This window comes from Scyliorhinus canicula, chromosome 8 (genome assembly GCF_902713615.1).
Source record: "Scyliorhinus canicula chromosome 8, sScyCan1.1, whole genome shotgun sequence".
NCBI classification, from domain to species: domain Eukaryota; kingdom Metazoa; phylum Chordata; class Chondrichthyes; order Carcharhiniformes; family Scyliorhinidae; genus Scyliorhinus; species Scyliorhinus canicula.
The window spans coordinates 161,028,544-161,523,614 of record NC_052153.1 but is presented as its reverse complement, the minus strand read 5'-3'; the positions used below and the strand labels follow the sequence as shown (position 1 = coordinate 161,523,614).

Here is a 495,071-nt window from a genome sequence, read left to right as displayed (position 1 = left end):
GGTGCAAAACTAGAACATGTACACATGGTTGGCCAGACTCCCTGAATAGCGCTTGCACTTATCTTCCACCCCTGCAAAGAAACTACTCATTCTGACTATAACGTACCTACCTCCCTGGCCCGTCATGACCCTGCCAGAAAAATGTTATTAATCTTCTCATAAAATACTGTTAGATGGGTCGGGACTGTCAACCAATTTTCCCCGGGAACCGGGCTAAAAGGACCAAAAAGCAAGGATCTGGAGTGAGCTACCTTATGTGCGACTTTCTCCTACATACTGCCACCGAAAGACATGAAAAGACCTATAATTTGAGGATCAGGAAATGGTTAAAGATTGGAAGAGATGTGTGCAAAGCAGCATTATGAGAGAAATAAAAGATATATAAGGTAGAATGCAGAGAAGAGTAGAATAGGAAGCATGTAAAACTGACAAAGTGAAGCAAACTCCAGCTTTGATGGAAGGCAAAAGTACGTGATAACTAAGGGCTGGATTTTCATCCTTTGTCCATCATAACATAGAGGCTGGGGCCAATTCTGGGATTTCTGCCCCGTTCCTGGTGTCTGGGATTTTTATGATCTCGATCTAAGGGTGCGGGCAGCGAACCAGTGAGCAGCGATCCCACCCTTGCCCACTCCATTGCGGGAGTGCACATTTTGGATCCCCTGCTATTTTCCAAGAGTTGAACCTGCTTTGTTAGGAGACGTGATCCGCTGCATCTTTAAAAGAGTTGTGGACATTGGAGCAAGCCTATTGTGGAGTTGGGAATCTTATGACAAGTAAGTTCAAACGGTCCGCCATAATTAAATGCCGTATGGTAATTTGTGTTATGAATGTGGTGATTAATCATAGGGCTCTGGCCTTAAAAGAAGTTGCCATTAAATTGACCAGCATTATGTAAATAACATTAATCTTCTTCTATCCCTTGTGGAACCCCTCACTTGCCCCTCAGAGCAAATTTCACCGTCTCCAAACAAGAAATCCATTAGGTCCCCCAGCCACACTTAGGCACAGGGTGAAGAAGCTGACTTCCACCCCAAGAGAACCCGCTTGAGCGATCAACGAGGCGAAGGCTAAAACATCTGCTCCCTTTCCTGTCTGCAACTCCGGCAAGCCCGACACCCTGAATATGGCTCCCATGGGACGAGGCTCTCAGTCCACATGCAAGATTACCAACGTGGTGCTGAAGAATGACCCCCAAAAGGTCTCCAACTTCAGGCAGGACCAGTATGTGATTGGCTGGGCCCCTCCCACACTGCTTAAAAATATCCTCTACCCCATCCAACAACAGGCTTAGCCTCTACTTTGTCAGGTGCGCTCTGTGTACTTCCTATAATAATCTTTATTATTGTCACAAGTAGGCTTACATTAACACTGCAATGAAGTACTGTGAAAAGCCCCTATACGCCACATTCCAGCGCCTGTTCGGGTACATAGCAGGAGAATATAGAATGTCCAAGTCACCTAACAACGTGTCTTTCGGGACTTGTGGGAGGAAACCGGAACACCCGGAGGAAACCCACGCAAACACGGAGAGAACGTGCAGATTCCGCACAGTGACCCAAGCGGGAATTGAACCTGGGAGCCTGTCGGTGTGAAGCAGCAATGCTAACCACTGGGCTACCGTGCTGCCCTTTAGCTGTATCAGTCCCAGCCTCGCACACAAGTTTGAGGCATTCACATGCCACAGCACCTTACACCACAATCCCTCCAGTGCCATCCCCAGCGCCTCTTCCCGTGTGGCTTTAACTTCATACAGAGACGCCCTATCCGCCTCCCAAAACCCTCCCCTCCAATCCCATCACCGACAACACCCTCTCCAGCAACGAAAAGGGTGGTGCCAGTGGAAAGGTCGGACAAACCTTTTTCATGAAATCGCGCACCTGCATGTGCCTGAAACTCTCCCTCTCGTGGCAACACAAACTTCGCCCCAACTCCTCCAGACTCGATAACCGTCCTTTTAAGAGAAGATCCTTTATTTCCACCACCCCTTGCTCCTCCCATCCCTGGAACCTCACATCCATCCTCTCAGACTCAAACCCACGGTTCCCTCGAATCGGCATCAACTTCGCCCCTGCCCCCAACTTAAAGTACTGCCAAAACTTTTTATTATTAACTGCCTCCATATTTTCAGCATGGCCACTACCATTGGATTCCCCGAATTCCTCCCCGGGTGAACGGAAGTGGCAGCGTTGCTAATGGCCATAACCCCGACCCCTTACAAAAAGCTGCTTCCATCTTCACCCACAAATACACCGACTCCCTACTCCAGCCCCTTACCGTCTCAGCGTTCGCCGTCCAGTAATAGTATAATAAGGTTGTTGGCTGACCCAAATTTTGGCACCTAAATGGGAAGGCCTCCTGACCGCAAATAACTCCACTCCACACGATCAAACGCCTTCTCTGCATCCACCGCCACCTCCAGCTCCTTCCCTTCTGCCGGAGAAAGCACCACCTTCGACAGACGCCGCACATTAGACCGACAACTGTCTGCCCTTCGACTTCCGGTGGCGGCAATGATCAGCTAAGCCGCATGTTCGGCGGCTCCCGCGGTGAACGGACTTTGGGGTTCTTTTCAAGGCCCCCAACGGAGCTGCAGCGGCGATTCCCAACGGGGGAAAAAGACAGGAGGCGACCCCAACGGTCCCATGGTCCGGACCAGGAGCGGGGCAGGAAAAAAACCAAGGAAAGTGCCTCTGAAAAAACGGGGGCAGGAAGAAAAAATGGCGGCTGGCGAAGGCCTCGAGGAGCTGAGGAAGTGGGTCCAGGAGCAGCAGACGATTCTGCTGAGCTGCTTCCAGGAGCTGAAGTTGGAGCTGCTGGAGTCCATCAAGGTAACCAACAGGGAACTGATGGAGACCCAGACAGCCCAGGGGGCTGCGATCCGGGAGCTGCAGCAGCAGGCTGCCGAAAGGGAGGACGAGGGGGCAGCACGGTAGCATGGTGGTTAGCATAAATGCTTCACAGCTCCAGGGTCCCAGGTTCGATCCCCGGCTGGGTCACTGTCTGTGCGGAGTCTGCACGTCCTCCCCGTGTGTGCGTGGGTTTCCTCCGGGTGCTCCGGTTTCCTCCCACAGTCCAAAGATGTGCGGGTTACGCGGATTGGCCATGCTAAATTGCCCGTAGTTTCCTAAAAAGTAAGGTTAAGAGGGGGGGTTGTTGGGCTACAGGTATAGGGTGGATACGTGGGTTTGAGTAGGGTGATCATTTGCTCGGCACAACATCGAGGGCCGAAGGGCCTGTTCTGTGCTGTACTGTTCTATGTTCTATGTGGCCGTGGCGGGGAAGGTGGAGATGCACGAGGCGCTCCATAAAAGATGGCAGGAGTGGTTCGAGGAGCTGGACAACCGGTCGAGGAGGAAGAATTTGCGGATCCTGGGCCTCATGGAGGGGTCGGACCTTGCGGCATACGTCGTGATCATGTTAAACTCGCTGATGGGGGCTGGGTCCTTCCAGGGGCCCCTGGAGTTAGAGGGGGCCCACAAAATTCTGGCTTGGAGGCCCAAGCCGAACGAGTCGCTGCGGGCGGTGCTGGTGAGGTTTCATCAGTTCGTGGATCGTGAGTGCGTGGTCCGGTGGGCCAAGAAGGAGCGGAGCAGCAAGTGGGAGAACACGGAGGTGCGGATCTTCCAGGACTGGAGTGCGGAGGTGGCGAGGCAGAGGGCCGGGTTTAACCGGACGACGGCGGTGCTCCACAGACGGAGTGTGAAGTTCGGCATGTTGCAGCCGGCGCGTCTGTGGGTCACCTATAAGGATCGGCACCACTATTTTGAGTCCCCGGAGGAGGCGTGGGCCTTTGTGCAAGCCGAGAAATTGGACTCAAACTGAGGGTCTAGGATGGGGGATGTTGTATAATACTGTATTTGCATTTGCTTGGTTTAGTGTAAGAATGTCGTACTGTTTTTTCTATAGGGGTTATTAAGCAGGGGCCGGGTGCACGGGTTTGGGCAGAGGGGTAAACGGGGAGTTCGGGGAGCTGGTGGGGGGGACTGACAATGGGAGTGGCCCTGGAGGAGGCGGGGTCCGGCAGGGCGAAAGTGCGGGCTTTCTGCGGGCTTCCCGTGCTGTGAGATGGTGGGGGCGGAGCCGGGGCTGAGAAGCGCGGGTCGTTGCTGGTTGTTTTCTTTTCCCGCGCAAGAGCGGGGGGAGGGTGGACCCGTTGACGGGCACAATGGAGGAGGGGCAGTCCCACGTTGGGAGGAGCCGAAGGTAGGGCGGGAGTCGCCGGGGTCAGCAGAAGTTAGCTGGCTCACGGGAGTGCTGTGGAGGGAGGGGCGCGGCTAGGAGGGGTCCTAGCCTGGGGGGGGGGGGGGGGGGGGGGGGGGGAAGAGAGGAGAGGGGAGGGGGGGGGGTTCCGGGTTGCTGCTGAAACAGTCAGGAAGGAGCTGGACGACGCAGGGGGTGCTGGAGGGGAGGAGTTGCCGCTGTGGGAAACTGGCAGAGCGGGGGACGCTGGCCGGGGGTGGGCAAGGGATGGGGTATGGCTAATCGGCAGGGGAGGGGGGCAGGGAGCCCTCGGATCTGGCTGATAACCTGGAATGTGAGGGTGCTGAATGGGCCGGTCAAACGGGCCCGGGTATTTGCGCACCTGAAGGGACTGAAGGTGGATGTGGCCATGCTCCAGGAGACACACTTGAGAGTGGTGGACCAGGTTCAACTGAGGAAGGGATGGGTGGGCCAAGTATTCCACTCGGCTGGGTGAGAAGAGTAAGCGGGTGGTGATCCTGGTGGGGAAGAAGGTGTCGTTTGAGGCGTTAAATGTGGTGGCTGACAGTGGCGGGAGATATGTGATGGTGAGTGGCAAGCTCCAGGGGGAGTGGGTGGTGTTGGTGAATGTTTATGCCCCAAATTGAGACGATGCGGGGTTTATGCGGCGTATGTTGGGCCGCATTCTGGACCTGTAGGTGGGGGGCCTGATCATGGGGGGGGGGGGGGGGACTTCGACACAGTACTGGATCCCCCATTGGATCGATCCAAGTCCCGGACGAGTAGGAGGCCGGCGGCGGCCAAGGTGCTGAGGGGATTTATGGACCAGATTTGGGGGGTGGGTGGGTGGGGGGGGGGGGGGGGGGGGGGGGGGGGGGGGTGGATCCCTGGAGGTTTGCGATGCCAAGGGCCAGGGAATACTCGTTTTTCTCCCACGTACATAAGGCCTACTCGAGGATCAATTTTGTTTGTCCTGAGCAGGGGGTTGGTTTCGAGGGTGGAGGGTGTGGAATACTCCGCCATTGCCATTTCGGATCATGCCCCGCACTGGGTGGACCTCGGGCTGGGGGAAGAGAGGGACCAACGTCCGCTCTGGCGCTTGGAGGTGGGGCTGTTGGCAGATGAGGAGGTGGCCGGGACAGTTCGGGTGTGTATCGAGAGGTACCTTGAGGCCAATGATAACGGGGAGGTTCGAGTGGGGACGGTCTGGGAGGCATTGAAGGCGGTGATGAGGGGGGAATTGATCTCCATCCGAACCCATAGGGAGAGGGGGGAGCAGAGGGAGAGGGAGAGACTGATAGGGGAAATGGTGCAGGTGGATAGGAGATATGCGGAGGCCCCAGAGGAGGGATTGCTGGGGGAGAGGCGTAGCCTTCAGGCCAGATTTGACCTATTGACGACCAGAAAGGCGGAAGCTCAGTGGAGGAAAGCACAGGGGGCGGTGTATGAATACGGGGAGAAGGCGAGCAGGATGTTGGCGCACCAGCTCCGGAAGCGAGATGCGGCCAGGGAGATTGGGGGAGTGATGGATGGAGCTGGGAAGGTGGTGCGGAGGGGGGTAGCTGTTAATGGGTTCTTCAGGGACTTCTATGGGGAACTGTACCGGTCTGAACCCCCGGTGGATGGGGGTGGAATGGGGCGCTTCTTGGACAAGCTGCGATTCCCAAGGGTGGAGGAGGAGCAGGTGGAGGGACTAGGGGCGCCGATCGAGCTGCAGGAGGTGGTCAAGGGGATAGGGAGCATGTAGTCAGGGAAGGCGCCGGGGCCGGACGGGTTTCCGGCGGAATTCTATAAAAGGTATGTGGATCTGTTGGGCCCCCTGTTGGTCTGGACCTTTAACGAGGCAAGGGAGGGGGGGGGGGCTTTGCCCCCAACTATGTCACGGGCGCTGATTTCCTTGATCCTGAAGCGGGACAAGGACCCTCTGCAGTGCGGATCATATAGGCCGATTTCGCTGCTGAACGCCGACGCTAAACTGCTGGCAAAGATCCTGGCCATTAGAATAGAGGACTGCGTGCCCGGGGTCATTCACGAGGACCAGACGGGGTTTGTGAAGGGAAGGCAGCTGAACACAAACGTACAAAGGCTCCTCAATGTTATTATGATGCCGGCTGTGGAAGGGGAGGCGGAGATAGTGGTGGCATTGGATGCGGAGAAGGCCTTCGATAGGGTTGAGTGGGAGTATTTGTGGGAGGTGTTGGAGAGGTTTGGGTTTGGGGAGGGGTTTATCCGGTGGGTGAGGCTGCTCTACGAGGCCCCGATGGCGAGTGTAGCCACAAATAGGAGGAAATCTGAGTACTTTTGGCTGTACCGGGGGACAAGACAGGGGTGCCCCCTGTCCCCCTTGCTCTTCGCGCTGGCAATTGAGCCCCTGGTCATGGCACTGAGGGAGTCAGGGAACTGGAGGGGCCTGGTGCGGGGTGGGGAGGAGCATCGAGTGTCGCTGTACGCGGACGTCCTGTTGCTGTATGTGGCGGACCCGGTGGGGGGGATGCCGGAGGTGATGAGGATTCTTAGTGAATTTGGGGGTTTCTTGGGGTACAAGTTGAACCTGGGCAAGAGTGAGTTGTTTGTGGTGCATCCGGGGGATCAAGAGGAGGGGATTGGTAGGCTCCCAGTGAAGCAGGCAGGGAAGAGCTTCAGTTACCTAGGGGTCCAGGTGGCAGGGAGTTGGGGGGCCCTGCACAAGCTCAACCTCACAAGGTTGGTGGAGCAGATGGAGGAGGTGTTTAAGAGGTGGGATATGTTACCGCTGTCACTGGCGGGGAGGGTGCAGTCCGTTAAGATGACGGTGCTCCCGAGGTTTTTGTTCCTGTTCCAGTGCCTTCCCATCCTTATCCTGAAGGCCTTTTTTAGGAGGGTCAACAGGAGTATTACGGGATTTGTGTGGGCGCATGGGACTCCGAGGGTTAGAAGAGTGTTCGTGGAATGAGGCAGGGATGGGGGGGGGCTGGCATTGCCCAACCTCTGTGGGTACTACTGGGCTGCCAACGCAGCGATGGTGCGTAAGTGGGTAATGGACGAGGAGGGGGCGGCATGGAAGAGGATGGAGGCGGCGTCTTGTGTGGGCACGAGCTTGGAGACGCTAGTGACGGCGCCTTTGCCGCTCCCTCCAACGAGGTATACCACGAGCCTGGTGGTGGCAGCTACCCTCAAAATTTGGGGGCAATGGAGACGGCACAGGGGAGAAATGGGGGGCTCGATGGAGGCCCCGATACGGGGGAACCATCGGTTTGTTCCAGGGAGCATTGATGGCGGATTTCTGGGCTGGCACAGGGCAGGGGTTAGGAGGTTGAGGGACCTGTTTGTGGAGGGGAGGTTCGCGAGCTTGGGGGAGTTAGAGGGGAAGTTTGGGCTCCCCCCGGGGAAAATGTTTCGGTACATGCAGGTTAGGGCGTTTGCCAGACGGCAGATGGAGGGGTTCCCCTTGTTGCCCCCACGTGGGGTTCGGGACAGGGTGCTCTCGGGGGTGTGGGTTGGAGGAGGGAAGATTTCGGACATATACCGGGTAATGCAGGAGGCAGACGAGGCCGCGGTGGAGGAATTGAAGGGTAAATGGGAAGAGGAGCTGGGTGAGAAGATTGAGGAGGGGACGTGGGCGGATGCCCTGGAGAGAGAGAATTCTCTCTGGAGCCGGGAGTGCAGGAGGCGATAGAGGCCGGAGTTCTGGCCTTTGCGTCCCTAGTAGCCCGGCGGAGGATCTTGCTCCAGTGGAAGGATGCGAGGCCCCCAAGCGTGGAGTCCTGGATCAATGATATGGCGGGTTCATTAAATTGGAGAGGGTGAAATTTTCCCTGAGGGGATCAGTACAAGGGTTTTTCAGGCGGTGGCAGCCTTTCCTGGACTTCCTGGTGGAACGGTAGGGAAATAGGCCGACAGCAGCAGCAACCCGGGGGTTGGGGGGGGGGGGTCTGGAATGGGAGGAGGAAGAACTGTGTACATGGGTCTTTGGGATGTGGCGGGTGCTATCTCTTTCCCTTTTGTTGTTTGGGTGCTTTTTTGTTTTTCTTTTCCTTTTTCCTTTTGTTTGAAGTTGCTCTAGAAGTTGGGGGGGGTATTGTTCTTGGGGTGTTACTGCGGTTGTGTATTAATAGAGTTAAGATGTTTATATTTTGTAAAAATTTCAATAAAAATTATTTTTAAAAAAAACTCTGCCCTTCATGAACCCCGTCTGCTCTTCTCCAATCACTTTGAGGAGGTACTCCTCCCATCTCAGCACCAAAACCTTTGCCAGAACTTGGCATGCACATTCAATCATGATATTGGCATGTACGACCCATACTCTATGGGTCCTTATCCTTTTTCAGCAGCAGAAAATTGGATGCCTGGTGTCTTACCCGTCTGCATCTTCCCTATCACTGCCCGCACTGCCTCCAACCCCACAGGCTCCTCCAACCCTGCCCTCTCCTCCTCTCCCACCTCAGGACACTCCAACCACCCCAGAAACTCCCTCATGCCTGACTCATCCTCCGGAGGCTCCTACTTGTATAGATTCTTATAACACCTTCAAACACCTTATTCACCTGCTCCGGTGTCACCACCAACTCCCCGTCCTCTCAGGATCAGAAGAATCTCTCTTGCAGCTGCCTGCCTGCGGAGCTGGCCCACCAACAAGTGGCTGGCCTTCTCCCCATACTCATATATAACCCCCTTCGCCCACCTTAATCGCCCTGTCCTGTGGAGAGAAGGTCAAATCTCGCCTGCAGCTCCTTCCTCGCCCGAAGATCGGATTCTCCGCATATCTTGCATCTACCTACTAAATGTCCTCTACCAACCGCTGCCACTCCTCTCTTGTCTTCCTGTCCGCCTGAGCCTTAAACGATAACCTCATCCCTCGCTACTGCTTTCAACGCTTACCACCCCACTGACAACGACACCACTCCATTCCTATTGAACCCTACATAGTGCTCAATCACCCTTCCCAATTAGGTGCAAAAATTTGGGTCCGCCAACAACCCCACGTGCAACTTCCAGGCAGGCTTCTATGCCGGCCCCTTCTCCAGGATCAAAACATGGTCTGAGATGACAATCGCAGAATATTCCGTCTTCCTCACCCCTGCCAAAAGCACCTTTCCCATAACAAGACAGTCTATACTCGAATACACACTGTATACTGGCGAAAAGAATGAATACTCCCTCTCCCACTGGTGCAGAAACCTCCACGGGTCCACCGCCCCTCTCCCTCCTAATGGCAGCCAACACCTTCATTACCCCTCGAGGGGGTCAGCGATTGTGGCATGGACTATCTACCTGTTGGACTGTGATTGAGGGATGGTGGAATAGTAGTGAGCACAGCTGCCTTCCAAGCAGTTGACTTCGGTTTGATTCCCGGCCATTGCAGTGACAGTTTATTCAGAGATTTTTGGGCAGCACAGTAGTTAGCACTGTTGCTTGACAGCGCCAGGGACCCGGTTTGATACCTGGCTTGGGTCACTGTCTGTATGAAGTTTGTACGCTCTCTCTCCGTGTCTGCGTGGGTTTCCTCCCACAGGTCCTGAAGGACGTGCTTGTTAGGCGGATTTGGATTGGATTTTATTTATTGTCATGTGTCAGGTGCAGTGAAAAGTGTTTTTCTGCGAGCAGCTCAAAAGATCATTAAGTACATGAAAAGATAAGGAAATAAAAGAAAATACATTTCATGGGAACTTCAATGCTGTGTTTTTAAAATAAATTTAGAGTACCCAATTATTTTTTCCAATTTAGTATAGCCAATCCATCTACCCTGCACATCTTTGGGCAGTGGGGGCAAAACCTACGCAGACACGGGGAGAATGTGCAAACTCCACACGGGCAGTGACCCAGAGCCGAGATCGAACCTGGGACCTCAGCGCTGTGAAGCATCACCCTGCTGCCCAAATTGCAATGTTACTGTAAATCTACTTGTGACATTAATAAAGATTATTATTACTGTATTTAAGCACCCCCCCCCCCCCCCAAGCCAACATCTTATAAATCCTACAACGATCCAATTTGGGACGTATATGCTAACCTGCACCACAAAGCTCCCCTCCAAAGCACCCATTACAATTATGTACCTACCCCCAGATCCGCCACTGCCTTCACCATCTGGAATCTCACTCTCTTACCCACCAGTATCGCAACCGCGGGCCCTGCTATCAAAGCCCCAGTGGAATACCTACCCCTTCTGCAGCCTCACCTGGTCCTTCACCTTCAGATGGGTCTCTTGCAACAGCAGCACGTTGACTTTCAAACTCTTCAAATATGAGAAAACTCTCGCTCGCATCACCGGTCCCCCCAACCCTTGCACGTTCCATGTCACCACCCGGATCGGGGGTCTCTCATCCCTCTCGCCCTTCGTATCAGTCGTGACCACTACTCCTGGCCCTGCCCAGCAAGGGGACCCAGCCCCTACCCGTAGTCACCGTCAACCACTTGCCCCCCCCCGTTCCCCGATACCTCCCAGCCACTTTCTCTCTCAACTACCTCACCCAGTACCATCTCCATACCCCACCATTCACACCTTCCAAGTGCATCGAGCCTGTCCATACAGGTTCCAATGCTGTGGCCCTTCCTCCAACCTTGCTCCCACTCACTAGCCAACTTGCACCCAAACCTTCCACATTCCAATCACAATTCCTCAAACCGAAAAGCAAAAGCAACAAATCCCAACCCATAAATCCCAAACCCTCCCTTCCCAAACACCACTTAACCAAAGCAAAAAAAACAAATAAATAAAAAACAGCGACAATGCAAAAAAACAAAAAGTAAAAGAAAGAAGCATAACGCCGTCAAAATCCAAACTCAATTCAGTCCCAGTCCTTCAACTTTCACCAATGCCGCCGCCTCCTCCACCGTCTCAACAATAACACATAACTGTAGACCTCCGGCCCTCCAGCCCCTGAAGCAATCCCACGAACCTTAGATTCTGCCTTTGTGACTTGTTCTCCAGCTCCTCCTCTCAGCTTGTTGTTACTTTTCACCACCCTCCACAGCTCCTCCCCCATCAAGGTGCACTGGTCGCTGTGCTGGAACAATGCCTCCTTCACCCCCTTCAACACCTCTTCTTGCTCCCACACCACGGTCAGCGTCTTTGCTGAAGTCTCTTTTGTCACCCATCCCACTGAGCAAGGTCATCCTCTCCATTCGAAGCTAACCAAAGTGTTTTGAAAACAGCCGCTCAAACTCCCCCGCCATCACTTTGGCCTGCTTATCCACCATATTGGGTGGGGTCCCACTCAGCGAGCTTGATCCCGCCATCCTTCCTTCCACTGAACTCCCCCCCCCCCCCCCCCCCCAAAATTTGTCGGCGGACTTTCATTTGCCCCCTTTTTTCTTGTATTTTTTTCTGGGATTTTGACATCCTTTAGGTGCCTTAAGCATTCCCACATGTGATCCAGCACGGTAGCACAGTGGTTAGCAAAGTTGGTTCACAACTCCAGGGTCCCAGGTTCGATTCCCGGCTTGGGTCACTGTGTGGAGTCTGCACATTCTCCCCGTGTCTGTGTGCATTTCCTCCAGGTGCTCCGGTTTCCTCCCACAGTCCAAAGATGTGCAAGTTAGGTGGATTGGCCATGATAAATTGTCCTTTGTGTCCAAACAAGGTTAGGTGGGGTTACTGGGATGGGATAGGCTTAAGTGGGGTGCTCTTTCCAAGGGCCAGTGTAGACTCGATGGGTCAAAGGGCCTCCTTCTGCACTGTAAATTTTATATGATTCTCGGAGCCACCAATCGTACGACCTACACCTGCACGTTGCCACCAGAAATCCAAGACTTGAAGACTTAACCAGTTTAATAGAATGGGCAAATAGTTCAAATGGACTGTTATCAGGGTACAATTTAAGGTAAGTAAATATGAGGTAATAGTTTGTCAGACAAAACAAGTAATGTGAGTATACATTCAATGGAAAGATAGTTAAGAATGTAGATGAACAGAGAATCTTGGGGATGAGTCACTGTTATAGAAAAGACATTAAAGTGGAAAGCATAGATCCACCCTAATGTTGTCAATGATGGGAAGTTACATTTCTTTTTTTTTTTTAAATTTAGATTAGCCAATTATTTTTTCCAATTAAGGGGCAATTTAGCGTGGCCAATCCACCTACTCTGCACATTTTTGGGTTGTGGGGGCGAAACCCACGCAGACACGGGGAGAATGTGCAAACTCCACACGGACAGTGACCCAGAGCCGGGATCGAACCTGGGACCTCAGCGCCGTGAGGTGGTTGTGCTAACCACTAGGCCACCGTGCTGCCCGGAAGTTACATTTCTGATGTGTGATTTTTTTTTTGTTCTTTAGAGGGATACGGACCACGGAAGTGTAGAAGATTTTAGTTTAGACGGGCAGCATGGTCGGCACAGGCTTGCAGGGCTGAAGGGCCTGTTCCTGTGCTGTACTTTTCTTTGTTCTTTGATTTGGAACTATTTCAACTGGAGCAAAGAAGGGTAAGAGATTTGATGGTGTCAATAGGGAAAGACCATTTCCACTGGTTGAGGAAGCAGTAATGATTATTAAGAGTCGAGGAGCAAAATAAAGTAACATTTCTTTATCCATGTTTTGAGCATGAAATATTCTGTCATGGGTAGTAGAGGTAGAATTACACATTTTATTGTTTAAAGGACATGGAGGTAAATATTTGAAATGGAAGAATATACACTGCTTTGGTGAGAAATTTGTGCAATGAGATTGGCTCTGGATTTCTCAACACTTAGCTATGGGAGCAACATATTAAGAAAGGAGCAGGCTGTAATGAGTGAAACCTGAGAATTTTCTTTGGGTGAATGGTGAAAGAGGATTTTCACTGATTGGCAAATAGGGTAGGCAAATAGGGTACAAGGAAACAGAGACCACAATTTCTCACTGGGAGAATCAAAGGTTTTGGACTGGGAATGTTAGCCCATAGGATTCTTCACCTCAATTGTTCATTGAGAATAATCTGGGTGAAGGGAAAGGAGATATTGGAAAAGTATCAGCTCCAAAAATGCTCTAATTTCCATTCTTCTTCATGTGCTATGCTCTGCAATGTGGCAATATGCTCTCTAACTTTCATGTCTTTTGATAACAGCCAACATTTTGGTGTTCTGAAATCTTGGGCTAGTTTTGCTTCTTAAGCAGTTGGTGTATTTATTTATTTGCCTCCCAAATGTTCTAGTTTCTCACTCCCATGTACTTCAAGAAATTGCAATTGTCTCTTGCTGATCATTTGTAGAAGTCTTTTTGTGCCTGCTTCGCTCAAAACTGCCTGAGGTATTATACGTCTGAGAGAGATTTCTGTTGCCTTTTATCTTCCATTGTCCTGTTTACATTCCAACTATCGCTCCCATTCGCTAACACTGACTAGACATTGCATTTTAGTTAAGGCAGGTGCTAGAGATCAGAAATAATTCACAGCTATGGTTTCATAAGACATAAGAGAAAAATTAGGCCACTCGGTCCATCGTGTCTGCTCCGCCATTCAATCATGGCTGATATTTTCTCATCCCCATTCTCCTGCCTTCTCCCCATTGTTGTGTTATGCTTCTTCATTAAGCATAAGCTGCTTCCTTGATGTCTACTCTGCCAAAGGAAGGTTCAGACTTGGAGATAGGTTTAACACATTTATTGAACACATTTATTGAACAGTTAACAATTCTCCTACTTGAATTTGACTCTCCTGCTAATCTTGCTATAGTAACTCAATCTAACTAACCGGTCTGCTCTAAGCCACGTGTGGGTGTGATGCTTCTGATCTGCTTGATGCTTTAAGTGGGCATGGTTCGAGGTCTCTGACATTATGACGCTTGTGACGTAGAGCGTAGGAATGGATTGCGCATGCGCAGATCACTTTTCCTTTACTTTGCGCAACTACGCATGTGCAGCTTCTCGCGCGTGCGCAAACGGACCTTCCTTTTCTGTGCGCACCTGTGCATGCGCGGCTTCTCTCGCATGCGCAAAACACTATTTTGCCGGTTCTCGTCTTCTGGAAGGTGGCTGCCAATCAAAACTGCCGTTTTCTGCATTTGCAGACCTACCTTTGCCTCGTGCTGAGTATTGGCACCTCTTTTACCATTCTCTCTTGCATGTTCCTCGCAGTATTCTTGAAACTTGTCCAGGACTGTCTGGAAGTCTCGTTTGTCATTCCTTTGTAGTACTTGAAGGTCTTGAAGATTTCTGGTGCACCCACCACACCATCTAGGTCGGATGCTACCAGGTAGATCTCAAATCTCTGCCTGAATGCATGCCAGTTTGCACTGAGATTGCCGTGGTACCTGAGCTGCTGTGGAACCAGAATCTCGAACATCTTGTCAGGGTGCTGTTGCTGGTAGTCACGGATTGGTTGAGTTGAACTATAGAGATTCAACAGGGTACTCCTGGAACCAGGTTGTGTTGTGCTTCTTCATGTAGCATAAAAGCTGCTTCCTTGATGTATACTCTGACAAAGGTTCAGACTTGGAGATAGGTTTAACACATTTATTGAACAGTTAACTATTCTCCTACTTGAGTTTGACTCTCCTGCTAATCTTGCTATAGTAACTTAATCTAACTAACCAGTCTGCTCTAAGCCACAGGGGCTTCTGATCTGCCCCTGTGTCGCCTGTGGAAAGAGAAAGAGCATGTGTACCCTGTCCTTTTATATGGGTTGCCCCCTTGTGGTAGTGTCACCTCTGGGTGTCTTGACTGCCCATTGGTTGTGTCATATCTTACTGACCTACTTGAATATCTGTGTGTCATGATGTCTCTGGTGCTCCCTCTAGTGTTTACTTAGTTGCAGTGTACCTACATTAACCCCTTGTGTATTTACAGTGATGCATATCAGCACACCCATAACCCCCTGATCCCCTTATTAATCAAGTCCAATATATTTCAGTCCAATATAACTTCTTCAGGACATCCACTGAGCATTTTCTTCATCTAATTGCTATTGTATGGAAGTCCCCCCCCCCCCCCCCCCCCTTGTGCGCAGTTTGGATGTCCGACCTCACAAGGCTGGCTGCACTGTGAAGGTATTTAATTAGCCTCAAAACGCTTTGGGCCGGTGAAAAAAAAAAGGCGCTGATATGATGATTTTTTTACAGGCCAAGGAGGGGACCCCAAACCTTTATGAGGTAAAAGGCCTACAGCATTTGCTGACGTCATGTGTTCAGACATCACTTGGTCCGGCAAGCACAGGTGGTGAAAGGCCAGTGTGGACAGCACCGTGACTGTCAGAGCTCGCCTCACTATGACCCCACCCCTTCTCCTGATTGGACTCTTCCCAGCCTCTTAGCTCCCCCACCCCCTCCCGGGAGGAAAGCACGGGCCGCCGACGAGGCGCGTGCGCTCTCTTGGTGACACGCGGAATTTTGACTCGGAAGTGCATGTTAATTAGCGTCGCCATGGGCAACTTATGGGGAAGTAAGATGGCGGCTAGCAGTCGAGTCGTGCAGGTAAGAGTTGACAGCGCGGTTTCTGCTGGGGGAATCGCGGTCGCTATTTTCCGCTTCGGTCGCGACTTGTTTTACAAGGAAAGTTGATCAGGTGCCAGCGGCTGTGAGGATCCCGTGTCCTCCCCAAGGGCAGCGTTTTTATTAAGGTCGTGTCCTTGTCAGTGAAGGGACACCCTCCTTGCCTGAGATCCCGCAGATCTTCCGGTGCGTCAGCTGGCAGGTCGTTTCCTTACAATTCACCTAACAGCACGTCTTTCGGGACTTGTGGGAGGAAACCAGCACAGGGAGGAAACCCAGGCAGACTCCGCGCACACAGCGACCCAAGCTGGGAGTCAAACCCAGGTCCCTGGTGCTGTGAAGCAACGGTGCTAACCTCTGTGCTACCAGCCCAGGATGGTGGGTGAGGAGGTTTTCACATCCCCGCTGGAGCTAGATCGTGCCCATCGTGCACTGTGGCCAAGACCACATGTTGGGGAACCCCCATGGGCGAACATCATAAGGTTCGAAAAACGAACATTCCCTTTGGTGGGCCAGGGAATACTGGGATGCAAAATGGGGAAGTAATTTGATCTGGCTGCCCCAAGACCTCTGTGCTGACCTGGCAAAAAAAGAGTGTGGTTTTCAACAGGTTGAATTTGGCTCTATTTAAGAAGGGTATTTGGTTCAGTTTATTATATCCAGCCCGCCTCTTGAGTTTCTGTCAGGGGGAAGAACCACTTCTTTGACTCCCCAGAAGATGCAAACATATTTTTTTGTTTTTATAAATTTAGAGTACCCAAATATTTTTCCCAATTAAGGGGCAGTTTAGCGTGGCCAATCCACCTAACTTGCACATCTTTGGCTTGTGGGGGTGAAACCCACGCAGACACGGGGAGAATGTGCAAACTGCACGCGGACAGTGACCCAGGGCTGGGATTTGAACCCAGGTCCTCAGCGTGGTAGGCACTGTGCTGCCCTAGAAGATGCAAACATGTTTGTTCGGGAGCTCTGCTTAAAGCTCTCTGTTTTATAAAGGTTGCTGTGTGTTTTAGAATAAAGTTATTTTTTCATGGTTATATACAAAAAAATATTTTTGGCTCTTCAAATGCTGGACATATTTTTCTTGTTGTACCATTGTTATCACTGTTGTTACATCTTGAATTTTTACACATGTTAATAGTTTTTCTTGTTTTTGAAAATAGGGTTGGTCAGGGAGCCTCCCAACTATATCTATAGTTGAGATTAGCGAAGGGCAGGTACGAAAGTGGGTATATTGCAACTCCTATTCGCAAACACCATGCGAGTGGGAACTTAGATTATAATTTTAATAAGTTTAGGTTCTGTACAGTTTTAATATTCTTGGTGGTTGGAGGGGTGTTGGGGAGGGTGTTGGTTGTTTGATGATGTCCAATTACGTTTGGCTGGTCTTTAGGCCTGGCCTGGCTGGTGTCCTGGTGGGATAAGACCATAAGACATGGGAGCAGAATTAGGCCACTCGGCCCATTGAGTGTGCTCTGTCATTCAGTCATAGCTGATATTTTTCTCATCCCCATTCTCCTGCCTTCTCCCATAACCCCAGATCCCCTTATTAATCAAGAACCTATCAATCTCTGTCTTAAAGACACTCAGTGAAAAGACACTCAGTGATTGCGGCAAAGAGTTCCAAAGATTCACCACCCTCTGGCAGAAGAAATTTTTCCTCATCTCTGTTTTAAAGTGTCGTCCCTTTAGTTTGAGATGGTGTCCTCTGGTTCAAGTTTTTCCTACAAGTGGAAACATCCTCTCCACGTCCACTCTATCCAGGCCTCGTAGTATCCTGTAAGTTTCAATAAGATCCCCCCCTCATCCTTCTAAACTCCAACAAGTACAAACCCAGAGTCCTCAATCGTTCCTCATACGACAAGCTACTGGACCCTTTCCAAGGCCAGCGCATCCTCCTTTACATACGGTGCACAAAACTGCTCACAATACTCCAAATGGGGTCTGACGAAAGCCTTATACGGCCTCAGAAGTACATCCCTGGTCTAGTATCTTGGCCCTCTTGGACATGAATGCTAACATTGCATTTGCCTCCTTAACTGCCGACTGAACCTGCACATTAATCTTAAGTGAATTGTGAACAAGGACTCCCAAGCCCATTTGTGCTTCTGATTTCCAAAACATTTCCCCATTTAGAAAATAGTCTGTCTAAATTCCTCCTTCCAAAGTGCATAACCTCACATTTTTCCACATTGTATTTCATTTGCCACTTCATTGCCCACTCTCCTAGCCTGTCCAAATCCTTCTGCAGCCCCCTTGCTTCCTCAATACTACCTGTCCCTCTACAGATCTTTGTATCATCTGCAAACTTAGCAACCGTGACTTCTGCAAACTTAGCAACAGTGTCTTTAGTTCCTTCTTCTAGATCATTAATGTGTATTGTGAAAAGTTGTGGTCCCAGCATAGACCCCTGAGGCACACCACTAGTCAGCAGCTGCCATCCTGAAAAACACCCCTTTATCCCCACTCTCTGCCTTCTGCCAGTCAGCAGTGATCTCTTCACCTTGGCTTAATAGGATTCCATGCTCGTTAATTCTAAGATGTAATGGCTGGCCCTGGTGTGAGAGCTGGTGTGGGGGATCTCCTTTCCACCTTCCAACTTGGAATATGAGGGGTTTAAATGGACCAGTGAAACGGGAAATGGTTTTTGCTCATCTGAAGGGCCTAAATTAGGGTGTTGTGTTCCTACAGGAAAATCATCTATGGGTAAAGGACCAGAGACAGCTTCACAAAAATTGGGTGGGACAAGTCTTTCACTCGGGCTTTAATGGTAGGGCAAGAGGCATGCAATACTAATCCTTAGAAAAATACAATTTACTCCCTCCCGGATTATGGATGACCCCAGTGATCATTATATTATTGTCTGTGGTTCACTGGAAAACACTCCGGTTATTTTAGTAAATATTTATGCTCCCAACTCCGATGACCCGAATTTTATAAACCTCCTGGTGACCCTCTTCCCTGATTTAGACTCATATCAGATGATCCTAGGAGGTGACCTTAACTGCGTCTTGGACTCTAAATTGGACCGTTCCATGCCAAAATCCCTGACTCAATTTGGATGTCCAAGGCATTGGCCTTTTCGTGGAACGGTCGGGGAGGGGCGTGGGTTAACCTGTGCCATTTTCTGCATCCAAACAGTAAATCATTTTCTATTTTTTTTATTTCACACATTCACAGTTCACTTGATTTTTTTTTAATCGTTAACAAATTCCTACCCCCATCCCACTTTCCGTGAGTGCAGCCAAATACTTGGCAACCGTCATCTCTGATCATGCCCCTCAAAGAACATTATAGCACATTTCGGTCCATCAAGCCGGCGCCAATCAAGATTCCTTATTTAGACCTACTCCCTATTTCCCAAGAGGCCTGTAACCCCCATTCCCTGCCCGTTCGTGTGTCTATCAAGATACATCTGCGGCTGGTTTAGCACAGGGCTAAAGAGCTGGCTTTTAAAGCAGACCAAGGCAGGCCAGCAGCATGGTTCAATTCCTGTACCACCTCCCCGAACAGGCGCCGGAATGTGGCGACTAGGGGCTTTTCACAGTAACTTCGTTTGAAGTCTACTTGTGACAATAAGCGATTTTCATTTAATCTTTCATTTCATTTCATCTTGGACGTTGCTACCCGTGCCTGCCTTCACCACCTCCACCTCCACTGGCAACGCATTCCAGGCACCAACTACCGTCTGTGTGAAAACGGACCCGCACATCTCCCCAAAACATTCCCCCTCTTACTTGAACCTGTGCCCCTTGTAATTGTGACTTCCATCCTGGGAAAAAGCTTCTGACTATTTACCCTGTCTATGCCTCTTGGAATTTGATAGACCTCAATCAGGCCTCCCCTCTGTCTTTCCAACAAAAACAATCCGAGTTTATTCATCCTTTCCTTGTAGCTAACACCCTTCAGATCAGGCAACATCCTGGTAAACCTTCTTTGCACTCTCTCCAAAGCATCCACATCCTTCCGGTAGTGTGGCAACCAGAACTGCACGCAATATTCCAAATGTGGCTTAACTAAAGACCTGCCAACTCTTGTACTCAATGCCTTGGCCGATGAAGACAAGCACGATAGCACAGTGGTTAGCACAGTTACTTCACAGCTCCAGGAACCCAGGTTCAATTCCTGGCTTGGGTCTCTGTGCAGAGTCTGCACATTCTCCCTGTGTCTGTTTGCGTTTCCTCTGGGTGCTCCGGTTTCCCCCCTCAGACCAAAGATCTGTGCAGGTTAGATGGATTGGCTATGATAAATTGCCCTTAGTGTCCACAAAACGTTGGGTGGGGTTACTGCATTACAGGGACAGTGTGGAGGCATGGGCTTGGGTAGGGTGCTCTTTCCCAAGGCCGATGAAGGCTTGATGGACCGAATGGCCTCCTGCACTATAGATTCTATCCTTCTGCACTGTAGATTCTATGATTCTATGCCGTATGACTTCTTGATCCCCTTATCGATCTGCATTTCCACTTTCATGGAACTATGGATCTGAATGCTCAGATCCCTCTGTATGTCAATGCTCCGAACAGTTCTGCCATTTACTGTATAATTTACACTTAAATTTGATCTTTCAAACTGCATCTCTTCGTATTTGTCCAGATTGAACTTCACCTGCCATTTCTCTGCCCAACTCTCCAATCTATCCATATTCAGCTGTATTCTCTTGACAGTCCCCTTCACTATCTGCAGCTTCACCTATCTGCGTGTCATCTGCAAATTTGCTAATCAGCCCATCTACATTTTCCTCAAGATTATTTATATATAATACAAATAATAGTGGTCCCAACTCTGACATCCTTCCCTAACCTCATCATTGTCATGTCACTCTCCTTTGTGCATACTGATGCAGAATACTCATTAAGGATCTCACCCACTTCCTCTGCCTCCACGCATATCTTCCCTCCTTTGTCCTTTCCCCAGCTACCCTCTTGGTCCTTGTATATGTATAAAAGGCCGTGGGACTTTCCATGACCCTGCTTGCCAATGACATTTCATTGCCTCTTTGACCCTCCTAACTCCCTGTTTATTTGTTCCTACTTTCCCTATATTCTTCAAAAGCTTTGTCTGTTTCTAGTTGCCTAGACCGTGCTTCCTTTTTCTTTTTGACTAGTCTCACAATTTCCCCTGTCATCCATGGTTCCCTAATTCTGCCATTTCTGTCCTTCATTTTCACAGGGCCATGCCTGTCCTGCACTCTAATCAACTGGTCTGTAAAAGACTCCCACATATCAAATGTGGATTTGCCCTCAAACATCACTCCTAATCCACATTCTCCAGCTCTTCCGAATCCTGTTGTAGTTAGCTTTCCCCCAATTTAGCTTCCTCACTCGAGGACCACTCTTGTCCTTTCTTATCCATGAGTATTTGAAAACCTACGGAATGATGATCACTTCCCAAAATGTTTCCCTACTGAAACATTGGTCACCTGGCCAGGCTCATTCTGCAATACTCGGTCCAGTAAGGCCTAGTCCGTGTTTGGACTTTCAACATACTGTTTCAAAAAACCCTCTGGGACGCACTAACAAATTGCGTTCCATCTGAACCTCTGGCACTAAGGGACTCCCAATCAATGTGGGGGAAATTAAAACCACAACAACCCTGCTATTTTCACATCTTTCCAGAATCTGACTACATATTTGTTCCTTTGTGGACAATCATAGAATCGTTATAAAATCCCTACAGTGCAGAAGGAGGCCATTCAGCCCATCGAGTCTGCACTGACCCTCTGAAAGAGCACCCTAACCTAGACCCAGTCCCCCTTCCCTATCCCCATAATCCCACCTAGGGGCGATTTAGCATATCCAATCCACTTAACCCAGGGGTGGGCAAACTTTTCCGTGCAAGGGCCACATTCAGAAATTCACAATTTTAAAGGGCCGCATAGTATATTAAGTAAAATAATTAATATTTAAAATAGCCAAAATAAAAGGTTTTTAAAGGAAAAAAAGCAATTAATTTTTATTAATATTTTAAAGTAGAAACTTCACATGAAACACATGTTGTGCTGAGCAATGATCACCCTACTCAAGTCAACGTATCCACCCTATACCAGTAACCCAACATTAACCTTAAAATTAAAAACAAATTTAAAAAAAAAAAATTTTTCATGACTTGATCTTGGTGGGCCGCATAAAGACCTTTGGCGGGCCGCAGTTTGCCCACCCCGACTTAACCTGTACATCTTTGGACTGTGGGAGAAAAGCGGAGCACCAGGCAGACACGGGAAGAAAGCGCAAACACAGACAAGTCGCCCGAGATCAGAATCAAACCAGGTTGGTATACTTTCATTTCGGCCCTCGAATGCCCACCCTGGAGACTAGACACCACTTCACTGTCTGATGGAAAAGTTGGTGAGTGTTTGTCTGCTGCAGACTTTATCAAGCTCAACAAAAGTCACTGTTTCCTACAACACTGGGAAATTCTAACGGCCATCATCAGGGAGAAGGTTATCTCATATAAAGCTCACATCATAAAAAAGGAGTGCAGAACCACAAAAGGCTAGTGGACTCCATCTTGGAGATTGACCGCCAATATTCATTCGCCCTGGCGCCAGGTCTACTGATACATTTTTAAAAATTGAAACCAATTCAAGTTGATTTCTACGAACAGTTACGACGTTTTAGGGTCACCTTTAAGAACATGGGAAAAAGGTAGGCCATCTTCTTGTGTATCAACCCAAGAAGCAGACTCCCTTCCGAGAAATTCCTCAGATTCGATATAAGGAATACAACTTGGTGTCAGCCCCACTCCAGGTTAATGCGGCTTTCAGTTCATTTTAGCATGATCTATCTGACTCGGAGCCTCCTCCAGACACCAAGGGCATGATGACACTTCTACGTTTCTACAGGTTTTTTCATCTCGACTATTGAGGAAGGCAAGAAGCGGGAACTAGAGTCCCCCTTAAGCCCAGAAAAATGTGGCATTGTATCGGTCAGCTTGCATCTGGCAAAGCCCCCGGTCCTGATGGCTTCCAAACGTAGTTGGTTCTCTGAGCTGCTAACGCCTTTATTATTGGACATGTTCAATGATTCACTGTCTCGGGGGTCACAACCCCAGGCCCAAGCCACAATCTCAGTGCTCCTCAAAGAGCGTAAGGGCCCAGTAGAGAGAAGGTCATACCGATCTATTTTACTCCTTAACAGATGTTAAACTACTGACTAAAGTCCTGGCATCCCGAATGGAGCCCTGTCTTCTGGTTATAATATCCGAAGATAAGACCGGCTTTATTAAAGGCAGACGATTATCAACCAATGTCTTTTTAAAAATAAATTTAGAGGACCCAATTATTTTTTTCCAATTAAGATGCAATTTAGCGTGGTCAATCCACCTACTCTGCACATTTTGGGTTGTGGGAATGAGACCCACGTAGACACGGGGAGAATGTGCAAAATCCACACAGACAGTGACCCGGGGCCGGGATCAAACCCGGGTCCTCAGTGCCATAGGCAGCAGTGCTAACCACTGTGCTGCCGTATTGGTCAATGTCTTGCGCCTCTTGAACATTGCCCTTTCATGCTCTGCTGCTCAGGAACCTGAAGTTATATTATCTTTGGATGCAGAAAAAACATTTGATATTGTGGAGTGGAACTACCTTTTTGAGATCTTGGGTACATTTGAATTTGATCCTAAATTCTCCTCCTGTGTTCGTCAGATGTACAGTGCCCGAAAGCCAACATCCATACAAATATGGCTTTCTCAGAATATTTTATCCATTGCTCTTTGCACTGGCCATTGAGCTTCTTTCAATAGTGCGGAGGTCATCGGATGGGAAGGAGTGGAGCACCATATCTCGCTCTATGCTGATGATCTACTGTTGTATATTACAGATCAGGCCTCCTCAGTAGGCAATATTGGAATTTATGTTAAATGTGGGTAAAAGTGAGTGTTTTCAAGTGAACCCGCTGGCCAGAGGGACGCGGCTTGTTTCACTGCCGTTTCGTCCCTCGTCCGCTAATTTCTGACACCTGGGCATCCAATTAGTCCATAACTGGACTTTACTCCACTATCTGAACTCCTCAAGCCTCATTGGTAAGTTTTAAATGGACTTGCATACAGAGATAGAATACTTTTCCTCTGACTCTTGCGGGCTGGCCAGAGGGACTCGGCTTGTTTCGCTGCCGTTTCGTCTCTTGTCCTCTAATTTCCGATACCTGGGCATCCAATTGGTCCACAACTGGACTTGACTCCACAAACTGAACTCCTCAAGCCTCATCGGTAAGTTTTAAATGGACTTGCATACAGAGATGGAATAGTTTTCCTCTGATTCTTGCGGGCAGGATCCAAACTGTCAAGATGAACGTGCTCCCAAGGTTTCTATTCTTATTTCAACGTATCCCCATTTTCTTACCCAAGACATTTTTTATTACAGTTAGCAAGTTAATATCAGCTTTTATCTGGGCAACTAAGAGTCACAGCGTCTGCAGAGCTCTGCTTCAGAAAGACAGAAGATCGGGAGGCTTAACCCTCCCGAATCTCCTGCTTTATTCCTGGGCTGCCAATGTACAGAAAATCCTGCAATGGCTGAGTAACCATGGGTCGAATTGGAGTAAAATGGAGACACTTCAACCTTCTCTCACCACTTGCCCTGATTTGCGACAACCATCCCTTCATGTCCTTGAGCTTGGACCCATTATTTTGGTCCTGGAGAATGGGAGGACTGGTGCACTTTGGAAACTTATTTCTAAATGGCGGCTTTGCCAGCCTTGGAAAAACCTGCTGACGGATACAGTCTGACTCGTTCCAACCTTTGTCTTTTCTTTCAAATTCAGGATTTCTCACCTAAGTTCTTCCTTCCCCAGGCCTCGCCTTCTTCCTGGCTGGAAGAGTTCTTGACCTTGGCACAACAGAAAAGAGGGTCTATCTGAAACTTGTACAAACGTATTCTATCTTTCGATCCTATCCCTTTGGATAGAATGTTTGAGAACTAGGTGGGGGAGCTAGGCTTTGTGCTTACTGAGGAGGCTTGGTGCGGAGGTCATCGGATGGGAAGGAGTGGAGCACCATATCTCGCTCTATGCTGATGATCTACTGTTGTATATTACAGGAGGCTTGGCGACAGCACGGTAGCATTGTGGATAGCACAATCGCTTCACAGCTCCAGGGTCCCAGGTTCGATTCCGGCTTGGGTCACTGTCTGTGCGGAGCCTGCACATCCTCCCCGTGTGTGCGTGGGTTTCCTCCGGGTGCTCCGGTTTCCTCCCACAGTCCAAAGATGTGCAAGTTAGGTGGATTGGACATGATAAATTGCCCTTAGTGTCCAAAATTGCCCTTAGTGTTGGGTGGGGTTACTGGGTTATGGGGATAGGGTAGACGTGTTAACCTTGGGTAGGGTGCTCTTTCCAAGAGCCGGTGCAGATTCGATGGGCCAAATGGCCTCCTTCTGCACTGTAAATTCTATGATCTATGATTAGGGGTTAGATTAGACTTCAGGGTTTCTTGATGCAATGTATTTGTTAATCACTTTTAAATTCTTGATTCAGGTTTTATGTAATATAAATTATGTGCATCTTGGAGAGAGGAACTGGCGAAAATCGACTGGGAGCAGACCCTAGTGGGGAAGACAGCAGAGCAAAAATGGCAGGAGTTTGTATGCATAATTGAGGACACTGTACAGAGGTTCATCCCCAAGAAAAGAAAGATTATCCGGGGAGGGATTAGACAGCCATGGCTGACAAAGGAGGTCAGGAAATGTATCAAAGAAAAAGAGAGATCCTATAAAGTGGCCAAAAGCACTGGGAAATCAGAAGATTGGGAAGGCTACAAAAACAAACAGAGGTTAACAAAGAGACAAATAAGGAAGGAGAGGATCAAATATGAAGGCAGGCTAGCCAGTAATATAAGAAATGATAGTAAAAGTTTATTTCAATACATAAGAAACAAACGACAGGCCAAAGTAGACATTGGGCCAATTCAAACTGATTCCGGAAGGCTAGTGATGGGAGACAAGGAAATGGCTGGAGAACTTAATAAGTACTTTGCGTCTGTCTTCACAGTGGAAGACATGAGTAATATCCCAAAAATTATAGAGGGTCAGGGGGCTGAGTTGAGTATGGTTGCCATTACAAAAGAGATGGTGCTAAAAAAGCTAAAAGGTCTTAAAATTGACAAATCTCCTGGCCCCGATGGGCTACACCCTAGAGTTCTGAGAGAGGTGGCTGAAGAAATAGCGGAAGCGTTGGTTGAGATCTTTCAAAAATCACTGGAGTCAGGGAAAGTCCCGGACGATTGGAAGATCGCTGTTGTAACCCCCTTGTTCAAGAAAGGATCAAGACAAAAGATGGAAAATTATAGGCCAATTAGCCTAACCTCGGTTGTTGGTAAAATTCTAGAATCGATCGTTAAGAATGAGATTTCTAAATTCTTGGAAGAGCAGGGTCGGATTAGAACAAGTCAACATGGATTTAGTAAGGGGAGGTCGTGCCTGACGAACCTGTTAGAATTCTTTGAGGAGGTGACAAGTAGGTTAGACCAGGGAAACCCAGTGGATGTGGTCTATCTGGATTTCCAAAAGGCCTTTGATAAGGTGCCACACAGGAGGCTGCTGAGTAAGGTGAGGGCCCATGGTGTTCGAGGTGAGCTACTGGCATGGGTTGAGGATTGGCTGTCTGACAGAAGGCAGAGAGTTGGGATAAAAGGTTCTTTTTCGGAATGGCAGCCAATGACCAGCGGTGTCCCACAGGGTTCAGTGTCGGGGCCACAGCTGTTCACCATATATATTAATGATCTGGATGAAGGGACTGGGGGCATTCTAGCGAAGTTTGCCGATGATACGAAGTTAGGTGGTCAGGCAGGTAGTGCTGAGGAAGTGGGGAGGCTGCAGAAGGATCTAGACAGTTTGGGAGAGTGGTGCAGGAAATGGCTGATGCAATTCAACGTGAGAGAATGTGAGGTCTTGCACTTTGGAAAAAAGAATCCAAGCATAGACTACTTTCTAAACGGTGAGAAAATTCATAATGCCAAAGTACAAAGGGATCTGGGAGTGCTAGTCGAGGATTCCCTAAAGGTAAACATGCAGGTTGAATCTGTGATTAAGAAAGCGAATGCAATGTTGTCATTTATCTCAAGAGGGTTGGAATTTCAAAGCAGCGATGTGCTACTGAGCCTTTATAAGGCTCTGGTTAGGCCCCATTTGGAGTACTGTGTCCAGTTTTGGGCCCCACATCTCAGGAAGGACATACTGGCACTGGAGCGTGTCCAGCGGAGATTCACACGGATGATCCCTGGAATGGCGGGTCTAACATATGATGAACGGCTGAGGATCCTGGGATTGTATTCATTGGAGTTTAGAAGGTTAAGGGGAGATCTAATAGAAACTTACAAGATAATACATGGCTTAGAAAGGGTGGACGCAAATAAACTTTCCGTTAGGCGAGGAGACGAGGACCCGTGGGCACAGCCTTAGAATTAGAGGGGGTAAATTCAGAACAGAAATGCGGAGACATTTCTTCAGCCCGAGAGTGGTGGGCCTGTGGAATTCATTGCCGCGGAGTGCAGTGGAGGCCGGGACGCTAAATGGCTTCAAGGCAGAGATAGATAAATTCTTGATGTCGCGAGGAATTAAGGGCTACGGGGAGAATGCTGGTAGGTGGATTTGAAATGCCCATCAGCCATGATTGAATGGCGGAGTGGACTCGATGGGCCGAATGGCCTTACTTCCACTCCTATGTCTTATGGTCTTATGTTACTGTTTATATTTGATTTAATAAAAATATTGTTTTTTTTTTAAAAAAGGTTCAAGACTGAGATACAGATTTTTAATAAGTAAGGGAATCAAAGGGTTACGGGATATGGCGGCAAAATAAGTAAGAGGATTATCATGTCAATCATGATCTCATTTAATGGCGGAGGTCCTGCCCTTATGTCTTGTGCTCTTATTGTCCATCATTGCACATTTCCAGTTCCACTGCCTGAACAGTATTACATAAGACATGGTGGGACCAATTATTTTGATGCAGCGTAAACCAATATGCAAACGTGTGTAGATTAGCAAACTCAGCAATTGATTTGTCAGTGAGATTTGGTGTTCTTATTAGGACGTGATGTAAAAACAGAAGGTTCTGGAAAATTCAGCAGGTCTGTCACCATCATCTTTGGAAGACGATTCATTTGAGAACTTTTACAGATGGTGCCATGTCTGAGATTTTCCAGCGCTTTGTTTTTTTATTTCAGATTTCCAGCACCTGCAGTGTTTTGTTTTAATTTTAATTAGAACTTGTCTGTCTCCTCTCAGCAATAGCTCTCCAGCCTCTGAGTCAGAAAGTCGTGAATTCAAACTCCGCTCCAGAACCTTGAGCACATAATTCAGACTGAGACTTCAATGCAGCGTTGGACTTGCTGTCTTTAAACTGGGCCCTGTCTTCCCCCTCACGCGGATACAATCAATCCCGTGGTGCAATTCAAAAAGGGCAGTCTTCTGGGTGTTTCCGCCAATATTTAGCCCGAAACCAGTGTCACTAAAACAAATTATTTGGCTACAATTTCTGCTGATTGTAAGAGCTTGCAGTATGTAAGTTGGCTACCGTATTATTTGCAGCATTAGAACAGTGACTGCTCTAAGTACTTAATTGTCTGTAAAATGCTGGGGGTCATGAAAGCCATTATATAAATGCAAGTTATTTCCTTCCATTCAGCTCCTTCTACTGAGCTCCACATAAATGGATTTCATGCTGGAAAACTGAAAGTTGTTGTGGTTTTCTGATTAGCTAAGTTGAAAACCATAGCATTAGTTTCTGTGTGTAGGGATCCCGATGTGCTATACATAACGACCTCAAGAGAAAAGTGGGCCATGTTCTGCTTTTATTATGCCACATTTATTCATGAAAATTAAACTAATAATCTTTATTATTGTCACAAGTAGGCTTACATTAACACTGCAGTGAAGTTGCTATGAAAATCCCCTAGTCTCCACACTCCGGCACCTATTCGGGTACACTGAGGGAGCATTCAGCACGTCCAATTCACCTAACAAGCATATCTTTCGGGACTTGTGGGAGGAAACCCACGCAGACATCGGGAGAAGGTGCAGACTCCGCACATTCAGTGACCCGAGCCGGCAATCAAATCCGAGACCCTGGCGCTGTGAAGCAACAGTGCTAACCACTGTGCTACCGTGCCGCCTCAGATAGCGAATTTTATTTATCCTCCTGTCAGTTTCATTCACTTCGTTGTTCATTCATACTTTTCATTTAGCGTAGAGCTGGTACCAGTCACAAATTTATTTCTCTAGGTCTTGGCTGCAGCTCAGTCAGAAACAGCCCCCCCCCCCCTCCCCCCTGCAGATTTGATGATCCTTCCAAATGCAAAATATTTTAAAAGGTACATGAGTGAAGAAAGATGATGCAAGTTCTTAATGTCTGTGGGGGCACTAATGAAGATTGAGTTACAAGATGGATCAAGTAAGATATTTTTTTTTCTCTCCTAATATTTTCTAGATTGTGAAACCACATCAACAATTAATTAAGTTCCCAGATAGAAACATTTCCCCTCTCCCTAATGGTAAGTGGATTTCAATTCTTTGTTTATTACTAATGGTTATAAAACCGTATTAACTGGTTTTACCCCAAGGAATACTGTTTGATGTTCTATGTATTTGCATAACAAAGGTGTCCCAAGGAATCTCATAGGCATGTAAGTGGATAAAATGTGACACTGGGCCAATCTGATTTTAAATTAAAGAGATTTTAAGCAGGGTCATAAAGGTGGAGAGGTTTAGGAAGGGGATTCCAGAGCTGAGACAGATTATGAGCAAGGCAAAGGAATTTTAAAAAAATTAATTCATGAGCTGGGCCAGCATTTCTTGCCCATCTCTAATTGCCCTTCAAGTGGGTGGCTCCCTAGGCCATTTCAGAGAGCAGCTAAGAGTCAACCACATTGATGTGGCTTTGGAGTCACACGTATGCCAGACATGATAAGGACAACAGCTTATCGTCCCTTAAGGACATTGGTGAACAGATGGGTTTTTAAGACGATCAACAATGAGTTAATGATCATCATTAGACCTTTAATTCCAGATTTCTTCTTTATTATCCCACCATTTGCCATGGTAGGATTTGAATACATGTCCTCGGAGGGTTACCCTGGGTCTCTGGATTACTAGTCCAGGGATGATGCCACTGCACCATTGCCTCCACCAAGGGAGGGATGCTTGAAAAGCCAAAGATTGGAAGAAGAGAGTTTTCAGATGCTTGCTAGGTTGGAGGAGGTTACAGAGATGAGAGGGGCTAGGTCATGGTCAAAGTTATTTGAGCATGAGGATGAGAACTCATTGGTGAAATTGGAGGCGAGGTATGTCACGAAGCATGAGTGATGGGTAAGCGAGATCATGTGGGTTAGAATGCGAAAATATGAGCTTTTGATGCAATCCAGTTTATGGAGGGTGTATGATGAAATGCTGGCCAGGAGAGCATAAGAATAGTTGGGTCTGGAGCTAAGAATAACATGGATGAGTAGTTCAGTAGTGGATAAGCTGCACGAAGGGTGGATGTATCAAAATGGCAGAGGTTGAAGTGGGTAATTTTTGTGTTGGAATTTTACATTAAATTGAACAGTACCATTTATTTATTATTACACTTGGTCATATTCCAAATTGTAATCGAACAACTACTGATGGGAACGGACCAGTCAACAAATGTAACTTCAGCAGAGTGCACTGTAGGAAGCGTTATTTGCTGTATTTTGTCATATTACTATTAATGGTTTTAAACAAAAATTATTCTCCTCCTTTTCCACATTTTGATCAAATACACAACAAACAAAAGGTAACCAACAATAACAATTATAATACCTATCCCCACAACCAGCATCCCCTTCAACATACAAACCCAAACATCACCCCTACATTCCAAATACAACAAAACAGAAAAGACCAAAAGAGAATCAACGGTCATCCCATACACAGTAAACCATATACAATATACCCACCCCGCCCATGTTCGATGACATCCAATCCTTGAAAGTACAAGATAAACAATGCCCATGAATTGTAGAACACTTCCATCCTCTCCCTCAGCTCAAACTTCACTTCTCGGGGCTGGCATGTGGCACAGTGGTTAGCACTGGGATTGCGGCACTGAGGACCTGGGTTCGAATGCCGCCCTGGGTCACTGTCCGTGTGGAGTTTGCACATTCTCCTCATGTCTGCGTGAGTTTCACCGCCACAACCCAAAAATGTGCAGGGCAGGTGGATTGGCCACGCTGCATTGCCCCTTAATTGGAAAGTAAAAATAATTGGGCACTCTAAATTTAAAAAAAAAACTTCACTTCATTGAGCGTCAAAAATTCGGCAGGTCTCCCCGTCAGGCCGAGACACAAGATGGAGAAGCTGACTTCCCCCAGCAGGACCCGCGTCCAGGCAATCAGTGTGGCGAAGGCCAAACCATCTGCCCCCGCACCCGCCTGCATCACGGGCTGGTCCAACACCCTGCAAATGGCTTCTAGGGGCCCTGGTTCGAAACTCACATGTACCACCCACGATAACCATAAAAATCTTGCTCCAATACCCCTCCAGCGTCAGGTAGGACCAAAACATGTGAACATGGTTTGCGAGCTCCTCCCTTAGCGTTCACATACATCCGCCACCCCCCTCAAAGAGTCGGCTAATCCTCGCCGTTGAGGCATGCCCTATCCACAACCTTCAACTGTATCAGCCCCAACCTCACGCACAAGGCTGAGGCGTTTATCCTCTGGAGCACCTCACACCACAGCCCGTCTTCCATAACCTACCCCAACTCTTTCTCCCACTTGGCTTTAATACCCTCTAAGGATACCTTGTCCTCCCCCAGAATCTTCTCATAAATCGCCGACACCACCCCTTTCTCCATTCCCCCTGTCGTCAATACCTCTTCCGACAATGTGGAGGCCGCCACTATCGGGAAGCTCGTTCTTGGCAAAATCCCGGAGCTGCTGATATCTAAATACCTCTCCCTGCCCCAGCCCATATTCTGCCCACCACCACTGGACTCCCAGACTATTTACCAGGGGCCATCAGGTGGTGCTGTAACCAACGGCCTCGGCTCAACGCCCTGCGCAGACTCTCCTCCATTCTGACCCACAGACTCTTCCTCCCCCCCCCCCAACAAACCCCCACACACACGCCTCGGACCCAACTCCTCACCTTCTCAGCATTCGCCGCCCAGTAATAATTACAACAAAATCGGTAGGCCAAACCCCCCCTGCTGTCCTCTCTGCAGAAGTACCTTCCTGATCCTAGCCACTCTCTCTCTCTCTCTCTCTCTCTCTCTCTCTCTCTCTCTGTCTCTCTGTCTCTCTGTCTCTCTGTCTCTCTCTCTCTGTCTCCTCTCTCCCCCCCCCCCCCCCCCACCCAAAATAAGTGAGATAATCAACTTCTCCACCTCCTTGAAAAACACCTTTGATAAAAAGATCAGCGGGCACTGAAATATAAATTAAAAACCGTGGAAACGCATTAATTTTAATCTCTTGCACCCAACCTGCCAGCGACAGAGGAAGTCCATCTCACCTTGCCAAGTCCATATTACTATTATTGGATGTTGAACAAAACTATACATAAATATATTTTGGTTTGTTATCTGTATTACGATTTGAAGCTACAAACTTATGCTTGGAAAATTGTTGAGTCCTAATCAAGGCTATTGGGATGTTCCATTATTGGGTTATTAGGTATGAACAAGTTACTCTCTCAAGCTACACTGAGGTTCTCGATTCAAAACATAAGCCAGAAAGAATGGGAAGTGGTATGATTTATATGATTATGAAATAAGCATCACTGGCTTATGAGGTGCTGTTGAAGAGGTTTGGTGAGTTGCTGAAGATTATAGGCGGCACGCTCTGACATCCTAGCCACCACCTTAAAACATAACTCCCTCTACCACTGCTGCACTTTGGATTTAAAAAAATTATTTTATGGGATGTTGGTGTCACTGACAAAGCCAGTTATCCACCCCTGATTGCCCTGGAGAAGGTGGAGCTGAGCTGCTTTCTTGAACTGTTGCAGTCTGTCTGTGGAAGTACAGTCACTGCTATTAGGAATGAAGTCCCATGTTGATCCAGAAATACTGAAGGAACAGCAATATACTTCCAAGTCAGGATGGTGTATGGCTTGGGGAGGAACCTTCCGATGATGCTGTTCCTATACTTTTGCTTCCCTTGTCCTTCTATATGGTAGAGGTCACAGGTTAGGACGTTGATGTCTAAGGAGACGTGGCAAGTTGCTATAGTGCATCTTTTATATGGTACACACTACTGCTACCCTTTTTCAGTGGTGGAGGGAGTAATTGTGTAAAGTGCTGAATGGGTATTGATCAAGTGAGCTGTTGTGAACTGGTTTATGCCAAGCTTCCTGAGTGGTGTGAAGCCATACTCATCCAGGCAAATTGAGTATTCCATCATACTCCTGACTTAAGCTTTGTAGGTGATAGACAAACTTTGGGGAGCCAGGACTTGGTTATTTGTGCACCTTTTCCAGTCTTTAGTCTGCTTTTACAGGCACCGTATTTATATGGCTGGACTAGTTCCTATGACGGTCAGCGGTAACCCCCAGGTGTTGATAATGTGGGAATCAGTGAATCAGTGGGAATCAGTGATGGTATCGCCATCAAATGTAATGGGAAGTTGGTTAGATTCTCTTGTTGGAGATGCCTGGCTCTTTTGCGGCATGAATGCTATTTACCATCAGCCCAAGACCAGATATTGTCCTGGTCTTACTGCAGAATCTGAGGAATGCGAATGGTGCTAAACAGTGTGCAATCATCAGCGAACATCCTTACTTCTGACCTTGTGATGAAAGGAAGGTTACTGATGAAGCAATCTAAGAAAGGATAATTTTTTTTAAATGTGTTTGGGCCTCGGAGACTACCTGGAGACTCTCCTGCAGCACTGTCCTGGACTGAGATGATTAGCTTCTAACAACCACAACCATCTTCATATGTGTAAGTCTGCCCTCAACCAGCGTAGACACTTCCTTCTGATTCCCTTTCACTCCAGTTTTGCTAGGGAGCCTTGATGACGCACATTGTCAAATGCTGCCTTGATGTCAAGGGCAGTCACTCTCACCATCCTTCTTCCCTTGCAGTTAAAACCGAGCGGATGCAAAAAGGAGCAGAGAGGCTGCCACATCATTCGAAAGCAGAGCGGGTACAAAACAGCACCGAGCAAGCCAGACAGTCAAGAGCAGAGAGGTTACAAATCAGCGCACGGCGAGCTAGACAATTGGGAGCGGAGGGGGTACAAAACCGCACAGAGCGAGGGAGACCACAATTGCGAGCAAAGCGGATACAAAGCAGCAGACCGAGAGAGAGACTTTCAGTGACAGCAAAGCGGATACAAAGAAGCATGGAGAGAGAGAATCTTCCAGTGACAGGAAAGCAGATACAAAGCAGCACAGAGAGAGGGAGTCTTCCTGTGACAGCAAAGCAGATACAAAGACGCATGGTGAAAGAGAGTCTTCCAGTGAGAGCAAAGCAGATACAAAACAGCACAGAGAGAGAAAGCCATCCAGTGAGAGCAAAGCAGATACAAAGCAGCACAGAGAGAGAGAGACGTCCAGTGAGAGCAAAGCAGATACAAAGCAGCACAGAGAGAGAGAGACGTCCAGTGAGAGGAAAGTGGATACAAAGCAGCACAGAGAGAGAGAGACGTCCAGTGAGAGGAAAGTGGATACAAAGCAGCACAGAGAGAGAGAGACGTCCAGTGAGAGGAAAGTGGATACAAAGCAGCATAGAGAGAGATAAACCTCCAGTGAGAGCAAAGCAGATACAAAGCAGCACACAGAGAGATAGACCTCCAGCGAGAGCAAAGTGGCTAGAAAGTGGCAGGAAGAGAGAGAGAATTCCAGAGAGAGTAAAGCACAAACGAAGCTCAGGGATAGAGACACTTTCAGTGGGATCAGTGCACATACAAAGCAGTGACAAGAGTGTGAGTCAAGCCAAACAAGATCCAAACAGACCAATAAGATCAAAGAGAGCAACACATCAACTAAGAGTAGAGAACATGGCACATCTACCAAGGGCAGACCGGAGAAAAGACAACAAGAGGGCAATGGAGCGAGCAGCAGAGTGGATACAAAATAACTAGTAAGTCAACAGTGTGTGGGTTCAGGGCTCCATTCAGAAAGAAAAATCGAGGTGTAATATCTTGGGGAAGTAGGTGGGTGATTGTCGGTGCATATTTCTTTCTTTATCTTATCTCAATGAGTGAATTTCAATCAGTAAATAGAAAACTGATAATTAATTGCAATAATAAGACTATAACCACAAGCAGGACTAGAGCCATTAATTGAAATTAACTTAAAACACAGTAAAGATAACTGGGCAGATGCTGTATTGTAGCTGCAGTTTGAGTGGACACCAGTGTGATCCACAACAACCACGTTTGCAGTAAGTGTCTGCAACTCAAGCAACTTTGGCTCCGAGTTGATGACCTGGGGTGGGGGGGGCTGTAAATATTCAAGATATGCGATATTTGGGAATGACTGGATGCTAGGAAAAGGTAATGAGGTAGCTCTGTTTATTAAAGATGATAGTGCAGTAGTGAAGGTTGACCTTAGAAGATCAAGGTGTAGAATCAGTTTGGGTAGCGATAAGAAACAGCAATGCAAGAAATCACTTGTGGAAGTAATTTATAGGCCCCCTAGCAGTAGCTACATTGTAGGGCAGTGTGGAGAGGTAGTAATGGGGGCTTGTAATAAAGCTCCTGCAGTTATCATGAGCGATTTTAATCTTTGTATAGATTGGACAAAGAGATTGACAAAAGTAACTAGAAGGTGGGTTCGGCCATACAGTCTAATGCCGACCAAGGAATAGGCCATTTTAGAACTGGCAATGTACAATGAAAACGGATTAGTTAATGCCGTCTAGATAATGATCATAACGTTGAATTTCCCTTTCATTTTGAGGATGGCTGAATCTTGTGTTGGTGCCATAAACTTAAAGGCAATATCAAGGGTATGAAGGCAGAGCTGGCTAAGTGAATTGGGAAACTAAGTTAAAGGGTAAGTCAATAGAGATGCAGTGGCAGACAACGCTAGCAAAGAAATATTCCATAGAATTCCTATAGTGCAAAAGGAGGCCATTTAGCTAATTGAGTGTGCACTGACCCTTTTGTATGAGAGGGATGCACCATCTGTGGCTAACTAAAGAAGTTAAGGGTAGTATTAAGTTGAAAGAAAAAGCGTACAATACTACAAAGGTAGGTCAGAAGATTGGTCAGGCTTTAGAAACCAGGAAAGAGTCACTTTAAAAAAAAAGGTTGAATTTGAAGAGAGAGCCACTGGGATAGGATCCAATCACCACCTGTTACCAGGCAGAGTACAACCCTTTAGGTCAATTCACTGACCACCAGCCAATCAATCAAACTGTGTCTCAAGCCCACCCATATGCTGACAAGTCTGTGGTCCCCTGTTGCAACCAACACAGACTAGCAGGGAGATCTCTCCTGTAACTTCTGAATCTTGCTGCTTGCCTTGAAGACACATGCCCATTAATCCTGCTTGACTTAAAGATAGATCGTTAATCGTCCATGGATCAAAATACGAATGGCAAAATAAAAGGGAAAATAAGGGAATAAACAGGAAGGAGCCTTGCACACCTCCCTTCCATGAAACATCAGGGCACTAGTCTTTTCACTGCATCCCTGTTGTGTAAATTCACTTCCCAGTCTTTACATTGATAACTAGTCAGCCTGTAATCCTGTGAATAAGCATCCACGATCACGTTATCCTTTCTGAGAATGTGTACAATTTTAACATTGAACTGTTGGAATAATCAACTCCAATAAGCAACCTTGCATTCCAGGTTTTAAATTATCTAAAAACGCAGGTGGATTATGGTCTGTGTAAACTAAAGTTTGTTTATTGTCATGGTTGGATATATACTTCAAAATTCTGAAGGGCTAGTAGCAAGGCTAAGGATTCCTTTTCAATGGTGGAATATTTTCTCTGGCACGGACTTAGTTTTTCCCCCAAAATACCCCACTGGCTCTCTATTCCTGCATCTTTGCCTTGTTGTACCACTGCTCCTACAGGTCACTGGCAGCTGTGATCATTTTAAATGGTTGGGAAAAGTCCAGGGCGGCCAGCACTGGTTCGTTTATTAAGATGGCCTTCAATTTCGCCGCTGCCGCTCCCTCCGACGAGGTATACCACGAGCCCAGTGGTGGCAGCTACCCTCAAGATTTGGGGGCAATGGAGGCGGCACAGGGGGAAGGTGGGGCCTCGATGGGGTCCCCGAAACGGGGGAACCACCGGTTTGTTCCGGGGAGAATTGATGGCGGGTTCCTGAGTTGGCACAGGGCAGGTGTCAGGAGGCTGGGGGACCTGTTCATAGACGGGAAGTTTGCGAGCCTGGGTGAGCTGGAAGGGAAGTTCAGGCTCACCCCGGGGAACACCTTTAGGTACATGCAAGTAAGGGCGTTTGTCAGGCGGCAGGTGGAGGGGTTCCCCCTGCTGCCGCCGCGTGGGGTCCAGGACAGGGTGCTCTCGGGGGTATGGGTTGGAGAGGGGAGGATCTCGGATGTGTACCAGGTGATGCAGGAGGTAGACGAGGCCTCGGTGGAGGAGCTGAAAGATAAATGGGAGGAGGAGCTGGGTGAGGAGATTGAGGAGGGGATGTGGGCGGATGCCCTAGAAAGGGTGAACTCCTCCTCTTCGTGTGCGAGGCTTAGCTTCAAGGGGCTGGTTTAGCTCACAGGGCTAATCGCTGGCTTTTAAAGCAGGCCAGCAGCACGGTTTGATTCCCGTACCAGCCTCCCCAGACAGGCGCCGGAATGTGGCGACTAGGGGCTTTTCACAGTAACTTCATTGAAGCCTACTCGTAACAATAAGCGATTTTCATTTCATTTTCATACATTTTAAGGTACTGCATAGGGCTCATATGACTGGGACAAGGATGAGCCGGTTTTTTGGTACCGAGGACAGGTGTATTAGGTGCTCTGGGGGCCCAGCAAACCATGTCCACATGTTCTGGGCATGCCCAGCGCTGGGGGAATTTTGGAAGGGTGTAGCAAGGACGGTATCGAGGGTGGTAGGATCCAGGGTCAATCCAGGCCGGAGACTTGCAATATTTGGGGTTGCAGTGGAGCCGGGAGTGCAGGAGGCAAAAGAGGCCGGTGTTCTGGCCTTTGCGTCCCTAGTAGCCCGGCGGAGGATTCTTCAGTGGAAGGATGCAAGGCCCCCAAGCGTGGAGGCCTGGGCCAACGATATGGCGGGGTTTATTAAATTGGAGAGGGTGAAATTTGCCCTAAGGGGGTCAGTGCAGGGGTTTTTCAGGAGATGGCAACCACTCCTAGATCTCTTGGCAAAACGGTAAAAACAAAAGGTCAGCAGCAGCAGCTGGGGGGGGGGGGGGGGGGGCGGGGGGTTGGTCTTTGTTTGTTTTGGGTTGAAATTGAATATCTGTTTTTTTTGCCAATGACGGGCGTTAATCTATTGTTTCTCTTTTGTATTTACGGCGGGGGGGGGTTCTGTTTTTTTTTTAGAATTTTCTGTTATTGTTTTCTTTTTTGTGAAAATTTGAATAAAAATTATTTAAAAGAAAAGATGGCCCTCAATTTCTCAAACGCTACTTGCCGTTCTGTGGACTGAGCGTTTCCGCTTGTTTCTGCAACATGTCCAAAATGCACTGTATTTCAGTCCCTAACGAGCCAGTCACCATGGTTTTCGTCAAGGTGGATGTGCCTTTTTGGTTCAGAGTTTTTTATGTCAACATCATGATTAGGTTAAAAGTGCTCCCTGGTGTTTCCCAACAACTCATTACACCTTCTCTCTTCTCTTCTGTTGATGGATTTGCATCTTTGCTTTTGGAATTCCCTCTGACATCTTCAAACAAGTGCCTTGTTTTCACTCTTGTCTGCAAAATCAAAGACCATGTACATTACTTTCAGGTTTCTGGCTGTCCAAATTAGAAAGGACCCCTGAATGAATCTCTTCTGCATGCTGCCAATCTTTCCTTTGTTTAAAAAATGTTTTTATTGGCGTTTTTCAATTTTACAGAATGCTTTTAACAAATGGTGTGCAGGTATTTTTTTTGTAAGAAATTTAGAGTACCCAATTCATTTTTTCCAAATTAGCGGCTATTTAATGTGGCCAATCCACCCACCCTGCACATTTTGTGTTGTAGGGGTGAAACCCGCGCAAACACAGGGGGAATGTGCAAATTCCACACGGGCAGTGATCCAGAGCCGTGATCGAACCTGGGCCCTCGGTGCCGCGAGGCAGCAATGCTAACCACTGCGCCACCGTGCTGCTTTGTACCTGGTATTTACATGTACAGTTTATTTACATCTTAAAATATATTCACCCCTGTCCCCTCATTGGTAGCCCCCTCTTGCGCCCTGGCACCCTACTGTTGAGCTCCGCTCCTCTTTTCTGCGACTTTTGTTGTTGATCTCATGGGTTCGGGAGGGGGGGGGGCTTTCTGACCCCCCTTCCCTCCCCCTTTTCCCCCATGTTTCTCTTGTGGCTCCCTTGGGTTTCCTCATCATCGCCCCCCCCCCCCTCCTTCCTTCTTCGTACCTCCTCGTTGTAGGTGTTCTTGTCTGCTCTCCTCTGTCTCTCCTTCTTTCCCTAGCGCTGTTGTCCTTGAACAGGTCTTTGAACAGGCCAATGAATGGCTCCACGTTTTGTGGAAGCCCTTGCCCGACCCTCGGATGGTGTACTTAATCTTCTCCAGGTGAAGAAATTCCGCCAGGTCTGCTAGCCAGTCTGCAGCAGTGGGTGATGTTGCTGATCGCAGGATTCTCTGGCGTGCGATTGAGGAAGTAAACATAAGGGCATTGGCCCTCTTCCCCAAATGTAGCTCTGGCTGTTCTGATACCTGAAGACTGGCATGACTCCATCCTCACCTCCACAACCTTGGACATCGTCTCGAAGGCTGTCCAGCACCCTACTAGTCTGGGGCAGGCCCAGAACATGGTGTGGTTGGCCGGGCCTCCTTGGCACCGTTCACATTTACCCTCAACCTCCGGAAATAATTATTCATTCGGTTCTGGTTAGGTGTGCTCTCTACACCACTAAACTGCATGAGGCTGAGCCTTGCACAGGAGGAGGTCAAGTTGGCCCTGCTCAGTGCTTCACTCCAGAGCCCCCATCCACTTCCGTCCGCAGTTCGTCCTCCTTTGCGGAGAAAGAGTTTGATTTGGAGGTGTTGGAGTTCCTGTCCTGTTGGTAGTTCCAGACCTTCCGTCAGTTTGCCCAAGGTCGCTGTCTGTCCCCCTGTCCTGTCTCCATCTTTTTAAAGGTGGTAGCGAGCATGGCTGGTGGGAATTTGTTTTTTCTGCAGATGGAGGACATCTCTGTGAGACCGAAATGCTGCCTCATCCGGATCCATGTCTTTAGTGTGGCTACCACCACTGTGCAGATGTGTATTTCATTGGCGGTGGCGAGTGCTGCCGTGGCAAGGGTTGTTCCCTTGCAGGAAGCTTCCTTCATCCTCCCCCATTCCATAAAGGGTTCATGTATCCATCCCCTGACCCTCTCTGCTGTAGCAGCCCAGTGGAGTATTGTAGATTCGGCAGGGCCAAACGGTCCATATTTTTCCTCCTTTGCAGTGTCGATTTAGGGATCCTTGGATTCTTACCCCACCCCACACATACAAACGTGGGGATCCTTGGATTCTTACCCCACCCCACACACACACAAATGGCATGATCATTTTGCCTATGTTCTGGAAGGAAGCCTTGGGGATAAAGATCTGTATAGATCTGAACAGGAAGAGGAATCTCGGCAATACGTTCATTTTGATCATCTGCACTCTCCGCCAGGGAGGGCGGGATTGCATCCCATCTCTGTAGGTCCTTTTTAACTTTTTCCGCCAGACTAGTCAGATTCCACTTGTGGATCCATGTCCAGTCATGGCTATCTGGATTTCCAGGTGGCAGAATTTGTTTTGGGCTAGTTGAACGGAAGTCCCTCCAGCACAGTCCCTTCCCCGTTCGGGTTCACCGGGAAAGCCTCGCTCCAGGAGCTGCATGATTCCTTTCAGGCCACTCTGTAGGTCCGAGACGTTAGAGAAGCAGGTCATCTGTACAGTGAAAATCTTGTGCTCTCTGCCTCCAACAGGCTAAATAGCTAGCTTTTTAAAGCAGGACAAGGCAAGGCTAGCAGCGCGGGTTCAATTCCTGTACCAGCCTACCCCGAACAGACACCAGAATGTGGCAACTAGGGGTTTTTCACCAGTACATTCATTTGAAGCCTACTTGTAATAAGAAGCGATTTTCATTTCATTTCCTCTTTGGATGCCCTTCCAGTTTTTCGTGACTCGCAGAACGATCACAGGGGTTCAATTGCTAGGCCGAACAGGAGCAGGGACAGTGGCCATCCCTGCCGTGTACCTCTGTGCAGCTGAAAGTATTTAGAGCTAGTGGTGTTAGTCTGAACGCTCACGTTGGGGGCGTTGTACACATGTTTCACTCGGGCGATGAACCCTGCTCCTAGCCCAAACCACTCCAGTACCTCAAAGAGGTACTTCCACTCGACTCTGTCAAAGGCCTTTTCTGCATCCAGGGAGATTATCATGTCTGGTGTTTCTCTCCCTGGGGTGGGAGTCATTATTACATTCAGCAGCCGCCTGATGTTTGCAGTTAGCTGACAAAGCCCATCTGGTCCTCTGCTACTATGTCTGGTTCTCCACTCCTCTTGCTTGGACTTTCATGAACGGCCAGTTAATCTCTTTTGGATCGGTTATCAGTCTGCCTCTGCTGTTCATTAACTGCACTGTCTCCCTCGTGGCTGCCTGTTTTTCTCAGCTGGTGAGCCAGTAGGCGGCAAGCCATTTCTCCATGCTCGTAGAAGGTCCCCTGTGGTCCGGCGGAGTTGATGCACATGCTTTCCTGGTGATAGCTGGGTAAAGTCCATTTGGAGCTTTTTTCCTCTTTTCCAGAAGCTTTATGGTCGGGGCATTTGAAGTAAATAGTTGGTGCTTGGCAACGAACAGGCCAGTGTCAGATATCTCGGTGGGAGAGCATTTCGGTGACCGTGACCACAACTCCTTGACATTTACCATAGTCATTGAGAAGGATAGAAACAGACAGTATGAGAAGGTATTTAATTGGGGAGGGGAAATTATACTGCTATTAGACAGGAGTTGAGAAGCATAAAGTGGGGACAGTTGTTCTTGGGGAAATGCACACAGTAATGTGGGGGTTGTTAAGAACACTTGCTGCAAGTGCTGGATAGTTTTGTCCCACTGAGACGAAGAAGGAATGTAAGGTGAAGGAGCCTTCAATGACGAGAGAAGTGGAGCTTCTAGTCAAGAGGAAAAAGGAAGCTTGTGTAAGGTTGAGGAAGCAAGAATCTAGCACGGCTCTAGAGGGTTACAAGGTAGCCAGGAAGGAACTGAAAAATGGACTGAGGAGAGCGCGAAGGGGGCATGAAAAGCCCTGGCGGGAAGGATTAGGGAACCAAGGCGTTCTACACTTATGTGAGAAATAAGAGGATGATCAGAGTGAGAGTAGGGACGATCAGGGATAGTGGAGGGAACTTGTGCCTAGAGACTGAGGGGATAGGGGAGGCCCTAAATGAATATTTTTCTTCAGTATTCACGAGAGAGAGGGAACTTGTTGCTCATGAGAACAACGTGAACCAGGTTAATAGACTCGAACAAGTTGATATAAGAAGGTGGAGGTGCTGGAAATTTTGAAAAGCATCAGGATAGACAAGTCCCTTGGGCCTGACGGGATGTACCCAAGGTTACTACAGGAAGCGAGGAGGAGATTGCTGCACACGTTGGCGATGATCTTTGCGTCCTCAATTCTCCACTGGAGTCGTACCGGATGATTGGAGGGAGGCTAATGTGTTCCCCTGTTCAAGAAAGAGAATAGGGAAATCCCTGCAAATTACAGCCATCAGTCGTGCGGCTGTGGTGAGAAAAATATTGGACAGGTTTCTGAGCAGTAGGATTTATGATTATTTTAGATGAAACATAGTTTGATTAAAGATAGTTCAGCATGGCTCATTTAAAAAAAAAAAAAAAATTTTATTGAAAAATTTTGAATTTACACAACAACATCAAACCATACTAAAAATAACAACGATAACAGTAATAACAACAATCATGAACCTTCGCCCCCTCTCAATGAACACCCAACATATTAACAACAACCTTAAGTTAATCCAGTGTTAGTTACATAACCGTTATCGAGGAAAAATATAGAAACTATAGTAGGAAACCCCCCCCCCCTCCCCGGGTGCTGCTGCTATTGACCAAGATACCTATCTTTGAGCCAGGAAGTCCAGAAAAGGCTGCCACCGTTATAGAACCCTTGTACTGATCCTCTCAGGGCAAATTTAACCCTTTCCAACTTTATAAATCCCGCCATGTCATTGACCCAGGTCTACACACTTGGGGGCCTCGCATCCCTTCCACTGTAGCAAGATCCTCCGCCGGGCTACTAGGGACGCAAAGGCCAGAACACCGGCCTCTTTCGCCTCCTGCACTCCCGGCTCCACCGCAACTCCAAAAATCGCGAGTCCCCCACCCTGGTTTGACCCTGGATCCAACCACCCTCGACACCGTCCCCGTCACCCCCTTCCAGAATTCTTCCAGTGCCGGACATGCCCAGAACATATGGGCATGGTTCGCTGGAACTCCCCGAACACCTGGTGCACCTGTCCTCACCCCCAAAGAACCTATCATCCTAGTCCGGACATGTGGGCCCGGTGCAGCACCTTAAATTGGATGAGGCTAAGCCTCGCACATGAAGAGGAACAGTTTGATTCTCTCCAAGGCATCCGCCCAAGTCCCGTCCTCTATCTGCTCCCCAAGTACCCCCTCCCATTTAGCCTTCAGCTCCTCCACTGACGACTCCTCCACCTCCTGCATTAACTTGTAGATGTCAGACACCTTCCCCTCTCCGACCCACACCCCCGAAAGCACTCTGTCCATCGTCCCCCGCGAGGGCAGCAGAGGGGAATCCCTCTACCTGTCGCCTTGCAAACGCCTTTACCTGCAAGTATCTGAACATGTTCCCCTGGGAAGCCCAAATTTATCTTACCAGTTTCCCCAGGCCTGCAAACTTTCCGCCAATAAAGACGGTCCCTCAATTTTACTGATGCCCCCCCCTTTGCCACCCACTAAATCCCCCGTCCTTGTTCCCCGGGATGAACCGATGATTGCCACCCAGCGGAGCCTCCATCGAGCCCCTGTTTTCCCCCCCCTATGCCGTCTCCACTGTCCTCAGATTTCTTAGGGTCGCACCACCACGGGTCGTGGTAAACCTCTTGGGGGAGAGCTGGCAACTGCGCCGTTACCATGGCACCCAGGCTCGTACCTCTACATGATGCCACCTCCATTCTTTTCCACACCGCCCCTCCCCCAATCAACCCATTTACTCACCATTGACACATTGGCCGCCCAATAGTACCCCAAAAGGTTGGGCAGCGCCAGCCCGCCTCTATCCCTCCCTCGCTCCAGGAAAAACGTCAGCATGGCTTCATGAGGGGCAGGTCAGCCTCACAAGCCTCATTGAATTTTTTTAGGATGTGACGAGACACATGGAATGAAGATCGGGCAGTGGAGTGGGGTATATGGATTTCAGTAAAGCATTTGATAAGGTTCCCAATGGTAGGCTTAGTCAGAAAGTTAGGGGCATGGGATTCGGGAAATTTGTCTGTCTGGATACAGAATGGCTGACTAAAAGAAGACAGCGAGTGGCAGTGGATGGAAAGTATTTCACCTGGAGGTCGGTGACCAGTGTTGTCCCGCGGGGATCTGTTCTGGGACTCTGCGCTTGTGGTTTTTATAATGACTTGGATGAGGAAGTGGATGGGTGGGTAGTAAGTTTGCTGATGACACGAAGGTTGGTGGAGTTGTAGATAGTGTCGATGGGCTGTTGCAGGTTACAACAGGACATGACAGGATGCAGAGCTGGGCTGAGAAGTGGCAGATGGAGTTCAACCTAGATAAATGTGAAGTGATTCCTGTTGGAAGGTCAAATTTGAATTGCTGCATACAGGTTTAAAGGCAGGCTTCTTGGAAGTGTGGAGGAACAGAGGGATCTTGGGGTCCACGTACATAGATCCCTCAAAGTTGCCACCCAGGTGATAGGGTTGTAAGAGGCGTATGGTGTGTTGGCTTTCATAACAGGGGGATTGCGTTTAAAAAGCACGAGGTTTTTCTGCCGCTTTATAAAACCCTGGTCGATCACACTTGGAATATATGTCCAGTTCTGGTGCCTCATTCTAGGAAGGATGTGGATGCTTTGGGTGAGGGTGCAGAGGAGATTTACCAGGATGCCTGCCTGGACTGAGGGGCATGTCTTATGAAGAAAGGTTGAGGAGCTAGGGCTTTTCTCACTGGAGCGAAGAAGGGAGTGAAGTGACTTGATAGAGGTTGTACAAGGTGATGAGAGACATGGATAGAGTGGATAGCCAGAGACTTTCCCCAGGGCGGAAATGGCTGTCACGAGGGGAATAGTTTTAAGGTGATTGGATGAAGGTATAGGAGGGGGATGTCAGAGGCAGGTTCTTTACACAACAAGTGGTGGGTGCTTGGAATGCACTGCCAGCAGAGGTGGTGGAGTCAGAGTCATCAGAGACATTGAAGCGACTCTTGAACAAGCACATGGACAGCAGTAAATTGAAGGGGTGTAGGTTAGGTTGATCATAGATTAGGATAGATGGCCGGCACAACATCGTGGGCCGTACTGTTCTATGTTTCTACTTTCTGTCAGCCCACCAGGATGGAGCCGATCAGGTGTTACCTGTTCACCCTCTTTTCCCTAGCTCCACGTGCCTTATAAGCTATAATATCTCCCCTTATCACACCCTTCAGTGTTTCCCATAACGTGGAGGTGAGACTTCCCGGTAATGGTTATTGGTAATTTACTCGTCTGTGGCTTGTGATGTTTTTTTGGCAGAAGGCCTTGTCGGCCAAGAGGTCTGTGTCCAGCCTCCATGTGGGGCAGTGGGCACAATCCGTCTCCAACATCACATCCGTGTAATGTGGAGCATGGTCGGAGGTGACTGTTGCTGAATATTCCGCCCTTGCTATTTCTGGAAGCACTAATTTCCCCACTGCAAAGAAGTCGATCCGGGCGTATACCTAGTGCACCAGCGAGAAGAACGAGATTCCCTCTTAGCAGGTTGCAGAAACCACCATGGGTCCGCTGCCCCATCTGCCTCCATGACTGTTCCCAGTTCCCTAGCCGTGCTGGTCTTTTTCTCCATTCTGGGTTTGATTGGTCCCAGAGGATCCAGTACGCAGTGAAGCTCCCCCTCCCCCTCCCTGCCCCCAATGATCAGTGGTGTGGTCATATGTGGCCATTTGAACCATGGGTCTATCTTTATAATGTCTGCGTCGTCCCAGTTGGACATGTACACATTTACCAGAACACCAGTGCCCCATTCCAGGACACTACTGACCACGTACCGTCTCCCTTGGTCCATAACCACCTTTGTCTCCGTGAACCTCGTCCTCTTCCTAATCAATATAGTATCCCCATAGCCCTCGTCCCGTAGCATGAATGGTATGTCTGTCCCACCCTACCATTTCTTACCCACAGTCGGTCCTTCTCCCTCAGGTGTGTCTCCTGCAGGAAATTGTCAGCTTTCAGACTCTTAAGTGACAGAAGACACTGGACCTTTTCACTGGGCCGTTGAGTCCCCTAACATTCCAGGTGATAATCCTCGTGGGGGGAATTTCTGTCTCTTCAAGCCCCTCCCCCACCCGTTCCTGTGGGATCAACGATATTTACCTGGTGCACACGGCCCAGCGCTCCGGAGTTTCCCTTTGTTAGGGGGCTGTCCAAAATGGACGCGGTTGCCGTTCTCACCAGGGGGCGAGGCCCTGCACTCCGGAGTTTCCCTTTGTTAGGGGGCTGTCCAAAATGGACGCGGTTGCCGTTCTCACCAGGAGGCGAGGCCCTGCACTCCGGCGTTTCCCTTTGTTAGGGGGCTGTCCCAAAATGGACGTGGTTGCCGTTCTCACCAGGAGGCGAGGCCCTGCCACTCCGGAGTTTCCCTTTGTTGGGGGGCTGTCCAAAATGGTCGCGGTTGCCGTTCTCACCAGGAGGCGAGGCCCTGCACTCCGGCGTTTCCCTTGTTAGGGGGCTGTCCAAAATGACGTGGTTGCCGTTCTCACCAGGAGGAGAGGCTCTGCACTCCGGAGTTTCCCTTTGTTAGGGGGCTGTCCAAAATGGACGCGGTTGCCGTTCTCACCAGGAGGCGACGCCCTGCACTCCGGCGTTTCCCTTTGTTAGGGGGCTGTCCTAAATGGACGTGGTTGCCGTTCTCACCAGGAGGCGAGGCTCTGCGCTCCGGAGTTTCCCTTTGTCCAGGGTGCATCTATCCTGGCCGGCAACTCTGTGTACGCCACGTGGGTTTGTTAACGTCTGGCTGCATTTGAACACTATTTTCCTTGAACACACTCTCTACAAAATTCTTTGAAGCCAATTTGAGAACCAACTTTTTTTTTTTGCCCCGTCCTGCTTCCTACGCATCCAATAAGAGCTGGCCACCCCCCACCCAGCCAGGCACCTTGTCGAGAGGCCCCCCTTACAGCCTGTCTTCCTGTGCTCGCTATCCCAGCTATTACAGTGGTCTAGCCCTTGCTTATGCCTGCTGACTGTCTTCTTTCTCTGTCTGTGCCCTCACCTGCATTTCCCTGTCCTCGCTCTCTCCTGTGACCTGGTGCATCTGTAAAATTGGAACGAGTCAATGTGGACATGCAGAATTCCCTTAGTATCCTGAGAAGGTATAAGCCCTGTTGTGTTTTCTTGGTCGTAGTGTCGACATGCGTGGACCAGGAGAGATTTGTTGGTGATGTGCACATCTTGGAATATGAAGCTGTCAACCATCTCCACCTCGGCGCCATTGAAGCAGACAGGGGTGTGTACGATACTTTGCTTCCTGAAGTCAATGACCAGCTCTTTAGTTTTGCTGACATTGAAGGAGAGATTGTTGTCGTTATACCACTCCACTGGGTTCTCTATCTTCCTCCTCTACTCTGATTCATTGTTACTTGAGATCTGACCCACCATGGTCGTGTCATCTGCAAACATGTAGAAAGACTCCCACTCTGAGGCGTCCTGTGTCTCCATCTCGGAGTTGGAGTCCACTGCCTCTGTCATCTCGGCGTTCCTATCTCCACGCGGTTCTGCAACGACCTGCACAGGCTTTGATGCGGCGCCAGAGGAAGATCATGAGGAATACTCTCCACTGTGCCTGGTCTCTGTGGCTGTAGACGTGAGCTCCAGGGGCAGGGGACCTTTGGAAGAAACAGTCTTCTGGACCGAACGCGGTCTACATGCTTGCGATGGAGTAGACCCTGGGCTTGCACCTGGTAAGAGATGGGGCCCGTTCAGCGAAAGATAACGGCAGGGACCCACTAGGCACCACCAGCAAAATTTTCGAACGAACACTGGGGTCACCGGGCGCAAACTGCTGATCAGCCAATGCCGAGAAATGCCATGTCCCTGCCGTTCTTGAATGCGGTGTACTTCTGTGCCAATGTCCGGGAAAACCAGACTAAGGCGGGTGCAAAGTCTCTGGCCCATTAGGGGTTCGGCGGGAGCTACCCCAGTCACCGCATGTGGAGTGGTCCTGCAGGAAAACAAAAAACTAGCCACTCTCGTGTGCATAGACCTGGAAGACTGCTTTTTTAGACCCCGTTTGAATGTCTACACTGTACGCTCTGCCAACCCATTGGAAGCCGGGTGGGTATGGAGCGGTGCGGATATGGCGTATGCCGTTCATCTTCATGAACCTCGCAAACTCCTCACTTGTGAACGGAGCTCTGTTGTCTGTGACCAGCACCTCGTGGAGGCTATGCGTGCTGAAAGACAAATGCATCTTCTCGATTGTTGCGCAGGATGTTGTGCCTACCATCTAGACTGGGCATCAATTAATAGAAGGAACATGGATCGGCAAAATCCGCATGCAAGCGCGCCCAAGGCCGCCCTGGCCATTCCCAGTGATGTAAGGGCATGGCCGGTGGAAGCTTCTGATGCTCCTGGCAAATGGAGCAGTTTTGGGCCATCTTCTCAATGCCAATGTCGAGGCGTGGCCACCAGACATAACTCCGGGCCAACATTTTCATTTTGGTCATACCCGGATGCCATTGTACAAGTCCTTTAGTATCAGCTCCTGTCCTTTTTCCGGGACAATTACACATCTTCCACGTTAAATTCTGACAACTTGGAGGAAAATGCCCGCAACTCGCCTGGGAGCTGTCTATGTTGCCCACCATACAGGACAGTGTGTCGAACCTTTGACAGGACTGGCTCCGTCTGGGTCCACTCACGGATCTGTGATGCCGTGACAGGCAGGGAGTCCATAAAATTTAGGGTTGCAACCACCTCACCGGTCATGGGGGTCGACCTGGGGCCTGTTGACAAAGGCAATCGGCTCAGTGCATCGGCATTCGCTATCTGGGTCCCTGGTTTATGCTCCAGAGAATACTTGTAGGCAGCGAGCAACAAAGCCCAGCGCTGGATCCGTGCGGAAGCAATGGGTGGTATTGGCTTATCCTCTCTGAAAAGTCCCAGCAGAGGCTTATCAGTCACGATAGTGAAGTGGCGGCCATACACATACTGGTGAAAGCATTTCACCGCAAAGACCACTGCCAGGCCCTCCTTCTCGATCTGCGTGTACTTCTTTTCCGCTGCAGTCAAAAGTGCAGGAGGCGAAAGCTATCGGCCGCTCGGCCCCGTTCTCCATCTTGTGGGACAGGATGACCCAATACCATACGGGGATGCATCACACATGATGAGCAAAGGCTTTCCAGGATCATAGTGGGTTAGTAACACAGATGACGACAATTGCTGTTTTACCCGCCGGAAAGCGGTTTCTTGCGGCTGACTCCAAACCCAGATGTGATTCTTGTTTTGCAGAAGGTGCAACGGGGCCAGTGTCGTTGCCAGATTGGGAAGAACTTCCCGTAATAGTTTACGAGGCCGAGAAAAGAACGAAGATGCGAAGTGTCAGTCGAGGCGTGGGCCTGTTGAATTCTGCACACCTTCTCTGCGACAGGGTGCAAACCTTCGCGGTCCACCCTATAACCCAGGTGGACTACTTTCTTCGCCTGAAAGGCGCACTTTGTGCGACGTAAACTGACTCCAGCTTCTGAAAAGCGTCTGAGGACAGCCTCCAAATGTTCCTGCTCTGACGCCCCTGTAATCAAAACGTCGTCTTAAGTAGAGAGCGACGCGCGGTCCATGACATGTTGAAAGATAGCGCAGGCAGAGGATACTCCAAAGGGCAACCGTGTATATTTATACAGGCCCCGGTGTGTATTAATAGTTACATATGGCCGAGAGGCAGGGTCCAGCTCCAACTGTAGGTAGGTGCAACTCCTATCTAATTTTGTGAACGAGAGTCCATCTGCAAGCTTCGCGTAGAGATCTTCTATGCGAGGCATTGGATATCGGTCGAGCCGGGAAGCCATATTCACTAAGTTTATATTTGTCGCACAAGCGAACTATGCCATCTTGGCTTCATTACAGGTACAATTGGTGCTACCCAGTCAGCAAAACGGACGGGCCTGATAATATCCAAACGAGTGAGCTCGCCTTCTACCTTCTCGAGCAAGGCTTAAGGCACTGGGCGCGCCCGGAAATAGCGGGGCGTGGCTCCTGGTTCGACTTGGATACGGGCTACGGCCCCTTTTATTTTCCCCAAACCGGGCTGGAATACATCTGGGTACCGTCCTAGTACCTCCGTCAACCCTCCAGAACCTGTTTGGAGGATGTGCTGCCACTGCAGCCGCAAATGGCGCAACCAGTCCCGACCTAACAGGCTGGGCCCACAGCCGCGCACCACGATAAGTGGGAAACTCTCCTCCTGGCATCCATAAACAACAGGGGTCATCGTAGTTCCTGCAATGTCCAATGGTTCCCCCGTGTAGGTGGCCAACCTGGCCTGTGTATCGGTTAATGTAAGGGTCTGTGTACCCTGCTTGATGTGGTCGAATGTCCTCTGGGTGATCACGGAAACTGCTGCGCCAGTGCCAACTCCATCTCATGCGGGTAACCATTGACCCATACTGTTATCTTAATGGGGGCAACACGGTGAGCAGCCACACAATGCAGCTGCAGGCAGCCGTCCTCCGTCTCCATGTCCTTGGGAGTAGTCGTCGCAGGTTCATCCAAATGGAAGGTACGGCCCCTGGGCTGGCCCCAGTTTCTGTCGGAACGATGGGCCTCTGGCGCCTCCAAGACCGGCGTCCGCGATGGGGTCGGCGCCCACAAGTCCGACACTAACATGGCTCCTCATCCATCAGTTCAGGAGCAGCCTCCCTTCAGGGAGGAATGTCCGGCGGCCACTGGCGTTGATCCGGACACCGCCTCGCCCAAGGTACCGCAGGGGCACGGGGAGACACTTTGGACGGACGGGATGCGCCCCAAGGCATGCACCTCCATTCCCTGTAGCTCCTGCACTCCCTGTTCTGCGCTCTCTCGGGACAATACTATTTGATTGGCCTGTTGAAAAGTCAATGATGGCTCGGCTAACAACTTTCTTTCGGTGGCCGCGTTGTTAATACCGCAAACCAAACGGTCGCGTATAACATTTCTGGCAAGGTCTCACCATAGTCACAGTACTCTGCAATTCTGCGTAGCCTGGATAGAAACTCTGCAAGGGATTCTCCTGGGGTCCTCTCAGCGATATTAAACCGGTAACGCTGGACTATTGTGGACGGGGTTGGGTTAAAATGTTATCCACTAAGGTCATGAGTTCATCAAACGTCTTGGTGCCCAGCGCAGCTGTGTGCGCAGGGCACCTCATCACCCCAAACGTATGCAGGCCGCAGGCAGTGAGCAAAATGACCACCTGGCGCTCATTTCAGTGACATTATTTTCCCGGAAATTGTAACGCATCTGTTGTACGTACTGGTTCCAACTTTCCAGCGCAGCATCCAAGCCATCCAAACGTCCATGAAGAGGCATGGAACAGAAAACAAACTTCCAACCTGTATCCAACAAAAATCCAGGGAGGTGGCTTCAGCAGCGTAGACAGTTATCCACTTTAACCCTCGTCACCAGTTTTGTGAGGAAGAATCCAGCACGAGTTTGTAGAACAGAAAGAAATACCATTTATTTACAATTTTAAATATATATTACATACGCGTGTAAGTGTGTACGCAAGTGCGTGTTGTGTGTACTCAAGTGCGTGTGTGTGTACGCAAGGTAGCGTGTGTGGGTGTGTACGCAAGTGCGTGTGTGTGTACGCAAGTGCGTGTGTGTGTGTACGCAAGTGCGTGTGTGTGTGTAACGCAAGTGCGTGTGTGTGTGTACGCCAAGTGCGTGTGGTGTGTGTACGCAAGTGCGTGTGTGTGTACGCAAGTGCGTGTGTGTGTACGCAAGTGCGTGTGTGTGTACGCAAGTGCGTGTGTGTGTGTACGCAAGTGCGTGTGTGTGTGTACGCAAGTGCGTGGGTGTGTGTACGCAAGTGCGTGTGTGTGTGTACGCAAGTGCGTGTGTGTGTGTACGCAAGTGCGTTGTGTGGTGTACGCAAGTGGCGTGTGTGTGTGTACGCAAGTGCGCGTGTGTGTACGCAAGTGCGTGTGTGTGGTGTACGCAAGTGGTGTGTGTGTGTACGCAAGTGCGTGTGTTGTGTGTACGCAAGTGCGTGTGTGTGTGTACGCAAGTGCGTGTGTGTGTGTACGCAAGTGCGTGTGTGTGTGTACGCAAGTGCGTGTGTGTGTGTACGCAAGTGCGTGTGTGTGTGTACGCAAGTGCGGTGTTGTGTGTACGCAAAGTGCGTGTGTGTGTGTACGCAAGTGCGTGTGTGTGTGTACGCAAGTGCGTGTGTGTGTGTACGCAAGTGCGTGTGTGTGTGTACGCAAGTGCGTGTGTGTGTGTACGCAAGTGCGTGTGCGTGTACGCAAGTGCGTGTGCGTGTACGCAAGTGCGTGTGCGTGTACGCAAGTGCGTGTGCGTGTACGCAAGTGCGTGTGCGTGTACGCAAGTGCGCGTGCGTGTACGCAAGTGCGCGTGCGTGTACGCAAGTGCGCGTGCGTGTACGCAAGTGCGTGTACGCAAGTGCGCGTGCGTGTACGCAAGTGCGCGTGCGTGTACGCAAGTGCGCGTGCGTGTACGCAAGTGCGCGTGCGTGTACACGTACCTAACTGTGTGTGTTTGTGTGTGTGTGTGTTCGTGTGCTCTTGCTGCTCACTCCTCTCCAGCTGGTTCCATACTGGTCAACTCTATTTACGCAGAGATTCTGCTAATGATTTCCCCGCGCCCCCTCATTGGGGAAGCTCATACTCGCTAAGGATTTAGTCCGCAGCAGGTACGTTATAACATATGGCTACCTGCCTTTCTGTCACTCTTCCACTTCCAATCATTTTCGAAATTACGGTGGTGTCGGAACAAAGGTTTAAATTCATGGATTTGCTCCAAATTGTCAACCATAATTGCTGCTTATCTAGCAGTTTTCACCCTCTGGTCTTCAACATGGGGTAGGGAATTCTTAAATTCCTCTAAGAGAATGACCTCTTCGGAGTCTCATAGGTAGTTGCAACTCCCAATGCTCGTACCCGTTTATCAAAATTGTTTGGCTTAACCTTCTTGAATTTGGCATATCGGTTCATCCCGGTGATCTCAAATTCCGAAACGTTTTTCTATATACTTGACAAACCATTTCATATGCACCCAGAATAGCCGCCTTTACCACATAATTCTAATCACCCGCTCTGACAGGAAAGCATAAATTTCCTGTGCTTTCCCCTTCAATTTATTCTACATGCGTATAATGCCCACTTTTCTCTTGGCCACTCCATTTGGCTTGCTTTTTTTTCAAACGCCCTTTTTAAAAATAAAAATGAAAAAATTCTACCACCTCCTCTACGAATTTTGGGAGGGCCTGAACAAATTTAAACAGGTCGCCACTTGGTTCCGTTCTAAGATTAAGCTCCCCTCTACTTTCTGACAGCTCCCCACAGATTTCTAGTTCCTTAATCCGGAACAATTCCCTTTTGCTTTTTCCCCACTTTTGCTCCTCATTTCCATTTCCATTTCTTTTTCTTTATGGCTCCTCTCCATTTCTCTTTGCTGCATGTCCATTTCTTTTTTTATTCTTTAATTCCCTTTCATGCTTAAATTGCAACTGGACTCTCTCTCCGGGTCAATTTCCCCACCAACAAATGTCGTTGGATGCTACACTATTTTGTGGGCTCTTTTTTAAAAAAAATTTAGAATACCCAATTATTTTTTTCCAATTATGGGGCAGTGTAACATGGCCTAACCTGCACATCTTTTGGTTGTGAAACCCATGCAGACAGGCGGAGAATATGCAAATTCCACACAGTCAGTGGCACAGGGTCGGGATCAGACCCAGGTCCTCAGTGCTATAGGCAGCAGTGCTAACCACTGCACCACCGTGCCGCCCTATATTTTGTGGGCTCTTGTGTGTTCCGCGCATCTTTTTTTTTCAGAAAATATATTATTGAAGCATTTGTAATTTTTTCCGAGCATCTTAAATGCTGAGCAATCGCATCAATTATATCCACCTTCCAAGCTCTAGCTGGTACCTCTATTTCAAACTCCCCAGCCAATTCGACTAATTTGTCTTTTCAAAGTTATATTAAATAAATGAGATATAAGTTGGCCACCTGAAGAAAACCATTGGCAGCTTCCAGAGCCACCCTGTTATATCACTACAAACCTGGTGTCTCTTTTCATTTAACTGTCTGCCGTTCCAAAGATCCCGGACCTAAGCCCCCAAATTATGTTATGACATCCTGAGCTAGTGTGTGGTCAATTCCAACCTCATGTGACTCGTGAGTGACCACACAAGTGAATTAAGCAATAATTCTTACAAACATAACGAAAATATTTTGCCCTTGGCTGCCCAGTAATTACAATCACAGGTTTGTAAATGTAAGCACAATTACTGTTTATTTACAATGCGAACTATAATGAATGTGCAGCAAATACAACTGGTTAACTATTACCTATGGTGGCACAAGGTTCGCACTGCTGCCTCATGGCGCCAGACACCCAGGTTCAATTCCGACCTCTGGTGACTATCTGTGTGGAGTTGCACGTTCTCCCCGTGTCTGCGTGGGTTTCCTCTGGGTGTTCCGGTTTCCCCTCTGTCCAAAGATGTGCAGGTTAGGTAGATTGGCCATGATAAATTTCCCCTTAGTGCCCAAGGATGTGCAGGTTGGGTGGGGTTGGGGAGTGGGCCTAGGTGGGGTGCTCTTTCACAGGGTCTGTGTGGATTCAATGGTTGAATAGTCTCCTGCACTGTAGGGATTCTAGGATTCTGTCCTAATTCCCCACTTTAACTTGTCCCACATAAGACATACGAGCAGAGAGGGGTGGAAAGGAGCAAAAATCATAAGTAAAAGGAAAATTAGTTTTTGTTTCATATGATGGTTTTCAACACACTTTCCTTCGCAGCAAGCTTGCAGGTTAAATTCTCTGTTTGCAGTTGTAATGGTCCTCTCTGTAGATTCATTCATTCAGGTTTTCTGCAGTTCAGAAATGCAGTACTCTCAGTTTTTCTGCAGAGAGATAGTAGGTTCTGGTCTTTGTTTGCACAGTCTGCAATGGTTTTCCTGTCAGTTCAGAAATACAACACTCCCAGCAGCCTTTCTCGAATGAGTTAGCAGGTTCTTGTCTCTTTGCCGACAGGATCAAAACTGAAACTCCTTGTGATTCTGAGAAGCATTCTACTGGGATAGGATAGAATCACCACCTGTTACCAGGCAGAGCACAACCTTTTGGGCCTAATCATTTGCCACCAGCCAAGTTTGAACCCTATCTCTCCTATGGTACCGACAAGTCTGTGGTCACCTGTTCAAACCAGCACAGACTAGCCGAGAGATCTTTCCTGAAACTTCTGAATTCTGCTGCTTGCCTTAAAGACACGTGTACATTAATCCTGCTTGCCTTAAAGATACATGCCCATTAACCATGCATGGATCAAAATAAACAATGCAAAGTAAAAGTAAGGGGGAATAAGGGAACAAACAGAAAGGACCAAATATGAAAATAGATGGTAAGAATTCCTGGAAGTATTTGAAAAGAAAAAGTGTAACTACAGTGAATGTTAAGACCATAAGACATAGGAGCAGAATTAGGTCGCTCGGCCCATCGAGTCTGCTCCGCCATTCAACCATGGCTGATATTTTTCTCATCCCCATTCTCCTACCTTTTCCTCATAACCCCTGATCCCCTTATTGTTTAAAAACCTATGTTTTAAAGATTTGTCTTTAAAGATCTCTGTCTTAAAGATTTGGCCTTCACAGCCTTCTGAGGCAAAGAGTTCCACAGATTCACCACCCATTGGCTGAAGAAATTCCTCCTCATCTCTGTTTTAAAGGATTGTCCCTTTAGTCTGAGATGGTGCCCTCTGCTTCTAGTTTTTCCTACAAGTGGAAACATCCTCTCCATGTCCACTCTATCCAGGCCTTCCAGTATCCTGTAAGTTTCAATAAGATCTCCCCTCATCTTTCTAAACTCCAATGAGTACAGACCCAGAATCCTCAACCGTTCCTCATGTTGGTCCCTTAAGAGGATGAGACTTAATTAATATTGGAGAAACAAGGAAATGGTGGAATTATTAAATAGGCATTTTGTGCCTGTCTTCACTGTTGCCTACACAAAAAAAATAAGCCCACGAATACTTGAAGAGGTAAAAGGGAGGGAAAAACTTAACACAGTCATGATCAGGGAATGGGGACTGGGAAACTATTAGAACGAAAAGCTGACATGTCCCCTGGACCTGATGGCCTGCATTCTAGGATTTGAAAAGAAGTGACAGCTGAGATAAGAAATTAATTAGTTGTGATCGTCCAAAAATTCTCTAGATTCAGGAAAGGTGCCAGTGGATTGAAAAATGGCAAATGTAGCACCACTTCAAGAAGTTGGGCAGCACGGTAGCACAGTGGCTAGCACAGTTGCTTCACCGCTCCAGGGTCCCATGTTTGATTCCCGGCTTGGATCACTGTCTGTGTGGAGTCTGCATGTTCTCCCCATGTCTGCGTGGGTTTCCTCCGGGTGCTCCGGTTTCCTCCCACAGTCCAAAGATGTGCAGATGAGGTGGATTGGCCATGATAAATTGCCCTTAGTGACCAAAAGGTTTAGGTGGGTTTACGAGGATAGGGTGGAGGTGTGGGCATGGGTAGGGTGTTCATTCCAAGGGCCAGTGCAGACTCGATGGGCCGAATGTCCTCCTCCTGCACTGTAAATTCTATGGATGGAGATCGACAGCAGGAAACAACAGATGTTGGGTTGACTGATGAGAATGAGGTCAATTGGGTTAATCTCTCTTGGTTCCCTCACCACCTACCATAGGCTCAGACTAGTAGATATGTCCTTTACACTGGGCAAACTCGGACAGTAGTGGTATTACTGCGCTACAGTTGATGCACATTGAGATCCCCACCCAGAGCACATTCTGTACCTTGCCACCCCCTGTGCTTCATCAGTGGTGTTCAGCCCTAATTCATCAGCTGAGCCAGGCTGGGAGGAGATGGATGATGGTGTAGGTGGTAATCGGCTGGAGGTTCGTTTGACCTTCAGAGTCAATGTTAAGGACTCCCAGAGAAACTCCCTCTCAACCATATACCACTGTGCCACCACTCTGGTGGGTCTGTCCTGCTGATGAAACGGGACATAACCAGTGACCGTGCAGGAGTTTTGAACGGGGGTGGGAACCAGAGCATTAGCTTAGAAGGTGTCATAACTGATGGGGAAATAGAGAACAAAAATGAGAGAACAACATCACCCTCAGGCAGACAAAAAAGGTGACAAATGTGAAGGGAATTCCTGTTTTTGTTTTCAACGCCTACCAATTTTCCTGCCAAAGAGAGATTGAAGGGATGATTACTTTGTTCATATGGGGAGAGAAGGTGGCCAGAATGTAAAAAGGTGCTACTACAGAGAGGAAGGCAGGCAGGGGGTTTGGTCTTCCGAACCTGATGTATTATGACTGGGCGGCGAATGTGGAAAAGGTACAGAGCTGGGTCAGAGGGAGTTGACTCCCAATGGGTCAGAATGGAGGAGAGTTTGGGTAGGGGTCGGGATTGAAGGCGCAAGCGACAGCTCTGTTCCCGATGGCCCCGGGGAGATACTCAGGGAGTCCGGTAGTAATAGCTTTGTTGAGAATTTGGTGGCAGTTTCGACAGCATTTTGGGTTGGGGGCAGGGTCAAGGGAAATGCCGATTCGGGGGGAACTATAGATTTGTGCCAGGGAAGTGGGATGGAAATTTTCGGAGTTGGGAGAAGAAAGGATTAGAACACCAAGAGATTTGTTTCTTGGGGGTCGTTTTGCGGGATTGAAGGATCAGGGAGCGAAATATGGGCTGGAGCAGGGGAAAATATTTAGATACATGCAGGTTCGAGACTTTGCCAGAAAGGAGATACAAAGCTTCCCAGTAGAGCCGGCTTCCACATTGCTGGAGGAGGTGCTGATGACAGGGGGCCTGGAGAAGGGGGTAGTATCAGCGGTGTACGGGGCTATTTTGGAGGAGGAGAAGGTGGCGCTAGAAGGGATCAAGGCAAAGTGGGAGGAAGAGGTGGGAGAGGGTATGGAGGGAGGGATTCTGGTGTGAGGTGCTCCGGAGGGGGAACGCCTCCACCTCGCGTGCGAGGTTGGGGCTGATACAGCTGAAGGTGGTGTATAGAGCGCACCTTACAAGGATGCGCTGCTCTTTGAGGGGGTAGAAGATGTATGTGATCATTGCGCGGGGGGGGGGGGGGGGGGGGCGCAAACCATGTTCATATATTTTGGTCCTGTCCAAAGCTGGAGGATTACTGGAAGGAGGTGTTTAGGGTAATCTCTAAAGTGGTGCACGTGAAACTGGACCCGGGCCCTCGGCAGGCCATGTTCGGGGTGTCAGATGAGCCGGTGTTGGAAACGGGCGCCGAGGCAGATGTAGCCTTCGCCTCGTTGATCACCCGAAGGCGGATCCTGTTAGGGTGGAGATCACCCTCTCCACCGTGTACCCTGGCACAGCGGGGAGACCTGCTGGAATTCTTGATGCTTGAAAAGGTCAAGTTTGAACTGAGGGGAAGGATGGAGGGATTTTGCAATTCATGGGCGTTATTCATTATCCACTTTCGAGAATTGGATCACATTGAACATTAGGGGGGTTGGGGATTGGGGGGAGGGGGGGGGACTGTATGTGTTAATGGTGACTATGGGTGATTCCTGATTCCTCTTTGTCATTTGTTTATGTTAACATGTGGGCTAATGTTTGGGGGTTTGACGGGAGGATGGGATCGTTGTTATTGATATGGGAATTGACCTTGCATTCGTTACTGATTATTGTTGGATGTATATTTGGGAGAAAATGTGAAAAAGGAGAATAAAAAATACTTTTTTTAAAAGTATAAGAAGGGAGGTGGTCAATGCAGGACTGAGGGTATTGTACCTTAATGTGCGCAGTATATGGAACAAGGTAAATGAGCTTGTTGCACATATTGAAATTGGCCGGTATAATGGTGTGGGCATCACAGAGACGTGACTGTAAGGGGATCAGGGCTGGGATCTAAATATACAAGGATATGTGTCCTATCGAAAGGACAGGCAGATGGACAAAGGGGGCGGGGTTGCATTGTTAGTAAGGAATTAAGTTAAATCGATAGCAAGGAACGATATAAGATCGGAAGGCATAGAATCTCTGTGGGTAGAGTTGAGGAATCGCAAAGGTAAAAAGACCCTGATTTGAGTTATGTACAGGCCCCCTAGCAGTAGTCAGGATGTGGGGCAGAAAATAAATTAGAAGATCGAGAAAGCATGTTTTAAAAAAAAAAAGGCAATATCACAATAATCATCAATATGCAGGTGGACTGGGAAAATCAGTTTGGTAGTGGATCTCAAGAAAAGGAATTTGTGGAATGTCTCAGAGATGTCTTTTAGGGGCAACTTGTGACAGAGTCTACTAGGAAACAGGCAATTCTGGATTTGGTGATTTGTAATGAGTCAGACTTGATTAGAGAGCTTGAGGTGAAGGAACCCTTGGGGAGCAGTGACCACAATATAATACAATTTACCCTGCAGTTTGAGAGGGAGAAGCTGGAATCAGATGTAATGGTATTACAATTAAATAAGGGTAATAAAGGAGCTGGTCAGAATTGATTGGAAAAGGAGCCTAGCAGGGAAGACAGTGGAACAGCAATGTGTTTTTGGGGGTTATTCAGGAGGCACAGCAGAAATGTATCCCAAGGCGGAGGAAACATGCTAAGGGGAGGTCAAGGCATCCATGGTTGACGAGGGATGTCAAGGACAGCGTAAAAGGAAAAGCATACAAAGTGGCGAGGATTAGTAGGAAGCCAGAGGATTGGGAGGCCTTTAAAAGTGAGCAGAGGTCAACTTGTTGGCACAAGTAGGCTTGCATGAACACTGCAATCAAGTTACTGTGAAAAGCCCCTAGTCGCCACAGAGGATAGAGGATTGACTGACTGGCAGAATGCAGAGAATGGGATAAAGGGGTCTTTTTCAGGATGGCAGATAACCACAACTTTTCACAATATACATTAATAATCTGGGAGGAGGAACTGAAGGCACTGTTGCTAAGTTTGTAGTTGATTCAAAGATCTGAGGAGGGACAGGTAGGATTGGGAAGCATGAGGGCTGCAGAAGGATTTGGACAGGCTAGGAGAGTGGGCAATGAAGTGGCAGATGAAATACAATATGGAAAAGTGTGAGGTTATGCACTTTGGAAGAAGGAATTTAGGCATAGACTATTTTCTAAATGGGGAAATGCTTAGGAAATGAGAAGCACAAAGGGGCTTGGGAGTCCTTGTTCACGATTCACTTGAGATTAACGTGCAGGTTCAGTTGGCAGTTAAGAAGGCAAATGCAATGTTAGCATTCATGTCAAGAGGGCTAGAATACAAGAGCAGGAATGTACTTCTGAGGCTGTATAAGGCTCTGGTCAGACCCCATTTGGAGTATTGTGAGCAGCTTTGGGTCCCATATCTAAGGAAAGATGTGCTGGCCATGGAAAGGATCCAGAGGAGGTTCACAAGAATGATCCCTGGAATTAACAGCTTGTCAAATGAGGAATGGTTAAGGACTCTGGGTCCATACTCGTTGGAGTTTAGAAGGATGAGGGGAGAGGGGGGGGGGGATCTTATATACCGCACAATTGGTTAATCCTGAAACGACTTTGTTAGTTAACCGTTGAAATGTTGCTGGGGCGTTTTTCATGTCAAATGGCATAATTTTGAATTGGTATATACCATCTGGAGTCACAAAAGCTGAAATCTCCTTCCCCTTTCGGATAAAGGTACCTGCCAGTAACCTTTAAGTAAATCCAGTTTGGAAATAAAAGCTGATTGTCCCACTTTCTCAGTGCAATCTTCCAAACGTGGGATAGGATAAGAGTCCATTCTTGTAATGCATTAACCTTTCTATAGTCCACACACAACCGTTGGGTACCACCTGGTTTAGGTACCATCACTATGGGTGAGCTCCATTGGCTGCAACCCACTTCAATTATGCCATTTTTAAGCATACACTCAATCTCTTTGTTAACCTGTGCCAATTTTAAATTCTGTATGGATGTTGTTTCATTGGAACAGCATTTTCCACATCTACATCATCTCTAGCCATTTTAGTACTTCGCAATTTATCTCTACAAACTTGCCCATGTGATATCAATACCTTTTTCAGATCAGTCCGTTTTTCCTCTGGAAGGTAACTCAAGAATTTATCCCAGGTTTTAAGAACATCCTCCTTTTCCAATTTAATTTGAGGTATATCAAATTCACAGTCATCTGGATTTGGTTTGTCATTTTGAGTTAGAATCATTAAAACCTCCTCCTTTTTCTCTCCTTCCCTTTCAAAGTACCTTTTAAGCATATTCACATGACACACTCGGTGAGTCTTCCTTCTATCTGGTGTTTTTACCACACGATTCACCTCACTTAATTTCCTTTCAATCTGATACGGTCCACAAAACCTAGCTTTTAAAGGCTCACCTACCACTGGCAACAACACTAAAACTCTAACTCCATTGGCAAAACTACGAACTTTGGATTTCTTGTCCGCTGCCCGTTTCATCACATTTTGTGCAATTTTTAAATGTTGTCTAGCCAATTCACCTGCTCTATTTAATCGTTCCCTAAAATTTGACACGTAATCCAATAATGTAAATTCTGATTTCTCACTCAGCAATTTTTCCTTAAATCAATTTAAATGATCCTCTTACCTCATGACCAAAAATTAGTTCAAAAGGACTGAATTTGGTTCACTCATTAGGTGCATCCCTAATTGCAAACCGTATGAATGGAATTCCTTTATCCCAATCCTCTGGATAATCGTGACAACAAGCCCTCAACATTGTCTTTCATGTCTGATGCCACCTTTCTAACGTTCCCTGCGATTCTGGATGGTACACAGTTGATTTTAAATTGTTTTATTCCTAAGCTATCCATAACTTCTTTGAATAGCCTTGCGGTCAAATTTGATCCTTGATCCAATTGTATTTCTATGGGTAGTCCATATCTAGTAAAGAATTTAAGTAACTCCTCCACCATTTTCTAACTGTAATATTGCCTCTGGAAACCTAGTAGACACATGCATTACAGTCAAAAGATATTGATTCCCACTTTCTGTTTTAGGAAGCGGTCCCACGCAATCAATTGAGACCCTTGTAAAAGGTTCCTCAAATGCTGGAATGGGTATTAAGGGTGCTGGTTTTATCACTGCTTGAGGTTTCCCTATCACTTGACATGTGTGACATGATCAACAAAATTTAACTACTTCTTTATGTAGTCCAGGCCAATAAAAATGTTTTTGTATTTTAGCTTGAGTTTTCCTTATTCCCAAACGACCTCCCACTGGTACCTCATATGCAACTCGCAACACCTCCTTTCTGTACCCTACCGACAATACTACTTGATGAACTTCGGCCCACTTTTCATCCGCCTGCATATGAAAAGGTCTCCATTTTCTCATCAAGACATCACTTTTACAATAATAACACTGTGGTATACACTCAGCTTCCTCTTCCGTATATGCTTTCTGATACATCCATTTTATTTCTATATCTTTTTGTTGTAACTCGGCCAATTTTCCTGAACTAAAAATATCCGCCTCATCCTCCACCTGTTCTTGTTCTTTTTCAACCATCTGATCAAAAATCATTTCTGATAATTGCACTTCAACTTCATCTTCACACTTTGATTTCTCCTCTTGTCTTAACCTGTGACTTTGACCTTGTTACTACACAATCTGGTAAAGTCCTAGGATATTCGTCCTTCAAAACTTCAGTTGTCTGATTTTCCACTGGCTTATCAACCACAGTAGGCATCACTCCCACCTGCGATCCAGCTATAGCATTACCCAAGATAAACTGTATTCCTGGACAAGATAGTTTCTCTATTACTCCTACTACCACTTCACCATTCTTAACTGGACTTTCCAACCTTGCCTTATATAATGGAACACTACTCCTCTCACCCTGAATTCCACATATTACCACTTTTTCTGGCAACAAGGGGGGGGGGGGTTGTTGGGTTACAGGTATAGGGTGGATACGTGGGTTTGAGTAGGGTGATCATGGCTCGGCACAACATTGAGGGCCGAAGGGCCTGTTCTGTGCTGTACTGTTCTATGTTCTATGTTCTATTCTTCCCAAACTGCATAACTCCTCATCTCTTAACATTAAAGATTGACTAGCCCCCGTATCTCTTAAAATTGTGACTTCTTTACCTGACCCATGAGTAAACTTTGCCCACACAAGTAAATTCTTTAAAGACATCTGGCACCTTCTTATCAATCATCTCTTGATCAGGCTGTACAATCTTTTGCACCTCCTTTGTTTCACTTCGGCTTTCCTTTACTACTTTAACAAACCCCACTGTCTTATCCTGTTTTATCACATCAGCCTTCCCAGTGTTTTTCGTCAACCACCAACACTGTGACTTTACTTGGCCTAGTTTATGACACTGAAAACATTTGAAAGTTTTCATGTCTCTTCCACCCTCCTGATTTTTTGTTAGTCTGAGGTACACTCCCCTTCTTGTATCCCATCAGATCACCTTTACCTTTGCCACTTGAGTATTTCTCATGTCCTCAGTTTCTATCCCTCACAGGCTGAAACTGATGTTGGAAACCAAGCTTTGATTTATGAACTAATTCATAATCATCTGCCATTTCTGCTGCTTACCTCGCAGTTTTAAGACTCTGCTCTTCCACATGAGTTCTCACTAAATCAGGAATTGAATTTTTAAACTCCTCCAAAAGTATAATTTCTCTGAGAGCTTCATACGTTTGGTCTATTTTCAAAGCCCTTATCCAACTATCAAAATTACTTTGTTTGAGCCTTTCAAACTCCATGTATGTTTGACCAAATTCTTTCCTTAAATTTCTAAACCTATGTCTGTAGGCTTCAGGCACTAGTTCATATGCACCTAAGATAGATTTTTTCTTCACCTCATACGTCCCGGATACCTCCTCCAGTAGTGATGCAAACACTTCACAAGAACATAGGAATTAGGACCAGGAGTAGGCCATCTGGCCCCTCGAGCCTGTTCGGCCATTGAATGAGATCATAGCTGATCTTTTGTGGACTCAGCTCCACTTTCCGGCCCGAACACCATAACCCTTAATCCCTTTATTCTTCACAAAACCTTCTATCTTTATCTTAAAAACATTCAATGAAGGCGCCTCAACTGCTTCACTGGGCAAGGAATTCCATAGATTCACAACCCTTTGGGTGAAGAAGTTCCTCCTAAACTCAGTCCTAAATCTACTTCCCCTTATTTTGAGGCGAGTTCTGCTTTCACCCGCCAGTGGAAACAACCTGCCGGCATCTATCCTATCTATTCCCTTCATAATTGTATATGTTTCTACAAGATCCCCCCTCATCCTTCTAAATTCCAAAGAGTACAGTCCCAGTCTACTCAACCTCTCCTCGTAATCCAACCCTTTCAGCTCTGGGATTGACCTAGTAAATCTCCTCGGCACACCCTCCAGCGCCAGTATGTCCTTTCTCAAGTAAGGAGACCAAAACTGAACACCATACTCCAGGTGTGGCCTCACAAACACCTTATACAATTGCAACATAACCGCCCTAGTCTTAAACTCCATCCCTCTAGCAATGAAGTACAAAATTCCATTTGCCGCCTTAATCACCTGTTGCACCTGTAAACCAACTTTTTGCGACTCATGCACTAGCACTCCCAGGTCTCTCTGCACAGCAGCATGTTTTAATATTTTGTCATTTAAATAATAATTCCTTTTGCTGTTATTCCTACCAAAATGGATAACCTCACATTTGTCAACATTGTATTCCATCTGCCAGACCCTAGGCCATTCACTTAACCTATCCAAATCTCTCTGCAGACTTCCAGTATCCTCTGCACTTTTCGCTTTACCACTCATCTTAGTGTCGTCTGCAAACGTAGACACATTGCCCTTGGTCCCCAACTCCAAATCATCTCTGTAAATTGTGAACAATTGTGGGCCCAACACTGATCCCTGAGGGACACCACTAGCTACTGATTGCCAACCAGAGAAACACCCATTAATCCCCACTCTTTGCTTTCTATTAATTAACCAATCCTCTATCCATGCTACTACTTTACCCTTAATGCCATGCATCTTTATCTCGTGCAGCAACCTTTTGTGTGGCACCTTGTCAAAGGCTTTTTGGAAATCCAGATATACCACATCCATTGGCTCCCCGTTATCTACCGCACTGGTAATGTCCTCAAAAATTCCACTAAATTAGTTAGGCACGATTTGCCCTTTATGAACCCATGCTGCGTCTGCCCAATGGGACAATTTCCATCCAGATGCCTTGCTATATCTTCCTTGATGATAGATTCCAGCATCTTCCCTACTACCGAAGTTAAGCTCACTGGCCTATAATTACCCACTTTCAGCCTACCTCCTTTTTTAAACAGTGGTGTCACGTTTGCTAATTTCCAATCCGCCGGGATCACCCCAGAGTCCAGTGAATTTTGGTAAATTATCACTAGTGCATTTTCAATTTCCCTAGCCACCTCTTTTAGCACTCTGGGATGCATTACATCAGGGCCAGGAGATTTGTCTACCTTTAGCCCCATTAGCTTGCCCATCACTATTTCCTTAGTGATAACAATCATCTCCAGGTCCTCGCCTGTCATAGCCTTGTTTCTATCAGTCACTGGTATGTTATTTGTGTCTTCCACTGTGAAGACCGACCCAAAAACCCTGTTCAGTTCCTCAGCCATTTCCTCCTCTCCCATTATTAAGTTTCCCTTCTCATTCTCTAAAGGACCAATATTTACCTTAGCCACTCTTTTTTGTTTTATATATTTGTAGAAACGTTTACTATCTGTTTTTATATTCTGAGCAAGTTTACTCTCATAATCTATCTTGCTCTTCTTTATAGCTTTTTTAGTAGCTTTCTGTTGCCCCCTAAATATTTCCCAGTCCTCTAGTCTCCCACCAATCTTTGCCACTTTGTATGCTTTTTCCTTCAATTGATACTCGCCCTTATTTCATTAGATATCCATGGTCGATTTTCCCTCTTTCCACCGTTCTTTTTGTTAGTATAAACTTTTGCTGAGGACTGTGAAAAATCGCTTGGAAGGTTCTCCACTGTTCCTCAACTGTTTCACCATAAAGTCTTTGATCCCAGTCTACCTTAGCTAGTTATCTCTCATCCCATTGTAATCTCCTTTGTTTAAACACAAAACACTAATATTTGATTGTACCTTCTCACCCTCCATCTGTATTTTAAATTCCACCATATTGTGATCGCTCCTTCCAAGTGGATCCCTAACTATGAGATTATTAATCAATCCTGTCTCATTACGCAGGACCAGATCTAGGACGCTTGTTCCCTCGTAGGTTCCATTACATACTGTTCTAGGAAACTATCGCGGATACATTCTATAAACTCCTCCTCAAGGCTGCCTTGACCGACCTAGTTAAACCAATCGACATGTAGGATAAAATCCCCCATGATAACTGCTGTACCATTTCTGCATGCATCAGTTATTTGTTTGTTTATTGCCTGCCCCACCATAATTTTACTATTTGGTGGCCTATAGACTACTCCTATAAGTGACTTTTTCGCCTTGCTATTCCTGATTTCCACCCAAATGGATTCAACCTTATCCTCCATAGCACCGATGTCATCCCTTACTATTGCCCAGATGTCATCCTTAAATAACAGAGCTACACCACCTCCCTTACCATCCACTCTGTCCTTCCGAATAGTTTGATACCCTCGGATATTTAACTTTTTAGTCGTGACCATCCTTTAACCATGTTTCAGTCATGGCCACTAAATCATAGTCATTTACGATGATTTGCATCATCAACTCATTTACCTTATTCCGAATACTACGAGCATTCAGGTGAAGTACACTTATGTTGGCTTTTATACCTCTGTTTTGAATCTTAACACCTCGATCAGTAGCCTTTCCTAAGTAATATTTCCTCTTAACATTTCTCCTAATTTTCCTTGTCGTGAACCCATATCTTCATGTAACAACCTGCCGCGTTGCTTACAATATATGTTTTTACTTCCCGTTTCATTCCTTTTAGTATTACTGGGCCTATTCACTGAGCTCCCCTCAGTCACTGTATCTTGTACTGTCGCCCTTTTTGATTTTTGACTATGTCTTCCCTGCCTTACACTTTTTCCCCCTTAGTGCCTTTTGTTTCTGTCCCTGTTTTACTACCTTCCGACTTGCTGCATTGGTTCCCATCCCCCTGCCACATTAGTTTAAACCCTCCCCAACAGCTCTAGCAAACCCCCCGCCTCCCCCCAGGACATCAGTTCCAGTCCTGCCCAGGTGTAGACCGTCCGGTTTGTACTGGTCCCACCTCTCCCAGAACCGGTTCCACCTCTCCCGGAACCGGTTCCAATGCCCCAGGAATTTGAATCCCTCCCTCTTGCACCATCTCTCGAGCCACGCATTCATCCTATCTATCCTGACATTCCTACTCTGACTAGCTGGTGGCACTGGTAGCAATCCTGAGATTACTACCTTTGAGGTCCTACTTTTTAGTTTAACTCCTAACTCCATGAATTCAGCTTGCAGGACCTCGTCCCGTTTTTTACCTATATCGCTGGTGCCTATGTGCACCACGACAACTGGCTGTCCCCCCCCCCCCCCCCCCCTCCGAATGTCCTGCAGCCGCTCCGAGACATCCTTGACCCTTGCACCAGGGAGGCAACATACCATCCTGGAGTCTCGATTGCATCCGCAGAACCACCTGTCTATTCCCCTTACGATCGAGTCCCCTATCACTATAGCCCTGCCATTCTTCTTCCTGCCCTGCTGCGCAGCAGAGCCAGCCACGGTGCCATGAACCCGGCTGCTGCTGCCTTCCCCTGATGAGCCATCTCCCTCAACAGTATCCAAAGCCGGATATCTGTTTTGTAGGGAGATGACCGCAGGGGACACCTGCACTGCCTTCCTACTCTTACTCTGTCTTTTGGTCACCCATTTTCTATCTACCTCAGTAACCTTCACCTGTGGTGTGACCAACTCGCTAAATGTGCTATCCACGACGTCCTCAGCATCGCGGATGCTCCAAAGTGAGTCCATCCGCAGCTCCAGAGCTGTCAAGCGGTCTAATGGGGGCTGCAACTGGACGTACTTCTTGCACGTGAAGGGGCCAGGGACAGTGGACATGTCCCTGAGCTCCCACATCGCACACTAGGAGCATGTCACGGATCTGGGATCTCCTGCCATGTCTTAAACCTTAGGTTAACTTACCACAATTCCAAAAAAAGAAAGTAAAAAATAAATAAATTAGACAATGAAAAGAAAAACTACTTACCAGTCACTTACGAGGGTTAAAAAGCACCTCCTCCCCTCCCAGCTCCGAATTCCCACCTGGCTTCAAATTCCCAAACTCACTCTTTTTGCTGCGTTTCACTCTGGCTGTGTCTTCTCTGGCTCACTGGGAGTGAGTTACAAGTTGCTCTTTTAAATTGGCCTGTGTTGACTCTTCTCCCCCCCCCCCCCCCCCCCCCCCCCCAACTTGCTTTTAGATCAAAGTAGATGAAGGTGACTGACACTTAACTGCCAACCAGTTATGTGAGTGGGTGGGGCACCCCTTGTTAACCTTCACTGCACAATTTTAGATTAACTTAAACTCTTGAAATTTAAATTCACTAGCCCTACCTACCAGCTTTGTTTAAATCAGTAATACCCGCATGTCCTGTGGCCATTTCATTTGTTTAGCCACCTTCTCGGATGAAATGAATAAGGCTTCTACCTCCTTCTCATCAAACCTTGGCAATGCTTGAACATATTTAAATAGATCCCCACCAAGCCTTCGACTATGACGCTCTTTCTCACTATCCTCATCACTATCATCCAACTGTACATTTCCCTTTATGTCTGCCAATTTTAACTGAATGTCATGCGGTTCTGAAGTTCAAACTGTCTCTCATCTTTTTCCCTGATCTGTATCTGCCTTTTTCTTTCTTTTTGTTTTGCTAGTGCTAATCTTTGTTTTCTCCTTCTCTCTCCATTTCTTTGTCCTCTCTATCTCTTTCTTTTTCCTCTCTATCTCTTTCTTATTCAAGCTGCTTTAATTCTTTCACATGTTCCATTTGTTTAATTTGTAACAGAATTTTTGCCATTTCCAGTGAATCAAACTGAATGTCAGGCAATTTTAAATGCTTAGCCACCTCCATAATTACATCTTTTCGCATTTTGACAGGTAATGTTAAGTGCAATGTTTTTGCCAAATCTAACAGTCTGCTTTTAGTTTCTGTCTGTAAGGTACTGCGTGTGACTGTCTCCACCCACAAAATTATCAGCGCCTCTGAAAGAGCCATTGTCCACAACACACTCCCCACTTAAAACTGGAATACCACACCCGAAAAGCAACCACAATGTGCTCACTGTCTTTACATTCACTAAGCCAATCCAGTAGACAGACTTTTATCCCCCTCGAGCCCCCAGTTTGTTATGGGCCAGTGTTTAGAGAACACCAAAGTGTCTCATGGAGTTCACCTGACCCACAACGTTTAATAGATTGTGGTATGGAGAGCACACGGCCCGCTCTACAGGTGTGGTACAGCAGAAATGGAAAAGTATTTTTTAAAGCAAAACGATGTTTATTCTATGAACTCAAGTTACCCTTTTTAAAACATACAGTGAACATCTTAGCAACCATTAATTCAAATACAACGCCCAAATAATACAATACTAAGTAATCCTTACTTTCCTTTTAACACCCATAAGACTTTTTAAAAACTTTTAACAGAAGCACATCAGGTTTAAATTCACTACTGAGAACAGTTATAATTCTGAATTCACCAAATGATCAAGAGATAGTCTTTATGTGGCAGAGAGAACAACATTACACATTCTGTGGCTGACTGCAGCTCCAACACTGAAACAAAACCAAAAAAAAGCCCAGCTCCACCCACACTCTGACATCACTGCAGTAATAAACACCCATTTCTTAAAGGTACACCCACTACAGTTATTCTGTAAAAAACACCCATTTTTTAAAGGTACTCACATGACAGGTTTAATTCATGTTGGCTTTTCTGTTGTGACTTGATACAACTGAGTGGTTTGCTGGACCGTTGCAGAGGGCAGTCAAGAGTCAACCACATTGGGGTAGGTCTGGAGCCATAGGTCAGATGATATAATTTTATTTATTGTCACATGTACCGAGGTACAGTGCGATGTATTTTTCTGCCAGCAGCTCAGCAGATCATTAAGTAGATGAAAATAAAAGAAAAAGAAAATATATAATAGTGCAACACAAGGTACACAATGTAACTACATAAACACTGGCATCGGGTGAAGCATACAGGGGTGCAGTGTTAATCAGGTCAGTCCATAAGAGGGTAATTTAGGAGTCTGGTAACAGCGGGCAAGAAGCTGTTTTTGAATCTCTTTGTGCGTGTTCTCAGACTTTTGTATCTCCTGACCGTTGGAAGAGTGAGTAAGCTGTGTGAGAGCGGTCTTTGATTATGCTGCCCGCTTTCTCCAGGCAGTGTGAGGTGTAGATGGAGTCAGTGGATGGGAGGCAGGTTCGTTTGATGGACTGGGCTTTGTTCATGACTCTCTGACGTTTCTTGCGGTCTCGGGCCGAGAAGTTGCCATACCAGGCTGTGGTGCAGCCAGATAGGATGCTTTCTATGGTGCATTTGTAGGTAAGAGTTAATGTGGATATGCTGAATTTCCTTAGTTTCCTGAGGAAGTATAGGCACTGTGTGCTTTCTGGATGGTAGCGTCAACGTGGGTGGACCAGGACAGATTTTTGTACCCCCAGGAATTTGAAGCTGCTAACCATCTCTACCTCGGCCCAGTTGATGCTGACAGGGGTGTGTATAGTACTTTGCTTCCTGAAGTCAATGACCAGATCTTTAGTTTTGCTGGCACTGAGGGATAGAGGGCAGCAATGCTAACCACTGTGCCACCATGCTGCCTTAAGGCGGCATGGAGGAGGTGTTGTCGCTGCACCACTCCACTAGGTTCTCTATCTCCCTCCTGTATTCTGACTCTGTGTTATTCACGATCTAGCCCATATGGTAGTATCATCAGCAAACGTGTAGATGTAGTTGGAACCAAATTTTGCCATGCAGTCGTGTATGTACATGGAGTATAGTAGGGGGCTAAGTATGCCGCCTTAGGGCACAATGGTTAGCATTGCTGCCTACGGCGCTGAGGACCCGGGTTTGAATCCCGGCCCTGGGTCACTGTCCGTGAGGAGTTTGCACGTTCTCCCCATGTCTGCGTGGGTTTCACCCCCACAACCCAAAGATGTGCAGGTTAAGTGGATTGGCCACGTTAAATTGCCCCTTAATTGGAAAAAATAATTGGGTACTCTAATTTTGTTTTATTTATTTTAATTTTTTTAATTTTTATAAATTTAGATTACCCAATTATTTTTTCCAATTAAGGGGCAATTTAGCATGGCCAATCCACCTACTCTGCGCATTTTTGGGTTGTGGGGGCGAAACCCACGCAGACACTGGGAGAATGTGCAAACTCCACACGGACAGTGACCCAGAGCCGGGATCGAAACTGGGACCTCAGTGCCGTGAGGCGGTTGTGCTAACCACTAGGCCACCGTGCTGCCCTCTAATTTTATTTTTTTTAAAGTACACAGCCTTGCGGGCCCCCAGTATTGAGGACTATCGTGGAGGAGGTGTTGTTGTTTATTCTTACTGATTGTGGTCTGTGGGTCAGAAAGTCAAGAATCCAATTGGAGTGAGGAGCCATGTCCCAGGTTTTGGAGCTTTGATATGAGCTTGGCTGGGAGTATGGTGTTGAAGGCGGAGCTGTAGTCAATAAATAGGAGTCTGATGTAGGAGTCCTTGTTGTTGAGATGCTCTAAGGATGAGAGTAGGGCCAGGGAGATGACATCTGCTGTGGACTGGTTGCGGCGGTATGCGAATTGCAGTGGATCAGGGCGTTCTGGGAGTATGGAGGTGATGCGCTTCATGACCAACCTCTCGAAGCATTTCATTATGATTGAAGTCCGGGCTACCGGACGGTATTCATTGAGGCACGTTGCCTGGTTCTTCTTTGGCACCGGTATGATGGTGGTCTTCTTGAAGCAGGTGGGGACCTCGGAGCAGAGTGGCGTCAGATTAAAGATGTCCGCGAACACATCTGCCAGCTGGTCCGCGCAGGATCTGTGATGGTGGGTATGGGTGTGTTATGGGCTGCTGGAGCACTCGACAGTGGATTATTGGTTTCCTGCTCGAACCGAGTTCATTGGGGAGGGGTGCGCTGCTGCTGGAGATGCTGCTCGGCTCCACTTTGTAGCCACTTTGTTTAGGCCTTGCCACAACCGCCGAGAGTTTGTAACTCTAGTCTGTGACTCTAGCTTGGTCTGATACTCTCTCTTGGCATCTCGGATGGTTTTGCAGAGGTCGTACCTGGATTTCTTGGATAGGTTGGGGTCGCCTGACCTGTCCTTCAGTAGAGAGTCAATCTCACGATTGAGCTATGGTTTCCGGTTGGGGAATGTATGTACTGCTGAGAGTTTGGCTCAAGTTATAATCAGAGCATGATGGGAAATGGAATGAGAGTTTGGTCAAGTTAAATCAGAGCTTGATGGGAAATGGAATGTCAAGTTTGTATACCAGCTTTGTGAAATGAATTGTTCCTGTGAGAAGGCGTTATCACGACCTTGACTATCTGTGAGAATCTGGTGGGAACGAAACACAGCCGGGGGAAGTCACTCCTCAGGACTTTTGATAAAGAATTACTATGCTTTGAAACTAACTGTATTACTAATGATGGGAAGAAAATAATTACATAAAGGAGGGGCGTAATGAGCTAATTGTATGACTAATGATTGAAGGCTTGATGGGTTTTGTAAGAATATATAATCAACTGTAACTAAGAGAAATTTGCTTTTTCACTTGCTGTAACTCAGTTACACTTGTGCTACAGCCCCGCAGTAAATAAACGGCTCTTTTAAGTTATCTGGTGTTCGACTGCTGATTACCTCTAGACTGCAACAATTTAGTATTATCACTGCTTTCTTTGGGCCTCTGGTTACTAATCCATGATATTATCATTACACCATCTTCTCAACCAAGTGGGCTGGAGAGCTTATTTGGAGTGTTGGAGTGGAAGTGGAGAGTGTTTCTTTAGAGTACCCAATTCTTTTTTTCCAATTAAGGGGCAATTTAGCATGGCCAATTCACAACCCCTGCACATCTTTGAATTGTGGAAGTGTGACCCACGCAGACGCTTGGAGAATGTGCAAATTCCACACGGACAGTGGGCCGGGATCGAACCCGAGTCCTCTGTGCTGTGAGGCAGCAGTGCTAACCACTGTGCCACCATGCCGCCCCTGAAGTGGAGAGTGTTCCATCACACTCCTGACCGGTGTCCCATGTGACCGGCATTGGCGATTAGATGAGATCAACTCATTACAAAATGGCCAGCCTCAAACTGACTCTTCTAGTCACTGTTTATATGGCTGGTCGAGTTCCATTTCCAATTATTGAGGAATTCAATAATTATAATCCTGTTCAGTATCAAAGGGAGATGATTAGACATTCTCTTCTTGGTGATAGCTGTTGCCTGGCACTTGTGTGGCATGGATATTACTTGACACCAGCCCATATCTGAATGTTGTCCAGGTCTTGCTATATGCAGACATGGGCTGCTTCATTATCTTGTAAGTTGTGATTGGCATACACATGCTATGCGGTGCGCATTTTTTCATTTATAATGTGGTTTCAGCAATTTTTTTTATTCTTGTATTCACTTCACAGTGCACAAAGCGCTCAAGTTGATTAATCACCCGATACTATCAAATTCAATCCAGGGTCAGCAATCAACAGCACCTAGCTCCGTCTCTGTTCCTATTAGCCAACTCTCTGGTCCACGTGACACTGTAGAAATAATAAGATCTCTACCGCAGAAATACAGAAGGCAACCAATACCACTAGACGAAATGGAATACATTCAGGTGAGTCTGCACCATTTCAATTAAATGTTTCTTTCCACCCTTGAGTATAAGCCTATAGCAAGTATGCTTATGGAAAATGTGAGCATGTTTGGAGGTTGGGGAAGCAGGCAAGGATTGTGGTGATAACAAAGGAAATGCTGATGCTGTGCTTTACCTGACCTTTAGTAAGCTGCAAAAATACCAGGTAACTCACTGAGAAGCTATCCAAGATCAGGCTTTTGCAGAAAGTGTATAACGCAAGTTTTTTTTTGTTTAAAAGTGCCCAACCTTTTTCCAATTAAGGGGCAATTTAGCATGGCCAATTCACCTACCCTGCACATTTTTGGGTTTTGGGGGTAAGGCCCACACAGACACGGGGAGACTGTGCAAACTTCACCGACAGTGACCCGGGCCCGGGATCAAACCCAGTCCTCTGCGCCTTGAGGCCGCAGTGCTAACCGCTGTGCCCCCTGGTGTAACCCAAATTAAAGTGAACAAGTGAACACTGGTTTAAGACTCCATATTAAAAGAAGTATATAATTGCTTTGGAGGCATAACAGTGAAAGTCACTCGGTTGGTCACTTGGCTCAGAAGGTTGTTTAACGATGAGAGGCTGATTAAATCAGGCCTATGTTCTCTCGTGTTTAGCAGAATTAAAGGTGATCTAAGTGAAACATACACGATTGTCAAGAAACTTGAGAGGTCAATCTTTATTGTCACAAGTAGAGCTACATTAATACTGCAGTGAAGTTACTGTGAAAAGCCCCTAGTCGCCACATTCCAGTGCCTGTTCAGGTACACGAGGGAGAATTCAGAATGTCCAAGTTACTAAACAGCGTGTCTTTCGGGACTTGTGGGCGGAAACAGGAGCACCCGGAGGAAACCCACGCAACACAGGGAGAACGTGCAGACTCTGCACAGACAGTGACCCAAGCCTGCAGACTCCGCACAGACAGTGACCCAAGCCAGGAATCGAACCTGGGACCCTCTCCACTGTGCCACTCCGCCCCACCCTGCCGCATCGTTATACAATGCATGTGCTACTTTATCTTTTATGATTTAATCACAAGTAGTGATGCCATGAGAATTCATGGGGTCCAGGCCCAATGTTGAGGACTCCCTGGGCAGCTCCCTTCCAATTATTTATCAGTGTGCTGCCGCCACTTTGCTGGGTCTGTCCTGCTGGTGGGACAGGACATACCAGGAATGAGGATGATGGTGGTGTTTGGGAGATTATCTGTAAGGGTATGATACCATCAAACTTGCTTCAGTCGTCTGTGGGACAGTTCTTCCAATTTTGGCAGAAGCCTCTAGATGTCAGTAAGAAGGACTTCTTACAACAGGGCGAGCTTGCTGTTGTCACCGGTACTATGTTGATGCCGTGTGGTCTGTCCTTTTTCATCCCTTTTATGTAGTCTACGTAGTGGTTGAATACAACTGAATGACTTGATGAGGCATTTAAGAGTCAACCATATTGCTGTAGGTCTGGAGTCACATGTAGGCCAGACCAGGTAAGGATGACAGGTTTTCTTCCCTGTGGCACATTAGTGAACCAGATACGTTTTTATGACGATCAACAATCGTTTCATGGTCATTCTTTTAATTCCAGATTTTTAAAATTGAATTCAAATTCTACCATCTGCCATGGTGTGATTTGAATGCAGGTTCCCAGAGCATTACTCTAAGTCTCTGGATTGCTAGACAAATGACAATACTCTTAAATTAACATCTTTAATTTTAATATTTCAATGTGAAGAGTACCCAATTCATTTTTTCATTTTTCATTTTCATTTTTAAGGGGGCAATTTAGCATGGCCAATTAACCTAGCCTGCACATCTTTGGGTTGTGGGGGCGAAACCCACGCAATCACTGGGAGAATGTGCAAACTCCACACGGACAGTGATCAGGGCTGAGATCGAACCTGTGATGTCGGCACTGAGACAGCAGTGCTAACCACTGCGCAACCATGCTGCCCTTCAAATTAACATCTTAAGCAATGCACCTTATTATTTATCCCTTGTTTTAATATTCTGTTGTCTTCCATGTTCTTGCTAACTTGTTTCTAAGTTACTGCAAAAACCTATATGACGTACTTTTTATTGTTGATGCAAATCCGCCTATTACCTTGCTGTTGTTGCATAGAACAAAATTCAATTCACACACAGATGGAAAGAAATTGGGAGTATTGGTCCCAGCACTGCTCTTGTGGAACATCACTTCCCACTTTCTGAAGAACTACCCTTTATTTCCAGTCCCTGCTTTGTCTTGAAGCCAGCTAACTAACCATTATCACTTGACCCCTGATTCCACCTTCTGACCGTTTCTCGTCAGTCTATTAAGGACCACCTTATCAAATACACCTCCACCTTCTGACTGTTTCTCGTCAATCTATTATAGGTCACCTTATCGAATACGCCTCAAATTCAGATAATTTGGATCCACTGTATTACAATTGTCTACGATTGGTGAAGCAAGATTTTCCTTTTGGAATTCTTGCTGTTTGTTATTATATTTATCTTTTCTAAATGTTCTTCTATTCTCTAGTAAGGATTCCATTAATCCCACCGAATCTGACTTGTCTATAATTCCTTGGACATGTTCTGTCGTCTTGAATTCGGAATTATATTAGCTATCCACCAGTACCACATCTTTTCCTAACAAATTATTAAACATGTGTTGCCTCGTCTCTACATTCTATTTGAATATGTGGATACAATCCATCCAGACCAGGGGAATTTTATTCTGTGTTCAGTTTATTCAATACATCCCCTTTTTATTTTAAATGCATTTATCTAATTGAATAATATTTCTGCCATCTCTATTATTGTAACCTGTGCCTTAATGGCCATACTTACATCAAAGAGTTTCTATATTGATAAGCATGTAAAATATTTTTATCTTTTGTTTAACGCACCTTGATAATTTATTTTCATAGTTCCATTTTGCTTTCCTAACTGATTTTTGACTTTTCTTCTAATCTTTCCATGTTCTCTCTCATCCTGCACCCTTGCTATCTCTTTCCCTAATCCTAAATTGCTCCCTTGTGTCTTTATTCATCCATGGTGTCTCCACCTGTGTTTAGTTTGATCTTTCCTTTTGGTGGAATATAATTTACCTACAGTCAGTGAATTTTATTGAAATAAATTAATTTTCATCTCAATGATACAGCCAAATGGTGGGCCATTTGGCCCACCATAACAGTTAATGGCCCTTTGTTTCATAATGGGTATCTTATCCTGCTTTAGTTGAATATATTGCTGGAGCTTTTTAACTTCACACATGTTACCAATTTTTGTTTTGCAGCGTGGAGGACCAGAGTAAAAGCAACTGCTTATTGCTGTCATCCATCACTGGCTGCTTCTACTGTCAAATTTCCAAGCTGTGGATATAATTACAAACCTTTGTACATTTTATATTGCTGTGCCGATTACATATCCTCTGGCTGAATGGATGTACATACCACAGTTTCAATAAACATTGAAAATTTGCCACCTTTCATAAAAGACTAAACATTTTGACATATTTCCCAAACTAATGTTCATTGGTTTTCATAGGAATAATATTGTGAAATTGAACAGTATTTTATATTTTATCTCCAGCTATTTGTTCCTGGATAAGTCAGTAATGATACAATATCTTGCCCAATTATACAGCAATTTCTTCCATAAAAATCTTCCAAATTATAACTTCAGTCTGTTGACTTCAACTGATATTTAATTACAATATGGAATATAAACCACACAAAAACATATGGTACTATTCTGATCTTACAACTTGTTAAAATGATTAGAAAATTCCAAATATAGTTCCATCATTTATGTAATTCTGTTTTCAAAAACATGCTATCAAGTCCACTAATTTTGAGAGCCTATGGAATGATTTAGTTCTGGCATATTGTCAATACTCCTTTTAAATGTAAAGTACATTTATAGGTGCATTTTTCTGCTTTTTTAAATTAAGATGCTATCCGCCTTCATTGCTAAAGATAAGGTTACGCTGATTGTTGAATTAAGCATTGTGAATTACAGTTTAACTGCAGAATTTAAAAACTGTTTTCAGTTGGGTGCTTTTGTATTTTTAAGTTGGCCGTACAGCACTACATTTACCACAAATATTTGTAGATCAGTGGTGTAGCAAATTATGTACATAAGATGCATCAATAAGTGGAATTGTTAAAACTTCCTATCAGCTGAGTGTAGGAATTTTAATGTGCAGGGGGGATCTACTATTGTACAGAATTACACGGACATAAACTGCATTTCCACTTACTGTCATATGCTTTTGTTGAAAATTATGAATAAACATTTAAATAAGGAAGTAAAGACTTGGAATTGCAATACTCTAGTAATTACATTTTTATTTTGCACCTTATTTCCATTGAATTTGGAGTTACTTCTTAACATCACTTTAGATGAATTTTAACCAAAATTTGGTTCCTTGAGTTAAGAACCGAAGAACTCCGAGAAGGCAGCCACTCGACCTGTCAAGCCAACTCCACCATTCAACATGGCTGATCTGATTCTGGCCTTAACTCCAGTTGCCTGCCTGCCACCAACACCAACCACCTTTTATGGATGTGAAACACTTGCTATTTCTACGTTAATAGCATTTCATCCTTCTGGGGAGTTGAAATAAGTTTTCTAGCACTGGATAAATAAAACTGGCCCCCATTGTATACAACAGCAGGTCCAGTATCACACTGAAGGAGATTCCAGGACAGGTTACCTCCCAGTCTATATGGATGCAGAGCGGTGGATAATGTCCCAGAGCAGAAAAGGATGCCAGACACTTGTAAAGGGTAAAGGTTATCAGTAAGTCTTTAACAGGAACCAAAGAGGTCTTGTAACTTGTGTTAAAGTATTGTTTATATTAAGTGATGTGGACACAAATTATATCATTTATCGAGTATGAACTCTAAATTTAATATTTGATTTTTTTTTAAATTTAGGTTATCCAATTATTTTTTCCAATTAAGGGGCAATTTAGTGTGGCCAATCCACCTACTCTGCACATTTTTGGGTTGTGGGGGTGAAACCCACGCAGAAACGGGGAGAATGTGCAAACTCCACACGGACAGTGACCCAGAGCCGGGATTGAACCTGGGACCTCAGCGCCGTGAGGCAGCTGTGCTAACCACTAGGCCACCGTGCTGCCCTAATATTTGATTTATGCAGCAGTCTTGTAGTAATGTGTGAGATTTTATTTATCTCACAATCCAAAATCTGAAAAAACTGACTAAATGTAGCTGACCTGCTTTTGTAGGCACAAATTATTTGGTTGGTCTGTTCAGTGGATGATGATGGTGAAGTATTCAGCGATGGTGATGCTGTTGAATGTCAGAGAGAGATGGTTAGATTTGTTTTTGTTGGAGATGTAGCTAGATTTGTTTTTGTTGGAGATGGCAATTGCCTGGAACTTGCATGCCATATACGTTACTAGAAACACATCCATGTTGTCCAGGTTTTGCTGCATGCAGGCGTAGACTCCTTCAGTATCTGAGAAGTCACAAATGTTATTGGGCACTGCTTGTCATGACACCAACCAATGGCGAGTTTTCCCGATTGCCATTGACTTTGAATTTTGTCAGGGCTTCTTCATACCGCACCTGATCAATTTTTTTTTAAATTCATGGAACGAGGGTGCCACTGGAAAGGCTAGCATTTGTTGCCCATCCCTAATTTCCCTTTAACTGTGTCGCTAGCTAGGTCATTTAAGGGGACAGTTACATATAGCTAGGCCAGATAAGGATGGTAGATTATCTTCCCTAAAGGACATTGGTGAACCAGATGGATTTTTACAACCATGATAGTTTCATGGTCATCTCTACTGAGACCAGCTTTATATTCCAAATTTTATAATTGAATTTAAATTTCACCAAAGCGTTAGCCTGGGTCTCTTGGTTACTAGTCCAGTGAAATTGCCATTGTGCTGCCTTGGTAACTACGAGCAGTTTCCTTTCTCACGATTTCCATTAAGGTTGATTTTCTTCGTTACCACATTCAGTCAAATGTTGGCTTATTATGGAGGGCACGTAGTCTTGCCTCTTTGATTCAACTCTCACAATCCTATCTAGATATAGGAAATACTAGAACAAAGGACTTGGTCAAAGAGATAGGTTTCAAGGGTAAGAGGTTAAGGGAGGCAGTTCCGCAATGAATGAAGCACCTGGTGTGATGAAGGAAAGCAGAGATACAGAATAGTTTATATTTGCTGTAAAACTCTTTGGGAAATCCTGAAGAAGGATGCTATATAAATACATATACTTTACTCCCCTACAAACCATTTTGAAGAACCCAATCTTTATAACCACAGTCCAATGTTTTCAGACTGGATTTTAAATCATAATTCTTCCGACCAAACCTAGGGGCTGGTTTAGCTCACCAGGCTAAATCGCTGGCTTTTAAAGCAGACCAAGCAGGCCAGCAGCATGGTTCGATTCCCATACCAGCCTCCCCGGACAGGCGCCGGAATGTGGCGACTAGGGGCTTTTCACAGTAACTTCATTGAAGCCTACTCGTGACAATAAGCGATTTTCATTTCATTTTCATTTTTTTCCATGAGTCTGGGTTTTCTGGGTTTTATGTTTTCTAAACATGACTGTGAAGGAGTCTTGTGGCACAATGGTGGTGTCCCTACCGCTGGGGCAGGAGATCCCAAGTTCAAACCCACTTTAGGATTCGATGGCCATGTAAAGTGTATTCATAACGTGGCCAAACAGGCTGACCACTAGGGGGAGTAGCTCTGGGAATGCTCAGGAGCTTCCACCCTTGGCTCCGCCCACGACTCCTCCCCCTTGTGCTGCTGTATAAATACCCTTGTCCAGAGTCAGCCTGCAGTTCACCGAGAGTTCATCGACGGGTAACAGGCTGGCTCTGAAGTAAGTTGATTAAAGCCTAGATTCATATTGGAAAACACGTGTCTGGTGAATTGATGGTTCCATCAATTTAATCAACTTAAGAACAGTCAAGATCGATCATGGAATCAGCCCTCAAGCCTGGACGCCTGGAACTCGACCCGCAGGATGCAGAGGCAAAAGAAATCTTCTCCCACTGGATGCGGTGCTTTAAGGCCTACCTGGCAGAAGTGAGCACAGCCGAAATGACAGAGGAACAGAAGCTAAGTCTACTGCACGCGAGGGTGAGCCACCGAATCTCTATGCAACTAAACTCGACCGATTCATATACTGCAGCGCTAGCAGTACTCGATAAGATATATGTAAGGCCTATTAACGAAGTTGACGCACGCCATGTGTTCACGTCTCGCCGCCAGCGGCCTACAGAATCACTCGCCAAATTTGTAAGGGAACTCAATAATTTGTCAAATGACTAATTATCAAGCGGTTACCGCGGCTGAACACCGAGAACTTGCTGTACGTGATGTTTTTGTAGCGGGCCTCAGGTCTAATTATGTGCGCCAACGGCTGCTGGAAAAGGGGCCCAAGACTTAGAAACAACTGTGGAAGCTGCGACCACGATGGAGGTCTCCTTCCGCAGCCTTAATTCGTTCCCTGTGACCCATTCATGGGCTCCCGACCAGCAACTCCCCCAGGCCTGTGCTACGCAGCCGCCCAGCCACCATGCTGCTCCAGCCAGCCATTATGCTGCTCCAGCCAGCCACTATGCTGCTCCAGCCTGCCTTTTCTGCGGCCAGAACCAGCACCCGCAGCAGCACTGCCCGGCCCGCAACGCGACCTGCAGCAGCTGCGGGCGGAAAGGCCACTACGCAAGAGTGTGCCTCGCTAAAAGGGCCCCAGCTTCCAACTCCCCAGCGGCACGAAGTAATCGCTCCGCGTGGCCCGAAACGCTGCGGCCTATGCCCCGACTCCGCCCCCTCCCGCCATGTGCGATCCATGGGGGCCGCCATCTTGGTAAACCTCCACCACGCGGCTGGCCACGTGAGACTCATGGGGGCCGCCATCTTGGACGCGATCTTCCTCGCCGCCCGCCACGTGCGATCCACGGGCCCGACCTGCATCTCCACGCTCGGACAACTCATCGGAAGGGTACGACTATGAACTCAGAGGGCAGTCATCACGGGGCCACTCCAGCACAGCTGATCGAGCCGCCGACTACCCGCAACTTGGTGCAGTCACTCTGGACCAATCACGCCCGAAGCATCTGCGAAATTCGATGGCAGAGGTCCAAATCAACGGGTACAAAACGCCATGCCTCTTCGACACCGGGAGCACTGAGAGCTTCATACATCCAGACCTGGTAAGACGCTGTTTGCTCCCCGTTTTCCCCACGCGGCAAACTATCTCGCTCGCTTCAGGCTCCCATTCGGTCCAGATCCAGGGACGCACCACCGCGACACTCACAATCCGAGGCACTAGCTACTCAAAATTCAAACTCTACGTTTTGCCCGAACTCTGCGCGCCACTCTTATTAGGCCTAGACTTTCAACGTAACCTTAAGAGCCTCACCCTCAGCTTCGGCGGGCCCCTGCCCCCACTCACTATCTGCAGCCTCGCTACGCTGCGAATCCCCCCCCCCCCCCCCCCCTCTTCGCCAATCTCACAAAGGACTGTAAACCCGTAGCCACTCGTAGCAGGCGGTACAGCCTGCAGGATAGGTTATTTATCAGAACAGAGGTCCGAAGGCTTCTCAGTGAGGGGATTATAGAGGCCAGCAATAGTCCCCGGAGAGCTCAGGTGGTGGTTGTTAAGACCGGGGAAAAATTCCGCATGGTTGTCGACTATAAATAGATTTACGCTGCTCGACGCGTATCCCCTTCCCAGGATTGCAGACATGGTAAACCAGATCGGCCAGTACCTGCTCTTTTCCACGGTGGATCTGAAGTCTGCATACCACCAGCTCCCAATCCGCCCGGAGGACCGCCACTACACGGCATTCGAGGCTGATGGCCGCCTCTTCCATTTCCTCCGGGTCCCTTTCGGCGTCACTAATGGGGTCTCTGTGTTCCAACGAGCAATGGACCGAATGGTGGACCAGTACGGGCTGCGGGCCACGTTTCCATACTTGGACAATGTCACCATCTGCGACTATGACCAGCAGGACCACGACGCCAACCTCAACCGTTTTCTCCCGACGGCACAGAAACTGAATCTCGCATATAACAAGGAGAAATGCGTTTTCCGCACAAACAGTCTCGACTATGTCGTGGAAAACGGAGTCCTGGGCCCAGACCCGGACCGTATTAGAACTCCCCCTCCCCAAGGCCCTCAAACGGTGCTTGGGCTTCTTCTCCTACTACGCCCAGTGGGTCCCTCAATATGGGGACAAAGCCCGCCCACTCTTTAGGGCCACACGATTTCCCCTGTCAGCCGAGGCACACCAGGCCTTCGACGGCATAAAGGAGGACATCGCCAAAGCGTCCATGCGGGCGGTGGATGAATCCACTCCATTCCAGGTTGAGAACGGCGCCTCAGAGGTAGCTCTAGCAGCCACATTAAATCAGGCAGGGAAACCAGTCGCATTTTTCTCCCGTACCCTCTCCGCTTCAGAACTCCGACACTCCTCAGTCGAGAAAGAAGCACAAGCCATTGTGGAGGCTATTCGTTACTGGAGGCACTACCTTGCAGGTAGGAGGTTCACCCTCATCACCGACCAAAGATCGGTTGCCTTCATGTTTGACAACTCGCAAAGGGGAAAAATTAAAAACGACAGAATTCTGAGGTGGAGGATCGAACTCTCCACCTACAATTACGATATTAAATATCGACCCGGGAAGCTCAACGAGCCTCTGGATGCCCTATCCCGCGGGACATGCGCCAGCGCGCAGATTGACCGATTGAAAGTCATCCACAATGACCTCTGCCACCCGGGGGTCACCCGGCTCGCCCACTATATCAGAGCCCGAAACCTGCCTTTCTCCAACGAGGAGGTAAAAGCAGTCACCAGGGACTGCCCGATCTGTGCGGAGTGCAAACTGCACTTCTATAGACCAGACAGGGCCCACCTGGTCAAGGCTTCTAGGCCCTTTGAACGCCTCGCGATTGATTTCAAAGGGCCACTCCCCTCAACTAACAAGAACGTTTACTTTCTAAACGTCGTAGATGAGTTCTCCCGTTTCCCATTTGCTATCCTGTGCCCCGACATGACCTCCCACACAGTCATTAGGACCCTGCATAGCATCTTCACCCTGTTTGGTTTCCCCAGGTACGTACACAGCGACCGGGGTTCGTCCTTCATGAGCGACGAGCTGCGTCAGTACCTGCTCGACAAGGGCATTGCCTCGAGCAGGACTACCAGCTACAACCCCAGGGGGAACGGGCAGGTGGAGATGGGGAACGCGACGGTCTGGAAGACCGTCCTCCTGACCCTCCGGTCTAGAAAGCTCCAAGTCTCCCAGTGGCAGGAAGTCCTCCCAGACGCGCTCCACGCTATTAGGTCCCTTTTGTGCACAGCGACCAATCAGACCCCTCACGAGAGGCTCTTCATTTTCTCCAGGGGCACTATCACGGGGGTCTCACTTCCAGCATGGCTGAGGACACTGGGCCCCGTACTTCTGAGGAAATACATCAGGAGACACAAAACCGACCCCCTTGTTGAGAAGGTGCGCCTCCTCCTCTCCAACCCCCAGTACGCCTTCGTCGAGTTCCCTGACGGCCGTCAGGACACTGTATCCCTCCGGGATCTGGCACCCGCCGAATCCAGCGCCCCCTCGACCCCCACAGAAGGACCCCTCACCCTACACCCCATGCTGCCGCTCCCGAGCCCACGAGCTCGCTCCACCAGTTCCGCGCACCCACGCCGGCCAGCCCCCAGCGCCCCCAGTCCCCGGTTGAACCAGGAGAGTATGAAGCTCGGATACAACCCTCCCTGGAGTCCGCCATCATACCCCAGCACACAATACCCATCCAGCCACCGCAGGAGGCTGCAACCCCGGTGCTCCGCAGATCACAGCGGACAGTTCGACCACCGGACAGACTGACTTTGTAAACCACCCCCCCCCCCCCCCCGCCGGACTTGCTTTTTTTTTTTTGCAGGGGGTGAATATAACATGGTCATTCACACTGTATATTTGTACGTGCAGTAGCGTTACCCGACCACTAGGGGGAGTGGATCTGGGAATGCTCAGGAGCTTGTACAGGGCTCCACCCTTGGCTCCGCCCACGACTCCTCCCCTTTGTGCTGCTGTATAAATACCCTTGTCCAGAGTCAGCTTGCAGTTCACCGAGAGTTCATCGACGGGTAACAGGCTGGCTCCGAGGTAAGTTGATTAAAGCCTAGAATCATATCGGAAAACACGTATCTGGTGAATTGATGATTCCATCAATGGCACTAAAGAGGGAGAAGAGAAGATTCCTGGTCAGCCATACTGCAGAAGTCAATGCCAACCCATGCAAAGTTTTGCTTAATAATACTCATGGATCAACCCAATAGAGCAGTCATGTTCAAACGATGTTCTGATTGCGGGACGAAGTTCACAACTGTGCGACCGGATTTTGAAAACACTGGTCCCAACTGGCTTTCAGCATACCGGTTGTTCTGCGCATGCGTGCCCCCTCAGCAGTACGCAGGCCTGGAGCCCGGCGGGGCAGAAGGACTCCTCTAGACGTCAGTGTGCTGACCCAGGAGCAGATTTTTTTTTAATTACTGGAGTCATCCTGCCTGGAGTGGTGGCAGGGAGCTGGTCACGTGGGCGCACGCTGACATCACGTGTTGTGGCTGTGCGAGAGAAAGGGTGGGGGTGTTGGGTTACAGGTATAGGGTGGATACATGGGTTTGAGTAGGGTGATCATTGCTCGGCACAACATCGAGGGCCGAAGGGCCTGTTCTGTGCTGTACTGTTCTAGGGACAACGCAGCATAAAGATGATTACTTGATCTATGGGTTATCAATTGTGCCACTGCAAATCCGTATTCAGAGTTCATGTGTGTTATCTGCAGGGCAGCATATTGAAATTGAAGCAACCTCTTTATATTTTTCAATGGATGCAGATCTTAAATCATTAGCTGAAGTCTCATCAGAAAACTTTGAGATCATGAGGCCTAAGCAAGCTCACCAGTGACATATAGGTAGGTGAAAATGGTGGGTGGAGAAGGTTGGTAAAAATGATCCCGGGATAAAAGTTTGAAAAATGTTGCAATAGAGGTCCATGGTCCCCCACAGCCTCTTTAAGGGCATGCTAACGAGAAGAGGAAGGGTGGGCCGTGCTGATGAGCAGTGGTGAGAAATGAGAGATTGTCTGAATCGTTTTGAGTGGTTGGGTTTGAGTTGAATGACTGGACCCAGGTTGCTAGGCAACTAGGCTGGCTTCCGGTAGCCAGACACCGGAGGTGACGCGCATGCCCGCGACGGAAGTCGTGCTGCCAAGTTTCTACCGTTTTCAGGAGTGATGGCGATGGATGTTCGTTCCAGGGCCAAGCGCTACGAGAAGCTCGACTTTCTGGGAGAGGGACAGGTGAGGCCTGCCCCGCACCTGTATATATTTAAGCAGTAGTGCCGCCGGGTGCGGTACAGGGCTCGGGCTGGCCGTTTTCTGCTTTTATATTAGCTGGAGAGTCTGTTTATTGTCCGTTACTGTATTCCCCATGGCTCAGAATGGCATTTTGTTTGAGTTAGTCCACCCCTCCAAATCCGAGCAGAAAACTGTTTCATTCGTCTCTGCTTCAATCATAGCCAGAGAACAATGCAGTCAGTGCCATGCAAGCTGAAAAGGGGCAAGCAATTATTTTTTTGGCGCCAGCTGGTAGCACCGTCGCCTCTAAATCGTACGATTTTTGGGTTCGAAGCCTGCTCGAGGGGGAGAAAAATGAAATCTCGATAGACAATCCAGTGGATTTCTTGGGGAGGGGTGTGGGGGGAGAGGGCCAACATTCTGCTTAGTTGGGTATAAACGATACCATGATGCTTTGAATCAGAGGAGTTATCCCCAGTGTCCTGGCCAACGTTTGTCCCGTAATCTATTATCAGAAAAGGGCTGATTACGTGCTAGCTGTCTCTTATTTGTTGGAGTTTTTCCGAGTGAAAATTAGCTGCCATGCTTCCAGCATTACAACATGGACTAAACTTCAAAAAGTACTTCATTTGCTCTGGACCACTCTCCGTGGACGAGACATTGTTCGTGAAAAGCACTGTATTCTTTCATTACTTTTCTGCAGCCAATTTTTAAATACATAGAATTAAGCAGTTGGAGGGATTTTAAACCACCTGATTTTAAAGCCTAGTCATTGGAGTTTGAATCATATGTCAACATTAATGTCAATGTTCATTTGGAACACTCCTGTCCGAATCAGTGGTGCTGAGGTTGAGATGATTGACAGCTTAAAATTCCGAGGTGTGCTGTCCTGGTTTAACCACATTGATGCTACGACCAAGAAAGCTTATACTTCCTCATGAAACTAAGGGAATTCAGCATGTCCACATTGACCCATGCCAATTTTTACAGATGCACCATAGAAAGCATCCTATCTGGCTGCATCACAGCCTGATCTGGCAACTGCTCGACCCAAGACAGTAAGAAACTACAGAGTCGTGAACATAGCCCAATCCATCACACGAACCTGCCTCCCATCCATTGACTGTCTGCAATTCCCGCTGCCTTGGGAAAGCAGGTAGCAGAATCAAAGATGCCTCCCACCCGAGTTATTCTCTTTTCCAACCTCTTCCATCGGACAGGAGATACAAAAGTCTGAGAACACGCACTAATAGATTCAAAAACCGCTTCCCTGCTGTTACCAGACTCCTGAATGACTCTCTTATGGACTGAATTGATCTTTCGACGCATCGTCTCTGCTGAGTAGTACTACACTCGATATGGTTCACCCGATGTCTGTGTTTATGTATTTACATTATGTATCTATCGAATGTCCTATGAGGTTTCAAGCATGGAACGATCTGTCTGGACTGTACGCAGAACAATACGTTTCACTGTACCCCAGAACACGTGACAAATCCAAATCTATAAATATTTGTCAACTCGGGGCAGCACGGTGGCGCAGTGGTTAGCATTGCTGCCTACGGCGCTGAGGACCCGGGTTCGAATCCCGGCCCTGGGTCACTGTCCGTGTGGAGTTTGCACATTTTCCCCGTGTCTGTGTGGGTTTCACCCCCACAACCCAAAGATGTAGATTGGTGTAAATAGGTAGATTGGCCACTCTAAATTGCCCCTTAATTGGAAAAAATAATTGGGTACTCTAAATTTATTATGGCCAAACCACATACTCTGCACATAGAATCATAGAATTTACAGTGCAGAAGGAGGCCATTCGGCTCATCGAGTGCACCACCCCTTGGAAAGAGCACCTACTTAAGCCCACACCTCCCATCCTATCCCCGTATGAACTTTTGTAATTACTACTGGACAGCAAATATAGCCATGATTAGGAAGTGGGTAGTGGGGGAGGGGTCGGTGTGGGAGCGAATGGAGGTGGCGTCATGTAAAGACACAAATTTGGGAGCACTGCTAACGGCACCTCTACCGTACCCCCACAGCGACCCGGATACATCCTGCTGGACAGACATCTACTATCTGACAAACTAGGGACGGTAGCTATGCCGACATATACAGACGACTGCTCGAGGAGATAAGGGCAGTGCTGTGCCTGCCATGGGGAAAGTGGGAGCAAGAGTTAAGTATGGTGTTTGGGGCGAGGACTGTGGATCAAAGCACCGCATAGGGTGAACTCCACCTCTTCAGGTGCAGGGCTGAGCCTAATGCAACTAAAGGTAGTGTACAAGGGGGCACGTGACAAAACACATATGAGCGGTTTCTTCCCGGAAGTGGAGCACAAATGTGAACGGAGGCCTGGCCAACCAGGTCCTGTAACCCTATACCCGTAACCAACCAGGTCTCAAATGTTCAGGTCCTGTCCCAGACTTTTTGGATACTGGACCGCCTTTTTCGAGGCTATGTCCAAAGTTGTGGGAGTAAGGATGCAGCCAAGCCCATTAGTGGCAGTCTTCGGGGTTTCGGAACAGCTATAGCTCTTTACAGAGAGGGGCAGACACACTAGTCTTTGCATCGCTGATCACCTGTCTGACACTCCTCCTCAGCTGGAGATCAGCAGCGCCACCCAAGTCTGCGGACTGGCTGTCCGACTTAGCGGAATTCCTCAATTTTGAAAAGATCAAATTCATCATCAGAGGAAGGCTTCTACAGTACATGGAAGCAATTTACCAATGAATCTGTTCTTGACCAGCAACCAGTAATGGGTCCGGGGGAAGTAGGGCACAGGAACCAAAGGGTACTGAAGGAAAGAGAGCCCTCGGTGGGACCACAACAACAGGGTATATCTTGGTGGCTGCAAACACACTCCTGGTATATTTTAATACCATGGGGCGGCATGTTAATAGTCAAACCAATTACTGAGAGCCCAATATTAAGGTGGCTTATAGCAGTATATATGTTTCCTATGTATTCTTTTAAAAAATAAATTTAGAGTACCAATTCATTTTATCCAATTAAGGGGCAATTTAGCGTGACCAATTCACCTACCCTGCACATCATTGGGTTGTGGGGGTGAAACCCAGGCAAACACGGGGAGAATGTGCAAACTCCACACAGACCGTGACCCAGAGCTAGGACCGAACCTGGGACCTCAGCGCCGTGAGGCAGCACAGTGGTTAGCACTGTTGATTCACAGTGCCAGGGACCTGAGTTTGACTCCCAGCTTGGGTCATTGTCTGTGTGGAGTTTGCATGTTCTGCCCGTGTCTGCATGGGTTCCTCTGGGCACTCCGGTTTCCTCCCACAGTCCATGTGTAGGTTAGGTGGATTGGCCATGCTTAATTGCCCTTAGTGGGGTTACGGGGATAGTACGTGGAACATAGAACAGTACAGCACAGAACAGGCCCTTCGGCCCTCAATGTTGTGCCGAGCCGCGATCACCCTACTCAAACCCACATATCCACCCTATACCCGTAACCAAACAACCACCCCCCCACCTACCTTACTTTTATTAGGACACTAAGGGCAATTTAGCATGGCCAATCCACCTAACCCGCACCTAACCGGTGGAACCTCACCAGCACCGCACGCGGGGGTTCATCTTCCTTGGGCCTCCTGGCAAGCACCCTGTGCGCTCCCTCCAGCTCCAAGGGCAGATGGAGAGACCCGGCCCCCACTAGCGAATTCAGCATTACAGCCACATAGGCTGTCAGGTCCGATCCCGCAAGGCCCAAGATCCGCAGGTTTTTCCGCCTCATGCGGTGATCCAGCTCCTTGAAGCGTTCCTGCCACTTCTTGTGGAGTGCCTCGTGCCCCTCCACTTTACTCACGAGGACCACGGCCTCCTCCTCTCGTTCAGTGGCCTGCGTCTGCAACTTCTTGATGGCAGCACCCTGGGTGGACTGAATCTCTGACAGCCTTCTGTTCGTTTCCTGCAGAGAGCTCAGTACTTCATCCTTGAATTCTTTAAAGCAGCGCAGGAGATCAGTTTGTTGCTCCTGGGCCCAGAGTCTCCATTCCTCTGGAGCTCTGTCGGCGGCCATCTTGGGTCCCTTCCCCCGTTTTTTTCTGAGGAGCTGCTGCTGTTTTTTCCCCCTTTCCACTCCGAGTTCGAGGCATGGACTGCAGGGAAAGTCGTTCAGCACACCTTCCCCCACTGGGAGACGTCGAAAAATTTCTGTTTTGGGCTCTCAATAGAGCCGAAAAGTCTCTTTAAAACGGGAGCTCCCAAATATGTGGCTTACTACTCCATCACAGCCACCGGAAGTCCTTTCTTGACTACCTTGTCCACTTGTGTTTCCACCTTCAAAGATCTGTGGACCTGCACGCCCAGATCTCTCTGACTTTCTTTATTCCTAAGAGTTTTACCATTTACGGTATATTTCCCCTTTATGTTAGACCAACCAAAATGCATAACCTCACATTTGTCTGGATTAAACTTCGTTTGCCATTTCACTGCCCAGGTCTCCAACCTATCTATGTACTGCTGTACCTTCTGACAATCCTCTGCCACTCCACCAACTTTGGTGTCATCCACGAACTTACTAATCAGACCGGCTACATTTTCCTCCAAATCGTTTCTGTACACCACAAACAATAGAGGCCCAAGCACAGATCCCTGTGGAACACCACTAGTCACAACCTTCCATTCAGAAAAACACCCTTCTACTGTTACCCTTTGCCGTTTGTGACCAAGCCAGTTCTGTATCCATCTTACCACCTCGCCTCTGATCCTGTGTGACTTCATCTTTTGTACCAGTCTGCCATGAGGTACCTTGTCAAAGGCTTTAGTGAAGTCCATGTAAACAACATCCATCGCCCCCCCTCATCAATCATCTTTGTTCCTCCTCAAAAAAACTCGATCAAGTTAGTGAGGCACGATCTCCCCTTCACAAAACCATGCTTTCTATGGCTTATGAGTCCATTTGTTTCCAAATGGGTATAAATCCCTTCCCTGAGAATTCTCTCCAATAATTTACCTACTACCGATGTGAGGCTCACCAGCCTATAATTTCCAGGATTATCCCTGCTACCTTTCTCAAACAGCAGTTCCACATTAGCTATTCTTCAGTTCTCTGGGATCTCACCTGTAGTCAATGAGGATACAAAGATGTCAGTCAAGGTCCCAGCAATGTTCTTTCTTGCTTCCCTCAGTATTCTGGGATAAATCCCATCTGGCCCAGGAAACGTATCTACATTAATATCTTTTAAAAGACCAATACCACCTCCTTTTCTATGTTAACATGACCAAGACTGTCCACACACCCGACCCAAGAATCATCTTCCATAAAGTCCCTTTCTTTAGTGAACACTGATCCAAAGTATTCATTTAGTGCCTCACCCATTTCCTCTGGCTACACATAGGTTCCCCCCACTGTCCTTAAGTGGTCCAATCCTTTCCCTTGCCACCCTCTTGCTTTTTATATATGAAAAAAAAGCTTTGGGAGTCACCTTAATCCTACTTGCCAAGAACTTTTCATGACTCCTCCAAATCGTTTATGTACACTGGTGGCGTTCATCCATACGCTCACCATGTTAGTGCTGAACAGAAATTTCACCCATGAGGTGAACCCTGGTTCAAACCCAAACCTCCATGAGGTACCCCCATTCTACTTGATCAAAGGCTTTCTCGGGGACCAGGGAAACGATCAATTTTGGTGTCCTCCACCAGATGGGTGGATTATCCATCTGGGTTATTATCACGTTCAGCAGGTGCCTGGTCGCCATTAGCTCTTAACAAACCCTGTCTGGTCTCCGACAATCACTTCTGGCAAGCAGCTCTCTGCCTCTGCAGAGCTTTCGCCAGATCTTTATCGTCCATGTTCAGGAGTGAAATGGATCTATGGTACCCGCACTCCATCGGATCTGTGTCTTTTTTGAGGATCAGTGAGATTGTGGTCTGTGCCAGAATGGGCGTCAGGGCCCTCCTCGCGTCGTTGAACATGTTCCGCAGATGCGGGGACAGTGTTGCCGCAAATGTATTCTCTAAATCCACTGGGAACCCATCCGATCCCGGTGCCTTTGCTGACTGCATGGAATTAGGGCAGCATGGTAACACAGTGGTTAGCACTGTTGCTTCACAGCACAAGGCTCCCAGGTTTGATTCCCGGCTTTGGTCACTGTCTATGCCAAGTCTGCACTTTCTTACTGTGTCTGTGTGGGTTTCCTCTGGGTGCTCCGGTTTCCTCCCACAGGAAAGGTGTATAGGTTAGGTGGATTGGCAATGATAAATTGCCCTTAGTGGGTTTGCTGGGTTACGGGTATAGGGTGGAGGTGTTGGCTTGTGTAGGGTGCTTTTTCCAAGAGCCGATGCCGACTCGATGGGCCAAGTGGCCTTCTGCACTGTAAATTCCATGATTCCATGATCTCTTCCAGCCCGGGCAGTGTTTCCAGTCCGCCTCATGGCCTCCTCCACAACTGGTATGTCCAGTTCCTCAAGGAACCGTGTAGTCATCGAATATCCCTCGGGGCTCGGTGTATGGTTCGTAGTCAAAGTTTGCAATGGCCCCATTAATTTCATTTCGGGCTGTGACCATCCTACTGTTCCTGTTCCTATGGGATACAATGTGGAAAAGTGTGAGGTTGTGCACTTTGGAAGGAGAAATGGAGGCATAAACTGTTTTCTAAATGGGGAAATGCTTCGGAAATCAGAAACACAAAGGGACTTGGGAGTCCTTGTTCACGATTCACTTAACGTTAACGTGCAGGTTCAGTTGGCAGTTCTGAAGGCAAATGCAATGTTAACATTCATGTTGAGAGGGCTAGAATACAAGTCCAGGGATGTACATCTGAGGCTGTATAAGGCTCTAGTCACACCCCATTTGGAGTATTGTGAGAGGTTTTGGGTCCCGTACCTAAGGAAGGATGTGCTGGCCTTGGAAAGGGTCCAGAGGAGGTTCACAAGAATGATCCCTGGAATGAAGAGCTTGTCGTATGAGGAATGGTTGAGGACTCTGGGTCTGTACAGGTTGGAGTTTAGAAGGTTGTGGGGGATCTTATTGTAACTTACAGGATACTGAGAGACCTGGATAGAGTGGACGTGGAGAGAATATTTCCACTTGTAGGGAAAACTAGAAGCAGAGGACACAATCTCAAAATAAAGGGACGATCCTTTAAAACAGAGATGAGGAATTTCTTCAGCCAGAGGGTGGTGAATCTGTGGAACTCTTTGCCGCAGAAGGCTGTGGAGGTCAAATCACTGAGTGTCTTTGAGACAGAGATAGATAGATTTTTGATCAATAAGGGGATCAGGTTATGGGAAGAAGGCAGGAGAATGAGGATGAGAAAAATATCAGCCATGACTGAATGACGGAGCAGACTTGATGGGCCGTGTGGCCTAATTCTGCTATTACGTCTTATGGCCCTTTACCTGTGCTATCTCTCTTGAGGCAGCCTGTTCCCTTAGCTGGTGTGCCAGCAGTTGGTACTGAGCCCCCCCCCCCGCCTGATCCCACCCGCCACAAGTCCACCCAATGCGGCGTGTGGTCCGAGACCACGATTGCCGAATATCCCGTGTCCACCATTTCCGCCAGTAGCAACTTACCCAGTCAATCCGCGAGTAGACCTTATGCACATGGGAGAAATATGAAATCTCCTTTGCCTTTGGAATCCCAAACCGCCACAAGTCCACTCCACCCATGTGCTCCACAAACCCTTTTCAGCTCCTTTGCCACTGCCGACACACTCCTGAACTCAAGCGGTCCACCCCCAGATCAGTGACCGTGTTAAAGACCCCTCCCCCATAATCAGCCGGTGCAAGTCCAGGTCCGCGATCTTCCCCAATATTCGCTTCATGAACTCCACATTTACCCAGTTTGGGGCATAAACACTTACCAGGACTATTGGCATTCCGTCCAATTCCCACTTGCCATCATAGACCTCTTTCCCCCACTCCACTCTGGTCTGCTGCAATTTCCACACCTCAAGTGCCACATGCTTATTGACCAGCACCGCCAATCCACACGTCTTCATATCTCACCCCAAATGGAAAACTTGCCCTACCTACCCTTAGCCTCGTCTGGTCCCAATCTTCAGATGTGTCCCTTGCAAAAAGGTTACATCTGCCTTTTTAAACTCCTCAGATGCGCGTAAACACCCGACCGTTTGACTGGCCCATTCAACCCCCTCATGTTCTGTATGACCAGCCTGATCGGAGGGCACCCCCCACCCGTCCGTCGATCAACCATACCCCTTCTTAGGTCAGCTCCCTGCCCTTACCACGCAATCCACCCGGCCCACCCAGATGTCCACTGCCACCACTCCCTCTCATATAACGCCACAGCAACCACACCGTTGTCAGCAGCCTTCCCCTTCCCCTAAACAAACCAGCCCTATCCGCCCTCTGCTACACAAACCACCTGATCACTCCCCACTGCGCTCCCGTTAACTAGCCGTCCCAGCTAACCTGGCAGCCCCTGCCCAAGGCGCCTCAGCCTCCTACCCCACACTGATCCATCCACGCCCCTCACCCCCCACTAACGTAACTGTCCTGGAAGAAGTCAAAATAGGGTTTCCATCTTTGGGCAAAACTTTCCGGGGGGAGATGGTATGGACGGTTGTGGTTGTTGGTTATTTATTTAGTTATGATGGAACCTCCTGTTCTCTTTTTGATCTTGGGTTTTTGTTGCACTTGATGTTTATTTATAAATGCCGTCATAAAAATATTTATTAAAAAATGTAACATGGAGTGTGGACCAAGATTACTACCTCTGGAAGCACCGGTTTTCCCAGAGTGAAGAAGGCTATACGTGTATAGGCTATACGTGAACTCCTCCCTTGGGTAGTTGAATCTCCATGGGTCTGTTTCTTCTCCCCCCAGTTAGCGATTCTGTAGTGTCATGGGGGTCTCTTTGTTCCGAGGTCGAGGTTTCCCTCTCCCTGCTCTTAACTGTCTTTGCGACCTGATTGCTGGCTCGTCGACATTCTGGTTGATACAGCAATAGATGGTGGGGTTACGTTGGAGAACCTTTTGGTGCCAGTTTGGCAGGGTTGAAACGTCTAATCCGAAGTTCACAAGCGACAGCCAACTTGCGTGTAACCGCTCAGCTCATGGCTGCCACCAAAAGACCCTCTCCTCCCCCCCCCCCCCCCCCCCCCCCTCATTCCCACCTTGTTTGTTGTTTTGTCGTCGTCGTCTCCCCCCCCCCCCCCCCCCCCCCCCCCCCCCCCTTCTGCCAGGCCCTTCCCGCCTTTTGGGAGCTGCACATACCATTTAAAGTCTTCCAGCAACACACACACCTGTCATTTGTGAGCTTGTTGACCCAGTGGAGGATTACCTCATTCAAATTTGGTGGTACCATAGAATCTCTACAGTGCAGAATGAGATGATTCTGCCCATCGAGTCTGTACCAACCCTCCCAGGCCCACTCTCCTACCCGCCCTTCCCTATCCCCGTAACCCCACCTAACCGTTGACTACTGAGGGGGCAATTTAGCATGGCCAATCCACCTAACCCACACATCTTTGGACTGTGTATATAATGTTCCGAAGAAGAGTTACATTGGCTCGAATTTTAAACATTCTTTCTCTCTCCACAGATGCTGCCCAACCTGCTAAGATTTTTCAGCACGTTCTGTTTTTATTTCAAAGATTGTGTACATCTTTTCTGTACCTGTTCACACTGCTTAAAGTTTTTGAAGATTAGGGGCTGGTTTAGCTCACTCGGCTAAATCGCTGGCTTTTAAAGCAGGCCAGCAGCACGGTTCGATTCCCGTACCAGCCTCCCCGGACAGGACAGGCGCCGGAATGTGGCGACTAGGGGCTTTTCACAGTAACTTCGTTTAAGCCTACTCGTGACAATAAGCGATTTTCATTCATTTTCATTCATTTCTCCCAAGTACACAAAGCCGTCATGAAAAATTGCAAAATCCAAAACAAATTTAACGAGATACATAAATACAAGGAAGAGATTATCAAATCCACAGTTTTCGGTTTGGATGCCTTAAACTATAGGCTATTTTTTGGCAGCAGTGCTTTATAGTTTGATATTTTTCCTCAAACTAAATGATGCAGTTAATATTTTACTGGTTTCAATTTTTAGTTTGCCACCGTCTATAAGGCAAAAGACAAGAACACAGACAACATTGTCGCAATAAAAAAGGTAAGCACAGCTTTCATCAGAATTTTTTTCTCACCTTAATCTCATGACTATTCTACATAACTATGTTGAATTCCATTTTCCACTCACTGTCCATTGTTTTCCCAGGCTCTTTTGGGATTTTCATATATTGGCTAGTATTATTAGTTACTGCATTCAGTTTGGTATTGTTTTTTGCCCCTGAAGCCATTTTATGAAATGACTAAGTAACAGCAGCCCAGTGCTGACTGCTTTGGCCTCTTGGCAACTGGTTTCCTGTCTGGAACCTCCTCATGCATGTCTCAGCCATTGCTTTCTACCTTAGATCATCGAACATACAGTGCAGAAGGAGGCCATTTGTCCCATCGGGTCTGCACCGACCCACTTAAGCCCTCATTTCCACCCTATCCCCGTAACCTAATAATCCCTCCTAACCTTTTTTGGTCACTAAGGGCAATTTATTATGGCCAATCCACCTAACCTGCATGTTTTTGGACTGTGGGAGGAAACCGGAGCACCCAGAGGAAACCCATGCAGACACGGTGAGATCGTGCAGACTCTACCCAGATAGTGACCCAGCGGGAAATCAAACCTGGGACCCTGGTGCTGTGAAGCCACAGTGCTATCCACTTGTGCTACCATGCTCCCCATTAGCAGTGTGACCTGATCTATTGGCCTCACTCACCAGATCTGCAGCCTCCTCTAAGTAAGCCAACATCAATGGGATGAGAATGGATCTGACCCAGATAAATTATGTCTTAAGTCCTGAAAAAAAAGATCATCAATGCTTTTGTGGTTTCAAGTAGTTCCGACGCATGATACTGCTTTTCAGCCTGCCATGGCAACTGCTCGGCCCAAGACCGCAAGAAACTTCAGAGAGTTGTCAACACAGCCCAGTCCATCACACGAACCTGCCTCGCATCTATTGACTCCATCTACACCTCCTGGTGCCTGGGAAAAGCGGGCAGCATAATCAGAAGAGCCCTCCCATCCGGCCTACTCACTCTTCCAACCTTTCCCGTCAGGCAGGAGATACAAAAGTCTGAGAACACGCATGAACAGACTTAAAAACAGCTTCTTCCCAATTGTTACCAGACTCCTAAACAACCCTCTTATGGACTGACCTGATTAATACTACACTCCTGTATGCTACACCCGATGCTGGTGTTATCTAGTTACATTGTGTACCTTGTGTTGCCCTATTATGTATTTTCTTTTACTTCCTTTTCTTTTCATGTACTTAATGATCTGTTGAGCTGCTCGCAGAAACATACTTTTCGCTGCACCTTGGTACACGTGACAATAAACAAATCCAATCCAATCCAGCCTGCCTTCCATTCAGAACATGTGTTCCTTATAGATTTTTTTTCCAGTGTTATCAGCTGCACATATGCCCATGAGGGATTTTAGTGTACTGTCCTCTTAAACATTGATTTATCTAGGAGCACCACCAAGAGCAGGGGTGGGACAACTATTCAACCTGAGGGCCACAGCTGCGGATTGTATGGAAGGCCATATACCTCCTAATATATTTTAAAAGAAATGTTACCACGTGTGCTTGTAATCTGTTCCATATCTGTTAGGGAACACATTCCTAATTTCTCAAAACACAAAATGCGATGCACTTTCTTTTACATTCAGCATTCTTCCTCTTAAAAATGTACATGTTTGCTGCACCTCTGACAGGAACAGAAGATGCACACAAACATCCGAATTAGGAGCGGGAGTAGGCCACTCGGCCCATCGACCCTGCTCTGCCACTTAAGAGTATGACTGATCTGACTGTAACCTCAATCCCACATTCCTGCCTACCCCTGATAGCCTTTCCCACCCCCCCCCCCCCCCCCACCTCTTGATAACCAAGAATCTGTCTTAAAAATTATTCAAGGACTCTGCTTCCACCACTGAGGAAGGGTTCCAAAGACTCCTGACCCTCGAAGGGAAATAAATTCTCCTCATCTCTGTCGCAAATCAGCAACTCCTTATTTTTATTTTTAAAGTGACTCCTAGTTCTAGATTCTCCTACACGAGGAAACATCCTCTCCACCTCCACCCTTTCAGGATCTTGAATGTTTCATAAGACATAGGAGCAGAATTAGGTCACTTGGCCCATCGTGTCTGCTCCACCATTTAATTATGGATGATATTCCCAATCATCTCCATTCTCCTGCCTTCTCCCATAACCCTTGATTCCTTTATTAATCAAGTACCTATCTATCTCTGTCTTAAAGACACTCAGTGATTTGGCCTCCACATCCTTCTGTGTTAAAGAGTTCCCTAGATTCACCACCCTCTGGCTGAAGGAATTCATCCTCATCTCTGTTTTAAAAGATCGTCCCTTTAGTCTGAGATTGTGCCCTCTGCTTCTAGTTTTTCCGACAAGTGGAAACATCACTCCACGTCCATTCAATCCGAGCCTCGCAGAGGTACAGGGTACCTTCTATTGTATGTGTCGGACCCGCTGGAGAGCATGGAGAGGGTCATGTGCCTTTTGGTGAAGTTTGGGGCGTTCTCAGGATATAAGTTGGGAAAAGTAGGAAAAAGCGAAGTGTTGGGTCTGCGAACCAATTTAGGTGGCATGCCATTTAAGGTGGCCAGAAACAGGTGTAGCTATCTGAGGATTCACGTGTGACAGGTCCTCCAGGTGGATCCTCACTTCTATGGCATGCACCGACCTCCGTATTGGTGACCTGTGCCTTGGTCACCCCGTCACCTCCTGGGCCCGTTCCTCAAAGGTGGTGAGGATTTGTATGTCTGGCACGCCTCTGCCAGTCTGGGCCCTCGCTTGGCGATTGTGGCAGAGCTTCTCCTGCGGAGACACAGCGAGGGCATCGTTAGCCGCAAGCGTGGTTCACAGTGGTGGAGGGGGATGTGGAGGAAGTGATGGGAAGGGGGAGTGAAGGTAGAGTTGGGGGCCGCATGGAGGGTTGCGGAGGTTGGAGGCTCATGGGTGGGGAGGGGAGGCACGGCCTTGGTGTCAACTCACCCGTGCTGCCTCGTGTGGATGGTTGACCTCGCAACACGGAGGCCAGTCCTCCTGGTAACAATCCCCAAGCTCAAGTCCGCCACCACTTCGTCCCAGGCAGCACTGGCTGCCCTGTGGCTCACCCTCCAGGACCCTCAGGGGAACAAAACATCCCTCCTGCCCTCCACCGCATCGAGGAGCCTCCCCAGGTCTGCATCCCCGAATCGTGGGGCCGATCGTCTCGGCACCATGGCAGTGAGCTGAGTGGGGCTGGCTGTGCAGATGTTTGCACCTGTAAACCAACCTTCTGTGACTCATGCATGAGCACACCCAAGTCTCTGCACAGCGGCATGCTTTAATATTTTATCATTTAAATAATAATCCCGTTTGCTGTTATTCCTACCAAAATGGATAACCTCACATTTGTCAACATTGTATTCCATATGCCAGACCCTAGCCCATTCACTTAACCTATCCAAATCCCACTGCAGACTTCCAGTATCCTCTGCACTTTTCGCTTTACCACTCATCTTAGTGTCATCTGCAAACTTGGACACATTGCCCTTGGTCCCCAACTCCAAATCATCTATGTAAATTGTGAACAATTGTGGGCCCAACACGGATCCCTGAGGGGCACCACTAGCTACTGATTGCCAACCAGAGAAGCACCCATTAATCCCCACTCTTTGCTTTCTATTAATTAACCAATCCTCTATCCATGCTACTACTTTACCCTTAATACCATGCATCTTTATCTTATGCAGCAACCTTTTGTGTGGCACCTTGTCAAAGGCTTTCTGGAAATCCAGATATACCACATCCATTGGCTCCCCGTTATCTACTGCACTGGTAATGTCCTCAAAAAATTCCACTAAATTAGTTAGGCATGACCTGTCCTTTATGAACCCATGCTGCGTCTGCCCAATGGGACAATTTCTATCCAGATGCCTCGCTATTTCTCCCTTGATGATAGATTCCAGCATCTTCCCTACTACCGAAGTTAAGCTCACTGGCCTATAATTTCCTGCTTTCTGCCTACCTCCTTTTTTAAACAGTGGTGTCATGTTTGCTAATTTCCAATCCACCGGGACCACCCCAGAGTCTAGTGAATTTCGGTAAATTATCACTAGTGCATCTACAATTTCCCTAGCCATCTCTTTTAGCACTCTGGGATACATTCCATCAGGGCCAGGAGACTTGTCTACCTTTAGCCCCATTAGCTTGCCCATCACTACCTCCTTAGTGATAACAATCCTCTCAAGGTCCTCACCTGTCATAGCCTCATTTCTATCAGTCGCTGGCATGTTATTTGTGTCTTCCACTGTGAAGACCGACCCAAAAAACTGTTCAGTTCCTCAGCCATTTCCTCATTTCCCATTATTAAAACTCCCTTCTCATCCTCTAAAGGACCAATATTTACCTTAGCCACTCTTTTATGTCTTATATATTTGTAAAAACTTTTACTATCTGTTTTTATATTCTGAGCAAGTTTACTCTCATACTCTATCTTACTCTTCTTTATAGCTTTTTTAGTAGCTTTCTGTTGCCCCCTAAAGATTTCCCAGTCCTCTAATCTCCCAGCAATCTTTGCCACTTTATATGCTTTTTCCTTCAATTTGATACTCTCCCTTATATCCTTAGATATCCACGGTTGATTTTCCCTCTTTCTACCGTCCTTCCTTTTTGTTGGTATAAACCTTTGCTGAGCACTGTGAAAAATCGCTTGGAAGGTTCTCCACTGTTCCTCAACTGTTCCACCATAAAGTCTTTGATCCCAGTCTACCTTAGCTAGTTCTTCTCTCATCCCCTTGTAATCTCCTTTGTTTAAACACAAAACACTAGTATTTGATTTTACTTTCTCACCCTCCATCTGTATTTTAAATTTCACCATATTGTGATCGCTCCTTCCGAGAGGATCCCTAACTATGAGATCATGAATCAATCCTGTATCATTACGCAGGACAAGATCTAGGACCGCTTGTTCCCTCGTAGGTTCCATTACATACTGTTCTAGGAAACTATCGCGGATACATTCTATAAACTCCTCCTCAAGGTTGCCTTGACTGACCTGGTTAAACCAATCGACATGTAGATTAAAATCCCCCATGATAACTGCTGTACCATTTCTACATGCATCAGTTATTTCTTTGTTTATTGCCTGCCCCACCATAACGTTACTATTTGGTGGCCGATAGACTACTCCTATCAGTGACTTTTTCGCCTTACTATTCCTGATTTCCACCCAAATGGATTCAACCTTGTCCTCCATAGCACCGATGTCATCCCTTACTATTGCCCGGATGTCATCCTTAAATAACAGAGCAACACCACCTCCCTTACCATCCACTCTGTCCTTCCGAATAGTGTAATGCTGCAGTATTTCTAATAGAGCTCCAAGAGAATCTGCAGAAACAAAAGCTGCTTTGCCTTTCCCATTGAAGCTGTAACCCAGAGTACATGATCACAGCAGCTTTGCTAATACAGGGCAGACCATAATTGGAAGCAGTGAGAAAACAAGAATTAGCCTCCTCCATCTCACTTTGGACCTTTGGTGGGTAGGCAGCACTGTTTCCTTTCCGCCGTCTTTGTGCACAGCGTGGATAATAATACGAATCTTTTATTGTCACAAGTATGAAGTTACTGTGAAAAGCCCCTAGTTGCCACATTCCAGCGCCTATTCGGGCATGCCGGTACGGGAATTGAACCCGCGCTGCGGGCCTTGTTCTGCATTACAAACCAGCTGCCTAGCCCACTGAGCTAAAACAGCCCATTGTAAGCTCGTATCTCCTTATCGTCAGAATGAACAAAGAAAAATACAGCACAGGAACAGGCCCTTTGGCCCGCCAAGCCTGTATCGACCATGCTGTCCGTCTAAACTAAAATCTTCTACACTTCCTGGGTCCGTATCCCTCTATTCCCATCCTATTCATGTGTTTGTCAAGATGCCCCTTAAATGTCACTATCGTCCCTGCTTCCACCACCACCTCCGGCAGCAAGTTCAAGGCACCCACTACCCTCTGTGTAAAAAAACTTACCTCCTACATCTCCTCTAAACCTTGCCCCTCGCACCTTAAACCTATGCCCCCTAGTAATTGACCCCTCTACCCTGGGAAAAAGCCTCTGACTATCCACTCTGTCTATGCCCCTCATAATTTTGTAGACCTCTATCAGGTCGCCCCACAACCTCACCATTCCAGTGAGAACAAACCGAGTTTATTCAACCGCTCCTCATAGCTAATGCCCGCCATACCAGGCAACATCCTGGCAAATCTCTTCTGCACCCTCTCTAAAGCCTCCACATCCTTCTGGTAGCGACTAGAATTGAACACTATACTCTCAAGTGTGGCCTAACTAAGGTTCTGTACAGCTGCAACATGATTTGCCAATTCTTATACTATTCAATGCCCTGGCCAATGAAGGCAAGCATGCCGTATGCCTTCTTGACTACCTTCTCCATCTGTGTTGCCCCTTTCAGTGACCTGTGGACCTGTACACCAAGATCTCTCTGACTGTCAATACTCTTGAAGGTTCTACTATTCACTGTATATTCCCTATCTGCATTAGACCTTCCAAAATGCATCACCTCACATTTGTCCGATTAAACTCCCATCTGCCATCTCGCCGCCCAAGTCTCCAAACGATCTAAATCCTAATGTATCCTCACCATTTTCTCTGAAAGTCCCTTCCCCAATTCACAGAACTTTTATCATCTCTTCCAACAACATTTGATTCCTGATTATGAGAATGTTGTCCTCTGAGGGACTCAGCATTCCAAATTTCTCAACAGCCATTCAATTGTTAATGGACAAAAAGTATCCTAAAATCAGTTTCCGAGAGGAACTGGAAAGCCTTTTCCTGAGTTTCAGAGCTGGAGGTAGAAAGATTGCACTTGCCAGAGAAGATCTCAATCTCTAAACTGTGAAGATTTACTGTGATTCTGAATGAAGACATAAGCCCAGTGGGTTGGGCTCTTATATTGCTGGAGAAACACCCAACTCTGGCCTCTGATCATTGGCTAAGTTGGCTGAAATTAATTCCTGTGCCTGTAGCTATTGGATCCCCGTGAAGTGGTCACAGGCCTCGGGCAGAATATAAAGTTGCCTTGAACCTGATGTAACCTGCAGGCTGGAGCTATCCCACACCTGATCTTGAGCCCATCTAACAACAGTTCACTGGGCTAAAATATATATATATATTTTAAAATATATTAGAGTACCCAATTTTTATTTTCAATTAAGAGGAAATTTAGCATGGCCAATCTACCTACCCTGCACATCTTTGGCTTGTGGGGATGAGACCCACGCAGACACAGGGAGAATGTGCAAACTCTACACGGACTGTGACCTAGGGCTGGGATCGAACATGGGTCCTCGGTACCGTGAGGCAGTAGTGCTAACCACTGCCCCACCGTTCCGCTCCTGGGCTAAAATATTTAGTCTGTTTAAGTTCTGTACTTGCTTTTTTTTGCAGATTAAGGTGGGTCACAGATCAGAAGCGAAAGATGGTAAGTAGTGGAGTATCTTAATTGATTAAGAATTCAAAGTCCTCTTAGAATGCGCAGTGACTTTATCCAAAAAGTTGCATATGATTTCAGATTTTTATTGAATTCAAATTTCACCATCTGCAATGGTGGGATTTGAACACGGGTCCCTAGATCTTTCCCTGGATTACTGGGCCAGTACGCCATGCCACAATGCCACTACGCCATGGCCTCCCAGCATAACAGCATAAATATGCTAGCATCATATCAAAGCTCCAAAACCCAGGACTTGGCTCCTCACTCTGCAACTGGATCCTCGACGTTCTGACCCACAGACCACAAGCAGTAAGAATAAACAACAACACCTCTTCCACAATAGTCCTCAATACCGGGGCCCCGCAAGACTGCGTACTTAGCCCCCTACTATACTCCCTGCGCGCACACAATAGCGTGACAAAATTTGGTTCCAACTCCATCGACACGTTTGACGATTCGACCATAGTGGATCGGATCTCGAATAACGATGAGTCGGAATACAGGAGGGAGATAGAGAACCTAGTGGAATGGTGCAGCGACAGCAATCTATCCCTCAATGACAAAACTAAAGAGCTGGTCATTGACTTCAGGAAACAAAGTACTGTACACATCCCTGTAAGCATCAGTGGGGCTGAGGTGGAGATGGCTAGCAGCTTCAAATTCCTAGGGGTTCCCACATCGATGCTACCGCCAAGAACTCACAACAGCACTTATTCTTTCTCAGGAAACTAAGGAAATTCGGCATATCCACATTAACTCTTACCAAATTTTACAGATGCACTATAGAAAGCATTCTATCTGGCTGCATCACAGCCTGGTATGGCACCTGCTCGGCCCAAGACCTCAAGAAACATCAGAGAGTCGTGAACACAGCCCATTCATCACACGAACCTGCCTCCCATCCATTGACTCCATCTACACCTCCCGCTGCCTGGGAAAGCAGGTAGCATAGTCAAAGACCCCTCCCACCCAGCTTACTCACTCTTCCAACTGCTTCAATCGGGCAGGAGATACAAAAGTCTGAGAACACGCACGAACAGACTCAAAAACAGTTTCTTCCCCGCTGTTACCAGACTCCTAAACAACCCTCTTATGGACTGACCTTATTAACACTACACCCTGTATGCTTCATCCGATGCCGGTGTTATGTAGTTACATTGTATACCTTGTGTTGCCCTGATATGTATTTTCTTTTCATGTACTTAATGATCTGTTGAGCTGCTCACAAAAAAATACTTTTCACTGTACCTCAGTACACGTGACAATAAACAAATCCAAATTAAAGCAAATTACTGTGGATGTTGGAATCTGAAATAAAAACATTTTCTGTTTTTGCAGCATAAAGCTGCTGCCAGACCTGAGTCTTCCAGCATTTTCTGTCTTATTAAAGTAAATTTGTTCCCATGTTTTGGGAAAACAATGATTGAAAACCACTAGGGATACTTTCTACTTCAGGTCACTGATTCAAAAGTCAATCTCACCTTCATTTTCAGTAGTATTGTAGTCTCCTAACCTCCGCCTTAAAGACAGAAAACTGCCATGGTTTACTAATTAGCCAGAAAAACAACTGTTAATGAATGTGGTTAATGATTGGATGGAATTTAAGTGAACTAACAAAATTTAGTATGTGACTGTGGTTATATCTTGGTGTATCACAATTCATTTTCTTAACCAGTAATGTTTTGTTGTTGCAGGCATTAATAGAACAGCTCTTCGAGAAATCAAGCTGCTACAGGAACTCAGCCACCCAAATATTATAGGAGTAAGCATGACAGAACAATTTCAACATTATTTTGTATAAATTTCAAAGTGATGGGTGATAAATTGATCTAAAATTGGATTGAACTATTAATGGTTAAAACGACAATCAGACAGTGAAAGATTTCAAATACATTATTGAGAATGGCGCAAAGTCAATACGTAGGCCTAAAGGCAATGGCTCCATTTGTGCAGTTAACCAACTGTGCTCAATAAATGAGGTAAAAAATACCATTAAGCTAAAAGAAAAGGTTCTCACAAATGCAAACGCCAGTGTAAATCCAAACAAACTGGAAGAAAAATAGAGCAACGTAAGGATATAAAGAAAGGAATTGAAAGGGAATTGAAACATTTCCAGAGAAATATTAAAGCTATAACAAAAATGAATACTATTTGTATTAAAGAGAAGGAACATGGTAAAGGGGAATTACACCAATTGTAGGAATCTATGACTAGGATTTTATGGCCCCTCCCACTTAGCGGGTTATTACGGTCCCACCAAAGTAAATGACAGTTTAAAAATTACCCACTGCATCCACTGTGTAGAGACGCACCATGGCGGTACCACACAATCGTGGCCTGTGTCTCTAAGAACTATTCTGCTTTTAAAAAAATTGGAAGGACATTGAATTATTTGGAAACTCTTGAGTATTTTTCGTAAATGTTACAAGTTTACTTTGATCTTTGAGCAAGCTGCTTTTTTTCAAGAAATCATATGACTTCAGCTAAATGACCAGCAAGGCACCTGGGGAGTTGATTTGTTTTGTTGGCGCGAGATAAAATACAAAAGCTAATGTTGTCAGGCTCTCTCGATTGCTTGCTCTCTCTCTCGCTCTATGTCTCTCTCTCTCTCTCTCACTGCTCCCACCCAACCCAGAGTGATGCTCACCTTCTGCCAGAAAATTCTCATTTCACTATAACCCATCTGTGGTTTGAAAACCTGCGAAGCTATGACAAGTGAGAGTTAACAAAGACCGTGTTTCACCAAAGATACATTAGAAAGGACTTCGAGACAATTACTGTGACGAGCAATTCATCTTTGCATGCAGGACACCAGATCATCGATGTCAAGACTTTTTCGATCTTCATTTTTCTTAAAGTGGTTCCCTTATTCCAACTTCTGCAGAGACCTTATTTGTCTTGTCCTTTATTGTGTATGTGTGCGTGCACGTATTTGTGTGGATTTTGAAAGGGATAACTTGTTATACTTCCAGTTTTTTCATTTGATTTTTTTTTTAAGTATTCAATTGAAAGAAGCCTGGTTAAAGTCTCTTTTATTCTAGGTCTAGCAGTAGCAACGGTAAACAATTGGCCATTTTGGTGAATGAATTTATCACTTACACTTATGGTGTGACCTGTGGAGCGGTCGAGAGAAATTGCGAAGTCCTCCCATCTCGTTCGTATCATCATAGATGGGGGGGCTCCTGTGGGATTTTGAAATGTGGACAATGGGTGATTGAACATGGATTAATACTAATTGGTAACAGATAAAGGGTCATATACCAGATTTCTTATACACTAATAAACCAAAATGGCTTTCGAAGTTGGTAAGACTTTTCTGGGAATAGAAGATGTAATAGTAGATGATGTGAAATCCTTGAATAAAGCTGAACAGAGAAAGTTGGCAGATAAAGTGAAGGTAGAAATAAAAGCTGGATTTATTAAAGATGATATGATTAAAGTATTTACCCAGTATTCAGAATTAAAAGAAGGGTCACCTGAAATCGATGTATTACAGTTAGAGATAGCTAGGATTGGGTTGCAAAGGAAGCAGTTTGAGACAGAAAGAGATCGAGAAAAGCAAAAGCTTGAATTTGAGAAAAGGAGCTGAATAAACTTGCATTTGAGGAAAAGAAAGAGAAATGGAAATGTGAAAATATGACCTCCAGAGAGAAGTTAGCAAGGGAGTAAAGGGAGAAGGATAGAGAAAGAAGAGAAGTGGAGGAGAAAGAATAAGAATGGCTTCTTAAAAGGCTGGAATTTAAAAAAGAAGTTTCAGATGCTGAGGTAATTTCTGATGACAAAAAAAGTTCATCCAACACAAAGCCCAGTAGGATGATGTTTATGTTTGTACAAGCCTTTCCAAAATTTGAGGAAAGAGATGTTGTTTAGGCATTCTTCATTTTGATTGAGAAAGTAGCTAGGCAGATGGAGTGGCCAAAAAGAAACTGGACATTGCTCCTATAAAGTAGGTTGGCTGGTAGAACACATGAGATTTATGTATAATTTTGCAATAGGTTCCTATGGATTATGATGCAGTAAAAAAAGGCCATTCTTAGTACTTGTGTGTTGGTCTCTGAAGTGTATAGGCAGAAGTTTCAAAACATAAAGAAACAGATTGGGCAGACCTATATTGATATTTGAGGGAGAAAAGCAAAGTAATTTTGATGGTTGGATATAAAGATGGATGCCATGCATGAAGCTCCAAGGGACATAATTCTCATAGAAGAATTCAAACATTCATTCTCAGCAGGTCGAACCCATGTCAAAGACCAGAGGGTTTCAACAACTAGACAGGAAATGGATTATGAGTTGGTCCATAAATCCAAACCCTTTTTCCAAGAAAAAGAAGGGACAGCTGGGAATGCCCCGGGATCTCCTCCTCAGACTGAAAAGGAGGTGCTAAGGGTGGAGGTGATATTCAAAGGCCTAAGAGTTTGCTTGTAACAAGGTAGGACACCTTTGTGCACTGCTGGACGCTGCACGTAAAATCCATGAGACTCACTGGGGTTCATAGGGTTATTCAGAAAAAAGAGCCCTGATTGAAAATGCAAGAGACCAAGTTATCACATGAACTATAGCTGTGAACCCGAGGGTGAACACTGCTGAAAATTTAGAGGAGGTGACTGGGGTACATGAGGGTTATAAAGATTTTTTGTTTGAGATTAAAAGTAACCCCTTATTCCTCAAATGAGACAGCTAAACGTATAATTATATTAAGAGATACAGGGAATGGAGCTGTTGGCAGGGGTTAGGAAGGCAGAATATTCTGCGATTGTCATCTCAGACCATGCTCCACATTGGTTGGATATGGTCACGGAGAAGGGGCCTGCACTGAGGCCTGCCTGGGTTGTTGGCGGACCCAAACCTTTGCACCAAAATGGAAAGGGTGATTGAGGACTCTGGTGGATTTAATAGGAATGGAGAGGTGTCGCAGTCAGTAGTGTGGGAAGCATTGAAAGCAGTAGTCAGGGGTAAGGTTATCTCATTTAAGGCTCAGATGGACAGGGAGGCAAGAGAGGAGCGGCAGCGGTTGGTAGAAAGTGACATGGTAGCACAGCGGTTAGCACTGTTGCTTCACAGCACCAGGAACCCGGATCTTTGGGTGAGGAGGAAGGAGCTGCAGGCGGGGTTTGACCTTCTGTCCACGGGAAAGGCGATTGGGCAATTAAGGTGGGCAAAGGGGGTTGTATATGAGTATGGGATAAGGCCAGCCGCTTGTTTGCTGGTCAACTGCGCCGGCAAGAGAGATTGTTCGGGTCCGCGGCAGGACAGGGGAGTTGGTGCTGGTGCCAGAGCAGGCGAATAAGATGTTTGAAGAGTTTTATAAGAATCTATATAAGTAGGAGCCTCCGGAGGATGAGTCGGACATGAGGGAGTTTCTAGGGCGGTTGGAGTGTCCGGAGGTGGGGAAGGACGAGAGAGCAGGGTTGGAGGAGCCTTTGGGGTTGGAGGAAGTGTGGGCGGCGATCGAGACAATGCAGACGGGTAAGGCATCAGGACTGAATTGCTTCTCGGTGAAGTTTTAGAAGAAGTTTCCGGATAATTTGGCGCCACTGCTGGTGGAGATGTTCGAGGATATGGTAGTGAAGGGGATACTGCCGGAGACAATGGGGCAGGCATCCATTTCTCTGGTGCTGAAAAAGGGTAAGGACCCAGTAGAGTGTTGGCTGGACAGGCCAACATCATGATTGAATGTGGATGCCAAGATTCTGACAACGGTGTTGGCTCTTAGGTTGGAGGGGTGCCTCCCAAAGGGGATTGGAAAAGAGCAGAAGGGGTTTGTAAAGGGCAGACAGTTGTTGTCTAATGTGCGGCGTCAGTTGAATGTGGTGCTTTCTCCGGCAGAAGGGAAAGCGGTGGCGCTGAATACAGAGAAGGCGTTTGATCGTGTGGAGTAATAATAATAATAGCCTATTGTCACAAGTAGGCTTCGATGAAGTTACTGTGGAAAAACCTCTAGTCGCCACATTCCGGCGTCTTTTCCGGGGAGTCCTGTACGGGAATTGAACCTGCGCTGCTGGTCTTGTTCTACGTTACAAGCCAGCTGTTTCGCCCACTGTGCTAAACAAGCACCTACTGGAGGTGTTTGCAGTGTTGGAAAGGTTTGGGATTAGCCTTAAGTTTGTGGCATGGGTCAAACTGTTGTATAAGGACCCAAATGGCAAGTGTGCGTACAAACAAGGTGAATTTGGGGTACTTTGCTTTGCATGGGAATGAGGCAGGGATGCCCTATGTCCCCCACTTCTGTTTGTGCCGCTGGCAAGAGAGCCCTTGACCATTGCGTTGAGGTGTAAGTGGAGGGGGATAGGGATAGTGATGGGGGGGGGGGGGGGGGGGGTGGAGAATAGGGTTTCCCTGTATGCTGATGATCTGCTGTTGTATATCTCCAATTTGGGCTTTCAGTGGGGGTATAATATGACAGCTTAGGAGACTTGGGGCATTTTCAGGCTACAAGTTAAATTTTTGGGGGAAAATTAGTGTTTTGTGGTATCTTCCCTGGGGGCGGGAGTTGTGGCTTGGGGGTGGTGGGCATTTCGGATGAAGGTTTGAGGAGTGTCTCCCGAAGGTGATGGGGTTGCCATTTTGAGTGGCAACAGCCCGCTTTAGGTATCTGGGAGTGCAGGTGGCTTGGGATTGGCCTTGGCTCCGTCAATTGATCTTCACAAGATGGTGGGCAAGGTTAAGGCGGATTTGCTGAGATGGGATAGCCTTTTGCCATGATTTTTATTCTTGTTTCACTGCCTGCCAGTCTTTTTTGCCAAAAACATTTTAATGGGGGTGGAGAGGCTGATTTTGCCCTTTGTGTGGGCAGGTAACTTAGCAAGGATTAGGAGGACTGTGCCTTCTCAAACTTGTTATTCTATTACTGGGCAGCGAACACTGAGAAGGTGTGGGACAGGAGGAGAGAGACCGAGGCTTTGTGGGTGAAGATGGAGGCAAGTTTTTGTAAGGGGTCAGGGTGTGGCTACCGTTTGCCCTGGGGAGTCTGGTGGTAGTGGCACGCTGAAAATATGGATGCAGTTTTGGCAGCACTTTAAGTTGGGGGCAGGGTCGAAGTTGATGCCGATTTGGCGGAACCACGGATTTGAGCGTGGGAGGATGGATGTGAGGTTTCTTGGGTAGAGGAGTGAGGGGTGATGGAAATAAAGGATCTGTTCCTAGAAGAATGGTTTACAAGTCTGGAGGAGTTGGGGGCAAAGTTTGGGGTGCCGCAAGGGGAGAGTTTCTGGTACATGCAGGTGTGCTATTTTGTGAAGATGGTCTTTCTGACCTATCCGGTAGCACTGCCCTCTTCGTTGCTGGAGGGGGTGTTGTCGGTGATGGGGTTGGAGGGGAGGGGGCCGGTGATTTATGGAAGGACTTTGGAGGAGAATAGGGCATCTCTGGATAAGGCCAAGTGGGAAGAGGAGATGGGGATGGCACTGGAGGAGGGACTGTGGTGTGAGGTAATCCAATAAAAGGGCAATTTAGTGTGGCCAATCCATCTACCTTGCACATCTTTTTGGATTGTGGGGTGAGACACACGCAGACACAGGGAGAATGTGAAAACTCCACACAGACAGCGACCCTGGTTCGAACCTGGTTCCTAGGCGCTGTAAGGCAGTGTGCCACTGTGCCACCTCCTGCTGATGCATTTTGAATAATGTAATTTTGTTAGAATTATCTTGAAATCAAGAAGATCAGAGAAAGGTTTTGTATAAGGAGTGAATAAGAGTGCACGTTTGAATTTTTAAATATGTTGTATATGTTTTTCCTGTACATTTTGTAATGGAGCACATTTGGAAATGATGTTTACCCTTAGGGGTGGAGGCATGTTAGGAATCCATGTCTCCAAGACTATATGCTTTTAAAAATTTTGAAGGAATTGAATCACTTGAACACTGCTGGGTTTTTAAAAAATGTTACAAGTTCACTTTGGTCTGTGAACAATTGTTCAAGATATCACATGACCTCAGCTAAATGGTCAGTAAAGACACCTGGGGAGATGCATGTTACTTTGTTACTTGAGTTAAACCTTTTAAAATTGTTACTGCAATACCCCTGCTGATTGATTGAAAAACATCTGGTGTGGGAGAAATTCTATCTGAGCATTTTTTTAAAACTGTGTCTTGGAGCAAACCGAAGGAAGATTCTCTCTCTCTCTCAAAATACAGACGTATTATACTGAGATGAGTATTCAAGACAACTACTGTGATCGGTGCTCCATTTTCACATGCAGGGCCCCAGATTGTCAGCGTCAAGCGATTTTCAAACTTTATCATCAAGTGTTTCCTTCCGCCAACTTCTGCAGAGACAGGGCAGCACGGTGGCGTAGTGGGTTAGCACTGTGGCCTCACGGTGCTGAGGTCCCAGGTTCGATCACGGCTCTGGTTCACTGCCCGTGTGGAGTTTGCACATTCTCCCCGTGTTTGCGTGGGTTTCGCCCCCACAACCCAAAAATGTGCCAGCTAGGTGGATTGGCCACACTAAATTGCCCCTTAATTGGAAAAAATGAATTGGGTATTCTAAATTTATTTTTTTTAAACTTCTGCAGAGACCTTATTTTCTTGTCCTTTGTTGTGTGTGTTAGGATTTTAAAAGGGGCAAATCATTATACTTCCAGATTACAGATTATTGTTAACCAGTTTTGCAACCTGTTTTTTAAAAAAAAGTTTTGAGTCATAAAAAAATAATTATTCTGACTATTGAAAAAAGTCATGTTAAAGTCTCTTTTATTCTGGACTTAGCAGTAGCGAAGATAAACAATTGGCCATTTTGCTGAGTGAATTAAACATTTACACTTATACTGTGATCTGTGGTGTAGTGGGTGAGAGAAACTATACACTCCTCCCAAACTGCTCGTATCACCAATGAAAGAAGGATAAAGGCAAGTATATGATGGATAATAAGGAAATGGCAGACTTGTCGAATTAGTTCCTTGTACCTCCTTTAAAGGTGGAAGATAAACACAAAATACCAGTGGTACAAGGGAGCCTTAAGATTAAGATTGACATGGGTTGATAATTGTTTGGGAAGTGAGTGGGGATAAAGACTCAATTCACTGATTGACAGGATGTGATGTTCCCCAAGAATCTCAGCTTTTCACGTGTGTGTGCTTGTATGTGTGAAGAAGGAATAGAGAGTTGTTTAGTCAACTTTGCAGATGGCACTAAGCTATAAGGTATAATGTGTAGACCGAGGAGAAATTTATAAAGAGGATCAGAGCAGATGAAGTTCAATGTAGAGAATTCTGAGGTCATCAACTTGAATCTGAGAAGGGCAAACTGGTACATAGGAAATTAGAGGTAATAATATGGCAGGTAAATTAAATTGGGATACAGAGGAACAGTGTTGAGTGGCAGTTCTGTGTTCTGCTCTAGATAGAGAAATTATTGAAGAATATAATAGACATGACAAGTAATTCCATAGCCGCAGCCTTTTCATATTAGAGAAATCTATAGGATACACACTGCCAGATGTTTCATTGTCTAGGGAGATTATTACATTTTAATACTGCCTGAAAATGGACTATGGGACCATTTGTAATAATATTGTGATCATCTGAGAAATTAGGGATAGGCAATAAATGCTGGCTTAGCATCAGAATACTACAATGCAGAAGAGGCCCTTTGGCCCATCGAGTCTGCACTGACACATGAAAGGCCCTACCTGCCCACCTTTTCCCACTTGCCAGCACTTGACCTGTAGCCTTGAATGTTATTGTATGCCAAGTACTCATCCAGGTACTTTTGAAAGGATATGAGGCATAAAGCCTCAACCACCCAGTGCATTCCGGACCGTCGCCACTCTCTGGGTAAAAACGTTTTTCCTTAAATCCCCCCTAAACTTCCCACCCCCTCACTTTGAACTTGTCTCTCCTCGTAACTGACCCTTCAACTAAGGGAACAGCTGCTCCCTGTCCACCTTGTCCATGCCCCTCATAATCTTGGACACCTCAATCAGGTCACTCCTCAGTCTTCTGTGCTCCAGAGAAAATAACCCAAGCCTATCCAGCCTCTCTTTATAACTTAAATGTTCAATTTCTGCACCCCCTCCAGTGCAATTACATTCTTCCTATAATGTGGCAACCAGAATTGCACACAGTACTCCAGCTGTGGCCTCACCAAAGTTCCATATAGCTCCACCATGACCTCCCTGCTTTTGTAATCAATGCCCCAATTGATAAAAGCAAGCGTCCCAGAAGCTATTTTCACCACCCTATTAATCTGCCCTTCTGCCTTCCGTGATCTATGGACAAGCATGCCACGGTCCCTTTGTTCTTCGAAACTTCCCAGTCTCAGACCTTTCATATACTTCCTTGTTAAATTACTCCTTCCAAAGTGCATCACCTCACACTTTTCAGGGTTAAATTCCATCTGCCACTTATCCGCCCATTTGACCATCCCATATATATATTCCTGTAACCCAAGACACTCAATCTCACTTACCCACCTGGCCAATCTTTGTTTCATCCGCAAACTTACAGATCCTACATAGTCATCTGTGTTATTTGAAGAAATGGCAAACAGTAGGGGGCCCAGCACGGATCCCTGTGACCACTGGCCACAGGCTTCCATACACTAAAGCAGCCATCTATGATCACTCCCACCACTAAGCCAACTATGAATCCATCTTATTAAATCACCCTGTATCCCACGTGCATTTGTCTTCTTAATAAGTCTCCCATGTTAGATCTTGTCAAAGTCTTTGCTGAAATCCATGTAAACTACATCAACTGCACTACCCTCATCTATACACTTGGTTACATGCTCAAAAATACAGTGAAGGTTGTTAGACATGATGTTCTTTGTCAAAGCCATGCTGACTATCCCTGATCAAACCTTGCCTCTCCAAGTGGAGATAGATTCTCCTTCAGAATCTTCTCCAGTGGTTTCCCCACCACTGACGTGAGACTCACTGGTGTGGAGTTCCCTGGCTTGTCTCTGCAACCTTTTTTAAATTTTAGAGTACCCAATTAATTTTTTTTCCAATTGTCTCATCAGTCACAGTAGATGCATAGCTGTAGAATTATTTTTTTAAATAAATTTACACTATCCAATTATGTTTTTTCCAATTAAGGGGCAATTTAACCTGACCAATCCACCTATCCTGCACATCTTTTTGAATAGTGGGGGTGAGACCCACGCAGGGAGAATGTGCAAACACCACACAGTGACCCAGGGCCGGGATCGAACCCGGGTCCTCAGCGCCATGAGGCAGTAGTGCTAACCAAAGCACCCCCATGCTGCCCTAGATGTAGAATTCTTAAGAAACTATTATTGAAACACAATCGCTTCACAGCTCCAGGGTCCCAGGTTCGATTCCGGCTTGGGTCACTGTGCGGAGTCTGCACATCCTCCCCGTGTGTGCGTGGGTTTCCTCCAGGTGCTCCGGTTTCCTCCCACAGTCCAAAGATGTGCAGGTTAGTTGGATTGGCCATGATAAAATTGCCCTTAGTGTCCAAAATTTGCCCTTAGTGTTGGGTGGGGTTATGGGGATAGGGTGGAGGTGTTAACCTTGGGTAGGGTGCTCTTTCCAGGAGCCAGTGCAGACTCGATGGGCCGAATGGCCTCCTTCAACACTGTAAATTCTATGTCTAAGTATTTATTCAAACAATTTATATTAATGAGGAATGCTGAATTTAGTAAATTCTGCAGCCATGTAGCTTTAATCTAACTATTCCATGCTAATAAGGATATTTTAATTTGCTTTTGAGAATTTAACATTCTAGATAAAAGCAAAGTGAAATGTTGACGTTTTGTATTTTTTTCCTCTTAGCTTCTTGATGCTTTTGGCTACAAGTCCAACATCAGTCTTGTGTTCGACTTTATGGAGACCGATTTAGAGGTAACATTTAGTATAAGTGTCACTTTCAGGATTACGTTCTGTAAATGTCACAGGTGACAGCAAATCAGGCACCAATAAAGTTTAGTTTTAACTGTTTTTTCACAAAATCCAGGTAATAATAAAAGATACCAGTCTTGTGCTGACTCCTGCCAACATAAAAGCATACACGTTAATGACACTCCAGGGTCTCGAATATCTTCATTTACACTGGATTCTACATAGGGTGAGTGTTTTACTTCTATATACATATTTTAGCTGTATGTCATGACAAAGAATGTGTTCTACACACATGCCTGTTAAATAGTATATCTCTTCTAAATTCATCATTTTTTAATTCATTTATGTATGTGGGCGTTGCTGGCTAGATCAAAAATCATTCACCAACACTAATTGTCCTTGAGACGGTGACGTTGAGCGGTCGTTTTGAACTGCTGCAGTCCATACGCTATTAGTTACACCCAAAGTGCAATTAGGAAGGCAGTTCCAGGATTTTGACCCAGTGATCGTGAGGAAACAGCAATAGTTCCAATTCAGCATGGTGTGAGGCTTAGGGGGAGAACTTCCAGCTGGTGGCGTTCCCGTGCATCTGCTGTCCTTGTTCTTTTAGTGGTAGAGCTTGTGGGGATGGAAAGTGCAATTGAAGGAGTCCTGGTGAGTTATTGCAGTGTATCTTGTAGATTGGACACACTGCTACTGTGCATTGACAGTGGAGAGAGTGAATGTTTACAGTAATCAACTAATAATCTTTATTATTGTCACAAGTAGGCTTACATTAACATGGCAATGAAGTTACTGTGGAATCCCCGAGTCGCCACACTCTGGCGCCTGTTCGGGTACACTGAGGGAGAATTCAGAGTGTCCAAATTACCTAACCTGCACATCTTTCAGAACTTGTGGGAGGAAACCGGAGTGCCTGGAGGAAACCCGCGCAGACATGGGGAGAACGTGCAGACTCCGCACAGACCGTGACCCAAGCCAGGAATCAAACCTGGGACCCTGATGCTGTGAAGCGCCAGTGCTAACCACTGTGCTACCGTGCTGCCCATATGGAGTGCCAATCAAGCAAACTGCTTCATTCTGGAATGAGTCAAGTTTCCTGAGTATTGTTGGACTTGCACTAATACAGGGAAATGGGGCATATTCCAATACTCTCCTGACCTGCCTTGTAGGTGGTGGATAGGCTCTGGGGGGTCGAGGTCACTCCTGACCTGCCTTGTAGGTGGTGGACAGGCTTTGGGGAGTTGAGGTGAGTTACTGGCCACAGAATTCCCCTCCTCTGACCTGCTCTTGTAACCACAGTATTTATAAGGTTGGTCCAGTTCAGGTTTTGGTCAAGGCAACACCCAGGATGTGATAGTGGAAGATTCAGCGATGGCAGTGCCAATGAATGTCAAAGGAAGATGATGAGATTCCGTCTTCTTGGAGATGGTCATTGCCTGGCACTTGTGGTATGAATGCGGTCAAATGCTGCCTTGCCATAAAGGGCAATCACTTTTACCTCACCTCTTGAGTTCTGTTTTTTTCTCCATGTTTGGATCAATGCTGTCTGCTCTTGGCAGAGCCAAACTGAACGTCAGAAAGCAGGTTATTGCTGAGTAAGTGTTTTGTTATGGGGCTTTGGAGATTGTCTCTTCTCCCAAAGTAAACAGATCAATTCTGTAGTTTCTGAAATCCATTACTCTTTTTTACAGCAGGTATTCATACATGTGGACTCTGCATTAGGTTGTTGGGGCTTTTTCCAGATCTCTCCTGCTACTTTGTCATGTGATCTGACTTACTATTATGTTCATATATGTTTCTGTATAGTGAGTGCCACTTGATAACCCAGTCAATGACCCCTTCCATCACTTTGCTGATAATTGAGAGTAGACTGATTGGGCAGTAAATGCCTGGGTTGGATTTGTCAAACTTTTTGCGGACAGGACAAAGCTGGGCAACTTCCATTGCTAAATTGATGCCAGTGTCGTAGCTGTGGTGGGGCTGCTTTTTTAATTCGTTCATGGATGTGGGCATCACTGGCATTTAAGAGTTATGGCTGTGGGTCTGGAGTCGCGTAGGTCAGACCAGGTAAGCGCCATAGATTTCCTTCCCTAACGGTCATTAGTGAACCAAATGTGTTTTTTCGACAATGGTTTCAGGGTCATTTTTTTTTTTGAGACTTTTATTTGCAGATTTTTATTGAATTCAAATTTCACCATTTGCCATGGCGGGATTCGAACCCAGATCCCCAGAGCATGACTCTAGGTCTCTGCATTACACGTCCAGCGATAGAGCCACTATGCCACTCCCTCCCCAGCTTGGCTATGGATGTGGCTAGTTCTGCGGCACAAGTCTCTACTGTTTCGAGAATGTTGTCGGGGCCGATAGCCTTTGCAGTATCTAATGCCTTCAGACATTTTTAATGCCCAATAATAGCTAACTCTATGAACTATGAGATTTAAGCTCTGCATTTAGTGTTTCCACCCACAGGTTATTTTCCAGGTTTGAGAAGACTTTTGTCAGTTCAGCGCAGCAGTTCTTCTTTGTTAGAGTTTTCAACTTGTTTTTGGGAGAAAAACAGCTGGGAGTGGCTATGATTGTAGCTGCTTCTCTCCTGCTGTACTCCCATATCCTCCTTTGGTTATACTGTCCTTTCCTTTTGATATGCTAACTTAATAGCATCTTGGACCAGACTTTTAGCATATAACTTAAATTATATTCTTCCCTCTCCACTTTGAACTCCCCTCTTCTATACTTCGAACACCTATTTCTATATACTATTGTTTTCCCCATGTCACTTGGGTAAATACTTGTTTTCCTTTGGCTACACTAATTCACATATTAAACACAGCACTTCAGACAGTTGCATTCATCAATTCCCCTTTTATAACAATTTCATTTTTAATCTTGATTTTACACAATTCTTCAATCTTCCTTTTATCTTAACACAATTACCACCCATCAGTCTGCTCTCCACCATCAGTAAATTGATAGAAGGGATCATTAGCAGCGCTATCAAGCAATATCCTGCTCACTGGGGCTCAGTTTTGGTTCAACCAGGGCTACTCAATTCCTGACTGCATTACAAGCTCAGTTCAAACATGGACAAAGGAGATGAACTCCAGAGGTGAAGAAAGAGTTTGATGGAGTGTGTCCTCAAAGAGTCAGTGGCAATTGGGAAAGAAACCTCTGCTGGTTGGAGTTGTGTCTGGAACAAAGGAAACTGGTTGTGGTTGTTGGAGGTCAATCATCTCAGTTCCAGTATATTACTACGGGGTACCTCAGGGTAGTGTCCTAGGTCCTTCAGCTGCTTCATCAATGACCTTCCTTTCATCATAAACTCAAAAGTGGGGATGTTCGTTGATGATTGCACAATGCTCATCATCGTTCGTAACTCTTCAGATACTGAAGCAGATAATAATAATTGCTTACTGTCATAAGTAGGCTTCAATGAAGTTACTGTGAAAAGCCCCTAGTCACCGCATTCACGCCTGTTCGGGGATTGAACCTGCGCTGCTGGCCTTGTTCTGCATTACAATCCAGCTGTTTAGCCCATTGTGCTAAACCGGCCCCAGATCATGAGCGAAGGCAGCAAGACCTGGACAACATCGAGGCTTGGGCTGACGAATAGCAAGTAACATTCACACCACACAAGTGGCAGGTAATGGTCTTCTCCAACAAGAAAGAATCTAACCGTCTTTCCTTGACATACAATGGCATTACCAGGGCTGAATCGCCCACTATCAGCATCCAAGAGGTTACCATTGACCAGAAGCTGAACTGGACTAGCCGTACAAATACAGTGGCTAAAAGAACAGGCCAGAGGCTTGGAATCCTGTGGTGAGGAACTCTCCTCCTGAATCCCCAAAGCCTGTCCACCATCTGCAAGGCACAAGTCAGGAGTGTGATGGAATATTCTTCCCTTGGCTAGATGAGTGCAGCTCTACAACACTAAAGAAGCTTGACACCATCCAGGACAAAGCAGCCTGCTTGATTGGCACCCATCACAGACATTCACTCACTCCACCACCGATGCACAGTAGCAGCAGTGTGTACCATCTACACGCACTGCAGGAACTCACCACGGCTCACAGACAGTGCTGCCAAACTCACGACCGCTACTATTTGGAAGGACAGCCTCCCAGATGGTCTTGCTTCATTGCAGTTCCCCTACCGTGGAAACCGATCCACAGCAGATGCCATCTCTCTGGCCCTACAATCAACTCTCGAACATCTCGATAACGGCACCTATGTCAGACTGCTGTCCATAGACTACAGCTCCGTCTTCAACACCATTATTCCAACAAGACTAAAAATCAAACTCTGCAAATTTGGACTTGACCCCTCCCTGGATCTTTGACTTCCTCATCAACAGATCGCAGTCTGTCAGGATAGGTAACAACACCTCCTCCACAATAGTCCTCAACACCGGGGCCCCGTACACACAGGACTGTGTGGCGAGATTCAACTCCAATTCGATCTAGAAGTTTGCAGATGATCTGACTGTGGCGGACCATATCTTAAACAACAATGAATCAGACTACAAAAGGGAGATAGATCACTTGGTTGCATGGTGTACCGAAAACAACCTCTCTCTAAATGCTGGAGAGACCAAGGAACTGATCATCGACTTCAGGAAGCGTAGCACGACACACACTCCCGTCTGCATCAATGGCTCCGAAGTGGAGATGGTCAATAGCTTTAAGTTTCTGGGGGTCACCATCACCAACAGTCTGTCCTGGTCCACTCACGTTGATGCAAAGGTCAAGAAAGCCCAACATCTCTACTTCCTACCGAAGCTAAAGAAATTCGGCATGTCAGCATCGACTCTCACAAACTTCTACAGATGTGCCATAGAGAGCATCCTATCCGGCTGCATCACAGCCTGGTATGGCAACTGCTCGGCCCAAGATCGCAAGAAACTGCAGATTGTGGTGAACTCAGCCCAACGCATCACACAAGCTTGCCTTCCTCACATTGATTCTGTATACACCTCCCGCTGCCTCAGAAAGAGAGACAGCATTGTCAGAGACCCCACACACCCAGGCTTTGCCCTCTTCCAGACCCTTCCATGAGGCAGAAGATACAGAAGTCTGAAGACCCGCACATCCAGACATAGGAACAGCTTCTTCCCCACAGCTACTAAACTCCTCAATGACTCTCCCTTGGACTGATCTGTTCCCTGTAAGAACACTATTCATGACTCCCAATGCTGCTCTTGTTTCACCTTGTTCCGCACTGTAACCAATCACTATTTGTTGATGCACCACTGTCAATGTATTCTGTCAATTATTCTTTTGTCTACTATGTGCGTACTGTTTACGTTCCCTTGGCCGTAGAAGAATACTTTTCACTGTACTTCGGTACATGTGGCAATACATTTTTCTTTCTTTTTACTGTTTTTATTTTTAAAATTTAGAATGCCCAATTCATTTTTTCTAATTAAGGATAATTTAGCATGGCCAATCCACCTACCCTGCACATCTTTGGTTGTGGGGGTGAAACCCACGCGAACACGGGGAGAATGTGCAAATTCCACACGGACAGTGACCCAGATCCGGGATCGAACCTGGGACCTCGGCGCCGTGAGACAGCAGTGTTAACCACTGCGCCTCCGTGCTGCCACGTGACCATAAATAAATATCAATCAATCAAAGCAGACACATGGGATCACTACTACCTGGAAGTTCTCCAACCCACTAACCATCCTGACTTGGAAATATATCGCTCTTACTTCATTGTCTCTGGGTCAAAATCCTGGAACTCTATCCCCAAAAACACTGAGTATACCTAAGTCTCGAGGGCTGCACCAATTCAGGAAGGCAGCTCACCACCGTCTTCCCGAGGGCAATTGGTGATGAGCAATAAATGTTTGCTGAGCCAGTGATGCCCATAATCGCATGAATTTTTTAAAAGCTGGTCTGGAGTCAGTGTTGAGAATTCCCAGGATAACTCCCTCACTACTGTATACTGCCGTGTACTGCCGTCTCTCATGGGTCTGTGGTGGATGAATGGTGCTGGCGGTGTCTGGACCATTGTCTAGAAGATACGATTCGATGAGAATGACTACAGAACAGTACAGCACAGAACAGGCCCTTCGGCCCTCGATGTTGTGCCGAGCAATGATCACCCTACTCAAACCCACGTATCCACCCTATACCCGTAACCCAACAAACCCCCCCCCCCCCCAACCTTACTTTTTAGGACACTACGGGCAATTTAGCATGGCCAATCCACCTAACCCGCACATCTTTGGACTGTGGGAGGAAACCGGAGCACCCGGAGGAAACCCACGCACACACGGGGAGGACGTGCAGACTCCGCACAGACAGTGACCCAGCCGGGAACCGAACCTGGGACCCTGGAGCTGTGAAGCATTTATGCTAACCACCATGCTACCGTGCTGCCCTATGTCAGGTTGTTGCTTCATGGGCTGAGCAGCTCTCCCAATATTGGCACATGGCCCCCATGTTAGTAAGGAGGATGTGGCAGAGTCGACAGGCCAGAGTCCTGGCGAATCGTATATCTAGGGCTGCGGATCGGGTTTTAAACTAAATAGTGGGGGTAGGGTTTTGTTGTATGGAGAATTAGAAAATCAAAGTTAAAGGAGAGGGTAGAAGTGCAGGTTAATGATGAGGACTTTAAACTAGTTAAAGGATCCGAGGACACAGGAGAGGTCAGTAAAGTTTCCAAGCCACATAATAGAACAGCGAGTATGGAAGGTGGCAGGAATCTAACATCAGGCAGACCTCCCGGCGCCGCGACACTGCTGACCTCCCGGTGCCGCGACACTGCCGGCCACACGCCACTGCTGACCTCCCGGCTGCACGCCACTGTTGACCTCCCGGCGCCACGCTGACCTCCCGGCGCCATGCCATGCTGACCTCCCGGTGCCGCGACACTGCTGACCTCCCGGCCATACGCCACGTTGACCTCCCGGCGCTGCGACACTGCTGACCTCCACGCCACTGCGGACCTCCCGGCGCCACGCCACGCTGACCTCCCGGTGCCGCGACACTGCTGACCTCCCGGCCATACGCCACTGTTGACCTCCCGGCGCCACGCCACGCTGACCTCCCCGGCCACACGCCACTGCTGACCTCACTGCCACACGCCACTGCTGACCTCCTGGCGCCACGCCACTGCTGACCTCCCCGCCACGCCACTGCTGATCTCCCGGCGCCACGCAACTGCGGACCTACCGGCCACACGCCACTGCTGACCTCACTGCCACACGCAACTGCGGACCTACCGGCGCCACGCCATTGCCTACCTCCCGACGCTATGCAACTGCCAACCTCACGCGCCATGCAATTGCCGACCACACGCGACATGCAATTGCCGGCCTCACGCGCCATGCAACTGCCGTACCCCAGCGCTGTGCCATTGCCGTACGTCCAGCACCATGCCACTGCCGGACTCCTGGCACCTTGCCACTGCCATACTCCCGGCGCCAGGCAACTGCCGACTTCACAGCGCCAGGCAACTGCCGACCTCCAGGCGCCCCGCCACTGCCGACCTCCTGGCGCTACGCCACTGCCGACCTCCCGGCGCTGCGCTACTGCTGACCTCCCGGCGCCACTCCCCAGCCGATCCCCCGGCGCCACTGCCGACCGTTGGGCGCCATACCACAGCCGACCACACGGCGCCATGCCACTGCCGACCTCCCGGTGCTACACCACTGCCGACCTCCCGGCGCCACTACATGGCCGACCTCCTGGAGCCACGTCACTGCCGACCTCCTGGAGCCACGTCACTGCCGACCTCCTGGCACCACGTCACTGCCGACCTCCCGGCGCCGCGCCACTGCCGGCCTCCCGACGCCACGCCACTGCCGACCTCCCAGCGCCACTACATGGCCGACCTCCTGGAGCCACGTCACTGCCGACCTCCTGGAGCCACGTCACTGCCGACCTCCCGGCACCACGTCACTGCCGACCTCCCGGCCCGCGCCACGGCCGACCTCCCGGCGCCGCTCCACGGCCGACCTCCCGGCGCTACCCCAAAGATGGATTTAACCATCACTGTATCGAGCGTCAGAAATTATTGCAGCAAAAACAATCTTGCATTTAAAGTATTGTTGCTCCAAGTCATCCACCCTTGATGACATCGTGATTTTTCTGCCCCTCCCAAAACCATCTCACTGTTGCACCAATTGAACCAGAGACAATTGCGTCTTTTAGAGCCGACCATCTTGAGGAACATATTTGCCCAATGGAACTTGCGAAAAAACTCTAGAAGGTTGAATTGGAGAAGGGCTTCAACATTTACCATGCAGTTAAGAACAGAGAATGGTCGTCAACCCAGAAATTCGGACTGGCGCCACTCCCACTAGTCCCCGGAGTATTGCTCGAGAATTGCGGGCATTGGGAATGTCGGGTGTCGGCTGTGGACTCCAGTCCGCGGCCGCCCTGGTAGGGGGCGGGGGGATTGTTCACGGGGGTGGGTGCGCCTCATGAACGGCCAGGGAAGCGATCAGGTGTCACGGACCCGTGTTCGGGTGCGTGATCTCTGAGGGGCCGATGTTTTTGGTGCCGCTCCACGGTCCGAGTCCGCCATGCCGCAAGGGGTGGCCGATGTGCGCATGTGTGGACTCCCGACCGGAAGTGCGGGGGCCTGTAGTATCAGCAGCCAGAGCTGTGAGAACCACTCCGGGGCCCTGCCAGCTCCCTGCAGATGGGAGAATCACTCTGGACTTGCTTAAGGAAAGTCCAGAGTGAAACGCCAGCATTCTTACTCTGGCGTGGGGACATAGCACCATTATTGGAGAATCCAGCCCCAGCTCTCTCCCTTGTAGTCACCTGCAGCAGGACAAGGTCACTCTCTGAAAATTTGAGAGTGACAATCTAAGAAGACTCCAGCCGGCAACCCTTCCAAATCTCCTGCCAGCAACCCTTCCAAATCTCCCGCCAAAGTCCAGATCCAACATGATTCCAGGAACGATGAAGACAAATTACTGTACGTTATAAAAATTTGTCTATGCTTTTTAGATAATTTGTAGATAATGAACTGTACTGTACAATACTATACAGCATATAGCTGTACATTTCTATGATTTTGTAATATAATTAAATGTTACTATTGATATATTACACATCTATAATTGATGGAATACAAAGTTCTTTTTTTTTTTAAAAAGTAGAGTATCGGGCCTTGGTTCAGGAGCCAGTCCCCAATTTATGACATTGTTTCTAAAGAGAAAATCGATTCCAACTTGTAATGTCTCAACTTAAGATGCATTTTTTAGGAACCAATAGTGTTTTAAATCAGAGGGCTGGCTATATGCAGAATTGTGAGATATTCTGAGAGAACAAGTAGGGAGGGGAGGTTTCCTTTGGCAAGGAGGTTGGTAACCACACAGGATTGATTTTGAATAATTGGCACCAATACGAGGGGCAGTGAGGAGAAACTATTTCACACGGAGGATTATTAGGATCTGGAACAAATGACCTGAAAAGGGTGGCTGAATCAGATTCCATAGGAATTTTCAAACGGTAATTGGATATGTATTTTAAGAGTTTAAGGAAACAAAGCTGGGGTTTGGGGCAAAATTGGACAACTCTTTTTCAAAGAGCTGCTACAAACACAACCAGGCCCCCTTCTGTTTTGTAAAATTCTAAGATTCCTTTATCGTTTGAACATTCTGTTGAATTTCAAATATACACATCTGTTTATACTCCTTCCTCTCCGTGTAAACAATTAATAAGCTTTATTGTAGTGTTCTTCAACAAAGAACAAAGAAAAGTACAGCACAGGAACAGGCCCTTCGGCCCTCCAAGCCTGCGCCGACCATGCTGCCCGATTAAACTAAAATCTTCTACACTTCCGGGGTCCGTATCCCTCTATTCCCATCCTATTCATGTATTTGTCAAGATGCCCCTTAAATGTCACTATCGTCCCTGCTTCCACCACCACCGAGTTCCAGGCACCCACGACCCTCGGTGTCAAAAAAAAACTTGCCTTGTAAATCTTCTCTAAACCTTGCCCCTCGCAATTTACCCCTCTACCCTGGGAAAAAGTCTCTGACTATCCACTCTGTCTCTGCCCCTTATAATTTTGTAGAACTTTTATCAGGTCGCCCCTCAATCTCCGTCGTTCCAGTGAGAACAAACCGAGTTTATTCAACCTCTCATCATAGCTAATGCCCTCCATACCAGGCAACATCCTGGTAAATCTCTTCTGCACCCTCTCTAAAGCCTCCACATCCTTCTGGTAGTGTGGCGGCCAGAATTGAACACACTATACTCCAAGTGTGGCCTAACTAAGGTTCTATACAGCTGCAACATGACTTGCCAATTTTTATACTCAATGCCCCGGCCAATGAAGGCAAGCGTGCGTATGCCTTCTTGACTACCTTCTCCACCTGTGTTGCCCCTTTCAGTGACCTTTGGACCTGTACACCAAGATCTCTCTGACTGTCAATACTCTTGAAGGTTCTACTATTCACTGTATATTCCCTACCTGTATTAGACTTTCCAAAATGCATCACCTCATATTTGTCCGAATTAAACTCCATCTACCATCTCGCTGCCCAAGTCTCCAAAAAATCTAAATCCTGCTGTATCCTCTGACAGTCCTCATCGCTATCCGCAATTCCACCAATCTTTGTGTCGTCCGCTTACTAATCAGACCAGTTGCATTTTCCTCCAAATCATTTATATATACTACAACCAGCAAAGGTCCCAGCACTGATCCCTGTGGAACACCACTAGACACAGCCCTCCAATCAGAAAAGCACCCTTCCATTGCTATCCTCTGCCTTCTATGACCTAGCCAGTTCTGTATCCATCTTGCCAGCTCACCCCTGATCCCGTGTGACTTCGACTTTTGTACCAATCTGCCATGAGGGACGTTGTCAAAAGCCTTACTGAAGTCCATATAGACAACATCCACTGCCCTACCTGTATCAATCATCTTTGTGGCCTCCTCGAAAAACTCTTATCAAGTTAGTGAGACAAGACCTCCCCTTCACAAAACCGTGCTGCCTCTCGCTAATACACCCGCTTGCTTCCAAATGGGAGTAGATCCTGTCTCAAAGAATTCTCTCCAGTAATTTCCCAACACTGATGTAAGGCTCACCGGGTTGTAGTTCCCTGGATTATCCTTGCTACCCTTCTTAAACAAAGGAACAACATTGGCTATTCTCCAGTCCTCCGGGACATCACCTGAAGACAAGTGAGGATCCAAAGATTTCTGTGAAGGCCTCAGCAATTTCCTCTCTTGCCTCCTGGGATAGATCCCATCAGGCCCTCGGGACTTATCCACCTTAATATTTTTCAAGGCACCCAACACCTCGTCTTTTTGGATCTCAATGTGACCAAGGATATTTGCACACCCTTCTCCAGACTCAGCATCCACCAATTCCTTCTCTTTGGTGAATACTGATGCAAAGTGTTCATTTAGTACCTCGCCAATTTCATCTGGCTCCACACATTTTCCATCCCCCTTGTCCTTCAGTGGGCCAACCCTTTCCCTGGCTACCCTCTTGCATTTCATGTACGTGTAAAAAGCCTTTGGATTTTCCTTAACCCTTTTGCCAATACCTTTTCGTGACCCCTTTTAGCCCTCCTGACTCCTTGCTTAAGTTCCTTCCTACTTTCCTTATATTCCACACAGGCTTTGTCTGTTCCCAGCCCTCTAGCCCTGACAAATGCCTCCTTTTTCTTTTTGCCGAGACCTACGATATCTCTTGTTATCCAAGGTTCCCGAAATTTGCCATATTTATCCTTGTTCCTCACAGGAACATGCCGGTCCTCAATTCCTTTCAACTGACATTTGAAAGCCTCCCATATGTCAGATGTTGATTTACCCTCAAACATCCAGCCTAGGTTCCTCAGTTCCCGCCTAATATTGTTATAATTAGCCTTCCCCCAATTTAGCACATTCTTCATTAGCAATATCTGTCCAGCTTTCAAATAAGTAGTTTTTTGTTCTATGCTGCTGACTTTTATAATTTGAATTCTTATGGATGGAATGATAATATATCTATTCTAATGCATTTTTCAGGATATGAAGCCCAACAATTTATTAGTGGATGAGAATGGAATCCTTAAACTTGCTGATTTTGGTTTGGCCAAGTCATTTGGAAGTCCCAATAGAGTTTACACACATCAGGTAGTAACAAGGTAATATATACACAGGAAATGTTTGTAAACCTCCTACTTGCGCTGAATAAAATGAAGTAGGTTGCATATTTTCTGAAGGTTGGACTGGCATTGAGTCCATTGATATTTTGTATCAATGTTTGCTGCAGCTTAGAAAATATGCAACAAGTCCTTTCCTCTGTTTAGTGAGGCAACACAACCAAGTTGAGAAAGAAATTGCCTTCTTTGCTTTACTCGGTGAAATTGGAAACAGTATTGTAATATTTGGAACAGTATCAAATTTAGAGTGTGTTTGAAATGGGAAATGGACATTGCTTTTGGTATTCAGTCTGTTCCAAAATAATGCTACAGCTTTATATCGTTCCGTTTTGGATAGTTATGTGGAGTTTAATGTCAACCAGGACCCTCGCTGCAGTCGATTGAAAGGCACAGCACCTTTAACTTTGAATCAAATTGTTTCTCTATTGAACACAATATAAAATTTCAATTTCAAAAAAATCACTTAAATGAGAGGTTCTGTCATACACAGTTTGAAAATCTTCCTTTACTACCACTATACGTTCACCAGCATAGGTTAAACTGTTAATGTGTGGGCACACGGGGCCTAGTGGTTAGCACAACACCCTCATCGGCGCTGAGGTCCCAGGTTCGATCCCGGCTCTGGGTCACTGTCTGTGTGGAGTTTGCACATTCTCCCCGTGTCTGCGTGGGTTTCGCCCCCACAACCCAAAAATGTGCAGAGTAGGTGGATTGGCCACTCTAAATTGCCCCTTAATAGAAAAAATTATTGGGTAATCTAAATTTTAAAAAAAAACTGTTAATGTGTATCTAACTTTTAGTAGTGGACTTGTGGAGGACACTAGACAGACAAAAGTGTGGATCAAACTGCTCCTTCAAGCTGGCGGCTTGAGGCTTCTTTCTTTTGCGCTATTGTTCTTCAAGGTTTCGCTGATGAAATCTTTGTCTCTCCTTTTTATACAGATCTCGCTGGCAATGATCTCATGCTTCCAGTCATGTGCATACAGTAATCAATCACTGTTCTTGAATCATGAATGTTCAAAGAGTCATGATTCACTCAGGGATCGTAAATTTCTCAGGAGCGCGACACGTGGTTAATTACTGTCTGTCCAACACATAGTAACAGCCATTGTCCAATCAGCTCCTGTGCTCACTCCTGGACTGCACATCCTGTTCTTCACTGCAGACCCCACATTCTTTATGCTGCTTGTGCTGATACAGAGTTAGCCTTGTGAACACAAGGCTTTACTGGTGTCTTCATTTTGCTGGTGTCTTTATGAATACCCAGGCTATAGTGTCTCTTTTACTTGGCCACATTTCCCAGTCGACTTAGGGCCAGGGCTACATTGATCAGTAAAGATCATTATGGAACTCATTTAATAATGCCATTTTTTTATCGTTTTGGAATTTGGATAAAATATTTCCCTAAATAGCAGCAGTAAAAGCATTAATCTCTGGTCTGCTTATTCGGAACAAATTTTTGAACTTTTAAATTTTGTATTCGCGTTTATGGTGAAAAGACAAATTAGCTGTGGCAAGTCTTGAATTTATTATGTCTGTTTCATAGTAAAAGCATTAATCTCTGGTCTGCTTTTTTGAGCTTTTACATTTTGTATTCTCAATTATGGTGAAAAAACAAACTAGCTGTGATAAATCTGGAGTATATTACGTCTATCTCTTAAGCTTTTAAAAGCATATTTAACTTTAAAGTTAACCTATGTTTGGGTGGGATAGAGAAAGAGTTCTAGATATGTATCTCTGTCCACTGTTATATTCTGCTCCCTGGTGATTGCATGTTGCAATTTCTGAAAGCACATTTTAATGAAATTTCAATGCTTTATTTCAGATGGTACAGGTCACCAGAGCTTTTATTTGGAGCCAGGATATATGGAGTTGGAGTAGACATGTGGGCAGTCGGTTGTATATTAGCTGAGCTACTACTTCGGGTAAGTGCACATGAATGAAATAAAAGAGGTAAATAAGTCTCTTTTAATATTTAAATTTTGAATATATTTTTTAATTTACCTAACCTGCACATCTTTGGGTTGTGGGGTGAAACCCACGCAGACAATGGGAGAATGTGCAAACTCCACACGGACAGTAACCCAGGGCCGGGATCGAACCCGGGTCCTCAACGCCATAGATAGCAGTGCTAACCACTGCCCCACTGTGCCGCCCTTTAAATTTAGAATAAAAGTTACTTTTCCCCGTTGCATGCTTTAAATAATGACTCTTAAATCTTTGTACTATCCTTTACTGACATGATGTATCCAGGAGTAAGAACATAAGAAACTGGAGCAGGAGTTGACCAAATGGCCCCTCGAGCCTGCTGTGCATTTAATAACATCATGGCCCATCTTCTACCTCAACTCCACTTTCCTGCCTGTTGCCTTGATTCCCTAAGAGATCAAAAATCTATCTCTCCCGCCCTTGCATATACTCAACGATGAGGCATCAACAACCCTATGAGATAGAGAATTCCAAAGACTCATAACCCTTTGAGGTTTTTAAAATTATTACTCTGAATGTGGGCGTCGCTATCTCGGTCCGCATTTTTATCATCCATAATTTCCCTTGAGAAGGTGGTGGTGACCTCTTGACCGCTGCAGTCCATCTGGTGTAGGTACACCTATCATGACCCTTGACAAGACCCCAACCTTTGCTAGATCTTGAAGATGGTGGAGAGGCTTTGGGTAGTCAGGAGGTGAGTTACTCTCACCAGATGTCCTAGTCTCTGAGATACAGAAATACAGCACAGAACAGGCCCTTCGGCCCACGATGTTGCGCCGAACTTTTGTCCTAGGTTAATCATAGAATTTTGGACAACTTTTCATGGTCAATCCACCCAACCTGCACATCTTTGGACTGTGGGAGGAAACCGGAGTACCCGGAGGAAACCCACGCAGTCACGGGGAGGATGTGCAGACTCCACACAGACAGCGACCCAAGTCGAAATCGAACTTGGGACCCTGGAGCTGTGAAGCAATTGTGCTATCCACAATGCTACCGTGCTGCCCTTAAGAAGTTAACCTACACTCCATTATTCTACCCTAATCCATGTACCTATCCAATAGCCGCTTGAAGGTCCCTAACTTTTCCGACTCAACTACTTCCACAGGCAGTGCATTCCATGCCCCCACTACTCTCTGGGTAAAGAACCTACCTCTGACATCCCCTCTATATCTTCCACCATTTATCTTACAATTTATGTCCCCTTGTAATGGTGTGTTCCACACGGGGAAAAAGTCTCTGACTGTCTACTCATCTATTTCCCTAATCATCTTATAAACCTCTATCACGTCGCCCCTAATCCTTCTCCGTTCAATGAGAAAAGGCCTAGCACCCTCAACCTTTCCTCGTATGACCTACTCTCCATTCCAGGCAACATCCTGGTAAATCTCCTTTGCACCTTTTCCAAAGCTTCCACATCTTTCCTTAAATGAGGTGACCAAACTGCACACAGTACTCCCAATGTGGCTCTGACCAAGGTTTTGTAAGCATGCACTGCATTATCACACTCACGGCTCTTAAATTCAATTCCTCTGCTATATGAATGCGAGCACACCATAGGCCTTCTTCACAGCTCTATCCCTTGAGTGGAACTTTCAAAGATCTATGAACATAGACCCCAAGATCTCTCTGCTCCTCCACATTGCCAAGAACCCTACCATTAACCCTGTATTCCGCATTCATATTTGTCCTTCCAAAATGGACAACCTCACACTTGTCAGGGTTAAACTCCATCTGCCACTTCTCAGCCCAGCTCTGCATTCTATCTATGTCTCTTTGAAGCCGACAACAGCCCTCCTCACTATCCACAACTCCACCAATCTTCGTATCATCTGCCAATTTACGGACCCACCCTTCAACTCCCTCATCCAAGTGGTTAATGAAAATCACAAACAGCAGAGGACCCAGAACTGATCCCTCATGCGGTACGCCCACTGATAACTGGGCTCCAGGCTGAATATTTGCCATCCACCACCACTCTCTGTCTTCTATCGGTTAGCCAGTTTGTTATCCAACTGGCCAAATTTCCCACTATCCCATGCCTCCTTACTTTCTGCATAAGGCTACCATGGGGAACCTTATCAAATGCCTTACTAAAATCCATGTACACTACATCCACTGCTTTACCTTCATCCACATGCTTGGTCACCTCCTCAAAGAAGTCAATAAGACTTGTAAGGCAAAGACCTACCACCTCACAAATCCGTGCTGACTATCCCTAATCAAGCAATGCCTTTCCAGTATGCTCAGGAAATCCGGTCCCTCAGTACCCTTTCCATTACTTTGCCTACCACCCGAAGTAAGACTACTGGCCTGTAATTCCCAGGGTTATCCCTATTCCTTTTTTGAACAGGGGCACGACATTCGCCACTCTCCAATCCTTTGGTACCACCCCTTGTTGACAGCGAGGACCGAAAAGATCATGTGCCAACGGCTCTGCAATTTCATTTCTTGCTTCCCATAGAATCCTTGGATATATCCCGTCAGGCCCGGGGGACTTGTCTATCCTCAAGTTTTTCAAACGCGCAACACATCTTCCTTCCTGACAAGTATCTCCTCAAGCTTATCAGTCGCTTCACCGCGTCCTCTCCAACAATATGGCCCCTCTCGTTTGTAAATACTGAAGAAAATACTGTTCAAGACCTCTCCTATCTCTTCAGACTCAATACACAATCTCCCGCTACTGTCCTTAAGCGGACCTACCCTCGCTCTAGTCATTCTCATATTTCTCACATATGTGTAAAAGGCCTTGGGGTTTTCCTTGATCCTACCCGCCAAAGATTTTTCATGCCCTCTCTTAGCTCTCCTAATCCCTTTCTTCAGTTCCCTCTTGGCTATCTTGTATCCCTCCAGCGCCCTGTCTGAACCTTGTTTCTTCAGCCTTTCATACGTCTCCTTCCTCTTAACAAGACATTCAACCTCTCTTGTCAACCATGGTTCCCTCACTCGACCATCTCTTCCCTGCCTGACAGGGACATACATATCAAAGACACGCAGTACCTGTTCCTTGAACAAGTTCCACATTTCACTTGTGTCCTTCCCTGACAGCCTATGTTCCCAACTTCTGCACTTCAATTCTTGTCTGACAGCATTGTATTTACCCTTCCCCAAATTATAAACCTTGCCCTGTTGCACGCACCTATCCCTCTCCATAACTAAAGTGAAAGTCACAGAATTGTGGTCACTACCTCCAAAATGCTCCCCCACTAACAAATCTATCACCTGCCTAAATCCAATATGGCCTCCCCTCTGGTCGGACAATCTACATACTGTGTTAGAAAAGCTTCCTGGACACACTGCACAAACACTACCCCATCCAAACTATTTGATCTAAAGAGTTTCCACTCAATGTTTGGGAAGTTGAAGTCACCCATGACTACAACCCTGTGACTTCTGCACCTTTCCAAAATCTGTTTCCCAATCTGTTCCTCCACATCTCTGCTGCTATTGGGGGGCCTATAGAAAACTCCCAACAAGGTGACTGCTCCTTTCCTATTTCTAACTTCAACCCTGACTTGCTCTTATAGCCACAGTATTTATATGGCTGGTCGTGTTCAGTTTCTGGTCAGTAGTAACCCCCAGGATAGTGGGCATTCAGTAATTGACATGCTGTGGAATGTCAAGGGGAGATGGTTGGATTCTCTCTTGTTGGAGATGGGCACTGCTTCAGTATCCTGAGGAGCTGTAAATGGTTCTGACAGTGTGCAATCATCAGCAAACATCCCCACTTCTGACCTTCTGCAGGAGGGAAGCTCATTTGATGAAGCAGTTAGCTTGAGACACTGCCCCGAAGTGAAGAAATTAGAAGTTTGTTTATGGAGGGTGGAAGAGGAGACTCTGACCGGGGGAGGGTTGGAATATTCAAGTCTTATAAAAGTGTGTCCATCTCTCCCCATTCCATTCCTCCCATATTTCCTAATGTCAGCGCTTTTTTGAGCTTTTCTGAATTAGTATAAATACTTCTGACCTTTTCCGCTGGGATATGAATTGAGGCTGACAATACTTTCTCAGCCTTGAGGAAATTTGACAAAAAATGTCACGATCTGGAAGATCTAGAAAATGCTTTCATGCTTGTGTTGGAAAATACTGTTCAAATACGTAAAACTTTGCTGCCCAGTTAACATTTTTAGATATAGCAACTTACGTATGGCTGCACTTGGGAATTGTAATAAATGTGAGTAGTTGGTAGATATTCTTTGCTTGTCAGTTTTCTAACTGAAACTGGGCAAATGACCTGGTGGAAATAGACTTCAGCTGGCCAATAAGAGGTGTCATAGACTTGTTTTTGGTAATATGCATTGTAACCTCATCTATAATGAGAAGTCTTACAACACCAGGTTAAAGTCCAACAGGTTTGTTTTGAATCACTAGCTTTCAGAGTGCAGCTCCTTCATCAGGTAAGTGAGGAGGTGGGTTCCACAAACTCGTATATAGACAAAGTCAATGATGCAAGATGATACTTTGAATGTGAGTCTTTGCAGGTAATTAAGTCTTTACAGGTCCAGATGGTGTGACTGGAGAGAGGCATAATCACAGGTTAAAGAGGTGTGAATTGTCTAAGCCAGTACAGTTGGTCGGATTTCGCAAGCCCAGGCCACATGCTGGGGGGTGAATGTAATCAGACATGAATCCAAGGTCTCGGTTGAGGCCGTACTCATGCGTGTGGAACTTGGCTATCAGTTTCTGCTCAGCAATTCTGCGGTGTTGCGCGTCCTGAAGGCAGCCTTGGAGAACGCTTACCTGAAGATCAGAGGCTGAATGCCCTTGACTGCTGAAGTGTTCCCCGACTGGAAGGGAACATTCCTGCCTGGTGATTGTTGCACACCTGACTCCAAACGAACCTGTTGGACTTTAACCTGGTGTTGTAAGACTTCTTACTGTGCCCATCACAGTCCAATGCCAGCATCTCTACATCATCTCACCTACAATGAATTAGTTTGGAAAGCAGGATATGTTTGGTGTAATGAAGTGTTTATTTTACTGAATTACTTAACTTGCTGGATGCAGTTGCAATGCTCTGGCAATCACTTATTACTATTTTGCATATCTATGTAATAGATAGAAAATTGTACACTGGTAAGCAGAGAAACTGAAAATACCAACCTTTTATTCTCTACCAGGAATTTACCAAATAACAACGGTAGAAATTTCATAACAACTCACGTGAAGCAACTGATTGTCATCTAGACTTAGAACATTTGTGGCCAGAATAATATTCAACAAACGGCTACCATAGTACGAAATTAGTTGAAAGCATATTGGGCCCTAACTTCCGAGCTTCCTTGTGTCTGATTGGGGGTACATCAAAGATGCGTTGAGGAATCCCTCTCAGAACTCCACGGATAAGCATTTGTGTGGCAATTTCCTAGAAGTGCAAAGCTCCATGGGCAATTGCCCAGCGCTGTGAACCATCGGAAAATACGATTTAAATCATAAACTTCAGATGGTGCTGACCGGGTTTACACCAATAGTTACCAGAAAAAGCTAGAAGAATTAAAACCTCTTTTAACCTCTGGATAACTATTGTAAAGATTCAAACTGACCCCTTCCACACTACTCCCTCCACATCCCTGACCCCTCAGGGGTCTATCCCCCACCCCCCCCCCCCCCCCCCCCCCCCCCCCCCGCTGATGTCCAACCACCACCCAACCTCCAATATTTCCAGGCCCATTCCATCCTCCCAAATCCTATCCACTTGCGTTCTCCCCGGCCTGTCAATTTCAGTCGGACCTTTAAACTTATTTAACAGGGTGCTTACTGCATTTCAATTTCATTCCTGTATGCTTCATAAATTAGTGATTTGAAAAGACAAACATCTTTTGTTGACTTAATGGCTTGTTATTTTCTGTTGATACAGACACCATTTTTACCTGGCGATTCAGATCTAGATCAGCTGACAAAAATATTTGAAGCTTTGGGTACTCCAACAGAAGAACAGTGGCCTGTGAGTTACTTTGAATTAGAAAATGGGCATTTAATTGTGACTGAAAACTCATTGTATAAAATGGGAGCATAGGTAGGAGGTCAGTATTGAGATGCAGAGTACTGATTTAATAGTTGCCTCCTGCCCCGATACCATCAGATACCATTCATTTGTTTCAATTTGGATTGGCCCTGTGATGCACCATCAATTGGACACGAGGCGAAGGTGTGATCCAAACAAAAGGCTTTAATACACAAGATGTGTGCCCGGCAGCAGACGTACAGAAGAATGGGCGACTGCCGGGGAACACGGGTTCTTATATCCCGCCCTGTAGGCGGAGCTACCTACCTCTCAGCCAATCGGCTGAGAGGCACATGTCTTACCCGGGCCAATGGCCAGCGAGTCCTCTGCACCAATGGCAGCTCACCTCTGAAGGTACCGTAATACCCCTAGTCATACCACCACACCCTGCTTTAAGCATTGTTGTACCTTTAAAACCTCTGATACGTTCGACCAGTTTACTTACTCAAAGTTTTACCCAGGTGTCTTTATTTACGAGATGAACAAAGGACAAAACAGGTTCACAGTTTAATACAATTTTATTTACAATTCTATTACTCAAGAAACTATGACTCAGACTCACAGCTGAGCTTTGGGTTTTACCCACACTTCGTAAAGGAGGCTGGCAGGCTACTATTACTCGATGTTGATGTCTTCTTCTGTCTTCTTGCGATGGTTGTGGCTGGGGAACTCCCAGCTTCTCTCTCCCAAGATCTGTTCGATGCTGCTTTCTTATACTCATAAGTTTGTATTGAGTCATATGTATACGCCCACCGCTGGCCATTGTCCTAGTCAGACCCCACTGGTTAATGGGAAATATAGGATACTCCTGTTTACCGATGCTGGTTCAATCACGACCCATTGTCCTCTGAAACTTCCTTTGTCTGACCAGCGTCCAGCTGCAAAGTTGCTCACCTGGGTCTGGAAGTTTGTTACATATTCATAGAGTTGGAGTGGGTAATCAAAGTTCATATCGCAATAACAGGTTTATGCTTTGAGCGCTTTTGCAGCCAGTATAGATTCCAGCCAGGGTTTCATGAGGCAGCCTCTGTTCCTGGTCCATGTGCATCCTCTCAGCCTGCCTTCAGTACCACAGCATATTTCCTAATGTTGGAACTGTTTTACTTTGATGGGTAGAAGATCTTATTATAAAATAATGTAGTCTTCTGTTATGATTTTCTCATGCACAGTGGGTGACTACTGCCTGTTCTTACAATTAAATCCTGAAAAGGAAGATTTACCCTGAAGATTTGCCAAGTATACAATGTGTTTGAGGAACAAATTAAACTTTTCTGGGCCTTTGTGCACAATAAAAAACATCATTAGTCAAATAAACCTAGTAGTTATATTGATTTAGTTACTGTGCTTCGTTTGGCTGTAAGAAGCTCTTGTTTGCTACTATCCCCAATTATGTTGAAAAAGTTCTGGTTATTTTATTGTAATTTTGTGTTATTGGGCAATTATGACCAGATGTGAATGGATAATTTGCATTATTTTCACACCCACCTCCAAACAGATGCTTTAGATTTTGCATGAATATTTTGTAATTGCAGGGAATGACCAGTCTTCCAGACTATATATCATTTAAAAGTTTCCCAGGAACTCCACTTGAGCATATATTCAGTGCTGCTGGGGATGACCTACTGGAATTACTGCAAGACCTGTTTACATTTAATCCCTGTGCAAGAGTAACAGCTACCCAGGTAAATGGATCCTTATTCATTTTTCTGATTTACATAAAAGACAGTGATTCAGTCAACTAGGTTGGCATTTCAGCAGGGGTAAGTGTATAAAGAATGGGACTGGACAGTTGAATAATTTTTACTTCGTAAAAGTGTGTTCTTCTCCCTCTTCCCAGCATTTCCCCGTACTCCACTCGCCAACAAGTTTATCCAGTACAGAGATGAGTCAGAGAGTTCAGGCCAGCCACAGACTCAGCCTCTGGCCTGTGCTGAATTTGTTGGTCTCTACTGATTATTGTCTTGCAATTGACCTCAACGTCCCTGGGCTAGGAGGGGATTCCTTGCCATTGTTACTGACCTAAATGCTAACCCATGAGCCCTGCTGGAGGTGAATGCATTGATGTCGGATGAGGACAGGATTAGATGAGATGCAGAAGGGTAACCAAAACTCGTAGAATGTACTCTAGCAAGGAAACATTGCATTCAAGAGAGATGTGGAAATAAAATAGGCGCACAAACTGTCAATAAAAAAAAAAGACAATAATAGAAGCTGTGGTTTCATTTTTGTATTCATGGAGATGTGATGCTGCAAAAACATTTAAACCATGTTGGAAGGGAATCGATTAGCTGTTTCTTCCAAACCTAAAATTGGAATTAACTGGTGCTCTTTGACTATGTTGCAAAATTATGTTCTCTCAAGGCACTGAAAAAGAGGTATTTTAGCAACCGCCCTGGACCAACAGCAGGGCCTCAACTGCCCCGACCCAACTGCGCAACTGAAGTCTTAAAAGAGCAAGAGGCTAAGACAGGTTTCAAGCGTAAACGAAATGAAAACACGGAGCAAGGTAATGGGTAGTCTTTTCTCTCGTTGGATTTTTTTTTACTTTTCTTTTTCCCAAATTGTTTTCTAAGGTGCATACCCTACACCATTAACTCAATGTGTGTGGTTTATCACAAACAGCATGTTTTCTGTCAGTGGTCTGTTGGCAATTAACAAAGGGCGCTAAAGTGCATCCCCTCTATGATTTACCTTCTATTAACATAATTCAGTTCTGTAGAAGCCTGATGGTTTGCCTTTAGCTAGCCACTTCTTTGACTGGAACATAAATTATTGGGATCTTGTCTTGTGCTGTCACAGACTACAAGATCCAATACTCTTCAATCAACTGGGCACCCTATGCTTGCACTACAGTATTTCTAACCAACTTGTTTAGAAATGGAGGGAGACAGGGGATCTTGCATAGATTCACTAAGATGTTACCAGGGATTAAAGGCTTTAGTTGGGAGGGTGGATTTTGTTACGGCAGAGAAGATTAAAATAGGATATATAAACCGAGACTAAGTACACTGATCGGTGATCTGATAATTAGAGGGTCAAAATGAACATTGTCACCAAAATTGAAAGAAGAGATTAGGGAGGATATTTTCAGGGTTGTTGTAAGGCTATGTAATGTCCTACAGCAACAGCTTGTATTTATATTGTACCTTTAATATAAAACACCCAAGGCATTTCAGAGGAATATTATAAACAACATTTGGGGCAGAACCATATAAGGAGCTCTCGAAAAGGTAGATTTTAAGCAGCGTCTTTAAAAGAAAAAATGGAGTATGGAGAAGGTAGGGTTTAGGGAGGAATTCCAGAACTTTGGCAGCTGAAGATAAAGCCATCAAAGGTAGAGCAATTATAATTGGGGATATCAAAGAGCCAAATATCACAGAAAGTTGTGGAGCTAGAGGCAATTCCAGAAATAGGGAGGAGTGAAGCCAACTAGAGCAACAGTGATGGAAATAGAATCCATAAACAATTACCTAAAAGAAAAATTACAATTGTTACATTTGAGGTGGAGACTGATAAATTTTAAAGAGAAATTAAAACTTTCAGTTATTAGCTGACAGAAGAATTCGCAAGATTCCATGTTTTAAAAGAACTTTTACTGTATTGGTGACTAAAGACAAAACACTTTTAGCTGAACACTGTTTTCTCTTATAGGCAACTTGTACTTTAACCACTGAACAGAGTTCTATTTTTAATGACAACCGAAAACGCAATTTTGTTACATGACTCTGTGTCTTATGTGAGCATCCAGTGTCCTGGAACTAGTGAAAAGTGTTTGGCTGCTCCTGAGAGTTTCCTTCTGTTCTTTCACTCTCCCAATAATATCTTGATGATTCTTCCTTTAACTCCAGCCCTGTTTTAATTCCTCACGAGCTTTGGTCTTCAAATTGAATGCGAGCTTCCACTTGTATTCTGTGTGGTGATAAGCTGATCTCAATATGGTAGAACGGTAGCACTATTGCTTCACAGCGCCCGGGTTTGAATTCCCGGCTTGTGTCACTGTCTCTGCGGAGTCTGCAAGTTCTCCCCGTGTCTACGTGTGCAGGTTAGGTGGATTGGCCATTCTAAATTGTCTACGATTCCCTCCCACAAGCCCCGAATTGCTAGGTGAGTTGGACATTCTGAATTCTCCCTCTGTGTAACCAAACAGGCGCCGGAATGTGGCGACTAGGGGATTTTCACAGTAACTTCAGTGCAGTTTTGTTTTTAAATTTAGAGTACCCAATTCATTTTTTTCAATTAAAGGGCAATTTAACGTGGCGAATCCACCGAGTTTGCACATTTTTGGGTTGTGGGGGCGAAACCCACGCAGCCACGGGGAGAATGTGCAAACTCCACACAGACAGTGACCTAGAGCCGGGATTGAACCTGGGACCCCGGCGCCGTGAGGCCGCAGTGCTAACACACTGCGCCACCGTGCTGCCCTTCTTCATTGCAGTTTTAATGTAAGCCTACTTGTGACAATAATAAAGATACAGAATGACAATAAATTCTTCCAGCATCCTTTTTCATGACAATGGCAAACACATTAGTTTTGTATTGAAATAGAAATGTTAATTAGCTATTTCTGATCACCACAGCTTTCGTCTTAGAAACAAAGAGACAGGTCCCAACACAAGTGTTTACAACCTGATAATAGCACCTTTCTGGACCTTAGGAGACTTGGGATCTTCTCATTGCGGGCTGCCATTGTCTCTCCAGGAGTAATTATCCAGCTCCTCCACCTCAGTAAAACAATTAACTTTCTTGTGATCTTCAGCAATTAACCCACCCAAGTTTATTGTCAGATGCCAGCATAGGTCTCATGATCCCTTTCATTTAATCTACATTCAAAGATACAGTTCCAAATTATGACAATTTTATAAACAATGGAATGGAACCTGCAAACATAATTGTATAAACACACAAGTGTTACACAATGGGCATAAGGATAAGCCACGGTAGTACAGTGGTTAGCACTGTTGCTTCACAACGGCAGGCTCCCGGGTTCGATTCCCGGCTTGGGTCACTGTCTGTGCGGAGTCTGCACATTCTCCCCGTGTGTGCGTGAGTTTCCTCTGGATGCTCCGGTTTCCTCCCACAAGTCCTGAAAGACATGCTGTGAGGTAATTTGGACATTCTGAATTCGCCCTCTGTGTACCTGAACAGGCGCTGGAATGTGACGACTAGGGGCTTTTCACAGTAACTTCATTGCAGTGTTAATGTAAGCCTACTTGTGACAATGTAGATTATTATTATTAAATATATAGCTCTTTAAGAAAACTGGTATAGGTGCAGGCTAAATTAAACAGCCACATATTTTTCTGTAAAATTCTTAGATCTTTGTGTCTTAGTTTTCTTTTAATTTTGCAGCATGTTCATTTTACTGGGCTTCTTCCTATTTAAAATAACTGGGTATACCTCGATAGGGTCTGAGACCTAACAAAAGTCTCAAAAGTTTTCATAGGCACCTCCAGAAGCAGCCATGCTTCAATGACAAAATGAGATAGAATGTGGGGATATGGGGAACAGGCAGGGAGGTGGATTTAAGACCAGGAAGAGATCAGCCATGATCTGAGTGAAATGGAGGAGCAGGCTCAATGGGCTGAATTGATTGCTTCTCCTAATTCCTATGTCCCTATAGAAGGCATGATTTCTGTCAGGTGATAGCTTGAATCATAGAATTTACAGTGCAGAAGGAGTCCATTCAGCCCATCGAGTCTGCACCGGCCCTTGGAAAGAGCACCCTATTTAAGCCCCACGCCTCCACCCTATCCCCCTTTGTCCCAGTAACCCCACCTAACCTTTTTGGACACTTAAGGACAATTTAGAATGGCCACTCCACCTAACCTGCACATCTTTGGACTGTGGGAGGAAACCGGAGCACCCAGAGGAAACCCACGCAGACACGGGGAGAACGTGCAGACTCCGCATAGACAGTGACCCAAGCCGGGAATCGAACCTCGGACCCTGGAGCTGTGAAGCAATTGTGCTAACCGCTATGCTACCATGCTGCCCTTGAGTGTTCCTCCTTTTCGAGCAGACTAATAAAATGGTCCAGAGGAAAGAGGAATGAATGAGTTAAGTACATTTCAGTTTGGAGTGGGGTGAATGTTATGTTCAATTTCCCTTCAAGAAATTTTCCTTTCTTTAGAACATGGGGCGGCACAGTGATTAGCACTGCTGCCTTACAGCACCAGGGACCCGGGTTCAATTCCGGCCTTGGGTCACTGTGTGGAGGTTTTTTTCTAAAACATTTTATTAAGGCATTTTATTTAAGAACAACAAATACAAATGTAAACATAACTCAGTAAATAACCCCCCCCCCAAACCAACAACCATACCCAGCCAACATGGATTATGTACACAATTCCCCAGTCTCTCCTGCTCCTCTCGCTGATCGTTGTGTGGAGTTTGTACGTTCGCCATTTGTCTGCATGGGTTTCCTCCAGGTGCTCCAATTTCCTCCCACAGTCCAAAGATGTACAAGTGAGGTGAATTGGCCACCTTTGAACCCTAACCTTTGGGCGGTATAACTCAAGTATGCCATTGTGACATTTCTACCCCCCAAGCTATTTATCCTTGAATCCTTGTTGACAGAAATGATCAATTCATTCCAAATTGGGATCCCTTTATGCACTCTTCGTATGTAATTGAGACAATTCAATGACTTTCACTTAGCTCCTTTTCATAGGGGAAAGGAGAGACATTGACCTCACTTGTCTGAACTGAAATTAAGCCCTGATTCTTAGTTAAGGGAAATGAATCTGAAATTCCCCTGTACATCATCTACTCCCTACAACTAATTTTGAAACAGAATTTGCCAAGTTTAGAAATTTAGACTTGTGTGACAATTCTTGGGTGATTTATTAAAGTTTTCGGGGGTTTGAGTGCAGAATGGTATGTAACCAGCTCCTTGCCCTGAATAATTAATTAAACTGAAAATGCTGAAAATATTCTGCAGATTTGGCAGCAACTTGAAGAGAACAAACAAATTAACATTTTGTCGGCACTGGAATTGTTAGAGGTGAACAGCATTTTAAAAGAAATAGGAATAAGGGAACATGGAGGGGAAGAAAGATATACAGGAAAATTAAATAGAATGACTTGTACATATTGTGTGGAAAAGAGATGATTACTATCCGAAACAGTATAAATATGAGATATGAGGACGGTAGCATTGTGGAAACACAATTGCTTCACAGCTCCAGGGTCCAGGTTCGAAGTTTCCGGCTTGGGTCACTGTCTGTGCGGAGTCTGCACATCCTCCCCGTGTGTGCGTGGGTTTCCTCCGGTGCTCCGGTTTCCTCTCATAGTCCAAATATGTGCAGGTTAGATGGATTGGCCATGATAAATTGCCCTTAGTGTCCAAAATTGCCCTTAGTGTTGGGTGGGTTACTGGGTTATGGGGATAGGGTGAGGTGTTTGACCTTGGGTAGGGTGCTCTTTCCAAGAGCCGGTGCAGACTCGATGGGCCGAATGGCCTTCTTCTGCACTGTAAATTCTATGATCTATGATGTTTGGGAAAAATTAATGAAACAAAAGACCTGTAATGACAGAAAGATGAGTGTGTGTGAATAATTCAGAAGGTGAAGGAAAGATAGGTTAAAAAATGACATACTGGAACAAATTCCAATGGCCACAAATGCAGACCACCCCAACAACAGTGTTCCAACATGTGTTCTTGCCCCAATCATTAACGAGCTTCCTTCCCACTATCCCCAGAAATTATTGGCAAAGACTTCCACATGGCAGTACCTCCTGCTAAAGTGAAACTGGCAGCTCTTGCTCAAGCCTAAAGTCATGGAAAGGGAAAATTAAGACCAGAGGGCTGCAAATTGCCTGGTAGAAAGATACAGTGCCTGTTCCTTGAGATTGCATTGAGTTTCATTGCAGAATGCCACAGGCCAACAGGGACAGAGAATTGCATTGAAGCAGGTCTTTCCACCTGGTTATGTTTGTGGTACGAATGAAGTTGCTTCACAAAGGGTTGCCTGATCTATAGAAAGTTCCCCTGATGTGTCCACGAGCCTCAAATGCAGTTTATTGGCTTGAGGAAGAACACATGACTTGTTGTCACCTAAAAGGAAAACTGGGCACTGGACAGTGGCCTGGCAGGAGGTGCTGCATCTCCTATTCTTTTTCATGGAATGTGTCACGGGAAAAGAGCAGGGATGATAGTAGCGCACAAGATGTCATGGAGGAGAACGATCCCTTGAGAAAGTGGAGGAGGAAGCGGAGGGAAAGATGGGCGGATGTTGTTGGAAACGGTGGAAAATGATCTGGCAAATGAGGAGGGTTCTGGGCAGCACGGTGGCGCAGTGGTAGCAGTGCAGCCCTCACGGCGCTGAGGTCCCAGGTTCGATCCCGGCTCTGGGCACTGTCCATGTGGAGTTTGCACATTCTCCCAGTGTTTGCATGGGTTTCCGCCCCACAACCCAAAATGTGCAAGGTAGGTGAATTGAACATGTTAAATTGGCCCCTTAATTGGAAAATGAATTTGGGTACTCTAAATTTATAAAAATAAATAAATAAATAAAATATAAAAATAAAATAAAAAATGAGGAGGGTTCTGTGGTGGAAGGACCCCATATCACGGTTCATTTGGGCAGGTGGTTAGACATGGCTGAAAACATGGAATTCAGATTGTCTACTGCAGTAAAAGACAGTTCTCAGCTGGGAAAAGGGGAAGATATTTAGGAAACTGGTGTAGAATGGAATGCAGCATCAGATTCAACTGTGAACTGGGAGAAGGAAATTAAGGCCTTGTTCCGCTCTCGCTCAAGCGAAGCGAGGCTTGTGAATAGCGGAAGAGGCAGAATTTTTTTTTAAATTCTTATTTTATAAGTAGGCTTACATTAACACTGCAATGAAGTTACTGTGAAAAGCCCCTAGTTGCCACATTCCGGTGCCTATTCGGGTACACAGAGTGTGAATTCAGAATATCTAATTCACCAGACAGGACTATTTCGGGGACTTGTGGGAGGAAACCGGAACACCCGGAGGAAACCCACGCAGACACAGGGAAAATGTGCAGACTCCACACAGACAGTGGACCCAAGCCAGGAATCTAACCTGGGACCCTGAAGCTGTGAGGCAAGAATGCCACCCACACTGTGCTAACCGTGCTGCCTGCGCCAGGCGCCAAACAGTTTGTGATGCAACCGGCCCACGTCCTTAGGCGAAATCGGGATCTCGCTATAGCACATGAACACTTAAGCCCTATTTCCCTACATTAAACGAGAGCCACCCCCATATCCAACGGCCTTCCCAGAAAGTTGCCACGCTGGTGCCAATTAGTACTCCTTTTGAAAAATGTGAACCTGGCGGAAGGGCTTTTGTAGGGAACCGAGGAGGTGAGTACCATCTTTGCTCGCAGGCAAAGAGCCCGGTGGCGCTGGACTTGCCACCGCCAGTGCTTGGTGGGGGACCCTCGGTTGGGGGTGAGGAGCCCTCCGCAGGGGAGGGGAGGGGGTGTAGGTGCGAAGGGGGGGGTGCGGCAACCAAAGGGCAACCACGCACGGCACCACCATTACAACCCCTGGATCATGCGTACCCGTTTCTGGAGCAACCCTTGTCCCTGCCTGTATGCCCCACCGACCACCCATAACCTCCACAGACTGCCGAGGCCCCTGGCCGTGCGGCTGAAGGCTATTGCTTGTAGGGAATTGGCAATTATGGTTAAGTGAACACTTCACAGGCAGCATGGTGGCGCAGTGGATTAGCCCTGCAGCCTCACGGCACCAAGGTCCCAGGTTCGATCCCAACTCTGGTCATTGTCCGTGTGGAGTTTGCACATTCTCCCCGTGTTTGCGTGGGTTTCGCCCCACAACCCAAAGATGTGCTGGTTAGGTGGATTGGCCACACTAAATTGCCCCTTAATTGGAAAAAGTGAATTGGGTACTCTAGAATTTATAAAACAAAAGTGAGCACTTCACACATCCCAAGTGGATCCCCATGGGTGGGCAGGTCATGTAATAATAATAATCTTTATTGTCACAAGTAAGCTTACATTAACACTGCACTGAATTTACTGTAAAAAGCCCCTAGTCACCACATTCCGGCGCCTGTTTGGGTACACACAGGGAAAATTCAGAATTCTCTCAGCCAGTACGGGAATTGAACCCGTGCTGCTGGCCTTGTTCTGCATTATACAAGCCAGCTGTATAGTAGCATGTGTGGCTCATTGCCTAGCATCCCAATCACAACTTGATGCATAGACACTTTGCTTGAACACTGGGGGATGCAACACCACACACGCAGCAGCCAACATCTGAATGCGCAGGGGGATGGGGGCACAGCTCCGGGACATGTCCATGACCAGTGGGAGTGCAATGGGGAGGGGGAGATGCCGGGAGAGATGGGCCAATGGGCTCAGAGGTCAGCCCGCATTACAGAAGAAAGTGACAGAGGCATCATACTAGTTGTGCCCGAGGTATTTATTGTGTTTTACAATTCCCTGCCTCCCAGATTGTGCTGTCCCCTCCCCCCAGCTCCTTCACTCCCTACCTACCCCCCCACCCACTTTCTCCCTGTGCCCTCAGTGATCTGTGTTATTCTTGGCCCCTCCCAGCTCCACCACTACGTCTAGATGTGTCCCCAGGGCGCATCTTTGGTGGAGGCAGCCAGCTGCTTACCATGTCCCATGGCCTTCGATGCCCCTAGCAGGTGTCCTCTGGGAGCTCTGAGGCTGGAGGGCCCAGTCTCACTTGTTGCACATGCACCGCTATGCCTCCCTGTCCTGTATGCTGGCTGTGAGACACGGCCTTATCAAAGGGGTGGAACTCAGGGGAGCTGCCGGCCACCGGCACACCCTCCACCTGCTCAGGACCCTGGGGTTCACCTTGGAACGGAGGGGCAGCTGGTTCGAGCCACCGCTGCCCCTGCATCATCTGGCTCTGCCAGCCCTGGCAATTCCCCATGGTCCGCACCAGTTCTCCATGTCAACGCCCTCGGCGAAGTTCCATGGTGATCGAGCCATGCTCTGCAGCACCTCGGCATGAGAACGGGACATGTCTCGCAGAACCTCATCAAAGTCAGCCTGGTATTGGGTGACATCCCCCTGCGAGCTGGACATTCTGCTGAGACCCTCAGCTGTGGACGTCACCGACTGCTCAGTGCCTTGGACACTTTCACTCACGGTGCCGATGACGTACACCAGGCTCTCTACCGCGGTCGCCACCTTAGCAGTGTTGGCCTCCGTGCCACGCATTGCCGGTGAAATCTCCTGCGCACGTAGCCAATGGGACTCCTACAAGCGGCTATGGATCTGCTGGAGTGATGCTGACATCTCCCTCTGAATGTCCTGGCCGCACCTTACCATCTCCATCGGCATCAGGCTGCGACCCAGCTGGGTCCTGGGATCCAGCAGACTGTTGTCTCGCCTGGGGTTCCTTCCTCCATTGATGTGCATCAGCAGCAGTGTGGTGCTCACCAGATTATGCCCCAGAAGCCTGACCACTAACATTTCCCACCGAGGTGTGTGTGTCTGTGCTGCTGGAGGGTGAGGATGACCGCTGTGACACAGCTAGTACGGTGGCATCCTCGGAGCTCTTCGAGGTGGTGTCATGGGAGACTGGAGAGGGTGCCACCCGGGATGGGCTGGCACCAACTGGAGGACCTGCGGGAGAGTGGACATGTGGTCAGTGGGAGGGATGGGTCAGTCAGTAAGGCAATAACAACTGACTTTGACAGGTCTTCCAGGTGGGGCCTGGTGGTTCCTCACCTCTGCGGCGTCCGCCAGCCTCCCCGTTGGTGACCGCCCTGTCCTCGGCCACACCAGTCAGCTCCAGGGAATGCTCCTCGAAGATGGTGAGGATCCTGATGTCTGGCACACCACCTCCAGTCTGCGCCCTCCTGACGATTATGGGAGAGCTTTTCCTGAGGAGACACAGAGGGGGCAGCGTTAGCCACAAGCGTGGTTCACAGTAGTGGGAGGGGATGTGAAGCAGGGGTGGGGGGGTTTGAAGGCGGAGGGGGTTGGACCCTCCCGTGGGGGCGGATAGGCCCCCCTCGCTACAACACTTCAAAATCTTTTTGGAGAATCGCACCCTAAGTCTTCACAAGAAGCAGACTGTGACTAATGTTAGCACTTATGCGAGTCTGTGGAATTATGATAAATGTTGATGGAGATTCCAACGCCAGGGGTAAAGAGAAGTCCAGAAGAGAAGCAAAGAGTCAGAATTGGTGATACAAAGGTAAAAAGAAATGGAAATTTGAAGCAAAATTAATTAACTTTTCTAATTCACAGTAGGAACACAAACACCAATATAATGGGAAAAGATGGCAGGTCAGAATAGGACTGGAACAAAGAAATGTTAAACATACCTTCAAAATTCAGGATACATTATCTGAGGGATGAATGTGGAGCTGGAATCAGATGTAAAGGTATTACAGTTGAATAAAGGTAACTACAAAGACATGAGGGAGGAGCTGGCCAGAGTTGATTGGAAGGGGAGCCTAACAGGGAAGACAGCGGAACAGCAATGGCAAGAGGTTTTGGGGTTTTTCAGGAGGCACAACAGAAATTCATCCCAAGGAGCAGGAAACATGCTAAGGGGAGGACAAGGCATCCATGGCTGACGAGGGAAGTCATCAACAGCATAAAAATAAAAGAAAGCATTCAATGTGGCAATGATGATTGGGAAGCCTTGGCTAATGTAACACTCCTGTATAAGAAGGGACGGAGGTAGAAGACGGGAAATCATAGGCCGGTTTTGCCATTGGTAAGATTTTAGAGTGCAATATTAAGGATAACATTGTGAAGTACTTGAAGTGCAAGGTAATATAGGAATGAGTCAGCACAGCTTTGTCAAGGGGAGGTCATGCCTAACAAATCTGTTGGAATTATTTGAGGCGGTAATAAGTAAGTTAGACAAAGGAGATTGGACGTGATGTATTTGGATTTCCAGAAGACCTTTGACAAGGTGCTGTACAGGCGACTACTAATAAGATAAAAGCCCATGGTTTAGGGCAAAGATACTGGCATGGATATGTGGGTTAACTGACTGGCAGCCAGGCTGTGGAGGCCAAGTCACTGAGTAGGTTCTTGATTAAGAAGGGGATCAGGGACTATGGGAAGAAGGCAGAGAATGGGGATGAAAAACATATCAGCCATGATCGAATGGTGGAGCAGACTCGATGGGTCGAATGGCCTATTCTGCTCCTATATCTTATGGTCTTTAAGGAAAATTAGAAACAATTGCAGTCTGGCGGGCTAGGAGGATGGTAGTGGATAGTGGTTCGGCTGTGGTTCGAGGACAAGGAAGTGGCCCTGGAGCGGGATTGAGGCTCGAGGGGCCCTGTATATCTGTAGTGAAAAGGAGATGGTTGGGCTAGAAAACTGGAATTTAACAAAGTGATAGAGAGTAGATTGTTGTAGAGATAGTGGGTAGAGAATGGATTACAGGGGAAAAGTTTTTAATAAATTAATCTTTTTATTCACAAATGGACCATGTCCATTGTAAAACATGGTGGTTTAAATTTATTCCTCTCTAGAAACCTTCCAGAGCCCTGACCCTTCTCTGAGCTGTGCCTCTCCTTTGTGTTGTGAGTATTCAAGTAATAAGATGGGAGGAAAAACTAAAGTGGATGTTCTCCAGATGAAACCTATTTGCCTTTTCCAAAGACCCAGAAGTAAAAACAGGTGGTGCCATGTGAATGTCTAATTTAGTGTCTTCATTAATTAACAAAGTTTTTTTCAGATGATCATTTTATAATGTGGCCTGAAAGCATGGATTTTTTTGTTAAAAGCTTCACTGTGTGATTTATCTCTCTAGACAGTTTTTGAATAAAACAGGATGGTCAGTTTGTCAATCAAACGGCAATCACAACATACTTCGATAAAGGACATGCATGTTAATAAAAGGGTACAAATGCCCCAGTGTAGCATCTAATGATTTAGAATTGGGATAACCCCTTTCATCCATCTCAAATGTTTACATTTCAGCCTTATTTAGACCTCTTTCAAATTTCTTATCCTGCCTAAATGCATATATATATATATATATATATCAATATTTTAAATACTTTGATTTTAAATTAAGGCACTTGTTGGGAGATCCTAACAGTTACGCAGCTTATTATTCTTCATATTGAAATAAGTAACTGTGAATTGATTTGACATCTCATCTTTCTCATCTCACTTCTTAAGACAGTGAAACAGTTTTCCCTGAATTATTTCATCTTCACTGTGAACATCCAAGGAAAAATAATGAAACTAGCAAGGGAATAATTTTTGGCACTGAATATTCTTCTATTTACTCCAGCTTTCTAGTTGAAATCATTAATTTATGATAAATATTATATTAAGAATACCATGTCTCGGGGCAACACAGTGGAGCAGTGGTTAGCATTGCTGTCACACGGCGCCGAGGTCCTAGGTTCGATCCCGGCTCTGGGTCACTGTCCGTGTGGAGTTTGCACATTCTCCTCGTGTTTGCGTGGGTTTGGCCCCCACAACCTAAAGATGTCCAGGGTAGGTGGATTGGCCACACTAAATTGCCCCTTAATTGGAAAAAAAAACGAATTGTATACTCTAAATTAAAAAAAAAGAATACCAAGTCTCCATATACAGGGATGTGTTCTGCTCTGTGAAACGGACTTCTCTTCCCCTGAATTGCCCCTATTCTAATACCTACTTGATCCAAAGTATACAGCAAACCTTTTTATAAGCGTGAGTAACATGTGAAGATATACACCAAAATCCACAATGAGAAAAGGCCATCAAGCCCTATCCCTGATTATTTTCATGGATTTCCTGAATGTCCATTGTATAAATTAAGATTAAATGTATACCGGTGGAAGGGAGGGGGGCACTCATTGGATAATTACATGTGTACATGTAAAAGAGACCCTTTTTAACATTGTTTGTGGGTTGTAGAGTTAGGAATGGGTAGCATTGTGGATAGCACAATCGCTTCACAGCTCCAGGGTCCCAGGTTCGATTCCAGCTTGGGTCACTGTCTGTGCGGAGTCTGCACATCCTCCCCGTGTGTGCGTGGGTTTCCTCCGGGTCCTCCGGTTTCCTCCCACAGTCCAAAGGTGCGCGGCTTAGGTGGTTTGGCCATGATAAATTGCCCTTGGTGTCCAAAATTGCCCTTAGTGTTAGGTGGGGTTACTGAGTTATGGGGATAAGGTGGAAGTGTTGACCTTGGGTAGGGTGTTCTTTCCAAGAGCCAGTGCAGACTCGATGGGCCAAATGGCCTCCTTCTGCACTGTAAAATTCTATGAATGATAGGTTTGTAGTATCCCTCTTCATGAATAAATCTAAACCTGAGTAAAAATCGACTGCTGGCGTTCCCCCTTCACCAACTGGCTGTCAAATGTTTAACACCTAGTAATCCCTGGGTCACTGTCCGTGTGGAGTTTGCACATTCTCCCCGTGTCTATGTGGGTCTCACCCCCACAATCCAAAGATGTGCAGGGTAAGTGAATTGGCCACGCTAAATTGCCCCTTAATTGGAAAAAAAATAATTGGGTACTCTAAATTTATTTTTTAAAAACACCTAATACTCGAGGAACACTTGAGTTCTCTCCCCTCCCTACCCAGGGGCTGATAGTAGACTGAATATAAACATTGTTCATATTACCTCTAAAACCTTCAAACTTCTCTTTTTTTAAACAAATTTAGAGTACCCAATTCATTTTATTTCCAATTAAGGGGCAATTTAGCATGCCCAATCCACCTACCCTGCACATCTTTTGGGTTGTGAGGGTGAGACTCACGCAGACGCGGGGAGAATGTGCAAACTGCACACAGACAGTGACCCGGGGCCAGGATCGAACCTGCATCCTTGACACCGTGTCAATCCTCTCAATACATCGATCAAGATCCCTTTAAAGTTGTAGATCGGTTCTGGATCAACTATTTTTCCCTGTATCTGTTCCATGTAACATGTGGGAACAAGGTTTGTCTGCTATTGAGCATGACTTGAGACTTGTGTCCTCCAGTTCTAATATCACTGTCCATGCTCAATCCATCTTCTTCAACTTAATCTCAATATTCCAGGCTCTGAATGTTCCTGCTCCAGTCTTTAATTATCAATTTTGTGAACGTCTCAGTTTCATGTGGCAGCTGTAAACATTTGTCTTGTGCTACTAGTGGTATGTACGATCTGTTGTATTCACTTTTCATTTCCGCTTGAAATTTCTTAAGCGTCTCCTCAGTTTTCAACGCAAGCTTTTTATAACTGATTCTGTGGTGTATCTATGGATCCTCGGTTCCATCTTTATTTCCCTCTGTGTTTAAAGAAAACTTTAGTTGTTTCCTTTTCTATAGCTGTCCCTGTGTTTTTTTCTCTCTTCATCCTCTCTCCAACTCAGCTGTTGTTCCCTTATACTTTGCCTTGGCTCATTTTGACTCAGTTTCATTCTGTTATGTCCTGGCAGCTGCTCACCACTTTCATTCTCATAGTGATACTTCTGGATTTAAATTGTGACTGTCTTTGCGACTGCCTGCTTCTGTCCCATCATGCAAATGGTGCTTCTTGATTGTAAAAGTTGCTAGTGCCCGCCACCCTGACCCCTTAAAAGAACCCGCCTTCAGCTGCAGCCAGAAAGCCTCTGTCACCCTACTCCAGCCCCGCATCTTCTCCACATTTGTTGCCCAGTAATAATGTAACAAGTTCGGAAGGGCCAAGCCCCCCGTCTGCCACCCCCTTTGGAGCACCGCCTTCCTTAGCCTCCGTCCCTTCTTAAACAGGGGTGTCACATTAGTATTTTTCTCTGATCAGAATATAGAAGGAAACATTAAATCTGAGTGGAAATTAAATGGGAATTTGATTCTCCCCACTCCAGACACAATATTATTTATCTTTCTACTGTAGGACAAGTATACTGTGCCACTGTACAACTGAAAATAAGAAAGATGGAATGGTTCATAACATTTAAAGCTCTTTAGTTGTAGTAGATGGTGTACACATTGATGACGTATTCCCTCATTTAAAAAATTGAAGCGTTGTGAGGTAAATTTCAGGCGTGGTCACGCACAAAAATGGCCTGTGACTCTATCTGCTGATCTTTTATCTGCGTTCTATCTGTTAGGAGGTACAGAACTCCAAATAGACCTTAGCCAAATTCTTAGCCAACTCTCCTTTGAGGTGGCATGGGTCCGCTTCATTTGAAAACCTACACGGTACTTGTGATAAACAGTGAAACTCGATTTAATTTGCAGCATTGATGGTTGTAATGAAGTTGTAGATGATCCATTTGATTCATGCAGTCTCTGTCCTCCTGGATTTATTATTGACTATACATTTATTTTCATTAATAGCCAGACATAAATGTTGTTGCACTTGTTTTTAGGTGGCCTGGCTAAGAGATTAATTTTCTGACCCTTGTCGACTGCTGCTGATACTGGACAAAAATGGAACCAACATATGTGATAAAAGTTAACGTTGATAATCCAGTTACTTATTGTAACACAAAGACTTAGCTGCTGTGTATAAAGTAGAGTTACATTCAAAAGAGTCCTGATTGTGTACCTAAATGATGACGTCTCAGTAATTTTTCAATAAACATATAAAAAAAGAACATTTGCTCATCCTGTTGCATATGTTGCAATCAAATACCTTTTTATACAGGTTTTGAATAGAGAACTCTCTCTCCTTAAATGGCACTTGACTGATATGAATCATGGCTACTGTGGTAATATACTGCAGGATCTGGGGCCTGTAAAACCATTTCTCACCTTCAAGAGAGAATTAAAAAACCTAAACAGGAAATACCACCAGAGGCACATGGTGTTTTTGGTGTTTAACTTTACCTTAGAAAGATTAAGATATAAGATCCATGGTACATGTGTAGCTTGTAATATTTTCCGGTTTAGATTTCATTCAAGTGCAAATCAATCATTAATTGAGTGACAGTTTCCTAATTTGTCTAATTTTTCCAACTCTCATCTTCCTGGTGCTTTTCATTCCAACTTAACTTTGACTCCCTTTCAGAATTCTTAATAATCTACTTCCCTCTTTCATTATTCCATGATGTGGAGATGCTGGCGTTGGACTGGGGTGAGCACAGTAAGAAATCTTACACCAGGTTCAAGTCCAACATGTTTGTTTCAAACACTAACTTTCGGAGCACTGCTCCTTTACCTGGTGTTGTAAGACTTCTTACTGTGCTTATTATTCCATCACACCTTTTATTTTCTCATCCAGCTGTTTCTTGTCTGTTCTCGTCATTCCATGGCTCATTACTGGCACTCGCCTGTGAGAAAGTGGTGAGTTAAGTCCCACTTGAGAACAGCATCTAGGCTGGTACTTCAGTGCAATAATGAAGGAATTCGCACTGGTGAAAGTACTATGTTTTAAATGAGGCATCAGCCCGCTCAGGTGGAGGTAAAGCTCCAATGACGCTATTTGAAGAAAAGAAGATGAAGTCATCTGGTTTCCTGGGGAACATTTATCGCTCAGCCTTTGCTTAAGTACCTCATTGCTTTTTGTGAGACTTTGCTACCTGGAAATTGGCATATAACAGTGACTACAGTTCACAAGTATTTCAGTGGTGATGAAGTGCCTTAGGATGTCTTGAGGACTTGAAAAGTGCAATATTAATGGAGGTTTGTTCTTTATTATTAATCATTCTTTGGCATGTGGCTATCGCTAGCAAAGCCAATATTTAATGCCCATTTCTAAATATCAGTCAGAAAGTTGGCTGCATCCTTGAACTGCAGTCCCTGCGACAAAGGTGCTCCCATTAGGATGTTAGGGACTTGGTTGGAGGATTTTTACTGAGTGACAAAAATATGTCCCAATAAGAATCCATGTGACTTGAGGGGACCTTGGATGCGATGATATTCACATGCATCTGCTGCCCTTCACCTAGTTGGTGGAAATCAGATTTGGAAAGTGCTGTCGGAGTAGCTTTGGTGACTTGCTACAGTGCAGCCTGTGTGTAGATCGTACATGCTGCAGCCATGATGTGCTGATAGTGGTAGAGTGAATGTTGAACCCTTTTTTCCCCTTGCTAGTGTCAAACTTTGTGCCTGATGCAAGAGCTGTTCCTATTCAGACAAGTGTAGAATATTATTGACCTGAACTTTGTAGATGGTGCGACAGTGGGACAGGACGTACTTGTGAATGGCGATGGGGGAGTCGGGGATGTGGGCTGATTTAGCATGGTTTTGCAAGTTTGTCACTTTCTTGTCTTTAGCTTGTCCAGTCTGTGCGACAGCTGTCCCAATTTTGGCACAAGTCTCAGCAATGAGCAGGGCTTTGCAGGATCGACTGAGCTGATTCAATGCCAAGATTGAGTGATTCTTGTTTACCTCTCTATCTGTTTGATCTTGCTAAGCCACCAGAGGGCAGTTAGGGGTCAAACACTTCTGTGTGGGATTGAAATGCTATGTAAGCCAGATGGTTTCCTTCACTGATGCACATCAGTGAACCAGTTGTTTTATCGACAGCCCAACAATTTGATCATTAGATTTACTGATCCCAGCATTTTATTTCCAGATTTTTAAAACTGAATTCAAATTCTCAAATTGCCACAATCGTATTTGCACAATCACTTCCTGGATTATTAGTTGGCCTCTTTCTTTTTTCCTAGCTGTCTATTATGATACTATCTGTGTATTTTAAATTCTCTTTACTTGCAGCTGTCTGTGCCTTTGTCAGAAAACCTTTACTTTTGATCTTTCAACAGTTGGTTACCTCTCATCTATTTCCTTCTCTCCTTATCCTCTCTGTAGCTGACAAATGGAAACAGCTCTGATTCTGAGTACAGGATTTGTCGACCATTGCACCTGACCTCAGGCCACTATTAAACTGCATCTCGGTCTCTCTCCATTATATCAAATTTCAAACAAGCAGTACAAGTGTTTAAAAAATATTGTTTTACAGAAAAAGAACACAACCCGCTAACTAAGGAATTGTGCAACTCTGGGCCAAACTACAGATATAGGGCAATGTGACCTGATGGTTCACTGCAATTTTGCTGACTATTCAAAAGCTGTGTCAATACAGAAACATTTAATCTTAAATGCTGTATGAAATTCTGCTCTTATTTCTGATGGCTCTTAAAATGTTATTTTGTGTTTTCATTTTTGTTGGATTCTTCCAATGTTTTACTTTGTTTCTGTGTTATTTTGTGCTGGGAAATAGTCCTAGCCTTGAAGAGCACAGCAGCATCTCTAAATCTGGATAACTTATCATGTTACACTCCGTCCAGCTATAGTACACGGCACTTGGAATTGTAGAGGGTTCAAAGATGTGCTGAAACCCCTCCGGACTGAGAAACATTCTTGCCACTGCAGCAGATGGATTTTTGTGACAAAGTTCAAATGTCCAGAACCAATAATTCAAGGAAATGACAAAAAAATGAGGATTTTCTTTTAGGGAAAAGCCACAAAAGATTGGCATTGGAAAAATGCAAAAAAAAATCATTCAACTCTAACGTTATATTGATTACAACTGTATTTCTACCTCATGAATAATGCTGTACAAATATTCATAATTTCATGTGGTGCAGTGTTTTAATTGAATAAAAGTTATATTGCAATCTTGCCTCTTCATTAAAAACTCGATGAAAATCTCTTATGAGTAAACCCCATTGGTTTCTATGGGCACAAAAAGATGGGGGGGGGGGGGGAATGGAGGTTGGTGGGAGTTTACTTGTGACTTCTGATGCACCACCATGAACCAGTTTTTTTTTCTTTACTCTTTCAGTGGGATGTTGGTGTTGCTGGCATGGCCAGTATTTGTAGCCTGTCCCTAATTACCCTTGAACTGAATGGCTTTTTAGGCCTTTTCAGAGAGCTGGTAAAAGCCAGCCACTGTGTTGTGGATCTGGAGTCACATGTAGGCCAGACCAGCAGATGACAGATTTCCTTCCCGAAAGGGAATTGATGAACCAGATGGGTTTTTACATGCAATGGTCACCATTACACAAGCCGGCTTTATGCTCCAAATTTTCTTACGAACATACAAATTGGTTGCAATGCAACCTGCCCACTCCCATAGGCGAAACCAGGATCTCACTGTAGCATGGCAAGAAACCAATTATCACCACTTAAGCCCCATTTCCATACAATTAACGAGAGCAACCCCATAAGGCAGCACGGTAGCATAGTGGTTAGCACAGTTGCTTCACAGCTCCAGGGTCCCAGGTGCGATTCCCAGTTTGGGTCACTGTGCGGAATCTATACGTTCTTCCCGTGTCTGCATGGGTTTCCTCTGGGTGCTTTGATTTCCTCCCACAGTCCAAAGATGTGCAGGTTAGGAGGATTGGCCATGCTAAATTGCTCTTGGAGTCCAAAAAGGTTAGTTGGGGTTACTGGGTTAGAAGTGTGGGCTTAAATGGGGTGCTCTTTCTAAGAACCGGTGTAGACTCGATGGGCTGAATGGCCTTCTGCACTGTAAATTCAATGATCCAACAGCCTCCTGTCATTCAGCGGCCTTCCCAGCAAGTGCTCATACTGGCACTGATTAGTACTCCTTTTGAAAAATGTGATCCTAGCAGAAGGGCTTCTGTGGGAAGCTGAGGAGATGAGTAGCCACCTTTGCTCACAGGCAAAGGGGCGATGGGTTTGCCACCCCAGTGCTCGGCAGGGAGTTGGGGGACCATTGGTTGGGGTTGGTGACCCTCACCAGGGGTGGACGGGTGTGCTGTTTTCCACATCTGCAATATTTTGCTTTTATTACAAAATTGGAATAGTTGAGCCGGGAGTCAATCGAGGTATGGATAATAATCTTTATTAGTGTCACAAGTACGCTTAACATTGCACTGGAGTTACTGTGAAAAGCCCTAGTTGCCACACTCCGGCGCATGTTTGGGTACACAAGGAGAATTCAGAATGTCCAGTTCACCTAACAAGTACGTCTTGCGGGAGGAAACCGGAGCAGCCGGAGGAAACCCATGCAGACACTGGGGGAACGTGCAGGCTCCGGACACAGGCAGTGACCCGAGCCGGGAATCAAATCTGGGACCCTGGCGCTATGAAGCAACAGGGCTAAGCACTGCTACAGAGTGATGGCTTAGATGGGGACATGGGTGGTGTTTATGATGGAATGATTATTGGGTTGGATCAAATAAGATACTGAGTTTGTGCACGGGTCTCATTCAATCTGAAACCATGTCTGCCGAAAGATGCAAGGATAGATCTTTTATAGACCCCAAAGGTAATTGCATGCACAGGAAGATAAGCCATTGTTGGTAAGACACAGAACCACCCCCCTCCATACATGGCAACCCGGGGAGGTGAATTATTCTAACCTCCCCTGAGAACACAATAGGGGAACAGGAGGTCCCCCCCCCCCCTCATCAGATTGAGTGCACATATAAAGAAAGTCAAGAGTTATGACATGGACTGTAAATATGAATGTAAACAGAATGTGAGCACAGTAACTTTAGTCACAGGCAAAATGACAACCGTTTGTACAGATGTATATGCATCTATTGTTGCCTAGTTTTTTCGTTTATGTATTTGCCAATCATAGAATTTACAGTCTGCACTGGCCTTGGAAAGAGCACCCTACCTAAGCCCACACCTCCACCCTATCCCAGTAGCCCCACCTAACCTTTTTGGACATTAAGGGCAATTTAGCATGGCCAATCCACCTAACCAGCACCTCTTTGGACTGTGGGAGGAAACCGGAGCACCCGGAGGAAATCCACGCACACACGGGGAGAACGTGCAGATTCTGCACAGACAGTGACCCAAGCCGGGAATCGAACCTGGGACCCTGGAGGAGCTGTGAAGCAGCTGTGCTAACCACTGTGCTACCATGCTGCCCTTGCCACTTTTGTTATAAGTAAATCTTTTCACTAAATGTTAAAACGGCAATAAAAATATTTTTTTTTAAAAGAAAGGCATGAGGTTTTACAGGAAGCTTTTAGAGGCCTAAGAAATAAATTAATAAGCAGGAGATCAAAGATAGTAATCTCTGGTCTCCAAAATGATAATAGCTGAATTGCTTTTGCAGAGAACTGGCCTGAGCTCAACAGGCCAAATGTCCTTTTTCTGTGCAGTAACCTTCCTATGATTATGTAAGACAAGCAATACAACCATCCTCTTCATGCAGCTAATGGAAATGGGCCTGTGGTTTAAAAGAAAGGTATTAGGGGTAGGCCAGGAAAAGTACCCTCGCCACACTGTAGCCTGCCTCAGCTTCTTGGAGGAACTTATCTTTAGACTTTTTAAATTAATTTACAGGAGGTGGATGTTGCTGGCTAGGTCAGCATTTATACCCAGTTGCCCCTGAGAAGATGGTGGTGAGTTGTCTTCTTGAACTGCTGCAATCCCGGAGATGTAGGTATACCCACTGTGCTGTTAGGGAGAGAATTCTAGGATTTTGACCCAGTGTCAGTGAAGAAACGGCGATATATTTCCAAGTGAGGATGCTGAGTGACTTGGAGAGGAACCTCCAGGTGGTGGAGTTCCCAGGTACCTGCTGCTCTTGTCCTTCTAGATGGTTGTGGGTGTGGAAGGTGCTGCCTAAGGAGCCTTGCTGAGTTCCTGCAGTGCATCTCGTAGATGGTTCATACAGCTGCCACTGTTCGTCGGTGGTGGAGGGATTGAATGTTTGTGGAAGGGGTGCCAATCTAGTGGGCTGCTTTGTCTTGGATGGTGTTGAGCTTTTTGATTGTTGTTGGAGCTACACTTGGACTAGGAAGTGAAGATTATTCATCACGCTTCTGACTTATGGACAAGCTTTTGGGAGTCAGGAGGTGAGTTACTCGCCGCAGGTTTCCTAGCTTTTGACCTGCTCTGGTAGCTAGAGTGGGCGGAATTCTCCCAAGAAAATTCTAAGCGTTGACCTCAGCGGGAAAGCATTGATCCCAGCGGGAAAACCGATGAGATTCCCACTGGGGGGTTTGGGGCAAATCAGCTCGCGATTCAACCAGACTGAGAAACGTTTTTGGAGCATGGGGAGATCTCACAGATTTCACCCACACTTGGAATTTTCTTTGGAGTGGGGGCCTAACCTCGATGGCAAGACTGGCTTCTCAAGTTAAATTGAAGTTTCCCCCCCCCCCCCCCCCCCCCCCCCCCAACTATAAACTTGGCAACTCCTCAGATACATGGGCAATGCTTCCAACCCTTTACCCTGGAGGGGCAACCTGTCCCCATCACTAAATGTCTGGGTCACCCCTCCTACAGCACACTGGCATGAGGGTGACCCAGACATTTATCCTTGTTGGCAGTGGGCTTTCACCCCCATCCCCCCCCCCAAACAGTTAGCGAAACCCTGCTAGAGGTTGCCTAATGCCTTACGCCCTTCAGGGACCCTCTTCAGGCCCTGCCCCTTGTCAGTGACACCTTGGCTGTGCCAACCTGACATTAGACCATAAGACATAGGAGCAAAATTAGGCCACTCGGCCCATCAAGTCTGCTCCGCCATTCAATCATGGTTGATATTTTTCTCATCCCCATTCACCTGCCTTCTTCCCATAACCCCTGATCCCCTTATAATAATAATCGCTTATTGTCGCAAGTAGGCTTCAATGAAGTTACTGTGAAAAGCCCCTAGTCGCCACATTCCTGTTCGGGAAGGCCGGTATGGGAATTGAACCCAAGCTGCTGGCCTTGTTCTGCATTACAAGCTGCCCAGGATGGGCCGGTGCCATCGACTGGAGGACCTGCAGGAGAATGGACATGTGCTCAGCGGGAGGGATGGGTCAGTCAGTAAGGCAATAAAAACTCCTGCTTAATTTGATTTATTGTCACATGGACCGAAGTACAACAAAAAGTATTTTTTAGCGGCCGAGGGAACGTACACTGTATGTGCATAGTAGTCAATAAAAAAGAATAATCACAGAGTTCATTGACAAATTATGCATTGACAAACAGTGATTGGTTACAGTGTGTAACAAGGGGCCAAACAAAGCAAATACATGAGCAAGGGCAGCATCGGGCGTCGTGAATAATGTTCTTACAGGGAGTAGATCAGTCTGAGGGAGAGTCGTTGAGGAGTCAGATGTGGGGAATAAGCTGTTCCTATGTCTGGATGTGCAGGTCTTCAGACTTCTGTACATTCTGGAGACAGCCAGCTACTTACCTCGTCCCTTGATGCCCCTGGTGGGAATCCTCTGAGGTTCACATGTCGGCGACACATGCACAGCTGTGCCGCCCTCCTGTGTGCAGCCTGCGAGATGCGGCCTCGTCAGAGAGGTGGAATTCGGAGGAGCTAGTGCCATGGGATCGGTCCAGCCTGGCACCCAGCGCCCCATCCTCCTGATCGGTGCCCATAGGGCCCTGGGGTTCACCCGGGGTGATGGAGAGTGTCAGTCCAGCAGATCCATAGCCAATTGGAGCAGTCCCAGAGGCTACCGGCTCAGGAGATGTCGCCGACAATACGTGGCACCGAGGGCAACATGCTAGGGTGGCGACCGTAGTGGAGAGCCTAGTGCACGACGTCAACACCATGAGTGAAGGTGTCCAAGGAGTTGCTCAGGCAGTGATGGTCATGGCTGAGGGTCTCGGTAGAATGACTGCCTCTCTGGAGGATGTCACCCAGTACCAGGTTAACCTTGATGAGTTTCAGGGCAGCACGGTGGCGCAGTTGGTTAGCCCTGCTGCCTCACGGCGCCGAGGTCCCAGGTTCGATCCTGGCTCTGGGTCACTGTCCGTGTGGAGTTTGCACATTCTCCCCATGTTTGCGTGGGTTTCACCCTCACAACCCAAAGATGTGCAGGATAGGTGGATTGGCCACGCTAAATTGCCCCTTAATTGAAAAAAAATGAATTGGGTATTCTAAATTTATTTTTTAAAACCCTGATGAGGTTCTGCGGGACATGTCCCACTCTCAGATGGGATTGCCGAGGCACTGTAGAGCTTATCCCAGTCACTGAGGAGCATCACCGAGGGCATCGACATGATTGTGCGGACCATGGGAAACCGCCATTGCTGGTAGAGCCAGACGATGCTGGGGCTGCTGCGTGTGTGCTGTTGACACCATGGAGCTTGAGTCTGATGTTGACACAGATTTCCCGTCACAGCTGTCTCCAACACCCTCCACCATCCCAGAGACACTCAGCTCATAGAACATAGAACAGTACAGCACAGAACAGGCCCTTCGGCCCTCGATGTTGTGCCGAGCAATGATCACCCTACTCAAACCCACGTATCCACCCTATACCCGTAACCCAACAACCCCCCCCCCCCCCCCCCCCCCCCCCCCCCCCCACCCCCCCCCCTTAACCTTAACCTTACTTTTTAGGACACAATGGGCAATTTAGCATGGCCAATCCACCTGACCCGCACATCTTTGGACTGCGGGAGGAAACCGGAGCACCCAGAGGAGGATGTGCAGACTCCACACAGACAGTGACCCAGCTGGGAATCGAACCTGGGACCCTGGAGCTGTGAAGCATTTATGCTAACCACCATGCTACCGTGCTGCCCAAGTTGGGCACTCAGTTGGGCACTTTAGTGAAGAGGCTTCTGGGACATTCTCTGGTGCGCACCACACAACCAGTCCGGTACAGCAGGTAGAGATAGGAACTCCCGAGGGGGCAGACGGTCAAAGGGCGGGCCAACCACAGGGACTAGCTGCCGTCCAGATGGGTTTTGGGCTTCTTTGTTTGGGTGGGCGAGGGTGAGGTCAGCAGGGAGCCTTCTTCACAGAACAGAGAGGTGAGGCAGCAGTGCTAACCAGAGAACATTGAACATAGAACAGTACAGCACAGAACAGGTCCTTCAGCCCTCGATGTTGTGCCGAGCAATGATCACCCTACTCAAACCCACGTATCCACCCTATACCCGTAACCCAACAACTCCCCCCCTTAACCTTACTATTAGGACACTACGGGCAATTTAGCATGGCCAATCCACCTAACCCGCACATCTTTGGACTGTGGGAGGAAACCGGAGCACCCGGAGGAAACCCACGCAGTCACGGGGAGGATGTGCAGACTCCACACAGACAATGACCCAGCTGGGAATCGAACCTGGGACCCTGGAGCTGTGAAGCATTTATGCTAACCACCATGCTACCGTGCTGCCCCTAGCAGAGCTAGGGTGGAAGCTGAGAGCCAGGACAAACCATGTTGTCATCTCTGGTTTGTTGCCGGTGCCACGTGCTAGCGAGTTGAGGAACAGGGAGAGAGTGCAGATAAACACGTGGCTGCAGGGATGGTGTAGGAGGGAGGGTTTCAGTTACGTGGATAATTGGATCACATTCTGGGGAAGGTGGGACCTGTACAGACAGGACGGTTTGCACCTGAACCAGAGGGACACTAATATCCCGGGAGGTAAAATTTGCTACGGCTCTTCGGGGGGGGGGGGGGGGGGGGTATACTAATTTGTCAGGGGGCTTGGAAAACGAGCTGTAGTCCAGAAGCCAGTGTTGAGAGTAGTGAGGTACCCAATGCATCCCAGAGTGCTAAAAGAGATGGCTAGGGAAATTGCAAATGCACTAGTGATAATTTACCAAAATTCACTAGACTCTGGGGTGGTCCCGGTGGATTCGAAATTAGCAAATGTGACACTGTTTAAAAAAGGAGGTAGGCAGAGAGCAGGAAATTATAGGCCAGTGAGCTTAACTTCAGTAGTAGGGAAGATGCTGGAATCTATCATCAAGGAAAAAATAGCGAGACATCTGGATAGAAATTGTCCCATTGGGCAGACGCAGCATGGGTTTATAAAGGGCAGGTCATGCCTAACTAATTTAGTGGAATTTTTTGAGGACATTACCAGTGCAGTAGATAACGGGGAGCCAATGGATGTGGTATATCTGAATTTCCAGAAAGCCTTTGACAAGGTGCAACACAAAAGGTTGCTGCATAAGATAAAGATGCATGGCATTAAGGGTAAAGTAGTAGCATGGATAGAGGATTGGTTAATTAATGGAAAGCAAAGAGTGGGGATTAATGGGTGTTTCTCTGGTTGGCAATCAGTAGCTAGTGGTGTCCCTCAGGGATCCGTGTTGGGCCCACAATTGTTCATAATTTACATAGATGATTTGGAATTGGGGACAAACGGCAATGTGTCCAAGTTTGCAGATGACACTAAGATGAGTGGTAAAGCGAAAAGTGCAGAGGATACTGGAAGTCTGCAGAGGGATTTGGATAGGTTAAGTGAATGGGCTAGGGTCTGGCAGATGAAATACAATGTTGACAAATGTGAGGTTATACATTTTGGTAGGAATAACAACAAACAGGATTATTATTTAAATGATAAAATATTAAAGCATGCTGCTGTGCAGAGAGACCTGGGTGTGCTAGTGCATGAGTCGCAAAAAGTTGGTTTACAGGTGCAACAGGTGATTAAGAAGGCGAATGGAATTTTGTCCTTTATTGCTAGAGGGATGGAGATTAAGACTAGGGAGGTTATGCTGCAATTGTATAAGGTGTTGATGTCGCATACATGGATTTTAGAAAGCAAGGTTCAGTTGGGTCGCTTGAGGGTTGCAAGGTGGCAAGGAATGAGCTAAAAAAAAGGGCTTAGGATAGCTAGGAGGGGGATGAGAAGTCCTTGGTGGGTCGGATCAAGGAAAACCCCAAGACTTTTTACTCTTATGTGAGAAATAAAAGAATGACCAGGGTGAGGTTAGGGCCGGTCAAGGACAGAAGTGGGAACTTGTGCATGGAGTCAGAAGAGATAGGAGAGGCGTTGAATTAATACTTTTCTTCAGTGTTCACCAAGGAGAGGGGCCATGTTTTTGAGGATGAGAGTGTGATACAGGCGGGTAGGCTGAAGGAGGTAGATGTTCTGAGGAAGGATGTATTAGCAATTTTGAAAAACCTTAGGGTCTGCAAGTCCCCTGGGCCGGATGGGATATATCCTAAGATTCTTTGGGAGGCAAGGGATGTGATTGCAGAGCCTTTGGCTTTGATCTTTGGGTCCTCACTGTCCACAGGGATAGTGCCAGAGGACTGAAGAGTGGTGAATGTTGTTCCTCTGTTCAAGAAAGGGAATAGGAATGACCCTGGTAATTATAGGCCGGTTAGTCTTACTTTGGTGGTCGGTACGTTAATGGAAAAGGTCCTGAAGGATAGGATTTATGACCATTTGGAAAGATACAGCTTAATCCGGGATAGTCAACACGGATTTGTGAAGGGTAAATCTTGCCTCACAAATTTAATTGAATTCTTTGAGGAGGTAACTAAGTGTGTAGATGAAGGTAGAGCAGTTGATGTCGCATACATGGATTTTAGTAAGGCGTTTGATACGGTTCCCCATGGTCAGCTGATGAAGAAAGTAAGGAGGTGTGGTATAGAGGGAAATTTGGCCAATTGGATAAGTAACTGGCTATCACATAGAAGACAGAGGGTGATGGTGGATGGAAAATTTTCAGACTGGAGACCAGTTACCAGCGGTGTACCACAGGGGTCAGTGCTGGGTCCTCTGCTATTTGTGATTTTTATCAATGACTTGGAGGAGGGGGCTGAAGGGTGGGTCAGTAAATTTGCTGATGACACCAAGATTGGTGGAGTAGTGGATGAGGTGTTGTAGGCTGCAAAGAGACATTGATAGGATGCAGAGCCGAAAAATGGCAGATGGAGTTTAACCCTGATAAGTCCGAGGTTATTCATTTTTGTAGGACAAATTTGAATGCGGATTACAGGGTCAATGGCAGGGTTCTGAGGAATGTGGAGGAACAGAGAGATCTTGGGGTTCATGTCCACAGATCTCTGAAGGTTGCCACCCAAGTGGATAGAGCCGTGAAGAAGGCCTATAGTGTGTTAGCGTTTAAGAGCTGTGGGGTTACGCTGCAACTGTACATGACCCTGGTTAGACCACACTTGGAATATTGTGTGCAGTTCTGGTCACCTCACTATAGGAAGGATGTGGAATCATTGGAAAGGGTGCAAAGGAGATTTACCAGGATGCTGCCTGGTTCGGAGGGTAGGTCTTCTGAGGAAAGATTGAGGGAGCGAGGGCTTTTCTCTTTGGAGCGGAGGAGGATGAGAGGCGACTTAATAGAGGTTCATAAAATGATGAGGGGGATAGATAGAGTGGACGTTCAGAGACTATTTCCTCGGGGGATGTAGCTGTTACAAGGAGGCATGACTATAAGGTTCAGGATGGGAGATATAGGAGGGATGTCCGAGGTAGGTTCTTTACTCAGAGTGGTGAGGGTGTGGAAAGGACTGCGTGCTGTGATTGTGGAGTCGGACACTTTAGGAACTTTCAAGCGGTTATTGGATAGGCACATGAAGCACACCACAATGACACGGAGTGGGATAGCTTGATCTTGGTTTCGGACAAAGCTCGGCACAACATCGAGGGCCGAAGGGCCTGTTCTGTGCTGTACTGTTCTATGTTCTATGTAACCACTGCGCCTCAGTGCTGCCCAGTGGAGCTGGGTGGGTTTATGGAAAGACGGGTATGGTGGACCCATGGCGCTTCAAGAACCCAGGGGAAAGGGAGTATTCCTATTTTTTAAATGTGTATAGGGTATATTCCAAATTGACCTTTTTATGGTGAGCCGGGAGATTTTGGTCGAGGTGGAGGAGGCAGAGTGCGCGGGGATAGTAATCTTGGACTGTGGGCCTCATTGGCTAGAGATTCGGCTTAGATCGGGGTGGAAGCAGAGGCCAGGGTGGAGGCTCGATTCGGGGTTGTTGACAGACAGAGGGTTTTGTGATAAAGTGCGGGCTGTGATTAAAGATTATTTAGAATTAAATCAAAATGGGGAGGTCTCGGCGGCCACTTTTTGGGAAGCGCTAAAGGCGGTGGTCTGAGGGGAGATTATCTCGTTCAAGGCTCATGGATAGGGAAAGGAGGGAGGAATATGAACGGTTAATGAATGAGATAGTGGAGTACATGAGGGTGCCCACCACAGAGGAATTAGCGAGGAAGAAAAAATTACAGGGGCAATTCGATAGGCTGACAACGGGGACGGGGAGGGCGGTAGGACAGCTGCGTAGGGCAAAAGGGGTGCAGTATGACTACGGGGAGAAGGCGAGTCGAATGTTAGTGCACCAGCTGCGGAAGCAGACCGTGTCCAGGGAAATATTGAAGATACGGATTGAGGCAACGGATATGATGTCGGAGCTGGGGAAATGAGACGTTTAGGGATTATTATAAGGAGCTGTACATGATGAACGGGGGATGAAGAGGGGAACATCGGATGGTTCTTAGATGAACTGAAGTTTCCACAGCTGGAGGAAGAGAAGAGGCAGGCACTAGAGGAGCCCCTAGGGTGAGGGAGATATTAGACAGTATAAGGAGTATGAAGTCGGGGAAGACTCCGGAGCCTGATGGCTACCCGGCGTAATTTTTAAAGGTGTTTGCGACAGACCTGGCACCACATCTCTTGGGGGCGTTTAATGAGGTGTTGGTGAAGGGGAAGCTGCCGGAGACAATGACACAGGCAACGATCTTGTTAGTACCAAAAAAGGCAAAGTTTGTGGTATGGTTGCGCCTGTTATATGTGGCACCAAGGCCAAGTGTGAAGACGAATGACATGGGTTCATGGAACTTTGAACTACACAGGGAATAAGGCAGAGGTGCCCACTGTCGCCGCTGCTGTTTGCGCTGGCTAGAGAGCCTCTGGGAATAGCTCTTAGGGGGGTCGGCAGAGGGCAAGGGACTAGGAGGGGATGAAGGGAGCATTGGGTGTCCCTCTATGCCGACGATCTACTATTGTATGTTCTATAACTGCTGGAGGGCATGGAGAGGATCATTGACCTGTTGGGGAAGTTTGGGGCGTTCTCCGGATATAAGTTAAATGTAGGGGAAAGCGATGTGTTCCCGATGAATGAGTTGGGTCAGCGAGCCAATTTGGGGGGGTGCCATTTAAAGTGGTTAGAGACAGGTTTAAATACCTGGGGATTCAGATAGCGAAGGAATGGGCGATGCTTCACAATTGGAATTTAACAAAACTGGTGGAGGAGGCTAGGGAGGATCTCAAGAGGTAGGACACGCTGCACTTGATTTTGGCAGGGAGAGTCAAGTGGTGAAGATGAACATCCTGCCAAGGTTCTTGTTCAAAATCCAGACATTCCCGATCATTATACCGAAGGCCTTCTTTTGGAAAGTGGTCATAATTTCCATGGATTAAGAGGATCCTGTTTCAGAGGCGGCGGAGGCAAGGAGGGTTGGCGTTGTTGAACCTGCTTCATTTCTATTGGGCGGAGAAGGTGAGGCGATGGTGGGAAGGAGAGGGGGTAGAATGGGTTAGGATGGAGGAGGAATCCTGTAATCCTGACAGTGTTACCAGTGGCGCCGAGCAAATACTCAGGGAGCCCAGTGGTGCAGTCCACAGTGAAGATCTGGAACCAGCTGAGGAGGCACATTAGGATTATGGGGATGTTGGTATTAACGTGTAGCCATCTGGGATGGCCACTTTCGGTATACAAAATGGACGCTCACGGAGACTCAAGGGAAATGTGGACAATACTAAACAACAAGCAGACACAGAGCCTGAATGTATATTTGTGAAGCAGTTACCAGACGGAATCGAAACTCTGGGTCGATTTACATATTGATGACCCATCTCCGGGAAACAAAGGACGAGTACTCAGGTAGCCGATATCATCGCAGGCATCCCGGCGTCAGTACCCCAACTGAAAGACACAAACAAAGCAAGGCCAACGGCCACCTAGGACACGCCCAGCCATCAGGGCACCCGCCCCTTTATTGGTTTAGATCGATGACAATGAACAAGAAGCTGCCCAATTAATTGGGACCAAGTTTAAGGCCTGCCTAAAAGCGCGCCAAGTATAAGAAGGAACGCCCGACAAAGATTCAGCCTCTTGGATTCAGCTCTCAAGCGGAGAGACCCATCCACCAGCATCACCAGAAGCAAGTAAGTTCAAGGTCAACGCTCGCTACCAGACGGACGACCTTAGCTGTTCTCCTGTTACCTCTTTGAACCCAACAACCTCAGATCCGAACAACGGCCATTGTTCTTCTGACTAAATGGGCACCCAAAGTTAAGTATAGGCCTTAACGTTAGAGATAGTTTAGTTTGTAGTATTATTGTGCATGAGTAGATCTTACTGTGTCTGTAAATAAATAGTATTTACTTTGAACTAACTAACTGGTGTATTGGCTCCTTGATCGATGTTCGGGTTGAACCTTGTGGTGGTATCGAGAGATACCTGGTGACTCTGAAAGTATACACATAATTAGGATTAAGAAAGGCGACCATATTGACTGCTATATTTATAGCAAGTAAACAGAGCAACAAACGGCACTGTGTGAAAACCACGGTTTTGAGCTGGGGGGGATTGACAGCACATATAAGAAGTGGAGAGAAGGTGAGGGATTTGTACTTGGAGGAAGGGTTTGCTAGTATATTTGAATTGAAGGAGAGGGTAGAGCTCGCGAGAGAAAGCGAGTTTAGGTACCTGCAGGTAAGGGACTTTGCATGGAAAGTTTGGAAAGAGTTCCCCAGGTTGCCGAGATACACCTTGCTGATGTAGGGGAGGAAGGCCGATGTTGTGGCCTTCCCCTCTCTGACTACCCAGCACTGAATTTTATTGGAATGACAGTCAGCATCACCACTGGGTAGCGGCCTGGCTGGGTGACTTATATGGCTTTCTTTGGCTGGAAAAGATCAAATATGAGTTAAGGTGTTCAGCGGAGGGTTTCGAGGCGAGGTGGGGATGTTTGGTGGGGGAATTGTTCAACACGGGGGGGGGGGGGGAGTGAGGGGGGAAAAGGTGAAAAAGGAGGAAAATTTGTACAATCTATATAGCCGTGTGTTGGGAAGTTTGTTTCCCGAATTGTTTATGTGGTGTAACTTTTCATATACATTTGGAATAAAATACATTAAAAGAAAGAAAAGTGGTTGACACGGTGCGGCACAGTATCACAGTGGTTAGCACAGTTGCTTCACAGCTCCAGGGTCCCAGGTTCGATTCTTGGCTGGGTCACTGTCTGTGCGGAGTCTGCACGTTCTCCCTGTGTCTGCATGGGTTTCCTCCGGGTGCTCCGGTTTCCTCCCACAGTCCAAAGATTAGGTGGATTGGCCATGATAAATTGCCCTTAGGTTAGGTAGGGTTGCTGGGGGCAGCACGGTGGCACAGTGGTTAGCATTGCTGCCTACGGCGCTGAGGACCCGGGTTCAAATCCCGGCCCTGGGTCACTGTCCGTGTGGAGTTTGCACATTCGCCCCGTGTCTGCGTGGGTTTCGCCCCCACAACCCAAAGATGTGCAGGTTAGGTGAATTGGCCATGCTAAATTGCCCCTTAATTGGAAAAAATAATTGGGTACTCTAAATTTATTTTTTAAAAAGGTAGGGTTGCTGGGTTACGGGGAAAGGGTGGAAGTGTGGGCTTAAGTCGGGTGCTCTTTCCAAGAGCCGGTGCAGACCCGATGGGCCAAATGGCCTCTTTCTACACTGTAAATTCTATGAATTAACTGCGCTCTGAAATGGCCAAGGAAGCTATCAGTTCAGGGGCAATTAGGGATGGGCAGCAAATGCTTGCTGGGCCAGTGATGCCCACAACCCCTGAAAGATTAAGAAAAGGATTGCAGAGTCATGGGTTGGGCTTTTGAGGAGAGAGGTGAGGCAGGCAAATTTAAAGGAGAGAGGGACAACACTTGAATTTTATTTTTTTTGCTTTTTTTGTTATAAATTTAGTGTACCCAATCATTTTTCCAATTAAGGGGCAATTTAGTGTGGCCAATCCACCTAGCTTGCACGTTTTTGGGTTGTGGGGGCGAAACCCACGCAGACACAGGGAGAACGTGCAAACTCCACACGGACAGTGACCCAGAGCCGGGATCGAACCTGGGACCTCAGCGCCGTGAGGCGGTTGTGCTAACCACTTGGCCACCGTGCTGCCCTGGACAACACTTGAATTATGAAAACCCTAAACAATATCGGCTAATATGGGACCCAGGAGAAGACATTGGGTAGTAAGCAGTTTAGTGGGAATAGGTTCAAGGGAGCAGGATGTGTGTTTCATGGATGAAATGAGCTTAAAGAGTGGAGAGAGCAGAGAAACCGGAGAGAGATGTGAATTCAGGACTAAGTCAGGGAAGGGCATCAGTGTTTGACTAGATTGACTAGGAAAAGGAGGCGGTCATGTTAGAGGTAGCTAGGGCAGCATGGTTGCACAGTGGTTAGCATTGCTGCCTACGGCGCTGAGGACCCGGGTTCAAATCCTGACCCTGGATCACTGTCCGTGTGGAGTTTGCACATTCTCCCCGTGTCTGCGTGGGTTTCACCCCCACAACCCAAAGATGTGCAGGGTAGGTGGATTGGCTACGCTAAATTGCCCCTTAATTGGAAAAAAATAATTGGATACTCTAAATTTATTTTTAAAAATAAAAAAATGTTAGAGGTAGCTGATTGGATTGTCGGGATCTTAGTGACAATAAAGGTCCATCAGCTCCTCGCACTTATGGTTGGAGGTGAGATACAGGGCAGGATTCTCCATCCCGTCGCACCCAAGTTCTGATGTCCCCCCTCCCCCCGCCGGCAGCGAGATACTCCGTCCCGACAGCCGGCCAATGGGGTTTCCCATTGTGGGCACCCGCACACTGTCGGGAAATCTGCGGACGTGGAGAATCCAGCCTTCGGTATCTGACTGAAAAAAACAATGAAGGCACTGGGAATTAAATGTCAAATGATGCTGGCTGGCCTCAGTCAAACTAATTTAGAAAAATGAAGAATCAGTACTGTCACCGGGACAAAGATGGGGACAAATATCTTTTATTGTTAATCAACGGCACGTTTTGTGATTTGTGCTATATAGCACTGTTGATTCATTTTATCTTGGCAGATCCCTGAAAGTTGTGTTCTCCTGCATTAGTTGCATTAGACTACAGGTGGACTGCTGTTCTCAGGAGATGGTGCCCTGAATTGCCAATCAGCAATCAGTCCAAGACCACTTGCAATCTCCCAGTGCACCATTGGGCTAATTTTCCCCTCCTATCAAAATTGGGATTTGTGGGTGAGAGCTCTCTGAGTTACCCTTTGAATCCACTTTGGAATAATAGCCTGTCATTTCCAGTGGAGTGACAATTGAGTGATATTGTCACTCCGCTCGAGTTACTCATCTTCAATCCAGCTGCTGACATATCTGAACTCCCCGGCTCAGGCCAGGGGAGGTCTGGATAGTGCCTCCTGGGGCCTGCAGTCGAGGGCATCTGAGTCACGGGTAAGTTAGTCATGCCCCTTTTTTACAGCACCAGCTGCCAGAAACCAGGTAAATTTAAATGTCAGCCAAATTTAAAGGACTTTGAGAAACCAGGAGAAAGGAAGTGTGGAGGTAAGTGGGCAGGATTTGAGGGGGGTGTGGTTAGGTCCAACCTGGTTTGGGGGGGGGGGGGGGGGGGGGGGGGGGGGTCAGGCCTGTCCGGAGTTGGGTTGGCAGAGAGGAGGAAGGGAGTTGGATATTTTTTTTCTATTCATTCATAGGATGTGGGCATCGCTGGCTGGGCCAGCATTTATTGCCCATCCATAATTGCCCGGGGTCTGAGTGGTTTGCTAGGCCATTTCACAGGGCAGTTAAGAGTCAACCACATTGCTGTGGGTCTGGAGTCACATGTAGGCCAGACCAGGTAAGGATGGCAGATTTCCTTCCCTAAAGGATATTAGTGAACCACATGGGTCTTTACAACAATTGACAATGGTTTAATAGTCAGCATTAGACTTTTAAATTCCAGATTTCTACTGAATTCACATTTCACCATCTGCCATGGTGGGATTCGAACCCAGGTCCCCAGAGCATTACCCTGGGTCTCTGGATTACAAAACCACCGTGTAACTGCCCTGTGACAGGAGGGAGGGGGTGAGTTGGATCGGAAGGGGTGGAAGAGGAGTATAGCTGAGAGATAATGGAGAGGTGGGGATTTCTGTGTGAGGCTGGGGTGATAGGGCGGCATGGTGGTCAGTGGTTCTATCCCAATCCCGGGTCACTGTCCGTGTGGAGTTTGCACATTCTCCCTGTGTCTGTGTGGGTTTCACCCCCACAACCCAAAGATGTGCAGGTTACGTGGATTGGCCACGCTAAATTGCCCCTTATTTGGAAAAAAATAATTGGGTGCTCTAAAATTTTTTTTTAAAGCATTACTGCCTCACAGCACCAGGTTTAAATCCGGCCTCAGGTGACTGTTTGCACTTTCTCCCCGTGTCTGCGAGGGTTTCCTCCAGGTGCTCCGGTTTCCTCCTGCAGTCCAAAGATGCTCAGGTTAGGTGGATTGGCCATGATAAATTGCCCCTGAGTGTCCAAAGGTTGAGTGGGATTACTGGGTTCCAGGGATAGGGAGGAGTGCTCTTTCAAGGGCAGGGCAAATGGCCTCCTTTTCTATGATGATCTATGATAGTGAGGGGTTGTGGGGAGTTCCTTGGGAGGGGAGGGGTTAGTTAGAGGGGGTAATTGGGGAGCAGGACCTCCTGTGCTGGGTTGGGAGGCTGGGGAGAATTCAGTATATGGGGGGTAAGTAGGGCAGGTAATGGTTGGCTGGGGAGCAGGGCCGCCTCAAGGCACCGGCAACTCGGGCAGTCGCCAGAGACTCGGGTCCCGCGCATGCGCAGTTGGGCCGGTGCCAACCAGCGCATGCGCGGTGGCCGCCCTCCCCCTCGGTCCGCCCCCCCCCGCTCGGTCCGCTCCCCCCGCCCACCCCCCTCGGGTCCGCCCCCCCCGCGGGTCCGCCCCCCGGCCCCGCCCTCCCCCTCGGTCCGCCCCCCCCCCGCTCGGTCCGCTCCCCCCGCCCACCCCCCTCGGGTCCGCCCCCCCCCCCCCCCCGCGGGTCCGCCCCCCGGCCCCGCCCCCCCCCCCCCCCCAAGGGCGCCGAAGTTCAGCTTGCCTGGGGCGCCAGCAACCCTAGGGCCGGTGCTGCTGGGGAGGGGTGGGGGGTAGAGGGGGAGTTCCATGGGGGTTTGGGGTGAGTCAGTGCTATTGTTATCCAGAAGCTACAAGTGGATTTCATTGTTCTAACTGTTTCTGGGTGATTATCCCTGTAAGAAAGGCAGAGTTATCCGACTTTGCGATTTCAATCACATTTTAGATGGTTCCCAGTGAAGAGCAATTGTCCACCGGAAGTTTGAATTTCCTGGATAATTGCCGTGCAATACTTTTTTAAAAATAAATTTAGAGTACCCAATTAATTTTTTCCAATTAAGGGGCAGTTTAGCGTGGCTAATTCACCTACCTTGCACATCTTTGGGGTGGGGACGAGACCCACGCAAACACAGGGAGAATGTGCGAACTCCACACGGACAGTGACCCAGAGCCGGGATAGAACCTGGGACCTCAGCGCCGCGAGACTGCAGGGCTAACCCTCTGTGCCACCATGCTGCCTTCATTGCCATGCAATCCTTATCTGGGAACCTCTGAGTGGGGATCCCCAGCAGTACTTTGGGGTAACCCCTCAGATACATTGCTCTGGAGCTCAGAGGTTAAGGCTTATGGAATTGTGGGGGGGGGGGGGGGGGGGGTGAGACCTACTGGAGGGAGACCCAGTGTTGGTGGGGGGGGTGGGGGGGGGTGGGGGGGGGGGGAGGCAGAAGAGAGGGGACAGTCGAACTGAGAGAGAGGTTGGGGGGCGGGGTCAGACCAGGAGACAGGGTGGGAGTTCCATGGCGGGGGGAGTTCAGACAGGGAAGGGGGGATGGGGTCAGGTTTCAGATTGGCCGAGAGTTTGGGGGAGGTCAGGAGAGGGTGTCAGGGGTCGGATTGGGTGAGAGTTTGGAGGTTTGGGGGGCTTGAGCCAGACGAGAAGGTTGGACCAGCTTCTCGCACATCGGGATTTGGGGGTTGGGGATTGGACTGGCTGAGACTTGGGAGTTGAGTTGAATTGGGGGAAGGAGTTGTCTGTTGTCAGGTCAGGCTGATGTTTGTGCTTGGTTGGGATGATGTGGGGTTCCCTGGGGTGGGGGTGGGGGGGGGGGGGGGGGGGGGGGGGGGGGGGTGGGGGGTCCCTTGCGTGGCCTTTCAGAGTAACTATGAGGGTAAAACTGGCAGAATCATCTGAAGTTAACAATGTAAATCTCATCATCGGGTACTTTCCAGCCCAGTGCAATTGTCCAGGGGAAGTTAGCCCTTCTGGACAATTGCTGGGTAAACCTTTATGTGGGAACTTCCGAGAGGGATTCCCCAGCGCATCATTGGAGTACACCAAATCCGATGCTGCAGAACCAGGAAATTAGATATGATCCTTAACCATCTGTTGGGTAAACAGATTCTTCTTCATGTTGCCTCTGGATTTTTCCCTTAAATCTGTATTTTCTCGTTACTGACTCTTCACTCATTGCAGACCAGTTTCCTTTTACTCCATCTACACCCTTCATGATTTTAAATGTCATTTATTTCACTTCCCTATTGAAAGACCTCGGTACGGCTGTCAAATGGTTTTGACACTATTTTCTGCCTCTTTGAAGACTGCAGAATAAAAATCTTCCTGTCGTCTGGTCACCACATGGATACATTTCTTTTCACTTAAAGCAGCAACTCTTGATCCTCGTGTATCGAGTATTCAGCTCCCTGCAGGCGAGTGGTCTGAATGCTGACTGCTGAATGCTGACTCCGGTGAATAATCTGAGTTGTGTGGCCTCCTGTATGTGGTGATATAACCACTGTAGTTGTGTGTACTTGCAGTAGGGGGATGTATGCCTGTACCTGTAATACAGGTTCCTCCGGTAAGACCCTGCCGGCTAGCTCCGCCCACAGGGAGCTTGTGTATAAATATGCGTGTGAGTCACTCAGACCTTAGTCTACAGTTGCAGATGGAGGAATAGCATCGCACAGCAATAAAGCCTCTATTGTACTAATCTCTCGTCTTTGAGTATAATTGTTAGTGCTACAATTTATTGCTGTGTGATTTTCCGTACACCATGGACATCAGAATCAAGCCTGACCGTCTGCAGCTGTATCCGCAGTCGCCTCACGCCAGAAAAGACTTTGTTCACTGGCTTGCAGTCTTTGAGGCCTACATCTCTTCAGCGGACCCTCCCCCGACGGAGGCTCAGAAAACAACTCCTGTACTCCAGACTTAGCTCCAGTGTCTTTCCGCTAATTTGAGATGTGACTAACTACACCAGAGCTACGGAACTGCTCAAGGAGAACTATGCACAGTCGGCGAACACCCTGTTTGCGAGGCATCAACTCTCTACTCGCGTCCAGCAGCCGGGTGAGTCGATTGAGGACTTCTGGAGCGCCCTTATACCTCTGGTACGAGACTGCGACTGCCGGGTCCTCACAGCCACGGAATACTCTGACGTACTCATGCGCGACGCCTTTGTTACAGGCATTGCATCGGACCTTATCCGGCAATGACAGCTGGAAGGGGCCGCCCCCACCCTCACGGGAGCAAAGGCTCTGGCGTTTTCCATGACGTCCACCTCCCGTAGTGCGCGATCTTACTCCACTAGCCGCTCGGCCCACCCGTCCTACGCCTACGTGGAGTTCCCCGACGGCCGACAGGACACAGTCTCGCTCCGGACCTGGATCCCTCAGGTGCCGATCAAATGCCCACGCCCCTTTTTCCCCCCGCGCAAATCTCCTTTTCCCCGGCGCCCCCCTATTCGTCCCTACCAGGTCCATCCCTCGTCCCCCTGCCCACACTGGAGGACACGGAAGATTTTGGCTCGCTCTCGGAGTCATCCCGCCAGCAGCCAGCACCAACACCGGCGACACCTGCACCATCGTTGTCACCACCGCCTGTGCCGACGTCGCCACCACAGCTACGCCAATCACAGTGGAACGTTCGACTGCCGATTCGGATCAACCTGTAACCTGCTAACCGAATGGACTCTTGGTTTTCTTTGTTTGGACCCTCTTGTAAATAGCTCATCCCTTGTATTATAGTTACACGTCACCCCCGCCGGACTCATTTTTAACAGGGGGTGAATGTGGTGCTATAACCACTGTAGTTATGTGTACTTGCAGTAGGGGGATGTATGCCTGTACCTGTAATACAGATTCCTCCGGTAAGCCCCTGCCGGCTAGCTCCGCCCACAGGGAGCTTGTGTATAAATATGCGTGTGAGTCACTCAGACCTTAGTCTACAGTTGCAGATGGAGGAATAGCATCGCACAACAATAAAGCCTCTATTGTACTAATCTCTCGTCTTTGAGTATAATTGTTAGCGCTACAATCTAACAGCACAATTTGGAGGATTGTCCCTTGCATTGCCTTTCACAATTTGCCAATTCTGCCAAAATGACAGCTTGAGGCAGAATTAAACCGGGGAAACTACAACTACCCTGCAATCTTCAAGAGTACGAATTGATGACGATAAATCATAAGGATAATTTTGGGTGGATACTGCTTAAGAAAGTGTCAGATTGTGTTCACAAGCGTGCAGCTTTCGAATGATGATTCACTGAGACTAGGGGATTCAATAGACTGAGGTTAAAATCCGCTGAATGGTGCGATTAGCAGGAGTTTCTTGGCAGCTGCAGAGCCGAGAAACATCCCAGGAACCTTGTTCGGCTTCGAGGAGTTTCCCCCTGCCGTGGCCCCACTTAGAGGGATTTCCTGCTGGCAAATTTCACTTCATCTCCATTTTAAATGGGTGACACCCCCTTTCTTTTCAACAGTGGGCGCGATTCTCCGCAAATGCGGAGAGTCGTAAAGGCTGCTGTGAAACTGGCCGTGTTTCACGGCAGCCTCCGCTCCCACTCCCGGGACCCGATTCTCCCCCCCGGGCAGGGCTAGCAGCGGGGCCCCGTGAAGAACAGCATCGCGGGCTTAGCGACCGTCGCTAAGCCCGCGCGCCAAGCGTCACGGCGGCTGACGTGCACGATGACGTCAGCGCGCATGCGCGGCGACATCATCACGCATATGCGTCAAACCCGCGCATGCGCGGGCCGTCATGCCCCTCAGCCGCCCCGCAGACTGATCCTGCGGGGCGGCGGAGGAACAAAGAGTGCGCGGGTATCGGATCCGCTGCCCGCGATCGGTGGGCATCGATCGCGGGCCCATGCCAACCTTGGCACACCCATGGTGCGGCCATGCCAATCGGTGCCATGGTTGTCCGGGACGGCACTTTGCGGCCGTTTTCACGAACGGTGAGAGCAGGTGTGTTTGCATTCATGAAAACGGCCGTAAAGGCCTGGGAACTCGGCCCATCGGCCTGGGGAGAATCGCTGTTTGCCGTAAAAAACGGCGGGCAGCGATTCGTGTCGTGGGGTGGCCGTGGGGGGGTGGAGAATAGCGGGAGGTCGGGAAAAATGTCGGAAAGGCCCTCCCGCTATTCTCCGACCCGTCGTGGGCAGCGGAGAATCGCGCCCAGTGACTCCTGGGGCGGGATTCTCCAATAATGGGGCCCACTCTAGTGTCAAAACACGGCCGTTTCACTCTGGACTTTCCTGAAGAAAGTCCAGACTGAAATCTCCAATTTGCAGGGGGCTAGCAGGGCCCCACAGTGCTGCTCCCAGCTCTGGCTGCCGATACGGGGCCCTGCACGCCTGGTCAGGGGTCCACGGGGACATGGTGGACTCGCACCGCGAAGCGGCCCCAAAAATATAGGCCCCCCCCGAGATCGCGCGCGCCCGCGGATCACTAGCCTGGCCGCCACTGGCAGTTCCCAACAAAACATGGTTAGAACCGCGCCGTTGGGAACTCGGCCAGTTTTCATCGGAGAATCGCGGGGGAGGCCCCCTATCCGCGATTCCGGGGACCGGAGAATCACGGGCGAGGCATCGTGCGGGATTTCGGTGTCAAGGCCCATTCTAGGAGAATCCCGCCCCTTGTTCTGGACTCTCCCACGAAAGGAAACATCCTCTCCACATCCATCCTGTCAAGATCCCTTTTGCAGGGCGACCTGGACGGGCTTGTGCTGTAATTTTGTTGATTGTCCCGCATTGTTTCTCCTGGGGATGGCATGTGACATGTATTTCTAAGGTAATGGGGCAGGATTCCCCGGTCTGCCAGCCGCCTCTTCCAGCATGCTGCCCACCGGCAGCGTGATTCACTGTCCCCACAGCCGGCCAATGGGGCTCCCCATTCTGGCCACCCCACGCCGTTGGGAAGCCCGCGGGCATGGGTGCGCTGCCAGTGGACTGCATGATCCCATCGACAGAGAATTCCACTGATCATTGGTCAGGGCTCTGGGAGTCTTCCTGCCTCTTTGTTATTGGTGCCTTTGGCCACAAGGTGGCAGTGGAGCCCCTGGAGAAGCAGCTGAACCTGAAGATTGCAGGTTTCTTGTTAACCAATGTCTGAGCCCCTCAGCCTCCCCACTCTCACATTCACCAACACCTCCGAGTCTCCATCCTCGCCAACCCCCACCACTCTCACAGCTAATACCGACTGTATCCCCGTGTGCCCCCGTCCACACTACATATCAGGTGGCTCTCCTCCATAATACAATAAAGAAAGGAAGAGAAAGGATGCAGAATGCCAGCGAATGGGCGCTCAAGAGGTTGCAGAGAAGGTAGAAGCGGGAGAAAAGAGCAGGAAGAGCGAGTGATTCAGCAGACCCACAAGGTGAGGAGTCTCTGGCCACCTCCGAGAGAGGGAGACTGATGGACTCGAACAACACGAACAGCTATTGATTGGGCATAGGGAAGGGGTAAGATCAGCCCCAGAAGGGGGGGCCACCACATTAGTGGGGAAGCTAGCGTGAGGAAGCATGAAAGCAAGGAGGGGTGGGATGCTACAGCGCACCTCTCAGCGGGGAGGGAGAGTCTGGCGGGGGGGGGGGGGGGGGGGGGACCACAGGGGCAGGGATGGGAAATGTAAGGGGGGAAATTGGGAGGTGGGGACACGGGGGCGTAGAAAGGTGAACAGAGCGGGGAAGGGGGAACACAATGGGAAGGGAGGGGTACTAGATTGGCTTCAGCAGGTAAGGTTTGGGTTGAAGGAATAACATGGCGCCACAAGCAGTCACATTCGAGGGTCCCTAAACAAAGGGAAACTCTGGAGGGCAGGGGCCCAGCCTCCTGGTGAGATCGGCGACCGCGGCCATTTTGGACAGCCCCCTAACAAAGGGAAACCCCAGAGTTCAGGGGCGCGTACACTAGGGATAAAAATCCCCCCACTGGGATTATCACCTGGAATGTTAGAGGATTTAACGGCCCAGTGATAAGATCCAAAAGTAGGAAAGCCGACATAGTCTTCCTCCAAGAGACCCACCTGAGGGACTAGGACCGATTGCGGATATGGGTGGGACAGATCTGCCATTCCATGACAAGGTTTAGGGGAGTAGCTATTCGATAAGCAAGAGGACAGTGTTTACGGCGACAAAGACAGTTACGTAAGGACCAGGGGGGACGGTACGTCCTGGACGGGGCATTGCTAGTCCGGGTGAACATGTATGTACCCAACTGGGATGACACGGATTTCATAAAGAGGACCATGCTGGAAATCCCCAACATCGACACACACCACCTGATCGGTGCTGGGACCCCAGCTATTCACAATATATATTAATAATTTGAATGAGGGAACAAAATGTAACATCTCAAAGTTTGCAGATGATACCAAATTAGGTGGGAGGGTGAATTGTGACGAGGATCCAGGGATCCTACAGCAAGATCTGGACACGTTGGGTGAGTGGGCAAATCAATGGCAATTGCAGTATAATTGGGATAAGTGTGAGGTTATTCATTTTGGAAGCAAAAACAGGAAGGCAGATTACTACCTGAATGGTTGTAAATTGGGAGAGGGGAGTGTGCAGCGGGATCTGGGTGTCCTTGTGCACCAGTCGCTGAAGGTAAGCATGCAGGTGCAGCTGGCGGTAAAGAAGGCTAATGGTATGTTGGCCTTCATTGCGCAAGGTTCCGAATATAGAAGCAGGGATGTGTTGCAGGGCCTTGGTGAGGCCACATCTGGAGCATTGTATGCAGTTTTGGTCTCCTTCTCTGAGGAAGGATGTTCTTGCTCTCGAGGGAGTGCAGCGAAGGTTTAGCAGACTGATTCCAGGGATGGCGGGACTGTCATATGAGGAGAGATTGACTAGGTTGGGATTGTTCTCGCTGGAGTTCAGAAGAATGGGGGGGGGGGGGGGGGGGGGGGATCTCACAGACACTTAGAAAATTCTAACAGGACGAGATGCAGGGAAGATGTTACCAATGATGGGTGTGTCCAGAACCAGGGGTCACAGTCTGAGGATTCAGGGTAAACCATTTCGGACAGAGATAAGGAGACATTTCTTCACACAAAGAGTGGTGAGCCTGTGGAATTCATTACCACAGGAAGTAGTTGATGCTAAAACTTTGAATATATTCAAGAGGCGGCTGGATATAGCACTTGGGGAGAATGGCATCAAAGGCTATGGGGAGAAAGCAGGATTAGGCTATTGAGTTGGATGAACAGCCATGATCGTGATGAATGGCGGAGCGGGCTCGAAGGGCTAAAAGGCTTCCTCCTGCTCCTATCTTCTGTGTATGTGTCTATGATCATGTGGGGGAAACCTTAACTGTATACAGGACCCATTGATGGATTGATCCAACCCCAGAACGGGGAAAAAGACAGGCATGGCTAGGAAATTGGGAAAGTTTATGGTGCAGATGGGGGCAGTGGACCCATGGCAGTTTCTACACCCCGGTGAGAAGGAATTCACATTCTTCTCACCGGTACACAAGGTATACACCATATCAATTTCTTTGCAGTGGGAAAATCGGTGCTTCCAGAAATAATCAGAGCGGAATACTCCGCGATAGTCATTTCCGACCACGCTCCACATTATATGGACGTGAGGTTGGAGACAGGCCGGGCCCAGCGTCCCACATGGAGCTTAGACCTGACCCTCTTGGCCAACAAGATCTTTTGCCAGAAAACACCACAGGCCATGGGCGAGTACATTACTAATAACCGGAATGGGGAGGTCTCACCCTCCACGTTCTGATAGATGCTGAAGGCGGTGATTAGGGGAGAAATTATAGCCTACAAGGCTCGTAGAGACAGGGAAGAGAGGGAAGCTAGGCAGCAACTGATCAACTGCATTCTGGAGATCGACAGAAGATACTCCGAGGGCCCGACCAGAGGGCTGTTGGCGGAGAGGAAAAAGCTACAAATGGACTTTAACCTGCTATCCACCAGGAACGCAGTGTACCAGCTCCACCAGACACGGGGGACCGTTTATAAACACGGAGACAAAGCTAGCCATCCGCTGGCACACCAGCTGAGAAAGCAGGCAGCCATGAGGGAGATCGCGCAGGTGAAGGGTAGCAGCGGCAGACTGGTAGCCGAACCAAAAAAGGTCAACCAAGCACTTGAGGCATTCTACCAGGGACTATACACCTCTGAGCCCCTGATGGAGACTCAGAGATTAAATGGTCCCTCGATGGACTGGATATGCCAGTCGTGGAGGATGATAGACGGAGGGCGCTGGAAGCACCAATAGAAGTCACGGAGAGTATCAACTCCATGCAGACAGGGAAGGCACCGGGACCCGACAGGTTCCCAGCGGACATTAACAGATAATTCGCACCCACTCTAGCCCCGCACCTACAGGAGATGTTCACAGGCCCGTTAGTGAGGGACACTCTGCCTCGTATGCTAACACGGACCACAATATCACTTATACCCAAACACGACAAAGACCTGATGGAATGCGGATCATACTGCCCCATTTCGCTGTTTAACATAGATACGGAAGTACCCATGAAAGTCCTGGCCAAAAGGCTGGACAACTGCACACCAGAGGTGGTCGCAGAGGACCAGATGGGCTTTGTCAACAGTAGATGGCTAACTGCGAATATCAGACGGCTGTAGAATGTGAAACTGACCCCATCCGGGGAGAGAACACCAAAGGTGATCGTCTCGCTGGATGCAGAAAAGGCCTTGGATAGAGTCGAATGGAAATACCTCATTGAGGTACTGGAGTGGTTTGGGCTAGGGACGGGGTTCACCTCATGGGTGAAATTCTTGTACAACGCCCCCAAGGCGAGCATTCGGACCAACACCACCAACTCTGAATACTTGAACAGAGGCACCAGGCATGGATGGCTGCTGTCCCAGCTCCTGTTCCACCTGGCAACTGAACCCTTGGCGATCGCCCTGCGAGATGCAACAGGCCAGAAGGCTTTCTGAAGAGGAGGCAGAGAGCACAGAGTCTCATTCTATGCGGAATTCATAATTCTATGAAAAATTATTTCAGCTCTCTGCTGTCCGCCCATTCTTGGCACCACTCCCCCTCCCCACGGCATCAGCTCCCAGCTTCCAGGGGCCATGTTTTCCGGTGCTGCAGTTGACCAGTTTTTTCTACCTTGGAAGAGCAGCAAGTTGCAGCGCTTGTTTAACGCCTGCAAGTCATGGACAAAAATGTAATAATGCCCAGAATCTGAAAGTGGTTAATAGAAACATAGCATCCCTACAGTTTAGAAGGAGGCCATTTGGCCCATCGGGTCTGCACCGACCCTGAAAGAACACCCTACCTAGGCCCAATATATTATCCCTGTAACCCCACCTAACCTGCGCATCTTTAGACACGAAGTGGCAATTTTATCATGGCCAATCCACCAAACCTATGAGGGTTTCGGGAAACGCTCATATCCCACCCATTTCGTGCACAAATCAGAAAACCTGCCTCTTAGATGACCAAATGGTCATTCATGCGCAGAGCTCAACTGTTCCATTAAAGGGAATTACAATTCTCCTGTGGACGGTGGAGATGTGAGATTGCTGCAACCTCCAAAGGGGCATCTGAAATTTCGTATGACCTTTACTGCAGCTAACTTTCACTTCTGGATGATGATGGATGAATGCAAACTTTGCAACCAGGGTATATTAACAGGCGGCCTAATGTACAAATTTATTCACAGGGGCCACCATTGCAGGTTGTAAAACTTGTAGAGTGACCATTCTGAAACAGCCTGGGCTGGATTCTCATAAAATGGGACTATGTCCCCACGCAGGTGTAAAAACGGTGGAGGTTTACTCCAGAAAGTCCGAGAAACAAGTTGAGCTAATTCAATGCCCTGCAGGGGGCTAGCAGGGACCTGGAGTAAATCTCGCAGCTTTATCTGCGGATACGGGGCCCCACACTTCCCTTTTGGAGTCTGCGCTTGCGCACTTTGTCTTCATGGCCTCCAGCGGCCGCGCCAAGCTCCATTCCATGGCGGAGTCAGACCGCGGAGCCACACACCGAAAGGAGACCCCCCCTCCCCCGATCGGCCGCGTGCCCGAGCATCAAACCGAGCGGATCTAACCCCTGGCCCCAAGGTGTGTGATCCTCCGCCCCCGACCAGGGTGGCCGCGGACTGAGTCCGCAGACGCTATGCCAGCATCCCGACTGGCAATAGGTGGTTAGTTCCACGCCGTCGGGAACTCAGCTGGTCGGGGGCACAGCTGAGCGGGCCTTTGGCAATGGGTCCCCTGCTGTGCGGCGTACTCCGCGGTCACGCGATTTTCGGATTCAGGAGAATCGCCAAACCGGCACCGGGCTTGATTACGGCGTGAAACTGGATTCTCCGCCCCGGCCGCGATTTCGGCACAGGGCTGCAGAGGATCCAGCCCCCCCTATGCAATGTTCCCATGCATTAATTTAATCCTGGGCCTCAAACCCAGGATACGCAATCACTCTTAGGCAAAGGTGTTTCTATGGATTGGCTTTTTCCCACTCAGTTTGGATCGACAATTCATTCCACCAATAGGACTGAAATAAATCAACACGCCTTCTTCATCATTTAGGGTCTTAGGGCACTCCAAAACATTTTACAGGCAGTGAGGTAGAATGAAGAAACAATGTCTAAGATTGGTTTAGGGTTAGAGTGCACAAATCTTGGGGATAATCTTCACAAAGCGTGGCTGGGGGGAAGCTGACAGGATCAGATCAGTCACCTGCTGGGTTTTAATGTCCTTAAGCCTCTGTGTGGCAAGGGTGTTTTAGCAATGATGTTAGATAGTGATTGCCACAATACCCCATTGGTGGAGGTGGAGCATCCTAAATATAGTGCATAAACTAATGTAGTGCATAAACTAATATAGTGCATAAACTAATATAGTGCATATACTAATATAGTGCATATACTAATATAGTGCATAAACTAATATAGTGCATATACTGATATAGTGCATAAACTAATATAGTGCATATACTAATATAGTGCATAAACTAATATAGTGCATATACTAATATAGTGCATAAACTAATATAGTGCATAAACTAATATTGTGCATATACTAATATAGTGCATATACTAATATAGTGCATAAACTCATTTAGTGCACATACTAATATAGTGCATATACTAATATAGTGTATATACTAATATAGTGCATAAACAAATATAGTGCATATACTAATATAGTGCATAAACTAATATAGTGCATATACTGATATAGTGCATAAACTAATATAGTGCATATACTAATATAGTGCATAAACTAATATAGTGCATATACTAATATAGTGCATATACTGATATAGTGCATATACTAATATAGTGCATAAACTAATATAGTGCATAAACTAATATTGTGCATATACTAATATAGTGCATATACTAATATAGTGCATAAACTCATTTAGTGCACATACTAATATAGTGCATATACTAATATAGTGTATATACTAATATAGTGCATAAACAAATATAGTGCATATACTAATATAGTGCATAAACTCATTTAGTGCATATACTAATATAGTGCATATACTAATATAGTGTATATACTAGTATAGTGCATAAACAAATATAGTGCATATACTAATATAGTGAATATACTAAATATAGTGCATAAACGAATATAGTGCATGTACTAAATATAGTTCATATACTAAATATAGTGCATAAACTAATATAGAGAATATGGAGAAATACAGCACAGAACAGGCCCTTCGGCCCACGATGTTGTGCCGAACTTTAGTCCTAGGTTAATCATAGAATTTTGGACACAAAGGGCAATTTATCATGGCCAATCCACCCAACCTGCACATCTTTGGACTGTGGGAGGAAACCGGAGTACCCGGAGGAAACCCACTCACACACGGGGAGGATGTGCAGACTCCACACAGACAGTGACCCAAGCCGGAATCGAACTTGGGACCCTGGAGCTGTGAAGCAATTGTGCTATCCACAATGCTACCGTGCTGCCCTTAAGAAGCAATTAATCTACACTCCATTATTCTACCCTAATCCATGTACCTATCCAATAGCCGCTTGAAGGTCCCTAGCGTTTCCGACTCAACTACTTCCACAGGCAGTGCATTCCATGCCCCCACTACTCTCTGGGGAAAGAACCTACCTCTGACATCCCCCCTATATCTTCCACCATTTACCTTAAATTTATGTCCCCTTGTAATGGTTTGTTCCACCCGGGGAAAAAGTCTCTGACTGTCTATCTATTCCCCTGATCATCTTATAAACCTCTATCAAGTCGCCCCTCATCCTTCTCCGTTCTAATGAGAAAAGGCCTAGCACCCTCAACCTTTCCTCGTAAGACCTACTCTCCATTCCAGGCAACATCCTGGTAAATCTCCTTTGCACCTTTTCCAAAGCTTCCACATCCTTCCTAAAATGAGGTGACCAGAACTGTACACAGTACTCCAAATGTGGCCTGACCAAGGTTTTGTACAGCTGCATCATCACCTCACGGCTCTTAAATTCAATCCCTCTGCTAATGAACGCTAGCACACCATAGGCCACACCATATACTAATATAGCGCATAAACTAATTTAGTGCATATACTAATGTAGCGCATATACTAATATAGTGCATAAACTAATATAGTGCATATACTAATATAGTGCATATACTAAATATAGTGCATGTACTAAATATAGTGCATATACTAAATATAGTGCATATACTAAATATAGTGCATAAACTAATATAGCGCATATACTAAATATAGTGCCTATACGAATCAGGCAAACTGCTAGGCCCAGCACGTCATTGAGCTTTGTGTGTGTTATTAAGACAGACCCATCCAATCGATCGAATCTGCTTTTGCCACCCTTTCAGCCGTATGTTCCAGAATCTAATCACCCTCTGAGTGAAAAAAAAATCCTCACATTATTTTTACTTCTTTTCCAATTATTTTGAACCTGTGCCCGCTAGCGCTTGATGCTCTTTTGAGTGGGAACAGTTTCTCTTAATTTACGCTGTACATTCCCCTCAGGATCTTATATACCCCTCTAAAGTTTCCTCTCAGCCTTCTTTTCCCCAAGGAAAACAGTCCCAACCACTCCAATGTATCAACATAGCTACAGTTCGGACAGCATGGTGGCGCAGTGGTTAGCACTGCTGCCTCATGGCGCTGAGGACCCGGCTTTGATCCCGGCCCCGGGTCACTGTCTGTATGGAGTTTACACTTCTCCCTGTGTCTGCGTGGGTTTCACCCCCACAACCCAAAAAGATGAAAAATGAAAAAAAATGAAAATCGCTTATTGTCACGAGTAGGCTTCAATGAAGTTACTGTGAAAAGCCCCTAGTCACCACATTCCGGCGCCTGTCCGGGGAGGCTGGTACAGGAATCGAACCGTGCTGCTGGCCTGCTTGGTCTGCTTTAAAAGCCAGCGATTTAGCCTGGTGAGCTAAACCAGCCCCTGTGCAGGATAGGTGGATTGGCCACGCTAAATTGCCCCTTAATTGGAAAAAAAATATTGGATATTCTAAATTTAAAGAAAAACATAGCAATAGTTCTTTATCCCTGGAATCATTGTAGTGAATCTCCTCTGCATTCTCTCCAATGCCTTCACGTCCTTCCTCAAGTATGGCGCCCAGAACAAGACCTACTTACCCTTTTACCGAATTACTCTATTAATAAATACGAATAAGACCATAAGACATAGGAGCAGAATTAGGCCATTCGACCCGTAGAATCTGCTCCGCCATTCAATCACAGCTGATATGCTTCTCATCCTATTCTCCTGTCTTCTCCATAACCATAACCCCTGATCCCCTTATTAATCAGGAATCTATCTATCTATCTATCTGTCTATCTCTGTCTTAAAGACACTTAGTGATTTGGCATCCACAGCCATCTGCGACAAACAGTTCTACAGATTCACCAGCCTCTGTCTGCAGAAATTCCTCCTTGTCTCAGTTTTAAAGGATTGTCCCTTCAGTGTGAGGCTGTGGTTTGGGTTCTAGTTTCTCTTACTAGTGGAATTCCATGTTCACTTTAAGCTTTATTAACCGTTCTCTCAACATACTCTCCCATCGTCGATGACTTATGTACATATCATAGAATCCCGACAATGTAGAAGGAGGCCTTTCAGCCCATCAAGTCTGCACTGACCCTCTGAAAAAACACATTACTAAGGCCCATTCCCGCCCTATCCACTTAACCCCACCTAATCTACACATCTTTGAACACAAAGTGCCCTCAGACTTCATCCCTTTTTGTAACTGTGTTATTGGTCCCAATGTGGACCACAACTTCTGGCTGTTCACCTTCCCCAAAACAATGTCCTGCAGCCGCTCTGTGACATCCTCTGTCATGGGTTTCCCGGAAGTGAGGGGTGCGTTCAGTGGGAAACCCCATTTGCACTGACGGGTCCAGAAGAATCCTGCCGGCGGCCAATGGCAAACGCGTTGGGTTGCACGGTAAATCACGCCCTATGTTTTTTTACAATATCAGTAATTTAAGTCTCTTTTTTAAAATAAATTTAGAGTGCCCAATTAATTTTTTCCAATAAAGGGGCAATTTAGCGTGGCCAATTCACCTAACCTGCACATCTTTTGGGTTGTGGGGCAAAACCCACACAAATACAGGGAGAATGGGCAAACTCCACATGGACAGTGACCCAGAGTTGGGATCGAACCTGGGACCTCAGCGACGTGAGGCAGCAGACTACTGCTTTAAGTCTCTTGAATGTTTCAAGATAGGTAATCAGAGGATGTTTACATTTTTTATGTTATACTCAATTTCAGCACTTTACTCCTGGTCCCCAATTGTGATAACTCACCAACCAATAAATTTGCAGCTTTCCTGTCACAAAAAACTAAAAAGATTCTTTCGTTTTTTTTCTCCTCACACCTGGTGTTCTACAGCTGAAGCAGCGGCAGTGACTCTGCCTTTCTCTCAGGTGAAATGTAGGTCCTGAGCCCCACACTCCCACAGTGAGTTCTCCAACCAGGCCTCTCTGCCTCTCTCCCAGGTAAACCTGCATAGTACCCAGCCTCTCCCCTTATTTTGTAAACCATGTCTTGACCCTGGCAACCTCAATGACGGCTGGTGCTTATGTTAGCTACCACTTTTTGGCCCATCTCTGGATGTTATCCAAGGTCTGTTATCTGCTGGCATTAGCTTCTTCATTATGACGGTTACTGATGAAGATGGTTAGGCCAATGACACCTCTTTGGTAAACTCTGGCAGTCGTGTCCTGAGGGTTCCTGACCAACCTAACTGTTCTTATCATAGAATTATCATAGAATTTACAGTACAACAGGAGGCAATTCGGCCCATCAATCTGCACCGGTCCTTGGAAAGAGCACCTTACTGAAGCCCCCACCTTCACCCTATCCCCATAACCCAGGTACCCCACCTAACCTTTTTTGGACACCCAAGGGCAATTTAGTAAGGCCAATCCACCTAACCTGCACATCTTTGGACTGTGGGAGGAAACCGGAGCACCCGGAGGAAACTCATGCAGATATGGGGAGAAAGTGCAAACTTCACACAGTCACCCAAGGCAGGAATTGAACCCGGACCCTGGAGCTGTGATGGAGCAGTGCTAACCACTGGGCCACCATGCCGCCCCAATTTAAATTAACAATCTCGTACTTCTTGCACAAGCATTTTTTCCATATGGTACGTTGAAAGCACCCTGCTTGCTGTCCTGTTCATACTGAAAAGCCTTTGTTTCAACATACAAGAAAGTTGGATTATTAAACCCTTATTCCCCAGGATGTTTATCTGCAAATCAGTTATTGCTTGGCACTCAACCTCATTCCAATACCTCCATAACACAAACTATCCATCACAAATCACCTCCCTGTAATCACTTTACAAAAAATAAATTTAGAGTACCCAATTCTTTTTTTCCCAAATAAGGGGCAATTTAGCGTGGCCAATTCACCTACCCTACACATCTTTGGGTTGTGGGGATGAGACCCACGCAGCCACGGGGAGAATGTGCAAATGCCAGATGGACAGTGACCCAGAGCCAGGATCGAACGCGGGTCCTCGGCAGCGTGAGGTAGCAGTGCTAACCACTGTGCCACCATGCCGCCCTGCCTTACTGCAATCACCTGGCTGATTTTCTATATCTTCTTATGGAAGGTTAATGAGGTGATGTCTCCACTGGCCCAAGGCCTGGAAGTAGCTGCAGGATAAATATTGCTACGTGTATTTTTTAACATGTATTAAATAAATATATATATATATTTAACCGAGTTTGCCAATATTACACACTTCCAACTACATTCTGCGGATTTTTTTCCCATTAATTTAAATGGAACTAAAATTGAGCAGCCTGTGTTCATCATGAACCTCGCCATCCAGTTTTCCTCTCAGCTCTGCACGAGTGTGTGTCCTGTTGATGTAAACCGATCAAATCCTGTTCCATAAGTCCTGAATCGAGTGACCTCGGGCATTTTAGCTCAGACCTTCGGCATCAAGAGCTACAATTATTTTTACTTTCAGTAACGCTCCCTGGAGCACTAACACCACTTGTATTGTGCAGCAGTGCTTGGAAAATTATGAAATTTAGTTGGCTGCCCGACCATCAACTACATATCTTATTTTAGATCAGGAAAAATATACATTTGTATGTTTAACAAACAGTAATAACATACACGTGTCCACAGTGTACATTAGAGAATTCATTAAAAATAAAGACACTGAATGCTGAACACGAGCTGGCTTCCACAGGTTCTTCCTGTCGACACGTTTCAATGCAAATGATACAGAATTTGGAAATGTAGTAAACTGTGCGGGGGTAGGAACAGACTTCAGTAGAATAAAAACAGACTGGTAGAGTGGGCAAACACATGCCAAGTGAAATTTGATCAGAGGTGTGAAGTTACGCATTTTGGTCGGAAGAATGAAGAAAGGCGATGTGAACCGAATGGTGCAATTGAAGGGGGGCGCAGAAACAGAGACCTAGCCTTTGTACACACCTGAATTATCAACAGTGCTATCAAGCGGTACTTACTCAGCAATAACCTGCTCACGGATGCTCAGGTTGGATTCCGCCAGGGTCACTCAGCTCCTGACCGCGTTATAGCCTTGGTCAATCAAGGACAAAAGAGCTGAATGCCAGAGGGGTGGTGAGAGTTACGGTCCTTGACATCAGGGCAGCATTTGACTGAGTATGGCATCAAGGAGCCCCAGCTAAACTGGAGTCGATGGGAATTGGGGGAAAATTCTCCATTGGTTGGAGTCATACCTGGCACAAAGGAAGATGGTTGTGGTGGTTGGAGGTCAATCATCTCAACTCCAGGACATCACTGGAGGAGTTCCTCAGAGTATCCTAGGTTCAACCATCTTCAGCTGCTTCATCAATGGCTTCCCTTCCATCATAAGGTCAGAAGTGGATATGTTTGTGGATAACCGCACAATGTTCAACACCATTCAAGACTCCTCAGATACGGAAGCAATCCATGTCCAAATGCAGCAAGACCTGGACAATATCCAGGCCTGGGCTGACAAGTGGCAAGTTACATTTGTACCACACAAGTGCCAGGCAATGACCATCTCCTACAAGAGAGATTCTAACCATCGCCCCTTGACATCCAATCCTCACAATCAACATTCTGGGAGTTACCATTTATCAGAAACTGAATGTGACTAGCCATATAAATACTGTGGCTACCAGGGCAGGTCAAAGGCTAGGAATCCTACGGTGAGTAACTCACCTCCTGACCCTCCAAAGCCTGTCCACCATCTACAAGGCACAGGTCAGGAGTGTAATGGAATACTCTCCACTTGCCTGGATGAGTGCGGCTCCAACAACACTCAAGAAGCTCAACACCACCCAGGACATAGCAGCCTGCTTGATTGCTCCCCCTTCCACAAACATTCAAACCGTCCACCACCAACGAACAGTGGCAGGCGTGTGTATCATCTACAAGATGCACTGCAGTAACTCACCAAGGTTCTTTAGATAGCACCTTCCAAACCCAAGGACACTAACAACTAGAAGGACAAGACCAGCAGATACCTGGGAACTCCACCACCTGGAGGTTTCCTTCCAAGTCACTCACCACCCTGACTCGGAAATATGTTCCCGTTCCTTCACTGTCGCTGGGTCCACTTCCTGGAACTCCCTCCCTAACAGCACAGTGGGTGTACCTACACAGCAGGAACTGCAGCGGTTCAAGAAGGCAACTCACCACCACCTTCTAAAGGGCAACTAGGGATGGGCAATAAATGCCGACATCCTGTAAATGAATTTTAAAAATTGTTGAAGGTAGCGGGACAAGTTGAAAATATTTTATAAAGTAAAAGGAATGCTTGGTTTTATAGTGGAATCATGTTTTGTTGAACCGTTATAAAAATTTCAATGTGTCCCAGCTGCCAAATTGTGATTCACCGGGTCCGTGATTAAGAGGACAAGCTGCAGTTCCAGAAACACACTTCACGCCAGGGACTGTTTAGCACAGGGCTAAATTGCTGGCTTTTAAAGCAGACCAAGGCAGGCCAGCAGCATGGTTCAATTCCCGTATCAGCCTCCCCGAACAGGCGCCGGAATGTGGCAACTAGGGGCTTTTCACAGTAACTTCATTTGAAGCCTACTTGTGACAATAAGCGATTTTCATTCATTTTCATTCCCCACACACACGCAATCCAGCCAACAAGATGCCACTGGTTGTGCTGGAGCGCACCCATCCCGCTGATGGGTCGGCTGGGACCAGAGGACAGGAATCACCCACAGTCACCATCAACACACACCGCCCCCTACCCTCCAACCCTCCCACCCACCCCCCCAACTAATGTTTCGATGCTATCCAGTTCTTGAAAGTACATAATGCATAATACCCATGAATTGTAGAACCCCTCCATCCTTCCCCCCAGTTCAAACTTAACCTTCTCAAGAGTCAAGAATTCCAACAAGTCCCCCCGCCACGCCAGGGCACAGGGTGGAGAGGCCGCTCTCCATCCCAGCAGGATCCGCCTTCGGGCGATCAACGAGGCGAAGGCTACAACATCTGCCTCCGCACCTGTTTCCAACCCTGGCTGGTCCAACACCCCGAATATGGCCTCCCGAGGGCCTGGGTCCAGTTTCACGTGCACCACTTTAGAAATTACCCTAAAAACCTCCTTCCAGTAATCCTCCAGCTTTGGACAGCACCAAAAGATATGGAAGTGCTCTGGAGTGCTCTGTATACCACCTTCAGCTGTATCAGCCCCAACCTCGCACACGAGGTGGAGGCATTCACTCTCCGGAGCACCTCACACCAGAACCCCTCCTCCATATCCTCTCCCAACTCTTCCTCCCACTTTGCTTTGATCCCTTCCAGTAGTGCCTTCTCTTCCAAAATAGCTCCGTAAACCGTGGACACTACCCCTTTCTCCAGTCCCCCTGTCGTCAGCACCTCCTCCAGCAATGTGGAGGCCAGCTCCTCCGGGAAGCTCTGTATCTCCTTTCTGGCAAAATCGCGAACCTGCATGTATGTAAACATTTCCCCTGCTCCAGCTCATACTTCTCTTCCAGCTCCTTCAGCCCTGCAAACCGACCCCTAAGAAACAAATCTTTTAGTGTCTTAATCCCCTTCTCCTTCCATTTTCGAAAATTTCCATCCCACCTCCCTGGCTCAAATCTGTGGTTCCCCTGAATCGGCATTTCCCTTGACCCTGCCCCCAACCGGAATTGTTGGCGAAACTGCCTCCAAATTCTCAATGAGGTCATTATTACCGGACTCCCTGAGTATTTCCCCGGGGCTATCGGGAGAGATGATGTTGCTAGTGCTTTCAATCCCGACCCCCTGCACAAACTCTCCTCCATTCTGACCCACTGGGAATCAACCCCTCTGACCCAGCTCCGCACCGTCTCCACATTCGCCGCCCAGTAGTGGTACATCAGGTTTGGAAGACCCAAACCCCCTGCCTGCCTTCTCCTCTGTAGCAGCACCTTTCTAACTCTGGCCACCTTCCCTCCCCATATGAAAGAAGTAATCCTTCCCTCAATCTCCCTGAAAAAAGCCTTTAGCAGGAAAATCGAATTGGGTCCAATTCTTAATGGTGAGGTGTGGAGTGAGGCCCTTCACGGGGTCAACTCCACGTCTTCATGTGCTCGGGTGAGTCTGATTCAATTCAAGGTTTTTGCATAGGACACACTTGACCAGGGCTAAGATGAGCATTTGTTTCCCCTGGGGTTGAGGATAAGTGTGAGCGCAGCTCTTGTGGACTGACTAACCAGACACATATGTCCTGGTCCTGTCCCAGGTTGATAGACTTCTGGGCCTCTTTCTTTAACACCTTGTCGAAGACAGTCTGTGTTGATCTGGACCCATGACCGCAGTGGCCATATTTGGCGTGTCAGATTCGCCGATTCAGTCTGGGGTGAAGGTGGATTTCCTCGCCTATGCCTTGTTGATAGCCCAGAGGAAAATTGTTCTTGGGTGGAGGTCACCCATCCGCCCAGGGCCTCTGCTTGGCTGGGCGATCTCATGTCATTTCTGCAATTGGAGAAGGTCAAGTTCACCATTGGTGGTCAGGGTTCTACCTAAGATGGCAGCCATCCATTTCTGTTTTTAAGAAGTTTGTCACCGTCAGCTGTTAGGGGGGTTTAGGTTACTTTTTGTGTTGAAGTTAATTAGGTGTGTATGTTTTTGCTTTGATGTTTTTCTTTTCTATTGTGTATATCTGTTTGATTGTTTTGGCTTGTTTGATTAATATGAAAAATTTTCAATAAAAATATAAAAATATCAGTTACAATCACCAGGGAAAGGGTGCTGAGAAATTTATTAGAATTAAAACTTTAAGTTCCCAGGACTTCATCCGTGAGTCTTAAAATAAGTGGTTGCTGAGATAGTAGATGTATTTGTTTTAATTTTCTAAAATTGCCTAGATTCTGGAAATGTTCCATCTGATTGGAAAACAGTGAATGTGACTCCTCTGTTCAAGAAAGGAGGGAGACAGAAATAAGGAATCTTCAGGCCAGTTCACTTAACATCCAGCAAGGTGAAAGTGCTGGTGTCTATTATTAAGGAAGTTAAAGTGAGCACTTAGAAAATCTCAATGCAATCAGGCAGAATCAACATGGTTTCGTGAAAGGGAAATCATGGGCGGGATTCTCCGACCCCACGCAGGGTCGGAGAATTGGCGGGAAGCGGCGTGATTTCCGCTCCCGCAGGTCTCCTAATTCTCCCGCCGGTAAAAAAACCGGCGTTGTGCAAATCCCGCCGGCAGCCTGTGAAAACAGCTGGCGCCGGCGGGATTTCATTTTTTAAAAACTCACCTTTAAATCTCCGGCCCGGATGGGCCGAAGTCCTGCCGCTGGGAGGCCTTCTCCCGCCGCCGAGGTGTACACCACCTCAGAAACGGCGGACTCAGCGGCGCGAGCGGGCCCCCGGGGTCCTGGGGGGGGCGGGGGGCGATCGGACCCGGGGGGGTGCCCCCACGGAAGCCTGGCCCGCGATCGGGGCCCCCCGCTCACTCCGCGGGGCAGTGCCGTGGGGGCACTCTTTCTCCTTCCGCGCCGCCACGGCCTCCGCCATGGCGGACGCGGAGGAGAACCCCGCATCGCGCATGCGCCGGCAGTGAGGTCAGCGGCCAGCTGCCGCTGACGTCACTGCCGGCGCATGCGCCGACCGCCGAAAGCCTTTTGGCCAGCCCCGCTACCGACTGCGCCGGGTGTTTGCGCCAGTCTACCGGTGCAAACTGCTCCGGCGCGGGGCTGGCCCCCAAAGGTGGGGAGAATTCCCCACCTTTGGAGGAGGCGCGACCCCTGAGTGGTTGGCGCCACTCCCCTACGCCGGCACCCTCCGTCACGCCGGGTAGGGGAGAATCCCGCCCCATGTTTGACTAATTCATTGAAATTCTTTGAGGGAGCAATGTAGATAATGGGGAAGCTGTGGATGTGCTGTACTTGGATTTCCAGAAGACATTTGACATGGTGTCACATCAAAAGTCACTACACAAAATAAGAGCTCATGGTGTTGGGGATAAGGTATTAATGTAGATAAAGGATTGGTTACCTAACAGGAAACAACAAGTCGGCATAAATGGGCCATTTTTAGGTTGGCAAGATGTGATGAGTGGAGCATCACTGGAATCAGTGATGAGGCCTCAACTATTTATGATTTATCTCAATGACTTGGGTGAAGGGGCCGAATGTACGGTTGCTAAATTTGTTGATGACACAAAAATAGGTAGGAAAGTAAACTGTAGAGAGACCATAAGGAGTCTCCAAAGGAAAATATAGGTTACGTTTGTGGGAAATTTGTGGCAATAAGTGTGGGCAGATGGAGTATTATGTGGGAAGGGCAGAGGTAGATCGATCCTTGACTAACTAGGGAGTCACAGATTCTCGGGGGTAGGTGGAATGTGGAGCCCAGGTCACAATCAGATCAGCCGTGATCTTATTGAACAGCAGAGCAGGCTCCAGGGGTCGAATGGCATACTCCTGCTCCTAATTAGTATGGTTGTATGTATGTTGATCACTGGTGATCACTGCTGTCTTTAGTTCAAGCCTCTATACAGGCCACAAGAATGTCATAACTTTTATTCTCATAACTGACTATATATCACACTCTCACCATGTTTGTTTCCTATCTGTATTTCCCAAGGTTTTCTTTGGTATGCAGGCAAACTCAAGTCCACCCCTCCAGTATTTCATCATCCCTAAGATATTGTATCATTTGTGAATGGTACATTCATATAAGTATCAAAATTATATGAAACAAAATCATGTTGTAATCCGATCCATTCTATTATTCACTCAAGATATAGGTTACTTCATGATGAACCATAGACTTCTTCATATTCCAGCTTCAATATCCTCCCTTTTTTGTTCTAATGTTATCTGTTCCAGATGGTTACAGTTCCTTGTCTCAAGGTCTCTCTCCAGTCTGTTTTCTCACAGAATTCATTGATATACTTTCAAGCTAAGGAAAACTTCAGCAAAGAGGGGTTGTCAATTCAGAAAAAGAGTTTGGCATTGACTCAAAGGTAAATCTGAAATTAAAACAGGATTTGGCAATGAAAATAGAGTCATGGTATGCAGCCAAACCAGATGATCATGTGCTTAAACATTTAAAGACTTCAACATATAAATTGTAAAAGGGCGGTCAAGGAAAGGATGGGGTTGATTATGTACGAAAAAGATCTTCTTGTGAAGGTAGTTGGCATGCCTGAGGTACTAAATGAAAACTTTTCACCTATATTCACTGAAGAAAATACAGCCAATGTCATTGTAAAGGAGGGGATAGCAGAGGAATTGGATAGTGTCATAAGAGAGAAAGGGGAGATACTTAAAAGTTTGGCAACACTGGAACTAGGAAAATCAGCCTCTCTGCATGGGATGCATCCTGTGTTGCTGAGGGAGTAAGGCTGCAGATATCAGAGATTCTGGCCACAATCCTCCATAGATATGGGAGTGGGGCCAGAACACTGAAGAATCTCAAACTTCTGTTCAACAAAGAGAAAGGCATAAACTCAGTAACTTTGAGGCCAGTCTGACTCTAAGAAAACCTTCTTGAGACAATTGCCCCACTTGGAAAGTATGGATTAATAAATGATAGCCAGCATAATTTGGCAAAGGCAAATGATATTCAAAGAACAAAGAAAAGTACAGCACAGGAACAGGCCCTTCGGCCCTCCAAGCCTGCGCCGACCATGCTGCCCGTCTAAACTAAAATCTTCTACACTTCCTGGGTCCGTATCCCTCTATTCCCATCCTATTCGTGTATTTTTCAAGATGCTCCTTAAATGTCACTATCGTCCCGGCTTCCACCACCTCCTCCGGCAGCGAGTTCCAGGCACCTACTACACTCTGTGTAAAAAACATGCCCCGTACATCTCCTCTAAACCTTGCCCCTCGCACCTTAAACCTATGCCCCCTAGTAATTGACCCCTCCACCCTGGGAAAAAGTCTCTGACTATCCTCTCTGTCTATGCCTCTCATAATTTTGTCGACCTTTATCAGGTCGCCCCTCAACCTTCTTCGTTCCAGTGAGAACAAACCAAGTGTATTCAACCTCTCCTTATAGCTAATGCCCTCCATACCAGGCAACATCCTGGTAAATCTCTTCTGCACCCTCTCTAAAGCCTCCACATCCTTCTGGTAGTGTGGCGACTAGAATTGAACATGACACTCCAAGTGTGGCCTAACTAAGGTTCTATACAGCTGCAACATGACATGCCAATTTTTATACTCAGTGCCCCGGCCAATGAAGGGAAGCATGCCGTATGCCTTCTTGACTACCTTCTCCACCTGTGTTGCCCCTTTCAGTGACCTGTGGACTTGTACACCAAGATCTCTCTGACTGTCATTACTCTTGAGGGTTCTACCATTCACTGTATATTCCCTACCTGTATTAGACCTTCCAAAATGCATCACCTCACATTTGTCCAGATTAAACACCACCTGCCATCTCTCCGCCCAAGTCTCCAAATTATCTAAATCCTGCTGTATTCTCTGACAGTCCTCATCACTATCCACAATTCCACTAACTTTTGTGTCGTCCGCAAACTTACTAATCAGACCAGTTACATTTTCCTCCAAATCATTTATATATACTACGAACAGTAAAGGTCCCAGCACTGATCCCTGCGGAACACCACTAGCCACAGCCGTCCAATCAGAAAAGCACCCTTCCATTGCTACCCTCTGCCTCCTATGACCTAGCCAGTTCTGTATCCATCTTGCCAGCTCACCTCTGATCCCGTGTGACTTCACCTTTTGTACCAGTCTGCCATGAGGGACCTTGTCAAAGGCCTTACTGAAGTCCATATTGATAATATCCACTGCCCTACCTGCATCAATCATCTTTGTGACCTCCTCTTAAAACTCTATCAAGTTAGTGAGGCATGATATCCCCTTCACAAAACCGTGCTGCCTCTCGCTAATACGACCCCTTGCTTCCAAATGGGAGTAGATCCTGTCTCGAAGAATTCTCTCCAGTAATTTACCTACCACTGACGTAAGGCTCACCGGCCCGTAGTTCCCTGGATTATCCTTGCTACCCTTCTTAAACAAAGGAACAACATTGACTATTCTCCAGTCCTGAAGACAGTGAGGATCCAAAGATTTCTGTCAAGGCCTCAGCAATTTCCTTTCTTGCCTCCTTCAGTATTCTGGGGTAGATCCCATCAGGCACTGGGGACTTAAAAGGACTTAATATTTTTCAAGATGCCCAACACCTCGTCTTTTTGGATCTCAATGCGACCCAGGCTATCTACATACCCTTCGCCAGACTCAACATCCACCAATTCCTTCTCTTTGGTGAATACTGATGCAAAGTATTCATTTAGTACCTTGCCCATTTCCTCTGGCTCCACACATAGATTCCCTCCCCTTTCCTTCAGTGGGCCAACCCTTTCCCTGGATACCCTCTTGCTTTTTATGTACGTGCAAAAAGCCTTGGGATTTTCCTTAATCCTATTTGCCAGTGACTCTTTGTGACCCCTTTTAACACTCCTGACTTCTTGCTTAAGTTCCTTCCTACTTTCCTTATATTCCACACAGGCTTCGTCTGTTCCCAGCCTTCTAGCCCTGACAAATGCCTCCTTTTTCTTTTTGACGAGGCCTACAATATCCCTCGTTATCCAAGGATCGCAAAATTTGCCATATTTATCCTTCTTCCTCACAGGAACATGCCGGTCCTGAATTCCTTTCAACTAATATTTGAAAGCCTCCCACATGTCAGATGTTGATTTACCCTCAAACATCCACCCCCAATCTATGTTTTTCAGTTCCCACCTGATATTGTTATAATTAGCCTTCCCCCAATTCAGCACATTCACCCGAGGACCACTCTTATCCTTGTCCACCAGCACTGTAAAACTTACTGAATTGTGGTCACTGTTCCCGAAATGCTCCCCTACTGAAACTTCTACCACCTGGCCGGGCTCATTCCGCAATACCAGGTCCAGTACAGCCCCTTCCCTAGTTGGACTATCTACATATTGTTTTTAAGAAGCCCTCCTGGATGCTCCTTACAATCTCTGCCCCGTCCAAGCCCCTAGCACTAAGTGAGTCCCAGTCAACATTGGTGAAGTTAATGTCTTCCATCACAACAACCCTGTTGCTTTTACTCCTTTCCAAAACCCGTCTACCTATCTGCTCCTCTATCTCCCATTGGCTGTTGGGTGGCCTGTAGTAAACCCCCAACATTGTGACTACACCCTTCTTATTCCTGATCTCTACCCATATAGCCTCACTGCCCTCTGAGGTGTCCTCCCGCAGTACAGCTGTGATATTCTCCCTAACCAGTAGCACAACTCCTCCGCCCCTTTTACCTCCCCCTCATTCCCGCCTGAAACATCTAAATCCTGGAATGTTTAGCTGCCAATCCTGTCCTTCCCTTGACCAGGACTAATCCAAGCTCTAGGTTAATCTGCCTTACCGGTTATACTTCTTGCATTAAAACATATGCACTTCAGGCCACCAGTCCCGCTGTTTTGAGCCTCCCTGTCTACTCTTCCTCAGAGCCATAGTGGCCCTATTTCCTTGTTCTCCCTCAATTTTTTCATCTTCTGACTTATTGCTCCAGTGCCCACCCCCCTGCCATACTAGTTTAAACCCTCCCGTGTGACACTAGCAAACCTTGCGGCTAGGATATTTATGCCTGTCCAGTTTAGATGCAACCCGTATTTCTTATACAGGTCACACCTGCCCCGGAAGAGCTCCCAGTGGTCCAGATAACTGAAACCAACCCTCCTACAACAGCTGTTTAGCCACGTGTTTAGCTGCTCTATCTTCCTATTTATTGCCTCACTGACACGAGGCACAGGGAGTAATCCCAAGATTACAACCCTTGAGGTCCTGTCTTTTAACTTTCTGCCTAGCTCCCTGAACTTCTGCTGCAGGACCTCATCCCCCTTCCTGCCTATGTCATTAGTACCAATATGTACCACAACCTCTGCCTGTTTGCCCTCCCCTTTCAGGATGCCCGCTACCCTTTCTGAGACATCCTGGACCCTGGCACCAGGGAGGCAACATACCATCCTGGAGTCTCTTTCACATCCACAGAAGCGCCTATCTGTGCCCCTGACTATAGAGTCCCCTATGACTATTGCTCCTCTGCGCTTTGACCCTCCCTGCTGAACATCAGAGCCAGCCCTGGTGCCACTGCTCTGGCTGCTGCTGTTTTCCACTGATCAGCTATTCCCCCCCCCCCCCCCCCCCCCCCCCCCCCCCGACAGTATCCAAAGGGGTATACCTGTTCTTTATTGAGTAACTTTATTGAGTTCTTAGATGATGAATGGGTAGACTGGTGGCAGATGAAGATCAATGTGGAGAAATGTGAAGTGATTCATTTTGGTATGAAGAACATGGAGAGACAATATAAAATAAAGTGGATAACTCTAAAGCGGGTGCAGGAGCAGAGGGGCCTGGGTGTATATGCATGTAAGTCTTTTAAGGTGGCAGGACAGGTTGAGAGAGCAATTAATAATGCAGAGTAGTGCAGACTTTATTAATAGAGCATAAAGCACGAGGTTATGTTAATCTTGTATTGAACACAGCCTTAGCTGAAATATTGTATCCAGTTCTAGGTGCCAGACCTTAGGAAGGATCTGAAATTGGTGAGATCACATCTTTAATACCATGTGCTGTTTTGGTCTTAGTTAAGGATGGTTGTAAATGCAATTGAGGCAGTTCAGAGGTTTACTAGATTGATACCTGGAATGAATAGATTGTCTTTTGAGGTAATGCTGGACTGACTGGGCTTGCTTGCACTGGGGTTTAAAAGAGTGAGAGGTGACTTGAGTAACGTATATAAATCTTAAACATTAGGGCAGCACGGTGATGCAGTGGATAGCACTGCTGCCTCAAGGAGCCGGGGACCAAGGTTCGATCCCGACTCTGGGTCACCGTCCGCGTGGAGTTTGCCCATTCTCCCCGTGTTTGCGTGGGTTTTGCCCCCACAACCTAAAGATGTGCAGGGTAGGTGGGTTGGCCAAGCTAAATTGCCCCTTAATTGGAAAAAATTAACTGGACACTCTAAATGTAAAAATAAATAAATAAATCTTGAACGTTCTTGACAAGGTGGATGTGGAAAGAATGGGTGGGATTCTCTCTGCCCGGGGCCGGGCCGGAGAATCCCCACGGCCGGCGCAAATTGCGCCACACCACCCCGACGCCGGGACGCGATTCTCTGCAGAGCGGATTCCCGCTGGCGCCGTTCTAACCTGCTCTCAGCAGGCGGGACCTCGGCGTGGCAGCCTGTGGGGGGTGGGGTTAATGACCCCTGGGGGGGCCTCTGTTGTGGCCTGGCCTGCAATCGGGGCCCACCGATCAGCGGGCCGGCCTCTCGGGCCTCCTTTCTTCCACGCCGGCCCCTTTAGCCCTGCACCATGTTGAGTCGGGGCCGGAATGTAGAAGGGAGCCACTGCGCATGCGCACGTTGGCGCCGGTGCCACTGCGCATGCACGGACCCTGGGGCGCCCTGTTGATGCCAGGATCAGTAGCTTGAATGGGGTGGGTCGCTCCGGTGCCGTGCTGGCCCCCTGTAGGGCCCAGAATTGCTGATCCTGAGGCCATGTTGATGCAGTCGAGAAACGCAACGGCGTTTACAATGGCGTCAACACTTAGCCTCAGGATCAGAGAATCCCGCCCAATGTTTCCTCGTGTGGGTGAGTACAGAACTAGGGAACACTGTTTTGAAATGAGGGGACCCTTGTATGATTCAGATGAGGAAAAATATTTTTGAGAGTTTTCCGACTTTGGAATTCTCTGTATCAGAAGACGGTGGAGGCGAGGTCATTGAATATAATAATCTTTATTAATAATGGTAATAATTGTCACAAGTGGGCTTACATTAACACTGCAATGAAGTTACTGTGAAAAGCCCATAGTCACCACACTCTGGCACCTGTTCGGATACACAGTGGGAGAATTCAGAATGTCCAATTCACTTAACAAGCACGTCTTTCATAACTTGCAGGAGGAAACCGGAGCACCCAGAGGAAACCCACGCAGACACAGGGACAACGTGCAGACTCCGCACAGACAATGACCCAAGCGGGAATCGAACCTGGGACCCTGCCGCTGTGAAGCTGTGAAACCACTGTCCCACAACCCAAAGATGTGCAGGGTAGATGGATTGGACACGCTAAAATTGCCCTTTAATTGGAAAACAACTAATTGGGTACTCTAAATTTTGAAACAGAAATGGGGCGGGATTCTGCAGGAATCGGCGGGGTGGGCAACTCCAGAGGGAAGGAGTGGCATGAACCACTCCGGCGTCGGGCCACCCCAAAGGTGCAGAATCCTCCGCACCTTCAGGGGCTAGGCCGGCGGCGGAGTGGTTTGCGCCGGCCGGCGGGGAAGGGGCTTGGCGCCACACCAACCGGCACCGAAGGGCCTCCGCCGGCTGGCGCGAGTTGTGCATGCGCGGGAGCGCCAGCGTCTGCTGGCATCATCCCAGCACATGCGCGGGGGGGTTCATCTCCGAGTCGGCCATGGCAGAGGACCACAGCAGACGACGCGGAGGAACAGAGTGCCCCCACGGCACAGGCCCGCCCGCGGATCGGTGGGCCCCGATTGTGGGGGCCAGGCTACTGTGGGGGCACCTTCCGGGGCCAGGTCACCCCCCCCCCCTCAATGAAGGGAGGTAGACAGGGGGCCCGAGGGTGGGGGCCGGGGGCCCGGGGGGGGGGGTCCGGGGGCCCGAGGGGGGGGGTCCGGGGGCCCGAGGGGGGGGCCGAGCCTGGGGGGGAGGGGCGGGCCCGAGGCGCAGGGGCGGGCCCGAGGCGCAGGGGCGGGCCCGAGGCACGGGGGCGGGCCCGAGGGCGGACGGGGGGGGGGGGGGGGGGCGGACGGAGGGGGGGGGCCCTGGGGGAGGGAGGCCACCGCGCATGCACTGGTTGGCACCGGCCCAACTGCGCATGCGCGGGACCCGAGTCTCTGGCGCCCCCTAGCACATGGTGCCCCGGGCGACTGCACGAGTTGCCGGTGCCTTGGGCCGGCCCTGATAACTGGCTCGATGCAATCGTCAGGCACAGCTAGATGCTTCGACAAGCCCCACCAGAGACCATGGGAGAAAATGGAGGAAGCCATAGAAACATGGTAAAATGGTGCACACTCCCACAACCCGTCTACTCACAATTACCACAAGAGTTCAGATTTACTGAGTGTGGTGAATGTGATTCATACCGGATTATAATCTGTATATACATGTGTCTATATTGTAAGTGCAGTTGCACTACCTGACCACCAGGGGGAGTAGCTCTGGGAGTACTCGAGAGTTTGTACTGGGCTCCCCCCTTGGCTCCGCCCAGAACTCCTCCCCCTGGAGCTGCTGTATAAAGATCAGTGCCACATGGTCAGCCGGCCAGTTCACCGAAAGTTCAATGACTAACAGGCTGGCTCTGTTGTGAGTATATTAAAACCGCTATTCTTTTTTTTCTCTTTTATTTTTTTTTTAAATTTTAGATTAGCCAATTATTTTTTCCAATTAAGGGGCAATTTAGCGTGGCCAATCCACCTACTCCGCACATTTTTGGGTTGTGGGGGCGAAACCCACGCAGACACGGGGAGAATGTGCAAACTCCACACGGACAGTGACCCAGAGCCAGGATCGAACCTGGGACCTCAGCGCCGTGAGGCGGTTGTGCTAACCACTAGGCCACCGTGCTGCCCTAAAATCGCTATTCTAATCTTACAAGCACGTGTCCGTAGAATTGTTGGTTCCAACACTGAGCCATCGTGCACCAATATATATCTCCCTCAACTCTAGCAGTACCAAAGGCACAAATGACACATCACAACTCCCTCTCCTGCCCTCTAAAAAATAGATCCACAGGAAAAACTCCAGCCTTAAGGAAGAGTCAGAAAGACCCCAGTCCTCCCCAGGTTACATAATCTGCCCTGGCCATCGAAGGAGAAAGATACAGATTCTTAAATTTAAAATAACAAGAAACCTAAATAAAAATCTGATACGGTTTGCTCCAACTGGGGGTGCTGTCCTCAATCTCAGTGAGGCCTTAACTAAACCTATCATCAAACACCACTCCCACCATAAACCCAACACCCCATCCTGGCTCTACTCATCTTCAATATAAACGAGATAAGGGTGTCAAAAAGGCACTCCCCTCCCATAACCAGAAATCACATAAGTCACATAATGTCAAAAAGGAGTAAAACTGTGCACAGACCACTTTTCACATAATCGATTCAATATGATTTTTGCTAAAACAGGATATTTGGCGACTCTCGCCCTCGTGCTCACACTCGCCGCCCTTAGAAGAAAAAACAACAATAAATAATCAACATCATAATCATAAGGGAGTAATGTCCAGGATTATGGAAGAATTGCAGGATAATAAGACCATTCATGTTGCTCGAGAAGGTTGACGCCAAGACAGGATCAATGAACACTCCTCGGGGTCTCTCAAGGATTGCAGAGAACGAAGCACCTTCACTTCCTCCGTGCTGCCGCTCCAGTGCCCAAGCCACCCACGACCTAGTCCCCAGCTAGGGGGATGACTCGACCTTCTTGGCCACCTCCAACCCTTGGTCACAAGCACCAAGGATAGGATAATAAAGGGCCAGTGGATCTATCCCTTCTACTGACCACATGTTCATTCTCCCACAGGATCTCAATCCGATTGTACCCGCCCATTCGGGGTTGTCCTTCCCCCTCCTATGCCTCCCAAGAGAACACCTCAGTGGGGACTTCCGAGGAAACCACCGTATTCGCGGCACAGCTGTCATCCCCTCCCTCCAGCAACGCAGAGATACACACCTCGAGCAATGGCAGTGGTCATGCTTCTAGCGCACATTCTGGTGAGCAACACACAGTTGCTGATGCACATCAGGTGGAGGCAGGAACCCCCCCAGGTGAGACAGCATTCGGAGGTCTGCTGGATCCAGGACCCAGCTGGGTCCCAGTCAGATGCTGAGCCTCTGGACCAAGTTTACCCGGAGCTGATGGAGTCGTTAGGGCGCGGGCTTGAGATTCAGAGGGGGATGTCAATGACACACCAGCAGGTCCATAGCTGATTGGAGGAGTCCCAGAGGCTACAGGCGCAGGAAATAGCACTGACAATGCGTGGCACCGAGGCCAACACTGCTAGGGTAGCGACTGCAGTGTCACGCCATCAGCAGCATGAGTGAAGGTGTCCAAGACGTGGCTCAGTCAGTGACAACGCAGAGGTAGGGCGGATGGGGGTGGGATGCAGGGGTGCAAGCGTGGGCAGAACTGCTGGACATGGCTGGACCAGGGCACAGTGTGGTGCTGGACGGGGTGGTGCCAGGCATATGGCCGTGGGTGGGGCACGCGGGGGGTGGAGGGGCAGGCAGGGCCATTGCCAGGGGGCCAGTGCCAACCCACCATTGCAGCTTGATGGAGGTCGTAGATCTTCTTACAGCACTGGGTGTTGGTCCTCCTCATGACACTCTCCAAGTTGACAGCCGCTGTCACCTCCTCCCAGGTGACACTGGCTGCCCTCTGGCTGACACTCTGAGTTCTTCGGGGGAACAGGACATCCCATCTGCACTTGACCGCGTTCAACAATTTGGCCAGGTCGGCATCCCCGATTTGTGGGCTGGTCTCCTCGGTGGCATTGCTGCGAGTTGTGTGGGGTCTGCTCTGTGGGGTCGGTTTAAGTGCTGCTTCCCCTTGTTGGTGGAGAGTTGGCAAACGTGGTTCCAATGAATCAGCCAGCGGGACCATCATTTGCGACATGAAGCCCGTGGGGCCTCATTAAATGGACCAATTAACGTTTGATGTTGGTGACGGCCTCGTCAAGTCGAGATCAGGGAGCTGGCGTCAGTTCTCATTCATTACCACACTTCAGTATTTATTTGGAATATGATGTCCAATTCTGGTCACCGCACTACCAGAAGAACGTGGAGGCTTTGGAGAGGGTACAGAAAAGGTTTACCAGCATGTTGCCTGGTATGGAGGGTATTAGCTATGAAGAGAGATTGAATAAACTGGGATTATTGTCCCTAGAGAGACGGAGGCTGAGGGGCGACCTGATAGAAGTTTATAAAATTATTAGGGGTATAGATAGGGTGAAAAGTTGGAGGCTTTTTCCCAGGGCGGAAATGACAATTTCAAGGGGGCACAGGTTCAAGATGAGAGGGAAAAGGTTCAGTGGAGAAGTACGGGGGAAGTTTTTTTTTTACACAGAGGGTGGTAGTGGCGTTGGAATGCACAGCCAAGTGACGTGGTTGAGGCAGATACATTAGTGACCTTTAAGAATTATCTGGATAGGGGCAGCACGGTGGCCTAGTGGTTAGCACAGCTGCCTCACGGCGCTGAGGTCCCAGGTTCGATCCCGGCTCTGGGTCACTGCCCATGTGGCGTTTGCACATTCTCCCCGTGTCTGCGTGGGTTTCGCCCCCGCAACCCAAAAATGTGCAGAGTAGGTGGATTGGCCACGCTAAATTGCCCCTTAATTGGAAAAAATAATTGGGTAATCTAAATTTATTAAAAAAAGAAAAAAAAAGAATGATCTGGACAGGCACATAAACAGTAGGGGTGTAGAAGGATACAGGTGGATTGGTACAGGCTTGAGGGGCCGAAGGGCCTGTTTCTGTGCTATGTTGTTCTTTGTAAACATTTCCATTAAATCACACCCTTAGAATTACTTTCATTGCTGGCGGGCTGAGTTTGTTGGCCAGATCGGCTCCTCCACGATCGGGCCACTATTTTGAAAGGGTGGCCGGAACTCTAAGTGAGTGTGAGGACCCCCCACACTCCTGACCCACAGGCAATTTCACCCTCCACACACATGGGCATTATCCCTCTGCCCCCCACGTAAGGATACTCCACTATGGGGTTGCAGAAGACCTCCCTTTTCAGGCATTTCCACGCCCCTTTCGGGCTCTTCACCCGTTCAGGACTTCTACCTTTCACCCCCCCCCCCCCCCCCCCCCCAACCTTCTGGAAGCCACTTCATACCCGCCCTTCACCCCGCCTTCATGGGCATGGGCCCCCTCAAGCCCCGGTCCTGGGCAATGTCACCCTGACACCTGGCACATTGGCACTGCCACAATGGCAGTGCCCCTGTCAACCTTTCAGTGCACCCTGGGCACCTTGGGCAGTGCCAGGGTAGCTGTGCCAAGCCAGCCTCGCAGTGACAATGTGCCTGGGTGCCAGAGGGAGAGCCAGGGTGCTATTGTGCCCTGTCCTTGACCACCCAGATGTCTCCAATGGTCTGGGAGACCCCCCAGGTGCCATGATGCCTGGTTCACAATTGTGAGGACCAGTACAAATCGGTGCCCATGTGACCTCTCAAGGAGGAGCCGGTTAGGTCACGGGAGGCCGTTAGATGGGACTTTCATCTCACAGATGAGATGGAGATTGCCCTTAATTGGCCTCAATTGGCCAATGGGAGCGGGCCGGATCTTAAACCAATCGTCGCCCAGCGTGGTTCCTGATTTGGGCCTCTCCTGCAATCTAACCACCCGCACGGATTCTCGCCAGGCGCAATGTGACCATTAAATCACACCCATTATTAAAGGAGGTGAAGGAGCTGAAAGATGTACACAAATCCTTAAAGGTGACAGGTCAAGTTGAAAAGACTTTTTAAAAAAAGGATCCTTGGCTTTATCGACACAGATATAGGAGTGAATTTTCCAGCCGTTGGAATTATCCTTTCCCACTAGCAGCGTGCACCTGCCCACGGGTTTCCCGACAGAGTGGGGAGGCTTCAATGGGAAATCCCATTGACAAGCGGTGGGAAGTGAGAATCCCACCAGTAGCGAACAGCGCGCCGCTCAGAAACACACGATTGGAGGACAGGAAAATTCCGCCCATGGGGGACAAATTATGTTAAACCTTAATAAAACTACTTACGTGCTAGCTGGAGTATTACGTTCATGTTTGGACATCACGCTTTAGGATAGATGTCGGGGCCTTAGTGAGGATATGGGGAGATTTACTGGAAAGGTACCAGGGATGTGACACTTCAGTTACATGGAGAGACTAGCAAAGCTGGAGTTGTTCTTCTTTGAGCAGGGAAGGTAAAAGGGAGATTTAGTACAGCTGTTCACATTCATGAAGGGTTATGATAGATTAAATAAGAAGTAATGATTTCCAATAGGTTGGTATTATAGAACATAGAACATAGAACAGTACAGCACAGAACAGGCCCTTCGGCCCTCGATGTTGTGCCGAGCAATGATCACCCTACTCAAACCCACATATCTACCCTATACCCGTAACCCAACAACCCCCCCCAACCTTACTTTTTAGGACACTACGGGCAATTTAGCATGGCCAATCCACCTAACCCGCACATCTTTGGACTGTGGGAGGAAACCGGAGCACCCGGAGGAAACCCACGCACACACGGGGAGGACGTGCAGACTCCGCACAGACAGTGACCCAGCCGGGAACCGAACCTGGGACCCTGGAGCTGTGAAGCATTTATGCTAACCACCATGCTACTGTGCTGCCGTGCTACGGTATTGGAGGACACAGACTTATTGACAGAAGACCCAAAGGCATGATGAGAATTGTTTTTATGAAATGAGTTATGAACTGGAATGCACTGCTTCAAAGAGTGATGGAATCAGATTCTATAATAACTTTCCAAAGGGAATTGGATAATACTATAAGAGGAAACATTTCAAGAGTGATGGGGAAAGGTCAGAGAAATGGTATTAATTGGATAGACCATGGGACGTAGGAGCAGAAGTAGCCATTCAGGCCATCGAGTCTGCTCCGCCATTCAAAGAGACCATGGCTGATCTGATAATCCTCAACTCCACTTTCCTGCCTTATCCCCATAACCCTTGATTCTCTTACTGATTAAAAATCTGTCTATCTCAGCCATGAACATACTTAACGATCCAGCCTTGACAGCTCTCTGCGGTAAAGAATTCCACAGATTCGCCACCCTCTGAGAGAAGAAATTCCTCCTCCTCTCTGCTTTAAATGGACCACCCCTTAGTCTGAGATTAGGCCCCCTGGTTCTAAGCCACCCACAAGAGGTAACATCCTCTCGCATCTACCCTGTCAAGCCCCCTGAGAATCGTATATGCCTCAAGAAGGTCACTTCTTCTAAACTGCAATGAGTACAGACCTAACCTACCCAACCTCTCCTCATTAAAAAATCCTTCCATACCTGGGATCAACCTAGTGAAATTTCTCTGGACTCCCTCCAATGCCGGTATATCTTTCCTTGGATAAAAGGACCAAAACTGTTCACAGTATTCCAGGTGTGGTCTAACTAGTACCGTATCTAGTTTTAGCAAGACTTCCCTATTTTTGTATTCCATTCTCTTTGAAATAAAGGGCAACATTCCATTTGCCTTCCCAATTACCTACTGAACTTGCATCCTAGCTTTTTCTGATTTATGCACGAAGACCCCCAAATCCTGCATGTCGTAGCTTCCTGCAACCTTTTGCCATTTAAATAATATTCAGCTCCTTTATTCTTCCTACCAAAGTGCATAAATTCACATTTTCCTACAGTATATTCCATCTGCCAAGCTATTGCCCACTCCCCTGACCTGTCTATATCCCTCTGTTGACTCTTTGCGACATCCTCACCACTTGCCTTCCCACCTATTTTTGTGTCATTCATAAACCTGACAATAGTGCATTCCCTTGAAATGAAAATCGCTTATTGTCACGAGTAAGCTTCAATGAAGTTACTGTGAAAAGCCCCTAGTCGCCACATTCCGGCGCCTGTTCGGGGAGGCTGTTACGAGGCCTTCCCTCAATAATTAATCCAAGTCATTAATATATACTGTGAATAATTTTGACGCCAGCACGGATCGCTGCGGCTCTCCGCTAGTTACAGTTTGCCATCCTGAAATAGCCCCTTTTTCAAAGAGCCAGGGCAGGCACGAGGGATTCCCTTTCATGTTGTAGCATTCTATGATCCTGTGAAAGATTCTGAGGTTGGAATTGTAATGGACTTTGGGGGGGGGGGGGGGGGGGGGGGGGAAGAGTATCAAAGATAGAAGCAAGGGAACTAAGTAACAAGAGTGACAACGTAGCACGTGGAGAGCTAGAGAAATGGATAAACATACAATGATATAGATCATGCTGTCTCTGTAGAATGTCCCAAAACTGTTTACAATCAATTCGTTATTTATGAAATGTAGTCACTCCTCAGTAGGAAACATACCAGCAAAGTTTGTATGCAATACCTCAGGAGCAGTGTATGAGTTGAATGATCTTACTATTTGTTCTTCATTGAGGAAAGCCTGTTGGCCAAGAAGTAACTAGTATAACTTCACGGAGTGTTCTACATCCCATCGGTATAGTTGGATTTATATTCTGTTCTGAGAAGTTAAAGGATAATAGTTAAACTGCTGCATTATCCAATTCCCAGGGCCGAGGTGTCTTAGAGAGGGATAATGTAGTGTCAACCAGTAAGTTTCTTCACTGTAGGACCTTAATGATATCATTAATGAAGTGAAACAGATAATGATGTGGTTTTTATTTGTATCTTGTGCATATCGGTTTGAGTGGACCGTGTGTACAGCATAGAATGGTTTCAGCCATACGGCCTGTCATATCTTTGCCAGCACTCTCCATGAACAATTCACCTTGTGTCATTCACTCTCCATTTCCCGATAGCTCCACAAATCTTTCCTTCTCAAGTAATTGTCCAATTCTATTTTGAAAGCCAGAAAGCTGCCTCCACCACTGCCAGGCAGTGCATTCCAGATCTGAAATGATATTTGTGGAAACTTCTATAGGATTTACTTACAGTGATTTTATTTTGTCCAGGTGACATTGGGTGAGCTCAGTATTTTTTTTATTAATTCAAGGGACTTAGATCATAGAATTTACAATGCAGAAGGAGACCATTCGGCCCATCGAGTCTGCACCGGCTCTTGGAAAGAGCACCCTACTCAAGGTCAACACCTCCACCCTATCCCCATAACCCAGTAACCCCACCCAACACTAAGGGCAATTTTGGACACTAAGGGCAATCTATCATGGCCAATCCATCTAACCTGCACATCTTTGGACTGTGGGAGGAAACCGGAGCACCCGGAGGAAACCCACGCACACACGGGGAGGATGTGCAGACTCCGCACAGACAGTGACCCAAGCCGGAATCGAACCTGGGACCCTGGAGCTGTGAAGCAATTGTGCTATCCACAATGCTACCGTGCTGCCCTTATCACTCAACTGATCCATTCAACAGTCCACAGGATGGTTTAACTTATTTCACGTGCAGTGCTTAATTAATCCAGTACTACAGGGGAGAACTGGCAAAATCCATCTTTGAACATAAGAACATAAGAACGAGGAGGAGGAGTAGGCCATCTGGCCCCTCGAGTCTGCTCCGCCATTCAATGAAATCATGGCTGATCTTTTGTGGACTCGGAACCACTTTCCGTCCTGAACACCATAAGCCTTTATTCCTTTATTTTCCAAACAACTATCTATCTTTATTTTGAAAACATTTAATGAAAGAGCCTCAACTGCTTTATTGGGCAGGGAATTCCATAGATTCACAACCCTTTGCGTGAAGAAGTTCCTCCTAAACTCAGTCCTAAATCTACTTCCCCTTATTTTGAGGCTATGCCCCCTAGTTCTGCTTTCACCCTCCAGTGGAAACAACCTGCCCGCATCTATCCTATCTATTCCCTTCCTAATTTTATATGTTTCTATAAGATTCCCCCCCCCGCATCCTTCTAAATTCCAACGAGTACACACTCAGTCTACTCAACCTCTCCTCGTAATCCAACCCCTTCAGCTCTGGGATTAACCTAGTGAATCTCCTCTGCACACCCTCCAGCGCCAGTATGTCCTTTCTCAGGTAAGGAGACCAAAACTGAACACAATACTCCAGGTGTGGCCTCACTAACACCTCATACAATTGCAGCATAACCTCCCTAGTCTTAAACTCTAGCAATGAAGGATAAAATTCCATTCACCTTCTGAATCACCTATTGCACCTGTAAACCAACTTTTTGCGACTCATCCACTAGGTCACCCAGGTCCCTCTGCGCAGCAGCATGTTTTAATAATTTATCATTTAGATAATAATCCCTGTTGTTGTTATTCCTACCAAAATGGATAACCTCACATTTGTCAACATTGTATTCCATCTGCCAAACCCTAGCCCATTCACTTAACCTATCCAAATCCCTCTGCAGACTTCCAGTATCCTCTACATTTTTTGCTTTAACACTCATCTTAGTGTCATCTGCAAACTTGGACACATTGCCCTTGGTCCCCAACTCCAAATCATCTATATAAATTGTGAACAATTGTGGGCCCAACACAGATCCCTGAGGGACACCACTAGCTACTGATTGCCAACTAGAGAAACACCCATTAATCCCCACTCTTTGCTTTCTATTAATTAACCAACCCTTTACCCATGCTAATACTTTACTCTTAACGCCCTGCATCTTTATCTTATGTAGCAACCACTTGTGTGGCATCTTGTCAAAAGCTTTCTGGAAATCCAGATATACCACATCCATTGGGGTAAAATGGACGAGGGAGGTCATTGAAACATGCCAGCTCCACACAGAGGCAGCTGTTCTACTGCGTCATAGTCCTTCAAGAGGTGGTTCCCTGAAAGGGTCATGTGACCTTCTGGTCTAATGGGCAGGCCAGTTGGAGACTCACTCAGACTTGCCCCAGCAGTCAAGAGTTTGGGGCCTCTGGAGTATGACCTTTTTTTCTTGCTCTGTGATGTGCATAGTTGTTCTGCTAATAAACCTTTGGTATTTCATTAACCTGAGTTCGAACCTTACCTTGCTATACTATATGGTGATGAGGATAAATTGGAAGACCTTCATGGCCAGCTTCCATTCAAACCAGACTTCTACCGGACCTTGGCGGCAACAGCAAAATGTGAGTTAAGCAGGTCTTTGATTGGGAAACTCGAATCTCCTGGTCCCAATGTGGAGCAGTGAGGTCCATACATCGAGCGCTTTAAATTATTCTTTCGAGCCAACGAAATAGAGGGGAAGAGAAATAATGAATTGTCCTGTTGTCAGTATGCGGAGCCTGAACATACAAGGCACGGTAGCACAGTGGTTACTACTGTTGCTTCACAGCGCCAGGGTCCCAGGTTCGATTCCTGGCTTGGGTCACTGTCTGTGTGGAGTCTGCACGTTCTCCCTGTGTTTGTGTGGGTTTCCTCCGAGTGCTCACGATTCCTCCCACAAGTCCCGAAAGACATGCTGTTGGGTGAATTGGACATTCTGAATTCTCCCTCAGTGTAGCCGAACCAGGTGCCGGAATGTGGCGACTAGGGGCTTTTCACAGTAACGTCATTGCAGTGTTAATGTAAGCTGGAAGCCTACTTGCGACAATAAAAATAATTAAAAAAAATACTTGTTCCAGAAATCAACTTCTCTGAAGGCCACGATACTAAACCTAATGAGCAGCTGGTGGCATCAGTAAAGGAGCATCTTCATCCAAAACCGTCTGTAATCATGCTAGGATATAAATTTAACTCAACTAACAGGAACCCGGGATAGTCTACTGTAGAGTTTACTGTGGCCAGATTGAGACAGCTGGCTTGACCACACTCCAAGATATGCTCAGAGACAGACTAGTCTGTGGGGTGAACAACGGGACCATTCAGAAAAAGCTGCTGGATGAAACTAATGTGACATTGGTCAAAGCCGTGGCGATTGCACAGGAAATGGAGACTGCTGAGAAGAGTGCTGTGGAACTACAGAGTATGCAGCGTTGTCAGGTGAATAGGCTTGGTGAAGGAACCCCGAGTGATTTTGGCTCCAAAGACAAGGGCGCAGAGGACCGTAAACAAAAACGGGGACGAAGGGACAGAAGATGGGGTCAGTCGACCCGGAGAGAGGAAGAGTGTTACCCTGTGTGGGAGAGACAGCACCATTAAGAAGTATGTAGATTTAAGAGTGTAGTGTGTTTCGAATGCACCCGGAAAAAGGAAGAACCGACTGGGGGTGAATAGACTCAAATATGTAAAGAGTGACATGCAGAGCTACTCTGAAGACAGACTCGTGCTGTTACTGTTAAAGAATATATGTGTGTTTGTGTAAATCAGCCCCCATGGTAATTGAGTTGTTGGTCAATGGCCTTCAAATCTGTATGGAAGTAGACACTACAGCTTCTGTCACTGTGATGGGATAACATATGTATAAATATTTGAATGATGGTACCCAAGAAATGAAGTTGAAAGACACTTCCGTGAGGTTAGCTACATATATGGGAGAATCTTTTAAAATATTTGGGTCAACATCCGTGCCTGTGATGTAGTGGCATCAATTGACTGAAATACCTATCATCATTGTGAAGGGCCAAGGGACAACCCTATTGGGATGAGATTGGTTGAGCCAGATAAAATTAAATTGGCCGGAGATCTTCAGCATAACTGACTATAGTGTCCAAGAAGTTTTAAGGAAATACCAAGAGATCTTTTGTATCGAACCGGGGAAAATACGATGTGTCAAAGCCAAGATTTATGTTAATTCAGACTTCACGCCTAAATGTTTTAGAGCTTGGGCAGAGCCCTACACTTTGCATGAATGAGTCAGATGGAGCTGAAGCGGTTGGAAGAGTTGGGTATAAAGCCAGTATGATTCTCAGAATGGGCGGCCCCTATTGTTCCCGTGGTGAAGCCAGACATCTGCAGAGACTACAAATTAACTGCAAAACAAGTGGCCAAGTTGGATGGTTGTCCAATTCCAAAGATTGAAGACCTATCTGCAAGGTTAGCAGGAGAACAAAGATTTACCAAACTCAACATGAACCACACGTACCAGCAGTTGGAGCTAAAGGGTGTATGTGGAGGGATTTCCGGTTGTGGCCATGGACTGAATGGTCACATACAGGGCTGCTCCTGTTTAAAGTCACAGAAAAGAGCTCTTTTTACACAGAACTGGGTGGAATTTTGATGAAAAGGCGTAGGTGAATGTTAGAGGAATAGTTTACCCCTGGAATGGTATGTCTTCTGATCACCAGACCCGGCAGAAAACAGTGAGAGATTTGGGTGGAAAGTTGAAACAGTCTTGTGCTTCACAGACAGTCTCTTCCAGCATGCAGGCGGAGGAGGGGCAATCTGGAAAGCCCCAGATGACTTTTATCAAAGAGGAATTCCATAAACAGAGGAAAGAAATGCATGAGGATCAAGCAAAGGCCATTGCAGAAGCTGTGGCACCCCTGAAGCATACTCTGGAGCGCATGGAGAGGTGTTTGGAGGTGCAGGGGTCACAGATTCAGGAGATTGAAGGAGTGATCTCGGACCACAGCGATCGTGTGGTGGCTCTGGAGGTGGAGGTGGGGCTCCTAGGAGACCTTTGTAAAACGTTGAGGGCAAAGGTTGAGGAGTTGGAAAATACCTCAAGAAAACAGAACCTGTGAATAGTGGGCCTGCCTGAAAGAGTGGAAGGTGTGAGTGCCACGAGGTACGTCTCGAGGATGCTGGCAGTGCTGGTGACAGGTGATGTGCTGCATAGGTCTCTGAGGCAGAAGCCTAGAGCTGGGGAGCCGCCGCGGGCGGTGATCGTGAGGCGCCACAAATTTGTAGAGAAAGAGAAAATTCTAAGGTGGGCCAGGGAGAAGCGTAGCTGCGACTGGGAGGGAAATAACGTCCGGATTTATCAGGACATAGGAGCCGAGTTGGCAAAACGGCGGGTAGGTTTCAACAAGGCCAAGGCGGTGCTGTACCAGCGGCAGATCAGGTTTGGGGTGCTCTACCCGGCGAAATTATGGGTGACGTTCGAAAGCCGGGAATATTATTTCGAGACCCCAGAAGCGGCCGAAGACTTCATTGAGGAGCGTGAACTGGGGGAGTGGACAATGCTTGGGACAGGGGTGCTGGCACTATGTAATGATCAGGAGCATGTTTGAAGTGGGTGTCGGGATTGGGGGATTTTCACCTTTTTTGTGGGGGGTAGTTTCTGTTCAATGTTGAGATTGTAAGGAGTTGTAGGGGTGAAATGTTTATTTGGGGATGGATGTTCCCATCCCCCCTCCTGTTTTATGGGATTGTTTCTGTTCAACATCTGTTTGTTTGCTTTTGTAGAAGGCTGTCTGGAGTTCAGGAGAAGTCCTTGTTTGGGTGGGGGAGGGTAAGGCCAGCAGGATTTTACTTCCTTGAGTTGAGGAGTGGGGTGGGGTGGGGGGGGGGAGGTCATTAGGAGGTGCTTTTGGGCAGGGGCAGCAAAGCTAGCAGGTTATACTGGTGAACGGAAATGAGATGGTGGGGGAGGAGGCTAAGAGGGGTGGCCGGGGGGAAGGGGAAAAGGGGAAGTGGGGAAAGAGAGGGGGGGGAGAGGTTTCTGCGACGTGGCAGGGGATGAGTGATGACATGGTCAAGGGCGGAGAAAGGGGCCATCTGGGATGGGCTAGGTACAGAGTGGAATTAAAGGGGCAGGAGTTAAGTGGGGAAGATGATGGACGGTAGAGGGGTCCGGTAAGGTTGGTAACGTGGAACGTCCGGGGACTGAATGGGCCGTTTAAAAGGTCGCGGCTGTTCGGCCACCTCAGGAGCTTGAAAGCGGGGGTTGTCTTTCTGCAGGAGACGCACCTCCGTGTGAAGGACTAGGTTAGGTTAAGGAAGGGGTGGGTCGAGCACGTTTTTCACTCGGAGTTTGATTTAAAATCGATGGGAGTGGTGATTTTAATGAGCAGAAAAATGGGATTCGTGAGTGCGAAGGAGGTGAGGGATCCGGGTGGGAGATATGTGATTGTGAGTGGGGTATTGAAAGGGGCACCGGTAGTGTTGGTAAATGTGTATGCCCCAAATTGGGATGATGTGGGTTTTATGAGGGGGTTGCTGGCAGCAATCCCGGATTTGGCCACGTACCAGTATGGGAGGAGATTTTAACTGTGTCCTGGAGCCGAGGGTGGATAGATCAAGCCCCAGGTCGACGGGTAGGGTACGAATGGCAAGGGAGCTGGAGGAGTTTATGGAGAGGATGGGTATGGTAGATCCATGGTGTTTTTAGAACCCAGGGGGAAGCGAATATTCCTTCATTTCACACGTCTATAAGGTGTGTTCGAGGATTGATTACTTTGTAGTCAGCCGGGACATTTTGGTTGGGGTGGAGGGGGCAGAGTATGCGAGGATAGTTATCTTGGACCATGCACCCCACTGGTTGGAGATTCAGTTTAGATTGGGACGAGAGCAGAGGCCGGCGTGGAGGTTTGACTCGGGGTTGTTGGCAGATGGAGGTTTTTGTGATAAGGTGCGGTTGGCGATTAGGGATTATGGGGAGTTTAATCAGAATGGGGAGGTGTCGGCAGGCATTGTTTGGGAAGCACTGAAGGCAGTGGTCCGGGGAGAAATTATTTTCTTTACGGTTCGTGCGAATAAGGAAACGAGGGCGGAACATGACCGTCTAGTGAGTGAGATAGTGGAGGTGGACAGGGAATATTCAAGGGTGCCCACCGTGGAGGGATTGGCGAGGAGGAAAAAGTTGCAGGGGCAATTTGACAGGCTGATAATGAGCAGGGCAGTAGGGCAACTGCGTAGGGCAAGAGGGGTGCAATCCGAGTATGGGGAGAAGGTGAGCTGCATGCTGGCACACCAGCTGCAGAGGCAGGCTGTGTCCAGGGAAATATTGAAGATTCGGACTGGGGCTGGGGATGTGGGGCGGGATTCTCCGATCCCTCGCCGGGTCGGAGAATTGCTGGGGGACGCCGTGAATCCCACCCCGCCGCTCTGACGCCAGCTGCCGAATTCTCCGGCGCCGGCTTTTTGACGGGGGCGTGGATCATGTCGCGTCAGTCGGGGGCCGTTGTCAGCAGCCACCCTGGCAATTCTCCGGGCCCCGACGGGCTGAGCGTCCGCCCATTTTCTGCCAGTCCCACTGCCGTGGATTAGACATGGTCCATCCCGGCGGGACCTGGCTTTGAGGGCGGCTTGCGGAGTCTCGGGGTGTGTGGGGGGGGGGGGGGGGGGGGGGGCACGGTGGCCTGGCCTGCGATCGGGGCCCACCGCTCCACGGGCGGGCCTGTGCCGTGGGGGCACTCTTTCCCTCCGTGCTGGCCTCTGTAAAGCTCCGCGATGGCCGGCGTGGGGAAGAAACCCCCTGTGCATGCGCAGGGATCACGCCAGCGGTTCTGTACATGCCCCAAACATGCTGCCGCTCCTGCGCCAACTCGCGCCAGCCATCGGCGCCGGTTGGCACGGCGCCAACCACTCCAGCGCCGGCCTAGCCTCCGGAAGTGCGGAGGATTCCGTACCTTCCGGGCGGCCCGACGCCGGAGTGGTTCACGCCACTCTTTGGCGGTACGGCCCGCCCGCCGGTTGCGGGAGAATCCCGGCCATGGTGTCAGAGCCAGGGAAGATAAATGAGGCATTTAGGGAGTACTACCAGGGACTTTATGAGATGGACCTGGGAGGCGAGGAGGGGGGCATGGGATGGTTTCTGGACAAGCTGGAATTTCCCCAGGTGGAGGAAGCACAGAGGCAGGCATTGGAGGAGCCCCTGGGGCTGAGGGAGGTGCTGGATAGTATCAGGGGTATGAAGTCAGGGAAGGCCCCTGGGCCGGATGGGTACCTGGCGGAATTCTACAAGGAATTTGCAGAAGACCTGGCACCACAGCTGTTGGGGGCATTTAATGAAGCGCTGGAGAAGAGGGAGTTGCCGGAGACGCTGAAGCAGGCAGTAATCACACTAATCCCCAAAAAAAGGGAAGGATCTGGTGGAACGTGGGTCGTATAGGCCCATATCACTATTGAACACGGTTATTAAAGTATTGGCTAAGTTGTTGGAGGGGAGGATGGAGGATTGTGTCCCGGGGGTGGTTGCAGAAAACCAAACAGGCTTCGTGAAGGGCAGGCAGCTCGCGAGTAATATAAGACGGTTGTTGTTATGAATCTGTCGAGGGCTCTGGTACCGGAGGTGGTGGTGTCCATGGACAGGGAGAAGGCATTTGATCGAGTGGAGTGGTGGTACTTGTTCGAAGTTTTGGGAAGGTTTGTGTTTGGGCCTAGATTTGTGGCATGGGTGCGGTTGCTGTATGTGGCACCAAGGACAAGGGTGAGAACAAATGATATGAGCTCACAAAGCTTTGACTTACACAGGGTACGAGGCAGGGGTGCCCGCTGTCACTGCTGCTCTTTGCACTGGCCATAGAACCATTGGCGATGGCTCTCAGGGGGTCGGCAGGGTGGCAGGGGATAATGAGGGACAGGGGGAGCATCGGGTGTCGCTCTATGCCGATGACCTCTTGCTGTATCTTTCAGATCCGTTGGAGAGTATGGGAAGGATTATGGGCCTGTTGGGGAGGTTTGGAGGGTTCTCGGGGTACAAGCTGAATGTAGGGAAAAGCGAGGTATTCCTGATGAATGAGCTGGCACAGCGGGCTAATTTAGGGGGGGATGCCATTTACGGTAGCGAGGGATAGGTTTAGGTACTTGGGAATTCAGGTAGCGAGGGAATGGAGGGGGCTCCATAAGTGGAACTTATCGAAGCTGGTGGAGGAGGCCAGGAAGGATCTTAAGAGGTGGGATACACTGCACTTAACGCTGGCGGGAGGGTACAAGTGGTGAAAATGAATATTCTGTCGAGGTTCTTGTTTATCTTTCAGGCTCTCCCGATCTTTATACCAAAGGCCTTTTTTTGGAAAGTGGACACAATCATCTCTGACATTGTATGGGAGGGGAAGGTGCCGAGGGTGGGGAGGACCCTGCTACAGAGGCAGAGGCAACAGGGGGGGGTTGGCGTTGCCGAACTTGCTTAATTATTATTGGGCGGCGAATGTGGACAAGGTGCGGCGGTGGTGGGAAGGAGAAGAGGTAGAGTGGGTTAGGATGGAGGAGGAATCTTGTAAGGGGTCTAGTTTGAGGGCTATGGTGACGGCAGCATTGCCAATGGCTCCGAGTAGGTATTCAGGGAGCCCAGTGGTGCAGTCCACAGTGAAGATATGGAATCAGCTGAGGAGGCATTTTAGGGTGGAAGGGATGTCAGTGCAAACGCCGCTGTGCGAGAATCATGGGTTTGAGCTGGGGGGGGGGGGGGGGGGGGGGGCTGGATAGTGTATACAGGAGGTGGAGGGAAGTGGGGCTGGCCAAGGTGAGGGATTTGTATTTGGAGGAGGGGTTCGCCAGTCTGGAGGAACTCAGGGAGAGGGTAGAGCTGCCGAGGGGTAGTGAGTTCAGGTATCTACAGGTTAGGGACTTTGCACGAAAGGTCTGGAAGGGGTTTCCTAGAGTGCTGGGATACACCCTGTTGGAGTGATTGCTGCTTCCAGATGTGGAAGGGGAGGGAAGAATTGGGGTTATATATGAATGGCTGGGGGAGCAGGGAGGCGAGCGGGTGGTGAAGATCAAGGAGAAATGGGAAGCAGAGTTGGGAATGGAGATCAATTGGAGAGTATGGAGTGAGGAACTGCGAAGGGTAAACGGGACCTCCTCTTGTGCAAGGATGAGCCTGATACAGTTTAAGGTGGTGCACAGGGTGCATATGACTCTGGAGAGAATGAGTGGGTTTTTTCAGGGGGTAGCAGATGAGTGTGAGAAGTGTTGCCGGGGGCCAGCGAATCACACGCACATGTTTTGGAGTTGTGAAAAACTGGGAAGATTCTGGGCGGGAGTGTTTACGGTCTTAGGCAGGATAGTGGAGGAGGGAGTGGACCCGGACCCTTTGGTGGCGATATTTGGGGTTTCAGAGAAGCCGGAGCTCATGCAGAGGAGGAAGGCCGATGTCAACTGGATCCTTGACTTTCTGACCAACAGACCACAGTCAGTAAGAATGAACACCAACACCTCCTCCACAATAGTCCTCAATACCGGTGCCCCACAAGGCTGTGTACTTAGCCCCCTACTCTACTCCCTGTACACACATGGCTGCATGGCAAAACTGGGTTCCAACTCCATCTACAAGTTTGCTGACGATACGACCATAGTGGGCCGGATCTCGAATAACGACGAGTCCGAATACAGGAGGGAGATAGAGAACCTAGTGGAGTGGTGCAGCGACAGCAATCTCTCCCTTAATGCCAGCAAAACTAAAGAGCTGGTCATCGACTTCAGGAAACAAAGTACTGTGCACACCCCTGTTAGAATCAACGGAGCCGAGGTAGAGATGGTGAGCAGTTTCAAATTCCTAGGGGTGCACATCACCAAAAATCTATCCTGGTCCACTCATGTCGACGCTATCACCAAGAAAGCACAACAGCGCCTATACTTCCTCAGGAAACTAAGGAAATTCGGCATGTCCACATTAACCCTTACCAACTTTTACAGATGCACTATAGAGAGCATCCTATCGGGCTGCATCACAGCCTGGTATGGCAACTGCTCGGCCCAGGACCGCAAGGAACTTCAGAGAGTCGTGAACACCGCCCAGTCCATCACACGAACCTGCCTCCCATCCATTGATTCCATCTACACCTCCCGCTGCCGGGGGAAAGCAGGCAGCATAATCAAGGATCCCTCCCACCCGGCTTACTCACTTTTCCAACGGGCAGGAGATTTAGAAGTCTGAGAACACGGACGAACAGACTCAAAAACAGCTTCTTCCCCACTGTCACCAGACTCCTAAATGACCCTCTTATGGACTGACCTCATTAACACTACACCCGTGTCTGCTTCATCCGATGCCAATGCTTATGTAGTACATTGTATATATTGTGTTGCCCTATTATGTATTCTCATGTATTTTCTTGAATTCTGTTTAATTCCCTTTTCTTCCCATGTACTGAATGATCTGTTGAGCTGCTTGCAGAAAAATACTTTTCACTGTACCTCGGTACACGTGACAATAAACAAACAAACAAACAAACAAATCATGGCCTTCGCCTCTCTGATTGCACGGCGGCAAATTTTGCTGGAGTGGTGGTCTGCATCACCACCGGGGGTAACAGCTTGGTTGGGTGACCTGTGCGACTTCCTGCGGTTAGAGAAGATAAAGTATGAGTTAAGGGGCTCAGCAGGGGAGTTTGAGAAAAGGTGGGGGGTGTTTGTGACCGTGTTTGAGGAGCTGTTCTTCGTAGGGGGGTGGGGGGGGGGGGGGGGGTGGTTGATGATGGGGAGGGGTTGAAAAAGCAGAAAAATCTGTACAAACTGTATAGCTGATTGTTGGGAAGTATGTTTCCTGGGGTGTTTATTTGCTGTAACCCACTTTGATACAAGTTTGTAATGAAATGCATTTAAAAGAAAAAGGGTGTATGTGATGATAAATATTCAGAAGGGTCTGTACCAGTACCATAAGACCATAAGACATAGGAGTGGAAGTAAGGCCATTCGGCCCATCGAGTCCACTCCGCCATTCAATCATGGCTGATGGGCATTTCAACTCCACCTACCAGAATTCTCCCCGTAGTCCTTAATTCCTCGCGACATCAAGAATTTATCTATTTCTGCCTTGAAGCCATTTAGCGTCCCGGCCTCCACTGCACTCCGCGGCAATGAATTCCACAGGCCCACCACTCTCTGGCTGAAGAAATGTCTCCGCATTTCTGTTCTGAATTTACCCCCTCTAATTCTAAGGCTGTGCCCACGGGTCCTCGTCTCCTCGCCTAACGGAAACAGTTTCTTTGCGTCCACCCTTTCTAAGCCATGTATTATCTTGTAAGTTTCTATTAGATCTCCCCTTAACCTTCTAAACTCCAATGAATACAATCCCAGGATCCTCAGCCGTTCATCATATGTTAGACCCGCCATTCCAGGGATCATCCGTGTGAATCTCCGCTGGACACGCTCCAGTGCCAGTATGTCCTTCCTGAGATGTGGGGCCCAAAACTGGACACAGTACTCCAAATGGGGCCTAACCAGAGCCTTATAAAGGCTCAGTAGCACATCGCTGCTTTTATATTCCAACCCTCTTGAGATAAATGACAACATTGCATTCGCTTTCTTAATCACAGATTCAACCTGCATGTTTACCTTTAGGGAATCCTCGACTAGCACTCCCAGATCCCTTTGTACTTTGGCTTTATGAATTTTCTCACCGTTTAGAAAGTAGTCTATGCTTGGATTCTTTTTTCCAAAGTGCAAGACCTCACATTTTCTCACGTTGAATTGCATCAGCCATTTCCTGCACCACTCTCCCAAAATGTCTAGATCCTTCTGCAGCCTCCCCACTTCCTCAGCACTACCTGCCTGACCACCTAACTTCGTATCATCGGCAAACTTCGCTAGAATGCCCCCAGTCCCTTCATCCAGATCATTAATATATATGGTGAACAGCTGCGGCCCCAACACTGAACCCTGTGGAACACCGCTGGTCACCGGCTGCCATTCCGAAAAAGAACCTTTTATCCCAACTCTCTGCCTTCTGTCAGACAGCCAATCCTCAACCCATGCCAGTAGCTCACCTCGAACACCATGGGCCCTCACCTTACTCAGCAGCCTCCTGTGTGGCACCTTATCAAAGGCCTTTTGGAAATCCAGATAGACCACATCCACTGGGTTTCCCTGGTCTAACCTACTTGTCACCTCCTCAAAGAATTCTAACAGGTTCGTCAGGCACGACCTCCCCTTACTAAATCCATGTTGACTTGTTCTAATCCGACCCTGCTCTTCCAAGAATTTAGAAATCTCATCCTTAACGATCGATTCTAGAATTTTACCAACAACCGAGGTTAGGCTAATTGGCCTATAATTTTCCATTTTTTGTCTTGATCCTTTCTTGAACAAGGGGGTTACAACAGCGATCTTCCAATCATCCGGGACTTTCCCTGACTCCAGTGATTTTTGAAAGATCTCAACCAACGCTTCCGCTATTTCTTCAGCCACCTCCCTCAGAACTCTAGGGTGTAGCCCATCGGGGCCAGGAGATTTGTCAATTTTAAGACCTTTTAGCTTTTTTAGCATGTGCAAGTACTTTTTTAGTACACCTGGTTACCTTTTGGATTTTCATCAGCCTGGGCCATTTTCCAAAGAACCATGGAGAGTTTGCTGCAGGGTATACCTAAGATTTTGATGTATCTGGACAATGTGTTGGTCACAGGGGTGTTCCCTGAGGAACATAGAGCAAACCACAAGGAGGTACTGAACAGATTTCAGAATGCAGGAATAAGGTTCAAATGAGAGAAGTGTGACTTTCAGGCCTCCGAGGTCACGTACCTGGGTTTCAAAGTCGATGCTCAAGGATTATGCCCGTTAACGGAGAAGGTCATGATTATCAAAGAGGCATCAGCATCTCACAACGTGTCTGAGCTGAAGTCTTTCTTGGAAATGGTAAATTATTATAGGAATTCTATACTCAACCTGTCAACACTATTAGCACCTCCACATCAGCTGCTGAAAAAATGTCAACAAGAAAGCCCAGAGAGAGGCCTTCGAAAGAGTCTTGCAATCTTCAGACTTGTTGGTGCACTTCGACACAAAAAAAAGAGATTGGGGTAACGTGTGACGCGTCACCATATGGCATGGAGCAATGCTATCACACAAGGTGGGAAATGGAACTGAGCGGCCCATGGCCTTTGGCTCTAGGACCTGGGCAGATGCAAAGAGAGGCTACTCCCAGATTGAAAAGGAAGGGTTGGTGTACAGTGTGAAATAATTTCATCAATATGTATATGGGCAGCACTTCACGATAGATATGGATCACAAGCTGTTGTTGTGCTTCTTCAAGGAGGATAAAGCCATTCCTCCCATTGCCTCAGCCAGAGTCCATCATTGGGCGTTGCTATCAGCAGCATATGGCAACTCATTCCAACACAGATCGGGTACTCACATTGCAAACGCAGACGCCTTAAGCTGCCTACCCTTGCCACAGGATGATTCATCACCGGAAGTGCCGCAAGAGATCGTACACACCCTTAACTTTTTTGATCCCCTACCAATTTCCGCCCAGCAAATCCGATGTGGATTCAGAGTGACTCAGTACTGCAGAAGGTAAAAGGAATGGCCCTTTGCAGTTGGAGTAATGATAAATCTAAACAACATTGGTCCAATCAAAGCCAAAAAGAGTTGAGTGCAGAGGTGTTGCTACAGGAGTTACACACAGCCCACCCTGGCGTGACCAAGATGAGGATGCTAGCATGCAGTGATTTCTGGTGGCCAGGTCTGGACTAGGACATCAAGAGTGTGGTCAAGCAATGTGACCTATGCCTGCATTAATAGCAGCTATCCCCGTCAGCCCAGTTACACCCTTAGGAGTGGCCTGGTCCGCCATGGACATGGATTATATTGATTTTGCGGTACCCTTTCTAGGTACCATGTTCCTTATTATTGTCAACGCCCATTCAAAATGGATGAATATGATGAGTTCCACAGCCATCCAGCATCCAATGGTTTGACAGAGAAAGCGGTCCAGATCTTTAAGGCAAACTAAATTTTTGAGGTTCCTGATGGCTTACAGGATGGCCTCCAGCGGAGGACCCCTTACGCCACCACGTGGGTATCCTCCGCTGAATTGTTAATGGGTAGGCACCTTCGATCACCCCTGAACCCCATATTTCCAAACTTGGCGGGGAGAATAAAGATAAAGGAGGGCACCCAGAAGGTGTGTCACAATTCAAGCAAAGCAAAGTGACCTTTCAGGGTGGGCAACCTCATTTTCTCAAGAAATTTTGGGAGAGGCCCAGTGTGGATCCCAGGGGAAGTCAAGGAAAAGATTGGGTCGGTGTCAACTGTCATTGACATTCAAGAAATAGAATGGAGAAATATGCAGATCATGTGGGCAGCATTGTAGCACAGTGGTTAGCACTGCTGCCTCACAGTACCAAGGACCTGAGTTTGATTCTGGCCTTGGGGGACTGTGTGTGGATTTTATACATTCTCCCTGTGTCTGTGGAGTTTCCTCCCACAGTGCAAAGATGTGCAGGTTAGGCGGATTGGCCATGATCAATATACGGGGTTATGAGGATAGGGCGGGGTTATAGGTCTAGGTAGAGTGCTTGTTCCGAGGGTCGGTATAGACTCGATTGACTGAATGACCTTCTCTGCGCTCTAGGGATTCTATGGATTCCATGTAAGGTGGAGACAACCGAGCATTGCAACGGAGGGTCAAATGGGGTGCTGCTGGTACCGCTGGAGTCATTCGAGGCAAGTGGGGGTGAAGTGTGTCCCCCAGCATGAGAAACTCCCTTGATAGCATCAGCAAGTGAAGAGGACGTTGCCCAAGCAGTTAGTCACTGATGGGAAGTCCACCCAGTGGGGAGCGGGAGGACATTGCTCCAGCTAGAGAGGGGCCTGACCAGGAGCTTCGCCGCTCCCAGTGAGTTTGGAAATCACCAGACAGACTGGATTTGTAATGGACTGTATTTGTTGCCCTACCTCCTTTCGGTTATTTTTCGAAATAGTTACTTACCTGTTGTTGTGTTCATAGTTCAACTTTAAAAGGGGAGAGGGATGCGATGTTGTAGCCCTTTAAGGGATGTTTCCCTGAAAAGGTCATGTAACCTGCTGGCCCAATGGAGAACGAAGTTGAAGACTCACTCAGACTTGCCCTAGCAGGCAGAGTTTGGTTCTGTCTTCTGTGTTCAATTCTGGTCGCCACACTACCAAAAAGATGTGGAGGCTTTAGAGAGGGTGCAGAAGAGATTTACCAGCACGTTGCCTGGTATGGAGGGCATTAGCTATGAGGAGAGGTTGAATAAACTCAGTTTGTTCTCACTGGAATGAAGAAGGTTGAGGGGCGACCTGATTGAGGTCTACAAAATTATGAGGGGCATAGACAGAGTGGATGGTCAGAGACTTTTTCCCAGGGTGGAGGGGTCAATTACTAGGGGGCATAGGTTTAAGGTGCAAGGGGCAAGGTTTAGAGGAGATGTACGAGGTAAGTTTTTTACACAGAGGGTAGTGGGTGTCTGGAACTCGATGCTGGAGGAGGTGGTGGAAGCAGGACCTTTAAGGGGAATCTTACATGAATAGGATGGGAATAGAGGGATATGGACCCCGGAAGTGTAGAAGTTTTTAGTTTAGGCGGGCAGCATGGTCGGCGCAGGCTTGGAGGGCAGAAGGGCCTATTCCTGTGCTGTACTTTTCTTTGTTCTTTGTTCTGTGTAGTATGACCTTTTGTCTTTGATCTGTAATGTGAATAGTTGTTCTGCGAACAAACTTTGTCACTTCATTGACCGGAGTCCAATCCTTACCTGGCTGTACTACATACCGCAAGCCAGGTACAGAGCAATGAACAGACTCTGCCCACACCTGGGAGAAAATCTTTCTCTTTTAGTGGATATATCCATCATTCTGAATAAATCAAATTGCATTCCCTCAATTTACCCCTAGGGGTATTACGTCTGCTTTAAGATTGTGCATTTCTGAACGTCGACTGCCCGAAAGTGCTTCACAGGTGCATTTCCTCATTTTACTTTGTATTATGTGAGCAATGTACTTGTGTCATTGTTAACGTGGAATGCGGGGGAGTTATTCCTTGCGACAGGGAGCGAAATCCTTCGTAAAATACAAATTTAGTAGGGGAGGGGGAAGATGTGCGGTCAATTCGAAAGCCACTTTAAAAGGGAAAAACCTTGAAGCAAATCAAATATTGAGGCAGAATCAGAGAAATGCAAAAAAAAACATACATAACAGGGAGGAGGGGTTTTCCCCGAACAGCGACTGAAACTGCACAACAGAAACTGGCGTCTCCGGAAGGGAATTGTTATTGAGGACAGAGTGGGAGTGATCACAATTCACACACAGGGAGAGGGAGTGATCTGAGCCCGGCTCCGCCTGTGTGTGTGTGGGGACGGGCAGCTCGGCGCTGCTTTGTCTTATTCTGCTGGGCCGGCCTCTCTGCACATTCCTCCCCACTGAAAGCCACCCCCTTGATCCCCTATTTAACCTCCTCTCTCCCCTCCCAGGCCATGATCGCCAGGGGGCAATCGGACGTGTAGACCATCCAGCCCGCCTGTCTCTGAGATTCCCCTCGAGTGAAGCTTTCGCCTCCTCCTTACCGAGATGTCTCTGCCCTGCTGTGTATCGCAGGTAAGGTCCTGGCTGCTGTTTTACCGTGTCTCCCGGGCGGAACCACCCTGACACTTCACACACACACACCCTGGGGGGGGGGGGGGGGGGGCTCTGGAAACGTTTACTCTGTTTCTCTCTCTCCACAGATACTGCCAGACCTGCTGAGTTCAGCTGGCATTTTCTGTTTTGATCACATTAAAAACACGGGCTTTCCACCCAGCCTGTGGTTGTGGTTGGGGGGGGGGGGGGGGGGGGGATCTGGTTTATTGTACAAATGTTTCTGGGTTTCTGCCGCACGCAGGCTGTTGGAGCCCAGCACATATCAGCGATTGCTAGCCCTGTACACACTGTCCGCTCCGTGTTTCTATGGAACTGTATTTTGCAACATTGTGGACGTTGTGTATTGGTATATTCACTTGGATGGGGGATGATTTGGGGGGGGGGGGGGAGAGAGAGAGAGTACAAGACGCACCCTCAGCAGTTAGTACAGGCCTGAACTTGTTCAAAGTTGTTCTTCCATTACTGGCAAGGTAATCCCGCCCCAGGATAACTCCTGGAGGCAGTTAGGATTCACCTGTCGTACACTAAACAGGAACGTAGAGCTGTGGCTGAAGGTTTAGTTGCGGCTGTACTGGTTTTTTTTTTAAAGGAATATTTCAGTTTTGTAAATGCTACAATACTAATCTGCAACTGGAAAATATTCCAAACCTACTTGTCTGACACCTTTAAAACCTGTGTGAGAAAGGGTGGTCTCAGTGTGCTCTCCATATCCAGTTACTGGAATAGCCAGTGACCTTGGCACGCATTTCCCCAGCCTGATTGAGATTTTTGTTTTATTCATTCATGAAATGTGGGTGTCACTGGCTAGGCCAACAAAGGCCCTAATTGCCTTTGAGAGAGTTGGCAGGGATTGCTGTACTCTATGTGGTGCAGGTAACCACACCTACTGATTGGCAGGGAGCTGCCGATTTTTTGATTCAGCAACAGTGAAGGGATATTGATGTGGTTCTGAGTCAGCATGTTGGAGGGGTATTTGCAGCTGGTGGTCTTCCCATCCACCTGTTGTTCTTGTCCTTCTCAACATTAGCGGTCACAAGAACTATTGGGCCCTGGGCGTTCCAATCTTTCATGGTCCCCAGTGAAGAAATTAGTACATTGCATTATACTAAAGTCAACCATATCACTGTGTGTACTTTGCTTAATAAAACATTTGTGCAGCTCTCCGAGTTACTTGCCCACAGTGTTAATCTGCCTCTGGTTAGATTGATGCTGGAAAAGTGAATAAATATTTGGAGGCGAGGAAGATAATGACAATGAGGAGAGTTTGAGAGTGGAACTAGTTTTTATTTTTTCTTACACAGGATTTGGGCATTGTTTGCTAGGCCAATATTTATTGCCCATCCATAATTACCTTTGAGAAGATGGCGATGAGATGCCTTCTTCAACTCTGCTGTCTATTTTGTGTAGGTACACCCATAGTGATGTTAGGGAAGGAGTTCTAGGATTTTGACCCAGTGGCAGTGAAGGAACAGTGATGTATTTCCAAGTCTGGGTGGTGAATGACTTGAAGGAGAACTTCCAGGTGGCGGTGTTCCAATGTTTCTGTTGCCCTTGTCCTTCAAGGTTGAAGAGGTCGATGGTTTGCAGGGTACTGTCGAAGGAGGCTTGGTGAGTTGCCGCAGTGCATCTTGTAGATGATACACACTGCTGCCACTGTGCACCAGTGGTGGAGGAAGTGAATGTTGAAGTTGGTGGTTGGCATATAGATCAAGCAGGCTGCTTTGTTCTGGATGGTGTCAGGTTTCCCGAGTGCTGTTGGAGCTACACTCATCCAGGCAAATGGGGAGTATTCTATCACACTCCTGACTTGTACCCTGTAGATTATGGACAGGCTTTTGGGAGTTTGGAGGTGAGTTACTCGCTGCTGGATTCCCAGTCTCTGACCTGCTCTTGTAACCACAGTATTTACCTGGCTAGTTCAGTTTATGGTTCATGGTAAACCCCCCCCCCCCCCCCCCCCCCCCCCCCCCCCCCCCCCCCAAGGATGTTGATAATGAAAATCGCTTATTGTCACAAGTAGGCTTCAAATGAAGTTACTGTGACAAGCCCCTAGTCGCCCACATTTCAGTTTCAGGAATGTTGCCATCAAACAATCATCAATGATCATAATTGCTTCATTAATGTCATTTTACAGAAGTGAATCTGCTGTCCTTACTTGATCTGGCTTACATGCGACTCTACATCCATAGTAACATGATTGATTCTCTGAAAGGCCTAGAAAATCACTCAGTTCTGGGTGCCAGCGACACCCCGTCCCATGAATGGATATATTTTTTAAAAAATCATCTCTGGAGTTCATCCCTTCTTCCCGTTTTTGGACCAAGGCTGTAATGAGTTCAGGTACCTGGCTTAATAATAATAATCTTTTATTGTCACAAGTGTGAAGTTACTGTGAAAAGGTTATTATTGAATGAGTGTCACTTGATGACGCTGACGATGACCCCTTCCATCACTTTGCTGATGATCGACTGATGGCGCAGTAATAAGCTAGGTTGGAAATGCCCTGCTTTTTGTGGACAGGACATACCTGTGCTATTTTCCGGGTATGGCTGGATAGATGCCAGTAGCTGTACAGGAACAGCTTGGCTAGGGGTGGGGCTAGTTCTGGAGCACAAGTCTTCTAGGGGCTGATTTAGCTCACTGGGCTAAATCGCTGGCTTTTAAAGCAGACCAAGCAGGCCAGCAGCACGGTTCGATTCCCGTATCAGCCTCCCCGGACAGGTGCCGGAATATGGCGACTAGGGGCTTTTCACAGTAACTTCATTGAAGCCTACTCGTGACAATAAGCGATTTTCATTTTCATTTCATTTTTTCAGCACTATTGCTGGACTATTGTCAGGGCCCATAGCCTTTGCACTATCCTGTGCCTTCAGCCATTTCATGATTTTGCATGGAATGAATTGATCAAATTGGCAGAAGACTTGACATCTGTAATGATGGGGACCTCTGCAGGAGGCTGAGACAGATCACCTACACTTCCGGCTGAAAATCCTTTGCAAATCCTTCAGCCTTGTCTTTTGCACTGATGTGTTGGAATCCCTCATTTTTGATGATGGGGATATTTGTGGAGCCTCCTTCTCCAGTGAGTTGTTTAATTATCTACCACCGTTCACGGCTGGATGTGGCAGAGCTTAGATCTGGTTCATTGGTTGTGGAATTGCTTAACTCTGTCTATTGCATGCTACTTCCATTATTTGTCCCATAAGTAGTCGTAGTTTCACCAGGTTGTCACCTAATGTTTGGCATGCCTGTGTTGCTGCTGAATGTCCTCCTGCATTATTCGCTGAACGAAGGTTAATGTCCTGGAGAGTGGGGGATATACTGGGCTTTGAGGTTACAGATTGTGGCTGAGTACAATTCTGCTGCTGCTGATGACCCACAGCCTCATGGATGCCCAGCCTTAAGAGTTGCTGGATCTGTTTGAAGTCTATCCTATTTTATGCGGTTGTAGTGGCACACATCAGGGTGGAGCACATCCTCAGCGTGAAAGTGGGTCAAGGACTGTATGGTGGTCACTCCTACCGGTACTGTCATGTACAGATGCACTATGACAGAGATTGGTGAGGATGAGTTCAACTCGTTTTTCCCCTCTTGTTGGTTCCCTCACGTTTGTTTTCATTTGTTCATGGGATGTGGGCGCCGCTGGCTAGGGCAACATTTATTGCCCATCCCTGAGGGCATTAAAGAGTCAACCACATTGCTGTGGATCTGGAGTCACATATAGGCTAGACAAGGAAAGGACAACAGATTTCCTTCCCTAAAGGACATTAGAACTCGTCTAGCAGCTATGTCCTTTCGGACTCGGACAGCTCAGTCTGTGGCAAAAGTACTGAGCCACTCTTGATGGATATTGAAGACCCCGCCCAGAGTACATTCTGTGCCCTTGACACCCTTGGTGCTTCTTCCAATTGGTGCTCAACATGGAGGAGTACTGATTCATCAGCTGAGGAGGGACGGGCGGTAGCTGGTAATCAGGAGAAGGTGTTCTTGTCCATGTTTGACCTTGAGACTTTATGGGATCTGGAGTTGATGAGCATTCCCAGGGGAATTTCCATTTGACTGTATACCACTGTGCTGCCACCCCTGGTGGGCCTGTCCTGTCAGTGGTACGGGACATGCCCAGTGATGGTGGTGTCTGGGTAACTGTCTGTGAGGAATGATTCCCTGAGTATGACTACGTCAGGCTGTTGATAGACTAGCCTGTGAGACAGCTCTCCCAATTTTGGCACAAGCTCCCAGGGGTTGGGAAGGAGGACTTTGCAGAGGGGCTTGGTTTGCCGTTGTAATTTCCGGTGCTTAGGTTGATGCCGGGTGCTCCATCCAGTTTTATTCCTCACCAACTTTCACCGACTTTGGATTGTGGTGGCGAAGTGCTCAGCCAAGGTGAGTTCAATTTTCTCCTTTAGTGCAGTCAACCTCTGCAGTTCATTTGGAACTCGTCAGAATTATTGAAACACTCCTGACTCGAGGAGGTTGGCGGCATTCAGTGCCACAGCCATATATCGGGCAGCTGGCTGGCTCTGCTGAAGTTGTCACAGTGAGGATGTTGGGAGGAAAAGCACTCCTATCCTTGTCTCTCGCCTGTCAGCTATTTTTGTAATTCCCAAGGAGGGGAAGATGAATGAAGATTTCATTATCGAATTATGATGCACCATGTCTGTGGTTTTTAGATGGCTGCGTGGGGAATTATGTTCATTCTTCGCTGACCCCTGGGAATTGGTTACAAATGCTGAGGACTCCCTCCTCATTTCCAAAAGACAATGTTAGCTACCCAAAGGAAAACAGTAAAACATTTTCTACAATTGTCGTATATAAATGCAAATAATGTGTCACTAAGTTAATAGATAAATAAGCTCATTGACTGAAGGACAAATACTTGTAGATAAGATATAGATGAACCATGACCTAATTGAATGATGAAATAAGCTGAAGGGGCTGAATTACATTCTCTTGTTTCTAAGTTACTAATGCCCCTCACTTGAAATTCTGTGGTCAGTGTTTTCTAAATTTGAGAACACCTTGTTTGAGGTGACCAAGTATGTGATAGCCACCCAATCAATTCCTCCCGTTCATTCAGTTTTCCTTCTTTCATCTCTTTTGAAACTGTGAACTCATTTTGGGCTTCAGTTTCTTGAGGGTCTTGCTCCCGCAATGAATGATTCCTATACTAGAGTGAGAAGTTGAAAGTTGGCCATTTGGACATTTTGTTGTAATTTTTTCCTTCAGACCAGCCTCTCTACAATTCCCTGGGACCATGTAGGCAATTAGTAAATGGTCGAAGACCTTTGGCCTGCCAGGTACTTGCGGTTTTTAAAAAATGTTAGAGTACCCAATTGTTATTTTTTTTTCCAATTAAGGGGCAGTTTAGCATGGCCAATCCACCTACACTGCACATCTTTGGATTGTGGGGGTGAAACCCAGGCAGACACGGGGAGAATGTGCAAACTCCACACAGACAGTGATCCAGGGCCGGGATTCGAACCCGGGTCCTCAGCGCCGTAGTCCTAGTGCTAACCACTGTGCCATGTGCCACCCTCCTTGCTGGTTCTAATGAATAACGCATCCACATTGGAGACCAGTTTGCTTGTGGCCTGGCCATTCACCCACTCACGTCAGTCCCTCAGCTGGAGTAATCAGGAGTCAAAAATCAGAAAGGGCGACAGTACAAGGTACAGTGACTGAGGGGAGCTCAGTGAATAGGCCCAGTAATACTAAAAGGAGTAAAACTGGAGATGTTAAGATTCAAAACAGAGGTAAAAAAACCAACATAAGTGTACTTTACCTGAATGCTCGTAGTATTCGGAATAAAGTAAATGAGTTGATGGCGCAAATCATCGTGAATGACTATGATTTAGTGGCCATTACCGAAACATGGTTAAAGGATGGTCACGACTGGGAGTTAAATATCCGAGGGTATCAAACTATTCGGAAGGACAGAGTGGATGGTAAGGGAGGTGGTGCTGCTCTGTTATTTAAGGATGACATCCGGGCAATAGTTAGAGATGACATCGGTGCTATGGAGGATAAGGTTGAATCCATTTGGGTGGAAATCAGGAATAGTAAGGCGGAAAAGTCACTGATAGGAGTAGTCTATCGGCCACCAAATAGTAACGTTATGGTGGGTCAGTCAATAAACAAAGAGATAACTGATGCATGTAGAAATGGTACAGCAGTTATCATGGGGGATTTTAATCTACATGTCGATTGGTTTAACCAGGTCGGTCAAGGCAACCTTGAGGAGGGGTTTATAGAATGTATCCACGATAGTTTCCTAGAACAGTATGTAATGGAACCTACGAGGGAACAAGCGGTCCTAGATCTTGTCCTGTGTAATGAAACAGGATTAATTCATGATCTCATAGTTAGGGATCCTCTCGGAAGGAGCGATCACAATATGGTGGAATTTAAAATAGAGATGGAGGGTGAGAAAGTAAAATCAAATACTAGTGTTTTGTGTTTAAACAAAGGAGATTACAAGGGGATGAGAGAAGAACTAGCTAAGGTAGACTGGGAGCAAAGACTTTATGGTGGAACAGTTGAGGAACAGTAGAGAACCTTCCAAGCGATTTTTCACAGTGCTAGCAAAGGTTTATACCCACAAAAAGGAAGGACGGTAGAAAGAGGGAAAATCGACCGTGGGTATCTAAAGGAAATAAGGGAGAGTATCAAATTGAAGGAAAGAGCATACAAAGTGGCAAAGATTGGTGGGAGACTAGAGGACTGGGAAATATTTAAGGGGCAACAGAAAGCTACTAAAAAAACTCTAAAGAAGAGTAAGATAGAGTATGAGAGTAAACTTGCTCAGAATATAAAAACAGACAGCAAATGTTTTTACAAATATATAAAGCAAAAAAGAGTGGCTAAGGTAAATATTGGTCCTTTAGAGGATGAGAAGGGAGTTTTAATAATGGGAGATGAGGAAATGGCTGAGGAACTGAACAGGTTTTTTGGGTCGGTCTTCACAGTGGAAGACACAAATAACATGCCAGTGACTGATAGAAATGAGGTTATGACAGGTGATGACCTTGAGAGGATTGTTATCACTAAGGAGGTAGTGATGGGCAAGCTAATGGGGCTAAAGGTAGACAAGTCTCCTGGCCCTGATGGAATGCATCCCAGAGTGCTATAAGAGATGACTAGGGAAATTGCAGATGCACTAGTGATAATTTACCAAAATTCACTAGACTCTGGGGTGGTCCCGGTGGATTGTAAATTAGCAAATGTGACACCACTGTTTAAAAAAGGAGGTAGGCAGAGAGCAGGAAATTATAGGCCAGTGAGCTTAACGTCGGTAGTAGGGAAGATGCTGGAATCTATCATCAAGGAAGAAATAGCGAGGCATCTGGATAGAAATTGTCCCATTGGGCAGACGCAGCATGGGTTCATAAAGGGCAGGTCGTGCCTAACTAGTTTAGTGGAATTCTTTGAGGACATTACCAGTGCAGTAGATAACGGGGAGCCAATGGATGTGGTATATCTGGATTTCCAGAAAGCTTTTGACAAGGTGCCACACAAAAGGCTGCTGTATAAGATAAAGATGCATGGCATTAAGGGTAAAGTAGTAGCATGGATAGAGGATTGGTTAATTAATAGAAAGCAAAGAGTGGGGATTAATGGGTGCTTCTCTGGTTGGCGATCAGTAGCTAGTGGTGTCCCTCAGGGATCTGTGTTGGGCCCACAATTGTTCACAATCTACATAGATGATTTAGAGTTGGGGACCAAGGGCAATGTGTCCAAGTTTGCAGATGACACTAAGATGAGTGGTAAAGCGAAAAGTGCAGACGATACTGGAAGTCTGCAGAGGGATTTGGATAGGTTAAGTGAATGGGCTAGGGTCTGGCAAATGGAATACAATGTTGACAAATGTGAGGTTATCCATTTTGGTAGGAATAACAGCAAACGGGATTATTATTTAAACAATCAAATATTAAAGCATGCTGCTGTGCAGAGAGACCTGGGTGTGCTCGTGCATGAGTCACAGAAAGTTGGTTAACAGGTGATTAAGAAGGCAAATGGAATGTTGTCCTTCATTGCTAGAGGGATGGAGTTTAAGACTAGGGAGGTTATGCTGCAATTGTATAAGGTGTTAGTGAGGCCAACCTGGAGTATTGTGTTCAGTTTTGGTCCCCTTACTTGAGAAAGGACGTACTGGCACTGGAGGGTGTGCAGAGGAGATTCACGAGGTTAATCCCAGAGCTGAAGGGGTTGGATTACGAGGAGAGGTTGAGTAGACTGGGACTGTACTCGTTGGAATTTAGAAGAATAAGGGGGGATCTTATAGAAACATTTAAAATTATGAAGGGAATAGATAGGATAGATGCGGGCAGGTTGTTTCCACTGGCGGGTGAAAGCAGAACTCGCCTCAAAATAAGGGGAAGTAGATTTAGGACTGAGTTTAGGAGGAACTTCTTCACCCAAAGGGTTGTGAATCTATGGAATTCCTTCCCCAGTGAAGCAGTTGAGGCTCCTTCATTACATGTTTTTAAGGTAAAGATAGATAGTTTTTTGAAGAAAAAAGAGATTAAGGGTTATGGTGTTCGGGCCGGAAAGTGGAACTGAGTCCACAAAAGATCAGCCATGATCTCATTGAATGGCGGAGCAGGCTCGAGGGGCCAGATGGCCTACTCCTGCTCCTAATTCTTATGTTCTTATAATAACAGGGATAAGAAAGGGCAGCACGGTGGGCCCAGTAGTTAGCACTGGGACTACGGCGCTGAGGACCCGGGTTCGAATCCCGGCCCTGGGTCACTGTCCGTGTGGAGTTTGCACATTCTTCATGTGGAGAATCTTTCTTTGCTTAATTGAATTGTTATCATCTGGAATGCTCTGCCTGAAGGAACGGGGAATGCAGGATTGGCAAAGTAACATTCCAAAGTGTGTGTATATGTGCTTGAAAAGGAAAGATTTGCAGAGCTATGGGGAACTAATTGGATAGCACTTCCAAAATTTGCGCAGAGGCAGGATGGACCTCTTTTGACCTCGACGATTTGAACGCTAATAGTTACTCAGAAAAAGGTTAGAAGAAATAAAACCTCTTCTAACTTCTGCGTAACTATTTTAAATTCGCAGATCAATGCCCGCATGGGACTCCCTCAGCACTTTGACTAATTAACTAAATAATTTCTAACCCCTCCCTCCCCACGACCGGCCCAAGGGCCTGACCCCCAACCTAGCTGGACCTCTCCCACCTGACCCATAAGACCATAAAACATAGGAGCAGAAGTAGGCCATTCAGCCCATTGAGTCTGCCCCGCCATTCAATGAGATCATGACTGATCAGAAGTAATAATCCTCAACTCCTTGGATACTTGCCTTCTCCCGGATCTGTCAATCACTGAGCCCTTTAAACCTACTTCCAGCTGGTGCAGGCCCCAAGCAGCTCTGGCCAATGGAAATTTCAGTGCAGTTTTCAAGAGCAGATAAGCGTGCTTTAAAATTTTGTAATTCCAGCGGGCCATTGCTTTCTGATGCTGGTTGGAAGTTATGGCCCAATGAGTCAGAAAGTTGGATAATCTAAAGAACCGATGATGTACTTTCTGTTTTCACACTGAGGTAAATAGAAAAAAATTGGCAACAGTCATTTTTCAGAGGAGACAGGGAAGTGTGTTTAAAAGTGAGACAACACATCTGTTATCATCTGTGATGTCATGTTGTCTCAAAGCAATGGAGCGGCACAACGTGGCTTTCATTTATATTTAAACAGTATAAATTGGTGATTGCAGCCAAAACAAAAATGACACAAGGAAAAACAGAGGAGCCATAAGCAGCACAACCATTGTTCCAACAAGTGAATTCTCTTGGGGTTTAAAGCTGCTAAAAGTTAAGAGAAACGACTGAAGTTGTGACAAATTCATTTTTGGTAGTCCTGTTCTGTTTCCACCTTTCACCAACGTATGCCGCTGATTAAAACCAAGCGCTACTCCTGAATGTGGAAGGAAACAGTGGGGGTAGGTAGGTGATCAAAGCACAACATCCTATGCCAAATCTGTGATTTTTTTTCACCCTCAGACATAACTTGCTCTCTCAATTCCTGTACGTGGTGTGTTTTGAAGTACAGTATTTTTTTCTTGGCTCACTCAGGAGTGAAGGAGGTTTCCTGGCGATTACTGTAGCAGCAGCTTTTACAGTCAACATGCACATTACTCTGCTTCCTGCAGCTTGAAACTCTAATTTTGAACCATGCTGATGCACTTTATTCCCCATGGCTTGTACGAAGGAAAGTGGGCAGGGCTACCTTTTGCAGAAAAGAAAATGCTATTTTTAGTTTGTGGTGAGTTCATCCGCTGCCTGGCGCACTCAATTGATTGCGCAAAGTAGTTGCATTTGGTGCAAAAACTGTTTAGTGTCTGTGGGTGGATTTAATTCTGCCTCGTTTAACTGGTCAAATTTCACGGCGCTTAGAAATCATATTTAAGAACCAACAGTGAAAACCCATTGGGTTATGTCAAGGACTAAAGAGTGGATTATATGGTGTCATCTTCCATGATGACTGCATTATCCTGAATATACAGGGAATTGAATGTTCATTTATTATTAAATACCTGTTCAGTGAAAAATAGGATGGAGGACCAGCAATGAGTGAAAAGACGATAATTAAATCCAATATCAGAGGCTTTGTCTTTCTTTTGTCTCAATTTCTTGAATCTTAATGCTTATTAGCGGAACCACAAGATGAGAATCATAAACTTATTAGTAGTTTATCTTTCAGCTTTCTAAGGAAAAATGTAACTTATTTTTAATTACTTGATTTAATTTTTAAAATAAATTTAGAGTGCCCAATTAAGAGGTAATTTAGCGTGGCCAATCCACCTAGCCTGCACATCTTTGGCATTGTGGGGGCGAAACCCAAGCAAACACGGGGAGAATGTGCAAACTCCACAGGGACAGTGACCCAGAGCCGGGATCGAACCTGGGACCTCGGCGCCGTGAGGCTGCAGGGCTAACCCACTGCGCCACTGTGCTGCCCCTTTAGTTGATTTAATTAATTCATCTTGCACAGAGCTCAACTTTGTGCCCGCTTCAGCCTGTCCCCTGCTGAAACCTTCCCCTGTGCATTTGTCATCGCTGCACCTGACTATTCCAGTGCAGTCCAGACTGACCTCCCCACAGTCTAACCTCCTCAAACTTCACATTGTCCAAAACGCCATTGCCCATGTCCGGCCTTGTGCCAAGTTCTGTTCAACTGTCGCCTCTGTGCTTGCTGACCTACTTTAACTCCTGGTGAAACAACGCTCTGACTTCAAAATTCTCATCCCTGTTTTAATTTACCTCCATGGAAGGGCAGCACGGTTGCACAGTGGTTAGCATTGCTGCCTCACGGCGTTGAGATCCCAGGTTCGATCCCAGGTTCAATCCCAGCTCTGGATCACTGTCCGTGTAGAGTTTGCACATTCACCCCGTGTTTGCGTGGGTTTTGCCCCCACAACCCAAAGATGTGCAGGGTAGGTGGATTGGCCACACTAAATTGCCCCTTAATTGGAAACCTGAATTGGGTACTCTAAATTTGTGTTTAAAAAAATGACCTCCATGGCCCTGCCCTTCTCTCTTTTTTTTTTTGCAATATCTTCCAGCCCCAGAACTTCCTGAGATATCTACATTACTCTAATTCTGGCTTCTTAAGCACCCCTCGATTTTATCGTTCTGCTGTGGTGGCTGCTGTGCCCTCAGCTGCCAAGGCCCTTAACTCTGGAACTTCCTCTGTGCCTGTCTACCTCCTTTAAGATGCTCCTTAAGATCTACTACCTCTGATAAAGCTTTTTGGTCGTCGACTCTAATAGCTCCTTGTGTGACTTGGCGTTATATTTTAAGTAAGAACACAGGAATTAGGAGCAGAAGTAGACAATTCAGCTCTTCGAGCCTGCTCGACCATTCAATCGGATCTCTTCCTGGTCTCCAATCCACTTTCCTATGTGTTCCCCATATCCATTTGACCCATCTTTAAATCAGAAGTATATCTACTTCTTGAAACCATTTAATGACTCCTATTCTATCCACAAGGTAGATACGGCACAAGGAAGTGCTGAGGGTTTTGGCGAAGGTTGGAATCATGACCGGTACAGGCTTGGAGGGCCGAAGGGCCTGTTCCTGTGCTGTATTATTCTTTGTTCACTATGGGGCAGCGAGTTCCACATATTCACCACCCTCTGCGAGAAGTAGTCATCTCAATTCTAAATCTACCACCTCTTGACCTATATCTGTGACTTCTCGTTCTAGACTGCTCTACAAGTGGAACATTTGGTCTAGTTTCTTGTATACCTTGATCTCATCCTTCTGAACTCCAGCAACTATAAACCCAAGCGGTTTAATCTCTCCTCATGCGTCAACCCTTTCATCCCCGGAATCAATCTGGTGAATCTCCTCTGAAGTACTTTCAATGCCACCACATCCTTCCTCAAATGAGACCAAAAACTGGACACATTTCTCCAGATGTAGTCTCACCAACACCCTATACAATTGCGACAACACTTCTCTACTTTTATACTCCAGTCCTTTTGCAATAAACACTAACATTCCATTTGCCTTTTTAATTATATACTGCATCCGCATACCGACTTTGCTTTAATTTTGTTGTTATGTTAAAGGGAGATGAGGATGTGTACTTTAAAAGTGAAGCAACATGTAGTCTTATCATCCACAATGTGATGTTGTGGATGATATCTTAAAGCAATGGAGAGGGAGGGGCAGCAGTGGAGAGGGAGGGGCAGCAGTGGAGAGGGAGGGGCAGCAGTGGAGAGGGAGGGGCAGCAGTGGAGAGGGAGGGGCAGCAGTGGAGAGGGAGGGGCAGCAGTGGAGAGGGAGGGGCAGCAGTGGAGAGGGAGGGGCAGCAGTGGAGAGGGAGGGGCAGCAGTGGAGAGGGAGGGGCAGCAGTGGAGAGGGAGGGGCAGCAGTGGAGAGGGGAGGGACAGCAGTGGAGAGGGGAGGGACAGCAGTGGAGAGGGAGGGACAATGTGGTTTTCATTTATGTTCAGAGATACAAGACGTTAAGTGCAATGGCCACTGATGAGCAACATGTTGATGTGATGCTGTACATTGAAGTAATCAAGTTCAGACCTAACAAAGGTATGGATGAGATTTTCAATAGCAGGCAGGCTGAAGCAGGTCCTCGGCAATGTTATGGTTGGGGAAGTCGAGTGATGTGCTGGTGAGGACGTGAGGTTGGGAAATCGATTGAAGTCCTTAAGCCCCAGGAATTTCAATTAGCTGAGGCATGCGCGGACTCCCGACCGGAAGTACAGAGCCCCGTATCCGCAGCCAGAGCTGCAAGAAGCACTCCGGGCCTTGCCAGCCCCCTGCAGGTAGGAGAATCGTTTGACACTGGAGTGGGGACATAATAATAATAATCGCTATTACAAGTAGGCTTCAATGAAGTTACTGTGCAAAGCCTCCAGTCGCCACATTCCGGCGCCTGTTCGGGGAGGCCGGTACAGTAATTGAACCCGCGCTGCTGGCAGTGTTCTGCATTACAAGTCAGCTGTTTAGCCCGCTGTGCTAAACCAGCCCCTGGCCCATTTTGGAGAATCCAGCCCCTGGTTCTCCCCCACCCATCTGTCAAAGATGCATTCTTTCATGGGGTGTGAGTGTTGCTGGCAGCACCAGCATTTGTTGCCCATCTCCAATTGTCCTTGTGAAGGTGATGGTGAGTCAGCTTCTTGAACCGCTGCAGTACCTTGAGGTATAAGTGCACCCACAGTGCGGTGAGGGAGGGAGTTCCAGGGTTTTGACCCAAGGAAGGAATGGTGATATAATTCCAAGTCAGGATGGTGTGTGGCTTGGATGGGAACTTGCAAGTCGTGGTGTTCCCCTGTATCCGCTGCCCAAATCCTAGGTAGTAGACATGGGAAAGTGATTTGGAAGGTGCTGATGAAAGTGGCTTGATGAGTTGTTGCTGTGCAGCTTGTAGATGATACATACTACTGCCACTGTGATGCTGCCAGTGGTGGAGGGAGTGAATATTTAAGCTGGGGGTTGGGGCGTGGATCAAGCGGGCTGCTTTGTCCTGGATGGCGTCGAGCTTCTTGAGTGTTGTTGGAACTGCACTGATCTAGGCAAGTGGAGAGTAATCCATTACTCTCGGGCCCTCGGACATCCCTGAGGAATGCCTGCAGCGGTGTGCTGGAGCTTAAGTGATAGGCTTCCAACAACTACAACCATCTTCCTCTGTGCTAGTTTTTCTCCTCATTTGGGTTGACTTTGAATTCTGCCCAGTTCCTTTGATGCCACTAAAATAAAACTAAAACAATTGGCTGGCTTGGATGTATTCTGGTTTTTGTGGACAGGACACATCCAGGCAATTTTCCACATTTTTGGATAGATGCCGATGTTAAAGCTACAATGAAATTGGTTGGCTAAGGGCATGGCCTGCTCTAGAGTGCAATCCTTCAGCCTTTACACATGAAGGGTGGGTGGGGAGGGGACCCTGCGTCCCCTTCATTTCTTGCCCTCCAATCACCCCCCCATGACATCACGGCCCACACCACGCAAAGTCACAAGCCTCAAAAAAAACATGAATTGGTCACTGCTTTAGTGCTTTTTAACTTGTAAAAACACTCCTGTATGAATAATTGCTGAACTGAGGTCCAAACCTATCTCTTGTTAGAATGACCGTAAAGATAGTCAATATTGCAATGTGTGTTTTGAGACAAGCAAACACACAACTTTCTGATGAACAACAAGATGGAAAAATTAGCCAATGAAATCAATGCAGCACAGGCCAGTGCAGGTCAGAATGACCAGGTCCAGTACAGGAGCAAATACTCCAATCAACAAGACGAGTACGCTGCCATTCAGTATATTTTAAAGTCTCATTTAGTTTCAAAAATTACTTCCTCTCTCAAAATTAAAGAAGTAATTGCCATAAATTCACGTGAGTGGAGCGTCCAGTGAGTCCAAGTCCCATGTTAATGGCTCTGTCTACAGGATTACGTTCTTTGTCTTCGAAGAGACTGTCTTCAGACCGGTCTGGAGAACAATGGTGGTTGGAACGACCTGCCATTAGATCAGAAAAATAGAATTTAAATGCGCGAATATGGAAGCTGGACAGATTTTTTTGCTTCCTCCCCTTATTGGCATGTCTACTCAACAGACAAATCAGCAATGCCTTGTAGTACCAGAGTCCACTTCCCGTTCAACGTTTTCAGGCGATGTGGTATCGGCAGAAATCGGGAAGTCTCAGTCATCAAATAATTTGCCGAAACTGATGGTGGATGAGGATAAATGTGCAGTTTGTGCACTGTTCAGTACTTCAAACTTCTAAAAGTAAAATGACGTCCTCCTGCTTCGCCCTTCAATTTTCTGCATTTTTGACAGCCAGGTTGATGGTGTTGCTTCATGTTGCTAAAGAAACTGGTCTTGAGTAGGCTTTTGCACAGTCAATCTCATGTTAATTCAAGCTCTGCAAAAATTGGATTAACCTTTTAACTATGAAGCTGTGACTCTGGATTTCAAACAACACTCTACTATTCTGCCCATTTCCCCCCTCACAACCCCTTCCTCCCTCCGAAATGCAAGCTGGCCCTCTCACACTCTCCCTCCCTGCCACCCTGACTAACCCCTCCCCTCATACACACTCCTCCCCTGGTTCCCCTCACACTCTTCCCTCTTCCTTCTCACCCCCCCCCCAGTCCCTCACAGTCTCCCATTCTCACAGTCTCATTAACTTTGCTTGCCTGGCGTCTTCAAGGCAGTCTCCTGCCTCACTCGTCATCTCCCTGTGGTGCGAAGGCTTGATTTGGTGCCTCATGCCTCACTGCTGTTGGCTGCCCTGCCTGCCTCAGTCCTGGTCAAGTCGCCCCTCACCTGCTCCCCTCATTGCTTGAAGACTGCTGACTGGCTGGCTCACCTTGGCTCATGTCATTCACCCGGCACCTCGCCTTGCTATTGCTGGCAAGCCTGCCTTCAATCTTGGGGGTCAAGTCGCCCCTCGTCTGCTCGATTGCTGCTGACCGGCTGGCTTACCTTGGCTCGTGACTTTCGCCTGGCGCCTCACTGTTGTGTTGCTGGCCCATTCTGTGCCTGGGGTCAAGATACCTGCAGACTGCTACTTTTTTCATAAAAGTAAAACACAGCACCTACTGCCTCTCTCTCCTCCTAGTCGTCTCTCATTCCTTGCATGCGCACCTCAACATTTCCGGCTCTAAGAGGATTCGACCAACCAGAATTGTCTGCATTTACATGCTGACATGCAATTATCAGGCTCTGGTGCCTACAGACACTGGCCGACATGGGGCCCTCTCATTGGTCAGGGCCCTATGCCTAGGCAGGGTGTGTTTGATTATAAATCTGCCTCTGGATCCAGGCCTACCTGGGGTCCTGGAAACTGCACTGATTCTATGTTTGATTGGCTTCTATTGGAACATGTCTGTTCCCTGGTAATGAATGTATTTCTTTTTAATTTAGTCAATGCCTAGGCTTGCAAGCAAATAAAGTATGAGTGCGAAGACAATGCTGGAAGGGTGGTGAGCATCTGTGCAGCACCAGGAATCGACATCTTCATGGGAAAGGGGAGAAAGATAAATTAACAGAAACCTTCCACATTGATTTTTGGAAGCTAAGTTAGAAGCTGTGTATGACAAGCTAATCGCTTCCTTACAAAGATGAGTTTAACTGTTAAATGGCCTTCCTTATTCATGCTGCCTCTGTGATCGTTGCAGTTATAAAATGCTGTGCTATGTTGGCTATAAAACATGTCATAAAACCTGTTTAGTAACCACCTGACAAAGAAACATTAAGCTCAATCGTCATGTATTATGACTCAAACATATTAAAATTACGCCTTCAAAATCTGAGGAATGTTTCTGTAAAGATAAACGGTTGACTCTCAATCCAGTGTCCCTTAATTCAAGTGATCTGATGCTCAAATAAATCCAACGCTAATGACTCGAATAGGGAATTTAATAGAAATCCCTCTCCTCTGAGAAGTACGGCAGGGGTTGGGAGGAGACGTGTATGGAACACTAACACTGGCTTAGACCAACTGGGCTGAACGTCTGATTCTGTGCTGTCTATGCAATTAGAAAATTGAAACAGACAGTGTGGAAGGTTTAGTGTGCTTTGTTTAGGTTTTTGTGAGATTAGTTGAAACATGCAGCAGGGTAGCATGGTGGTTAGCATAAATGCTTCACAGCTCCAGGGTCCCAGGTTCGATTCCCGGCTGGGTCACTGTCTGTGTGGAGTCTGCACGTCCTCCCCCTGTGTGCGTGGGTTTCCTCCGGGTGCTCCGGTTTCCTCCCACAGTCCAAAGATGTGCGGGTTAGGTGGATTGGCCATGCTAAATTGCCCGTAGTGTCCTAATAAAAGTAAGGTTAAGGGGGGGTTGTTGGGTTACGGGTATAGGGTGGATACGTGGGTTTGAGTAGGGTGATCATGGCTCAGCACAACATTGAGGGCCGAAGGGCCTGTTCTGTGCTGTACTGTTCTATGTTCTATTCTATGAATTGTGTCTCATCGAACTACATTTACTGTTGCCTATTGTGATCCTTCTTTCTGCCAGTTGGGTGATCGGATGATGTTTTCATTGTCAGCATTACTCCATGATCATATTTTTCCAGGGCTGCAGTGGTTATCCCAGTTTACCCTTTCTCCTTCCCCATCACTGTCTTCCTGTCTCACACCCCTGACTGAAAACAAACAAACTTTACCTCATTCAGTTAACTCTTAGGTTGCTTACGTCTGCAGTGACCTGTAAAAGTGCTTCATGAGTCAATTTGCTGTGCACAAATTATGATTGTATTAAAGATGCCCAGTTTTGTGCCATGCCAAGTATTTCATTGTGAGGCTTTTTTTAAAGGTACTTATTTCTGACACTTTTGGCTGCTTTAAATTGAACTTGCTCAATGCTTCTGAATATCCTTTTTCACAAAATAATTGGTAAAATTGGGTGCTGGTGTCTTGGCAGATTGAGGTATGAAAAGTGACATGTTTTAGATAAACATTGCACAGAGTTTACTGCAACTGGCAATTGAAACAGTACCTGCTATTTTTTAAGACTAGGTCACCTGTTTCATTACTTCGAGATTTTGTTTTGCACTGAAATTTCTGTACGTTAGGCATCCAAAAAGTGCAGTGCTCTCTACAATAATATAATAAACTTTATTGTCACAAGTAAGCTTACAGTAACACTGCAATGAGGTTACTGTGAGAAGCCCCTAGTCGCCACATTCCGGCACCTGGTCAAGTACACAGACAATTCAGAATGTGCAAATGACCTAACAGCACGCCTTTCAGGACTTGTGGGAGGAAACCGGAGCACCCGGAGGAAACCCACGCAGACACTGGGAGAACGTGCAGACTCCGCACAGACAGTGACCCAAGCCGGGAATCGAACCTGGGACAGTGATCATTGTATCGCAAAGTTTAGGTTGGCTATGGAAAAGGACAAGGAACAATCCAGAATGAGAATAATTAGTTGGGGGGGGGGGGGAAAGCAAATTCAATCAATGGCGTAAGAATAGACCTGGCCCAGATAAATTGGAATCAAAGTTGGTAGGTAAAACTGTAACAACAGTGGGCTGACTGCCTTTAAAGAGAGAGAATTTGAGTACAGTCAAAGTAAATTCCCACGAAGGGGAAAGTAATAGCAAATAAATCCAGAGCTCCCTGAATGATGAAGAGCTTACAGATTAAGATGAAACAGAAAAAGTGTGCCAATGACAGATGTCAGGTGGATAATACAATGGATAACAAAGTTGTCCATCGTAGAGAGGTATTAAATTAATGCTTTCCATCAGTTTTTACCAAGAAGGTTGTGGTGATATGATTTGCATACCTGTCTGCCGTTGGGGCAGAACACCGGCTTACCATTGGCCCTTGTCGGTCATGTGCCTCTCGACCGAGAGGCTGAGTTAACCACGCCTCCATTAACGAGGTATAAATGGACAAACGCCCGGCGATCGTCCATTCCATTGTAGACAATCGCAGAGCTATGTTCTAGTCTATTAAAGCCTGACTTTTGTAAAGCACTCGTCTCTCGTACAATTGATGGCACATCAAAGGTGTTGCAGGTCATTGTGAAAGAGGAGGTCGTCCAGATACTTTGAAGGGGTTAAAATTGAGGAGGAGATTTGATAGAGATATTGAAAATCACGAGGGGTCTGGACAGAGTAGATGGGGTGAAACGATTCCCATTGGTGGAAGGATCAAGAACCAGATTTATGTTAATTGGCAGAAGAAGCAATGACGACATGAGGAAAATCTTTTTCACACAGCAAGGGGTCAGAATCTGGAATGCACTGCCAGAGAGTGTGGTAGAGGCCGGGTCCCTTGAGGTTTTGGAAAGGGAATTGAATAACTATCTGAAAAGGAAAGATCTGCGGGACCGCAGCAAAATGGCTTGGGATTGGCACTAAGTGAATTGCTTCTTCAGAGAACCGGCACAGAAAAAGTGGGATGCCTGCCCTCCTTCAGTGCTGTAACCATTCTGTGATTGCGAGAGAAAGAGAAGCCAGTGCCAGCCTGTTTTACAGTTTCTCCAAACCACATGTATACAGGGAGAGGAAATTGAAAGTGCATGAGGCAGTTGAACCAAAATTGTATTTTTGTTACTTTCGTCTGGTTGCTGTGCCCATGTTTCCATGAGCCCACAGGTAAACAAGGAAAAAGAATTTATAAAAATGTACCAAACCTTGCCCACAGGAATGTGCCATTCTCTCTCAGAAAATTTTGCCATCCACCAAACGGGATATACTGAATAATTAAAATGACTGCTAGCTAGTTGCCCTTAAAAATGGAAGTATGCCCTTAAAAAAGATTGTGTTTTAAATTAATGGTTTACCAGTGACCGTGTATTTGAGACAACACTGTCTCCTGCCACTAACCTGCTTTAACTCTCTTTAATATGCTCAGTATCAGAGTGATATGCTCAGTATCAAGTAGGATGCAGTAGCAAAAAATACTAACGTGGAACATTAGGGAAAATTGTTTGTTCAATAAGAGAGCATTCCCTCTGGGCAGGATGACTTCATTGTGGTTCCCTTCTGCTCTATGGATCTTCTGTAAAACTTTCCAGCAGTTTGACTCATAAACAAAACTGTATTTTTTCTTATTTTGAAGCCAAATTCTGTGGAAAGTTTAACTGTACATCTGCAAGAGCACAAGGCACTTACTGTGGCACCGCCCTTAAGTAGAAAAGAATGAATGTTACACAACTTTGGGTAGAAAAACACAAATAGGCTTTTTCTGGCATTGAGTGTTGTCCTTGCAGAAATGGGAAATAAAATCCTTTTTTTTTTTAAACAAAAAAAATTGAGTACTGGCATTAATATCCATGCAGAGACCAAAGATGTTTAAGTTGGGACTGTGTGTCATGTCAAACTTAAAACTGCAACCAAGTTAACCAGAGTAATTTGTTGTGATGGTTCGAAAATGACAATTAATGTGGAGCCCTTGTCCTGGAATGGATTTGCAAATAATGGGAAAACATGTCAAAGCATCGCTGTCCCTTCCCACAGAAAGTTGCTTAATCTTATTGCCTTCACAGTAGTAAGTGGAAGGAGCACTATCATATTTTTTTTAATAAATATTTTTTATTGGATTTTTGAACAAAATATATTTACGAGGCCTCACGGTAGCATGGTGGTTAGCATCAATGCTTCACAGCTCCAGGGTCCCAGGTTCGATTCCCGGCTGGGTCACTGTCTGTGTGGAGTCTGCACGTCCTCCCCGTGTGTGCGTGGGTTTCTTCCGGGTGCTCCGGTTTCCTCCCACAGTCCAAAGATGTGCGGGTTAGGTGGATTGGCCATGCTAAATTGCCCGTAGTGTAAGGTTAATTGTTGGGTTATGGGTATACGGGTTACGTGGGTTTAAGTAGGGTGATCATTGTTCGGCACAACATCGAGGGCCGAAGGGCCTGTTCTGTGCTGTACTGTTCTATGTTCTATGTTCTAGTTATGTACACAGAATAAAATATATATACATAGAAGAGAAGAAAGCTAAAGAAAAAAAACGAGTAGGATATTGTGCACTGTTGCACGTTTTACTTGAGTGTAATTCGCGTTTATTGGAGTGTATTAACACGCCTCCGTTTAAAGGCCATGTGCTTAACACTGCTAGGCTCTATGTATGTATTTTCAGCTCGGGAGTCGCCAGTTGCCGTATCTAGACAACTCACTAATATTCCAAGGTCAGGTTCAAAGTAATAAAACGATACACCGATTAGTAAGTTCCAAACGATCAATATTTATTATACAAATATAATAAATACGCATGCACACGCTAAGGGACTAAGCTATAACTAAACTAAGTGATCAGAATACTTAACTAAACAGGAACAGGCAAGGTCAGGGAGCGAGGCCTTCGTTCCGGTCTTGGTCTGCAACCTTCAGAGAGTGTGCTGGTCGCTGGGGGTCTAGTGGGCCTGGTTCGCGTAGCGAGCGTTGTATTGGCACTTACGGTTCGGCGGCTGGTGCTCAACGGCTGGAGTCAGGATACAGGTTGAAGTTCTTGGTCAAAGCCGGAGCACGAAAACAACAGACAGGACCATGTGTGGGGTCTATCTTTTATAGGACCCCAATGTCCGTGCCTTTTTTGGGGCGGGCTTTACCTTCAGGTATCGATTGGACCGAATTCTAATCGATATCTTTTGAATTTCCCCCAATGTGAGGGTCTCTTCTTGATGGAGGGGGCAGTTTCTATAGTGGATACTTCTGGTGCCGCTCTGTCTGGACATCCACTTAAAGTATCTATTCAAACCTGAATGTTGCCATTGTGTGTGCCCAGATCTGGATTGCCTCATTAATATGCAAAGCGTTTTGCCATTAACACCTTTGGTTTGAGATCTTCCACCTGGCCAGAAACTAGTTTTGCTGCTTGCAAAATGCTAATCAGTCTTTGCAGACTGCTGTCTTGGCTAAACTGCTTTTCCCTGCAGTCTTAGCAATTCTCCATCTTGTCAGTCCAGTGTCCATTTTAGGTGGCTACAGTGGCTACATTCCCTCCTTGTGATCCTCACAATCAAAATATTGTGAAGGATCACCTATGCACGTTGCTTCGAGTGCTTCTGGGGTGCCTTCTTTGTGTTCCCTGACCTCGGCAAGCTCCTGAGCGTCTACTCTGTCCTTGACTATGGGAAGAAAATTTTTTACCTGACATCTCTACTTGGCGCTATGTCAAAGGGGACATGCATTACCAAAAAAACCGGGAACCTCTACCTATCACAACTATACTTATCTTACCTTAAACATTTCATTACAGACTAAACCTCATCCATTCATACCACATCACATAACATTTCCTGACTCGGCAGTCGAGTTCAGGACAATATAATACATGGGTATATTTTATTTTATTCACACAGTGCTTTATTCATCAAGGGGCAAAGGGGATTGATGAAACCGAAAAATAGGGGATTGAACTCCATAGACGGTTGAGGGGCAGGAACGGGAGGCTCTCCTCTTCCACTTCCTCAACCTGAGGGTCTGTACGAGTATGACGAGGATTGCAATCACTAGCAGTGATTCAATCACATATGACATGGAGTACCATGTCATAAATTTTATGCACCAGGTCTGAACCTCACTGATCAGAGCTGAGCACTGGGGAGTTGCTGTGAGTGAAACATTTACGGCGGGGGTTGTGGGGGAAACGTGTCTTGCTTTGACATAAACAAATACAACATTTAAGAGCAATAAGTAGGCTTCCATCATCTTCTCTTCGTTCTCCTTTTTCTTCCTCCTGTATGGCCGATCCTTGCTGTGATCCCTGTTTCGTCCTTCGAAAGCTATGGGATCAATCACAGTATCTGTCAATACAGCTTAATATCCGTACTTGTTAGTGTATCTGTCTTTCAATTCCAATTGACCCATTAAAAATGACTGGCGAAGTCACACCCTGTGACTCCCCTCATTTGTTTTTTTTCAAAAGCGAATTTAATGAACACAATACACCTAACAACTCACCTCCTGCGAGCCGTCTCGCAGGCTTTGCTCATTTACCATCCGAATGTTCCTGGATGTAAATAGCATGTGGGATGGCGGCCTAAGGGCTGCCTAATGAAAAATGAAAACAAATTGGAAACAAAAGGTCGAATGGGTTGCGTATGGGCCGCTACGGGTACGATTTGAATGGGATCCCCGGGTAGGGCGTGCTGTGCCATACCCGAGCTTGGCTGACCAAAGTGGGTTCTCAGACAGGGCGGGTCCTCAGTGCCGTTTGTCCACTGCCTGAGTAACCTGGAGTAAACGGGCAAGAATGTGTTTACCGTGGATTTGCAGCCTCTATTCGCCGAATAGAGGGGCACCTAAAAACCAAGGGAGGAGCCAAGATGCTCCTTATGAAAAATGAGCTGGGCTTCAGACATTGTAGCCGATAAGGTGAGCTGCTCACCATAGAAGTTCTCAGACGTATCTGCAGACAAACTAAAGTGCGTGCGAGGTGGTCACAATCTTTTCAGCTGAAAAGAAGGTGTCCAGCCTCCAACTGAACCAATAACATTGAAACAAACAAACATAAACTGACAAACAAACATGCGTGCAGGTTCCATCAGAAAGGAGATCGCTTCCCTCAAGCGGTTCCTATTTTACATCATCTGGACACCTCACTTTTCCTCTGCCTCTGTGAACAGGGTCACAAAGGGGTTGCCGTATCGGGATTCAGACACCGTGTCGTCCTGCTCTCCCGGATCCCACACCCTTGTGTGGATCAGGCATGATATCTTTGAATTGTGTGACCGGGGGTCACTTTCGTTGTTGCGGACAAGTCGGTACGAATTGTCCCTGTGCCAGAGTGTTGGGTCCAAAAGTGAATGGGTATTGTCGGATTCGTCGGGGTCGGGTGGTGGGTCTGGATTTTTAATGTAAGTGACTTCCATGGGGTCACTGGAGTCGGGGTCATAGTCGCTGCAATGTGGGCTGTAGTGTGGTGTGCTGTGGCTGTCCGCAGAGTCAGTGTCTGTCTCGCTGTCTCTGCTGCGGCAGCTTGTGGGCGTTTCGGGGCGTGGTCTGTCGTGGTCAGTGGGCGGAGTCGTGGGCGAGTCCGATGAAGAACTGGTCTGTGAGGGGGATGGTGGAAACGTGTCTCTAGTGGGTGGGGTGAGGTGTTCTGCTGCGTCTAGCAGGACATGGTGTGCATGGTTGGCATGGTTGGCCTGTGTTCCATATGCCTTTAACTGGTTGATATGGAACCACGCGGTCTTACCATTAGGATATTTTATCCTATAAACTGAGGGGCTAATTTTATCTGAAATTGAGTATGGGCCGGAATATTTTGGTGCCAAAAAACTGCTGGGGTTGTATACAGATAGCATTACCTGTTGACCAACCTGAAATTCTGTGGGGTGTATGGTCTTGTTAAAGCATGCTGTGCTTTGTCTACGGCGTTTCCCTAGCTGAACTGCGGCTGCGATCTGTGCAGACCTCACAGTCTCAACCAGGTCTTTAACTGCCTTTTCATGTCTGAGGGCCGTCACTTCGGGGCTAGTCATGTCCAGTCCTAAAAGGAATTCTGTACCTTTCATAGGGCGTCCGGTCATGAGTGTGTGTGGTGTGTATCCTGTGGAAGTTGAAACTGTATTTCTGATAAACATGAGTGCAAATGGGAGCACTGAATCCCATGTTGAGTTGTTCTCTTGAACCATTTTTCGAAGTGTGGATTTTAGGGTCCGATTCATGCGCTCTACAATCCCGCTGGACTGTGGGTGATACGCAATATGGAAATTTTGTTTTATGCCAAATATTGTCAGGACGTTCTTTAATGACCTGTCCTGTGAAGTGAGATCCCTGGTCCGAATCAATGCTTCGGGGTAAACCCCATCTCGTGAAGATGTGGTGGGTCAGGATCTTTGCAGCTGTCTTAGCTGTATTCGTTCTAGAGGGGAATGCCTCTACCCATTTGGTAAAGGTATCGATGACCACCAGAACGTATTTATAGCCATTCCTACAAGGGGGCAATGGTCCTATAAAGTCGATCTGGAGGTTTGTCCAGGGGCCATTAACTGGTCGAGTATGCCGAAGTTGTGCCTTTTAGAATACCTCTCCTGGTTATTCTGGGCGCAAATAAGGCAATTCTCGATGTAGTGACTTACATCTGTCCTTAGGTTAGGCCACCAACAGAGCTGCCTGAGGTGCCTCGTGGTTGCGTCGATCCCTTGATGCCCATGCCCATCATGGAACAAAGCAATCATTTCATTCCTGTCCTGCTGCGGGACCACATAAAGCTGATCCTTTTTGATCACACCCTCATGTGTGGTCAGTGCGTGTCTGAACTTGTCATACTGTGGCACAAAGTTGCCTTTGAAAATCTCCCTGAGATCCTCATCCTGCTTCTGTGCCTCTACTAGATCCTTAATATCGGTCTGTGAGACTTGAACTGCGCTCACAGGGGCACTAGCTGGTGCGCTAGCTGGGGGTGTCCACAAGTGTCCTCGCCTGGAACCTGCCTTAGCCAGTGCGTCGGCTTTTACATTCCCAGGGGGGGATGACCTATGGTGGCTTCTTACTTTGATAATGCCGAAGGTCCTGTCCTTCGCTTTCTCTAAAATGTGTTGGAGTAAAGGGGCTGATGGAAGGGGTTTCCCATCTGCGGAGACAAAACCTCGTGTCCTCCACAGGGGCAGAAAATCTGTCAAACTATTGCAGACATATAGACTGTCCGAATATATGTCCGCCGGGCTGGGGAAAGAATCGGGGTGGTCCACTATATATGCTATGGCCGCGAGCTCTGCTGCCTGCGCGCCTAAGTGTCCTGGTAATTTTAAAGCTATCTCTGCGAGAGCGCGCCCCTGCGCGTCCTCGACATAGATGCCGCATCCTGTGATACGCTCACCTTCTAAAACCGTGGATGAACTGTCTACGTATATCCGTAGTGGTCCACACGTATCTGTGTGTTGGGGGCTTTGTCTGGGGTTCCCTATCTTCCTGGGGGGTGTCTTCGCTATGAAGGGTCCGGTGTTATGTAAGGGGGCTACAATTTCGCATTCATGGGGCTGTCCTGGGTATTGAAGGTTGTCGGCTAAAAATGTGTGTGTGCGGGTCCGTTTTACTGTAATGTCCCGTCCTTGTAAGAGTAGTGTCTACCTAGCTGCCCTAATCTGGCTAACTGAACCGTCCTTCAGTCGACCGTCTAGGAGTAACTGTGTGGGGGTGTGCTCGGTCAAAATGGTGATGGGGTTGAGTCCGGTAATGTAAGAAAAGTACTGAACTGCCCAGAAGACAGCAAGGAGGTGCCTCTCGCAGGCTGAAAATCCTTGTTCCACTGGGTCTAACAGTCGGGAGGCATAAGCCACTGGTCTTAGCTGCTCGTGCCGTTCCTGAAGTAACACGGCCGAGAGGGTCAGATCTGTGCTCGCTACCTCTATTGCATAGGGGGAAAGTTGGTCTGGGACTTGTAGCGCGGGTGCTGCGCTAAGGGCTTTCTTTAACTCGTCCACAGCCTCTGTATGCTGCGGAAGCCATTCCCAGGGGGCTCCTTTCTTAAGGAGGTCTGAGAGTGGGGCGGCTTTTGTCGCGAATCCGTTGATGTGGTTCCGACAATAACCAACCAGTCATAAGAACGACCGGAGGGCTGAAACATTCTGGGGAAGGGGCAATTTGACAATCGAATCAATTCTTTTGAATTCGATCTCGCGTTTGCCGTGTGTGATGACTGTTCCCAAATACATCACTTTGTGTTCCAAAATCTGGGCCTTTCTTGGGTTAACTTTACAGCCAATTGAGGTTAAAAGTTCCAGGAGTTCGGCCAGAAGCGTAATGTGCTCTGCCTTTGTGTCTGTCTGCAGTAGTAGGTCGTCTACATACTGTACCAGACATTCGGGGCGGGAAAATTTTTCTAAACCATTCGCCAGCTGTCGGTGGAAAATGGAGGGGGAATTGTGGAATCCTTGTGGAAGGCATGTCCACGTATACTGTTGAGCTTTGAAAGTGAAGGCAAATTTGTACTGGCACGCCTTTGCCAATGGTATTGACCAGAAGCCATTGCTAATGTCCAATACCGTGAAATATTTGGAGTTGAGTCCCTGTTTGAGCATGGTCTCGGGACTTGTTGCTACCGTGGGGGCTACTGCGGGGGTTACTTTATTGAGTTCCCGATAATCAATGGTCAGCCGCCATGATCCGTCGGGCTTTCTCACTGGCCAAATAGGGGCATTATTGGTCGAGGCTACTGTTCTAAGCACACCTTGCTCCAATAAGCTACCTATCACTTTCTCTATTTCTCCCTCTGCTTCTAGGGGAAATCTGTATTGTTTTTGTGGTCTGGGGTCAGGTCCGGTAACGTGAATTTGTCCAGTCATTCTGCCTCAGTCATGCCGGTGACTGGCAAATGCTGTCCTGTGTTTATTTAATACTGCCTTAACTTGTCTGTCCGTGTTTAGTGTAGTCAAGTCAAATGAGTATTCTCCTACTGCGCTAATCCTATTAGCGTAGTCTCCTACTGTGAGGGTGGCGGGTGCTCTGTCCGATCTTGCCATTCGCCAGACACACTGGTTCACTGGGTCGAACGACAGGCTATGTGCATTCATAAAATCTATCCCTAGGATGTGTTCTGCTGTCCAGGGAAGATTTACTAGAACAACGGGATGTTTGGTGGAAATGTTCCCTAGCTGGATTGCTACGGGTGCTGTAATATGTCCCTGCTGCGAGTGTCCTGTGAACCCGCTAAGTGTGTTGGTGGAGGTGGTCGGCCACGTGTCTGCCTGTGCCGTGGTGGTGGAGTTAATTGTGGTGCGGGACCCTCCTGTGTCCCAAAGTAACTCTATGGGCTTCCCTCTAACTTTTGCCGTGACTACCGGTCTTCCTGATGGATCCCATAGTGTGTCACAGACCCAAGTGGGGGAGCCCGAACACTGTCAGTCCGTTCCGTCCACATTGGTCTGTCCTGACTGGATCCCTATACTATGGATTGGTTTTGTTTTATTGCGATTCAGAGTGCCTGTCTGCTGGCCTCTCTGTGATCTCTGGGGTGCGTTACATTCTTTTGCCCAATGTCCTAAGTGGCCACAGTTGTAGCATTCCTGCGACTTCTGTGGAGGGCTGCTCTTTCCTTCATTCACCCACGCGGGGTTTTGGTGCGCTCTCACTGCCTGTATGTCTGCTGCAGCCTGAGCCTCTTCTGGGGATTTCACTTTACTCTTGCCCTGAACTGATTGCTCCCAAGCGCGGGACAATCTTTTCAGGACCCACTTCTCATTATGGGCTTCCTCTGAGGGGTCATAGCTGTTGCAAGCGCTCTGTCCTGCTTCTGTTGCATGAGAAATTATGGTGCGCGTCCATTTAACCATGTTTTCACGGTTCAAATGGGCTCTATTTAAATCGCCAAATACTGCGTTAAAATGGATCCACAGCCTTCCGGCGAATGCTGTGGGGTGCTCGGTTTTTTTCTGTCGGCACTTATTAAGTCCTTCTACGGGGTCACCTCGATTATACCCTATGGCATCTAAAATGGAGGTGTGCATTTCCTCTAGTGTGCCTCCGCCAACGTTCTGTGGGTCGGGGAGGGCTGCTACAACCGATGGGTCTAAACTCAGAACTGTGAGTTTAACCTGCTCTCTCTTGTCCAGGCCGTACATGGTTGCCTGTTGCTTTACCTTTGCGAAAAACTGGTGGGGGTCTGCGGTGGGGAGAAACGGAGTGATCTTTTCACACGCGTCCCTTAGTTGGGTTACAGTTAAGGGGGTGGTGTAAGTAATATCGGGTGCGCCTTCTGTGGTCGCTTTTCTCTGGGTGGTGACTGGATTCATTGGAACGGTAACTAGCTGATCTGTGGGGGGTTGGGGTGCTTGTCTTTTCTGCTGCGCTGCTGGCGCACATGTTCCCTGAACATAACGCTGCACTGTCTCACTTAACTCTTTCCAGTCTGGGGCATTCTCCTCATCTAACTGCTTCCAAGGTGCTTTGAAACCCATTTTGCACCGAAAGCAGCGATTGCAGCTCTGCAATCTGCTTCCTGCATTTCGCATGATCTACAGTACTCTGTCTTGTTCTGTGGTGGCAGCATGGAGTGCTCTCAAAGCTGCTCTAAGGTCAGAGCATTGCCTCTGCAAAGCCTCTACCTGCTTCTCTGATTCTTCTCTTATCAGGACAGCACGTTGCACGTCCTGATAGGCCTTTTCGTACTGGGTCTGGGAACTGCTGAGATGGGCTAGACAAGACTGATGTGCCCTCTTGGCATCATCCACCTCTCTACCTTTCTCTGCCAACTTCCCTCTAAGATCCATATTTTCCTTTTCGATGTCCCTGACATCCACTTTACTCATTCTATTTCTTCTTCTAATTCTGCCCGGAGCGTCTGAACGACCTCCTCTGTGCCTCGCAATTGTGCCAAACAGGACACAATCGCCATCGGCTTACGTGCTTTACTCATATTTTCTTGTGAATTTGAGAGAGGTTCTCCCACCAAGTATGTCCTATACTTCCGGGACCTGTCTCCTCATTCAAAACAAAACTCTTTCCAAAGGGGCCATCCCTTTCCTTGCAGATACTTGCGGAGTTCCAGCTCCTACATGGGACACTGACCTACTCGGCTACTGCTGGTCGCTGCGACCACAAACCGTTCTGGGTTCATGAGGCGTTCCATTGCCTGCATGGCCATTTTCTGACATCACTTTAAATTTAGAACAGGGGGTGTTGAGGTTATGTCTCACGAAACGGGTAAGGCTTACGCTATGTTCCGGTTCACAAAACTACCGAAAGTTTGTCGCAACAAAAATGCTTTCAGGTTTTTCCTTACAACCCTGTTAGTACGCATGCACTAAACACACTTCCGAATTACGTTTATATTCCTTTGAACACCTTGAATATTTGTGATTTCTTTCCTTTTCTTTACCAGATTTCTAATTCAAATTTCAGGGTCCTCGACGGAGTGGGGGTACCACTTGTAACCGTGTCCCGTCAGGATGTCGCCACTAAATGTTGCACGTTTTACTTGAGTGTAATTCGCGTTTATTGGAGTGTATTAACACGCCTCCGTTTAAAAGGCCGTGTGCTTAACACTGCTAGGCTCTATGTATGTATTTTCAGCTCGGGAGTCGCCAGTTGCCGTATCTAGACAACTCACTAATATTCCAAGGTCAGGTTCAAAGTAATAAAACGATACACCGATTAGTAAGTTCCAACGATCAATATTTATTATACAAATATAATAAATACGCATGCACACGCTAAGGGACTAAGCTATAACTAAACTAAGCGATCAGAATACTTAACTAAACAGGAACAGGCAAGGTCAGGGAGCGAGGCCTTCGTTCCGGTCCTGGTCTGCAACCTTCAGAGAGTGTGCTGGTCGCTGGGGGTCTAGTGGGCCTGGTTCGCGTAGCGAGCGTTGTATTGGCACTTACGGTTCGGCGGCTGGTGCTCAACGGCTGGAGTCAGGATACAGGTTGAAGTTCTTGGTCAAAGCCGGAGCACGAAAACAACAGACAGGACCATGTGTGGGGGTCTATCTTTTATAGGACCCCAATGTCCGGTGCCTCTTTTGGGGCGGGCTTTACCTTCAGGTATCGATTGGACCGAATTCTAATCGATATCTTTTGAATTTCCCCCAATGTGAGGGTCTCTTCTTGATGGAGGGGGCGGTTTCTATAGTGGATACTTCTGGTGCCGCTCTGTCTGGACATCCACTTAAAGTATCTATTCAGACCTGAATGTTGCCATTGTGTGTGCCCAGATCTGGATTGCCTCATTAATATGCAAAGCGTTTTGCCATTAACACCTTTGGTTTGAGATCTTCCACCTGGCCAGAAACTAGTTTGCTGCTTGCAAATGCTATCAGTCTTTGCAGACTGCTGTCTTGGCTAAACTGCTTTTCCCTGCAGTCTTAGCAATTCTCCATCTTGTCAGTCCAGTGTCCATTTTAGGTGGCTACAGTGGCTACAGCACTAGCTCATCACCAGCAACTCTGTACAGTTAGCAATATTATTTTTAACACATAAGTGGCCACCTGTTTGTGTGTGGGGGGGGGGGGGGGGTGCGGAAACTGGGGAGGTACTTATACATTTGGATGCAGAGAAACAATTACGTTGGTCATGTCCAATATAGAGAGGACAATACGAGAATGGATCTGGTGTTGGTGTTGTTTGGAGCATTATCATAACTTTGATTCCATCTGAAACCGTCTACATACCTTTCCTCATAGATTATATGAAAACTGTGTTGAGACCTCTTTTTTTTTGTCCAGAATATAACCTTTTTTCATTTTGGGAACTGAATAGCTAATACTCCCCTTTGCCTTGAATCTTTTTAAAGGCTTCCTGTAACTTTTGAGTCTTCCTTGTCTGTGATAAAGTACAACTTCCAGTTCAGGCAGTGGACAATGGTTAACCCACCTTTTTCTTTAAAATGGCTGCTTTTCTTTACACCCGGGTAAGTGTGGGCGATGAAACATTAAGACTTGAAGAGCTGTGTGACTGGAGCTGCTGCTTTGACAATGAAACAAATGCTTCCACACTCCCACCAGTTAACAGCGCTGTTAATGATTGACCAGCTGGTCTGACGCATTCATGAGTCCTGGAGAGGTCAGGATTCCCACTGGGGGGGATGGGTTTCCTCCCACTCAGCTCCAGATTATCCTGCAAGCCAATACTGCAACGGGTCAGTGCTTCCAGCTGGGGAAGCAGCAAGGGTAAAGCATTTCTGCAGAATTGGCAGAGGTGCCAGTGAAGTTGTGGGCAGATACCCTCTCTTACATATTTGTGTTCTGCTTTCCTCTAACGCATACTTCCCCCAGTCCGGAGATATATGCTGAGCTTTTCCAGTGTCCCCTGTTCTTGTTTCAGATTCCAGCATCTGCAGTATTTTGCTTATTTTAGCGTTTCGAATTATGAGACTCATCCATGACGCAGATGAGGAGAAACTATGTCCGTTGGCGGATGCCTCGGTGACCAGAAGAGACAGATTGAAGATAATTCGCAAAAGAGGAAAAAAGGATTTTTTTTTAATGAAGCAAGGCATTGTGATTTAGAATCCCTAGCCTGAAAATATGGTGGAAGCAGATTCAATAAATTTCCAAAGGGAATCGGATATAAAGTATACTTGAAATGGAAAAAAAACGCAGAGCTACTGGGAAGGAACCCTGCTTGTATAGCTCTTTCAAAGAGCTGGCATTAGCTTGATGGACCGAATGGCCTCCTAGCGGCTCAATGATTCCAATAAGCATTACAGTATGCGCTGGTTAAACACAGTACCCACCAGTACCCTTGAACTTATACCAAGCCATCCAAGCTTTGGCAGTTAGTAATCTATGTAAACTCGCTGGTTTGAGTTAAGTGCAGTGCGTCCAGACAAATAGAAATTCTACTATAGTACAGTAACTTGGTTTGGAGAATGTTCAGCATTGAGATGCCTTTAGGTGTATGTCAGATTCTTGGTTGACCAGAAGATGATAGTAAATAGCAAACCAAAGAGAAATTAAACCGGCACCGTTATTACAGTATTATAAAGATCAGAATAGATCTTAATGGAGTCCTGCAATGTGCTGTCCATCAGCAGAGACAAATTGGGACAACATCTTTTGAGAGTCTTCAGGAGCTGTATTGGCACATCTGGAGATTTGACTGCTCCAAACTAATTTGAAATTGAAGACTTCCTCAAAGAAGCAAAAGGTATGAAGAATGGAGTTTCCCCCTGATTAAAGGTTTGTTTAGACTACGGTTCCAGAAATGTGCAGTAAAGGCTGAGAGCTTTTACAGTCGATGGTGCTGCGATCTGCAGCTGCATCATGAAAACCCATCATCAGTTGCTACTATTGAGGTGCTTAGAAGTTTCTAAGACTAACCAAACTGTGACATCCAGCCCAGCTGCAAGAATAAAAGCCACAACGCATGCAAATCTGTCCTCACGTCCTTTATGGATTCTGTGATTTTTGTTTAAAGTAAGATGGTGTAGAATCACAGTAAGAAACGCAAGACTTCAGACGTGGAGGTTAATGGCAATGAAATGAGTTGTTTGCTGTACTATTTCAGAACAATTAAAACTCTAAATCTGGAATGGTTTTAAACATGGTCTATTCCCGCACATCCAGGTAAGGGGTGACAACGCTGTCTGGGGACATTGGATTGGATTGGATTTGTTTATTGTCACGTGTACCGAGGTACAGTGAAAAGTATTTTTCTGCGAGCAGCTCAACAGATCATTAAGTGCATGGGAAGAAAAGGGAATAAAAGAAAATACATAATAATAGAGCATGGTCAGGATCCAGCTGACTTACTGTCAATTTAGATGCATCGTTGATATGACTAAGCCACTTAACTGGTGCCTGCTGCTGTTACCTGAAGGGTTGCCAGATTTGTGTGTGCAGTGGCTTTTATCCCAGTTATATTACTGGCTTTTGGTAATGCCTGCCCATGAGGCAGCGGCAGAGTCTGTCAGCATTCACTGCACAGTTCAGGAACAATAATCTGAAAAATCTTTAATCAAGGGAAACCTCTAGTTCTGTTGAAGTGATTTGATGAGTTGCTCCAGTGCACTATGAATCTGATGATGCCAATCCTCCAGAATTGGCCCAGAGGCTCCAGGACTTGACGATCCACCTCCAGAGCAAGGTTCTATGCAACCCTGGAAAAAATCATCCGGATATTTTTTTTTAAAGTTGCCAGTTTCTCTTCAACATATATAAAAATATTGGGGGGAGAGCCGGGGGGGAGGCTGTTTGCTTGACTGTCAAGCACCCTCCAATTGGACAGTGAGCCTTTTGCTTTCCAATTGGCCTAGGGAGGCAATACTTCCGAGGATGAATGTGTTGGCCCACTATAGGGTGGAGCACGCGGGCAAGTCATGTGATGAAACCTCCAGGAATCAATAGTTGGCAACCCTATATGAATCATACATATTGCACAAGAGCTGGAGGGGCTGAATATTGAGTATAGTGGTAATTGACCAAATTAGATCTTTTTCTTTGTTTTATGGAGATGGCATCCTTGGGCAGTTTTTCGTATTGATGGATAGTTGTGAGTGTTGTGGCTTTACTGGAATAACTTTGTTAGGGCTGTGCCTGACATTGTTGCCCAAGTCTTCATCCTTAGAACTGGGATGTTGTCAGGGCGCACACTGTCCAGTGCGCTCGTCACTTACAGTTCCTTAGAACAAACCAAATTTACTGGACATCATAGATTGTATGGATCTCAGGATAAGGCCAAGTAGAATTGTCCACCTGTCTGAAGATGCTTGGAACACTTTATCCTTGTTTCTTGCGTTCATGCTCCGGGTTCAACCATGGTGGAGATGCAAATGGAACCATCTACTCTTGTGGTTACCTGGTTGTTCACTACATCCTCAACTGGGTGCGATAGGAGTGTGGAGGTTTGCGAGGAGCAAGTCAGCCACAACTGAAAAAATATTTCCCCATATCATCTCGCAACATATCATAACTGAAGCCAAGAATCTCCATAACATTCGATTTTATTTTCTGGTTGGAAATGATCCCAGTTTAATCGTCTGTGTTTTTCCAAAATCCCTTCTTTTTGGACAATTGTTGAGGTGCCTTGGGAGCAGTTCCATTTGTGAGTGGGAGTTCTTCTGACATTTGCTGACACTGAGGGAAACCCTGCAGTGAATCCGAGCAGAGGCGGGAAATCTATTTGTGTGTTTTTTCCAGGAGTGGAGATATTATTTGTGTTTACGGACTGATACAGTTCTGTGAAATATTAGTGTTGTAATATTTCATATCTGTCAATATTAGTTTAATTAGTGGAATAGAATTACTGATCACTGCATTAGTCTCTCATGATGTCTGAAAGAGACCAATCAAAAGCAATTGGATTTTTTCTTCCAATTGGTTAATTAATACCCAAACATCTAGTTGATTATAGAGTTGTAGAACTACTCTGTAACTCAGTCAGAAGAATGCTTTGATTTGCCGAAGTGACGCACACGGGCCAGTTCTATGTGGATTCTTCCTTATTCCTGTCAGTGGCAGATTTAACATTGGCTTTTAATGTACAAATGAAATTTGGGTAGCAATGTAAAATTACTGGAACTGCTTTTGGGGTTCAGCTGACAATTGAGTTGCTGTTATGATTAAAGAAGTCACTGGAATGGCGCAAACTTTCTTCATTTACAACAATCAGGTTTAAAGACATTTATCCTTGCATCCAGTCTGCGGTCATTAATTAAGTGTGGGTGGGAAGATTTCTGATGAAGCCTATTCCTTTTGTGTGTGTGTGTGTGGGTGTGTGTAATGCTTGCTAACAGCCGCCATCCACTCTTTTTATATACATGTAAAATCTATAACATGGCAAAACTGCTCTTTCTGTTTAAGCCTTTGCATATGTTGTCACCCTGCTGTTTCCAAGGCTTTCTCACAGTTCTGCATCTGAAAGACAACCACTCCCTTTCTTTGTCTGCTGGCTTGAGTTCAAACACCTGCAGTTGCTCAAATTGCCTCTTGTAAAAATGCAGCATTTCAATAGTTTTTTAAAAAATTTGACAACATGCCTTTCTTCAATACATATCAATATTGTAGTGTGATTTGCTCTTGTGACCTTACTAGTTTATGGTGTGATAAATAGAATCATTAAGTCATTGAGTTTTACAGCAGAGAAAGAGGCCCATCGATCCATCATGTCTGTGCCAACCATCAAGCACTTATCTATTCTAATCCCATTTTCCAGCACTTGGTCCATAGCCTTGTATGCTATGGTTTGTTAAGTGCTCATCTAAATGCTGCTTAAATGTTGAGGGTTCCCGCCTCTTTCAGGCAGTGAGTTCCAGATTCCGACCAGCCTCTGGGTGAAAGGTTCAAATTAACCTTTTTAAGAATTGAGGGAGAAACCAGGTAACCACAGACCTATCAGTTTAACATCAACTGTGTGGAATCTCTGAGAACTGGTGGAAGCTACGAGAACTGCGCTTCAGACATTAAGTGCCCGAGCGTTTTAATGAATATGAGCTTCTAGAACATAGAACAGTACAGCACAGAACAGGCCCTCCGGCCCTCGATGTTGTGCCGAGCTTTGTCTGAAACCAAGACCAAGCTATCCCACTCCCTGTCGTTCTGGTGTGCTCCATGAGCCTATCTAATAACCGCTTGAAAGTTCCTAAAGTGTCCGACTCCACTATCACAGCAGGCAGTCCGTTCCACACACTAACCACTCTCTGAGTAAAGAACCTACCTCGGACATCCCTCCTATATATCCCACCCCGAACCTTACAGTTATGCCCCCTTGTAACAGCTACATCCACCCGAGGAAATAGTCTCTGAACGTCCACTCTATCTATCCCCCTCATCATCTTATAAACCTCTATTAAGTCGTCTCTCATCCTCCTTTGCTCCAATGAGAAAAGCCCTCGCTCCCTCAACCTTTCCTCATAAGACCTACCCTCCAATCAAAGAAAATCGGCACTGATTTGTGAAGGTTGGGTGTTTGACTCGTTGAATTTTTTTGAGGTTATTAGCATGGTGGATAGAAGAATGTCTATAGACACTGCCCATAAGACATTTGATAAGATTGTTTTCCTCAAACTAGGAGTGAATGATGATGGTGAGGAGGGTGGGGGGGCGGGGGGGGGGGGGGGGGGTGCAGGTAACCCTGTGACAGGCTGGTAACTGTTTGAGAGTAAGAACAAAGGATTCATTCTCTATTGGCAGGATGTGGCAATCTGTGTTCCATGAGAAACTGTTGGGGTCTCTGCTTTTCAGGATGTATATCAAAAGGGGTTAAAGGAAGAGAGAGTTGTATATCCATATTACAGCTGACACCTAAGATAGACACAATAAGTTACTTGAATGGGAGCAGAAAGGTACAAAGGAATGCAGACAACTAATTGAGTGAGCAGAGTTATGCATAATGGTGAGAGACTGAGAGCGCCACTTGGGTTTAAGTATTCATATGCACAAATTACTAAAAGCTAGTGCACAGGTGCAAAAAGTAATCAAAATTCTGAATGGAATATTGACCCCCCCCCCCCCCCCCCCCCCCAAGCCAGATGAAACATCAACACTGCATCCAGTCTGTCCAGCTCTCTCAAAACTTCATATGTTTCAATGAGATCCCCTCTCAATCTTCGAAATACCAGTGATAAAGGCCTATTCGATCCAATCCTGTGGGGATTGAAATCTTTTGTCCAAATAAGGGGCAATTTAGCGTGATCTTTTGGGTTGTGGGGGACAGACCCACGCAGACATGGGGAGAATGTGCAAACTCTGCATGGACAGTGATCCAGGGCCCAGATCGAACTCCAGTCCTCGGCGCCATGAGGCAGCAGTGTGAAATTCCAAACCTTTGTCAGACTCCAGTTGGAATAAAAGAGAAAGGCATGCATTTATATATCACCTATCGTGACCACCCAACATTCTAAAGTGATCTACAGGTAACTGAGTACTTTAGAAGTGTGGTCACTTGTGTAATATATGAAATGTGGCAGCCAAGTTTGCACAATGAGTGCTCACAAGCAGTAATTAATTATTTTTTTAAAGAACCCAATTCTTTTTTTTTCCCGATTAAAGAGCAAGTTAGCGTGTCCAATCCACCTACCCTGCCCATCTTTGGGTTGTGGGGTGAGATACACGCAAACACGGGGAGAATGTGCAAACTCCTCATGGCCAGGATCGAACCAGAGTCCTCGGTGCTGTGAGGCAGCAGTGTTTACCTCTGCGCCATTGTGCCACCCCCTCCCGCAAACAGTAATGTGATAACTATCAGAAAATCTGTATTTTGTGATGTTGATTGAGGGATAAATATTGACCACGACACTGAGGAAAATCTCCTGCTCTTCTTCAAAATAATACCATTGAATCTTTTACATCCGCCCACGGCGTTCAGTTTTCGGCACTGAACCTTGGCAAAGTTATGTTTGCCTTGGAAAAGACACTGTGTAGAATCAGCAGAATATTTACCAGAGGTTAAAAGGTTCATTCTGAAGACAGGTGACATGAACATGGCTTGTTTTCCCTCGAGTGCTGACAGTTGAACAGTGAATTAATCAAGGTGTTAATGTTATTGTAAGGATGCGATAAAAATGTTTTCTCTGGTGGAAGAATCCAGAAAAAATATGCAGAAACCTAAAGCTCGCACTGGGCTTTATAGGAACAAATCAGGAAGCACATTTTTACACTAAGGGGAGAGGGACTCTGGAGTCTGTTCACCCTCAAGGATGTGGATGCTGGAATTGATGGCCATTTGTTTGGCAAGAAGTCTACAGCCAAAGGAACAAAGGTGGGTGAAGGTAGGAATGAGCCATGACCCAACTTGAATGGTAGATTGGGCTCAAGGGACCATATATGTCTGACTCCTGTACCAACGACACAATTACACAAGATGTGTGTAGTGGCCACTTTTACAAGTACAATTTCCCTTTGTTTTTGGCTTGCAGGGAGGACATTGGCATGATTCAGAAATAAATTCAATAGGGTGAGTGATGGGGTACTCTCCCTCACACACCCTACACATCTGGTATATGAGGATTCCTATTTAATTTGACCATCTCGGAAGTTGGAAACCCAGTTGCTGAAAATAAATAAGGGAAGGAAAAAAAATCTGGATGATAACTAATTGCAGCATTTATTATGTCAAAATACATTTAAATTGACTGAAATGCCTCAATTTTGGATCTAGGCAGTGGGTTCTTGCTACCGGAAAAGTATCTCCATATTTGACAATTCTCACAAAGAAAGAACTAGGGTAAAATCATTTTGAATTTTCCTTTTTTTAAACTTGAATCGTTGCTAACCGTCCACCTTGTCTAACACTGCAGTAGAATGCAAAATAAAATGGAGGCCAGACCATTACCTTGAAGGGAGCAGGGAGAGGACATACACGCAAGTGCTCCTCCCTCCCTATCTCTGTAACCTCTTCTGGTTCTACAACCAATATCAGCAACTTGCATTTACATTCTACCTTTAATGTGTAAAAAGGTTCCAAGGCACTTCACAAGAACATTATTGAACAACATTTGATGTCAAGCCACTTAAGAAGGTATCGGGGCTGATGACCAGAAAAGCTTGGTCTCTGGGAACCCCCCACACACACACACACAAAAGATCTTTCTGCTTCTCTGTGTTTGGTGACTTGAGCACCCCCCAATTTTAATTGCTCTATCGTTGACGGCTGTGCCTCCAGCTGCCTTCACTCGATGTTCTGGAATTCTTTCCCTCAACCCGTCCACCTCGTTGCCTGTCTCAAATTCCTTAAAACTTATAGCTCCTGAACAATCTTTTGGTCACCTCGCCCAATATCTCCCTAATATGGCTCAGTATCAAAATTTATTTGATCAAGCTCCTGTGAAGCTTGGGGTGTTTTGTGACGTTAAACTCAAAAGTATAAATGCAAGTTGTTGTGAGAACGAAGTGAATGCGAGTCCATTATCGGGTCGATTGTTTGTTTCTGGGCAATGGAACACACGAGCAAAGTAGTTGGTGGTTGTTCTCTGCTTTTCTGTGTTCTTAATGACTATTTACACAGGTCCCTATCATGTCATGCCTCCCTCCTTTTGTAGTAATAACTTTATCTAGATAGGTCAGATTAATCCACTCCCATTCCATTTTTATCCTCTTACATTCACTTTTGTGTACATATAAGCTTATGTGTTATTTGTCAAAAGTTCGCCAAAACAACGACCCTATCTTACCCAGCCATATGTTTAACAAGATAACATGTGGAAAGCAAGTGGAAACTCAAATACAAACTATTGAGGAATCTTTTTGCTGCTGTACAGATGAACCAACTCCAAATGTGTTCATTGGTCACACCCCATCTCTCTGGTATGTGACTGGACACTGGCATCATTCAGTGCAGTTTGTGCAGAGGCTGGGTGGGGAAGTGGAAGGTTTAATTAATCGGGGCCGGATGCTTAAATAAACATCCACGTATGCAAGATATTTCAACGGAAAGAGTGTTTCTTTCATGCACAAGTTATTAAAAAAGTCAAATATTTGATATGAGCATATAACGTGGAAAAATATGGAAATAGAAGTAATCAGAAATTGAAAATAAATGAACTCCCCACCCCCACCCCCTTATTGCTGTTCTATGGATGCAAAGTGCCAAAAAATGTTTTTGATTTGTGGTTTTTTTGAAATGTTTATTTTTTTCTATACCAGTGCTATGTTCTTTCTATGTGAAAGCACAGCATGTAACATTCCAGATGCTGCACTGATGAAATGGAGATGTTCATATGTCCTCCTGGTCCTGCAAGAGTCCGTGTACTGGCAACGATCCCAAAGGGGCTTGCATTTCACAGCATCAGGCTTCCCTTGCCCAGATCTACTACCGATGCTGTGCGTGATAAGCTGTTGGTAGATGTGCAAAGAGCAGCCTAATGTGAATCTCTCACGGGGAGAGGATGCGTGAGAGCGAACGAGATTACATGTATCCAAGTACTGGGATTTACTGAAATAGTGCAGATTTTTCTCAATGTTAGAGTCTAAAATATGTACAAGCAACTCTATTGATTCCAAAATTCACTATTTAGAAAGCATAGTGAGAGGTGGCTATTTGGCTGTAAAGGTTTGCAGGTCTGTAAGGTTCTGTTCGGTCCTGGTGCACTGCCTTCTCCCTAATAGGTTTGAGTAAATGCTGATGGTTAGAATTATTGTCTGTATTTTCATTGCAATATATTTTGATAAAGCTCCTGCGGTAAACAAATTTTTTTTTTTAAACTTCCTGTTGGAGCTTTGTCAAACTCAAACTTCCAGCAGCAGGCTACGGTTCAGTAGAATGGTTCTGTCAATGCCTTCGGACATCTGACACTAAATCTTAGCTTTTCTTTGAAGAAATGCTAACGTTTTAATAGCACCCTGTCACATTCCTCATGGTTGTCCCAAAGCTCTCTCTTGTTTGGAGTGGAATGTTTCCTGTTATGCAAACAAATGCACAACTCATTTTTCACACAGCAAGGTCCCACAAACATTCATAGAATCATAGAATTTACAGTGCAGAAGGAGGCCATTCGGCCCATCGGGTCTGCACCGGCCCTGGGAAAGAGCACCAAATGCCTCCACCCTGACCTCGTAACCCAGTAACCCCACCTAACCTTTTGGAAACTATGGCCAATCCACCTAACCTGCACATCTTTGGACTGTGGGAGGAAACCGGAGCACCCGGAGGAAACCCACGCAGACACGGGGAGAAAATGCAAACTCCACACACAGTCAGCCGAGGCTGGAATTGAACCGGAGACCCTAGAACTGTGAGGCAGCAGTGTTAACCACTGTGCCACCATGCCGCCTGTAACATTAACGACGTTTCAATGACCAGCGAATCTGTTGTTTTTTTTCTCCCCGGCGCTGGACTCGGGGACAAATATTTGTCAGAAGTCACGCAAAACCCACAGTCATGGGCAGTTGTGCTTGCCAGACAAGCTGAATTTAAGTTCAGACTCCATCCACAGCATCAGACTTTTAATGTTTATATTTAACATGACCAGCTAATGTTCACAGCCTCTCACCCTGCTATAGTTCTTGATGGGCTTAAACTCATTGACCTGCAAAAGTGCCTTTGTGTCACATTTGTAATATCAACTTTAAACTACTCTAAGGGGACAGCAGTTCACACTAATAATGATGTAAAGTTAATCTTCAGGTGAAGCACGATCAATACATCCCCTTCCCCTGTGAGTTATGAGGTGAGATTCTCCCAAGCCCGACGCCAAAATCGGGATCGATGATTGGCGGAGAATGATTTCCGATGCCCGAATCACTCAGGTGCCGGTTGGTGATGCTCTGCCCCCTCCAAATCGGTGTCATCGGGCCATGTCGCAACGGCGTTGGTGTGTCATCAGCCGACCCACTTGCGATGCTCCTCTCCCGATGTGCCGAGTTCCCGACAGCGCCGGCCACATTTGGTCCCAGCTGGCCGAGGGGGCTTCTGCTAGGGCTGGGGGGAGTGGTGGTGGGGTGGCCAGGGGGTGGGCTGTTGGGTCAGGGTGGGTGGGTACGCAATCCAGCACGGCTGGTGCCATGCTACCCGGAGCTACCGGTGAGGGCGTAGGCGTGCGCGGGCTGCAGCTTGTCAGCCCTGCGCATGTGCAGCCCGGGACCCGGCGATTCTCTGACTGTTCTCCACGTGATCCGCGCTCCACGCAGCCCCGGTGCTAGTCCCTCACTGGTACCGGAATCGGTGAGGGATTTGCACTGCTGATTTCCACGTTGTGGAGCACCACGGATTCTCCTTTGACACCGCCACTTAGCCACAGAAATGGAGAATCCAGCCCAAGGAGTTACAAATAGGAAGTTTATAAGTTTATTATGTTTTGGACTGTCTGTTTAATTTAAGGCCAACTGGAGCAATCGGTGGGGAGATCATATGACTTGCTCTGAATCCTGCTTGAGAACAAGCCTGGTTGACTTGGTTGCTATGGGGACAGTGAAGCCCAGATTGTTCTACTGGGAAGAAGGCATTGAAGAAGGAAGATGTTCACCCTTGTAAGCAATGGGAGAGCGTTTCTGTTGACTTTTGGTAGACTGTTAGTCTCCGAGTCTCACGGAGGTGTTAGGAATGTCAGGCTTTGTAACAGTTATACCAAGATAGAATGGAGTTGGGAATTTAGAAGATAATCAGCATTGCTACCTGAATACATGGCCTATGTGATTCACATTGCCTTGCAGGTGGGCTTTGAGAGGAGAGGAGACCGTATAAAGCCATTGTAGTGCCAACTTACAGAAGTTTCTTAAGATAGCCTTGAACCTCTCAAACAGTCTGCCAAATTCTAAGAGAGAGAGATTTCTGATTCAGATTGAAGAGGCCAAGCTTGTGAGGATTTAACTATGGCTGAACGGTTTGTCTACCTTTGGCTGGAGGGAAGAATCTCCAGGGCAACCCTTGCTGTGAAAGTTAGCTTGGGGATTAGATGTTATCAAGCTGGAAAAGGAAAATGGAAGTAAGCCATTGGTAGCTGGGAATAGCTTTGGACTAGTTCCTGGAGAATGAAATGCCCACTTAAAGGGCAGAATAAAGTATATTCAGCGTGGCGATTTTTTGATGTTTTAAAAATTAACTTTTCTAAAATCTGGAGTTTAAGTTGCCGACAACAATAGTGCTTGGTCAATGTTGTTTTGAGTTTGTTTGTTGCAGTAAAAATCTTCAAACTCAATCCTGTCATATGATCCTTTCAGTCACTGGAAATTCAAATATCCTTTTAAAGGGTAATGGTCTCTACATGGATTTTACAAATTGCGGTCTCTTGCAGGATTTTGGATCCACAGGCTGAGCCTGGATTTTGCCAGAATTTAAACAAACATGATTTCACAATTACATTTGCTGCTTTCATTCAATGGTTAACATGGCTACGTTTTCACGGCGCCGAGGTCCCAGGTTCGAATCCCGGCACTGGGTCACTGTCCGTGTGGAGTTTGCACATGAAATGAAAATCGCTTATTGTCACGAGTAGGCTTCAATGAAGTTACTGTGAAAAGCCCCTAGTCGCCATATTCCGGCGCCTGTCCAGGGAGGCTGATACGGGAATCGAACCGTGCTGCTGGCCTGCTGGGTCTGCTTTAAAGGCCAGCGATTTAGCCCAGTGAGCTAAATCAGCCCCGTGCCTGCGTGGGTTTCGCCCCCACAATCTAAAGATGTGCAGGCTAGGTGGATTGGCCACACTAAATTGCCCCTCAATTGGAAAAAATTAATTGGGTACTCTAAATTAAAAAAAAAAGAAAACAAAAACCTTGGCTACGTTTATTGCAGAAAGAGAGTACATGTCTTGAAATGTCTTGCAACAGTTAAAAATGGTTATTTTGAAGGCAATAGCAGTGACATTGCAAATTGATTTGAAAGGAGGCACTAAAAAGACAGAAATAATTATTGTTTTGGCATAACATCTGAACCTTGAGGACGTGTAAGATAGTCCACAGATAAAATGCAGGCTGAGTTAGCCAGGATTCAATCGCAAAAAGAAGCAAGTTGAATTAGAATTCCGAAGGGAAGAAAAATAATGGGAAATTTGAGCTGGGAGGAGAGGGGAAAAAAAAAGGAGGGGAGATGTGTAAATTAGAATTCGAAAGTGCATGAGCAATGCAAAGCCTTGAATTGCATATGTGAACTGGACTGGTAACGGTTTTATGTGAACAGGGAGACATGGCGATGAGTCAACCTTTACTCCCAGGTTTGATTTAGCAAGGAACATTCACTTAAATTCAACAAGGTAGAAGTTGTTATGGGCCAGGGTTTAAAAACTCCAAAGTATATTACAGAGTTCATCTGACCTGTAACTTTTTATATTGAATTTGGCTAGGGTGAGCACAAGAGCTTACCCTTCAGGTGTTGTTCAACAGTCCTACTTTAATCAAAATAAGCTTTATACTAAGAACTTTAACATTTATGCAAACACTTTTTTAATCAATTACAAACATAAAGACACCACACAGCTACAGCAATCTATGTATAACACTTAATGAATTCCCCCTTAACTGTTCCAATTCAAACACAAAATCCCATAAACCAAAAGCCCCTTGTCAAGGGCGTGGCCCAGCACTCTGCATTCTCACTTGAATAAGACTGGCTTTCCCTGAGATTCTGACCCCACCTCACCAGCAGGTTTAAACCCTTCCAGAAAGCAAACTATATCTAAAGCCACCACCAAGGTGATTTTTACTGGAACAGATATTTAAATTGAAAATGGAGAGGCAGGCCAAAACACTGCTGTTCTGTGTCTGAGTACACAGCAGTGAAATCTGAAAGCGAAAGTAAAACTCTCACACACAGCCCAGCTCGACACACAAACACAATGACATAACTGAAGCCATGTGATAAGACAAAAGCCTTTCTTAAAGGTTCACTCGCATGACAAGAGTAGAAATATATTTTGTATTATTTAAGAAAATTTCCACAAAGTTGCAGCGGCCTAGAGAATTTTGGACAATTTTATTACCAAGTGTTTTGGTAGGGAAAATGTTGGAGGTTTATTCGGCATTTTTGGATGTGCGAGCTCGTTGCAGAAGCTTGCAGACAAAAGATTATAAATCTGAGGAAGAGGCAAAATCAGACTTCTGTGGAGTTTATTTGAGTAAAAGAAATGGTATTTGATAGATGGTGTCAAGCAGGCTGTCCAACGTATGAGATGCCAGCCACAGTCCGGCTCCCCCAATTTTTTCTATTTTTATTCATTTATGGGATGTGGGCATTGCTGGTTCAGCCAGCATTTATCACCCATCCCTAGGTGCCCTTCAGAAGGATGAGTTGCCTTTCTGAACCGCTGCAATCCTTGAGATGTAGGTGCACCCACAGTGCTGTTAGGGAGGGAGTTCCAGGATGTTGCGACAGTGAAAGAATGGCGATACGTTTCCAATTCAGGGTGGTGAGTGAATTGGAGGGGAACATCCAGGTGATGGGGTTCCCAGGTATCTGCTGCTCTTGTCCTTCTAGATGGTAGTGGTTGTGGGCTTGGAAGGTGCTGTCAAAGGAACCTTGATCAGTTCCTGCAGTGCATCTTGAAGATGGTACACACGGCTGCCACTTTTCGTCAGTGGTGGAGGGTTTGAATGCTTGTGGAAGGGTAAACAATCAAGCGGGCTACTTTGTCCTGGATGGTGTTCAGCATATAGAGTGTTGTTGGAGCTGCACTTATCAAGGCAATAATAATCTTTATTGTCACAAGTAGGCTTGCATTAACACCGAAATGAAATTACTGTGGAAAGCCCCTAGTCGCCACATTCTGGCACCTGTTCGGATACACGGAGCGATAATTCAGAATGTCCAAATTACCTAACAGCACGCCTTTCGGGACTTGTGGGAGGAAACCGGAGCACCCGGAGGAAACCCACGCAGACACGGGGAGAGTGTACAGACTCTGCAGAGATAGTGACCCAAACTGGGAATCGAACCAGGGACCCTGGCAATGTGAAGCAACAGTGCTAACCACTGTGCTACCATGCTGCCCAAGCAGCTGTTCGCCAGTGTTGCCTGGCCTTCTGTTACATCTGACACATGTAGACATATCCCTTTGCTGTGTGCAGTTTAGGGCTGGCTTGAATCAAATGCTGGAAACTAATGGGAAACGTTTGAGCAAAAACAAGGACACGTAAACCAAGAGTGTTCTAAACATCTACAAATCTGTAAATTGAGGCAAGTGGAGAGTATTCCATTACACTCCTGATTTGTGCCTTGTAGGTGGTGGACAGGCTTTGGGGGGTCAGGAGGTGTGTTACTCACCGCATGATTCCTAGCCTTTGACCTGCCTTGGTAGCCACAGTATTAACGTGGCTCATTCAGTTCAGTTTCTGTTCAATGGTAACCCCCAGGATGGTGATTGTGTGGGATTCCGCAATGGTAATTCATAGATATATAGAAGGTAGGAGCTGGAAGAGGCCTTTTGGCCCTTCGAACTTGCTCCACCATTCATCACGATCATGGCTGATCAACCAACTCAATAGCCTAATCCTGCTTTCTCCCTGTAGCCTTTGATCTCATTCTCCCCAAGTGCTATATCTAGCTGCCTCTTGAATATATTCCATATTTTAGCATTAACTACTTCCTGTGGTAATGAATTCCACAGCTCACCACTCTTTTTGGGTGAAGAAATATCTCCTTATATCTGTCCGAAATGGTTTACCCTGAATCCTTAGACTGTGACTCCTGGTTCTGGACACACCCATCATTGGTAACATCTTCCTTGCATCTACCCTGTCCAGTCCCGTTAAAATTTTATCAGTCTCTATGAGATTCTCTCCCCCCCCCCCCCCCCCCCCCCCCCCCCCATTTTTTCTGAACTCCAGCGAGAACAATCCCAACCTAGTCAATCTCTCTTATGACAGTCCTGCCACCCTGGAAATCAGTCTGGTAAACCTTCGCTGCGCACCCTCAAGAGCAAGAACATCCTTCCTCAGAGAAGGAGACCAAAACTGCACACAATACTCCAGGTGTGGCCTCACCAAGGCCCTGTACAATTGCAGCAATACATCCCTGCAGCCTAAGATGTTTAGGCCCAGGACACTACCCTGAGGAACTCCTACAGTGATGTCCTGGAGCTGAGATGATTGACCTCCAACCACATAACCATCTTTCCTTGTGCCAGGTATGACTCCAACCAGTGGAGAGGTTTCCCCCTAATTCCCATTGACTCCAGTTTAGCAAGGGCTTCTTGGTCACTCAGTCACTCTCCCCTCACCTCTGGCATTCAGCTCTTTTGTCCATGTTTGAACCAATGCTGTAATGAGGTCAGGAGCTGAGTGACCCTGGCGGAACCCAAACTGAGCGTTTGTGAGCAGGTTATTGCTGAGTAAGTGCCTTTTGATAGCATCCCTTTGTTGATGGAGAGTAGACTGATAGGGTGGTAATTGGGTGGATTGGATTTGTCCTGTTCCTTGTGTATGGGGCAGCACGGTAGCACAAGTTGATAGCACTGTGGCTTCACAGCGCCAGGTTCGATTCCCTGCTGGGTCACTGTCTGTGCGGAGTCTGCAAATTCTCCCCGTGTCTGCGTGGGTTTCCTCCGGGTGCTCCGGTTTCCTCCCACAGTCCAAAGACGTGCAGGTTTGGTGGATTAGCTATTCTAAATTGCCTTTAGTGACCAAAAAGGTTAGCAGGGGTTATTGGGTTACGGGGATAGGGTGGAAGTGAGGGCTTAAGTAGGTTGGTGCAGACTCGATGGGCCGAATGGCCTCCTTCTGCACTGTATATTCTATGTTCTAAGACACACCTGGGCAATTTTCAACATTACCGGGTAGATGCCAGTGTTGTAGCTGTGCTAGAACAGCTTGGCTTGGAGTGCTGCAAGTTCTGGAGCACAAGTCTTCAGTACTATTGCCAGGATATTGTCAAGCTCATACATAGCCTTTGCAGTAACCAGTGCCTCCAGCCATTTCCTGATATCACGTGGAGTGAATCGTACTGGCTGAAGACTGACATTTGTGATGTTGGGGACCTCCGGAGGAGACCAAGATGGATAATCCACTCGGAACTTCTGGCTGAAGATTGTTGCGAATGCCTCAGCCTTGTCTTTTACACATATGTGCTGGGCTCTTCCATCATTGAGGATGGGGATATTTGTGGAGCCTCCTCCTCCGGTGAGTTGTTTAATTGCAGTGGTTTGTATCCAGCCCACCAACCACCATGATGATCCTCTGAAAGAAAATGGAAGGAATCATGCAATAAATTTCTTTCAAGTTTGAATTTCTTCCAGGATTCATGGATTTTCCTGCCAGCTTCTCCCGACCTTGATATTTTAAAGTGGAGTCTGCTATTGGTGAATGAGACGGGGACTGGGAACCAGGAGTGGTACTGCCAAGAAAATGGCTGCTAGTATGAAGAAATCGAGAGTGGGAGGGAAAGGATAGAGGCAATGGGATAGAAGGTGTTAGAGAGAAGGTGGGAGAGTAGGAGGGATGAAGGAAAAGGAAGCGAAAGGAGTAAGGGAAGAGGTTGAAGAGAGAGGAGGCAGAAGGGGGAGGAGAGGGTGGGGGAAGGGGAGGAGAGCGAGGGGGGAGGAAGAGGAGGGAAGAGAAGCTGGGGAGAGGGAGGGGAAAGGGAGAGAGAGGGAGGGAGGGGAAGAAAAGATGCAGAGAGTGGAAAGAATCACCTTTCATCTATATCCATATCTTCAGATTCCACTCCCTCTTTCTGCCTCTTCACCAATCCCCTCCTACTCCCCAGTCTCATGGTCCTTTCAGCATCCACCCCACTCTACCTTAAGGTCATGCCTTTCCCCAACTCGTAAAGTCTTGTCTGCACTCCCCATTCTTACTCTCCCTCTCCAATGATGAGAAGTGGCCTTTAATGAGGATGCCCTGATTTGGAACTATGAAGCTTGACCCAGATTGTGAAATCCTTAGATTTGAAATGTTAATGGCATCCTGCCTAGAACAGTAAAGTTTCTCAGATAAGGGAGGTTACTGATGATTACGGACTATCCCACAAACACTCAGATGGCAGTAAAATTTGTTTGCCAGCTCACAAAGAAGCTGGAGAGAAAATAGAAGTGATAATGAGCAGAAGAGATAGCAGAAATTAAAGGACATATGCTTCTCACACGAGGAAAAAGACAGTGTGGAAGGTCAGCATGATTTGAGGGGCCAACATGTTACTTTTGTTATAAGACAGGGCATATAAAAGCAGATCGATGGAAATTAAAAGCCACGCCAGTTGCATACGTTAGCATGCTTTTTCCTGTAGAAAATGCTCTACCAGGGAGTGAAACTTGGAACAAAGTGATGCCATTAATTTTTTTCTATAGTATGTGTAAATCAGGACAGAAATGGGCCAATTGACTGACATATTGATTTTGTGAAGAACCGATTCATGTTTCCAACTGATGTAATCAATTCTTCAATAAGTTATTAAAAACTTTATTTTCCTTTCTACCCTCAGTTGGCCTGTTGTTGTGGCTCCAGTGCTTGCTCTCTCTGCTGCAGCTGCTGTCCAAATATTAAAACCTCTACGAGTACACGAGTGATGTACACACTCTACCACATTATGGGAACCATTGTCTGCTTCCTCATGTTGTCGCCAACTGTGAGTGAAGCATTGAAGAAGCATGTAAGTAACCAATCATGTTGGTATGTCTTTAAGGTCAGTTTGCTGAAGGCTTTACAATAAATTGCCACTTTGCTGTGCTCACACTTATCAGCCCTGTCTGCAACCACATTCTTCACCAATAACCCTGAATGTCTCAATGGTAGATTTGGACCCCGCTTAACATTATTGGCTTTTATACATATGTCTGAAGTTTTGATTTTTAAAACTTATATTTAAACATACATATACTGATTTATCGAAAATATGGGAGTTGCCCAACTTAAGTGCGACCTCTACAATCCAAATGAATACCTAACATTTGAAGTGGTTCATTGAAGACGCGGGTCTTATCCCTTCCTTAAAGGATGTTAATGAACACATTGTTTTTCCAGAGACAATCCAGCAACTTCTTGGCTACTTTCTTTTGTCTCATTATCCATTGTTTTAAACTGAAAACTTGGTGGAATTTGAATATTAATTCAGGTCACTGGGCTACTAGTCCAACAGTGCAACTCGCTGCACTATCATGCTGTACTTGGTGACCACAGTTTTAGATTTTGTTCAATGGAGTTCAAACCTAATTTCGACTCTTACTGAATGGGCGGGCATGGTGGCACAGTGGTTAGCACTGCTGCATCTCAGTGCCAGATTCCGGCCTCGGGCGATTGTGTGAAGCTTGGACGTTCTCACAGTGTCTATGTGGGTTTTCTCCAGGTGCTCTGGTTTCCTCCTACAGTCCACAGATGTACAGGTTAGATGGATTGGCCATGCTAAATTGCCCCTTAGTGTTCAAAGATGCGTAGATTAAGTGGGGTTACAGGGATAGGGTGGGGGAATGGGCCTGGGTAGGGAGCTGTTTCAGCCAGTCGGTACAGACTCGATGGGCCGAATGATGACCGCCTGTACTGTAGGAATTCTATGATCTGGAGCTGTTTCATTTCAGAAAATCCTGAATTTGTTTACCTATTAACTGGAATAGGAGAGTATAAATTAGCAGTAAAATTATGCGTACGGAGTGTGATCTGACTAATGTTCCGTCCTCGGAGAATATGGAAGAGAATCTGCATACCTGTTTGGAAGCACAAAGCTCTTTCAGTATTCCAAGGGTTATCCCAATCTAAATTTGAAGGTGTTTTTCTGAATGGAAGGTTATGACTTTGGTGTTCCACAGGGATCTGTGCTGGGGCCTCTGTTGTTTGTAATACATAAAGATTTGGAGGAAAATGTAGCCGGTCTGATTAGTAAGTTTGTGGATGACACCAAAGTTGGTGGAGTGGCAGATAGTGTTGAGGATTGTCAGTGGATACAACAGGACATAGGTTGGAGACTTGGGCAGAGAAATAGCAAATGGAGTTTAATCCGGACATATGTGAGGTAATGCATTTTGGTAGGTCTAACATAGACGGGAAATATACCATAAATGGCAAACTCTTAGGAATATAGAAAGTCAGAGACGTCTGCGTGTGCAGGTCCACAGATCATTGGAGGTGGCAAAACAAGTGAACAAGGTAATCAAGAAAACATACAGAATGCTTGCCTTCATTGGATGGGGCATCAAGTATAAAAACTGACAACTCATGCCACAGTTGTATACAACCTTGGTATGGCCGCATTTGGAATATTGTGTGCAATTCTGGTCACCACACTACCAGAAGGATGTGGAGGCTTTGGAGAGGGTGCAGAGGGGGTTTACCAGAATGTTGCCTGATCTGGAAGTTGAATGCACTCTGACTGTTTTCATTCGAAGGATGGAGGTTGAGGGGTAACCTGATAGAGGTCTACAAGATTATGATGAGTATGGATAGAGTGGATGGGCAGGCACTCTTTCCCAGGATGGAGGGGTCAGTCATCAGGGGGCATAGGTTTAAGGTCCATGGGGCAAAGTTTAGAGGAGATGTGTGAAGCAGAGTTTTTACACAAGGGTGGTGATTGCCTGGAACACGTTGCCGGGGAGGTTGTGGAAGCAGATACATTAACGGCACTCAAAGGGCATTTCGACAAATACACGGATAGGGTGGGATATGGCACTAGGAATTACTACGGGTTTTGGGCCACGGGTGGTACAATGACCGGTACAGGCTTGGAGGGCCGAAGGGCCTGTTCCCGTGCTGTATTTTCTTTGTTCTTTGTCCATCTATTGGGAATTCATAGTTGTAGGATGATAAAGAATTAAATATTCAGTGCAGTCTACAATCAACTCAATCAGTTAAAGGCCAAAGTTGCATTAAAGTTTGAACCTCCTGCCAAGTCTTTTGGAATGTGAGATGGTAAATGCCATGAGAACACAACAAGAGTTAGTAAGCAAGGAAGTGGGTCCAGTTAATTACTGGGTGTGCAAACCTGGTTGTAAATGGAAAAAAAAATTAGAACAATTTAGCATTTTCCACAGTTTATTGTTTGTTTTATTAGGTGCCAATTATTCTATTAACCCTGGAGAGCAAATATGACAATATTAGCGCTCCATCAAAATAGAACCCTGTTGCATCTGCTTATCATTTGATTCCTTGTAGGCGCTCTTGTAGGTTTATGTTCCTTCCATCTGTTTCAGGCTCCAGCCATGATGGTTTGAATGGAACCTTCCCTGGCCATCAATATATTGCTGTACGATGGACCAACATGGTTCAGGTGGTGCACAGTGATGTGCAGTTGGGAGAGTTTCCATGGAGGCCTCAGCATTGACTGTGAAAACCATCTACTGTGCCCCCACAGCTGATGGCTCACCACCATCTTCTGAAGGGCAATTAGAAATGGGCAATAAATGCTGACTTTCCCAACAACCCAAACCCACCTCTGTGAAATAATTAATAAATAAATTGAATTATAGGGGCATTTGATCAGACAGATGATGTATTTTGATTTTCTTTTCAAGGTTACCTTCTATGGCGAATTTTGTACGAGTATTAATGCGGGCACTTATTGTGAAATGCTTGTTGGCCACTCTGCTGTTTATAAGGTGTGCTTCGGAATGGCCATATTCTTCTTCATTTTCTTCATTCTGATGATCAATGTGAAAACCAGTAAAGATTGTCGTGCTTGCCTCCACAATGGGTAGGTGTCATTTATAACTCCTCCATTTTAGATAAGGCGTTTGTCATGTAAATTTTGTCCACTGCAGTCTTATTCCCATTGCAAATGAGCCAATTTTGTCTTTAAAGCAATTGGAAATGGATGGGGAAGGTAGCATGAAGAAAAAATTTTGAAACCAAACAGAAGGCATTACAGCAGTAGGCTTTGTGAGTACGGACGATAGAAAGTAAGGTGACTACTTTTGATATCAATGCATTTATGCAAGAGGAGGATTTCACTTAGCCAAAATTAATGTCCTTAAGCCTAGAACAGCTAAAAGACCGAGCTAAGCAGGTAGAATTTAATATACATAATAAAGCATGGAGACCCAAGGTGCTAAAGATGCTCGCTGAACATCTCGACTTCACTCCAGATTTGCAGCAGGTAAAAGATTCCAATTCCAATTCTTTCCCTGAACCTACTGGTGCACTAAATGCAGACTTTCATTTGTTTCCATATCTAGTGATCCCTGGGCTAGCTTATTGCCAGATGCTTATAGCATGAGGGTCGCCACTCCACAACAAGTGAGGCTGATCTGTTTGGCTGTCTGATGAATGTACCTTCCTTGGCATCGGGTCCTGGGGTTGGACTCTTACCTGGAGCCTCTGACACAGAGGCAGGGACATTACCCACTGCACCACATGACCTCCCATAGGTAGAAGATACAGAACCTGAAACAAACCAGGTTATCTTAGCCCAAGTTTGCTTCGAAGAGCAGAATTTAGAGTTGGTGTTTCAAGCAAATAAGGAAAGGGAGGAATGAGATTTCCAGCAAAAAGAGAAAGAAAGGAAATTCCAAGAGAGACTGGAGTAATGTGCTTTCTAATCGGAAAGGGCGTAAAAACGTACAAGCACAGAAAGATCAGGAACCGAGTCTGATTGCAGCAGCTAGGAAGAATTTGAATTTACCCAGTGGTAACTTAAATACCCTTAGCCGAGAGACAAAGTACGGTTTCCTCAATATTCCCGATTTGTCTCCCAAGTTTGTAGGCAGGGATGTGGAAACTTTCTTCACCACCTTTTAGAGACTGGCAGCTCGGTTATAATAGTCAACAGAACTTTGGACACTCCTTGCGCAAGGTGAGCTAGTAGGAAATATATTCTGTGTTGCCTGCTGAGAGCTCTACCTGTTATGATTAGGCAGCTATTCTTAGTGTCTATGAACCCGTGCTGAACGCATACTGCCAACAATTCTGGAACCCCTGTAACAGGCCCACACAGACCTTGCTAGAATTGAGAGAATTAAACAGCTAACATTTAAAAAAAAAAAAAAATTTTATTCTAATTTTTTCAATAATTTTTACAAACCGCTACAAAAAGCCGCTTTTTTGACCGCCTCACTCCTGGTCCACTCCATACAGCGTTGGGGGACCCTCACTGTTTCCTTCCCACACCGGGAATCGTCGTCAAAGTGCCGCTGGAGCTCCTTAAAAGGGCCCAAAAGTCCGTTATCGGTGGGAGCTGCCGACCGTGCGACCTACCCAGGCATAGCTGCAACCGGAAGTCTAAACCACTAACATTTGACCGGTTGGTCCAAGCTCTCAAAATTTGCAGCACCCGCAAAAGGTTAAGAGAAATAAGTACTGCTAGAGGAGTTTAAACATTGTTTCCCATACAACCTCAAAATTTACAACGAAGAACAAACAGTTTCCAAAGTCAAAAGTGCAGCTATTATGGCTCATAACTCCAATTTAACCCATAAACCTTTGAACCAAAACAAATTTGAATCGAATAACTCTTTCCAGCAAGGGAGAGGTCGATTGAACAGGAATAAACTTTGGAGGAAAAGAGAATTGGGGAGATAGGACAGATCAATCCCTAACTTTAAAAATAAAGAACATGGAAACTAAATAAGCAAGAGCACGCCCTGCTCACTTCCAATGCACTAACCCTGCGAAAGCTCTATTGGTTCACCAAGAAACCAACAGGGTGAGCTGTTCTCAGAACTGTGTCCATCGCCTTGAAAGTACCAAGCTCAGACTCAAATGGGACAGGGATAGGGCAAAATACCTCACGAGCCTTCTTTCACAAAGGGTAAATGATTCATTTTGCACCACAGGCTCCATGAAAATAAATAACCATTTTCATAGATACAGGGTGTTTTCAAAAACTGCTTGTAGCAAAGGTTGCTCGGTTGCCGCCTGGAAACAGGACAAATACTATAGTGCTAGTAAAAGGTACCCGTCTAAAAGTTTCCCTGGTATTGATTCACCTGCAGTGCAATTGGGTCACCAGTGTAGTGATGGGGAAGTGCGATTCCTAAAGGAATAGACCTATTGGGAAATGACTTGGAGTATCAGGTACTTTGTCGAGAGGTTTAAATACAGTCCATGGGGACTGAGGAAACAAAAAGCTCCAGAGTTGACGAAGTCCTTAACATCCTAATAATAATAATAATCTTTATTATTGTCACAAGTAGGCTTACATTAACACTGTAATGAAGTTACTGTGAAAATCCCCTAGTCGCCACACTCCGGCGCCTGTTCGGGTACACAGCGGGAGAATTCAGAATGGCCCATTCACCGAACAGCATGCCTTTCGGGACTTGAGGGAGGAAACTGGAGCGCCCGGAGGGAACCCACGCAGACATGGGGTGAACGTGCAGACTCTGCACAGACAGTGGCCCAAGTGTGAATCGAACTTGGGACACTGACGCTGTGAAGTAACAGTGCTAACCACTGTGCTACCATGCTGCCCTACAGAGGGCATTGGAACCAGTAAGGATCAGGAAAATTGAAAGAAAGTCAGAGGACTTTCCCGAGGTCAGGAGAGAGCCTTCCGAGCTATAAGGAAAGAGCCCATAAAAATTGAAGAGGCCAAAACCAGGCCAGGGGAATTTAAAGAAGCCAAGGATAAGCCCACCAAAGTTAAGAAGAAAGGAGGGCTGAACCAGAGGTCTGCTTAACAGACACCTTCTATCAGGATTTAAGTAGGCATCGGGCAGGTTCCCAATCCAGTAGACACCTTACCCAGTCAAAGAGCCAAAAGCAGTGTAACAGAAGCTGGCTAGCCACCTGTGGGAAGTTGTGTCCCAAAGGTAATGGGTCAGACTGGGACAAACCCATCGCCAAAGTAACAGCAATGGGGAAGTCAGTATCCCTTAAGGCAAACCGCACTTGTGAAAGCCCAAATGCAACTAACAGGATTAACCGCAAAACCATCACGGGATCAGATTCAAACCTTAAACCCACCAGAAGCCAGCAGTTAGTGTCCAAGGCAACTGGCCATAAGGTGCCAGGCACCTCGCAGGGGCCTAAAAATGGCACATCCATGCAAATAAAAATCATGAGTGAATCAGAACTTAAATTATTAGACATGGGAAGAGTGGCACAGTGGTTGACACTGGTGCCTCACAGCGCCAGAGACCCAGGTTCAATTTCAACCTCGGGTGGAGTTTGCGCTCTCTCTCTCTCTCTCTCTCTCTCTCTCTCTCTCTCTCTCTCTCTCTCTCTCTCTCTCTCTCTCTCTCTCTCTCTCTCTCTCTCTCTCTCTCTCTCTCTCTCTCTCTTCCCCCCCCCCCCCCCCCCCCCCCCACCACATGTCTGCGTGGGATTTCCTCTGGATGTTCCGCTTTTCTCCCACAGTCCAAAGATGTTCAGGTTAGGTGGGTTGGTCATTCTAGATTGTCCCTTAGCATCCAAAAAGTTCCAGGAATAGGGCAGGGGAATGGGCCTAGGTAGGTGCTCTTTCAGAAGGTCGATGTAGACTCGATGGACCGTATGGCCGCCTTCTGCACTGTAGGGATTCTATGATCCCGCAACCATGAAAGGGGCAAGAGCTTTACAGACCACCAACAAAAACAGTCGGTGCCATTTACATATTACCAGTTCCAGCGTTGTGAACACAGATTCCTCCATGGTAGCCAGCTTGAGAGTTTGAACTTTCATCGGCTGCTAACCGTATTGAGAATCATATGTCAGTTAAGAGTTACAATTCCCAAATATTTGTGGACTGATATTAATACAGTATTTTAAAAGGGGATGTGACAGGGAATATGTAGCAATATCCGATTACTGTCTGTGTATGTCGGAGTGTGTATGAATGTGGATGTTTTCTGTTGCTTTGCAAAGGAGATATGTGTGTTGGGGGGGGGGTGCGTGATCACAGATTGCACTTTGCTCTCGTGCTGTGGAGGCATGTCACATTCCAGTATTTTATGACTTTCACTCAATACTTAACATTTTTTGTACACAATCGGACTATTAAAATATCAATGCGGCAAACAATGTGACCATCGGCATTTTGAGCTTCAGACAGTCCCGAGTCTCAAGCAAGTATCTAAGTAAATATAGACACTCATTTTCAACCTGCCAATTCATACATTCCCTTTGTTTAAGCTGGGCCCATCAGCTAAAGAACTGTAGCGTTCCAGCCAGCTCGTCTTTCTGTTGTGACGTGGACAAGGGAAACTTTGAAACTGTGTGTCAGCCAAATGTGAATGGATTCCCTCGACCTTGTGCGGTATTAATTTGGTGCCTCATCCAAACTAGACGTGGTGAATTTCAAGGTGACAAACATCAACAAAGGGTTTTTTGGAAAAAGGACTTTAAAGTTATACCAACTACATGGTGAGGAAGTAGTTTTGTTGCCTGCTTTTAAAATAAAACAAAAAAGCTGTTCTGCAGACAGAGGTTCCATCAGAAAGCCAGCTGCAATTCCTCTAAACAGTCAAAGTAATAAACAGCAATATCTTGAAAGTGAGAGAAGAACTCCCTCCGACCTGTACCAACTTTCAGTTCACCTGAGAACCGACCAGCTGGAATCCCGATTAGAAGAATCTCACTGAGAATCCTCTACTTTACAAGACATTCACTTAAACCAAGGCATCAACTTATCTAGGAAACTGCAGGCTTGTCAGGGCTGATTACAAATTGTATTGTTTTACGTTCATTTGTATCTAATCTCTGTGCATGTGTGACCGTGTGTACGAGTCGAGGGAGTGACAGTGTGTACGAGTCGAGGGAGTGACAGTGTGTACGATTCGAGCGAGTGAGACATTGCGTTTGTCTGTGACTCTTTTGTTTAACGGAGTGTTAATGCCTGTACTTTGTGCCTAGGTTCTGGTTTGTGAAGCTTGTGATATTGGCTGGAATGTGTGCAGGAGCTTTCTTTATACCTGACCAGGACACCTTTCACAAAGGTAAATGCTTTTTATTTATAAATTTAGAGTACCCAATTCATTTTTTCCAATTAAGGGGCAATTTAGCGTGGCCAATCCACCTAGCTTGCACATTTTTGGGTTGTGGGGGCGAAACCCACTCACACACGGGGAAAATGTGCAAACTCCACACGGACAGTGACCCAGAGCCGGGATCGAACCTGGGACCTCGGCGCCGTGAGGCTGCAGTGCTAACCCACTGCGCCACCATGCTGCCCTGCAAATGCTTTTTCACAATGAAACCAGCTGACTGTTTCAAACTGCTGTTTGGAAATTTAAGCATAATTTATCTGCCAGATTCTTATCTAAAGTAATATAATTTGTATGATTACCTAGTTTATTTCAGTAGTGTGCCTTGTAAATACAGTGGGTTCATTATTCTTAAATACAACATAGAACATACAATGCAGAAGGAGGCCATTCGGCCCATCGAGTCTGCACCGACCCACTTCCACCCTATCCCTGTAACCCAATAACCCCTCCTAACTTTTTTGGTCACTAAGGACAATTTATCATGGACAATCCACCTAACCTGCACGTCTTTGGACTGTGGGAGGAAACCAGAGCACCCAGAGGAAACTCACACAGACACGGGAGAGCGTGCAGACTCCGCACAGACAGTGACTCAGCGGGGAATCAAACCTGGGACCCTGGCGCTGTGAAGCCTAGGTGCTGTCCACTTGTGCCACCGTGCTGCCCTTAAATGTTTCTTGAAAATCAATACCAAAAAATAAGCTAGAAACTGGTAAGTTGTGTAATATTTTTTAAAACCAGACATTTAAAAAAAAATCAACTGAAAGTTGAACATTGCTAGAAATCAACAAGCTAATAAAAATCCTAAACCAGTTTCTTCATAAACTTCAATTGCAGACAGAGAAATACCATGAAAGGAAAGTCCATCTTTGGAATGAATAACGAGGTTGTTTCTTGGCCGGATTTCCACAGTTGCCCATTCTCATGTTTCTGCTGCAGAAGTAGTAAATTTAGCTGCAGCTTGTTCTGCTACTGACCTTGAGCTACAAAGGCTGCAGGGGCTTTATCTTGGGTTTGACTACTTCATTTCTCCAATCATATCTAAGTTCTGATTCTGTTCTGGTACATAATGGGGGGGAGGGATGTAGATCAAAGTTTGACGCAGCCAAACTGATTCCGGCTTAATCTGAATTCTACCAGTTAATGCATAAAATAGTGCAAACCTGGTGCTGGGACCATTTGCTTATTGGACGGGAAGGTGGATTTTCATGGAGTCACGTTATCTGTAACCTCTTGCCTGGATAATACGGTTTTGTGATTTGATCCATGTAATCACTGAAGGTTAATTACACCATTTTCTGTAAATAAATCAGCAGCCAGCAATGCATAACTTTTAAAATGGTGGGCGGGATTCCTTAGTCCCCAGCCACCTGTTTCTCTGCTGGCAGCCTTTGCTGGCAGAGGGATTCGTTACTCCCGCTGTTATTCAATGGAATTTCCCACTAAAGCCACCCCACACCATCGGGGGGGGGGGGGGTTTTGCAGGAAATGAGAATCCTAACGGCTAGAATATTTCCCCCTTTGTTCAAGGGATGTGGACATAACTGGCAAGGACAGCATTTATACTCTTTTTCGTGCATTGCTGACAGTGAATCAGCTTCTTGAATATCTGCAGCCTACATGGTGTAGGTACACCAACACTGCTGCTAGGAATGTTGACCCTGCGACAGTGAATGAATGGCGATATTGTTCCAAGTCAGGATGGTGGCAGGGGCTCTCCCCCCCCCCCCCCCCAAAACCCGTTTTCAGCGGGTGGGCGTGGGGGGTATCCCAAAACATCTTCTATGCCGGTGGGATTTCCCCGCTTCATTGTCACTGCCCTCCACCAGTAAAGTAATGGCATTCCGGGGTGGGGGATCCGTGTCCATGGGGATTCGCGGTTGCGTGGCATCATGGGACCTGCCTCCTTGATTTTTGTTTTGGTTATGTGAGAGAAAATATGGCGGGAAAAGGCCAGCAGTGCAGCTAGCGGCCTACACCATGCTTTTCTTACCTGAGTTGACATCTTCACAAAAATGAGAAAATTCCACCCACCGTGTGGCTTGGAGGAGAATGTGCAGGTTATGGTGTTTCCATGAATCTGCTACTCTTGTCTGTCTAGGTGGTAGAGGTTGCAGATTTGGAAGGTGCTTTCAATGGAACTAAGTTCCATTGGGCATCAGGGTAGCATGGTGGTTAGCATAAATGCTTCACAGCTCCAGGGTCCCAGGTTCGATTCCCGGCTGGGTCACTGTCTGCGTGGAGTCTGCACGTCCTCCCCCTGTGTGCGTGGGTTTCCTTCGGGTGCTCCGGTTTCCTCCCACAGTCCAAAGATGTGCGGGTTAGGTGGATTGGCCATGCTAAATTGCCTGTAGTGTCCTAAAAAAGTAAGGTTAATGGGGGGGGTTGTTGGGTTACGGGTATAGGGTGGATACGTGGGTTTGAGTAGGGTGATCATGGCTCGGCACAACATTGAGGGCCAAAGGGCCTGTTCTGTGCTGTACTGTTCTATGTTCTAAGTTGCAACACTCATTGTACCTGGTGCACACCACTACCACTGCACACCAGTGGTGAAGGCGGTGAATGTTTAAGGGGGTGTATAGGATGCTCAATAAGCTTTGTTCTGAATGGTGTTAAAGCTCAAGTTGTTGGAGTTGCACTCATCCAACAGTTTGTCTATGTCCTTTTGAAGGTTAGCACTATCATTTGATTTGATTTATTATTGAAAAGTATTGTTTCTTGCATGCTGTACAAACAATGCATACCGTACATAGGGAAGGAAGGAGCAACTGCAGAATATAATGTTACAGTTAGAGCAAGGTGTAGAGAAAAGATCAACTTAATACGACGTAGGTCCATTCAAAAGTCTGATGACAGTAAGGAAGAAGCTGTTCTTGAGTCGGTTGGTACGTGACCTCAAACTTTGGTATCTTTTTCCTGACGGAAGAAGGTGGAAGAGAGTATGTCCAGGGTGCGTGGGGTCCTTAATTATGCTGGCTGCCTTTTTTTTTCTTTTTTTTTTTATAAATTTAGATTACCCAATTATTTTTTCCAATTAAGGGGCAATTTAGCATGGCCAATCCACCTACTCTGCACATTTTTGGGTTGTGGGGGCGAAACCCACGCAGACACGGGGAGAATGTGCAAACTCCACACGGACAGTGACCCAGAGCCGGATCGAACCTGGGACCTCAGCGCCGTGAGGCAGTTGTGCTAACCACTAGGCCACCGTGCTGCCCATTGGCTGCCTTTCTGAGGCAGCAAGAATTATAGTGCGAGTCAATGGATGGGAGGCTGGCTTGCGTGATGGACTGGGCTACATTCATGACCTTTTGTAGTTTCCTGCGGCCTTGGGCAGAGCAGGCTCTATACCAAGCTGTGATACAACCAGAAAGAATGCTTTCTATGGTGCATCTGTAAAGGTTGGTGAGGGTCATAGCTGACATGCCAAATTTCCTTAGCCTTCTGAAAAAGTAGAGTCGTTTGTGGGCATTCTTAACTGTAGTGTCGGCATGGGGGGACCAGGACAGGCTGTTGGTGATCTGTACGCCTAAAAACATGAAGCTCTCGAACCTTTCCACGTCGTTCCCATTGATGTAGACAGGGGCATGTTCTCCACTACACTTCCGAAAGTCAGTGATAATCTCCTTCATTTTGTTGACATTGAGGGAGAGATTATTGTCGTCGCATCAGTTTACCAGATTCTCTATCCCATTCCTGTAGTCTGCCTCGTCATTGTTTGAAATCCGACCCACTACGGTGGTGTCATCAGCAAATTTGAAAATCGAGTTGGAGGGGAATTTGGCCACACAGGCATAGGTGTATAAGGAGTATAGTAGGGGGCTGAGGACACAGCCTTGTGGGGCATCGGTGCTGAGGATGATCATGGAGGAGGTGCTGTTGCCTATCCTTACTGATTATGGTCTGTGGATTAGGAAGTTCAGGATTCAGTCGCAGAGGGAGGAGCCGAGACCAAGGCCACAGAGTTTCGAGATGAGTTTCGTAGGAATGATGGTGTTGAAGGCTGAGCTGTAGTCGATTAAATAGGAGCCTGACATAGGTGTCTTTGTTATCTAGGTGTTCCAGGGTAGAGTGCAGGGCCATGGAGATGTTGTCTGCTGTTGACCTGTTGCAGGCAAGGCAATCCAGGAGGCTGGAGTTGATTTGTGTCATGCCTAACCTTTCGAAGCATTTCATGATTATGGATGTCAGCCACTGGACGATAGTAATTAAGGCACGCTGCTTGACGTTTTTTTGGTACAGGTATGATGGTCGTCTTCTTGAAGCAGATAGGGTCCTCAGATTGTTGTAAAGAGAGGTTGAAGATGTCTGCGAATACCCCCGCCAGCTGATCCGCACAAGACCTGAGTGCCTGTCCGGTACCCCATCCGGGCCAGTGGCTTTTTGTGGGTTGACTTTCGAGAAGGCTGCTCCGACATCCGCAATGGTGACCTCAGATATAAGTTCATCTGAGGCTTCTGGGGTGGAGGGCTCGCTCTCGCTGACCTCTTGCTCAAAGCGGGCATAGAATGTGTTGTGATCATCAGGGAGGGGTGTGCTGGAGCCGACGATTTTACATGCCTTCATCTTGTAGCCCATTGTGCCTTGCAGACCTTGCCATAGATGGCGGGGATCCTTCTCGCAGTTTGCAATATTGCAGGGTTTGTGGAAACAACAAGTTTTAAAATTGCGCTCTGTACACCAGTGGTTATGTTAATGTAAGTCAGGATGAGCAGGGCTCCCAACAGTGACCCCTGGGGAACTTCACTATAAACTTTCCTCCAGTCCAAAAAACAACTGTTCAACACTGCTCTGTCTCCTGTCATTTTGCCAGTTTTACATCTCTGTCACTATTGTCCCTTCTATTCCATGAGCTCTAGCTTCGCTCACAAGTCTGTTGTCATGTTTATCAAATGCCATTTGGTACCCATGTATATTCATCAACTGCATTACCTTAATCAATCCCCTCTGATACCTTATCAAAGACTCAAGCAAGTTAATTAAACATGATTTACCCTTAACAAATGTCTGCTGCCTCTCATTGACTAACTTGATCATTTGCCCAAGTGATGGTTAATTTTGTCCTGAATTATCATTTCTAGAAACGTTCCCACAACCAAGGTTAAACCAACTGGCCTTTACTTGTTGGGCTTAGCTGTACAGCCTTTTTTTGAACAGCGGTACAAATTAGGTGGATTGACCATGCTAAAAATTGCCCCTTAGTGTCCAAAGATGTGTAGGTTAGTGGAAATTGAGTTCCGGAGCCATGAGGTCATGTTGCAGTTGTACAAAACTCTAGTACGGCCGCATTTGGAGTATTGCGTACAGTTCTGGTCGCCTCATTATAGGAAGGACGTGGAAGCTTTGGAACGGGTGCAGAGGAGATTTACCAGGATGTTGCCTGGTATGGAGGGAAAATCTTATGAGGAAAGGCTGATGGACTTGAGGTTGTTTTCGTTAGAGAGAAGAAGGTTAAGAGGTGACTTAATAGAGGCATACAAAATGATCAGAGGGTTAGATAGGGTGGACAGCGAGAGCCTTCTCCTGCGGATGGAAGTGGCTAGCACGAGGGGACATAGCCTTAAATTGAGGGGTAATAGATATAGGACAGAGGTCAGAGGTGGGTTTTTTACGCAAAGAGTGGTGAGGCCGTGGAATGCCCTACCTGCAACAGTAGTGAACTCGCCAATATTGAGGGCATTTAAAAGTTTATTGGATAAGCATATGGATGATAAGGGCATAGTGTAGGTTAGATGGGCTTTAGTTTTTTTTTCCATGTCGGTGCAACATCGAGGGCCGAAGGGCCTGTACTGCGCTGTATCGTTCTATGTTCTATGGGGTTACGGAGATTGGGTGAGGGAATGGGCCTAGGTAGGGTGCTCTTTCAAAGGGCCGGTGCAGATTTGATGGACCAAATCGCCTCTTTCTGCACTGTAGGAATTCTATGGATTTGAAATTCCCTAATCCTCTGGTGCCATCCCTGTACCTACGGAAGACTGGGAAATTATGGTCAGTCTTTTTCCAATTTTCACCCTAACTTCCCTCAGTATCCTTGGATGTATCTCATCTGATCTTGTGACTACTTCTGTACTGCCAGACCGCCCAATACGACTCCCTTATCAATTTTAAACCTATCAAGCATCTCAACTACCTCCTTTCAAATTGACATGGCCTTCCTTGGTGAAGACAGATACAAATTATTCATTTACTACCTCAGGAATGCCTCCATCTCCATGTGTAAACCCCCTTTTATGTCCATAATTGACCCCACTCCTCCCCTTATCATCCTTTCACTCTGTCTAAAGAAGACTTTTGGATTCCTTTTTATGTTAACTGCCTGTCTCTTCTCATACACCCTCTTTGCTTCTCTTACTTGTTTTCTCAATTCCCTTCTGAACCTACCAGATTAACTCTAATTCTTAATTATATTATCCACCTGGCATCTATACTATGCACTCCTTTTCTGCTTCAGCTTGCTCTCTTATCTCTTTCATCAAACCTTTTCCCTTTGTGGGAATGCACCTCGACTATACCTTTTTTAAAATATATTTTATTCAAACAGGATATTCATTATAACCTAAACGACAACAGTACAATCCTCCGTCCCCTCCCTAACAGCTTACGGGAACCAGCTCCCTGAAAAAGGAGATGAAAGATTGCCAGGTCGAATAGAACCCTTCCACCGAATCCTTCACGGTATATTTGATCTTCTCAAGGTGAAAGAATTCTATCTGGTCCCCCAAACACATCGAGGCCCTAGGCGGCACATTGGGGACCTCCACTCAAGCAGAGCTCTTCTCCGAGCTATTAGCGAAGCGAAGGCTAGAACATCTGCCTTGTCCCCCATCTGCAGCACTAGCCAGTCCGAATCGCACAGATTTGGCCACCCCGCAACCTTGTTTGATCCTTGTTTTTCAAATGGGAAAACCACATCCACATTCAAACTTTCTCATGTGCATATGCACCCAAGACCTTTTTAATGGGCCATTCGGCCCCCTCGCAGTTCAGGTTATCAAGCAGACCGAGGGCCTCTCACACACAGGCATACACACACCATCCCTCCCCCCACCACCAGCTCCACCTCCCCCTGAAAACTAAACAAATAACTAACCGAGAAATGAAAGCCCCCATCTCCCTGTCCTCAAACCAATCAGAAACAAAAGGGCTCGGCTTCTTACCTACAAAAAGCACAAAGATCCACCCCCATGGTAACCAGTTGCAAACATCTCCCCCTCTCCGCTCCTGTTAACTAGCTATACTGCTAGCTGGGTGACCGCCGCAGAGAGTAAAAATCAAAGTCAACGAAACAATAAACTATATTACAGAACAATATGGGCGGCATGGTGGTGCAGTAGTTAGCACTGCTGCCTCATGGTGCCGAGGACCCCGGTTTGATCCCGGCTCCGGGTCACTGTCGGGGTGGAGTTTTCACATTCTCCCCGTGTCTGCTTGGGTCTCACCCGCACAACCCAAAGATGTGCAGGGTAGGTGGATTGGCCATGCTAAATCGCCCCTTAATTGGAAAAAAAAGAATCAGGTACTCTAAATTTGTTTTAAAAACACAGAACAATAGAGGAAAATCAATACCTGACTGCCATTCCCCCTCCACCTCCATCCCCCACCCCCAAAAAACCTCCATACTGTGTAATATACAAACCCCAATGTCGCCCAGAAAAAACACCAATCAGCAAGCACGGGCACAACATCCAAGCCCTCCCCAACATTACAAAGTTTCCACAAAAAATACAAATACGAATGATGTTAACAAAGAACAAACCACAAACTCCGTAGTTCTTAAACATTTCAGTTCACCCCCAATCCATGACAAACTTACTTGCATTGTCCGGCACATCAAAATAGTAATCTCTGTCTTTCAAAGTCACCCGCAGACGAGCTGGGTAAACCACACTGAATTGTTGCTCTTGTACAGCGCGTCCTCGGCCTCATTAAACACCACACGCCTTCTTGTCATCTCTGTCCCAACGTCCTGATATATTTTCATGGCATGGTCCTCCCATCTACAGTCTCAAAGGTCCTTGGCCCCACCCTCGGGACCCGCTCCTTATCCAGATATCAATTAAAGCTGACTAGGATTGCCCATGGTAGCTCCCCAGATCTGGACTCCTGCCTGAGTGACCGGTGGGCCTGGTCCAACTCCGATGGGCTTGGTCTAACTCAGTCCCCTCTCCCAGCAACTTTATCAACATCTTGGACACGTAGTCCACGGAGAATGAGCCCTCCGGCAGTCCAATAACTCTTTATGTTTTGCCATCTGGAGTGGATTTCCCAGACTCTTTGCCCCTCGGCCAGCAACGCCATCTCTGCCTCCATGGAGACGATCCGATCGCAATGGCCAGAGAGCGCCACCTCCTTGCTCAAGAAGCTAACGTAACGTCTCAGTCGACTACTGAGGGGCCAGTGACACAGCAGACGCCTCTGCCATTCCCCCGCCCCCCAACACCACTGTGGCTCGAGGAATCTCTGAGTCTGATGACGATCCTGTGCCCGACTTCTGCCTAGTATTATATTTACTCGACATTATTCACGCAAGGGGATCTTATTCCATCACACTACGCCAATTTCCTCCAAAGAATTGCCCATAAACCGGGCAAAAAGGGCCAAAAACCAAGCACCGGCGGGAGCCACCACGCGTACCTCCATCCGCCAATGCATCTTCAACACGTGATCAGCGCAGGCTTGGAGGGCTGAAGGGCCTGTTCCTGTGCTGTTTTGTTCTGTATGTGACTGCTCACCACATAGCTACTACAAGAAGTCTAACAATGTTCTTCTTAATTGCACCCATTGTTTAGTTATAGTTTTACCTGTCACCCTTTGATTCCACTCGATCTCGGCCAGATCAGTTCTCACTACATTGAAGTTTGCCCTTCATCCAATTAATTATTCTTATTTTGGATTGCTCTTTGTTCTTTTCCAGAACCAGCCTAAACTTTATGACACAATGATCACTGTCCCCTAAATGATCCCCAAGTAACACTTGATCCACTGGGTTCACTTCATTCCCAAGAACCAGCAGCGGAATTCTCCATCGGTGGGATCCTCCCAGCCGCCGACAGCGCACCCAAGCCTGCGGGTTTCCCGATGGCGTGGGGTGGCCACAAAGGGGAACCCCATTGGCCGGCTGCGGGAACGGAGAATTCCGCTGCCAGCGGGGGGCACAGTACGCAGGAAAATGCAGCTGGTCGGACGGCAAATCCCGCCCAGGTCTATTCTCATTGGACTAGAAACGTGCTGATGTGAAAGATTCTCCTAAACACACACTGGGAATTCTTGCCCCTCTCTCCCATTTATACTGCGACTATCCCAGTGTACATTAGGAGAATTAAAATTTGCCATGATAACTATTATATAGTTCTTTCCCTTCTCTGCAATTTCCTTGCAATGTTTTAACTCTTTCGTAGGATATGGGTGTCGCTGTCTAGGCCAGCATTTGTTCTGCATCCCTAATAGCCCTTGAGAAGATGGTGGTGAGTCATCTTCTTGATACACTGTAGTCTCCGTGGTGTAGAAACACCCACAATGTTGTTAGTAAGGGCGTTCCAGAATTTGAATCCAGCGACAGGTTAGTGTGTGGCTTCGAGGAGAACTTGCAGCTGGTGGTGCTCCATGCGCCTGCCGCCCTTGTCTTTCGAGCTGGCATAGATCATGGGGTTGGAAGGTGCTGCCAAAGGAGCGTTTGGTTATTGCCGTGCATCATATAGACGGTACACATTGCTGGCACTTTGTGTCATGATGGAGGGAGTGAATGTTTAAGATGATGAGGGAGATGTTGATCAAACAGACTGCTTTGTTATGGGTGCTAATGATGTTTTTGAGTGTTGTTGGTGGTACACTATCCAGGCAAGCTGAGAACTTGCTTGAGTTGTGCCCTGTAAATGGTGGACAGGCATTAGGGTGGTAGAAAGTGAGTTATTTGCTGCAGAGGTCTCGGCCTTTGACCAGCTCTTGAAGCCACAGTGTTTATATGGCGAGTCCAGTTTGGATTTTGGTCAATGGTAACCACTGGGGGATTCTGTGATGGTAATGCCATTGAATGTCAAGGGAGGCTGGTTAGATTGTTTCTTGTTGGAGATGTTTATTGTTTGCCACTTGGGTGGCACGAATGTTATTTCCCACTTATCAGCCCAAGTCAGAATATTGTTCAGTCCTTATTACATGAAATGAAATGAAAAATGAAAATTGCTTACTGTCACGAGTAGGCTTCAATGAAGTTACTGTGAAAAGCCCCATTCCGGCGCCTGTCCGGGGAGGCTGGTACGGGAATCGAACCCGCGCTGCTGGCCTGCTTGGTCTGCTTTAAAAGCCAGCGATTTAGCCGAGTGAGCTAAACCAGCATATGGACTGCTTCAGTATTTGAGGAGATGCGAATGGTGGCAAACATTGTGCAATCATCAGCAAACATCCCCACTTCTGCCCTTATGATGGCGGGAAGGTCATTGATGAACCAGCTGAAGATAGTTGGACCTTGGACACACCCTTAAGGAACTCCAGCACTGGCGTCTTAGGACTGAGATGATGGAGGCCACCGAGCTTAACCGATTTTCTTTGCGTTCGGCATGACTCCCACCAGTGGAGAGTCTTCCTACTGATTCCCATTGACTTTAGTTTTGCCCGTGCTTCTTGATGCCACACTCGATCCAACACTGCCCGATGCACTTCCTCCTCGCCTCAAATTATTTCTCGCCATCTTTCCCACGAGTTGATGGCCTAACACAAAACAATTATCCTGTTCCAAATTGGAATTCTGTTGGCAATTCATAACTTTTGGGTGATGAAGGGTTACAAATCTAGTCAGGCCAATATTCCAGTACTTGGCTCAGTTTGACCCATCCTTCTGTTGTTTTGGATGCTGAGATGGAAAAAGCTTTTGAAAATAAGGCTTCACTGTAAGTGAAGTATAATAAACACTTGTAAGTAGGCAGAATAAAGTTATTAAAGTTAAAAGACTGACTCCAATGCAGCCTCACCACAAAGGTTTTCTCTTGCCAACAACAGGGTTATTGAGCAAGTTTGCATTTATTGAGCTTTTGTTTCGCTGGTTCAAATCCAATTGCAGTAGATAGACAACCCATGAGCCTTGATGGGAACCTTCTGGAATAATAATCAGGTTAAGGTTTCTGAATGAATAGATAAGCACTTGAAGCAACAAAGGAGCAAGAGCCAATTACTTGGGCAGCGTCCACCATTTCTTGGTGCTATGCTCTGTATTTCAGCCGTGCTGGTGACTTCAGTTCATTGATTTTGAAGGACAGTAAGAGCTTTGTATTTGCATTTCCATGTGACCGCCTACTAAGCAAAAAAAATCTATGGGAACAGTGAGATCTTGTCCTTATCTGTGGATGTTGTTTTTTTAAAATAAAAGTTTGTTACTTTTTTCCAAAAATGTCCACATGTGAATTTTATCATCTTCTGTTAACTTTGCAGTTTCAGAATTGCTTTTAACTCATTTGAAACTTGCCAGCAAACTTTAAAAAAAAAAGCCGATACTGTACACGATGTGCTAAAACTCTCCAAATGGCTGCCTGGAAATGAAATGAAAAATGAAATGAAAATCGCTTATTGTCACGAGTAGGCTTCAATTAAGTTATTGTGAAAAGCCCCTAGTCGCCACATTCCGGCGCCTGTCCGGGGAGGCTGGTACGGGAAGTACAGTAGTAACAAGAGAACTATATACGTTCCTCAACAGAAATAAGTGAAAAGTGGTTAGATCGGAGGTGAATGGCGAACTTTTCCTTACTGCCATTATCTCTGGGGAGGAATTATTTTCATGCGTATGGACTGTTGCTTCACATTATCGAAAGGGGAATTGTTCCACTATTGTTCCACGTTAGTGATGGAAAGGGATAAGTATACCCCGCAGGGCAAGAGTTATAGCTGGGGGAAGGGCAATTATGATGCCATTAGACATGACTTAGGATGTGTTGGTTGGAGAAGTAGGCTGCAAGGGTTGGGCACACTGGATATGTGGAGTTTGTTCAAGGAACAGCTATTGCATGTTCTTGATAAGTACGTACCAGTCAGGCAGGGAGGAAGGGGTCGAGCGAGGGAACCGTGGTTTACCAAAGAAGTGGAATCTCTTGTTAAGAGGAAGAAGGAGGCCTATGTAAAGATGAGGCGTGAAGTTTCAGTTGGGGCGCTTGATATTTACAAGGAAGCGAGGAAGGATCTAAAGAGAGAGCTGAGACGAGCAAGGAGGGGACATGAGAAGTCTTTGGCAGGTAGGATCAAGGAAAACCCAAAAGCTTTCTATAGGTATGTCAGGAATAAAAGAATGACTAGGGTAAGAGTAGGGCCAGTCAAGGACAGTGGTGGGAAGTTGTGTGTGGAGGCTGAGGAGATAAGCGAGATACTAAATGAATACTTTTCGTCAGTATTCACTCAAGAAAAAGATAATATTGTGGAGGAGAATGCTGAGACCCAGGCTATTAGAATAGATGGCATTGAGGTGCGTAGGGAAGAAGTGTTGGCAATTCTGGACAAGGTGAAAATAGATAAGTCCCCGGGGCCGGATGGGATTTATCCCAGGATTCTCTGGGAAGCCAGGGAAGAGATTGCTGAGCCTTTGGCTTTGATTTTTAGGTCATCATTGGCTACAGGAATAGTGCCAGAGGACTGGAGGATAGCAAATGTGGTCCCTTTGTTCAAGAAGGGGAGTAGAGATAACCCCGGTAACTATAGGCCGGTGAGCCTAACGTCTGTGGTGGGTAAAGTCTTGGAGAGGATTATAAAAGATACGATTTATAATCATCTAGATAGGAATAATATGATTAGGGACAGTCAGCATGGTTTTGTGAAGGGTAGGTCATGCCTCACAAACCTTATCGAGTTCTTTGAGAAGGTGACTGAACAGGTAGACGAGGGTAGAGCAGTTGATGTGGTGTATATGGATTTTAGTAAAGCGTTTGATAAGGTTCCACACGGTCGTCTATTGCAGAAAATACAGAGGCTGGGGATTGAGGGTGATTTAGAGATGTGGATCAGAAATTGGCTAGTTGAAAGAAGACAGAGAGTGGTAGTTGATGGGAAATGTTCAGAATGGAGTTCAGTTACGAGTGGCGTACCACAAGGATCTGTTCTGGGGCCGTTGCTGTTTGTCATTTTTATAAATGACCTAGAGGAGGGCGCAGAAGGATGGGTGAGTAAATTTGCAGACGACACTAAAGTCGGTGGAGTTGTAGACAGTGCGGAAGGATGTTGCAGGTTACAGAGGGACATAGATAGGCTGCAGAGCTGGGCTGAGAGGTGGCAAATGGAGTTTAATGTGGAGAAGTGTGAGGTGATTCACTTTGGAAAGAATAACAGAAATGCGGAATATTTGGCTAATGGTAAAATTCTTGGTAGTGTGGATGAGCAGAGGGATCTCGGTGTCCATGTACATAGATCCCTGAAAGTTGCCACCCAGGTTGATAGGGTTGTGAAGAAGGCCTATGGTGTGTTGGCCTTTATTGGTAGAGGGATTGAGTTCCGGAGCCATGAGGTCATGTTGCAGTTGTACAAAACTCTAGTACGGCCGCATTTGGAGTATTGCGTACAGTTCTGGTCGCCTCATTATAGGAAGGACGTGGAAGCTTTGGAACGGGTGCAGAGGAGATTTACCAGGATGTTGCCTGGTATGGAGGGAAAATCTTATGAGGAAAGGCTGATGGACTTGAGGTTGTTTTCGTTAGAGAGAAGAAGGTTAAGAGGTGACTTAATAGAGGCATACAAAATGATCAGAGGGTTAGATAGGGTGGACAGCGAGAGCCTTCTCCCGCGGATGGAGGTGGCTAGCACGAGGGGACACAGCCTTAAATTGAGGGGTAATAGATATAGGACAGAGGTCAGAGGTGGGTTTTTTACGCAAAGAGTGGTGAGGCCGTGGAATGCCCTACCTGCAACAGTAGTGAACATGCCAACATTGAGGGCATTTAAAAATTTATTGGATAAGCATATGGATGATAAGGGCATAGTGTAGGTTAGATGGCCTTTAGATTTTTTCCATGTCGGTGCAACATCGAGGGCCGAAGGGCCTGTACTGCGCTGTATCGTTCTATGTTCTATGTAACATCCGGTAGTGTACTTTTGTTTAGCTCGGTTGGCTGTGGAACAACAAAGTTTCAGGATTAGGCCATTCAGCCCTTTGAACCTGTTTCACCACAGGTGGAATATGAGCCTATAGCAACCATTGTGTTAATAATTTTCTCTCAAGGGGGAGTGTTTTATGCTGATGTTTTTGAGATAAGTTTATGGATATATATTCCCTTTTCTCAAGTTGAACACTTTTATGCAGTTGCTATTTTGGATAGTTGTATTCCAGAAACCTGTTCAATCACTTTACTGTTAGATCACAATCCTGAACTACATTGACTCCTGGGGTGGGATTTTCCAGCCCTTCCCACCGGCAGGATCTTCCAGTCCCATAGATGTCAATGGCAATTTGCATTGCTCGCCAGCCCCACTGCCAGGAAACACGCAGAGGACCGGAAGGTCCCACCAGCGACTAATGGCGATCCTCCTCCTCCTCCACCATGAGGAAACCCTCCACAGGGTGTGCCCGGAACCCCCCCCCCCCCCCCCCCCCCCCCCCATCTGCCATTGTCTTGATTTTAAAATGTTATCCTTATTTTCAAATCTCTCCTTGGCCTTGCCCCCAACTTGAGCTGTCAGCTAGGCCTGAGTTTTAGCACACCTGTCTCTGAGCAGGGAGGTTATAGGTTCAAGTCCCAGCCCAGAGACCTGAAGATGAAACTCTGGACTGTCGCTCCAACTAAGAGAGTGCCGCCCTCTCAGAAGTGCAGTCTTTTGGATGGGGCGCTAAACCATTTCTCCTCTCTGTTGGAAGCAAAGATTCCGTGGCACTATTTCCATAATGAACAGGGGAGTTATCCAGGGTAGCCTGGCCAGTGAAAATATTTATTCCTCAAAGAGCAACAAAACCAGATTATATGGTCGTTCTATTGCTGTGTGTGGGAGCTTGAGTTCAACTTGGCTGTACCATTTCCTACATTACATCAGGTGATTGTGCTTCAAAAGTATGTTCTTGACTTAGGGCAGCATGGTAGCACAGTGGTTAGCACCAGGGACCCGGTTTCAATTCCGACCTCGGGTGACTGGGTGGAGTTTGCACTTTCTCCCCGTGGCTGTGTGCTTTCCTCCGGGTGCTCCGGTTTCATCCCACTGTCCAAAGATGTGCAGGTTTAGGCGGATTGCCCAACTTTTTCTTGTCCTTCGTGGATCAAGGTCAAATTTTGACTGATAATGTTCTGATGAACTTCTGGGGGCGTTTTATTACATTAACGGACACATAAAAATGTAAGTTGATATTGTCTATTCAAAGAAATGCAATGGAAACGGATATCCAAAGATTCAGGCATTGAAATAACCTTTAGTTTTATGAAGTGTTGTCCTTCACTTGATCAGATGAAGTCTGGTGATTTATAATCACTATGGATATGTTAGTTGAAGTAATACAATTTAAAAACTCGATAGTACAAAGCACGTTTCTTTCACAAATGGAGCACTGTTCAAATGTATTCAAAATAATCGAAAGAACTTGCATTATCTGCAGCTTCTCACCATCTCCAGATACTCCCAAGGTGCTTCGCAAGTGATTTATTGGGCGGTATCCCCCCCCCCCCCCCCCCCCCCCCGACGCCGGGTGGGAGAATTGCCGGGGTGCCGCATGATTCGCGCCACACCGTCACAACACCTGCACGCGATTCCACCACCCTATCCCGAAACCAGCGCCGCGAAAATCGCGCCGGGCCGCTCGGAGAATCACCGCAAACGGCAAGTGGTGATTCTCCAGCCCGGATGGGCCGAACGGCCGCTCCGACACGACAGGTTCCCGCCAGCGCCATCCACCCTTGGTCGCTGCCGGCGGGAACTGTGCGGGAACACTGGGGGCCGGCCTGTGGGGCGGGGGGGGGGGGGGGGGGGGGGGTCTCCGATGGGGTCTGGCCCGTGATCGGGGCTCACTGATCGGTGGGCCGGCCTCTTTTCTCCCCCCCCCCCCCCCCCCCCGGGCCTACCTCCTTCCGCGGCCGGCCCCAGAACACTGGCGCCATGTTGGTGAGGGACCGGCGTACGTAAGAAGTTCCCTGCGCATGCGCAGGATGGCGCGGTCCAACTGCGCATGCACAGGAATGAGCTGCCCCAACTGCACACGCGTGGGTTGGCGCGGCGCCCATTTGGCGCTGCGTAAGGAGGCTGGAGCGGCGTGAACCGTTCCAGCGCCGTGCTGGCAACCTGTGGGGGCCAGAATAGGTCGTGCAGGGGCCCTATTCGCGTCGTCGTGAAATGCAACGGCGTTCACGTCGGCGCGGACACTTAGTCCCGGGAGCGGAGAATCCCGCCCATTATGTTTGAAGTGTGTCCACTGTTGTAATTTAGGGAAATACTGCCTTAAAAATATTCAAAGAGTCTGCTTCCACTGCCTTTTCTGGGTGAGGGTTCCATAGACTGACTACCCTTTCGGGAGAAAATTTTTTGCCTCATCTCCATCTTAAATGGGCGACCCTTTATTTTTAAACAGTGACCTCTAGTTCTTGATTCTAGAACAAGAGGAAACATCCTCTTCATATTCACCCTGCCAAAGCCCTCAGAATCTTGTATGTTTCAATCCGGTTGCTTCTTCCTCTCCTAAACTCCGGTGGATACAAGCCTAGCCTGTCCAACCTTTCCTCACCTCATAAGACAACCCACCCATTCCAGACATTAGTCTAGTGTCATGTGAGGGTACCTTTAAGAAATGGGTGTTTACGACTGCAGTGATGTCAGAGTGGGTGGAGGTGGGCTGTCTGTCAGCTTTTTCCTTTTGTTTTAGGCAGTTTGCTACAGGGTGTGTTTTAGTTTTGTTTTCAGTGTTGGAAAGGTTAGTCAGGCTAGTGGCACCTTCCATTACCAATGCATAAATGGTACAGTAAATTTTGGCACAGTTAAATGCCAATATCCAACAGCTTCTACCAAGGTGCACAGCTCCACTGTTAACTTTGTGCAAAATTAATCTTGTCTGCTTCACAATAATACATTTAATGGTGTGAAGTTCTGCATTTAAAGAATAGATATGAACTAAACCCCCAATTGCCCTGCCATTGAAAGTGTCCCCTTTCAACAATGTAATGATACTTAATTACTGCCAATCAACCTCGGGTCCTGAAAATGTAAGTACGGAGTTTAGTTCATTCAGATACCAATTATCGGATCGGGAAAGGTAAAAAAATCAAATCTTAAATTTGAAGAACACGTTTTCTTTTTGTCTCTCATTTCCCTCAATTATTGCACTTTCCATACATACCTGATTTTAAAAAAAAAATTTTTTTTAGGTTACCCAATTATTTTTTTCAATTAAGGGGCAATTTAGCCTAACCTGCACATCTTTGGGTTGTGAGGATGAAACCCACGCAGACACGAGAAGAATGTGCAAACTCCACACGGACAGTGACCCGGGACTGGGATTGAACTCAGCGCCGTGAGGCAGCAGTGCTAATCACTGCGTCACCATGCCGCCCATTTCCATACCTGATTTGACAATGAATTCACCCACTCGAATTTACAGTTCCATCCACATCCTTCCTCTTTATTTCTAAATGCTGCCATCTGATCAGTTAAGGGGGTGTATAAGTTGGTTGCCCTGCTTCCCTTGCCATGCTACAGTCAGCCCCCACTTACAGCAACTTCTGATACAAACCATTGTAAAGTCTGAACGCACAAGAGCAAGTCCAAGACATGGCAGGTGCCGTTAAATGCTCTGGAGTGTAAACCAAACATGTTTATGAAGAAATCAATACTGCACGTCTAACCCATAAACTGCATAATGTAACCTGGGCTGGCCAGACAGGTATGCTAATTATTTGTTTTACTTTATTGAGAACAGCCTGGTTGTATATTGGTGCTGCTGGAGCCTTTCTATTCATCCTGATTCAGCTCGTACTGCTGGTGGAGTTTGCACACAAATGGAACAAAACATGGTGAGTTACTTTCCTTGATTTCTTTTTTAATCAAAGTAATGAGCCCATTGAGGTTAGAACAGACAGTATGATGTTTTTGACAAAGAGTCATTGGACTCGAAACATTAGCTCCTTTCTCTCCTACAGATGCTGCCAGACATGCTGAGATTTTCCAGCATTTTCTCTTTCGTGACAATGTTTTTGGCCTGGTGCCCAGTTGGTTTGTTGTCTTACGGAGCGATCATTTATAAGTCTGTTCTTTTGGTCCCTCTGGATTGTTTGGAAAGAGAGAAAACCTTTTTCCTTTCCTGACGGTTTGTTCCTGGACTGGGATCCCATTGCTGGTTACAGAGCTTAGGGGGTTGTTGGCCACTGTCCTGAACCTCTTTTACATGGTATTTTCTGCTCAATTTGAATGTTGCTGTTGTTGTACCTTTAAAACCGCTGATACGTTCCACCAGCTTACTTATTCAGAGTTTTACTCGGGTGTCTTTATTTACGAGATGAACAAAGGACAAAACAGGTTCACAGTTTAATACAATTTTATTCACAATTCTATTACTCAAGAAACTATGACTCAGACTCACAGCTGAGCTTTGGGTTTTACCCACACTTCGTAAAGGAGGCTGGCAGGCTACTATTACTCGATGTTGATGTCTTCTCTGGGTTCGAAACCCAGGGCCCTTTCTCCTTGCGATGGTTGTGCCTGGGGAACTCCCAGCTTCTCTCTCCCAAGATCTGTTCGATGCTGCTTTCTTATACTCAGAAGTTTGTATTTAGTCATATGTATATGCCCACCACTGGCCATTGTCCTAGTCAGACTTTACTGGTTAATGGGAAAGACAGGATACTCCTGTTTATCGATGATGGTTCAATTGAGACCCATTGTCTTCTGAAACTCCCTTTGTCTGACCAGCCATCAGCTTATTAAGGAGTCTGATGGCTTCTTTTGTCTGTCCTTCGTCCTGCTGTAAAGTTGATCACCTGGGTCTGGAAGTTTGTTACATATTCATAGGCTTGGAGTGGGTAATCAAAGTCGATATCGCAATAGCAGGTTTATGCTTTGACTTGAGCGCTTTTGCAGCCAGTATAGATTCTAGCCAGGGTTTCATGAAGCAGTTTCTGTTCCTGGCCCCTGTGTATCTTCTCAGCCTGTTTTCAGTACTACACTGTTGATCTTCTTGTTGACGTAATGATCCCAAGTGTATGGCGTAATTGGCCTGGATTCTGCAATACAGTGGCTAGGTGTTGATGTCGGCATAAACACCGGAGTGTTTCACGCCTGCGTCAACGGGCCTCTGGCCCGGCAATTCCGTGACCCACGGGTCCGAACTCCCGCCAGGTGGAAGCATGTTAGAACCACGCCGGCGGGAACTCGAATGTCGATGCTCTGCGGGCCTCTTTCAGCGGTCCCTAATTGGCGCCTCATCGATCACGTGCGTGAACGCTGGCGGCGATTCTCCAGTCGTCAGACAATTGCGTCTCGGCGTCGACTCCGATTCTCCGAGCCGATGCGGGCTCGGAGAATCCCGGCCATATTGTGCACAATTGGTGGGATGGGGTGGGGTGGTAAATAATGAGGAGGAAAGCCTTTGATTACAGGAGGATATAGATGGGCTGATCAGTGGCAAATGGAATTCAATCCGGACACGTGTGAGGTGATGCATTGGGCATGTCAAACAAGGCAAGGGAATACAAGATAAATGGCAGGACCCTGGGAAGCACTGAGGATCAGAGGGATCTTGGTGTGCCTGTACACTGGTCCCGTAAGATATCAGGGCAGGTGGATACAGTATATCATAAGAAGACTTATGATATACTTGCTTTTATTAGCCAGGGCATAGAGTTCAAGAGGAGGGAGATTATGCTGGAGCTGTATAAAACATTGGTTAGGCCACAGCTAGAATATTGTGTGCATTTCTGGAATCCACATTACAGGAGGGGCGTGATAGCACTGGAAGAGGTGCAGAGGAGATTTACCAGGATGTTGCCTTGGCTGGAGAGTTTTAGTTATGAAGAGAGATTGGATTATTTTCCTTGGAGCAGAGGAGACTGAGGGGGGACATGAGGGGCATAGATACTTGGTGGAGGGATCAATGACTATGGGTGTAGATTTACGGTGAGGGGCAGGAGGTTTAGAGGGGATGAGAGGAAAAAACTTTTCACCGAGAGGGTATTGGGAGTTTGGCATTCGTTGCCTGAAAGGATGGTGGAGGCAGAGACCCTTGTAACATTTCAGAAGTATTTAGATGTGCACTTGCGATCCCAAGGCATACCAGGCTATGGGCCAAGTGCTGGAAAATGGGATTAGAATAGTTAGGTAGTAGTTTTTGACCGGTGCAGAATCGATGGGCCAAAGGGCCTTTTCTGTACTTTATGAACCTATGACTATGACGATCTTAAAGTTCTCAAAACTGTACAGGGAAAAAAGACCATTTCAATTATGCTCTCCAATAATTGGCTGCATTGAGGATAAAACTTGCAGCAAGCTGTGAATATTTTGGGAAGATGAAAAGGACATGTAGCATCTTCAACTGCTGGTGAACATCTAATTTGGTTAGGAAGTTCAATTCATTCTAGGCTCTACTGTTATTTGTGTTTGGGTGATATTATGTGTAAAAGCAACCTTGCACTTAAAGGATTACATAGCTGCACCCCACGTGTCTCACCAGGAGAGAACAAGCTATTAATCAACAGTAGCAAATTATCTGATTTTAGGCAACAACATTGACAACCCCCCCCCCCCCCGGAGTTAGCACAAGACTAGTTGTGAGACTTGTAAATAAGACAACTCGTCATTTCCTTACACCCCGTAGGCCAATTGATCTTCAAGGACCAAGACAAAATGCTGGGCGGAATTCTCCGCCCCCGCGCGGCATCGGGAAGGCCGTCGTGATCCCCCCCCCCCCCATCCCCAGGGGGCTAGGAGCGGTGCTCCGTAAATCTCGGCTGCCGGGCCTTGACGCTTGCGCCGGCTCCAACCCGCGCCTGCGCGGTTGCTGTCTTCCCATCCGCTGCCCCGCAAGACGTGGCGGCTTGATCTTACGGGGCAGCGGAGGGGAAAGAGTGCATCTCTTGGAGACGCCGGCCCGACGATCGGTGGGCATCGATCGCGGGCCAGACCCCTCCCGAGCACGGCCGTGGTGCTCACTCCCCTCTCCGCCCCCACAAGCCACAAAGGAAACTTTGGCGCCATGTTCACGACGGCAGCGACCAGTTGTGGTTGCCGCCGGCGTGAACCGTTCGGGAACGTCAGGCCGCTCGGCCCATCCAGGCCGGATTCTCCGAGCGGTGGGTGGGAGAATCACGGGGGATGCCAGGGCGGCGTGTCGTGAGTCGCCCGGCCCTCCCGCAATTCTCCCACCCGGCGTGGGGAGCGGAGAATCGCGGCCGAGTTATTTCAGCATGTAAAACTATGGCCCACAACACAGTTTTTAAAAATAAATTTAGGGTACCCAATTAATTTGTTCCAATTTAGGGGCAATTTAGCGTGGCCAATCCACCTAGCCTGCACATCTTTGGGTTGTGGGGGCAAAACCCATACAAACCCAGAGAGAATGTGCAAACTCCATGTGGACAGTGACCCAGAGCTGGGATTGAAACTGGGGCCTAGGCGCCGTGAGGCAGCAGTGCTAACCACTGCGCCACCGTGCTGCCCTGCCCACAGCACAGTTAAAGACAAGCCTACATATTTAGTATCGGTCCCATTTTCTTTAGAATAAGGACAATGAATATCATGGAGTGTCCCATCTATCCCGTAAAGTTGGCGCGTGCAGTGGTTCCCCATGGCTATCTTCCAGTGTCGGGCATGTTGGTCAACGGAAGGGGATGAGTGGAGGGTGATCTGAGTTGAAAGTGACATTAGAACTAGTTCATGGACTCTGCCTAATAAATGAATAATATTCATGAAGGCCCCGCCTTCTCAACCTTTCCCCCTGCCTGAGGTGTGGTGATCCTCAGGTTAAATCACCACCAATCAGCTCTTCCCCCCTCAAAGGGGAAAGCAGCCCATGGTCACCTGGGACTGTGGCGACTTTACCTTCTTTATCTAGTAGATGATTATTGAACGACGCTGTCAGAAGTGTGTAATCAATACCGAATGGCTCTATTGACCTTGTATGAAGGCAAATGATATAATTGGCAAGAGATATAATTGTGTTTCTAATTTAAATAGAAGTAGAGAGTTATTTTTATTTCTGATTTCAGGAATTACTCTGTCCTAGTTGGGAAAGGTTGCCCTGTCAGTGTGGTGTTCTAATGTACTTTAAGGTTCTGGACACTGTTACTTCATGTCTGATAATAACGTGGGCTTTTGCTGCTCACTACAGTCAAATAACAACTAATCGATTTTCTGTTTTGTGTGTTTTGCTAATAGGTGGGCTGGAACAGCAAACAATAAATGCTGGTACGCTGCCTTGGCCCTGGTTACACTCATCCTTTATTCGGTCGCAGTTTGTGCTGTTGTTCTAATGGTGATATTTTACACCGACACTGATGGGTGTAAGCTGAACAAGATTTTACTGGGTGTCAACACGGGCCTCTGCTTCATCGTCTCCATGGTGGCGATTACACCCTGTGTTCAGAAATGTGAGTTCATCACTTTGCGTCCTGACTCAAACTATTAAACTGGCACGTGTCTCTAGTGTTTTTATTTCCATCCCTGTGTTACTAGCTGATCTGCACGAGGAAGGTCACTGAGCCATCTCCGGTTTCAGCCTGACTTTGCTATTTTAGCTGGTGAATGACTGCGCTTGTCACCCTTCCTTCTGGGTTGTGTTTGGAGGGGGCAGGACAGGGCTTCACGGCTTTGTGTAGGCAACAAGTTAAACTAGTCTGGCTGCTCCTTCTGGAGTCGACCTCGCCATTCACTGGAGTGTCTGGTGCCCACCTCCCAATTTTTTTTATGTCACTAAATTTCCATTAGTTTCCCATTCCACAATTGCACTGTGACTAGTCATTCCCACACCAAACAAAGCCATGCGATCCTCGTGTTTACTTTACAAAAAGCTTTTGCATTCATTGCATTAAATTACAAGGCTTTGATTACATGATCAGACTGTGATACAAGTGGGCATGATTTGGTATTATCCCATGCAGAAATAACTGAATCTAACTGCTTTGCGCTCTGAAAAGGAGCTGTATTGAGACACTGTGAAAGGTAGTACAATTCCCGAGTACAAGAACAAACTATGAGCATTGTGTGCACTGCTCAGAAGAAATCCAATCTGACTGGAAATTAAATTAGGCCATGCGGAAAATGTCAGCGTCTGAAGTAAAAACCAACAGATAAAGTCACACAGTTCTGTGTGATTAGCAAGGAGTGTTGGTGGAGATAAGTGTACACTCACTCCTACATAAAGCACTCTCTTGTTACCAAGCGGTTAGAAATCTTTCTCTTGACATCATGCTTTGTTTCAACATGTTTGTATGCTGTCCTTGAGGCACAGTACTGCTAGGTACCATCACCAGAAAGTAAACTATACAGCTGTAAAGCCAACGTCTCAGTTGGGGTTTGACGCTGTGGCCCTAACTGCAGTGATTCTGCATCCTGTGAGTGCGACATGCCAATCTGACATGGCTTTGTTCTTTTAGGAAGTGCTGAGGGTTTTGGCCAAGGGTGGTATCATGACTGTACAGACTTGGAGGGCCGAAGGGACTGTTCCTGTGCTGTATTGTTCTTTGTACTGTCCATGTGGTGGGCCTTCAATCTACCTTGTGCATGTCTTCTGCACAAATCTGAAAGAGTGGCTAATTTTCAAAAGTAATGTTTTTACGGGTTTCTGCGCCATGTTCCCACTTTAAGATCACTTAAGGGCAGATAACACACTAAACATCTTCTCAAAACCAGCCTGAATAACTTACAAAAACGGATTGTCAATTTTTAAAAATTGCTATTCCTCCCCACTCGCCTCTCTGAAGAAAATGACTCTTGGCAAGAAAATGGTTGACGGGAGCTATGCTCTCCTCTCCAACTTACCATTAAAGGCGTATGGACGCTGACAGTGAGCATCAAAAGATTGTTGGACTGTCACATTGTTTGTCGTTGACCTTACTGAACCTTTATCTGATCTGTTCAAATGCTCACTTGGGTAGCAGCACTTGGGGCTCGTTGGTGTTAATTTTATCTCTGTGTAGCATCAAGGATCACTGCTGGAATGAGCATAGTGTTGGAGGAGGAATAGGCTGGTGGGGAGAATGTGTCCATTACTTAATAGGTAGAATTTTGAGAACTCCCCATCCTGAGAGTGGCCGTGTAATGCGCTCCCGCTGACTCGGAAGTCCGCTTGCCATTGCACGCTCATTGAGTTCCGCCACCCTTGGAATGAAGCCTCACCTTGGAGAGCTGTGGCCGACCACCGTCTAGCCCATCCAGGCACAGTGTTGCAGTTGCCAGAGAGGTACTACAGCGCTCTGCCTGGAACAAAGTCCCAGGACCAGTCTGAGATAGGTCCAGGGGTTGGGAGGGTAGGGAATGCACTGGAGGTTCAGGAGAGGGACGGTCGTGGCATCAAGGGTGGTGGGGAAAGGGCCGAAGCTCCCAGGTCCCAAAGGGTAGGGTGCCCCAAAGGGGGCCTGACTAGGGGCCTTCAGATTCAGGCACCTTACTTGCACCTGCTCCCGCCAGCCTAAAAAGTGAGGCTTGGTGTGAAAGGTCCATTAAGTGGCCACTTAAGGGTCTTCAAATGTGAACATTGGACCTAGACCCTGCCTAATTGTGAAATTGAGTCTGGGTTGGGTATTCAAGGTCCCAGGGCGAATCCGATCTGTGAAATTTCATGCCCCCACACCCCAGGAACCACCTTGGGGTGAGTGTAAAAACTGCCCAATACTGACCGGCTAGGTCTTCTATCCCCAAACACTTCTCAGTTAAGAACCAATCGAGTATTTCAGTTCTTTCTTAATGCTTGAATTCTGTTCATTCTTTATATGACCCTGTGACAACATGAATCTCAGTTTCATTAATATGTCTTATTTTCACAAATTTGCACTGTACGTCTAGGGGTGAAGTTTCAACCTGGGGGTGAAAGTTGCACTCGATAGTACTCCCATCTCTTAAAGGTTTTAGTCTCTCTATTTTCTACTCAAAACTATTTGATGCCACTGTGCATACGATCTGAGCTAGTGTGATTGGCAGCATTTAAAAATGTAATTTGAAAGGAAGGTTTAGCTTTTAAAAAATGTTTGCTTTTGATATATCATTGATACACTTAAGAGTGGTAACTTTTATAAAGGGATTTATCACACAGAAATAAACATTTTATCTTCGTGCTACTCCATCGGTCGCCGGGCGAACGTGGCCGGAGAATCCCGCCCATCCTCTCAACACCTATTCTGTCAAGACCTTTAACGGTTTCGATCAAGTCGCCTCTTACTCTTCTTTTTTTTAAATAAATTTAGATTAGCCAATTCATTTTTCCAATTAAGGGGCAATTTAGCATGGTCAATCCACCTAGCCTGCACATCTTTGGGTTGTGGGGGCGAAACCCACGCAAACACGGGGAGAATGTGCAAACTCCACACAGACAGTGACCCAGAGCCGGGATCGAACCTGGGACCTCGGCGCCATGAGGCAGCAGTGCTAACCACTGTGCCACCGTGCTGCCCCTCTTACTCTTCTAAACGCCAGTGGATACAAGCCTAACCTGTCTAACCATTCCTCACAGGACAACCCACCCATTCCTGGTATTAGTCCAGTAAACTTTCTTGGATTTTCTCTTTGCCCATTTACATCATTCCTTTAAATAAGACCACGGTACGTAATACTCCAGATGCGGTCTCATCAATGTCCTGTAAAACTGGAGCATAACTCCCTACTTTTGTAATCAATTCCCCTCACAATAAATGATGACCTTTTAGTTTTTCCAATGACTTGCTATACCTATATACTAGCCTTTAAAAATGTGATGTCAAGCATTTGGCTCATATGCAGTCATTTAGGCCCACGCCCTGCTGCGCCCACATCCTGACACACAGGTATCTGAGATAAGGGAAGGTAGAGCCCAATAAAAAAAGTTAAAAGAATAAACAGTTACGTGTTCTTTGATTGCCCTTGAGGCATTGATTTTTAAATATTGCGGCCGATTTGGACTGGATGGTTTCTTCATGGAGGGGATTAGATGTAGAAGATGTTGCAATTATAACGAGATCTCAATTCGTTTGTAGATTTCAGCAAGGTTGCCTTCCGAACTAGATAAGACACTTCTTCCAAAGAGAGAGGGAGGGCGAGCTCTGAGCCTGTCTCGTCTGCTTTCTTTTTGTTTTATTTTTATAAATTTGGAGTACCCAATTCATTTTTCCAATTGAGGGGCAATTTACCTACCTTGCACATCTTTGGGTTGTGGGGGTGAAACCCACGCAAACACGGGGAGAATGTGCAAACTCCACACGGACTGTGACCCAGAGCCGGGATCGAACCGGGACCTCTGCGCCGTGAGGAAGCAGGGCTAACCCACTGCGGCACGGTGCTGCCCCTGTCTCATCTGCTTTCTTACAAATCTCTTTGCAGTGGCTGTTTCCATCCAGTTGAAAAGTCGCAGCTTCAAAAATAAAGGGACATGGCCTCGTGACAGACTGAAAATTACATTTTTTCAAAATTACAGATTCATTTCCTAGTTACAATATGATACAGTAGTCAGTTTATTTTATAAAATACATTCAAAAGCTTATAAAATAGTGCTATTAGTGTCATTGAAGCTGAAAGAAAACAACTTAGTTTTTGGAGCCTTCCCAAAGGCCTCTAATGAGTGCCAATTATTCAAAACTCCCAGTGGTGCTGAAATTATCCTAGGGCTGTGGCCAGTTTTGTGGGAGGAATGTTTATAAAACAATCACAAAAGATCGGGGTAACTGCAATTGCTCTGAATGTATTTTGTGTTGAACATTCTGCAAAACTTCGGCACCATAATGCCAATGAGCAGAATTTCCAGGCCTTTGTGTTTAAAGAGTTATTCTTGTATAATATAATAATTGCTTAAGCACAAGTAGTCTTCAATGAAGTTACTGTGAAAAGCCCCTAGTCACCACATCCCAGCGCCCGTTCGGGGAGGTCGGTACGGGAATTGAACCTGCGCTGTTGCTTTGTTCTGCATTACAAGACAGCTGTTTAGCCCACTGTGCTAAACCAGCCCCTTGCCAGCATTGTAGACAATGCATCCTCACTTCCCACGTGATTTTCAGCTGCTGGTTCACTTTTTACAACCCCTCGCACCAGCGGAATCTTCCAGTGCCACCAAAACTGATGGGTTACTCACTGAGCTGCAGCAAGATGCCGTGATGTTTACCACGGGTAGGGCACAACGAGGCTGGTTATGTATCTGGCCCGGTCTCTGGGGGAGATGGATCAAATCCTGTTGGCACTAATCAAATTCATGCACTAGCCACCATTTTAATATAATTAATATTATTTCCTTGCTCTGAGTGTTTCACATATTAGCCAAAATAAAAGCAAACATTAGCTATTAGTCTTGTCCAATTCTCTTAAATGATTCCTTTTTTTTTTCTAGATCAGCCTAACTCAGGCCTCCTACAGTCGGGGGTAATCAGCTGTTATGTGATGTATCTTACCTTCTCTGCACTGGCCAATGCACCTCCAGAATATGGTACGTACATATTTCCCAATAGCCAAAATAATTAAATTCCTGTTTTTTGTAACAAATTGTTTGTTTTGATTTATTCAAACATATGAGACCCTGAGGGGTCTTGACAGCGTGGATGCGGAGAGGATGTTTCTTGTGGGAGAATCGGGAACTAGGTGGTCACCTTTTAAAAATAAGTGGTCGGCCATTTAAAAAGACGAGGCAAAATGTTTTCTTCGACGGCTGAGAGTCTTTGGAACACTCTTCCTGAAAAGGTCATGGAAGCAGAGTTCTTGCATATTTTTAAGGCGGATGCTTGGTAAGCAAGGGAGAAGGGGTGATGAGTTATCGGGGGTAGGCAGGGTTTGAGGTTCCTGTCAGATCACCATGATCTTATTAAATAGCGGAGCAGACTCGAGGGGCTGAATGGCCTCCTGCGCCTTGTTTGTATGTTTCTTTTGAATAAAATTGTCATGTCTCTAAAGGTTTAGTGGAACTCACAGTTCTTCCTTTCCCTACAGTTATGAAGGGGAACGTGAACACCACAATATGCACTCCTCAGCTATTGGGCAATGGTCTTCAAACGGATGACAAGCTTGTTTCTATGCTGGGAGCTATTATCATGTATGGCTGCGTGTTGTACGCCTGGTAAGTTAATCTCTTGCTTTGCTGTTCCAAGACAGATAAGCCAGTATCCGGACATGCTTACAGGGATCAGACTTTCTGAGTGGCGCTGATCCCAAACAGAATCATTGTGACGAGTGAGAAAGCCCTCTCGTCCAATACTCTTTTGGACTGCAGTGTTGCTCTCAGCGCTGTCTAATTCTGCAATTTCAGTTGCAGAAGTGGATGCGCACACTGAAACTGCGTTAAATAAATGTGGACATTGGCTAGTTCTCATCCATCATATCAGGAATTAACACAAATGTTGCTGTCCGATTTGGAAGCTGTAAGTTTGCAATTGTACAGCCTGTTTCTGGTAATTTTGGATGGAATGTAGCAATCTGTTGAGGGAAGAGAACACTTCCAGTTCTGGATGGCATCTGCCCCTGTAATCACTGAAAACTGCATTTTAAACACCAACACTCGATCATTTGGAGTCCTCACTCGTTTGTTTCTGCTAGATTTTGTGTTTCCTTTTTTAAAATTAAAATTAAAATTCAAAAAACAATTGCAGTCTGGCTAGAACATGAACTCTGAATGCAACCATTTAAAAACACTTGAATGGTTTCAGATTTGCCTTTATTTTTATTTTAAAACTGCAAACTTTTTTTTATAACGTCCTGTGCAGTGGCAGCTTTTTCCTGCCTGTGAGGGGGAGGGGAGGAAAGCTGCTGTTGGTGTTTACTGATGCAGAATTGAAGCTGTGCTGGTGAGAGGCGTGGGATGGGCCCTTTACTCTGTTATCTCTGTTGGATTGATCTTCAGCAGCCTGCTTAAAAGCAGAGTCGACTTGGGCCGAATTGCAGTCAGTTTTCTGGCTGTTAATTAGGACCGGAGAGGGCTGCTCTAAAAATGCATTCATGCAACTAAAGGTCAAGTGGAAACTATGTAGAGCGTTAAACAATGCTTCAGATTTGCAGCAGCTCCAGGAGGAGGCAGGTTATGTGTGTTAAGCATTTTGATGGTGAAACTTTAAAAACAATGCCATCAGACAACTGAGCCACAAGGCTAGGGGGAAGCATTTGGCCTCTGTGCTGAGATTATCAATGCTGCTATAATCTGGAAAAGCACGGGAGTGGACAAGTGAGGCATTAGTGTTGTTGCCATTTTGTGATTAATGGGTTATTGAGCAGTAGAAACCCCAATCTGAATTCAGAAATGTGTTTTCAAAAATGTTGTTTCTGTTTTTAGCCTAACCTCCACGACCCGTTCCAGCTCAGCAACGCTGGGAGTGAGCAGGATCCCAAACTCTGAGCCAATTGTGAGTATATATCGGATTTGTCAAAGTGGAAGAAACTGAGCGGGATTCTGGGTCGGGATCCCCCGTTTCGCCGGCAGTGCACTAATGCCCACGGATTTCTCAGCAGCTGGGGGTGCCCACAATGGGAAACCCCATTGGCCGGTTGCCGGGACAGAGAATCCCGTCTCTGGTGCGGGTGCGCCACACCAGAAAACGGGTGCGGCGGGATAGAGGATCCCATCCACTATGCCTGGACATAAGATTAGTTTCAATCTGTCATACCCTTGTTTCTTACATGTCCCAATGCTGTTTCATTGACTTTTGTTCTATGCAAACGCTGTGGCTTGTCCGTGCATGATGCCTGGGGTGGGGTAGGGGTGTGGGTGTGGTTTATAATTTATTATTAGATAAAGAAAAACATATTGCCAACCGGATCTTTGTGGCATTTTAACCAGTGGGACATTTTGCAGGTCTGTGAAAAACTTCACAAAATGGCCTTGATGTTATGGAAATCCAAAGATGGGTTTGTGAGGTGGATTGGCCACGATAAATTGCCCTTGATGTTCAGGGATATGCAGGTTCAGTCATGGGTTACGGGGGTATGGCTGCATGAACGGGTGAGTGGGCATGAGTAGAGTGTGTGTTCATGAGTAGAGTGTGTGTTCGAAGGGACAGTGCAGACTTGATAGGCCGAATGACCTCCTTTTGTACTGTAGGGATTCTATGAAAGGAACCATTTTCTTTATGCAAGTGAACTAGCCAACTGAAAATAATAAAGATAAATGAGCGGCTCAATTTTTAAAATTTTTTTATTAACTTTTAAAAATCTGCCTTGGAATTGTTTTTGGAAAGGGATTTTCCAGCTTTAAGTCAATTTTTAGAAAGTGGGTCCTGATGGGATTTTTCCTGTCAAATGCATATCGTTGAAAATGAATAGATTAATGTCTGAATGATATTGTGGATCTTGGGTGTGTCTATCGTTTAACTTTTCAATCTAATCTCGCCTCCCTCCACCTGCAGTAAAGGATATTTTTCCAAAGAAACATTTTAGATTGACAAAAGTTTATGGCTATAATCTAGTGTTTCTGTTTCAGAAGTGTATCAAAAAGATGTTGATATTTTAATAGAATTTATATGTTTATTCCCGGAATAATATTTTGAGAGTTTGGTGGGCGGAATAACTTTAATTATAAATGTATGCCCAGTATGTTAAAGCAAAATTGCAGGCCACGCAACCATTCAAATAGGCCGAACTGAAGTGAGCTTGCAACAGCCTGTTGGTATGCACATGTGCTTTCATTTCATGGCCTGTTCCTAAGTACTCTGAATACTTACACCTACATTCTGTGTACTGGAGATCAAATCCTCCACAGCATGGCTTGCAACGTCATTTCATTCATGGTGTTGAAATACAAAAAATCCCAGCAGTGAAACGGCTTGAAAGTAAGCTTGAATAAATTGCTGAGTGAATTTCTTCAATATATACTATGTAATAATTATTGTTAGCGTCTTCACTTTGGGTGTGGTCGCAGACTGATAGTTACATTGTTCTGATTTCGAGCTACCTACGCAAAGGCTGACAGATATTTGATAATTGTAGTTTTGATATGACTCTGTTGCTGTAAATAATTTATTTTTTCTTCAACATGTACGATGCACACTAATGTAAATAATGAAAGGATGTTATTGGGACTATTCCCACAGATGCGGTGGCAACTTGTGACTCTTGAGATGTTGTTTTTATATTGTCCTGCAAAGTTTTGATATTAAGTACTAAAATTCCAATAAAAATATTTTCAGAAAAACAAAATAAAGCTGACGGAGATTGAACGTCCTTAGTTGCTCTTCAGAAAGTAATTTTGAGCCTCGGCAGCTTGTGAGGTGAAGGGGATCCTATAGTGAACATAGTGTTGTAAAGAATCAGCCACACCAAGTTGTGATAGGGGAGGATTTACATGTGTTTGTCCCTAAACAATAAACCGTTCTGCCATCCCCTCCCATCCATTGGACAATGTCTTGGTTGGAGGTGAAGTGCAGTCCTTGTTGCTGCTTATACATTTTTCTCAGTGGTTACTATAATTGAGTGCCAGGCGGAGGCCTAAGTTTGTACAACTTGTGTGGAATTGTGACCTGAAAAGGAGGATAATTGCAAAACATCAAAATGTGGAAGAATGGCATGCAAAGGGAAAAAGCTGACAGTATTGTTCATCTCCGAGCATTAGTGAGACTGTGTTAGAATGGGAGAACTCTGCCCAAGGTCCTGTTTGACATGATAAGCGGTGTTTTAATGTAACATCTCATTGTCTTACAGGAAGCTCGCTGCTGCTTCTGCTTCACGTCAGATGAAGATGGTAAGTTCCAATCTTGCATTACTCAAGTTTGGAAACAAACAAACCGGGGGGTGGAATTGAGCGTAGGCTGGGGACACAGAATCACACCAGTTGTCCGAATTTCACGCGGATTATACACGGGGCAACAAATGTGAAACCAGCTGCTTTGTGCTCCCACCATCTCCAATTTCACCGCCACTGTCTCAAGTCACAGGCAGACAAACCGGTCCTTAGTAGATTCTACTTATTGGCTATTTAGAAAGCAAGAAAATATTTCCCATAAAACACCGCCTTTTCTTAAGGATGCATGCAAGTCCCTCTTTCTTTACAGAGACGATTACAGTTGCGGTGAAGACAGATTCCAAGTTTTATGGAGTTATCCATAATCCGTAGAGATTTGTTCACAGTAAAATGCACAGATTATATCAGATTACTGACCAAGGGTTTCAAAGCACTTCCAATTATGTTCAGAGCGTAAACTTGGTCATCTCCTTTCAGTTCTATGAAGCAACAGCACAACTTACACTGCTAAACTGCAACAATAAGTTATCGAGCAGACTGCCCCTTTAGGCGTCTATTCTAGTTTGCTGTTACAAATTTGCCTTGTTTGCTGCTCTCCAAACAATGGCAATTGTTGCGGAGGCAAGGAGGAGATGTGGACACGATTCAGTGGAAATAAATCAAAGTCTGCTTTTGGATGTGTTTGACAAGGTGTTTCTCGGTGACTGTAACACCGAGATTCACTGTGCTATTCAACGGCACTTTTGTTGGTTTTTTGGACCTTGGGGACTTTCTCCCCGTCGTGACCGCACTTAAACAGGACTAGCTCCTCGCAGATCGCTGGCCGCCGTTTGGACTGGCTGCCCTGATCTCTACACTGCCCCCACCCCGCTTTCTGGACCCCCCCCCCCCCTTTCCAGGCCCAACCCCTGGCAGGGCCCAGGAGCCAGGGGAGTGTCAGGCTCCCTGACCACCCAGGTGTGTCTAATGGCCTGCAAAACCCCCTGAGCTGCTGTCACACCTGGTCCCCGTTTGTGGAAACCAGTGCCAAACGGCACCTGGTTGAGGACTCACAGGCGTGGCTGTTGACTCCCGTGTGCTGGGTAAAAGCTGGGTCCGGTTATTTAAATGAGCTTAATGACACAAGTCAGAAGTGTAATGGAATACTCCCACTTGCCTGGATGAGTGCAGCACCAACAACACTCCAGAAGCTCGACACCATCCAGGACAAGGCAGCCCACTTCGGCTAGTAGGGAGTATTTCATCACACTCCTGACTTGTGCCCTGTAGATGGCGGACAGGGTTTTGTGAATCGGGAGATTAGTTACTCACTGCGGGATTCCTAGCTTCCAGCAGGTTCTTATAAGCACAGCATTTATATGGCTAGTCCAGGTCAGTTTCTGGTCAGTGGTAACACCCAGTGGAGGATTCAGTGATGGTAATGCCATTGAATGTCATGGGTTGATGGTTTGATTCTCTCTTTTGGAGATGGTCATTGTCTGGCACTTTTCGTGAGGCGCAAATGTTACTTCCCACTTGTCAGCCCAAGCCCGGATGTTGTCCAGGTCTTGCTGCATTTGGACATGGACTGCTTCAGTATCTGAGGAGTTGCGAATGGTGCTGAACATTATGCAGTCATCCGCAAACATCCCCACTTCTGACCTGGGGCGGCATTCTCCCATACCTGGCGTGACGGAGGGTCCCAGAGTAGGGGAGTGGCGCCAACCACTCAGGGGTCGGGCCTCCCCAAAGGTGGGGAATTCTCCCCACCTTTGGGGGCCAGCCCCGCGCCGGAGCGGTTGGCACCAGAAGACTGGCGCAAAAAACTGGCGCCCCCGGCAGCGGGGCTGGCCGAAAGGCTTTCGCTGGTCCACGCATGCGCCAGCAGTGACATCAGCAGCAGCTGGCCGCTGACGTCACTGCCGGCGCATGCGCGATGTGGGGTTCTCTTCCGCTTCCGCCATGGCGGCCGCGGAAGAAGAAATAGTGCACCCACGGCACTGGCCCAGAGTCTGAGCGGGGGCCCCGATCGCGGGCCAGGCCTCCGTGGGGGCACCCCCCGGGGTTCGATCGCCCCCCGCCCCCCCCCCCAGGACCCTGGGGGCCCGCTCGCGCCGCTGATCCAGCCGTTCCAGAGATGATTTAAACCTCAGCGGCGGGAGAGGCCTCCCAGTGGCGGGACTTCGGCCCATCCGGGCCGGAGAATCACCGCAGGGGCCTCTCCAATCGGAGTGGCGAGATTCCGCCGCCTCCACTTCCCGGGTGGCGGAGAATCTATGCCACGGCGGGGGCGGGATTTTAGGCGGCCCCAGGCGATTCTCCGACCCTGCTGGGGGTCAGAGAATTTCGCCCCTTATGTTCGAAAGAAGGGCATTGATGAAGCAGCTGAAGATGGTTGGGCCGAGGACCCTTGCCTGAGGAATTCCTGCAATGATATCCCGTGACTGAGATGACTGACCTCGAACAACCACAGCCATCGTCCTTTGTGCCAAGTATGAATCCAACCAGTGGAGAGTTTTCCCATTGACTCCAGTTTTGTTCGGGCTCCTTGATGCAATACTAGATCAAATGCTGTCTTGATTTCAAGGGCGTCTCTCTCGCCTCACCTCCGGAGTTCAGCTCTTTTGTCCATGTTTTATCTTTGTCCATGTCCATGTTTTGTCCATCTGGGGCTGTTTAGCGCAGGGCTAAATCGCTGGCTTTGAAAGCAGAGCAAGGCAGGCCAGGAGCACGGTTCAATTCCTGTACCAGCTTCCCTGAATAGGCGCCGGAATGTGGCGACTAGGGGCTTTTCACAGTAACTTCATTGAAGCCTACTTGTGACAATAAGCGATTTTCATTTCAGTTCATTTTAACCACGGCTGTAATGAGGTCAGGAGGTGAGTGACCCTGGCGGGATCCAAACAGACCTTCAGAGATGTGCCACATCAGGCTTCTCTACATAACAGGCAATAACATTCAAATTGAAACCCTTTTCTCTTTTGATTATAGTTGTTATTTTCATAAGGAAACCTGGTTGTATTTCAGTGCCAACTTACAGTAGGCAACATAAACTGCGCTATGTTTAGCTGCTGATTTCCTTCCAAAGCCGCAGTTTCATCACTTCTGTGTTTTCTCAAAAGAAATGAAGTTTATTTTACATTGAGCAAACCATAGCCGAAACAAGCACATAATATATAGAACCTGAAAGGAATCTGTTAGTTGTGATTACTTTCTCTGGATAATCTGAAATGTATTTATCAAATAGAAAACAATGCAATGTGTCCTTTCTCTAAACTCCTTTTTCCCCCCTCTGCGAAACTAGTGACCCTGGGCCATTTACTAACTGGCCCATATGGGAACTTGAGCCACTCCAGGACTTTGCCCATGATATTTTTGAGTCAGTCGAGAGATAGTGTGGGATAATGGCTTGATTATAGTAATCTCCTCCATTTTTTAAATTCCATTTCCCTCTCCACCTCCTCTACCCCAAGATGAGGAAGTGCCTGACTCTTGGGGTGGCACGGTAGCACAGTGACTAGCACTGTTGCTTCACAGCACCAGGGACCCAGGTTCAAATCCCGGCTTTGGTCACTGTCTGTGCAGAATCTGCACGTTCTTCCCGTGCCTGCGTGGGTTTCTGCCGGGTGCTCCGGTTTCCTCCAATAGTCCAAAGGTGTGCAGGTAAGGTGGATTGGTAACGCTAAATTGCCCATAGTATCCAAACGTTAGGTGGGGTTGTTGGGATAGGGTGGAAGTGTGGGCTTAGGTAGGGTGCTCTTTCAAGGGCCGGTGTACACTCGATGGGCCGAATGGCCTCTTCTGCTCTGTAAATTCTATGATTTCCCCATCTCCAGTGAGATGACTGCTGCCAGGCATCTTGCACCACATTGGAGTTGCAATGTTACCCCATAATCTTTAGTTGTTAGTCGACAGGCGCATGTACGGGTAGAGTACCTCCACTCTGGCAAGCTGGGGAACGAGTCCGAGTCAAATTCCATAACTTGTCGGATTTCCGGGGGTTAGGGGAGAAATTTGAACGCCTTGATTCAGTGAATGCAAGAACACCACGTGATAGGGTTGCAAAGCACTTTAAGTTATTGGCATTGTCACTGCTGATATTAATTAATTTCTCAGGCACTGGATTTAATAATACTTGCATGCCTTCCCATACATCAACACACCCTGTTTGAAATGAGAAAATATCAGTCAAACTGAAATGATGTTAAAAATATCCTGTAGCTGTCACTGAAAACTATTTTGTTTACTGTTCTGGCAAGATTGTACAGTACTCTTTCATTACTTTCTTTGAACTGACATAGACCAGCTACCAGAAGGCACCCATTTGAGAATCAAGTGCAATATTTGCATTTAAGCCTGCGGGCATCTATTTGGGTAGCCTTAATGGCATCGAGCTCAATACAGGTGTCATGTATTGTAGCAAGAACAGACATATGCTCTGATCCTTATGGATAAATACTCTACATCTTGGGATCCTGCAAGAGTCTTTTCCAGAGTTAATTCAACCGTCTCTGCCACATCTGCACTAGGTTGAATAGGGCCAAGGTTCACTCGTGTGCAGGAAATGATACGACTGCAAAGCTGATCCGTACTTGGCAACTCCCCAAACTTTTCCGAGCTGGGTTAGGTGGGACCAAAGTTTGCTTGAGTGCAGGGAAGAAAAATCTGCCTGATTTGACATACTCTACCTGTACTCCACAACTATGTCTTTTTATTTTGTGAGCAATCTTGCATATTCACTCAAGCCGGATTGAATATTTAATGTATGTGCTGGTGGGGTTCTCATCAATTGTTGTACTTGATCAATTTTCTAACTGTGTTGACCTGTTTACCTCCCTACAGCAGGTGACTGTAAAGTAGATGGAGCTGAGAAAGGAATCCAGAAGGTGATCCACAATGAAAACACTGCCGTTGTGTACAGTTACTCCTTCTTCCACTTTGTCTTTTTCCTTGGCTCCCTATATGTGATGATGATATTAACAAACTGGTTTGAGTAAGTACATTTCTGGCAATTTCTGCGTAATAGAGCTATTATAAAAAATTAGGCTGAAGACCTGCATTTGTATAGCGCTTTCATGACCACGGGATGTTGGGGTGTCTTGCCATGTTTTACAGGCAATGACATGCTTTTGAAATGTAGCCACTGTTTTAATGTAGGAACCACAATGATGATAAATACAGGCACTATTGGATTCCCTGTTTGTCGTAGATAATGATTTTAAAAAGGACAATTGAGTACTGAAATCAATTTGTCTCCTTTTAGTCAGCCTATGCACATATATAAATCTATCAATCACTGAAATTGCTCCAATTTATCTATCTAGAACAGAAATTGATGAGCATTAGGATTATTTTGTCGAACTGCATTATGAACCTAAATATATTGGAGCTTGGGAGCACTCGGTTTGCACTTTGTTTATTTGTGCTACAATCTTGTTAGCCAGCCAAGAAAAGGAATCCTGAGGTTTCTGCTTGCATTTTCTGACAGAGGAGCTATCCTTAACTTCTTTTGTTGAGCTTGGCCGGGCTGCTTTAGTTGTGTTTCTCTGCCAGAAAAGACTGCATACCTGTCAGATGAGTACAGAGATCTTTGATGGCTGTTGAGCTGGATGAGATCACAGAGACAGGGAGGGCCGAGGACATGAACATAAGGATAAAAATGTGCAAATTGAGGCACTGCTTGACCAGGAGCTGATGCAGGTCAGTCAGTGTTGGGTGAATGAGACTTTGTGCGAGTAAGCACAAAGGCAGCAGAGTTTCAGATGACCTCAGGTTTAGGAAGGGCAGGATTTGGGAGGCTGACCAGGAGATCATTGGGAATGTCAAGTGCTTGGTGAAGAGTCACGAATCACTTATGACCAAAGCCATAACATGTTCACCAGGTTCCATGAAGTGGGGTAGGAATTTGTATTTTCTGGATTATCATTTGTCCAGTATGGTAGAAATATTATTACGTGCACCATGCAGTCTATTTTTGATTAGAATGTGAACACGGAATGACACAACACAGTGGGAGGTCATTCAACCCAATATATCTATGGCGACTCTCTTAGCTGATTTACATTTTTATTATCCATTTTTTTTTAAATTAGGAAAATAAAGACTTAATGAGGAAGAAGGAAACTGGAGCAACATAGGCAACATTCAATAATATTGTGAGAGAGTGAGCTGGAGTTTCTGGTTCCCTTAGCCGCGTGTTTCTTGGCGACACACCGTTTGCAGGCGGTGGGATTCTCTCTTCCCGAGGCTCATCAATGGAATTTCCCATTGAAGCCATCCCATGCCGCCGGGAGACCTGAGGGTAGGGATGCCTGCCAGTGGGAGAAGAGAATCCCCATGGCCGGAGATTTCTGACCAATGCATGCAAATCCCTTTTGCTGATTCTTGTCCTGGAATCTTGCTGGGTGCTCTGTAGATGTTTACTGCAAAACAGCAAGGCCCTTTTCCCCCATCATTCTTGTGCCACACAGGACTCCAATCTAGAGGTTGCCACAAAGAGGTGCGTTGATTGTAATCTTTGAAAATTCCTTAGATTCTGGAAAAGTCCTAGCGGATTGGACAATCTCAAATATAACACCACTAATCAAGGAAGGAGGGAGGCAGAAGCAAGGCCAAATTATATTCGCCTTGCATCTCTCACAGGAAAAATGCTACAATCCATTTTTAAGGAGGTTGTAGCACGACATTCCTAAAATCCAAATACAATCAAGCAGAATCAACATGGTTTTACGAAAAATGAATGTGTTTGACAAATTTGTTAAATTTCTTTGAGGATTTATTAGATTTCTTTGAAGAGTCAGATAAAGGTTACTGCGCAAGATAAGAGCTCATGGTTTTGGGGCTGATATATTAGCATTGATAGAGAGTTGGCGGCTAACTGATTGGAAACGGAGAGTCGGGAGAAGTGGGTTATTTTCAGATTGTCAAACTGTAACTAGCGGAGTGCCACAGGGATCCGTGCTGGGGCCTCAACTATTTATAATCTGTATTAATGACTTGGATGAATAATAAATTTGCTGATGGTACACTGATGGATAGGAAAGCAAGTTGTGAGGAGGGCATAATGTGTCTGCAAAGATGGGGTAAGTGAGAGGGCAAAAAGTTGGCAGATGGAGTATAATGTGGGAAAATATGAGATTGTACGCTTTGGCAGGAAGAACAGCACGGTAGCATAGTGGTTAGCACAATTGTTTCACAGCTCCAGGATCCCAGGTTCAATTCCCGGCTTGGGTCATTGCCTGTGTGGACTCTGCACGTTCTCCCTGTGTGCGTGGGTTTCCTCCGGGTGCTCCGGTTTCCTCCCGCAGTCCAATGATGTGCAGGTTAGGTGGATTGGCCATTCTAAATTGCCCTTAGTGTCCAAAATTGCCCTTCGTGTTGGGTGGGGTTACTGGGTTATGGGGATAGGGTGGAGATGTGGGCTTGGGTAGGGTACTCTTTCCAAGAGCTGGTGCAGAATGGCCTCCTGCACTGTAAATTCTATGTCTAACAGAAAAGCAGAATTTTATTTAAATCTGGGGAGACTACAGAATGCTGGGTGCTCTTGCAGATGAATCATAAAAAATTAGCCTGCAGGTAGAGCAAGTAATTAGGAAGCCAAATGGAATGTTGAGTTTTATTGCAAGGCGGATAGAGTATAGAAGTAGTGAAATCTTGCTACAACTGCACAAGGCATTGGTGAGACCATACCTAGAATGCCATGTACTATTTTGGTCTCTGTACTTAAAACAGATATATACTTGCATTGATAGCAGATCAGAGAATGTACACTCACCTGATTCCTGGGCTGAAGGGGTTGTCTTGTGTGGAGAAATGTTGGGCCTATACTCAGAATTTAGAAGAATGGGAGATTATATTATTTAAACATATTAAATTTCTTCTTTTTAAAATAAATTTAGAGTACCAAATTCATTTTTTCCAAATAAGGGGAAATTTAGTGTGGCCAATCCACCTACCCTGCACATCTTTGGGTTGTGGGTACGAAACCCACACAAAACGGGGAGAATGTGCAAACTCCTCACGGACAGTGACCCAGAGCCGGGATTGAACCTGGGGCCTCGGCGCCGTGAGGCAGCAATGCTAAAACATATTAAATTCTATGGGGGGCTGACAGAGTAGATACTGAGAGGATGTGGGGGAATCTGGAACCAGGGGGCACAGTTTGAAAATAAGAGCTATCCCGTGTAAGATGGAGATGAAGAGGAATTTTGTCTCTGTTCATTATTGGTTTTTAGAATTCTCTTCCCCAGAGAGCATGGAGGTTGGCTCTTTGGATCTATCCAAGGCTGAGTTACAGTTAAATTTTACGGGGGACAGGATTTAAGGCTACAATCAGATCAGCCGTGATCTTATTGAACTTATTCCCGTACTTGTATTGATCCCGTATTGATCTTATTCCCGTACCAGCCTCCCCGGATAGGCGCCGGAATGTGGCGACTAGGGGCTTTTCACAGTAACTTCATTGAAGCCTACTCGTGACAATAAGCGATTTTCATTCATTTTTCATTTGAATGGTGGTGCAGGCTGGAGGGGCCAAATGGCCTACTACTATTTCTTGCGATTCGCTGAAAGGGGGGTGAAGGTGCAGAGGGACCTGGGGGGTAAGTGTGCACAGATTATCAAAGGTGGCAGGGCAGGTTCAGAGAGCAGTTAATCAGAATCCTTGACTTTATAAATAGAGGAGTACAAAAGCAAGGAAGTTATGGAAAACTGTGGTTTCGCCTGAACTGGAGTATTGTATCCAGTTCTGTGAAAGCATTCGCGAGGGTTTGGAAAATGTTCACAAGAGTGGCTCCAGGATTAAGGAACAGAGTGCTGTACAGAGATTGGAGAAGCTAGGACTGATCTCCTTGAAGGAGAGAAGGCCGAGAGGAGATTGGATAGAGGTGTTCAAAATCATGAAGGGTCTTAACAGCGTTGATGGGAAACTATTCATAATGTTAGAAGGATCAAGAACCAGAGGGAACGGATCAAAAGTGATTGGCAAAAGAAGCAATGGTGACATGAGTAAAACCTTTTTTTTACATAGTGAGTGGTTAGGTCTGAGAATGTGTTGGAGGGAGATTCAATCATGGCTTTCAAAATTGGATCATTATTCAAAGAGGAAATATTTGAAAGGCTAAATCTGCAGGGAAAAAGATGGGGATTGTCACTAGGTAGAGAACTGCCACAGACACAGTGTGGCCTCCTTCCGTGGTGCAGTCAAGAGCTAGGAGTTGACCCAATTCCAGGCTTCAACAAAGTGAAGGGTAATAATCTGTTGCTCATAGAGTCATGTTTGTGGTTTCCTGCTCTTTTAGCCACTTACTCAGTTACCTTATTGACTGAGTGGAGATTGCAGATGTCAGCCCATGCCTTTCCTGCTGCACCATGCACAACATCATAGTGCTGCTTGTGGTTAGAGTTTCCATTGTTGAGTAAATTCAGCTGGAGTCTTTATTGAAAGCTTCACCTTCGAGGGTGAATGTTATGGTGCATGAAACCTTGGGGATGTAGAGATATTGGTGTTTAATTTTGGACATGGCTTGAAAGATTAGATAGTTACCATTTTCGACCAATGCCGCTTAAAATGAATTGGTAAACAGGCACATTACCTAATGGAACATCAGTTGAATTTGAAATAACGAGCACTAATGAACTGCTTTTAAATTCCAGTGGTTTGAAAGACATAAAATATTTTGAGTTTACCAGATTGCCTAACAGACAAAAGCCATGAGTAGCAAATTTATTTTCTCTCTATCTGTCCTCAACAGCAGTTCCATTTTTAAAAATTAAATGTTTCTCTGTTCACAGGTATGCCGATGTCAATCTAGAAAATCTGTTTGTGCCTCGGAACGTCTCCACTTTCTGGATTAAGATGGCTTCCTGTTGGCTGTGTATCTTGCTGTTTTTATGGACCCTTATTGCTCCCATGTGTTGTCCAAACCGTGAATTTTCAGTGTAATTTTTTTTAACCTCCCATGACCTCCAGTTTCCCCACATACTTCATCCATCCTAACTTATCATGTTAAATACCTGCCCTGTTGTCTATTGCAACAGTTTGGCCCATCTTACTGTATTGTACTCTAGCTGTGGACTTTTTTTATATATATATATATATGGTTACAGACTCTGTCAACAACCTTTTATATGTTTTATGATATTTCTACAATTCCGTTGTGATAGTATTTCAGGGTGGTGTAAGATACCCTCATCAGTAATTGTTGAGTTTGATTGGGAACACACAATACTGTTGATTTGTCCAGAGGTTCAAGTGACAAGGTGGAGGAGGAGAATATTTGAGGGGAGGGAGATGGGCATGGGTGGAATGGGAGCATCACATGGAAGGGGATGTCTAGAGGTTCACAGGAAAGATGTTGAATTGTTGGCATACATTGACCTTGCATTAGGAAAATAAGCAATTTGAATTTAATATCATGCGTATATACAGCACAGTATCATTTTATATGCAGAAAGAAATATTATATACATTGAGTAACCTAAAGGTTGTCAAGAAATCATTGGACCTCAGTAGGTCTGGTAAATTGAAGTCCAGCAAGCTACAACTGGATCCCAATTCGTGTTTGTCCTAATTTACACTGGTACTGTAATCTATGTACAAATCTGGGTAAGAATGACTTGTCTTGTCTCCCCTGCCTAATGCATGTGGAGATGTGGGTTTTTACTCCTGAATAATTTCTACACTGAAAGGAAAACTGAGAGTTTCAGTGCTTAGTAACGAACAAAACATGTAAAATATCAAACCTTTCCATTAAAATATAGTAGGGGTAATGTAGTCGTCAAACCTTTCCATAAAAATATGGTAGGAGTAAGATTTAGAGATTTATGCAAAAGAGGTGTGTAGTTACTCGGAATATATATGGGGCAAGTGATGTTGTTAATCAAATAATCAATTTAAATTTAGTGCATGTCTCCCCTATTTGAATTTCATTGTCTAACTCTTTCCACCCACCCACCTCGCATGCTAATTCTTCTGTTAGTTGATCCAGAGGAAAATGCCTCCAGATTTAAGACAATTGCATCAGAACCATGAGGTAATGCAACATTTGTGCAACATTCAGGACCAAAATATTTTGGCAACCTGCCGACGAGAGTGAAGGGAAAAGAAGATATATGTGGAAAGGCTTCCAGGTGGCTTGGATCAAATCAAAGAATTGCATCTCCTGTGATATGTTAATTTATGAAGAAATAGAAAAGAGTTGATTGAATGGAGTGTTTTGATGCGGGTATTAGTGTGTATTTATTTAACTTGTAGGTTATGTAAAAAAAAAATAGTATTTGATGCAAAGATTTCTAGTAAATTTACATCATGGTGCAGAGCAAAGTAAATTAGTGTTACAGCAGCCAAGTTCATCCAGAAAGCTGATCACAAGGTCAAGCTGTTAATTAAGCAAACCTACCGGAATAAATCAAGTTTATGCTGCGTTTTACCAAATGCTAGTCATAAATGAGTCAACTGTTACCTTCCATTTTAGCCAAGTGGTAGCTGCATTGGCATAAGAATCTAGTCTTAATTTTTTTTGTCTGGTGAAACTTATTGATCTCCAACAGGCCAAAGGAAGAAGACTCTCTGCGGCCCATGGGGGTGGGGGTGCGCTAACTTGGTCTTGATGGCCTTTCTGAATAAACCCAAATGGTGAATGGATAAATTGAAGAACAATAGATTTTGAAGAGTGGCAGGAATAGTTCAGAACCTTTTTTTCTTATAATCTTCTGAAGTGAAAGACCCCAATACAAAGTGAACAGTTCAAAACGTGTGATTGTGCCATTTGTTGGTCCGAGGAAGTTTCTTCCGAAGGAAAGCTGATTTAGTTTTGTGGAATAGTACACGAGGTCGGGACTTTCTGAAACCAGCATCATGTGGGAATTTGAATGATGCAGAGTTGTATTTCCTGGCACCCGTTTTACAGCAAACGTCTGCGCAATAAATATATCCAATAGAGGAAGGACTGACACTGACGAGAACTGAAACTGAGCACATAGTTGATGGCTCGGTATTTTTCATTCCCCACCTGGCAGGACTGAGGAGAATGGGGATTTAAAATGTCTTCTGATGTTCCCAGAATAAAGCTGAGTGGATTTTATTTACCTCCGTAATCTCGCGCCTGCTTTCCAGTAGCATTAATGGCTGGTGGTAACTATGTTCTCTGGCAAACTTTCCTCAATCCCAGCAAGGGCATACTTGAAATGAAGCAATCAAATACAGCTGTTGCTTGAAATACACTGACAATCGAGCATCACGTCACTCGCCCGCTCAAACGCCCCATTCACGGGAGTAACCTCTTAAATTTGTGATTAAAAATTTCAACTTGGTGCATGTTAGAATGCAAAACTATAATGGCCACTTTGTGTAAATGTTCGTGAGCGCATTGAAAACGAAGCAGTTTCTGCTCAGTGCAGCCTTCCTAAAGTATTTCATTCAGAGATGGCAGCCATATCTGATTCTTTCCCCTTCTGAGGTACACCCACCAGTATATTTCAAGGAGAATTGATTGCAGACAGTGAAATTTGGTTTAGAGGGTTGTGCCTTTGTGGATATTTTTGTTTCTGGGAATTATGTGGAGGGTAACTGAGTTTGATTTAAAACTGCAACTTACAGCTTTGCTGTTGTAATAGCCCCTAGATGGGCAAGCAGCTTTGACGTGGTTGCAAGTTTATAATGCATGATTATTTTTTTCTTGGTACCTAACATTGTGTTCTGGAAAGACAAAACCTAAAAGCATTGCTTTAAAACTGGGTGTGCTGAACTGCAGTCTGTGTAAGATTACTTGGGTACCACCATTAATTTAAAGTCAAAAGTTACAGGTATGAGTTTGACTAATATTTTTCCCCCTCATTTGGTACGAATGTTATTACTGTTGGAGTGTGGTTTGCAGCAGATACAGGATTAGTTTCCTGTGAGCTTTTATTCCTATACTGGTGCTAACGATGGGCCTGCCTGCCCAATTGGAGTTTTACAAGTTTCATATGGTGGGATATTTTGGCTTCTCCCTGTGGCCATATCTCGCCACAGATTTTCTCCAAAGTGGCTCATTTTACAACTGCTTGATGGCACTCCGTGTCCAAGAGTTAAATAACTTTTTATACCTGGACCACAGACTCTCCTCTGAGGCAACAGTTCCTGCGCCAAACAATGACAAAAATCCTGGACCTTAATGTGCACGTTTTGCTACGGGCAACTGGTATTTTTTTTAAAGCTGTGGAAAAGGTTTATTCATACATTCAAGGTTATTTTTAACACGAGTATTTCTCATTGCAATCTTTTGATATGACTATGGTGTAGCACCTTTCCTGTTATTTGCGCTAGTCATTGATTTAAAATGGATTCCTTATTGTAAGTCATCCTTAAAATTGCCTAAGCTAATTTAAGATGGAAGTTTTATTTATCCAGTTACAGAATTGCTGATACTTTATTAAATTCTTTAATTTTTTTTCGCAAGTTATCCTTGGTTGTACAATGCAAAGTTCTACCTTAAATGTTGTCAAATAAAGATTGTACGTTAATACTTTTTCTTGTGTTCAATTTACGATGTAATGTTGCTTTACTGACTTTCTACCTTATGAGCAGACATCGTTTTTATTACATTTTTAAAATTGGAGTTTTTTTTTTCTGAACTCTTTGAACTGTGTTTAATTAAAATTTACAGAATGTTACACTACTCTGAAGATGTGTTTTTCTTGATCTTATTTTAATCAAATTGCCAGAACTTGCATGAAAGTGGATCCCAAGAAAAGGAATTTGTGGAATGTCTAAGAGATGGTTTTCCTGAGCCGCTTGTGACAGCCTACTAGGGAACAGGCAATTCTGGATTTGGTGATGTGTAATGCGGCAGACTTCCTTAAGGTGAAGGAACCTTTGGTGAGCAGTGACCATAATATGATAGATTTTACCCTGCAGTTTGAGAGGGAGAAACTGCAATCAGATGTAACAGTATTACAATTAAATAAGGGTAACTACAAAGACATGAGGGAGGAGCTGGCCAGAGTTGATTGGAAGGGGAGCCGAGCAGGGAAGACAGTGGAACAGCAATGGCAGGGGTTTTTGGGGGTTATTCAGGAGGCACAACAGAAATTCAACCCAAGGAGGAGGAAACATGGTAAGGGGAAGACAAGGTATCCATGGCTGACGAGGGAAGTCAGGGACAGCATAAAAGCTAAAGAAAAAGCAAACAAAGTGGCGAGGATTAGTGGGAAGCCAGAGGATTGGGAAGCCTTTAAATGCGAGCTTAGGACAACTAAAAAAGCTATAAGGGGGGGAGAAGATGAAGTATGAGTACAAGCTAGCTAGTAATATAAAGGAAGATAGGAAGTTTTTTTCAATATATAAAAGGTAAGAGAGAGGCAAAAATAGACATTAGACCACTGGAAAACGTGGCTGGAGAAGTAATAATAGGAAACAAAGAAATGGCAGACAAACTGAATAGTTACTTTATATCAGTCTTCACGGTGGAAGACACTAGTGGGATGCCAGAGCTGCAGGGGGCAGAGGTGAGTGCAGTGATCATTGCTAAGGAGAAGGTTCTGGGGAAACTGAAAGGCCTGAAAGTGGATAAATCAGATGGACTTATTTAACAGTCTCCGCATAGGAGACTCTTAAATAAGTTAAGCGCTCATGGTGTTCAGGGTAAGATCCTGGCATGGATCGAGGATTGGCTGACTGGCAGAAGGCAGAGAGTCGGGATAAAGGGGTCTTTTTCAGGATGGCAGCCGGTAACTAGTGGTGTGCCTCAGGGGTCTGTGTTGGGACCACAACTTTTTACAATATACGTTAACGATCTGGAAGAAGGTACTGAAGGCACTATTGCTAAGTTTGCAGATGATACAAAGATCTGTAGAGGGACAGATAGTATTGAGGAAGCAAGGGGGCTGCAGAAGGACTTGGACAGGCTAGGAGAGTGGGCAATGAAGTGGCAAGTGTAATACAATGTGGAAAAGTGTGAGGTTATGCACTTTGGAAGTAGGAATTTAGACATGACTATTTTCTAAATGGGGAAATGCTTCGGAAAGCAGAAGCACAAAGGGACTTGGGAGTCCTTGTTCACGATTCTCTTAAGGTTAATGCGCAGGTTCAGTCGGCAGTTAAGAAGGCAAATGCAATGTTAGCATTCATGTCAAGAGGACTAGAATATAAGACCAGGGATGTACTGATGCTGTATACGGCTTTGGTCAGACTCCATTTGGAGTATTGTGAGCAGTTTTGGGCGCCGTATCTAAGGAAGGATGTGCTGGCCTTGGAAAAGGTCTAGAGGAGGTTCACAAGAATGATCCCTGGAATGAAGAACTTGTCGTATGGGGAACGTTTGAGGACTCGAGGTCTGTACTCGTTGGAGTTTAGAAGGATAAGAGGGGATTTTATTGAAACTTACAAGATACTGAGAGACCTGGATAGAGTGGACATGGAGAGGATGTTTCCACTTGTAGGAAAAACTAGAACCAGAGGACACCATCTCAGACTAAAGGGACGATCCTTTTAAAACAGATATGAGGAGGAATTTCTTCAGCCAGAGGGTGGTGAATCTGTGGAACTCTTTGCCGCATAAGGCTGTGGAGGCCAATTCACTGAGTGTCTTTAAGACAGAGATAGATATGTTCTTGATTAATAAGGGGATCAGAGGTAATGGGGAGAAGGCAGGAGACTGGGAGAAAATATCAGCCATGATTGAATGGTGGAGCAGACTCGATGGGCCAAGTGATCTAATTCTGCTCCTATGTCTTATGGACTAAACCCCAGGGTTCTAAAAGAGATAGCTGAGGAGATTGTGGAGGCACTGGTCATGATCTTTCAGGAATCACTGGAGGCAGGAAGGGTCCCAGAGGACTGGAAAGTGGCTAATGTAACACCCCTGTTTAAGAAGGGAGGGAGGCAGAAGATGGCAAATTAGGGGCTGGTTTAGCACACTGGGCTAAATAGCTGGCTAGTAATGCAGAACAAGGCAATCGCGCGGGTTCAATTCCCGTACCAGCCTCCCCGAACAGGCGCCGGAATGTGGCGACTAGGGGCTTTTCACAGTAACTTAATTGAAGCCTACTTCTGACAATAAGTGATTATGATTCTTATTATAGGCCAGTTAGCCTGACTTGAGTAATTTATAAGATTTTGGAGTCCATTATTAAAGATGAGGGGTGGGATTCTCCGACCCCTCCGCCGGGTCGGAGAATCTCCAGGGGCTGGCGTCAATCCCGTCCCCGCCGTCTCCCGAAGTCTCCGGCACCTGAGATTCAGCGGGGGCAGGAATCGCGCCGGACCGACGTCCCGCCGCTGTCATGCCGGTCCCGCCGGACCGGATCAAACCACGTACCTTACCGGTGGGACCAGGCGGCGCGGGCAGGCTCCGGGGTCCTGGGGGAGGCGTGGGGCGATTTGGTCCCAGGGGTTGCCCCGACAGTGGCCTGGCCCGCGATCGGGGCCCACCGATCGGCGGGTGGAGCTGTGCCGTGGGGACAATCTTTTCCTTCCGCCTTCGCCATAGTCTTCACCATGGCGGAGGCAGAAGTGACCCCCTCCCCTGCGCATGCGCGGGAATGACGTCAGCACCCGCTGACGCTCTGGCGCATGCGCGGACTTCCGCTGGCTGGCGAAGTTCCTTCGGCCCCGGCTGGCATGGCGCCAAAGGCCGTTTCTGCCGGCTGGCGGAGCGCCAACCACTCCAGCACGGGCCTAGCCCCTCAATGCTAGGGCTTGGCCCCTAAAGGTGCGGAGACTTCCACACCTTTGGGGCGGCCCGACGCCGGAGTGGTTCACGCCACTCCATCACGCCGGGTCCCCCCCACCCCGCCAGGTAGGGAAGAATCCCGGCCGAGATCACGGAATACTTGGAAATGCATGATAAAATAGGACTGAGTCAGCACGGCTTCGACAAGGGGAGGTCTGACATCTGTTATTTGTTTGAGGAAGTAACAAGGAAGTTAGACAAAGGAGAACCAGTGGACGTGATAAATTAGATTTCCAGAAAGCCTTTGACAAGCTGCCGCAGAGGAGACTGTTAAATAAGTTAAGAGCCCATGGTGTTCAGGGTAAGATCCTGGCATGGATAGAGGATTGGCTGACTGGCAGAAGGCAGAGATTGGGGAAAAGGGGTCTTTTTCAGGATGGCAGCCGGTGACTAGTGGTGTGCCTCACGGGTTGGTGCTGGGACTGCAACTTTTCTCAATATACATTAATGATCTGGAGGAAGAAAGTGAAGGCACTGTTGCTAAGTTTGCAGATGATACAAAGATCTGTGGAGGGGCAGGTAGTATTGAGGAAACAGGCGGGCTGCAGAAGGACTTAGACAGGCAAGGAGAGTGGGCAAAGGAGTGGCAGATGGAGTACAATGTGGAAAAGTGAGGTTGTGCACATTGGAAGGAGAAATTAAGGCATGGACTATTTTCTAAATGGGAAGATGCTTAGGAAATCAGAAGCACAAAGGGACGTCGAGAGGGCTAGAATACAAGAGCAGGAATGTACTTTTGAGGCTGTAAAAGTGCTGGCCTTGGAAAGGGTCCAGATGAGGTTCACAAGAATGATCGCTGGAATGAAGAGCTTGTCATATGAGGAGAGGTTGAGGACTCTGGGTCTGTACTCGGAGTTTAGAGTTTGGATGAGGGCGCATCTTATTGAAACTTATAGGATTCTGCGTGGCCTGGATAAAGTGAACGTGGAGAGGATGTTTTCACTTGTAGGAAAAACTAAAAACAGAGGACGCAATCTCAGACTAAAGAGACGATCGTTTAAAACAGAGATGAGGTGGAATTTCTTCAGCCAGAGGGTGGTGAATCTGTGGAACTCTTTGCCGCAGAAGGTTGTGGAGGCCAAATCACTGAGTGTCTTTAAAACAGAGATAGTTTTTTGATCAATCAGGGGTAATGGGGATGAGAAAAAACGCAGCCATTATTGAATGGCGGAGCAGACTTGATGGGCCGAGTGGCCTAATTCTGCTCCTATGTCTTATGGTCTAAAAATAAACTTGCATTTATATGGCACCTTTCACGACCTCCAGACTTTCTGCAGCACCTTCCAAGCAATTACATACTTTTGATGCGTAGCCGCCATTATAGGAAATGTGGATGCCTACCTGTGCACAGCCAAATCCCACCACCAGCAATGAAACAAATGGGCAGATTGATAAAGGAATAAATGATGACCAGGACCCCTAATACTCTTCAAATAGTGCCTTAGAATCTTTTGCGTCCCCTCCTCCTCCTCCTACCACCATCATGGTGGGTTTTCCTACGGCGGATGTGACGAGTCATTGGTTGCTGGCGGGATCTTCCAGTCGTGCCAAGGTCTATGGGCTTTAGCATAGCTCGCCTGCCCGCTGGGTAGAATCTGCTGTGAGTGGTCAGCTTTGAGACTGATAGATCCTACCGGGGGGTGGGTGGGGCTGGCAAATCCTGCCCTGGACTTGCTTTGGTTCACTCAACTGATTTCTGAGACGAGGGAGATTTTCTGAAAGGAAATTGAATAGACTAAGCCTAAATTCCACAGAATTTGCAGGAATGAGAAGGGAGTTGGGAGGATGTTTCCCTTGGCCGGGGAGTCGAGAACCAGAATAGCCTCACTGTATTTATTTTTATTTATTTTTTTTTTTATAAATTTAGATTACCCAATTATTTTTTTCCAATTAAGGGGCAATTTAGCGTGGCCAATCCACCTACTCTGCACATTTTTGGGTTGTGGGGGCGAAACCCACGCAGACACGGGGAGAATGTGCAAACTCCACACGGACAGTGACCCAGAGCCGGGATCGAACCTGGGACCTCAGCGCCGTGAGGCGGTTGTGCTAACCACTAGGCCACCGTGCTGCCCCTTAGCCTCACTGTAAAGGTTGGACCGAGGTGAAGAAGATTTTTACCACTCAGAGTTGTGAAGCTTTGAAATTCTCTACCCAGAAAGCTATGAATATTCAGTCACGGTAGCAGTGGGTAGCGCTGTTGCTGCACAGCGGCAGAGTCCCAAGTTCGATCCCCAGCTTATGTCACTGTACGGAGTCTGCACATTCTCCCCGTGTCTGCATGGGTTTCCTCCGGGTGCTCCGGTTTCTTTGCACAAATCCTGAAAGACGTGCTATTAGGTGAATCGGACATTCCAAATTCTCTCTCTGTGTACCCGAACAGGCGTCAGAATGTGACGACTAGGGGCTTTTCACAGTAATTCCATTGCAGTGATAATGTAAGCCTGCTTGTGACAATAAAGATTATTATTATGTTGAAGACAGAGAGAGATTGCTTTTTTGGTTACTAAGGTGATAGTGCAGAAAGTTGTCGTGGAGGTAGAAGATCAGCCATGGTCTTATCGAATGGTGGAGCAAGTTCAAGGGATTGAATGGCCTACTGCTAATTTCTACTAATGATCCAAAGTACAACGCACCTGAGCAGTCCATTACGATCTCAGTAGACCAAAACCAGTTTTTTCAAAAATGTGGACGAAATTTGAGATCGCAGATTGTGATGATATGATCTGCATACTCGTCTGCCATTGGGCCAGAACGTCGGCTTACCATTGGCCCTGGTCGGTCATGTGCCTCTCGACCGATTGGCCGAGAGGCTGAGTTAACCACGCCTCTATCAACGAGGTATAAATGCTCAGAAGCCTGACGATCGTTCCTTTCCACTGTAGACGATCGCCAGGCTGTGTTCTAGTTAATTAAAGCCTGACATTGGTAAATCACTCGCCTCGCGTGCAATCGATGGTGCATCACAGATATTTACTAAAACAACAACTCCACAATTTAAATCAAGAAGTTTTACTGTACTAAAGACAAAGCAAACACAAAATGTTATCAACCCCAGGGATTCCCAACTGGGCTCTGTGGAATCCTGGAACTCCTTGGGGTTCCACGGTTGGTCCGGCCAGGGGGGCCCTAGGAAAGCTGAGCTGGGCCAGAAAAGAGCCCCAATTGGATTTGATTTGTTGTCACGCGTACCGAGGTACAATGAAAAGTATTGTTCTGTGTACAGTCCAGACAGATTGTTCCATACATGATAAAACATAGGACATACGATAAATACACAATGTAAATACATAAACACAGGCATCAGATGAAGCATACAGAGTATAGTACTACTTCAGTACTACTACTGAAGAGATCAGTTCAGTCCATAAGAGGATTGTTTAGGAGTCTGGTAACAGCGGGGAAGAAGCTATTTTTGAATCTGTTAATGCGTGTTCTCAGACTTTTGTATCTCCTATCCGTTGGAAGAGAGAATAACCCGGGTGAGAGGGGTCTTTGATGATGTTGCCTGCTTTTCCAAGGCAGCGGGAGGTGTAGAGATAGTCAATGGATGGGAGGTGGGTTTGCCTGATGGACTGGGCTGCGTTCACGACTCTCTAGTTTCTCCTGGTCTTGAGCCGAGCAGTTGGCATACCAGGCTGTGATGCAACCAGACAGGATGCTTTCTAAGGTGTAAAAATCGGTAAGAGTCGATGTGGCCATGCCGATTTCCCTTAGTTTCCTGAGAAAGTATAGGTGCTGTGGTGCTTTCTTGGTCATAGCATCGACGTGGGCGGACCAGGACAGATTGTTAGTGATGTGCACACCCAGGAATTTGAAGCTGTCAACCATCTCCACCTCGACACCATTGATGCAGCCAGGGGTGTGTACAGTACTTTGCTTCCTTTCTTTAAAAATTGTTTTTATTCAAGTTTTTCTTAAACAAAATTTTACATAACCAATAACAAAAAGGAGAAAATTTAACAATCAAGGTGGTTATAGTCCATTTACAAAAGAAGAGTATACATTCCATACACAGTTCCCCACCTATCCCACCCCCCACCCCCGGGTTGCTGCTGACCTTTCAACATTCCGTGAGAAAGTCACGGAAACTTTGCCACCGCTTGGAGAACCCCAGCAAGGACCCTCTCAAGGCAAACTTTATCCTCTCCAAACTTAGAAACCCAGCCATGTCACTGACCCAGGTCTCTACACTCGGCGGCTTCGAGTCCCTCCACATTAACAAGATCTGTCTCCGGGCTACCAGGGAGGCAAAGGCCAGGACGTCGGCCTCCTTCGCTTCCTGCACTCCTGGATTTTCTGACACCCCAAATATCGCTATCTCCGGACTCGGCTTTACCCGAGCATCCAAGACCTTGGACATAGCCTTTGCAAAGCCTCGCCAGAATTCTTTAAGCGCCGGGCATGCACAGAACATATGGACATGGTTTGCTGGGCTCCCTGAACACCTCACATACCTGTCCTCCACCCCAAAGAACTTGCTCATTCTCGCTGTCATCATGTGCGCCTGGTGGACCCCTTAAACTGAATTAGGCTAAGCCTGGCACAAGATGAGGAGGAATTAACCCTGCCTAGGGCATCAGCCCACAGGCCCTCATCCAGCTCCTCCTCCCACTTGCGCTTCAGCTCCTCTGCCGAGACTTCCTCTGCCTCCTGCAGTGCTTGGTATATGTCCGACACCTCCCCTCCCCTACCCAGATGCCAGAGACTACCCTGTCCTGTATCCTGCAAGGGGGGAGGGGGGGGGGGGGGGGGGGGGGGGGGGGGGTTAGTAGCGGGAATGCAACCACCTGTGGCACTTTGCTTCCTGAAGTCAATGACCAGCTCTTTAATTTTGCTGACATTGAGGGAGAGATTGTTGTGTCATTACACCACTCTAGTAGGTTCCCTATCTCCCTCCTGTATTCTGATTCATCGTTATTCGAGATTCGACCCACTATGGTCGTGTCGTCAGCAAACTTGTAGATGGAGTTGGAGTCAAATTTTGCCATAGGGTTGGGGTGAGATGAACCATCACAGGGATGGGGTGGGGGGGGGGGGGGGGGGGGGGGGGGGGTGCCAAACAGAGCCAAGATCAGGGCGGGGCTGTGAAGAGCTGATGCTGCACCAAAGGGCACCTGAGAAGAGCCAAGTCTGGGTGGGGGGGGGGGGGGGTAAGGAATCAGGGGCCTAAGATCTTGAGAAGAGGATGAGTGGGTGCACCTATTAAAAATGCAAAAAAGGTAAGACATGGAAGTATTCGTTGAATATCAGAACTTTTAAAATTATAATAAATGTATACATGTAAGACATACAAACATCTTTTAAGATTTTTTTAATGTACCTATTGAGCAATAATAATCATTCTTTGTGGTTTAATTCTTCAACATAATAAGAATGTTTCTCAGGAGTTCCTTCAGTACTCATGTTATGGGCCACGGTTTAGAAAACTCCAAAGTATATCATGGAGTTCGCACAAGTGGGAGCACAAGGGCCCACTTTACAGCTGTGATGCAACAGAGATCTAAAGTGTTTTTAAAACAAAACAATATTTATTCTATGAATTCAGTTATCACTACGAACACACAGTAAACATCTTATCAACTATAAACACTGATACTTTTCCAAATACATTATTCTATAGGTAACCCGTAGTAACTTTCCTAACAACATCCATAAGCCAAAACACTTTTTAACAAAGACAGTATGTTTCAATTCTCTCCAGAAACAGGTATTACTTTGAAATGATCAAGTGAGCTGAAGACATTCTTTAGCTTGTAGAGAGATACCAGTATACATCTGCTTGCTTTGACTGCGGCTCTCCTACTCAAACCGAAACTAAACAGAGCCACAAAGCAGCTTTTCAGCTCGAAACAAAAGTAAAAGCAGAGCAGAGCCCAGTTCCATCCACACAGTGGCATCACTGCAGCTATTTTATAAACACCCATTTCTTAAAGGCACTCTCACATGACACTCATGAGAGGTCGAAAGAGTTCCATGGTTGAAAGGTTTGGGAAACCCGATTTTAACATCCAGAACTAATGTGAGTTAACAGGGACAAATGTGCTTGAACTATAAATTGTACCTTAAATGGCATTTACAACAAAGGCATTGGTTCAGCAATCCACTCAAATTTTGGTGCTCACACTGCCACAAAATACTGCAAACTCTTCCTCCCCAGAAATTCCAGCTCTGATTCCGCCAGAAGCTACTGTGATCCCGAACTGACAGCAGTGCACAACCAACCTGTGTTTGGTCTGGAATTTATAGTCAGTCAGGCTGACAAAGGGTCATCTGGACTTGAAACGTTAGCTCTTTTCTCTCCCTACAGATGCTACCTGACGTGCTGAGATTTTCCAACAGTTTCTCTTTGATACGTGGTTCAGTTATACTTGCAAGAAGCTACGTATATTTGGACACAGGGACTTGTCCTTTGCAGCAAAAGCAACTTTTCTGAATTAGTGCAGGGTGGCCCCCTGGCCCGCCCCCTGGAATGCGGGCACCTTGGTCCTGCCCAGTTTGCCACTTGGCACTGCAACCCTGGCCCTGCCAAGGTGCCTGGGAAGCACTGTCTAGCTGGCAGGAGTACAGCCAGGGTGGCAGTGCAAGGGTGCCAGAGTGGCACTGCGAAGGGTCAAGACCCGAGGGGGGCCATGCCCTTGAAAGGAGGGGGGGGGCGGAGGTTTAAAGGTGGGGATTTATAGGGCAGGTAAGTAGGGGCCTTTGGAAGGTTGGGGGGTGACTGGTGGGGGTCCTATAAGGGTGGAGGGTGCTGTAAGGGTGGAGGGTTCTGTAAGGGTGCTTGTGGGGGGTGCTCAGGGACCCCTTAGCGGGGTGTCTTCACTTGGGGGGTTGGGGAGTGTGGAGTAGTGCCCATGTGTGGGGGGTTGACATTGCCCATGGGTGGGGGGTACCCACAAGCTCACTTAGAGATTGGGCACCCTTTCAAAATGGCGGCCTGATCTCTGAGTTCAGATCCCCAGTGCTAAAACAAATTCTGTGTGGGCTAAACTGGTGAGAAACTCCCCAGGGTCCAAAAAAAGTGACTGAATGTCATTGAATAGCGGTGGCAACTCGCCGGCAGAGCCAGCAGGAATCTCCCTGACAAACCCGCCACAAACGAACTTAGACATTTTTCCATGGAATTCTGCCCCCCTGTAATGCTCTGGGGACCCAGGTTGGAAACCTACCACGGAAGATGTTGAAATTTGAATTCAATAAAAACCTGGAATTGACAGCCTAATGATGACCATGAAACCATTGTCAGTTGTTGTAAAAACCCATCTGGTTCACTAATGTCCTTTAGGGAAGGCAATGTCCTTACCTGGTCTGGCCTACATGTGACTCCAGATCTACAGCAAAGTGGTTGAGTCTTAAAAAGTGGCACTCCGTTCAAGGCCATTCGGGATGGGCTGCGGCACCCACATCCCAGGAAAGAATGAAAAAACATATCCGCGGCCCAACCAATGATTTTGTACAAACTTATCATTACTTCTTTGCTCTTGTATGATCATAGAACATACAGTGCAGAAGGAGGCCATTCGGCCCATCGAGTCTGCACCGACCCACTTAAGCCCTCACTTCCACCCTATCCCCGTAACCCAATAACCCCTCCTAACCGTTTTTGGTCACTAAGGGCAATTTAGCATGGCCTATCCACCTAACCTGCACATCTTTGGACTGTGGGAGGAAACCGGAGCACTCGGAGGAAACCCACGCACACACGGGGAGAACGTGCAGACTCCGCACAGTGACTTAATATATAGCTTTATCCACCTACATTGGTACATTTGTGGAATTACATTGAACCCTAATGCTCATCCATAACCATTAGTATTTACTTCCATCCCTTGTTTTAACTCCCAGATTTTATTAGTTCTTGCTTCTTCATGTCAAATTGAATATGCTATCTCTTCCTAGATTCTTTTAAAATGTGCTATGCAATCTGTCCGGTCCAAATCCTCTTTAAGTTTAATTAGTTTATTTAAAATGTCACTTTTTATTTTTAAAGCAATTATCTCATTTCTAATCCATCTTCGATAATGTGCGCAAGATCCATCTCCCTGCTTAGTATTGATGCAAAGTAATTATAGAATCATAGAATTTATAGTGCAGAAGGAGGCCAATTTTGAATATTTGAATATTCTTGAACTATTGCCTTTGATATGACCCCATAGGGGCTGGTTTAGCTCACCAGGCTAAATCACTGGCTTTTAAAGCAGACCAAGCAGGCCAGCAGCACGGTTCGATTCCCGTACCAGCCCCCCCGGACAGGCGCCGGAATGTGGCGACTAGGGGCTTTTCACAGTAACTTAATTGAAGCCTACTCGTGACAATAAGCGATTTTCATTTTCATTTTCATTCCCATCCTGGCTTTTCTTTTATTAGCTGTCAGTAATTTTCCTATGTTGTTTTATGTTCCTTGATTAACTTCATAGTTACTCTTTGCCTTCCTAATATTTTAATTTTCTTCTTTTCATATTCTCCCTTGTCATTGTTTTTTATTCATTCAAGAGATATGGGCTTTGCTGGCTAGGCAAGCATTTATTTCCCATCCCTAATTGCCCTTGAGAAGGTGGTGAGGCCGTTTCAGAGGGCAGTTAAGAGTCAACCACAATGCTGTGGGTCTGGAGTAGGCCAGACCCAGTAAGGACAGCAGATTCCATTCTCTGAAGGACATTAGTGAACCAGATGGGTTTTTACGACAGTCGACTATGCCTTTATGCTCATCGTTAAACTCTTAATTCCAGATTTTAAAAATTGAACTCAAATTTCACCGCCTGCTGTTGTGAGATTCGCACACGGATCCCCAGAGCATTACCCTGGGGTCCATGGATCACTGGTCCAGAGACTATAAACTACAGAACTGCCTCCTCACCTACTCTTGCCGGCTGTCCATTAATGTGTGTCTCTTTCCTTAGCCTCAATTCCATTGTGTCTTTATCATCAATGGTGATTCATTAGTGTTCAGTTTGTTCTGGTTTTACGTCAGGTTATATTTTTCCTGGACTCTTTAACCACCATTTATAAAAACTACCATTTGTTTTTCTACATCTGTGTTTTTCAAACTTTTTTCCGGCAACCCATTTTTACAGAATCATAGAATTTACAGTGCAGAAGGAGGCCATTCAGCCCATCGAGTCTGCACCGGCCCTTGGAAAGAGCACCCCATTTAAGCCCACACTTCCAACTTATCCCCGTAACCCAGTAACCCCACCTAACCTTTTTGGACACTAAGGGCAATTTAGCATGGTCAATCCACCTAAGCTGCTCATCGTTGGGCGTTGGACTGTTGGAGGGAACCAGAGCACCCAGAGGAAACCCACGCAGACACGGGGAGAACGTGCAGACTCCGCACGGACAGTGACCCAGGCCGGGGATCGAACCTTGGGTGAAGTAACTGTGCTAACCACTGTGCTACCATGCTGCCGACTCTCGCGACCCACCAGCTATTCACAATAGATTCTCCACAGTTATTTTTTAAAATACCATATTCATGCTCATTCTGTATTATTAAATATAAAATTTGTAAATAAAAAATACATTTTCTGTCTTTTGTTATTTGGAGATCTAAATAACTTGCAACGGAAATCTCTAAACAGATGCAGCTTTCCCCTGACTGGGGTGGATGGAGTTCCCAAACTTTTATACGGCCACAAAGGAGCACGTACTGAGTAGTGCAAAGAAGCAAAGAAACTTAATAAACTATAACTATTATATACATCGCATGGTAGACCCCAAGTGGGTCTGCCTTGCCGTTGCCTAACTGGCTGGCTATATATATCTCCACATTGTTTAGAGGTCAACCACCCCTTTAACGGGAGAGCTTGTATTCTGCAAGCTTCACTGGGAAATTAATTGTACCCACCCCCTAAGATACTTGCAGGTTATAACACATCCCCCCCCCCCCCCCCCCCCCCCCCCCCCCCCGAGCCAAGTTCAAAATGGAGCAAACATGAATCGACTTCATGACAATGGACCAATTGAAAGGCGGGGAGATCCTCACAAGCTACACAGGAATTATCTGTTAGATTTTGTATACTGAAGGCCTCCTACTATGAGTTGCTGACTGGGGTACTTGTGGAAACATATTCCAGCAAGTGGTGATTTGGTTTTGGGTGGGGGATGCAGGCCTGGCAAAAAGGAACACTAATCGTTGCTGGAAACTAACTCTGTACAGAAGGAGTATCTTCAGGAAAGACATTTGAAGAGGATTGACTTTTCTTTTCAACTCTTTAGTTTTAGTTGTAGGTGCTGACTAACCCGGCTGTTCAGCTGTTGCAGAACTGGGAGTCACTGCTGGAGGCTGTGTCAGTGGTGGTGACTGTAACAGTGACCCAGGGGACTTCCGGTGGCGGCCATGGAGTGAGTGGTCACACATTTGGTGGATCCCGCTCGTGGCGGGTTTTTTGGGACCTTTTCCCCGGTTAACAGGTGGATGTGAAGCGGAAAAAAGATGCAGGAAAGTGAGGGGAAGAGGTTGACCCTCTGGTGTATGAAGCTGAGGGCCAGAAGCGGTTGAAAAAGAGGGAATTAGTTGGTTGGAGCTGGTGGGGCGCCTGCCCCGCCGGGTAGGGGAGAATCCCGGCCCGTATTCCCACCTGTGTCCTTCACTTTCCCAATCTCTCTCGCCGCCTCCTGCTTCCTTAACTGGTGCGTTAACATCCTGCTTGGTTTCTCCCCATTCTGATATACCCCCCCTCTCACCCTTCTCAACTGCCGTACCTGTGGATAACAGCCCAAATTCCATTTGTAACCCCTGGCGTCCCTTTAACAACCCTTCCTCCAGGGCCTCTGCATATCTCCTGTTGAACTGCAGGATTCCTTCCACTAGCCTTTCTATCTCCACCCGCTCTGCCTTCTCCCTGTGTGCCCGAATCAAAATAAACTCCCCACTGACCATTGCCTTCAGCGCTTCCCAACCGTACCTGCCAACATCTCCCCTGTATCATTAATCTCTACATACCCCCGGATGGCCTTCTTCATAAGCTCACACACCTCTTCCTCCGCTAAAAGTCCTACTTCCAATCTCCACTGTGGGTGCTGGGCACCCTCTTTGTTTCCCGTACCAGCCTCCCCGGACAGGCGCCTGAATGTGGCGACTAGGGACTTTTCACAGTAACTTCATTGAAGCCTACTCATGACAATAAGCGATCTTCTTCTTCCTCTTCTTGTTCACTCCTAAATCCACCCAGTACGGGCATGGTCCGACATCACTATTGCCCAATGCTCGTCATCCACCACCCGTGCCAACAAAGTCTTATCTAATATGAAGAAAGCTATTCGGGAGTACACCTTGTGCACATGGGAGTAAAATGAAAATTCTTTCGCCCTCTGCCTCCCAAATCTCCACGGATCCACCTTTCCCCACTGTTGTTTTCCTTGGCTATAGAGCCGTTGCCATTGGCATTGAGAACATTGAGGGTCTGGCAGGGGATAGTATGGAGGGGGCTGGAGCACAGGGTCTCGCTTTACACGGACAATCTACTTCTGTACATATCGGACCCTCTGGGGGGGATTTGAGGGATTATGGGGATATTAGAGGAATTCAGACGGTTTTCGGGATACAAACTGTATATGGGTAAGAATTAGATCTTTGCGATCCAGGCGAGGGGGCAGGAGAAGAGATTGGGTGAGATGCCGTTCAAGGTGGATATTTAGGTATCCAGGTGGCACGGGAGTGGGAGCAGCTGCATAAACTGAATTTGGGATGGTTGGTAGATCAGATGAGGGGGGACTTTCGGATGGGGGGATGCACTCCCACAGTTATTGGCGGGGCAGGTTCAGACGGTTAAAATGACAGTCCTCCTGAGGTGTTTGCTTGTTTTCCAGAGCCTCCCAATTTCTATCCCCAAGGCGTTCTTCAAAAAAGTTAATGCAGTGATCTTGGGATTTGTTTGGGTAAAGCCCAGCGGGTGAAGAAGGTGCTGCTGGAGCGGGGGTGGGGTGTGGTGGTGGTGTGGGGGGGGGGGCTGGCTCTCCCGAATTTCATTAATTACTACTGGATGGTCAGGAAGTGGGTAGTGGGGGGGGGGGGGGGGGGGGGTCAATGTGGGAGCGGGCGGGAGAGGCATCATGTAAGGACATAAGTTTGGAACCATAGTTAATGGCACCTCTGCCATTCTCGTCGGCTCGGTACTCCACAAGCCCAGTAGTAGTGGCAGCCCTGAGGGTGTGGGGTCAGTAGCGGCAGCTCATGGGGTTAATGGGGGCGTTGGTGTGGGCACTGATATGTGATAACCACCGGTTCGCTCCGGGGGGGGCTGGACGGGGGATTTTGGAGGTGGTAGCCGGCAGGGATCGAGAGATTTGGGGATCTCTTTATTGATGAGTGTTTGCCGAGCTTGGAGGAGCTGGAGGAGGAGTTTGAGTTGCCAGGAGGGAATGGCTGCCGGTATCTGCAGGTGAGGGATTTTGTGCGGAGGCAGGTTTTGACATTCCCACACCTGCCACACTGGGGACTGCAGGATAAGGTGGTGTCGAGAACAGGAGTAGGATAGGGGAAGGTCTCAGAGATCTATAAGGAGATGATGGAGTGGGAGGGAGTCCCAATAGGAGAGGTGAAGAGAAAGTGGGAAGAAGAGCTGGGTGGGAGGCTGAGTTACGGGAGGAGGTCCTGAGGAGAGTTAATGCATCCTCATCGTGCGTCCTCATCGTGCGTCAGGCTCAGCCTGATACAGTTTAAGGTGGTCCACAGGGCACACATAACTGTGGCCCGGATGAGCAAGATCTTTCAGGAGGTGGAGGATAGGTGTGGGCGCTATGCGGGGTGGGGGGGGGGGGGGGGGGGGGGGGGGTGGTCCTGCGAACCATGTCCATATGTTTTGGGCATGTCCAAGGCTGAGGGGTTTCTAGCAGGGGTTTGCTGATATCACGTCAGAGGTCTTACAAGTGAGGGTGGTGCCGAGTCCACAGGTGGCGATCTTCGGTGTGTCGGAAGACCCGGGAGCCCAGGGGGCGAGGGAGGCTGACGTCTTGGCCTTTGCCTCCCTGGTGGCCCGGAGACGGATCTTACTGGGATGGAGGGAGCCCTTGGAGCCCCCAAATTCGGGGTTATGGCTTAGCGATATGGTGGGGTTGAGAAAATTAAATTTGCCTTGAGGGTTTCCTTGGAGAGGTTTGCTCGGAGGTGGCAGCCGTTCATTGACTTCTTTGAGAAAAATTAAGCTGTCAGCAGCGGGGGAAGGGGAAGGAGGGGGAAAAGGAGAGACATGGGAGAGACGAGTAAGGGCAGGAGAACCAACAGAGGGGTGGCCGTGGAAGGTAGCAATGTTTGTGTAAGCCATGTTGGCAGGCGTTTCTGCTTTGGGGATGGGGTGGGTGTTTGGGGGTTATATTGTTGTGTTTTTGTTTTTTGTTGAAATTTGATGTTGAAAATTGTTAAAATTATAAATGCCTCAATAAAATATTGTGTAAAAAGAAAGTGACGCAGGGGGGCAAGAAACTCCACAGCACTGGCCTCTGCAGCAGCCTCGTGTGGTCATACACTGGACTGCACTGAGAATTTACCCAGAGAGAAAACAGGAAAAAATGACTTTTGGAGACCATTTTTGGAGGCCCAATTCTGCACCATCCCGTGCCTCACCTGCGGGTTGCAAACCCCACATTGAAAAACACTGTTCTACATCATTATTTGTCAATATTCTCAATTTGTTTCCATTCTACCTTTCTTCATAAATGGTTGTCTTGATAAAGTGACAGTGGGACATCAGCAGTAGAGTTCTCTATGATGACAAGTTCGGGGGGAGTGCCAAAGTGTGGGCAACAATGTTATCAACGTTTTAACAGGCAAAGTAATACTGTGCACATCCTCCAGATTCAATAGTAGGATCATCGAACAGACGCTAATGTTCTTCCTGAGGACTTTTCACATAGGCATTATCAAACAAAACCTTTCCAATGAAAATGACCCTATCCATGTCTTCACTATTCTTCCCAATATGGGTCGGGATTCTCCACGATCGGGTCTGACGCCGTACTGGAGAATCGCCGCTAATCTCCCGCGCGTGGTCAATGCGGCGCTGGTCAGGGGCCATTGAAAGAGGCCCCCGCGCCGATTCTCCACCGACAACTGGCTGAGTTCTTGCCGGCGTGGCTCACACATGGTTCCACCCGGTGGGCACTCGGAGGGGCGGCTGCGGACTCATTCCACGGCCGCCCTGGTGGGGAGGCCGGGGGGGGTGGGGGGGGGGGGGGGGGGGGGGGATCCATCACCTGGGATGGGGGCCTCCAGGTCGGCCAGGCTCGCGATCGAGGGTCACTGATCGGCAGGCGCTCGCGATCTCTGGGGGGCCTATATTGTCAGAGCCGGTCCCCTGTGTGGGTCCGCCATGTTGCACGGGGACGCTGCCGTGCGCATGTGCGGACCTCCAGCCGGAAGTGTAGAGCCCCGTATGACAACCAGAGCTGCGGGATCTATTCCGGGACCCTGCTAACCCCCTGCAAAACGGAGAATCTCTCTGGACTTTCTCCAGGTAAGTCCAGAGAGATTCGCGCCCGTTTTTTCGCGGGCGTGGGGCATAGCCCCATTATCAGAGAATTCCGCCTATGGTGTCCGGAACTGCAGACAGTATTCTAACCAATATCATGTAACAATTCAGCATCTTCCCTTAACTCCCATGTGAGAAACCCAGAATCGCAGATTTTTTCTGGCTCTGTCCTATCCACTCTATCACCTTACAAAGAAACAACCACTGTCACTTGATCTTTGTTGTTTTGCGTAACTACTGTTTAACATACATGGTTTCACTACTTCTGATTCCAGTACCCATCATTTACTGTATTAATTTGCAATGGTTTAATCTTCTAACCCATCTGCTTATCCTTGCAATTTATCTCACAGTTTGATACGGGCCCTAATTAGTTCTCAATTTTGATATTTCCCTTGCCAAATCGTTTATAGAAGTGGAAATGAAAAGCGGTCCCAATACAGATCTATGGAGTACGCCACAAACCATATCTTACCATAATGTAAACCATAAGCCCTGTCCCTGAGCCGTATACAGGTATATCTTAACAACACTGAACAAGTGAAAACTATTAACTTCATTTAATCTATGATTTCCTCAATATGTATGTGAGAAAAGGATAAGATACGGTCATGAAACTTTAAGATGATTGAAACATACACATAAAAACTGGGCTTGGCAGCAGCGACTGAGGCCTTCAGGAGAAAAGGGAAAATGATCCGTGGAAAACACCCCCAAGACACGTAGGGCAGAATATTGTGGCCCCGTCGCGGGAGGGATCGGGACTGGAAAATGTAGTGCGCTGTTGATGGAACCATCAGTTCACCAGACAAGTGTTTCTGATATGAATCTAGGCTTTAATCGACTTACTTCAGAGCCAGCCTGTTACCCATTGATAAACTCTTAGTGAACTCAGGCTGACTCTGGACAAGGGTATTTATACAGCAGCACTAGGGGGAGGAGTTATGGGGGGAGCCAAGGGTGGAGCCCGGTACAAGTTCCTGAGTACTCCCAGAGCTACTCCCCCTAGTGGTAGGATAGCGCTACTGTGCTTACAAAGACAGTGTGAATTATCATATATATATATATATATATATATATACATTACATTCACCACATTCACACCCTGCAAAAAAATCAAGTCCGGCGGGGGTGGTGGGCTACAACGTCAGTCTGTCCGGTGGTCGAATTGTCCGCTGTGACCTGCGGAGCACCGGGGTTGCAGCCTCTTGCGGTGGCTGGATGGGTGTTGTGTGCAGGGGTACGATGGCGGGCTGGCCGGCACGGGTGCGCGGAACTGGTGGAGCAAGCTCGTGAGTGCGAGGGGGCGGCAGTATGGGGTGGAGAGTGAGAGGTCCTTCTGTGAGGGTAGAGGGGGCGCTGGATCCGCCGGGTGCCAGATCCCGGAGGGAAACCGTGTCCTGACGGCCGTCAGGGAACTCAACGAATGCGTACTGGGGGTTGGAGTGGAACAGGCGCACCTTTTCAACAAGGGGGTCGGTTTTGTACACCCTGACGTGTTTCCTCAGAAGTACGGGGCCCGGTGTCCTCAGCAATGCCGGAAGTGAGACCCCCGAGGTAGTGCCCCTGGAAAAAATGAAGAGCCTCTCGTGAGGGGTCTGGTTGGTTGCTGTGCACAAAAGGGACCTAATAGCGTGAAGCGCGTCTGGGAGGACCTCCTGCCACTGGGAGACTTGGAGCTTTCTAGACCGGAGGGTCAGTAGGACGGTCTTCCAGACCGTCGCGTTCTCCCTTTCCACCTGCCCATTCTCCCTGGGGTTGTAGCTGGTAGTCCTGCTCGAGGCAATGCCCTTGTCGAGCAGGTACTGACGCAGCTCGTCGCTCATGAAGGACAAACCCCGGTCGCTGTGTACGTAGCTGGGGAAACCAAACAGGGTGAAGATGCTATGCAGGGCCCTAATGACTGTGTGGGAGGTCACGTCGGGGCACGGGATAGCGAATGGAAAGCGGGAGAACTCGTCTACGATGTTTAAAAAGTAAACGTTCTTGTTAGTTGAGGGGAGTGGCCCTTTGAAATCAATCGTGAGGCGTTCAGAGGGCCTAGATGCCTTGACCAGGTGGGCCCTGTCTGGTCTATAAAAGTGCGGTTTGCACTCTGCACAGATCGAGCAGTCCCTGGTGACCGCTTTTACCTCCTCGTTAGAGAAAGGCAGGTTTCGGGCCCTGATGTAGTGGGCGAGCCGGGTGACCCCTGGGTGGCAGAGGTAATTGTGGATGACTTTTAATCAGTCGATCTGCGCGCTGGCGCATGTCCTGCGGGATAGGGCATCCGGAGGCTCGTTGAGCTTCCCGGGTCGATTTTTAATATCGTAATTGTAGGTGAAGAGTTCGATCCTCCACCTCAGAATTTTGTCGTTTTTAATTTTGCCGCTTTGCGAGTTGTCGAACATGAAGGCAACCGACCGTTGGTCGGTGATGAGGGTGAACCCCCTACCTGCGAGGTAGTGCCTCCAGTGACGGATAGCCTCCACAATGGCTTGTGCTTCTTTCTCAACTGAAGAGTGTCAGAGTTCTGAAGCGGAGAGGGTACGGGAGAAAAATACAACTGGTCTCCCTGCCTGATTTAACTTGGCTGCAAGAGCAACCTCTGAGGCGTCGCTCTCTACCTGGAATGGAGTGGATTCATCCACCGCCCGCATGACCACTTTGGCGATGTCCTCCTTGATGCCGTCGAAGGCCTGGTGTGCCTCGGCTGACAGGGGAAATCGTGTGGCCCTAAAGAGTGGGTGGGCTTTGTCCGCATATTGAGGGACCCACTGGGCGTAGTAGGAAAAGAAGCCCAAGCACCGTTTGAGGGCCTTGGGGCAATGGGGGAGGGGGAGTTCTAAGAGGGGGCGCATACGGTCCAGGTCTGGGCCCAGGACTCCATTTTCCACGACATAGCCGAGGATGGCTAGTCTGGTTGTGCGGAAAACGCATTTCTCCTTGTTGTGCGTGAGATTCAGTTTCTGTGCCATCTGGAGAAAACGGTGGAGGTTGGCGTCGTGGTCCTGCTGGTCATAGCCGCAGATGGTGACATTGTCCAAGTACGGAAACGTGGTCTGCAGCCCGTGCTGGTCCACCATTCGGTCCATTGCTCGTTGGAACACTGAGACCCCATTAGTGACGCCGAAAGGGACCCGGAGGAAATGGAAGAGGCGGCCATCGGCCTCGAATGCCATGTAGTGGCGGTCCTCCGGGCGGATTGGGAGCTGGTGGTATGCAGACTTCAGATCTACCGTGGAAAAGAGCAGGTACTGGGCGATCTGGTTTACCATGTCTGCAATCCTGGGGAGGGGATACGCGTCGAGGGTCGTAAATCTATTTATGGTCTGACTATAGTCGACCACCATACGGAATTTTCCCCCGGTCTTAACGACCACCACCTGAGCTCTCCAGGGACTATTGCTGGCCTCTATAATCCCCTCACTGAGAAGCCTTCGGACCTCTGCTCTGACAAATACCCTATCCTGCAGGCTGTATCGCCTGCTACGAGTGGCTACGGGTTTACAGTCCTTTGTGAGATTGGCGAAGAGAGGAGGGAGGGGGGGAATTTGCAGCGTAGCGAGGCTGCAGATCGTGAGTGGGGGCAGGGGCCTGCCGAAGCTGAGGCTCTTGAGGTTACATTGGAAGTCTAGGCCAATAAGAGTGGCGCACAGAGGTCGGGCAAAACGTAGAGTTTGAATTTCGAGTAGCTAGCGCCTCGGATTGTGAATGTCGCGGCGGAGCGCCCCTGGATCTGGACTGAATGGGAGCCTGAAGCGAGCGAGATAGTTTGCTGCACGGGGAAAACAGGGTGCGAACAGCGTCTTACCAGATCTGGATGTATGAAGCTCTCCGTGCTCCTGGAGTCGAAGAGGCATGGCGTTTTGTACCCGTTGATATGGACCTCGGCCATTGAGTTTGGTAGATTCTTTGGCCGTGATTGGTCCAGGGTGACCGCGCTGAGTTGCGGGTAGTCGGCGGCTCGATCAGCTGTGCTGGAGTGGCCCCGTGATGACTGCCCTCTGAGTTCATAGTCGAATTCGAATTCTTCCGCAGAGTTGTCCGAGCGCGGAGATGCCGATCGGGCCCATGGATCGCACGTGGCGGGCGGCGAGGAAGATGGTGTCCAAGATGGCGGACCCCATGAGTCGCACGTGGCTGGAGGGGGCGGAGTCGGGGCATGGGCCGCAGCGTTTTGGGCCCCGCGGGCCTGCGAGTGAGGGAAGGGATTACTTCGAGTCGCTGGGGAGTTGGAAGCTGGGGCCCTTTTAGCGAGGCACACTCTTGCGTAATGGCCTTTTCGCCCGCAGCTGCTGCAGGTCGCATTGCGGGCCGGGCAGTGCTGCCGCGGGTGCTGGTTCTGGCCGCAGGAATGGCAGGCTGGAGCAGCATAGTGGCTGGCTGGGGCAGCATAGTGGCTGGCTGGGCAGCATGGTGGCTGGGGCAGCATGGTGGATGGCTGGGGCAACATGGTGGCTGGCTGGGGCAGCATGGTGGCTGGGCGGCCGCATAGCTCAGGCCTGGGGGAGTCGCTGGTCGGGGGCCCATGATTGGTTCGCGGGGTCCGCGGGGAACGGGTTAAGGCTGCGGAAGGAGACCTCCATCGTGGTAGCAGCTTCCACAGTTGTTTCTAAGTCCTGGGCCCCCTTTTCCAGCTGTCGTTGGCGCACATAGTTAGACCTGAGGCCCACTACAAAAACATCGCGTACAGCAAGTTCCCTGTGTTCAGCCGCGGTAACCGCTTGATAATTACAGTCATTGGACAAATTATTGAGTTCCCTTAGAAATTCGGCGAGTGATTCTGTAGGCCGCTGGCGGCGAGTCGTGAGCACATGGCGAGCATAAACTTCATTAATAGGCGTTACATAAATTTTATCGAGAACTGCTTGCGCCGCAGTATATGAACTGGCCGAGTTTAGTTGTGTAGAGATTCTGTGGCTCACCCTCGCGTGCAGTAGACTTACCTTCTGATCCTCTGTTGTTTCGGCTGTGCTCGCTTCTGCCAGGTAGGCCTTGAAGCACCGCATCCAGTGGGAGAAGATTTCTTTAGCCTCTGCATCCTGTGGGTCGAGTTCCAGGCGTCCAGGCTTGAGGGCCAATTCCATAATCAATCTTTACTGTTCTTAAGTCGATTAAATTGATGGAACCATCAATTCACCAGACACGTGTTTCCGATATGAATCGAGGCTTTAATCGACTTACTTCAGAGCCAGCCTGTTACCCATTGATGAACTCTTAGTGAACTCAGGCTGACTCTGGACAAGGGTATTTATACAGCAGCACAAGGGGGAGGAGTCATTAGCTGAACCAAGGGTGGAGCCCAGTCCTATCCACTCTATCACCTTACAAAGAAACAACCACTGTCACTTGATCTTTGTTGTTTTGCGTAACTACTGTTTAACATACATGGTTTCACTACTTCTGACTCCAGTACCCATCATTTACTGTATTAATTTGCAATGGTTTAATCTTCTAACCCATCTGCTTATCCTTGCAATTTATCTCACAGTTTGATACAGGCCCTAATTAGTTCTCAATTTTGATATTTCCCTTGCCAAATTGTTTATAGAAGTGGAAATGAAAAGCGGTCCCAATACAGATCTATGGAGTACGCCACAAACCATATCTTACCATAATGTAAACCATAAGCCCTGTCCCTGAGCCATCTATACATACAGGTATATCTTAACAACACTGAACAAGTGAAAACTATTAACTTCATTTAATCTATGATTTCCTCAATATGTATGTGAGAAAAGGATAAGATACGGTCATGAAACTTTAAGATGATTGAAACATACACATGAAAACTGGGCTTGGCAGCAGCGACTGAGGCCTTCAGGAGAAAAGGGAAAATGATCCGTGGAAAACACCCCCAAGACACGTAGGGCAGAATATTGTGGCCCCGTCGCGGGAGGGATCGGGACTGGAAAATGTAGTGCGCTGTTGATGGAACCATCAATTCACCAGACAAGTGTTTCTGATATGAATCTAGGCTTTAATCGACTTACTTCAGAGCCAGCCTGTTACCCGTTGATAAACTCTTAGTGAACTCAGGCTGACTCTGGACAAGGGTATTTATACAGCAGCACTAGGGGGAGGAGTTATGGGGGGGAGCCAAGGGTGGAGCCCGGTACAAGTTCCTGAGTACTCCCAGAGCTACTCCCCCTAGTGGTAGGATAGCGCTACTGCGCTTACAAAGACAGTGTGAATTATCATATATGTATATATATTACATTCACCACAGCTGTTCAAAGGTCCGTTGACTTTCGCGGGAGCGGAAAATCTGGCCGGAGGGAAGGGCCATCAAGTTCCGCCCATATGTGCTGTCCTTTGGTTTCTGCGTGGCCTCCCAGCGGAGAATTTCGGGGAGGAAAGTATTGGTGCCCGTCTTTTGTGAGGAATGTGTCCCCTCTCACTTCTGGCCCTGCAGCTCGCCATCTCGAGCAGACCCCCCCCCCCCCCCCCCCCCCCCACCCCCTCCCCCACCCCACCTCCTCACCCTTCCCTTTCCCTAGCCACTCTGGTTTTGGGGGAAACAGTAGTGTCTCTCACCATTTTGACATGACAGCTGAAAAGGATCTGTTTTAATAAGGGACAGCCTGTAAAAATGTACCCATAAACTTTCTGTCTGGGGAATTCATAAGAATTTGCAAGGGATTCGTGAGAGTTTTGTTATTGGTCATTGACATTTATGTAGAACAGTTTAGCGTGCAGAATAATAAATATTTAAAAATCCCTGAGAGCCAAGACTGTCATGTCCCAGAAAGTCCAAGCTTTGGATTATATTTGCCTTGACAACAGTAAGGTATATTACAGAAAATCTATTTCCCAGAATTCACCATCTAATGACCAGAACCTCAGCTGGACTAGCCATGTAAATGCTGCTACTACAAGAGCTAGGAATCCTGTGGCGAGTAACTTCATCTCCTGACTCTCCGAAACCTGTCCAAAATGTACAAGGCACAAGTCAGGAGTGCAGTAGAATGCTCCCCACTTGCCTGGTTGAGTGCAGCTCTGTCAGCATTGAAGAAGTTTCACACCATCCAGGACAAAGCAGCCCGCTTGATTGGTATCCTTTTCGCAAACTAGTAATCCAGTGTAATGATCTGGGGACCTGGGTTCGATTCCCACCACGGCAGATGGTGGAATTCAAACTCAATAAAATGTCTGGATTTCAGAATTAAAAGTCTAACGATGACCATGAAACCATTGTCAATTGTCGTAAAAAAAATCTGGTTCACGAACGAAATCTACCATTCTTACATAGCGTGGCCTACATGTGACTCCAGATCCACAGCAATGTGTTTGACTCTTAAATGCCCCCTGAAATACCCGAGCAAGCCATTCAGTTGTATTCACATGCAATGAAAACACAAAAAAGGAATGAAGCCAGAAATGACCTAGGCATCAGAAACGACAATGGCAAACCCAGCCCCGTTGACCCAGAAAAGTACTCCTTTTTTAAAAAATTTAGAATATCCAATTCATTTTTTCCAATTAAGGGGCAATTTAACGTGGCCAATCCACCTAACCTGCACATCTTTGGGTTGTGGGGGTGAAACCCACGCAGACACAGGGAGAATGTGCAAACTCCTCACAGACAGTGACCCAGGGCCGGGATTCGAACCCGGGTCCTCAGCGCTGTAGGCAGCAATGTTAATCACTGTGCCACCGTGCCACCCAGAAAAGTACTCCTTACTAACTTGTGCCAAGTTGGGACAGCCGTCTGATAGCCTGACATAGTCAGTTCTTCGGCTACCCACAGTACAGTCAAGGCGACTTCTCCCAGAATCTTCTTCTACTGCCTCTGCTGGATGATCTTCCTCCTGTTTGTCATTGGAGGGGTTCTTCGGCTACCTACAGTACAGTTGACGTGACTGAGTTGACTTCTCCCAGAATCCCCTTCAGCTGCCTCTATTGGAAGCCTTGGTTCAAACATGGACAAAAGAGGTGAATGCCAGAGGTGAGATGAGAGTGACCGACCTAGGCATCAAGGCAGCGTTTGACTGAGAATGGCATCAAGAAGCCCTAGCAAAACTGGAGTCAATGGGAATCGGGGAAACTCTGTGCTAGTTGGAGTCATACCTGACACAAAGGAAGATGGTTGTGGTTGGAGGTCAATCATCTCAACTCCAGGACATCACTGCAGGAGTTCCTCAGGATAGTGCCCTAGGCATAACCATCTTCAACTGCTTCATCAATGACCTCCCTTCCATCATAAGGTCAAAAGTGAGGATGTTTGTGGATGACTGCACAATGTTCAGCACCATTCGCGACTTCTCAGATAATGAAGCAGTCCATGTCCAAATGCAGCAAGATCTGGAAAATATCCAGGCCTGGGCTGACAAGTGGCAAGTTACATTCGCGCCATACAGGTGCCAGGCAATGACCATCTCCTACAAAAGTGGATCTAACCATTGCCCCTTGACATTCAATGGCTTTACCATCGCTGAATCCCCCACAATCAACATCCTGGGGGTTACCATTGACATAGAACATACAGTGCAGAAGGAGGCCATTCAGCCTGCACCGACCCACTTAAGTCCTCACTTCTACCCTAATCCCATAACCCAATAACCCCTCCTAACCTTTTTTGGTCACTAAGGGCAATTTATCATGGCCAATCCACCTAACCTGCACGTCTTTGGACAGTGGGAGGTAACCGGAGCTCCCGGAGGAAACCCACACAGACACGGGGAGAATGTGCAGACTCCGCACAGACAGTGACCCAGCGGAGAATCGAACCTGGGACCCTGGCGCTGTGAAACCACAGTGCTATCCACTTGTGCTACCGTGCTGCCCTGCAGAAACTGAACTGGACTAGCCATAACAATACTGTGGCTACCAGAGCAAGTCAAAGGCTAGGAATCCTCTGGCGAGTAGCTCATCTCCTGACGCCCCCCCCCCACCACCCACCCCCTCAACCCCCAAAGCCTGTCCACCATCTACAAGGCACAAGCCAGGTGTGTAATAGAATACTCTCCACTTGCCTGGATGAGTGCAGCTGCAACAACACACAAGAAGCTTGACAGCATCCAGGACAAAGCAGCCCGGTTGATTGCTTCCCCTTCCACAAACATTCAAACCCTCCACAACTGTCGAACAGTTGCAGCCGTGTGTACCATCTACAACAGTGTTTTTCAAACTTTTTTTCCAGCGACGCATATTTACAAAATGGCCGTCTCTCGTGACCCACGCCAAGTTCACAATAGATTCTCCATAGTCACTTGTTAGAACATAGAACATAGAACACTACAGCGCAGTACAGGCCCTTCGGCCCTCGATGTTGCGCCGACCTGTGAAACCATCTGAAGCCTATCTGACCTACACTATTCCATTTTCATCCATATGTCTATCCAGTGACCACTTAAATACCCTTAAAGTTGGCGAGTCTACTACTATTGCAGGCAGGGCGTTCCACACCCCTACTACTCTCTGAGTAAAAAAACTGCCTCTGACATCTGTCCTATATCTCTCACCCCTCAATTTAAAGCTATGTCCCCTCGTGTTGGTCATCACCATCCGAGGAAAAAGACTCTCACTGTCCACCCTATCTAACCCTCTGACTATCTTATATGTCTCTATTAAGTCACCTCTCAGCCTTCTCCTCTCTAACGAAAACAACCTCAATTCCCTGAGCCTTTCCTCGTAAGACCTTCCCTCCATACCAGGCAACATCCTAGTAAATCTCCTCTGAACCCTTTCCAAAGCTTCCACATCCTTCCTATAATGTGGTGACCAGAACTGCACGCAGTACTCCAGGTGTGGCCGCACCAGAGTTATGTACAGCTGCAGCATGACCTTGTGGTTCCGAAACTCAATCCCCCTGCTTATAAAGGCTAGCACACCATATGCCTTCTTAACAGCCCTATTAACCTGGGTGGCAACTTTCAGGGATTTATGTACCTGGATGCCGAGATCGCTCTGTTCATCTACACTACCAAGAATCTTGCCATTAGCCCAGTACTCTGCATTCCTGTTACTCCTTCCAAAGTGAACCACCTCACACTTTTCCGCATTAAACTCCATCTGCCACCTCTCAGCCCAGCTCTGCAGCTTATCTATGTCCCTCTGTATCCTATAACATCCTTCAGCACTATCCACAACTCCACCGACCTTCGTGTCATCTGCAAATTTACTAACCCATCCTTCTACACCCTCTTCCAGGTCATTTATACAAATGACAAACAGCAGTGGCCCCAAAACAGATCCTTGCAGTACACCACTAGTAACTGAACTCCAGGATGAACATTTGCCATCAACCACCACCCTCTGTCTTCTTTCAGCTAGCCAATTACTGATCCAAACCGCTAAATCACCTTCAATTCCATACTTCCTTATTTTCTGCAATAGCCTACCGTGGGGAACCTTATCAAACGCCTTACTGAAATCCATATACACCACATCAACAGCTTTACCCTGATCCACCTGTTTGGTCACCTTCTCAAAAAACTCAATAAGGTTTGTGAGACATGACCTACCCTTCACAAAACCGTGTTGAGTATCGCTAATCAACTTGTTCTTTTCAAGATGATTATAAACCCTATCTCTTATAACCTTTTCCAACATTTTACCCACAACCGAAGTAAGGCTCACAGGTCTATAATTACCAGGGTTGTCTCTACTCCCCTTCTTGAACAAGGGGACAACATTTGCTATCCTCCAGTCTTCCGGCACTATTCCTGTCGACAAAGACGACATAAAGATCAAGGACAAAGGCTCTGCAATCTCCTCCCTGGCTTCCCAGAGAATCCTAGGATAAATCCCATCTGGCCCAGGGGACTTGTCTATTTTGACATTTTCTAAAATTGCTAACACCTCCTCCTTTTGAACCTCAATTCCATCTAGCCTGGTCGACTGAACCTGAGTGTTCTCCTCGACAACATTGTCTTTCTCCAGTGTAAACACTGATGAAAAATATCCATTTAATGCTTCCCCTATCTCCTCTGATTCCACACACAACTTTCCACTACTATCCTTGATTGGCCCTAATCTTACTCGAGTCATTCTTTTGTTCCTGATATACCTATAGAAAGCCTTAGGGTTTTCCTTGATCCTATCCGCCAACGACTTTTCGTGTCCTCTCCTCGCTCTTCTTAATTCTCCCTTTAGGTCCTTCCTGGCTAACTTGTAACTCTCAAGTGCCCTAACTGAGCCTTCATGTCTCATCCTAACATAAGCCTTCTTCTTCCTCTTGACAAGTGCTTCAACTTCCTTAGTAAACCACGGCTCCCTTGCTCGACAACTTCCTCCCTGCCTGACAGGTACATACTTATCAAGGACACGCAGTAGCTGTTCCTTGAAAAAGCTCCACATTTCGATTGTACCCATCCCCTGCAGTTTCCTTCCCCATCCTATACCTCCTAAATCTTGCCGAATAGCATCATAATTGCCTTTCCCCCAGTTAAAACATCACGTTCATTGTTGGCACTTCTGTATTATTAAATGTAAAATATTGTAAATGAAAATATATCTTCTATTTTTTGTTGTTATTTGGAGGTCTAAATGACTTGGAATAAAAACTCTGCTCAGATCAGTGTGTGAGACTTTTGATCGCAGACTGCTGAGCTGATTGAAGGGGGAATGAGGAAATTCTTGGAAACACGCCTGGATTTTGGGCTGATGGGGAAGGAAGGGGACTCACCATTGATCACAAAGTCAGTCTGACTCAGAGAGTGAGCGGAGAGTGACTCTCCATTTTAAATATATACCAAACCCTTAAGCACACACAGCACAACTTTAAACATAGATCTGATTGACAAGGTTAAGAGTAACTGAAACCCAACTACATCACCAAGATTAACTGCCGCAGAAATTGAACCAACACTGACAACGTTAACGGTAACAGAAATTCAAGATGGATTGACAATGGCAACAGTGGCAGACATTAAACATGTATCTGATTTGGGCAGCACGATAACACAAGTGGATAGCACTGTGGCTTCACAGTGCCAGGGTCCCAGGTTCGATTCTCCGCTGAGTCACTGTCCGTGTGGAGTCTGCACGTTCTCCCCGTGTCTGCGTGGGTTTCCTCCGGGTGCTCCGGTTTCCTCCCACAGTCCAAAGACATGCAGGTTAGGTGGATTGGCCATGATAAATTGCCCTTAGTGACCCAAAAAAAAAGTTAGGAGGGTTTATTGGGTTACGGGGATAGGGTGGAAGTGAGGGCTTAAGTGGGTAGATGCAGACTCGATGGGCCAAATGGCCTCTTTCTGCACTGTATGTTCTATGATTCAGAATGTTAACTCTGAAGTTGGTCTTTTTGTAATAATAATAATCACTTATTGTCACAAGTAGGCTTCAATGAAGTTACTGTGAAAAGCCCCCAGTCGCTACATTCCGGCGCCTGTTCGGGGAGGCTAGTATGGGAATTGAACCATGCTGCTAGCCTTGTTCTGCTTCACAAGCCAGCTGTTTAGCCCTCTGTGCTAAACCAGCCCCTTTTGTGATTGTTGATTCTGTGCTTCCTTTGAGCTGTACTTAAACAGATGCATTTCCCCCCCCCCCCCGACTGGGATGGATGCAGTTCCCAAACCCACACCCGTTGCCCCAGAGCCGAGTTCAGAATGAGGCAAGCATAAATTAACTTCGTGACAACGGACCAATTGTCAGGCGGAGAGATCCCCATAGGATACACAGGAATTATCTGCCAGAGCTAGGTCCTGTATAAGGGAGTACTCTGGCTATCAGTTCCTGACTGGTGTACGTGGGGACACATGCATATATTTAAGAGGCAGTGATGTAGTGGCATTGTCACTGGACTGGTAAACCAGAGACCCAGAGTAATGCTCTGGGGACCCAGGTTCAAATCCCGCCACTGCAGATGGTGAAATTTGAATTCAATACAAATCTGTAATTGATGACAATGCCGTAAAAGCCACTCTGGTTCACTATCGCCCTTCGGGCAGCATGTTAGCACAGTGGTTAGAACAATTGTTTCACAGCTCCAGGGTCCCAGGTTCAATTCCCGGCTTGGGTCACTGTCTGTGTGGAGTCTGCACGTTCTCCCCATGTCTGCGTGGGTTTCCTCCGGGTGCTCCGGTTTCCTCCCACAGTCCAAAGATGTGCAGGTTAGGTAGATTGGCCATGATATATTGCCCCTTAGTGTCCAAAATTGCCCTTCGTGTTGGGTGGGGTTACTGGGTTATGGGTATGGGGTGGAGGTGTGGGCTTGGGTAGGGTGCTCTTTCCAAGAGCTGGTGCCAACTCGATGGGCCGAATGGCCTCCTTCTGCACTGTAAATTCTATGATTCCAGCCGGCAGTCACTTGGTTTTGGGTAGGATATGCAGGCCTGGAAAAACAAAACATTGCAAAGCTCTGCTTGAAACTAACGTTGTGCAGAAGGAGTATCTGCAGGAAATAAATTTAAAGGTCATTGTTTTTTTCTCTTTTAAATGCTTCAGTGCAGGTGCTGACTAACCTGGATGAAGCTGCTGCAGAAACGGGAGTGGCTGCTGGAGGCTGTGGCGGTGACTACAGTATAACAGTAACCCAGGGAGGCAGAAAGTCCACGGTACAGGCCTCTACATCAGCCGCATGTGGCCACACACTGTACTGTAGCCAGAATTCACCCAGGGAGAAAATGGGGGAAAAAAGTTCAGGCGATCCAAGAGTATCAGTTTTTGGAGACAATTTGGCGACCCGTTTACATCACTCCTCGACCCACCCGTGGGTCACGATCCCCACTTTGAAAAACACTGATCTACAAGATGCATTGCAGTAACTCACCAAGGTTCCTGAGGCAGCACCTTCCAAACCCACAACCACTACCACCTACAAGGACAAGAGCAGCAGATACCTGGGGGTTCCCCTCCAAGTCACTCACCACCCTGACTTGGAAATATATCGCTGTTCCTTCACTGTTGCTGGGGCAGGACACTGGAACTCCCTCCCTAACAGCACAGTGAGTGTACTTACACCACATGGACTACAGCAGTTCAAGAAGGCAGCTCATCATCTCCTTCTCACGGGCAATTAGGGATGGGCAATAAATGCTGCTCTATCCAGCAGCACCATATCACAAAAATGAATAAAAAATAAAAATAATTGCCCTACAAACTATAATTGGAAATGCTCAGTGATTTTACAAGTTCGCTACAAACTAGAAACAGTTGATTTAAAGTTTCTTTCCATAGATTCAGGCTAAGAAATACAATATACCTCTGTCTTCAATACATATGAATTAGGCCAGTTCAAGATAGACATAACCCTTTGGTAAAGTGGTTATTATAGAAAATGTGAGTTCAAATATCCCAGCATGATTTTTCGAGAATTTAAAGTCAGTGTTTAAAATTATGGAAATGAAATACTGAAACTGGTGAAAGTGATTGTGCAGCTGTGCGATTGTCAAAAATACAGAGTGAGTTCATTGCTCTAAAAACACAAAATGTTGGAAATACTCAACAGGTTTGGCAGTATCTATGAAGACAGAAATAGAGTTTAAAAAAAATAAATTGAGACTACCGAATTCATTTTTTCCAATTAAGGGGCAATTTAGCGTGGCCAATCCACCTAGCCTGCATATATTTGGGTTGTGGGGGTGAAACCCAAGCAAACACGGGGAGAATGTACAAACTCCACACGGACAGTGACACAGAGCAGGGATCAAACCTGGGACCTTGGTGCCATGAGGGAGCAGGGCTAACCCACTGCGCCACCGTGCTGCCCTGAAATAGAGTTAATGGTTCAGCATAACTGGGAAAAGTTAGAGATTTGAGGTTTTGAGCAAGGGGTGGCTGGGACAAGGATAATGGAAGGTCCGTGGTGTGGTAGAAGACAGGATAGATTGAAAGACTGAATTGTTGGTCTCACAGGAAATTCACAGGAAATGGTGGTGAGGCAAGAAAAGAAAGAAAAGATGTGCTGCTGACTGAAATCACAAATAAGAGAAAAAACAAAACATATGAAGGAATCAAAATGGAGGGACAGAGATGGCACCTTTCCATGGAAACGCGGGAGGTGCAGCACCTGCCCGTTTACCTCTTCTCTCCTCACAATCCAAGGCCTCACACACTCCTTCCAGGTGAAGCAGCAAATTATCTGTACTTCAATCAATTTAGCAAACTGCACCCGCTGTTCACAATGTGATCTCCTTTACGTTGGAGAGACCAAACTCAGATTGAGTGTCCACTCTGGAAGACCACAAGTCCACAAGGATGACTGTGAGTTTCCGGAAGCCTCTCATTTTTTTTCACCACCTTGCTCTCACTCTGACATCTCTGTCCTTGGCCTGCTGCACTGTTTCAGTGAACCTCAACATAAGCTTGAGGAACAGCACCCCAATCTTTCGATTAGACACTTTCCAGTCTTCAGAACCCAACACCGAGTTCACAATTTCAGATAGTAAACTCTGTCCCTCAATTTTGTTTTCTTTGCATGTTTTTGTTTTTCTCTTCTTTTCTTCTCTTATTTTTTAGCAAATCCAAAGATACACAACCCTTTGAGTAAAGAAATTCCTCCTCGTCGCTGTTCTAAACGATTGACCCCTTATCCAGAGCCTATGACCTCTGAGAGCTGTAAGCTCTCCAGTGAGGGGGACAGCCTTTCTGAACTTACCCTGCAAAGGCCTTGAAGAACGTTGCACATTTCACTGAGATCGCCTCTCATTGTTCTAAATTTCAGAGAGCTCAAGGCCCATTCTGCCCAGTCCTCCTCATAGAAAAGTTCTCTCATCCCAGAAGTCAGAGGACCTTCACTTGCACCTTCGCCAAGGCAAGTGGGGGCGGGATTCTCCGTTTTGCCGGCGCCCGGGGTTTCCCGACGGCGTGGGGCTGTCCCACAATGGGAAACCCCATTGACCGGCCGGCGTAACGGAGAATACCACCGGCGGGTTGTGGCTGAAAAGTGGCGCGGCGGGGTGGAGAATCCAGCCCAATATTATTTAGGGAAGGAGAGCATGTTTTCATTATGGCAGCAATTAATTCTTTAGTATGCCCCTCATGCCTCATAATTACCCACAATACCAAAGAGACAGCATTCTTTTGGATGGCATAATTTCACTCCCATTTGGGACTGAGTGCAGAGACAGAAGAGAACTTGTGCTACATGCCAGCATGCCATTTTGCCAGCACCATCAGAGTGGAAGGACTAGTTTCTTGCAAGTATTGGAAACACGAGACCAGCTGCCTGGAGGTAGCCTTCCAGTGATGTGGGAGTGGGGGGGGGGGGGGGGGGGGGGGGGGGGGGCGAGTGCAATGCTCCAGCAAGCCTTTGAGGTCCACCCTGGTTAAATCTATGGACAGAAGCCACCGACCAAGCTCCAATGGCCATTTTCATTTTCAAAAGTTTTACAAGTTACTTCAAGGAGACCTGTGATGAATGTAAGAAATTGTCATATTTTATATTTTTTGCAGTCATGTTATTAAAACCTGGGTTAAGATGCAAACAGACAGTATGACTGCTAGAGATGTGATTAAAGTGTTGTGAAAGTGAGACACTCATTGATTTTAGGTGAAATGTTTTGCTAATAGATCTGGAGAACCATTCACTTGTTTAAAAATAGCTAAATAATAGAATATTGTTTAGATTGAAGGGCCTCTGGGGCGTAGGTAATTTATTTATTTTTAAAAATGTTTTTATTAGAGTTTTTCATTTATTTATTTTATATAAATTTAGAGTACAATTCATTTTTTCCAATTAAGGGACAATTTTGTGTGGACAATCTACCTAGTCTGTATATCTTTTGGGTTGTGGGGTCAAAACCCACACAAACATGGGGAGAATGTGCAAACTCCACATGGACAGTGACCCAGAACCGGGATCGAACCTGGAACCGTGGCGCCTTGAAGAGTTTTTCATTTATGACAGGCAAGTCATCATACAGTTCAATTGTGCAGTTGCATTAAGCATGCCTGAGGTTATAAATAATTTACACCCTTTTAATAATAATAACATTTATTAGTGTCACAAATAGGCTTACATTAACAATGCAATGAAGTTACCGTGAAAATCCCCTAGTCGCCACACTCCACCGCCTGTTCGGGTACACAGAGGAAGAATTCAGAATGCCCAATACGTCTAACAAGCACGTCTTTCGTGAATTGTGGGAGGAAACTGGAGCACCTGGAGGAAACCAACGCAGACACGAGGAGAACGTGCAAACTCCACACAGACAGTGACCCAAGCCGGGAATCGAACCTGGGACCCAGGCCCTGTGAAGCAACAGTGTTAACCACTTACATGTAGTCAAAATTTACATGAGTGTTACATATAAACACATAGAATTTACAGTGCAGAAGGAGGCTATTTGGCCCATCGCGTCTACACCGATGATCGGAAAGTGCACCTTACGTAAGCCCACACGTCCACCCTATCCTCGTAACCCAGTGACCTCATATAACCTTTTGGACACTAAGGGGTAATTTATCATGGCCAATCCACCTAACCTGCACATCTTTGGACTGTGGGAGGAAATCGGAGCACCCGGAGGAAACCCATGCAAACTTCACACAGTCACCCGAGGCTGAATTGAACCCGGGACCCTGGAGCTGAGAGGCAGCAGTGCTAACCACTGTGCCACTGTGCCGCCCCAGTGTTATCAAACAAAAACAGAGAGCAGAAGAAAAACAAATTCCGACGAAAGAGATAAGTGGCCCATTACATTGCAGTGACCAGCGTGGTGTGGATATCATGGACTTTACAGTGCAGAAGAGGGCCATTCAGCCCATCGAGTCTGCACTGGCCCTTGGAAAGAGCACCCTATTTAAGCACACACCTCCACCCTATCCAAATAACCCAGTAACCCCACCTAACATTTTGGACACTAAGGGGCAATTTAGCATGGTCAATCCACCTAATATGCACATTTTGGACTGTGGGGGGAATCCGGAACACCCAGAGGAAGCCCACGGATATGGGGAGAAAGTACAAACTCCACAGTCACCTGAGGGCGAAATTCAACTTGGCATCCTGGAGCTGTGAGGCAGCAGTGCTAATCACTGTGTCACCATGCCGCGGGATATGGCCCAAGCTGACCCTCTGTGGCCTGATGTGGTGGGTATGCATTGAGTACCGTGCCCCAAGATGGAGCGAGGCCGGAGATACACTCTGGCATGGTGGTTACACCCTTTGGATGGCAGCATTGTGCTGCTGCGCATGGACACATATGCCCCTTGGTGCGTTGTGCAGCTTTCTCTCTCCTCACTGTGGTGCGGGTGTTCCCTACTCCCCCCCTACCCCCACCCACCAGCCCGTCTCCTGCTTCCCTTCTCAGATTTGTTTCTCCCTTCCCCTCCCTCTACACTTCCGTCCCCCCCCTCCCCCACCCCCTCTCCTCCTCCAGCTGTTGGTCATGGACAGGTCTTCAAAGAGGCTGGTGGATGGTTTCCATGTGTAATGGAACCCTTCCTCTGATCCGCTGATGGCAAATTTTATTCTTTCAAGTTTTAGAAACTCCGCTACCTTGGATCGCCTTGGGTGGCGTTGCCGACCTCTGTCCAAGCAGAAGTCTCTGCCAGGTAATCAGGGAGGTGAATGCCAAGCCGTTGGCCCCCTCCCCACAAAGAGCTGGTGTAGATAATCTATGAGAGGTATTGTGCATGGTCCTGGCTAAACACGTCAAGGGACCATCTTGTAAGAACAAGCAAAAGAATGCCTTATGTATTGGGTACAGATGATGCAGTTAATAGGAGGAGCCAGGTCTGTCTGAAGAGTCAGTAGGTTCTTCAACTCTAACCTGAACAGAGATGGTTCACATCTCTGCACACAGAAAAGCAAGTAGAAATTTGGCTGTTAACTTTATTTGTGAGTGGTATTTGAAATATATTGGTTGCTTAATTGGAATGTAGTGGCAGGTTTAGGAAGTAAGTTATGGCTTCTTCTTTTACTTAAGGTCTGCTGTAACAGTTAATTGTAAAGCTATTTCTTTGTTGTTAATGTGGTTAATTCTGTAATTAAATTAAAATTTGTTTAGACATTAAAGAAACCTATATGATCAGTGTTATCATTCCTACACTGCAGTAACATTTTGTCACAGATTTACAAATTGGAAATGGATGGGTTCTCATTTGGGATCCTAACATGCTTTATGATGGAAGCTGTCTCTCTCTTACCTGAAAGGGCAGGCTGCAGGTTTTCTGGGCTAGGGAGCCTCCTATTGGCCCCCCAGCTTTGATAGCTGGCCCGCCATCCTTAATTGTACGGTGAGCTTTGACCACTAATTGGCCAATCAAGGCAAGATCAATATAAAGTGACTATTTGACCACACAATCTGGGGTCAGGGTTTCCATTTCACCCCACATCAGGGCCCCTTAAAATCCTGCCCACAATGAATGTAATTTCCTGGGTTCTGGTTCCAGTTGTTCATTGAGTTTATTTCGTTGAACGCTGACTATCAAACTTTGCTGCACATTTATAATAATGACATTGAATCACTAAAACCATTCACTTGCCACGGAAGTGTGCTTTGGATTTCTTAAACAATACAATCCAATACAACACTCACAGATGCCCTGCCCTTCTTGGACAGTGTTGAACGTTGGGCTGCATTTTACGGAGAGGCAGACTACTCCACCCCTCCCCCCGCCCTTCCCCACCTCCACTAGCTGAGGTTGGGACTTCTGTCTTTCAGTGGGAGTAAATCCAGTCCTCGAGAGCTGCCAGCCAATCAGATTGACTGGCAGCTCCAGCAATGTTGGCAGCACCAATGTCCATTGGTGGGCACTGCCGGGATTGTGGGAAGGAGCATGAAGGAGAACACTGGCTGCCACAGGAAGTTAGATTCTGGGCTTTAAGGGCAGCGAGGGAATTGAGAGCCCAGGGGGCAGGTTGGGTTTTGGAGGGGGGTGGCGTGGAAGGTAGGGGGAGGGGTGTCATTTTGGAAAGGTGCCCCCAATGCAAACGGAGGATGAGGTGCTCCCTTTGATTTCTGTCTATTCTTAGCCAGGCCACAAAATAGCGGCCGGTTTAATCTTGCTCACACCAACCTTATTGTGTGGTGGGCAGTGTATTATCATGGTCAATAGGCTTGCTAACAAGCCTAATTAACCTCAAATTATTCATTTAAGTATGACAGGCGGGCTGGCGATTCTGGCACCCACCCACCTAGTGTCCAACCATCTAGTGTATTATGGGGTCAGCTTGGGGGTGGATGGGAAGGTGATGGACTTGTCACCCAACATATTTTATATGCAGTAGTTAGCACTATTGCTTCAGTGCCAGGGACTCAGGTTTGATTCCCAGCTTCGGTCACTGCCTGTGCGGAGTCAGCGTGTTCTCCCGGTGTCTGCATGGATTTCCTCCGGGTGCTCCAGTTTCTTCCCACTAAATTCCGAAAAGACTTGTGCTTGTTAGGTGCATCGGACATTCTGAATTCTCCCTCTGTGTACTCGAACAGGTGCCTGAATGTGGCGACTAGGGGATTTTCACAGTAACTTGCAGTGTTAATGTAAGCCTACTTGTGACTCCCATAAAGATTATTATATGCCCCAACCCCTCCTCCAAAAAACATGTCGAGCAGGAGACCATAAAATTCAACCTTTTACGTTTAAAAGTTGCTAAATTGTTTTTGAAGAGGGCTTGATGGGCCAAATGGCCTGCATCTGTGTTGTCACCATTCAATGATCCAATGAAAATCAAAAATGGCTGTTCGTGGATCACAGAGAGAAACTTCATACAATAACAGTCAGAATTTTATATTTATCGCTGGTGTTACTGATAGTAAAGACCCTACAATTTTATTATACCATACGGAAATGCATTAGTTTAACATTTTAAAAATAATTTTTCTTGGGATGTTTGTCAACATATTTGGCAAGGTCAGTCCCTAGTTGTCTTGAAGTGGTGGGCCTTCTTCTTGAGCAGCTTCATATAACTGATAGGCTTGCTAGGCCAATTACAGGGCAGTCAGGATTATTCACATTAGTGTAGAACTGGATCAAGTCACAAATGATCTGGACCTGGCAGTTTTCCTATCCAAAGGGACATTATTGAATCAATGTGATTTGACAACCATTTGACAGATTCAAGTTCATTTTTACTAATACTTTTAGGCTAGTAATTATCCTGGGTCTAACTGCCTGGGCCTAGCTGCCAGTGTTGTGTGAACAGTGCACTCCTGATCCGAGAAGCCTGAGGCCTGTCCAAAACTGTGGCTCAGGCCTCGCTTAAATACTCTGGGCAAGTTGGTAAGCCAGGTAGGCCCCATTGTTTGGCTGGAGCCAAGAGATCAAGGATAAAGGATTGTTGGTCACCAGCCGTCATAAGTGTAGTGGAGCAGGTTGTAACATTACATAAGCTAACCCAACGCAACACGGGCAAATGATTGACGTTTTTGGGTCAGGTTTCCCAGCGAAATGTATTTAGAAACTTAGCCACTGAAGTGATAACTTTGAAAATTCTGAATGCAAATGAGTCTTTGCATAGACAAAGCTGCTATTCCTCAGGTCCAGGGGTTTGGAACCTTGGCTAGTTTTTTCTTCTCCCTATCCTGGGAATTCTGAGACCAATTGAAGTGACCCCATCCTGGCTAAGGCCAGCAAATAAGTCGGGCGTGAGCTTGAACTGGACAACTGCAATTTTATTCCGATTGAGTTGAGTTGCTTTAGCCAGTGGCAGACCAATGCCATTTCCTAAGATGCAGATAGGAAGGGCATGGGCAGCACATCCAAGCTTATCAGCATCACCCACATCCAAAAAGAAATTTTAAAAAAAGAAAATAGATATTTTATACAGTGCTACATTTTTTAGAGTAAAATCTGCTTCAGACTAAATAAGGATACCATTAATAGTTGATTTAATTAACATTTTGTAAGTTGTACAGTTCCTGCTGGTGTTAAACTATTAAAAAAACACAATCAGAACAATGTGATTAAATATGGCTTCTTAACATGTTTTATTGGAATGTCTAGTGTGATTGTCAGAGACAGCTCTGCAACCTTGTTTACATTACTTGTTAAACACATTTCTTTCTTTCACAGCTGTTTCACTCCCCCACATTGTCAGGACTAGGAATTCCCATGGACCTCTCTGCTGCCATGTCTCCAAGAAGTGGCTACAGCTGCTGTGCCCGAAACTCCCGGAAATCTTCAGGAACTGTATCTGAAAAGAAAGTTGCGGATTGTTAAATCAAGTGCTCACAAAAGAAGGTTTACACTGGAGGCTTAGGGTCTTTTCAGAAGCAGGGACAGGGTATTTGATATTCCAGTGGTTTGGGAAATTGATGTGATTCTCCATTGGCAGAGGTGCCAGGAACTTGGCACATGTGGTATGCTCTGATTACTCTGGTCAGTTGGCTGGACAGCTGGTTCGTGGTGTAGAGCGAGGCCAACAGCGCAAGTTCAATTCCTGTACCTACTGAGGTTATTGCAGTTGTCCAGTCCGAAGATGTGCAGGTTAGGTGGATTGACCATGTTAAATTGCCCCCTAGTGTCCAGGGATGTGCAGTTTAGGTTATGGTGTTACAGGGATAGGGCAGGGTGTAAGGGGGGAGTGTAAATGGGTAGCGGGGTTCAATTACAGCCTCGGATGACTGTTTCTGTGGAGTTTGCACTTTTCCCCTGTGTACGCGTGGGTTTCCTCTGGGTGCACTGGTTTCCTCCCACAGTCTAAAGATGTGCAGGATAGGTGGGTTGGCTATGATAAAATTGCTTCTTAGTGTCCAGGGTAATGCAGGTTAGGTGGGGTTTCTGGTGTTAAGAGGATAGGGCGTGGGAATGGGTCTAGGTAGAGTTCTCTTTCAGACAGTCGGTACAGACTCAATGGGCCAAATGGCCTCCTTGTGCACTGTAGGGGTTCTATGGTAGGAAGGCCCAGCCTTTTCAACCTTCCCAATCGCCTGAGGTGTGGTGAACCTCAGGTTAATTCACCATGCGTCAGCTCTGCTCTTCAAAGGGGAAAACAGCCTATGGTCATCAGGGCCCATGGCGACTTTACTTATCGTTTATGTGCTTTGGGTAATGAAACTGAACAGAAAATAAGCATATTCATTATTTAACTCAATTAATTGTTAATAAGCTTAAAGGGCAAGCCTATATTTTTTTTTAAAATGCCAATGTCATTAGCTTTCTCATCTGCAAAATCCACGCATTCTGAGCTGTGTACATCGTGGCCACGTTGACACCCTCCAAAACTCACGACAGTGATCACAGCAGAAGGAGATGGCAGAAGGAGACTGCAGGGAAAAGGAATCAGGCTGCCGCTCCAGCTCAACTGCACATGACGACCGTTTTGTGACATGGGCAATGTTTGATGAGGGTCAATTAGGTGGGCAAGCTGCCAATTTTGGCACCTGCCAAACCTTTGTATTATGGGGTGAAACTCAGAGATGGGCTGGAAGTTGGTGGGGTGGGCCACCGACTTGTTTTATGTGCTGCCCTCCGCCCCCTCCACAGGAAACATGACCACCGGGGGGCAGGTAAAGGTCAGCCCATAAAATTTTCGAGGTTGTTAGCAAAGAGGTAAGAAACTCTTAAACAAAGACACCTGAATATCCTCATAGATTTTTGTGAGATGGATGTCAGGCAGTCAATTAATCTAGGGTGTGATTCTCCTGATTGGAAACTAAGTGCTCCCACCTGCGCGAAAACTGGAGTGATCCCCACTGGCACGCGGGGAAATCTGACAGGCCATTCAATGGAAGCTCTTGAGAACAAAGGGACAGCCTCTTTTTAAAAAACTGCTGTTAGAAAAACAGCTCTTCCTCTGAGTTAATTGACTCTTGTAGAGCTGTATAAATAAACAACCTTAATACTCCCTTTGAAACTGCCTGGATCTGTCAATCAAATGGCTTGTAAAAGACAATGGTCTGTGAAATTGAATGTAAGAAATGCAGTTCAAAGCTTCTAGGCATACAAACAGGCTTTGGAAAAAAACAAAGGGTCATCAAATTGGGGCTGGTTTAGCTCACTCAGCTAAATCGCTGGCTTTTAAAGCAGACCAAGCAGGCCAGCAGCACGGTTCGATTCCCGTACCAGCCTCCCCGGACAGGCGCCGGAATGTGGCGACTAGGGGCTTTTCACAGTAACTTCATTGAAGCCTACTCGTGACAATAAGCGATTTTCATTTCATTTTTCATTTCATTTCAAATTGACAGTAAAAACTCTATTTCAAAGGTTTCCACCACATTAAAGGGGATAGTTTGACCTTTATCTCAAAGGGAGAGTTAAGAAGAGCGAGGAGAGGACACGAAAAGTCGTTGGCGGATAGGATCAAGGAAAACCCTAAGGCTTTCTATAGGTATATCAGGAACAAAAGAATGACTAGAGTAAGATTAGGGCCAATCAAGGATAGTAGTGGAAAGTTGTGTGTGGAATCAGAGGAGATAGGGGAAGCGTTAAATGGATATTTTTCGTCAGTGTTTACACTGGAGAAAGACAATGTTGTCGAGGAGAACACTCAGGTTCAGTCGACCAGGCTAGATGGAATTGAGGTTCAAAAGGAGGAGGTGTTAGCAATTTTGGAAAATGGCAAAATAGATAAGTCCCCTGGGCCAGATGGGATTTATCCTAGGATTCTCTGGGAAGCCAGGGAGGAGATTGCAGAGCCTTTGTCCTTGATCTTTATGTCGTCTTTGTCGACAGGAATAGTGCCGGAAGACTGGAGGATAGCAAATGTTGTCCCTTGTTCAAGAAGGGGAGTAGAGACAACCCTGGTAATTATAGACCTGTGAGCCTTACTTCGGTTGTGGGTAAAATGTTGGAAAAGGTTATAAGAGATAGGGTTTATAATCATCTTGAAAAGAACAAGTTGATTAGCGATAGTCAACACGGTTTTGTGAAGGGTAGGTCATGCCTCGCAAACCTTATTGAGTTTTTTGAGAAGGTGACCAAACAGGTGGATCAGGGTAAAGCTGTTGATGTGGTGTATATGGATTTCAGTAAGGCGTTTGATAAGGTTCCCCACGGTAGGCTATTGCAGAAAATAAGGAAGTATGGGATTGAAGGTGATTTAGCGGTTTGGATCCGTAATTGGCTAGCTGAAAGAAGACAGAGGGTGGTGGTTGATGGCAAATGTTCATCCTGGAGTTCAGTTACTAGTGGTGTACCGCAAGGATCTGTTTTGGGGCCACTGCTGTTTGTCATTTTTATAAATGACCTGGAAGAGGGTGTAGAAGGATGGGTTAGTAAATTTGCAGATGACACGAAGGTCGGTGGAGTTGTGGATAGTGCTGAAGGATGTTATAGGATACAGAGGGACATAGATTTTTTTTTTTTTTTTTAAATTTAGAGTACCCAATTATTTTTATTAATTTTTTTTTATTTTCCAATTAAGGGGCAATTTAGCGTGGCCAATCCACCTAACCTGCACATCTTTGGGTTGTGGGGGCGAAACCCACGCAGACACGGGGAGAATGTGCAAACTCCACACAGACAGTGACCCAGGGCCGGGATTCGAACCCGGGTCCTCAGCGCCGTAGGCAGCAATGCTAACCACTGTGCCACCGTGCTGCCCCAGAGGGACATAGATAAGCTGCAGAGCTGGGCTGAGAGGTGGCAGATGGAGTTTAATGCGGAAAAGTGTGAGGTGGTTCACTTTGGTAGGAGTAACAGGAATGCAGAGCACTGGGCTAATGGCAAGATTCTTGGTAGTGTAGATGAACAGAGAAATCTCGGCATCCAGGTACATAAATCCCTGAAAGTTGCCACCCAGGTTAATAGGGCTGTTAAGAAGGCATATGGTGTGCTAGCCTTTATAAGCAGGGGGATTGAGTTTCGGAACCACAAGGTCATGCTGCAGCTGTACATAACTCTGGTGCGGCCGCACCTGGAGTACTGCGTGCAGTTCTGGTCACCACATTATAGGAAGGATGTGGAAGCTTTGGAAAGGGTTCAGAGGAGATTTACTAGGATGTTACCTGGTATGGAGGGAAGGTCTTACGAGGAAAGGCTCAGGGAATTGAGGTTGTTTTCGTTAGAGAGGAGAAGGCTGAGAGGTGACTTAATAGAGACATATAAGATAGTCAGAGGGTTAGATAGGGTAGACAGTGAGAGTCTTTTTCCTCGGATGGTGATGACCAACACGAGGGGACATAGCTTTAAATTGAGGGGTGATAGATATAGGACAGATATCAGAGGCAGTTTCTTTACTCAGAGAGTAGTCGGGGTGTGGAACGCCCTGCCTGCAACAGTAGTAGACTCGCCAACTTTAAGGGCATTTAAGTGGTCACTGGATAGACATATGGATGAAAATGGAATAGTGTAGGTCAGATAGGCTTCAGATGGTTTCACAGGTCGGCGCAACATCGAGGGCCGAAGGGCCCGTACTGCGCTGTAGTGTTCTATGTTCTAGATCTTTGAACGTGGCATGCTAACAGACAATTTAATGGCTGCAGATGGGAAGATTTTCGCTTTAATGTCAGAGAACATTAATTTTGAGAAATTGACAGACCGTTTAAAAGGTTTAAAAGCTGCAGATGGGAAGACCAACAAAATGACCCCCATCCCAAGAAGACCCCCGACCTAAGCCAGAATCCCGGCCCTCAATGTTACATGGTTAATAAATGGAAACCAAAATTCTAAATAGCAATTTTTTTTATCATGGACAAAATCCATGTGTAATTGTTCTGATCCACACAAAGTTGTGTGGTGGAGAAATACAGTCCATTGCCTGTGACATACTGTTGAGAGTAATATCTGCATCTGACTGCGGCTCGACAGTCACTCTATAAACCCCACATTGTTGGCTTTGAAATGGTAACAAATTCCTTTTTCAATAATCAAAATGTTGTATCGTTAATAATAAGTAGAAATCAGGCACGGTGTCTCACTGTGAGGCATAGCAGTTAAATCAGGAGTGGAGAGGGAATGCCACATCTCAAACCTTTAACCACTGCAAGGAGAAGAAAGCAACTGCGCTTCCTCCAATTATATAAGGTTTCAATTAGCTGCCCATTTTTCTGATGGTTCTGAGAAAATGTAGGAGCAGCCAGGGTCAGAATGTTGGCTGGCATTTGTTGACAGTGGGTTTGTGCCCACACGTAATGTGGTGGTGACATTTCGACCGGACGTAGGGGCAAGCATTTCCGGTGCTCCACCCGAGGAGGCAAGATCAGTAGGATGATGTCTTCTGTCCAAATTTGTGCCCCAAAATAATGTTGGCTACATGGAGCATTCTTGCCAGCTCCTCAAGCTGGCAGAAATGAAGATGACAGTAACCCATAAAAAGCCAGTTCGCTGTGATAACCGAGTATGGAGCAGATTACATAATTGGGACCAGACACTTAAAACGTTGAAAGATTTTTGTCAGATGCTTCCCAGTTCTTTAGTGCAGTGGAATGGCTCCATAAGCAGTTTCCCCTCAACTAACATCCCTGAAGGGGGCCACCCCAGCCAAATTGAAAATGATGGGGATACCTGCCCAATGCCTCCAGGAGTTCGACAGGGTCTGGGATATAAATGGTCAATGAGCAGTAAACCTCTCCTGCCTTTGGTGAAGGCGGCCCACATAAGTTTGGGTCTGCATTAATGCCTGGATCTGTCCAAGGCAATCCTATGTCACAGTGGGCAAACAGCTTCAGCTCCCAGTACAATGTGAGGCAAGAGCAGAAGGAAAAACAAAATTGCAACTTTACAATTATTTTTTTTTTTTAAATATGTATTTTTTAAATTTAGAGTACCCAATTAATTTCTTCCAATTAAGGGGCAATTTAGCGTGGCCAATCCACCTACCCTGCACATCTTTGGGTTGTGGGGGCGAAACCCACGCAGACACGGGGAGAATGTGCAAACTCCACACAGACAGTGACCCGGAGCCGGGATCGAACCTGGGACCTCGGCGCTGTGAGGCAACAGGGCTACCGTGCTGCCCAACTTTACAATTATAAGGGACCTTCACATCCTGAGGACCTCAGAATGCATTTCATGGTCGAGGAGTTATAGAAATGTAATTATTATTGTTTTGTAGACCAGTAATGTGACCGTCTTACACATAGCAAAATCTCATCAAATACAAAAAGATCGGACTTCCAGTATGTAGGAGAAGGTCACATACTGGGTAGCTCCTTCCAGGGTATATGTTTGTTTGGCCCTTTTTGCCTGGTTTCCGGGGAATTTGAGCGAACAAATTCAGCCTGGCTAAAGTTTTAGTGAATCCGTCGACAAAATAAGGTTGAAAATTTCAAAAAAGACTGGAGGAAAGAAAGTTACGAATGAAAATCCTTCCACAGATTTGTGAAGTGGCTCAGCAGGATGGAAGATGGCGGAGTGGGTGCAAGCCTTGCTATCACAGTGCTGACGGGGGTACTGCCCTCAGAGTTTGAGAAGTAGTTTGGGAAACACTTCGAAAAATAAGGACAAGTGATGATGGAAACACTTAAAAAATCAATTGAGGAGGCGCTTGGTGCAATTCGGGAGAAGGTGGAGAAAATCTCGGAGGCTGTGAAAAGTCAAGGAGAGGTTGTGAAGGTAGTGGAGGAAACCTTGTTAAGACACAGCGATCAAATCGCCTCGCTGGAGGCTGAGATCGTTTTGGTGGGAGAGAGAAAAATAGATCCTGAAGGCAAAATGGGTGACCTGAGAAAAGGTCAAAAAAGACAAAACCTCAGCATTGTGGGATTGCCGGAGGGATGAAGGGTCCGAATCCTACTGAGTATTTTTCCAGATGGCTCGGGTAGCTGTTGGGTGGGCGGAATGGTCAGATCTCCCCTCCAGAGTTGGACAGGGGTCACCAAACTCTCCAACCGATACCTTGGGCGAATGAGCCATCATGGGTAGTGGTGGTAAGATTCCACAGTTTCCTAAAGAAGGAAAGAAAATCGGATATCGAGATGGGAAGGAAGCACCATCCAGATGTATCAGGACAAAGCACATTGGGAGCTCAGGCAAAAATCAAGACCGAATGAGCCACTGCAGGCAGTGATAATCCGCTTCCACAATTATCAAAGGAAGGTGGGGTTTTGGAGTGAGCGAAAAGGATTCGGAAAATTGACAGGAATGGAAATAAGGTTCGAATATATCAGGACATTGGGGCAGCACGGTAACATAGTGGTTAGCACAGTTGCTTCACAGCGCCAGAGTCCCAGGTTCGATTCCCCGCTTGGTTCACTGTCTGTACGGAGTCTGCACGTTCTCTCTGTGTCAGCGTGGGTTTCCTCTGGGTGCTCTGGTTTCCTCCCACAATCCAAAGACGTGCGGGTTAGGTGGATTGGCCATGATAAATTGCCCTTTGTGTCCAAAAAGGTTAAGTGGGGGTTACTGGATTACGTGGATAGGGTAGAGATGTGGCCTTGAGTAGGGTGCTCTTTGTAAGGTCCGGTGCAGACTCGATGGACTGAATGGCCTCCTTCTGCACAGTAAATTCTACGATTCTATGATTTGGACTGAAATTGCGACGTAGCTTGCAGCCTTCAATAGGGTGAAGGTGGTGTTTTATAACAAAGGCGTGAGGTTTAGAATGGTGTACCAGGTTCGTTTACGGGTTACAATTTGAATGATCACGTTTTTGATACGCTGGAGCAGCCAGGGGCCTTCACCCGAGAGAAGAGGACTGTTTGGACTCTGTATATGAAGGGGGGGGGGGGGGGGGTGTTTGTATTATTGTTGATATGTTGCTGTTTTTACCACTGTTTTACGTTTGCTCTGTTGGGGAATGGGGGTAGTTGTAAAAGGGGATAGGTACATGTTCCTTTATATTTTGTTCTCTTGGAGGGGAGAGAGGTCTGTTGATCTTGATGGGGTTTGGGTATGGTGTGGAGGAGAAGGGATGTATTTTGAGACGATATGTTAAGGGGATCCTGTTTGGGAGCCACTTTGCTAACGATGGGGAAAGGGGAGGCTAGCAAATGGGAGTAGAGTGGGAGGATGGCAGGGTGTAAGTACGAGACAAGAATACTGACATATGCTACAGGGTAACAGTCTAATGGATTTAATGGACAGCAGCCTTCGTAAATATGTTTCACATTTTCTGCTATCACCCACTATTCCTGCTCTGATAATAACAGCAGAGACTCTGGGCGGGATTCTCGGACGCCCTGCCGGGTCGGAGAATCGCCGGGGGCCAGCGTCAATCCCGCTCCCTGTTGTCTCCGGCACCAGAGATTCGGCGGGCCGGGAATCGCGCCATGGCGGTCGCCCCCCCACCCCGGCGATTCTCCGGCCCGCGATGGGCTGAAGTCCCGCTGCTGTCATGCCTCTCCCGCCGGCGTGGATCAAACCACCTACCTTATCGGCGGGACTAGGCGGCACGGGCGGGCTCCGGGGTCCTGGGGGGCGATCTGGCCCTGGGGGGTGCGCTCACAGTGGCCTGGCCCGCGATTGGGGCCCACCGATCGGTGGGCGGGCCTGTGCCGTGGGGGCACTCTTTTCCTTCCGCCTTCGCCATAGACTTCACCATGGCGGAGACGGAAGTGACCTCCTCTCCTGCGCATGCGCGGGGTAACGTCAGCAGCTGCTGATGCTCCGGTGCATACGCGGGCGTCCGCCGGCCGGCGAAGTCCCTTCGACCCCGGCTGGCGTGGCGCCATAGGCAGTTCACTCGTCACAGAGGTTGTGCTGCCAGACCTGCCTCCTGAGCGTTTTCAGTTTTAACTTCATTTACCCATCATCCTGGTGTTAAGTGATTCTTCCCTGTGCATATGCAAAACCTCTTTCCACAGGACCAAAATACACTTTCTGAGGGTTGGTAATTTACACATGTGCATTTAACAAATAGTCACTCATATTGTGGCCTCTTTCCTTTTAATGTATTCTCAGCAATGCTGGGAAAGCCACATTTATTGGCCAGTTGCCTAGAGGCCATTAAGAACCATGTAGAGTGCGTGGCAAGAGCCACATGTAGACTGTGAAGATGTGGTAGGTTCCCCTCACTGAAGGACACGAGTGAAGCAGCTGTGATTTTACAACAATCTAAGAAGCTTTCATTATTTTATTTGGTAAATTGTGAGGTTTAAATGTTAGACCAGTAGTTTTAACGACTAGACTAGCATATATATATAATGAGGAAACTAGAGATGGATATGGAGAGGGTGTACGTCTTTTGGAAGATTTTAGAACTGGGGGTCGCTGTTTAAAAATAGGGAGGCGCCCATTTAATCAAATGATGAGGTGAATTTTTTTCCCTGAGTCTTTGGCGCTCTTTTTTTCAAAAGTGGAGAGAGATTCTGAGGTTCTTGAGAAAATTTCAAGAATTGAGGGTGGAATTTTCCCAAAATCTGGCAGAGTGTCGGGTTCAGCCTGAAAACTGGTGTGTACCTTTCCAGCTGCACAGCCAAACCGGTGTGTACCTCTCTGTGTGCACAGCCAAACCGGTGTGTACCTTTCCAGCTGCATAGCCAAACCGGTGTGTACCTCTCTGTGTGCACAGCCAAACTGGTGATAACCTCTCTGTGTGCACAGCCAAACCGGTGTGTACCTCTCTCTGTGAACAGCCAAACCGGTGTGTACCTTTCCAGTTGCATAGCCAAACCGGTGTGTACCTCTCCAGCTGCACAGCCAAACTGGTGTGTACCTTTCCAGCTGCACAGCCAAACCGGTGTGTACCTTTCCAGCTGCACAGCCAAGCCGGTGTGTACCTCTCTGTGTGCACAGCCAAACCGGTGTGTACCTCTCTAGTTGCACAGCCAAACCATTGTGTACCTTTCCAGCTGCATAGCCAAGCCGGTGTGTACCTTTCCAGCTGCATAGCCAAGCCGGTGTGTACCTCTCTGTGTGCACAGCCAAACCGGTGTGTACCTTTCCAGCTGCACAGCCAAACCGGTGTGTACCTCTCTGTGTGCACAGCCAAACCGGTGTGTACCTTTCCAGCTGCACAGCCAAACCGGTTTGTACCTTTCCAGCTGCACAGCCAAACCGGTGTGTACCTTTCCAGCTGCACAGCCAAGCCGGTGTGTACCTCTCCAACCGCTTAGCCAAGCCGGTGTGTACCTCTCTGTGTGCACAGCCAAACCGGTGTATACCTTTCCAGCTACACAGCCAAGCCGGTGTGTACCTTTCCAGCTGCATAGCCAAACTGGTGTGTACCTTTCCAGCTGCACAGCCAAACCGGTGTGTACCTATCCAGCTGCACAGCCAAACTGGTTTGTACCTCTCCAACTGCACAGCCAAACCGGTGTGTACCTTTCCAGCTGCACAGCCAAACCAATGTGTACCTCTCCAACTGCACAGCCAAACCGGTGTGTACCTCTCTGTGTGCATAGCCAAACCGGTGTGTACATTTCCAGCTACACAGCCAAGCCGGTGAGTACCTCTCCAACTGCACAGCCAAACCGGTGTGTACCTCTCTGTGTGCACAGCCAAACCGGTGTGTACCTCTCCAACTGCACAGCCAAATCTGTGTACATTTCCAGCTGCATAGACAAGCTGGTGTGTATCTCTCCAGCTGCACAGCCAAGCCGGTGTGTACCTCTCTGTGTGCACAGCCAAACCGGTGTGTACATTTCCAGCTGCATAGCCAAACCGGTGTGTACCTCTCCAGCTGCACAGCCAAGCCGGTGTGTACCTCTCTGTGTGCACAGCCAAACCGGTGTGTACCTCTCCAGCTGCACAGCCAAGCCGGTGTGTACCTTTCCAGCTGCACAGCCAAACCGGTGTGTACCTTTCCAGCTGCACAGCCAAACCGGTGTGTACCTTTCCAGCTGCAGAGCCAAACCGGTGTGTACCTTTCCAGCTGCACAGCCAAACCGGTGTGTACCCTTCCAGCTGCATAGCCAAACCGGTGTGTACCTCTCCAGCTGCACAGCCAAGCCGGTGTGTACCACTCCAACTGCACAGCCAAACCGGTGTGTACCACTCCAACTGCACAGCCAAACCGGTGTGTACCTCTCTGGCTGCATAGCCAAGCCGGTGTGCACCTCTCCAGCGGCACAGCCAAACCGGTGTGTACCTCTCCAACTGCACAACCAAACCGGTGTGTACCTCTCCAACTGCACAGCCAAACCGGTGTGTACCTCTCTGTGTGCACAGCCAAACCGGTGTGTACCTCTCCAGCTGCATAGCCAAACCGGTGTGTACCTCTCCAGCTGCATAGCCAAACCGGTGTGTACCTTTCCAGCTGCACAGCCAAACCGGTGTGTACCTTTACAGCTACACAGCCAAGCCGGTGAGTACCTCTCCAACTGCACAGCCAAACCGGTGTGTACCTCTCTGTGTATACAGCCAAACCGGTGTGTACCTTTCCAGCTGCATAGCCAAACTGGTGTGTACCTCTCTGTGTGCACAGCCAAACCGGTGTGTACCTCTCCAACTGCACAGCCAAATCTGTGTACATTTCCAACTGCAGAGCCAAACCGGTGTGTACCTTTCCAGCTGCACAGCCAAGCCGGTGTGCACCTCTCCAACTGCACAGCCAAACCGGTGTGTACCTCTCTGTGTATACAGCCAAACCGGTGTGTACCTTTCCAGCTGCATAGCCAAATTGGTGTGTACCTCTCTGTGTGCACAGCCAAACCGGTGTGTACCTTTCCAGCTGCTTATCAAGCCGGTGTGTACCTCTCCAGCTGCACAGCCAAACCGGTGTGTACCTTTCCAGCTGCACAACCAAACCGGTGTGTACCTTTCCAGCTGCACAGCCAAACCGGTGTGTACCTCTCCAACTGCACAGCCAAACCGGTGTGTACCTTTCCAGCTGCACAGCCAAACCGGTGTGTACCTCTCCAACTGCACAGCCAAACCGGTGTGTACCTCTCCAGCTGCACAGCCAAACCGGTGTGTACCTCTCTGTGTGCACAGCCAAACCGGTGTGTACCTCTCCAACTGCACAGCCAAACCGGTGTGTACCTCTCCAACTGCACAGCCAAACCAGTGTGTACGTTTCCAGCTGCACAGCCAAACCGGTGTGTACCTCTCTGGCTGCACAGCCAAAATGGTGTGTACCTCTCTGTGTCCACAGCAAACCGGTATGTACCTTTCCAGCTGCACAGCCAAACCGGTGTGTACCTCTCCAGCGGCACAGCCAAGCTGGTGTGTACCTCTCTGTGTCCACAGCAAACCGGTATGTACCTTTCCAGCTGCACAGCCAAGCCGGTGTGTACCACTCCAACTGCACAGCCAAACCGGTGTGTACCTCTCTGTGTGCACAGCCAAACCGGTGTGTACCTCTCCAGCTGCACAGCCAAGCCGGTGTGTACCTCTCCAGCTGCACAGCCAAACCGGTGTGTACCTTTCCAGCTGCACAGCCAAACCGGTGTGTACCTTTCCAGCTGCACAGCCAAACCGGTGTGTATCTTTCCAGCTGCACAGCCAAACCGGTGTGTATCTTTCCAGCTGCACAGCCAAGCCGGTGTGTACCTCTCCAGCGGCACAGCGAAACCGGTGTGTACGTCTCCAGCGGCACAGCCAAACCGGTGTGTACCTCTCCAGCGGCACAGCCAAACCGGTGTGTACCTCTCCAGCGGCACAGCCAAACCGGTGTGTACCTCTCCAGCGGCACAGCCAAACCGGTGTGTACCTCTCCAGCGGCACAGCCAAACCGGTGTGTACCTCTCCAGCGGCACAGCCAAACCGGTGTGTACCTCTCCAGCGGCACAGCCAAACCGGTGTGTACCTCTCCAGCGGCACAGCCAAACCGGTGTGTACCTCTCCAGCGGCACAGCCAAGCTGTCCCTCCAGATTTTCTGGCATTTTGTACACAGAGAATCTGGGGGCGTGGCTTACACCGACACTGGTGGGGATGGGGCCTGGTAACTCCACAGAAATTGGGCGCCCTGATCCCAATGTTACATTTAGGGACCAACCCCCCCCCCCCCCCCCCCCCCCCCCCCCCCCCCGCCACTACATCGGGACAGCAACCCCCAGCCCACTCTTCACCCATACTCCACCACACAGAAGGGGAACTCCCCCAGTGGACGAGAGTTAATCCCCCTGCCCCCCGGCCATAGCCCCCTTGATATGCCCACTGGCACTGCCCTTGGCACAGCCCCCTTGGCGGGGCAATGCCCAGTCTTGTCCCTCAACCCCCACGGCCTCCAGCCAGCTCCGCACCCCCGGCATGACCATTATGACTGGTTTCCGCTTTTGAAAACCAGTGGTGATTCGCACCAGCCTGACTTCAGCTGCTAGAGGGGAGGATATATCATGGACTACGGCATCAAGCCCATTAATTATATTAAAATGTAATTAAACCTGAGGCTATCAGGTTCATGTCCCTGATTACATCACTGGTAGGTGGTGGGGATTTCAAACTGAGATCCTGCTGCCGTAAATCCCATTTTTAGCCACTCACGAGATTTAGCAGCAGAATCACAGAATCATAGTTCAGAAGAGGCCCTTCGGCCCATCAAGTCTGCATTGACGCATAACAGGTCCCGACCTGTCCACCTAATTCCACTTGCCAGCACTTGGCCCATAGCCTTGAATGGTACGGTATGCCAAGTGCTCATCCAGATACTTTTTAAAGGACGTGAGGCATCCCGCCTCTACCAGGCAGTGCATTCCAGACTGTCGCCACTCTCTGGGTAAAAACGTTTTCCGTCAAATCCCCCCTAAACCTTCCACCCCTCACCTTGAACTTGTGTCCCCTCGTAACTGACCCTTCAACTAAGGGAAACAATTGCTCCCTATCCACCCTGTCCATGCCCCTCATAATCTTTCTTTTATACAGTTAGAGTATCCAATTCTTTTTTTTTTCCAATTAAGAGGTAATTTAGCATGGCCAATCCACCTAACCTGCCATCTTTGGGTTGTGGGGGCGAAACCCACCCAAACACGGGGAGAATGTGCAAACTCCACACGGACAGTGACCCAGAGCCGGGATCGAACCTAGGAGCTCAGTGCCGTGAGGCAGCAATGCTAACCACTGCGCCACCGTGCTACCCCATGCCCCTCATAATCTTGTACACCTCAATCAGGTCACCCCTCAGTCTTCTCTGCGGGAACTTTGTGCGCAGGGTCGGGGGAGTAGCCTGTGGGGGGTGGGGGCGGGGGGGCGCCGACCCGGGGGTGGCCTCCAATGGGGTCTGGCCCGCAATTGGCGGCCACAGATTGGCGGGCTGCCCTCTCGCTCCCCGGGGCTACGTTCCTCCACGCCGGGCCCCTGTAGGGCTCCGCCATGTTGCCCGTGGGCTGGCGCGGAGAGGGCCATGGCGCGCATCCGTGGATCCGCGCCGGCCTTTGCGCGCAAATGCGCGGACCTGCGCCGGCCATAGCGGGCCAGCTTTCGGTGCCGGAGCAGCGCACAGCACTCCGCCGCCGTTCTAGCCCCTGAGGAAGGGGTGAATGCCTGGGCCTGGAAGCCCGTTGACGTCGCTCCCGCCAGTTTTGACGCCGGAGTCAACACTTGGCCGGGATTTCGGAAAATCCGGGCTTCTACATCCCAGAATATTGAGCTGCCAATCCTGCCGCTCACTTATCCATGTCTCTGAGACACCTATTATATCGTAATTACATGTGTCAATCATCGCCCTTAACTCATCCGTTTTACCTTTAATACTCCTGGCATTAAAGTAGAGGCTATCCAACCTTGTCTTGCTACCTTGAAACTTACTACCGCTGTATTCCCCCTGACCTGATTGCTTTTCTATGTCATACAGTGTCCCTATTCTGCTATCAATCTGCGTCCCATCCCCATTACAGAATTTGTGCCTGCGCTAACTGGGCCATGCGTCCAGAGTCTTTGAATATTTTTAAGGTAGAGCTAGATAGATTCTTGATAAGCCCAGGTTGAAAGCTTATGGGGGGATGGGAGGGGTAGGCGGGAATGTGGGATTGAGATTGTAATCAGACAGGGAAGCACGGTGGCCTAGTGGTTAGCACTGCAGTCTCACGCGCCGAGGTCCCAGGTTCGATCCCAACTCTGGGTCACTGTCCATGTAGAGTTTCCACATTCTCCCCGTGTCTGCGTGGGTTTCACCCCCACAACCCAAAGATGTGCAGGATAGGTGGATTGAACATGCTAAATTGCCCCTTAATTGGAATAAATGAATTGGGTACTCTAAATTTAAAAAAAGAGATTGTAATCAGATCAACCATGGTCTTATTGAATGGTGGAGCAGGTTCGACGAGCCACACGTTCTACTCCTACTCCTAATTTGTATGTTTGTGTGTATGTCTCATCTGCAGACATGATCTTAATGCCAAATAATCTCTCCATTACATTATCAGCCACTCTGTGACAGGAGTTAGCATTCCTAACCCAGATCTGTACCAGTTGCTCTCTCTCCTCTCTTGACGGTGTTCAGTTCTACAAAGGGTGTTATTCAACTTCCAGTTCTGATGGAGGGTTACCCTGAAACCGCAGCCTGTCTTTTCAGATGTTGCAGGACCTGCTGTGTATTTTCAGATTCCACCTGCTGATAATTTCCCCCGCTGATACCATTTCCACACAGAAACAGTGAGGGACAACAGTTCCTTACCATTGCAACGGTATTTGAGATTGGACCAGATTATGTTTTCCTGGGAAAAACAGAAGACTCCCAGTCGTCCGCCTCGCATGGTGGTGTCTATTGTAACTCCAGAATCAGCCACCAGATCAGAACCTTCATAAAACCTGGCCCTGTGAAAAAGCACACCAGATATCTTGAACAACAGCATCTTAATCTTTACATAGGTTTACCACCTTGCTTTAGTTTCGGAGGAGCCAAAAGGAAAGAGTATTAAACCCGGAACCAATAATAGTCTTTAGTCGGGTGACAGGGGCTGGTTTAGCACAGGGCTAAATAGCTGGCTTTAAAGCAGACCAAGGCAGCCAGCAGCACGGGTTCAATTCCCATACCAGCCTCCCCAAACAGGCGCTGGAATGTGGCGACTAGGGGCTTTTCACAGTAACTTCATTTGAAGCCTACTTGTGACAATTTTGTCACAAGCCTACTTGTGATGGTTTTAAACCGGCTTTGGCACATCCCGTGCAAGGATGGCACTACCAGGGCTCACAGGTGGCACAGCCAGGGTGCCAGGCTGGCAGTGCCAAGGTGCTCAGGTACCTGGGGGAATGCCATGGGGCCACCTTGCCCTTTCCCTGATCTCCTGGTTTCACCAATGGCTTCGGAGACCCCCCTCCCAGGTACTGTCACATTTGTGTGGACCAGTACTAAATGGCACCCTGATTAGGTCTCCCAGGCACGGTTAATCTGGATGGCCAGGAACAGGGCAGGGTAGCACCCTGGCACCTGGGTATCTTGGCACTTCCAGCCTGGTGACTAAGGGCAGGTATTTAAATTAGTTGTAAAGGCTCATTTAAATATGCAGATCTGGTTCTCACCCAGTAAGGACGAGATTCCAGATCGTGCTGGGCGGAGCGAGTCACATGACGTGCGATTGGCCGGGGCCCGGCACGGAGTTTGATTTGGATCTGCACCAGGTGCAATCGCACCCAATATTTTTATCTTTTGCGCAAGAGCAGGATAGTTGACTGTGGAGAACATTACCCACGAGCACACTTTCCAGTAAAATATTCTGGATAATAATCAAGAGCCACTACTTCGGCTGATTATTATCTTTAATTGCTCAGCGTGACTGAAGACAATTACATAACTCAATGTTCTCCCAGTTGGGACAAGGTGACTCGAGACAAATTAGGTGTTGAACTTGTGCCCATATGGTCTGACGGTCTTATGAATTTTGCAGGCCTCTTGCCTCTGGGCCATCAGAGAGCTTTGGCAGTTTAAATTTTAATTATAATAATCTTTTTATTAGTGTCACAAGTAGGCATATATTAACACTGCAATGAAGTTACTGTGAAAATCCCCTAGTCACCTCATTCTGGTGCCTGTTCGGGTACACTGTCAGAGAATTCAGAATGTCCAATTCAACTAACAGGCACGTCGTTTGGGACTTGTGGGAGGAAACCGGAACGCACAGAGGATACCCACGCAAACATGCAGACTCTGCAAAGACAGTGACCCAAACCGGGAATCGAACTTGGGTCCCTGGCGCTGTGAAGCAACAATGTTAACCACTGTGCTACTGTGCCACCCGTTATGTAATGTATTATACAATTATGCAATGGATGTGAACATTCTGCTTGTTGGCATAGAGTATTGCATTTATGCAGTGATTCATTGTAAATTGCAGGATAAACATTGTTCAGGGCAATGGGCTTGGCGCAGTTGGCGGGTTGGGTGTGACGGCTTTTTTGTTTCATCAAGAGGATTCAATAGCAAAACCTATGAATCTTTAATTCTCTGAATTATTGCTATGATAGTAGCCACTGCAGCAGTTGTCCATCAATGCAAACTCACAGAGCTAATTGAAACCATTATTCCCGGTCAGAACATGGGCAATAGCAAATCACCAATCTGTTTTGCACCTTGTTCATTTTCTTTTCCCTTTGTGGTAAATATTAAAATGACTCCCATTTTGGATGACAAAACTAAAATAAAAGGAGTTCACCATCTGTATGGAACTTTTAACAACATAATGGTCAAATGAATGATCCAGATTGGAGCCAATTCTTTGTGACGAGCGACACTGGGTTGCGTTTGACTCAGTAAAAGAAAAGGGATAGATGGGAAACCCAAGGGATATGAGTTTAAAAGATGCGGGGGTAGGGTGGATGTTAGGTGGTTCTTCCTTTCGTAGAGAGGAGTGTGCCGCTTGCAAAGCTGTCTAGTATGCTGGGTCTTGACTCTATGTTCCTTTAAATGAGAGCCAGATAGTTCCTGGCATGGGCAGAGATTCCGTCATGCGCTGCTCCTTGATCGCCTGGACTGGTTTCGATGGCTGAAGGGCAGTGCAGAGAAATGTTCCTCATTAGTCCTGACTTTTTCCCTGTTTTAAATAGTTTCCCTTAGGACCATGGTGGGGAAGGGGGCTTTAGCAATCACGCATGTGGAGCAGACTTGAACCAACTGACCTTTTCCTGCTTCCCAAGGCAGAATCTTGTGGAGGCAACAGGGGTCTTGGCCGCCAGCTGCAATACCAGCAAAAACCTGGGGTCATCTCTTTGCGAGAAGGCCTGCTACACATGTCGCCACTCAGGTACTTAGCAGGCCACTTGGGGCTTTTCCCTAGGGTCAACACCCCAAGGGCTTGAAGTCCTGCCCGCTGGAGTACTTCTGTAGTTTGCAGTGCCAACAGGCAGATGGTGGCTGCTAATGGTACTGCACCCATGTAAGACCTCAGATCAAGGAGGGACCCAGGCCACAGGTGAGTGATGGCGGGAAGGGGTCCCAGGTATGGGCTCACAGGGAAGGAGGGAGGCGGGCAGGCATTCAGCAGCAAGAGCAATGGACAGCTTTCAGTGGACATTACTTGACCAATTGAGGGTCTGAATTGGCTACTGGGCAACACATGAAATTAATTTACAGCTACAGAAGTAGAGGCAAAGGCCCTGGATTATTGTACACAGGCCTTCGTGCCATGTACTTTTAAAATAATTTAGAGTATCCAATTCATTTTTTCCAATTAAGGGGCAATTTAGCGTGGCCAATCCACCTACCCTGCACATCTTTTGGGTTGTGAGGGCAAAACCCACGCAAACACAGGGAGAATGTGCAAACTCCACACGGACAGTGACCCAGAGCCGGGATCGAACCTGGGACCTCGGTGCCATGAGGCAGCAGTGCTAATCACTGTGCCACTGTGGTGCCTTCTCCTGCCATGGACTGAACTGGGGTGAAGGTGGCGGGGACCCCACTTGCTGCTCTCTACCCAGATTATGACCAAACTCGCCATGGGGGACAGCAGGAGATTCCAGCCACGTTCTCAGTAAGTCATATTGAAATAGGCACGGATCAATTTGAAAGAGATTGAAGAGTCTTATTAGACTCAATGCTCAAAGAACCCGAGTAATGCAGAGCAGAAATCAATAATGTCAAAAAATGCTGTTCAATGTCAAAATAATTGATGTTGAAGCAACATTTTGAACACCGGGCGGGATTCTCCGACCCCACGCAGGGTCGGAGAATCGGCCGGCAGCGGTGTTATTCCTGCTCCCGCAGGGTTTTTAAATCTCTGACCGGCCAAAAACCGGCGCTGTGCAAATCCCGCCGGCAGCCTCTGAAAACAGCTGGCGCCGGCGGGATTTCATTTTTTTTTTAGATTCCACAAATCTCCGGCCCGGATGGGCCGAAGTCCCGCCGACGTGGCCACGGGTCACGTCGGCGAAAATCACAGTTGCTTTAAAACGGCGTCAACCATTGATGATGGTTGACGCCGTTCAGTGTCGGGGGGGGGGGGGGGTGGGTTGTGGCATCGGGGGGGTGGGGGGGTGGGTTGCGGCATCGGGGGGGGTGGGTTGTGGCATCGGGGGGGGGGTGGGTTGCGGCATCGGGGGGGGTGGGTTGCGGCATCGGGGGGGTGGGTTGCGGCATCGGGGGGTGGGTGGCGGCATCGGGGGGGTGGGTTGCGGCATCGGGGGGGTGGGTTGCGGCATCGGGGGGGTGGGTTGCGGCATCGGGGGGTGGGTTGCGGCATCGGGGGGGTGGGTTGCGGCATCGGGGGGGGGATCGGGGGGGGTTGGGGCATCGGGGGGTTGCGGCATCGGGGGGTGGGTTGCGGCATCGGGGGGTGGATTGCGGCATCCGGGGGGTTGCGGCATCGGTGGGGGCATCGGGGGTGGGGGGGGCATCGGGGGGGGGGTTTGGGGGCAGCGGCGTGCAGAGAGGGGGGGCTACGGACGCCCGGGGCCAACGCACCGTCGCCCCCCCCCCCCTCTGTACGTCGCTGCCCCCTACCCCAACCACCCCCCCCTCACCACCCCTACCTCCCTCCAACGCCCCTACCCCCCTCCCCACCACCCCTACCCCCCTCCTCACCACCCCTACCCCCATCCCCACGACCCCTACCCCCTCCAACGCCGCCCCCCCATCTCTCGCAACGCCGCAACCCCCCACCCTCAACGCCGCAGCCCCCCCTCATCGCCGCAACCCCCCCTCTCAACGCCGGGTCCCCCCCCTCAACGCCGGTACCCACACCCCGTCCCCCTCCCTCTGAAGGCCGGTATCCACACACCCTCCCCTCTCTCCTCCTCCCCCCCTTCCTTCCTCCTCCCCCCGCCCCTCCTTCCTCCTCCCCCCCTTCCTTCCTCCTCCCCCCCTTCCTTCCTCCTCCCCCCTTCTTCCTCCTCCCCCCTTCCTTCCTCCGTCCCCCCTCCTTCCTCCTCCCCCCCTTCCTTCCTCCGTTAGTGGGGGGGGGGTGCGGCGTTAGTGGGGGGTGGGGGGGGTGCGGCGTTGGAGGGGGGTAGGGGTGGTGAAGGGGGTAGGGGTGGTGAGGGGTGGGGGTTGGGGTAGGGGCAGCTGCGTGCAGAGGGGGGGCGACGGTGCGTTGGCCCCGGGCATCCGTCGCCCCCCTCCTCTGCACGCCGCTGCCCCTACCCCAACCCCCCCCTCACCACCCCTACCCCCTTCACCACCCCTACCCCCTCCAACGCCGCACCCCCCCACCCCCCACTAACGCCGCACCCCACCCCCCCACTAACGGAGGAAGGAAGGGGGGGGGAACGGAGGAAGGAAGGGGGGAGGAGGAAGGAAGGGGGGAGGAGGAGAGAGGGGGGGGTGTGGGTACCGGCCTTCAGAGGGCGGGGGACGGGGTGTGGGTACCGGCGTTGAGGGGGGGGACCCGGCGTTGAGGGGGGGGGAACCCGGCGTTAAGGGGGGGGGGGTTGCTGCGTTGCGAGAGATGGGGGGCGGCGTTGGAGGGGGTAGGGGTGGTGGGGAGGGAGATGGGGTGGTGGGGAGGGAGGTAGGGGTGGTGATGGGGGGGGTGGTTTGGGGTAGGGGGCAGCGGCGTACAGAGGGGGGGGGGGCGACGGTGCGTTGGCCCCGGGCATCCGTCGCCCCCCCTCTCTGCACGCCGCTGCCCCCAAACCCCCCCCAATGCCGCAACCACCCCCCCGATGCCGCAACCCCCCTCCCCCCCCGATGCCGCAACCCCCCCCGATGCCGCAACACCCCCCCCCCCAATGCCGGAACCCCCCCCCCCCCCAAATGTCGGAACCCCCCCCCAAATGCCGGAACCCCCCTCCCCCCGCAAATGCCGGAACCCCCCCCCCCCAAAATGCCGGAGACTCCCCCCCCAAATGCCGGAACCCCCCCCCCCCCAAATGCCGGAACCCCCCCTCCCCCCCCAAATGCCGGAACCCCCCCCCCAATGCCGGAACCCCCCCCCCCCCCAAATGCCGGAACCCCCCCCCCAAATGCCGGAACCCCCCCCCCACAAATGCCGGGTCTGTCTCTCTCCTCCTCCTCCTCCAAAAAATGGCGGGTCTCACCACTTCCGCAGCTGGTGAAACTGACGCGTATCGCGTCAGTCAGCTGCTGGCCACTCCGGGAACGGAGAATAGCGGCCTAAAAGAAGGCCCCGACGCCGGAGTCATGTACACCGATTTTTCTCGCCGGAAATCGGCGTTACGACGGTCTGCGGAGAATCCCGCCCACCATGTCCAATTCTAGTCACCGAGGTTCAGGGGAGAATCAGGAATTGGAGGTTCCTAGGATGGCATTTAATGGATGCCAACTGGAGAGCTCACATCGCCACATTTAGGGAAGGCCGACCAAATTAACTGCCACTCAAACACTTAACTGTACAGTGTCAGGCCTTCCCAAGTATCCCGGGGCGAACGTCATGTTTAAAAAAGCTGTTGGCTAATCAGAGGCAATGTACCAGGAAGACAGTTTCTGCTATATGTACAAAACCCACTTGATGCTCAGCAATGTCACTGCATCCCAGGACACAGGTGAGTGATAAGGAGATGGGGATCAGGGAGTGCGGGTCAAGAAGTGGAGGGTTCGACAGCAAGGGCGGGATTGGCTTTTAGCAGACCATACCGTTCCTGTTACTGGGGCCTCGATCAGGCACTGGGTGCCTTTAAACCACGAATTCCCATACAGGTTTGCTTTACGTCCTCCTGGAAGGGTGAGCCCCCTCCCATCTGCCGCTGGGTTAATACCAGAGGGAGCGGAATTTTATATCATAGAATTTACAGTGCAGGAGGAGGCCATTCGGCCCATTAAGTCTGCACTGGCTCTTGGAAAGAGTGCCCTACTTTTTTTTTTTTTTTTTTTTTTATAAATTTAGATTAGCCAATTATTTTTTCCAATTAATGGGCAATTTAGCGTGGCCAATCCACCTACTCTGCACATTTTTGGGTTGTGGGGGCGAAACCCACGCAGACACGGGGAGAATGTGCAAACTCCACACGGACAGTGACCCAGAGCCGGGATCGAACCTGGGACCTCAGCGCCATGAGGCGGTTGTGCTAACCACTAGGCCACCGTGCTGCCCTAGAGTGCCCTACTTAATCCCACACTTCCACCCTATCCCCGTAACCCAGTAACCCCACCTAACTAAGGGCAATTTAGCATAGCCAATCCACCTAACCTGCACGTCTGTGGGAGGAAACCGGAGCACCCGGAGGAAACCCACGCAGACACGGGGAGAACGTGCAGACTCTGCACAGACAGCGAAAGCGGGAATCGAACCTGGGACTCTGGAGCTGTGAAGCAACTGTGCTAACCGCTGTGTTACCGTGAACCTTTAAGTTACCGTTCATTGCTTAGTTAAGGGCCTCAATTTGCAGTGGGGTGGGAACGCCACCCTTGGGTTTTTCTACCACGGACTTAATCATGGTGAGCTGATAAATCCCACATTTTGAACATAGGAACAGGTGGAGGCCATTCAGCCCCCCCAAACATGTTCTATAATTTGGGACAGGTAACAGGAAGTTTTTCTCCAGAGAAGAGTGATCAACTCATGAAATTAATTCGCAGCTACAGAAGTGGAGGCAAAGGCCCTAGGTTATTGTTTTGCGAGATGGGATAAGTTGAATGGTCTTTTCCTCATCCCTAGCTATCGTTTGAATTTATTTACTTTTGGTATTTGAGGTACATTGTAAATAGTATCATTCTGGATATGGATTTGGATGTGGTTGATTGGTCAATTTTGTCACAATGAAATAAATGAACTTAGCTGGATCTGATTCATATATAGCAATATTTTTCCACTCTACCTGATATATCCAACTTGGGGTCTATGCTGCAAAAACCAGCGGTAAGAGACCTTGTCATCCCACCCCACATCTCTGGGGTCTTTCCATAGTAGTCGGACCTGGTCTGTGGTGTCTCCTGTGTGCCAGAGTGCATTTCGGAGGTGCTCACCTGGGCCGGTGTTTGACTTGACTGCCTAAAGGACCAGTTATGACAGGAAGTTAAAACTATTACATGCATGGCATCAATCTCAGTAAGCAATTAAAAAGGTAAAATATCAATGTTGAAAACATCTTTTGTTACCATACACAAATATATTTCCCATCACATTTGGCATTTTATTTTTGTAAATATGAGGGGTTAGACCTAATAATTTAGGCCCAAGGGTAACGGGGTCAAATTAAAGCAAATGACAACTTCAATTAACATTTACATTCAATAGTCTTATTTGGGACACCAATTTGGTCGGAAGTTACAACTCCAGCAGCTTTCATCCTGTGGCAGAAGCGGCTAATCAGGGAAAACCAATTATGTGAATGTTAAATCCTCATATCCCCAACCTGGCAGTGAATTTAAATAGTTCACTCCTTGGGTCAAACTAGCTGGAAGTATATTGACTGTGTGTGACTTTGCAGGGGCATCTTATTTCAATATCTTTTTCCTCAAACCAACGGGCGCGATTCTCCGACCACACGCCGGGTGGGAGAATCGCGGGAGTGCCGGGCGAATCACGCCACGCCGCCCTGGCACCTGCACATGATTCTCCCACCCCCCCCCCCACCCCCCACCCCCAAAACGGCGTGTCGCGTTTTGCGACAGGCTGCTCGGAGAATCGCCGCTGATTCTCCGGCCCGGATGGGCCGAGCGGCCTCCCGAATCTGACCGGTTCACGCCGGCGCCAACCACATCTGGTCGCTGCAGGCGTGAACAGCGCGCGACCGCTGCGTGTGGGGCCTGTGGGGGGCAGAGGGAGAATCGAGCACCGGGGGGGGGGGGGGGGGGGGTGCTCAGGAGGGGTCTGGCCCGCGATCGGTGCCCACCGATCGTCGGGCCGGTGCTCTGAAAGACGCACTCTTTTACCTCCGCCGCCCCGCAAGATCAATCCTCCATGTCTTGCGGGGCAGCGGAGGGGAAGACGGCAACCGCGCATGCGCGGGTTGGCGTCGGCACTTTGTCTCCCTTTGGGAGAATTTCGCCCAACAGCTGGAGAAATGGGGGTTGCATTAAAGCAGCTCAAGGATAAAACAATGTGAAAAACTGTTTTTAAGCAGAATTAGCGACATATTTGAGAAGTAGTGGTCTCAATGTCAACCCATTCACAATGAAAAAGAGGAGGGTTATAGTAAAAGGGTATCTGGCATAGCAAGGGTTAACATGGGACTGGGAAACAGTATCACCCTCAGTGTAATGTAAAGAGACACATGACCTGAGACTAGAATCAAGGGTGGACTGGACAGAGACCTGTGTAGAAGCAAGCATGGAGTTAGCTCATAGCTTGTCCTATATATACCCTGTATATATACATAGTTATGTATCAATGAACAGTTTTTTCTTAAATTTAGAATACCCAATTCATTTTTTCCAATTAAGGGGCAATTTAGCGTGGCCAATCCACCTAGTTTGCACATTTTTGGGTTGAGGGGGCGAAACCCACGCAAACACGGGGAGAACTTCAATGAACAGTTAATGTTCAACCAAACAAGGTTCAGAGCCTCTGTGGGAGCCTTACTGAACAAGCAACATACAAAAACGATTAGGTATGGGAGAGGTTAAAAAAGATAAACTGCGGATGTGGCATCAATCTACTGCAACCTTGTGCTCCCTCCTCCAACCCCGCCACCCCCACCCTCACCCCAGCCACACGCTCACTCAAGGAAGCCACAACCTCTAGGTTGCTGATCACAGACTTTCCTTTTCTTCCCCCTTGATCATCGATCTCCCCTTCCAAGCCCTGATATTTGGTTCCCTCTCTCCACCCCTGCTATTAATGGATAAAATGTGAAAGAAAATAATAAGTTTTTAATTTGGGACACTATTAAAACTCCCTCTAAACCACTTTATTGTTCTTGGGGAAAACCCAAACAATTGGGACCGATTCTCAGTGTACCTTGAGCTGAATGCCAGGCTCAGCCACAGCACGGAACGGGGTGGCTTGCCAGTAGGTCTGCTCAGTCTGTTTCCACATCACCACATAGAAGCTGGAACTGTCCTGGTATCCAAATATAAACCCAGCATAATCGTCATCTGTCATTGTGTTTACGTGGAAGGTGCCTTCAAAATCGACTCCATTAAAAGCAGTATAACCTGTCAGGTCACAAAACTCAGCCGTCAGTTCCCACCGACCACTGTTCCTCTTTAATGAAGACTAGTCATCAAATTGTGTAAATGCCCTAAAAATGGCAACGCTGAAATGCAGCGGACTATAACCCACATGGAAGTACAGAGAATTACACAGTAGTTACAGGACAGAAACAGGCCACTCGGCCCAACAGGTCTTTGCCACTGTCTTTAATCCATCCAAGCCCCCACCCACCTTACTTCACCCACCTTTCCTCCTGTCGCCCTCAGGTACTCAACTTGCTCCGTATTAAATGCATCCACGCAATTCACCTCAACTATTTTGTGTGGTAGCAAATTCCACACTCGAGGGGCGTGCCAATCGGGGCCCTGGATGCCCAGAACGGGCATGTTGCGGCCGTTTTTACGATGGCAGCAAGCAGATGTGTTTGCTGCCGTACAAACAGCCGTAAAGGCCTGGGAACTCGGCCCATCGGCCTGGGGAGAATCGCTGTTCACCGTAAAAAACGGCAAGCAGCGATCCGTGTCGTGGGGCGGCCGTGGGGGGGGGGGGGGGGGGGGGGGGGGGGGGGGGGGAGAGAATAGCGGGAGGGCGTGAAAAATGTCGGGGACGCCCTTCCGTTATTCTCCGACCCGTCGTGGGCAGCGGAGAATCGCGCCCGAGGTTTCTCCTGAATTCCTTATTGGATCTATTAGTAACTATCTGATATTTATTATGAACTAACCTATAACTTTCACATCAAATAACAAATAGCTCATTGTGGTTTACTTCTGGCCGGGGATTTCCTCTCTTTTTTGTCGGGTGGGTTTGGCGATGGGAGCCGAAAATCTTACAAGAGCTCTCAAATAGTGTTTCATGGCAACATAAATTTATGATATGATTGTCCCCCCCTACCCGCTGTTAGTGACGGGCACGTTTTCCGACGTTCAATGTTGCGAGCATCATTCGAATGGATCAGCATCTAATTATTCAGCCTCTACGCTGAAATTATCCCCCACCCACACCTCATAAAATCCATCCAGGGCAGCGTGATGGCAGAATAGTGTGAATGACTGGTCTTCGAAGGCATGGAGCTGCTGAGCAGACCTCCCAGGGAAGCTCAGATGTGGGCAGCACTTGGGGGGAAGATTTAGATTTAGATTTATTGTCACATGTACCGAGGTACAGTGAAAAATATTGTTCTGCATACAGTCCAGGCAGATTGTTCCATACATTACATTATATTCTGCAGTCTCTCCTTCCTTCCCTATGTGTGGTATGCGTTGTCTGTGTAGCATGCAAGAAACAATATGTTTCACTGTGTACTAATACATGTGACAATAATAAATCAATTCAAATCAAAAATATAGGACATAGGATATATACGCAATATAAACACAAAGACACAGAAGGCGAAGCATACTGAAAATAGTGCTACAAGAGTTGAGAAGATGAAGGTGCATGGAGAGATCAGTTCAGTCCATAAGAGGGTCATTCAGATCAGTCCATAAGAGGGTTGTTTAGGAGTCTGGTAACAGCGGGGAAGAAGCTGTTTGTTAATCTTTTAGTGCGTGTTCTCAGACTTTTGTATCTTCTACCTGATGGAAGAGGTTGGAAGAAAACATAAGCTGGGCGGGAGGGGTTTTTGATTATGCTTCCCGTTTTCCCAAGGCAGCGGGAGGTGTAGAAAGAATCAATGGGATGGGAGGCGGGTTTGTGTGATGGACTGGGCTGTGTTCACGACTCTGTAGTTTCTTACGGTCTTGGGCCGATGCAGCCAGATAGGATGCTTTCTATGGTGCATCTGTAAAAATTGGTAAGAGTCAATGTCGACATGCCAAATTTCCTTAGTTTCCTGAGGAAGTATAGGCGCTGTTGTGCTTTCTTAGTTGTAGCGTCAACGTGGGTGGACCAGGATAGATTGCTGGTGATGTTTGCACCTAGAAATTTGAAGCTGTCAACCATCTCCACCTTGGAAACTTGGGAGGTCTGCCCAGCAGCCCCATGCCTTCGAAGACCAGTCATGATTCACACTATTCTGCCATCATTGATACAGACAGGGGTGTACGACACTTCATTTCCTGAAGTCGATGACCAGCTCCTTCGTTTTGATGACATTGAGGGAGAGATTGTTGTCATCGCACCATGCCACTAGGTTTTCTAGCTCCCTCCTGTACTCCTCGTTGTTTGAGATCCGATCCACTACAGTCGTGTCATCAGAAAATTTGTACATGGGAGTTGGAGCCGTATTTTGCCACACAATCATATAGGGAGTATATTAGGGGGCTAAGTACGCAGCCTTGCAGGGCCCTGGGATTGAGCACTATCATGGAGGAGGTGTCATTGTTTATCCTTAATTATTATAGTCTATGGGTCAGGAAGTCGAGGATCCAGTTGCAAATGGAGGAGCCAAGTCCTAGGTTTTAGAGTTTGAATATGAGCTAGGCTGGGATTATGGTGTTGAAGACGGAGCTATAGTTCTTGTTGTCGAGATGCCCTAGGAATGATTGCAGGGCCAGGGAGATGGCATCTGCTGTAGACCAGTTGTGGCTGTATTCAAATTGCAGTGGCTCAAGGCATTCTGGAACTATGGAGTTGATGGGCGGAATTCTTCGGAAACCAGCAGGGTGGGCAACTCGAGCGCGAAGGAGTGGCGTGAACCACTCCGGTGTCGGGCCGCCCCAAAGTGGCGGAATCCTCTGCACCTTCAGGGGCTAGGTCGGTGCCGGAGTGGTTTGTGCCAGCCAGCGGGGAAGGGGCTTGGCACCACGCCAACCGGCGCCGAAGGGTCTCCGCCGGCCGGCACGAGTTGGTGCATGCGCGGGAGCACCAGCGTGTGCTGGCTTCGGGGGGGGGGTTCATCTCCACGCCGACCATCGCGGACCAGTACACCAGCCGGCGCAGAGGAATAGAGTGCCCCCACAGCACAGACCCACCTGTGGATCGGTTGGCCTGATCGCAGGCCAGGCCACCGTGGATGAGCCCCCTGGTGCCAGATCTCCACCCCCCCCCCCCCAACCCCCCCAACCCCCCCACCCCGAGGCCGCCCGCAGAGCCAGGTCCCACCAGTAAGTACCTGCTCTAATTTTCTCCGGCGGGACAGGCCTAAAACGGGCGGCCGCACGGCCCATCGTGGGCCGGGGAATTCAGACGGCCCCGGGGCCCATAGTGTCGCGCCCATCCTCGCCATTCTCTGAGGCGGGCGGGGCGATTCACGTCAGCGGGATTTTTGGGGGACCAGAGAATTCAGCAGCTGGCGGGGGGGGGGGGGGGGGGGGGGGGGGGGGGGGGGGGGCGGGATTCACGCCGACCCCCAGCAATTTGTCTCATGACCAACCTCTCGAAGCAATTCTTAATGATGGATGTCAAGGCCACTGGATGGTAGTCGTTGAGTCATGTTGCCTGGTTCTTCTTTGGCACCAGTATGATGGTGGTCTTCGTGAAGCAGGGGGAAACTCAGAACAGAGTAGGGAGATGTTGAAAATTTCTGCGAACACACCCGTCAGTTGGTCCGCACAGGATCTGAGTGCACGACCATGGACTCCATCAGGACCTGTTGCTTTCTATGGGTTCACTTTTAAGAAGGCCAATCTGACTTCTGAGGCTGTGATGGTAGGTATGGGGCGTCCGAGGCTTTGGGGCGGTTGACAACTTTTTGTAGGCTTCCTGCTCGAAACGAGCAGAGAATGCGTTGAGTTCATCGGGGAGGGGTGCTCTGTTCCCGGATATTCTACTCAGCTTTGCTTTGTAGCCCATTATATTGTTTAAACCTTGCCACAACCGATGTGAGTCCATCTCATTAGTCTGGGACTTTAGCTTAGTCTGTTATTGTCTCTGGGCAGAGGTCGTGCCTAGATTTCTTGCATAGGTCAGGGTCGCCTGCCTTGAACGCCTCAGACCTGGACTTCAGTAGGGAGTGGATCTCCCGGTTAAACCATGGTTTAGGGTTGGGAAACACGCATACTATCTTCTTTGGCACGCAATCTTCAACACCCTTACTGATGAAATCTATGATGGTGGTGATATACTCATCTCGGTTGGCTGCTGATTTCTTGAATATGGACCAGTCCACTGACTCCAAGCAGTAGCATAGGAGCTCTTCCGTTGCCTTGGACCAGCATTGCATGACCTTCTTAATCGGATTCTCTCGCTTAAGTTTCTGCATATATACTGGGAGAAATCTTGTGGTCCGATATTCCGAAGTATGGTCGGAGGATAGGTACCCTTGATGTTTGTGTAGCAGTGGCCAAGGATGTTGGGGCCCCTGGTGGGACAGGAAATGTGTTGTTGGAACTTTGGCAAGACACTCTTGAGGTTGGCCTGGTTGAGGTCCCCGACCACGATGAACAAGGCCTCCGGTTATGAGGATCATGCCTGGGCACTACCTGGGCACTCCCCGAGCAGTTCCGGGTGCAGTGCCCAGGCAGTCCCAGAGGGCTGTGCCAGGGGGAAGTGCCCAGGGTTCCATGTGAACTCTTTTGCACTGGGGCAGCCTTTACAACTGGCGCCCCAATCTTCGAGGGCCTCAGTAGCTGGTGGGGTGGGTGAATCAGAGGCTGCCCTGCCTGCGTTATGTCATGGGGCTGCTCCCTTTAAGTTTTTTATTCTAAATGCAGGACTATATGGTGGAGAAAATTCCGCCCTATCTTTTAGGGCACGGGCAAATCTTTGCTGTCTCTTGCTGACAGGTTTGTAGGTGACAGTGGCCTATACGTTCCTCCGGATGGCCTTCCGCCCTGTTTCTGTGAACATTTTTATGAGATGTTAACTCAGGTGAAACCACAGGCCAAGCAAGAGCATAGATTCAACCATGAACAGGAAACCTTTGCCTTGAAGTTCAGCCGAGTGGTGTAAAAGGCTCCAGCATTCACAGTGTGAACCATCTAATCTGTAAACCAGCAGAAAAGAGACGAGCAGTGCGAGTGAAACAGAAGAACCAAGAAAAATGAAGAACAGGGATTGTCGAGGGTGAAGGATAATTATCTACAGAGAGGAGTTATAGCGGAATAGAGACATACATTTACTCGTGTTAAAACCATTTAGTTTACCACCTCCAAAACAAGATGAAACCTCCTCAATATCTAGTTGATTTGAGCTTCCTGTTGGGTTTGATGGCTGTTATAGACTACCAATATTCTAAAGCTGAAATAAGGATGTCTATAAACTGAAATATGCTGAATGATTTCACATACCAACTGCCAGGCCTGGATCACTGTTCATCGTCTGCACAATTTCCATACCCTGTAATGATTCAATTGGTTACAGAAAACAACAACTTGCATTTACATTGCACATTTAAAGCATTTCACAGGAGTGATTATCAAACAAAATTTGACACTGAGATTCTAAGACAGTGACCAAAAACTAGGTCTTAACCAATGCCTTAGAGGAAGACATGGAGAGAAGCAGAGAAGCGGAGACGGTCAGGAAGGGAATTCGAGAGCTTGGAGCTCAGCATTTGAAGGCATGGCTGCCAATGATGAAGCGATGGAAATTGGGGATGTACATTGTGGAGATTCCAGCAATCTGTGGGATTGTCGGAGGTTATAGAGATAGGGAGGGGTGAGGCCAGGGAAGGATTTAAAAACAAGAATGAGAGCTTTAAAATCAATGAGGTGCCAATGTTGATCAGCAAGCTCAGTGGTGGACATGACTTGATGCAGCCTAGGATGCGGGCAACAGAGTTTTGAATGAGTTTAAGATTACTGGAAGTAAAAATTGGAAGCCAGTCAGAAGAACATTGGAATAGTTGAATGTGGAGGTAACAAATTCATTGATTACACTTATAACACCTTTAAAATAGCAAAATGTCACTTCACAAGAGCATTATTAGACAAAATTTGACTGAAAACTTGATCAAAGAGGTATGATTTCAAACAGCATCAATAGAGAGGTAGTGCGAGGGAGATGTTTATAAGGGGGGAATTGTGGAGCTCAACAATGACAAAGATGTTTAGGGAGGGGCTTCAGGGCTAGACAGCTGCCAATTCTTAGGGCAGAATCTTACCAAAAAATGGCAAAGTTTCAGTTCCGGAAAGAAAAACGGTGTGAATCCTGATGACAGAGTCGACAGGATTGCTCACGGGATCTTACCCCTCTTAAAGAAATGTTTTTCTTCCCACGAGATTCACGCCGTGCTTTTGATGGCCTCCAGCCGATTTGCTCTCCCGGGGAAACTTATTCACTGCAATCACTTAAACGCTTCCCCAGCACTTGTTCCAGATCCACTCAGCACAATGGCAGCACGGAAATACTTCTGGATGGAGTGCAGAAGAGGCGGGAAGTACAGTACCCGCACTCCAGGAAGCGGCCCACCAGCAAAATGACCACCCACGCCTGGGAGGCAATAGCTACATTGGTGAGTGCCAGCTTTCTCTAGAAGAGGATGGGGCAGCAGTGCAGGAAGAATATGAGTGACCTTCTTCACGCAGCCAGGGTAAGTCTGCCACCTCCAGTCTCTTACTGCACGCCCTCACCCACCACTTGCACCTCCAAGGCGATATCTCACCCAGTCACCTCGCGGTTTCCCATAAGGGACGAGGCCCTCTTCTCTGCCACCCCACCCCCATGCTGCCCCCCAGTGTTAGCTCTGTTCCTCAGAACCCTGCTCCCAATCCAGGTCCACAAATGCCACTTCTCAACCATCTGAACTGGCAGGACTCCCGCCTACACTCTCCCTATCTGTGCCTCCACGGACAAACTCAAGCACAAATGGCGTGAGAGGGCACAGTTCGCCGGAATTATGCAGGAGCTCCGTAACCTGATCCAGCATGAGCAAAGACCCCCTTCAACAGGCCGGGACAGCACCTGACCGTGCCTGCATTGATGGACAAGTGGAGGCAGCGGCAAAAGTGAGAACCCTGAGGACAAACAATCATTCCTCAAACCCCTATGATGTACTAATTACATCTCCCTTCCCTTTCAGGGAAATAGGACGAGCAGCCCAGACCATCCTGGTTTCCCTTGAATGGCCAGACCTGAGCAGCTCTGAGCAAGACCTCTCAGATATAACGACAGAAGAGGCATCACAGCTGTCACCCGCACCCTCCACCAACTCAGATACTCACACCTCGGTGGGATTGAGTAGTAGGCAGGCTTCTGGGTGACTAACTGGTGAGCATCTCACAGCTAAAGATCCACAGCAGGTGGATGCAAGGACGTCCCAGGGAACTGGCACTCGGAGGGATGCTGAGCCCCTGGCCGATGATGTGCCCCTCAGTCCAATCATCCCCGAGCTGTTGGAACAGCAAAGGCAGAGTCATGAGAATCAGGAAGACATGATAGCATCGCTCCTTCGACTGCAAGGCGACTGGAGGAGTCCCGTCACCTTCTGACTGAGGAGGTGCTGCCCCCCATGCCCTCTCCGGTGCACCCTGAACACCGACAAGCCTGGAGAGCCATGGTTGCCTGAGTGCCTCCCTCTGATATCCCCCTCGGAGCTGAGGCCACCAGGTTAATGTTCATGCAGATATGTTGTCAATGCCGCTGGCGTGACGTTGTGCCGACACCCGGTGAATATTCCGTGACCGGGGGGGGGGGTGTAAGGTCCGGAGGGAGTGCTCGCTAATGATATTCTAATGAGTTCAAATGAAGTTCCCGTGGCACGAATCACGTTTTTTGATTCTCTCCGGATTATGAGCCAGCCCTGAGCTTCCGAGGGATGGAGAGAGAGGGCTTAAAATCGTCCCCCTCGTACGTTTTTAAAATTATTACTGTAAAATAATATAAAGCGTTCTCACCTGGTTAAGTACAACCCAGTTTGGGTCAATTTGTGCATCTCCCTCAGGGTCAAGAACAACAGTTTGGTACGCCCTGAAGTCAGTTAGAGTCACCTCGGCATTCTCAGGGCAAACATCGATCCTGTCAATGATTGTGTCATGATCGAAATCACCTTCACAAATATCTCCTACTCCATCGACTGAATAAATAATGAAAGCACAGTGAGTATAAAATGCACTTTTATCAGATTTCAGATGGCATGATAGTTGCTGTTAATAATCTGTTGTTTTTAAAAATCAATAAATATCAAAATGTCATAGCAACCCCAGGGACAAGCAACCAAGGTTTGGACACTATTGAATTGAATTGCTCTTTGTAATACTGAATTAGGTTGGCATTTATAACCCATAACATGCTCTGAACACCATTCCTTATTACGTTGCAGTCTATTACACATTCGCTACACTCCATGAAATGTTTTCCATTTTAATGTTGACAGACCTTGCTCACATTATTCCAAACTCAGCTTCAAACAATCAAACAATAGCTGCAACCAAGGAGCAACTCTGAGGTTCAAATCTTGTCACCATCACGTTGTAATCAAAATGAGGGAAAAGGTCACAACCCATTTCAATAAATAACCTTCAAAATCTTTGGGTATCTAAGTCACAGCCAGGTGTGGAGCCCAAATTGGCCCCTGCAGCACCCAGTTCAATGGGTACACTGGCTGTTGATGTTCCCCCAAGTCAGGGATGAGGAAATTGGCTGGACAGGTGGCAAAAGCCTCATGTCACCTCTCTTCGGGAAGGCCCGCTGCTGGCATCACATTAAGCGCCAAATTGGGTAGTGGTGGGCCTTCCTTTTGACCTGTACTGGTCATGATACCACCCTTTTGGCCAAGGTAGCATCATAACCGGTACAGGCTTGGAGGGCCGAAGGGCCTGTTCCTGTGCTGTACTGTTCTTGGTTCTTTGTTCCCCGAATCAAGGTATCCAGGGGCAGACATCCCACCCATCAGAGAGACCGATCAATCAGAGGCCGGCTGCCTTTAATGCTAGGCAGCACATAGGGAAGGCAACGGCTGCTGCTGGTAATGCACCCACACATGTCGATGTGGGACCCAGGCACGGGTGACCGATAGCTGGGAGGAGGAGGAGGTCGTGAGGGGAGGGTCACAGGAGAGGAGGAAGGGGAGTCAGTAATAAGTGCAGGACGTGGCTCTCCCACCCTTCCCTGATGCTGAATCCCTCAATCAGGCACTGAGCGTCTTTGAACGAGGGAGCCTGACAGGGTTTCTGTTCAAGCTTCCTACATAGCGAGTCGTCCAGCGAGTGTCGCTGGTGCCGAGATAATATTGTTCTGACCTAATCGGGCCAGAGGCAGGAAGGTGGCAGGATCCTCAACTGGCACCCTCCCATCCGATTAAATGCCTCTTGGCACAGGGGAGGGCATTAACTCCCACCCGATCTATCTAAAACAGGTCATGTCCCTTCAACTGTGATCAAAGACCAGAAGAAATAAAATCTTTCACAACACTGGAAATGAGAAGAAATGAGCGAATGCATGGAATAAACTTTGCATAAATGCTATGTTGAATATAGTTACAGATGGAAATTGTAAGGATAAGTATAGATAATCCAATATTCAATATGGGAGAAAATGAAATCCGATCTCAACATATTAATATGAAACTGAAAGTCTAATGGTGACCCTGAAACCATTGTCGATTGTTGTAAAAGCCCAGTGATTCATTAGTGTTCATCAGGGAAGAAAATCTATCATCCATACCTGGTCTGGCCAACATGTGACTCCAGACTCACAGCAATGTGGTCGACTCTTAAATGTCCTCTGAAATAGCCGAGCAAGCCATTTAGTTTAAGGGCAATTAGGGATGGAAAACAAATGCTGGCCCAGCCAGTGATGCTCACATCCCATGGACGACTAAAAAAAATTGCATCTTATTTGTAAGATCGATTCAAGGTTGAATAATATAAAAATAAACTTTACTTCATATTCTAGAACTTTGTCCAATTAGCTTCAGTGTGCAGTAAGAAAGTTTGTAGTGTAACTGAAAGTTTATACTTGTGGTTCGGTTGGTTAGTTTCGCCAAGAGTGTAAATTCTACATGACCTTTCGAAAAGCACATGTTTGAGCTGCCAATTAGCCTTTCTTGTTCCGAACTATGTTTTTCGGATATGAATAGCACTCAAACTCACAGTTATCATCCTCCTGCCCTGGATTGGCGACCAGCCTGCAATTATCTGGACCCGGTGGAAAAACATCTGGAATTCCATCATTGTCGTCATCATCATCGCACTCGTCTCCAAGTCCATCCTTATCTGTGTCCACTTGGGAACTGTTAATGACGTTTGGGCAGTTGTCATTGCTGTCTTGATGACCGTCTCCATCGCTGTCAAAGCAAAATAATGCATTGAAACATTTTAGCTATTTACTTGTCACTTTTAATCTTCGTTACTCCACATCTTTGTACTCAACAAAAGCTGTGCCTCTCAAGCAGCTGTTATAATATTCCATAAACCAATGTCACTTGAGGGACAATTTATTACCCATGCATTTACATTAGGGAACTTAAACTAAGGCCTGGATTATCTGGGGCCGGCAGCTCACCACAGGATGCGCAATGGCTTGCTGAATCTTGTGTCGGGCCAAAATCGGGATCTGTGCCGGACGTCAAACCCAGCCTGCTCTGCTGGCCATAACGGGGGTTCACAACATCCCCGACGAACCTCCTGGCCCAACACAGCGTGAGCATGCAAATATCTCTTTGGAGCTGTTTAGCATGTCATTGGCGGGCAGGGTACCGATCAGGGTCCAGAGGGCTTGTGCTGGGCTGGAGGGGCTCAAGTCAGGGATCTTTCCTGGAACAAGGTTTATTTGGCTGCTCTTCCATCTGCAGCCTTTGAACCCTTTAAACAGTCTGTCAGCATGCCAAAATGCAACTTGTTCTTTCCAGGAAGCACTTAGGAACAAAAAAGCAGCCTTGTTAAAAAAAAACTGCGATTAGAAAAACCTGCTCCTCGAGTCAATTGATCCCTGAAGAGCTATATAAACAAACAATTCAAATCTCTGCTTTGAAACTATCTCAACTTGCCAATTAGAAAGCTTTCAGTATGAAGTGGAATGTAAACAATGCAGTTCAAAGCTTTTAGGCTTCCAGGCATACATACAGGCTTCATAGATTTCATAGAATTTACAGTGCGGAAGGAGGCCATTCGGCCCATCGAGTCTGCACCGGCTCTTGGAAAGAGCACTGTACCCAAGGTCAAAACCTCCACCCTATCCCCATAACCCAGTAACCCCACCCAACACTAAGGGTAATTTTGGACACTAAGGGCAATTTATCAAGGCCAATCCACCTAACCTATACTTTAAAGAGCAATGACATTGACTAAGAAAACCACTTCAAACTTTTCCACCATTTTAAAGAGATTATTTTAACCTTCATCTCACAGACCTTTAAACTTGGCATCTGACCACCTTTTAAAGGGTTTAGAGGTAAGATGAGAACACTTTCACTTTATTATGAGAAAAGTTAACTTTTAGATACTGAATGACTGTTTAATGGGTTTAAAGGCTTCAGATGGAAGAGCAGCCAAACAGGCCATATCCAAGGAAAGGCCCCAGGCCTGAGCCCCTCCAGTCCATGGCAAACCCCCCCTGACCCCCCACCTCCCATGGAGGAACTCCCTGGAGGTAATTGTAAGGAGGATCCCACCCCCCTGCCACCCCTCAGTGCAAGATGTGAAGTTTGCACTGCCAAGGGGGGGGGGGGGGGGGAGGGAGGGAACCTGAAGTGATGGGATTGAATGGGTGGGCTGAAGGGGAGGGCGGGGGTGAATGGGGGATGAAAGGGGGTACGGGGGTAAAGGGGCAATGAGGGGGGCTGAAGGGGAGAACAGTGGGTGTGGGAAGATGAAGGGGTTGGAGCTGTACGGGGGCTGATGGGGGGTACTGAGGAGGGGAGCTCTTGCTAATGAGTATGGTGGTGGGTGCCCTGCTAGCGATCCGGGGGGGGGGGGGGGGGGGGGGGGTGTCGTTGGTTGCTGCAGCACCATTCTGAGAATGGGATGTTCTTTAAACATGGCACGCCGGTCTCTGAGGAGCAAGACCTGTCAGGGAGATTAGGCCCCGTCCCTCTCAAATCCAATGTGCAGGCCCTGGTGTGCCATGGAATGGCACTGAATACCCGCCTGAGGCAAAATAAATTCAAAGTGCCATTGAATGGCATATCGGGGTCACAGCTAGCGCCAATGGGAATCACTCTGCTTTTCCCGCTGGTGGGAGCACATAGTCGCGGTTCGGGAGAATCGTGCCCTATAGATCCAGCTCTCAAACTCACACACAGATGCACAAATACTCATTCATGCACACTTTGCGGAGACCATGGTTTACAAGGCTATGCACAGAACATCACCAGACATCAATGGAAATGTCAATACATGTGAAAATTCAACATTCCCACATTCAGAAGCTTACATGTGAGGGACTGTTTAACAAGATTTGTCAACTAATGCCATACTATCTGCTTTCTTGAAGGAAATCACACAAGGAATGGAATATATGACTGCTGCCACTGTGGTTTTTAAGGTTGTTAGATGTTCATTGACCCATGTGTATTTTGGCCATTGGTAAGCCAGACAAAACATTTGCATGGGCCGATTGTGAATCAATCCCACTGATACGTGACTGTACTTTACAGGAATAATATTCCACCTCATGGTGGGAAGAATTGCCCATTTACAAGCCCATATCTCAAATTTAGGTGTGCACTGTACATGATTTTCCTGAAGCCAGATTTCCAACCCACCCAGGAGTTCAGTCCAAAAAGGATTTCCGCAAAGTAGGTTATCCTCAAATGTCAATGGAATTAGGCCAAGGTTGGCCCAAGAGGACATTCTTCTAACAGCAGCCTCTCAGACATCAGGCAAACCATATGAAATTCAGGACTGTAAGCTTTCTCCTGCAATCATTTCCCAGGTAAATGTGTTCAGTAGCAGCTGATATCCTGGCAGAAAATAGGGTTTAATTTTCCAACATTTCTATGAAATGGAACAGGTAGCGAATAGCAACACCCAGTCAGAAAACATCTCTAAAGTCTATGTAGACTGCAGTTAGCTCTCTGTTGGTGATGTTGACATTCAAATGGTAAAAAAAGTCTTCAGAAAGAACAGGATATCCTTCATATGTTTATCTGATTCAGCACTGCCTGCGCGCATTTTGATAAAGTATTTGTTGTGTTTGTAGTGCTCACCCCTCATTAACTACCACTTGGGAGTGGGGCAATTACATTGAAATGGATACAAAGGCTGTCAGGCTGCTTAAAGTTGGGCTGTTAAGGTAGTGTGTTTAGGTACCTACAGTCCGGCACAGAATGTTAAGATGTAAACTCTTGCCTTCAGTACCAATCAGGAATGAGTACTGGGCCATTAGGAATTGACTCAATACTGCACCTTCAGTAATTATTACATGTTATCACAACTTGAAAGCAGGAAATAGCTAATTATATGTTACTTGGACCACTCTGAAGCATATTTCTAATGGGTAGTTAGAGACCTTCACTGCCAGAGGCCTGTTGTTACATTTTCCTCACTCAAAAGGAATACATTGTGTCAGATAGCAGATTGAAAATAGGGGTGAAGTAACCAAAGGGAGGCAATGCTGGTGGAAGCTAGGCAAGCAAGCAGGCAGTTAACATAGTCCATAAGATCCATAGAATCCCTACAGTGCGCGAGAAGGCCATTCCGCCCAACGGGTCTGCACCGACCCTCTGAAAGAGCACCTTACCTAGGCCCAATCCACAACCTACCCCCGTAATCCCACCTAACCTGCACATCTTTGGATGTTAAAAGGCAAATTAGCATAGCCAATCCACCTAACCTGCACATTTTTGGATTGTGGGAGGAAACCAGAGCACCCGGAGGAAACTCAAGCAGACACGGGGAGAACGTGCAAATTCCACACAGACAGTCACCCAAGGTCGGGATCGAACCTGGGCCTCTGATGTTGTGAGGCAGTAGTGCTAACCACTATGCCACCGTACCATCCATGGAACTTGAAATGAAATGAAAATCGCTTATTGTCACAAGTAGTCTTCAAATTAAGTTACTGTGAGAAGCCCCTTCGCGTCGCCACATTCCGGCGCCTATTCGGGGAGGCTGGTACGGGAATTGAACCGTGCTGCTGGCCTGCCTTGGTCTACTTCAAAAGCCAGCTCTTTAGCCTGGTGTGTTAAACCAGCCCCATTGTTTCTTTTTAAAATATATTATTCTTTCATGGGAGGTGGATTTGACATCCATCCCTAATTGCCCTGAATTGAGTGGATTGCTAGGTCATTTCAGAGGGCAGTTAAGAATCAACAAATTACAGACGAGCATGCAAACATACAAATTAGGAGCAGATGGAGGCCACTCTGCCCATCCAGCCTGCTTCGCCATTCAACAAGATAATGGACGATCTGATTGTAACCTTAACTCCACATTCCCACCTATCCCGATAACCTTTTGCTTATCAAGTATCTATCCAGCCCTACCCTAAAATATTCAAGGACTCTACACCAGACCAGATAATTGTGGCATATTTCCTTCTCTAAAGGACAATGGGTCTGATCTTAACCTTCTTCGAACATTCAACATTTAAAAAGTTTAAACATTGGAGTTTGGAATTATATGTAACAGACATCTTTTTTATTTTAATTGCTAAGTGTCTTTTAGAGTTTATTGCTTGCACATTGCAGCAAACATTTAACAATTCATTAACCCCATCTCAGCTATGAAAATACGTTCATGCCTCCATTTAAATAGCACAGGGAAGATTGTGTCCCTTTACCTTACCAAGACGAGGCAGTACATTTTAGAAATATCTGACCATTGTAACAGTGTACCTGTCTTGATTTGTGTCACAGGAATCTCCAACGAGATCATTATCGATGTCTGACTGTAAACAGAGAGAAATGTGTGTTATGGAAAGACAAACAAGTCACACAAAACTGTACACGCAGATAAGATTGACCTGCACAGAAATACATGTAGAATCCTGCACGAATCGATGCAGATTGCAATTTGAGGAAAAAGCTAATTATTACGGATGCTGGAATCTGAAAAAACAAACAGAAAATGCTGGACAATCTCAGCAGGTCTGACAGCATCTGTGGAGAGAGAAGGGAGCTAACGTTTCGAGTCTGGATGACTCTTAGACAAAGCAGAGTTCGAGAAGGTTATTTGCAGGAGAAATCTGCACTGAAAGAATAAAGATCTTGGGCGGAATTCTCTGTCGGCTGACGCTGGAATTGGAAAACACGAATGGGCGGAGTATCGGTTCTGACGGCGAAAGCGTGGCACGTGCTGGTTTAACGGCAATTCGCATTCCAGAACGCACGTACAGTAAACACCGTTGGCATATCATTAGCAGGCCTGACCCGGTATTTTCTGGGACCTCCGTGATTCTCCGCTTCCACTGGGGAGAATTCCTGACGGCCCGGTTTACTTCTGCTTTTACAAATCGTGAAACCAGCGGCGTGGCTGATGAGGGAAAGAGAGGAAACGGCGCAACGGTGGGCTGCCGGCCTGGAAACTGACTGGGCTGGTTGTTGTGGGGGTATGTGACAGGGGAATGGGCCGTGTGGCTGGCGTGCCCCCACAGGACTGGGGCGGTCCAGGCAAGGACCGTCATTGCCGCGGCCTGCAAGGTAGCCATCTTGCCTTGGATCTGCAGAGTGACATCGGCCATGAAGGTGCCCCTATCCTACCCTCCACCATACCCTTCTCCCCACCCAGCTGCCATTTGTCGGAAGGGTAGCAGGTAGCCCATCCAAGGGCAATGCCCATTGTAGCCCCTACACGGGGTGGTTCCTGCCAGGGTACTGCATTTTTAGCCCTTTTTGCCCAATTTCTGGATGTACTTTTGCTCAAAGTCACACCTGACCGATTGTATTAGGTGCCCACATAAGGAAAACGCCCAGAAGGACAGGGCAAAGAAAACTGAAGAAATTCATCGACGGAATCGGAGGCTTCTCGGAGGTCTTTGTTGGAGAAAATGGTGGAGGCTGCTGCTGCGACTCCGTCCACTCCACTAATGGTCGAATTCGAGGCACACCCAGGCATCTTGGTGGCTGAATTCGAGAAGCAATGGTAAATTGTGTCTGGAGATCTTCGCAAGTCGATAGAACAGGCCCTGGCTCCCATTCGGTCAGCATTGGAGAAACCAACGAGATGGTGAGAGCGCATGGCACTGTGATGAAGGGAGTGGAGGCAGCCCTCTTGAGGCAAAGCGAACAGAAGCTGAGATGTTGCATGAATGGATGATCCATCTTGGTTTCCTTCGGAGGTCCCCAGCATCACAGATGTCAATCTTCAGCCAATATTATTCACTCCACGTGATATCAAGAAACTGCTGAAACCACTGAATACTGCAAAGGCTATGGGCCCTGACAACATCCCGCCAATAGTACTGAGAACTTGTGCTCCAGAACTTGCCGCATCCCCAGCCAAGCTGTTCCAGCACAGCTACAACACTGGCATCTACCCAGCAATGTGGGAAATTGCCCAGGTGTGTCTTGTACACAAGAAACAGGACAAATCCAGCCCAGCCAATTGCCGTCCTATCAGTCTACTCTCATCAGCAAAGTGATAGAAGGAGTTATCAACAATGCTATCAAGCGACACTTACTCAGGAATAACCTGCTCACGGATGCTCAGTTTGGGTTCCACCAGGGTCACTCAGATCCTGACCTCATTATAGCCTCAAACACGGATAAAAGAGGTGAATGCCAGAGGTGAGGTAAGTGTGACTGCACTTGACATCGAGGCAGTATTTGACCGAGTATGGCATCAAGGAGCCCTGGTTAAACCCAAGTCAATGGGAATCAGGGGGGAAACTCTCCACTGGTTGGAGTCATATCTGGCAAAAAGTGAGATGGTTGTGGTGGTTGGAGGACAATCATCTTAGCTCAAGGACACCATTGCAGGAGTTTCTCAGGGTGGTCTCCTAGGCCCAAACATCTTCCGCTGCTTGATCAACAACCTTCTTTCCACCATAAAGCAGTCGTGGGGATGTTTGCGGATACTGCACCACCTTCACCATTCACAACCCCTCAGATAATGAAGCAGTCCCAGTCTAAATGCAGCAAGACTTGGACAATATCCAGGCTTGGGCTGACAAGTGGCAAGTCATGTTTGCACCACACAAGTGCCAGGTAATGACCATCTCCTACAAGAGAGGATCTAACCACCGCCCTTTGACATTCAATGGCATTACCATCGCTGAATCCCCCACAATCAATATCCTTTGGATTACCATTGATCAGAATCTGAACTGGACTAGCCATATTAATATTGTATCCACCAGGGCACGTCAAAGGCTAGGAATCATACAGCAAGTAACTCACCTCCTGACCCCCCAAAGCCTGTTCACCATCTACAAGGCACAAGTCAGGAGTGTAATGGAATACTCTCCACTTGCCTGGATGAGTGCAACTCCAACAACACTCAAGAAGCTCAATACCATCCAGGACAAAGCAACCCGCTTGATTGTTCCTCTTTCCACAAACATTCAAACCCTCCACCACCGACGAACAGTGGCATCCTTGTGTACCATCTACAAGAGGCACTGCAGTAACTTACCAAGGTTCCTTAGACAGCACCTTTCAAATCCACAACCACTACCATCTAGAAGGACAAGAGCAGCAGATACCTGGGAACCCCGCTACCTGGAGTTCCCCTTCCAAGTCACTCACCACCCTGAATTGGAAATATATCGCTGTTCCTTCACTGTTGCTGTGGCAACATCCTTCTTCCATCGGGCAGGAGATACAAAAGTCTGGGAACACGCACGAACAGACTGAAAAACAGCTTCTTCCCCGCTCTTACCAGACTTCTAATCGACCCTCTTAAGGACTGACCTCATTAACACTACACCCCTGTAAGCTTAACCCAATGCCTGTGTTATGTAGTTACATTGTGTACCTTGTGTCGCCCCATTATGTATTTTCTTTTATTTCTTTTTCTTGTCATGTACTTAATGACCTGTTGAGCTGCTCGCAGAAAAATACTTTTCATTGAACCTTGGTCGCGTGACAATAAACAAAAATCCAAATCCTGGAACTTCCCGAACAGCACAGTGGGTGTACCTACACCTCAAGGACTGCAGCGGTTCAAGAGGGCGACTCACCACCACCTTCTGAACAGCAACTAGGGATGGGCAATAAATGCTGACCTAACCGGCGATGCCCACATCCCATAAATGAATTTTTAAAAATATGGCTGGTGTGAGTAAAGCACTGAGCACTGGAGAATCATTCCAGGAGGCAGCATGTCAGAATCGTGTTGTTGCCAGAGTGAATGGAAGGGATGGCTGTTTCAACATCCCCTACCCAACAGCCCTCTTTACTGGAATCTCAACTCATCAATGTCATGACTCAGTCATATCGACGAGGAGATATCACTGTCAGGATAAATTAAGTAATACAATTATAAGAGGCCCAAGATGGCTGAAGGCACAGCCACCCCAATGGGGTGAAGGAACTGAGCAGTCGCAAAGGGCTGTACTCCTGAAGAAGGTTCCAGAGTCCAGAAGGGATGAAGCGATTTGGAGATCAAAATTGAGAATTTCCAACTTGAAAAACTGAGGGACTGCTTTCCAATGTAGGCCAGCAGGGCACTGGGGTCATAGGTGAGTGAGACCTGATGTGGAATACAATACGGTCACGGGAGAGCTTTGGATGAGCCAAAGTTTACAATTGGGGGGGGGGGGGTGTTTGTTGGGAAGGGGTGGTCAGTAGCCTATTGGAATAATTGAGACTAAATGGGATGGTGACATTTTAAAGGGGCAAATTAGAGGGAGTTTTCTTTGCCTCAAGCTGAATTTTTTTTTTTTTTTTTATAAATTTAGATTACCCAATTATTTTTTCCAATTAAGGGGCAATTTAGCATGGCCAATCCACCTACTCTGCACATTTTTGGGTTGTGGGGGCGAAACCCACGCAGACACGGGGAGAATGTGCAAACTCCACACGGACAGTGACCCAGAGCCGGGATCGAACCTGGGACCTCAGCGCCGTGAGGCAGCTGTGCTAACCACTAGGCCACCGTGCTGCCCTGCCTCAAGCTGAATTGATAGAAACTGGAATTTGTAATAGCAAACATTGTATTCCTCTGTGTTCACATTCTTCACTTTTCATGAGCACAATTTGTTCTGAAAAATGCATTTGCAATTTAATTAATGAAGTGTGCAAAATAAAAATAAAAGACTGTTTGCAGCACTTCTACTCTGAACACTGCTACACGACACAATCTGCTGAAGGTGTCAATTTAGTGTTTTAAAAAATGTTAGTGGCTCAGACCTGGTTCGGGTTGATGACATCTGGGCAGCTATCACAAGCATCACCGACACCATCATTATCTCTGTCCTTCTGGTCGACGTTGGGGACTCGTTGACAGTTGTCCAAGAAATTTTTGATCCCTGCAGGAAGATGCAGAAAGTGGCCGTCAACTAAACCTGTTATCTGAACGACTAATTGTGTGGTTGGAGAACTAAAGTTTGGTTCAGTTATTTGTTCCATATTTTGGAAGATGACTGGTTAAAATGGAAAACAAAATGAGGAGACTGTCAATGAAACTGGAATAAGTGCCGAAAAACATTAATATTGACAGGTAACAAGCAATAGATATAGGAACATCAGTGATCTGTATACATACTCAATAGGGAAAGCTAGTGAAATAGCTAATGAGGTAGGAGCTCTATTAAAGTCAATCACCAACCAGACAAATAAACAAATAGTGTTAAACTTTACAATCAAAACTCCTAACAGTACAAGTCAGAAGAAGTGATGCTCAAAGGTGGCTAGTGTTCTGGTGAGACCACAGTGGAAAATCTTTGGTGTGTTGCTTCAAAGCAGAGGTATGGATTTCACATGGGCAGACAGTATGGTTGGCTGCTATCTGTGTGACCCATGGGCTGTCTGCCCTCAGGAAATCTACATAGTCTGCACAAAGGACAGATTTGAAGCAACACTGTGCAAAAACCCCTTCCCCCTCAGCTTATCTATTGAGCTGAATTTTATGTTCACCCAACAGTAGGTTTGCTGGGGTGGGGTGGGGGAGGGGGGGGGGGGTGTCAGAGAGAGAGAGAAAATGGTGGTGGCCGGCGAAACCTTATACCGGTCGGTTTTACAACGGCGTGAACAGGCCGACCACACGACTAATTCTACCGCGGATCACGCCTCTCCAGCTGCTGATCCCGGCACGAACTGGGCGCCGCAGGGTCCACGCATGCGCAGTGGCACCGGCGCTATCGCGCGCATGCGTGGTACCTTCCATCAACGTGCCAGCCCCGACGCAACATGCCGCAGAGCTACAGGGGCCGGCGCAGAAGAAACGAGGCCCCCAGCCAGAGAGGCCGGCCCGCTGATCGGTGGGCTCAATCGCAGGCCAGGCCACATCGGAGCCCCCCTCGGGTTCGGACCGCCCCACAACAGGCCGCCCCCTGACCCTTCCACGCCGAGTTCCCGCCGGCTGAGAGCAGGTGTGGACGGCGCCGGCGGGACTCAGCGTTTTCACAACGGTCGGTCGGCCCATGAATCGGTGGGCCGGCCGCGTAGAGTGGCCCGCAACCGGTGCCGTGCTAACCACGCCGGCGCCGCTCTGCGGAGAATCGCGTGCCGGCGTCGGGGCGGCGTGGCGCGATTCGCCCGGCCCCGGGCTGAGAGAATCCCGTCCAAGGTGCTGTTCAGAGAAAAGCCATGAGATTGATTCCCAATATCAGAGTGAGGAGGATGAAATGAAACCCCATAAGCTTTTCAGTCTTGTGAAGGAGATGATAGAGAGGTGATCTTATTGAGGTATATTAAACGGCAATTTTACAGAACAGATCAATGCGGAAATTTACTTCAAACTAAATTGCAAGAGTTGTATAAGAGGATGCAAGTTCAAATCAGTGAAAGATAAATTTAGGATTGAGATAAGGAAATTCTTCTTCACATAAATGGGCTTCCAGGGAGAACCAGTGATGTGGGCAGTAGAGGGGAAATTGGTAATTTTAACTCCATGCATCCATCAGGACTGCCCAGTGGAATACTGGTCAGTGCACAGTATCGAGTTAAAATACAATCAAGGACCCATTACACCAATAGGATGCTTATTGGATTTTAATTTGAACCTGGGTAGAGATGTGGCCGTGGCTCTTCCACTAGGTGGAAGCAAGTCAGAAGCTGTTGTGAGGATGAGGTTGATGCTCCAAGGTAAGGTGAAATTGTTCCTTTGTATGACCAGGAGGCTCCTCTGCCCCAAATCCCCCTCCCTTCCCTCAACAAGACCATTCTGAAAAGCCTGCCGCACGACCTTCCGACGAGCATTTTAGTGTGGCCAATTGACCTACCCTGCAGATCGTTTTGGGTTGTGGGGGTGAGACCCACGCAGACACGGGGAGAATGTGCAAAATCCACACCGGACAGTGACCTGGGACTGGAATCTAACCCGGTCCTTGGCGCCGAGAAGCAGCAGTGCTCACCACTGCGCCACCATGTCGCCCAGCTTGCAAGCATGTTATCCTTGGCCACAGCACCCTAGCCTCCAGCTGCCCAGAACATCTGCTGCTGGCAGCCACAGCCAGCTGTTGCTTTCTACCTTTTTCTGTGAAACAGCTGACTGTCCACAAGCAGCTGGGGCCCGAGAGTTAAAATACCTTGGGCTTAAAATCTGAGCAAGTGAGTGATTAGAAATGTTTGCTTCACTGGATGATTGTGCTGGGATGAAATGATTTCCTCCTCCTAATTCATTATTGACACTTTAATTAAATAGTTGTTCTCTGATGACAAGGAAACCTAGCGAACCATGTTTTAGGTTGGTAAAGAATTTGACAATTCACGTTTAGCATAAGGAGCTAGGCAATGTCAGGAGAATGGGTGAACAGGCAAACATTCAAACAAGCTGTATAGCTGGGACGCGTTAGCGGTTTCTGCTTGAGATAAATACTCACCATCTCCGTCCATATCATCATCACAGGCATCACCTTTCCCATCACTATCTGTGTCACTCTGGTCATTGTTAATTGATATTCGGCAGTTGTCACAAGCATCTCCATAGTTATCTTCATCTGTATTCAACTGTCTGATGTTATGAACCAGCACACAGTTATCCTGAAAAGAGAAAGCCTATGCTGTAGTACAATCACAAAATGTTATGGACAGAAATGTTACAGCTCTCTTAGCCTTCCCCACAACCTGTGGCTTTACTTGGATTGGCCTTAGAAATATAGAAACAGAGGAACGAGGTGCAGGAGTAGGCCATTCGGCCCATCGAGCCTGCAATATGATCAAGGCTGATCATGCAAATTCAGCATCCAACTCCCGCTTTCTCTCCATACCCCTTGTTCCCTTTAGCTGCAAGGACCACGCCCAGCTCCCTCTTGAATATATCCATTGATCTGGCCCCAATAGCTTTCTGTGGTAGAGAATTCCACAAGTTCACAACTCTCTGAGAGAAGAGGTTCTTCCGTCAGAGAGCTTAGCCCTTATTCTTAGGCTGTGACCCCTAGTTCTGGATGTCCCCAACATCAGGAACATTCTTCCCGCATCGAGCCTGTCCAGTCCCACCAGGATTTTATATGTTTGTGCAGCCTTCAGTTCATTTCTCGTCTTCAAATATTTGTAAATACAGATGCAAGGAAACTCAACCAGCCATGGACAATTGGACAATGCAAACGGCCTGGTTGGAATCAGTTTGCAACGGCAAGCAAGATAGAACTTTCTCAAAGCTGGCTGTATGTCAAGATTTTCTTTGCTCACTCCATGAATTTCAAAAAGTAAAATATCTTGGGAGTATGTAGAGGGGAGAGAAATTGGATAGGATGAAAAAAAATAAAGAGAGATAAAAGGTTGGCAGTGTTAAAAGTAGGACTGTTACCCAGGTTGGAGGGGCATTGCAAGTTGCTGAGGGAAGTGTGGGTAGAACAAGCAAAGGCATTGGTCACAATATTCCAATGCTTCCTGGAAGTGGGAGTGGTGGCAGAGATCTGATGGGTACGTTGCAAATACTGTAACCCTATTTTTACTATATTTATATATTTTCATTATATCTCTCCATTGGTCAACACTCTAGGGGCAGCCACAGGAAAACATATAAGGATAAGCTCAAGGCTGCCCGAAAGCACAGAGGCATTAACACCACTGGCTGTGAGGAGACGGCTGCGGACCGTTCGGTATGGCTCCACCCCTGGTCCATCCAGGCGTGAGCCACTTTGAGGCTCTGCGATTTGACAGTGAGGCAGAACGGTGGCAGCAGAAGGAGAGGGAAACCAGACCCCGCTGTGGAAGAACTTGTGGGTCCAGAATTGGGCTCCTCAATCATCATTAGACTCATCAAGCCTGACGGACGTCATCCTCGATTTTGAGGGACCGCCGCTGCCGACTCCTACTTTTAATAAAGGGATTCCATAGGAACTAAATGTCAGTGGCAGCATGGATTTCAAATCAGCCAATTAGAGATGGAAAGTAGAGGGTAGTGGTGAATGGCTGTTTTTGATAGAAGGGAAGCTTACAGGAAGTATACTGGATGGGGTTAGCATTAGAACTACAGCTCTCATTAATATGTCCCGGGTTTAGGTATCCAAGGCATAATTCTAAAGGTTGCAAATGGAGTAAACAATGAGGGGAGTTATTGACAGACTTCAGGAAAACATTGACGAATTGGGGAAATGGGAAGACACATATCAGGTGAAATTGAATGCACAGAAATATGAGTTAATGGTTTTTGGAAGGAAGATTGTGAAAAGGTAGTAGAAAATAAAGGGTTCCAATTTAAAGGGAGTGCAGAAATAGTGGCCTACGAGGAGTGGTAGACAAATCTTTGACTGGGAGGCAGGAAAGATAAATGCTGTTAAAAAAATATACAAAGTCTCTGGCTTTACAAATTGCAGCATGTGGTCAATTTTCACTCCAAAAATGGGTAATTTGGAGCTGGGGCAGATATTAAAATTTGAAATAGATTCCAACAGGACACCAACCTGCCTCAAGCCATCCTAAATTCAGCTTCATGGAAGTAGGACAACCTGCTTTTAATAATAATCTTTATTGTCACAAGTAGGCTTACATTTACACTGCAATGTGTTACTGTGAAAAGCCCCTAGTCGCCATGTTCGCCGCCTGTTCGGGTACACAGAGGGAGAATTCAGAATGTCCAAATGATCTAACCTGCACGTCTTTCGGGGCTTGTGGGAGGAAACCGGAGCACCCGGAGGAAACCCATGCAGACACAGGGAGAACATGCAGACTCCGCATAGACAGTGACCCAAGCCGGGAATCTCTAAGAACCTGGGACCCTGGCGCTGTGCGAACCACTGTGCTACAGTGCTGCCCATTTTGTCCTGGCCACTGGGTTTCCCAGGTCTCAGGGTACCGGCATCTCGAGGACAGCTACTGGGAGAAGATAAGTTCCTTTACATCACTGAGGGTGGGCCAGAAGTATGCCCTGACATTCGAGTTTCCAGCCTGTTCCTGTGCCACCTGCACAACCTACTACTTAAAAATTTGAGCCATTGAGTACTAAAGCAAGGATATTATGCCAAACGTTTATTCAGGTGGAGTATTGTGACCAACTCTGGGTACAAAACATTACAAAGGATGCCAAAGCCTTGGAGAGACAGCAGGGGAGATTATTATAATGATACCAGGCATGAGGATCTTCAGTTATGGTAAGAGACCAAAGAAACACGGACCTTCATGCTTAGAACAAAGAGGAGTGAGGGGAGATTGTATTGATGGACCAAAAGGCTTTCTTCTATGTTGCATGATTCGCTGATTAGTGTTGCACATTATTTTTTTAAAACCTTAAATAATTGCATACTTTAGTTACCTTTCCAAAATTCCATCAATTACCATGTCTAACTGTGAGTCAGTCATGGATAGGAATGGCTATTAACGCTCATGTTTTAACAGATGGTTGGTTTAAGATTTCATGTGGCTATGTTTATGTGGGTAGGTTTAGGGTGTACTACTTTCACAATTAAATCTGCATATATGTCTGGGAATAGTCTGGTCTAGAGAGTGAGATTTCAATTTATATTCTTTAATTTATTGCCAGCGATGTGGAAATGTTGAATGACTGAAAATAAACATTTTGTCAGCACAATAGCAAAAGAGGAACGAAGAGTTCAGTCTGAAAACATGAGCTACAAGTCAGTTTTCCAGAAAAGAAACAAAAATCTCTCACCCTCCTATTTCCACTGGCGATTATTGCAAAATCATCAATACATTCCTTATGGAGTATATTTGCGAAAAAGTATACAAATAAGGCTGTTGAATTGTGTTCAGAATATCTTCCAAGTGTTCTCAACATGACTCCTCAGTCCACACACTTGCCCCTCACTATCCCTGCAATCTTTTCCAACCCTACAGCCCTTCAAGAACCCTTGTGCTCCTCCAACTCTGGACTATTGTGTGACCCCAATTTTAATTTTTCCGCCATTGGTGGTTGTGCTTTCAGCTGCCTCAGCCTTAAGATCTGAAATAATAGGGCAGCACGGTGGCACAGTGGTTAGCATTGCTGCCTACGGCGCTGAGGACCCGGGTTCGAATCCCGGCCCTGGGTCACTGTCCGTGTGGAGTTTGCACATTCTCCCCGTGTCTGCGTGGGTTTCACCCCCACAACCCAAAGATGTGCAGGGTGGGTAGATTGGCCACACTAAATTGCCCCTTAATTGGAAAAAATAATTGGGTACTCTAAATTTATTTATTAAAAAAAAAGATCTGAAATAACTTTCCCAAACCTCTCTGCCTGTCTCTCTCCCTGCTCTTAAAAACCTGCTTCTTTGAGCTCTCTTTTGGCTACCCATCCCTATGTCTCCTATGAGGCTCAGCGTTGTTTGCTAACCCTCTCGTGAAACGCTTTTGGATGTTTTGCTGTTAAATGCAAGTTGCAATTTTTGAATTAGGAGCAAGTGGGAATAGCGGAACAACCCCCCCCCCCCCCCCCCCCCCCCCCCCCCCGACACACACTCAACAGATCCTGATTTCTGCAAGAAATCTAGAGTAAAGTTAAGCTACTGACGTTTCTGCGACCACATGTTGGTAAATAGGATACTGCATGAAAATAGGCAATGGGTAAAGGCAGAGTGTAACAGGCTTCCTGTCAAGATCCGTCTGCACATAATTTATGATCTAATTTAATTTATTTAAAGAAAAAACCTGGTTTAGATAAGATGGCCAATAAAATGAAAAGCGTTAATCATTGAATTGATGTACCAAATAATAGACAAGAATGGACGTTAATCACTGATTACTCTTTATAACGGTCCTCTTTAACTCCACCGTGCAGCTACTGGACAAATTCTATCAAGTTCAACCTACGGTCATATATCTGATCTGAGCTGCTCGTAAACTTCAGGATAGTTTTTCCATTGACATGTCTCACACTGGCTGGCTAGCTATGTTGTGCTACCCACTAGCACATCCAGTAACGGCACAGCCTGGGGTTTGTGGAGCGGCTTACAGGTTGATAGCTACTGGCTGAGATTAACTTGACCTAAGGTTGAACCTGATGAGATTTGTTCCAGTAGTTCTCATTGCATACTGTGAATACCCGCCAGATTCATTCTGTTCAGGCAGCGCAATCACACAAGTGCATTGGGTTTTCTGAAATTCTCCAATTCACACCCATTCTTTTATATCAGGCAATGCCATAAATAAAGGTTTACGGTCCTCTGTTGTTTCTATGCAGTTGCATATAATCCCCGCCCATTCACGGGAGCATTCATACATTCAAATAGAGCTCCACAGGCTTCTGACAGAGAAGATTGTGGCACAAATGGGTCACGTTTACTCAAAAATGAAGACGTGAACCTTCCTAATTATCTCAGAAACATCAGAGTGCAGTGAAAAAACGAGAGTACATTTCACAAATTTTCACTCTGGGGGTGCGGGGCAAGGTTTCACATCATTAAAGCGCTCAAGAAAACCTGTTCTGAAATTCTACCTCAATATCTGCAAAGATTAGGACTGGTTGTAGGGCCAGAGAAGGTTACAGATATACGGAGGCAATGAAGAGATTCAGATATAAAGATGAGAATTTTAAATCTGAGCTATTAGGGAATCAAAAGCCCAATTAGGTCAACAAATATTCTTCAATTCTCTGCCCACAGCACCAGAACCTGCATCAGGGACAAAGCAAGGAGGCAGGTCCCTAATCTACCCCAGCCTGAACATGGATCAAACTCCATGTTGTTGGCACCAGTCTGATCCACACCAGCCATCCTGCCAACTGGCATCCCCCCACCCAAGAGTCCGATATGCATGTTGTAGCCTGGAGCGATGGATAGTGGTGGTGGAGGCTCCAATTACCTCCCATCACAACGCTGACCAGGAATCTCTCCTGCTCTTATTGCCTGCAATTGGCATACAGAACATTGGAAGGATTTACAATTTGATACTCAAGTTTGGCTATTGGGTCTTGGAGTGGGACATGAACCCAGAGCTTCCAGCGGCACCATTGCGCCACAAAACCTCAGCTTGATAGTGGTGCAAAAGACTTGTACTTGGACTGAAGTCTCCAGCAATACTTATAGCGTTGCTGGACAGGACACAGAGGTAAGAAGCAGGAAGTAATTTATTAGGAAAGGTTAAAGAGCAGTTCAGATATACAAAAAGGGTTGATTTATTGACTTAAACCCCTTTTTGTTTAAAATATTCTACTGCTGTATTTCATCGAATCTCTGCAGTGTAGATGGAGGCCATTTGGCCCATCGAGTCTGCACTGATCCCCTGCACCCTACCCAGGCCCACTCCCCCTCTCTATCTACGGAACCTCACCTAACCTGTACATTCCTGGACACGAAGGGGCAGTTTTATCATGGCCAGTCCACCTAACCTACACATCTTTAGACTGTGGGAAGAAATCGGTTTACCCAGAGGAAGCCCACGCTGACACGGGGAGGAAATGCAAACTCGCCACAGGCAGTCACCCAAGGCCGCAATTGAACTGGGATCCCTGGCACTATGAGGCAGCAGTGCTAACTACTGTACCACCCTGCCGCCCCTAACTTTGAGAGGTCTCTAAAGCTGCACATTGCTATCGGTATTTCCAACTAAACCGTTACAAACCATAGAAAGAGATGTTGATGTTATATTTTAAAGACATGCCTGTCCATTGAAAATGCCATCTCCATCTGCATCGTCATCACAAGCATCACCTGAGCCATCACCATCAGCATCTTCTTGTCCAGAATTGGGAACAAAAATGCAGTTATCCTGAGGAGCAAAAAGATTAAAGAAATTAAATTCAGTGTAAATATCCATTTATAAATCATCTTGTTGGCTTCAGACCATCAGCCTCGAGAATAAAAGGACAAATGGATTGATTGGAGAATAAGGTTAAAATATTTTCCAATCTATCCAAAGTCTCCTGTCCGGTACAGAATCTATATATTACCATTCAAACACAGTGGGCGGGATTCTCCGCCCCGCCGCACCCGTTATCTGATTTCCATCGGGAAATCCGCGGAGGGTCCTGCCGGCGGAGAATCCAGCCCAGTTTGTTTTTTGGACTGACTGCAACTGCTTGGGCTCAAAGGGTAGCAGCGGCCTCTCCACAACTGGTGACACACCGCACTAGGCTGTGGGCTTCACCTTGTTTCCTGCGAGATGCCAAAATCAAGAGCATTATAAAGATTGAAATTATAAAATCTCACTGCCAGCGTGGAACGTCCGTTTGGTGCAAACATTTGTTAGAGAAACGGCAAGAATACCAGAACCCAAATTTTGTAATCAGCATTTGCATCATAGAATCCCTACACTGTAGAAGTAGGTCATTTGGCCCATTGAGTCTACATCGACCCTCTGAAAGAGCACCCAACCTAGGCCCACTCTCCTGCCCTATCCCTGTAACTCCATAACCCCACCTAACCGTTGGACATTAAGGGACAATTTAGAATGGCCAATCCACCTAACCTGTGGGAGAAAACCGGAACATCCGGAGAAAACCCACGCAGACATGGGGAGAACGTGCAAACTCCACACAGTGACCCAAAAATCAGAATTGAACCGAGTCCCTGGTGCTGTGAGGCAGCAGTGCTAACCACTGTGCCACCGTGCCATCCAGCGAGGCTCACAGTTGGCATCAAAGATTCACAGTTTTGGACTTCCGGTTGCGGCTATGACCAGCTAAGTCGCACGTTTGGCGGCTCCTGCTACAAAGGTGTTTTCGGGCCGATTGGAGGGCCCCAACGGCGCTGTAAGGACAAATCCCGGTGGGGGAAGTCTCCCTGAGGAGAACCAGACCAACTTTATGGTCGGTACCCGGAGTGGGGTGGTAAAGAAAGCAACAGCAGCTCCTCAAAAAAAGCGGGGGAAGAAGACCAAAATGGCGGCCGGTGGCGCACCCGAGGAATGGAGGAAATGGGCGGAGGAGCAGCAGGCCGCTCTCCTGCGCTTCTTTACGGAGCTGAAAATGGAGCTCTTGGAGTCAATGAATGCGACGACCACCAGGCTGATGGGAGCCCAGGCGACCCAAGAGGCGTCGATTCGGGAGCTGCAGCAGGAGATGACTGTGAGGGAGGAGGAGGCCACGGTCCTCGTGGGAAAGGTAGAGGTGCACGAGGCACTCCACCTGAAATGGCAGAGCCGTTTTGAGGAGCTGGATACCCGAATGAGGCGGAAGAACCTGAGGATCTTGGGCCTGGCAGAAGGCCTGGAGGGGTCAGACCTCCCGGGATACGTAGCAGAAATGCTGAGCTCCCTGATGGGGGCAGGGGCCGTCCCTTCGCCCCTGGAGCTGGAAGAGGCCTACAGGGTCATGGCTAGGAAGCCAAGAGCAAATGAGCCCCCGAGGGCGGTGCTGGTGCGGTTCCAGCGACTCAGCGATCGTGAGAGAGTGCTGGAGTGGGCCAAGAGGGAAAGGAGCAGCAAGTGGGAGAATTCGACGGTGAGGGTCTACCAGGACTGGAGTGCGGAGGTGGCTAAGCGGCGGGCCCGGTACAACCGGACGAAGGCGGTGCTACATGCAAAACGGATCAGGTTCGGAATGCTGCAGCCAGCGCGCTTGTGGGTCACCTACAGGAACCAACACCACTATTTTGAGTCCCCAGAGGAGGCGTGGGCCTTTGTACAGGAAGAGAAACTGGACTCGAATTAGACCCAGGGGATACTTGGCGGCCGTAGCCGCTCGGGTACTTTCAGCTGAACAAGCGGTTTTTTTTTCGGCTGGGTCGGAACTGGGCAACTCTTATTGGAACGGTTTCCCTTTTTTTTTTTTTCTTCTTTCCTTGTTTGGATCTTGAACTCTTGCTTTGGGTTTTTCTTCTGATGTTTTTTCCCCCCTTTGCCAACTTCCCTTAGTTATTGTTACTGTGGTTATTCATGGTTATTTATGGTTATTTATACTGTTTGGTAGAGGGCGACTGTTAAGTACATTGTTATTTGTTATCTATCTGTTATTTATAATGTTAAGTTGGGGAGGCGGGACGGGGGGGAGAGCAGATCGGGGATATGGGCTCCTAGGGGGGGTTCTTTACAGGCATGGACGGGGACGGGGGTGGAACTGAAGATGGCGGGGTGGGGTGTGGCAGGGCGAAAGCGCGGGCTTTCCTCTGTTTTCCCGCGCGCGGGGCAGAGGAGGGGGGAGGGGAGGAGTGCGGGGCGTGGCTAGCAATGGCGACCTTTCCCGCGTTGGAGCGGGGCCAGGGAGGAGTGGCAAGGGGGGGGAGGCCCCCCCCCCGAGCCGGGGGGAGTCGGAGTGTGGCAGGAGCAGCCGGGTCAGCGTAAACCAGCTGACTTACGGGAGTACGATGGAGGGTACATCGCGGCTAGGAGGGGTCCTAGCCTGGGGGGGGGGGGAGGGGGGTTAGGGAGGGACACCGGGTTGCTGCTGGAAAGACCAGAAACGGGAAGTGGAGGACTGGAGAGGTGGGGGGAGGGGGCCATCGCCATGGGGAGCGGGTCAGAAGGGGAGGGTCGACCCGGGGCGAGCAGGGAACAGGACATGGCTAATCGGCAGGGGAAGGGGGCGGGTCGTCCCGCGACCCGGCTGATCACTTGGAACGTGAGGGGGCTGAATGGGCCGGTCAAGAGATCAAGGGTATTCTCACACCTGAAGGGACTGAAGGGCTGAGCCTCATTCAATTTAAGGTGCTGCATAGAGCTCACATGACGGGGACAAGGATGAGCCGGTTCTTTGGGGGTGAGGACAGGTGTGTCAGATGTCTGGGAAGCCCAGCGAACCATGTGCATATGTTCTGGGCATGCTCGGTGCTGGAAGGGTTCTGGAAGGGGGTGGCAAGGACGGTGTCGAAGGTGGTGGGGTCCAGGGTCAAACCAGGATGGGGGCTTGCGATCTTTGGGGTCGGGGTAGAACCGGGGGTACAGGAGGCTAGGGAGGCCGGAATACTGGCCTTTGCGTCCCTAGTGGCTCGACGAAGGATATTAATTCAATGGAAGGACGCGAGGCCTCCAAGCGTTGAAACTTGGATTAACGATATGGCTAGCTATATTCAGCTAGAAAGGATCAAATTTGCCCTGAGAGGGTCGGTACAGGGATTCTCCAGGCGGTGGCAACCTTTCCTTGACTTTTTGGATCAGAGATAGACGTTCGGGTTCGTGGCAGCAGCAACCCGGGGGGGGGGGGGGGGGGGGGGGGGGGGGGGGGGGGGAGGGAGGGGGGGGGGAGGGGAGGGGGGGGCAGCAAGGGTCGTGGGGGGACATGCACGACTGTAACGCGGGCAAGTCTGCTTGCTGCTCATGTCTGAAACTGTAGGCTGCCTTGTTTGTTAAGTTGTTGCTTGGGGGGGGGGGGGAGGAGGACTGGTGCGCGCGAGAGGGCGGGCGAGGGAGGGATATTTGCCTAGAGGGATTGTGTTGTAAATAATTAAAAAAATTAGTAGGGGTAAATGTTTGTATGGAAAAACTCTTTCAATAAAAATTATTTTAAAAAAAAAAGATTCACAGTTTTAATCCTTGAACATCTCATTCTGTGGATTTAATCAGGGTATGACTCTCCTGCAATGTGTTTCTCAGTGTGTCCTGTCCTAGCACCCTCAATTGCATTTTGGTACACTCAATTTGCTCTGTTAGACTGTTCAATACTGCTATCCTCGATATCATCCTATTCTTGACTGACGTAGTAGAGGATCGCCTAATGAAATATACGCTTGGATGTTTCTGGAGGATACTATTAATTGTACGTGTCAAGCACCTTGTTGCAAAGCAGAGGAACGGAAGACCACTGACCCATGTCATTGGGAAAAGGGGGGTGGGGGGTGCAAGGAAATGGGTTGGTAACAATACAATGGCACCATTCCTCTCTGAATGTCAGGAACTCCTAATTCTTAGGAAGAGTGTCGAGAAGGCCTTCTAATTACTTCACTCAGATCAGAGAAGCTGAAAGGGAGGTTTCCTATTGATCTTCAGGGCTGGAATCCATCTGGCTGCTGCTTTAGCTTAATGGCCAGAAGACTTCACAGCTGGCTGCCAAATGGATGAATTTCTCCACCCATTTCCAACCACAGAATCTTGCTGCAGCTTGTGCCTGGGGTATCTAAGATCCATGTAAATATACAAAGGGGTTCCAATCAGGTCAGGATTGGTGCGTTTAGATGGACTCCACCAAATCTGGTTGGGCTGGTTGAGCACAGGGCTAAATCGCTGGCTTTTAAAGCAGACCAAGCAGGCCAGCAGCACGGTTCAATTCCCGTACCAGCCTCCCCGAACAGGTGCCGGAATGTGGCGACTAGGGGCTTTTCACAGTAACTTCATTGAAGCCTACTTGTGACAATAAGCGATTTTCATTTTCATTTCAAATCGCACAGTTGGGGGAAGGTCAACCCTGCAATGCTCAGTACTTTATTGCCAAATACAACACCAAATGATTTTTGAAGAGAAAGGGAGCTGGTTTTGATGGCAAACTCCTCCTTAAGTTTTAAAAGTCATTTTCCAATTTGCTTGAACACAGAGTGCATCTGATTTGAAAGTGTCTTTGCCCGCCATCTAGCAGTGCTATAAGTTGTTGCAGTTGCAACAAGCAAATGAATTAAAATGATGAAGAGGAACTGAATGTGTAATACCAACTTGCATGTCATGATGTTCCCACTTCGAAAAGACATATGGCCTTGTGTAAACAGGTTAGTGTTCTCTTCATCTCTGCTATTTCACCCCCTCCGCAAGCAGCCATTTGATAGGGTGTATAAACTGATTGCCCCACTGATTGGGCTAGCAGTCCCGGGGAGCGGGCTGTGGTTTCTAATTGGCAAGATCGACGAAATGATGCCGGACGATCCCACTTCCTGCTGGAGCCGGGTTGACTCCGACCTTTGGCCCCAGCGACAGGATTTCCAGATCCTCGGGGAAATTCAGCCCCAGTACAGAGAGAGCAAAATGGGAGTGGGACAGAGAATTAAAATGGCAAGTGACCAGAAGCTCAGGGCATCACTTGTGAACTGAACGGAGGCAAAGAAATCACCCGATATGCCTTTGATGTCCCGACGTAGAGGAAAGTGCGGTGTGAACAGTGAATGCAGTATATTAAAAGCTGAACAAAGTACAAGCCACTGCCGGTTTCACCTGGAAGGAAGGCTTCAGACTCCGCACAGTGGGAAGGGAGAATCATAGAAATCCTACAGTGCCTTTCGGCCCACATCGACCCTTCGAAAGGCAACCCTACCGAGGCCCAATCCCCCATCCTATTTCGGTAACCCCACCCAACCGTTTGGACACTAAGGGGCAATTTAGCATGGCCAATCCACCTAACCTGTACATCTTTGGACTGAGGGAGGAAGCCGGAGCACCCGGAGGAAACCCACGCAGTCACGGGGAGAACGTGCAAACTCCACACAGTCACCTAAGGCCAGAATTGAACCCGGGTCCCTGGCGCTGTGAGGCACCAGTACTAGCCATTGTGCCACCCTTGCTCATTCACCTTGTAGTTGAATTCTTTCCATTTCTGCTACCACAGATGTACTCAGGAAATGATATTGGAAAAATACCAGAGAAATGCAAGAAATGTATGATGGGATTTATGGGAAAGGTTATACAGGTACCGTGGCCTAGGTTTTCATCCTTCAGGAGTGTAGGAGGTGTTGAGAAAATTGCCCGCCCACCTTGGGGGAAAGTACCCGGGGGCGAGTGCAGCTGGAGTCAGATCAGCCGACCTGGGTAGAATATGAATGTAGCCATGGGGGCTGTTAGATGCTGAGGTGGGCTATTTAAAAGACCCACTGTACACTTTCTTGAACTAATGAAGTCCAAAGTGTACAGGGGATGTGTTAAAAAAGCTTTGAAAAAAGTAATGAATTGAGAACTTTCTCCTATGTTTAGAAAAATATTCTGTAGTACAAATTAAGTGTCAATCGCCCAGTCTCAAAAATGGCAAACCACAAACCCATGAAACCACTTAACCTGTGTAAACAAACATCGCGAAATTGGGCAGAGATCAGAGCCTGAGCTGCCAATCAAACAATGTTCCTCATTATGCTTGGATGAGCATCCAGGTAGCTATTATAATACTAGAACACCTTCTCCCCAGAGGAAACATTGCTTGATTGACAACTCAGGCTCTTTGATTTCTGCAATCGATTTCACCATGTTTGTTAAGTGGTTTCACGAGAGTTTCAGTTTGTGGTTTTTGAAACTTCAAAGGGCCCGAGTGATTGGCTCTTTTATTACCTTGTCTTTTTCAAACATAGGAGAAAGTTATGAATGAATGATGTTTTTCCCAGCGCTTTTCTCACATTCCACTTTACACTGGTTCTTAAAAGTGTGCAGTGGATCATCGCACATGGAAGTGCCATAGCTTGGCATGGGGACATGAGGGGACATGTTGGGTGAGTAAAAAGGCAGAGATTGGCACAGGGGGATGAGGAGCCATAAGCGTAGGCAGAAGTACAGAGCCTGGCATAGGGGGTATGAAGGATTATGGGAATGGATGGGATGAAATAACTTGGAATAGGGGCATGAGACGGACCTTTTGAACTTACCTTTTAAAAGGTCCCCTCATGCACAATAAGGCTGACAACGCCTCTAAGGGTTCGTAAAACGCAACTCTTTAAAAACCAGGCCCTACTCCATGAACATTGTGGAGGAGTAGGAGATATCTACCTCCACAATGGAGCCAGTCAAGTCAGTACTGGCAGACGTGGGGACTTCGGACAGGCACCAGTCTGCACCCTTTAAAAGCACTCCTGAAAATCAGCCAACCCAGGAATGGGGTCAGGAATTCCAGGCCAGAGATCCACCTGCCATTTTTAAAAAGCTTCCAACTTAACCCAACCAGTGAAAGTCTCAGGTCTCTTACATGGAATCTGACCCTAAATATAAATCAGAATGATACCCTTCCAAACTCTAAAGTCCCCTCCATCCTGCTGAGTCCTTTCCTTCCTTATTGCCAGGAATCCTTTACACATGCAGTCACACAGACGCTGTGCATATTTGTGTTTGTGTTCTGCTGGGACTGAATCCCGTCCTTTTAGCTTCACTGTGACGCGAGCAGCCAGTGTGAATTTCTGCATTTTACTAACCTTTCTGCAGCTCTTATCTGGGCACCTGAGATCCTGGTCAGGGTACCCATCGATGTCAGTGTCTTTGCCACATACGTAACCATTTCCAGCCCAGCCGATCCCACACTATAGGAAGAAACAAGGTGGGCCGTGAGTATTCTGCCGTGCGCTTGCTGGAGGCTGCACAGAATAATGCATGAAGCAAGCCACTGCAGGTCCAGCGGATACTGAGGCTTGAGCCGCCTACGTGGAATTTCCAGCACTCACATGATTCAGCTGGAGAAGCACACATATTTTAATATGATCGGTAAACAGTTAACTTTTGACCGTAGAACATTGAGAGAAAGAATGTTAAAAATACACAACTGATCGATCAGCACCTGAAAAGGAATGATGAACAAAGGGTAAACTGACAGTGAGCCGAAAGTTTCTGGTTCAGATGCTGTATTTTTGCAACAATCCTTTGTCTGCAGGTTTCCAGCAACTACAGTTTTGCTTTTGTATCACCGTAAATTCCAATTTTGTTACATTTTGGACTAGCAATAGACGACCGGAACAACATTTCCGGAGACGGAAGGAGGAAACAGAAGCAACAAACCTGGAAATCTGCCTACAAATGAACACAGGGAGTGGTGCAGTTACACTTGAATAAGTTATGTATTGTTAAATGATAATTTGTACAACTGACTACAATGTAGAGTGTATGCAACACACTCCCAATGACTAAACTGAAGAAAATGTAATGCACTGTACCCCATATTTTATTTAATTCTTTTATGGGATGTGGGTGCCCCTTTGTTGCCCATCCCTATTTGCCCTTGAACTGAGTGGCTTGCTGGGCCGTTTCAGAGAGCAGTTAAGAGTCAACCACATTGATGTGGGTCTATAAATAAAAGCAAATGACTGCGAATGCTGGAATCTGAAACAAAAACAGGAAATATTGGACAATCTCAGTAGGTCTGACAGCATCTGTGGAGAGAGAAGGGAGCGAACGTTCAAGTCTGGATGGCTCTCTGACTTGATGTGAGTCTGGGTGGCCATACCAGGTAAGGATGACAGGTTTCCTTCCCTAAAGACCATTCGTGCACCAGATGGGTTTTTACGACGAACAATTGACAATAGTTTCATGGGGCGGGATTCTCCGGCCCTCCGCCGGGTCGGAGAATTGGCGGGGGCCAGTTTCAATCCCGCCCCCGCCGTGCCCCGAATTCTCCGCCACAAGAGATTCAGTGGGGGCGGGAATCGTGCCGCGCCGGTCAGCCGGTCCCCCCGGCGATTCTCCGGCCCGCGATGGGCCGAAGTCCCGCCACTGTCAACCCTCTTCCGCCGGCGTGGATCAAACCACCTACCTTACCGGCGGGAGCAGACAGCGCGGGTGGGCTCCGGGGTCCTGGGGAGGGCGCGGGGAGATCTGTTCCCGGGGGTGCCCCCACGGTGGCCTGGCCCGCGATCGGGGCCCACCGATCGGCGGGCGGGCCTGTGTCGTGGGGTACTCTTTTCCTTCCGCCTTCGCCATGGTCTTCACCATGGCGGAGGCAGAAGTGACCCCTTCCCCTGCGCATGCGCGGCGATGACGTCAGCAGCCGCTGGCGCTCCGGCGCCTGCGCGGATTTACGCCGGCCGGCGAAGTCCCTTCGGCCCCGGCTGGCATGGCGCCAAAGGCCGTCCACGCCAGCCAGCAGAGTGCCAAACACTCTGGCGCGGGCCTAGCTCCTCAAGGTGTGAGCCTGGCCCCTAAAGGTGCGGAGACGTCCGCACCTTTGGGGCGGCCCGACACCGGAGTGGTTCACGCCACTCCATCACGTCGGGACCCCCCACCCCGCAGGGTAGGGGAGAATCCCGGCCCAGGTCATCATTCGACTTTTAATTCCAGATTTTTATTTAATTCAAATTCCACCCTCTGCTATGCTGGGATTCAAACCCAGGGCCCCAGAGCATTACCCTGAGTCGCTGAATTGCTAGTCGAGTGACAATACCATCTCCCCCTAACATACCAGATTATTATAGCTGTGGGAAGGTTAATTACAAAACACTTTGTTGAGTCTCTGAAACTGAACTTGTGACAAAATGCCTATTCCGCAATTATCACAGAAGATGCCAGAATTAGATGGTGGAAAATTTCCACTGACCCAAATACTCTTAGTCACAAAGGTTTGCTTGTAATGACCCACTACTGGATACCATCAATTGCTGTACACACTTAAATTAATTCAGAACGTCAGAAAGATTGGGTGAACTCACTCGAGGCCATGCAACATTCACTCATTAAGGCTGCTTCATTCGCACAGCAGGTAGAATCGGCCCTTTTGTTGGTTGTACCCCAGCCAGTTAATCTCCCGTGGCCTTGAAACATCCAACATCGTCTCTAATTTCCCAGTGCACTGAAGCATTCAGTTTCAATTGAAAAAGAAACAGATGGCATTAGAAATGACAGAGTCATGGGGCGCTCTCTGTCACTACATTACCAGCCAACCCTTGGCACTCAATGCCACTCATTCACATAGTGCTGTAACACTCACTGTACACAAAATGATGCCATCCCTCTCCATGAAGCACTGTGCGTTTGTGTGGCAGGGGTTCAGGAGGCTGTTGCTGCAGCTCTTCTGTTGCTTGCAGCCCCTCTGTTGATCTCCAACATATCCAGTCCGACAGGCCCCACAGCGGAACGATCCCTAGGACAATCAGATTTCAAATAAATTAGAAATCTAGTAGGCAAACAGACTGAACACCGCCCACAATGCTGCACATTTTATTTTCCGATGATGACACTGAGCAAAATGACAATTTACTGAAAATCAAACCATTAACATGTCTCCTTTTATATGAATGGATGGGTTGTGTATTCAGAGATCAATCCCCCCCCCCCCCCACCCATTTTGGTTAGCAGATGGCGAAGGAGGCAGAGAGTCAATGCACAGCAAGAAGAGAGTGATTGTTAGGGCAGCACGGTGGCGCAGTGGCTTAGCCCTGTTGCCTCATGGCGCCGAGGTGCCAGGTTCGATCCCGGCTCTGGGTCACGTTCGTGTGGAGTTTGCACATTCTGCCCGTGTTTGTGTGGGTTTCGCCCTCACAACCCAAAGATGTGCAGGGTAGGTGGATTGGACATGCTAAATTTCCCCTAAATTGGAAAAAAAATAATTGGGTACACTAAATTTATTAAAAAAGAGAGAATGATTGTTACATACGGATGAAACAGCATCAAAAGTACAGGAGAGACGTAGAGACACCAAACAGGGTAAAGAGTGTGAGATATGAGAGAGATTAAACGCAACGCAACATAGAGAGAAACAATATTACAGGAGGGAAAGAGTGAGGAACATCGTATGGATGAGACGGGGAGTTGTTGGGGGAGAGGGGAGCAGTGCTACAGCACAGGAGAAACGCAGATTTACAGTAAAGGTGATAGTGAGAGAAACCATGAAGGATAAAGGTTGTGAGAGAATCACCGTACAGGAGGGAGTTAGGGTTAGGGTGAGATCCAATGCAACAGATAGAGAGACTAACAAAATAGAGGGGAGAGATGATGCAATATCTTACAGGAGGGCCGGAGAGATAGAAACATAGGAACATAGAAAATAGGAGCAGGAGGAGACAATTTAGTACTCCGAGCCTGCTCCGCCATTCATTATGATCATGGCTGATCATCCAACTCAATAGCCTAATCCAGCTCTCCCATATCCTTTGATCCCCTTTTCCCAAAGTGCCATAACTAACTGGATACAGCATAGTACAGAAATAATGCCATATTTCAGTGGTGCTGTCAGACATTGCTCCTGGATCCAGATCCGGAAGATCCCAATCTCACAAAGCAAAAGCCTGGAGGATTCAAATCCCTCCTGAAAACAAAAACCCCAAAGATTGCGATCTCTCCCTGTATCTCAAGTATCTCAAATACTTGTGCCTGTGCTCCAAACCCCAAAGATCTTGATCACTCTTTGCTGCTTTTCTGCCTGCTCTATCCCCATAACCCCATTAATTATGACCAATCCACCTAACCTGTGCATCTTTGGATACTAAGAAGCAATTTAGCATGGTCAATCCACCTAACCTATGCATCTTTGGATACAAAGAAGCAGTTTAGCATGGACAATCCACCTAACCTATCGCTTCTTGGCCTTTTGGCTAAGATCAAGTGTAGTGTCAATCCACCTAACCTGCATCTCTTTTGACTGGAAACCAGAGCAGCCAGAGGAAACCCACACAGGCATGGGGAGAATGTGCAAACTCCACACACACAGTCACCCCAGGCTGGAATTGAACCCGGGTCTCTGGCGCTGTGAGGCAGCAGTGCTAACCATTATGCCATTGTGCGACCCAAATCAATTGACACCATCGCTGCCTACCTGCTACTGACCCTCCTAATCCGGGAGTCTCAATTCTGTTAAGCAGCCTTTTATATGGTAGTTTATCAAATGTTTTCTCAGACTTCAATAATCTTTTAGCAGTCTTTTGAGTGAACGTGGAAGTGGTGTTGTTAGGATGCTTACCATGGCATTAATGCACTGGGAATTTTCCGCACAGCCTCCATTCCTTCCATCACTGCATTCATCTACATCAATGCAGACCTGTTGAGGATACATTTCATTATGGTTAATGATACTTCACAGTCCTCCATGACCTTTATTTCCTTGACTTCTGGCATTCTTGAGTTTAAATCAGTAAACCGTCACCTATTTACACTAAGCCGTAGCTGTTCCTGCTGCCCCTTCTGCTGCTGTGCTTGTAGACAAGTGGGAAAGTCCTTCTGCAAATTCACTCATTTAATTCTGTTATTAACGATTTGGGGTTTGATTTGCTAATCTATTTAAAATAACTTCCAAATGGCTGCTTGAAAATACCACCAATAAGAATTCAACACAAAGGCCTTTCTTTCATTGTATTAATGTTCACAAAAAATAGATGTGAGTAAACAGGTCAAGTCCGGTCCTTGCCAGCAACAAACTTTGCAAACGTTTGTGTTGCTACTCTGAGACTTTACGCCATTGTAAACTCTGCTCACAGATATTCATTTTGAAAAAATTTTCACATGGTCTGCTTCAATGCAATTTAGTAAGTTCATAGTGTAATTAGAAATGGATGACCAAAGAGGGGATGAGGCAGTTCCTGGGTGAGTTGAAGTTTCCAAAGGTGGAGGAAGGGTTGGTGGTGGGGTTAGGTGCCCCGATCGGGATTGAAGAAGTAGCAAAGAGGCTGAGGCCATGCAATCGGGTAAGGCCCCGGGACCGGACGGCTACCCAGTGGAATTTTACAAAAAGTTCTCAGAGATGCTGGGCCCGCTGCTGGTGAGGACATTTAATGAGGCAAGGAAGCTGGGTGTTCTTCCCCCAACAATGTCACAGGCCTCGATCTCACTGATCCTGAAGCGGGAGAAGGACCCTGAGCTACGCGGGTCATACAGGTCAATCTCCCTATCGAATGTTGATGCCAAACTGTTGGCTAAAATCTTGGCCTCAAGGATAGAAGATTGTGTCCCACAGGTGATAGGGGAGGACCAGACGGGGTTTGTTAAGTGCAGACAGCTAACGGCCAACATTAGAAGGCTCTTAAACGTGATCATGATGCCCCCAGAGGGGAGGGAGGCGGTAGTAGTGGTCGTGATGGACGCATAAAAGGTCTTCGACCGGGTGGAATGGAACTATTTGTGGGAGGTGTTGGGGTGGTTCGGGTTTGGGTGGGGCTTTATTAATTGGGTCTTATTGTTGTACCAGGCACCGGTAGCGAGTGTCCGAATGAATCGGTTGATGTTGGACTATTTTAAATTGCACCAGGGGACTAGGCACGGATGCCCCCTCTCCCCACTGCTGTTCGCTTTGGCCATAGAGCCACTGGCGATGGCGCTTAGTGCTTCAAGGGACTGGAAGGGGTTGATATGAGGGGGGGGGGTAAAACACAGGGTCTCGCTATACGCCGACGACCTGCTCCTGTATGTTTCCGACCCGTGAGGGGGGATGAGAGAGATTATGAGGATCTTAGGGGAATTTGGCCGGTTTTCGGGGTATAAATTGAATATGGGGAAAAGCGAGATGTTTGTGATCCAGGCAAGGGGGCAGGAGAGGAGATTGGGAGAACTGATGTTCAGAGTGGTGGGAGGAAGCTTTCGTTATTTGGAAATCCAGGTGGCACGGGACTGGGGGCTGTTACATAAACTAAATTTGACCTGGCTATTAGAACAGATGAAGGAGGACTTTCGAAGGTGGGACATGTTCCCGCTGTCACTGGCAGGGAGAGTACAGACCATGAAAATGACGGTCCTCCCGAGGTTTCTGTTTGTTTTTTAGTGCCTCCCCATCTTTATCCCAAGGGCCTTTTCTAAACGGGTAAACAAGGTGATTTTGGGTTATGTGTGCGTGGGTAAAACCCCGTGAGTGAAGAAAGTGCTGCTGGAGCGTGGCCAAGGGGAGGGTGGGCGGCAAATATAGCAATTATTAGGAAGTGGGTAATGGGGGGGGGGGGGTTCGGTATGGGAGAGGAGGCATCATGCAAGGATACATGTTTGGGGGCATTGGTCACGGCATCTCTGTTGTTCTTGCCGGCCCGGTACTCCACAAGCCTGGTGAAAGTGGCGGCCCTGAGAGCCTGGGAGCAGTGGAGGAAGCGTGTGAGAGTGGAGGGAGCATTGGTCCAGGCTCCAATTTGTAACAATCATCAATTTATACCGGGAAGGCTGGATGGGGGTTTCGGAGATGGCAGAGAGCAGGGATTGCGAAGATGGGGGATCTAATTATAGATGGGAGCTTCCCCTGTTTGAAGGATGTAAAGGAGAAATTTGAACTGCTGGCAGGAAATGGATTCAGATATCTGCAGGTACGGGATTTTTTGCGAAGGCAAGTTTCGACCTTTCCACTCCGACTGCCACGGGGGATAAAGGACAGGGTAGTTTCCAGAATGGTGGTGGGAGAGGGGAAGGTTTCGGATATTTATAAAGAACTCATGGAGTCAGAGGAAATGCAGACAGAGGAGCTAAATTACAAGTGGGGAGATGAGTTAGGGGGGGGAGATCATAGATCATGATCACAGAATTTACAGTGCAGAAGGAGGCCATTCGGCCCATCGAGTCTGCACCGGCTCTTGGAAAGAACACCCTACCCAAGGTCAACATCTGCTCCTATCCCAATAACCCAGTAACCCCCACCCAACACTAAGGGCAATTTGGGATACTAAGGGCAATTTATCATGGCCAATCCACCTAACCTGCACATCTTTGGACTGTGGGAGGAAACCGGAGCACCCGGAGGAAACCCATGCACACACGAGGAGGATGTGCAGACTCCGCACAGACAGTGACCCAAGCCGGAATCGAACCTGGGACCCTGGAGCTGTGAAGCCATTGTGCTATCCACAATGCTACCATGCTGCCCTATATAGAGGCCCTAGATAGAGGCAGGTCTTTGGGCGGATGCATTAAGCAGTCAACACGCCCCCATCATGTGCCAGGCTCAGCCTGATTCAGTTTAAGATCGTTCACCAGGCACACATGACGGTGGACCGGATAAGCAGGTTTTTTGGGATAGAGGACAGGTGTGTGAGATGTTCGGGAGGGCCAGCAAACCATGTTCATATGTTTTGGGCAAGTCCAAAGCTTAGGGGATTTTGGAAGGGTTTTACAGATGTCATGTCCACGGTGTTAAAAACAAGGGTGGTGCCGAGTCTAGAGGTGGCGATTTTCGGAGTGTCGGAAGATCCGGGAGTCCAGGGGGTGAGAGAGGCTGGCGTCTTGGCCTTTGCCTCCTTGGTAGCCCGGAGACGGATATTGTTAGCGTGGAGGGACTCAAAGCCCCCAAATTCAGAGATCTGGCTTAGTGACATGGCTCGGTTTCTCAGACTTGAGAAAAAAATAAAGTTCACCCTAAGAGGGTCAATGCTCGGGTTCGTCCGGAGGTGACGGCCATTTGTCGACTTCATTGGAGAAAACTGTCAGCAGAGGTGGGGGCGCGGGGTGGGTGGGGAGTTAGATTATTGTTTAGAGGAGGTGGGACTTGCGAGGGAGGGAGGTGGTCTTTGCACTATGTTTATATTTGTATTTGTACTGTTTACTGTTATTATTATAAAATTATAAATGCCTTAATAAAATGTTTTTAAAAAAGAAATGGAAGAGCAAGGGGAAGAGAACAAACTTTTACAAGTATCTCAAAGTTTTAAAGCAGGCACCTGTTGCTATCCCATAGAGACTCGCTAAATTCTAAATCTACTTAGCTGTGAGCTAGAGAGTGAAGAAAAAGGTTACTGAAAATTTGCTGGATTTTTGTTAAATTGATGGTATTTTCATACGACCATTTAATAATCATTTGGTAGAACAGAACTTGAGTATTGCTGAAAAGGACATGTTGTCAAAGCTTTTCAGCTTGCACTCAGGACATTTGCAAGAATGCCAAATTGTAAAGGGAACAACAATTTACATTGCATCAGAAGAGAGCACTGGTTGGTTGACAAATGGATTCTGATTGATAGAGGCATTTATACGGAGAATGCACCAGTTAACTGATGACTGATAATTAACTGCCACGTTTTCTTTAAATTCAAAACAGGCAGGTTGACTCTGATTGGTCAAGGAATTGACCTGGGAGAATGAACCAGGGAATGGTTGACACCTATTTTGTGTCATTGAAAAAGGCACAATGTGTGTAAATTTTATTTTTGCCTGCAAAGGTTAGACCCCCGTGTATGAACATATGTTGCTTTTCAGTGATGGGCAACCAAGGCGAGTGAGTGTGCCACATGAGTGGCCCTCTTTCATCTCAGTGGGCCCCAAGATTGAAGTTGGGTATGTTCACTAACCATGAATAAGATTAAATACATTTAATACATGCTGAATATTTCATAACGAGTTATTGAAAATGCTTAATCATTTATATATGAATAGAACTGCAATCAATTTAAAATGGTAAAAACAAAACAAATATTTATACTTTGAACACAGAGGGAGCTGCCCTGCCCCAAGACCTGACCACCCAAGGAGCCTCCGATCACCTGGGCGACCCCCGCAGGTACTATTCTGCTCGGTCCCTGTTTGTGGGGACCAGTACAGAACAGCTCCTGGCCAGGGCCTCCTCGCGAGGCAGTAGATGCCGAGTGGCCATTCGATCCAGCAAAGGCAGAGATAAGTCAGCCTCTACAATCGCGAGGTCTCGCGAGATCTGATTAGATCTGGTTAGATCTCACGAGGTATCGGGAAGCACTGGGGAGGTCGCCCCCGGGATCTACTGGTCACGTCACATCACCATTCGGGCGCAACATGGCTGGTAACTCGTGCCCTTGATTTCTAATTTGTCCTTAACTCAGACTCTGTTCTTCATTTGTACCTCAATCTGCAAGGCTGTTCCCTGCACTCTTCTCTCATTGCTAAGCTAACTCCAATTCTTCACCCTTTCTTTACGCATATTCTACACTCTCTCCTGGTTAATTTGCCTCTTTTCAGTCTCATTCCCACTTCTCTTAATCTAAGTACTTACCTTCATTTGAACCCCATTCCCTATCTTCCTGAATTCCCCATTCTTCTGACATCCATCGTCTATATGCTACCTTGACTCACTCCCCCCTCCTCTCACTCTCACCTGCTCTTGACTCTTATTCCAACCTCATTCTTACTTTTGTGACACTTTCTCTTGACTTTCATTCCAACCACCTTTGACTCTCCCTCCCACTTCCTTCTCCCTCTCATTTCCTATACTCTCTCGGCACCCGATTCCCACATTGTTGTGTTTGTAAGTAAGGCTTCCATTGCTTACCTGTTTATTTTGAGTTGCATATTCCAATCCTATCCCTTGGATTCTCTTTCCCGTATAACCTGCTGGGCAATCCTCACACATGAAGCCGGGGAAAGTATTCACACAGCGAACTCCAGAAGAACATGGGCTCACCTGACACTTCAAGGGAAAATTGAGAATAAGGATCAATGCACAGAAATCAAGATTAGCCATTTCCAAGATAAATACAAGCAAAGATTTATTTTTAAAAATCTATTAATTTTGTTTAGCAGTAATGAAGAATGAAATTATTGCAAAATAAAATGTATCAAAATCCATCACCGCTTTTGCCTTTGTACTTTACCTCATCCACATCAGTACACCGAATTCCATCACCTACAAATCCTGCAGGGCAGGGGCCGCACCGGAAACCAATCTGAGTTTCAGTACATTGCACACCTCGGAAACAAGAGTGAGTAGTACATCTGGGTTTAGAAATGGTGGGGGTCACAGGGGGTTCAATTTCTTCCTCCGAGTCGATCAATCCATTCCCTAAAATAGAAAATTTGGGACTACAGTAATTGATTGGTGGAACTCCGTTACGAGTCTGCCCGAGTGTCAGATAAGCCACTTTACTTATATCGATGCTGCAAACCAGGTTGGTAGAAATATATTTGGCCTTGCTCCCATTTTTGTCGAAGCATAAGTGTCACAGATTGATGCTGAATGATGTTTGGATTTATGCTACGCTCCTCATATTGAAGCATCTCAAAGTGATTGGTGCACTGATCTTTCAAACCCCCTCAGCCACCCCGCCATGGCTTCCAGACCCCCCACACTACACTCAGCTAACCTCTTAGGGATGCCGGAACCCCCTCACCCCATCTTATATGTGGAAGGCACCCCAGGCCGGATCCCTGGCATGGGAAAGCTGGCAACCAGGTACCTTGGCACTGTGCCCATGCCAGCCTGACAATGCCACTCAGGCACCCTGGCAGTGTCAGTATGGTATTGCCAGGGTTCTTGGATCGCAGTGCCAAGGTGTCCGGGTGCCAGTGATAGTACCATGGTACCACTCTGCCCAGAGACCAACCACCCGGGGGTCTCGAATCACTTGGGAGACCCCGGGGGTCTCGAATCACTTGGGAGACCCCCCCTCCCCCGCCCCCCAAGGTGCCGTTACGCCTGGTCAACATTTGTGGAAACCAGTGCTAAACGGCGACCTGGCGAGGTCTCCCAGGTGAGGCCGTTAGAATCCAGGAGCCGGGAGGATGTGGCGCAGACAGTGAGGGCGAGATCCAGATCGCGACGTCTCACAACATCTCGTTAAATCTCATGAGGTGTTTTGAGCGTCGCGAATCTCAAGAGAGGTGTTACCAGGTTGGGCACGATGAGGCCAATAAATCCCGCCCAAAGGATCTGTTTGATTGACACTTCTATCGCTTTATAGTGAGATAATTCTTCTTCACGTTGTGGAAAGTAATGAATGATAATTTAAAAGTTTTTTTATACTGTCATTATTGAGTTTATTGGTTCTATTCAGGTTGTAATGGGTCAATGGGAATGGGAATGTTATAGCTTGGCCTGGGGTTGCAGTTCTATGGGGGAGGATGAAAGGGCTTGGCATCGGAGGCCATTGGCGACGGGTTGCAGAGTATAGCCTGACATGGGGGCATGAGGTTGCACAGATGGTGCATGGGAAGTGTGTAGAGGGTGCGGGGAGGGGGATGGGCTGGAGAATCTTTTACTTTTTCTGGGACTATGTCCAACAGCATCAAGGCGAGACTTTCAAACATGCCCATCTCAGCATGCAGCATCCCTGGTGACTGCCTCTGAACTTCTTCCCGGCTGGCCCAACTCCAACCTGTCTTTGCCCGAGGCAATGTCCATTCCACCTTTGTGGGCACTTTCTCCTGAGGCAGGCACATCAACCCACCAATTTTCCTGCCTCCTGCTGCACACCTCGAGGTTGAAAATCCAGGCCTATATCAGAGGTGTGCGGGAGAGGAGGTTTAAGAGGAGCAGTTGTAAAAGTACCCGAAGAGGTGAAAATCCCTTGACCTTCATATTAAATGTTATTACATTTCAAGGTTACAGTCAAAAACAGAAGAAACTTCAGAATGCTCACCACACGCCTGACACTCTGCAATGGTGTGACGCAGCAAAGTGGTTTCTGCCACCTGGAGAAACAAAATGCAGTTTTAGCAACATTAAAGTTCAAGTAATAATAAGATGGAGGTTGTTCTTCGGTAGAATTTTTCTGGGGATCAGGAGCAAGAGATCAGGCTTCGTTCTCCTGTTCCTGAGCTTTGTGCCACAGTGTGAAGTAATATTCGAGGCAAATCATAGGCTATCTTTCACCGACCTATTGGTGGCCAACTGAAGGTTGCAGCAAACCTCTGGATAGAATCATAGAATTTACAGTGCAGAAGGAGGCCATTCAGCCCATCGAGTCTGCACCGGCCCTTGGAAAGAGCACCCTACCCAAGCCCACACCTCCACCCTATCCCCCGTAACCCAATCCAACACTTTTTGAACACTAAGGGCAATTTAGCATGGCCAATCCACCTAACCTGCACATCTTTGGACGGTGGGAGGAAACAGGAGCTCCCGGAGGAAACCCACGCAGACACGGGGAGAACATGCAGACTCCGCACAGACAGTGACCGAAGCCGGGAATCAATCCTGGGACCCTGGAGCTGTGAAGCAACTATGCTAACCACTATGCTACCGTGCTGCCCTTCAACAAACTAACAAGGCTTACGTTGGGAGCTTTTCTCAGAGGCTATCGCTTGTTCTTGCAATTGTAGACAGGTCCAGTGAGTGTACTTTCTATCCCTTTTGCACTCCATGGGTGGTTTATTTAAGTGCATGGCCGCTTTGATTTTTGCTTGTACAGCGGTTTCACAAGCACGGCTGCTTAAAGGGGCCGAACTGTGAGCAGCCTGCACAGGGACAATGCAGCACAGAAGCGACAAGTACCAGCCTGAGCAAGTGAGAATGCAACCCTAGAAATGGCTGTGTGGAGCTTCCCTCAGGCAGCTTGCTGTAAGAGCTGGAGCTCACACAGTCCAATGACACATCATAAAATATCAGAGTTTTACTGTGAGATCAATTGCCATTTGAATTGAGCAATGGAGGCCCTCAATGATCTATGTACAACTGGTGGCTGTGGGTTTACTTACCTCTAGCCGTACGATTGGTGGAACTGTTGATTACTGGGGAGGGCGGGGGGGTCTCACATTACAATGGGGGAGGGGGAGGGAATGGTGTGTATAAGAGTATAGCCCCCCCCCCCCCTCTCTCCCCTTCACGATTATTCAACCATGGCTGAAAGAGGCAGAATACTGCACTACAGGCTTAACCTAGATACTTTGCTCCAGAAAACGGTATGCAAATCCTAGGCTAGTGCATATGCTGCCTCTTTAGAAATAATTTGCTGAAACAATTCTCACTGGCTAAAGTTCAAAATTCCTATCTTTGCCAATGTTGGTAAAGCTGTGAATAAACGTTGGCTGGAATTTTGAAGCCGTTGGGATTCCCTTTTCCACTGCACCCCTGCCGGCGGGTTTCTGGGCAGCATGGGGTGGTTTCAATGGGATGTTCCACTGGCAAGCGACGGGAAGGGAGAATCCCGCTGCCAGCAAGCGGCACGCTGTCAGGAAACATGCGGCGGGGAGTGGAGAATACCGTCCATGATATTCACCCCCTTCAAACCTCTTAAACCATGTGAGATTTACCCTCTTCACTTGTTCTGAAATTTTGTATTCACTGAGCACTGATCTTTCTTTCTCCCTTTAATACCCACTGATACCTTACCATTCGGCCATTACTGGCACCTTTCCTGCCATTAACACATCCTCTGTCCCATGACCCACACCATCTTTGTAGCAATCTCTCCGAGCTCCCACCAAACACTGATCTTCGACCCTGCTCCACCTCTTCTCCGATATATAACTTATCACATTTCTCCCTCACTTCGAGTTTTTTCAGCATTTTCTGTTTTTATTTTACAGTTCTAGAATCCGCTGTATTTTGCTTTTATTTACCCAGAATGATGCTGCTGACTGAAATTATCACCTTAAATATCATTTTTACCCCAGCCCTATTTTGTTGAGATTCGCCGTGATCCAGCCTTTTGACAAACACTCGTCCGGCAGCAGATAGCTGGACTTTGAGTGGGCCCGATCTGCATATTTGTAACAGCTTGGCACATTGCAGAAACTAGCTCAGTTTTCAGTTAGTAACACCTCCCAAAATAGGGACTTAGGTGCTGGTTAGATTTCCTGACGAAAGATGTTCTGGGAATGCACTCAGGAAATGAAATTGTGTCAGATTTTATGCCTCACTTAATCAGTGTTAAAAGTAACACATGGGAGAATTTTCAGCAGCATGTGTATCATCTTGATTTGCTCCTTCCTGTTATTGAACACTAATCATTGTATGGTTACAGCACTGAAGCAGGCCATTCAGCTATCCATGCTGGCTCTCTGCAAGAGCAACTCACCTGTTCCCATTTCCCCACTGTTTCCCCATGCAAAATGTTTTTCTCTTCAGGTGCGTTCCAATTCTCTTTTGAAAGCCATGATTCAATCTGCTTACTAATAACTTAATTCTGCACGCCAAGCTGGCCGCTTCTCTCTCCATCAGCTTCTATCCTTTATGTAAAAGGGTCAAGACCCGGGTAGTCACAAAAGAAGACCATCTACCAGATTCAAAGAGGGAAATGAAGGGTCTGCTCCCATGTGTTTGCACTCTGGGCCTCTGCTTTATGAGGCACGCAGCTGTCCTAATGTAAGGGGCTGAATGTTCGAGCTCCAGAGGGGTCGAGACAGAGGCGGACAGAGTCTGAATTTTAAAAATAATTAATTAATTAATTTTTAAAGGATGTGGGCATCGTTGGTTAGGCCAGAATTCATTGCCTATCCCTAATTGCCCTTCAGAAAGTGGTGGTGAGTTGGTGAATTAGAAGGCTTGCCAGTGTGAGAGCTTCCTGACCTCATTGCCAATGCCTTGGGTGATATAGACTGGAGCACAGGAAGGCCAGCTGTTCCAGCTGTCAGGCCGTCGATTAGATTTGTTAGGAACCTTGTGAAAGTAAAGTAAGGAGGCCGACTGGGATTTTCCAGTGGCCTCCAGTTTACAGAGGTGTCACTTTAACTGTCTGGAAGACTGTATCTAACGGCGGGATGCCAACAATCTTATCAGGCCTAGAGGTCCTTGTTATTGGCCTGGGTGGAGGTATATACAAAGGCTGCCCTATAAAGGGACTCCCCACCCCTCCCCAGTGGTGCCCTGGCTTTTTGTTTAGTATTTTCTATTGACATTTTAAGAATGTGGCTGAAAAGTCCTCCAGCCTCAAAAGCCTCTCTGTCACCCTTTGTTCGACAGGGAACATTTCTCCATTCCAATTAAGGGGCCATTCATGTTAAGATCGGGGGGGGGGGGGGGGGGGGGCAAGTGGCAGAGGCATGGACAGGGTCAATTTGGGGGACCACCAACATCAGAGGTTTCAATAACATCAGCTTCCCAGTACTGGTTCCTTCATCAATGAGAGTAGGCATATGAGGCAGCTAAACCATAGTTGGGGACACACTTGGGTGCCCAGGCCATAGATTGTACCCGGATCCTCAAAGATTTGTAAATGGTCTCCTTGCAAAGGGGGTCAGGAGGGCAGTTCTTTCACTTTACAATCTTAGATCACATACAGCCCATCATATTCACAACCTCCTCAGCAGGTGAAGACTCAACATGCATCTCTAGTTGCACAGGTACATGCCACGGCAGTCACAGTAAGGAATCTAGCTCATTGTTAAATCTGCCGGGGTCAGCGGTGGAGGTTGGTGGTGGGCACGACCCAGCACTTAGATTGGGATGTGGGCCACTTACAGACAAAGGGACCCCAAGCTGCTTAATGACATATTTTAAGGACAAAAAACTTGCAGAGTGGGAAATTTATGTTACCTGTTGTCTGAGAAGCTGTTTCATTTCTTCAAGTATCTTATTGAGTTGTGTCATCTGCGTAACCAAATGTTTTCCTGTATCACCTGCAATATAAAGAGAGTTGGTTATCTTGGATTCCTATTTGGGGTAGATACAGATGGAGCTCACAAAGAGGAGGATGATTCAGCCAGCCGTGCATAGTAATCTCCAGCCGCCTCCATCACAGCATCCAATTTCCACCAAGCCAATCAAAGCACAGTTCCAGCCTCGTTTAAAAAAAATAAACTGACCAATGCCTACATGTTTTTGCGTCCCCAGTTGATGTCATAACTGAACGGGAAGATCCCAGGATGGAACACCAGCTCGCAAGACAATGGGCGGGATTCTCCCTTCTGGGGACTAAGTTCCCACGCCCGCCGGAAAACAAGGGAGAATCACTTTGGACATTTTCCTCGAAGGTCCAAAGCGTTTCTCTGTTTTCAAGGGGGCTAGCAGGGCCCCGGCGTGCGTCCCGCAGCTCTGGCTGCTGGCGGGGCCCTGCAGTTACACCAGCGCCACTGGCCGTGGGTCCGCGCATGCACGTGGTGGCCACCGCGCAACATGGCAGAGCCCTACAGGGGCCCGGCACAGAGGAACATTGCCCGCCCCCTCCCCGCACCCCCGGAATGAGCCTCCAGTCGCAGGGCTGGCCACCGTGGAGGACCCTCCCCGGAGTCGGACCCCCCCCGTCCTGCCACCAGGATGGCCCCCGCAGCCAGAACGGCGAGGTCTCGATGGGTGGGACCACATGTGAACCATGTCGGCGGGACTGGGCCCGTCGGGCACGGAGAATCGCCACTTTCAATGGCCCTTGACCGGCGCCGCGTTGCCTGCGTGCGCTTGGCGGGTCTGCGGAGAATCGCGGAAGCGCCACCGAGCCGGATGTCCGGGCACGATTCCGGCACGGAGGGTCGGAGAATCCCGCCCTGTACCTTTTATTTATGTTCATAAATTGTGGCGGAACAGAGTCACAGGACCACAAATTAGTTTGAACAAGGAAAAAATATTTGTTAAACATGAAAAAATTGGATTATGTTGCAATACCACTTTATTCCCCCTTCGTTTAACAATTACACTCAATTTTTTGGATTAACACAGATTAGAAAGTACATCTTAATCTACAATAGTCTCATTAACACAAAGTTCATTTGACGCACAGTGGATGATTGTCGGCGAATCCATTCTCCCCTCACCTGAATGTATGTGTATGTCTCCTCGAATCTCTGCCCCCCTAGGTGATTGTCACATGAGAGTTTCCAAACTAAACTCCAAAAAAAATTAAAATCTTCTCTCATAATAATGCTTTTCCTGAGTGGTTTGCATTCCAAAATCCAGATCAGGGCCGGCATTCTCCCCTACCAGGCGGGGCGGGGGGTCCCGGCGTGTTGGAGTGGCGTGAACCACTCCGGCGTCGGGCCGCCCCAAAGGTGCGGACGTCTCTGCACCTTTAGGGGCCAAGACCTCACATTGAAGGGCTAGGCCCACACCGGAGTGGTTCCTGCTCCGCCGGCAGGCGTGAACGGCCTTTGGCGCCACGCCAGCAGGGGTCGAAAGGACTTCGCCGGCCGGCGTAAGTCCACGCATGCGCCGGAGCGTCAGCAGCTGCTGACGTCATCCCGGCGCATGCGCAGGGGAGGAGGTCTCTTCCGCCTCCACCATGGTGAAGACCATGGGGAATGCGGAAGAAAAGGAGTCCCCCAACGGCACAGGCACCCCCCCGGGGTCAGATCGCCCCGCTCCTCCCCCCAGGACCCCGGCACCCGCCCGTGCCGCCAATCCCGCCGGTAAGGTAGGTGGTTTAATCCACGCCAGCGGGAGAGGCTTGTCAGCAGCGGGACTTCGGCCCATCGCAGGCCGGAGAATCGCCGCGGGTGACCCGCCGACCAGCGCAGGACGATTCCCGCTCCCGCCGAATCTCGGGTGGCGGAGAATTCGGGATATGACGGGGGCGGGATTGCGCCGGCCCCAGACGATTCTCCGACCCGGCGGGGGGGGGTCGGAGAATCCCGCCCCAGGTTTTTCAAATTATACTTTTAAACAAAGCTTCCACTTTACTTTTAACAGTGAATCCAGCCCAAGATTTTATATCATCCCCTTTTAGATTTCCTTTGTCTTAACTGATATTACACAACTCTTCGATCCAGGCACCAGTTTCCATAGTTTTTTTAATTTTTATTTTTATTTTTTATAAATTTAGATTACCCAATTATTTTTTCCAATTAAGGGGCAATTTAGCGTGGCCAATCCACCTACTCTGCACATTTTTGGGTTGTGGGGGCGAAACTCTGTCTGTCTTTATTTAACAGTGATCTGTTCCCGTACCTTTCACTTCAGACTTCTTGGAAACTTCTCTTCATTTCTCTAGTTTCCATAACTAGCTGCTCTTCAGGTCTCGGCATTTGTTTTCTTAAGCATTACTCTACAGTATGGCTTTTCTTCTAGAAAAGCTGAGAGAGATGTTCTCTCTCTAGCCTTCCACAACTGCTTCAAGCACAGCTGTGAGAGCTGCCTTCTCTTTCACTGCCTATCTTCAACTGAAATAAAAGTAGCTAAACTAAAACTTAAAGGTTGTTTATCTTACAAGACCCCAGTTGCTAAGCAAGACCCACAGGCTTATGCCTTTATTTATTCTTTATGCCGTAACACTCTCGAAGCAAAATAGACAGTTGGAAGTTTATTTATTCTTTGTGCCGTAACCCTCTCTAAGCACAATAGACATTTGGAAGTTAACCAGCCCCCATGCATGAAACTAACTATAGGTTTTATCCTTCCAGACACAGAAACAAAGAACAAAAGAACAAAGGAATTACAGCATAGGAACAGGCCCTTTGGCCTGTTGCCTATTTTCTAAGGTCTGCTTCTCTCTGTTCCCTGTCCATTCATATATCTGTCCAGATGCATCTTAAATGATGCTATCCTGCCCGCCTCTACCACCTCCGCTGGCAAAGCATTCCAGGCACCCACCACCATCTGCTTAAAAAATTTCCACGCACATCTCCCTTAAACTTTCCCCCTCTCACCTTGAAATTGTGACCCCTTGTAATTGACACCCCCACTCTTGGAAAAAGCGTGTTGCTATCCACCCTGTCCATACCTCTCATAATTTTGTAGACCTCAATCAGGCCTCCCCTCAACCTCCGTCTTTCCAATGAAAACAATCCTAATCTACTCAACCTTTCTTCATAGCTAGCACCCTCCATACCAGGCAACATCCTGATGAACCTCCTCTGCACCCTCTCTAAAGCATCCACATCCTTCTGGTAATGTGGCGACCAGAACTGCACGCAGTATTCCAAATGTGGCCTAACCAAAGTCTATAACATGACCTGCCGACTCTTGTACCAATGCCCCATTGGGCGATATTCTCCCCCCCCCCCCCCCCCCACTCCGCCGGGTGAGAGAATCGCCGGGGCGCCCTGCGAATCGCACCACTCCGTCCCGACCCCCGCACGTGATTCTTCCACCCCCCCCCCCCCGAAACCAGCGGCGCGCAAATCGCACCGGGCCGCTCGGAAAATCGCCGCAAACGGCGAGCAGCGATTCTCCGGCCCGCATGGGCCGAGCGGCCCGCTCCGACACGACAGGGTCCCGCAGGCGCCATCCACCCCTGGGCGCTGCCGGTGGGAACTCTGCGGGAACGCTCGGGGGGCGGCCTGTGGGGGGGGAGGGGGGCTCTTTCACCGGAGGGGGGGACTCCGAAGGGGTCTGGCCCGCAATCGGGGCCCACCGATCGGCGGGCTGGCCTCTCCACCCCTGGGCCTACATTCCACCGCGGCCGGCCCATGAACACCCATGCCATATGGCGTTGGGGCTGGCGCATATAAGAAGTTCCCCGCGCATGCGCAGGATGGCGCGGCCCAACTGCGCATGCGCAGGATTGAGCTGCCACAGCTGCGCATGCGCGGGTTGGTGCAGCGCCCATTTGGTGCCGCGTACAGAGTCTGGAGCGGCGTGAACCACTCCAGCGCCAGGCTGGCCCCCTGTGGGGGACAGAATAGGATGTGCCCGGGCCCTGTTCGCGCCGTCGTGAAATGCGACGGCGTTCATAACGGCGCGAACACTTGGCTGCCATATCGGAGAATCGCCCCCATTAAATTAAACTCACTTAAAACTATACCTTTTTCTAATGTTTACCCATAGAAATCTAATTCTCTTAAAATTACTTTTGTTTTCCAAGCAATGTTAGTTTTTAGTTGAAACAAAGGACTGAATTTTCATTTTGGGACCCTCATGTAAGGAGCATTTTGGAGCATTGACACTGCACAGCTTTGCACCTGACTTTGGAATGCAATTTTGACGGATATGGCCAATCATTTTGAAGGATATGGCTACAGGACATGCTTGCTATGCAATTAAGCAGGTGGGAACACCACCACTGGCAAGTGCACCACCAAACCACACACTATCCTGACTTGAAACTACATCGCCGTTCCTTCACTGTCGTAGGTTCAAAATCCTGGAACTCCCTAACAGCACTGTTGGTGTACCTACACCACAGGGACTGCAGAGGTTCAAGAAAGGAGCTCACCACCACCTTCTCAAGGGCAATTATGGATAGGCAACAACGCTGGCCTAGTCAGCAGCGCTCACATCCCATGAAAGAATAAAAAATAACATGTCGCTTGTGGGCGGGTAGTAATTTCTCCTTTATCGCTACAAATCTGCCTCAACGAAAATGGGCAGAGGCAGGAACATGTCGGTGACTCAGCACACCACTCTCCAATCTTAATTTGCCATCCATCCAGCCTTCGGTACCGCCTCTGATGTGATTTGAAAATACGGCCCTTGGAGTTTTTTGAATCCGGTATTTACAGTGCTCAGAATGGAAACATCGGATAAATTACAATAGAGCAGCTAAGTTCACCTGCTGTGGCATTCGACTGAATTGCATCACCATTTCCTGGAGCCTCTTTCTTTTGTCGTGCCGTGAATTTGTAGCAGATATGAATGAGGAGCCAAAACCTGAATCTTCACCCCTCATTTCTGTTAATTGATCCACATACATGACATCTTTTTTAAAAAATTGGTAATCTCTTTGTTCTATTTTTGCTGGAAAAATGTTCCCCTCAATAATACATTAACAATACCTTAATAATATTGTTGCTCTATGGGAGCTTTGAGGATAAAGACAGGTGATGGTCACTTTTCTTTCGGTTAGGGTATGGAGGGATATAGAACAAAGGTAGCTAAATGGAGTTGGGATACAGACAGCCTTTACTTAATTGTTTTTCTTTATTCATTGCCCATCTGTGACGGTATTTAAGAGTCAATCATGCTGCTGTGGGTTTGGAGTCACATGTAGGCAGACCAGGTAAGGACGACGGATCTCCTTCCCTAAAGGACATTAGTGATCTAGATGGTTTTTATGACAATCACCACTCATTTCACGGTCATCATTAGACTTTTAGTGCCAGATTTTTATTGAATTCAAATTCCACCATCTGCCCTGATGGGATTTGAACCAGGGTCCCCAGAGCATTGCCCAGGGTTTCTGTATTACTAGTCCAGTGACAATACCACTATATCCCCTTGAATGACTGAACAGACTCAAAGGGGCTAATTACCATCTTATACCTTCCCTCAGCTGCTGAATCACATCCTCCATGCTGAACACCAATTGGAAGAAGCACTGAGGGTACCATGGACACAAAGTGTACTCTGGTTTTGGATTTTATTTTAATGTCCATCATCAAGACTGGCTGGGTAGCACCACTACCAATCAAGCTATCAAGGTGTACGACATATCTACCAGACTAATCCTGCAGCAGGTGGTGAAAGAACATGAGGGAAAAACCTGACTGACATATTTCTTCCCAATCTACTTCTCTCAATGGCATCTGCCAAAGACAGTGGCTGCACAAAGGAAGGTGGTTGTGGTTGCTGGAGGCCGATCCGTTCAGTCCTGGGTCAACAGTTTCCCAGGGGAGTGTCCCAGGCTCAACTATCTTCAGCTGCTTCATCAATGACCTTCTCCATTGTAAAGTCAGAAGTGAGGATTGCTGCTGATGCTCACACAATGTTCAAAGCCTGAGAATCAAGAGGGAGGCCTGAGTCAGATTTCTTGCCAGTGGGATTTCTTCGCTCGATTGTCCTCGCCCCTACCAATGACATCTTGGGGTTCATGCCATGAAAGGTCGGGAACCCCATTACCATACATTAACATAATTAGCGGGCCTCCCCATTGTATCACATTCCCCCCCCCCCGCAATGTAAGGATGTAGGGATGTCTCACAATCCACTCAGGACAACAAACCAGGCTGCGTGCGATTCAGTATAAATCACAGTCACCTTTCAGTAAACAGGAAGCAACAATGCACGAGAAAGATGTGAAGGGTCAGAGAACAGGGAAACATGGTTTTTACCAGTTATCAGTTGTGGACATTCAATGACCAAGGTGTTATAAATATGCCATTGCAAGGGAAAATAAGGCGTGACATTTATGATTCGCAAGAGACCCATGGATAGCAACACATATTTAACAGAGCTTATCTTTAAGCATGCTATGTAACCTGTTAAGTATGTCATTCTGACAGTGTGCTAAATTAAGAAACAACTTGAACTCACATACGTGGGCATATGACGATGAAGGATGTGTAACAGCCCAGAAAACCACGGCACTTCTCAAGCTAACAGATGACTGGTCAATGACTGGTGAGTATCTGATAAGTGGTTTGAGGTATTTGCATAGGTCTGATGCCTTTGCATGTATAATGTGGCAATGAAAACCAGCTTTGAGTAAATAACACATTCACTTATACAATATACACAGAGAATGCTGGATAAACTGGTTTGGTAGCATCTGCGGAGAGAGAAACAGAGTTAACGTTTCATGTCCATTATGGCTCTTCTTCAGAACTGAAGAGGGGTAGAAATGCAATGGATTATGTAGTTGGAGAGGGGGGTGGAGGAGGTGGGGCAGAATAGAAGGTCAAAGATAGGTCGCTCAGGAGAGATTGACAAAGATAAAGTGGGTGTTAATGGTAGCATTAAAGGCTAAAGAAGCGCTGATAGTGGCATAAAGATAACAGAATATATTAATAGGAGAACAATGGTCAATGCTCTTATATCTTTCTGATTCTCTTGTGTTTTTATCCACAGTGTTTACATCCATGCTTATGAGTTTCTGATGCATTGTTTTCCTGAAGTTACACTTTCTCTGCAGCAGGGCATTGGACTGGTTAGTGAACCTGACATAAAAAGATGATAACCACCTCTGCTCCTAAGGCCATATGAAAGAAAGAAAGAAGACCAGGTGCATTCATATAATTGGAACTAGCTGAGGCATTCCTTCCTATTAGAATGTTCTGGTGTTTGTGGCCCAAGTATGAGGCTCATTTCATTGGGCCACTCTCACTTCAGGTCAGAAGGAGGCATCCATCCCCAAATCAGGACATGAGCATAACTGAGGCTAATACTTTGTGCAGTGCTTGAGGGAGTGTCTTTCAGGTAATAAGTTAAATCTGTGTCAATGCAGGTGGATGTACAAATTCCTCGCGAAACTTGGGAAATTAATCCCATTCTCTCATTTGGATTCCTGGGCGCCCGGCTAACTTTTGATCTGTGATTCAGGCTTTCGAAGTATTTTTTTCCATATCTAAACATTTCTTAAATGTTGTGAGGGTTCCCGCTTCTACTACTCTTGCAGGCAGTGAGTTCCAGATTCCTACTACCCTCTGGGTGAAAAGGTTTTTCCCTCACATGCTCTCTAAACCTCCTGCCCCTTACCTTAAATCTGTGTCGCCTGGTTATTGGCCCCTTCACTTAGGAAGTACCTTCCTATCCGCCCTATCTATGTCCCTCATAATTTTATACTTCTGAATCAGGTTCCCCCCAAAGCCTTCTCTGCTCCAGTGAAAACAACCCCAGCCCATCCAGTCTCTCTTGGTCACTGAAACGCTCCAGCCTCGGCAACATCCTGGTGAATCTCCTCCGCATCCTCCAGTGCAATCACTTCCTTCCTGTAGTGTGGTGACCAGAACTTTGGCTGTGTGGTTGTTATGAGGAAGAAAGGTGTCAATATCAACAGTGTGGTCAGATGGGCAAATAAATGGCAAATGAGATCCAATCCAGAGAAGTGTGAGATCATGCATTTGGGGAGTACAAAGAAGGCAAGGGAACACACAATAAATGAGAAGCAGAGGGGAACAGAGACCTTAGAGTGCACAGATTTCTGAAGGTAGAGGGACAGGCTGATAAAGTGGTCTCGAATGCATGTGGGATAATTTCCTTTATTGACTGAGGCTGAGGGGAGAAGTGCAGGGAGATTATGCTCGAACCGTATAAAACACGAGTTAGTCTGCAGCTAGAGCACTGCGTCCAATTCTAGTCACTGCTTTACAGAAAGAATGTGATAGGACGATGTGAAGGGTGCCATGTAAAAGAATACGGCCAATATAAAGGGTTACAATAGTAAAAGAGTTCATTTCAAAAGAATTTTTAAAGATTCAACTTTTTTAAAGGGCAGTGCCTAACTATACACCCTGGCATGTACAGACCAGGGTCTTTTATAGAAATAGGAAAATCCCCAATGAGAAAGATACACAACCAAAAACTGCACATCAGCACATTCTGTAGCAGACTGACAGGAAAGAGAATTGGATTGGATTGGATTTGTTTATTGTCACCTGTACTGAGGTACAGCGAAAAGTATTTTTCTGCGAGCAGCTCAACAGATCATTAAGTACATGGGAAGAAACGGGAATAAAATAAAATACATAATAGGGCAACACAAGGTATACAAAGTAACTACATAAGCACCGGCATCGGATGAAGCATACAGTAGGATTACAAAGTATACAAAGAGTACCAAGTAGGATTTGATCAAATGAGTTTATACTGATAATTTTAGCCCACTCTCAACTAAAATTTTACAACCGAAAACTGTGTTATAATCTTAAAAACGGAGACTCCTGACTGACAAAAACTAACCACCTTAGTCCTCACAAGTTTGAGGAATCATCTGAGGGATACTCCTGATCTGGGACTGTCCTGAAAAGGTGCCGGGATGATAATTCACCGCAACAAGGGAGGGTTACGAGGAGATTTACGAGGACGGCTTCAGGACTGGAGAAGGTTAGCTATGTGAGAAGGTTGAATGGGCTGAGATTGTTTCTTTTGGACCAGAGGAGACTGAAGAAAGATTTAATTGAGGTGTCATAAAACTATGAGGGACCTAGATAGAATGGATAGGAAGGAGAGATCTGTCAGCGGACATCTAGAGCCATGGGTGGTGGATCTCAATGGTGGGAGAAGGATTAGAGGGGAGTTGAGCAATTCTTTCTCCCAGATGGCGGTGAAGTCTGAAACTCACTACCTGCGAGACAGAAACACTCATCACCTTAAAAACACTTGAGATGCTGTGATCTACAGGGTTAGGGACAAAGAGCTGGAGAGTGGCATTAGAGTGTTTAGCTCTTAGCCAGCACAGACTCAATGGGCCATGTTTCTACGTTTCCTGGATGGCAGGTCCTCACCGCTGCTTGTGAATATCATTCTGTTTGCCAGCTTACCTGTAATTCCAGCAGAATCACTTTGCTGTAACATGCACTCCTGCAGTGCTGCTACTTTAGAGATAGGCCCTCCAAGAACAACTTTCATCTCCTGAACAGCATCCTGCAAAGGTAAAACAAAAAAGTGGATTTTCAGTAAAATCTGAAATGATATATTTTCAAGTGATGGCTGCATCTCCTCAATATGTTTATGGTATGATACAATAGGAATTGTAAAATAAAACACATTTGTAGCTACAAGGAAAGGGCAAGGTGGGAGGGGAGGGGGTTCAGATGTGCCAATTGCACAACACAGGCAATCTGGGTTGAATGGTCTCCTTCTGCGATATTCTCCTTCTCCTATACCAAAAATTAAATTGGTCTAGTGATCATCACAGTGGATAAAAGAAGCGCTTTGTTGACCCTAGAGTCATGACAGCCACAGAAACCTGCATCTTCACACTTGCAGGATGAGAACTCAAAGTATCGTCATGCTGAAGACAACACAGTGAATGCCAAGGTTGGGGGAGAGGGCGTGGAGAAATTAAGAAAGGGGGGTGGGGGGTGGAATTGCGTGTAGAAGGCATTTTGGACAAAAGTAGTTTTGAGTAGGTTTGTGATAGTGAGGAGGGAGGTGATAAAGTGAAGGTAACTCTGCGGGGACATTCCAGACAGCAGAACCAAAGTCACTGAACCATCATCAGTGGTCGAGAGAGGACAAGTGATGGAGGGCAACATTGGCCGTTTCATTGGCAATATTACTGCAAGGTCTGAGCCTTTGTGCTTTAACTTGCAGAGAGGAGAGGCCCAGTTCTGCACTTTATTCCAAAGTAGTATGCACAATTAAAATAAGGGGCGTGATTTAACAGAAATAAAACAGAGTCCCATGTCTGCCGCGTTTAGTTGGGTGTTTCCGGGGTTGGCAGCGCCGAGAACGGCCCCGCTATTGAAGGAGCTCTGCGTCATTTTTGGGCCAGCCTGGCAGTGCCACCTGGGTGCCACCCAGACAGTGCCAGGGTGCCCAGTTGGCACTGCCAGGCTGGCCCAAAAATGATGCTTGGATGTATTTCAGCCCGACCTGGTGCTTCATCAACATAAGTGTTGGCTGCCCTCCTCATAATTTTAAACCTTTCAAGTGTTCTGGTAAAGACCGATACAAAGTATTCATTTAATATTGGGCGGCACGATAGCACAGTGGTTAGCACTGTTGCTTTACAGCACCAGGGTCCCAGGTTCGATTCCTGGCGTGGGTCACTGACTGTGCGGAGTCTGCACATTCTCCCCGTGTGTGCGTGGGTTTCCTCCGGGTGCTCCGGTTTCCTCCCAAAGCCCAAAGATGTGCAGGTTAGGTGGATTGGCCATGCTAAATTGCCCTTAGTGTCCATAAAAGGTTAGGTGGGGTTGCTGGGTTACGGGGATAGGGTGGAGGTGTGGGCTTAAATGGGGTTCTTTCCAAGGGCCGGTGCAGGCTCGATGGGTCAAATGGCCTCCTTCTGCACTGTAGATTCTATGATTCTATACCTCAGCCATGCCCCCAGCCTCCATGTGTAAATCTTATTTGTGGTCCCTACTCTTCCTTTTAACACCCTTTTACTAGTTACATACCTATAGAAAACTTTTGGATTCTCTTTTATGTTAACTCCCAGTCTCTTCTCAAACTTTCTCTTTATTTCTCATTTACTTTTTCAATTCCCCTCTGGACCTTCTCACATTCAAACTGATTCTAAGTGATATTATCCATCTAATATCGGTCATAAGCACACTTTTTCTTCTTCATCTTCATCTTTATCTCTTTTTGTTATTCAGCGAGTTCCAGATTTGTTTGTCCTACCTATCCCCTTTGTAGGAATATACAATGACCATGGCCAAACTATTCTCTTCCTCACAGCTAGTCCATTATTACATTTCTTTGATGTAACTTTTTTCAATGGATGTTCACTAAGTGTTCCCTATCAAAGAACTGGACTGGAAATGAACAGGAGCTTGAGGTCCGGGGACAATTATGGAGTATGATGTTTATGGTCATGTCATTCTTCCCAGTGAGTGCTACAGGAAAGTGAAGCAATGACACCACCTGGTGGTAACAACTAAAGTGCAACGTTGTACTGGCGATTTCATCATAAAATGACAACTGTTATTGCTCATATGGCAAAAGGCCAGTTTGTGCGAAAATAACTCAAATGTGTTACTTAACTCAAATGTGTTACTTAAAAAAAATGGTATGCTCTTTTAGGCTTTCCCTTCCGAAATGCATGTTATTATCCTTTTGGATCTTCATACACAAGCTATGGATCCTGTTTGGATGTAGCCAGAGAACAATCAGAAGGGTGAGTCACTGTAACATTTCCACCCACATATCTCTCCAGCCTCGCTCTCTTTCTTCTACCCTGGCACATAGGAAGGGGGGAGAGACTCGCACTGGTTTCCTGCACAAAATGGGCATCGCCAACAGTAACGTGATGCACCCCCAAGATATTGGTCTGGTTGAAATTGGACCTTGGGTTTCCTCCGGGTGCTCCGGTTTCCTCCCACAAGTCCCAAAAGACATGCTGTTAGGTAATTTGGACATTCGGAATTCTCCCTCTGTGTACCCGAACAGGCACCGGATTGTGGTAAGTAGGGGCTTTCCACAGTAACTTCATTGCAGTGTTGCTGTAAGCCTTCTTGTGACAATAAAGATTATTATATAAAAAAAGAAAGGCAGCTAACAATGGGACAGATTCAATTTGCCAACAGCTCTGTATTCCCAACAGCACCAGAGGTGAGTCGTGGCCATTCCTGGGGCTACAAGCAGTCCCGAGAAAGAACTGCAAATGAATGCCGGGGGCTGGATTCTCTGTTTTTGGGAATAAGTCCCCACGCCGTCTGGAAGATTGTGGTCTTTTATGCCAGGCAAACTGATATCAAAAGGCCATGGATTCCCCGTTTTGTTGGGGGCTAGCAGGGAGCCAGCATAGAGCTCGCAGCTCTACCTGCCGATAAGGCCCCTAGCACTTCCGGGTCAGAGGCCGCGTGTGCTCCATGGCACTCAGACCGTGGACCTGGACGAGCAAAATAGTGCCCCGCATCGGCCGCTCCCTTGCCCCGGACCACCCGCCCACATTGCCCCCGGCCCCAAATGAAGACCTCCGATCGGCCCTCCCCCGACTGTGGCGGCCCCGGACTGAGTCCGCAGCTGCCACGCGAGGATCGCGGACGGTGAGACCACATGAGTCCCAAGCCGTCGGGAATTCGCTCGGTCGGCAACGGAGCATCGCGGGGAGGGCCTCAGGCAATGGCCTGGGGTGGTGGATACTCGGCGCAGCGTACTCCATGAGTACGCTGATTTTCGGGGGTGGGGAAGTTAAAAATCAGTGCCGCTCCAGATTTCGGCACCAAAGCGGATTCTCCGCCCCGTCGCTGAACGCAATTTTGGCATCGAGGGATGGAGAATCCAGCTCTGGAACTCAGGTAAATCCGGGATTGGGCAGGCACGGCGAGGGGTGGCGATGGGAGTGGGGACAGGGGTGGGCGGGGAAACAAACAGGGGGTATAAACATGGGAGGTATGCCCCCAATGGACACAGAGGACCCCCAAAAGAGGTACCCTCCCCTTCCCTGCCCACCAGCAGCTCTTGCAATGAAAGCTAAGCCCCTTCAGTGGCAGATAATTGCTCACTTAAGGGACCCAGTAGACCTAAGGGCAGGCAGGTTGCCTGACTTAACCGTGTCTCCTGTAATATGGGGGAAATATGTTAGGTATGGCTGGGAAGGTGGTGGGCTGGCCACGTGCTTATTTTATGTGCTCCCCACCTTCAAATGTACCAGTAGGAGGGGGGCTGCAAAATTAACCCTTTTGTACTTAATGCAACAACATGGTGCCATTTCAATTCAGAAAAATAAATAAATACAATTTGGTGCCACACCAACAACATAAAGCACACTTTTAAATCCATTGAAAGTGCAGTCCAGCCTGACACTGTCAGTGCCTGAGTTGAATTATGAACATTGGGCCTGATCTCAGGTTTTGGGTGGTGTTAATCAACCATTTGAGCTTTGCGAACATGCTTTAATCCATCTGAACAGCCAGCCTAAGCTACAGCCGTGTAGCGTTTTGCACTGTCATTTCATATGGTTCCAATCCCGACCTATCATCTGGAAATAGTAATTGACGAATTACCATTCATGTCTCATTTCATTATTTACGACCTATTAAAAATAAGGAACAACATTCGGAATCTGTTTCTAACTTTCAGGCATTCAGACCCTGTAGACATTTTCCAGCAGTAATTACTCCTGATTACTGCCTACGTAGAGCGTAGCCCTGTTAAAATGAATTGCAGCTGAATTTACTGCCAGCTGTAAATTGAGGCACCCAATCAGATTACACATGTAGTAAGCAGTCTAATTTAACAAGCAGGAAATGAGGCACTTAACCTGTAAAAGATAAAAGGGTAATTCACCCAGCCTTACTGAGTTGAAACTCCAAGGCTCCAATTATGAAAAGCACACGTTATGGGAGTCTGAGACAAGTATGGATGTTGGACGACTGAGTGACAAGAAGGATCAGCTTTTCCTATACAGGGAGTGGTCTCTGGAATCTACCGACAAACAGCAAGGAGACTAGGAGGTTGCACAGTGAGCCACCAGGAGCTCTTAGCAAGTGATCCACAAACAAATTTGAAAAAACTACAAAAGACAAGACAGGGCGGATGGTGACCAGTTGGAAAGAAGGCTCATCAGGAAAACCCAGCGGTTGAGAGCTTTTAGGAGATTCTGACACAAGTGTTATTTTCTGGAAATTATTGAAGAGGTAGCTAAGCGTGCAGTCAAAACAATGCTGATATCTATTAATGATTCCTTTCTACTACGCAGCCCAAAGATGTGCAGGTTATGTGGATTGGCTATATTAAATTGCCCCTAGGTGGGGTTATGGGGAAAGGGCGAGGGATTGGACCGAGGTAGGGTGCTCTTTCAGAGAGTCAGTGCAAACTCAATGGGCTGAATGGCCTCCTTCTGCACTGTAGGGATTCTATGATTTCCTTCACTTTTCCATAGATCAATTAGGGACCTCTGGGCTCCCGAATCACACTATTAGAGGTATACACAAATGCACAGTGATTCAGGCTTCTACACAAATATCTGACATACAAGGATTCATCCTGCCCATATGTGTAAGTGCCGGCTCAAACGGGGAATTTTTGGGCGTTTTACGACTCCAAAATCAGAGTTGAACCATCACCGACTACTTAGGGGCTTGCAGCGGTGCTGGGTGAAACTGGCCGTTTTGGCCAGAGAATGGCCGGGACCCTGGCCGCTCATGCGCATGGTGGCGACCTGCAGCGGTCGCGCCATAGAACATGGCGCCGGCCATGCGCGGCTCCGACCCCCCCCTCCCCCCCCCCCCCCCCCATCCACGGCCCCACAGGACACCCCTTGGCCTCCCCACCAGGCCCCCAGCCTCTGCGGAACGCCCCCTGCCAGTGGCATGGATCCCGGCCGAGTCTGGCAGCGCTAGACACAGTCCGCAGCCACCACGCCGGGTTCCCGACCGCTGAAACCACACGTCAACCGTGCGGTCAGGAACTCGGCCCATCGGGGATGGAGCATTGGGGGGGGGCCAACGGCGTGCAACACGCAACGCGATTATGCCACTTCCGAGGGGGCGGAGCATAGCTGGCCAGCGTCAAACTGGCGCGACCCCGACTTGGCCATCGGAGTGAATTCTCCACACGATCGCCGATTATGGTATCGACGTCGGGCAATGGAGAATCCCGCCCTATGTTTTACTGCGGAGCTGAATTGCATCAGTTTAACAATCCCCTTTTAGCCATAAAGCGGGATGCAATACTGTGTTCCATGTCATGACGCGGAATACGAAGGCTACCATCTTGCGAAATCATACCGTGAGAGATTGGAATGCAATTACATCTCTCTGATGTGGTCAATGTTTACAAACATTGGGGTTTCACCACTTAGACCACTGAAGCATGAAGGGTTATAAATGGGATCAAAGCTGCAGATGGTTTTTACAAGCTGTCAATCACAGACCACTACTCAAAACAAATGAATGGCTTGCAGATAACAAATCTGTGGGAACCGGACGCCGGCTCAGCTGCACTCCTTCGAGGAATGGACATATGGAGCTGTAAGGTAAGTATTACAATTATAATACTTCCCACTGCCCCTGTATGGACTGTGCTCTAGCTTCCAGACAGGGCCCTTTTCTGGTGGGCGTGGTCTGTGTGTGTGTGCGTGTGTGTGTGTGTGTGTGTGTGTGGGGGGGGGGAGGTTCTGTGTGGTGGGGGGTGTCTGTCGGGAGGATGTTCCTTTATGCAGGGGATGCCTGTGGAGGGTGCCCCTATTCAGCGGTCCTTGGTGGTCTGTATATTGCAGGGTTCCCGGGGGGGGGTCTCCTTATTGTAAGGGTCTCTGGTGGTGCCCCCTTGTTACACCGGTCCCCGGGGGTCTACCTATTACAGGAGTTCCTGTGGGGCTCCTCTATTACAGGGCTCCCTGGGGGGGGGGGTTCTCTATTTTAGGGGTCTTGGGAGGCAATAGGAGGGGTCCCATGCTATATTATACCTTCCTTAATCTCTCTGCAGCAACTTTCATGGTGGCCCACACCATCCTCTTCCGGAGTCTAACGCAGCAGGACTTTCCTTATTTGTTTCCATTTCTATCTGTCTGACCATTGCTCTTGCATCTCTAAGAATGGTTTTTCCTCTTGCCTCCACACCCCACTTCCAGAGTCTCCCTTCCATCCTTAGCCGCATCTTTGCTTCATTTGCAAGTTACCCCTCACCGATATCATCCAAAGATACAGTGTCAAATTTCACACTCTAAAGACACCCAGCTCCAGGTTTCTGTCACTCCTCTGCAACTCCTCCTCTGCCTTCAGTCAGCTGTCTAACATTCAGGCTTGGATGAGAATGAACTTCTTCCAGTCTGCCATTGTTTTAGCTCCTGCCACCCCCTGACATTCATCCCCTTCTCCTTCCACATTCTCACATGGAACCAGACTGTTTCAGATCTCAACATCCTGCTTAACTCTGATCTGAGCCTCTCATCCCATCCTCTCCCCACCATAAGGGCTGTTCACCAATGCTTTAAAATTACCATTCTTGTCTTGACTAGACAACATTTGGTTTTAGTTCTGTTGGTTGAGCCCTGATTTATCATCATATTTGAAAGACAGCACCTTCGACAATGAAACCTCTCTCGGGACTGCACTGGTTGAGGAGCTGAAATCCTGGAGTGGGGCTAGACCTTACACCTGCCTGAATCAGAGGTGAGAGGACTACTACTGGGCCAGAGAGCGAACAAATAGGAAATCCCAGAAAAGCTGGGATAGCCCGCACAAAAGTAGCAATTTACATATATGTCCAACTTAAAGAAAGAAAGAAAGCACAAATGCAAAACAGTCAGGAATGAATGGCCAGGGCCACGGGTTCTTGCATGTCCACTTTATGTTTGGGCATCAGCTTTCTCTGCTCTTATTTAAACAGGGCGCACAGGGGGCTGGGAGATTGGCTACTTCCCAACTGCATGTATGAAATTCCAATTGCCTGGCAAGGTACTCAGCTCCTGTGCTCTTCAAAGGAATTGCACAGAATTGAGCTGAACAGAATGCCTCTTATGTTGTCCCCAGGCATTGTGTGGTACTGTACTGCTCTCACCCCAGCCTCTCTGATCCCACCCAGCCCTCTGGCTCTGCTTTGTCTCACTCACTCCATGATAAGGTGAGCACAGATCACAGCGCGGTAACCCTCGACACCCAGCTACTTCTTTCACACTTGAAAATAATGGACACATTAGGATCAGAGCACGAACATCACCATTGCCAGGCATCAGAGAGCTCCTGTAACCCTGGGACTGTAATCCCGGGGTTTAGTCCCGAGTGTCTGCTCCTTGTCAGAAAAAGTACTTCCAGGTTGCTAATTTAAACTTCATTGTGGAGTTCAAAACATACATGTTTTGCTTCCTCCTTGTGAGATTTGTTACACAAAAACAAATTGAACTAATTTTTCAAATTGTGAGCAAGGTTCTCCGTCAGCAGTCCATATGCATTAACTCACCCTTGTAATGTGCGCAGAAATCACAGCCTGCCTAACCTTTAAACTCCTAATGAATTCCAGTTTCCATAGCAATCTTATCCCATTAAGTAAAAGCTATTAGCTGTTGGGTAAAATTGAAAGAATTAGGTAATAATTCTATACCGGCACAGATTAGTAGGTGTACGTGGGCACAGGAGAGTGGCCTTCGTTCAATGGGTGAGGCGCCTACTGCCTGTTGTCAGGATGGTTTAACAATACCTCTGCCAGTGCCTTTGGCAGTGGCACAGATGGCTGGTAGGAACGAGTATTGTACGTTGGCTGTGACTGGCTAAGGAATGATTACTGAGACATATGTATGTCTGAGCAGTAACTGGTTTACTGGATGAACATGACTATTTACAGATACGCAAACCCAAGTGTTACTCAGTCTAAGCCTTGAGCTTTCTCTTAGTCATGTCCCTCTTATAGCTTCATGTGGCCACATATATTTCACATTTATATTTACTGACTCCATCTCCACTGGAGTCTCTGACTTCATTGATTCAAGGGCAGGTTTGATGACTCCCTGCTTGCGTTTTCGTCAGAATTGGAAATCAGTAATAGAACATACAGTGCAGAAGGACGCCATTCGGCCCATCGAGTCTGCGTCGACCCACTTAAGTCCTCACTTCCACCCTATCCTCATAACCCCTCTGAACCTTTTTTGGACACTAAGGGTAATTTAGCATGGCCAATCCACCTAACCTGCACATCTTTGGACTGTGGGAGGAAACCGGAGTACCCGGAGGAAACCCATGCAGACATGGGGAGAACGTGCAGACTCCACACAGACAGTGACCCAGCAGGGAATCGAACGTGGGACCCCACGTGTGCTACCACGCTCTCTTTGTATTTCTTTGCTTTGACAGAGTTAGTTTGGATTGGATTTGATTTATTATCACGTGTACCAAGGTACAGTGAAAAGTATTGTTCTGGGTTTTCGGTCAGAGTTACAGGGGGATGGGACGTTTCGGCGTGGCCAGTTCGGCGTGGCCAATTCGGCGGGGCCAGTTCGGCGTAGCCGATTGGAATGGGACGTTTCGGCGTGGCCGATTCGGCGGAGGAGTTGTTCGGCGGAGGGACGTCAAATTAGTTATAGTCGCAAAATGTTTGTGCAGCCCATTTCTTGTATCTTTTCCTTCCAGCCGCCTCAGATATCGTGTTTGTGCACCAAATCGGGTCTGACTTTACACAGCCGGTGTTACTGAAGATATTGTGACTTTACACAGCCGGTGTTACTGAAGATATCGTGTTTGTGCACCAAGCCAGGTCTCTTAAAGGCACCAACATTAAACCAGGTCGCCAGTGATCTACAATGTGTTAAGTCAGACAGCAGTGTAGATCACTGGGCAGCTTCTTCAATACTTTCAGTAACACCGGCTTTCTTTAAGAGACCCGGCTTGGTGCACAAACACAATATCTTCAGTAACACCGGCTGTGTAAAGTCAGACAGCAGTGTAGATCACTGGCGAACTGGTTTAATGTTGGTGCCTTTCTTTAAGAGACCCGGTTTGGTGCACAAACACAATATCTGAGGCAGCTGGAAGAAAAAGATACAAGAAATGGGCTGCACAAACATTTTGCGACTATAACTAATTTGACGCCAAAACGTCCCTCCGCCGAAAAATTCCTCCGTCGAATCGGCTACGCCAAACTGGCCACGTCGAAACGTACCAAACCCGAGTTACAGTGGGCGAGATTCTCCGCACATGCGGAGAATCGTAAAGGCTTATGTGGGACAGGCCGTGACACACGGCAGCCTTCACGCCCACTTCCGGGGCCGATTCTCCCCCCCCGGATGGGGCCCCGTGCGTCACGGCGGCGCGGCCTTGACGACAGTTGTCAAGGCCGCACGCCAAGCATCACGCGGCTGACGCGGCCGATGACGTCAGCCGCGCATGCGCAGGTTGGACAACGCCAACCCGCGTATGCGCAGTTAGCGTCTTTTCCCTCAGCCGCCCCGCAAGACGTGGCGGCTTGATCTTGCCCCAAACGGGTATCTGCCGCCCGTTTCACAACAGCAGTGGGGGGGGATAGCGGGAGGGCGTGAAAAATGTTGGGAGGCCCTCCCGCTATTCTCCCACCCGGCGTGGGGGTTGGAGAATCGCGCCCTGTCTGGTGCATTGTCAGTTTGACTCTCAGCACCTGGTTCTCTTATCTGGGTCTAGATTTGAACCTCTTCTCCCTCTCCTCATGTCATACTGCCCTCGATTCTTTGTTTCTCTCCTATGAATGGACTTTGTGGGTTCATCCTTTTCTTAATGTTTGATATGTTCCCATCCTTGTCTTTTGAGTGCATCCTGGTGCTTAAATTTTTTTTTTTTAAGAGCATCCAATTCTTGCCGCCCCTTGTTGCACAAAGGTTAAGGGCCACAATGATCTTGGCAACCACAGGCAGTGCTCTCCATTGCCCAGCTGGAAACTCCATTTATTATTACAGACGGTGACAGTCTTCAATGGCAGCCTCCGTAATGAAATACAATTGCTCAATGCACGGGTTCCAAAATCTGGGTCATGCGGTCATGGGATGTAATTTTAGAATCACGCGCTCCAAGGCAGCAATGGAGGATGTGGAGCTCAGATTGGATTTTGACCACTGCAAGACCCCTTTAACTGTGCATGCTTTGTCTGTGGGGGGATGTGACTTAATCATCTAAAACAGGCTTGTCCAATCCCCGTCCAAGCTGGTGTGAGAAGAGGACCAGCGGGCGTGAGGAAATGTGCGTGTGTGTGAAAAAGAGAGAGTGAATGTGTGAGAGAGAGAGAGAAAGTGGGCGGGATTCTTCGTTACCCGCCGCCGAAATCGTAATCAGCGATCGGGTGGAGAATCCCGTTTATGACCGAATTGGGGGCGGCGCCTGTTTTCGGATGCTCCGCCTCCTCCAAAACGGCGTCACGCAGACACGTGTGCTCTCAGTTTTCGTGAAACCGGCAGACGACTGCGGACAGTGTCCAGCGCCGCCACAGTCAGGGGGCGGGGAGTCCTGCTGCTGGCCGGGGGGTGGGGGGCTGCGGCGAAGGCTGAGGGGACTGGCGGGGGGGGTGACCCGGGAGTGTCCAGGAGGACACTATCTGGCAGGTGGGGGTCTGTGCTCGGCTGACGCTATGTTGTCCGGTGCAACCGTTGCAGGTCGTCGCCGTGCGCATGCGCAGCCACGGACCCGGAAATTCTTCAGGCGTTTATATCGGGAAGGCCATGCGTTTTACATGGCGCGGCTGCTAGCCCCTCACCGGTCGGAGGATCGGTGCTGGGACCTCACCGATTTTTTTAGTCGTAAAACTAGACACTTCCTCTGGACATCGTCTCAAAATCGGCGAATCGAGCCCGGGGAGTTTGTGTGTGTGTGTGTGTGTGTTGCGTGTGTGTGTGTGTGAGAGAGTGAGTACACACACAGGGCTGGATTCTCCGCTGGCGGAATGCTCCATTTTGCCGGAAGCCTGAGGGTTTCCCGACGTCCTGGGCATGCCCCACAATGGGAAACTCCATTGGCCAGCCGGTGAAATGGAGCATCCCGACGGCGTGCTGAACCAGAAATCAGGCACGGCGGGAGAAACCAGCCCACAGTCTCAACCTCTCAAACCCTAATTAGTTATTTATTTTGAAGAATTATCAATTTATTGCTTTTCTTTGCTCAACAAGTTGTCTCTTTTCGTCACCTCTCAACTTTAAAAAATAATTCATGTTGTATTTTGTGTGAAACCTCATGGGCGGGATTCTCTGACCCCGGGACTTTTAGATTGCGTTCCCCGATGGGTCAGAGAATCGGGCATCGGGGCAAATTCAGAACTGATGCCCGGGAACGAGGTCCGCGCTGCACCAGCAGGATATGGAAATAAATGCAAATTAGCGGGCCTGGCGCCCTATACTCCGGCCTGCAGCAATTCCCCGGTCCCTGTGGCCGGAATCACTTATGGTTTTTAACCAGCGTGGCCCTGACGTGGTGAACCTAGCACTGAGCCAAGGGGGCAACCATTGTCTCCTTGGCCCACTACAGAGTTCACCATGCCAGAACCAGACTGGCAGAGACCATCCAAGCCCATCCGAGGGCCACCATTCCCTCCCCCCAACAACAATGCACTGCCATCCCATGCCACCTCTATCAGACCCCCCTCACACCTTCCCCCACAGGGGACCGACTAATAGTGACACCCACAACAGGAATCACTGTAATAGGGGGACCCCACACAGTAGCCCCTGTAATAGTGAGACCCCCCCACAGGGACCCCTGTAATGGAGGGACCCCCACAGGGACCCCTGTAAGGGTGGGGGAACACCCACAGAGACCCCTTTAATGGGGCGAGACCCCCACAGGGACCCCTGTAATGGGGGGACCCCCACAGGGACCCCTGTAATAGTGAGACCGCCCCACAGGGACCCCTGTAATGGAGGGACCCCCACCTGGACCCCTGTAATGGAGGGACCCCCACAGGGACCCCTGTAATGGAGGGACACCCACAGGGACCCCTGTAATGGAGGGACCCCCACAGGGACCCCTAATGGAGGGACACCCACAGTCACCCCTGTAATGGGGGGGGACCCCCACAGTCACCCCTGTAATGGAGGGACCACCACAGGGACCCCTGTAATGGAGGGACACCCACAGGGACCCCTGTAATAGTGAGACCCCCACAGGGACCCCTGTAATGGAGGGACCCCCACAGGGACCCCTGTAATGGAGGGACACCCACAGGTACCCCTGTAATGGAGGGACCCCCACAGGGACCCCTGTAATGGAGGGACACCCACAGGTACCCCTGTAATGGAGGGACCCCCACAGGGACCCCTGTAATGGGGAGACCCCCACAGTGACCCCTGTAATAGGGGGAGCACCCCATAGGGGAGGCAGTGGCATAGTGGTATTGTCTTAAATACCGACAGAGATGGGCAATGAAATGGAGTGGGGGGGGCACGCCATGCACCACCGAATTGCATCCCACTTTACGATCTCAAGGGAATCGGAAAACTGGTGCATATAAGCTCCAGTGGGATAACTTAAGGCGGGTTCTCTATTGGCCGACGCCGATATCGTAATCAGCGATCGGGCGGAGAATCCCTTTTTACGAGCAAATCGGGTGCGGCAGCTGTTTTCGGACACCCCGCCCCCTCCAAAATGACATCATCGCCAAGTACACCACACGCCGTTGGGGCGGCCTCAGGACGTCGCCTGAAGGCCCTCCCCCGATGCTCTCAGTTTTAGTCACCCTCGCATGGCGCTGCGGATTGTGTTCAGCGCCGCCACGGTCCGGGGGGCAGCTGTGCCGCTGGCCAGGGGGACTCAGTGAGGGCTGGGGGTCTGGTGGGGGATGGTGAGGGGGGGACTATCTGGCTGGTCGGGTCCGCATGCGGCCGGCGACATGTTGTATGGCACGACCGCTGTAGGTCGTCGCTGTGCCTATGCGTGACCACGGACCCAGCCATTCTCGGGCCATTTTTGGCTCGGGAGCCGGGAGTTTTACCCGGTGCAGGCTGCTAGCCCCTCACCGGTGCCAGAATCGTTGAGGGTTCGCCGCAATTTTGGCGTCGTAAAACGCCACTGTTCCCACGCTGGCGTTGGCACTTAGCTGCAAAACCCGAGAATGCAGCCCATAGTCTCCCAAATGGAGAATTCCGCTCCTTGGGCGCGATTCTCCGCAAATGCGGCGAGTCGTAAAGGCTGCCGTGAAACTGGCCGTGTTTCACGGCAGCCTCCGCGCCCCCTCCCAGGACCCGTTTCTCCCCCCCCCCGGGCGGGGCTAGCAGCGCGGCCCCGTGAAGCACGGCATCGCGGGCTTAGCGACCGTCGCTAAGTCCGCGCGTCGCAGCGGCTGACGCGCACGATTACATCAGCCGCGCATGCGCGGGTTGGACGGCTCCAACCCGCGCATGCGCGGATTACGTCATCACGCAGGCGCGTCAAACCCGCGCGTGCGCGGGCCGTCAAGCCCCTCAGTCGCCCCGCGTGATCCTGCGGGGCGGCGGAATAACAAATAGTGCGCAGGTATCGGACCCGCTGCCCGCGATCGGTGCCCACCGATCGCAGGCCCATGCCACCCTTGGCATGGCCGTGGTGCGGCCGTGCCAATCGGTGCCATGGTTGTCCGGGACGGCACTTTGCGGCCGTTTTCACGAACGGTGACAGCAGGTGTGTTTGCATTCGTGAAAACGGCTGTTAAGACCTGGGTACTCGGCCCATCGGCCTGGGGAGAATCGCTGTTCGCCGTAAAAATCGGCGCAGCGATTCGTGTCGTGGGGCGGCCGTGGGGGGGGGGGGGGAGAGGGGAGAATAGCGGGAGGGCGTGAAAATTGTCGGGAAGGCCCTCCCGCTATTCTCCGACCCGTCGTAGGCAGCGGAGAATCGCGCCCCTTATCTTTGCGAAGTCTGCACCCTTAATTTAAAAAAAAATGAAATGTAGCTGCTCATGCAAAATAGTTGTATAAGCCTGTTTTAAAATAGCCTTCTTGATGCCCAATTGCTATTCCAACCACAGCCTGTATAAAGGAGGGCGTTCTTTATTTCAGCAGTTTTAAACTCCCTCTGTAAACAAATACTCTTCCCCTCCTCCAGCATCAGTCGAAAAGAAGCAGAGCGAAGGAGGACACACCTTTTTTTTACAGCAGTAGCTACCATAAATCAGGTGAGTTTAATGGTACCATTGAAAATAACAGTTCAAGGAGAAAGTAAGTGTCTAAGATAAGTGGAAGTGATTTGCGGGGTGAGAGTTCGGACATGGAGGGCGCGATTCTCCCAGCCCCGCGCCGGGCTGGAGAATCGGTGCAACCGAGCCACGCCACCCCGACGGCAGCATGCGATTCTCCAAGGTGCGGAGAATTGGCGCCATTTGCGCCGGCGCGTTTAACGCGGCGCGAGACGCAGGCCGCGGTGGGGCCGCCGATTCTCTGTCCCGGATTGGCCGAGCGACCTGGTCGTTGCCGGCGGGAACTCTGCGCGAACGGTCGGGAGGCGGCCTTGGGGGGGGGGGGGGGGGGGGGGGCTCCATCCCCGGGGGGTCCTCTGATGGGGTCTGGCCCGCATTCGGGCCCACCGATCGATGAGCCGGCAACTCCACCCTCACCCCCCACCCCGGGGCCTACTTTGTTCCGCGGCCGGCCCCTGAACCCCCACGCCATGTTACGTCGGGGTCGGCGCGCTGAAGAAGTGCCCCGCGCATGCACGGGTTGGCGCGGCCAAATTGCGCATGCGCGGGTTGGCGCGGCGCCCATCTGGCGCCGGGAAGGGAGACTGGACCAGCACCGTCTGTCCCCCCTGTGGGGTCCAGAATTGGTAATCCCTGCGCCTGTTTCGCGCCATCGTGAAACGCGACGGCGTTCATGACGGCGCGAACACTCTGTCTCCATTTCAGAGAATAGCGCCCGGAATGTGGGGGATCTGACATCAGGCGGGTGGGGAGGCAGGAGTCGGACATTAAACCTGTGAGGGTCAGTCATCAGAGGGTGGGGGTCAGACATCAGGGGATGGGGTGCAGACGTCAGGAAATGAGATGTGGGTCGGACATCGGTGGTGGTGGGGGGGGGGGGGTCAGGCATGGGCGGATTGAAAATCGGGAGTGAGGGGTCGGACATTGGGAGGGGGGGGTCGGGGTTGGGCGTCAGGGTTAAGTCAAGTTTGGGGTCGGGGCGGGTCCGAGGGTCGGGTTGGGTGGGGTTTGGCTCAGGTCAGGGGGGTTGGGGTCAGGTCAGGGGTGCAGATTGGACATTGGGGAATGGGAGAATCTGACATTTGGGTGGGTGCAGGGGATTGGATAGGTCGGGCGTTAGGCTATCAGGAAGGATTGGATAGCCGAGGGGTGGATTGCGGGTGAGATTTGGGTTGGTTCGGGGGTCAGGTCAAGGAGGGGGGTATGATGCACTCCCGCTGTCGCTGGCAGGGAGGGTGCAGACTGTAAAGATGACAATCCTCCCTCGATTTTTGTTTATTTTTCAGTGCCTCCCGATCTTTATCCCACAGTCCTTCTTCAAAAGAGTTAACGGGCTGATCATGAGCTTTGTCTGGGCGGGAAAGTCTCCGCGGGTGAAGAAGGCAATGTTGGAGAGGAACCGCAGCGAGGGGGGGCTGGCGTTGCCGAGTCTGGTCAATTATTACTGGGCGGCCAACATCGCTATGATAAGGAAGTGGATGGTGGGTACGGGGTCTATTTGGGAGCGGGTGGAGGCGGCTTCGTGCAGGGGCTCCAGTTTGGAAGCCCTGGTCACGGCTCCTCTACCGCTGCCGCCGGCCAAGTACACCACCAGCCCGGTAGTGGTGGCGACCCTGCGGATATGGGGCCAGTGGAGGAGGCATGTGGGGGAGATGGGGGCGTCTGTCTGGGCGCCAATCTGCGACAACCATCGGTTTGCCCCCGGCAGTATGGATGGGGGGTTCCGAGTATGGCGGCGAGCAGGGGCGGGAAGGGTGGGTGATATGTTCCTGGAAGGGAGCTTCGCGAGTTTGAGGAGCTTGGAGGAGAAATTTGGGTTGGTAAGGGGAAATGATTTTAGATACCTACAGCTGCGGGACTTTGTTTGTAGACAGGTCCCATCTTTCCCGCACCTCCCGCCAATGGGGATCCTAGACAGAATAGTCTCTGGGAGGGATGAAGGGGAGGGTAGAGTCTCGGGTATTTATAAGGTGCTCATGAGGGAGGAAGGGTCCCAGACAGAGGAACTGAAACTTAAATGGGAGGAGGAGCTAGGCGAGGAAATGGAGGATGGGCTGTGGGCAGAGGCCCTGAGTAGGGTAAACTCGACCGCGACATGTGCTAGGCTCGGGCTGATCCAATTTAAGGTCGTTCACCGGGCCCATATGACGGTGGCTCGGATGAGCAAATTTTTCGGGATAGAGGACAAATGCGCTAGGTGCGCGGGAGGACCAGCGAACCATGTGCACATGTTTTGGGCATGCCCTGAGCTGAGGGGGTACTGGGAGGGATTTGCGGGGGTCATGTCCCAGGTGCTAAAAACAAGGGTGGTGATGAGTCCAGGGGTGGCAATTTTTGGGGTTTCGGAAGACCCGGGTGTCCAGGGGGAGAAAGCGGCCGATGTGCTGGCCTTTGCTTCCCTGATAGCCCGGCGACGAATATTATTGGCGTGGAGGGACTCAAAGCCCCCGAAGACTGAGTGGTGGCTTGCGGACATGTCAAGTTTCCTGGGGATGGAAAAAATTAAGTTCGCCTTGAGGGGATCTGTGCAGGGGTTCACCCGGAGGTGGCAACCATTTATTGACTTCTTTGCGGGAGAGTGAGCGTCAGCAGGGGGGTGGGGGGAGGGGGGGGTAGAGTAGAGTAGGAGGGAAAATATGGCGGGTAGTACGGGTGGGAGGGGAGCGGGCTTGTGCAATATGGTACGATGGAAGTATTGAAAGTACGTGGATGTTTGCACATTTTTGCCTTTTTTGCTTCCTTTCTGATGATGTCTGTAACTGTTTATAAAGCCAAAAACTACCTCAATAAAATTGTTTATTAAAAAAAAAGGAGGGGGGTATGGAATACAGTGGGAGGAGTGTGTGTTTGGAGGCGGGGGTGTGGCGGGGGGGGGGGGGGGGGGGGGGGTGACCCACGCGGGGCTCAGTCTGGATCTTTCAAATGATTATTCTGAAGTTAGAAGTGCTTTTATTCCTTCTGACTCTTTCAGAATAACCATGAGGGTAAAACTGGCAGAGTCATCTGAATTTAGCAAATTCAATCTCTTTGTCGGATGGTTTCCAGCCCAGCGATATTGTCCAGTGGTAGTTAGAGCTTCTGGACAATTGCTGGATAAACCTTTATGTGGGAAAGTTCAATGCATCTTTGGTGTACCCTCCAGCTCTGATGGTGAGGAGCCAGGAAGTTAAGGGCCATTGTGCCTGGTCTTGCAAAGTAACCATCCTGAGAAGAAAAATCTGCTGCACATCAAAACCTTTTGGGAACAAAACATGAAAAACAGCTCCATACAACTACACCCAGGAAGGCAACTGAATAAAACGCCCACAACCTAGTGTCACCGCATCAAGAGCAGCCAAGGAACAGCTAACCATATTCACCTTTGTTTTGTGTTTTCATGAACTGTTACATAGAACATAGAACATAGAACGATACAGCGCAGTACAGGCCCTTCGGCCCACGATGTTGCACCGACATGGGAAGTCAAAAACTAAAGGCCATCTAACCTACACTATGCCATTATCATCCATATGCTTATCCAATAAACTTTTAAATGCCCTCAATGTTGGCGAGTTCACTACTGTTGCAGGTAGGGCATTCCACGGCCTCACCACTCTTTGCGTAAAAAACCCACCTCTGACCTCTGTCCTATATCTATTACCCCTCAATTTAAGGCTATGTCCCCTCGTGCTAGCCACCTCCATCCGCGGGAGAAGGCTCTCGCTGTCCACCCTATCTAACCCTCTGATCATTTTGTATGCCTCTATTAAGTCACCTCTTAACCTTCTTCTCTCTAACGAAAACAACCTCAAGTCCATCAGCCTTTCCTCATAAGATTTTCCCTCCATACCAGGCAACATCCTGGTAAATCTCCTCTGCACCCGTTCCAAAGCTTCCAAACAGTCATAGATCATAGAATTTACAGTGCAGAAGGAGGCCATTCGGCCCATCGAGTCTGCACCGGCTCCTGGAAAGAGCACCCTACCCAAGTTTAACACCTTCACCCTATCCCCATAACCCAGTAACCCCACCCAACACTAAGGGCAATTTTGGACACTAAGGGCAATTTTATCATGTCCAATCCACCTAACCTGCACACATTCCTCTTATTCTGCCACCTGTACTGGTGTGTGCGGGGGCCAAAACCATAGCGTCTGATCCGTGAATGGTGGTTGCGATTTGTTAAGTTCGGGAGACAGTTTCAATAAACTCACCATGTTCTTTGTTTAACTTAAGAAAACCTGTCTGACGAATTCTTTACAACCTCGAAGTGTAATTAGTGGGACTCTTACAGAATTGGTGAAGAACATCCTCTCTAACTTCACATAAAACCCCGTTACTGTCAAACCTGGAGTGGGAGAATAGAGGAGTCAGTTCGCTCCTCCTTTGCATCGGAACATATACCGCTTATAATGGAATAGATTTTTCTCTACACACCTGTATTCTTCTCTGGACGGTTCGGATTTCCACAGAATCTGCAGTCTGCGGCATGCTTGCGAACATGGCTGGTAGGTTGTGAGCTGCACCTGCCTGTGTACAGTCGACATAGAGCTGAGCTGTTGTAGGCCCGTGCTGCAGCCCCTTTATCTGCAGTAGGACAGCGTGCCGTTTCCCATCTGCCAGCTGGACATTGTGAAATGTGGTGACGTGTGGCTTCCCATCATTTTTCAAATAACGAAGGCTGGCTGCGGACAAAAACACAGAACATTTGAAGACCCACGCAAGTGAGGCCATCCCGGTACCCTGACAGGAGCAGGCAGGTAAGAACAAAGAACAATACAGCACAGGAACAGGCCCTTCGCCCCTCCTAGCCTGAACCGATCATGATACCACCCTTTGCCAAAACGCTCAGCACTTCCTTGTGCCATATCCCTCTGTACCCATCCTATCCATGTGTTTGTCAAGATGCCTTTTGAACGCCGTTAATATATCTGCTTCCACAACCTCCATTGGCAACACGTTCCAGGTACTCACCACCCTCTGTGTAAAAAACCTGCCTTGCACATCTCCTCTAAACTCTGCCCCATGGACCTTAAACCTATGCCCCCTGGTGACTGACCTCTCCTCCTTGGGAAAGAGTGCCTGCCCATCCACTCTATTTTTTGCCCCTCATAATCTTGTAGACCTCTATCAGGTCACCCCTCAACCTCCGTCTTTTTAATGAAAACAGTCCGAGTCTATTCAGCCTCTCCACATAGCTAACATCCTCCAGACCAGGCAACCTCCTGGTAAACCTCCTCTGCACCCTCTCCAAAGCCTCCACATCCTTCTGGTAGTGTGGCGACCAGAATTGTGTGCAATATTCCAAATGCGGCCGTACCAAGGTTCTATACAACTGTAGCATGACTTGCCAGTTTTTATACTCGATGCCCCTTCCAATGAAGATAAGCATTTTGTATGCTTTCTTCACTACCTTGCCCACTACCTTGTCCACTTGTGTTGCCACCTTCAAAGATTTGTGGACCTGCACGCCCAGATCTCTCTGTCTTTCTGTATTCCTAAGAGTTTTACCATTTACAGTATATTTCCCTTCTATGTTAGACCTACCAAAATGCATTACCTCACATTTGTCCGGATTAAACTCCATTTGCCATTTCTCTGCCCAGGTCTCCAACCTATCTATGTACTGCTGTATCTTCTGACAATCCTCAACACTCCACAACCTTGGTGTCATCCGCTAACTTACTAATCAGACCGGCTACATTTTCCTCCAAATCGTTTATGTACACCACAAACAACAGAGGCCCAAGCACAGATCCCTGTGGAACACCACTAGTCACAACCTTCCATTTAGAAAAACACCGTTCTACTGCTACCCTTTGCCTTCTCTGACCGAGCCAGTTCTGTATCCACCTTACCACCTCGCCTCTGATCCCATGTGGCTTCACCTTTTGTACCAGTATGCCATGAGGCACCTTGTCAAAGGCTTTACTAACATGCATGTAAATAACATCCACCGCCCACCCCCCCATATCAATCATCTTTGTCATCTCTTCAAAAAACTCGATCAAGTTAGTGAGGCACGACCGCCCCTTCACAAAACCATGCTGTCTATCGCTTATGAGTCCATTCGTTTCCGAATGGGTATAAATCAAGTCCCTGAGAATTCGCTCCAATAATTTACCTACTACTGACGTGAGGCTCACCGGCCTATAGTTTCCAGGATTAACCCTGCTACCTTTCTTAAACAGCGGTACCACATCAGCTGTTCTCCAGTCCTCTGGGATCTCACTTGTAGCCAATGAGGATACAAAGATGTCAGTCAAAGCCCCAGCAATTTCCTCCCATGCTTCCCTCAGTATTCTGGGATAAATCCCATCTGGCCCAGGAGACCTATCTACCTTAATATATTTTAAAAGACCCAATATCTCCTCCTTTTCGATGTTAACATGTAACACCTCAGATTCCTGGTTCCACTCAACAATGACCAAAAAACACAATTCAAAATACATTTGGAGATACCAAATGATAACAGCTATGGTAAACGTTATTACAGGTGTAGCATGTAAGATACAAGGAACCAGTTTTAAACTCCAATTTAAAGCCAATTGTAGCAGTTGCTGTTGGAGACGAAGGTGGCTTGGGAGAGAGGTTTCAGGAGACAGTTGGCACCAGGAGATAGAAGCTGGAGAGTTGAGAGTTGTTCATCAGGATTATCATTGCCTTCAAGGACACCTTGCAGTAGCGGGTAGTTGTAGTGGATGAGGCCAGGATGCAATAGCTCAGACAAGATGGCGAGCTAAACCAGTTGTAAACTGTTTGCACTCAAACCTGCACCCATTCATTTGAAGGAACCAGAAAAGGGGGCCATACAAGGATGTGTGTACAGGAGAGAAGAAAGTACGAGGGGACTGGGCATCAAAGGTGGTGAAGGAGTCATTGAGATGTCATCAGTGTCCTGGTGAATGGTAGGCCAAAGACTAAAGTGCTGGAAATTGTAAGTAAGTTTTTTCCACTGCCGGATATAGATGGAGGTGAAGTTGTAAGGAGTTAGAGGGACATGGGCAGTGAGGGCTACAAGGAAGTGATCAGAGTGAGAGTAGAGAAGCCACGTCACATGGCAAGGCCAAATAGGTGGCTGCAGGGCGGCACGGTGGCACAGTAGTTAGCACTGGGACTGCGGCGCTAAGGACCTGGGTTCGAATCCCGGCCCTGGAGTTTGCACATTCTCCCCGTGTCTGCGTGGGTTTCACCCCCACAACTCAAAAGATGTGCTGGTTAGATAGATCGGCCACACTAAATTGCCCCTTAATTGGAAAAATAAAAATAATTGGCTACTCTAAATTTATATTTTTAAAATGTGTGGCTGTGAGTATGGGGAGGAGAGTTTGTGTGAAGGGAAAGGATGAGGGAGGGCAATGAGACAGAGGGGCAACAGCACGGTTACTTCGGATGAAGATTGAAATCACCATGGATGAGGATTCCTTCAGTTCAGAGGCTAAGGAAGGAAAAGGAAGAGGAAATCTTGTAGAAAAACACAGGATGGAGATCGTGGTGACAAAACACAAGCATAATAAATGAGATGCCAGAGGGGTGGAACAAGGTGAGGTGCTTGAAGCAGAAAGTCCGAGGAGTAGGGGTAGAGTTTAAAATGTAATTCGACCAGAAGAATCACAGTGCGAGCATATGAATTTGGAAGAAGGTTTGATGGGGAATATAGTCAGATAAGAGGCTTCAGCTCAGAAACTGTCGCGACCAATGAGCTGAACTTGTCAAAGATGGAGGACCTGATTTCTCCGGTTTTGGGGCTATGTCCAGAGGATCCGTGCATTTTACGCAGCCCCAGCACCGATCCTCCGACCGGCAGCCGCGCCAAGTAAAATGCACGGCCGTCACGATATTTCATTTCATTTTCATTTCATATAAACACCTGCAGAAATGCCGGGTCTGTGGCTGCGCATGCACACGCGCACGACGATTATCTGCAGCAGTCGCGGAGTACAACTTGCCGCAGGCTGTGCATGGACCCGACCTGCCAGATAGTGCCCCTCTGGACACCCCCTTGCCACCTCCGGGCCACCGCCCACCAAAGCCCCCCCCCCCCACCCCCGGCCAACAGCACGACTCCCGCCCGACTGTTGGTGGCGCCGCATAGTCGGAAACTTGGAATCGGCGTTGGGGAATGGAGAATCCCACTCAGAGTCAATTTAATGGCCCCTAATAAAGGTGTAGATGGCATGGTTTTTGTCCATGAGTGAATGGACATCATGCAGGGAGATGAGGAGAGGGTCAGTGATCATTGATCCATTGGCAGGGTCCTCGGGGGGGATTGATATGCATGAGATGAGTGAGAAGGGAACGAGGTTAGCAAAATTAGTCCCCAGTATCGGCAAACTAGTTTGGAAGCTCAGCCGACCAAATGGAATCAGTGCTCCAAATATGTGGTGGCTCTGTTATAGAGTGTTATGATTATGTATCTTCTTATTTAAATCCTTTGCTGATGTCATCAGTAAGCGCTGTGGTGGCATTAGTTGTTGTTGTTACCTGTGTATATTCATATTTAACTGCCATTAGTTCTGATTCTTTTCAGTTACTGTTATTTCCATGTTTCGCTAGCTGCGCCGGTTTCTGAGTCCATTTCAAATTTTAAACTTGGCTATTTTTATATATTAAAGAAGATTAACTTTCGCAACATGTTTCGACTATCTTTTTTGCGTTCAAGTGATTTCTGTAGGAGTCAGAGAGTTATTATAGCACAAGAGGAGGCCATTCAGCCCTTAGAGCAGATGCCTGCTCGCTGTAGAGCAATGCAATCAACCCTATTCCCAAGCTCCATCACTGTAGCCCTGCAAGGTTATTTCCCTCAAGGGCTCATTCAATTTCCTTTAGAAATCATTTCCGCATTCCCCACATAGGCAGTGATTTCCAGGTCATCCTCGCTTCATAAGAAAGCTCTTGCTCACAATTCGCCTACATCCCTTGCCCAAAGCTTAAACCAGTGGACCCAATCCTTGTACCATCAGCTCACGGGAACAGCTTTTCTTTGACTCGCTCATCTAAGGAATCAGTGCCAAAATCACCTAAAAATGTATAAGGACTCAAGTAGCCTGCTATATTTTAAACTTCTAACAATAAACGAGACTAATCTACTGCTTTCCAACTTTATCAGAGCTTTGTATATGTGCCCCTCAGGCTGCAGAGAGAGGCCTGGTGGTTGGGTGGGCAACAGTGTTAAGTGTTTTCTGCAGATAGAAATGAGGAAGTGAAACCACTTGGCTGCTTTGAAGTGGTCAGCAGTTGTCAATCATAACAAGAATGTTTATAAACATTGTGGTTAGGATCAACAGAGGGTACTTAAAGCATGGAGGGAAAGATAAATAAACAAACCTCCTGGCAGCTGTGTTTAAACCATTAATCTGTCAATCAAAGGCATGTTAAATGTACTGCACTGTGCAATTGAATGAGTGCTTAGCATTTCAAAGGACGTTGGGGGATTTCAAGCCTTTTCAAGTGCGATGGGCTTTCTAGGAAGGCTTCAAAGAGCAGCAGTTTCAAAAGCACGTGGTTGAGGGAGCAGATGTGAGAAAAGGGAAAGTGTTCTTGGCTTGAGTCTTCACTGAACTGTCTGGTCTGCTGATCAGCTGTCAGAAAGCGCAGTTCAGAGTGAGGCCACTTCAGAGTTTAAACAGGTCAGACCAGGAAGAAGATCTTGAACAGAGGCTGTCTGAGATCACCATGCCAAGAATGATCTTCAGTTTGCCCAGGGCTGTAAGGGGCAGTCCAGACCCAGGACCCCTATCCTGGGGGAGGACCCCAGGGTCAGCCCCTTATCCACAGCCTGAGCACAACCAACCCTGAGGACCCTTCTTCTGCAGTATGGCAGTGGCAGGGGGGCACATGAGCTCCTTGATCCCCTCGAGGTCCATTGCACCAGAACTCCACTTGGCAATATCTACACCAAAGACCAAACAGTGGAGATCCCGCTGTGGGGGTCAGAGCATAATGGGGGAGGGGGGGGGAATTTACGCTTTAAGCCCGGTAATTGCATTAGAATTGATGCAAATTAGCTGTTTGCATGTTCCCGCTGGCGGGCGGGGGGGGGGGAACCCAGTACAGCCAGCGAGGTGAGAGCAGAGACCGAGGATGGGTCTACCACCTTGTGCCGATCCCGTTTTTGGTCCAACGCAGGATTCTCGGCCCGATAGGGATTCCCGATCTTAGCCGCGGGGAACAGAGAATCCCATCCCATATCTTTCTACACAGGAATATTCAGGGATAATAAGAGGTATCTGTGAATTAACAGGAAAATAGTGCTCCAACATACCATACTGCACAATAAATAGCAGCCGTAATCAAGACCAATTCCATGGGTTTCTCAGCAACTCACCCAGATCAGTACACGCTGTGAGTCAACCAATTGCTTTGAAACGCTGTCGGCCTCATGAAGGACCCCAAACTTTTCATTTTCAAAGATCAAAGCCTCTGAATTCCTTCAAGGCCACACCCACTCAGAATGACTCAAAGACTGCGCACCTCCCAGGGTTTCAATCTCATCCCCTGAGACTGTTTCCCTGGATTTCTGAGTCTGCACTCTTGCCTCTACTTACTCATGCAATTTCGACTCTTTAATAGCCAGTTAAGTTCACTGGGCTGGCATAGCCCTGGATTTCACAAAGCTCCCCAACTACACCAAGTGAGCCCTAACCCTTCCAAGCAAGGAGCAATTGAGCCTGCGCCAACCCTTTGAATGAGCAGTCTATCCACGGCCACTCCTCCCCCTATCCCCGTAACTCTGTAACCTAACCTGCACATCCCTGGACACTAAGGGGCAATTGATCACGGCAAATACACCTAACCTGCACATCGTTGGATTGTGGGGAGAAAGCGGAGCACCCGGAGGAAACCCACAGGGAGAACGGACAAAGTCTACACAGACAGTCACCCAAGGCCGGAATTGAATCCGGCGCTGTGAGGCAGCAGTGCTAACCACAGTGCCACCGTGCCGCCCCTAACCATTCAAGCGGCTGACCCCTTATCTCAACAAGGCCCCATCCTTTCAAGTGTAAAAGCCTTCAAGCTGCTTTTGTTGCATCTCCCATTTTTAATAGTTAGACTTTAATCTTCCCAGAATTGAAAATTACTTCTGAAATATTAATATGAATCATGAACTAGGAGCAGATTGCCCCAGGTTTACACTAATTGCGGTAGCTTGTGGGGAAAAAAGTCAATTTATCTGCCAGCTGCAATGGCGTGTTTTCACGCCATATCATCCCCTTCCCGCCTCATTAATAATTCACTGATGAGGAGCACGGCATTCCGTTGGGGACGGCCTGCAATTCACCTGCCCGGCCAGTCCCGTACCACGTCCTCATTCTGGGTGTCATATTTAAACTGCAGCCACATATACGGGTCTCAATGCTTTCAGCCGGGACTGATCCACTGAAGACATGGCCCTGAAACGCAACCAGATTGCAGCCTCCCGATTCAGTGACAGGTCCCTGGAATGACCTTTGGATGCCATGGAGGTCCGCCATGGTGTCCTCTATCCCCAAACTGGCCACAGGAGGGGCAGCAATATCACCAATCCAGCTTGGGAGGTGGTGGCAGTGATGGTCAGTGCCAATGCTGCAGATAGGGGAGGCAGTGGTATAGCGGCATTGTCATTGGACCAGTAATTTGGAGACCCAGGGTATTGTTCTGGGGACCCAAGTTCGAATCCCACCACAGCAGATGGTAGAATTTAAATAAAGTCAAAAGATGACCATGAAGCCTTTGTTGATTGTTGTAAAACCATCTGGTTCACTAATGTCCTTTGGGGAAGGAAATCTGCCGCCCTTATCTGGTCTGGCCGACATTTGACTCCAGATCCACAGCAATGTGGTTAACTCTTAACTGCCCTCTGAAATAGCCAAACAAGTCACTCAGTCCAAGGGCAATTAAGGATGGGCAACAAATGCTGGTCCAGTCAGTGGTGCTTGGGAATATAGTAAGAAATCTTACAACACCAGGTTAAAGTCCAACATGTTTGTTTCAAACATTAGCTTTCAGAGCGCTGCTCCTTCCTCAGGTGAATGAGCCCTCCTTCCATTCTGAACCTTCTGAATGGAAGGTTCCTCCTTCCATTCACCTGAGTGGGCACCGATCGCGGGCCCATGCCACGGCCATGGTGCGGCCGTGCCAATCGGTAGCATGGTTGTGCAGAACGGCACTTTGGCGCCGTTTTCACGAACTTGTATAGCAGGTGTATTCAAATTCGTGAAAACGGCCGTAAAGGCCTTGGAAATCGGCCCATCGGCCAGGGGAGAATCGCTGCTCGCCGTAAAAAAAACGGCGAGCAGCGATTCGTGTCGGGGGGCGGGCGTGGGGGGGGGAGAATAGCGGGAGGGCGTCGGACCAGCATCGCCGTAAAAATTTGCGCCGCCCGCTATTCTCGGCCCCGTCGTGAGTACGGAGAATCGCGCCCGTGGACTCTGCATAGACGTCATCAGTGATTTTTATTTTAAGAAATTTAGAGTACTCAACTGTTTTTAGCAATTTAGCGTGGCCAATCCGCCTAACCTGCACATCTTTGGGTTGTGGGGACGAGAACATGCAAACTCCACACAGTCAGTGACCCGGGATCAGGATCGAACCCAGGTCCTCAGTGCCGTAGGCAGCAGTGCTAACCACTTTGCCACCATGCTACCCTGGCATCATCGGTGATATCCTCAGTGGATATCCCCTTTTCCCTGCGGAGCAAATTCTGCAGCCTCTGTGGATCCTAAAAGATGTCCATGTACACCACATCAACCACATGACCCTTGTTGACTCTCTCTGTTGCTTCATCAAAAAACTAATGTTAGAATTAATGTTTCTAAAATCTTCCTCACTTCGGCAGCATTTCCTGCCTTGGTAAAGACAGATGTAAAGTACTCATTTAATATCACTGCCATCCTCCGGTCTCCATGCATAAATCCCCATTTTGGTCCCTAATCAGCCCCACTCATCCTTTTGCCACCCCTTTTAAAATGTACCTGCCTATACAAGACTATTGGATTCTCTTTTATGTTAGCTGCCAGCATCAACCCAAGGGTAGAATTTTACAGTCCCTCCCCCTGCTGACCACATCCATCCTTACTCAATAGAGCAGAAGGGTGGAAGCCACAAAATGCACAAATTGATCAATGCTTTATAACTTCTAAAAACATGCCTCTATGAATAATTGCTGAATTGAAATCCAAACTTACCTCTTGTCAGAATGATGATAAAGATGGTCAATATTGCGATGTAATATCTCCAGAAATTGGCAAGTCTAAATCATCAGATAATGCACCCATGCCATTGGATGAGGATGAATGTAGAGTTTGTGTACTGTTCAATACTAAAACTTGTAAAAGGAAAATGACAAATTGTCTGGGCTAAATCGCTAGCTTTTAAAGCAGACCAAGCAGGCCAGCAGCACGGTTTGATTCCCGTACCAGCCTCCCCGGACAGGCGCTGGAATGTGGCGACTAGGGGCTTTTCACAGTAACTTCATTGAAGCCTACTCGTGACAATAAGCGATTTTCATTTCATTTCATTTTATCTAGCTTTGTCCACTTGCCTCACCTTCGGCAGGACGGTGGTTAGCACTGCTGCCTCACAGCGCCAGGGATCCGGATTCAATTCTGGCCTTGGGTCACTGTCTGTGTGGAGTTTGTATGTTCTCCCGTGTCTGCGTGGGTTCCCTCCCATAGTCCAAAGATGTACGGGGTAGGTGGATTGGCCATGATAAATTGCCCCTTAGTGTGCAAGGATGTGTCCAACTCAATCTATAAGTTTGCGGATGATATGACTGGTGGGCCGTATCTCAAAAAATGACGAATCAGACTACAGGAGGGAGATAAATCACTTGGTTATATGGTGTACCAAAAACAACCTCTCTCTAAATGTTGGAAAGACCAAGGAACTGATCATCGACTTCAGGAAGCGTAGCACGACACATACTCCCCTCTGTATCAATGGCTCCGAAGTGGAGATAGTCGATCGCTTTAAGTTCCTGGGGGTCACCATCATCAACTGTCTGTCCTGGTCCACTCACATTGATACAACAGTCAAGAAAGCCCAACAACGTCTCTACTTCCTACGGAAGCTAAAGAAATTTGGCATGTATACATCGACTCTCACAAACTTCTACAGATGTGCAATAGAGAGCATCCTATCCGGCTGCATCACAGCTTGGTATGGCAACTGCTCGGTCCAAGATCGCAAGAAACTGCAGATTGTGGTGAACTCAGCCCAACGCATCACACAAGCTTGCCACCCCCACATTGATTCTATATACACCTCCCGCTGCCTCAGGAAGGCAAACAGCATTATCAGAGACACCTCCCATCTGGGCATTGCCTTCTTCCAGTCCTTTCCATCAGGCAGAAGGTACAGAAGTCTGAAGACTCGCACATCCAGACACAGGAACAGCTTCTTCCCCACAGCTGCAAGACTCCTCAACAACTCCTCCTCGGACTGATCTGTTCCCTGTAAGAACCCTATTGACGACGCTCTATGCTGCTCTTGCTCATGTATTTGCTTTGTTTGGCCTCTTGTTCTGCACTGTAACCAATCACTGTACTATTTGTCAATGTTCTCTGTTGATTATTCTTTGGTCTACTATGTCCGTACTGTGTACATTCCCTCGGCCGCAGAAAAATACTTTTCACTGTATTTCGGTACACGTGGCAATAAATCAAATCAATCAATGTGAAGGTTAAGTTATGGGGTTGCAGGGATAGGGTAGGACATGGATCGGTGCAGATCTGATGGGCCGTATGCCCTCCTTCTTCACTGCAGGGATTCTATGATTCTTCAATTTTCTGCAGGTTTGGCAGCTAGATTTATAATGTCGCTTCATAGTGCTAAAGAAATTGATCTTGATTTTAAAGAAGTATCTGAAACATCAGACATTCGCACAATCAATCCCACGTTTTTATCAGCTTCAATTCAAGCTCTGCAAAAATTGGGCTCACCTTTTAACTATGAAACCGTGATGCTGGATTTCAAACAACACTCACTCTACTCGTCTTCTGTCCATTCCCCCTGCACATCTTTGGGTTGTGAGGGCGAAACCCACGCAAACAGGGGAAGAATGTGCAAACTCCATATGGACAGTGACCCTGAGCCGGGATCGAACCTGAGACCTCAGCTCCGTGAGGCAGCAGTGCTAACCCACTGCGCCACCGTGCTGCCCTCCCCCTTCACAAACTCAATAACTCTCCCTCCCTGTGGATCCCCAACCCCATCACAAACTCCCACTGCCTGCAAAATGCAACCCGACCCTCACCCACCCTACCTGCAAGTCTGTAACTCTGGCTAACCATCTCACACACACTCCTCAAACCCTCACACATTTTCCCCCAACTCTCACAGTTTCCTCCACTCCTCAGACTCACCGATTCTCACAATCTCACTCACCTGGGGTCTTCAAGGCAGCCGCTTGTCTCACTTGTCGCCTCCTCGTGGCTAAGGTTTGATTCAGGACCTTGTGCCTCACTGATACTGACCTGCCTGGTTGAGTCACAAACCTGCTCGCCTCGCCTGCTCTGTATGACGGCTGACCTCACTCTGTGGTGGCTTTCGGGACCTCGAGCTTGCTGTTGCTAGCCTACCATGGGTCTAATCACCTGCTCGCCTCGCCTGCTACTCCCCTCGCGGCTGACCTCACCTTGTGGTGGCTTTCAGCGACTCGTGCTTCACTGTTGCTGTCCTGTTCTGGGCCGAGTTGCAAATCTGCTTGTCTTTCACCAAAAGCGGTAAAACCTCAGCAACCTCTGCCACTCCCTCCTTACCAAGTTGCTTCTCTTTGTTCCTCGCACACACATGTGGCTCAAGTTATGCGCTTGTACAGTTCGGACCAGTGTTTTCCTGCTCTTACAGACTCACCGATCCGAGTCTGATTTCTTGCATTGCTGCTGATCAGCACATGCAGAGTAATAAGACTGTGATTGGATGCCCAGTGTACTGGCCGGCTCGGGGCCCTCCCATTGGTCAGGGCCCTATGCCCAGTCACGGTGGGCCGGATTCTTTGTTTCTGCGATGAACTGTTGACGCCAACAGAGAATCCGTGGACTTCTACGACAGTAAAATTGATGGCACATCGGCCCCGATTCCGCTACCGGTGAGGGGCTAGCACCAGCACCGCGTGGAACACCATTGAATCCCATGAAAAACAGTACATGATTCGCCGGGTCCGTAATGGACACTCGCAGGGCTGGCAAGCTGCACCGTGCTTCAACAATACACTCCTCACACACATACTGATCGAGGCCGAGAAGGTGGGACAGTGCCCATACAACTGTTGGGTTGGCTGGGTCCAGAGGGCACCCGGGGGGGGGGGGTTTACCACAAGGGGGTCACTTATACGACCCAGGGCACCAGTTTCAAAGCCGACCGTTAGCGCCATGGGCAGCTGCATGGCTGCCTTGCCGGCTGCGGTAATGGTGTTGCACACCGGTCCACCCCGACCCTACAACCCACCTCGCAGCAACCCCTCACTACTCCCCCAGGTCTGGCAGAAGCCCCCCAGTCAACGGCACGACTGTCAGCGAAGTATGGCAGTGCTGGACACTGTCCATACCTCCTCGCTCTCTCTCAGCAGCCACCAGGCCAGGATCACGATGTTTGAGAGCACACATGGACCGCTCCGTCGGGAGCTCGGCCCATCGGAGCCGGAAAATCACGGGTGGGCCCACTAATGATATGCAAACGGTGTTTAAACTGTGCGCGGCGCACATTGTATTGACGCTGTTTTCGAGGAGGTGGCGCATCGCGATTCGGCGTTAAACCGCCGCCTGCCATGATTTCGCCTTCGGGAGCTATTCTCCGGCCAATCACACGCCCCGATTTCACCGTTAGCTAACGGAGAGTCCCACCCGGTGTGCTTCATTATAAATCCACCTCTGACTATGATCATTGTCTCCTAAATGTCTCCCTATTGACAATTGATCCATCTCATTCCCCGTACCAGGCACAGTTGTTTTCTCCTTGGGCCAGAGGCATACTCATCTACAAAATTCTAAAACAGCAAAGTATCAACAGACTTTAGTTCCTCAGTTATATTGCATCACTTAATGCAATATCAAAGCATTTCTAAATGTGCATTTATAGTGTAGCTACAGTGTTTGTGTGAAGCAGATACTCTTTACATCTTTACCCTCACATTTGATCCGGTGGGCTTCTGGCCACATATCTGCTCCATCATCAAGATCATCTATCCTCACTGTAATATTACAATGTGTATATATTACTCTTTCAATCTCGCCGAGTTAGAATAGATAGATAGAGAAATACAGCACAGAACAGGCCCTTCGGTCCACAATGTTGTGCCGAACTTTTGTCTTAGGTTAATCATTGATCATGGCCAATCCACCCAACCTGCACATCTTTGGACTGTGGGAGGAAACCGGAGCACCCGGAGGAAACCCACGCACACAAGGGGTGGATGTGCAGATTCCACACAGACAGTGACCCAAGCCAAAATCGAACCTGGGACCCTGGAGCTGTGAAGCAATTGTGCTATCCACAATGCTACCGTGCTGCCCTTAAGAACAAATTAATCTACACTCCATTACTCTACTCCATGTACCTATCCAATAGCCACTTCAAGGTCCCTAACGTTTCTGACTCAACTACTTCCACAGGCAGTGCACTCATTGTTGAATGATAGCCGTAATCTTCCAGTGATGATAAAGTAATTTATTGAGTAATATAAAATAATCTTGTGTGTTCTTTTTACTAAATACTAAACTGGTAAAACAAATAGCAACTGTAGAATATTAACCATTAAATAAGCTGATAAAAAGTCTGATAACTTCTTCTCTCTAGCTTTCTCACTTCTGTTCTCTGCAATCCTAGCACACTCCTGTAGGAAAGAGTGGGAAAACATTTATATAGGTCCTGATAGTGTGGCCATCTAGTGTTCATTTGCCTGTACTTGCTTGACATTGTCTGATCATGTATTATTACATACAGAGATCGCTGAATTCACCTCCCGAAAATCAATTGATTCCACTCCACATATCATTGCAGCTTTGTCTCAAACATGGACACAAAGGCAGAATTCCAGCTGTGAGGTGAGAGTGACGGCCCTTAATATTGAGGCTATTTTCAACATGCATGGCCTCAAGAAAACGTAGTGAAGCAGCTAATCATCTCAGACACAGTACATCATTGCAAGAATTAATATCTGCAGCATCCTGTTTGAACTATCTTCATCACAAGATCAGAAATAGAGTTATTCACTACTGCTCCATTTGTAATTCCTCAGCTAATAAGACAGCAAGGTCTAAACAACATCCAGATTTGTTGGCTGGTTAGTGTCAAGTAACATTCACATCACATTCACGTCACCCAGGCAGTGGTCATTTTGACAAGAAATAACGCAACTGCATCCCCTTAACATTCAATGGTTTTATCATCAGCAATTCCCACATTATCATCATTCAATAAATGTTGACCAGAAACTTACTTGGGCCAACTGCATAAATACCATAGCTACGAGAGCCAAACAAAAGCGAAGTTTTCTGCAGCAAGTGACCCAACTCCTGACTCCCCCAAGCCTTTCCAGCGTCTACAAGGCACATGTCAGGAATGTGACTAAATGCTCTTGAGTTAGCTAAATGAGTGCAGCTACAGAAACAGCCACGGTAGCCAATATTATTCAGGACAAAACAGCCCACTTGATGGGCACTTCATTCAGTAGCCTAAACGTCCAAACCTACAATGCCAGTATACCATGGCTGCAGCGTATACTATCAAAAAGATACACTGCAACAATTCACTAAGGCTAAACACAAAACCTCTCCCATCCAGGAGGACAAGTTCAACAGATTAATGGAAACATCATCATTTGCAAGTTACCCTGGAGATTGCACACCATTCTGACTTGGACATCGATCGTCATTCTGTTGTTGAGGCTGGGTCAAAATCCTACAATTCGCTGCCTAAATAACATTATAGGAGCACTTCTGACATATCAAAAGACTCAAAGGCTTGCATGTATGTCGCATCTATCACAAACTCAGGCCATCCCATAATGAAGTACTATTGAAGTGTGGTGTAGTCAGTTATAATGTAAGAAATGCATCTGCCCATTTCCATACAGCAAGATCCCAAAATATCAATGGATAATCTGTTTTTGTGATGTTGATTGAGGGATAAATATTGGCCAGGACAGCATGGGATAACTCCCTTGCTCTGCTTTGAAACAATGTCATGGGATCTTTTGTCTACACCTCAGAGGGTGCCCAGGGCCTCACCTTACGTCTCATCCAAAAACTGGAGAGTCAGTCTAGATTTACGTGTTCAAATCCTGAAACTTGAACCCCACGCCTTCTTACCTTTATTCAATCGACCCAACACTGAAAGTTCAAAGTACTTAATATTGCTTCTGGTGGAGTAAAGTCCAAAGATGGCAGCGAGGGACTTTGGTTGCAGTTTAAACGTTGATACAATGTAGAATTCATTCACCGCTGGAGTGTCTGTGAGGGCTTGTTGTAGCAGGTCCACATAACCTCTGTGCTCGGACAAAGAAAGAAGGTCAAGAACTGCAAAACAATTGAAAAGAGAAAGCTTTTTAGGCACAGAATGTGACAACATTTCTGCTGAAACAGGCGCAGTACCAGCAAGAAAAGGCATTATAAAAGGTAGAGGTAGCTGTCAAAGCTCTCTTCCATCATCTAGAGGATTAAGCTTCCTAGTTTCCAACATAATATAATAAAGATTATTAGGAACATTCTTTACAAAAGAGAGCTGTAAAGCTCATTTACCTACTTGTTCATTCCTCTCACAATAATAGGAAATACATGTAAGATATACATATAAAGAAAAGGAGCTGAAAAGACAGAAGAATTGGGGGATATGCAAAGGCCAAGATTGGGGTTGCTGAAGCGGCTGAGTGATCTACAAGCATTGATGTATTGGACTGGTGAGTATGCTTGCATAGAATCATAGAAGTTACAGAAAGAGGCCATTCAGCCCATCGAGTCTGCACAGGCCCTTGGAAAGAGCACCCTACCCAAGCCCACACCTCCACCCTATCCCCATAACCCCACCCAACACTAAGGGCAATTTTGGACACTAAGGGCAATTTAGCATGGCCAATCCACCTAACCCACACATCTTTGGACTGTGGGAGGAAACCGGAGCACCCGGAGGAAACCCACGCACACACGGGGAGAACGTGCAGACTCCGCACAGACAGTGACCCAAGCCGGGAATTGAACCTGTGACCCTGGAGCTGTGAAGCAATCGTGCTAACCACTATGCTACCGTGCTGCCCTAGAAGAGGTTGGGTTAAGAGAAATGGAGATCGAGTGTGTGGTTATGGACTGAAGATGGTCGTAGAGAAACAGCTAGAAATTAGGGTTTCAAATTCAATCTCTCGCAGAACAGGAAGCCACTCTATGTTAAAGCTGGCAGGAGTGATGGGCGAGCATGAACTGGTACAGGACGGTATATATGGAATGTAAAGTCGTGGTTTATTTTAAGTCTCGAGAAGGTGGCGGATAGGATGCCAACAAGTATTATTGAAATCAAATTTTAAAGTGACCAAGGCGTTAATGGGGCAGTGGAGGTAACGGAGGGTGCAGGACTGTGTAATTTTGTGCAATAAGCTGCCCTAATACGGATTTTATTTTTACTTATTTCAACTCCTGGAAGTTCATCAAACTGTCTCCCTATTTCTCCACACCACCAGCTAATCAGATTTACTCTTGCCTTTCACTCTATTCACCTTTGGTTGATTTCCATGATTTCAAAGCTTTTCACTGTCACAGACAGGATTAACTTTCCCAGTTTCTAACATAATATAATAATGATTAGAAGGATTGTACAACTAAATGCCAAATTAAGCTGAATACATTGGAACTTTGTTTGAAATGTTATTGTATAGGTGACTCGCTTTCTGATGGAACACTGAAAGGCTATCTTCCCCTTGCACATCAACACTTTGCTTCTCCTTTAGTTTCCTCCAGTTCAGGAAAACAGGTTTTGCTTTCACTCAGAGGTTACGTGATCCTCATTCATTTTGTTGTCTCCATTATCAAGATGTAAATGTACGATTTATCACTTTTAAAATAAATTATTTAAAAGCAGCAAGACCTGGACAACATTCAGGCTTGGGCTGATAAGTGGAAAGTTATATTTGAGACACACAAGTGCCAGGCAGCAACAAGAGAGAATCTAACCATTTCTCCTTGACATTCAATGACATTACCATTGCTAAATCCCCCCATCACCAAGCCACACACCATCCTGACTTGAAAATATATCACCGTTCTTTCACTGTCGCTGGGTCAAAAACCAGGAACTCTCTCCCTAACAGCATTGTGGTGTATCTACACCAAATGGACTGCAGCCGTTCAAGAAGGTGGCTTACTGCCAACTTCTCAAGGGCAATTAAGGATGGCCAACAACTAAGGAAATCCAATGTGAAACTTGCGAGGCCTTCTTTACATCAGCAACATGCAAGAACCTTGGCCATTCCTTCTAGTCCTTTGACCCTCACCCTCTTGGAGAACCAATCATTACCTTCATCTTCTGCAAACTGTTGTCATTCCAAATTCTAACTACCCCAGATGTGACCATAATTGTTTTGATGCTTTCACCACAATGTGGCCCATATACAGTAACAACTACTGAGAAACAAATGGACACAGTAAAATGCGATAGAAATATTGAATCTTTCTGATAAAAAAAATCAAGAGATTAATGGTCAAGGACAATGCAGAGGATTCAGAATATCCCACATCGGATATTCCATAATACCAGTTTTCCTGGTCCTTCCGAAAGGACTTTCAACCCTCTTTCAATCCCATTTGTTCATGTAATATAATCTATAATTCATGCCGTCATTAATCTTAATTAAAAAAACATATGATCAAAGAGAACTGCTGAGAAAATAGTGCCAGAAGAGTGTTATAATAAAGCTAGAATGATTTACAGTCCAATGGAATATTTTCTTCCCTCTCTGCTATTAGATTTTAGAGGATCTTTAACATTCTATTCCGGCAGGACATATTCCCATTTAGTCATAAAATGTTTGGTTATTTTCAAATAATAGGAGTAATTGTGCTTGGGAATCATTTTACCAGTCAAATGGCTGGAGCTGCTGTCCTGCCATGTGGATTGAGCCTAATCTCATTCTAAGATGTTTTAAATTACTTTTCGATTGGGGGGGGGGGGGGGGGGGAGGTGGGACACAGTGGCAAACGAAGACCTGCTCCAATTGTGCTCCTAACTTGGCACTTAACACACTCTGACTTCACTATAGTCTGGATGTACGGTCCCAAATGCATTCTAGAATTGCTATATCTCAAAGCATAGCCATAGCAATCAAAACTAATGAATATAACAGACTAACATTAAACAGATGACTATCTAATGAGCAGAGTAGCAGATGGTTGTGATTATGGCTCACTACATAATAATTTTGTACTTTTTATCATCAGCGGGCAAACCATCTAATTTAAACTGCCCTATATACTTGAGTGCATTTAAATGGGTGCAGGTCCTGCCTCGCCATTGTAAACCCTGCAGCCAGACAGATCCTGTCTGCTAACAGCTGAGATTTCTCCCCCTCGGTCACAGGATTGTTAGGGCGCAGAAGGTGGCCATTTGGCCCATCGGATCTGCACCGGCTCGCCAAACGAGTGGCCATTCCCTGCCCACGTACCCCCCAATAGAACATTGTTTCTATTGAACAGGGCAGTAACTTTTAAAACCACACACCAATTTGGAAGATTTGCAATAGTTTTGTTTCAAAATTAAAGTTGTCCCTCCCACCATGCACCCTCAGATGCCGGATTCATCTTCAACATGTAGACCCTTGGAGTTAATGCTAGCGGGTCCGTTCGAAAATCTTACCCCAAGCGCGCGCCGGACACTTCATTATTTTTCTTTAACTCTTTCCCCATGGTGATTCATTTAATCCCTCATTGCAAAATTCCTTTCAAAACAAGGATCGTTAACGAGGGGCATCGAATTGTGTTATTTTACATGCTATGTGGAATAATCTATGTGGAATAGTGGAAGAATCTCCTACTCAATGATGCAGCATCATTCGCGCCGAAATCAAAAACAATCGCAAGTCCTCCAGTCCCTCAGATACTCACTCTCCGGCTCCGAGTCGACGGAAAACCCTGGGGCAGCCTGCAGAAGTGGGAAAATCAGGATTAGACCGCTCCACTGCATCTCTTCAGGGGTCTGGGAGCCGGTACTTTCCAAGACGCCGTGAGCTCGTGCTGCAGAAGTAATGTCAGAGGTAGGAGTTCGAGGGTGGAAAGTTATAGGAGGGCGGCTGGAGGAATGATTAATGCCGACACCGGGGCATTCTGACATGCCCCCTGGCCAGCTGCGGTGTGATGGAGAGTTCCTGACTGACTTTTCCTTTTTTAACTGCAGCCCCTCGCTCACCTCACACTGAGAAAGTGTGACGACTGAAAAAAAAGTTGCTCCATATGTGTGAGGATTTGCCTGGCTTCTGGGGATAATTCCTCATTATGAGCAGGAGCTTACAACAGGCTGGTGTGAGTTTGAAAGTACAGTGGAAACCCGTTTGGGTTGATTAGGCATGAGGCTGACCATCTGCAGTTGAGGCGAAGGAGAGCAAAGTACAGTCGACGTTGATCCCCAAGATCTAATTGCACAAGACAAGCGATTAAAAATCAATTTAAAAAGTGATTAGATACACGGCTCTGGCTGGATAGCTTGAAACTGTATCACAAGTTGATAGTTCCTTAAAGTGGCATACACTAAATCAAGCCACATCGTGTTCTTTGCATTGCTGAAGACTAATCTTCACCCCCTTTGTTTTCATGAAAAACTGAAAGGAAAGGGAAAGTTGCCCTTCACAGCATCAAGACATCTCAAAGTGCTTAGGAACATGGGATCAGGAGTAGGCCATTCGACCCATTGAACCTGCACTGCTATTCAATTAGACCATGGCTTATCAGCACAGTAGCATAGTGGTTAGCACAATGGCTTCACAGCACCAGGGTCCCAGGTTCGATTCCTGGGTTGGGTCACTGTCTGTGCGGAGTTTGCACGTTCTCCCCGTGTCTGTGTGGACTTCCTCCGGGTGCTCCGGTTTCCTCCCACAGTCCAAAGATGTGCAGGGGTAGGTGGATTGGCTATGCTAAATTGCCCTTAGTGGCCAGAAAAGGTAAGGTGGGGTTACGGGGATAGGGTGGAAGTGCGGGGTTAGGGTGGAGGTGTGGGCTTATGCAGGGTGCTCTTCCAAGGGCCAGTGCGGACTCGATGGGCCGAATGGCCTCCTACGTGGGTTTCCTCCAGGTGCTCCGGTTGCCTCCCACAGTCCAAAGACGTGCAGGTTAGGTGGATTGGCCATGATAAATTGCCCTTAGTGACCAAAAAGGTTAGGAGTGGTTATTG

At 47.5% G+C, this 495,071-nt stretch overlaps 4 protein-coding genes across 10 annotated transcripts; 3 read left to right on the top strand and 1 right to left on the bottom strand.

The window, feature by feature from the left end:
- The first annotated feature begins 15,295 nt into the window (after nucleotides 1–15,295).
- mrps36 (mitochondrial ribosomal protein S36) lies at nucleotides 15,296–78,175 on the top strand. 2 transcript variants are annotated; one of them, XM_038805586.1, is made up of 5 exons: nucleotides 15,296–15,567; nucleotides 16,749–16,802; nucleotides 29,010–29,073; nucleotides 73,662–73,858; nucleotides 77,142–78,175. In XM_038805586.1, the coding sequence occupies exons 1-5, from the start codon at nucleotides 15,499–15,501 to the stop codon at nucleotides 77,157–77,159; spliced, it is 402 nt and encodes a 133-aa protein (XP_038661514.1). In that variant the 5' UTR covers nucleotides 15,296–15,498; the 3' UTR covers nucleotides 77,160–78,175. The 2 variants fall into 2 exon arrangements, with proteins under 2 accessions (XP_038661514.1, XP_038661516.1); XM_038805588.1 differs by lacking the exon at nucleotides 16,749–16,802 and having other exon boundaries at nucleotides 15,299–15,567.
- Nucleotides 78,176–86,079: 7,904 nt separating this feature from the next.
- Nucleotides 86,080–156,026, top strand: cdk7 (cyclin-dependent kinase 7). Of its 5 annotated transcripts, XM_038805582.1 has the most exons (13): nucleotides 86,080–86,204; nucleotides 96,231–96,290; nucleotides 103,702–103,735; nucleotides 105,442–105,509; nucleotides 115,487–115,555; nucleotides 115,668–115,778; nucleotides 127,541–127,659; nucleotides 129,503–129,602; nucleotides 135,524–135,610; nucleotides 137,203–137,352; nucleotides 138,032–138,176; nucleotides 149,144–149,194; nucleotides 152,951–153,178. In XM_038805582.1, exons 1-13 carry the CDS (start codon nucleotides 86,139–86,141, stop codon nucleotides 152,977–152,979), a joined length of 1,089 nt encoding a protein of 362 aa, XP_038661510.1. In that variant the 5' UTR covers nucleotides 86,080–86,138; the 3' UTR covers nucleotides 152,980–153,178. The 5 variants fall into 5 exon arrangements, with proteins under 5 accessions (XP_038661510.1, XP_038661509.1, XP_038661512.1 ...); XM_038805581.1 differs by lacking the exons at nucleotides 149,144–149,194; nucleotides 152,951–153,178 and adding an exon at nucleotides 155,816–156,026; XM_038805584.1 differs by lacking the exons at nucleotides 149,144–149,194; nucleotides 152,951–153,178 and adding an exon at nucleotides 155,337–156,014.
- Nucleotides 138,050–331,192, top strand: serinc5 (serine incorporator 5). Of its 2 annotated transcripts, none has more exons than XM_038805580.1 (13): nucleotides 138,050–138,176; nucleotides 228,080–228,203; nucleotides 277,399–277,566; nucleotides 280,415–280,593; nucleotides 285,669–285,751; nucleotides 303,654–303,747; nucleotides 308,102–308,313; nucleotides 313,230–313,325; nucleotides 313,823–313,949; nucleotides 315,156–315,225; nucleotides 317,516–317,555; nucleotides 322,377–322,527; nucleotides 327,327–331,192. In XM_038805580.1, the coding sequence occupies exons 2-13, from the start codon at nucleotides 228,177–228,179 to the stop codon at nucleotides 327,475–327,477; spliced, it is 1,398 nt and encodes a 465-aa protein (XP_038661508.1). In that variant the 5' UTR covers nucleotides 138,050–138,176; nucleotides 228,080–228,176; the 3' UTR covers nucleotides 327,478–331,192. The 2 variants fall into 2 exon arrangements, with proteins under 2 accessions (XP_038661508.1, XP_038661507.1); XM_038805579.1 differs by lacking the exon at nucleotides 138,050–138,176 and adding an exon at nucleotides 227,550–227,568.
- Nucleotides 331,193–370,487: 39,295 nt separating this feature from the next.
- thbs4a (thrombospondin 4a) lies at nucleotides 370,488–494,221 on the bottom strand. Its single transcript, XM_038805576.1, has 22 exons — nucleotides 493,793–494,221; nucleotides 490,019–490,225; nucleotides 475,167–475,414; nucleotides 456,062–456,164; nucleotides 446,535–446,617; nucleotides 442,699–442,750; nucleotides 440,935–441,122; nucleotides 440,613–440,750; nucleotides 435,375–435,452; nucleotides 433,407–433,559; nucleotides 430,909–431,013; nucleotides 423,548–423,655; nucleotides 417,394–417,553; nucleotides 414,761–414,879; nucleotides 410,306–410,358; nucleotides 405,621–405,814; nucleotides 403,425–403,603; nucleotides 400,878–400,926; nucleotides 395,515–395,711; nucleotides 393,431–393,603; nucleotides 385,899–386,038; nucleotides 370,488–370,717 (listed from the first exon to the last, which is right to left on the bottom strand). Exons 1-22 carry the CDS (start codon nucleotides 494,016–494,018, stop codon nucleotides 370,671–370,673), a joined length of 3,000 nt encoding a protein of 999 aa, XP_038661504.1. The 5' UTR covers nucleotides 494,019–494,221; the 3' UTR covers nucleotides 370,488–370,670.
- Nucleotides 494,222–495,071: the final 850 nt, after the last annotated feature.

Excerpts from the sequence above, each read along its gene's own strand:
- cdk7 (XM_038805581.1), top strand. The coding sequence starts at position 86,139 with ATGGCGATGGATGTTCGTTCCAGGGCCAAGCGCTACGAGAAGCTCGAC. Across the intron at positions 103,736-105,441 it reads CAGATCAGAAGCGAAAGATG|GCATTAATAGAACAGCTCTT; the intron begins GTAAGTAGTGGA and ends TTGTTGTTGCAG. Across the intron at positions 105,510-115,486 it reads GCCACCCAAATATTATAGGA|CTTCTTGATGCTTTTGGCTA; the intron begins GTAAGCATGACA and ends TTTTCCTCTTAG.
- mrps36 (XM_038805586.1), top strand. The coding sequence starts at position 15,499 with ATGTTAATTAGCGTCGCCATGGGCAACTTATGGGGAAGTAAGATGGCG. Across the intron at positions 15,568-16,748 it reads CTAGCAGTCGAGTCGTGCAG|GGTTGGTCAGGGAGCCTCCC; the intron begins GTAAGAGTTGAC and ends TTTTGAAAATAG. Across the intron at positions 29,074-73,661 it reads CATTTCCCCTCTCCCTAATG|TGCACAAAGCGCTCAAGTTG; the intron begins GTAAGTGGATTT and ends TTCACTTCACAG.
- serinc5 (XM_038805580.1), top strand. The coding sequence starts at position 228,177 with ATGTCTCTGCCCTGCTGTGTATCGCAG. Across the intron at positions 313,326-313,822 it reads CAATGCACCTCCAGAATATG|TTATGAAGGGGAACGTGAAC; the intron begins GTACGTACATAT and ends CTTTCCCTACAG. Across the intron at positions 313,950-315,155 it reads GGCTGCGTGTTGTACGCCTG|CCTAACCTCCACGACCCGTT; the intron begins GTAAGTTAATCT and ends TTCTGTTTTTAG.
- thbs4a (XM_038805576.1), bottom strand. The coding sequence starts at position 494,018 with ATGTCAGAATGCCCCGGTGTCGGCATTAATCATTCCTCCAGCCGCCCT. Across the intron at positions 435,453-440,612 it reads ATGCAACTCAAAATAAACAG|GTCTGCATTGATGTAGATGA; the intron begins GTAAGCAATGGA and ends TATCCTCAACAG. Across the intron at positions 405,815-410,305 it reads TGTGACACAAATCAAGACAG|CGATGGAGACGGTCATCAAG; the intron begins GTACACTGTTAC and ends TTGCTTTGACAG.